Below are 492,534 nucleotides of genomic sequence, written 5' to 3'. Positions count from 1 at the left end.
TGAGGTTACCTACCGCGCTTACGTGGAATTCACGTAGGTGCCTGAGTTCATTTTGACATTTGCATAGTGTACGTACATTCGGTGTTGAGCTCATATCCTAAGATGGCGCCCGCTTGATTTTTGAAGAACTTCAGAAGCTGCTGCTGCTTTAAACATTGTGTAAGATTGATTTCAAGGTAAATATGCTTTGAATACCGAAGAATCCCTGCATTACTTCATATTTTATACGTGATTTATAACCTCTATCAATTATAGCACGCGAAGGCTACAACAAGGCAGACCAAACTCACGAAATTGGGGAAACAGGATTCAAAATGCTCAGATTGACAATAAAAATATCACAATTTTTTAAGTTTGTTTACATTGGGAATTAGTTTTCTTCCAAAGCCTTAGAAATAAGATTGGACTTAATTACAGTTAAATTTAATGCAAAACCATCTAGGTTGTATTGAAACGCTTCGTAAAGGCTACCGGAAAATCCACGTAGCTCTTACGTTTAGCGACGGTGGAATGGACGAAGTTCAAAAGCTCATGCGTTCATTCTGGGCTACCTATGATTAACGTAAGAGCTACGTGGAAAGTGCGATGGAAAAAAATCACGTATGTTTTCACGTAACAATGACGTTTGGATTATTTTGAGTGTATGTTTTGCTGCATATATCCAGTGATGCCTGCAGAACAGCCCAATTACTATAGCCAAAGTTTTACAACTCATACAAAAATCAATAACTAATTACTGAGGCGTCCGATTTGGAAAGTCTTCGGCAAAGTTGTAGCTGATTATTGGATCTCACAGTATCAACGTAGTTCTAATCCCCAAGAGCACATGGGCAAACACTATGACCGATTGAACTAATTGCTTGCTTTTTCCATAGTGTTAACGTAGTAGCAATCGCCCCGCTATCCTAGCGTTACTAACGTAACAGCCACACTTTGTTATTTTTCATAACAGATCATTCTTAACTAACACTCCATCCAGTACAGAGGTTTTCTAATAAAGCTAGTAGACAGTTCAGTTCAGTTTTCGTGTCCTCACTTGAAACCGAGTGCGTTATGGGCACCACGCAGAAGGACCTAGCTTGCGCTATATCGCAGTTTCAAGGAAATCCCGGAGAGTATGAAAACTGGAGTTACCGTGTCAGGCTGTTCTTGGAGGCGGCAAGAGTCTCAGAGGTGCTGACGGATGATATACCGGAGCAAGCAACTGAGAGGACCAAATTTCTGGAGAAAGACCGCAAAGGAAAAGCGCTGTTGGTAAGCTGTCTAGCTGACGACTGTCTGGAGGTTGTTCGAGAGAAGACAACAACAAAGCTAATGTGGAAAAGTTTGGAAGAAACGTACGCAAAGAAATCGGTTGCCAGTCAGACGCTCATCCGGAAACAGCTGGCGCGCCTTCGGATGAAGAGTGAAACCGGGATGAAAAGCCATTTCTTGGAATTTGATGAGGAAGCTGAAGACGGCTGGTGCGATCACTGTGTTGAGCGTGCAACCGATCACGTTCCCATTAGCAACCTAACTAGATATAGTTTGAATTCAAACGTAGTAGGCTAAGAAATTTTCAAATAAAATTCTGTCTCTTTTGCCAACGTTCTCACCCAATAAAGACGTGTTCACGTGTAGCTCTGCCTATTTTATTAGGTTATCGGCCCAGCGCGGAAAAAGTAGTGTTTGCGACGCGAAAAATGGGTGAAGAAAAGTTGTGGCTATTCGATGGAACCAATTTCGGAAACTGGAAATTCCGAATTGAGGTTCTGATGGAGGACACAAATTTGTTGGACTGTCTGGAGAACGCCATCGAGGACGAGGAGTACGCGAGGGATCTCCCGGAGGACACGGCTGCTGTCAGGGCAGAGAAGAAGAAGAACCTCGAAAAACGCATGGCCAGGGACCGGAAGTGCAAAAATTTTCTCATCCATCGAATAGCAAATGATCAACTTGATTACGTGAAGGACAAAAAGACGGCGAAAGAAGCGTGGGACGCTTTGAAGAACGCATTCGAGCGTGTCGGAATCGCCGGGAAGCTTTTCCTGAAGAAGCAGTTCCAGGAGTTGCGTTTGAGAGAAGGAGAAAACGTTAAGGTATACCTGCTCAAATTTGAAAAAGTGCTCCGTGAAATGAAGGCTGCCGGAGTAAAAATTGAAGAGGAAGACGTGGTTTGCCAGCTTTTGCTCTCGTTGCCGAAGTCGTATGATGCCTTGATTACGGCTTTGGAGACCATCCAACCGGACCAGCTAACCCTGGAGTACGTTAAAAAGCGGCTGATGGATGAATCAGCAAAACGTGCAAATCAATCGAGCCACGCGGAGGACGCCACAGGTGAGTCAGCCTTCACTGGGAAGAAAAGTGGCTTCAAGTGCTTTGAGTGTGGTCGTTTCGGGCACAAACGTGCGGAATGTACCGATTTCCGGCCAGCGGGAAGCACGCAACGTGAGAAATACACCAAACCAAAATCAAAATGGAACCGAAAATCCAACGGCAGCGGTGCGCATGCCACGTGTGAGAGTGAAATTTCTTTCATTGCAACCACGGACAACGGTGCTTTTTCGGCGCCTACTGCGATGTCGAGCAAGCGTATTGAATGGTTTTTGGATTCGGGTGCGACAGACCACATGGTGCGAGATAAGTTGCTCTTCGAGGAAATGCACCCACTCAAGCGCAAAGTGTCCATTTCTGTGGCCAAATCCGGCCATACCATCGTGGCAGAATCAGCCGGCACAATCCGTGTCGATATGATGGTAGATGGAAACCGGCAACCGTCGGTGGTGAAGAACGTTTTGTTCGTGCCCGAGTTGCAGTGCAATTTGTTCTCTGTGCGTCGACTTGTGGACATTGGGATGACGGTGAAGATTGGCGGAGGAAAAGTGGCCATTGAGAAGAACGGGCGCATTGTATGCGTTGGCCAACGGACCGGTCAACTGTACGCTCTCGATATCTACTATCGTGATGGTGCGGAACCAGCGAGTGCAAGTGCCATGACATCGAAGAACGACAGCTTTGAGTTGTGGCATCGAAGATACGGTCACCTAGGAGGAACGAACTTGAAGAAGCTCTGGAAGGACGGTATGATCGAGACAGCGATGGAGATTCGGGAATGGCCCGATCAATGTTTGTGCGAAATTTGCTTGGCAGGTAAGCAGACTCGACAACCTTTTGACGATAGTGTTGAGCGGCGAAAGATGAGGTCCTGGAGAAATTCGAGCAGTACTGTGCACTGGTGACGTCATTCTTCGGCACAAGGGTGTCGAGGCTCCGGTGCGACAACGGCGGGGAGTACATACACTGGTAAGTCGTTCAGGAAGTATTGCCGCACTGAAGGCATCCGTATGGAGACAACCGTTCCGTACACTCCGCAGCAGAACGGGGTAGCGGAACGATTAAATCGCACGTTGCTGGATAAATCTCGTTCCATGCTGCAAGATGCTGGTTTGCCAAGAGCGATGTGGGGTGAAGCTATCCTTACCGCTGCTTACATCCTGAATAGGAGTCCGACGTCTGCTCTGGAAGAGAGAAAAACTCCGTATGAAATGTGGTACGGCAGAAAACCGAATGTAGACAAGATGCGAGTGTTCGGTTCAACTGCTTTCACATGGGTGCCCAAAGAGAAGCGTGGTAAATTGGACCCGAGGAGCGAGAAAAATGTAATGGTTGGATACACCACCAACGGCTACAGGATTTGGGATCCTAGGAAGAAAACGATTTTCACATCCCGTGATATCGTGTTTGACGAAAACAGAAAGATGAAGCGTACCGAACCAGTGGACGACGATGATGAACCTGTTGTGAAAGTGGGTGTTGGACCTGAAGCAGCGAAACCGAGCGAAATTGAATCGCTTGGAGGAAGCGAATCCGCTGATGATGAGGAGTACGAAGAACCAACCGGTGCGCTCCCTTCGCAATCAAATAGTGGAAACTCCCCTGCAGAGGTGTCCACGAGGCAAAGCGGACGGATGCGCAGAATATCCGGTAAGTTTCTTGATTTTATTACTGGCTTTGAAGCAAATACTGGCAGTGAATGTTTCGCAGGTTCTGCTGATTCCCAAGCGACAGGCGACGTGGAGATGGCTTTCGCATTGAATGCGGAGGCGTTCGTAGAGGACCTACCGTCAACCATCGATGGCCTGAGGAAGCGAGATGACTGGAGGCACTGGAAATTTGCCATCAATAGTGAGCTCGAGTCACTACGCAAGAACGAGACATGGGAACTCGTACCGAAACCGGCAGGAAAACACCTTGTGGATTGCAAGTGGGTGTTTAAGGTGAAGCGAGACGATGCCGGTAACGTGGACCGCTACAAAGCGCGGCTAGTTGCGAAAGGCTATTCGCAACGGAAAGGGTTCGATTTCGACGAAACGTACGCACTGGTAGCCAAAATCACCACTGTCAGAACACTTCTGGCGGTAGCACACAAGAAGATGTACCATATTCACCAGATGGATGTACGCACCGCCTTCCTCAATGGCATACTGAAGGAGGAAATATACATGCGACAACCAGAGGGTCTCCAGAATGTCAACCCAATTCTTGTGTGCCGTCTCAAGAAAGCATTGTATGGCCTTAAGCAAGCCCCAAGGAGCTGGAATGACCAATTCCATTCGTTCGTGACGCAGCTAGGATTCAAGCGGTCCAATGTAGATAACTGCCTCTACCATTTGCGGTGGACCGGATTCGTCGTCTACTTGTTGCTGTACGTCGACGATATCATCATTGTCTCGGACCGATTGGAGCTGGTGGACAGGATCAAACATCAGTTATCCAACCAGTTTGAGATGTCCGATATGGGGGAGTTGAAACTCTTCCTAGGCTTGAAAGTGGATCGAGATTTGAGCGGAGGTACAATGAAGATTAGTCAGCCAAAGTATATTGCCGACCTGCTGCAAAGGTTCGGCATGTCCGACTGCAAACCGGTAGCGACTCCGTGGGAATTAAATCTGAAATTGGAGAGTAGAAAAAAAGGAGATGTAGTGACGAAGAAGCCGTACAGGGAACTCATCGGCTGTTTGACGTACCTGGCACTGGCTTCGCGACCGGACATCAGCGCTGCAGTAAATTTCTTCAGCAAATTCCAATCTGCACCAACCGATGTTCACTGGTGCCATCTAAAGCGTATATTGCGGTATCTGAAGGGGACCGTCACCCTGGGCTTAGTGTTCCATCGACATGGAGGTCAACCGCTAGTTGGATACGCTGATGCTGACTGGGGCAACGACCAAGATGATCGTCGGTCGATATCCGGCAATGTATTACAAGTTTATGATGCCACTGTCTTGTGGATGACCCGAAAGCAAGCAACTGTATCGCTTTCATCAACGGAGGCCGAGTACATCTCTTTGAGTCAAGCTGCATGCGACGCTATTTGGCTCAAGAATCTACTTGAAGAGCTTGGAGTTGTTTTCCATCATCCGATACCGTTGTTCAAGGATAACCAGTCCTGTATCCGCATAGTTGAGGAACCGAGGGACCATAAGCGAATGAAGCACATCGACATCCGATACAACTTTATCCGAGAGAAAATCCAGGAAGGCGTTTTCAGAATCATATACAAACCGACATCCGAGCAAGTTGCGGACATCTTCACCAAAGCATTGGCACGGGGTCCGTTCGAAATGTTGCGAAACAAGCTGGGGTTGTTCGGTTGAGCGGAGGTGTTGAGCGTGCAACCGATCACGTTGCCATTAGCAACCTAACTAGATATAGTTTGAATTCAAACGTAGTAGGCTAAGAAATTTTCAAATAAAATTCTGTCTCTTTTGCCGACGTTCTCACCCAATAAAGACGTGTTCACGTGTAGCTCTGCCTATTTTATTACACTGTGGAGGCACATTTGGTGTCGCAGCTCTTTCTTACATTACCGGACTCGTATGACCCACTAGTTACGGCTTTAGAGAATGTTGCAGAGGATGAATTAACTTTGGATCTCGTCAAGCAGAGGTTATTGGCAGAAGAGTCAAAGCGAGCGGACCGTTTAGAAAAAGGAGAGTTTGGATACGATAACGAAATACCAGCGGTGTTTACAGAGGACAGTTCGGTTTTGCGTCGTCCGATCGATTTTGCTCACAATTTCGCGCGTTTTCGTCGCCGGAATTTTTTTTTCTTCCTGTTTTGGAGCGTTTTGCTGGGTAGTGCTTCGTGAAGCCCAAGCAGGACAGTTCGGTTTTGCGTCGTCCGATATATTTTGCTCACGATTTCGCGCGTTTTCGTCGCTGGAGATTTTTTTTTCCCTGTTTTGGAGCGTCTTGCTGGGTAGTGCTTCGTGAAGCCCAAGCAGGACAGTTCGGTTTTGCGTCGTCCGATCGATTTTGCTCACAATTTCGCGCGTTTTCGTCGCCGGAATTTTTTTTTTTTTTTTTTCCTGTTTTGGAGCGTCTTGCTGGGTAGTGCTTCGTGAAGCCCAAGCAGGACAGTTCGGTTTTGCGTCGTCCGATCGATTTTGCTCACAATTTCGCGCGTTTTCGTCGCCGGAATTTTTTTTTTTTTTTTTTCTTTCCTGTTTTGGAGCGTTTTGCTGGGTAGTGCTTCGTGAAGCCCAAGCAGGACAGTTCGGTTTTGCGTCGTCCGATATATTTTGCTCACGATTTCGCGCGTTTTCGTCGCTGGAGATTTTTTTTCCCTGTTTTGGAGCGTCTTGCTGGGTAGTGCTTCGTGAAGCCCAAGCAGGACAGTTCGGTTTTGCGTCGTCCGATCGATTTTGCTCACAATTTCGCGCGTTTTCGTCGCCGGAATTTTTTTTTTTCCTGTTTTGGAGCGTTTTGCTGGGTAGTGCTTCGTGAAGCCCAAGCAGGACAGTTCGGTTTTGCGTCGTCCGATATATTTTGCTCACGATTTCGCGCGTTTTCGTCGCTGGAGATTTTTTTTTCCTGTTTTGGAGCGTCTTGCTGGGTAGTGCTTCGTGAAGCCCAAGCAGGACAGTTCGGTTTTGCGTCGTCCGATAGATTTTGCTCACGGTTCCGCGCGTCGCCGGAGAATTTTTTTTTTTCCTGTTTTGGAGCGTCTTGCTGGGTAGGTTTTTGAAAAGGGCCCAAGCAAGACGGTTTGTTTTCGGAACGCCAAGAAATTTTGCTGACAGTGTCAGTTTTGTGTTCAGTCGAGAATGGATTACCAACTGGTGAGTTCGTTTCATGCTTATGATAACACATTTTTTCTTGAAAGCGTAACTTTTATGTAATATTAAAACAAACTTTGTATGGTTCGTCACTATAAGTGTCGGCATTATGCTATTTTCTTATACAATTTCAATATACATATATTTTTCTCTTTTTGACATTATTGAAAATTATCTTTTGAATTGTTCGACATTGTGAATGTTGACGTATTTTTTAAAACTTCTACCATATCGAGACAAAATGCACAGTAATACTCATATGTCATTTTCAAACAAACTATGTATGGTTCGTCACTACAAGTGTCGGCATTATTCCTGTTTCATATTTAAAATATATACATGTAATTTTCAGTTTTCGTCATTAATAAAAACGCCTTTTGAATTGTTCGACATTATAGATGTTGACGTATTTTTTAAAGTTTCCAAAAACCAAAAACTTCTCGAGACAAAAATATAAAACTAGCTTTAAATATAAGTCGTATATTTCCCCCTTGTCCATGGATCGCATCACCGACCAGAGGTGACTCCTAGATCTTTTCCTCCCTCACTAATAAACACCCTTCCCGTGGTGATTGTGGAGATGCAGAGGTATTCTCGGTCTCTAGAAGCAACAATCATTACACCCAAACATTCCTTCCCCATCCCAACTGACTGTAAGGACTTGGCCGGCGCCGTTATTGATCAATAATATTAGATCTGCTAAAATTGCACTTCGAGAGTAAGCGGAAACTCCCATCCCTTATTCATTTGGATCGTAGTGCAATTCTTACCAGTTCCGATCAATCACGGAGTAGCAACCATTGACATGTACAGTCAGTCTATGCTATGCTATGCTATGATAACGAAATACCAGCGGTGTTTACAGGACACCAGCAGAGAAGGTTAACGAAGTTTAATGGAATGTGCCATAATTGCGGTAAACGGGAACATATCAAAAAGGATTGCAATAGGCTGATTGGAAGCGAAACGAATTATGCAGATAAATCAGTAAGTTTCATGGCAGATGCGGAGAAATTTACACGAAAGAAAGGAAAAATCGTTTTTAAGCTGGATTCAGTCTGTAGTGACCACCTGGTAAGCGATAAATCCGTGTTTTCTCACCTACGTTAGCTGAACGATCCAGTTGAAATTGAAGTTGCGAAAGAAGGTCAGGCCATGATAGCCAGAAGCATAGGAGTTATCGACGCTGTCAGTAATCGAGGTGTTTATTTCAATGTTGAGGATATTTTACATGTACCGGATCTGAGGGAGAATTTGATGTCAGTCAAGAAAATGACAGAAGCAGGCATCGAAGTTTTATTTACTGGCAATAGTGCGATTCTGAAGAAATGTGGAAGAAATATAGCAACTGGTCATCTGAAAGGAAACTTTTTCGAAATTGAGCTATTTACGGAAAATCTTTGGGGCCCAGATAGCCGTAGCGGTAAACGCGCAGCTATTCAGCATGACCATGCTGAGGGTCGTGGGTTCGAATCCCGCTGGTCAAGTATCTTTTCGTAAAGGAAATTTTCTCGATTCCCAGGGCATAAAGTATCTTTGTACCTGCCACACGATATACACATGCAAAAATGGTCAAACGGCAAAGAAAGTTCTCAGTTAATAACTGTGGAAGTGCTCATAAGAACACTAATCTGAGAAGCAGGCTCTGTCCCAGTTGGGACGTAAATCCAGAAAGAAGAAGAACTTTGTGCAAACGCATGCGATGTGAAAACTCAGAAACAGTGAAATTTTCGTTCGGAATGCATCGAGGAACACATAATGGATCAACATGGTAAGCATTGTTGTGAGCTCGAAGATTTGAAATCTACTATAACAAGTCACGTAAAGCTTACTGATGACAGTGAGAAGACCATTTTGGAAGCAGATATACCACAAGCCAGGTTTCCTTTGGAGCAAGACGGGGAAGATGAAGATCGTTTGAAAATTGATTATGAAGACTATGACTACCCAGATTGTGTTTTGAATGGACCACGAATCGAAAATGGTGATGGCATTCAGATTACAGATGAAGGCAATACTGAAGAAAAGCTTTTCCTGATAATTTAGATAGGACTGATGCTTCCAAAAGCGAACAAGAACTTGAAATTAAGTCGAAGAATTCGCTTGATCTGTTCTCGGTGAGACGGGAAGTTCAGCCGAGGTATTGCAAGGAGCAAAGCAGTTTAATTAGGAAGCTATTCAGTTATTTCTTCGGAGGAGGACCAAAATATCGAAATCATTTTTTTCACTTCTCCTGGCCTTTTCAGCTGATTAAGCTGTTACTCAGCTATTAATGTTACTTGGGTACTCACTGAACCACTACAAACCTGAGAGAGACTCGCGAAGAGGAAAAATTTCAACGTCCGCTGAAATTTTCGCTGCCATGAAACGTCAAATGCAGCCCGCCGTTTTATGGCTTCAAAAGTGAAAAGTGTTGTATTATTACACTTAGTTTTCATTTCGTTGTGCGGTCAATATTTTTACCGAAAACGCACTGTAAATAAATAAATAACTGAGGTTTTGGTATTGCTAAAGAGCTTTACCGAAAAAACTTGAAAAATAGGAAAATCATAAATATATTTATCCTATTTTTACCGAAATCGTCATTTCGTTTACCGAAAAACTGTATTGTAGATTCGACAGAAATAAGGACAAACATTTTTTTTAAATATATTTTTTTCAATCTCCAAGCGTCGCGACAAATATTTGAATAATGTGCTGTGTTCATAAACATCGCAAGAATGCGACACATGTCATTATGACAGTTATGTCGGGAACGAGTCACACGTCGCGTGTCCCACACGCGCTTTCCGATTTTTTTGGGCGCGCGACATCGTTCAGATTCACTGTATACTGTAAACTTTTACCGTACTTCAGTACTAGGACTATAATGGTTTACCGAGCAAATGGTAATTTGTTCCAAACACAAAACATGCCGCCATATTTGTTTCAAAGTGGAAAACGACGCGTTTAGATTGTGTCCAATGCTTTTAATGTTATGTGTTCGGGATCATGGGTACTATATTTTTTTTAAACTAAGTCAGATGACCAAGATGAACGTTTGGTTGTTATCCTTAAGTATGATAAGTAGATTTTCCAGGAATTTTCATTCAAGGGCTGTATTTTAGGATGGAGTTGGATGTTTCGTTGCGGGATAGAATTGCCAATTCACGATTCAGATAACAACGTCCAGCATATTCGGAAAAATGAAGTGAATCCTGCTAATGCGAATTTTCACTCCTGAACACTGTGATTGTAAAATTGTGTACCAAATGTGCATATTGCTATTAATTTATACACGAAGTGAAAACGAGAACTCGAAATAAATTAAGTTGTTTCATTTATCATCATCAGTTTTTTTTTCTTTTTATAATCTGGAATGGAATTTCAAATACCGACTGCTATTAACAATACGTTCGGTAATTAATTTTACAATTTGCCCGGTAACCGTTAACGAACGGTTTGTAATATTTTGACAGCTGTTTTTTTATTTAAATTTCTGATCGTTCGGTGATTCTTAACTTTACCGAACGCATTACTGAGCGCTCAGCCAAAGACAAATTTATATTTCGGTAAAAAAATTACCGGAGTCGGTGATATTTTCTAAGTGTGTGTGTGAATATATTCACAATGAACTGTTATTAAAAACCTCAGTCGGCGGAGCAGTTTTTTCCAAAGCTCCTGATAAATCTAACCACAAGATTCGTTATTTCTAATGTCTGCTAAGTTTGCTGACATGAAATTTCACTCAAAAGGCTATTTATGATTCGGTGTGATGCAAACGCAGTCATTTTTTGCTGAGTGGTTCATTTTAGGGTAATCCACCCACCCCTTTCAGCGTTATGTATCAAAGATTTAGGGGAAGCTGGTCCAATTCGGACCCTGTTCTAATTCGGACCATCAAGCATTTCTCAATACTGCCGCTACTGTAAAATAGATTGAAAATCTCAAAATGTGTGTTGGTCCAATCCGGACCTTTTGATATGGTTCAATACGGACCTCTTGATTTTCAACGAGCAGTCAGTCTGTTTTATAAGCTCCACCCGTTAAAGTCTTCTTGACTTGCTAGAAAATCACAGAAGTTGTAATATTGATGGATGGTGCCTTTGTTTCTGATGCGGTCAAGAAAAAGTCTTCGAAAAAATCTAAGAAATAAACCACAAAAAAAGAATCAATAAACCAGCTACTTGAAAAGCATCTCCATTAATACCACAGCCTATTTTGGATACAGCTTTCCAATATTGTTTTTGACTATACGATACGAGTTTACGAGCGCTGCAATACAATCAATTTTCCCTTAACCGATAGAATGCCCTTTGAACTTGAAACTTTTCAGTTTGGTTTCATTTTATAATAACTTCAATCTAGCGTACTTTGACCCTAAAACGTGCGTCAATACTTCTCCAACTTGATGTGCAGAGACTCGATGCTATCTCTTTCAGTTTCCCGAACAATTTTACCTTTTTAACCAGATATTTTCATGCCATGATACAATATGTTAAAATTTCACAGTATGCTGGCTTATTCCTATGTATTTTGTCAAAATAACAAAAATCTCCAAAATTAAAAAATGTGTTCTTTATCTCGGTATCTCCCATATACGATGGTCAGTTTAAAATAAAGTAAGGGATAGTTCACAGTACTCAATTTGGAACCAGCATCAGATTTCATCCATGTTTTTTTAAATGAAATTCAAATTTTACTTGAGCTAGTTCTGACTCGAACTAAATTGGAATTTTTCACGCATTGAGTTGAATTTTTATGCTTGCGCTTATAGAAGAAGTTCAACAAGCTTTAATACCAAACAAATCGGAGTTATATTTGATAACCGTGGTGGTCCGAATTGGAACAGGGTTGGTCCAAATCGGACCTTTTGGAGAATTTTGTTCAAACATGTCTAGTCATGTCCTGGTAGGAGATATCACAAAACTCTCTGAGAGAAAAGTGTGCGCGCTAAATCAGGCTTTCAAGAAAATATAAAAGTTTTCATGCCGTCCATGGCCAAAAAACTGTTACTAGGTCCGAATTGGACCATGTTCCCCTACTAAATTCTGTGTAATAGTTATTTATTATATATCCTAAATCCGTGTGAATGGATATTGAATTTCAATTTACCAAAAGATTTCAAATAGGGACCATTTTTATTCATTGTGACAACATCGATGACTGTACTGTCGCACACTGTAAAAGCGTGCAAAAAATAACATTTATAGGTGGTATTATTTTGAATTTGATCTAATTAAAATATCTTCTTCCTAGCCGCCGTGTATCTTTCCATGTAGGCATCATGTCCATCTAGTTCGGCAAATGCCTTGGAACTGAACAGGTTTCCATCAACTGAAAGATTACATATCTGCGAATCCTTCAAAATTTTCGAAAGCGCAGCAGTGGCTTGCAAGCAATTCTCCTCTATCCGGAATGTTTTCAGCTTCGGACATAAGGCAATATTTTCCGACACTTCAGATATCTGATTTTGATTGACGTTCAGTTCCGTAACTTGTAGACTGCTAACTTCCGGAGGAATCAGGGTAATTTTATTTCGCGACAAATCCAACAGGTCCAGTTGCTTCAAGCCACAAACCATTGTGGGAAATTCGTTGATTTGATTGTTGCTAAGATTGATCTGCTTCAGGTTCTTACATTGGCCAAGTTCTGGTGGCAATCTCACAATCAAGTTGTTCATGGCATTCAGAGTTTCCAGTTTGACTAGCACTCCAATAATCTCCGGGATCGAAATAAGCCGATTACCAGCTACGTTCAGATGTTTCAAGAGTGTAAACTTCCCTAGGTCATCCGGTAGCTCTGCAAAACGGTTCTCAGAGAGATCTAGGGTTTTTAAGACATTGGGAAATGCTTTCAAAGCCGATGGGAACTCGTTTAGTCTCATCTGGGAAATTTTCAGCACCCCTGTCTTCTGCGCCGTTTCAAAATGTTGCTTGACTTGCTTGTTACCCATATCTAGAAGATGAACAGTTGTGTTAAACAAAGTACAAATAACTTTTCAATTTTATATTACTTAAAAATGGAAACTTTTTACAACTTTCTTGAAATCGACTGAACACTGATCGGAATGAGTAACAACAGTGAGAAAATTGTAAATAAATAAATCTCATAAATCTATAAAAAGCCAAAATCATCCGCAGAAACGTCATCATTACACAATCATCATCGTCATCATTACCATCATTACATGCACACTCAGAAATAAAAATAGTCTCAGAGCCATGAGAATATATACACACCTGAGACGAGACTCGCGAAGACGGTCTTCTTTTTCTGTGATTGCTGAGTTTTTTTTTCTTATTCCACTTTGTGTTTATACCAATTATGCGCATGCTGTTCAAATCCTCACATGAACCTCTCAGCAAAATATGATTGAGTTTGCAACACATCGAATCATAAATTGCCGTTTGAGTGAAATTTCATGCCAGCAAACGTAGCAGACATTTGAAATAATTAATATTCTGCTTAGATTTATCATCAACTTTGGAAAAAACTGCTCCGCCGACTGAGGGTTTTAATAACAGTTTACTTTGAACACAATACTTTTCACTTTTTCAGCCATAAAAACGGTGGGCTGCATTTGACGTTTCGTGAGAGGGGAATCTGGGCTGCATATGACGTTGATATTTTTCCTCTTCGCGAGTCTCTCTCAGATACACACTAGGCCGTCCCTTATTTTTCGAAAATGCGAAATGTTATAAGTTCGTCGTTATAAAGTGCTCGTTTTGGTAAGAAAAAAATCAGGTAAAAATTTGAAGTCCGTACGTGGACGCTAAGTGGTCCCCCAACGACCCTAAAGGTATTAGGTGTAGATGACCCCCTGCGCCATATCGAGCACGCTGCTCTAGTATACGCAACATGAGTACGAAAAGCCACTAGTAACAAATTGATAATCAGCATAGAATTTTAAGTAGAATAATATTTTGTACTGTAGATATTTTCATAACAATGCACGCTGACCAAGGGGGTGGTCACTCTACGCAGTGTGCCTTGCACAGCAATGGCACATTTCGGCGCACTGACTGGCACACCTTACCAAAGTAGGTTGCTATAAAAATTACAGTGAACTGAAATTTCCGTCTCAGCAATCATTGCGTTTTCTGAGTTGTTTGCTATCTGTCGAATACTTCGACTTCGGGTTCAAAACTAACTTCCTAACACTAGTGTGTTTACAATTATATATTTTTTTATTTCAGAACGAACGAATCTAGAGTGGCCCCATTCCAGCAGAGCCCAAACGATCTGAAGATGGTGGAATCGGCTGTGCTCATGTCCTATACTAAATTCACAATAAATAATATATTATATTACAAGATAAAAAAAAGCGTCAATGTCACTTCCAATGACGGGGAGATGGGTAAAACATGTAGGAGATCTTGGAGATATCATCGTCATCGTATACGGACATATATGTCCCGAGAATTACAGTGATCTACATATGACATACGTCTTACTGCATTGCGATTTCATCGTAATGTTCTCCCAAATCTCCGCATCCCTCTCCCTTCCAATACGATCCCGTACATAATCGTTGACGCTGCGTGCTGCAGTTTTTCTAAATTAACGAGAAGCCAGTTTTCTAAATTAACGAGAAGCCAAGTATATGTAAGTCTTCAATGGGAAGATTTAGAAAACGACCCACACGAATTCCTGTCTCGTGTTGTCCTAGAATTCATGCGCACCATTTTCTAAACCTTCCCACTGAAGTCTTACATTTACTTGACTTGGTTTTCTCGTTAGTTTTCCCTGTGATAATGTAAGTAAACTGTATCCCGGAAAACAACCGCAACATTAAAAAACACATGACGGGAAAGTAATGCAAATTTGAGAGACAAGCCGAAAAAGAAATGAAATGTCAATGCTTGCTGAGAACGTTTTTCCATAATTTCAGTTCAATGATTGTAGTATTATAGCACGTTTGGCACGCTTGGTACACTTTGGCGCACTGAAGGCACAGCTGTGCCGAATGAAGTGCGTAGAGTGACCTTCCCCTTGACGCTGACATAAAATTCAGAACTGCAAAGGGATCGTTCAAATATTACGTAACGCAACAGGGGGAGGGAGGTGGTCTTCCGTAGTGTTACGGTTCATACGGTTCATTTAAATTTCTCATGCAAAAGTGGAGAAGGAAGGAGATCTAAAATTGACAAAAAATTATCGTACTATTTGAATCATCCCAAAGAAAACTTTATGCTGCTGCGGTTCATTTTATGCTGTTCATCAACGCGCGTAGGACAATTTATTACTGGTGGCTTTTCGTACTCATGCTGCGTGTACTAGAGCAGCGAGCTCGATTTTGCGCACGGGGTCATCTACGCCTAATACCTTCAGGGCCGTTGGGGGACCACTTGGCGTGCACGTACGGACTTCAAATTTTTACCTGATTTTTTTCTTACCAAAATGAGCACTTTACAATGACAAACTTATAACATTTCGCATTTATGAAAAATAAGGGACGGCCTAATACACACTTAATCGCGCTTTTTCTGTTCGGTATTTTTTTTTTACGGTGTTCAAACCGTAAAACACAAAAAATACCGGGTTTTCAGCTTTTTCGGTGAACATCACTGAGATTCAGCTATGCTTTTTCGTATTTTACTGAAAACGGTGGTCACTTGTGTTGATGTTGCAGAACTTTGGAGACGAAGAACAAGACGCGAATGTAACAGGAACAATAACGTTTATTGAAACACACGTCTGATGCGATTGGTGGTTGAAACAGGAATAAGAAAAAAGTGTAACAACCCTAAGTTGCTAGGTCCAACTTACTCCAGGATACGGTTGTCAGGGACGTAGCAGGGTTGTTGAGATAGGGTTCACGATTGCTTTGTTTTTCAACACCCCCTCTCAATCGGTGACTCCCAGTCTTGAACGTAGATCTTGGAATCGTACAGTATCCAATGATTTCGTGAAGATGTCTGCTTCTTGATCTGCAGTTCCAATAGGCTCAATCGTCACGGTTCCAGCAGCAACATGGTCCCTCAGAAAATGATGTTTGATATCGATGTGCTTGATTCTTTTTGATTCCATGTTTCTTGCCAGTCCAATACAGCCACGATTATCTTCAAATATTGGAATTGCTTCTGCCTTTGATTTGCATTTCAAATCTTCCAGGAGACCGCCCAACCAAATCGCTTCACTTACTGCAGAGCTGAGAGCAACATATTCTGCTTCACTAGATGAAGTAGATACGGTCACTTGTTTTCTACTTGCCCACGATACGGTTGATCCGAACACCTTGAAGACAAAGCCAGATACGGATTTTCGATCTTCTTGATCTGATGCCCAATCTGAGTCCACAAAGCCAATCAACGGAGCTGATGATTCATTCCGCTTGTAGAGCAGAACCAAGCTCGCTAGTGCCCTTCAGGTATCTCACAACGCGCTTCAAGGCCTGCCAATGATGATCCACCGGATTCTGTTGGTAACGTCCAAGGTAACTTATAGTAAAACAAATATCAGGTCTAGCACATAGCATCTGGTACATTAAACTGCCTAGAAGTTCTCTGTAGGGTTCATTCGTTATGCTTCCGGCTCGGCTCAACTGTAATCCTTTTTCCATAGGCGTTTTCACTGCGTTGCAATCTATCATGCCGAATTTCTTCAGGATTTTTTGCGCATTGCTTCCTTGGGACAACTTTAGGATACCTCTCTGACGATCGTAATCCAATTTAATGCCAAGGAAGAACTTTGCCTCGCCGCAATCCGACATTTTGAACTCACGGGACAATTGTTGCTTCAGGTGTTCAATGGTTCGAATGTTTCTGCCAATGATAAGTAAATCGTCTACATACAGCACCAGATAGATTTCATCGTTCTCCTTTGTTGAAGTGTACAGGCAATAATCTCTTTTCGATCTTGAAAAACCTAGCTTCAGCAACACCGTATTGAGTTTTTCATTCCAGCATCGTGGAGACTGTTTCAGCCCGTAAATAGACTTCAGTAGCTTGCATACTGTTCCTGGCGCTGCCTGCACTCCATCCGGTACCTCCATGTACAGCTCTTCCTTCAGGTTGCCATGGAGAAAGGCCGTCTTCACATCCATTTGATGTAGATAGAAACCATATCGTACGGCCACAGCGAGCACCACACGTACTGTTGCCAAGCGAGCCACAGGAGCAAACGCTTCTTCATAATCAATGCCAGGACGTCGCAGAAATCCTTTCACCACTAACCTTGCTTTGTGTCGAATTGCTTGTCCACATTCGTTTTCCTTCAATCGGAATACCCATTTGGATTTCAAGGGCTTAACACCTGGTGGTCGTTTCATCAGTTGCCACACACGATTGGCCTCCATCCAATGGTCACGGTCATCACTCTTTGCGATATCATTAAAACACTGAGGTATATCTGTGAATTGTGGAGAGCCAACAGCAGTTGCTTCAAAACCAGTTAAATATTCCAGCAACTTACCCGGAAACTTGCGCTCCCGTTCGCTACGCCTCGTGGACGATTCATCTGAATTGCTGTCCCGTTCTTGTTGCGAAGGGAGCGCGGTGGGTAGTTCATCATCGTATTCGCTATCTTCAGCTTCAATCATTTCAACGGAATTTCGCGCTTCGTTTTCTTCTCCAGATACGAGGTAATTCTTGCTTTCCCCCTCTTGATCGGACGATGTCAAGATCATTAAAGGAATATCTTCAGATTTGCTACTATTGGACGCATGTTATTCGTATGCGTCCAGCTTCATTAAACTTCACATCTCGAGCAATAACGATTTTCCGAGAATTCCTGTCTCATAAGCGATATCCATTTGAATCGTATCCGATCATCACCAGTTCTCGACTCTTCGCATCTAACTTCTTGCGATATTGGTTGGGGATCCATGCAAATGCTTGAGAACCAAAAACTTTCAGTTTCTCCAAGTTCGGCTTCTGTTTGGTCCAGCATTCCGTCGGGGTAAGATTCCTCGGGAGAGCAGAAGTGGGACTCCTATTCATCAAAAACGTACCTGTTAGAACTGCTTCTCCCCACATCGATTTAGGCATCCTCGAGTCAATAAGCATGCTTCGAACTTTCTCCACTAGGGTTCGGTTGAACCGCTCCGCTACCCAGTTTTGTTGAGGGGAATATGAAACGGTCGCTTCTATTTGAATACCTTTAGCCTTGTAGAATTTCATCTGATTTCCGGAGCAATATTCTCGACCTTGATCTACTGTCAACTTCGATATCGATGCTCCAAACATAGCTGTTACCATCGCTTCGTACTCTTGAAATTTTTCAAAAACTTGAGACTTTTTCTTCAGTAGGAACACCATCGCGAAGTGTGAATAGTCGTCGATAAAGCTGACAAAATAACGGTGACCATCCCATGACGCGGGCTCTATAGGTCCACAGACATCAGAATGGATTCTTCCGAGTGGTCTCGTTGCTCTTTCGCGCTTTCCATCAAATGGTTCTCGACACATCTTACCTTGAACGCAAGCTTCACAAAATTGGAGCTTCTGAGGCTTAAAGTTCAGTCCTTTGGCCAAATCTTCCCGCACCATCATCTTCATACTATTCTCAGACAGATGACCTGAGATCTCTCCTACCTGCTTGGCTTCAAGAAATTGGCCATCCTTAGCCACGTTGATGATAATTGGCGATTGTACTGATTTGACGGATATGAAATACGTTTTCTTGTTCACGAGATGGTCACTCGATCCAGAGTCCAACTTGAACACGATCTTCCCGACGCTGTCTCGCTTAGTAACTGCACGGTCCGCCATGAACACCACTGGTTTAAAGTTCTTGCCACATTTGCATTTCCTTTTGCTTTCTTGCAATCTTTCTTCATATGCCCTCTTTTTCCGCAGGAATGACATTTTCCATTGAACCGGTTGCCTTTCTTCTGGTTATCGCCAATGAACGCTGCCGGTTTGTCTTCCACAGTATAGCTTCGATCATTTCGTTTCGATTCTTCATCGATCAAACGGGTCTTCACTTCGTAGGTAAGTTCGTTCTCCGGCAAATTCTCTAAAGCCGTCACCAGAGCGTCGTATGATTCCGGAAGCGTTAACGCCAGAGACGAGCAAACATCGCTTTCTTCCAACTTCGATCCCGCCATGCGTAACTGACGAATCAAATCTTCAAACTCCAGCAGATTAGTCCGAACCGAGGCGCCATCTTTCAGGTGCAATCTTGCAATTTGCTTCCTGATTAGGGTCTGCCTACCTGCTGATTTCTTCGCGAATGTATCCTCGAGACTTTTCCACATTGCTTTTGCTGTGCCCTTGTCCCGAATGCAGCCTAGGTACTCGTCTGCTACGAAGCCCACCAAAATCGCTTTGGCCTTCCTGTCCGTCTCGTGGAACTTTGCCGCTTCCGCAGCCGTTGATGCGATTGGTGGTTGAAACAGGAATAAGAAAAAAGTGTAACAACCCTAAGTTGCTAGGTCCAACTTACTCCAGGATACGGTTGTCAGGGACTTAGCAGGGTTGTTGAGATAGGGTTCACGATTGCTTTGTTTTTCAACAGCTTGTACTGAACACATCGTAACATTCAATCTTTACCGAACAAACTCAGTTGCAGTAAAAAATCAGTAATGTTGAGTAACGAGATTTCAGTAAAAAACAATTTCTACTGAGCTATCGTTAAAATATAATAAAAACATTGTTCTGCGAAACATGTCAGCCAAAACGGACGCGGCATCAACGGTGATGAATATTTTCTGATCCGGCAAAGTTTTGTTACCCAAATCTAGCACCCATCAGGTCAGCTGCTCATGGTAAGTACACTCAGAAACACGGGTAGTCACAGAATGACTAAATTTTAGTAATTTATGACTATTTTCTATCTGCCTCTCTTTCATTCTGCAGGGAATTTTATTCCTGTTTGTCAATTCACCTGGCGAAATGACATAAAGTGTAGAAATTCACAGCAGAATAAAAGAGAGGCAGATAGAAAATAGTCATTAACGCATAAACTTTAGTAATTCTGTGACTATTTTTATTTCTGAGTGTAGGAATAATCGAATATCTGCGACGTATTCCGATGAAATTTGTTGGAATCAGAACTGGACTCACTTTTCTGTGCTGCACAATGCTTGAGGTTAAGTTGAACCGCTTTTTGCATGTTCAACGTAATATTGAGACAGAAGTTTATTGAGTCTTGGAACTCCACAAGTTGACCAGCTAAGACAAGTCTTCCCAGTTTCAGATTGTGTGATTTAATGCAAACTATTTGTCGCAAATATTCGATTTCTCATTCTGTGAAGAACCTTACCATGAAGAGCTGCCCAACAAGCTAAAGATGGAGACAAAAAAGAGTGGATAATTTGACTGAAAATAACATACACCATAACTGAATGACTGTTTCATGAATCCTGGATTTTGTTTTGGATATTAATTGAAAAGTAAAACAAATTAGAAGACATTTTCGGAATTTTGGTTAGCCCTCCATAAAGCTGAAAACATCAGCAATTAATAATAAACAAACATTTACTGAAAAAGCCAGTAATATATACGCTTCAAAAAGTACTGACTATTTCGGTATGTTTTGACAATTCCAGGAGCTTTGAGAATTACGGAGTTTTCAGTACGATCAAAAAATTACTGAGATAACTCTGCTGTTCAAAAACCCAGTAAAATTTTACCGACTTCGGTAATAAAATCTAAGTGTGAAGGCGAGAGATGACCGATTCGATGGAGTCAACATGACACCCACCCACCCCCTTCAGCGTTATGAAATATGTGAATGGGCCCAACAGCTATGCTATGGAAAGCCGTAACAAGGGATCATCATATAGTAACCACAAAATTTGATTTTTCTTATGGTTCCATGAGTCGATATCGAGTAATGGAACATTGACTCATGAAGATTTGACTGTAGTATACTGTCGTGAATCGCAAGTCAATCCCATCTGTAAAAAGTAGGCATTGAGAAAATGGCTGTGACATTTTCAAACTCGTTTTACATACGATTATACAAACAATTCCAGAGGATTTAAACATGTTCAATACTTAATGAAACTTCCATAATATGCTTCTTACTACGATATCTTTCCAAAAAAAAATAACAAAAATATAAAGATGGTCAAAACACAGTTCATTTTTGTGTTACACGGTGCGGTAATCTGTAGGGTAGGGGAAGGGGTGGTAAAATGAACACCTTAAGGATATCATCTTGTTTCTGATAGAAACACGAGAAATATGTATAGTTCTGTTGCACAAGGTCAAAAATAGGGATATTATCTAAAGCAGCAACACGAATTCAAACTAAAATAGCCAAATTTTCATATATTTCTATCGCTAGCAAAAAACGATGCGAATGTTCATTTTACCTGCACTATGTGGGTAAAATTAACAGCTGTTGGTGGTAAAATGAACATCATATAAAAAACGTGAGCAAAACTAATATTTTTTAAAAATTTCATTGCTTCCACGAAAATATATCTATAAATGATTGTTACCCATTCAAAAAGATATTCAAAAATATCAGATTTGGCATCATATCATAACGATATTCACCTCACTGAAAAACCTCAAAACCTGCGAGCTAAAAGTTACGCCAGCTCTAGTTTTCAAACGTGTTTTTCTAAAATCTAAGCTTTTGTTGATATTTTCACTTCAATTGACCTCCGTATCAACCCGAACACCCTGATTTATGCTCTAAATCGCCCGTGCACGATGAAAATTCATTGAAATTTGTTTTTTTTTCTCGGGAAAACGCACGATGTTCATTTTACCACCCCTGTTCATTTTACCACCACTTCCCCTACTGATATGCGGTTACTTTTCATTATGGGACAATCTTTTCTTAAGGCGACACGGGAGACCGTGTTATTTTCTCTATCTTTCGTCTCACTCTAGCAATAATCATCAAAACTTTGTGGAAGCAAATCTCGAGTTTTAGTGAACCGATGAAGCTGAAAATGTATTGGGTTGTGCACTACATTTATAGAATCATAGTGATACATTTTCGCATCGATATATGGAGTGGTTCTTGGGATTTGCTTCTTGAAATGGATAGGGTGATTATGATGACGTCCCGTGCGGCCTTAATTTTTCCGAACAAATCATATTAGGGCTTGTTCATTTATTTCATAACGCTAAAATTGGCAATTTTGGACACCCACCCACCCCCTCGTGACGCTTTTTGTATTGATACTCTACAATTTTTGTATGAGCCGTAACAACGTTCGGACACCCACCCACCCCCTAAAGCGTTATGAAATTTGTGAATGGGCCCTTATCTCATCACTGCAGCTGAAAGAGCAAAGATATGTTGAAAATTGAGCTCAATAGGGTCCTAAAGCCCTGTCCCAATTTTAGTGCCAAACGCTTGAGTTTAGGCCAAAAACACATGTTTACTCAATTTTCTAATGTTTTCCGTTGGTTTAAGCCCAAAAAACATTTTTTTAGATTTTGTCACATCCTTTGGCTTAAACTCAAATTTTGGGTGTATTTTGTTTTCCGTGTCCCTTACGAAATGTCAGAGAGGAACAACCCCCGTGGTCGAACTAAAACCCCTGTGGTGTTTTTGTCGACTAAGCGAACGTCAAACATGATCTAAAGTGTCAAGGTTCATTTATGGACCAAATTTTTAAATTAAATTTTAAAAATGATATAGCCATTATTTGAGCGGGAAAAATTGCTAAAGTAGTTACAGTAACATGCTTTTTCGTGTTATTAAATAAAAACAAGATTTTATTAAAAATTTTAGGACCCAATTGAATTTTGACGAAAATGCAGATGGGACTGACTTGCGATTCACATGTGTGTTTTACTCAAATGTGAGTGACCCATGACTAGCGTGTTCATTCTCATCATCATCATGACTGATGATGAGATTTTGTTTTTATGAGCCATTTTACGAAGCAGGTGAAATGACAGGAGACCTGCACGGAGACGGAATTCAACTCAATTTTGGGTTGTTTCAACGCAATTCCGTAGTTGAGCCCAATAACTCAATTTTGGCTAAATTTCCAAAGTCCCCACTAGGTAGTTTGGCTTTAATTCCATTAGAAAAATATACTCAATTTTGGGTTGATTTAACGTAAAATTGAGTTCTTTCGACCCAAATATAAGAAAAGTTTCATTTACCCAAATTTGGCTTATTGGGCCAAAGTACCCCCATTGGGTAGATGCAGCTCTCTCTATTTTTGACAACATTCGTGTGGGAGAAAGAGAAAACCGAGAGATTTTGGGTTGAAACTATAATCGATATACTTAATTTTGGGTAAAGTAAACTCAAAAATTAGGTAAAAATATTTCTCCGTGTGGGATATTTCAATCATCGTCGTCAGTTTTCGCGATGATGATGGTTGATGACTGTGCGCATTTCTAGCGTAGCTTTTCATATAGGCGAAAACTTAAATGGAGACAAATTATTAAAATATTTTCGATCACAAAAGTGTCTTTCTATGTGAAATACGGGTAACAAAGAGGTAACTGATACAACAACTAAGTGTAATGTTGAAGTAACGAACATTTTTGGATCTCTTTTTTGTCATTTTCTCCATGTCCCCGTTTGGTGAGATGAGGCGTTGTTAAAAATCACGCTGGATTTAATCCCAGGTCTCCTGTCAATTGACGCCGTTGCGGCGATCAGCTGTTCCGAAACGTCTTGTAAAATGGCTTATTGCCAATCATCAGGAAGACAGCTGACAGATTGCATTTCGGGTGGAAAGGGGTGGCCGATCAGGCACATCAGGCACCGTGACTGTTCTCTTCTTTGTGTTTATCGCATCATCTGGAGGGGAGCGCTCCTGGCAGAGGCCACTTCCAACTTTCCAACCCTCTCGGCCAGCACTATCTATCTTGTAAGGCGGCTCCTTGCGGTGGAAAGCATCCAACATTGTGTGTGATTATTGTGTTGGTTTACAGTTATCTCTCTGATTATTGACTGTTATCATTCGTTCCAGGTTGCAATAAGGTGGATTTAAGAGGTTTATTTAAACTGGTCTGAACCGTCTGAACATTCGAAACACTGAAGGGAGATTCATTCCTACATCAAGTATCTCATTGCTAAGGTAAGCGGAAGCTATTAACTAGATGTGTCTTTATGCACAAAAATGTATCTGTATTACAGGCTTAACATTTAAAATTCAATGTTGGCTAGAAATCTTACGATTCTATACGGAAGTCAATCCGGAACGGCACAAGACCTGGCCGAGCAGATATGGCGCGATTCCAAAATGTATCACCTGAAAGGGGCCGTTTCCGCCATGGATGAATATGATATTGCAAAATTGATCGACGAGCGATTTGTCGTCATGGTGTGTTCCACTTATGGCCAAGGCGAGGAACCGGACAATATGAAGCGATTTTGGAAGTTCCTTCTTCGGAAAAATCTTCCTTCGGATTCACTGCGCGGAATGTTCTTTGGAGTGCTGGGATTGGGGGATTCGCGATACCCAAAGTTTAACTATGTTGCGAAGCGTCTCCACAAAAGACTACTTCAACTTGGTGCGACGGCCCTACTTCCAGTGGGACTTTGTGATGATCAGCACGACTTGGGATACGGAGCAGTTTTCATGCCTTGGATTACAAACTTCTGGAACAAGTTGATCGAGCTGAGTCCAATTCCTAACGGATTGCAAATATTACAAGAGAGCCCTCGGGAGTATCGATGGCTTGTTGCGCCCTTTTCCGGTCCAGCTAGCGAAGAAAACGACATGTACGCGGATGTGAAAGTTGATAATTTGTTCGTTACAACCGTGGAAGAAAATCGACGTACAACAGCGGAAGACCATTTTCAAGATGTGAGATTCATTACGTTTACGAAGAAAAGTGTCAACTGGAGTCCAGGCGACGTGGTATATGTTCGCCCCCATAACTCCCCCGAAGACGTAGATAGACTTTTCGAGTTGTTCCAAGAGCATAATATGAAACTGAACAAATCTACCGTTGTCCTGGTGCAGGAAATCGATTCCGGTAAGTGCAATTTTACTAAAATCCATGATTCATGTACATAGGGGCAATATGAACATACGGGGCAATATGAGCCACCCCGGTTTTGACCTCTAAAGCTAAGTATGCTGTTTCGCTCAAGAAAAGTAAAGAAATTCCTTGACTGAATAGGTCAAGAAATTTCCTACAGAGAGCCCCCTTTGAAGTGACATTTCTTCTCAACTGCGTACTGCGATCAGAAAAATGTGATTTTCTTGACCATTCCTTGGAAGAAATTTTCCACGTATCGAGATAGGCGATTTCTTTTCTTGTCAGTAGCAAACCAGTCTTAAAACAGGGTTTTAATGTCTAGTGTCGTTATGATCTGCTAAAGGATGCCTCAAATAGCCACCACTATAAAAACCGTAAGAATATTCGTTTGAATACTCAAGATATTTACAAAAATGTACAAATTTTTCCTTCGTCATGAAAAGCTTATAATTTTGGCATATTTTAATTAAGCTTATAAGACAATTATATTTATAATTCTGGTAAATTTTACCAATCCATTGAAACTTCTGATCATAATGAACCGTTCGTGAGCGAAATTAGATTTGTTCGTAAACAAAATTATTGAAAAACAATATATTATCACAGACAAACAGACGTAACACTTAGAACAAACCTCGATGAAAATCATAGTCACGAGGACATATACGCCCAATGCTAAAAACATACTAATGTTTGGCCGACGAGCCAACAGATGGCGGTAGTGTGTAAACGTCAAACGCGAACAAAAACGATGCGAGCGCTGCGGGTGGTGGATTGGCCACCTACCATATTTTTGAATCGACAGTTGAAAAGGTGGTCGATGGACAATGATGAGAGTGTGACGTCTGTTTGTCTGTGATATTATTTTCAAGATGAAGGGGCGGGGCAAAATGAGCCACCTAGATTTAAGCAAAACAAACCATGTTTTGAACATAAAAATGCATTGCCTAAATATGCCAGATTATTTTTTTTACTGCATAGTCATCTTTATGCACCATTACAAGTGGAACACTTTGCTAGAAAATACGTTGAACCAAAAATCTCAATTTAGTACTAGTATAACATGGTCTGTTTACTATGTATTATGTATCTTTAAAAAATAACCCGCTAGAATCAATAATTGTAAGCAATTTCCTTTCCAATAATGTACTCTTCACTATTAACACTTCTCTATACTGTTTTAAATAAAAAGCATTCGATTGAATGAGGTGGCTTATACTGCCCCATATGGTTGGTGACCACGTATAAAAACATGGTTTTCCAAAAACTTTCTGAAATAATTTGCAAGTTGATGTTAACATTAATTATCTACATAACATGGAAGATAACATTTTATAGTACAAGTCACTTGAATTTAAACCATATTTTTTGCTGTTTTTTTATGCATTCCATGACGTTTTCTTTAGGTGGCCCATATTGCCCCGATCACCCCTACATTCTTACAACTTATTCAAACCATAACATAATCATTGGCATGGTATATTATTTCTATTGAGTAAACGAATGGATTTACGCTTTAGCTGTGTTGTTATATTCACCAAAATGGCTTTGATGAGGGAATTTGACGGGCAGCGCTAACCAGTTTTGTTGCATAGGATTCATCGAATGTACCGCGATTGTTGCACCATAACCAGATTCATTTCCCGAGCGCGTGCACGGAAAGAAATAACTATTGTGATTAAAAACAAATCTGTAGGAGAAAATCAACTGATAATCATTGTCGTTCTACTACTATCGTTGCGTGAAAAATTATTGCAAAAAATATTAATAAAAATAAAATGTTTTTGGAAGTGCGCAACAATGGTAACGATGTCTGATGTATTCGCAGTTCATTCTTATTTTCCATACGCTCTTCTATAATTATTTTAATCTACTTCGATACCGTCGATCCGCCTTCAAACCGGATGGCGGATTATATCACTCAGCTCATCGCAATTTGTAGTGTAAAGTGTCGCTAATAAAAAAAAAAAAAATCGCAATTTGTAATTATGCATTTAGCATTGCTCATCATTCATGTAACTTTCATGTACGTGACGTATATATGCTACAGTAACCCCACGCAGTTGAATCACCCACAATTTATGAATCAGCTGATTTTAGAAGGCAAAATTATTACCAAACTTATCACAAAACGTCACAGAATCATTTTTACTGATAAGCAACACATAGTGTTCAGTCGTTTCAATGCTTTTTATCTAAGTAAAAAAGCTCTAAATCGCGGTTTGTACCAACAATATTACTAAACTCTTTTTGTAGCTATTTGGGCTGTATTTTTTGGTAACTTTGTAAGCCTTGTGGCTATTGACGCTTAGCTAGAAACGATGTTTTAAAGTATGTTTCAAAGATTTTTTGTGAGAGATTAAACCCCAGACAACATGTATAGATTCAATAAACATAGCTATGAAAGATAAATGCGTATTTATATGGATTTGGCTATGATTTTTGAGTAAAATAAATTGTGGGAAATATACACACCAGTCACAGTTTATGAATCAGCGTTCAAACTACTAGTGCTCAGGATTTTTATAAATGATTCTAAGTTTCAAATAATTTCCAATGTTAAATTTTGTTACGGGAGAGCAAAAGTGGTTAGCGACCGTTCATAAACTACGGATTTTTTTTTGTGGAAAAGGAATCTGAACATACAAATGAATTTCCATGATTTTGAAAAAAAAAACAAATTCTTATGAAAAGTTATTTAGGGGGTTATAGTCTTATATGGCTATTAAAATTCCAGACGTTGTTTGTGTAAGGGTTCAAAGATTATTATGTTGAATAATTTTTGGACAAATAAAAAATCCTAAATTTGCGAGGAACAAAAATAACCAGTATAGATGTAAAAAATGTAAAGATTTTTTTAGTTACACCTGATAGGCTACTGTGTTTTTGTGTAAAAATTTCACCAAGTAATTTCTCCATAATATAAAATGGATTCTAACCATTCCGCATATGATATCTCATATTTTTCCGGAGTCTAGAGATTCATAAATGAAATGATATCCTTTATTGATTCCATCAGGAATTTCTTAAAAAACTTCTCAATGATTCATTTTCATTGGCTCTTCAAGTAATTCTTCAAGACGATAAGTCTAGTATTTTTCCAATGGATTGTTTATTGCAAAAATGTATCCAGGGATTCGTCCAAAAACTGAGTAAGTTCTCCAGATACCCCAGAAAATTCTCCTAGAATACTGTCGATAATTCCACAACGTATTCTTTTGGAAACTTTTGCATGGACAATTCCTCAACGATAGTTTTAATTTTTAATGCAGTTTTCTAGAATTCTTGCATCCTATTAGGGATTATAGAACAGAACCGCCCAAAACTTCACCCCATTTTACGGTACGTTTCTGAATGTCCATAAATCTGAATCCCATTTTGAGGGAAAGGTTATTTTTTCTTTAAGAACAAATAACATATTTATTCATGTCTGTTTTTAATGATTAAATACACTTTCAAATCATTTTATAAACCTTTTATTGTTGTTGATTAAAACTAAATAAAAATCACCAAATTTCTCTATTTTTTCGTATGTTGTTTACACATTTAGAACAAACAGATAAAACAATATTTTTAAAATATTTTAAGTGTTTCGAAGCCATACTACCTATGTTTGAAAATAAATTTTTAATCACCTAAATTTAATCATTTGTTATTTATGTATTTTAGAGCATTTCTTAAATCTGGAATTATTTTTCAAAATTTGGAAAAACCTGGAAATATCAGGGAATTTCAATTCTGCAAATGAGTAGACACCCTGTTCTGGAAATCCATCCAAAATTATTATTTCAATCCTTCTGATATTTTCCCCGAAATTCTTCAGTAGTTCTTCCGTGAATGCCAGTAATTTCCAAACGAAATTCCGAAGGGAATTCCAAAGGAAATTTCAAAGAAAATTCCAAAGAAAACTCCGAAGGAAATTCCGTAGAAAATTCCAAAGGAAGCCCGAAAATAAATTCAATTGAAAATTCCAAAGAAAGTCCCAAAATAAATTTCGAAAAAAAAATGCAAAGTGAATCAAAAAGAAAATTTCGAAGGAAGCTTTAAAAGAAATTCCAAAGGAAATTAAAAAAAAAGACAACGTGAATTCCAAAGAAAAGTACTAAGTAAATTCCAAAGGAAATTCCGACAGAAATTACAAACTAAATTCCGAAGAAAACTTCAAAGTAAGATTTAAAAGGAAATCCGAAGAATGCTCCAAAAGAAATTCCGTTTAAATTTCCGAAGAAATCTCGCGTAACTTTTCAAAACGGCCTATCTAACAATTCACACATTTCGAGTAAATCGAGCTTGAAGGTTGTGAAAATATATTTTGAAACTGTATCAAAATGAAACAATTTTTCCCCACTGTGTTGCTTGTAGACGGAAGCAGTGTAATAGAGTTCAACGTATGAAATGAAATTTTGTCAATTTATTTGGAAATTACACTGAAATCTATAAAAACATCAGATAGGACGTTTTGACCAAAAATTTGTACATAGGATAAATCACATAGGTCGTTCTGTTTCAACAATTGTTACATTGGACATTAGGGTGCGGCTTATTTTTCAAAAGTTCCCAAAACCAAAAATTCGTGTGCTCTACTGAATTCAAATCACATTAAAAGAGAAACCTCAAAATCTGAGCCAAAAATATTAACATTTAGAGGTGGCGCAAGCGCCTTGAAGGTGAATTTTCAAGTTATAAAAAATGACCTTCAGTGAAGCAAACATAACTTTGTTATTTTCCAACTAATTTCAAATCTTTTAGCATCATTATCTACAAAATTAAATTTATGAAAACTCTGTAGAACATCAAATTTGTCTAAAATCAAAACTAGTCATAGTTTAAAATACTTTTATACAAATTTTTACTCATTTTACTGAAAATTTCAACTTAGTTGGGCCATAACTTCTTGAATACTCAATCGATTCCGAATCTTTTTACATGTTTTTGAAGCAAATTTAGTTGTTTTCAAACTGTTCATACAACACATTTCTCCAAAAAATGGTTTTGCTTAAGTTTTTTACCAAAAACTATCCAAAAGCATGAATTTTTAATGAAAAAATCAAATTTCTTTTGATTATTTAAGCTTTTTCGCCAGAAATTGCATTTTTTCTATAAAACTTAAATTTAGAAAGCATCTATCCTTTATTACGAGTTGAATAGCGCATATATTTTTCAACATATGCAAACATAGTTTGGTTTCAAAATTATTTAAAAATTGTTGCAAACTCCTTCTCAAAGGTTTAACAAATGAGAAAAACCAGTTTCAGCTTTAGAGATAATATTTAACTGGCAACAATTTGAAAAATCTGGCATTTTTCGTTAAAAAATCATGTTTTTGTGCAGTTTTTGCTGAATAACTTGGTCAAGACATATTTTTAGTGAAATGTGTTGTGTGAACAGTTTAAAACCAACTAAAATAGCTCCAAAAGCATGTAAAAAGATTTGAAATCGGTTGAGTAATCATGAAGTTATGGTCGAACAAAGTTGATTTTTTTAGTAAAATGAGGAAAAGTTTGGAATAAATTACTTTTAACTAAAACTTTTTTTGACTTTAGACAAATTTGAAGTTCTACAAAGTTTTCGTAAATTTAATTTTGAAAGTATTGATGCTAAAAGTTTTAAAATCGCTTGAAAAACAACAAAGTTATGATTACTACTCTGAAGGTCACTTTTTATAACTTGAAAATTCACCTTCAAGACGCCTGCGCCACCCCTAAATGTTAATATTTTTGGCTCAGATTTTGAGGATTCTCTTTCCATGTGATTTGAATTCAGTAGAGCATACGAATTTTTGGTTTTGAAAACTTTTGAAAAATAAGCCGCACCCTATTGGACATTCAATTCTGTCATTTTGTTTCAGTTATAGTAACATCGGATATTTTGATTTGAGCACACAACAATCATGTTTTATTTCATTTTGTATCCACGTGCGTTGAACTGCTTCAACATTCAAGTTGAACTGCTCATTTTGTTGCGGTGTGATAATCGCAGGCACCAGCTGTGCTTTGTTTTTATTCATTTGAAGAAGAGACGAATGACCTTGGGGTTAAAGTCTCTCACGAACAACAACAATTTGATTCATTCAATGCCACGCCGTCACTTCCCCCCCCCCGTCTATGTGTCCTATGTAACAACAGAAGGAGGGGAAACGTTGAGCTGTATTTGGGACTTTTTGCTTTCTCACTGTTTCTCTCTCTCAATATTCCCCTCGTTTCAATGCTGGTTTCGCCCACACTTGTTCGTGTGTGAGTTACCCACTGCACGACGGGTGGTGACGACTGTGTTGAATTCGGCACCAGCCGTCGGCGCAAACAAGAAATAGCGGTGGGAAATGACGACGATGACGGCGCCTTTGATTGTGTTGTAGGAAACCAATGCCAAACAAATACATACAGCTTCTCCGCTCTTCGGTAAATGATTGCTCTGCAAATATATGTGCGCAAGTCGCGCATGCACGTTGCTCGTGTTACTGCCGTGAAGCATCCCAAGAAACATTTGCCTATTTTATAATCATTTATTAAGCAATTTTTCACAACTACATACTGAATAGTTGCTTTATTATATTACTTTGCTGCTGCTACGCACACATTGTTCAAGCAAATCTGGCGAAATTATTAAGCTTCTTATCATTTAGTGACTGTAATCATATATTGTAATGATGTTTATTCAGGTTTCACTTAGCTTAATAAGGATTGATGATTTAACAACGCTAGTTTAACAAACTACATTATTGCAGTTTAATTCAGCATCATGTTTAACAACATTTTAATTATTTCCAAGTGAAGCCTTTGTTCAGGCATTGTTCACACAAATTTGGAGAAGTTTTAAAGCGTGTCGTTGTATATTGGCTTTATTCTACAACTTCAAAATTGCTTTATAAGCATTCAACTCAGCTTTTATACAACTGCCACAAAATTGATTGAAAAGAAATAAATGACTAAAAATCGCTAACACTGTATACATCAAATGCAGTGTATACCTTTACCATGAATTAATAACCACACTTTTAATAATTACCTGAATACTGGATTCAAACTCGAGACTTTCCCATCGTTAGCGGTATACCTTGCCATCTGCACCATCCTTGAATTCATATATCAGCCTTCCAGTGCCCAATATAAACCTCTTGTAGCTGATTATTGATCATGCATAAGCTTCTATTCAACAATAACTAATCAACACGTGCTATGCTGATCAACAACTGAATAAGCGCATTACTTCTGCTGCTGTTCAGTACTGATGCGAGCTGAACACAGAGGGCTATTTATAGCGCACAGTGAGAAAATTTATTTCAATGCTGGTCAAAAATAAAGTTTATTCACAAAGTAAAAACAGTCTGAAATGATTAATCGAATTTCATAATAAGTTTTAACTTGTTTAAACTTTAATTGAATTGTTTATCCAACTATACTAAAATTCATTTATTAAATGTATAATATTTCTACTAGGTTAATATTTTAATTAATTGTCGCACTTTTTCCATCTATTAAACATTATACAAATATAAAATATATTTCAATCAATAATCCTATGTCAGAAGACTGATTCAAAATATTTTCTAAACATATTTGAATATTGTATTGAGAAAGCATCAGTTATTATTGTATCCAACATGTTTTTATATATTAGTAAGTTAGTGACGAATTCGCCAAGGGCGAAAAACCACTCAAATAAAGATAAATAATAATAATATTAGTAATTTGAACATTGCAATACATTAGGAATACAACGCAATTTTTAGATATTTTGTCCATTTTTCAAAAATTTGGCTATGGTGTGACCTATTTTGTAAGGCTTCTTTGTTGCTGAACAATCTGTTTAGTAATCGTTATTTTGGACTTCTTTGGATGACCTGCTCGGATGATATATCTATGTTGTATTAGGATTTTATAAAATACCTATTCAGCTTTTAATCATGTTCATGTTAAACATGGAAACAGCTGAAGTGCGAAGCAACCAAAACGTTAGTTCGTCTCCTGTACATCTGTTTACACAATTATATTTGTTTGGTGGAATATTGGCTCTTTAATAGAAGGAAAAATGACTTGTTCAACTCATTAGTAAAACAATCTTGACAAGTCGGCAGAGATTTTTTGGAGAAGTTTAATAAGTGTTTATTCTACTATTATTCATTCCAATGAAAAATGTTGCACATTGACTTAAATTTGGATCTAAATACCATCTTCTCAGCTCTTTGTAGGGCATTTTTTCAGCTGTCACCATTATTCGAGGGGGACGACACAGCTAAATCTGCCAAAAGCTATAAAAAAGGATTGATCAACATGTTTAGATCAGTGTGCATGCATGAGATTTTTCTATCTGCCTTGCACTACACCTACTTCCGAAAACTGTCGAGCGCTGCTCAAGATGGAAGAAGATGCGAACAGATAGAATGAGATGTGGGACGAAAAACGACAACAGATGCGAATCCTTGCGCAGTAGGTGTAGAAAACAACTGATCGCCATTTTTTCAAGTCGTAAAATTCAAAATCCAAGTAAAGTTCACATAAGCATTATACGTTTGTTGCTAAATGGTAAGTTTTTTTCAATTAAAAGGCTAGTGGTAGAAAGATAATGTTTACCACATAACATTTGCAGGAGTTTTGGGATGCCGTTGAAAAGGAAGTGGGCCGGATCCTACATTCCGTAAAGAGTGCCCTAGAATATACGGGATACTTGAATGCGGCACTCGGAGACATTGGAGACGACGAAATCGCAAATATTGAGCAGGATTTGCAAAATATTTCAACCACAACTGCTCCTAAGGAACTTTTGAAATGCTTCGAAAAGTTTGGTAACCAGCCCAAAGATTTTCGGTTCCTGGCTGGTGAAAGGGCCATTCTGAAGTTACTAGCAGCCACAGTCAAAAGACGAGGAATCAATCATTTCTTCAGGAAAGAAAGAAAAGCTGCAAATTCAATCGCAACTATTCCAGGACTTCCTACTGCAAAAGTACAAATGGAACAAGATATGGAGCATGCAAGCTTGATTCGTCAAAGGGTGATTAAATATTATCAGACAAGGTATAATACACTTAAAGAGTTTTCATCTAAATATTTTCATCCTAACACATTGTACATGCGATTTCTAGGTCCGGTGACTACAACTTGCAAGAATTTCTCCAATCGTTAGAAAGGATAGTAATATCTGTTTCGAATGAACAACAAATCATGATGGCAAAACTACAATGCCCGTTGTGCCCGGCAGGTAGTTTAATCACTTGTCGGCCAGAGAAATCAGGACTGTGGAAAATTTCAAACTTTGTCGCACACATTAAAAATGTGCACAAATTTGTTTCGGAGGAAACAACAGAAACCCGTAAAAGACCAACCGTTGAACGAAAGGCCTTCGCAAGGTCGGAAAATTCAGAAGAAAATGCAGAGCCATCATCTTCAAAATTCGTCAAACTAACACTACCGGAAGTGCGGTATGATGTTCAGTCGGAAACAACAGTGCTTGAGAACTCACCAGAAACGTTGCAAGATGAGAGCGTGCAAGTTATAGATTGCAACTCACACAGCATCATAGCCAATTCTTCTAAGGCCGATTGGAGTGATGATAATTCCAAGGATCCGCTCGCTGTATCCCAAGTAAACGGTGAGGCTTTCGATTTAATTATCGAAGAAATTGATGCCACCGGGTTTGAGCAACTATTAAGTGATTCCGAGGTGAGATCCGAATCTGAAGAGGTCGTCGAGGAAACCATGTCAGAAGATCTACTTTCAAAATCAAATAATGACATGCAAAGTAGAGTTTTAAACTTGTAGAGTGCTGCGATGAGGCCGATCGCAGTACGAATGATTCCACGGCCAGTCTGGAGCTCCAATTGCATGTTGCTAGTAGGTCGAATTCTACTGTACCTAAAGGGATGCGATATTCATCTTTGGAAAAGGATTTTTACACATACAGGTTTGTAGTTAATATTCGTTACCTACCTTTAGGTGCTATATACTGCCCCTAATCGCATAACCGTCCCAGTATATAAGAAATACCATAGAACATGGGACAATATGCGAATAAGACAGTATACACATAGAATAGTCCGATTTCTTCACCTTCGTTTAAGCCGTAAACCACGTTTATCCATATTGTTAAACTAGGTTTAAGGCATAAGCAGTGGTGAAGAAACCGCTTACTAGTTAAATAACAAGCAGGGCTGGTAGCGAAAAGTGTTCACTCAAAGATTACTCAAAAGTTTACTCTGAGAATTCCATTGGAGAATTTTTAAAAAACTTCTTTCAAAAAATGTATATATCCATTGAAATTTTCCTAGAATTGGAACTTTTTTATTGTCATTATCGTTTTTTTTAATCTGTCAGAAACTTTTTACCAATTCGTGCATTTTTCTTAAAATGGTTAAAATTAATATTTTTTATTAAAAAAGTAACTTGAGCTAAACACAAAAAAAAATGAAAAAATAACTTGAAATTTACATGTTTAAAAAAAAGTAACCAAATAACTGAAAAGTGACTCGCTACCGGCCCTGAAAAAGATATCACTCTACGTAGAACTGAGCATTTATTATATTTCAGATTCATTCAGGGGGGGAGAGAGCTTTATACGTTTGAAAAAGCAAATGCACCCTCTCCTCATATTAGGACTTTACAGCGACACCTTAAAAATCAAGCTTCAGAAATGACTGAAGGCTGCTTGATGATAAAAGAGCTAAAAGCATACCTTGAATGCAACGGATATCCTCCACAAATTTGCTGGAGTGAAGATGCCACTCGGATCACAGGAGGCGTTGAATATATCCGATACAGATCAGCTGAGTGGTCTTGTTGCAACACTAGACACTAATACTGGGTTACCAATCATAGGACTTTTTGACTGTTCAACTCCACAAAAAGTTATTAGCCATCTTCGAAAGTATCCTGTAGGCAGAAACGTACAGTTGGCCATGGCTCAACCTATAGCAACTGGAGCATCACCGTTTTGCTGCCTATACTACTGTACTGATAACCGATTTGATACAGAGTCAGTTAAAATTAAATGGCATCACGTTGAACAACAGCTTCAAAAAGAAGGAATTGAATTGGTTGCAAAAGCAACGGACGGTGATAGCAGGTTCATTAGAGCTATGGTGGATGAGATGGGATTCGCCACAGAACAGCTTGGTAGTTTTGGAAGTTGGTTCATTGGCAGCGAGTCGGCCATATGCATTCAAGATCCAACACATTTGGCGAACAAAATGCGAACCCGTCTCATGAATCCGAAAAAACAATTGATATTGGGTAAGAGTGTTACAATTCAAATAATTTGTTTTTTTTTTCGAAAATATTTCTTACAATTTCAGGCAACTACAGTGTATCCCGGATACATTTGCATGAACTTATATCATCTGTATCAAAAGACCAACATGGACTGACTCTGAATGATTTAATGGAAAAGGACAAGATGAAATTTAAACCAGTAGAAAAAATGACCCAGCGAAGAGTGATTTCCTGCTTAGATAAGATCCCTGACAGTACCGGTACTGCAGTGTACTTAAACGCGATTAGTCACGTCATGTCATCGTACATGAATGCTGAACCATCGCCGTTACAGAAAGTGTACAATATTTGGTTAGTTCATAATTAATTATACTATAAATTGAAATAAGAAAAAATATATAATAATTTTATTACAGGCACGTTCTGTTTTTGATACGAGCATGGCGTAATTGGTGCGTAGCTAAATTCAACAATTTGCAAAATTGTGTTACCACCAATGTGTATTGGGGTGTTGAAATCAATGCGCATGCTCTAATCAATTACATTGTCTATTGTCGTGACACTGGTGCAACGTTCAATACTACATTGCTTCAAAGCCAAGCTTGTGAAGGGACATTTCGAGATGCTCGCGCCTTTTCGTCAACGGAATCAACTGTTGTAAATTTCACTATGCAAGGCTTTGAATCTCGATTAAATAAAATCCAGTTTAAAAGAAACGTTATGCACAGAAACCAGCACTCATTAAACTTACCTTCTTTAAGCAAAAAAGCAGACTCAAATGGTATTGAAATGCCGGCAAACGAAGAAATTATTGAAGCTGTTGAACAATCTCGTGCGGCTGTCCATGAGACTTTGGTTGATCTAGGAATTGATGCAAGCCAAATTTCATTCGAAAGTAGTGTCACTACCAAACACCTTAAGGAAAAACCAAGTCAAACATCTGACGATTTTGAGTTCATAACAGTGTCTGCGGAGTTTGAAGCACTCGAAAAGGAAAATTTCGACCCTGATGTACACGATGCGGATGAGTTGTTCCATAATATTGGAGAAGAAATAATGTTAAAGGACTCTCAAAACTATAAAAACGTTTTTAAGATCAAAAACCGCCAAAACAAGATTGTACATGTTAAGAAACGAACATTCTTGTGGATGTTGACGTCCGGGCTGCAAAAATGCTCCACGGATCGAAATTATCGCTTTATCGACAAACAAGATAAAAGCGACAATCCGAAATATGTGAACGAAATTTACGAAAATATTGTTGTTGGAGAGTATGTACTTCTTAAAGAGGATAGTGTGCTGACTGTTTTCAAAGTCTATGGCTTCAAATACTTAAAAGGAAAGAACTGTGCATATTCGGCATCAATAGCTCCTGTACGACCTCCTAATAATGTGGAACCAAGAGGTATTGGACTTCAAGGCTGTACATTTGATATTATAGAATGCGACGGAGAATATGTTCTAGATTTAGCAAGCAATAATGTCATTAAAGACATAAAGTACTATATGTCACATTTGCAAAAGCCTGCAGTATTGTCAGCGTTGTTATATTACTGTGAAGATTGCGTTACATACATAAAGAAATTTAAGTAGATCAGAGATTCCAACTACCAGAATGATCATGTATTGATGACTAATCGAATATTAAATAAATGTTCAAAACAAAATCGTAATACTCTATTCTTTATTCGTGATGTTCAATATTGCGTATATTGTCTTACAGAGCGATTATCACAGTTAATTGTCACCTCGGCAGTTTAACACTTCATTAACAAATCACAAACAAACAGACCGGGCTCCAGCCATATAACTAAACGCGCATATCGGTTTTGTTCATATTTTATATTTGGTCCCTACAGTGTCCATTCAATTTTGGCAATATACCCATAGTGCGTAAAACGAATTGTACTAAGCGTTTTACATAATTTATAGGTATTTGAGTTGAAAAGTGGAAAACGGTTCAACGAACCGTTGGAAATGGAATGGTGTCAACATTCGACCGACACACAAAGGTCCAGTTTTTTCAAAGAGTTGGCAAAAACCCGATTTAAACTTTGTTTCTAGCTGAAAAACGAAGTCAAACATTTATTTACCAAATCAGATAGCTAAGATTACCCTGAGAGAGAGAAGACAGCTTACTGACAGTTGGCTTGTTTGCTTGCGTTTTTTGACTTCTTTTTTTTAATTATTGGGTGGTGCACAACGGTCAGGTGAACTTATTTTGATTTAAACCATATTCTCTTCTTGTTCTTCACTATGAAAACGGATATGAATATAAAAAATTAATAGTAGTTTGCCAACACACATTTATTTTCTTGTATTTAACTTTTAAAATGTGAAATCATCGAAAAACTTCGAAATTTTAAATATGTTTGCTTGAACTTTGCCGGTTTTTCACGCTTTGCCCGTCGAATGTGCCAAATAATGAGGGAACAGTTTCTTTATACCGTAAAAATTGCTCCCTGCCTCTCCTCGCGGAGATGTTGCTCAAACGCGTTTTCAAAACTAAGGAATCAATTGCAGAAGATGTATCTTGCTTAAAAGTTATTTTTTGATAAAGTTGAAAGCCTTAAAATGTATGAAAAACAGCAATTTTGTAAGAATTTAGTTCAATGAAAACCAAAATATTGTGACGTTGCCCAAAATAAAGTCTTCGACCCTAAACCATGTATCTTCTTCTTCTTTCTGGCGTTACGTCCCCACTGGGACAGAGCCTGCTTCTCAGCTTAGTGTTCTTATGAGCACTTCCACAGTTATTAACTGAGAGCTTACTATGCCAATGATAATTTTTGTACGCAAGATACTCTATGCCCTGGGAAGTCGAGAAAATGTCCAACCCGAAAAGATCCTCGACCGGTGGGATTCGAACCCACGACCCTCAGCTTGGTCATGCTTAATAGCTGCGCGTTTATCGCTACGGCTGTCTGGGCCCCATAAACCATGTCTCAAAGCACTTATTATGACTGGAAAAAGTAAAACATGGAGAATACGGAAATTCTGCCATAATTGTTTAAAACTGGACCAATGTGCAGCACTTACAAATGCCTGATGCATGCTTATAAGCTCTAGCCACAATAAGTAGTTTTAGCATTGATACTTTCACGGCTATAATTTCGGTCGATAGTGTCTGTTTGTCTGTGAACGAGTTCTAAGAATATTTACTTACTGTTTAGTGACAATCAGCTGTTTATACTTTTGGTTTTGCTCGTTTCAGGCTAGATACCTATTACGCAACGGGAAAGTTCTGATCACTCCATGATGTTCTCCAACTGTGGGGAGTTGTGTGATGCGCACCACAGAGTATCATCTTGAAAAGCTGCACTTCTTCGGGAATACTATCCTGTTCTTTATCCGTCATATTTCTGCTGGTGCATTTCGCTCGGTGGCTCAATCTGCCGATTACAACAAACGTAATCAGATAGCTGAACATCCTACGATTTACGGCGATGTGACGCTGAAATACCGAACAGAATTGCTAGTCCCGGCAACTGGCTTGCATTCGGAAATCGGTAGTTTCTTTGGTACCGCGGGTGAATAGCTGCAACACCGAATGCTTCACACAAATCGATCCGGAGATGATTGATTCCGGCGGTAGTCAGCAGCATGAAAGTATATGGTAATCATCGCACGGCTGCAAAGAAACACAAAATTAACTACTAATAGCCTAAACAACACAATAATTTCTTACCTCCGGTTTTCGCAAGTTTCAAAAGACTAACAATTACACATTTTTGTACGGCCACAAGAATTTTTAAGTACACTTTACTGGTGCGCAACTGAAATCTGTAAGTTAGGAGCGCTGCTAAAAACAAAACAAATCGCTTGTTTTGTTTATGTCAATCAGGTTAGATTGAAAAGAGATGCGAGTAGTACGAAAAAAGATTTAAGATGCAAAGGCAGATGGAAGAGATGGGAACAGATAGTGAGGATGGGACTGGATGGAAAGTAAGAATGCACTGTACGAAAAAATTGTGGGATTAGTAAAAAACTGAGATAATCTGGATGTGTCGCCCCCCTCGCCATTATTCAACAATAATTAACTATGTATATGTTTATTTGTGACACTGGACTGTAAGTTGGGTAACCACTTTCATGTAACTATTGTTAAATTATTATTTATACTTCGATTATAATTAAAAATGTTATGATTAGTAACTTTTTCTGATATCAATAACGTCGCAGATGATGATCACTACATTTGGAAAAATTAAATTTTGATATTTTTAATCCAATGTGATTCGAACTTTACCCTCGTTGATACATTGCGTCACCATTACGTTCATTACGTTAATCCATCCATCGCATACACGTCTTGGATTTGATTTGAAAAACATTTGAATCATTTGAAAACAGCATAAAAAGACATGATACGTTTTGCTCGAATAAAAGCATACTCATATACTGTCATTCACATTGTTTATAAGTTTTACTAATCATGCTGGTCAACATTTTAAGTATTAGACACTGAAACTTTTGTACGATTTGTTTTTAATCAAATGTTCAATATTCTACTAAAATGATGGCTACAACCTATAGAAGCTTTTAATCAGTCAATTGTTAAACTTCTTATGTGTTGTAGAACAAAAGCTACTATATTTGCATTTTCGGAGGTTTATTCAGCTCTTATTCAAAACACAAACTGCAAGTGGAATAACAGCTTTTTTATAAGCGGAAATTAATATTATTCAATTAATGGTTCAACTAAAAATTTGTTCAGCAATGGTTGCAGCTATGCAGCTTGTATTAAGCACGTAAGTATCTTAAAAGCTACCAATTGTTCCTTGGGATATGTATATGCTTCATCGACCATGGGTCTGAATCGGATTGATACAATAAGATCATGATGCTGAATATCATTTCCCTATATGCACTCAATTCGCTGATAATCGACATTTTGTTGCGGTGTGCTAATCGGAGAAACCAGCTGTGCTTTGTTTTGATTCATTCAATCCCACGACGTCACTTCTTCCCATCCGTCTATGTGTCCTATGTAACAACAGAAGGAGGGGAAACGTTGAGCTGTATGTAGGACATTTTGCTCTCTCACTGATTCTCCCTCAATTTTTCCCCCTTATTTATGACGGTTTCGCCCACATGATCATGTGAGAGTTTCCCACTGCATGACGTGGTGGTGGTGACGGCTGTGTTGCAATCAGCACCAGCCGTCGGTTGAAACAAGAAATTGTGGTGGGGAATGATGACGATGACGACGCCGTCCATCTTGTTGTAGGAACTCGAGAAAGGAGCCCACGTCTAACAAATACATACAGCTTCTCCTCTCTTCGGTGATTGATCGCTCTGCAAATATGTGTGAGCAAGTCGCGCATGTACGTTGCTCGTGTTGCTGCCGGGAAGCATATTTATATGCTTGATCGACCATGCATCTGAATCAGATTGATACAATGACATCATGATGCTCAATCTTGTGCTCAATATCATTCCCCTATATGCACGCAATGCGCTAATAATATGAAAAGAGATGTTGCAGCTGATCCAATCCAGCGAAACGGTAAAACATGGTTTGGCAAAAAGACCAAAATACAGTTTTGTGTAACTCATTCTCTTTTTGTCACTTGAGCGTTTTCAATTTTGCGAGGCAGTGCGACTCTGAAAATATCGACTGAAATGATTGAGAAGCAGTTATTATGGCATTCTATGCATCTAAGTAGTGTCTCAGACACGCTTCTACAAATCATTCTACCTTTTAAACTCCATTCCAAAGCTTTATTCAGGAATGTCCAATGTAACATTAGAATCGTGTTTATTCATAAATGTTACATAGGACATGTGGTTGGTTCTCTGATCAAAGGTCCAATGTAACAATTGATTAAAAGCGATGCAGTTTTGAACATTGGTCATTTTGTTAAGCTTTGAATAGATTAATTTGTTGTTAATATATCAGAACGAGTGTTCTAGTGTGCTGCTAAGTGGTGCAACGCAAATGATTTGCAATGATAATCTCGATTTGTTTACATTTGTTACTTAGGACGTTTTGAAAAGTTACGCGAGAAATCTTCAAAGGTGATTTTAAAGAATATTCCGTAAGAAATAAAAAAAAAATCCAAAAGAAATTACGAAAGAATTCTTTTTGAAGGAATTTTTCGAAGAAACTTGTATCACATTGCTTGTATCATGATACAACTCCGTAGCAGTGTTGTGAAAAACTCAATTTCTCACAACTCACGCTTGAGGTTTTTCATGCGTGAGTTGTCAATCATGCAACCCAGCAGTCAAAAAATCATGGATGAGTTGGCTCACCTTTTTAACTCATTGTCTCGTATTTCCACAGTTTACTCACACACGGCAATAATTTCTTGTTAGTCTGGAAAAATTATGTTAATCCTTTCTAACGTAAACAACAACATTTGGGTTTCACGAGTTTTTGCCGGGTGTTGCGGCTGAATCATTTTTTACGGTTTGAGTTGATTGAGTTGATTTTGCATCAAAATCTCAAGCGTGAGATTTGCGAAGCGGATCTCTAATCAGGGTGTCTACTCGTTTATCAAAATGAAATTCCCTGATATTTCCAGGTTTTTTCTAGGTTCTATCAAATAATTCCAGGTGCAAGAAATACTCTTATTTAATATTGCTTAAACAAACTAATGACAAATTTTAAAGTGTTTTTAATTTAATAGCTATTTACTCTACTCTTTACATTTTTTAAAGCAATCTGGAGCTATTACAATATCCAATATTCTAATAATAAGGTGCTAAATATATCTAAGCTTAAATATTATTCAGTTGAATTGTATTTGATCATGATGATGTTTTCTATTTCGTTTGTAAATTCTCTGTTCGTCATTGTGAACTGCGTTGTCGTGCAAAAAGAGGATTATTCATTAATTTTCATGGCTTATTTGAACACCTGATATGCAAAATTAATTCTTTTTTTATAAGTGACAATATTTTAACATAAAAATTCCGTTTACCGATGTTTCGAGAGTTCTTAATTGAATAATTGTTACGAATTTTTTCATCAATAATTGTTTAATACCAGATTGTTTTTGCAAAATTGGATTTTTTTATATCAAATATTTTCCAATAATTTTAAAAATGGTTACAGTAATCAGTAGCAAAGAGTTTGATTCCTCATAGAATCAGATCAGACATTTTTCTGAGAATATTTCTAAAATTATTTCCAATTTTTCGTGACATTTTATTTTATTTTATTTTATTGATGTACAAGGGGGTCAGGGGCCAAGTCTCCAGCATAAGTTTTAAAACTTACACCTTCCATAATACACCGGGGTATAGGAGTTTGGGAAGTAGGCAACGCAACATCTTTGACCAGTAGGTTCTTTAAGTTTTGCTTCTACTCTAGACTTCTACTACACGAATGAATAAATCAGGGTCATGAAAGAGAACCTGAATTAATCATACATGTAGCGGTAGTGAAGTGTTTTGCCTAAGGATACTGGGAAGGTGGAAGTTTTGGTTGTGTACATGGTGCGCTGTGGAAAAATTTATGGTTAATGATAAATGAATTATGTTACCTTTATTCCATATAATGATTTGAGCAAGTATTGATATTTGATCTGGTTCAGACGTTCTACCGATTTATTCAGTAGTTAATTGTCATAACCTTGGAAATTCTCTTCTTTTTCGTCGCTGAAGCCTTCAAATTCCGTCATTTGAAGGTCATCTTCGCTGTCAGTGTCTAGAAAGCTGTCGTCTTCGTCATACTCCGATTCGATCATTTCCTGATATAATCGCTTGGTAGCGTCCTTAAACTTGAGCCTGTCGTTGGCGATGTCCTTCCAATACTGTAAAGAGCATCCACTTCTTTCTATGTCCTGTTTGGCACATGTTTTCCAGGTGTAGCACGGCCGTCCAACCTTCTTTTTACCCGGAATCTTGTAATTCAGGGCTTTCGTCAATACCCCATTTGGAGAGCTCCTGAACAGATGTCCCATGAAGTTTAGTCTATTAATCCGAATTTTATTGTTTATAGTGCGCCCCCCCAGTTCTTGTGGGGCAAGTGCTTGTGGCTGGGGCTCTTCTTCGAAATCTCCGCTGTAATCTACTTCGTCGTTTTGAGATTGTTCCGATTGGACATCATTTTCACGATCTGTTGGGACACTGAGTGCTTTCAGAGCGGTGAGTATGGTGTTCTCCATCCGTCTGAGGGAATTCCTGTTGCATTTAGTCAATGTCGCTACTTCCATGCTGTAGGACACGACTGGTGTAATCAGCGAGTGGTATAGTTGTTTAGTAGTGTTCCATTTTAGCGGATGTCTCCTGAGAAAGCTACCCAGGACGTAAAACGCTTTATAAGCCTTTTTTATGCGTTCTGGTGTCGTTTCCTTACGCGTTAGGCTGCTTGTAATATATGCCCCTAGGTGGCGTATTTTTGAGGTAACCTTTAGTGTGTATTTCCCGAACTGTTGGTCGTAATCCGGACCGCAGTTGTCCGAAATTTGTGGTATCCTGAATAGAACTTTAGATTTTGAGTGATTGATTTCCAATCCAATTGAGGCGAGGAGTGGTTCAAGCAACTCAATAATCTTTTCGATGTCTTCTGCCGATTCGCAGAGAAAGAGTAGGTCATCTGCGTATGCGAGAATAAACGGAAGAGCTACTTCAGTGATTTCATCTATATTGAGCTCCGGCAGAAACTCCTTTAGCGTCGATAGGACATGGTGCAACATTAGGATGAACAGGATCGGGCTTATCGGATATCCTTGTTTGATACCACGGTTCTTGTTCACTGATGGAGTTCGGTTACCAAACCATTGAAATTATTTCCAATTTTTCGTGACATTACGACAAATAAAACATTTTGTATTACTGTATGCAATTTCAATGATTTTCTCAAGCAATTTCATCAGAAATTATTTTAGGTATTCGCCCAAAGATTCAGATATAACTTCAAAGGTTTCTTTAGGTTAGATAGAATTTTAGAAGATTTTCTAGATTTTTGCTAAGATAACAAAAAAAAAAAACAAATCAATTGAATCTCTTGGTGTAAATAATAATTTTGTGAAGGAACTTCTTGAAAAACATCAGGCGAAGTACCTAAAAAATTGTGTAGGAATGATCGATGGATTTCTTGGCATAATTGCTGTAGTGTTATCTGGTGTGGTACATTTAATCACCTTTTGGAGATTCTCACAGATTTGCTGACTAATGTTTGAAAGAACTGCAGTTATCCTGTTTTCCAAGAAAATTTGTAGAGAAACTCAATAATTTACTCGGATAACACCTTGTGGAATTTTTGAAGTAATTCTTTACAGTAACCGTGTATGAAATAGCATAGCAATTCTTGTCGGGCTCCTTGGATAAAAATCCTTAAACGAATTTTATCAAAAACTCTGGAGTTGATATAGTCGGGTTTTTTTTGGAAGAAAGTATGTGGAAATCTTAGGAAGATTTTTTAGAGCAACAACTAGAGAATACTAGAGAAAGTGAAATAGGAAGTCCTAAGCTAGTCTTTGAAAAATTGTTCAATTAACCCATGAGAAAATTAATGGAGGTAGTAATGTTGAAGTGCTCAAGTGAAAAATACTGAAAGTAGTGATGCTAAAGCAAATTCTGGAGAAATACTTTAAGCATCCTTTGAAAAATTGCTAGAAGAATTGATAGAGGAATCTCTTGAAGAATTTCTGGAGAGAACCCTGTACTAGTACCTGAAAGTATTCCAGATGAAATCTCTGAAAAAATCACTAGGATAATTCATTATGATTTTCTCGAGAAATATGAGATGAAATTTTGCACTTCAAGCAAAATAAGGAAGAAAGGGACTTTAGAGACCCTTTCGAATAAAATAAAGACTGCAGAGACCTTTCATCACAAATAAAGCCTTGCATTGCAGAACAAGTTTCCAAAAACAAACCTGCTACCAATCCTACAAATGAGAATCCTTTACTGATCAAATATAAAGATATTAAAAAAAATAAATCATGTTTTGATAAGTCGATAAAATTTCATAATCAAAAAGATCCTCACTGAACAGTTGAAATAGTGATTTGAAAGCGGCACAGCCGAATTTTTTTCAATTCCAGATAACTTTCCAGCAAATAGTACAGCTAATGCTCGATAACTGGGTGCTATTTAACTGGGCTGCTTTTTAACTGGGTGCTCGCTAACTGGGCTGTAGCCCAGTTAAAAAACAGTTAAACGTCAGAAACTTTCACCATCCCGTAACTGACGAGGGGCGTGCAAATGCAAAATAAGGTTTCGGCATTATTTTTTTAATTGTAAATTTGTCTTTTTTCATTTAGATTTTAATTTTTTTTTTTTCAATTCAATGTGCAATATCCACCTCCTCTTTCGAAATCGTCGATAATTTCAACTTTTTCCACCAACGTAAGGGTTTTTTGTTTTCGTTTGCGGTTGGTGCCCGGTGGGATGTCCATTGCAGGAACGAAAACTGTTTAATTCACCTCAAAATTTACAAGACGGTACGATTAAAACGCGAATTCAATGACGGAATGACACGAACACGACGCGATTCCAAAACCGAATGACGCCAACCAAAACTTTGCATCTAAGTCCCCCTCGATTTTTATTTGAATGTGTGTGTGCGTTGGAATGGCAGTCCAGTTATCGAGCACTGCTCGCTAACTGGAAGGTTCTCTCAGCCCAGTTATCGAGCATAAGCTGTAGTTAGCTCTGGGTTTTGATGCCAAAATTCTTTGTCGCGAACATATTTTATCATAAATTACAGACTCAAAATAATTTCCCTGATTGTGATCACAATTCCCTGAGAATTCCAGGTTTTTTCCAGGTTGAATAAAATTCCCTGATAATTCCAGGTTTTTCCAGGTAGTAGACACCCTGCTAATGAGTTTGCTCTCACGGGAAAGCGTATTGATTGAGATTTTGAGTGTGAGTCTATCAACACTGCTCCGTAGTCTGAATAAGGCCGTAAGCGTTGTAACCATTCAGATCAGATAATGTTCTTGTAAAAAATTGGGATCTCCTCAGCAGATAGTGGGACCCAACGGGCTTTCGGAGTTAAATGTTCACAAGCAACGCATTCATTTTACAAAGAAACTTTTATTGCTATACGCCTATAATTGTACATCATCATCCTGTTGCCAACCGTCGTCATCCGAAAGGAACCGTCGTTTGGAAGCCGTATTCATGTAAGGCCGATAAACCCATTCGGTGTCCGCCGCGTCCAGCTCATCCAGCGTTCCCAACTTGATCTGGTACAGCTTCAGCATAAATCTGGGTCCCACCTCGGTCAGTACCATTTCCCGGTCCACCGTCTTGAACGTATGATGGCGGAAGCTAATGTAGTCATCGTGATTGGCAAATGTCATCACTCGCTTCGAATCCTCCTTGGGAACCGGAAACAAATACTTCAAAACGGACATTGTTCTCTCGGCAAGCTTGGTCTTAAAGTTGTGGAAGATCAAATGTGGTTTCTGCTCACTCATTGGTCCAATTTCGGGAATGTCGTGACGCATTACGACCCCTGACAGATTGAAGGAAGCCGTTGGTCCATAAGGAAGATGGCAGATTATAAGGTTATCTGGAACACCCCGATGTTCGTGAACCACTATGAAGTCCGTCACGTTATTCGCCCGGCAAGCGTGGATCAGCTGCTTCATTTCAAAGTTACCGCGATTCATTCGTTGTGCGTTTGGGAAGAGCAATCTCAATTCTTTGACGAATTGCTTTAGCTTTGCGGACGGATCTCGCGATGTGGTGATCATAATTTTTGGATCCTCGCAGCCAGCATATCGGTATTCGTCGTCCTGTGAATCGGCCGTATTGGCACCTCCACTGATTCCTCCGATTTCCGCCGCACGTTTTGGCCCTTCGTCGTTCCATTTGAGCTTGTCTTGCAGCATCAACGCATCCTTCTTCAGGTCGCCATGAATCGGCGTGTGATCTTCCAGAGACTTCTTGATTTTCGATTTTTTATCCTGCAGGGTTTTATGTTTACTCTCTACGGCTTTCCGGTAGAGGTACTCCCGGCGGAGACGGGCTTGCCTTCGAAGCATTGTTCCGATTTTACACTTTTTTTTAGTGAAAATTAACACAGAAATCGAAATCTAAACGCGGCACGTTTGGCAAACTTTGAAAACACGCTTTGTTGTTTTCCAAATTTTAATGACGTTTCTGATGACTGCAAACTGCCAAGGGGCTGCAAAATTGTGAATTTTACTTTGGCTGATGTAATTCAATATGACTAAACACTGTGACACATTTCTACTTAGCTACTGGATTAGACCAATGTGATGGATTTTACTAAGGTGGCGCAGATGATTGATGCGTGCCACTAGTCCTCTCTTTCATTCTCCCGCTGTTCTTATGCAGCGCAAATAGTGACGTCACTATTTGCGCTGCATAAGAACAGCGGGAGAATAAAAGAGAGGACTAGTGGTACGCATCAATCATCTGCGCCACCTTAGTAAAATCCAGGCTATCGACATGATGGAGACACCACCTTCTATGGTGACAGAGGGCTCGATTGGCTTGTCAGATAGATCGGGCCCGGGACATCCTGTCTACTGCAAATCGCTGCAGTTGATATAGGGCATGTCCATTGCCTGGTAAAATCCATCACATTGGGATTAGACTGCTCGCACGTAGGGTTGTCGCAAAATCTCAATTAATCGATTAGTTGGTAATCGATTACAGTCCAAGAATATCGATTATCGATAACGATTAATTGACTAGTATTTTTCGATTAATCGAATTAATCGACATTTTTTCTGTAAATATGAGTTCTTACTGCTATAAGGTACTCCGGAGTAGGCCAAAACGGGTGGGGCAAAATGAAATACTAAGTTTTAAACATGATGACAATAAGTGTTAGCAGGTTTTTCGTTCCTTAAAGTTGGTTTCATTTGTTAGCACAATGTTTCTGTAGTAAAATTTTAAATGATTACGAAATTTTACATTTCATGTAGGGAGACTTACGGCTTCGGCACCATTCGACTATTATCGGCAACCAAATTTCAAACGCCAAATACACAGTATTTTTCTATCAAAACACATCAGTGGAAACATTCAGATGATTCTTTGTTCTGCCCGCTTCCCGCTGGCGAGATTTCCGAGACTAAACAAACGATATCGCCGGAGATACCATCAATTCAAATGAGCACGCCTCAAAATGCGACTGATTTGGAGCTGCCGAAGTGATTCACCAGCAGTTGTTATGGGAAAGTTGCCGAGGAGAATGAGGCTGCCGACAATAGTCACACTGACAAGGGATGTTCGCAGCGTTGTAAAAACATTTCCAAAAGTATTTTGACAAGTCTGTCGGTGTGAATCGATAGAGGATTGAGCAACGCATAAATGTAAATAGACAAACACGGAATTTATCTGCTGATGTCCGAGAAAATTACAAAAGAAGCACGACATCGGCTTAAGCTGCCGAGAATACGTAAGTTCCCCTAATCCCAGCCGTTTCAACTTGCCCGAAATTTAATTAAAAAACAGTTTTAAAAATAGCTCCTAATAGGAAAAATTCTTGTGAATTCGGTTGGACATGCACGATAAAATTCTTTTAAAATTTAATAGAATTTATCCAATTTTCGAAGCATGAAGCTGAGGTTCATGGCTTAGTAAAATGTTTCTTCAAGTTATTTTTTTTTTTTTGAAATCAAGATGAATTTAAGTATACTATTTAGTAAATTAGTATTTCGTTGAACCAATGGCCTACACTTATAATTCTGAAGCTTATCCTTTCCTTTCCTATTGTTCATGATTTCCATTAAGGAAATGAAAAAAAAAACAAAGACTGATCCATTTATGCAGAACATACATGAACGAGAATAATAAGATTGAACTTCCATTGAAATTTGTGATATTCTTATTCATGGTAAATTGTAGGGAATAACTTAAAAAATTTGTAAAACAATTCGTATTTATCAGAACCACTAAAAATGTTTACGCAATTGTTACAAAATTCTAAGGATATTTTGAAATGAGTTTCTACACGATTCGTTCTTCAAGAAATTTTCATATCTAATATCTTAATACCGATATTCAGTTTTCTCAGGTAAGCTCTGTTTAGGCTACTTCAGAGTTTTCTACCTTCTCAATATTTGTTTCACAATTCTGCAAGGAGGAGAACGGTAAAGATAAATAGAATTTTTACTATTAATCTATGCGTTTGCTTTTTTTTTTACATTATAACCTAGCTATCCCGGTATACTCCACGTTTATGGGCGTTTATTCTACAAATTATAACACACAATTTCCTAAAGTTATCTATAAAGTTTATGGAATTTCCCCTCGCATGCGTCTGAGTTCTGGACAAATGCATCAGAGAAAAAAAATACAAATCCGTTGACCCGCGCTCATGTCAACTCTTGACTAGGACTACATATTTGTCACTTTCGACATTTTTGACAATTTCGAGTTAATACCGTGGAGAGTCATCAAACGATAAACACTTACGATCAACTTACTGAAATCTGTGAGATTGTTCTAGAAAATTCGATAAAAATACCAATTTGTTTGCCAATTGTAATCGCATAACAGTAAAAAAAATTATACATGAGCCTCGTAATGTTGTAGCAATGAAATTTCTATCAGAATTATTTTCTGACTATTCTCCCAATATGCAATATTGTCTATACAAAATGTCAATCTCAAGTAAGCACTTTTGAGTTCATGATAATTTAAAAAAAAAATACTTTCTTCCCATACTCAGTGCCGTATTTTGGCTTCGAGGGCCCGGGTCAGATCACAAAAATCAGCACGTTTTGGGATTCCACAATCCAATTTGAATTTGAGTTTTAAACGAGATGATCGGTCCAAACACACGAGGGGCCTAAAATCAAAGTGGTGTCAGACATTGTCGTTTGTATATAAATTTAAAAAATCGACTGTTTTTTAGCTTTCCAAAATGTTTTAAGGTGATTTTTGCGACCAAAGAGAAAAATATAATCATTCGTAGGAGATTGGCTCGTTTTTTAGCTTCAACATAATTTGTATAAAGTGAAGAATTGCTGAATATCTTCAAAGTCGTTTTCTCCAAAGCTCCTTTTGATTCTATTTAGTACAAGCTTCCAATTCTCTTGAGTTACCGTATTCTCTAAAAAATAAAGTATTTACAGTACTAGCAAAAATATAGTATACGAGGCTGATTGACCTGAAATTTGAACAACATGTTAAAAATAACTTCAATAAGATTTCAAAATAAATCATCATATTCTGTAAAGAAGTTTTTAAACTCCACCCATTTTGACAAAAATGTAAAAATTTTATTTCTTAAATATTTTGAAAACAGAAAACATGTCTTTTGCTAAATGCCCACATTTAAAAAATATTCATCTTTGAAAATTTTGTTACTTTTCTCAAAATAGTATTTTTAAAAGCTTACAAAATCTTGAAAAGAAAATGATAAATTTCCTATGAATCAAATTCCAAGTTTTTTATGAAATGTAATTCAATTTTCAGGTCAATCGGTTCATTAGAAGCTGTTATACAGTTCCCTAAACTTGACCGTTTTTGTATGAAAATCGGTCTTCATGTACTTTATTGTTGGCAGTACTGTGTATTCTATTAATTATATTAAAATTTTACACAGTAAATTTAAGCCTTTACTGAATTCAAAGAAAACTTCATCAACAATGGAATATAAAATAGATAAATATTAAAAAATAATGACTACCGCGTCACAAAATAATTTCCCTTAACTTCCCTAGTTTTTGTTAGAATTGCAAATATGTTAAAATTTTAATGTTCTGATAGGAACCGGATAAACTCTTTGAATGAAGAGCAGTGCTTTACAGGTTTAGCCGAATTTTTAGGATCCTGCAAAAACGTTAAGCGCTTTTTAAATTCAAATATTTTTTTAATACTAACTACAGAAGAATCAAATTTTGGCTTAATATTCATGATTTTTTTGTAATATATTGAAGAATAATAATTGACCAATCCATACTATATTAGGTAAAGAAAAAATAAATAACTTTAGTATTGGAAAGTTGACTATAGAATGAATGGCTTTAGAAAGAACGTTAGATTTCTTTGTCCGAATGTCTAAAGAGAAAATATTGTAAGGTATTTCAAAATGTTTTTTTGTTCTTTATTTTGATTCCTCGGGGCCCCCTTCATCGGAGGGCGCGGGGCATTTGCCCCCTTGGCAACCCCCCCCCCCCAAATCCGGGCCTGCATACTACCATAAAATCCATACTTGGTGTTCCATTTATTTAATGCCTACTTTTGTCGAATGTTACAAATATGCAGTTATGGGCAGCTAGGACTGGAACTTTTAAGTTCTTTCCTGAAAAAAAGACACCAAACTGGAACCAGGAAAAAAAACAATGAGAAACCAAACAAAAGTTAAGAAAACAAAGAGAAACTTACCAGGAAATAGAGGATATAAGATCGATGTATAAGAATAAGAAGAAGAAGAGATCGATTAACCATAAGATCTGACCAGAAATTTCTATGAAGTTTTTTTTAGATTATTGTTTTATTATTTTCTCGTGACATTACCATAAGTGTTACTTTTCGTATTACAGTATGCATTATGTCATGATTCTCACTAGGAATTTCATCTGAATATAATTAAAATTTCCCAGTCTATTTTCTAAGTATGTCACCAGAGAAACGTCAAGGATGTTTTTCAGAAATTATTAGTGTATGAAAAACTGAATTAAGTACTATACCATTTAATTCCACTAGCGTTTGTACCCTTTGACAGATACGCGTATTCCGACCTCAACTGTAACGCCGTCTTCAGTGTCATGTACTAGACTCGACTTGGAAATTGTTGGATTATTTTACGAAATAAATCTGGGGGTAAATTCTAAAGAGAATTTTAATGACGTAAGCTACACACACGGAAAATAGTCACATTGAATGGTACGAGGCGACCTTAACATGACATATGTAAACACAGCTTTGATATTTTTTTGTTATGCATAACAAATTTTAATTGTTTCCCTGTGTACGACGCTTCGTATTGGTATACTAGCTCGCTTTAAATTATTTGGAAAAGAAATACAATTTTTTGATGTGCAGTTTTTTTTAATTAACAGGAAATCGTAGCTAGACGGTAGTTTAAAAATAAATTTCTTGATACTTTTGACCCGTGAAAATGTCCAGGCAAAACTGCTGGAGAGATCTTCAAGGAAAATTCCTGAGGAAATGTTGGATAAATTTCTAGAATTTAATCCTTTAAGAATTCATTTAAAAATTTTAATAAAAAAAAGCAGAATTCTTGGAGTAAGACCTGGATACTTCCCCTTTTCCTCAGGAAACCTGGATATTTTTTTTGTTGGTCCTTTGTTAAGGTTATGTATTAAACAAAAGGTTATGTATTAAACAAAAATTTCACATCATGCATTGAAGGCGAAAATGGCCATTGGCTTTGAAACAATTGCAGCAGGAATTCTACCAGAGACTCTTTTAGGAATTCCACCAGGGATGCTACCGACAGGATTTTTTTAGGGATTTCTCCCGTAATTTCACCATCATTCGTGCTTCCAAAGATTTCTCCATGTATTTGTCCCAGATATTTCCCTCAGGCTCCTCCAGGATTTTTTACGGTAATTTCTCCCAGAATTTTTCTCAAGATTCCTCACGGAATTCCCTTGAAAAAATTCTCACAAGGATTCTTTCAGGGAGTTCTCTAGAAAATTTCATGAGATTCTTCCAGCAAAACTACCAAGGAATCCACATGAAACCCCTCCAGAGATGCCTTCATGAATACTTCAAGAAATTTTGCTTCAGAAATTCTCAGTAGATTTTTTCAGTTTTTTCCTTCGCGATTTTTTTTTTCAAAAAGTCTGCCAAAGATTCCACTAGGCATTTTGTGTCAAAGGTTTCTTAACCCCTATACGAGCAGTTTCAATATTTTGCCATGAGGAAATATTGAAATCGCTATAACTTTTTTGTTCCTCAATAGGGAAAGTGTACCGGTATTCGCCACCCCGGATTATATACTGTTTTACGATATATATGGTTGCCAATTGTATAGTGCTCGCTAAATTGCTTTAAGATGATACGGAAACATTCTTGGAAACCGCAAAAATTTCTCAGAAAATAATAGAAAAAAATCATTTTCCTTAAAATTTTTGCTCCTTTGCACCTATTTTTCGCCATGGTGTTCCTGATTCGCCACCCTCCATAAGAAATCAACGTAGGTGGCGAATTCAGGAACCGAGATTAAAATCGTGGCGAATACTGGTGCAAGTGGTCCAGTATTCGCCACCCCCATTTTAATACAAAAACAAAGTTTCTGATAAGTTTTTATATTTTCCCTGCTGAGCATGGATTGAAAGCTTTCGTTTGATGTATTGACAATAACCAAAGGTCGTTTGATTTATTTATAAACAATATTTTTCCTAAGGGTGGCCAAAACTGGTACGCTTCCCCTATATTTGCACCACCACAAGTTCTCAAAAATCTCTTCATTTTAATAATCTGTATTTGTTTTGATCATTGGTCATCTGGATCCGGAGATATTCCAAAATTCTTTAGGGGACCGACGCGTAGCCAATTACCCACGTTATATCTTTACAGATTTTTCTCATGTTCTATTATTGGCTTTTCAAAACTATACTTTGACGAGAGTCTGTTGTGAAAAAATGAAACAAAACGGTGCAACCGTTTTTTGAGTAATAAGCTTTTATGCTTTTGGTACAACTGCGGCCGTAACAAGATCTTGAAAACTTAAAAAACATAATATTGTAGTTTTGGACTAATCGAAGGGAACTCAACCGATTTGAATGATTTTTTCAGTGAAGCTCTTTATTACCTGACACTGTATAGCTAGCATTTGTTTTATAAATCGACTAAAAACAAAATAGCGGCCTAAGAAATTCCCCCAAGAAATACCGGATTATATTCAAAACTAGATAACCAATGGTCAATACCGACACAAAATCCAAAAATAGAAAAGTTTGTTGAGAATATGTGAAAAAGGTGCAAAAATATCGAGAACCAAAACAGTTATCGCAATTTGAATATTGTTTTTTGGTGATAAGATGAAGCTGCCGGTAGAGAAATTAAGAATTATACTTGGAATTATACGAGTCGTTTCTGTTTTGCTGCTACAGTTTTTCTTCTTAGGATTTTACAATGAATTTATTTTGAGATCCCTCTAAAAATTCCTGCAAGTATTTAGATAATTCATTCATGGATTCCTTTATAAATGGCTCTAGTACAACTTTTAGGGATTGCTTAATTTCCTAAGAGATGGCTGCAAGTATTTTGTTTCAAATTCTTCTAGGGATTCCTTCAAGATTTTTTTTAGAAATTTGTTTAGGGATTTCTCCAACCATTGCATCAAAAACATCACTTGGCTCATCCGAAACATTTTCCTGTGGTTCTATCAAGAGTTCCTTCAGGAATTTCTTCAGAGTTTCAAAAAAAATCTTTTTGAGGACCTTGAAGAATTCCTCCAAAAAAATCCTAGGAATTCCCTTTATAAATTTATCCGGTGATTCCTCTACGACTTATTTTAGGAATTGTTCCAGATTTTTTTCAAGAGATTCTACCTGTTTTTACAGTAATTTCTCCTAAAATCGGCCAGAATTTCCTCATGTTTTATATTTCAGTAATCCTTTATTTGTTATAACAAGATTTCCATGAAGTCTACCGATAATTTCTCAACAAATTCATCCTGTAATTCCTTCCAGGGTTTCTTTAGTAAAAACAACAAGTATCATTCCTGAAATTCTTTGAAGAATACCTGTAAAAACTCATCAGTTAGGATGTATCAATGTACATCTGAAAACTCCTCCGGGAATTGACAATTATTTTCTTTCGGAATTTCTCCAGTTATTTCTCCTGGGTTTTCTTCAAAAATTTCCTCCAGATTGTTTCCTGGAATTCTTTCAGGAAATACTCCAAGAATCTTCCAAGAAATCCGAGGAAAAGTTTTTATGCCCTGTTTGAAATCGCTGAAGAAATCTCTTAGTAACGTCTGGAGGAATTTGTGAAGGAATTCTCGCTGGAATCCTGATAGGATTTTTTGGGGGAATCCCTTGAACAATTCCTAGAAAAATCAGGAGGAATCTGTGGACGACTCCTGGTGAAATTTTTGGATCATTTTCTGTAAGGATTCTTAGGGCAAATACTACAGGTGCACATAGAGGATGTTGTGTACGGTCTCATGAGGGTTTTCTTGTAGTGTCTTGCATAGGAATCCTAGATGGAAGTGATAGAGAAATGTTTTGGAATGTTTTTGGGAAACGCTAGAGATTATTTCGACAGTTTTTTTTATTTATTTTGTTAAATGCCTGGAGGAATAGCCTTGAAAATAATGCCTAAAGGAGTCTTGAAATGAATTTCGAGACAATCTCTACCAACTTCCTGAATAAATTCCAAGAATCCTTTGAAAAAATGCCTGGACGAATCACGAAATAATTTGGGAAGGAATCCATAAAGGAATTTCTGAAGCAATTCCTGAAAAAAAATGAAGGAATCTCATATTTGAGCTTCATGTTGAATTCCTAGAGACATCTACATGGATTACACAACTATAAATATTCCTATCTGTACCGATTCCATGATTCTAGTTATTGATCACAGGTTTTACGTTTTTTTTACTTTTGTATAAAAATAATATAAATTTCGTACTATCTTCGTGTTTTGTCATAAAATAAATAATTTGGATATAACCTATTTAATACTTGCTATGGTATGAAGTCTTTCTGAGTGTGGATAAAAATCATAGATTTTGAGCTGACGAATGATGGTAAAACATGATGTTCAGGAATTGTCTACACAATGATCTACCAGAACCGATATCACATGACCAATACCACTTCCTTGTGTACAGCATGATCAAATTTACAAAAACTGTTCAGAACTCTATTCTAGGGTCTCATACCTTTTCATTAGAGTGTAAAAAAAATTAAATTAGGTTCAAAAGTTAATTTTTGAGAGCGTTTAAAAGCATTATAGCGCCGCTCACCGAGGTCACTGAAAGATTATTGCAGCATGGATATGATCGCTTTCCAAAGTTAGTTTTCTTAAGTAAGGAAATATCAGAACTATCTCTTTTTTTTAGTGCCAATGTACAAAGAAAAAACAAGAGATTTTTTTTTTATAAATTCAATGTAAACATTCGTTTAAAAATGTGGGAAAATCTCAAGAGATACTTTAGGAAGATCAAGAAAACGCTGAATGTGGAATCTTTCCAAAAGTGAATGAAGGAAATTGAGCAGAATATTTTTCTCTTCTCCCTGTAAAGTGTAAAACATGGAAACGGTAGTAAAAATTTGTGGCATATGCAATGGCATAATGACCCATGACTATTTAATTGATTGACAATATACTGCTGTGAATCGCAAGTGAGTTCCATTTAAACGAATACTAAAAAAAGTTCAGGAGATTGACACATGTTTGCATATCAATGATACTTTCACATTTTGCTTATCATTCTGATACCTTTTGAGAGAAATATTAGGATGATCAAAATACTGTTAATTTTTGTATAACACGTTACAAAACTATGCAGTGGGACTGTAATGAGATCACATTTCATTGTAGGATAATTCGACTTGGTATTTTTTTTTACAAATTTTACCGAACAAATTATGCAGTCTCGTTAGTGTAGCTGAAAGGTCATAAATAATATAATATAATAATAATAATATAATAATAGGAATATATGTTCAAAACATGTATAAACTAAAATAGGACAAAAAATCAGATGGGACTGCCTTGCGATTCACGGCAGTATAGCAATATAGGACTGTGTTTGGAAAACTGGTTTGCTGGTTTGCTACTGACAAGAAAAGGAATCGCCTATCTCGATACGAGGAGAATTTCTTCCCAGAAATGACCAGGACATTACATTTCTCTGATCGCAGTACGCAGTCGGTGAGAAATATAATTTCAAATGGGACTCTCTGTAGGAAATTTCTTGACCCATTCAGTAAAGAAACTTCTTTACTTTTCTTGAGTGAAACAGCATACTTAGCTTTACACAACACAGTGTTACAGGAAAACATAATCGTTGTTTGAATTGGTCATTTTATTTTGGAAAAATCGTCAAATAATCGAAGTCAATTAATCGATTATCTCGATTATTAAGTGAGTCAGCTGTCGATGAAAAATTAATCGATTAGTGAGTCGATTAATCGATTAATCGAAATAATCGATTAATTTGCGACAACCCTACTCGCACGGCTCGCACTTTCAAAACCATCAGACAAAACCGACGCACAGTGTGGGTCCAAGGAGCCAAAATTCAAACAAAATAAGGCTGATACAAATATTAAATTTCTTTTATGTCCGAGACCACTTGGAAGGTACGAGGGGGGGGGATAAAAATAAATAAGGAACAAAAAAATAAAAATGAAAAAAAGTAAATTTTTCGAAATTTTTGTTTTTAATGATAGTTGTTGAACTTTTTTTAATCGTCCTCTGGATCATTAATTTACTTGTTTTTTACTTTAAAAATTGAAAAAAACCTAAATGATGTCAAAAAATTATGAATCTTTTTTTTTCTCCCCTTCAAAATTTTCGGATTTTCGGGGTGACATAAAAGAAAATTAATATTTGTATCAGCCTAAGTAAACTTTCCAGAACGCACAGTGGACTAGATTTAAAAAAATCCGCTATTTTAGTATTTTAGCCATGTCGTTTTGAAACATGATTTAGGGTCGAACTCTATTTTGGACATTGTTACAATTTGTTGGTTCTTATGGATCAAAGTTCTAACATAATATAATTACTGTTTTTCATACATTTTGAGGATAACAACTTTTTCAAAAAACTAACGTTTAGGCAAGAGGAATCTTCTTCAATCAATTCCTTAAGCCTGATTCGCTGCTGACAAGTAATTTCTTGGCCCATCATGATGCATGGGAAATGGATTACCTGCTTTGCTTTTGTCTACAGTTGATCAGCACTGTAGGCTGACCAGAAGCTAACAAGATTAAAACGGGACAGATGAAGAACAAAAACAGGACTTTTCAGAAACTATGGAATTCACGAAATTTGCTCGTGATTGCGAAAATTAGAAAACGCCATAAACTAGGTACTAATGTAAAATATGTATGTTTTTTTGCTCTTTTATTGAGGGATTTTCTACCGTAGGCGGGTTCATCCCCAACAATATTTATGTATGTAAATCGCAGCAATGTAGGAATTGCTTGGAAAATGCAGTGTTAACTTCGCAGCTTTAAAATTAAAAATATTTAAAATTTGTTTGACTTTTTCATGTTGTTTTATAATAATTTTGTTTTATTTTTCTATAGTTCCCGCTAAGAGTTCGGTTATGCGTATCTGTGTTAAAAATTAGAATTTTCATGAACTTTCTGGTCACAACTATAGGACATACAATAATACAATATAATCTATATATATATAAAAATGGAATGATGTTTGTTTGTCACGAAATGGCTTACAAACGGCTCAACGGATTTCAATGATTCTATCTCCGTTTTGTTCGTCAAGGGTTCCGACGTGTTTGTGTTTGTAAAAACTCCAGGATGTTCACCGGAAAAGTTGAAAAAACGAGCGTGAACGAATCTGTCATTTTGTATGGGACGATCAATTGCGTTTTTCAACAGCCTACTTGATGGCAAGACGAAGTTTGCCGGGACCACTAGTTATTATATAAATCTTAAATATGTAGAGTGCAAAAAATTGAAAATAGCGCAGAATTCCTCTTCGTCTCTAGTAATAATCATCCACATTTATATTTTTACTATAGTCTTCCTGAAGTTGAAAACTAGAAATATTTTTAATTATTGCTTAGAAACAGAGTAATTATTTAAGAGCATCAGTCCAAAACTTGTTACATTTCTGACTAGATTGAATTTTTTTTCTTCTGGTAAGCATAAAGAGCAAAATTAACCCCAAAAAAAATTAAGCAACAATGATTTTATGACGATGATTCATAAAGTAACTCAAATTCAGATTCTAAGGTTTAATCGATCTCTATAAATAAAATGGAATGGTGTTTGTATGTCATTAGATGGCTTGAGAACGGGCTATCAGATTTTGTAAATTCTCTTTTAGTTATATTCCTGAAGAAACTCTCAACAATACTTTGAAACCGTGCTATTCCATATGTTAAGCCTGTTCTTCATTTCCAAAATTACGGGACAAATTTAGCAATTTCAATAAAACGACATCCCGTTAAGATCGTGAAAAAGGTACTGTCTATCTTGTGAAATCGAAACAATATTTGGTAGGCGTGATAGCCATCATCAATACGCACAACCGGTACCAAATGTTTTTTTTTCGAAAAAAGTTCCCAATCCCAATCTGTCTTTCCATCAGGTGCATTATTCGTCGATTCGGTTGCTCGAACAGTTCAAGGAGCTTCTGACCTGCCTTTACCTTGAACACAACGAACTGAGTGTTCTCATCATTGATCCCTGTCAATGTCAACGAATCGGCCAACAAATCTTGCCATACATCGAAATCCAATCGCGAGATATCTTCACCATCCACAGTTGGTTTGCACTCTGGTACACAAATCGATGAGACGGACATCTGATTCATTGAAGAAACAAAACGGGAGACTTCGATAGAGTCGCTTCGATGTCCGGTCGGATGCTTTGTATTGCTAGGGCCCAAGTCATTTTCGAATTCGATGCTGATGACATCTCCACACTCGCTTCTAGCGACTTTAAATTGGTCTGTAGCGAGCGGATTGTTTCTTGAGCTTTGGCTAACTCTGCAGCTAGCATAGCATTGCTGGAATTAGCTTCTGATAGTTCCTGAATTGCAGCGTCCAACTTCGATTTTTTCTTTTTCCTAAAAAAGAATTTGAACTGTGACGTTTGATCTCTAATGATTGCTTAACATATTATCATCGAATGAATAATAATTCTATACTTTGAAGTCGATGAACGATGTAATTTTTCTCATGGCTTACCATTATTTTTTTCCATGGTCTACCATTTTCAATTTGTGGTTTTGCGATCTTCAAAATGATTTACCATATCTTTTTCCATTTTGTTTCAATTCCTGAAGGCTTATCTTATTATTGTTTGCCCTCGTTTGTCTGTTAACATTTCTATAGTTTATCATAATTATTTGCCAGGACGCTCGATTGGCTTATCTCACATTTTTTTGCCAACAATTCATCACTATATATGACCTTTCCTGTGTTTAATGTTTTTTTTTTCTATCGCAATCGACTTCAACTTCATTCCATTCAATTCAGTTTCATTTGTTGTCTTATAAAACCAGTAGTAGCAACCATTTTTTGAGTCACTTCGGCTGAAGGAATTTTTGAAAGCTTGCCACATTATGTTTTGTATTGAAGTGCTTCTTATTGCAAAGTTTCAGACAATTGGGCCGATAAAAAACCCCCATGCCAGAGTGATTCATGGAAGTGTCCAAGTAGCTCTGCACCCTACTCAATTCTACTTTTTTGATTCTCTATTGAGAGTCTGCTCAGAGGGTTCGAATACATTAAAAAGAGATATTTCAAGATTTTTCCCAACGTTCTAACTCAGAATCTTCTGAGGAGAACAAGAACGTTCAAAACAAAAGGTAATACTTCAGTTGAAAATAATAATATTGCATAATAACCTCATGAGGCATGTAATGAATGTTAGCAAAATGTTTTTCATTTATATTATTTTCAGAAATGCCTGTTCCTGCCATCCTTCGAAAACCATTACCCTTGGAACGCATCGCTCAGCAATACTGGGATCTGACGGTCATACCACGTGCTCGTGCCTTTGCAGTTTTGGCTCGGACGTGTCCGAATGATCTGGAGTGCGAAAAACTGAGGGAATTTTCCAGCTATGAAGGCCAGGAAGAGCTGTTCTCATACGCCAACCGACCGAGACGAACCATTTTGGAAGTGCTGCAAGACTTCCCGCATGCCACTGGTGCATTAACTATGGCTGCACTCTTCGAACTCTTTCAACCCATCAAGCCAAGAGCCTTTTCCATTGCATCTTCGGGAGCGAGCGGGAAACTGCAGATTTTGGTAGCTGTTATCGAGTATCGAACGAAGTTAAAGGAACCAAGAAAAGGCTTGTGCTCGAACTGGTTGAAGCGTTTGCAACCCGGACACACGTTGAGAGTATGGACTAGGAAAGGTACTTTCCAACTTCCTACTGACCCAGTGAGTATGAAATAAATGTTATTTTTAATAGTGTACGACTAACGTATTTACTTAATTATTACAGGCAACCCCTATAGTGATGGTAGGTCCGGGAACTGGCTTAGCTCCATTCCGAGCAATCCTGCAAGAAAGGGAGTTAGTTGCCGATCGCCGAAAAGGCGGTCTTTTGGTTTTGTTCTTTGGTTGCCGCAAATCTACCGCCGATTTTCATTGTGAAGAAGACCTACGACGGATGGAAAGTTCAGGACTTTTAACGTTGTTCTGTGCGTTTTCTCGAGACCAAGAGGACAAGGTTTACGTTCAACATTTGATTCGGAAGCAGGGCGATTTGCTGAAAAAAGCTCTAATGGAACAGAACGGAATGTTCCTGCTGTCGGGGAGCTCCAAGAATATGCCCGAGGCTGTGAGGGAAGCTCTAGGAGAAGCGATAGGGAGTTCTCTATATGTGGAAGATATGATGAAAACTGAACGATATCAGGAAGAAACTTGGGCTTAGCACAAGTTACGTTTATGTTGCATCGCGTTAGTTCCTTATGATGAAATACAAACTACTACTCAGTAAACCCCCAGACTTTTAAACTTCCAGCGTCCCTTCGGCGGTCATTGGCATCTTTATCATCACACGCATAAGCCAACATATACTGCTTTGGATGCCATGCAACCGTAAACGTGGCTGCATCAACCGAAATGTCCGCAACTTTCTCTCCGGTTTCGGTATCTCCGATGTCGATTATAAGATCCTCACTAGCTGAAGCTAGCAATCTTCCGTCGTGACTGAAAGAAATCGTTCTCACCGGCCAATCCAGTCGTGAGAACACCCGCAAACAAGCAAGTTCTTCTGCGTCCCACAAAGAAACCAAAGCGTCCGCTGATCCTGTGGCAAAATACTTTCCTGTCGGGTCGAATTCAATACATATGCAGGTGCTCGGATGTGCCTTCAGCACCTGCTGCAGGTTCAGATCCGGATAGTTCAATATGTGAACACATCCTTGACCATTGGTAAGGAAAAACAAATCGCTGCCATTACTCCAAGCGATCTCGTTCACCTCGAACGAGAACTGTTCCTCGGCCAAGATTTTGTACATCCGAGCATCGATGAACGTGACCAAGTCCTCTTTGTTTCCAACAGCGATCGTATTGCCGTCCGGTGACCAAGTAATATTGATATTCTCACCTTTGGTGTTGATGATCGTTGCACATTTCCCGATCCGGGCATCCCAGATGCGCACAGTCTTATCCCCGCTGGCAGTGCTGAGCAGATCCGGAAGCGAAGCATGCCAGCACAGCTGGTCCACCGAACCGGTATGTCCTCGATAGGTGCTCTCCTTATTCTGGAAGGGTTGGGATAATTATGAGAAAGAGTATTTCTAAATCAAATACAGCGTTGTTACGTCCTAAAACGTCCAAATATTTTGTAAATGTGTAGCGATGAAAAATGGTTCTGCGCATTCGTATCATATCTAATCTTTTAAACATCTAAATTATTTTTTACCCAAAACTGAATATAAACATTTTTGAAACTATATATGTTAGTAGCATATTTCGATAAAGCCTGCAAGGCTTTTTACATTCGAAATTGTTGTTAAAAATATCATACGAAATTTCCTTTGATTTAAATTCAATTTAAAGTGTAAACAAATCTGTAACGAGACACCTTATTGTTTAAATTGTATGTACGATCTAAAATAGATGATGAAATTAGTTTCAATTCAATACAGCAGAGCTAGTCTTACTGAGCGTCTAGTGACCATGAAATAGGTTTTAAAGGCTTATGAATGGGCAAATCAAAAGATTAGTGTTGTTATCTTGGAATATTTATCGACTTCTGACAGCATCCACAGTTGTGACAAATATGCTGTCAGTATTTTTAACTAGAAAAAGTTCAGTAATTTACTCCATGAAATCAAATAATAATAATAAAAATATCCATAGACAAGAAATTCTAATATAATTTAATCCAGAAGCTTCGTCAGAGCTACAGAAATATGTGTAATTTCTCATTGTTAATGTTTAAGGAAATGGCGTAAATCTTAAAATGTCAAATAGTAAGTATGTATCTGATGAAATTCTTTGTAACAAAATCAAAGATGTTACTGGTAGAAGTTGAAACAAACAGACGTAACACTTAGAACAAATTGCGATCAAAAGCATAGTCAAGAGGACATGTGCGCCAAATGCTAAAACCACTGTTAGGCCGATGAGCCAACAGGTTGCGGAAGTGTGTAAACGTCAAACGCGAACAAAAACGATGCGAGCGCTGCGGGTGGCGGATTGGCCACCTACTATATATTTGAATCGACCGTTAAAAAGGTGGTCAATGGACATTGATGAGAGTGTGACGTCTGTTTGTCTGTGATAAACTTCTGCATTTCAACCATTTCAACGTGTTGTGTTGAGTACCTTGCAGAGTATTCTTTAGAGATAGATTTAGAAAACGCTACCGACTCTCTGCTTAAAATATTGTGTTTCGTCACCTGTAGTTTCCACAGAAAGACGTTCTTCAAAAATAAAGACAAAATCACGCTAAAACGTCGACACAATATCCACTTGCTTATCTACATAAACGTCGCTTGCAAGAACTTCTAAAAGAAATATTGAATCGCCTCCATGATATGAAATTTTAACTATTTATAATGCATCAATAAAATAATCAAAACAGTCGCTATGAAAAGTACAGATAGCGCTACCGTAGAATTGTACGTTAAACAGAACAGCACTGCCCATAAAGGCATAACTGTCCCATATAGAAAAAGTAGGCATTGAGAATATTGCATTCAAAGTTTGCCTTCTCATACACATAATCATAGTTTTCTAGTACATTTCTACATAATATTCTTTGAACACAACCGCTCATTTTGCTTAATTTCTGTCTTAGTAACACTTACTATAGTATTTACTCCTCGATCCTCAATTATTTTTCACAGGGGGCGAGCACATTGGACTAAAAATTGCTCCCAGGGTATCATTCAAAGGTAGATTGAAAAATCGCTGCCGACTTTCCGCCTTAAATATTTAGATTTTCCACCTGCAGTTTCGTTGAAAAGCGAACTCAAGATTTTACATACAAGTATCTTTATTAGAGTTGTCCAGTTAAAAAATATTTCTCTCTAAAAAAACATCAGTAATACAAAATATTGTATTTTTGTATAAGTTTCACGGACTAGTACGAATATGATTTATTATGTACTTTTTGCTGCAAATAGCGAACAAGTTACCAAAAAGTGACTCGCTACCAGCCCTGTTAACTTTATTTTGATATTATGAAGAATTTGTTCTTTCCAAGGCTGAACTAAATCCGCGCGGAAGGACAAAACACGCGTAGTCGTAACAACCCTGCACATCTCACATACGGCACTTACCAGTCTTTCTCGGTCCAGCGTAAAAATGACCACGGATTTATCGAAAGAACCGGATGCCAGCCGGCGTCCGTCACAGTTCCAACCAACCGAGTGAACTTTGGCGGTATGAGCCTTCGTCGCTTCACGGGTTTTGTTGTGTGTTTTGAAGTATTCCTGCAGTTCTTCGACGTGAGATTTTGTGGCGACCATTATGCCGACGTGGTGAGCAGTACTTGTAATAAAAAGGTATGAAACTACTGTGCAATTTTGCAATTTTTTAAAGAAAAATTTGGTATAACGCGTTTGTTGTAAAACTGTTTTGTTGACACGTTACGAGGGGTCCTCAAATACTAGACATGTCTGGTCAAAACGTAATTACCGTCATTGTGAATCACACCCCTTAAAAATGCTACTCAAAAAATTACATGCACGACTTCGCTTCTGCTTTAACGGCTTTAACCCGTACCGTGCTGCATCGAATTGACGGGCGCTTCGAAATCCGGACACTATGGGCCTATGGGTTTATTCACAAATTTCATAATGCCAAAAAGGGCAATTTTTAACACCCACCCACTCCCTAACGCATTTTCTAATGTCGTTTTCGATTATTCCCGACGGTGCACCGCGCGAGTGTAACAATAGGGTCCTAAAGCCCTGTCCCAATTTTAGTGCCGAACGCTTAAGTTTAGGCCAAAAACACAGGTTTACTCAATTTTCTAATGTTTTCCGTTGGTTTGAGCCCAAAAAAACTTGGGGCCAGATAGCCGTAGCGGTAAACGCGCAGCTATTCAGCAAGACCAAGCTGAGGGTCGTGGGTTCGAATCCCACCGGTCGAGGATCTTTTCGGGTTGGAAATTTTCTCGACTTCCCAGGGCATAGAGTATCTTCGTACCTGCCACACGATATACGAATGCAAAAATGGTCATTGGCATAGAAAGCTCTCAGTTAATAACTGTGGAAGTGCTCATAAGAACACTAAGCTGAGAAGCAGGCTCTGTCCCAGTGGGGACGTAACGCCAGCAAGAAGAAGAAGAAGAAAAGATTTTGTCACACCCCTTGGCTTAAACTCAAATTTTGGGTGTATTTTGTTTTCCGCGTCCCTTCCGAAATGTCAGATAGGAACAACCCCAGTGTTAAAACTGAAACCCCTGTGGTGTTTTTGTCGACTAAGCGAACGTCAAACATGATCTTAAGTGTCAAGGTTCATTTATGGACCCAATTTTTAAATTAAAGTTTAAACATGATATAGCCCTTATTTGAGCGGGAAAAATTGCTAAAGTAATTGCAGTAAGATGCTCTTTCTTGTTATTGAATAAAAACAAGATTTCATTTAAAATTTTAGGACCCAATTGACACCGGGAAATAGAACGGTTTCGGTGCAATGTTTTAATAGCGTATGATGGTGTTTGTGAAGACGACAATCAAAACAAAATGTCATTTTTCAAACAGATAGAACAGCTGTTGCTGTTATTCATGATTTTCTGTTTGGGATTCGACAATGGATCCCAAAACGGCCGCTATGGAAAGCATAGATAGCGCCACCGTAGCCTTGTGTGTTTGACAGAACAGCAATGCTGTCACAATGTTAAATCCCATATACAGTGGCGCCTTTATTTTGATGCGGTGAGCACTTGCGAAAACTACCTTCAATGATCCATACCAGATTCGTTCGTGTTTTGTATAGTTTGTTAACGGTGTTTACAGCACTGGCTGAGAACATTACTATGCCGAGGACGAAATTAAATGTTCGGTATATGAAAAAAAAAATCATTTTTCCTGGGAATTGATACCATAATACGTGTACAATAAAACATGTTTGAAATTCAGAATTTTCTCATTTCAATACTGTAAAGACTTATTTGACTTCATCGATCCTCTCTCTCTCTGGGTAATAAATAACTTCGCCAAAACTTATACTTTCGCAATGTTTCTAGCTCACGGTGCAACAGTGAATCAGTTTTTTTTTGTAATAATACGAAAAGAGCAACGCAAATCGATCATTGCATTTAAACACTAATAAAAAATCAATTTGGATTTTTGTCAATCGACTTTTTTTTAAATATAGTATAGAGATTTTGTGATCCGAGTTTAAAATATGGGATCTTACAGCTCCAGCCGCTGCTGAATCTATTTTGTTGGCACCCATGTTTTTTGTTGGTGCCCATGCGCAAATTTCGGAAAACTTGACTTAAATAAAATGTTTTTAATGTACAGTTAACTCTCCCTTACTCGATATTCCGTATCTCGATATCGAGTTAGAGAACCATAGTAAAAGTTGGTTTTCATGGCTAACTCGATGGTCCCTTGGATAGCAGTTGCACTGGTTTTGTGTTCTGTAACTCGATACCTCCCTAACTCGATGGTCCTTTCAATATCGAGTAAGGGAGAGATGACTGTAGTACTTACTGGTATACATGTAATCCAAATATCTGAAAGAAGAATTCAATTTTCTGACATAAGCCGATAAAGTTCATACTGATAAAACCAAGGGGAAGGTCACTCTACGCACTTCATTCGGCACAGCTGTGCCTTCAGTGCGCCAAAGTGTACCAAGCGTGCCAAACGTGCTATAATACTACAATCATTGAACTGAAATTATGGAAAAACGTTCTCAGCAAGCATTGACATTTCATTTCTTTTTCGGCTTGTCTCTCAAATTTGCATTACTTTCCCGTCATGTGTTTTTTAATGTTGCGGTTGTTTTCCGGGATACAGTTTACTTACATTATCACAGGGAAAACTAACGAGAAAACCAAGTCAAGTAAATGTAAGACTTCAGAGGGAAGGTTTAGAAAATGGTGCGCATGAATTCTAGGACAACACGAGACAGGAATTCGTGTGGGTCGTTTTCTAAATCTTCCCATTGAAGACTTACATATACTTGGCTTCTCGTTAATTTAGAAAACTACCGCCCCATGAAAAACTGCAGCACGCAGCGTCAACGATTATGTACGGGATCGTATTGGAAGGGAGAGGGATGCGGAGATTTGGGAGAACATTACGATGAAATCGCAATGCAGTAAGACGTATGTCATATGTAGATCACTGTAATTCTCGGGACATATATGTCCGTATACGATGACGATGATATCTCCAAGATCTCCTACATGTTTTACCCATCTCCCCGTCATTGGAAGTGACATTGACGCTTTTTTTATCTTGTAATATAATATATTATTTATTGTGAATTTAGTATAGGACATGAGCACAGCCGATTCCACCATCTTCAGATCGTTTGGGCTCTGCTGGAATGGGGCCACTCTAGATTCGTTCGTTCTGAAATAAAAAAATATATAATTGTAAACACACTAGTGTTAGGAAGTTAGTTTTGAACCCGAAGTCGAAGTATTCGACAGATAGCAAACAACTCAGAAAACGCAATGATTGCTGAGACGGAAATTTCAGTTCACTGTAATTTTTATAGCAACCTACTTTGGTAAGGTGTGCCAGTCAGTGCGCCGAAATGTGCCATTGCTGTGCAAGGCACACTGCGTAGAGTGACCACCCCCTTGGATAAAACATACTCATACATATTCTTCTTCTTTCTGGCATTACGTCCCCACTGGGACAGAGCCTGCTTCTCTGCTTAGTGTTCTTATGAGCACTTCCACCAGGTCCGTCTCACTCGGGCTCAGATTGGGTACCACTTCTAGTTCTGCATTTGGTCCTTCGGTAGTACAAAAGGTACCCAAGTTTGACAGATCGCAGTACACTTTTCACGGCGTCCTAGATTACCTTATGAGCCATAAAATTTTTGGCAACTGCATGGGACATCGAGGTCTTTAATTTGACTTTGCTTCCACAGCTATCAACTGAGAGCTTACTGTGCCAAAGACCATTTTTGCATGCGTATATCGTGTGGCAAGTACGAAGATACTCTATGCCCTGGGAAGTCGAGAAAATTTCCAACCCGAAAAGATCCTCGACCGGTGGGTTTCGAACCCACAACCCTCAGCTTGGTCTTGCTGAATAGCTGCGCGTTTACCGCTACGGCTATCTCATCCCTTATTATCCCTTATTATACATATATAATCTATACCAAGGGGTGGATCACTTGTTCGGTGCACATCTAATGTACATCGATTTGCATTAAATGCATTTTTTCGACATATGCATCAACTTAGCCCTGGATCGTAGTATCGTAGTAACGCGTCATTGTTTGTTGTGGAAGTTTGAAAATTGTTATATTCTACACTGATTCTTTTTCAACTAAACACAAATTTTATTTGTTTCAGATAAACAAGGTAGATTGCAGTTGTAACTATTAAACGATAAAATATATTAAGATGAAGATTCATCGAAGCCAAACCTAGAGAACCAGACAAACGTTTGTGCTGAAAATTTTATTCACTGGACACCACCTGGGAGAGAAAACCCGATAAGTTTTTTTTAATAACTTTTAAGGACTACAATAACGATCTACAGATATGTTGGATGTACTGTGAAAAATATTTGATTGATTGCTGATATACATTGCCCCACCTAATCAAGATTAAGGGGTCTATTTTATAAGTTGAGTCGATCAAAATGACTCGACTGGAGTCACTGTCGACTGAAAGATTCGCTCGACTCAGCTCTGTCACTCGAGTTTTTCGACAGTTGTCACTCTATGTGACTGGATTACTATATGGGAGTCGACGGGTGACATGTGAAATATGTATGCTTGCTTTGATCGACAATGAATACAGACGAGTCACATGAATCTGCTTGATTTACAAAATAGGCCCCTAAATAGAATCCTTGCAACTTGTTTCCCGAGGAACTTACAGCTTTTGACTTATTGGTGGGAAATAAAATCCGCATCGATTCTCAAATCAAAGTCAAAACATATATAATATTATTTGTCTCAATAACCTGTTTTATTTCTTGTAATGTTGGTTGGGGATATTGGGACAGGAATAGAACGATAAGCGCGCAAGGTTGATACTCTTTTTCTTCCAGTCTTTCTGACAGAATGAATGTTTCTTTATCGGAGCTATGAATCACTGCAACGTTTGGATTAGATCAAGAGAAACGAATGTAGATAAAGGAGCCCCTATTTGTGTATGGGCCGTCGAATAAAGACCTTGCCCTCAAGACCACAACTCTCAAAAAAATCGCCTTTGGGTATTCTGCCACTGCTTGGTCCAACTTATAATTTTACAGGAGATAACGGTACTGGATTTATACTTTGATATAGGTCATTAGTGGATGAAGGATAAGGATAATATTTATTTCACATAGGATAGTGAAGTCCAAAATAGCAATATCCGATGCTCCACTGAATCCAAGGAGTGTCAGCAACTACTTCGAAGGGTCCATTCCACAGCTGGCCAAAAGTATTAGGTTTTTGCAGTCTTTCTCACTGCGGCCTGGATCGAAAACAGCAACTTTGTTTCGCCTATGAGTATGTGGAAGGCACCGTTCTTTGTCAGTCAGAGCTAAAGCTGACCAAGGCCGGTTACGACAGGGAGTGGTGAATTTGTTGGGTGAACAGCAGCTTTTCTTGATATTGTTTAAAAATGAGATTGACATTCCGACAAGGATAACAAATAAAAATTGGAGCAAGCCATGAATTGAAAATTTTCTGAGTGTGCATTTAAATGCATTTAAATAATTTCAGGCCCATGGCACGGGACGATTTTTAGCGTAGTCAACATCTCCATGTGTTTACTCATTATCGGGTAATTTGAATCGAGAGTGCAATCAGAATGTGAAGTTTTGTTTAATGTTTATGATCCATAATCGAGCAAGAGTCGCAATCAAATCACTGATTGCTTGCTTGGAGGCTCGCAGGATGCCTTTTATAGTTTGCTCTCCTTCCAAAGTCATCGAAATGTTGAATGTGCTTCAACTTTTTGGTACATTATTAGCTGATTTAACAATATCAAAAATTGATAATCAAATCATAACAAACAATTAAACAAAACAATGGTCTCTATTTTCACAGTTCTTACAACTGACAGTGGGCGATATTCACTTATCGCCCGGGACATCCTGGCTACAAAGAACACTGTGTATCGATATATGGTTGTCATGGGCCTGAATAATTTCGATGCATCAGAAGTGATCCACCCCTTGATCTATTGGGCTCTGCATTGTTTTGATTTTGTATGTAATTTTGACGTTTACTGGCCTTGTTGTTTACTAAGGGGCTGTCCATTAATTATGTAAGGGTATATGGGGGGAGGGGGGGGTTTGAGATTTCTTACGTGCCATACAATTTATTTTTAATTTTCATACAAAAAATCTTACTATGGGGGGAGGGGGGGTTGAAAAACCCCGAAAATTGTCTTACGTAATTAATGGATCGCCCCTAATTCCACAGCAGCACGAAAGAGAGAGAATGATTTTGGTGCAGAACCCCATAGTCATTGCAGTATTTGTATCATTTATAAATGCTTAGAATAATTCATCTTTTACTGAATAAAAATATTCAAATTCTGAAATAAATCAATTTTATCCACGCAGTCGAAAATGAGTACGAATGAAGCATCTTGTTTGTTCGTTAAATACCTAAAACAACCAAAACAAGGATGCCACTGACAGCTAAGAACTATATATATGTATTGGTAAAAAGAGTGCATTACCTGCTACATCCATCTCGATCAGGGTGTAGGATTTTCTGCACCGGTGGCGATCGAGTGTAAAAACGGTGTGCTACCTGCGGAATAAAAGAACTGTTTGGGTGCAACTGTTGCTACACCGGTTGGAAAACGGCGCAGGCGGTGCAAATAAAGAAAAACGACATAAGAACATTTTCCGATTTTTGTATTGCTGTTTGCGCTTGACGTGCATATCCAGTCTAACACACACGCTATCATTCAAGTACCCATTAAATCATTAAATGAGTTCCAAACACCCATTTTTATGATCAGTACCGAGTTGTCAGAAAAAGGATATTTTTTAAATGTCATAAAAAGGGTACATAATCCCCATCATGCAGTTTCTATTCGTTAAACAATAATGTGTGTTTGATACGCTTGATAGTTTGAAAATAATCACTGCCATTTTGCAGTTGGTTTAGCATTCGTTTGGTTTTTTATGGTGCTAATTATTTTAGATGCCGAATCTATTGGTAATGGAGTGTAAATTCGTGAGTAATATTCAAGGTAGGTAATTTCTGATGTGGTTTTGCAAGGTTCATTTTCATTGGTATTTATTCCACAGAACCTGGCTATGGACGTGGAAAACTTTCGGAGGCGGTGCTTCAAATCCTATATTGGAATTCCGAGAACGAGTATGGGATGGTACACAAATTATGTCACGCTGAATTTCAACTTTTTCGACCCCCCCCCTCCTTGTTCACACTTTTTGTATGAGTCCTCAGAAAATTTTGTAAGGCTTGTCACGCTTGGCTCGACCCCTCCCCCTTGGAGCGTGACGTAATTTGTGCATGCCCCAAGGGGTGGATCACTTCTTCAATGCACATCAAATGTATTTACATCAAATTGCATTAAATGCATTTTTTTCGATATACACATCAGCTTAGCACTGGTCCTTTTTATCATGCCGTGCTATGGACCGATGCACGAGTTCACTAATTTGACGTTTGAGCGGTGCCGAATTCACTTGTTCCTATGGTTACGTAAATAACACGGCACCGCTCAAACGTCAAATAATGAACTCGTGCATCGGTCCATAGCAACGCGTTATTGTTTGTTGTGAAAGGATCAACATAGTTTTACTGTCTCAGGTTCTATTTTTCCTAATAAAATAAACTATTTACTAATATTTTATTTCAGATACTCAAGCTGAACGAATATGTTATACAAAGCTTTCTCGAGCCCACGGCAATCCGGTTATGGATCCTTGGAGCGAATAGCGTTCGATCATTAACCTTCGGGCTGTCGCGCTGTTGTACTTTGTACAACAGTTGTGATTTATATGCTATCATTTTGCAACAAAGATATCTATCGACACCAAACCAAAATGTATTCCTCAAGAATCTTCTTAAGAACAATACTCGACAGTTTTTATTTACAGTATGACCCTTTATAATACGGTAAAATCAACAAATGTACATGGAAGTCGCATGATAATGAACGCACTATGTACGGTTCGAGGAAACCACAGTTTGAAATCGTCATATCTCGAAATCCAGATAATATAGAAACTTGGGGTCTTTATTGAAGTTGTTCTGGAGGTGAAGCAATATCTGATGGTACTTTATTTAATTCGGAATTCAACCGCTAGATGGCACTAGTGGGCATGGAAGTTTTACTTTTGTTTTGCAGATTTTTCAGGATCCTGACCATTTAGAAGGATGTCGTCTTCGGCAAAGTTGTTTAGTAAGTTAAGGACTATCATTTTTCGAGCTAGTTGATTCAAAATTTTGCCACTAGGCGGCGCTAGTGAGCATGAAACTTTTGTTTGCAGATATCTCAGGAGCCTGACCACTTAGAGAGATGGTGTCTTCGGCAAAGTAGTTTTGTAGCTCAAGGGCTATCATTATTTGAGCCAAGAAATAGGATATTTTGCCATCAGTCAGCGCTAGTGAGCATGAAATTTTTGTTTTGCGGATACTGCAGGATCTTGACTTTTTAGACAGGCACCTTTGGCAAAGTTGTTCAGAAGCTCAGGGACTATCATTAGTTTAATAAATCTCTAACTTTAAGGATTAAACAAAGAAATAATTTGAGTTACTGAACAACTCTGCCGAAGACACCATCTTTCTAAGTGATCAGGCTCCTGAGATATTTGCGAAACAAATGTTTTATGCTCACTAGCGCCACCTGGTGGCAAATTTTTGAAACGATTAGCTCAAATAATGATAGCCCTTGAGTTGCCGAACAACTTTGCCGAAGACGCCATCTTTCTAAGTGGTCAGGATCATGAGATCTGGGAAACAAAAGCTTAATGCTCACTAGCGCCGCCTAGTGGCAAAATCCCGAATTTCTTGTCTATAATAATGATAGCCCATAAGCTACTGATCAATTTTGCCGAAGACGTCATCTATCTAAGTGGTCAGACTCCTGAGATATTCGCAAAACCAAGGGTGTTGTACAAAGTACAACGCGCGACTACTCGCGTTACAAAAATTCGCGCGACGACCGAAAGGTTAACAAGTTTTGTTAGTACACAGTGCACTTCATGAGTTAGAGGATGATAGCTTGAAAACAAAAATCATCGGAACCACCTTCCTGAGAAACCCACATACTGTGCCTTAACTGCTGGAACGACCAAGAAAAGCCTAGAAAATTATTTGTCTAAATCGTCTAAATAGATTGTTTTATTACTTTCAACAATAAACTCTAGACTATAGTGATCCTTTATAGAGAGATAAGCGAAAGTAAAATGGAATGATTTGGCAACAGACCAGCAGTGCTGATTGTGCTCGGCGTCGAGAATAATATTGTAACACGGACATGACTTCCTCATTGCTAAAAAGTGTATTTTGCTTCGTTATAGAGCTTTGAGCTATATATCCAAACTAATAAACAGTCTAAAAAATCAATAACTAAAAATCGCATTGACAAAAATTTAAAAAAAGGAAAATATCTAATTTTTTCGTTTAATGCAAAATTATTTTTACCGAAATAATTTCAAGCGGATTACATTACTCCTACAGAAAAGTTCAGAACAAACATAACGCATGTTCGTTTGGCTCACACTTTGACAGCTCTCGCTGCTCGATTGGCTCACACTTTGACAGAAATGTCAGCTTTCGCGAATCTCTCTTATAAAGGATTACTAGAGGCACCATCTTCTATGGTGACAGAGGGCTCGATTGGCTTGTCAGATAGATCGGGCCCGGGACATCATGTCTACTGCAAATCGCTGTAGTTGATACAGGGCATGTCCACTGCCTGGGTCGTTCCACCTAACGAGTTAGATACGCTAGATGGAAGTTTGTCGTGTTCCAACCAGTGAATCCCCGCTGTAATGGGTTTCAGGCAACTAAAATTATCAGAACAAATACAAAATATATTTAATAAACGAGTATTACTGTATCGCTGGTAAATTTTTCACAACGATTTTATTAATGTTCGAAAAGCATGATTTTTCCCACACATTTTTTTTTTATATCGTTAAAAGTGTGTATCAAGCTTGAATTATTCTTCATTTAGGGATTGATGGGTATTTTTGTCTGAAAAAAACCTTGCTGAAGACAAAAATGGGGGGTATATTTTATGCGATTTAGATTTATTCAAGATTTACTGAGAACAGAAATGTGACTTTCTAGGTGTTTTTGCAATGCAGAATATCATATAAGTGTGATCCAATTCTTAACATATGACGTCATAAGCTGGATAAAATCCAATGGCATATCGTATTTCACATATAAAAGTCGTTAAGTAAAGCTGAGTTTTAGTTTGGTGGACAAGTTTTAGCTATTTAGTTCCCTACAAGAACTGACTGTTATATAACAGTCATCTATTTTGCTCCATGTTGAACGTCCATTATGTCGAATGTGCAGCATAGAGGGTAGAGACTTAAGCAATAATTATTCAAAAATTAAATTAAAAGTAAAAGTAATTTAATAAATGCGGTTTTTTTTACAAAGTTAAACAACAATATTGATTATTTTGGTTGATCTATGATAATGTTAACTGGTTGCATTCTAACAGAATTGCCACACTATTGAAGAAACGTGCATGTAGTGAGTGCAATGAGGAAGAAAAATAATCTTATTAGATAAGCACCTTCTACCAAAAAATAAATCCAGCTTTAAAAACAATTATATGTGAAAAATGGTGTGCCACTCGGATCCCTTCGGTTCATGGCAATGTATGTTGGAAATTGGTTAATATTTGTATGATATTCCGCAAAAATACCAAAAAAGGTCGCATTTATGTCCTCAGTAAATCTCGAATAATGAAGGTATGATTTCTTCGGAAAAGTTTTTTTTTTAAAGAAATTTCCCATCTTTTAGTAAGTGAAGAATAATTTTAGCGTTAAGCTTGATCACCACTTTTGATGATCTATCTATATCAATAAAAATGGAATGGTGTGTGTATGTCACGAAATAGCATGAGAAAGGGCTATCAGAATTAGACATTTTTTTCAGTGTTATGTTCCTGAAGTGTTCTGACGTGTTCTATGAAAAGCCGAGGCTATTGAACGGGGAATTAAAAAAAGGGAGTGAACGGAACTGTTATTTTGTACGGAAGTTTTATGGAGTTTTTCAACAGCCCACTTGATGGCAAGACATGCCGGGACCACTAGTATGAAATAAAAATGTACTAACAATAACAATAACTAAGCTTGAATTCCAAGGAATCTTCAGAAAATATAAAAACTATGGGTTTAATGAAATTTTGCTGGACCAGAAGAAATATTTTTTTTCACATAGGTAACTAACGAAAATCACATTTTTTATTTTGAAAATCACGACGGGGCAACCTCTAAACGTCTTTTCTTAGGGTTCCCTCATACAAAAGTTTGATTGTAACATCCTTAGATACCGTTTGGGACACTCTAGCACATATCACAGACAAACAGACGTCACACTCTCATCATAGTCCATCGACCACCTTTTTAACGGTCGATTCAAAAGTATAGTAGGTGGCCAATCCGCCACCCGCAGCGCTCACATCGTTTTTGTTCGCGTTTGACGTTTACACACTACCGCCATCTGTTGGCCCGTCGGCCAATTACATTAATTTTAGCATTGGGCGTACATGTTCTCGAGACTATGATTTAGATCGAGATTTGATCTAAGTGTTGCGTCTGTTTGTCTGTGCACATATGTTTAAAAATTGTGACTGTGATACGATAAGGAAATAAACTCAAATTATGCGATAGATTGTACATTACGTTTATTATTTCTCGGTTGTCCAAATTATGTAGTTTTGTTTTAGCTTTTCGTTCGATTTGATTGACTTTTCTCTGTGATCACCATTGTGAAAGTCAGTTCTTAGGAGTTAGTTATTGTCCTACATATAGCATTCGGCATTTAGTGGGCGTTTTGCCGGATACGGCAGAGATGCAAAAAGGAATGAGTGATTATGTGAGTTAGTGTCGGTGCAGTTAATTATGATTTTGTGCAAGTATCGAATGTGTGCCATATGGAATAGAGTTAATTATTCGCCAGAGTGTGCTCATGATTCAACGTTCATTCTTATTATTTTTGAATTCCTGATAATAAAACAAACTCTTCCACATAAAGAAAATGTTGATTAATGCGGCAATGGTATTACAGTTTCTTTAGTAAAGAGCAGCGTATTATTGTAGAATCAAAACGTATTGTCACAATTTCATCTTGATGTGTGCTCTCTTATTTTTTATATATTACACAGCAGTTGCTCAATCTTAATCATAAATTTACAACGATTTTGCTGCCTAAAAATCATCACGATTAAAGTTATGTTAAAAAAATGTTGCAAGCTGATTTTATAAGCTTCTTCTACTCTTGTACAGTTTTATTGTCACTGTTGTTCTGTATAGTTTTTCTCATTTATTGTTCGTTTCTTTCAGTTTGTACAATACTTTTTGTATTGTGGTTGCCGACAAAAAATTTTCGCGATTTGTGATTTATTGTCAATTTACAATTTGATATTTAGTACCTATTCACCAGACATTACTAGTATTTTAGAAATGAGAGTTTATTGTCATTATGGTTCATTAATTAAAGTCTTTTACAATTCAATTATTTTTGAGAAATTCACATCATTTCTGGTGTGACCTTGCATCTTATATTACACTGATGAGTACTTATTGTCAATAATTGACATTTATTGTCTTTTTTCGTAATCTTTTAAAACTTTTCAAGCGTGTGTTTATTTATTTTTTCGATCCTTTGTGCTCTTGATACCAAGTCAGCGATTCCCAGGTTTTATAAACAGGTCTGCTCAAAAATAGCGCAAATTACTGTAGCGTTACATAACTTTACTTTGTGTATGAAATGCATAGCTTCATTTGCAGTCGTGCTTAAAAGTCGAAGAAAGAAATTAATTTAAGTGACCAATATAAGAATCGAAGTTGGAAAATGTGTCTGAAACTTGTTGTAGGGGCATTTACGTATTCTCGTCAGTCTAAAACGATGCCGCGCATCTTTTGTAGTTTTCTCGGACATCGGCAAACAAATAACGTTTTTGTCTGTTCACATATATGCGCTGCTCAAAAATGATGGAAAGTGGCGAACATTTCTGCTGAACTGGAACAAAAAAAAATATAAATGTTCCCGAGCGTCAGAATGCTGATTTACTCGCATCTGTCGTGTTCCCGAGTAATTGAAAGCTAAAGTGATTCGTGAACGTGTTCAAAGCTGTTAAGGCTAAGTAGCCCGTCATTAATTTTGGCAACAATGATGACTTTTCAGCTTGCATTTCATAGTGATAAAACTCAGTGTTGAGAGTTTATATTGACTTGAAAACGTATCACTGTACACGTTAACATGTATAAAGTATGCTGATACTTTTTCAGCCGTGTCAGTGCAAAACCAACTGATTTTCTTTGATTCGAAATCGTGAGATACATTAGCAAGAATCATCAACGACCCGTACAAATTTCAATGACGGCCTACTACGCCTTAAGGGTCAATTGTGCTTTTGGGAAAAAATCCACCGTCCACGATCTCTTGAGCATACTAGGTTTATCATCAAAGGCGATCGGGAGCTTGCTACCATTAGCAGAACCTAACGGGATGTGGTTCGGAGTTAGTGGGGGTTCCTTATCGTTATCGAGCGGTATGTCAGTGAGCGGTCTAGAGTTTAGGATCATTTATATCTCTAATAGCATGATTCTAAGGATTTCGCCCGATGGCAAGCAGGGTGGCTCGAAATTGTGTAGGGTCTTTTTCACGAATTGGATCAATCACTCCCAGGCAGCCACCAAAATGCGGAGCGGCTGGTGGATTGAAAGTCCACTTGGTATCGGGGCTGACGAATTCTACTATAAGCTCCTCTTCGGTGATGTGCTTCAGGCTTCGCAAATCTCTCGAGAGGCCCCGATGAAGTTCGTTCCTCGGTCGCTTATAATTTCTAACGGTGCGCCTTTTCTAGCAATGAAGTTGCGTAACACGAGATTGCATGAGTCCGTTGTCAGCGCATGTGCCAACCAGTACGGTCGTCGGCCCGAAATAGTCGATTCCAGTGTATGAAAACGGTCGCTGGAAGGCTGCCAGGCGAGCGGGCGGAAGGTTCCTCATTTCTGGAGGTTGCGGACGCGCTTGTCGGATTTTACAGCGCTGACAGCTTTGGCGAACGCGGCTGGAATACTGGCGCTTGAGGCTTCAGCCCGGTAGTAGCACTTCCGCCGATCGCGTATCGTTGCTGTAGAAGTCGACTTCTTTCCTCTAAATGCTTCCTCTCTAACGCTTGCTTCTCCTCCAGTAACAGCAGCTCCTGCGCTAGAGCGTCGTCGCCTTGGCTAACGCCATGAACATGTATTTGCGGTAATGGGTTGCTGGTTGAACTAGCTGTCGGCCTTGTTCAAAGAGAACATTGCAGCGGATTGTTTACACCACTAGTCACATCCGGATGCTGGTAACCACCGAAACTCTCAGGTAATCCACCACCGAGCATCATTCGCAGATCATTCGAATTTGTCGTCGATCCGCCTCTAGACAAAGTCTACTTGGGCTGCTGTTCCGCTTCCACTCGATGTGATTCCCCGATGTTGCTGTTCCATTTGCTGCACACGTTGCTCCGTGGCTTTCAGTAGCTGTTTGTACTGCTTCCGTTGATCTCTGAGCTCTTTCAGTTGCTGGCCGTCCTTCTCTTTCATCATCTTCTCGAACTTCTTCTGCATCGCCATTAGCTGCTTCTGAATATAGTCATGCACGTTCAGATCCGCTGGTTTGCTTATTCCAGACTTCAGTATTGTTCCGGCGTTGTTCGGTGTAGATGTCTTGGCTAGAAGTTGTTTTCCTTAGAACATTTCTTGCAGCTCCAATCTTCGTCCTGTACACTCGAGTCCACACTAACGCACATGAAATGATACCACTGCCCACACGAATCACACGCTACCATACGGCTATCATCCGGCTTCCGACATACAGTCGACTCTCCATAACTCGATATTCTATAACTCGATATACTCTATAACTCGATGGATTTTTCAGTCCCTTCAAATTCCCATACATCATGCTTTCCATAAGTCGATATTTCTATAACTCGATGTCTCCATTAGTCGATGTCACGTGTGAGGAAAATGTCCCTCCATAACTCGATATCCATCCGAAAATTCTTTTTTTACAGGGAAACATGCACTACTTCTGGTTTGAAAGTGAATAAAAACATGCAAGTTGTAATGAAAGTTGAAAAAGCATGAAAATAACAATATTGATTTTCAGTGAAAAAAAGCAACTTCTCGAGCATTTTGAAAAACAAGTTTTCAAATATATTTTTTTAATACTTTCAACTAATATAATATTGCCTTCCTACAAAAGTGAACATATAAGTATCAGAAATACAAAAATTTTATCCTATGATTTTAGGATTTTTTGTGTCGGTATGTTCTATAACTCGATAATTCTATAAGTCGATGGTCCCTACAATATCGAGTTATCGAGCTCACTACCGGCAGAGGATCTTTGTTTGATGGAGATGTACCCCGCTTGCTTTGACCGTCACCTTTCTTTGACATACCGCGCTACCGATCGTAAGCGGATTTTATAATGGATTAGGGTAACCAATATATTTTGGACCCCTATATATTTTGGACCCCCTGGGTCATTTTCCTGCGGATTTCCCAGTTTAAATCGAAAGACCAACTCTATTCGCATACCATTTGGAAAGATAGGACTATTCCGCACTTGTACCAACCGTTTGTACATAGAAAATGTGGTTGTTTTATATGAAATTAATTTAATTCAATCGGTTCATCCATGCAACCGTTACAACACGTTACACGCAGCAATAGAAGCCGTCAGAAATTTTTCAAATGTAAACAAACACTTTTTTCAAATTTCTGAACTAAAAGCGTAGAATTTCTTCGGTTTTCCATTGTCAATTGATTGATTAGACTATGGGTAAGCATATTATACAACCAGTGTCGTGGGCTTTATCGCCAAACAATAAAAAATGCCGGGGGTCCAAAATATATATTTTTAGGGTCCAAAATGTATTGGTGTGTCCAAAATAATGAAAAATAGTGCTTCACAATTTAATTATTTTCGACGTTTTTTGGATCCTGCATGACCGTATGGGATTTTTTTTCTCGTAGAGGTAGTTTTCTCTACATTTTGACATGTGCTTTGACTTGGTTACGTTATGCAATCAATTATTTGGGACAAAAAACTAAAATCACTTCCTTAGGGGGTCCAAAATACGACCGTTACCCTACTGTTCGCTAGACTGTCATGTTTGTTATGCGTTGGTTCAAACTCGTGAGCTGCTCCGTGATGTGAATTTTTCCACCAGCAGCCTCGGCAACCGAAGTGAAGCGTGTTTTGTTAAATTGGCAGTACTGACCCAATATTCTTTTGTTTTCCCGAAAACTTCTTGTTTTCATGTTTTAGGCTGGTAAAGTTGCTATGAATATGCACAACGTGTAAAAAATAAATCGTTTACTCTTTGAAGGGGAGCTAAAAATCATCATAAAAGGGATGGCTGAATCGGGTTATCTATGTATCACAGACAAACAGACGTCACACTCTCATCATTGTCCATCGACCACCTTTTTAACGCTCGATTCAAAAATATGTTAGGTGGCCAATCCGCCACCCGCAGCGCTTGCTTCGTTTTTGTTCGTGTTTGACGTTTACACACTACCGCCATCTGTTGGCCCGTCGGCCAAACACGCTGATTTTTGCATTGGGCGTACATGTCCTCGTGACTATAATTTTGATCGAGATTTGTTCTAAGTGTTACGTCTGTTTGTCTGTGTATGTATTTTACTTTTTTTGGGTTAATATATTTCAATGATGATTGTTGCTGATTAGCAATGCAATTAGCTGAGCCAGATTAATTCTTGCCGATAATAGAACAAGTGCCTCGCCTTGGTTAGAAAATATCGACGATTTTGAGAATAAAATGTTATTTTGTGTTATAACCAATACATAGCACTCTTTAAGTGTATCTCAGGTGTCTCATGCTAAGTTTTGCGCCTTATGTAGTGTATAATTGCATTTTAAAAGAATCAGCTGTTTAGAATGCCGAGAATACGTAAGCTCTACTATTTACAACAGTGATCAACTTGATGCATTTTCTTTCGAAATAATAAAACCCACAATCACTTGTCTTGGTATAGAGAACACGCAAGATGAGGTCTATGTGAGAACCATCCGTTCCGTATAGATACCGATAAACACAATCGCATGCTTGTTTTGGCTCCATTTGTAGGCTTTTGCAGAAACTCACTGATACACGTGCCTTTCGGTAGTCCGGTTCCGGTTTGCTTGTATAATATGTACAAAACATTTGGCGAGAAAGCTTGTGGATGCTTTAATGCATTAATTTACAAGTTGACATTTCGATAAGTAAACCACTGCCGTCAGATGTAACATCTTGTTTTCTACATTTGATTCTGTCAATTTTTTATTGTTTTGACTATTATGTATTGACGCTTTTGAATGTGTTATAAGTGTTGTATAGAACATGGACAAGCTTTGAGGGTAGACCAGTTGTTTTATGAAACTGCGATGCCTTGTGTATATTTTATTCATTACTAAATTAATGACCAAATTATAAAATAAAAAGTAATCACAAGCATTAAACATAAGCACCAAACCAGTAGCAGAAATTAATATAAGCATTACAATAGTTCTAAAATTCAAACACGCCTAATAACAGCTGTTCCACCGCTTAGAAACCCTATTAAATCATCAATAATACTTCCAAGTCTAATGCTTACAAGCATTAAATAAGCATGATTGGCTCTATTTTCGCATATATGGTATCTTTCAATGCCATCTAGTGTTTTGGCAGATATACAATGTGGTTAAAGTTTATCTGTAGTGGTAATAGAAGCATAACATAAATGTTCTCACTATCCCAATTGCATATTTTATGACGGGGAGAAATTATGGTTTAAATTTGTATCTATTTTTTTCAACAAGATGCAGAATTTCACCGATTCAACATGTTCAACATTCATCGGTGTCCAATTTTGGCATTAGGGAAGTTTAAACCGTCGAAAACATTATTCTTATTGGATTTACAGGGAGGTCGCATGATTGAGTTCACATTTAGTACAAAACAGAAATTAGATTGAGGCAACCATATCTAAGATATTTAATTTAAAGGATATGAAAGCAACATCAACAAATTTCACAACTTCGGCGTATAACGCGCCACCCCAGTTCCAAACGGACTTTTTGTGGCAAAATCCAGCTATTTTCCAAGTTCTAATGTATGAAGCAGATACTGTACAGTTCTATGTCTCGTTTGAGTTTGGGTTTTGGCGGCATAATTTGCTTTGGACCGAGGGTTACTGAGCAACGATATGGCACATTTTGTCCCACGTCATTCATTCTCAACGTTGCCATAATCGTTTGATTAAAGCGTTAAAATTGATAGAGATATCGTATAAAATTATCGAATTCGACTAAAATACCTTTCATATAGGAGAAATTACGGTGGTGCGCTTTACCTCGTATTTTACACCTACAGTCGACTCTCCACATCTCGATGTTCTACATCTCGATATCTCTCCCTATGTCGATGATTTCATAAGTCCCTTCAGTCTGCATACATTTTCATTCTCCATATCTCGATATCCTCCTTATCTCGATATCTCGATGTGTTTCTGTTGATTTTCCGTTCTCAATTTTCTCTTCGTATGTCGATATGACCATTATCAAAGGTTACTAGACCAAAGTTTTGGGATTCAAAACAAATTAGGAGCGCAAAATGACATTTGTTTGTGTACTATTTCTTGGCAACGGAGTGTTTTTCAATCTAGTATTCATCAAAAATTTGTTCTTTGTCTCGATCTCTCCCTATCTCGATGGTCCCTTCGATATCGAGATGTGGAGAGGCGACTGTAGTTTCTCTACTGCATTTACTGGTTACTTGGATCGAGTCGCATGGAAATTGGAAAAATAAAAACATAAATAACGATATTACATCTGACGCCAAGGGTCTGATTTTCCTTCGTTTAAGTTTTCCATCGCGTTTTTCTTCTTTTTCTTATAGAACCCATTTGTGTAAGTAGAGTAAATTGATTTTTTTATTCATGCGTTAGTTAATGATGTAAATGGAATGAATTGCATTACGCCAGCCTATTTTGAGTTTCGTTTGAATAAATTTACAGGGTGTTTTTCTTTGCATTATTTTCATAATTCTTATTAACGATTACAGTTTTTTTTTGTTTTAATTGATTTTCAATAGATACACAAACAGATAGTACAGGATTTCCGCTCAGCACTTATACATAGCGAATAAGTGTATTGAACCAAAAAAAAAAAATAACATCTCCTCGGAGCGTAACAAGAGCGTTTAATAACAAGTATCTTTAGGTGTTTTCATTTCTTAAAATCATTAGCTTAAAAAGTTTATTTTTGAACTTAAAACAAATGTATATTGTAAAAGTTGGGCGTATCGTTTATATTTGTGTATAACCATTTCTTAATCTATCTAAGTAGTGAAATTTCAAAAACACTTAAATTGAAATATTATTTTATTATTGTCTTATTTCTTCTTATCGTAAAAGTACGATTATTGTTCTAAGTTTTTATTGTCACTTACATGTTTATACTGTTTCTGCATTTTACTTTGCAGCTTTTATTATTTGACAAATTTTGTATCAATTTCATTCTGTTTATTGTCTCAGAGTTTCTGTTTATGGCTTATCTACTGATTTGCATTTTGTAAAAAAAATCGACCTATACTCATGTATCTCTCTGACTGTAAATTCAATTAACAAAGGCTTTGCAAAGATATTTCTTTTTTATAGTTTCATACCTAGTAAAATTATAGTTTGTATATAAAATGAAAACAAATTAACAGCTTTAGTAACATTCGATGTCAGTTTTCATGCTGTACCTGTTCGACAAAGCTAAACCGTTTGGTTAATATCAATCTGCGCCAATAATTCCTTTTCTCGTGACATTTTATCTAGATCTAGCGCTTACAAGCATACCGTAAAAATCCTTTCCCGTTTCAGGTCAGCATTCGTAGTTGTAGATGCTGAGCAGCAATTTCACAATGTTTTTGAACAATAGATTCGGCTTATGAACTAAGTGTGCAGGTGCGTGCGCAGGCACACACTTGCGTGCAAGCTACACGCAAAACTCGTCCTCACTCATACGAAAGATATGTTTTTCAAGCGATATCGCATGGTTGTGTTTCTTTATGTAAATTTGTTCTTGTACGTTCCACCTTAGTCGATTGATGGCTTGAGGATATTGCACACGAAATGTCAGCGCTTAGATTAAATAATCTTTTAGTACGTACGTCACTCGACAGTAGTGCTACGATAGTAATGTGATACTATGCTGATTTACAGATGGACGGATATAGATATTATTTTGATTTGTTTTCAATTTTAAACAGGGATCCGGGTAGAATATCTTTTCATAACAAATATATAAACAACAGTACATGATACTTTTTAACTTCCCGTTTAATCCTCACAGCCAGAAGCTATCGACCTCATTGGAATCGATCGCTGGACAGTTGAGGCGACTGTATTCCCTGAAAATCGAAACAGCTAGGATAGATTTAACTAAGGCGGATCCTATAATCTATAGAGTACAATGCACACATCTTGGGATTAACCTGATATAACAGCATGATTCAGACCGCAACACCACAGAAAAGAGAGGAGAAAGAAGCGCAGAAAGAACGGAATCGCAAAGCGATGGAATAGCTGAACCGGATTATTGATTCACGGAAGTTCTGTGAGAAGCTGCACGCTCAAAGGCTTTGTTGACCTCAAGCCAACATATGCAGAGATAGTGACAAAAACCTTCTAATAAACGAACGAGAGTTGTTTCAGAAAAGGCTGCAACTGCCCGATGATATTTCGAGTATCAGAGACATTCTACTTAGTAGTACCTTCCAATCTCACAGAAGGTTACGGCAAAGTTATAGTCTTTCGTGTTTAGAGAATGTATTTATTAGAGCTGGGATATATACGAAGGGTAGGGGGGCTGGGGGCAAGAAGGACACCTTAAGATATATAGGTTCAAATCATGGTTGATTAGCACAATTTTTGAAGATTATTCCAGTGTAGGGGCAAGCTCACCTCTTGTTCTAAATGATGTTATCGATAGATTTCAAAAATATAAGAAACACATGATGATTTGAGACTTTTGAAAATGTCCCTTCTTATGAGGTTTTTAAACGAGGCACGGGGCAAGAGTGCCACTCGTATGGGGCAAGAAGACCACCAGAGCAAAATGCCACAAATTTTGTATATTATTATTTCCCCGCCTATACGATAAATTGTAGAGTAAGTAAAGATAAAAACTGAGGGATAAAAGTTGACTTATAGTTAAAAAGTAATTTTATTAAATTAATTTAGTTTTCATCTTATTTGACTGTAACAATAATAGTAAAAAATTTCAGAAACCATTTTATATGTCCAAGATGGTTTATTTTGATTTTATTTAGTAGGAAGCATTGATTTAATGTAATATTAAACAAGAAAAATAAAAGTTCATTTGATTTTATATGAGAAAATTGCGGTGTCCCTCTTGCCCCATAAGACATGCTGTTATTATATATGTAAAATTTAATGTCAAAAGGACTTTTTCGAAAAAAAATTCCTCACAGCTTTATTAAACAATTGAAAATCATCAATACTGTGCGGAAAAATCAATATGTTTTGTATTTATTGGGAGTCAAACCTTATTTTTCAGTCTTACATTCTTATAATATTTCGCATATTTTGCGTTGGTGAGTTAAAGACATTTTTCTAATTTTTTGTACTAAACATTTTTAACTGTAATATTTACACAACCCTCAAATAGTACTCAATTTATACTTATCCTGCGTTAAACATCAAAAAATTGATTTGAACTACGTGAAATTAGAGGTGGCACTATTGCCCCGGGTGTCCTTCTTGCCCCATGTCCCCCTATATACAGGAAGTTCGTCCAGCTACTTGATTTTGCTGACGATATTGATACCATTGCACACAGCTTTGAGACTATGGCGGAAACGAACATTCAACTGGCAACTGGAGCATTCGTATTCTTGGGCTCGCAGCTGTAGACCATAGTAGACCGCCAATTATACCGGCACTCATCTATGGGTCTTTTTTGATGGCTTCCTTTAAGACATGACCTGTGCCAAAAGGTTAAGCCAAAAAAATTCGCTCCATGGCTGCTTGCCTCTAGTTACTCGGCCAACACTTCCAAGATCCTGCTCCTGGTCAAACCACCTAGCTCGTTACCCCTCTCTTCGTTTTGTACCGGCCGGATTCGAGGTGAAATTCCTTCATTCCAATTATGCTTCACGTTTCAGCTTGGCATACTGCTCAAAAACCACCTGGAATGTTCTTCGGTAAATGTCCACGCAGTCAGCGAAATAGATGAGCTAAACTTAAGAAATTTCTTTGGATCTGCATTGGAATGTCACGTAATTTCATTCGGATTTTCGGATTCGGATTCGTTTGAAATCTCCATCACAACTTCCTTTGTAATTTCTATCGACATTTTCTTTTGAATTCCCTTCAGAATTTTCTTCGAAATTCATTATGGAATTTCTTCGGAATTTCCTTTAGAATAGGATTTTTTTTTAATTTTTTGTTTCCCAATTTTTTTTGGGATTGTCGTTTGAAATTTCCTTTGGAATTTTCTTAGGTATTTCCGTAGAAATTACCATAGGAATTTCCTCTGAAATTTCGTTCGAAATTTTTTTGGATTTTTCTTCGGAATTTCCTTTGAGTATTTATTTTAATATTTCCCTCGGAATTGCCATGGTATTTACTTAGGAATATTCTTTGGAATTCCCTTCATAGTTTCCTTCGGAATTTCCTTTAGATTTTCCAATGAAATTTCCTTTGGAATTTCCATTGAAATTTCCTTATGATTTTTTTCGGATTTTATTCAATTTTTTTCCGGGATATTCTTTGGAATTTCTTTCTCAATTCCCTTTAAAATATACTATGGAAATTCCTTCTGAAACTTCCTCTGGAATTTCCTTATATTTTTTCAAAATTTACAGAACTACTTTCAGAATTTCCTTTAGAGTTTCCTATAGAATTCGCTTTCAAGTTTTCTTTGAAATTTTTTCTTTGGAATTTCGATTAGAATTTATTTCGGAATTTCGTTTGGAATTTTCTTCTGAATTTCTTTCGGAAGTTCCTCCGGAGAGTCCATTCAGGAAGTTCCATTAAATACAGGATTTTTTCAGGAATCCCTTCGGAATTTATTTGGGAAATCCACTCATTGCATTCCACTTGAAGTTCTTCCACAAATTTGGATGTTCCAGAAAAATCTTTAGAAGTTCTCCAGATATTTTTTCATTGGTTCTTCTGTAAATTATTTCATGAATTACTCTTGGGTTTCCTTTTAACTTTTCTTCAGGTATCCTTATGACATTCTTCAAGGATTTTCTATGCCGGAAATTCCTCCACGAATGCCTAAGCAATTCCTCCACAAATCCACCGAAAATTACTCCGTAAATACTCCTCCAGGAATTTCTCCAAGGACTTCTCCTAGAATTTCTCAGAGAGTTTTTTAACTGTTCTTTTTGGAATTTCTCCAGAAGCAAACTCTTGGATGAAACCCAAGAGCATTTTCTGGAAATACTTCCTAGAAACTTTCCGAAGAAAGAATTAAAAAAAAAATAAAAAAATTAAAATTAAATCCCGAAAAAAAAAATCGATGGAAATTCCAAAGGGGAATCCAATGAAAATTGCGAAGTAAATCATGGGAGCTCCTATGGAAGTTCCAAAGGAGTTTCTAATCAAGAGGGAAATTTTAATGGAAATGCCAAAGGAATATCCAAAGAAAATTCCGAACGAAATTCCAATGGAAATGCCGAAGCAAAATCAAAACGAACTTCCGAAGTAAATTTCGAAAGAAATTCCGCAGATTGTTTCAAAGGAAAGAGAAATTTCAAAGGAAATTCCGTAAAAACTCCGGAAAAATCTCTTAATTCTGAAGGAAATTTCAAAGATTCCAAAGAAGTTTCCAAATGAAATTGCGAAGAATGTTCCAAAGTAAATTCCGATGGAACTGCCGAAAAATAAATTCCAAGCGTGATTCCGAAAAAAATTTCAAAGGAAATGCCGAAGAAAATTTTAAAGCGAAATCCAAATGAAATTCCACGGAAAGTTTCAAATTTCGAAGGAAATCATGGGAGTTCTGAAGAAGTTTCTAATTTTGAGGGAAATTACAAAGTAAATTCTGAAAGGAATCACAAAGGAAGTTCCCATGGAAATTCAGATGAAAATGCTGAAGCAAAATCCAGAGGATATTCTGAAGAAAATCCCAAATAAATTTCGAAGGATGTTCCAAAGAAAATTCCGATGGAAATGCCGAAGGAAATTCCAAAATGATTTACGAAAAAAAAAAATCTAAAAGTAATTCCGAACAAAATTCCGAAGGTAATTCCAATGGAAATTCCTAGGTTCCATTCCATCGGAATGGAAATGCTGAAGAAAAATTCAGAGGAAATTCCAAACGAAATTTCAAGTATAATTTCTAAAAGAAATTCCAAATAAATTTCGAAAGAAATTCTAAACAAATTCCAAAGAAATTTCGAAAGAAATTCTGAAGGAAATTTCGATGGAAGTTCCTATGGAAATTCCAAAGGCAAAAGAAATCCCGAAGAAAATTCCAAAGAAAACCCCGCAAGTATTTCAGAAGAAAATTCCAAAGGCATGTCCAAAGACAATTTCGAAAAAAAAATGTACGAAAAATTCAGAATTCCGAAAGAAAATCCAAAAAATAAACACAATTAAAGAAATTTTTGAGCACTGAAAGAAATTCCAATGAAAATTCCGAAAGAAATTTCAAAAAAAATCCTCAAGGAAATTCGTCAATTCTACAGGAAATTCCGAACGAATGTCTAAAGGAAACTCCGAAATAAATTTCACAGGGAACTCTAAAGGAATTCACAATTCAGAAGGAACATACCGAAAGAACTTCCCGAAGGAACTTCCTAAAGCAAAATCCTGGAGGAATTTCCTTCAAGAACTTTTGGAGGAATCTCATGGATACACTACCAGAAGGAAGTGCTGGAAAAACCATCCAAAAGAACTTCCGGAGGAACTTCCTGATGGAACTACGATTTTTTTTCCGATAAACATCTAGAGGTGGAGGATTTTAGAAAAAAAAACTTCCTGGGGGAATTCCCGGAACTGTAAGAAATTGACAAAAAAATTGTAATCAATAAAATTTGGTAAGAATAAGAAGAAGTTGATACATAATATCAGCTGTCAAACAATATCACCATAATATCCAGTGTAAACGGGTTTCGTGATACAGTTGTATCATGTTCCTTTTCATCATTCGGTTTTTTCAACTCCGTAGTCTAAACAAGGTAGGGTGATGTGCTAGTATCCATCGTATTAAGCATTGATCAGTGAGAGCTGCAATTTTCTCAGTATTGCAGTGAATGATGCTGATGCAAACCGATGACAAACAATTTTTTCTCAAAACGACTTTAGCAATGTACAATAAGATTTTAATAAATCTTGATCTCTTTTTGGAAATAATGCAAAGAAAATGCATCTTGCCGTATTCTCAATCCGTCGTATCGTTTTCATATCTGTCGCAATCAGTTTCCAGATTCGTCCCACAACTTACGGCTCACTGTGATATATTGAGTGGTGAAAACACAACATACCCGACCAGAACCACATAACAAAATTATAACACATTCCTATCAGCAGCAGTTAAAAATAACAGAAGTTGATAAAATTTTGTTATCAAGATGGCTTTGTTCTCAACTTGTTATATTTTTAGTTACACATTTATAACAACATTTGTTATATTTTTGACATCGAATTTTTAAGTTTGTTGCTGATAACATCCGATGTCAAAAACAGTAACATAGTTTGCAATAATTTTGTTATTTTGTAACATCCTTGGAATACATTCTGTAATAATTTTGATATAATTGTAACAGGGTTTGTTATATTTTAGTTTAATTTGATGCAAGTTTTGTTAGAATGTTTGTTATTTTAAACATGTTTTATAACAACTGGTGATATAAAAAAAACATATCAGGGAAACACATTATGTTATAATCTTGTTTCTTCCGTCTGGTCGGGTATCAACGCTATAATAAAATGTTTTACTAGAATATACAGATCCACGGGCATCTCCCTCCAATATATATACTAATTTCCTTTAAAATTCATTGTTCGTCATCAAAATTCAGCCCAAACAAATGAACACAATTCCTTTTGACCGTACAATTATGGCATTTGCTTACAGTGCATCAAAAACAACAAAATCAAAGGAAGCGTATTTTTACGTCGATCATCGCGCACATATTGATGCGCAAAACCTTTTTTTCTCAGTACGATGAACTTTGTTTACATTCTCAATTTACGCGGTCGGTGAAGAAATTTCATAAAATTTCGTGAATTATAGATATTTTACGGCGTGTGATTGGAATGAAATCCTTCAGTGAAGATATACCATGCCCACACAGTAACGGATCACCCACAGTGACGGATCACTTTGGCGTTCAACATCGGATAACTCGCTCAAAACATAAACGTTGACGTAAAACATATTTTTCCCATGTTATACTATTTGTCTTCTACCATTTGTAATGTTAAGCACAACATTCAACCGCTAAATAACTGTGTATTTGACAAATGTTTAGTTGGTACCACACATCTATCATTATATGGTCGTTTTCTGTAAGAAGTGCCGTCAGCATTCATAAGCTCGCACAGGTGGTTAAATTCAAATGTAGCATAAAACATGCTCGATCGCGTCGATTTAGTATGAATTCATCTTTGAAAAAATATTTTTCTTGATTGTTGATTCTAAATACCGAATATTAGCACTTCCAACTAGTGATCCATAATATGGACCAGGAAATGACTGTTTACCACGGTTATGGATCACTTCCAAAGAATGTAGATTTCTGCCATTTTAAGCATTGGATTCGACATTTTCAGACACTAGCACTTAGGATAAAACTAATACAACAAGGTTTGTAAATTTCATTTCTAGCAGACAAAAATGGATGGAAAACGTGGTGTGGAGCGAAAACAGTTCATGTCTCAGTTACTACAATGCAGTATCACAAAAAAGGGCATTTTACCTTTGTTTCCAGCTCTAACACTACTATTTTTTGCTGTAATATGTGACACATTGTTAACTTTCGCCAAATCATGTAATACAGATGCATTGAGTTGAAAATCTCTTTATTTTGCGCACTGATCCGTAATATGTCACAATTTGATCCATAACCTGAAAATTGATCCGTAATATGGTTTTCAGAAACCAATACAATTTTTTTTATGCAATTCTATGTAAATATTACACTCAAAACAGTTTACTAACCGAAGTTCCAATTTGAAACGATTCAGTTCATGCTTTTAAATTATAATTTTTCGTTTTCCATGTCATTTTATTGAATTTTATAGGTTGGACTCCACACTATTTGATCCATAACTGTGGGATTATGGTACGAAGGTTTTCCATAGTGAAAATAAGTGCCTGGTGAAGTAAGTCCCACAGCGGGGCGGGAAGAAACTTGTATGATAAAGTGGTGTAACTGGTGTCGATCGTTGAGCATTTCTCTCAAATCGTGTTCGTCCATGCGATTGCGGTGAAAAAGTGCAAAGTGGATAATTGAACTGAAGTTATTCAACGAAATACAGTAGTTTTATTGTCTTTTTGGTGAACATGTAAGTGTTCGGTTTGTCAGTTGATAGTGTTAAGGTGATTTTGTATTTTGTTTGTACGTTAAATTGACAGGAAGTATTCGTAGTAGTTGTCTATGTTTTTCCCAGTAGCACTAGGCATACAACTAGGGCAAATGTATGTCAGTTAACCATAACCATGCAGGCTACCACCCACCGAGCTCCCAAAACCCACCACCAGATGTCTGGTAGCATAACGTTCGGGCGGCCATGAGGGGGGCGAAATAGGGGCCATCATTGAAAACCCGAATGGAAAAGGGTAATGACCGACGACCTAGGTCAAGAACCTCTACCGCAGACAGACGTTCAAGTTAGACTCAGCCACTTGTGTAAAAACATGGCTGCCACAAATCGCCAAGTGGCAATAAGCTAATAGATGGCGTTAGTGGCGTATGCGTCCCACCACCATCCTGATCACATTTCGTTGACAGCATGACACACAACCGCTCCCACAGTCCACGTGCTTAACGCTAAAAACTATGCACATTTTTTTTCGCGCTGGGTGGGTGATGTTCCCTTTTGGTTCTAATTTCTCACGTAAAAGTTAATTAAATCCATTGTAATTTTTACCACAAGTTGGCATTTAATTTACTCACAGATTCATGCTAGTATAACACCCTTGAATGATCGTGACTCGTGTAAAATAAATTGGCGTGAAAATATCACAATTGTGTGAATCATTTTTAAAGTGATTATTTTGATATTTTTGTTCAGTGGGTGGTGGACTGGGTGGTAAGCGAGAAGATGAAGCCACGTGCTTTTACGAACTGTCACTGTACTGCAGCAATTTGCTCCCTAAGTGACACCACGGTAGAATTTACACAGGAATTTTGAATAAATTTGTTCCTGCTTAAACGTCTGTCTGCGCCTCTACGGTTGAAAATTTAATTGCTGGACGTTCACTTGCCCGGATACTGCTGAAGAAGCTAGTCGCAAAACCCAAAGTAGATATTTTTTAAAAGTAAAGTTAAGAGAGAGCCAACAAAGAGTTGTGTGAGGAAGAAGTGAGTGGAAAGTGGACACCAGGACCCCGCCGTTTTTTTGGTATAGAAACCACTGTATTTCTATTACCGCCCTACGACGTCCTAGAGGCCTATTCCGGGTACTTTCCGGCATCGGTATTAGCCGAAGACCGATCCGTCACCAAATCGGTAGCCTAGGACGCGTAGGAGGGTCCCAGCAGGCCGCAGCCGAAGTCCCTCAAGCCAACCCGAGAAGAGCGTGGCCGGACGTGGTCGAAGCAGGAGAGCGCCGAAGGCCGATACCAGGCCGAGAGGAAGGAGTGGACAGGTGGTAGCTGTGAGAAGAAGGGGCCCCGAAGTCAGATTAGTACATAAGAAAGTGGGAAAGAAGTGGATAGCGAGGAGTAGGTTGAAGCCCAAATAAAACTGCGTTTGTGAAGGAAATAAAGTAGGAGTTTTGACCAGTGAAGTGCTGTGGGTTTTCCTAATTCTAGTGCGAAGATTCCCTGTCCGCGGTAAATTACGGTAAGCGTGCCGACCCTGAGGCAGTTGAGTCGGGGAGTCTCTAAGACGCTCCCGATTGGCTGACCGAAATTTACAAACAAGTGTACAAACCATGACAGCCTTCACAAAAATACACTTGGAAAATGAATCTATGTTGCAGGTAAGTTGGAATATCCGCCGTAGTGGAACATTTTAAGTTTGATAAGACGAATAATAGCGCTTACGACGAAGTAGAATGAAACCCTATAATAGCCCTGTGAAAGCGGTTAGTTAGAAGTATTTGAACGTCACATGCCATCGCGGTGCGCAGCGAACAAGATGGGTCGATCAAGTGGCGCAAGATTGGCGAAGATGAAAATTAAAACTTAAGTTAAAAAAATGACACTGACACGTTAAGGCTTCCAGTGGACGATTTACCCTTTGAAGGAAGCACCACACTAGACAACGGACTAGTTATGCAACGCCCAGTGGCACTGTCGAAATACATTTCTACCGAAAAGTTGTCCGGACATAAGCGGGAATGGAACCCACACCGCTTGACTCGAAGCGGCTCGACACGAAGCCCACAAGTTGCTTATCAACAGCTTTGACGGTTAATAATATCTTGGAAATCTTCTTACTTCAATGTGCTTAACTAAAACGTGATTAAAATTTGTTATGAAAAGATATTCCACACCATAATTATTTCATTCAATGTTTCACACAAATTCAGTATTCTGTAAATCTATAAAGTTAAGAGAGAGGAATAAAACACAAAAATAACTTTATTTCTTTCATCTTTTGTCGTGCAACCTCAAACCATCAAACATAACTTAGGCCATGGAATTAACCACCGCTGGAACGTAACCGAGTGTACTAGATTTGATTCATTAGCTATATTTGTTACTTCCTACCTTTCTATAATCGTTGCAGGCTTTGCAATGGAAAAAGATAAACAATTTACAGTACTGTCGAACTCAAACTTGGGCAGGTTTACCAATTAGGGGAAGTTACTATCAGAATAGCAAACGTCGTCGCATCATCAGTAAACTAGTACACACGGTCAGCGCCAACAGCGGTATACTGAACGAACTTACCAAGGACACACCATGTGAACCGTTGATCTCTAGCGACATACCTTCGTTAACGACATGAATCTTCCAACCCAGGTTCCGGTGGGTGTAGCACTGAAAAAAGTGATAATCATGAAACTCTTCTAGATGAAACAAGGACTAAGCGATGCGTACCTGATAGTATACCATATCCGGAACATCATATGGCACGGTCCAATTTAGATATCCAGGTTGTGCATCAGGATTATCGCACTCTAGTTTCAAAGTGGTCATAAACTCCTCGAAGGTTTCAATTTGCTCCGATTTGTCCACGGTTTTGTGTTTCCACTCACAGTACCGACCAACTGTAGATGATAGATAGTTGTCAATTGCCATTTCATAACGGATCTAACGATAACACTAATTTTGAATCAACCATTTACCTGCAGTTGGATATGGAAAGCGATCCTTGTCATAGGCTACACCCGCGAATACCGTTTCTCTCTCTTGCTGCGTCGCAGTATTCTGACCGAATCCACCTTCTGGTGAATCAGTTATATAGAATGGATGATATCTGTGGAATAAATTGGATTAGTTGACGAAAACACTGTAATTTATCATCAATTATTGTACTCACTTGGCTGGTTGAGTTTGATCATCACCTCCTTCAACGATAAATGTATAAGTTTTGCCTCGTTCTACGTACACCTCTGGAATGAGCATATCGTTCAGGTACCACGCAATTCCCCATGAAGGGTGACCCGTCATAGGAGTGTAACCCCGTTTTCCACCAGTTGGACCGATTTTGGCGTTGATAACAGATTCCCGGCTGATGATTCGTTTAGCCCATATCTTTGGTCCTTTAGGATCAATTACACTGTCCAAAGCATCCGTACACGTGTGATCATTCGTGGAGGAGAAGTTGATCTGGATGTCCTGCACTGTCACATCTCTGAAGTTATGGGCATTCACTTCGCTTAGAGAATTCAATGGACCAATGGCCGCTACCACCGAAATTTGTCGATCTGTTGGATATGGTTGATCACTGGCCGCTTCGTTGGTGTGAAGAAGACGACGATACTTTATTTTGGTTACTCCTTGACGCCGGTCTCCAGAAACTAAGAGATGAAATAATTAGAAATTTCCATCTGCAGTTCTTCAGCGACTATTAAACTTACTTAGCTCAGCATCATTTCTTCCACCTATCCGCTCATCCGGACAGGCCCCATGTTTGCCGTCACACTGGGACAACGCTGACAAGTAGTAATCTTCCGCACGGAACTTCCGTTGCTTTCGATCATAGAACACCACCACCACGTCAGAACCGACCATCTGAGGTTGTCCATTTCGGCCAGATATGCCAAAGGCCATATACTGATCTTCCTCGATTCTACCAATCAACTCAATTTCAACGTATTCTCCGACAACCTGCCACATCACGTTCAATCTGCCTAGGAGCAGTTCTTTACAGTTCACAGATGGCTTCGAGGTTGGCGTTGGATGCCCGAACGATGTCACCGTTGGCACGGTTGATGATGTCGTCTGTAAACGGAATCAAGTTTTAGTTCCAAATAGTACATATTACATAGACAGCGATAGCTTACCGGTTTATACCACCAAGGCGGCTGTAAGTTTGTTAGAATTGAGTTTACTACTGTTAAGCACTACAAGCACCCTCCACCAAAACCGTCACCCCGAGAGCCCAACTTACCGCTATTTTCGTCTGGCCAAGTGCTGGCGGAATGTCCAGGTCCTTTGGAATGTAGACATGGCCAAAGTTGTGCCGATATTCGACGCACCACACAGCCAGCCAATCGATGTCGTACACGGTAAGATTACCGGGCAGTTGGATCTCGATATCTTCACCCTGATAGCCTCGCAGGGGTTCCAGCGAGCCAATTTCATTAGGAACTTTGATACCCATGATGTTCGGTTCGGAGCCATTGCCTACCCAAAAGTACGCGTCAGGTCCAGCACCATCGTAGTGAAGGTTCGGGATGTAGAATGTTTTCGCATCCAGGATGCTGATGTTGCTCGAGCGGAGTCCGTGTGCGAGGCGTTTGAACTCGGGCAGAACACGTGGCTTCGGTACGTCTAGGCCTGGTGGGATGAATACTTCGCCAAAATCGACCTGCAACGAAGTTGATAAGAAAATCTTAATTCAATGCTTCTAAACCTGTGTTGCTGAATTCAATTCTAGACACGATTTTTATATTTTTTAGTATGAAATAAAGCCAACTACTTAACCGTTTGCTTGAATTGTTAACAAACGGACAATTTTTCAGGTTTTTTTTGCTTCTTCTTCTTCTTTTCTGGCGTTACGTCCCCACTGGGACAGAGCCTGCTTCTCAGCTTAGTGTTCTTATGAGCACTTCCACAGTTATTAACTGAGAGCTTACTATGCCAATGACCATTTTTGCATGCGTATATTGGTGGCAGGTACAAAGATACTCTATGCCCTGGGAACTCGAGAAAATTTCCAACCCGAAAAGATCCTCGACCGGTGGGATTCGAACCCACGACCCTCAGCTTGGTTTTTTGCTTGTATTCATGATTTTGAGGCCTTCCATAGCCGAGTGGTTAAGAGTCTGCGGCTACAAAGCAAAGCCCTGCTGAAGGTGTCTGGGTTCAAGTCCCGATCGGTCCAGCATCTTTTCGTAATGGAAATTTCCTTGAACTCCCTGGGCATAGAATATCACCGTACCTGCCATACGATATACGAATGCGAAAATGGCAACTTTGGCAAAGAAAGCTCTTATTTAATAACTGTGGAATCAGTGCGCATCGTACCTTCGCACAGTGGGACGGAATCAAAAAAAGTGGGACATGTGGGTTTGCGCCAAAACTATCGGTTTTAGCGTTTTGGTGTCTTCTGCAATGTTTCTTCTTTTTAAGAGTACTTTATTATAGAAATAAAAAAAAATCGTTTTCAATTGTATACACTGAGAAAAAAAATTAACTTTTACATTTTTTCTCAAAATTGAAAACTACCTAAGGAAGTATTGTAGGTAACGTCATTTGAAGAAACTTTGTCGAAGACGAAAAAATTCTAGCTCTCATACTTACTAAGTTATATGGTAAAAATGATGTTAACCCCCTTAAAAATGATTTTTTTGCAATATCTTTTTTATATGATTTTTTTTAATTTTTACAATGTTCTACAATGTTGTAGATACTTCAAAAATACACATTTTTGCTGAAGAGACTAAAGCGCTATCTCTTATTTTGAAAGAGCTATGAACTATTTCTTCTTTTTTATACGTCACCTTTAAGGGTTAACAGCTTGCAAAGTTGCAGGTAGTAGCAGTTAATTTTGACGTTATACTGTTCAGTAACTTACACACTTTCAAAACATATATGAACCAGAGCAGTTTTCAACAATTATGATGGACATATTATGCTTCTGAATAATTTTATATTGCTTTTGAGGTTCATATGTATTGCAAAACAATAGTAAGCAATTGGTTTCAATATTGGAGTACCTTTTTTAACTCATGTTAGAATATTGATTTATTTTCGGAGATGTTTCCTTCATCCAAATTTAGTTCATATTTGTTCAACAAATTCATCGAATTCTAATATTTTCTTCTGCTGGAGCTATAATTAAAGCTCACTACGAACCTTCTGGAATTTGTAAGTTACTCACTGAGTGCAATGGATAAAGGTTACTTCGTAGAAGCTCTTTACACTGACTTTAGTAAAGCATTTGATAAACTGGACATTCCAATGTTGACTTTCAAGCTTGAAAAAATGGGAATCGAAATGAGTCTCCTTAAGTGGATCAAGTCCTATTTAAACGACCGTCAGCAAATAGTAAAATTCAATGGGAAAAGATCAAATCCAATACATGTTACATCTGGAGTACCTCAAGGCTCACACTTAGGTCCTCTTCTTTTTATTTTATATGTTAATGACGTTTCTTATATTCTAAACAAACTGAGGGTCCTTATATATGCTGACGATATGAAGCTATTTTTAGAAATAAAGAATGATGACGATCATAATGTTTTTAAGAATGAGATACAAATTTTCTACACGTGGTGCTGCAAAAGTTTATTGGAATTGAATATAAAAAAATGTAACCTCATAAGTTATAGCAGAAAACGAACCACACCAAATATGTCTATTGTTTTAGGAAACGAACATGTAAAAAAATGTGATAAAATAAGAGACTTAGGAGTTATCTTAGACTCAAAACTATCATTTGTAGATCACTATAATGCAATAATTCATAGAGCAGGAAATATGCTCAATTTCATAAAACGATTTGGCCAACACTTTCGTGATCCTTACACATTAAAAATACTATATGTTGCATATGTAAGATCAATATTAGAATATTGTAGTATTGTTTGGTCACCTTACACAAAAAAACATGAAGAACGTATAGAATCGATACAAAAGCAGTTTTTATTATACGCACTACGTAATTTAGGCTGGTCAGTACTTCCTCTACCTTCATATGAATCACGATGCATGCTTATCAATATGAAATCACTGAAAGTGCGTCGTGATTATGCTATGGTTTCTTTTGTTAACGATATTGTTTCACAGCGCATTGATTCTGCTGATATACTTTCAAAACTGAATTTTTATACTCCAACTCGTCACTTGCGCAATCGTTACTTGTTCACAGTAGGTCATCATCGCACGAATTACGCTAAATTTAGTCCGATGAATCAGATGATGGCTATATATAATCAGCATTGTGAAATGATTGATGTTAACATGTCTCGAGCAAAACTGAAAAAATACTTTTTTGATATACAAAACTATAGTAACTGAGGATTGAATTATGAATCGAGTATACTCAACAAATTTATAATATATAAACATATAGATATTAAGAACACAATGTAATTTAGAATGGTCTACAAAATGCTTGACGTCAAATAAATAAATAAATAAATAAAATCATTTTCTTCCCAATCTTCATCGTCGGAGGAATTTGACCAATCGTTGTGAGAAACATCTGGTTCTTTCAAACATTCCAATACTTCTTTTCGAAACGGAATACTTTTCCTCTTTGGAATTTTTCGCATGGATGAAATCAGCGGATCCGAAGATACCATGAGGCGGTTGAAAATGTCCTGATTGGTTGCTACACTGTTAAAAAGAAAAGTATGCTTTATTATTTGAGAAGACATAAATATTTGAAAAGTTTACCGTGAGCATTTCCTTGATCGATTTTCGCGAAAACTTTTGATGTCCTTATTTCGACATTCTTGAGGTTCTTCAGATAAAGTTCCGACTGGAACGATGCAATGTCTGACTATTTCAGCGCCATGAATCAGAACACGGTGAAAATTGGATGGCATTTTGTACCAGTCGTAATGCTTTACATATAGCTGAGCAGATGTTTCTCACAACGATTGGTCAAATTCCTCCGACGATGAAGATTGGGAAGAAAATGATTTAAATGAGCTTTAATTATAGCTCCAGCAGAAGAAAATATTAGAATTCGATGAGTTTGTTGAACAAATATGAACTAAATTTGGATGAAGGAAACATCTCCGAAAATAAATCAATATTCTAACATGAGTTAAAAAAGGTACTCCAATATTGAAACCAATTGCTTACTATTGTTTTGCAATACATATGAACCTCAAAAGCAATATAAAATTATTCGGAAGCATAATATGTTCATCATAATTGTTGAAAACTGCTCTGGTTCATATATGTTTTGAAAGTGTGTAAGTTACTGAACAGTATAACGTCAAAATTAACTGCTACTACCTGCAACTTTGCAAGCTGTTAACCCTTAAAGGTGACGTATAAAAAAGAAGAAATAGTTCATAGCTCTTTCAAAATAAGAGATAGCGCTTTAGTCTCTTCAGCAAAAATGTGTATTTTTGGAGTATCTACAACATTGTAGAACATTGTAAAAATTAAAAAAATCATATAAAAAAGATATTGTAAAAAAATCATTTTTAAGGGGGTTAACATCATTTTTACCATATAACTTAGTAAGTATGAGAGCTAGAATTTTTTCGTCTTCGACAAAGTTTCTTCAAATGACGTTACCTACAATACTTCCTTAGGTAGTTTTCAATTTTGAGAAAAAATAAAAAAGTTAATTTTTTTTCTCAGTGTATACAATTGAAAACGATTTTTTTTTATTTCTATAATAAAGTACTTTTAAAAAGAAGAAACATTGCAGAAGACACCAAAACGCCAAAACCGATAGTTTTGGCGCAAACCCACATGTCCCACTTTTTTGATTCCGTCCCACTGTGCTTCGTGCTGTGCGTACACGAATTCTCTCTGCTCTTGGAAGTTTTCTTAAAAACTTTCTAAAGCAATAAAACAATACTTTTCAGTGCTACAAAAACAGTGCTTTTCAGTGCTAAGATTAAAAACGGTACTTTTCAGTGCTGCTAAAACAATACTTTTCAATGCTATTTTTCTACTAGGGTAAGTGTACCAGTTATGGACATGATAGTTCCCTATTTCGCCATATGCGATAATTTGATTGTTTTCTATTTTTTAATCATTCTGTGTGTTTCAGTAGTTTGATGTCAAATATATCCTGATTTTAAATCATTCAGAAGTATACAAAATGAGAAAACTTTCGAGAATTTACGTATGACTAAATTTGTGAATTTCATCAAGTTGCCTATGTTGGGTACATGAATTTTATAAATCAGTACAGTATGGCCCATAAAAAATGCGAAAATTGTTTGAACATGAATATAGAATCCACAAGCGTTGTTTTCATTGTTTTTGCTAGCGAATGTAATTTCTGATTATTGTAGTATATTCTGACATAACTTCGCTTTCCAGGACAATTTTTGTCATATTTTTCTTACTGTCATAAATAATGTAATAAAGCAAAGAAGCTCAAAGGTTTTGTCCGCCCTCAAGCAAGAAACAGCGTCTGATTGTCGTATACTCTGGTGATAAACTTTCCACCTTCAAAAATCAGACTTTATTGTTGAACATTTTAGTTTGTTCGGTATCAGAGGATGGAGGAGTTCCTAGAGAACGTGTTTTTCATGATCACAATAAAATATTTTGCCAGGGTCATAGTTTTGAGGGCATTTGGCGTCTTATAGGTTTGATAGTCCTTTATTTTTTGTTAAAGTTGAATAAAAAATAAATACGGAGGCGTATAACAGATTTTTGAGGTTGAAATTTGTTCCTTCGGTTAGATTCAACTTATATCAATACTATTTCATAGGTTTTGAGCAAAACGGAGCCACTTATCACACTTATATGAAGGTTCAATCAAAGCTCTCCAAAATGAGCCGTTTTTTTCGAAAATATGTTTAAGTCTCCAATGACCCAGGTATGAACCAATTCTATCATTTGATATGGGCGTATGTTGGAGACAAGGCCTGTGAAGAAGCTGACGTCATCGTTGATGTTTTAGTAGCTTTCACCACACAGATATTGAACTCGACGTCCGCATGATAAAATTTGAAGCTATGCTTCCAATTCCTCTCTGGTAAGGTGAAAGTTACAGAAAAAAATCATGTCCAAAGCGAAAAACTGAGTCTTACTAGATTATTCAATACAATTAATGAATAATATTTATGTTTCATTCAGATTTTCTATATAAAAAATATCATAAAACATGATATAACGATTTTCGCATTTTTTATGGGCCATACTGTAGTGTCATTGAAGGCTGTAAATGCGGGAAATGCAGCCGGAAATAGAACATTTTTCTACAGTAGTTTTGGGTTGCCCTTAGCAACGGGCGTTTTGCTATTTGCGTTCATTTTGCCTACAGCAGCGATACGCGTGAGTTTCACTGGCTCCGCTGACTGTGATTTGCTACGCCTGCCTACTGTAGTATGAATTTCAGAACTTTTCCCAACTCTGCTCTCAAGTGACTAAATAGTCTTTTAAGATCATCTTTCTACTCTGAAATTTAAACAAGCATGCTTTGAATTAATCTCAATTACCGTTTTGTCTCAAATTCCGAACAGACTCATATTCCGAACACTCGGTTTTGTATGGCGATTTGGTTGAAATGTTTCACTGAAATATGTCACCAAATAACAAGGAAATGGCAGTCAATTGCAATTGAATTTGAACGTCTCAAATATAATTTATACCGTGGGAGTAGTGATGATTCTCTAGTATGAGACCAGTAGAACAAGCTTAAATAAATTTATTTGTGAAATTATGCATTTGAATACGATTTATACGTGCTGTTCGGAATTTGAATCAAGGTGTTCGGAATATGAGACAGAATAAACACAATGTTCGGCATTTGAATCAAAATGTTGTTCCATACTTTTACGTTAAAACAATACTAAAACCAATTAAATCAACATTATTATTGGTACAACCAACAGCTAACAGTTAGACTTTGCGAAGAAACTAAAATTTACACAAATATCAGCCAATTTATGCCAATCAAATGCATTTGAAGTCACTGTTGGCCTTAAGTGTTCGGAATATGAGTCAAAACGGTAGCAGGATCGTTTTGAATCCTGATTTTATCCGATCTCAGTGGGCGGGATTGGTTCTGGGATTCAATCCCAGGATGGAATCTTCATGTATGAGTTGTCATTCTCTTTCAACAGATAGGTGTGTGAAAAATATGTTTTGTCGTATACATAGACTCCATACTCTCCAGCAACTCCGCTTTCATTGGGATAGGACCATAACATATAATCCGTGATTATTCCTTCTGATGGACGACCGATTTAGAAAAAAGATTAAATGTTGCACCTTAAAGGCCGGTTTGCTACTAACAAGAAAAGGAATCGCCTATCTCGATGCGTGGAAAATTTCTCCCAAGAAATGGTCAAGAAAATCACTTTTTTTCTGATCGCAGTACGCAGTTAAGAAGAAATGTCACTTCAAAGGGGGCTCTCTGTAGGAAATTTCTTGACTCTTTCAGTCAAGGAATTTCTTTACTTTTCTTGAGCGAAACAGCATACTTAGCTTTAACTATGTGATCGAACTGTCCAGCAGCAATATTCGTGTTTCCAACAAGTTATAATAAGGAGTTTTGCATGGGAATTCGATCCTATAAAAATGACAAACGTTCTTGAGCGTTAGCACTTGATAAGAGAAATTTGATAAAAATGGATATTAACACTCGTTCTCCCATCGTGCTGCTTTTTGCTGAAAATAAATTTCAAATAGTTCATATGAAATTCCGAACAACCTTCCTCTATAAATGTTATAAAGACGAAAAACGACACCTCTATGGTTGTTTCTGAAACAAGCCGGAAATTTTAGTTCAAAGTTTTTCAAATACTTAGATGACACCAATGTTTCTAAACTTATTTTATATATTTCATTTATTCATAATAATTTGATTCATTTATAAATTCAATAAATTCCGTGTACTGGTGGTCGTCTGATTCTTTTTGCTTCAAGCATACTCTTCACATTATAGAGGATGCCGCTCCACTACAAATCCGAATCTAAAGCTTTGGTTGAATTGTTATGAATTCACTGTAAAGAAAAAGTAAAGCGGGCTTTGAATGGTCTTAAATTTGAATACTATAGACATAAAGCACTTTATCAAACCCGAATCCACTTCGTTAAACATTCGCACACTAACAGCTGTAAATAAGGGAAAAATATTGGCATAAAACTATAAAGATCATTTGAAGAGAAATACATACTTGGTCAAACTGGTCATGAGCTTTTGTTGTGTCCTGTCAAAGATAATTGTTCACTAATGTTCGATAAATTATCAACGTTAACTCGATTCATTTTAGGGGGGTCTGTAGCCTTGAGGTTACGGTTTCGTTTTATAAGCGGAAGGTCATGGGTTCGATTCCCAGCCTCTCCACAAAATACCCGTCCAGCCACCAGAAGACGCCTCACGCTTTGGGGAGCACATCCATCCTCCGTCAGTATCAGATGGTGACTGAGACAAACTGACCCTCTTCGCAGGCAGCTAGCCTCACTAACAGCAGAGCTCTCTCCTACCTGCTCGGTGTGAGAGTAAAAGAGTAGGAGAGAGTGAAAGTTGATGTATATAAAGATAAGTATCGGTAAAGATGCTACAGATCAACTGATTCCGGCACAGTAGTGGCCACAAGCACAGAGCGCCTTAAAAAAAAAAAAAGAAAAAAAAATATATATACAGTAATACCTAGATATAACGTAACTCGATTTTTATTTTCGTTACGTTATATCGAGGTTACGTTATATCGAAGCAAAATATTTTCTTTCCTAAATTTCGTTCAACATGTATTTTTTGATGAGAAAATGGATCTAAAATTGGTGTTATTGACCTAGCAGCCATTTTCAGTCTCTCTTACATTTTATTTCGATATTTTTCTAGATTTCTTCTTCTAGATTTTATAGATACAGTAATACCTCGATATAACGTAACTCGATTTTTATTTTCGTTACGTTATATCGAGGTTACGTTATATCGAAGCAAAATATTTTTTTTCTGAATTTCGTTCATCATGTATTGTTTGGTGAGAAAATGGGTCTTATATTGATATTATTGAAATAGCAGGCATTTTCAGTTTATCGCACATTTTTTTTTTAATATTTTTCAGTATGTATTTTTTTTATATTTTTCTTTTTGTTTTATTTTTAACTTTTAACTTTTTAATGCAGTAATCCCTAATGAAATGTATTCAGGAAAAAAACTTTGAAGGAATCCTTGAACACTCGGAGAAACTATAGAAGAAATGCATAAATGAGATCTTTCAGAAATCTTTAAAAATGTTAATGTTGAGCAATCCATGAACATTTCTAGCAAGCATTTATGGAATTTCAAGAATTTTGTTATGAGGAACTCGTGGTAGAACTCCTAAAGCAAATCTTTTGGTAATTTCTAGACAGAATTTTAGAATGAATGTCCCAAGAATTCTTTGAAAAATGTTTTTTTTAGAATTTATGAAGAAATCACTAGAAAACTATCAAAAATAAGAACTATCTTCGAATAATTTTTCATGCAAAAGTTTCTGAACGAATACATTGTGGAATTTTCGGTAGTATTTTAGGAGAAATTTCTGGGGGATCTCAGGAGGAGGATGCTCAGTTTTTGAAATCCGTGAATATGTTTTTGTAATAAAAAACATCCATAAAAAAATTTCTAGACTTATAGTCAGTGGTGGAAAGCATCATGCCGTTTACGCAAATTGAACCAATATTAAGCAGGATCCACGCTCACACGCTCACGAACCAACAGCGACCGATGTGATCACAGATTCTTGCATTGGAGAACCAGAACAAAACAAATGTAAAAAGAGCGTGATTGCTGGATGAGCAGAGTCTGCTCACGGCCGTTGTTTTTTTCCGTTCATAGCTATTTTTATAAATAATTAGGTGGATTATGATTATAATAGATAGATTACAAACTAATTTACGACAGCATTGAGAAAATTGACCGATATATGGTGCTATTATAGAAATATCACAGGGAATCGGATGCGTGAGTGCGTGTCAAAATAAAATGATGCGATGCCCTCTACAGTATTTGTGTTCGGGCGATCGTGAGCAAAGAAAGCAAGAACGCAATCGCACAAAAGGAACTACCGATGCGGTAGCATTTTTCTGTAGTGCATGAACAGACTCTGTTCACCGTTTTACAGCACTGCTTATAGTCTTCAAGAATGAAAAAGAATCATTGGAATCTTTCTTAAGAAATTCGTGATGGAATCAATGAAAGATTTCATTTCACATAGAATCCTTGAAGAACCTAAAGTAGTATATAGAATGGTTTCTGCATAATTATTTGTAAAAAGTTCTGCAGACAATCATAAGCAAATTGGTGGAGAAATGCCAATAAAATTGTTCTTCAGGTTTTTGGACGAATAGGGTAGAAGCACCGGTTTTGGCCATACGCCAGTAGTAGCCATAGTGGATTATACACCGTTTTACATAGCCAATCAGTATGAAACCTTTTGTGTGCAGTAGATCACATTCATATGATAGAGCTACATTCATTAACTTGTCCCAATTGGTTCAAAACATAAGAAAAACAATTAGTTTTCCTTATAATTTTTACTCCCATACTCCTAAATTGGCCAGGGCACTCCTAATATGGCCACTCTCATGAGAAATCAATGCAATTGGCCAATTTAGGAACCGAAGTTAAATCTCTGGCCGAAACTGGTTCCGTTGGCCTATATTGACCAACGGGATTTTCAAAGCGAAAAAATGGTTTTGGCTCAGTTTTGATATTTTACACATATAATATGGAATTTGAAGCTTGCATTTGACATATTTGTTGTATAAATACGGCTTCCCATTCAGTTTTTATTGACATTTTCTCTTAGGCTGGCCAAAACCGGTGCTTTTACCCTACCTGTACGGTTTTTTAAATAATTTGTAGAGCATTCCAAGAATTATAACTGGATTGTCTTTTAAAGTGGCCGCTGCAAGAATTCATGAAAAAATGCTGAAATAATTTATAAATTTCTAGACTCCGGAAAAATATAAGGTATCATATGTGGAATCGTTTGAAGAATTCATAGTTGAATCCACTTTGTATCCTGGAGAAATAACACATGAATATCAGGAGGGTTAACTTGTGGAATTTCTGGAATATCCCTGTCGGAATTATTTTAAGAATAGGTTTTAAGTTTAATACATTAATACCAGGACAGTTTGAGATAAGCCCATGGAGCAATTATTGGCGGAATATCTGGAGGCATCTTCAGAATCCGTCGAGAAATTTCGATATCGATTTATGACTGTATTCAGTGATAGTAAATGCTTGAATTGCTCTGATTTAGTATTGGTAGGTGTTTGAATGTTGAAAAATGTTTATAGCAGTTCATAAACCTAAAAACATGTTTTTTTTTAAAATTGTAAAAATAAATGGGATCAAAAAAAAGTTACGTTATATCGAGGTAAAAATTACGTTATATCGAGTTACGTTATAAAGAGGTTACGTTATATCGAGGTATTACTGTATGCTCGAATTGCGGGGGCAATCATAATTTTTGGGCTTGCCCTTCACGCAGAAGATTCGTCGAGGCTCGTGCCAGGCAGATGAAAGATAATATCTGTTACGATAACGGTCGTTTCCGGAATTTGCCTGGTAGAGTATTGAACAATGCTCATTCACAAACTTATTTTAATCCGTCGGGTAGCCTTTCGAATCTTTTAATTTCGAATGTATCTACCCACGGAAAATCCTTTGCCGATATCGTAGCAGATAATTTAAACTCCTCCCCCATTCGTACTATGAGTACCCATTCTACTTGTTTGAAATCAAATGGAAAAATCTCTGTCGCTACAGGTAACATCTACTCCGCCTCTTCGTATAACGAAAATTTTAATAGAAAATCATCAAATGTACCCACTTCAAGTGATATGCCTGCCCTTGATTTTAATTTTCTAACTGAACAATTGAATCTAATGATTGATGCAATATTCAAAACCATTACTATGACTGAAGCAGTCTAAGTTGGTGTAAAATTTACGAATCAAATTGTTATTGGATTACGTTTTACTAATGGATACAAATAATAATTTAAATATTTTAAATTGGAATGCTCGTTCCTTGAATGGTAAAGAGGACGAGCTGTTTAATTTTCTTACAGCTAATAACGTGCATATTGCAGTAATTGCTGAAACGTATTTAAAACCTGGATCAAAACTAAAAAAAATCCTAACTTTTTTGTTTATCGTAATGATAGGGCATGTGGGGGAGTTGCAATCATCATTCTGTTCAACTGTTTTGGTCATTTGAAACTAAAGTTTTTGAAACTTAAGGTGTTTCTGTTGAAACACAGCTTGGTAAATATAATTTCATAGCTGCCTATTTGCCTTTCCAATGCTTTGGACAGCAAGTTAATTTTCTCCAAACTGACTTGCGAAAATTGACTCGCAATAAGTCAAATTGTTTTGTCATTGGTGACTTTAATGCCAAACATCGGTCAAGGAATAATTCTCGAAGTAATTCCAACGGCAGAATTATGTTTGATGAGTGCTCTTCAGGATATTTCTCAATTCAATACCATGATAGCTCTACATGTTTTTCCTCTTCTAGAAATCCATCTACGATTGATTTGGTCTTAACCGACTCTAGTCATCTTTGTAGCCAATTAGTTACTCATGCTATTTTTGATTCTGATCATGTCCCTGTTACATTCAAATATCCCATGAAGCGATTCTCAATCCTATTAGCTCCACTATATATATGAAACATTTATTGACTCTAACCTTGATGTTAACATTTCTTTACAAACAAAACTTGATATTGACAATGCTTTTGAAACTTTAACAAATTCCATTAATCCATTAATCAAATCCATTAATCCAATCCAGAGGAAATGTGAAGTAAAATTTGAATCCGTGATAATAGACGATGATCTTAAACTCTTGATCCGTCTTAAAAACGTGAGGAGAAGGCAATTTCAACGCACTCACGATCCTGATATGAAAATTATATGGCAGGACTTGCAGAAAGAAAACAGGAAACGTTTTGCACAATTTGAAAATAGAATTTCTCAATTGGACCTTGGGCTTAGACTTTTGGAAATTATCTACAATTTTGAAAAAACCTCAAAAGCCAATACCGGCATTAAAAGAGGAAAACAAATTATTACTAACTAATAGCGAAAAAGCTCAAAAACTTGCTATGCAGTTTGAAAACGCGCACAATTTCAATTTAGGACTTACTAGTCCAATTGAAAACAAAGTTACTCAGGACTTCGAAAATATTCTCAATCGAGAGAACGTTTTCGAAAATGCCTGTGAGACTGATTTGGAAGAAGTGAGAACTATTATTAAAAAAATCAAAAATATGAAAGCTCTTGGCGATGATGGAATTTTCTACATCCTCATCAAGAAATTCCAGAAAACAGCTTATCATTCCTAGTTGATATATTCAACAAATGTTTTAAATTAGCATATTTTCCAGACAAATGGAAAAATGCTAAGGTTGTACCAATTTTAGAACCAGACAAAAATCCTGCTGAAGCTTCTAGCTATCAGTTTGCTTGCCTCCATCAGTAAACTTTTTGAAAAGGTTATTTTGAACAGAATGATGGCCCACATTAACGAAAAGGGCCCAGATAGCCGTAGCGGTAGACGCGCAGCTATTCAGCATGACCATGCTGAGGGTCGTGGGTTCGAATCCCGCTGGTCGAGGATCTTTTCGTAAAGGAAATTTTCTCGATTCCCATGGCATAGAGTATCTTCGTACCTGCCACACGATATACACATGCAAAAATGGTCAATCGGCAAAGAAAGCTCTCAGTTAATAACTGTGGAAGTGCTCATAAGAACACTAATCTGAGAAGCAGGCTTTGTCCCAGTTGGGACGTAACGCCAGAAAGAAGAAGAAGATTAACGAAAACTTTAATTTTTGCCAATGAACAGTTTGGATTCCACCATGGACATTCAACCACTCATCAACTTTTACGTGCAACAAATTTGACCCGTTCCAAAAAATCTGAAGGCTTTTCTACTGGTCTTGCTCTCCTAGACATAGAAAAAGCATTCGACAGTGCTTGGTATGAAGGTTTGATCGTAAAATTAAAAATCTTTAATTTTCCAACATACATTGTTAGAATAACTCAAAGTTATCTGTCAAATCGTACACTTCAGGTTAATTATCAGAACTCCAGATCTGAAAGACTTCCTGAAAGAGCTGGTGTTCCTCAAGGCAGCATTTTGGGACCAATATTATACAATATTTTCTTATCTGACTTACAGGAGTTACCCCGGGGATGTCAAAAATCCTTGTTTTCGGATGATACAGGCCTCTCCGCCAAAGGACGAAGTCTGCGTGTCATCTGTAGTATATTGCAAAAAAGTTTGGATATTTTTTCTTCATACTTGCAAAAATGGAAGATTTCTCCTAATGCTTCCAAAACTCAATTAATAATATTCTCACATAAACAAGCTCTTTGTCATGATGAGAGGGGTTCCAATAATTTGGCCAGATGAATTTAAGTATCTAGGGCTCATGCTAGATAAGAATTTAACTTTCAAAAATCACATTGAGGGTATTCAAGCCTATTGTAACAAATATGTAAAATGTCTCTATCCCCTTATTAATAGAAAATCAAAACTTTGTCTTAAGAACAAGCTTCAGATATTCAAACAAATTTTCAGACCAGCCATGTTGTCTCTCAACCAGCGTCGGATGACGATTTGCCGCAGAGATCCGATCACATAGGCTCGGCGTCATGACGAACAAATACGATTCCATTGTCACGGGCGAATCTTCGTTCGGGAGCACTGAGCCAACTAAAAATATGAATCGTGTCATCGACAGATTAAGAGCATTTTTTTTAAATAATAAAACATAAACTAAACAACTAAACACGTCTGAAATCGAACAAACAATTTCTGAATCGTCAACTCCACGCGTTCACTAACAGAGCTATTGTAGAATCATGAGGAGAGTGGGTTCATTTGCCAGTACAACACAGCAAAAATTGCTGAAATTTAAATGACATGTAAGACGATTCTACCCCATTACCCCGAATGCCATTTCCCCGAATCCCATCACCCCGAATTCCATTACCCCGAATGCACCATAACCCCGAATTCCATCACCCCGAATGCTATTTCCCCGATTTCACAATTATCTTCACATGATGATATTGATGACATTTCCCAATGTTTTTGAAGTTCGGGGTAATGTCATTCGGGGTGATGGGTCGTTCGGGGTTTTGGAATTCGGGGTAATGGCGTTCGGGTTAATGGCATTCGGGGTAATGGGATTCGGGGTAATGGGGTAGAATCGTACGTTCATTATTTCAGCAGATTAGTGCCTTTGAAATCGTGAGTAGGGGCACAAGTCGGCCATTGTGCCTGCCATGTTTGGATTCCGTGATGTGCAACCTTAAAATAGAGTTGAATTCAATGCACATTTTTTGAGCATGAAAAAACATACAATATTCAGGTTTTATTGACATAATTTTACTGGAAACTTTATTTTTCAAAGTGTTTTGCAAGAATAAACTAATATGCATGAGATTTTCAATAGATAGAAATTTAAATTTCAATCGACGTGTAAAAATAAATCACCTAGAACCCATCAGAAAGTAACCGCTGGCGATTGGAAGGTCTCGAGTTCGAATCTAGTATCCAGGCGATTTTTAAATATGGTTGTTATATCATGATAATTGTGTACACTACATTTAAAGTGCCAAGACAAATAAAATTTTGTTTTTTATTTGTTTTTAATAAGTTTTCCATCAACCGTATTAAAGCTGAACTAAATGATTATAAAACGTTTTCGAAGCTGAAAAAAAGTTGGTATTCTACGACATGCTTTTGAGTTTCTCCAAATTTGTGTGAACAACGGCTGAACAAAGGTTGGCCATAAATATTATTAAAATGTTCTTAAACATGATGCTGAATAAAACTGCCGTAATGGTGTTTGTTAAGTGAGTGAATGTTAGTTGGGTTATCATATTGTGTGTGTAAACGATGTCACTGCGTTTAAAAAATCGATAGAGATCCACGTGAAAACTCATGACTAATTTGGAAAATGACCTTCAAGTATTCTGCTAAAGACCTTTAACAACCCAATTCAATTCGAGAGAAAACGGTAAATCCTTTTGAAATTCAAAATTTCAATCACAAGCGGGGCTTGTGATGTTCATATTCTCGACCCTCTCACTAAAAAGCACGAACGTGCTCATTGAAGTCCTTTCCGCAACCGAGAGAAGTTGTTTGCGCTGCAGCCATAGTGGTCATTGTAGAGAAAGTTTTCTTTTATATTTACGCTTCATAATTACTCACAAAAGTTTCTCCTTCTGATTTTGCAATGTTGAGGGACCAACCCAGGATGGCCACTCGCCGTCGCCAATGCCGCTTTGCAGATGCAGGTACAGATTGCTTCCGAAAAGAGCTGCAACATAATGTGACATTTTCTATGGGATGTACCAAATCACAGTCATGGAAAATTACCGGTCTGAAGCTTTTGCTCTTTTAATGAAACTAGAACAGTGTATGATGAATGCAAATTTGCAGATTGAAATCTCCTAATAAATCAAAAAAAAAACAGCAAGTCCTGTCGAGCTAAACTTCATCGATAAGACCATTTTAATTGTCTCAGGACTTAAAATGACAAAAATTGTTTCAAAGGTATGATTTGTAATAATCGATTTTATTTGTTTAAAAATTTTACCATCTGGATTAATTGTTCAAAAAATAGTGCATTACTTCGTCATTATTTGGTGCACTTTTTGATTCATGACTTTACTAGCAGCATCTAGTCTCTTGTGCAAGCGTCCCGATGCTTCACAGATGCACTCGTCCTTTTATTTATCGCAGACTTTTTGTACGTGCTATTCAGATGGTTTTCTCCTGTGATAATGGTCATCATGCAGCATAATATCTAGCACCGAGCAACTATTCGTTCCGATCGCAGGCAAGCAAACATAAATGGTATTATAGCACGGAAAATTACCCTTTTTCGCTGGGTTTTGAGGACAAATAAAATGAAATAAAATGTTGAATGTAAAATCAGCCGTATCAAAAGCATGCATATCCAGTAGAACCACACACTCACGCATTTGAAGTGTAGTTCTACGTTGTAAATGTTAACATGATATCGCAAATTCCTTCTCACTCAATTATCCAACAATAGCTTGCGTAACGCCAAACCTTCCACGTGGCTCAAGGAGCAAGGGGGTGGAACTTCAATGAATGTCTGCTGCATTGACTACCATTGTCATAGAATGGCTCTCAAACGAGGGTAGATGTCATCAACAGATGAGTTTGTAGGAAATAATCATGTCCAATTTATTATAATTTCTCTGTCATGAATCACTAGGTAGCTCTATCTGCATTGATGTCAAAATTGAGTAAATTTTTATTTATTGTTTTATCAATTTTGTTAGATGCACTAACGAAAAAATAGGTTTGTTAAGCAACAATAAGAATACATAAATTTGATTTGTAATCAAAAGTATTTGTAACTTGCAAATATATGTTGGTTTTCTTTGCATTTTTTATGGTGAGAGATGAGAACTAAGATAAATTTGCAAAAGTTTCATGTAGATTCATAGTAGATTACGTAACAAGTTGCAGAATGATGATTTTTATAGCACGAGTCGTACATTTGTCCAACGAGGCTTGCCGAGTTGGATAATTACGACGAGTGCTGTAAAAATCGAGTTCTGCAACGGGTTGCGTGCAATTATTTTTGCAATTTCATTGTATCAGAAATCATATCAGGATGCAGTCACAATTATTTTGAAAAATCACGAAAATTGTTGAGTAATGGTTCATTACGTTCCATAATGAATAAGCGTTCGGTAACAGCCATAATACAACTGATTTCAGTTGCGTTATGGATACTACCACACTGCTATTATAATATTCAGTGCAGGAAAGTAGGTCGTTTCATGACGGATTAACGTGATGAAGAACAGCTTATTACGATGAGAAATTGCAAAAACGTGTTTCACCAAAAACGAATTTTTATTTATTTTTTTCAATGGATCTTTAAAATAATTAAAACGGCTGCTATGAAACACATAGATAGCGCCACGGTAGTCTAGTGTGTTTGGTGGAATAGCAATGCTGTCACAATGTTAAATTCCATTTACGGTGGCGCCTTTGCGTTGATGCGGTGAGTGCCGAAAGAGGTACCTTCAATGATCCATTCTACATCAACTGTCTTGATGAAACCTGCAAACCTGGGTGTATTTTCTCCATACTTGCAAACATGAAAGATTTCTCATAATGTTTTCAAAACTCAACCAATAATATTCCAACATATACCACAAGCGCTTTATTTGAAACTTTCAAGTAGACATGTTGTTACGATGAGAGGGATTCCAATAAATTGGTTTCTAGGGCTCATGTTAGATAAAAATTTAACTTTCAAAAATCACATTGAGGGTATTCAAGCCAAATATGACAAATATTAGTGGCATCATATTACGGTTCTTTTGAAAATTTTCCGTTCTGCGGTAGCCGCCAAGTTCTACCGCAGCTGTCAAAGTTCTACCGCAGCCTTGAGAATCATTGTATCATTGAACGAAATCATCTAATCAAAGTATGTTAGTAGAATCCAAAGCTTTGAAAAACAGTTGAAAACAACAATCATCAGTCTGGTTTCCAAGGCATCATCGCAACCGATCGATGATGCTTTGTGAAAAGGCGGCATCCACAAATTACGTAACGCTCTAGGGGGAGGGGGGGGGGGTAGGCTCAAGCGTTACGCCTCATACAAAAATTTTATTTTTTTTCATACAAAAAGCGTTACGGAGGGGGGGGTCGAAAATTTTCAATTTTAGCGTTACGTAATAAATGGACGCTGCCAAATCAGTAATGTGACAGTTGCGGTAGCTTTCTGTTCAACCGTAGAACGGAAAGTTATCTCTAAAATTGCAATATAGAAGAAGGATATAGCTTCATATGAAAAGCTAAAAATATCTTGGCGGCCATTTTGAATTTAGCCGCCATCTTGAATTTCGTTAGAAAAACTATTTTTCACTATTAGCGTACCGTTGGTTTCGAATCCTGAGTTCACCATCAGAAAGCTGAGAAAAAACTGAGAAAGATAGGTTAGGTGATTTTACTATTTACCCTATGAAATGAATGATTTTCTAAATCATGTTCTACGATTTTGAGGTAGATGGCGAGTGCAATCAATGCAAAAATAATTTTTTGTACAACAAAGAAACAAGATTTCAATCGTTGGTGTTTTGTTCGAATCAAATAAAAAATAAAAGTAGTATGTTGAATGAAAAAAATTGACGGTCATTTTGAATTTCGACACTGTTTTGGTTTTAAGTAGGGTAGGTGTACCAGTTATGGCCATAGTGGTTCCCTATTTCGCCATACGTGATATTTTGAACGCCTTCACTTTAAAAAAAAATCTGTTGTGTTTTAGCAGTAAAATAAAGGATAAATCTCGATGTTAAAACATTCAAAAAGATTAAAAATGTAAAAGTTATACAAATTTTGCATATGGTCAAATAGGGAACCACTATTGCCATAACTGGTACACTTTCCCTAGTAGAATGAATATTCACCTTGTTAGCACTCAACAATGTTGAGTCATCATGTTGAATTTTAATGCTTTTTCCCGGCGTTATGTCCATACTGGAACAGAGCCTGCCTCTCAGCTATAAAACAGGTTATTGAAACGAATTTTCTTTTATAACGCTTATTTGGTACCAGAATAACTCTTCAACATATCTTCAAGTTGAGTTCATTTATTTGGTTCAAGTTCTTTCATTTATTTGGTCTCAAACCGTTGATAGCAATGAACGATCAGTTTAATAGCTGAGATAAGATAAGAAAGACAAAATCTGATTGTTCCTTTCAACGGTTTCATCTGCTAAAAACCAAGATGGCGTCGAAATTCAAGATGGCCGCCAGATTTTTTTTGACCTTGAAATGATACACCTAAGTATCGGCATTACGTTAACATAAGGACGCATTCACTCAAGGTGCTTCCCACCTGTTCAGTTTCGCTATTTTCTACATGTATGTTGGGCGATAGTTAAAATGGCTCAAAAAATCAAGGATATTTTTTAGCTCAAAAACTTGAGATTTTCTTTCCAATTAAATGTGCTTTTAGCAATGCTTTACATTAAAACTACAGATACCATCACAACACTTACTGATTCCCTAATGCGCAATCTATGAACTTCATTCTATGAACAACTATGCATAACGTTAAAAAAACGTTTCTTTTTTTTTCTCATTAATTGAATTTATTTATTCTTTATTCCTGAATTTGAAGATATGTCGAAAAATTATTCTGTTATGAAAAACGTATTATAAAAGATAATTCCTATTTACTAACCTGTTTTAAGCTGAGTAGCAGGTATGGTTCCAGCATAAACGTATTGTATCCAGTCAAAAATCTTTTTGTGTTTTGTGGATTGTCTTTTGTGTTTCTTCTTTGATCTTTTCAGGTATAAGAAGTGCTTTTTCTATCGAACTGCTTAAAAATTGTTTGAAGAATTCCGCTTGAGAATACAATACAAATTCTATTAATATTTTTTCCTGGAAGGTCCTCTAGGTACACATTACATATAAATTCGAATTGTTAGTTTAAAGTATCCTCCTGTGTTCATTAATATTTTGTTTTGATTTTCAAGGATTTCTCCAAAATATAGAACAACAAATATAGGATTCTCACCAAAAATGACTTCACAATCACCAAGCAAGGATTCATTCCACGAATTCTTCAGAGAGTTCGCCTACAGTTTTCCAACTTTGCTTTTGAATTTCTTTCTAACGTTTCTCTATAGAATTGTTTGAAAAAATCGTAGCAAAATTATCCAGACATCCTCCAAAAATATTAATTGAATCTTTAAGGATTACTAGCAATAATCCACAAAAATTTTATGAGCAATTTAAAAGAATTTAATTGGGAAATGTTATTCATGATTACTCAGAGAAGCTCTCCGCAATAAATTTGTATTTTTTCAAAGATAATTATTTCTTTGATTTATCTAAAATCAAGGTGCAACATCTCGCATTCCTTTGGAAGTCTCTCGAGAATTTTTATTTTTCTTTTTAAGAAAATACCTAACTATAAAAATAATCAAAAATTCCCGAGTAATTTGTTTAGAGATTTCTTAGAGAATTATATTATTGTTTCTCGTTGATTCTTCTAAAAAATAGCAAAGATTCATTTAAGCATTTTCCAGAGTTTTTTTCTTTTGGGATTTTAATTTACCAGATTCACTAAGCACTTGCAATTCATTCCTAAACTTCTTAAAAAAAATCTCCAGGAGTTCCATCAAGTATTCTTTCAGGTTCTAGAAAAAACTATTTTTTATTGCGATTGTAAATCTCAGGACTCTTTCATAAAAAGAAAATATATAAAAATTAAAAAACACTCCATTTTTTGGTTCAAAAACTACTTCTGGAATAACCTAATATTTTTTAGGGATTGCTTTATAAATTCCTCTATGAATCATTCCATATCAGATTTCTAAAGAAACGAAAGGTTTGAAATCACTTTGTTGGTAAGTTTTTTGAATAATTGCAGCTTAAATATAATTCGGAAAAAAATCACTGAATTACTGTAGTAAAATTTAAGAATTTCTGAAACGTGTTAACAATGTACCTCACAGAAAAGCTTAATTGGTTCTTGTAGGATTTACTACATAAAATCTTGTTCTTTCTTGACGTGTTTTCTTCTTTTGTCTGGCATTACGTCCCCACTGGGACAGAGCTTGCTTCTTAGCAATTTCCAACCCGAAAAGATCCTCGACCGGTGGGTTTCGAACCCACGACCCTCAGCTTGGTCTTGCTGAATAGCTGTGCGTTTACCGCTACGGCTAACTGGGCCCCAAAAAAGTCTTTTATGATAGAAAATGATCCGTGTTAAAACGTATGGAATTTTTACTGAATGTATTTGAACTAGAATCTTATATAATATTTAGTATGAACTCTGAAGATTCATGATACTATGGTGAACATATAAATGTAGAACCCATTTTTCCTACCTCTAGAAATTCCAAACAAACTATTTTAAGGGTTTTTTATCGACTATTACGTAGTACTGTAGAAGTTTAACGCGAAAATGTAAGATTCTAATTTAAATCTTAGTGGAAACTTTTGCATTACTTTGAAAATTTGTTGAGGAATTCCTGATGGACTTTCAGGAATAAGAAACCATACGCATAAAAATTCTGTGATTTTTCAAAACTTGTATAATTTACCTTTTCTAGATTCTTTAAAACGTTGCTTTTTGGAAATAATAATCTTTCTTGAAAAAATATAGTTCAAGCAATAAATTTATTCATGCAAAACTACTTAAAAAATTGAGTCAAAATCAAAGAGAGCTATGGTCACTATGGTCGATTTTGTTACATTTTTTCCATGTTAAATTTCCACCATTCATTTGAAGAAAACTTGACCATGCCGAAATTCCTTGAAAGTTAACCTTGTTTTTCGACAAGAATTCGCGCTATGTATTGTCTGAGAAATTCCTGTAGTAACTTTTTCTATTTTTTCAATTATTGTTTTCGGACATTATACGAGTTGAAGTAAATGTATGGATTTATTTGGGGTAGAAGCACCGGTTTTGACCATACGCCAGTTGTAGCCATAGCGGATTATACACCGTTTTACATATCCAATCAACATGAAACCTTTTGTGTTCAGTAGATTACATTCATATTATAGAGCTACAATAGATCACATTTATATGATACAGCTACATCCAAATTGATTCAAAACATAAGAAAAACAATTCATTTTCCTTATAATTTCAACTCCCATATACCTAATTTGGCCAAGGCATTCCTAATTTGGCCACTCTCATGAGAAATTAATGCAATTGGCCAATTTAGGAACCGAGGTTAAATCTATGGCCGAAACTGGTTCCGTTGGCCTATATTGACCAACGGGATTTTCAAAGCGAAAAAATGGTTTTAGCTAAGTTTTGATATTATACATACATAATATAGATTGAAAGCTTGCATGCCCTATTTGTACTACAAATTTGACACATTTGTAGTATAAATACGGCTTCCCATTTAATATTGGTTGACATTTTCTCTTAGGCTGGCCAAAACCGGTGCCTTTACCCTAGTGGATTCTCATAAAAGTAATCATCATCACCACACACCTCGAGCAGGGTAGAGTAAATTATGTATTTTGGACAGGCTAAGGATATGGCTGGAAACGGTGATCGATTAACTGCATTAGATACAAATAAGTCATTACGTTATGTTACTTATATGCTTAATGTTTCATTGTACTTTGAGTTTCTGAAGAGAAAAAGTTTACAAACTGTAGCATTAGCTTCCAAAATAGCGTTTTTAAGCAGCCTGTCTGTTATACATTTCGGACACCAAATATACATTTTGGACACTCTCATATAAATATAATTTGAACAGGGGCATTATCTCAATATACATACAATTGTTTCATATATCTGTTTCTGTTCGGGATGAACCGTTGCGACCAGTTTTCTTTGATCTTTTGAGGTATACCCATGTCCTTTGTTTAGTGCATGTCGTTCTACTCCATTACTGTTGAGAAATAATGAAGTAGTCGTTTTAAATACAAATATCATTCTTTACCATTTTGCATAGAGCCTCTTTAGAAAAAGATACCGCTATTTATACCTTTTGGAGAAAACAGTTTGTCACCATTAAACTCTCAAAAGCGCGCCCCTTAATCAGGTTCGGCCACTAAGCTGGTTGAATGATACTGATTTTGACCATGCATCGGTACTCTAGCGTATCAAATGATAGCTTCTACTTATAAGGTTCAAAGTCGGTTTTTGAAACTGTGAACAGGTTTCATCGCATGAGACATTTAGATTCCTTGAAACAAAAAGCTTCTTTCAGAAGTTAAGAGTTCTGCTACTCCACTGATTCGGAATCGCCTCCTAGATATCGAAAGATAAACTCTTGAACTCGGAAAGAAATTGTCTCATGCGTTGAAACCAACCTCAGATGCTGATTGAGCCCTTTTTCCACTTCGACCTCCTCATCATCTAGGACAAATAGGTGGGTCTTAGTGGCTTGTTACTCTCTTATACTCTTCCGACCGTAACTTATAAGTATTCACAAGAACAGATACAGCAAGAGTACAATTTGGTAGATCTTACCCCGTAACGCACCTCGAAAAGGTGATCTACCCGCGTTACGGTTAATTGTTTCATAAAAAGACGGTCAAACCATAAAGTTATAAGAGTTTACATGTGACTTATGTATTTTATCGCTTATTGGTTGTGTAAATTAGTGATAATCAATAATTTCCTTTAATGCAAGCGATTATCATCAGATCCACGAAAAAAGCATGCGACATTCCAATGTGTTTCATCAGATGGCCAAATTATATCAACTGAACAAAAACCGTAATCTATGTTGGACATCACCTTTTTTATGCCTTACTAGTGGTCCCGGCAAACTTTGTCTTGCCATCAAGTAGGCTGTTGGAAAACGTCCAGAAATTCCCGCATACAAAATAACACATTCATCTTCTCCCATTTTCTCGATTATTTCGGAGACTTTCCCGAACTTTTTCTTCACACGAACACGTCGCATCCCTTGCGGAGTGCAACAGTGGAAATCTTGTGTTAATCTGTTGACCCGTTCTCAAGCCATTTCGTGACATACAAACACCACTTCATTTTTATTTATATAGATATACTCATGTTGAGATTTTAGATGAAATTAGCTTCAATTTTAGACATATTTGCCACTTTTAAACTTTTTTATGAATGCCAATTCTGCCAATTCGCTATTATTGCATTTAATGTATGTTCATGAAATGTACATCCTCTTGCATTCGTAGGTTTCACAGATGTTCTGTTGATACAATTTACAATTTTAATATTTAGCCAAATGAAAATGAAAATGGTCATCATTAATAAGTAGCATACTGTATTGATAATACAATACATGATTTCCCGCACATATTTTCCTCACCATCGCATTGGGAATGAGCATGGAACGACTAGCCTGTCCAAATTATATGCATGTCCAAGTTATATACGTTACCCTATCCTCCAAAAACATGAGAAATCAGAATGCAGTGCTGCTCTATGCTGAAACATAATTGTTCTGGAGGGGGCCAGGCTAAGATTAAGCGTAGTGAACATGTTTGAGCAGAAACTGAAAATTTTGATTAGGGTAAATCGCCAAATGTTGAACGGTTAAGATAGACGTTTTTATGTTATTTGATTTTAAGGGAAAATCTGATAGAAAGGTTGCTACAAAAGCATTCAACACTGTAGGCGATTGTTTAACATTATTCCTGTTACATTTTTGGTACTGTAATGTCCATTTTGAAATAAAAAAAATATATATTTAAAAATATAGTTCTACACCCAATTGTTGAACACATACATAACCCATCTTATCCTAATGTTGAACGATTGTCGCTAAATGTTGACCGCTTTACTCCCGCGTTCATTCAACTTGCAAGTTCGCGCTCCTCGTCGGTTGTGAGGATAGGGTAAGGTCCGCGAACCACTTTCCCTGACCACTCTGGGCTGAGACGGAAGTGGATCGTCCCCTTCGGCACTCCATAGACTTTGACGGCTTCTGCTAATGTACATTACCTTCGACATTACAGCATCAATCGCGAGATTGAGGTTATACTCCGGATAAATCGGCAGCCGATGCGCAATTTCAATCATGACGTAAACAAACAAACGGTGATGGCATTGATGCCATAGTGAAGATAGTGAAATTCGAAGAAAGATTCAGGATATAGCCAGGGTTGCAATTAATTATACTTTACTGAATCGCGTTTTTCATCATTGCAACAGACACCATTATAGGATTTTTTAATAATAATTATTCAACAGATATTTGAAGCAATAAACAATACTATATTGTGTAATGCAATATTCCATTTCAATATAGGTGTTTGGTACGAAAATAAAAAATCTGGCAATACTGTCGATGAAACCAAGACTGTCATGTTATGCTAGTGTTCAACAAATGGAAAATGTACGTGAAACGAAAGTGCAATTGAAAAAGTTTTTATGTAATTAATAGGTACGAGTAAATTGTACGGATGTTTAGAAAATAACTAAAGCAGACTTTTACTGATATCGTGAATAGGTGCTTAACCCAATATACGTAGTATGTTTTACTACACAGCTTATTTCATAGCAGCCCCAGCTTAAGTTTTTTTCTAAGAGAATTCAAAAATTTTCGTTTCACCTACCGATACAAATTTTCAATAAATATTTCGTTTAAGAAATTAATGTGCTAATTAAATTTATTGTGTCCAATAGTACAGCTAACTTACAAAATAATCTGTATAATTTATTGAAACTGTTTGAAAATGGTTCAATTTCCTGTTTTAGCATGGTTTCTACAGATCGTTCAACATTTGGGTAGCGTTCAACAATTAGCGAATTACCCTACACCCAAAATTTCTTTTTTCCCAAAATATTACGAAAACCCTATTTTTTTGGACCCGTTTGCCTGTAACTCAAAATTCAAAGCAATGAACTATAGTTTTTTCGACGTTAAATCTATATAAATAAAAATGGAGTGGTGTTTGTATGTCACGAAAAGGCTCACGAACGGGTCAACGTATTTGAATGATAATTGCTCCGTTTGGTTCCTCAAGGGTTCCGACGTGTTTGCATGTATAAAAATCCCAGGATATTTACCGGAAAAGTAGGGAAAACGAGAGTGCACGGAACTGTCATTTTGTATGGGACGATCCGAAGCGTTTTTCAACAGCCTACTTGATGGCAAGACGAAGTTTGCCGGGACCACTAGTTGATTATAAAAATCAAGTGAGCTTTGAATTTGAGTAAAAAAATTTATTTCCGATAACACTTAAAGTTTATGTTACCCAGAAAACCACACAAAAACGTATTTCTTGAGCTTTTTTGTCTTTGAATTAAAATTGAAGGCTATGCCATGTAGTTCGTTCGATACGAAGTTACTTGCAGAGGTCAAGTGAATATTATGGAGCAAATGAAAAACAAGCCAAGTCAATTTGTCCCATTGTTGAATTTCCACGCATAACTGTCCTACTACTGTATTTCTACGCATAACTGTCACACTATACAATTCACTGCGCTAATCTTGAACAAAATATTCAGTTGTGAGTTTTGAATTAGCTGGTGTTTGTAAAAATCGTTTTGAACATCTTCTTTCGTTGGCTTTACATCATATGTGGAACACAACCCGTTTAATGTGTTTGTATTATCGGGATGCATTCGTCATTCATGCGAGTCTGACGTCAAATTTGATTGAAATTTTCAATTTAATAATATTATTTCCCATCGGTTTTTCAATGAATTTCAGTCGAATTTTCTGGGTCAATCACAATTTTTTTCAATTTTTTTTAACCGCCGTCATCGATTAGAAATTCACCGTAATTTTGGATTTATCACGAGGAGTACTGAAATAATCCCACTTGAAGAATCAGTAATTACTTTAATTTCGAGTCCATGGCTTGCGACAAATCAACTTCATGATTTAGCAAATCAAGTTCAAATAAAAATAGTTCGACCATTTTTGGATGACTTGGCCATATGCTGGGTTGGTCCGAATACCGGTTCACTGGTGGAAGTGGCCATTATATTGGTGAATCTGAAACCTGGCTTGCGACATATAAATTTTCATTAATTTGCAAATTAGGTCTACAGGTGGTTCAAATGTATTTGAATGACTTGACCACATGTCGGATTGTTCTGAATTCCCGGTTTCCTGGGGGAAATGGCCTCTAAACTGTCGGTTCTGAAACCTAGCTGGCAACATCAAACTTCATAAATTCACAAATCAAGGCTTATGAAGGGTAATTCAAAGGTTCCTGGATGACTTGATAACATGCCAGGTTGTTTTGGATATCCTGTTCCCCAGAGGAAGTAGCCATTATATTGGCGGTCTTGTGACATATCAAACTTGATGAAGTCAAGAAGAAGTCAAAGTCAAGTCAATAGAAGAATAGGATGACCTGGCCCTATACTGGGTTATTCCGCATAGTTGGCTCTTCGGTGCAAGTTGCAAATATGTTGGTGGTTCTAAAACTTAATTTGCGATATATCAAAAATATCATGATATGTATTGCAAACAAAGTCCAAAGAAATGTCAAATCGATTTGTGGCATGAATTTTAAGTGAAATATTTATTCGGCAGAATAACCTTGAATTCGCAGATGAGTTCCTGTCAAGCGTGCAGCTGGAAGAGTCGATTTAGGAATTTATTACATCTTATAAACTCATTTACTTACTCATCCACTCTTTCTTTCACTAACTCATACATTTTCTCACTATCACACATACAGAAAACTTTACTTTCCATCCCAAACTGTAAAATCGTTTTTTTTTTCACTTCCCCACACATGGCTCCGTTTGGCACATGTCACTTGAGCCTTCATTAGGTGCCTTAACATAGTCTTGATGATATACGTCCTCTACATTCGGTACAATCTATACGTAAGAACGGTTATCCACAGCAGTATGCTTAGCACATAATTGGTCACTACTATCAGTGGGACTGTTATGCGTAGAAATTCACCAAAAACCCCGTATTTCTAGGCATAACAATCCCACTTAGAATTTCGTAGCTAAATTTACTTTATTCCCATAATACAAACTCTTGACTCTAATAAACACGCTATTTTTTATACTATTGAAAAGATTTCAATTCAATTTACCACACACCTGGTCAATACGAGGCCTAAATGTGTTAAAATCTTTAAACGCGTTTTTCTCGATTGCATATTTTGGAACATGGGACAATTATGCGTATAACGGCAGTGTTCGTCTGTAAATAAAAACTCAAGGCTACGACATGTAGTTTTTTTTTTAACATGAATTTACCTTTAGAAGTCAAGTGAACATTTTTGAGTAGAAATTGAAATTTTTGGAATGTAAAAATTCTCGAAAACCACAGCTCTTACCGACATCTCAGGGGAAATGTCATTGAAATCATAGGTTCCAACCGGAACTCAACGCTGCCTCCCGTAATTTCTCTTCAATACATCTTAGGGCTCATCGAAATTGAAAATTTCTCATAGGTATTTCAGAATTCCTACAGAAATCCAAAGAAACTATAAAACTTGAGCATTCTGGCCAAAATTCTTGTATACCAACAATAAAACTAGAACTACCACTGTAATTTCAACTGATCAGAAGTTTTGATAATTTAGAACTCCCATTGCAATCCCAAAATTCAAACCGGAGGCTTAGAGCTCCAGGATTTCTGATCATCAATTGGGGTCCAACATAAAAAAAATAGAAAATGTATCATAACACTAGAATCCCTAAATCCCACTAACACTAACATTTTCTTGCCGGAATCGAAAAATATCCTGGAACATGCATTCAAGAAGTATTCCTATTGAAATCCCAGGATTTCGGGTTTCAAGAATATCCACTGATGTTCATAAATTCGTACAGTAACCCTAAAAGCTTCTAGATAATTCTTGGTAATCTCTTCAAAATCTCAGGATCCCCACTCATTTGAAATCACAGATTCCCCAATAGATGTGATACTTCCTATTGACTCGCGTTCTTCCAAAAGTAGACTTACGACGCACCTGTCAAATACTTTTTGGATAAATGAACTCAGATGACTCATGACCAATATATAGCCATCTATGGACCGATGCACGAGTTCACTAATTTGACGTTTGAGCGGTGCCGAATTCACTGGTTGCTATGGTCACATAAATAACACGGCCCCGCTAAAACGTCAAATAGTGAACTTGTGCATCGGTCCATAACAGCCCTTCTAAAAAATCCAATTTCAATGCTGCCTAGATTAGTTCTAGAAGGGTTAGACAGGCCATTGTAAGCCAGGAAGCATTTTTTCATCATTGCGATATATGTGGCAGATATAAACTGGTTTGGAACACGCTCTTTGTGAAGGCAAGCGAAATTTCTATAGTTTTGCATAGAAATCACACAAATTTCAGGAGATGCGTCAACTTCCAGCGTCACCAAAAACAAAGGCCTAAGGGTTTGCTGCCGAATGCTGGCTACAGAATTCGATTTGATTCGTATATGACTGAAATACAGCCATTTTCACATGAACACTCCAATATAAATTCGGATTCACCAGTGTCCTCTTCCGGGAGGACCATAATGGTCCAGAGTGCTTACGTTAGGCTAATTTCGTCATTTTGACCAGTTTGGAGACCAAAAACCTGCTTGGCATTTTTGTTTTCATGATGTTTAGTAAAATTGCTATAGAAAAACACTAAAAAACCAAGAGTTTTCAAGTCAAACAGAAGCGGAGAGGAGTATGGAGGGATGGGTCACCCCCTAAATGTTTTACACTAAACCCCTTTCCATAACTTGTTAAATAATTGGATTCGGATTACTATTGACTGATATTGAAGCATTTTTGTGAACTAAGGTCCATCCTGCCACTTTACGGGTTAAGAGTGGAAGATAGAAGCAAGTGAAAGATTTAACTACAAAGTACGAGGGAAGGGACGGGCCTTGGGTTGAACCCATGACCTTCTGCTTATGAAACAGAAGCGGTAGCCATTGGACCACCAACCCCGTTTTGAGTGGTCAGGTTACTGAATTATCCGCAAAACAAAAATTCAATGCTCACTAACGCCACCTGGTGGCAAAATCTCGAATTTTTTAACTTATATAAGGTACCGCGGGGCAAGTGGGTAAATGGGGTAAGTGAAAATAATTGGTATATTTAACTGAATATGTGAATTAACGTTTTAAACTTATGAGTGAACCTTTGAGGCCATTGAGAACATTACGTTAGGCAAGACATTTCTGATATTTTTCAGCCATTATTGCATAATAGAGCGAAAGATTGTTAAGCTGTCAACTATAACTCCGTAACCAGTTGGCAGCGTGCAATCTTATTTTAATATTTTCAGCGGAAAAAAAGTTGCGGAAAATAATTTTCTGTACCACTTCTAAGTTGTCTCCTCTGACAGTTTTAAACTGCAATAAAAAAAGTTTTAGAATTAATTCGACATATACCTAAAAATAACTAAATTGAAACACCGTCAATTTTCTAATCACGTGGGGCAAGTGAAAAGTTTCTCATTAGAGATTAAATTTGTGTTTTGGCTAGAATTCAACTTAAGTATACAAGGTTCGCAATTATCATAGAACAACAGAACGTGCTGATAATTCAAGAAACACTATACTCAAAGCGTTAAAAGCTATTATCATGGCCAAATCATGGAATTTTTCTAAAAAAAAGGCTACCAAATATTACAATATTAATAAGTTTACTTCGGACAGCCAATTAAAAGGAAGACGTTGGTTGAAAAGTTCCAATATAAGATAACGCACGGAAATCACGTGGAATGTCTATGTAAAGCTAGTTCAAAACATAAAAAATGGGGTATAGGTGTATCCACAGAAAAATACTTTATTGAAGGATTCCGTTTGATTTCTCCCGAAGAGTTATCCGACGTCATATCCGATTTTCTTAATAAATAACGAGCGGTGGAAATGCTACATAGCAGAAATGTAATCGCTGTCCCATGATGTAAGAACTAACATTGGAAATGTTGCAGTTATAATGTTGTCGAATCATTTCAACAAACATAACTAAACAGAAGAAAATTCAAGTAACAAGAATAAAATTTTCTTTGATTACATGTTACTTATGTTATTGTTCTTTGGGACGCCGTAACAGATGTTGAAGGTAATAGAAATCGTGAATATGACTGTTAGTTTAGTTAGTAAATGCCCCACTTGTAGAGCAAGTGAAAAGTAAGAACACGTTTTTCAAAAACTTTTCCTGTACGTTTTTCTTTAATTTCACATAAAAATAAATACCAGCATGCTGCGTACATTTGTGAGGGAGTCAAGCTAAAAAATATACACGACCTTATTTGTTTTAATTTAAAGTCTCTACACAGTTCGAACGAAACGTGTAAATTTCTGGGATATATAATGCACATAATTGGAGCGTGGAATATCATGGATATTTACATGATATGTCATGTAAACTTCAATTATATATCATGTAATCCAGCAGAATCCTGAGTGGTTACATGACATATTACACATTTTTACATGATTTCAGACCTAAATTTACATGACGTCATGTTTACATCGCATAAACGAAGTTTACATGACGTGTAATCTTCATTATTTTTAACAGTGTAGGATTGGAAGAATCCCACCTATGCGAAATCCATTACCCACTTGCCCCACGGTACCTTAATGTTAGCTCTTGTGATACTCAACAACTTTGCCAAAGACGCCATCTTTCTAAGTGCACACTAAAAAAATCTCAATTTTGACAGTGACACATTGGCAAGATCTGACTTAATGAACCATGACGCAAATTGAAATCTGATTCAATTTTACGTTATATGATAAAGAAACGCAATTATCAACTTTGTCAAATCAGCATTAGAACATTTCCGACACATTATCGCAATATTCAAATGCTGAACTCATTTTTGAGGCATAAATCTTGTAAATTTACAAGAACGTTGATACAACCAAGTTAGCTCCGGTGATCTCAAACGTCATCCATGTTTTGAAGTCAGACGAAATCATTACATTCCTCGTAATTGAATTATTTTTCCTTGCTACCATCGAAACAACAGAACTCAACAATATCGTAATATGGAAGCATCGAACACAGAAACAAATATTCATTGGAACTACCACCGAATAAACTGGACTTGTGACGATCAAGGGATGGGTGTTAAGATGGCAGTATATTGTCTTGGTGTATAGTGATCTGGAAGCCGAAAATATAGATATGAGATATAGTTTCACTTACTATATACATGATATACAGTGTGGAGATTATGCGATGTTTTCGCAAAGGTATTCTCTATACAGCGCACTATTTCGGATCGGAAGAAATATCGACGTTTCATTGTTTTTTTTCCTACTAGGATATCAAAGATTGTTGATTGAGGTTATGTTGACAACGAAAATACGTATACGGGTAAAATTACAAGAACGAATTATAACCGAGTAATTTTACAAATCTGTTTGATGTGGCCTCGTGTAAAAATAAGTTCAACCCCAATTTTGTGTCATTTGACTCGCTTTAATATGTCGGTCTTATATGACACAAAATTACACGATTTTTTCGAAGTGTGTGGTCTGGCTACTGAGCTATTCGCAATACAAATATTCCATTCTCACTAGCCGCCTGGTGGCAAAGACTCGAATTTTTTGGCTTAAGTAATGTTAGCCCTTGTGCTACTGAACAACTTTGCCGAAGACGCCATCTTTCTAAGTGGTCAGTCTACTGAGCTATCCGCAAAGAAAGAATTCCATGCTCATTAGCGCCGCCTAGTGGCAAAATTTCTAAACATTCGGCTTCAATAATGTCCGCCCTTGAACTACTGAACAACTCTTCCGAAGACACCAACAACCGTTGTACCGTTTTTCACCTACGCAGATGTGATCTATTATCCCGGATTGAACGCAGCCCTAAGGAACCGACTGCATCGATGTTTCAAATCAACAATCCGTTTTGTATATAGATTGCGATCCCGAGATACTACAGTAGGTAGGAGGAACTGTGTGTTTGGTCGAGATCTTCCAGACAACTATATCTACCGAATCTGCTGCTACCTTCGAAAGGGATACCTCCGAGAACTACCGCAATACATCCTGCAGCACCTACAGCAAGGTCAAATGCAACGCAGCCGGTCGTTCGTCGTACCACCCCATTCAACTCAACTGAGACGAAGTGTATTAGTACATGGAGTCTGCCTCTGGAACAACCTTCCCCTGGAGACGCGGATGAAACCTACAGTGCATAGTTTTAAACAGTCTTTGTAACCTAACAAACATTCCTTTTAAGACACCAATGTAATTTGATATTGTTCAAGATTTTCCTAAAGTTAAACATTTGTTTCTCCTTGACCTCACCTAAGCATAAAATGTAAAAGGTTTACGTATTTTCTAATAATAAAACTATTAAAACTATTAAACAAAATTACAAAATGTTGCATTCTTATCCCTCATGGTTCATATAGTGTAAATCAGGAAAAGCGCCCCTATTGACCAAGATCTCAACTAAAAGGACGATCCACAACTCCTAAAGATAGATCGTACTTAGCACTGAAACTTCGCCGAAGACAGTACTGTGGTATCTCTTTTGGCAATCGAGATATTCAACAACACCCCCAAAGTGATGAAATCCCATAAGCCCTGGGTCTCCTATTATGCCTCCCACCCAAGTGTCTAATAGGAGACCTGTCTCTGTCTGGGGCCTTCTTTACTTAGCCGAGTGGTTATAGTCTGCGGCTACAAAGCAAAGCCATGTTGAAGGTGTCTGGGTTCGATTCCCGGTCGATCGAGGATCTATTCTTAAAGGAAATTTCCTTGACTTCCCTGGGCATAGAGTATAATGGTAGCAGCCACACGATATACGAATGCGACAATAGCAACTTTGGCAAAGAATGCTCTCAGTTAATAACTGTGGAAAGTGCTCTTACGAACACTATGCTGAGAAGCAGACTCTGTCCCAGTGAGGACGTTAATGCCAAGAAGAAGAAGATGAAGAAGAAGAAGGAGACCTGACTGTATTAATATTTTCATTCTTAGTTTAAGAATTATAGAGATGGTCAGTAACTCCCCACCGTCCCCAATCTATTTGTAGCATGCGAGATAATACAGTGTCCGTATTCTGATGGTGAGTTTTCCCGGCATTTCCTCAGTGGCGGCGCATTCCATCCCAATTTCCCTAAGCATGTTATCGGTCGTCATACCACACACACTAAACACAAAAGAGAAATCATGGCAAATTGCGCTCTTTTTCTCTAGAAGCAGCCCGTTTGTTCTCTTTTAATACCGGCTACCATGGCAGGGAAGACAAAGTTCTTTCACAACTTTCAATGTGACGTGAGAAGAACATTTAGTGCTCGACTTTATTGTCCGCCGGTGGAGTAGCTAATGTAGCGAGCGTGACCAAAAGAGTCGTTCTTTGATAACGATTCAAATTTTCTCTTGCCGCTTTTCTACCCTGTTTCGTTTTCCGGGTGCGAGGATGGAAGGGGTGAGCAAAGGAAAAAGGACGACACTATTTTCCTCGGTACACCCCATTGCGTCTGCGCCTCCCAGAGAATGCCCACGATTTGTGGGAATGATAAATTCCAACATTTTGTACCCGGCTGTGCAAGGATGCGGAGCGTGGTAGTAAACATTTCTTATAGTGGGTAGTCGAGTGATTTAAGTCAATCAATTATAGAAATAGGTGAGCCATTTGTGATTTTGTGGAGCACTGTTCTGCATTATTTTGAGTATCGTTTCTAGATTGAACTCTGTGAGTTAATCATATCAATTTACCTTGTAATTGAAGAGTTTGTTTATTTGTTTATTAATTAACCCGTCGACTAGCAGCATCATTTTTTTACAACAAAAAATATTTAAACAACCATATATTTTCTGTTTATCAATATCTTTGCACCATTTTTCCACAAGTTTAACAAAATCTTTTACTTTGGGAATTCGTGTCGACTTTGATCATTGGTCATCTGGATCCGGAGATATTTCGAAATTCTTTAGGGAGATATTTGAAGTAAACTGATTAGACAAAATTTACTCGCTTATTAAGCTTTATTGAATTTTGTGATGATTGTGACTTTCACTTGTTTAGTTTTGTTTGAAAATGGCACACTATTATATTTTTAAATTTAACATAAGAAAAAGTTTTTGTTACAAAACTTTTTTTTTTGAAAAGTGCCCATCTCGCGTTGTATGGGCGGTTGGTAGTAAACATAATTGCCTATCTTGAAACAAATTGTCATTAAAACAAAAATGGCCATATTTTTAAATCAACATTAGGTTTTTTAGAACACAAATAAGAATGTTCATTCAAAAATTTAGAAAATAACTACATCACTTTTTTGTAGGAGTTATCATTTCTCGATAACATCATATTGAAAAAAAATCGGGTAAAAAAGTTTGGCCCGTTCCAAACGACAGTCCATATAAATTTTGGAGAAAAAAAAAACTAAGTGTGCAAAGTTGGCCACAAATCCACAATATTTCATTGAAATCTGAGAGGGTGCTGTCAACTCGGAATACGATTTGGCGCGAAATGGGTCAATAGTCTAAATACCCGTGAAGAGATGAATAACAAAATAATGATGAAATAAGGACAAATTTTGCAATCATATCTAGTTTAACTATTATTATGTTATTAATTTATGACATTAAATATTGCATCAATTGCAAAACATACAATCATAGTGAAAATCTTCACTGGTCTATTATCCTTGAGAGTAATGCAATAAATAATCATAAACAAAATATACTATCATGGTAAAATTTGTTATTTGTCTAAAAATACTAAAAAAAACAATAAATATCTAAAGAATAAGAAGTTTGTTGCTTATTTTTTGCTTTGCATGTTCAACAGCTACGGATGCTACTGCAAACCTATGGAAGGTCCCGTAGCATTTATTTATCTGTTCTGCTGTTTTTAGACATTTATATTCTACTTTATGTTAGGCGGTTGGGATGGGGAAAAGGAGGTAAGTTCTCTGTGATCAGATTATGTGTGTTGCTCGGGTGCACCCGGCCAGGGACAACCGCAAAACCACTGAGATGAAAAGCTCCCATCGGGATATTTTTGGAAATGATTTTATTTTACTGGAACGGCTTTAGGTACAAATAATTGTATGCTGAGAAAAAGGTTGTTTTGTCTCCGTTTTGCAACAACAAAGGATCGTGTGTTCCTCGAAATACACTTGTTTGGTTATGAGAATTTATTAATTTGGCTTAAAATACACACTAAATTTGTTCGTCAAATCTTGTCATTTTTAAAATGATTCATCTTTTTTCTGGCGTTACGTCCCTACTAGGAAAAAGATACTTAATGCCCTGACAAGTCGTGAAAATTTCCAGTCCGTAAAGATCCGCGACCGGTGGGATTCTAACCCACGATCCTCAGCTTGTTCTTGCTGAATAGATGCGCGTTTACCGCTACGGCTATTTGGAAAAAAAAACTTTATCTTTGTGAGAGTGACCTCAAACTTTTGCTCGATAGTGTATGTAAGCAAGTCACTCAAAAAAATCTTGATCAATTAAGGTGAAACAGTTTGGAATCAACTTCTAAGATTGCACTAGCACTTCAAAGGCACAAATCTCGCGAAGAAAGCATCCGTCAACAGTGCGCTTTTTATTTTGGCTTTGTGCACTAGTAGAAAGCTTAAAATAAGAAGATCAGGAAAGTTTGCCTATTATTTCTCCAGTTTTGTGCCTTTGAAAACGCGAGTAGGGTCACAAGTCGGCCATTGTGACGGCCATCTTTGGATTTCGAGATGTTTCACCTTAAATCAACCGTGCAAAATTATAAAGCCTTACCAATTCATAGCTTAAACTCCGCACTCATTAGGATAAAAAATTGTTTCCTGACGGTTTCGAATGACAACCACATCGGTTTTCACCGTTGGCTAAATATTTTATGAATTTAATATTAGGTATACGATTTTTAGAATCTTACCGTGAATCGTCTGCACCAAACCGACAACCAACGGATGTCACGAATGCGTTTGCCCATTGGTAACTTCAGGATAATATCTGAATTTTCGTGCCTTCCTAGTGATGGGGGCTCTCTGCAAAAATAAAAAAATATAGTAATGATTAATAACATATTGGCTTATAATAATCATATCGGATAAAAAATCGGATCGGAGTATAAGTGCAGGGGACTGACACGGCTGTCATCCTGCATACATTTCGGCTGTTCCTCACATCGTTTTGGTACTTCGCGTTTTGGTACCGTAATCTGGGGTATCATTGATCAGCGGGGTAACATTGATCGGAATGACTCACCTCATCAAAAGTTCGTATTATCATTAACTGATGAAACATTTCCGAATCATGAATGGTGCTTCTCTTTCTTATATTCATGAGCTAATAAAAGTTGATATTTTTGTGAAAAATGCGTTTACCTGATGCGTAAATTTGTCAACTTTTCGAAATAATGATTTAAATGGTTAAGGATGACACTACGGAAGATTCATGTCTCACATAAGTTCTGCAAACGATATAAGCAAGCAAAATGTGGTTCTTACTAAAAATGATATCGCCGAAAACGATTCCGTTGTCAAAACGTTTATAAGTATACTCAATTAGGCAACATTACCGAATTACTATTAGGAATGTAAAATTTCCTTAGGAAATTGCCTACCTTTAGGCGTATTCCGCTGTTCGAGGTGTTTTTGATTTTAAAATAACTCAATAAGTAAATGACTTGTAAGCGTTTGCCCTTCATATTCGGCTTCAGGGGCAATGATTTAAGTAAGTAACGACATTTTCAGTATTACCGAACGTTGATTATATAGGTGATCAATGTTACCCCATATCAACTAAATCAAAAAATCGCCTAAAACATTTTTTATAACATGTTTAAATCTTTCGATAAACAAAATACAGTATATAGTCTCGAGCTATGGGTGGCAGTACTTGTTTTAAAAATATAAAACCTGCAACATTTGCATTTTCAATCGAAAAATTGAAGAAACATTCAGAAAAATGATCAATGTTACCCCGGATTACGGTACGCACTTTCTGGTCGGTTTGCCCTAACCTTGCTCCTGATTTTCGAGTATACGGCTCATACGCTGCTAGCGCTAGATTCTGGCAATTAAACATATCGCATTGAATCGTCGTATTTGATGACGCTTTTCAGCGAGGTATCATTGATGTCTCCTACCCATAAAAACATATGTTTTGTCCCTCCCAAAATAATCAAAACAAGAACACCGGGCGCCATGATGAATTGAAGTTGGGTTTGTTGAATATTGGCTCATGCCACCTCCCTGTATAACAAGAACAATACAACAGTGATTCTCAACCTTTTTTGAGTCGTGACACCTTTCAAGGTTTTACAAATGTCCCACGGCCTACAGAAAAAAAAAAACATTTTTGAAATCTGAATAAAATTGATTAGAAGAAAAATATTAACCATGTCAATGTTTGGGGGAACTGTGGGTAAAATGAACAGGGGGGGAGGCATAAATACGATAAGCATAATGGATGTTTGGCATAATGGTCGATAGGCATAAATTTTGAAATTGAGATTGAAATCGTTCATGTAAAAAGTGAGCTGACTTTTTCATAATTGTGAAGGGCTTCAAAAGACCAAAAGTGTGTCCTTTTAAATGCGGTTGTCTTGGTTGTCCTTCATAAACCATGCTGAAGGTATCTTAGTTCATTTCCTAGTCGACCCGGGATCGTTTTCTTTTCTTCACTTCTTTGGTCAAAAAGTATAATCGTGCTCGTGTATCATGTACCAATAAGAATGCAAAATGTCTACTTTCGCAAAATAAACTTTTTATTAATAAAGCTGAAAGTGCTGCTAGAACACTACATTTGTATTGGGGGTGTACTGCCAAGAATAAGAACGATGCTGTACATGACTTGCTGCTCATCTTTTGAGTTTGGTTGTACATATACAAACGGCAAATGTTTCATCAGTGTTTATCCCTTCTTTCAGTTGAAGGCTGTTCTTTATAGTTATATTGTTGACAACATTATTGTTTCAATCAGAATATTTTTTTCTTTTATAAATAAGCTGTTCTTTCGAGACATGCTCATTCAATAATTAATGTCATTATTGCTCTTAATATTTTCATCATACATTCCCTCTTCTTTAAATCGTTGGCTATTCTTAATGTTAATGTAATGACTGGAGGAAAAGGCCGTTAAAAACCTTTTTTCGTTCATATGCTGTTCTGTGAGTTCTTGGTGTTCTAATAGTTAGAATTGTAGATGTAAATATTTTCATGCAAAAATTGTCGTTTCAACTTGCTTTTGAATGCTTATGTGAAACCAGGATAGACAATCGTCACCGTCAAATGGAAAATGTCGTCGACGAAACTAAAAAAATAATTGTCATCGTCACTCAACCAGCGTTGGATGACGATTTGCTGCAGTGGTTTGCCACAAAGGCTCGGCGTCATGACGAACAAATAAGCCTCCTTCGTTAGGGTCGAATCTTCGTTCGGGAGCACTGAGCCGACTAAAAATATGAACCGTGGCGTCGATAGGTTAAGAGCCAAAACGTGAACGGAATTGAACAAACGATCTCTGAATCGTTACCGTCACGCGCTTACCAACAGAGCTGTTTTTGAAGCTTGAGGAGTATGGGTTGAATCGCCAATACAAGCAATTCTGAGATGGCATTCGCCGTTTTGTGCAAAGCAAGCGAATATACAATAAACGCCTCCTTCGTTTGAGAAAGGGGAGCGAACGGAATGAAGACAAAGTTGTTCGTTGACGATTTTGGATTGACGATCGTCGGGCATTCTTTCGTCGATGATACTAGTGGTCCCGGCAAACTTCGTCTTGCCATCAACTAGGCTATTGAAAAACGCTATGGAATATTCCATACAAAATGACAGCTCCGTTCACGCTCGTTTGTTTCCAAATTTCCCGGTGAATATTCTAAGATTTTTATACACACGAACACGTCGAAACCCTTGATAAACAAAACGGAGAAAGACTAATTTAAATCCGTTGACCCGTTCGTAAGTCATTTCGTGACATACAAGCACCATTCCATTTTTATTTGTATAGAAGATATAGATAGATGCTCAAATCTTTAGTGCCGAGTGAGATTTACTGTGAAATGTGATGAAAAAGAAGTTAAATTGCGTGTGCCCCCTCTGAAAGTGGGATTTATTTAGTTATTTAGCATTTGCTAAAAGAAACCGAGAGGTGAAAAATAAAACATATTCAACATTTCTTGGTTTGTTTGGGCAATAATTGTGCTTCAAATTATATTTAGCCAGTTTAATCATCATACCATAGCATCTTATGAGTGAATCCATGGAGATAATTTGATTTGAAAATTAATATGGCGGAACCATAATTGATAGATTATAATCAACAAATGCTGTTTTGTCATTTACAAATAAGGACACGCTGTTATGAATCGTCATTTGTGTATGTAAAATTGCCTTAATAAATGCTGATTGAAGATGATTTAGCTTTTTTTCGCTTTTTATGGTAACTAAGCAGCATTCAGCAAAGTTTGACAGTTTGAAGAATATACGAAAAAAATGATATTAGTTTTGCATTTTCACATTAGGAATAAGTGTTCTTCGGTAATAACGTAATATTAGTGACGTTATATTGGTGTAGCAAGTATTGAATCTGCAATGCTAATGGTGTTTTCGCATATTATGAGCTCAAATACTGATTTGAGATGTATAAAGTGGAAGACATGTAGTTTAAAAGCAGCTAGTTATGACAACAAGGAGTATTATATGAACCTTTCATCATAGCTGTAACAAATAGGAAGCGCTCAGTCACGGCATGTAGTTTCAATAAGGTATTGTATGCTGCAATAAAGCTGGTTTTGTAGCTACAAAATGTTTGTTTTGCCTCTAAAAGGTTTTGAAAACAGCCAAGAGCTAAATTACAAAATATCATCTTTTGGCAACGTTAAATGTCGCCTCTCACTATTATAGCATTCACGTAACTGTCATAAAACATCAATAAATCCACACGAAAGCCAAGCTGTTGTTGAATTGTTACTTGGGCGATAGTTTTAATTAACTGTAAGATCGAATGAATAAAAAACAGGGATAGGTCAGGATAATTTGCATTACCTAGAAGCCGCCGAATGAATTTTCAAATCGAATGGATTGTTAGTTTTCGACTAGGATAATTTGCACAAAATCCGTTTGTGAAACACAGCTAGAAAGAACAGCCTTTGATTAAAAAAAGGAAGAAACACTGATGAATGTGTTAGCCATATGAAATAGTAGTAAATGATCAAATGTTATGTAAGCTCAACGACGCTTTCGGCCTAACGACTCTTTCGACCCTTTCGGCCTAATGGCCTTCGGCCTAACAGCAGTAGCTTAGACCTGCACCCATGTTATTTTTTTTTTAAGGCACTCTGTGCTTGTGGCCACTACTGTGCCGGAATCAGTTGATCTATAGCTTCTTTACCGATGCAGATCTATTTTCAACTTATTTATATTTACATCTATCTTCACTCTCTCCTACTCTTTTACTCTCACACCGAGCAGGTAGAAGAGAGCTCTGTTGTTAGTGAGGCCGGCTGCCTGCAAAGAGGGTCAGTTTGTCTCAGTCACCATCTGATGCTGGCGGAGGATGGATGTGCTCCCCAAAGCACGGTCCTCCGTGAGGCGTCTTCTGGTGGCTGGACGGGTTTTTTGTGGAGGGGCTGGGAATCGAACCCATGATCTTCCGTTTATGAAGCGAAAGCGTAACCTCAAGGTTACTGACCCTCCTTATTTCAATGAAGATGATCAACAAAATATATTAATTTTAAATGAATCTTTATTATCAAAATTCAAATCCATTTAGCAATCAGTGGCCAGATATAGAAAAAAATTGCCATAATTATACAAATTTTTCATCTCTTTTAATACTTCAGCTGAACTTAATTATCGTTTCCCAAACTGAAATAATCTTACAAAACCTATAATGAAACAATTAAATTAAATGTTTGCATTGATTGCACTCGCCATATACGTCAAAATCGTAGAACATGATTTAGGAAATCGTTCATTTCATAGGGTAAATACCATTGCTCACCTAGTTTTTGTAAGCTATCTTACGCCATTTTTCCTCAGCTTTCTGATGGTGATCTCAGAATTCAAAACGAGCGGTGTGCTAATGGTGAAAAAACGATTTTTCTAACAAAATTCAAGATGGCGGCCAAATTCAAAATGGCCGCCAACAACTTCAAATGAAAGCTATATCCTTTCTCTATACGATGCCACAAATTTTGCTATGTGTTCCAAGTGAAATATGAGGCATATCACGTGAAGAAATACCGTAAAATCGGGTGTAATTGATCAGAAGGGTGAAATTGATCATCGTTTCACACGATTTTATTTATTCGTAATGGAGTACAAATATCAATGTAAGCTGCAGTAAATGAACGTTGTTTGTCGTAACTATTGTCGAATTGTGTGTTGTGAAGTGTTTTGCGTTAAAGAATGTTTATTACTATGAAAATAATGTAAAATTTCATGCTTCGTGGCCGAGCGGTTAGTGTCGTCAGACAGTGAGCGCATCGTGTCATGGGGTGTAGGTTCGATTCCCACTTCAGCCATCGAAACTTTTCGTCAGAAATGTTTCACGGCTGTGCCATTGGAGCATGTCCGTTGTCTAGTGTTAATTTACAGTCTTTGCAGCTAAATGGCTGAAGACGGTGTCCGTGTCTTTTAAAAATTTCAAAATCATGCACGGTGCAGTATTGACAAACACCTATGAACTTCTATTTATAAGTAAGGATTTGAACATGGTATAAGCCTGATAGTTTGTGAGGATGCTTGAGATATATCCCCAAACCAGATTTCATCACCAAAACTCACACCGATTAGCTCATATGGTTGAAATAATTGAATTTCTGTTAGATATCATTGAATTCCTTAGGAAATTGCATACATTTAGGCGTTTTCCGCGTATTTCTTGAAATTTAACTATTCGTTATTTATATAAATATTGTATTGTTAAGAATTTGACAAGCATATTCGGATTCAGGGAACTCAAATTTATCATGTAGAGTTATTTTGAAAACTAACAACAATGGCATTGTCAAGTGATCAATTTCACCCCGAAATGAGATCCTCTGATCTTTTATTTTAGAGATATTTGTTAGCACTAAAATGACATTATTTAGAAAATTTCGGTACATAAGTCGATGAGGCTCACCTTCGTACTTGTTTTCCTGCATTTAGTTGTTTGGAATTGTTAACATTATAGAAAACAGACTAGAAAAACCGTGAAAACTGATCAATTTCTCCCGAAATTACGGTACCTAAGTTTTATCAAAAAGTAAGCTTTTTCGCAAACTGTTTAGCTAGCTGGTGTACGAGGGTTTCACCAATTTGAGAAAACCGAAAGGACCACCCTTAAGTTTTATCGAAAACTAGCGATCAATGACATAACATTGGAATTCTAACGATGGGTGCCGATAGCGGCCTGGTTTCAGCGAGAATTGCTCAATCGTACCTGCCACGCGATATACCAATGTAAAAATGACAACTTTGGCAAAGAAAGCTCTCAGTTAATAACTGTGGAAGTGCTCATAAGAACACTAAGCTGAGAAGCAGGCTCTGTCCCAGTGAGGAGTTAATGCCAAGATGAAGAAGACATATTCATTTTACCCACGTGTGTAAAACATTGGCTCTGTGGAAATTGTTTTTCCATATTACAATAATTTTGATACAATTCTATTCACATCACAACATTTCAACTGGTTTCATTGCATAAACATTTTTCTTCAATTCTGAGCAATTTAGGGGGGTCGGTAGCCTTGAGATAACGCTTTCGCTTCATAAGTGGAAGGTCATGGGTTTTTGCCCCTCCACATAAAAAAACCCGTCCAGCCACCAGAAGCCGCCGCACGGAAGACCGTGCTTTGGGGAGCACATCTATCTTCCGTCAGTATCAGATGGTGACTGAGACAAACTGACCCACTTCGCAGGCAACTAGCCTCAAAACGACTCAGGAACACGGCAAAGCGAACCACCGCAAGAGCAATGGACTATGGCTTATGGAAATCGATTGGACTAACAACAGAGCACTCTCCTACCTGCTCGGTGTAAAAGCAAAAGAGTAGAAGAGAGTGAAAGTAGATGTAAATATAGATTAGTTAAAAATAGATCTGTATCGGTAAAGAAGATACAGATCAACTGATTCCGGCACAGTAGTGGCCACGAGCACGGAATGTTTTGAAAAAAAAATTCTGAGCAATTTAGACCTGACACATTCATAAGCAAAAAAAAAAAAATTGCTTCATTTTACCTCCAATTTCCCTACTACTCCGTGCTTCATCGGAACTGGTACAAATTGCACTTTGATCCAAATAAATACGAGATTGAACTTTCCACTTATTTTCAAAGTGCAAATTGTAACAGCTCTCATTTTTGTGATTAAGAGTAGTGCCGACCAAGTTTTCATAGTCGGTTAGAACAGGGAGAGAATGTAAGTGAGTTGTTATTGTTGATGACCGAGAATACCTCTGCATATCCACAATCACCATAGAAAGGGTATGTTTAGCAGGGCATCACATTTGGTTGGATCCGTGGATGAAGGATAACTCAATTGGTGGTATTCTTCGATCTTTGTACTGCGCAAACTCTGTACCGAACACGAATGTAACTTACACAGCGTAACAAAAATGACATTTTTGCGTGTCTCAAGAACCAAATTATGTGTCTCTAATAGATTTGGGGCCGCTGAATCTGATGCCGTTCTCAGAAATGCCCCAGCACGTCACAATTTTTAGCTGCAGGTCGCCAAAGTAGTATAAAACACTGGTTTAAGTGATGTTTACATGAAATTTAAAGTATGATTACTCAAACTTTTTTGTGATCCAATACAGTAAACATGCAAAATAGGACTTCAACTTTCATTTTAGATATAATTTGGTTGAAATTGCACGATAAAATTTAGTCCAAATCGATTTTTTCAACATGCTTGCAATCTCCGTACAAAACTCTTCGTTTCTCTTATATGGCAAAATGCAATACTTTTCTAAAACACCAAAAAACAACTTTTGAGCATCGATAGTATTATGAACTTTGCTGATAAGTATTGTTATACACATAAAGTTTGCATTCTGTGGCAAATTAAGCGAATAAATTTCCTTACAAGCTGGCAAACTTGCATGCAAGTTGGCTGAAATATTCAAATTTTGCATTTTCAACTGCCAATATCTCAAAAACTAAACGTGCTGTGATATTTTTGAAAACGACAATGGATTCAGCAATCCTTAATTAAGTAAATAAAGGTATTTTGATGCTAGAGACAAAAACGTGTTCCGCAGTGTTATTTATCGCTCTCTACACACATGAATAAACATGCGACGTTTTAAAAATTTCTGTTCAGTATAAAAAACAGAATCGATGCCATCAGGTTACATCGTATCAGTCTTAAAATGGTTTTTAAAGATCCATGGCACTACTAGCAATATGTGAACTACGCCGATTAGCAGGAATATAAATAAACTAAAAAGGGGTCAGTTGATATCAGCAACCAAATATACAAGAAAGCATACTAATGAGTGCTAATAGTTCAACAAAGAACTCAGCTAAATTATTCCCATGTATTAAATACTAAACACCACGGAGCACGATACGAAGCATTGAACCGAAGATCATTTAAAGAGTAAGCAAAATTTAATGTTCGTCATTTGCTTTTCAAGTATCATCCCTTGCATCGTCATCCCCTAATGCTGGATTCGGCTTGGTTCTTAATAGCGGACTTTGGGGCAAGTGTGCCATAGGGGCAAGTGTGCCACCCCTGCTTTTTATAAAAACTACAATATATATTTTTTCTTTGAGCTTAACAATATGTTCCTTCATAGTTCACAATATAATAATTAAAATATGATGAACATTGCTCTATTTTACACGTATTTACATCGATTTTTGCAAAGACAACCAAATTTGAGAGGATTTTTATAAGATTTCGTTGTTTCTTAATAGCATGGTAAAAGGTAAATTATTACCAGATTTTTCTAACGTACTGCATCGTGAAACTATTCGAATGTGTAAGTTATTGTGGCATTTGAACGAAAAAAGTATTAAGTTTTACATACAAAATCCAGTTTGGTTGAAATGTATAGTTATTGGGGCAAGTGTGCCACCTATTTGGTAAATAAAAATAGTTGAAGTGAAATTTATAAAAATGTAAACATCATCAACAGAATCATAATAATAAACTAAAATGAGGCACCCGTAGTGGTTTCTGAAGTATAGTAGGGAAATAACTAACATGTTTGCCCCCCAAAGTGATTTTATCTCAAAATATTCAATAATAACATGTTTTTCGGCTTATTAAGTACCGTTTTACATATCTACATCAATATTTTACCGTTATTTAGTGCTGATCTAGTGTAATATTATACATATTTGCCGTAATATAAGGGTACTACTTATATTCTATTGAATGGAGGCAAAAATAACCATTTTAGTTATTCGAATCAGTAATAGAGAGTTACGCATGTTTTGAACCTTGTTATAAAGCACCACCTTATTACGGTAAACTTAAAATTATTTTTTAAATTATCGATTAGCGTCTGCTTTTTAAGTAATATTAATAGGAAATAAAGAAAATTTCATTACAAGTAGAATTACATGCCATGATCATTCGGTGGCCGTCTTGCCCCATATGGGTGGCACACTTGCCCCATAGTGTCGAAAAATAGTTTATTTTGGATGATATTTGAGAAGCTCCTAAACTAATACTTTTTGAAATTATTTTTATTTCAAATGGCACAGTGGTTATGAAAAGATGTGAAACTATCATCATGAAGCTAAATTGGTGGATTTTATTAGCTTTGGGCAAAGTTAGAGAACAATTTGCTTAAGGTGGCACACTTGCCCCAAATTCCGCTAAGGAATTCACTGTCTGTTTTCCGGCTTTTTACCTCACCGCGGGCCCTACTTAATACTTATGGTCGGCGCCCCGTCATCATCAAGTGGTATTGAAAAACCCACACGACTCAGAATATGCTTTTTAGACAATTGGTTTTTACCCCTTTTCGCATTGCACTCACCATCACTATTCGCTGGCGTTGGTTTGTGTTTTCCTCATTTTGCCTTTATGGGACTGTGAATCTTTTTCTCCTCCAACATTTAGGCATAGGGGAACATGGTCTAAGACGCACTGATGGGATAAAATGGCTCACCTTATTAAATCATTCCCAGAACGTTTCAATTTGTATTACCGTAAAACGGGGTAATTTTGACAATGCGGGTAACTTTGATAGTGCGAGACCCACAATATATTAAACGAAATAACGAAGTTTTTGTTAATCAGTTAAGCAAAACGAATGCAAAAATAAAGAGTATTACTATGATACTTCATGCCAAAGCTATTTTTGTTGGAATTAAATGCATTTGAGGATTTATATGCAAATATTAAAAATTCATAAGATTTCAGCATTTTTGCGACGCTTACAAACAAACTGTTCTACGATCACTATTTGATGAAGTCATAATGAGTTCGTTACTTATCCTTGACAGCCTAGTTATAGAAGAACATGAATTCAGTCTCAAATCTCTTAGCGAAATCCATTTTTACAAACTGGGACCATTTTTGTAATCTAAGTCAGAAATTTCCATATATCGTTAAACGCCTAGAGGTACTCAACACCCTTTAAATGTTGCGTAATTCATTCAATTTTGTTCGATTATCAAAGTTACCCCAAAACAGAAAACCGACTTTCAATTATATGAAAAATAATATATCCATTCAGAATAAATCTTTTGGCAATCTATCAAGTGCAATCGATAGCTAGGATGTCAGTACTTGTTTTAAAAATATAAATTGTAATTCTTTGAAACAATGCATATGCATTGCAACAATGAATGCATAAATATTAAAGTTTTCTTCGAAAAAACTATCAAAGTTACCCCGTTTTACGGTATTTGCTAAACGATGTTAAAATATGTTTACCAAAGAGTTGCTGCCACAACCCTTGGATATAAACTCATAGATTTTTCCTCAAATTTCTGGTGAAATTCAACATTTTTCACTCTTATTAAATATTAAGGTTTTCCGATGATTTCATTAAGGAATAAGCGTTTCCATACCACAGAGCAAACTCATGGAGAAACATGGTTGCTAACTGTTAGTTCCTCATGCTAAATGGCATTCTACCCCATCCATTTGGTCATTTTGAACCACCCTCATTTCTCAACCAACTTTTCTACACGATTTAAACTAGTTAAACGTTAAAAAGATGTTTTCATGATGGTAGCTAGCAAATATTGTAAAGTTTCTGTTATTACTTCGAATGGCGTTAAAATGTGGATCTCATTAGGAGAAAACGACACAAATCCTAAAAGTGGCATTTTGGACCATTGGACCCTACCTACCTTCTCGGTATATTCATAGGCATTTTAGTGCACAACGCATTTGTGTATGATTGGCGGGGGAAGTTGGAAGGGATGCAGTTTGTAGGTTACTGTTCTTTATTTGATTTTTTTCTGCTTCGTAGACTATTTGGAAAACGGAACCATATGCATCTTGTGAATGCTGGATATTGATTTCAAGGATGGTTGGAAATCATCGATAGACGAAATATTAAAGCAGTCAGCCAGTGGCGGGAGGCTTCCCTGGGGAATTTGAATTACTTTAGAAGATTGCAGTAATGTTTGAACAGATTTAGAATTGTGTTTGGTAGCGTGAAATTGAAAATCGATTCAATCTTATTTAGTTTCTATACGGATTTTTTCTAAGACTTTAAACTGCTTATGCCTACCTTATTGGACCAGTTCTCAACAAATATTGGGAATAAGAACGGTTGAATATCCGACCAGCGGATTACAACAAAATCGTATCACAATTACATAAAATTTTGGCACAAATAACAAACTTTGTTTCAATATTGAGGGAATTTTTACACAATTAACATAAAACAGTTATACAAAGACTGTTTTGATAAAAAGAAAATCATAACACAATTCTCACATTCCGTATATATGAGATAAATTGCTTTTACATCGGCAGTTTTTTTTGAGGGGCCTTCCTTAGCCCAGTGAACACAAAGCTGAGAAGCAGGCTCTGTCCCAGTGAGGACGTTAATGCCAAGAAGAAGAAGAATGGGTAGTTTTTTTTGCTTTAATTTATTATTAACTATCATAATGAGTTATATATTTCATTCACTTTAAAACATATTGGGCTATAATTTTGTTTAAGTTGTAAAACTATTTTGTTCAACGTAGAAGGAATTTTGTATTATTTCTGTAACTTTCACTATTAACCAGCAAAAATCATAACATATTTTGTTAGAGACAACGGGCGGTATGAATAAAAAGCATTGAACTTTAGCATATGGAGCATCTACTCAAAAACAAAATCCACAAAGTTTACTACACTTTTGGTATCACTAAAAAACCTTTCAAACATGTAGTATTGCTGAGGTGCAAATCTTTACTAAATGTCCTTCAAATGCGGTAAGACAAAACAATTAAAGGACACCTAGCAACAATTGCACACATCATCGCCAACGTAGCATAGAAAAGCTTACTCTGACATCGGATTGCCTGTGGAAAATCTTACCGCGTTTGGTGTTCCCGCATTTGATATTTGCGTTTCAAACGCACACAGCACTACCTACTACTTTCGAACATGAGCAGTGACTGTTGCTGCACGTTAAGAAAATTCTATTCAAAGTGCAGAATGATGCTGCAGTGGCCCAGATAGCCGTAGCGGTAAACGCGCAGCTATTCAGCATGACCAAGCTGAGGGTCATGGGTTCAAATCCCACCGGTCGAGGATCTTTTCGGGTTGGAAATTTTCTCGTCTTCCCAGGGCATAGAGTATCTTCGTACCTGCCACACGATATATGCATGCTAAAATGGTCATTGGCACAATAAGCTCTCAGTTAGTAACTGTGGAAGTGCTCATGATAAATTGCTTTTACATCGGCAGTTTTTTTTGAGGGGCTTTCCTTAGCCCAGTGAACACAAAGCTGAGAAGCAGGCTCTGTCCCAGTGGGGACGTAATGCCAGAAAGAAGAAGAAGAAGAATGATGCTGCACGTTAAGAAAACTCCATTCAGAGTGACATTTAAAATCAATAAAATAAAATATTCACACGACAAATCATGTGATAATATGAATATTACTACATTCCCGATTTGCATCGCGTTATCGATCATGAACCCAAATTCATGTAGGTTATGTAACTTTACACTATTTGAAGTGTAAATTTGCGATAACCATTCCCTTTATGTGCATGTGAAGTTTATAACGATTTGACAACAAGAATTTTTCTGAGAACTTTGGAATTTAAGCTAGAAATCTGTATCCTATGAAGGGTTCTTGAGATTACAGCAATTGTAGAATTATAAAGTTCCTAACATTTTCAAGATTCCAGTACTGAGAATTTGATAAAATAGCGGTTGAATTTTAAGCTTCCTCTGTGAATTAAAAAAAACATGTTGGACTCCTATGATGGATATAGGATTCTTAGTATTTCTGTGGTATTCTCGTTATTTCGGTAGATTTTCTGATAGTATCCCTAGAATTCTTGGAAATAAAAATAAATTCTCACAATAGTGGTTGAATTAAGGATATTCTTTTACATTTTTACATTCAGACATTCAAACGTTTATACTTTAATTGAAGATTTCCTCTGAAATCCAAACGGAACTGGAAATCAAAGGAATCTAAAGTTTACAAGAATTCCAAAGATTTGGACCAGAGTTTGCAGGAATCTTACTGAAATCTCAGAGATTCTTACAGAAATACCGTCTTGAAGATAGCCGAATAAATTCAAAAGATTAATAGCCAGATCAAATACCGGATTTAAAATATTCCCAAAATAATCCCGGAATGGCTTCCAGAATCCCAGAATTGTTATAACAAATCTAGAATGCCTATCGGAAACCCAGAATTACTATAGGTATTACTATAGAATTCCAAAGGAAATCAGAGAATCTGGGATGTCAGGATTCTTACATAAAATTAAGAATCACTTTATAATTAGCTGAAATCCATCCGACATCCGAGAATTCCTAAGAAACAACATAATTATCGTTATGCCAGATTGAACATAGTTATCGTAATGAGTATCTTCGTACCTGCCACACGAAGTCCACATGCAAAATGGTCAATTGACATTGAAAGCTCTCATTTAAAAACTGTGTAACTACTCATAAGAACACTGCTGCATAAGAACAGAAGCTGAGAATTAGGCTCTGTCCCAGTTAGGACGTAACGCCAGAAAGAATACAAGATCTATCAAATGAATTCAAAACTCCCTACCAGGACCTCGAAATTCTTTTCGAAATATCAAAATTTCTACGGAAACCTCAAAATACTTTTCGAATTATCAAGGCTGACATCGTTTTCCCATGATATTTACTCAAAGGAGATTGGGCAAATCTGGGCCCGGAATGTACACAGATGACTCATATGTCATTTGAAAGATCTGAATGAGACAAGAAAAAGTTGGTATGGAGTCAAAAATATCCGTCGTGGGAGAAAAAAGTTATTCCGCATGGTTTGAGATGGATTTTCTATGTATTTTATTATATTTTTGCTATATTTTTTATCGATTAAAAATGAAAACATATATATTTTTCTGCACCTATATGATGATTAGATGTTCTATGTTTTAAAGAAGTGAATTAGGACTTTGATTCAAAGATGAAAACATTACATGTTAGACCGTAATAACATTAAAAATCATTTTAAAGTACATATGTTTATTCAGTAAAGTTTTCTGCCAGAACCTGCTATCCACATTATACTAATCACAATTTCCAACGGTTTTTTAACCGACCTATACGATATTTTTTGTTCGTAATAAGGTAATATTACGACTTGTATTCTAAAAAAAAAAGTCAGCATCATACGATGAAAAGTAATTGGGAAACAGTGGTGAAAGAAAAGTGTGTGGTGTCTTATAAAAGAACTGACTGTTTTGTTTTTGCTGAAGTAAATATTTCTCCAGGACGAATTTTACGAAGAGATCAATAAAACCATCAGCTCAACCCACTTAACTGCAATGAACAACATCATCAGCATCAAAAAACGTTAAATGTGAGTTGACATGCTTATTGCTAAATGCTACGCAGTAACATATGCGTAGTTTTAGGATTTCATGTGTTTTAATCAATGGCAATCTAGCTCACTAGTATAAACCATCTCGCGCTGTATACCGCATACGTGGATGTTTAGTATCACCTGAGCTCCTACATTATTCAACCAGTTTTAAGTTAAAATGTCAATCATTATCGTTTTACGAATTGGTATACGAATGCCGTGGAGTCCAATGAAATTATTTTTTTTTCTAATGAGTGCATATCTTATAATATCTCCTATCTCTCTCCGTCTGTTACCCTCCAGTTACTTGTGTACAAGCCCTTGACAATTTTCTGCAAGTTTTACAGATAGAAGAAAAGACAGATAGATAAGCACTAACGTTTTCTGTAGGCAGAGTATTTAACCCCTTGGCTCTACTCTTCTTGCAGATGTTATAACTGCCAGGTTCTTAAGAATAATAATTACTATCAGCCGATGCAGACAAGCAATCAACTTTTTCGGGATCATCTTGATGAGTTCCACTCATATACCATCCTCATCAATTGCTGTGTTATTCTTGAGCTGTTGAACGTCATCCTTAACTTCACTCAAAGTGGAATCTGGTCGACTGCTTTTGTCCAAAATTCGAACGTTGAAATGCTCTCCTTTGCCTTGAACCTCCGGTCCTGTGTCATCAACACAAGTCTGCTGCTTCCGCTTCTGTGTATGGTGCTTCACGTTTTTTTCCTCTAGAATAATTCTAAACTCTTCAGCAAACCAATCGTACCATAGACTAAGTTCAACGCACAATGACTCCACCTGTGAGTTGATGGCTATTTTTACTGTAGTACAATAGCCAAGAAGGGTTTCAGCAAGCAAAACCTATTCCGGTTACGCTTGCTAGAGATGCTGTGGCGACATACGTGTAATTCAGACGCTGAAGGTCATGCTGAGGCGGGCGTCGGTACCGTTCATTGTTAACGACAAGAAGTTTGAAGCGCATTTTTATAATTATCAGGTAGTGGGTAGAGTGAATGTTAGCACCACGATAGATTTTGACGTTGATTATGTCGGAGATGTGCAATCTATCAAGCAATACCTGACCAATTCGAGATTTCATTTGCTGTGGATAACTAGCGATCACCATTGGTACGGAAGGTTATCTTGGAAGTAGGTGCTACACCATAATGACCATATTCTTAGAGGCGGCAAAACAGTCAAGCATTGGACATTCATGTTTGCCAGTCCGACAGCACTGATCTTCCCAATCGTCCATCTCAATTCCTTATCTTGGCGTTCTTATCTCCTACAATGATCTTAACGTGAAAACATGGGTGGCGGTCCTACTTGCGTTCCAGCTGCGTCTTTGTCCTCCGTTGATCGACCGTTGATGTTGATGCACACTCTTTTGTAGATTGACCACCATCCGATCTCATGTTTTTGCATGTCGTTCATCACGATGAAAGCTGTTCCCAGCTCAAGTGTGTCGCGCCAGCTCTGGAAGATGGTATGATTACTTCTTAACATTCACATTATTGACATCCTCATGAGTATTTAGCGTTCTTAGCGAAGCATTTGTGGAGCCACATGTGCTCAGGCGTCGCCAATGGAGCTGACATTATTGATAGCAAACCGAAATGGTTCTGCTCGAATTATTGGCAGTTTGTTCACAGCAAACAGTGAAACACTACAGTTACTACTAGTTCAAATGATCTTCTTCTCTGAGAAACAATAGCATGCTAGTATAATGTTATTGATATCAAAGATATTAGTTAGGTAACTGACGCGCGGATTTCCAGCACGCTGGAGCTGTGTACGACAAGCGAGGTATTTCTTCCAGTGTTGTACAGAATACAACAACACAACCACTGTAATGATAAAACGGATATAGTCTGGAAAATCCTTCCTGAGTAAACCGCCGTTTTATACAAACATATTGCTAGAACACTGAAATAGGATAATACGATTTGATATTTGTGTCCAACTGTTACCTAAAGTGACGTTTTTGTGAAACGCTCATACCTATATCTTTATATTTTTTTTTTATCACCGTATGTTTTAAGTATCCATATTTCAGAAACTCAAAACGTTCTGAAATCTGTGTCAAATCACAACATTTTTAAAATATTTACAATTAAGATAAAAACATATCTAAGCACATACATAGGCACGAATTCAAAACATTTGCGCACGTAAATATTATTCAATAGGAACTGACCAAAACATACCTCTTCTTACACCATTCCAGCACACATAACTTTTTTCTCCCACTACGAATATTTTTGGCCCCATATCAACTTTTGTTTGTCTCATTTAGATCTTTCAAATGATATATAAGTCATCCGTGTACATTCCGGGACCAAACTCCATACATTTTTGCCCAATCTCCTTTTAGTTATTTTATTCATTTCAACATAGCATGAGTAGCAACCTCTGAAGCTAACTACCAGTAGCTTTGTAGTAAATGCTATCTTTATTCATAGCAACGCGTTGTTTGTAGTATATTCGAAAGGTGTAGAAAGAGAAATGACACAAACTTTCCACTCGTGTTCCGCATATAGCGATTACTACCGATAATGTAGTAAACTCAACTTTACAACATTTTATTCATACCGCCCAACGTATTAACTGAGTAACAAACTCTGTAACAATTCTGTTTCAATTTACTGTCGCTCAAATAATTAAGCTAAAATTAGCTCGAAACCGTTTGCATTTTGTACTGGGTACACACGCTTGAAGTACACGGAACGGTCGAGTTGGTGAAAAAGGTAGCCGTGGACTATTTTAAGGTTAGTTTTGAACATGCATTTCTAAGTATTGCAAAATTATGATTATTAAAAGAAATTTGTTAATTGTTTGATTCTACATCAACTCCTTCCCAACAATTTTTCGCCAATTCATTCGGTTTATGGCCGACACTTTCCATCCTCGGCTGCGACCACGCTCTCCAGACCATGGTGCATTTAAGCAATCAAGCAAATTATCTGCGCCCGACTGGGTTCAAAGCAAACACCGTTTTATAGGGTTGTTGTGAGGTATTCTCACAACATGCCCTGTCCAACGTATCCTTACTGCCTAAGTCACCTACAGTATACTGGGTTCCCGTAGAGTTGAGCGAGCTCCGCATGACACCTAATATTGAACAACAGGCACGAAAGTCACTGGCGGCAACATGAACTGGAGGGTAAGTGAAGAGTCTACCGGCAGTGGAAGATGAAGGCTTTCGACAAAGATCTCTTCGTTGAGGCACTTCGCACCGACAGCGATGCCCTGAACTTGGATGCCGTAGGGCTGACAACAGCGATGGCAAGGGCATGTTATACAACAATGCCACGAAAACGGGAGCCCCGCAACGATCTACGACCCGCGTACTAGTGGAACGAGTCACTCAACACTCTTCGCGCTGCTTGCCTCAAAGCCATGAGGCGTTACCAGAAAGCAAGGAACGTAGAAGTAAAAGAGGAGCGAAAGGTCTTACTCCAAGCAGCCAGAGCTGCTTTCAAATGCGAAATAACGCTGAGCAAGTCTGAGTGCTTCAAGGAGCTGTGTCGAGAAGCTGACGTCATACCCATGTGGGACGCTTATCGTGTGGTCATGGCGAAATTCAAGGGTCCATCAATGCCGGTTGAAACGTGTACTGAAAAGCTGAGGGTTATTGTCCAACACATGATCTGGCACCTTGGCCACCTACACCGTATGTTGACGAGAAAGGAGCAAACGCTGAAGATAGTCAGGTCTCCAATGATGAGCTTGCGGCGGCGGCGAAAGCATGGAAGATGAAAAAAGACTCCGGACCGGATGGAACACCAAATGTGGCACATAAAGCGGCGATCCTAGATATGTTCTAGAAGGTGATGAAGAAATGCTTGGACGAAGGTCAGTTTCCGGATATATGGAAGATCTAGAAGCTGGTGATCCTACCGAAGCCAGGAAAACCTCCCGGTGATCCATCATCATACAGGCCAATAAACTAGCTGGGTACACACTTAAATTATTTTACGGATTCCTGTGAAATCTCAACAGCTGAACAGTTCGGTAAAATAAATTAACGGAGTACGGTAATTTTTTACAGTATTCGGTAAAAAATCACCGGAATCCCTTAAATTCCGACGAAGTTACGGTGTTTTATTTCACCGAACTGTTCAGCTGTTGAGATTACGGTGAAATTCACCGTAAGAGCTTAGAGTGTACACTAGACAAAATGAATGTACAGAGAGCGAGATCGGAGTATCAGAAAGCAGTTCGGATTTCGGTAGAGAAAGTCGACGGTAGACGCAATTTGGATGGTCATGGAGAGGGCCGAGAAGACATTGATGCAAAAATGAAGAGGAAACCGTAAATACGCTTTAGTTACGATAGACGTTAAGAACGCGTTCAATCGCGCCAGTTGGGAGGCCATCGCCCCAGCGCTGTATAGAATGCAGGGTCCTGTTCAGTCATGACTAGCTGTGCTAGATTCTGCAGAGCTACTTTTAGAATAGGGTGTTGATGTATGTAACCGACGCCGGCCAAAAGGAGTTAAGAGTAACAGCCGGAGTTCCGCAAGGGTCAATACTGGGTCCGTCGCTGTGGAATTGGATGTACGAAGGGGTCTTACCATTGGAGATACCCATGGACGTCGAGATGGTCGGCTTTGCTGATGACGACGTCCTAACAGTAATGGGCGAAAGGCTGGAGGAAGTGGAAGTGCTAGACAAGGAGGCAATGCACACGGTCGAGAACTGGATGAATGGAGTCAAGCTGAAGATAGGCCACCAAGAAACGGAGGTGCTAATAGTCATAATCGCAAAGCTGTTGATCACGCTGAGTTTACCGTCGGGGGACATGTCATAGCATCACAGCGGTCGCTCAGACACCTGAGCATGGTGATAGATGATCGGCTAAACTTCAACAGCCACTTCGACTATGCAGCTGAGAAGGCGGAAAAGGCGACCAACGCATTTACAAAGATCTTCGAGTAGCAATAGGAGGCGACTTTTGGCTAGCATATCATCGTCGATACTGAGATACAGACAAGCTCAACAGCACGATTATTTAGGGGCTTATTTTGTAAATCGAACAAATTCATGTGACTCGTCTGTATTCATTGTCGATTAAAGCAAGCATGCATATCTTGCAATTATTAGCAATTATTTTCAGCATCAAATAATGATCAACTTTGCCGAAGAAACCATACACCTAAACTGCCATTTGACCGAAATGGCATTTCAGTCATTTATGCGAATAACACTAAAAAATATTACTTTATCTCGAAACATCGGCCTTATTGAAAGGATCATTTTCGCTGAAGACACCAAACGTCTATCTCTTAATTCCAAAGAACTACAGGTTGTTTCCGCGTTTTTTCAATTCTGCCCCAGTGTGCGCCGTTTGCGGTTAGGCATTGCAGATTCACTAAATCAGAGGCTCCAATTAAATCTCAGACACAATTTTCGTTGAATCTTAGCAGCATTCCTGAATATTGTCGATTAGATTCTCTCATAATATGGAACATCTGACCATCCATTTACCGGTTTGTCTCAAATTCCAAACAAGACTTATTTTCACATCTTTTATATGTACAGGAGTTGAATCATAGGAGGATTAACCATCCAGAAAACAGCTGAGAAATTGCGCTTCTATATTTAACAAAATGAAAGTTTGTTAAAATTTAAAAAAATGCGGAAAGAAAACAGCTACTGAGTTATGGAGAATTATAGAAACATTAAAAATGGTTTCATGGCGACCTCACCAGAATCCTGGTGGTATAAATTATATGGATAATCTTCAGTACTTGTTGTCGAGTTTTAAATAAATTATGTTGAACTTAAACACATGATCAAGATATCACCACTACCTTTTTCCGGATACATTCTCTGAAATCCTACTGAATCGCTCTTTGAAGAACGGTGCATAGAAATCACATAAATTTTCATATTCTCACCCTTCCTATCCGCAGTGGATTTCCGCAGTATATCCTCTTCCTTGCCAGGGACTTGAGAAAAAATAAACCCCGGCTTTCAAGCAACAAGAAAAGTGACAATAAACGCTGCCTGACGATTGCTCTACATCCTATCTAATTTATTTCATTTAAGACTTTGCCTCCTACGGTTGCACGCTGTGTTGCTAAGATTAAGATTCCCATTTGATACCAAAGGTGGCCCAAATGCTACACCCAAAGGCAAATGGGACGCATTTGCGAGCAACTCCAAGATTCCGCATGTAGAGTAATCGTTCTAGACATTTACGGGGATTAAAGACCCCTAATGTTACCACACTCACATTTTGTCACGTTCAAACTCTCCTCAGGGGTATTTTCCTCTCAAAACAACGAATCCATGGTAGCCAGTCGCGCTGTTTCAGAGATGATAGGGTAGGGCAGGGCAAGATGAGGGAGTTCCTATTATTTCTCACAAAAATGATACACCGTTCCATTCGATTACTTACGACGTTTTTTGTAGCAGTGTAAACTCGACTCAAGTAGTTTTTTGTTTTGATTCGTGCTTGCGTCGCTTTGTCTTTCCATATAATGGAGCGTTGTAAGTAGTGATTAGGTTTCGAAAGTTGGTTAATCCGGAAATCAAACGTTCCAAAAGTGAAAACCAAGTAGGTTTAGAGTGTTGGATTTTGTCTGAGGAATACGGTGGATCGATAATGTACGTTCCTTTACTATTCAGAGTTTACACTGTTTGAATAGTTTTTCGCGCATTTTTAGAACCAAACCACCATTCTCATCTTGTCCCGGTTGGCCATTTCGACCCGTCGTACCCTACCTAATTCCTTTTATGAATGCTAGGGACGATTCCAGCAGCGTCATCGTCAGGAGTGGACATTCGCGTATTTAGAAATATACGATAAAAAATGTGTCTTGGGCTTCCAAAGCAATACACTACTGTTGTATGACGATTCCAAAATAATGTTTTTCAAAAGTCGATGAAGGGGGTGTATCCCTAACTTCACGAATTGCCATTGGCGTAAATAGGGAGGGGCCAGGGGGGGCCTGGCCCCCCCGATTCATGGACTTGGACCCCCCCGAAAAAAAAAAAATGACAATATAGTTTTCATGCACTTAACCGTGTTAAATGCATTTTGAATATAAATTTCTGGATGATCATTGTTTGACAGACAATAGCAATATGTAATTTTAAAACATCACATTGTGCCTATTTCCTTTTTGCCCTTTCCCGATATTAAAATTCATTGAAGCATATTTTAGAATAAGCAGAACAAGCTTGATCCATTTGTAGTAGTTCTTAAGTAGAAAACCAAAGTCTCTTCATATTTTTGAACAAGCTGCGATGTTTTGTGATCAATCGTTGTTACTGGGAACAAATCATTGTTACTGGGAAATGTTTGTGTATGAGAGTTATGGTAAAGTTTTACAAAAACAAGTTCTCAAAAATAAACAATGGTGCAGCAAGCGAACTTTATTTTGTATACATTTTTCGTGAACTTTAAAATGTTTCATATTCAAATTTATGAGTCATTCGATAAATTTATCTCCGAGACGTCGGAACAAATATGAAGTGCTGGTAAGTAGACGACAATGAAGCAGTTGCATTCAAATGTGGCAGAAAAACTGTAAACATAGAAATCCCTCTACGTATAGTAAGATAGTGGCGGATTCGTACAATAAACAACATCGAACCGTGTAAAGTCGTTGATGTCGCAACATTTTTTTTTTCTATGTTAAATTGACACCAATTTTCTGAAGTTTTTAAATTGAAAAGATAATAAGACTATTTTACTAGTTGTTTTTGTAGAACAAACGTAAGGTCTTGTTCATACTGAAGATTGTTTTTAGACACGCTTTTAATTCTTCTATAAGTGTTTATAATATGAACTTTTTTCAATTATTTTTATTAATTTTTCTGACGCAACTTTTTCTGGCGTCTTACGTAGGTTATATGGACATTTCATCAATTCTTTTCTTTGTCTTTGTTAACGAGATTTTTAACCTTGGGCTAGTTCATCTCGAGACCAACAGCTTTACTTCCCTTTCAAATGAAATCGCCACTATAACTTTTCCAAGCAACTTTAGTATTTAAAGTTTTAAACTCTAATAAAAAAGGTATTATTCAATCCTTTGTTCAAATTTTGGTTTCGTGAGGTTTAGGGAAATGAATCGTTCACTACAGAAATGCTGAGCAATAATAATCCATATTTTCAACCTAGCAAGCGTTTTTATTTTTTTCAAAGGCTTTTTTTATGTGTCGGCTTCAAGAGGTTTGAATTTTACATTGATCTTGAACCTTAATTGAACTGATACATTTATATCTTTATCTTGTTTTATAACTTTGCAAAAAATTTTGTTCAAATCGAATTGAAAAGGTAAATCCTGATTATAGTCTGCTTTTATATACTTGTATTTTATTCGAGATCTATAAGATTGAGTTAAATACGGCATCTTGGAAATATAAAACGAAAAAATATATTTTTAAATACGTTTACTATTTTTCCATAAAAGTGACATTTGGTATCTAAGAAAGTTGATCAATCGGTTTTGATCTACCTCTGTATGAAAGTGCGCCACTATAATCGGTTCACAAATATTATCGAAACAAGCATTGTTAAGTTATCTAAATCCTTTACGATTTCTATCTCTCATGAGAAGGGGCCGTGGCCCCCCTCAAGTCTGATGGCTATTTACGCCCATGCGAATTGCGTACAAATGTATGGATTAAACAATCCTACGTTCGTTCCTATCTTTAAGAACAGCATAGAAGCATGGTAGAACAAGTGGGTGGGCACCACACGGCTTGATGACGACAATCATTACATTTTATAAGTTAATTAAATTTCTGGTGGTGGTAGTGACAGGATAAGAGAACTGATGCGTCTATCACGTAAATGCGTTTTTGAGAGTGTTGACAAGAGATGCGTCATGGCTCCAGCAGACAAATTGGGTGATAAATTGTCCGATGAACATATGTCCACAGAATGACGTGTTGATTCAATTAGAAGCGAACGTTGTCAGTGGGATTTCTTGTAAAAAGTATGGCATGCATTCTGCTGGATCAAAACTCGTATTGGTTGAACAGAACAGAACGTGTCGGCTCCTCCGAAAGTTTGTGGCTTCTAAATCACGTTTTTTTCTACGAAGAGAAGGGGGGGGGGATAAAGGTTTTCTTCGAAATCGCAATGAAAGGAGACTGTTGCGTTTTGCCGGAAACTCTTCAAGATCGCGAACTTCTTCTCAAACATCTTGAAGAGAAGAAGCATATTTTTTTTACTTATGACTACAAAACTTTACGTTTGTTCAAAGTCGTCTTGAAAGGTCTCTCAAGTGACTATAGATCACCTGAAAAGATCAAAAAAGGAATAAATGATTTACTTGGATTTTCCCCAGTCCAAGTGTTCATTATGAAAAAGAGAACCCAATCTTGCATTCTTCGGAAAGGGCTTTCTCAAGAATATTATTTAGTTCACTTTAACAAAAGTGATCTAAATAATATCAAAGCTTTAGATAAAGCAAAACTTATGCTCGATGTCCGTGTGACATGGAAACATTTCTAAAAACCTGGAGGAAATTTTCAGAATCTCACTCAGTGCCGTCAGTGTCAAAAATGGGGACATGTTACAAAACATTGCCGCATGGATGCTAAATGCATGATTTTTGGAGGTTCTTCTCACGGTAAGGACGTTTGTCCTTTGAAAACCAAAAAGTTTGTATGAGCAAATTGAGAGGGCAACCATAAATCTTAAATGAATGAATTGTCTTTATGAACGAGACTTTCAGCCCTTGGCTACAACCATAAGTGTATCTTTTGGGATTGTGCTTTGCGTTGACGAATCGTCGAGGCTCGTACCAGGAAGATGAACAGGAACATCCCAAGCAACCAATAGCTCGGATTGTACTTAAGCAGTGAACTCCGTAGTTCACTTTTGGTATAAATCTAGTCTCAGTGAAACTTTCTCGCTGATGAAGGTGAAACAGTTTGAAATCAACTTCTGAAATTGCACTAAAACTTCAAAGGTACAAATCTCGCGAAGAAAGCATCCAACAACAGTGCACATTTTATGTTGGCTTTGTGCACTAGCAGAAAGCTTAAAATAAGAAGATCAGGAACGTTTGCATACTATTTCTCGAGTTTTGTGCTTTTGAAAACGCGAGTAGGGTCACAAGTCGGCCATTGTGACGGCCATCTTTGGATTCCGAGATGTTTCACCTTAAGAGTTCACTGCAGACATTAAATAAACTTGATTCTCAGAAGAGTAACTCATAACCTCATCTACAACTTAAAAGTTCAAAACAAGGTCGAATTGAACTTATTTGGTACTTGAAGGTAAAAATCAAACATAAACGAACTTTATATGAACTGTAAAGTCCGGTTTATTACTTAAAAAGGCAGCTGATTAAGCCAAAACATGCCCTTTTATCCGAACTTTTGGTTGCTTGGGATATCCGTTCCCGGAATTCCCCTGCCAGAATCTTGAACAATGCTCATTTTTCAGTTAACGATCGCTTGCTTAAGAATCATACCCATCAGGTAAATTATAACCATGCACATTCACAAGCCAGTTTTCTTCCGTCGGGTAGCCTTTCGAATCTTTTAATTTTGAATGGATTTACCCAAAGAAACTCTTATGCCGATATTGTAGCAGGTATTTTCACCTCCTCCCCTTCAAATGGATAACCTTTCCAATTGTTTCAAATCATATGGAAAATCCCCTGCCGCTACAGGCAACACCAATTCCGTTTCTTCATTAACGGATAATCCCAACGAAAAACCATCTGAAAATGCACCTACTTTTAGTGAAATGTCTGCCTCTGATTTTGATTTTCTAACTGAATAATTGAATCAAATGATTGATTCAATGTTCAAAACCACCACAGTGGCTGAAGCAGTCCAAGTTGATATAAAATTTACTTAACAAAATGTCATCGGATTACATTTATATATATTTTTTTAAATATTTTAAATTGGAATGCTCGTTCTCTGAATGGTAAATAGGACGAGCTGTTTAATTTTCTAACAGCTAGTAACATACATATAGTAGTTATTACTGAAACCTATTTGAAACCTCCAAAACTCTCCCAGAGAGATCCAAACTTTTTTGTTTATCGTAATGATCGATTTGACGGGGCATTTGAGGGATTTGCAATCATCATTCATAGGGGTATAAAAGATTAACTTTTTTCGTCATTTGGAACTTTGGGTGTTTGTGTTAAAACACAGTTTGTTAAATATACTTTTATATCTGCTTTTCTCTCTTATAAATGCACAGGGAAGCAAGTTAATTAACTTCAGAATAATTTTCGGAAATTGAATCGTCATAAGAACATACAGTTTCTCAATTTGACTCTTGCTCAAACCCCTTTTGAAAATTATCAAAAACAAATTATTACTAACTAATTTCGAATCAGCTCAAAAACTTGATACGCAGTTTGGAAGCGCGCATAATTTTTATTTAGGACCAATTGAAAATCAAATTACTCAAGACTTTGAAAGCATTCTCAATCAAGAAACACGTTTTAGAAAATTCATGGGAGATTTAAAAATTCTAAAATATGAAAGCCCCTAGCGATGATGGAATTTTTTACATGCTCATCAATGAAACTTCCAGATAGTAGCTTATCATTCTTGGTTGATATATTTACCAATGTTTTCAATTGTCATATTTTCCTAACAAATGGAAAAATGCCAAGATTCTACCAATTTTGAAACCCGATGTAAATCCTGGCGAAGTTTCCAGCTATCATCCAATAAGCTTGCTTTCTTCCATCAGTATACTTTTTGTAAAGTTCTATTTGAACAGAATGATGGTTCACATAAATGAAAATTCAATTTTTGGCCAATAAACAATTCGGATTCCGACATAGACATTCGACCACTCATCATCTATTATGTGTAACAAATTTGATTCGTTTCAACAAATTTGAAGGCTAGGGGGGTCCGTAGCCTTGAGGTTACGCTTTCGCTCCATAAGCGGAAGGTCATGGATTCAATTCCCAGCCCCTCCAAAAAACCCGTCCAGCCACCAGAAGACGCCGCACGGAGGACCGTGCTTAGGGGAGCACATCCATCCTCCGTCAGTATCAGATGGTGACTGAGACAAACTGACCCACTTCGCAGGCAGCTAGCCTCAAACGACTCAGGAACACGGCAAAACGAACCACCGCAAGAGCAATGGAGTATGGCTTATGGAAATCGATTGGACCAACAGCAGAGCACTCTCCTACCTGCTCGGTGTGAGAGCAAAAGAGCAGAAGAGAGTGAATGCAGATGTAAATATAGATTAGCTTAAAATAGAACTGTATCGGTAAGGAAGATACAGATAAAACTGATTTCGGCACAGTAGTGGCCACGAGCACAAAGTGCCTTGAATAAAAAAAAAAAAAAAAAAACAAATTTGAAGGCTATTCTGTTGGTCTTGCTATGTCTTCTTGACATAGACATAGACATAGAAAAAGCTTTCAACAGTGTTTGTTAATTTTACAACATACATCGTTAGCATTTTCCAAAGTTATCTGTCAAATCGTACACTTCAGGTTAATTATCAGAACTCCAAGTCTGAAAAACTTTATTTAAAAGCTGATGTTTCTCAAGGCAGCATTTTGGGACCAATATCATACAATATTACACATCCGACTTACCAAAAAACTTTGTCTGCGAATGACACAGGTCAAAGGACGAAACCTGTGTATCATCTACAGTAGATGATTTTTTCTTCATACTTGCAAAAATGGAAGATTTCTGCTAGTGCTTCAAAGTGATAGTAATTATGAAGAGTAATACATAATACGATGCTTTTCAAGGATATGTTTCAGTAAAAATAATCGTTATAATAAGCTTCAACTGTACTGAAAACGCCCTTCTGATTTCCAACATGTTTAGGGAGCCTCACCTCGAAGAATATTATCTAATCCACATGACTCAACACCCAGAAGTTCGCCTGTATGGCGGTTACACATTTCGTCAACCGAAATCCCTACTTTTAATCATCATAACGAACAGATTGTCGAGTATTGGGGTAATTCACCAACTGTTGAACTGGCAAAACTTTCATCAGTTGTTGAATATCCTAGCTGGGTTAGAACTGTTGGTAAGATTTTTGCTCGTTCATCATTTGGTGGGTTACCCTATCATAAAGTAGTAATGTAAAGGGAAATACATCCGACGGCATCTTGGAAATTGTAACCAGTGAAATCCGTCCAACAACAAACATCTCGAGAATGAAGCTCGCACCGTTAGTAGAACGATGAATGGAAGCGTTTTGGGTCGTGCGTGCTGAAAAGGGAGAAACCCAACACGTTTACGCGTTCTTGCTTTTTGTGTTCCCCTAGCTTGTTTTCAGGTTGATTTTATGTACTGTCGATTTAATACAGTCATTCTTCGTTTCATGCGGTTTTAATATCTGTTAGACGTGTACCTGTTGAATCATATATGAGTCTGAAGATCAAAGGAGATTAATCTCTTTTCTTGGAATCTTTCAGGCGTTTCCGTGGATTCTAACCCATTACATTTGAAACGTCATCACCGCGAATTCGAATTCTCAGAATGTATTGTTACCTTCGATTCCATAAACCTCAACCAAAAAATTAACTTTGACTTAAAATACATTTTTGCTCAATCAAACTAAGATCATTTCATTTTTAAGAATGACATTCAACCACAAAAAATTATGGAGTTCTTTACAAAGGCCTTAGCCGAGTGGTTTGAGTTCGCGGCTACAAAGCAAAGCCATGCTGAAGGCTTCTGGGTTCGATTCCCGGTCGGTCCAGGATTTATTCGTAATGGAAATTTCCTTGACTTTCCTGGGCATAGAGTATCATCGCACCTGCCACACGATATACGAATGCGAAATGGCAACTATGGCAAAGAATGACCCATAACGCGGGTAGATCACCTTTTCGTGGTGCGTTATGGGGTAAAGATCTACCAGTGAACCCTAGTCCTGACTGCTTCAAACGAAGAGAACAGGATGTTAAAGTAATCAAAGGAACACTTTCAGTCCTTGTTACATTTTAAACCTTGTTGAAAGTGACAAGTCTCGGTTTTCCCAGTTGCCGAGAATGATCTTGAGACAAGGAAAAAAATGAGTCGAATTCAACAATTTGTTTTCTAATCTTTTATTTATTTCGTTCTCTAATTTGAAGAAGTAAGGACTAGGATTCTGATGCATGGACAATATTGGTGTAATTTCTTGGCTTTATCGAGGGATCCGATTTTGCCTGATAAAGGGGCGCGCCTGTGGAAAGTGCATGCTCCACACTCTTCGAAGGGTAGGAACCTTTCAGTTAGAATCCTTTCCTGTGATCAAGTTAGGAATTACAACTGTAATAAAACCGAATGCTTTATCACTTCTCGATAGTGACAAAGTAAAACGACATGCACTACACAAAGGACACGGGATATACTACAATAGATCAAATATTGGTCGCAGTGGTTTATGTTCCGAACAGAAAAAAAATGGCAAAGAAAGCTCTCAGCTAATAACTGTGGAAGTCCTCTAGTGTTCTACTTACGCTGAGTAGCCGGCTCTGTCCCAGTGGGGACGTTAATGTCAAGAAGAAGAAGAGCAAAGGCTGAAATGGTATTACATATCTTTCCAAATATCGTCATTTTCTGTAAAGTGTGATGAATTCAGAAACTTCCAAAGATAATGAAATTCATCTGTTATGGAACGGAAATTTCTCGTTCACTTAGATTCTCTATAAAGTCATCTTTTAACAACATTTATCTTGATTTATGATCATCATACGGAAATGTCATGAGCATGATCATGTTAAAATAATTGTAAATTCGGGGAAATAGCATTCGGGGTGATGGAATTCGGAGTAATGGGGTAGAATCTTGGAGATGACATTTGCAAGCAATAGAACCAAGGACAAAACACTTGCGACATCAAGGTTTGTAATCTTCACTTTTAAACAAACACAAATGGTTGGAATGCTTCGTTTAGACTGAAGCTTTAATTTCTTCTTCGCATTTTCTTAAATAAACTTTTCCGAAAAATATTAATCCGGAGCAGCAGTTTACACTAAGATAATTTAATAAAATATGCTTGGAAACATCGAGAGTTCATGATCAAATGATCAAAGCAGGTTTTTCTATAGATGCATAATAAATGATAAACACTGTCTGAGATTACTCATTGATCCATTCATAAATCCCTTTTGTACAATTGATAATAAGACGACCACATATCGCTTAAAGGTTTGAGATAAACGATATATTGGGTAGTATGAATAAAAAGCGTTGAATTTTACTACATGCAGCAATAAAATCTACAAAATTTACTACAGTTTTGGTATGAATAAAAAGCCTTTCGAACATGCTGTGCGTACTGGTTTCAAACATGAGCTTTTAACACATATACGCAAAAAAAAGTTCGCTGTTGAAGCTTTATGTCGTCAAAAACGCTGCTCCCTACGACATTTCTACGGTGTCTCTGCGACTACCGTTTTGTCTCAAATTCCGAACAGACTCATATTCCGAACACTCGGTTTTTGTATGGCGATTTGGTTGAAATGTTTCGCTGAAATATGTCACAAAATAACAAGGAAACGGCAGTCATTTGCTATTAAACCTAAACGTCTCCAATATTATTTATACCGTGGGAGTAGTGATGATTCTGTAGTTCGAGACCAGTAGAACAAGCTCAGATAAATTTATTTGAGAAATTATTAATTTGCATACAGTTTATTCGTGCTGTTCGGAATTTGAATCAAGGTGTTCGGAATATGAGACAGAATGAACACGGTGTTCGGCATTTGAATCAAAATGTTGTTCCATACTTTTACGTAAAAACAATACTAAAATTAGTTAAATCAACATTATTATTGGTACACCCAAAAGCTAACAGTTGAATTTTGCGAAGAAATTCAAATTTACAAAAATATCAGCCAATTTATGCCAATCAGATGCATTTGAAGTAACTGTTGGCCTTAAGTGTTCGGAATATGAGTCAAAACGGTACTTGTTTTGCACAATTGACGGTCGTTCTCCGCTACTGCTGTTCGAGCTCTCCTGGTTGACCAGTTAGATGCCGAGGTCTGTCCAGCGATTCCGGTTGGAGGATGACTTCCGGTTCACTGGCGCCCCGACGACCCAATACTGGTTTGTGACGATCGATGCTTCTCGGCCTAGTCCCCGACGGTGGAGCTAGCCTACTCAGGCCACGCGCTTTCTCATGCTTCGATACTGGCCGGTAGAGTGCCGGTGTTAGTCCAGCGATTTTGGTTGGAGAATGACTTCCGGTTCAATGGCGCTCCGACGACTCAAGCCGATGATACGCTACGTACTACTCAAAGTAGTCCCCGGCGGTGGATCTATCTTACTCTGGCGAAGATTTCTTCGGCGGCGGAAGATCTCCCGATCCGATGTTATCCGGGCAGATACCGAGCTCGATCCTGCGATTCCGGTGGTGGGAAGCTTCCGGTTCACAGGCACCCCGACGATCATTTGCCGGGGGAACAACGCGATCTACTCAACTAGTCCCCGGCGGTGGACTTAGCCTACTACGAAGCTGAGGTCGGTCCTGCGATTCCGGTGAAGGGAAACTTCCGGTTCAAAGGCGCCCCGACGACCATTTGCCGGTGCTGTTTCGCGAATTACTCAACTAGACCCCGGCGGTGGACTCAGCCTACTCCGACTCGACGTTGGTCGGCCAAGTGCCAGGGTCGGTTCTGCAATTCCGGTTGGAGGATGACTTCCGGTTTACAGGCGCCCCGACGACTTATTACCGATACTACGCTACGCCCGCTGTTACAACCCCTCGGTGTTGTGTCGCTCCTAACAACGTTATTGATCATGCCCCTCTGTGCGATAAGGTTGCGCGCCGATGGACTTCTGTCATCTTGCTAGAATAGAAAGCGATCATGGAAACAAAGCTGAAATAGTGAAAACGAAAGTCATTGGAGACACATGCAGATTTGCTTAAAGCTAGTTATTTACAGTTTTCCTTAATCTATTATCATTAAAATTACCTAAAACTACATGCTTATATCTATGAAGATATCTCGATAAAGTTCATGCGACTTATGCTAGAGTTGATGCTAACCTTAAATTATTAGATCTAAAATTATCACCTTCAGGCAGACCTTATAGAGCTAATCAGGGACATTGGACATAGGACGGACAAAGAAACGAAGATTGACTAAACGATATTAAAATATCTCCAAATACAAGCGGATATTATAAATCTCGGAAGACCTCTCTTTCTTCGCCACCGAAACCCAACAACTTTTAATATCGTTTATTGGAAGAGGTGCGAAATGTCCAATCCGGTCGACCATAATACCCCTACGACTAGCAGAGGTGCTGAAGGTAAGCAAAAACCCGAAAAGACACGTCTCTCCCGAAAGCAGAAATCAAATAAAGACCCCCCAAACGACCCCAATCCCCAATACAAGACTTCTGTCGCACAAGACAAAGCGCAAGTAGGTGGACCTAAGTCGCCAATTTCCTCCCGGATTCGAGCCTCAACGAAGGGAAGAAGTTGCATCATGTGTGCGGATGTAGATCAAAGCCGGATGGTTCAATGCGTTACTTGTAGATGTTGGTGCCACTTTGATTGTGCGGGAGTTCCTCAGGACATCGATCAATGCGAATGGAGTTGCCTGAAATGCGAAACTGCGAAGGCAAACCCGCGTAAGCAGAAGACGTCCAAAGCGAAAACCCGAAGCGTAATGCAGACATCGAAGCCAACGAAAACTACTACCAAGAAGAAGAGTTCTGGAAAACCAAAGACGGTACAGGATTCAACTTCCAAGGACCTCCGAACAGATCCGAAATCCGCGGGCGGTGAAAAACCGACGGATCTGGATGCTATGCTGTTGGCTGAAATCGAGAAGAAGGAAACGGTGTTGGGCAGAGCAAAATCGATGAAATCTGGATCATCTTGCAAATCAGCATTATCGCTGAAACTGCAGATGCAGCAAGTTCTGGCTGAAGAAACATTGATGCTTGAGGAGATGCGGCGGAGACGTGAATTCATGAAGAAAAAGTTCGAGTTGATGGAGGAATTCGCCGAAGTACGAAGCTGCCCTGTCCCAGGTGCTAAAGTGACCGACCCGCTAACGAAGGTAAAAGGTTGGTTACAGAAGCAGGTCCCATCAGACAGTGAATCGGAAGATGCTACTGAGGAGAGTGATACAGATGGTAGTGGCGATGATACGGATGAGACCTGCTCAAACCACGAATCCGAGGTTGATGAAGATCATGAATAATAATCTGATAATATAGAACAGGAAAGCGAGGGTGATGAAGTGAGCGCCACGGATAGCGATGCGACGGCAGGAGAAAATCTATATGCGCACGAGGCGAGATTCGTTCCGAGAGAACGTTCAACTCCCGTTCATGCGAAGTTACCCGGTACTTCAACGCGTGTGAATCATTCTCGTATCAGCAACGCTCTTACACGTGAGCAGGTGGCGGCCCGCCAGGTAGTTCCATGTAGCCTTCCAAAGTTCAGCGGGAACCCCGAGGAATGGCCCATGTTTATTTCGACGTTTGATAGTACTACTTCGATGTGCGGCTATAGGGACGAGGAAAATATGATTCGTCTCCGGAATTGCTTGAAGGATGAAGCCTTTGCAGCTGTACGAAGTTTCCTCATGCACCCATCGATGGTCCCGAAAGCGATAAGCGTATTGAAGCTTAGATTCGGCCAACCACACATGATAATCAGTACTTTACGAGATAAGGTCCTAGCTATGCCACCAGTTAGAGCCGATTCAATCGAGAAGCTGGTCGACTATGCTCTGGCCGTGCAGAATTTGTGTTCTACGATCGATGCCTGTGGACGGAAAGAGTACATGAGAGACGTAACCCTAATGCAAGAGCTAGTGTGTAAGCTCCCACCGGCTATTAAATTGGACTGGGCAAGACGCACAAAGAAATTGACGAAGGTAACTCTAACCACCTTCTCTGATTGGATCTTTTCGATCGCAGAAGATGCAAGCATCGTGGCAAACCCCCGAAAGCCAAGCAGCTACGAACATGAAGCACGAAGTAAGCGCCAAGGAAAGGCGTTCGTAAACGCTCACGTTGATTCTTCGTCAGCAATCGCGAGTGATCAGATGGCAGCTGGAAACCGGATGCACAACGCTTCCAACCAGAAAGTGTTCCTGGAGGAGTCGATTAGCTGTCCTCTATGCAAGGGAAGTTGTCGGACGGCCGCGAAATGTAAACGATTCCTCGATCTTTCGTATGAAGCAAGGTGGGCTGCGGTACGCGAATTCAGATTATGTCGTCGATGCTTGCGTAAGCACGGAGGGAACTGCAATAGCAAAGTGTGCGGTGTCAACGGTTGTGCATTTAAGCACAATTCACTTCTACATAGGAATCTTGTTGCACCGAGTGTATCGGCAGTTAGTGCAAATCAATCAAAAACTAAAGAAGAGCACAGTGTGAATACGCACCAAGTGAACGCTGGCCTGGAGCTTTTCCGCTATCTCCCCGTGACATTATTTGGACCGCAAGCGAAGGTTGAATGCTACGCCTTTCTCGACGATGGATCGGAGTTAACGTTGTTGGATGAACAAATAGCCAATGAGTTGGAGCTGGTTGGCAATCCACTGCCATTATGTTTAAAGTGGACAGGAGGAACTCATCGATTCGAGGAAAAGTCGAGACTTGTGGATGTTGGAATCTCCGGTATTAATGGTAAAAAGTTTGACTTGAGCGGAGTGCGAACGGTTGAGGCACTTGAGTTACCGTATCAAAGTTTGAACGTTGATGTCCTAAAGAGCAAGTATCAGCACCTGAGTGATGTCCCAGTCGAATCGTATAATCGAGTGCGTCCCAGGATTCTCATCGGAGTCAAGCATGCCAATGTTTCGTTGGTGAGACGATGTCGTGAAGGAAAGGATGGCGAACCCATCGCTGTGAAGACTCATCTAGGCTGGACGATCTTCGAAGGTCGGTCAAATCACGAACCGAAGGCTGACGGAAGTTATAGTTACCATATATGTGCATGCAATCACCCTAACGATGAGCTACTTCACCGAGAAGTCAAACAGTATTTCAGCTTAGATAGTTTGGGAATAATGGCACCGGTAAACTCAACGATGTCTAGAGACGATGAAAGGGCGATGGCATTATTGAATTCATTCACGCGAGTGGTCGGAAACAAATACGAATCTGGGCTTCTATGGCGTTTCGATGATATCCGTTTACCTGATAGTCGGCCGATGGCTCTGCAACGTCTGAAGTACCTGCAAAGACGTTTGGCTAACGATGCCAATCTAAAACTCGCCTATGATGAAAAACTGGCTGATTATCTGGCGAAAGGCTATATTAGGAAGGTAACAGCAGAAGAGTTGGTGCAGAAAAAGGACCGAATCTGGTATCTCCCGACATTCCCAGTGATCAATCCCAACAAGCCAGGTAAGATCAGAATTGTATGGGATGCGGCAGCGATGGCACATGGAGTTAGTCTGAACTCGGTACTGCTTACTGGTCCAGATATGCTTAGCTCGCTGGTAAACGTTCTGAATCAATTTAGGGAGTATCGCTATGGTATTTGCGGAGACATCAGGGAGCCAGGTAAGATCAGAATTGTATGGGATGCGGCAGCGATGGCACATGGAGTTAGTCTGAACTCGGTACTGCTTACTGGTCCAGATATGCTTAGCTCGCTGGTAAACGTTCTGAATCAATTTAGGGAGTATCGCTATGGTATTTGCGGAGACATCAGGGAGGACGTTCTGAATCAATTTAGGGAGTATCGCTATGGTATTTGCGGAGACATCAGGGAGATGTTCCTCCAGATTGGTATTCGCCCCGAAGACCAATTTTGTCAACTTTTCCTGTGGAATGATAGCATCAACGACGGAGAACCTAACACATTCATGGTCTCCGTAATGATCTTCGGAGCTCGTTCATCCCGCTTGCGGTTGAGACCATAGAGAAAAAGCATTATGTGGACGATATGCTTGCCAGCACGGAGACGGAAATAGAAGCTATAGAGTTAGCTAAATCAGTAAAACACGTCCACGCGCAAGGAGGCTTTGATATCAGGAATTGGGTATCGAACTCCCCCAAGGTATTGGAAGCTTTAGATGAAAGTGCCACAGGAGAAAAGTCTTTGAATTTCACGGCCGAAATAGCCACCGAAAAGGTATTGGGAATGTGGTGGAATACATCAACCGATTGCTTTACTTTCAAAATAAGCTAGTCTCGATTCGAAGCAGCGCTGATTGATGGGAATCGAGCCCCCACCAAGCGAGAGCTACTGCGCATTCTTATGAGCATTTTTGATCCGTTAGGACTTGTATCTCATTTTCTAATGATACTCAAGGTTACGCTCCAGGAAGTGTGGCGTATGGGGCTGAAATGGGACGACCAGATAGAAGGAAGGCAGCTCGAGAGTTGGAAGGCTTGGATAAGTTTACTACCGAAGCTGGAGCAATTACAGATACCCCGATGTTTCCGTCGAGTTACAACCGTTGGAGAGCATAATCAGATCCAGATGCACACCTTTGTTGACGCAGGTGATAATGGCATGGCGGCTGTCGTATACCTACGGTTCGAAGAGCACGGATATGTAGAATGTGCGTTAGTCGGAGCGAAGACACGTGTAGCTCCTCTGAAATACCTGTCAACTCCAAGGTCAGAACTTCAGGCCGCTGTTATCGGCACGAGACTAGCGGACACTATATCCAAGTCTTTATCGCTCCCAGTATCTCAACGCTTCTTTTGGTGTGACTCTCGTAACGTTCTGTGTTGGCTACGCTCTGACCACCGACGCTATAGCCAGTATGTTGCAGAGAGAGTAAGCGAAATTCTAGATACTTCGGACGTCACCGAATGGAACTGGATCAAATCGGAGTGGAACGTCGCTGATGATGGCACCAAATGGACGGGTCAGGTGCAGCTAAAAACTTCTGATCGCTGGTTCCAAGGACCAGCTTTCCTGCAGCAACCGGAGCGAGAGTGGCCAGCGTCGCCACATAGTAGAGAAACAACGTGTGAAGAGATGAAGTCGAATATTCTAGCGCACGTTCACAGTAAAGATGCGAAGGCAGTTGTTGAAGCAGCTCATTATTCCAGCTGGAGGCGATTGACTAAAGTTACGGCATACGTTCAGCGATTCGTGGTTAACCTACGAGCCAAGCAACAAGGATTACCTTTACGGCGAGGACTATTGTCAAGTGAAGAACTACGACTGGCTCAGTTATACCATTTTCGTCAAGCGCAATTAGATGTATTCAGCGAGGAGATGAAGATATTATGTCAAGCTAAGGAAGCGGGAAATAATCTGCGAACACAAGTGGTAAGCAGCAGTCGGATCTACAAAATGAGTCCATTCTTGGATGAAGATAGTGTCCTACGAATGAACAGCAGGGCTTCTAAGTGCCACTTCCTTTTTCCAGATGAAAAATACCCGATCATACTTCCTGATAATCACCCGGTAACCAACCTTCTGCTTTCGGATTTTCACGAAAGATATCATCATCGGAATTATGCTACAGTGGCTAACGAAGTTCGTCGACGATATTGTATTCCAAGGCTTCGCCAAACGCTCCGTAGGATGAGATGCAGCTGTATGTGGTGTCGCAATCGTGATGCAAAACCTGCTCCACCCCAGAAATGGCCGAACTTCCAAAAGCAAGACTGGCTGCGTTCAGCCGGCCGTTTTCCCACGTAGGCGTGGATTATTTTGGGCCAATCGAAGTTATTGTGGGTCGTAAAGTCGAGAAGCGTTGGGGGGTCATACTGACGTGTCTGACAATTCGGGCTCTCCATATTGAGGTCGCTAACACTCTTAGCACAAGCTCATGCATGATGGTGTTGAACAATTTCATCGCACGTCGGGGAACTCCTGTTTGCTTCTATAGCGATAGGGGGACAAATTTTGTTGGTGCGTCCAAAGAACTTCGCGAAGCTCTTCGCCTTTTGGACAGTCACGAAATTGCAAAGGAGTTCACAACACCAACAACGTCTTGGCAATTCAATCCACCGGCCAGCCCCCATATGGGAGGCAGCTGGGAGAGGTTGGTTCAATCAGTTAAAAGGAATCTAACGGAAGTGCTCAAGTGTAAGCGACCAACAGACGAGGAACTGCGTAGCGCGTTAACACAGATAGAATCTGTACTGAACAGTCGGCCTTTGACTGAAGTACCCGTGGACAACGAATCAGAGCCGGCGCTTACCCCTAACCATTTTTTATTGGGGTCATCGGATGGATCGAAACCAATGACACTCTACGACGATAACGTCCAGGTGGTCCGACGTGGATGGCAAGTGTCACAGATGATAGCAAACCAATTTTGGAGACGCTGGCTTACTAACTACCTTCCCGTAATCACAAGGCGAACTAAGTGGTTCAAAAAGGTAAAACCAATAGCGGTAGGTGACGTCGTCGTCATTACAGATCCGGAGTTACCGAGGAATTGCTGGCCAAAGGGCCGAGTTATTGGTACAGTAGAGAAAGGCGGACAGGTACGTAGAGCAACAGTTCAAACAAGCAAAGGGGTTTACGAGCGTCCGGCTGTGAAACTAGCGGTACTTGATGTTTGGAGCGAAAGTGAGTAAGCCAAATCTTGGAGTTGGCATACCGGGGGGGACTGTTACAACCCCTCGGTGTTGTGTCGCTCCTAACAACGTTATTGATCATGCCCCTCTGTGCGATAAGGTTGCGCGCCGATGGACTTCTGTCATCTTGCTAGAATAGAAAGCGATCATGGAAAACAAAGCTGAAATAGTGAAAACGAAAGTCATTGGAGACACATGCAGATTTGCTTAAAGCTAGTTATTTACAGTTTTCCTTAATCTATTATCATTAAAATTACCTAAAACTACATGCTTATATCTATGAAGATATCTCGATAAAGTTCATGCGACTTATGCTAGAGTTGATGCTAACCTTAAATTATTAGATCTAAAATTATCACCTTCAGGCAGACCTTATAGAGCTAATCAGGGACATTGGACATAGGACGGACAAAGAAACGAAGATTGACTAAACGATATTAAAATATCTCCAAATACAAGCGGATATTATAAATCTCGGAAGACCTCTCTTTCTTCGCCACCGAAACCCAACACCCGCTCTACTCGGTCTAGTTCCCGACGGAGGACGGAGGATCTAGCCAACTCCGATCGCGACCCGGAGGGGGGAGGGACGTTTCGCATGAAGACGTTTCGCATAATGGACGCTTGGCCTTCTTTAACATGTTACCTTTTGTTATATGAAACTGCTTTATCCAAACGTCGGTATGCGAAACGTCTTTATGCAAAATGGGTCACCCCCGACCCGGAGCTCTCTGGTCTTCACGCCATCTCCTTTGCAGCAACGACATAATATGCGTTATCCCCTTGTTCACCGCATTCTAAGTGCTTTCATGTTGGTACATGTTCTGCACGATGTTGTCCGGATTTAGGGCACTTGCGGTTTCTGACATCATCTCGCTTCATATATCCCTGGAATCGAGGGCAGTCGAATATAACATGCTCCGGTATCTCCTCGATATTTGGACTGGCCGGACAATATGGAGACTCTGCGTGTCCGAATCTGTGCAGATATTACCGGAAGCATCCATGGCCTGACAGAATCTGGGTCAGGAAGAAGTAAACTTCTCCATGTAACATAGTAATTTGTTCTGAAATTCCATGGTAATTTTAAGAATGGGCGTAGGCTGCTACAATAGTAAATTTTACTACAGATTTTTCCCCGTGTACGAGTAGCAGTGGCTGATGCTGCACTTTAGGAAAAATTCAACTTTTTTGTTATTTACCTTGTGATAATTATCGCGATTGACTGTTTAACGAGAAACTTGCGACGATCGACGCGCCGCCATAATTCATATAACGGTGGGTATTAGCACTAAGTTGGAGGTGATGATTTCGCATTTTGGAGGTTAACAACACCTCCAAACACTAGCGATTTTGCGCTGGGATGTTGACGTTTGATCACGAATATGTTTAGAGCCGATAAAAATGGATCAGAGTGCATATGATCGGATCTATCTAGGCTTTTCGACAGTACAATGATCAACAATTATAGCAGCTTCTGAGGGTCAGATACTATTCTACTTCCAACAAGGGGAAGTGTACCATGTTCAATAAATCTGTATTTGTTTATAAAAATCACATATTTTTCATTGTGATTCACTCAATTAGAACTGAAATCCTCACCACGTGTTGAAAACTCTGATAGTATTCGCATTTAGACAGAGATACAATGGATTTTTGATTGATAGAAAACAATTTTGAAATTAATTAATTTTTGCAGCTAACAAGTTTGCTTGTGTTAGTGTACGTGTATTACCAGTTTTGCAATAGTATTAGTGGGGACGTAAGAATATAACCGAAAACGAAGCAACGGTGTAAAAATATTCAACATATTCAAGTATTTAAGCTTAATATGGACAAATGATCCACTTACCCCACTGATACACTTCCCCCACTGTACCTTATATCTTTCATTTGGAGTATTACCGCTCCCATTCGAAAGAGCACAGTTGTCAGCAACTAGAGTCGAACATCAAGCCTGGGACGAACCAGGAATTCAGTCCAATAATCGCAGTGGACAAATATCAAATCGGCCTTCTATTGAAGATTGGTACAGTAGCAAGGTGGTTCCAGCTAATATGCGTCGTCACGTTCTAGATAAGAATCGATGTTTCAATTGTCAATCAACTTTATCTCTAGAATTCTAAAGTCATTCGATACTTATAGGTTTGCTTTGGTTCGAGGACGTTGACGAATCTGGAACTGCCTGCCTAATCAATGGACCCTTGAAGGAGTACACTACAACATCAGTGGAGAAAACAAGCTAAGATGCATCTTGTGAAGTCATAGACAAAATGGAATAGATTAAAAATCACATTCAACAGTGAACATCGTCAACCTAATGGTTCAGTTTAAGTGAAACTCGATTAGATGATAATTCAGTTTAGTTCAGCAGTATCAATGCAACAATGACATACTATAGAAAAGGTAAAATTTACTGCAATGATTCTTTATAAAAGAACGCTATATAACACATGGCTGTTCAATGCTACGACTAATATACGATAAGATATTAATGTAATTAGGTCGTATTCTGTTTACGCTAGTTTTTACAGTCTATTTGTAATTCTGTTAAGTTAAAGTTCGATTTGTGTAGTTACATAAACGTTTTGTGCAAGTTCACAAATGCCGTAATAAAGAATAGTTTGTGTCCCGAAAATTAGCAAGATTGTGAAGCAACATGACCAAAGAAACACCAGGGAGGTGTAAACACACCCACTTTTACGGTAATCAGAAACAAGGAGGTAGGGTGACAAAAGTTTAACTTTAAAATAGACCCCGATGGTTTGCATGAGGTATCGTTCAAATTAACGGGGTGCACGGAACTTAGATACCGTAAAACGGGGTAACTTTGATAATGCGGGTAACTTTGATAGTGCGAGACCCACATCATACTAAACGAAATAACAAAGTTTCTGTTAATCATTTTAAGCAAAACGAATGCAAAAGTAAAGAGTATTAGTATGAAACTTCATGTCAAAGCTATTTTCGTTGGAATCAAGTACGTTTGAGGATATATATGCAAATATAAAAAAATATAAGATTTTAGCAATTTTGAAACGCTCACAAACAATCTGTTCTACGATCACTATTTCATGAAGTCATGATTAGTTCGTCACTTATCCTTGATAGCCTAGTTGTAGTAGTAAATAAATTTGGTCTCAAATTTCTTATGTACGAATTATTTATTGAATAACTTTCGCAATTTTACTCCAATATACTTTAAATTTGGCGTGTGTGTACTTTGATGGTACATTAACAATTGTCCAAAATATTATAGAAAAATATTTATCCACTGCGGCGCCACAAGTGAATGATAAATGACCCAATCTCACCCTATAGAGGGGGTGACATTGGGTCACTGTAACTGAAATAAATTGTTTTTGAGAATATGATTGCAAAATCATTCACAGCTGAGAAATATTGATGAAATACGATGCAAACAAAATGAAAAGACAACTAAGACGTTTCACAAGAAAAAGAGCTATGAGAGAAAATATGTAAACTCAGCATTTATAGTCAAATTTACTCATTTTTTTTTTGTTTTTACCTCAAATTGTCTTCAATGTCTCATCCTCATTCCCATAAAGCCTATTCAATTTCCCCAAAGGTTTACAGAAACAGTGATTATTTTAAACCTTCACAAATAGGTAAATTTCGGTGCGACATTCCACGATCAATACATTTTAGGCAAATGTTGACGTCATAATCCCGGTATTTCAGCGATCCAACTCATTTTTACTTCCGTGAGATGTTTGTATAATATGGAAACACTAATATATAATTAAATTAAAGAAAATCCGTTTGATAAAATATTACGATGTTGTTGCGCACGAAAAACAGTTGCTGGTTTGAGAAGTTGTCAAAATGCGTTGCATTGTTATTCAATGCATGGAATCCTCGACTAGACTTGTTTGATGTTTCAGCGATGCTGTATTTAGAAAGAATAATCACATTTTAAAGATGCTGTGTACTCTTGGCACCGTAAAACGACAAATAAAGTAGACTTGTGATTTCATTCACCATCGTTCTTATTTGACCCAATATTACCCCCATTTTTAATGTTAGATAGATTCTGGAAAATACGTGTGAAGTGTATTGAAAAGACTTTCAATTTTCTACTAATAGAACAATAGAGATTAAAGTACATGCGTTATACTTGGCACAGGAGAAATTAAATGTTGGAAATTTTTTTCTAGTTTCAACACACAAGTTTATTGATATATTAAACAAAAACTACTATTTTTAAAAATGTATATTGTGATTTATAATGTGTAATAATATGTTTCCTAACATATGAATTATAAATTTTAGTAATTTTAGCACTTTTAGTTGAAATATTTCATAAATCATATTTTTCCGTTTTGACCCAATCTCACCCCCCAGACCCATTGTCACCTCCATCGACGGTTCATTCAATTTTGTTCAATTGATACTCCATTATCAACGTTACCTACCCCAAAACAGAAAACCGACTTTCAATTATATGAAAAATTATATATCCATGCAAAATAAATCATTTGGCAATCTATCAACTGCAAACGATAGCCAGAACGCCAGTACTTGTTTTAAAAATGTAAATTACAATTCTTTGGAACAGCATGCATAAATATTCAAGTTTTCTTCGGAAAAACTATCAAAGTTACCCCGTTTTACGGTATTTACATGATCCACTCTGACATGGACAATTTTGCTCGACCGAATTGTCTGAAATTTTGCAACAAGCTCTTCAATACGACGTGGCCAAATATGAGCTCAGTAGCTTTACAACAAAACCCTGCCGAATTTAATAAAAAGTGCCAAGAATAGGATCCGGCTCCTCAAACACCGCGTAATAATAATCACGGTTGTATTTCGATTATCCCCCAATTCGATATTGATATTCCGTTCAGTTTCCCATTGTGTGAATCGAAACATCGATACTGTAAGTACTGTGATGAGTGACGACTGTTGAGTTTCACCCTTTATTCCACCCCTGCCAATGACTTACATGCTTTTGGTTTTGTCTTTCGGTCGTTGAGGTTTACGATGGAATGTACGCATGGTAGGCAGTTGAAAACATATTCTGGGTGCTTTATGCTGCGAGAAGAAATTTTCAAACGAAACAAGTTACGGCTAATGCCTTCCCCTTCCGAAAACTGAGAAAAAACCCCAGGAAACATTCGGATTGTGCAGATTCCGACTCGAAAGCGTAACCCAGTAGCGTGGGTCTGCCGTAATCTGTGCGTGAAAACAAGCGTAACGAAATGAATATCTATCTCAAAGATTACACTTCATTAAATAATGATCGATTAGGGTGCGTTCAGCGCGGGTGGAAGATCTGTGGAAAATAAACTTTAGGATGTCATTCGAAACGAAGAACATCATTTGCCATTATAGCATGATGTGATGTGGCAGTACGAATGAGATTTGATGTGTCATAAAATGAACAGGAACGGAATTCACTCAGTTTATGAGTGATCAGTTATGTTTTTGAAGTGAAGATAAAAATTTATCATCACAAATATAGGTAACGAGATTATATGAGAAGGATGTAACATGCAGTCTATTTAGTAGATAGCTTCATTCGTAGTCATCACAGATTTTTAGTGATTAGATTTTTAATACATGCTACACGAAAAAAATGTTTTTTTTTTTCGGTTTAGACAAAATACAACAACGCAAACACTGAAGTGTTAATAATTAAATTTTATACATTTATGAAATTGTACGAATATTTCATTTCACTTCTCCTTGCAGTTCAAGATTTTCTGTGAAAATTTATCCCAGAGAAAACATGAATTTCTCAAGATATTTCTCCATCCGTTATTATTTTATTTTATTTTCTAAACTTTCGAACGCGAGAACGACCGCTGCTCAAGCCACGACGTCAAGATCATCATAGGAGATTTGAACGCTCAGGTTGGCCAGGAGGAGGAGTTCAGACCGACGACGATTGGAAAATTCAGCACCGGCTGACGAACGAGAACAGACTACGACTGATATATTTGTCCACTTCCAAGTATATGGCCATTTGAAGCAAATATTTTCAGTACAGGCTCTCGTATCGGTACACCTGGAGATCAAATCACCGTAGAGAATCGCAAATCGACCACGTTTTGATCGATGGACGGGACTTCTCCGACATAAACGACGTAAGAACCTATCTTGGCGCTAACATTGACTCCGACCACTAACTAATGACGGTAAAACTGCGCTCAAAACTATTCGTCATCAACGATGTACAGTACCGATGCCCACCTCGGTAAAAGCTAGCGCGATTGAAACAACCGGATGTCGCCAATGTTTACGCGCAGCATCTTGAGGCAGCGTTGCTGGATGAGGGCGAGCTCGATAGGGCCTTTCTTGAGGACTGCTGGAGGACAGTCAAAGCAGCCATCAACGACGCTGCCGAAAGCATTGCAGAATATGTGGAACGGAGATCAAAAAACGATTGGTTCGCGACAAAACATGGAACGATACAGACTGACGCGGAAACAGCAAACCTGCTTGTTCCGGGATAAAAAGTGAGTGCCGCTTGGAAGAGGTGGAATGTCAAGAGATGGAGTTGCTGTACCGAGAAAAGTGGAAGTTCTATCAGAAGCTCAACACATCCCGCAAAGGCTTCAAACCGCGAGCTCAAATGTGCTGGGATAAGAATAAGAGCATCTTGACGGACGGATGCGAGGTGATCGAAAGGTGGAAGAAGCACTACGACAACACCTGACCTGGAGTAAGTTAAGAGGAAAATAATAATCATCGTTTAATAGATTTTCAAAACCAGTTGTTTTGCTCAAAATCAAAGCAATGTTTATGAAAATCTATCATTGCTCAATTCCTCACTATCTGTAATGCAAAGATTTTCATGGCGATTTCATTAACCCTCAAAAGCCCGGGACGAGACTTGTGTACTTCAAATGGCTCGTTCTCAGAAACTAGCCAACCGAATTTCAAACTTTTTGAAGCTACTTCAAGGGGAAGAGTGGAGCTAAAAGATGGTATGCCCGGGATCGTTCCATGATCATCCCTCTTTTTCTGGGGGCGGATGTACGTGTAGTATAAGGCATAATTTCAAATTATCTTTATTATACTAACATGCCAACATTTGAAGGTCATGGTTTATTTATGTTTTCAAAATAGCCATATCTTGGCCATCCAGAGGCCCCAGAACAGGTTCTGGAAGTCCTGGAAACTTTGAAAGGGTTGAAGGATTCTCCTACAGCTCTACAACCCTGTTATGTGATACATATATTTTATTTGATTTTCTGGCTGATCTAAATTTGGTTAAACATAATTTCAGATTGATTCTAACCATCTAGAGGGCACACAATTGGTCCTGGATACCCAGGAATCCCTGGTAGAGGGAGCGGCATTTCCAGGGAAGTGGCCACTTTTAGAATAATTCTGAAACGATCCTTGCGACACACCAAGCTTCATGGTTTCGTAAAACAAATTCAATGGAAGACATTTCAATGACTTCTGGCAACATTGGCCACCTAATGGCATATTCTGGGGATGTGGTGGCCTCAGGGAAGTGGCCACTTTTAGAATAATTCTGAAACCTCCCTTGCGGCACACCAAACATTATGGTTTCGCAAAACAAGTTCAATGGAAATCCTTTCTATGACTTCTGACAACATTGTCCACCTACTGGCATATTCCGGGGATGTGATGCCCTCAGGGAAGTGGCCACTTTTAGAATAATTCTGAAACCTCCCTTGCGACACACCAAACTTCATGGTTTCGCAAAACAAGTTCAATGGAAATCTTTTTTATGACTTCTGACAACATTGGCCACCTACTGGCATATTCCGGGAATGTGGTGCCCCCAGGGAAGTGACCACTTTTAGAATAATTCTGAAACCTTACTTGCGACACACCAAACTTCATGGTTTAATAGAACAAGTTCAATGGAAGACATTTCAATTACCTTTGGAAATTTTGACCACCTAATGGTAAATTTTGGGGATACGGTGCCCTCAGGGAAGTGGCCACCTTCATAATAATTCTCAATCCTTCTTTGCGAAACACTAAACCTCAGGGTTCCGCAAAACAAGTGGATGGAATGGAATGGAAGACATTTCAATTACTTCTGGCAACATTGGCCACCTACTGACATATTCCGAAGACTATCTCGTTTCCTGTCGTTTCTCCGAATGCCATTTCCTTGAACACCAGTTCCTCAAATAACACATTTCCCTGAATGAGCCGTTTTTCCGAGAAGTGATGCAGTCCAAGCATGAAGCTATATAATCTTCAGTGACAAGGTGATGAAATGGAATGAACAATCTATCTAGAGAAGGAGATATATGGATATTCTCTACTAAACACACATTTCCAAAAATGCCGAGCACGGTGAGCCTTCAAAGAACCGACAATGAAATAAAGAAGGATGCATCGGTTCATTCACCACTTCGAAAACCTCTGGCAAATTAATCATTCGAGGAACGGGGTATTCGGGGAACTGGCGTTCAAGAAAACGAAATTCAGGGAACCGACATTCAGGGATAAGTAGTACAGTCAAACCTCCATGAGTCGATGTTTCATGTCTCGATGTCGACTTATGAGGGTGCACGACGTTAGGCATAAATACGTTAGGCATAAAGACGTTAGGCATAAGTACGATAGGCATAAATACGATAGGCATAATGGACGTTTGGCATAATAGATGTTTGGCATAATGGACGTTAGGCATAATGGACGATAGGCATAATTTTCAAAATGAAAATAGAAATCGTTTACTGGAAAAGTGTATTGACTTTTTTGATATTTTTTCCTATCTTCATTAACGAGATTTTTAGCCCTGGGCTAGTTCATCTCGGGACCAACGGCTTTACTTCCCTTCCGAAGGAAGTCGTAACTATGACTTTCACGTCATAAGTGACTATCTCGGGGTTGGGATTTGATCCCAGGTCCTCAGCGTGAGTAGCGTGAGTGGCGTGAGTTCTAACCATAGAGCAAAGCCATGCTGAAGGTATCTTAGTTCGGTTCCTAGTCGATCCAGCATCTTTTCGTTTTCTTCACTTTCTTGGCCATGAAGCATAATCGTGTATCGTGCAGAAATGAGAAAGTCAAGAATAAGAACGACGATGTACATGATCTGTTGCTCATCTCTTGGGTTTGGTTTTACACATATAACTGGCAAATTTTTCATCAGAGATTATCCCTTCTTTAAATTGAAGGCTGTTCTTTATAGTTTTGATGTCAACAAAATTATTGGAGTTAGTGCTGCTAATGTCTTAATCAGAAAATTTCCCTTCTTCTATAAATAAGCTGTTCTTTCGAGACATTAATGTCATTATTGCTTTTAATATTTCCATCATACATTTTCCCTTCTTTGTATCATAGGCTTTATAAATTACTTATACGGTTAATTAAATGGTTGGAGGAAAAAACTGTTTGAGAAATTACCTTCTTCCAATATATGTTGTTATTTGTATTTTTATTTTTCTAATAGTTTTTGGAATTGTAGATGCAAATATTTCCATCCGAAATTTTCGTTTCGACTCGCTGTTGATTGATTATGAGTAACACTGGGTAATCAAATCAGTTGTTGGAGCTCTATGGGAACATTGGGAATATCATTTTTCTCCCAAATGCACGCCATGTTTAATGCTGGATACTGTTGAATTTGAACTTGACTTTTGTAATTAAAATAAATATCTAAATTTTCCAACTCGACGAATATCGAGGAAATTGATTGAAAATCATCGAAAATTGTTTGCACAAGTAGCAAAGGAACCGTTCTCACTACATTTAATTGACGAGCAGACTCGAAGTAGCAATGTAACGCCAAGAAGATAGTTGTCATACTACCAGAAAATTATTGCTAAAGATAATGTCACCTATCATAACATAAATTCTTGACTTGCCTCTCGATTATTGTCTTCAAGGTACTCATTTGCACTATAAGTATTTATATTTATATGGAAGATTTCCCTTCTTTAGAATTAACTCAATTATGTAAGAGAAATATAACAAAAAAATGTCATATGCTCATTAAAATTAACATCTTTAGAAACAAATAACACTTTGATTGCACATCGCAAATTTAAATTGATACTTACAAAAATGAATTGAGCTGGATTTTAGAATGATAACAATAAAAATGACAACCAATTTTCCTCCATATCTGTCATTCGGTTCATGGTCACATTTCATAGCACCGAAAAAAGTCATTTAATACCAGCCAATCAATCCACCCTTTCGTAACGCTTTTTGTATGAACATCGCACTTTTTTATGAACTGTCACAGATACCTACCCCCATCAGCATAATTGAATTTGTAAATGGGCCCGAAAATTGTTCGATATAAGACACACACTAAAAAAATCTCAATTTTGACAGTGACACATTGGCAAGATCTGACTTAATGAACCATGACGCAAATTGAAATCTGATTCAATTTTACGTTATATGATAAAGAAACGCAATTATCAACTTTGTCAAATCAGCATTAGAACATTTCCGACACATTATCGCAATATTCAAATGCTGAACTCATTTTTGAGGCATAAATCTTGTAAATTTACAAGAACGTTGATACAACCAAGTTAGCTCCGGTGATCTCAAACGTCATCCATGTTTTGAAGTCAGACGAAATCATTACATTCCTCGTAATTGAATTATTTTTCCTTGCTACCATCGAAACAACAGAACTCAACAATATCGTAATATGGAAGCATCGAACACAGAAACAAATATTCATTGGAACTACCACCGAATAAACTGGACTTGTGACGATCAAGGGATGGGTGTTAAGATGGCAGTATATTGTCTTGGTGTATAGTGATCTGGAAGCCGAAAATATAGATATGAGATATAGTTTCACTTACTATATACATGATATACAGTGTGGAGATTATGCGATGTTTTCGCAAAGGTATTCTCTATACAGCGCACTATTTCGGATCGGAAGAAATATCGACGTTTCATTGTTTTTTTTCCTACTAGGATATCAAAGATTGTTGATTGAGGTTATGTTGACAACGAAAATACGTATACGGGTAAAATTACAAGAACGAATTATAACCGAGTAATTTTACAAATCTGTTTGATGTGGCCTCGTGTAAAAATAAGTTCAACCCCAATTTTGTGTCATTTGACTCGCTTTAATATGTCGGTCTTATATGACACAAAATTACACGATTTTTTCGAAGTGTGCAAGTTTCAAATGACACACGCGCAAGTTATTTTATGCCAAACGTCCATTATGACTAACGTATATTATGCCTAACATCCATTATGCCTAATGTCTTCATGCCTAACGTCCATTATGCCTAACATCCTTATGCCTAACGTCCTTATGCCTAACGTCTTTATGCCTAATGGGGTATACTCGACTTATGAAGCCATACTAAAATCAAAATTTCATGGTTACTATCATGGTCCCTTCAAAAAGCTTTACAAGTCATTTCTGTTCCATTACTCGATATTGCCATGAGCCAATGGTCCTTTCAGATATCGACTCATGGAGGTTTGACTGTACATTTATTCCGGGGATATGGTGCCCTCAATGAATAGCCACTTAAAGAATATTTCTGAAGCCTTCATTGTGATTGACGAAACTTTATGGTTACACAAAAAAAGTTCAATAGAAGACATTTCAATTACTTCGGCAACTTTTGCCACCTACTGCCATGGATTGTGGTGCCCTCATGGAAGTGGACACATTCAGAATAATCTTGTTTTTATGTCGCAAGAAAAGTTTCAGAATAATTTAAAAAGCTATTCTCACGAGAGTACCTGATTTCCGTAATGGTTTCAGAATAAAAAATAATGTGGCTTGTATTTTGAAGCCTTCACATGTCCGAAAAATACTGAGTGGTAGCCAATTCCGCCATAAGTCATTGATCTTTTTCAATTGATCTTATCTGCAGAACATTAAAATTTGCCGTCAAAAAAAAAAGAATTCAGAATCATTTCAGAAGTGGCTACTTTCTTGAGGAAACCACATCCCCGAGATATGCTAGATGATGATGTGCGTACTAATAAATTTGCTTTAGAAATACAAATTGCAAATTTAACATGTAACAAATGAGGTTTCAGAATCATTTTCACATCCCCGGAATATGCCAGTAGTTTTTTTTAGTTTCGATGATTTCTGGTGGTTGAATGATGGATTCTTGAGCCTTAAGGATGCCATTCACCAGCTCAAAACAACAAGGCTGCTGGCAAGGATGGTATCGGAGCTGAACTCATCCAGATGGGCCCGGACAGGTTGGCCGCTTGGCTGCAACTGCTGATTGACAGAATCTGGGAAACGGAACAGCTTCCGGAAGAGTGGAAGCAAGGCGTTATATGCTCTATACAAAAAGGGCGACAAACTGTAGTGTGAAAATTGTCGTGCAATCACGATCCTTAACGCCGCCTACATAGTGCTATCCCAGATTCTCTTCCGTCGTCTACCACCTATAGCAAAAGAGTTCGTGGGAAGCTATCAAGCAGATTTCATCGACGGCCGCCCGACAACGGACCAGATCTTTTTCGTGTGACAACTCCTCCAGAAATTCCAACGCACCATCTGTTCATCGATTTCAAGGCGTCATACGACAGTATTGACCTGTAGAGCCATGGAAGATCATGGACGAGAACAGCTTTCCAGGGATTCTCACAAGATTTTTTAGAGCAATGAAGGACGGTATGCAATGCTGCGTGAAGATCTCGTGCAACCACTCCAGTGTTTTCGAGTCTCGGCGGGGACTTTCGTGCCTGTTGTTCAATATTGCGCGAAAAACAAATAACAAAGCAAGCTCGCTCACAACCGTTCATCCCAACCACGGTGTACTATATTAAGAAGGTGATATATTCCGAAAACTGACAGCTACTTGACGACGTCATTCCTATCCACCTCGAACAAATTAAAAAAAAAAAAGATCTAGTGGTCAGGAAGGTATATGGTACGATAGGAGTATGTATATGTTTCAATAAAACTTGATATTTACATCAGTAACGAGCCTGTCTTGTTAATTTTTATGCCGTGATCCAGACATTTGCGGATTGGGATACAATTAAAAGCAAAAATGTCATGAGAATCACATGGCGCAAAATTGTTGCAACCTTTTCAACTCGCGATCAATCAGTTATTTTGAATATAAAACCAAATTTGTTTTATGGATGCTGTGTGATAATGTGCCAATATTTACACACAGAAAGTTCTCGGAAATTGCAATACGAAACCGAGAAAATCACTGTGCACGTAGTGATTGATCATTGTCATATTCTGTTCAAGTGGTGATAAACTGATGTTGCGGAATAAAATTGTTGCAACAAGAACAGAAAATGACAATGTCTTTGTTGCTGCGTGTTGGGTAACAATTGATTCACTGGCCGAAAACAAAGTACATGCTGGCAGGCGGAACTGACCGCGACATGGTCTGCCTAGGAAGCAGTGTCACGATAGACGAGGATACCTTCGAGGTGGTCGACGAGTTCGGTTACCTCGGATCCTTGCTGCGGCTGACAACAATGTTAGTCGGAAAATACGAAGGCACATCATCAGTGGCTCCAGAAGAAACTGTTGTCAAGAAAGATTCTCCCCCGCACTAAATGCACGATGTACAAAACGCTCATAAGACCGGTAGTCCTGTAAGGGCATGAAACGTGGACTTAGGGTTTTCGAACGCCGAGTGCGAAGGGCGATTTTCGGCGGCGTGCAGGAGAACGGTGTGGCGGCGAAGAATGAACCACGAGTTCGCTCAATTCTACGACGATCCCAGTATCCTGAAGGTGGCTAAAGCTGGAAGGATACGTTGGGCAGGGCATGTTGCAAGAATGCCGGACAACATCCCTGTAAAGATGGTGTTTGCCACGAATCCGGTCGGAACAAGAAGGCGTAGGGCGCAGCAAGCTTGGTGGATTGACCAGGTGCACCAGGACATGGAGAGCGTGGGACGCAGTCGAGGATGAACCGAGTGAATTGGCGAAATATTGTTGGCGACGTTTTAACAAGTTAGTTGATGTAAAACCAAATAAATAAATAAAAAAATTGAGCAGTTAATTTTCATTGTGTTTTAAAGTTATAAAAACCCATAAATTTTGCAAGTGATTGATTCTTTACGGTTTAAAAAGGATGAAACCAAAATAATCTCAATTATCTCATCATAACCATCGTGCATTATTATCACTACACAACAGACAGCAAGCGTCGTTCGATCAACTATTTTCCGTAATCCATTAATATTCATGACATGCCGTCCCTTCACACTGACAACTATTGATTGGATGCCAATCTGATCTAAATTTGGTTAAACATAATTTCAGATTGATTCTAACCATCTAGAGGGCACACAATTGGTCCTGGATACCCAGGAATCCCTGGTAGAGGGAGCGGCATTTCCAGGGAAGTGGCCACTTTTAGAATAATTCTGAAACGATCCTTGCGACACACCAAGCTTCATGGTTTCGTAAAACAAATTCAATGGAAGACATTTCAATGACTTCTGGCAACATTGGCCACCTAATGGCATATTCTGGGGATGTGGTGGCCTCAGGGAAGTGGCCACTTTTAGAATAATTCTGAAACCTCCCTTGCGGCACACCAAACATTATGGTTTCGCAAAACAAGTTCAATGGAAATCCTTTCTATGACTTCTGACAACATTGTCCACCTACTGGCATATTCCGGGGATGTGATGCCCTCAGGGAAGTGGCCACTTTTAGAATAATTCTGAAACCTCCCTTGCGACACACCAAACTTCATGGTTTCGCAAAACAAGTTCAATGGAAATCTTTTTTATGACTTCTGACAACATTGGCCACCTACTGGCATATTCCGGGAATGTGGTGCCCCCAGGGAAGTGACCACTTTTAGAATAATTCTGAAACCTTACTTGCGACACACCAAACTTCATGGTTTAATAGAACAAGTTCAATGGAAGACATTTCAATTACCTTTGGAAATTTTGACCACCTAATGGTAAATTTTGGGGATACGGTGCCCTCAGGGAAGTGGCCACCTTCATAATAATTCTCAATCCTTCTTTGCGAAACACTAAACCTCAGGGTTCCGCAAAACAAGTGGATGGAATGGAATGGAAGACATTTCAATTACTTCTGGCAACATTGGCCACCTACTGACATATTCCGAAGACTATCTCGTTTCCTGTCGTTTCTCCGAATGCCATTTCCTTAAACACCAGTTCCTCAAATAACACATTTCCCTGAATGAGCCGTTTTTCCGAGAAGTGATGCAGTCCAAGCATGAAGCTATATAATCTTCAGTGACAAGGTGATGAAATGGAATGAACAATCTATCTAGAGAAGGAGATATATGGATATTCTCTACTAAACACACATTTCCAAAAATGCCGAGCACGGTGAGCCTTCAAAGAACCGACAATGAAATAAAGAAGGATGCATCGGTTCATTCACCACTTCGAAAACCTCTGGCAAATTAATCATTCGAGGAACGGGGTATTCGGGGAACTGGCGTTCAAGAAAACGAAATTCAGGGAACCGACATTCAGGGATAAGTAGTACAGTCAAACCTCCATGAGTCGATGTTTCATGTCTCGATGTCGACTTATGAGGGTGCACGACGTTAGGCATAAATACGTTAGGCATAAAGACGTTAGGCATAAGTACGATAGGCATAAATACGATAGGCATAATGGACGTTTGGCATAATAGATGTTTGGCATAATGGACGTTAGGCATAATGGACGATAGGCATAATTTTCAAAATGAAAATAGAAATCGTTTACTGGAAAAGTGTATTGACTTTTTTGATATTTTTTCCTATCTTCATTAACGAGATTTTTAGCCCTGGGCTAGTTCATCTCGGGACCAACGGCTTTACTTCCCTTCCGAAGGAAGTCGTAACTATGACTTTCACGTCATAAGTGACTATCTCGGGGTTGGGATTTGATCCCAGGTCCTCAGCGTGAGTAGCGTGAGTGGCGTGAGTTCTAACCATAGAGCAAAGCCATGCTGAAGGTATCTTAGTTCGGTTCCTAGTCGATCCAGCATCTTTTCGTTTTCTTCACTTTCTTGGCCATGAAGCATAATCGTGTATCGTGCAGAAATGAGAAAGTCAAGAATAAGAACGACGATGTACATGATCTGTTGCTCATCTCTTGGGTTTGGTTTTACACATATAACTGGCAAATTTTTCATCAGAGATTATCCCTTCTTTAAATTGAAGGCTGTTCTTTATAGTTTTGATGTCAACAAAATTATTGGAGTTAGTGCTGCTAATGTCTTAATCAGAAAATTTCCCTTCTTCTATAAATAAGCTGTTCTTTCGAGACATTAATGTCATTATTGCTTTTAATATTTCCATCATACATTTTCCCTTCTTTGTATCATAGGCTTTATAAATTACTTATACGGTTAATTAAATGGTTGGAGGAAAAAACTGTTTGAGAAATTACCTTCTTCCAATATATGTTGTTATTTGTATTTTTATTTTTCTAATAGTTTTTGGAATTGTAGATGCAAATATTTCCATCCGAAATTTTCGTTTCGACTCGCTGTTGATTGATTATGAGTAACACTGGGTAATCAAATCAGTTGTTGGAGCTCTATGGGAACATTGGGAATATCATTTTTCTCCCAAATGCACGCCATGTTTAATGCTGGATACTGTTGAATTTGAACTTGACTTTTGTAATTAAAATAAATATCTAAATTTTCCAACTCGACGAATATCGAGGAAATTGATTGAAAATCATCGAAAATTGTTTGCACAAGTAGCAAAGGAACCGTTCTCACTACATTTAATTGACGAGCAGACTCGAAGTAGCAATGTAACGCCAAGAAGATAGTTGTCATACTACCAGAAAATTATTGCTAAAGATAATGTCACCTATCATAACATAAATTCTTGACTTGCCTCTCGATTATTGTCTTCAAGGTACTCATTTGCACTATAAGTATTTATATTTATATGGAAGATTTCCCTTCTTTAGAATTAACTCAATTATGTAAGAGAAATATAACAAAAAAATGTCATATGCTCATTAAAATTAACATCTTTAGAAACAAATAACACTTTGATTGCACATCGCAAATTTAAATTGATACTTACAAAAATGAATTGAGCTGGATTTTAGAATGATAACAATAAAAATGACAACCAATTTTCCTCCATATCTGTCATTCGGTTCATGGTCACATTTCATAGCACCGAAAAAAGTCATTTAATACCAGCCAATCAATCCACCCTTTCGTAACGCTTTTTGTATGAACATCGCACTTTTTTATGAACTGTCACAGATACCTACCCCCATCAGCATAATTGAATTTGTAAATGGGCCCGAAAATTGTTCGATATAAGACACACACTAAAAAAATCTCAATTTTGACAGTGACACATTGGCAAGATCTGACTTAATGAACCATGACGCAAATTGAAATCTGATTCAATTTTACGTTATATGATAAAGAAACGCAATTATCAACTTTGTCAAATCAGCATTAGAACATTTCCGACACATTATCGCAATATTCAAATGCTGAACTCATTTTTGAGGCATAAATCTTGTAAATTTACAAGAACGTTGATACAACCAAGTTAGCTCCGGTGATCTCAAACGTCATCCATGTTTTGAAGTCAGACGAAATCATTACATTCCTCGTAATTGAATTATTTTTCCTTGCTACCATCGAAACAACAGAACTCAACAATATCGTAATATGGAAGCATCGAACACAGAAACAAATATTCATTGGAACTACCACCGAATAAACTGGACTTGTGACGATCAAGGGATGGGTGTTAAGATGGCAGTATATTGTCTTGGTGTATAGTGATCTGGAAGCCGAAAATATAGATATGAGATATAGTTTCACTTACTATATACATGATATACAGTGTGGAGATTATGCGATGTTTTCGCAAAGGTATTCTCTATACAGCGCACTATTTCGGATCGGAAGAAATATCGACGTTTCATTGTTTTTTTTCCTACTAGGATATCAAAGATTGTTGATTGAGGTTATGTTGACAACGAAAATACGTATACGGGTAAAATTACAAGAACGAATTATAACCGAGTAATTTTACAAATCTGTTTGATGTGGCCTCGTGTAAAAATAAGTTCAACCCCAATTTTGTGTCATTTGACTCGCTTTAATATGTCGGTCTTATATGACACAAAATTACACGATTTTTTCGAAGTGTGCAAGTTTCAAATGACACACGCGCAAGTTATTTTATGCCAAACGTCCATTATGACTAACGTATATTATGCCTAACATCCATTATGCCTAATGTCTTCATGCCTAACGTCCATTATGCCTAACATCCTTATGCCTAACGTCCTTATGCCTAACGTCTTTATGCCTAATGGGGTATACTCGACTTATGAAGCCATACTAAAATCAAAATTTCATGGTTACTATCATGGTCCCTTCAAAAAGCTTTACAAGTCATTTCTGTTCCATTACTCGATATTGCCATGAGCCAATGGTCCTTTCAGATATCGACTCATGGAGGTTTGACTGTACATTTATTCCGGGGATATGGTGCCCTCAATGAATAGCCACTTAAAGAATATTTCTGAAGCCTTCATTGTGATTGACGAAACTTTATGGTTACACAAAAAAAGTTCAATAGAAGACATTTCAATTACTTCGGCAACTTTTGCCACCTACTGCCATGGATTGTGGTGCCCTCATGGAAGTGGACACATTCAGAATAATCTTGTTTTTATGTCGCAAGAAAAGTTTCAGAATAATTTAAAAAGCTATTCTCACGAGAGTACCTGATTTCCGTAATGGTTTCAGAATAAAAAATAATGTGGCTTGTATTTTGAAGCCTTCACATGTCCGAAAAATACTGAGTGGTAGCCAATTCCGCCATAAGTCATTGATCTTTTTCAATTGATCTTATCTGCAGAACATTAAAATTTGCCGTCAAAAAAAAAAGAATTCAGAATCATTTCAGAAGTGGCTACTTTCTTGAGGAAACCACATCCCCGAGATATGCTAGATGATGATGTGCGTACTAATAAATTTGCTTTAGAAATACAAATTGCAAATTTAACATGTAACAAATGAGGTTTCAGAATCATTTTCACATCCCCGGAATATGCCAGTAGTTTTTTTTAGTTTCGATGATTTCTGGTGGTTGAATGATGGATTCTTGAGCCTTAAGGATGCCATTCACCAGCTCAAAACAACAAGGCTGCTGGCAAGGATGGTATCGGAGCTGAACTCATCCAGATGGGCCCGGACAGGTTGGCCGCTTGGCTGCAACTGCTGATTGACAGAATCTGGGAAACGGAACAGCTTCCGGAAGAGTGGAAGCAAGGCGTTATATGCTCTATACAAAAAGGGCGACAAACTGTAGTGTGAAAATTGTCGTGCAATCACGATCCTTAACGCCGCCTACATAGTGCTATCCCAGATTCTCTTCCGTCGTCTACCACCTATAGCAAAAGAGTTCGTGGGAAGCTATCAAGCAGATTTCATCGACGGCCGCCCGACAACGGACCAGATCTTTTTCGTGTGACAACTCCTCCAGAAATTCCAACGCACCATCTGTTCATCGATTTCAAGGCGTCATACGACAGTATTGACCTGTAGAGCCATGGAAGATCATGGACGAGAACAGCTTTCCAGGGATTCTCACAAGATTTTTTAGAGCAATGAAGGACGGTATGCAATGCTGCGTGAAGATCTCGTGCAACCACTCCAGTGTTTTCGAGTCTCGGCGGGGACTTTCGTGCCTGTTGTTCAATATTGCGCGAAAAACAAATAACAAAGCAAGCTCGCTCACAACCGTTCATCCCAACCACGGTGTACTATATTAAGAAGGTGATATATTCCGAAAACTGACAGCTACTTGACGACGTCATTCCTATCCACCTCGAACAAATTTAAAAAAAAAAAGATCTAGTGGTCAGGAAGGTATATGGTACGATAGGAGTATGTATATGTTTCAATAAAACTTGATATTTACATCAGTAACGAGCCTGTCTTGTTAATTTTTATGCCGTGATCCAGACATTTGCGGATTGGGATACAATTAAAAGCAAAAATGTCATGAGAATCACATGGCGCAAAATTGTTGCAACCTTTTCAACTCGCGATCAATCAGTTATTTTGAATATAAAACCAAATTTGTTTTATGGATGCTGTGTGATAATGTGCCAATATTTACACACAGAAAGTTCTCGGAAATTGCAATACGAAACCGAGAAAATCACTGTGCACGTAGTGATTGATCATTGTCATATTCTGTTCAAGTGGTGATAAACTGATGTTGCGGAATAAAATTGTTGCAACAAGAACAGAAAATGACAATGTCTTTGTTGCTGCGTGTTGGGTAACAATTGATTCACTGGCCGAAAACAAAGTACATGCTGGCAGGCGGAACTGACCGCGACATGGTCTGCCTAGGAAGCAGTGTCACGATAGACGAGGATACCTTCGAGGTGGTCGACGAGTTCGGTTACCTCGGATCCTTGCTGCGGCTGACAACAATGTTAGTCGGAAAATACGAAGGCACATCATCAGTGGCTCCAGAAGAAACTGTTGTCAAGAAAGATTCTCCCCCGCACTAAATGCACGATGTACAAAACGCTCATAAGACCGGTAGTCCTGTAAGGGCATGAAACGTGGACTTAGGGTTTTCGAACGCCGAGTGCGAAGGGCGATTTTCGGCGGCGTGCAGGAGAACGGTGTGGCGGCGAAGAATGAACCACGAGTTCGCTCAATTCTACGACGATCCCAGTATCCTGAAGGTGGCTAAAGCTGGAAGGATACGTTGGGCAGGGCATGTTGCAAGAATGCCGGACAACATCCCTGTAAAGATGGTGTTTGCCACGAATCCGGTCGGAACAAGAAGGCGTAGGGCGCAGCAAGCTTGGTGGATTGACCAGGTGCACCAGGACATGGAGAGCGTGGGACGCAGTCGAGGATGAACCGAGTGAATTGGCGAAATATTGTTGGCGACGTTTTAACAAGTTAGTTGATGTAAAACCAAATAAATAAATAAAAAAATTGAGCAGTTAATTTTCATTGTGTTTTAAAGTTATAAAAACCCATAAATTTTGCAAGTGATTGATTCTTTACGGTTTAAAAAGGATGAAACCAAAATAATCTCAATTATCTCATCATAACCATCGTGCATTATTATCACTACACAACAGACAGCAAGCGTCGTTCGATCAACTATTTTCCGTAATCCATTAATATTCATGACATGCCGTCCCTTCACACTGACAACTATTGATTGGATGCCACTAGGTAGTGGGAAGGGCAGGATTCTTTCAGAGATAATGGAAACACGAGAAAGCACCGACTCATTATTTTATCACTGTCATTAACAATTATCATTATTGCATAATCACGCTATTATCCTATTTCATCGCAGAACGTGCCAGTATTTATCGATGCAAGGTCCTGTCGATGGCGATTCCCTTGGAACGTGGTAAGAATTATCGCAAGATAAGCCCGTGGAAAGCAGCAAAACAGACTTTCTCAAAACAAAATCCTTCGACAGACAGTTTATCGCAATGGGAACGCGTAATTTACATGTTTGCGATGCAAACGTATTATTACAACTGAGCAGAAGGATATCATTATCCAATGGTAGTCTTAATGGTAGGGATCGTATTTCTATTAAATTTATCAAATCACATAAAATCAATTTATATTACCGGAAGAGATACAAGCACGCTCAACACTTCAAACGACTAACTGGGATCCTCCCCCATCATCGTCTCTCGTCTACTGGTAAAACTGAAACCGATCCAAAGGGAAAACCCTGCGTTCACGAATATGCTGTTGTGTATATCATCACCCCGTAAAAGTGAGGGGTGCGTTTTTCCGGGCTTAGCACTTTTTGATCTAATTTAGTTAACGAGCATCTCAGGAAGCGAAACATGGAACGGGAGTGGAACAACCTGATGAAAAGGCGTAACCATCCATAGTCTATGAGATGAATTTTAATGCCGATTTGTTCGAAACCCCCTCGCCGTACTTAGTACGGAGTGGTCCATGATTAGAGCTACGAAGGGAGACAGGTTATGGACATTAGGCTGGAATTTTATTGTACTTGAAACTTTATGAATATAATTACACGCGTGGGGAAGATTTTTGAAAAGTATCGTGCGATGTCAGTATTGTCTGATGGATGAGTGATGTTGATTGAAATTGATTGGCGTTGCAATTCATTCATCGTATTCAGCTATGATATCTCCTCTATTTTTCATGAATCCTCTGTTTTGGAATTATATCCCAACTGGGACATAGATTGTTTCATAGCTCGTTGTTTTATGAACGCTTTTACAGTTATTAAGGGGGCAGGATACGTCATTGTTTTTGGAATTTACAAAAGCAGTTCTTTTAATCCAAAATCAAGAAAATTAACAATGTGTTCACTGTATTCTATTTTCCAACCGAAACACAGTGAATACATTTTCATCGAATAAATTTTAGTTTTGAACAGAAAAAACGCTATTGAAGTTTCGTTGTTGACGATGATTACGATGACGGATCATTGAACATTATTCGAGGGCTTTCCAAATTTGCCATCGTATAAAAAGCCTGAATAGATCAGAGTACCATCTATATCGTTGGTCTCCAAGGTGATTATTAATAATCTTACCAAAGATTCATACCTCACATGAGTTGAACAAATAATGATATAAGTAAATAGATTGCTCATTTAAGGCCAAATAGCCCGTCATTCGTTTTGGCAACAATGATGACTTTTCAGCTTGCATTTCAAAGTGATAAAACTCAGTCTTGATAGTTTATATTGACTTAAAAAAGTATCACTGTACGCGCTAACATATATAAAGTATGCTGATACTTTTTCAGCTGTGTCAGTGCAAAACCAACTGATTTTCTTTGATTTGACATCGTGAGATGAATTAGCAACAATCATCAATGATGCGTACAAATTTCAATGACGGCCTACTTCGCCTTAACCAAGAATCGAATCGCCTGAAACGATTTCGTTATCTTTTTTATATAAAAATCTTAAATATCTCAACTGTTTGCTTCAAAATACATTATTACTTATTCCAAACAAAGTTACATGTAGAACTTTCAGGACTTTTAATTTAAAGAACAAAACAACCGATCGCACTGAAAATTTGATTGATTATTAATCCGTTGGTTGCGACCTTTTTTTGTCCTCTCGATAACTTAGAGATGATTTTAATTCATCTTCTATTTATGACGTTTTAAAAGTTATAGAGGAAGACAACACATATTTTTCACAAGTCTTATATACAAAATTTCGATCATTATTTAACTTCCATATATCGCGGCAATTTTTACGAAAAATTTAAGTATTTGGGCTAAAGTTTTATAATTGGAAGGTAAAAAATATTCTGTTGGTGGAAATTTTCCCGTACACTTTGTAAGGGTCAGTTTTAACTGCAAAATAGGTTTTCTTGAATTTAACATAGAAAACTAATGGTTGATGAAATTCAATTTTTTGACAACCTGATAAAAAATAAGGAATATTTCATGAGTTTCAACAAAATTATGAATAAATCCGGGAGTTGTGAACTTGTAATTAAGCCATTCAGACATATTGGAAAAGGCCTAAAAAATACTTCGCTACAGAAATTTGCTCAGTTGTTCGCACTAACAACAAAAGTAAGAACATCTCCTAAACAAATCAATTTTGCCGTTTTGAAGCCACGAATTTTGAAATGTTTGACGAAAAAGCAAGTTTAGTTTTACATAGATGCCTAACTGTGAATTTAAAAATTAAACTAAATTAATGAGAGATTGAGCAACATAAATTTTGCTTCACGATTTTCGTAGGAATTGTAGGGTCGAATATGCGTGTAAAAATATCCAGATTTACAGAGTGATGATGAAGAACAGGTGATCCATGCAACAGTTCTATTTCAAAATTTGCGCCGCGAGCCAAAAGGCTGAAAACTCCTGAGTAGAGCAATAATTCCAAATTTCAACTTGATCCGTGCATTTTTACTATAGTTATAGCAGATGGGGTAGGCAGTCTAATGGCTACCGCTACTGGTTCATATGCAGAAGGTCAGGCTTCAATCCCAAGCCGTTTCCCTACGCTTCAATTCTTTAGCGCGCCTTTCCTTACGCCTGATTGTTGTTGTTGTTTGAGAGGGACTTTAACCCGAAGGTCATTCGTCCCTTATAGTCTTACGCCTGATACATAGGCAGCCTGCTAACCAAAGAGCAAAAACCTCTCTGAAATGCCTTTTCACCAACCCATACACTCTTGCCAGTAGCGTATCTCGAGTGTTGGGAGCCCGGTGCGGAGATATATTTGGGGACCCCTCGAATAGAGGTTTGTAAAATATGCCTTTTATTACCGACCTCACAAGTATCTTCGACATTTTTTCGAAAACGATTAACATTTGGAAGAATGTTTCGTGACTAAAAGGTCAAAATATATTCTGCAGGTAAAAAATCACCCATACGAGGGCATAGGCAGGATTTCCACCAGGAAGAAGTTTTTAATGCTATGTTATGTGGAATCTTCTATCTATCTATATAAATAGAAATTGAGTGGTGTTTGTATGTCACGAAATAACTTGAGAACGGATGAACGGATTGGGGTCAATTTTTCACAGATACACTCCACAAGGGATGCGATGTGATCGTGTGAAAAAAAAGTTTAGGATAGTCTCCGGAATAATGGAGAAAACCGGGGAATACTAATATGTAATTTTGTATGGGGGATTACATGACGTTTCACACCAGCCTACTTGATGGCAAGACTAAGTTTGCCAGGACCACTAAGCAAATATAGATATGAAACAATTGCTTTATAAGTTTTTATTTGCTTTTGTTTAAAACTATCTCTAAAGTTATTCTTGGATAGCTTTTATTAAGTTGGAATATAACTACTGCTCATGGTTATCTCTTTCTAGTTGAACTCTTTGAAGACTCGTGAAAAAACTATTGGAACAATTCATATGAAAATATATAGTGAATTCACTGAATAAATTCCCAAAATTTTAGAATTGCGCAGGGCATTGACTTTGTTTGTGATTTTTTAAGCAGATTTAGCAGGCAATCAAGATAAAATGTTTGATTTTATTATAGATATTATTATATGAGGAATTCTCAACGAAACTAATAGAGGTATCGTTAGAGTAAATTGCGGAATATTACTGAACGAAAACAAAAAACATGCAGAGATGCTTCTAAGGTAAAAGCATTTTCCTGGAAATCTGTCAAAATTCCATAAATTATTTGATTTGTTTAATAGCTTCTTATAAAAGATGTCTTGAAGAAATTTTGCTAAAATATTTACAAGCATTCTTGAAAGAAAAAAACTGATAGAAACGCTAAGGAGTTCCTGTGGGAATCACTGCTCTGATCATTTGAAAAAAAAAAATTGTAGTAATGGACGAATTCAAGAAGAACTTCTTGGAAAATATGAAGGTCGAATCTAAGAGAATTTCTGATTATCTTAGGAATTCAAACTTCCAAGACGAAGATCCCAAAAAAAAAATCCTCAGATAAATCTCAAGGGCGATATTTGAAATAAGTAAAAAAAATCGTGGAAGAACCCTTGAAGTTATTGATAAAGGAATACTTGGGAGAACCAATTGACAATGCTCAGAGGTCTCCAAATGCTCACAATGCTCAAAAGAATCCTTGAAAAAATGCAGGTAGAAATTTTTGGAATCACAGTGTCATTGAAGCATTGTCATTGAATTGATGTTTATATATGACGTCTATATATGAAGAAAGATTATTACTAGCAATATTAAAATGGTTTATTTTTACTATGCGTGTTAAAACAGTGTAATTTGCTTTGCTGTGAACCATTAACCTTAAGCTACCATGTGGAAACAACATTTGACAACACTCGGACTCGGACATATTAAAAGGATTTTTGCACTGAAAACATGCATATTTGAAAAAAAAAGTATAAAAGGATCGCGATAAAGCATCAAATTTTGGTTTTATCGCATGGGTGATCCGCATTTTTTTTTCAATATTTGGCATCGAATTTCAGTTGTCCCTAATAATGATTAACCGTATCAAACAATCAATGATATTGTCATTTTTACTAAAAGTGAAATTACTGAAAACGATTTTGTTACCAACATTTTTTAATTTAGTAGAATAATCAATTTACTGTACAGAATACAGAATATTCTTTAAAAATTGCCTATCTTTTGCCGTTTTCGCCAAAGCCAAACACATACAAGTCATTTATTGTTGAATTCATTTAAAATTTAAAAAATACCGTGAACCTATTTTTTAAATTTTAAAATGATTCAAACATTAAATGACTTGTATGAGTTATGCATTTTTTCACGAGAAATACATGAAGGAATTCCTAGAAAATTCGAAAGACTAATCTATAGAAGAATTTCTGGCGAAATCCATTGAGTAATTCTTGAAAATAATATGTCTCTTAATTAATATTATATCTGATTTTTTATGAGTAATTGACAAATGCCAATAGGGGCCTTCCTTAGCCAAGTGGTTAGAGTCCGCAACTACAAAGCAAAGCCATGCTGAAAATGTCTGAGTAAAAATATTCAAAGTGAATCATGGAAGTGCTCAAGTAGCTCTGCACCCTAGTTTGTTTAATAAAAATAGTTTCTCTTAGTAGTGCTACTATAGGAACAATAGGTTTACTATAGGTGCAAGGGAGCTCAAATTTTAGGCAAAACTATTTATTTCGATCATTTTTTGAACAAAATCGAGCAGTGTATCAATGGTACTTAGATCAATAGCTTCTGACTTATATGTTGAAAACTATTTTGCAAAGATTTATAGCAAAAAGCCACTAGTGCGACTATAGGATACTGTCTACTAATGGAACATCGACCCTAGTTCAGAATGTAACGGTTTGTGAATTTTAGAACAGTGAGGAGCTCTCCGTTCGGAGAAATGCCCCAGTCATCGATATCGCCATCGCCATCTTAAATTGCAATTTGCCGTATTGTCAATTCTTCTTCTTCTTTTTGGTATAACGTCCTTACTGGGACAGAGCCGGCTTCTCAGCTTAGTATTCAAAGAGCACTTCCATAGTAATTAACTGAGAGCTTTCTTTGCCAAAGTTGCCATTTCGCACTCGTATATCGTGTTACAGGTACGATGATACTTTATGCCCAGGGAAGTCAAGGTAATTTTCGTTACGAAAAGAACCTGGACCGACCGGGAATCGAACCCAGACGCCTTCAGCATGGCTTTGCTTTATACCCGCTGACTCTAAACACTTTAGATTAGGTTTAGGTCTTATCTGAACTGATTCCACTTCAAGACTCTTGTAACGGTCAAAAATTCATTGTGGTTGACGGTTTTACTTCTGGATAAAAAATCATGAAATTGTATCTGTTGAATTATATCTGTGTGTTATATTACCAACGTGCTTTAATTTGGCTGGATCGGAACTGTTACTGAGAATCCGGATATAACTGTTTTACACTAGGTCTATGGTATGGATTATTTTTGTATCTGGATGAAAAATTATGCATTTTGGGCTCTGAAAATGTCTACACCAAATATTTCGAAATGGCCAAAAACAATCGTCCATGACTTAATTCTCTTGTATATAAATCTCGGAATAAAAATCATGACATCGTGCCGTACAAGCGTATGTAATTCCTAATAAAGTTGGGTGCAAGTTCCTTCAGAAATAGGTTCCAGATGCCTTTGTGTCTAGAACGGCCAAACTTTTAACATACGCTCACGATTCCATTCTAGAGGTTCACAAATTGATTCCTAATTTCAACGTGATTGGTTATTTTTGACCCTTAATGTATAATGTGTAACTTTTCCTTAATAAATTATGAAGGTCAAGCATCTTCTCAATATTCAATCAATACATTCAATGGCAACACAGCGCAACAAAAATGACATTTTTGCGTGTCTCAAGGATCAAATTATGTGTCTCTAGTAGATTTGGGGTTGCTGAATATGATGCCGTTCTCAAAAATTTCCCAGCACGTCACAATTTTTAGCTACAGGTCGCCAAAGTTGTTTAAAACATTAGTTTTATTGATGTTTACCTGAAATTTGAAGTATATTTAATCAAACTTTTTTGTGATCTTATCCACAAAACATGCAAAAGAGGACTTAAACTTTCGTTTTAGATATATTTTGGTAGAAATTTCACGATAAAATTTAGATTAAACCGATCTTTTTCAACATGCTTGCAGTCTCCATACAAAATTCTTCGTGTCTCTTATATGGAAAAATACAATACTTTTCTGAACCATAAAAAAATAATTTTTCCGCTTCAAAAATATTATAAACTTTGATGATAAGTATTGTTGTACACATAAAATTTGAATTCTGTGGCAAATTAAGCAAATAAATTGCCTTAAAGGCTGGCAAACTTGCATGCAAGTTGGCTGAAATAGTCAATTTTTGCATTTTCAACAACCAATATCTCAAAAACTAGACGTGCTGTGATTCTTCTGTAAACGGCAATAGATTCAGCAACAAAAACAGAGACAAAAACGTGTTCCGCAGTGCAATCATTTGAGACGGACTGAAATCTTCAAATGTTTTCCTAGATTTGTGACACATTTATATGTAACATTTTTTCAACAAACACAAACGGATGAAAATCGATAAATTTCCTTTCACCCCCGAAACAAGGCATTCTCATTTTCCGGTACCCAAGGACAACGCGAGCGACAGTGATTCATACAATAATGAAGCAAAACGTGCCTGCCTCATGATCCACCTTTTCAAACGAAGCCATCAACTGGGGATTGGAACCGGTAAATCCTTTTGGCCATCCGATAAACGAATGTCTTTGTCATCAGTCTTGGGCTGAGGCCGACTATGTGTTGGTCAGGATGAAGAGGGACGAACAGGGATTGTTGCTATGTGGCACTTCCCTCGATTGTGTAGAGTTGCAGTCAAAAGAAACCGGAGCACGGTGTGTGTTAAACCGTTTCAAACGAAAAAAAATACCCATCAATTCTGGTTTCGAAAGTTATGGAATCCTAGATACTAGATTCAGCCTGTTTGCAGCTTAGTGTTCAATGAGCATTTCCACAGTTATTAATTGAGAACTTTCATTGCCAAACTTGCCTTTTTCGCATTCGTATATTGTATGATACTCTATGTCCAGGAGAGTCAAGGAAATTTCCATTACAAAAAGATACTGAATTGACCGGCAATCGAACCCAGACACCTTTAGCATGGCTTTGCTCTGCAGCCGCGAATTCTAACCACTCGGGTAAGGGAGGTCCTTTGATTTGATATAATGGTATAAATAAGTTGATTTGATATAATGTGTATAAATAAAATTTTCATATGATATGATGTTCAATACACAAACCATTGTAACTTGTGATTCCGTATACTAAATGGCTTCAAATTCACAGGTAAGATGCTTGGATATTGCATCTTTTGAATATTGAGTTTGAACGTGATGAATATGTGATTTATTTTTGAAATAATAATTGATGCAGCGTACGATTTTTTTTTTTTCAAACATGAAAATATCTCTTAAAATTATTTTAAATCTTCAAATTACATTAACTTTCATATCTCTCTATGAAAAATTTTCAAATGTACTGAGAGAATGCTAGGAAACCATACCATTCGGATGGTGGGTGCAGAATTGATGGTAATTTTTTCGTTAACAACGTTTTTAGACACACCGTGGGGGAAAATTGGAACTGGAATGTGCCTAATGCACTTCATTGTTGATGCCACGTGCCGGGTGCGTCCGTCGCCGGTAGGAAAATTCGTTTAAAATTATTATATTGCTTGGCTATGTTTTCACCTCTGAGCGCGACAACGTGGCAGACGGTTTGGCGCTCAACGGCACCACGTTGCGTAGGAAAAGCGAAGACGTGCTTGGTGATTGGGGACGTGCCATTATTGTCGTCACAGTGGAAACGTTATTGGGTGCGAATGTAGGGCTTTGATATCCGTTAAGCCGCACCGGATGTACACTTGAGCTAGTCCGATCGGCGTCATACCGACCCCTCATTTTTTGAAGATATTTATAGGGAAGACATGCTTGTTGAATGCGGAGGAGGATTCTATACGAATATTAGGGTAAAGGCTCAAAAAATTGGCATAGAATGGCGTTCGACAGCATAGTACAATTGACCCTTAAAAGTTATTAAATGTTGTGTGATGGAAATAGACGATGGAAATTCGAATCAATTAAATCCAGACTACCGTTTTGCTTCGAAATCCGGACACTTAAGCACTTGAAATAGGGGCCCAGATAGCGGTAGCGGTAAACGCGCAGCTATTCAGCATGACCATGCTGAGGGTCGTGGGTTTGAATCCCGCTGGTCGAGGATCTTTTCGTAATGGAAATTTTCTCGATTCCCAGGGCATCGAGTATCTTCGTACCTGTCATACGATATACACATGCAAAAATGGTCAATCGGCAAAGAAAGCTCTCAGTTAATTACTGTGGAAGTGCTCATTAGAACACTATTCTGAGAAGCAGGCTTTGTCCCAGTTGGGACGTAACGCCAGAAAGAAGAAGAAGAAGCACTTTAAATATTGAAAATTATTACTTTCAATGAAATTTGGCACACTTAAAAAAAAACGTTGTTCTTTCAATCAATGTGTTCTGTTTTTTGTAGTGCATAACAAATTGCAGAATTTAACGCCAAAATGTTCAAATTTAATAATAAAAATAACACATGTCGTGCTTCGAAATCCGAACACATTGTTAAGACTGCTTCGAATTCCGGACACTTTTGTTTCAAAAGCCGGACACTTTAATTTTATCGATATTTGCTCATTAAACCTTACGCTACTGGAAAGAAATAGATGAATGATGATTAAAAACTGTTTTATGTGAATTTTAAATCGAATCTTAGGAGATAATCTATTGAAACTCATTTTATTCAATGAAAGGTCAGAGTTAAAAATAAAACATCATCACTATTTGGCTCAAGATTGAGGGCCCTATTTTATAAGTCGAAGTACAAAATGATTCGACTGGAGTCACTGTCGACCAAAAATTTCGCTCGACACTGCTCTGTCACTCGAGTTTTTCGACAGTTGGTCAGCGTTAAGTCAGATGGGACGAAGTACAAAACTTGGGAAAATTAGATTATTTTCGCATTATATGCAACATTACATTACTTCCATTTCATTTTGATGAGATTTAATGAATGCTGTAAACTGCGAGAGATATATATCTTATGTTATTAATTTACTTTTGATGATCAATAAAAATCGATAAAAGTATGCAGTTAGAGTGGACCAAGTGCTTGTTATCATAACAGCGGAAATGATCAACGCGCTGAGGAATGCGAGGAAATGAAAAACATTTCAAGACATTTGTCAGATTTTTCGACATCGAATGATTCTTCTACACATCCATCAATAGAAATGTATAAATATTACTTAATTCGATGCATTTGATTTTTGGCCATTTGCCATATATGGATGGGTGGTCAGAAATTGCTACAATTTCTGTGCAGACAAAGCGTATCAAGTGTTGAAAAGCGATAAACTGATTGCTGAGTCAATTTCAGAGTCCAATAGAAGTTTATGGTAGATCTATGGTGTATGTATGGAATTTCCTAGAACCCGTTTATTGAACCAGTATATTTTGGACGGTACTCAAGATTTTCACGAGCTCCAGTCTGACTGAATGCTTATTTGAATATTTTTAGTCTTCAATGCCCTGACTCTGCAAAACCTAATGTCATTGATTTTCGTATTTACTATATGGATTATTAAAGAATTTACTATACTGGGGTCGAAGGGTCTTGACAATCTGTTCATCTTAGAATTATGCACCCAGTTTGTCCAAAGATGTGTAGAAATATTGAACCAAAATTTTAACGAGTTAAAAAATAACAGAGCGTTTGAAAAAATATGAAAAATGTCACTTGGGCCAAGTTGTCTTTCTAAGTGACTGGATTGGCAGTCGACGCGTGACATCTGAAATATACATGCTTACAAAGCAAAAAAAAATCTAAATTTACGACACGTACACTTTTATCATAATCATGTAAAACAAGTTATAAATGAATATTCAACGATAAATAATGTAAACTGTCTCATTGCATTCGAAAATGCTTGCAATCTTGAGTGAAACTGAAACATTTCAGGTTCTTCTATCCAACATTCGCCAATATTGCATGCTTTCTTGCATCTAGAAAGTGAAATTGCAAACAAGAATGCTCAGTTTACATGATGCTACGCTGAATATTCTGTCATATATAATGCACATGGATGAATTGACGGCTTGTCATTTGATGTGCATTATTTATGATCGAATTTTCAGTGTGAAAATCATGTAAACCGAGCCGTTTTGCATTTAACATTCTTTCAGAGAAGACGTTTCGTTTTCAATATTAAAGATTTTACTAGCAATGTTGGATATAATAGATGTGTTTGTAGGTTTCATCATTTATCATACATTAGAAATGGCTTTGCATGATTATAGCTAAAATTACGTTACGTGTAAATCTAAGATTTTTTTGGTGTGTAGTATTTAAATTTATTCTCTTTTTCGCGGTATATAGTATTCCATATACTTATTCGTTAAGTTTGATGAAATTTATAAACAGCTCCTTTTATTAAACAGGCATGGATAACTCATTGAGCATTGAATGCAATGAATTGCTCATCAGCTTGTTGCATAGTAGATCAAACTACTCCGGTGCGTCATGAGCAGTGCTGGGAATGGCTTGAATTTCGCGAAATAAACTTTGAAGGGCTTGTGCAATCTCAGTTTTCACCCGAATGAGCTCAAATTTTGAGAGGACACTCAGAATTTGATCTAGAAGCAAAAAAGATTTTTGAACCGCTCTACTATATACATTATTCTGTTAGGTAGTTACCAGTTATATCTTTAATTATATACATGCTATTATAAACGAATAGCCACATAAAGGTTTTTGGGAAGCAATCGTGCAAGAAAATCACTGTTAAGCATAAAGCAGTTATCAGCCAAGGAACAAATTCACGAGGTTTTTACACGTACACAGCTTGAATATTAACCGTGCTCACTTATGTTAGCTTTCTTCTATAAATATTTGCCACACATTTAATCCTATTATAAGATTTTATAACTTGTTTCCAACATGTCCGGCATTTGAAGCCACGCGAATCAGTGCTTCGAAATCCGGACACGAACATTTTCCGATTAAACAACAGTTTTGTAAGTTTTTCTTCACTGTTCACTATACCCCAGCTTTAATAAAGGCAAATTCTTGCATTTGACACGTAAAAATGCTCCAGGGAAAAAAGAACCGAAAACTGTCGGACTACTGTATCCTACAAAGCGATCTTAAAAACTGCTAAAAATGGACCAATGCACAAGTTCACTATGGACTGATGCACGAGTGCACTAATTTGACGTTTGAGCGGTGCCGTGTTATTTACGTGACCATGGCAACGAGTGAATTAGGCTCCGCTCAAACGTTAAATTAGTGGACTCGTGCATTGATCCATTGGACGTTTTAGCAGTGCCATGTTATTTATGTGACCATGGAAACGAATGAATTTGGAACCGCTCAAACGTCATACTAGTGAACTCGTGCATTGTTCCATGGGAGCAATGCACGAGTTCACTAACTTGACGTTTGAGCGGTGCCGAATTCTCTCGTTGCCATGGCCACGTAAATAACACGGCACCGCTCAAACGTCAAATTAGTGAACTCGTGCATTGGTCCATACTGTTGTTCTTGACGTGTGTTTGTTTTCGATTTATTTTAATTTATTTCATTCGCCTACTATGCTGTATTTATATTTTATGTGAAGTATTTAGTTATTGCAGTGAACTCAATTATTTACATTCCGGCTAAAAGGCTTCCAAGTTATCAGAAAAAGCGGTTAATATGCATGGTGTCCGGCTTTCGAAGCGTCCGAGAATTCGATGCAAAACGGTTTTGGTGAGTGACGCTTCTTGGACTTGGGAGAAAAACGGCAGTAAACCTGATGTTTCCCAAGATTCGGTAAACTAACGCATTTATCTTGATGTGACAACCACCTTCATCAATATATATCAGACTTGTGTTACACACCAACAAAATCTTAGATTTACACGTAACGTAATTTTAGCCTCAATCATGCAAAGCCATTTCTTATGTATTATTCAATGATAAAACCCATAAACACATCTATTATATCCAACATTGCTAGCAAAATCTTTAATATTGAACGCGAAACGTCTTCTCTTAAAGAATGTTGCATGCAAAGCGGCTCGGTTTACATGATTTTCACGCTGAAAATTCAATCATAAATAATGCATATGGCATGACAAGCCGTCGATCCATCCATGTGCATTATTTTTTTACAGAATATTCAGCGTAGAATCATGTAAACCGAGCATTCTTGCTCACTTGCAAGATGCAAGAATGCATACAACATTGGCGAATGTTGGATGTAAGATCATGAAATGTTTCAGTTTCACTCAAGATTGCAAGCATTTTTGAATACAATGAGGGATAACGTCTTACGGCAACATACTGGGGCACAATTTCGAAAAATCGCTCGCGTCACGAAAAGTGGTTAGATTTTGACTGTTAATAACATCCAAACGCCCGGATAGATTTTCGGGATTCTTGCACCAATCTATGGGAAATCTTTCTACTAATCGACTCCAAAAATGAAAACTATTGATTTGTATGACTTAACTATTGATAAATGGGCAAATATCGAGGCATGTGCTATTTTCCATAGAAGAGCACATTTTTCTTGCTGTTATAAGGTTTTGACGTTTTGAAGTTTACATGCACCATAATTTCGGGTGAAATTGATCATTTTTCTTGTCTGTTTTCAATCATGTTGAAAATGCCAAACAACTGAATACAAATACGACGGTCAGCCTCTTCAGCTCATGTCCCAAAATTTTATAACAAATGTAGTTTAGTGCTAAAAATCATCCCTTAAATAGAAAATCGGGGAATCCCATTTCGGGGTGAAATTGATCAATTGTCAATGCGATTATTGTAATTTTTTTAAACAAATCTACATAATGAATATGAGCTCCCTGAATCCGAATATGCTTGCAAAATTCTTAATAATGCAATATTTAAAGAAATAGTGAATAGTTAATTTCAAGAATTGCGATGAAAACGCCTAAATGTAGGCAATTTCTCACGGAAATACCTGATATCTAACAGAAATTTAATTATTTCAACCGTATGAGTTAATTGGTACGAGTTTAGAAGATGAAATCAAGCTCGGGGATATATTTTAAGCATCCTCACAAACTTTACTTACTTTGAATAATTCCGTTGTCGTCGTCGCTACCTAGGGATGGTGCACAAATTATGTCACGCTAAATTTCAACTTTTTTGACCCCTCCCCCCCATTTGACACGTTTTTTATATGAGTCCTCCGAAATTTTTGTAAGACTTGTCACGCTTGGCTTGGCCCCCTCCCCCCTCGGAGCGTGACGTAATTTGTGCATGACCCCCTACATATAAATGCATGCTAGATCGATCAGAGTATCAATTTGTCAAACAAAGAGCTAAAACTAATCAGCATCAGCTAACTAGAAAACTAATCAACCAAAATTATAATTGATAAATAAATAAATTAATTAATCAATTAATATTTATTATAACTATTAATTGATTAATTAATTTATTTATTTATCAATTATAATTTTGATTTTTTAATACATGAAGTGTGAAAGTGTGAAATTGTGCTGCAATTCAATTTAAGCGCGTTCTCCACGGATACGAGTCAGCTGGATGTCCTTCGGCGTGGATCGCGCACAGTTGGTATCCTTAAACAAACCGATCAGATAGGCCACTCGCTTCCTACAGGACCATGACGGCTGAGCTCTGGAATCGCATATTTGCCTCTACATTTCCCCGGATACCACTACCACAGAAAACAGATGTATATGCTAGAACAAAAGTTTTCTGAAAACCTGTGTAAATATTCAAATGTAAACTCCTTGCAATCCCTACCGCCGCCACACAGCGAATTGCGTCAATCAGTGGTGAATATCAGTATCTTAAACTATTTCATATTCACCACTGACATCGGCATGGGAACTTAGCGATGACAGCGCCACCACGATGTTGCTACTTGTGTTGCCATTCAAAATGACCATTAATTGTCTTACACAGTTTTACAATCGGACTTCAACGTCTGTTATCTGTGCCACTACGAAGCAGAAAAAGTTCTTCATGGTGCGGAACTTCTTCGAGTATCAAAAGAAGATCATGCCAATCACTGGCAACTTCGATTAGAGCAAAGAGGAGAACATGGGACTCGCGGACTTCATGGAGAAGTGCCTCAACCTCAAACTGGATTCGGAACCTACTAAAGCAACCAATCTTAGTGGATCATGCGTGGACCTAACGCTCGACCGGAATATTTGTTTGAGAAGCAAGAGTTATCGCTCATGCTTCTTCTTCCATCGACCGATTCTATCGGTGTTGAAGTGTTAACCGAACCAAACTAACACCACAGATAACAGACGTTGAAGTCCGATTGTAAAACTGTGTTAGACAATTAATGGTCATTTTGAATGGCAACACAAGTAGCAACATCGTGTTGGCGCTGTCATCGCTAAGTTCCCATTCCGATGTCAGTGGTGAATATGAAATATTTCAAGATACTGATATTCACCACTGATTGACGCAATTCGCTGTGTGGCGGCGCTAGGGATTGCAAGGAGTTTACATTTTAATATTTACACAGGTTTTCAGAAAACTTTTGTTCTAGCATATACATCTGTTTTCTGTGCTAACACACAATGTCCATAATAGGTCAGAATTGACATGCAACAAATAATATGAAAATTGATTGGATTTTAATCAGTATAAATCTTTCATAAGTTTGTGCCGGTCTCAAGCCAGGAAGTAGAAGAAACTAACGTTATCCAACGTCAACTTGGCGGTTGTATCTCGGAAACAACCTCTTACTTTTTTCATACAAAAAGCCTTACAAAGGGGGGAACGGTGTAGAAAATTGTCAATTTTAGCGATACGTAATAAATGGACGCTACCTTAGGCGAGTTCACGTTTCTCCTGCACCCTCTTCGGTTTCTAATTGAGATCCCCGACAAAGAAAAGACAAAGATTAAGCGCACATAGCTCTCTGTGCAATACAGTATGTCAGTACATATTTACATAAAACCGGCTTAAAAATCTCCCTCCCTTCCCTATTGGCACCCTCGGTTCTTAGAAAGATAAATAAATTATCTTTGACAGGTCCTCTCACCAAAACCTTTTTTCAAACAACTCACTGGAATCCTCCCACATAGAAGCACGAAGGCCAGACCAGACAAAGCGGATGATGATCGTCTGTCTGATGTACGTGTTTATATAAATAGCTACGAACCCGGTCTAGTCGGTTGTAATCCTAAATGAAAACTTACCGTCCGGCGTATACTTCCGGATAGGGTATGATGTAGCCCTCGGGGCTGGGACGGGGTGAATTGCCTACCCAGAAGAACGCATCCGGGGCGCTACCGTCGTAGTAAAATCCTTTGACATAAAGCGTTGACTCGTCGACGGCAAACACTCGGCCCTGGAATATGTGGAATAGTTTGTGACGTACCCTATATGTTGGAATGCTTTCCAAGCCTTTACCTCTACATTATGGCCAAATGTGGCGAAGCTTCCGATTTCGCGTCCGTAGTAGTGTTCGGGTGCTCGGGATTCCACTGCAAGGAAAGAAAAACGACGCATGATCAGTAATGGATTTGCTTCAGAATTGATACAATTTTCTTTTACTTGATTGATAACAATCATTATACATTTCATCGCCAATCTAGGTAAGTTCATTTTCTTCTTTCTAGTGTTACGTCCCAAGAGGACACAGCCTGCTTTTCAGCTTAGTGTTATTATGAGTAATTCCAAAATTAATAATTGAGAGCTTTCCATTCCAATTGTCTATTTTCGCATTCGTAAATGCTCTGGGAAGTCGAGAAAATTTTCATTACGAATAGATCCTCGACCAGCGGGATTTGAGCCCAAGGCCCTTTGCTTGGTCATATCTGCGCGTTTACCGTTTCCGCGTTGTCATTATTTACTAGAAATAGTAGCTTCATACCATTTTTTCTGGTGCAAAATTATTTATGCTAATTTTCTCATCAGATATTTTTCCTTCTTTTAATTGGAGGCTGTTCTTCAGAGTCATTTGTCACTTTAAATTATGGCATGAGAGCTATTAAAATTTTAGTCTGGAAAATGGTCTGCTTTTTATCGGTTATGTTTTCATTTTTTCATTCATAGCAGTTCTTAAGAGTGATACTGCAACTATAGTTGACGATTGCATATCTCGCGTTTAGTAAAATTAAGGCGTATCTAAATTGACCGATTTCTTTTCGTCGGATATCTCTTTTACAAATTACTCGGCCAACTTCTTTTGACCTCTTTTTTTACAAATTGACGCTTATATTGAGCTGTTCGGTAATCCAATCCGCATGGTTATTAAATTAATTAACTCATTACGCGTGGTAAAGATGGACAAATAATGGGTGAAATTATGAAAAAAATCTACGTGCTCGGCTGGGATTTGAACCCTCTTGTATGCTAGACGAGCGCTTTACCAACTAAGCTACCGAGCCACTCTATTTTTCTCGAAATCGATCACTGCAGCCTGTATGATACTCAACGCAAGATTTCTATTCCCTTTTGAAGTTCTGATGACCCTTTTCAAAAGTTTCATGGTTAAGTACTATTACGAATGTATGAAAAAGAGTGACATGATAAAATCAATTTATGGAAACCTAGCCCATGGTTGTGGCAATTCGTGGTGATTTGTCATGCGGGGTGATGGGATTTCGAGTAATGGAATTCGGAGATATGTTATAGAGTCATCTCAATCAGAGGCGCGTCCACGTTAAAAACCATGGGTAGGACAAACGTTGGCATTTATTTTGTGCACAGTGAAGCTGCGAAGAATTTTAACCCTGAATTTGAAATTGTGATTTTCTATATTTGAGAGGCTCAAACGCAAAGGGGCAATATGTTGGTCGTGTGTTCAGGAAGTTCTACTGTTTTCAAAAGTTCTAGCGATATTTTCAGTTGATATTTCGTTTAACGGAAAAAATAAAACCCTTATTTTCATGCTAGTAATTACCACAATACTAAGAAAGCTTTTCGTCTTTATAGGGCTGGTAGCGACTGAGTGTCTTAAAATAGAAAATTCTCTTGCTAGAAAAAAAAAACCTAAAAGGAATTAAAAAGAGGTCGAAAAAAACACTAAGCATGAATTAAAAAATGAAACCAAGGGTGTTTTATGTATTTTGGACACTGTGTTGAGCGTATATAGTTTGGCCACTGACATTTGATTTTGCCGTAAATGGTCAAATTATATTGACCTGGAACTATTTTTAAAACACGTGTGAAGTTCGTAAGGAAATCTCTTTTGGTGATGAAAATTTTATAATGTCAAAATTATGATATTGGATTGCAATAAAATTGTGTTCTAGTTAGAAAAATGTGCTCTTTCAATCAAGATACAAAAAAAAAACAGTAACTTTTTCATCGCTAAACAGCCCAATTCCTCCAAAAAATCTTTGAACATTTTTTCAAGAAAGACCTAACTCCTCAAAGATTCCATCCAGCGATTCATCCAAGATTTCCTTGGATCATTCTCCAAGATTCCTGATCAAAACATCTTCTAAAAATCAATCATAAACTTCTCCATAAATTTCTTTTAAAAACGTTTTCTAGGATTTGTATACCTTCAGCAATTGCTTTAAAGATTCTGTCCATGATTTCTACAAGAGTTCCTCCAGTAATTCTTTGAGATTTTCTAAAGTAGGTTTTCTACAAATATTCTTCTAGCAATGTCTCCTGGTAAATGCCAAAGAAATTTTTCTGCAAAATAAATCTGAGACCTATTTCTAAGAAAAATCGTAGAATAACCTCTGATAAAACGGTGTCCATTTGGCCGAATGCCGTTTGGCTGAACGTCATTTGGCCGAATGCCATTTGGCTGAATGGGTCGTTTGGCCGAATTACGAATAAAAACATAATTACTAAAACGCTGATGTTTAGGATTGATAAGTGTGGCCACAGAAAACAGATGTATATGCTAGAACAAAAGTTTTCTGAAAACCTGTGTAAATTTTCAAATGTAAACTCCTTGCAATCACTAGCGCCGCCACTCAGCGAATTGCGTCAATCAGTGGTGAATATCAGTATCTTGAATTATTTTATATTCACCACTGACATCGGCATGGGAACTTAGCGATGATAGCGCCACCACGATGTTGCTACTTGTGTTGCCATTCAAAATAACCATTAATTGTCTTACACAGTTTTATAATCGGACTTCAACGTCTGTTATCTGTGGTGTGGCCCAATAACTGATCAACTAATTAATTTGATGATTTTTTTATGAGAGTGATAAAATCGACCCGTTCAGGACGATGTTGTGAGCTCTACATATCACATCAAGACTCTAAACAGATGGTTGATTTGTCTGTGGGTTACCAACGGTGTGCTAGGGTTTCGAGTGATTTTTAATTATTTCATCATATGTCCTTCTTTTGAACATAGGCTATTCTTCGAGTTATACTGGTTTCATTACAATTGGTAATAATTTAACTTTTATCTTGATTGAGAATTTTTCCATCTTTAAATCATCGGTAGTTCATTGTATTTATAGTGAAATGACGATTATTTGCATTACACTTGCTCAAATTTTTATAAGAGATTTTTTATTTTTTGATTATAGATTGTTTATTCAACATTCCCATGCTAGATTAAGATTGAAACGTGTGAAATGAAGTCTACACCTTTGCTTGCATATAGCACCGAAACCGAACGACTCGGTGAACACATACTTCAGAGAGGCTCACTGTTTCTGTATTGAGGAAAGAAGAAGCCAAAACATGTGATTGCTAGAACTACGGAATCATATCCTTAGTACCATTCGAGGGATCGATCAATCCAATTCTGCAGAAGAACGAATTAGTCTTGAACCGTTTTAGTTACTGTCAAAAGCTGACTACAAACGCAATTCTGGCAGGTATTAGGGGTCGTACACACATTATGTCATACTCCAAGGCAAGGGGTTTGTCAGGCATAGCGTGACAAGCCTTAGTATTGTTTTTAGAGGACTCCTACAAAAAGCGTGACTAGGTGGGAGGTTGGTCGAAAAGTCGAAATTTAGCAGAGAAGTGAAAAATTGCTTACATTAAGGAAGCTCTTTTTTCAGCAATGACTGATTCTTGAACTAAAAACTAAAGAGCTTATTATTTATAAATCAATGATGATTTACCCTTCTTCAAGAAAAAGCAGAATTAGTTCTTTCAAATTCATTACAAATTCATTACAAATTCATACTAACTACAGTTAACTATTGTTCCCAGTTTCGGCCAAACGGCATTTGGCTAAACGGCATTCGGCCAAATGACCCGGAACCGATAAAACTTTTGTAAGTTTTTAAGTCACCAATGAACAAGGATCGCTGAATAACTACTAGATCCTGGAGAAAGTTTTAGAAGATTTTCTAGATAATTTGATAAGACAATCGAACAAAAATCAATCGGATCTCGGGATATTACTCCACAGGGTTTTCTGAAGAAATTTCTCGAAAACCATTAGACAAAATCTTCATAGAAATTTGTGTAGGAATGATCGGGGAAATTATTGGAAAAATTGCTGTAGTGCAAACTGGTGTAAATATTTGAATAAACTTTTGAAAATGTATGGGATTTTTTCGAGAAATTTTTGGTAAAACTGCATTAGAAATACTTGGATGAAATGCTGGAAAGTTCCTAGAAAAAATATACATATTTGTTAGAAGAATCCATCAGGAAATTTTGGATTTCTAGGAGGGAACGTGGATAAAGTTTTGAAGAAATCGACATGAACAGGCAAAGGTATTCTCGTACGGCATCTTGAAAAAAAAAAATCCCTAATCTTTTTTTCAAACACTCTGAAATAAACCTTTGTGGATTTTCTCGGAAGAAATACTTTAGAAATCATTGAAAGATCGCCTAAGAGATCCTACAAGATAATTCGGTTGAATAAAAATTTATCTGGGGGAATTTCTAGGATAGTTTTGGAAAAAAAAAATCAAATTAATACCTAAGGAAATTTCTTTGGAGGTAGTAGATTTAGTGTTCTTAAGCATTTCCTTTAGCAAATTGTCCAAAGCATCCTTTGTAAAATCGTTAAAAGAATTTCTGGAAGAATTGGTAGAGAAACCTCTAGAAGATGCTAAAGTATGCTAAATAAAATCACTATGATAATTCCTGATGCTTTCCCTTGGGCCTGTTGAACTCGTTATAGTGTCTATGAAGGTTTCTTTAGAGCACTGTTTCTCAACCTTGGTAACGGGAAAAACCCTGTTGAGAAACGTGGCTTTAGAGCATGAACGATTTGCAATCAGGAATGAATCAGGATTCAACGCAAGCATAATAAGGGAAAATATACTTTAAAGACCATTTTGGTTAAAATACATACATTCGAGACCTTCCATGAAAAATAGGGACATTTAAAATAGAGACAAAGCTTCTAAAAAGAAACCTATTACCAGTCCTATCTTAAGGATCATTCTTTGGATCATCTTTTGTTATCATTTATATTAAAAAATATGTATATTCATTTGAAATCAATTTTATTGAACAAATTTGCAGACATAGACCAAACTTTTTGCCTTCACAATTTCTAAATAATTAATGGATAAATAGTAAAAATTCTGTAAATTTGTGTAGTTTTTCATTTTCTTTGCACCGAAGTAACCCGGATTATCCGGAAGTTTTCAGAAGAAACTGAAGACACATTCCAGCGTTACGCGACCCCACGAGGAACCGACTTTCATTAACAACTGAGGTCTGTTCTCGGAAATATGCCTTGTGACCATGTGTTAAACAGGTGTTATATTTTGCATATTAAATGTACTTGTCATTTTGAAACTTTACTCTGTATATATGGTAAATAAAAGCAGTTGCATTTCGTAACGCAACACCATCGCTGAAATGCATTTTTTCAAACATCACTCTATAGTTGCCTATAAGCGTGTGCTAGAATAAGGGCGTAAGTCGCATGATCGATTTCTCTTCATCGATCCTCTCTTCTGTGAATGAAAGTGACAAGATGCGGGTTTGTTAGCATTTTTTTCACTTCAGGACGCTAGGCAGCGATGCGATCTTGCGTCCTGAGGTGAAAAATGGTAAGCAGTTGCGTCTTGTCACCTTTATTCATAGAAGAGAGGATCGATGAAGAGAAATCGATGATGCGACTTACGCCCTTATTCTAGCACACGCTTGATATTTGCTCTACTATAATTTTTACAATCTGGGTTTGTTCTAGGCAATCCTTCTATGTATTGATAAGAACCAGAGTGTGATTTCAAACTGGAAGGAAATATTGAATAATTGCAGAATCTCATTGATTTCATTTTATGAGCGCCGCGTTACGTTTATCTTCCAACAGGGTTCTGCAAATGGTGTCACGTTACGCAAAAACATTTTTTATTTTTATTGACAATATCGGTAGTTTTGCTTTCAGGTTTCGGTAAGCATGTTTATCTATTATTGTTTTTTGTTCAATACATTCGACATTCTTCTTCACAGTGGAGTAATTTGATCCGATACTGGCCAAAATTATTTAACTTGTTCCGTGAAAATGTCATGCTTAGTAAAAGCGTAGATGGCGCTTGGGATCACCATAGAAATGTGACCTAATTCTTTGCAATAAGATCAAGATGTTTCTGTTAAGTATTTTGAGAATGTTTTGGGTACAGTTCCTGCGGTTGATGGAGTAAATAATCTTGAATTCTGACACATGGTAGTGTTATTGAATTTGATTGTAAAATAAAATTAGTAAACTTTTCAACGATGTACTTTGAAAAGTATACTTTCGGCCAAGTCGACAGGCAGACGTTTATGGTTGTCAGAACTAGCCGAAGTTCAATAACATGGATCGGATAAATGGGCAGAATTATTCAAAAATTTCAAAAGAGTATTTTAAGAATATTGTTTCAGAAATTTGTAGAAGACCATAATATCTTCCAAATGATGGACTGATAAATCTGTAGAGCTGTTGTACAGTGGGGTAATTGCACTGTGTTTTTGTCCTTTTGATATTTTTTGAAGATTATGTTATGATTATGACCACTACAACTCCCTCCGGAAGATCCGCAAAATTGGTCGTAAAAATCATCCTAGATAACTACGCGTTTTTTTTTAATACATTAAAAATCATAATTATGGAGCATCAAGACCACCTTGATCACCAAAGTTTATGATAAACTTATTAAAATTCATTATTAAACAACATAAAGGATGGTTTTTACATCCATGGACAAATGTCATGACAAGACATCCTGAAAAAAAAAAACTACTTATGTCTAGGTTGATTTTTACGAGATGACCATTTTTAGGTTATTCCAGATCCTCTTAAGTGTTTTATAATGGTCATCTATATCCATGAAGTAAACAAGTTTTATAATTATGATTTCTGAAATGTTTGGTGAAGACCATAGTGGGCTAGAATGATTTTCACGAAATGACCATTTTCACGGATGTTCCGGATCTTTCAGACGCCGTTATTGTGACCACCTAGGTCCACGAACCAACCAAATAATCTGTTGCGTTCTGTAATAAGGAATTTGATGAGTTTGCAAAAAACCGCAGCTGTCTGGGATTATTTTCATGAGTTGACCATTTCTACAGATGTTCCTGATTATCCGTCGGAGAACCACGTTGTTAACCATCGGAGCCAAGTATTCCCCAACATGCAAGAGACTATTCCTTCACTGAATGTTACCTGTCTGATAAGATTTGGGTCACTAGCCAACGAGTCCATTAAAAACCAGAGCTATTTGATCAGCTTTTAGTGAAAATTTAGAAAACAACAGACATACTCACATCTCACACATCACGAGGAGGGTTTTAGCGGGGTGGAACCAATTCTAAAAGCTAGTACAACTATTTCCTTCAACTAAAAGCCAAAAATTTCGAAAATCGGTTGAAGCATAGCTGAGAACGAGCATTTTTAAAATTGTAGTTTCGTCCTGGAAATTTACGGTTTAAATTAACGTAGCGCAACACCAAAACTTTGCACCTAGTGTAACTTTTTGCAGGATGGTCCCATTTTTGATCTTTTTTTCAGGGAACACATATCTTGACGAGTAGGAAGAGAATCCAAAATATAAGAGTTTTATAAGAAGTATTAATTTTACTATGTCAAAAATTAGGCGATTTTCGTAACGCGACACCATATTAATGTGACTATTTGAAAAAATACGTTTCCAAATAACAAATAATTCGTTCAAAACAATAAAACCCGAACACAACAATATCATTAAATACCCTCCTAGTTAACGTATAAGAGATCCATATGACACTTGATGAACTGTGATACAGTACTTTTATAAAAATGTTGTTAAATATCTTAATTTCTCACCAATAAATTGTATCAAGTTTATATTGAGGATTTTGCCCTCTAATAGACTCACACCTAAATAATTTTGTCACACCAAAATATTCTCCCACCTTGTTTGTCATACATTGGATGGCATCGTAGCTAACAAAACCAACAAGTAACGCATTGTGTTGGATTATACATTGAATGCAAAGTGTGTGCTTCTATGAAAGTGCCATATAAACTGACGTGAGAGTATTTATTTTTCCACGTTGAAAATGTGCACGAGAATCTATTCTTCAACTAAACGAACAATAAAACTTTTTAGGTATGTTGGGTTTGGAATTATTTCAGACTTCGAAATTTTGATATCCTGGCGTAGATGTGCATGGAATGTGTCTGACTACACGTTAATGCTTCCATTGTCCTTTTGTCCTTTGAAGGAAGCACCACACTAGACACGGACTAGCATGCAACGCCCAGTGACACAGTCGAAATACGTTCCTGACGAAAAGTTTTCTGGATTGAAGTGGGAATCGAACCCACACTCCTAAATGCTTGGTGGCACTAACCACACGGCCACGAAGCCCACCATGTTCGAAAAATGTTTCATCGTGCAAAAACTCGATCAAATATTTCGCTGGAATATCTTTAACAATTTTGCAAAAAAAAAAAATATCTCTCAAGAAATGTCATAATCTGCTCTAAATATTTTTATAAAAATGCCACTAAATATGAGTAGGAATTCGATCAAACAATTTTTCAGGAATGGACTGAGAATTAGAAAGAACTATGAATAATCTTATCGTGCCTTCCATCCTTTATAAGAATATATAGAAAGTTGTATATTGAACAATTGATATATAATTTAATTTATTTTTCTAGCTTTCTGCTGTTTTTCTTGAATTGTGTATAGAACAATCTTTTGACTGTCCTACCCAGGTATTTTTCTGCGTAGTGCATGTCCTACTATCGCTCAAAACTGATCAATTTCATCCTATTTTACTATACAAATAATTGGCAATCGTTTTTTTTTTATAGAAAAATCAGCTCAAAGTTAGAGCATAAATTATCTACGAAATATCTTGACAATAGCGGTTGCTATGCTACCCAGACTAATCTTCAAATGATGAAAAACATCACGCTTTTCAATCCTTTGGAGGAAACCGAATCCGAGAAGCGATGATGCTATATTGATTTCCCGTTTTCAAGAGGAAAAGGTGCACGGCTTCGGTAGAAGCTTTTGAATCCTATCGATTTTAAGGAACGCGTATGTTTCCAAGTACGCTCTTGTATACAAAACCAAATATACATATAAAAACCGTTTTCATTCAGACTGGCAGTAGATCCACTTGAGGATTGCGGTCCAGGAGAGTGAAGTAACAAAGGATTTTGTTCTATCAATGCTCAACTGAGATTCGAGAGCGTTTTTGAAAACATAAAAATCCATTATCCTAAGACATACAAAACGGTTGGCTAACCGTGTAAGGATGCAGAACTAGCATACAATTTATTTTGGTACAAAAACAATGTTGATTTTTTGCATTTAATTTTTTTCCTCTCTCATTTGATTTTATCTCCTCCTCGAAACATCCTCCACGGATAGAATTCAGAATCCCAAAATAATGGTTATGACTTTCCAATAAGATTTTCCAATAATAAGATAAGATTTTATCAAATGAAAATTCACTATGATTTGGAAGCAAGGTATTATGATTCAGACTGCCGTAACGTAACACATGCGTTATGTGTTTGTTTCTGATTGTTCGGAATCATAAATCGAAAGCATGATTTCATGACTCGCATATCCATTTTTTATCTATCTACAGTTTTGAAAGTCAATCCGACAAAATGAAAACGTAAAACAAAAAAGGCAGAACGATTCGTATCAAGAAACAACCAGGTTGTGAGTTTTCAAGCGTTTTCAATGACAAGCTCATAACATTCAACAACATAACATACTTCAACGTGCGCTGTCTCAGAAAACACTTGGCATTATAAGATGAAAAATTGGCAGGAACCAAGCCGTTATAAATTGCAAAACCGTGTCATGAGCATGTTGCCAACATTTTCCGAGTGACCACTTTACGTGCCAGGTTAGTGCGTGTCACATCGAGCTATTGCGATAAAAATGAAACCCTAAATTGAGCCACCCACCCCACCGAGCAAGGATTTGAAGGCGATGATGCGTGAACTATGTACTTTCCTGCTTTGGCAGGAAAGCTGATAGGGCTGATATCGACATGGCAACGGCAGATGAATCTAATATCTATAAGTATAAGCTACAATTGAAAGGGGGTTGATAAACAAGCATATAACTGATGCTCGGCAGCTATGTGGAAGAATATTTTTTTAATAACTAGTTCTATAAATGATATTGCTACTTTTCTCTACCACCCTCATTATTCATTTGCTTTTGTTGGATTCTTTTGTCCGCTGAACCAGCATCAGGTATGAGGAAAACTGGAAACGTCTGATCCTAAAGGGGACATTTGGCGTGACGGTGTATGCTGCAAAGTGAAACTTGTTAGGTCCTGTTCCTCCTGGAATACGAAGACGTACTAACAATGACAGTCAATTCGTCTGATAAATAGGGGAATATCAATTCAATGAATGAACTTGCTGATAATTGGAAAGTTACTAAAACTTACCAAAGTTTTTTCTAGCACAAAGTACAAGCTTACGTCGAAGAAGCGCTTCCGTGAAGTAGAACTCAGTATCATTGTTCAGCCATTTGTTAATTTGATAAAAGGCGGGTGGTAATGGTACCAAGAAATTTCATGACAACTTCTACATTTGCTTACTGATAGTTCAACCAACGTACCATTTTTGTAAGGCAAGCAATACGCTGTATTCTGATTGATAATTATACATGTATAATATACATCTATAACGCCTTTTGTGGGTCAGGTTATGAAACATTGTATTTTTGGTATAAATCTGATCTATATTTTTCCATAAGCAGATTGATCATAGTCTCAGCACAGACAAACAGACATAACACTTATAATAAACTCCACTAAAATCCATCACCCAATTCAAATCATCAACAGGTTAAGCATGTCACTCGTGAACTGCGAAATGTCGGCGTGAACGTGGCAACTATCCAGGAAATACGCTGGCCCAAAACTGGAGAACGTGAATTCCGAGCAGTGGATCTTATTGCCAATACTTCATTCAAGTACCTACCACATCTCCTACAGCGGTGGTGACAAAGCAGAATGTGGAGTTGGGTTTGCAGTGTTTGGGAAGCAGATGAAGCAAGTTATTCGGTGGAAACCGGTAAGTGACCGAATCTATGTGTTGACAATAAAGGACAAGTTCTGTTGACTAATCAGCATATAGAGCGCGCCAATGAACATGAAGGATGAATTCTATGAGATACTAATCAGCAAATAAAGCGCCCGATGACATGAAGGATGAGTTCTATGAGAGCCAAGATAAGGCTTACAGAGAGTGTCCAAAACAAGATGTCAAGATAGTCATTGGCGATGCAAATACTTAAATCGGGATAGAAGGCTTCTTCCAACCGTCATTGAAACGGAAAGCCTCCATTCTGTTACCAATGACTTGTAACCTTCGCTGCTGCTAGAGGAATGGCAATCATCAGTACCGTAAAATCGGGTGTAATTGATCAGAAGGGTGAAATTGATCATCGTATCACACGATTTTATTTATTCGTAATGGAGCACAAATATCAATGTAAGCTGCAGTAAATGAACGTTGTTTGTCGTAACTTTTGTCGAATTGTTTGTTGTGAAGTTTTTTGCGTTGAAGAATGTTTATTTTTATGAAAAAATGTAAAAATTCAAAATCATGCACGGTGCAGTATTGACAAACACCTATAAACTTCTATTTCTAAGCAAGGATTTGAATATGGTATAAACCTGAAAGTTTGTGAGGATGCTTGAGATATATCTCTAAACCAGATTTCAATACTAAAACTCGTACCAATTAGCTCATATGGTTGAATTAATTGAATTTCTGTTAGATATCATTGAATTCCTTAGGAAATTACATACATTTAGGCGTTTTCCGCGTATTTGTTGAAATTTAACTGTTCGTTATTTATATAAATATTGCATTGTTAAGGGGACACGGGAGACCGTGTTATTTTCCCTATCTTTCGTCTCACTCTAACAATAATCATCAAAACTTTGTGGAAGCAAATCTCGAGTTTTAGTGAACCGATGAAGCTGAAAATTTATCGGGTTGTGCACTACATATATAGAATCATAGTGATACATTTTCGCATCGATATATGGAGTGATTCTTGGGATTTGCTTCTTGAAATGAATAGGGTGATTATGATGACGTCCCGTGCGGCCTTAAGAATTTGACAAGCATATTCGGATTCAGAGAGCTCAAATTTATCATGTAGAGTTGTTTTGAAAACTAACAATAATGACATTGACAAGTGATCAATTTCACCCCGAAATGAGATCCTCTGATTTTTTATTTTAGAGATATTTGTTAACACTAAAATGACATTTGTTAGAAAATTTCATTACATGAGTCGATGAGGCTCACTTTCGTACTTGTTTTCCTGCATTTAGTTGTTTGGCATTGTTAACATTATAGAAAACAGACTAGAAAAACCGTGAAAAATGATCAATTTCACCCGAAATTACGGTACCCTACTTTGCACGTAAGAGTATCCGCAAACACACTTGGTGACACCCGAATGGCGATGCCTGCTCCCAAATAGACTACGTGCTAGTTTATGGGCGAGATTTCTCAGATGTTATAGATGTCAGGAACCTAATATCAACTCGGATCATTATCTCGTTGTTGTCAAAATTAAGGCGCGGTTAGGTTAGCTACATAATATGGTCAGCAGCTGGACGAGCGGTTGGAAAGAATCAACATTTCTGGAGATGTCAATAGCGTATGATATCCCTATCCACGAAGCTGCGACCACAAGAGCGTGGGATGCGATTGACACTGGCTAACGTCGAAGACGAAACGACTGGTTCGATGAAGAGTGCCAGAGAGTGACAGACGTGAAGACTATCGCCAGAAGCCGTATGCTTGGCAGAACAGAGAGCGGTACAGGGCAGCAAGAGCTGAAGAAAAGCGAATCCAGCACAGAAACAGAAGGCAGCGTGAAGAAAGTTTGGTATCTGAAGTTCAAGATAGCATGAACTGGAATGATATAAATAGATTTTATGCAACGATCAATGGTGGGCGGCACAATACCATACCATTGCCCGCCATGTGCAATGATCAAGAGGGGAATAGACCATTTCAGCCACTTACTCCCTATTTTTATATTTTTATTCGAAAGACGATTGTATTCAATGATTATTGACGCATTCAGATCTAATTTATATGCACTCTTGATTTTATTATAAATGTTTGAAAACTAAAGAATTCACCACATTTTGAGTAGTGCGGCACAGTTGTTTCAACCCTGTGGGTAAACAAAGTGGAGATTTTTCCACAACTTTCAATCTCATCCCTGCGTTGAGTGATTGTAGACACAATGACTTGTCAAATCAAGCACGACAAAACGGTCTGAGACTCACAACGGATAGCAATTACCGTTTGATATCTGCTGCTTACATCGTCAAATTGTTCCGGAACCATATGGCCTATGGAGCATACATACTTCCCCGTTTACCACTCTAATAGGTCTTACCGCCCAAGCACAGCCATGCTGAAGGTGTCTGGATTCGATTCCCGGTCGGCACAGGATCTTTTCGTAATGGAAATTTCCTTAACTTTCCTGGGCATAGAGTATAATCGTACTTGCCACACGATATACGAATGCGAAAATGGCAAGTTTAGCAAAGAAAGCTCTCAGTTAATAACTGTGGAAGTGCTCATAAGAACACTAAGCCGAGAAGCAGACTCTATCCCAGTGAGGACGTAATGCCAAGAAGAAGAAGGAGAAGGTCTTCCCGAAAAATCCTCCACAACCACAGCAAATATTCCCTTCATCTTCGCGCCGGAAGACTCTGCCGTCCTCCACGATAGTTCTCGAAAAGGGTTCTGCTCCCCGGTGGCAAACTGGGAACGAAGATATCAGCGTGCGACAGCATACTGTTTCGATTATTCGATTCCAATGGAAGCTGTAAGAATCCAAAGAGAATGATGAGCCAATCAAGGACCTCTTGTACTCTCGATCAGCGGCGATCTTCCGGATTTCAGCGAAATTCTTTTCGCCACCCTCAGCCAACCACGAAACCGGAAGAGAGCAGGACCATAGTCATATCCAAGCGGAGCACCACAGCAGCCACAGGCGATAGTAATGAAAAGGATACCCACCGTTGTCGTGAAAGATTCCGAGCCTGCTTCTCAGCTTAGTGTTCATATGAGCACTTCCACATTTATTAACTGAGAGCATAGAAACCAAATTTGCCATTTTCGCATTCGTATATCGTGTGGCAGGTACGATGATACTTTATGCCCAGGGAAGTCAAGGAAATTTCCATTACGAAAAGATCCTGGACCGACCGGGAATCGACCCAGACACCTTCAGCATGACTTTGCTTTGTAGTCGCGGACTCTAACCACTCGGTTAAGGGTGGCCACCGTAGTGCTGGATCTCTTCATCCAATTAGTAGAACAATAATGATAGAAAGTGCACGGAGAACAAATAAAAACGGGGTAATAATATTATTTGCGCGTACAGTTAACCTTAAAATTCCGGTGGGGGAACCGAAGTTAAAAACATTGACGACCAGCAGCAGCACCGAGATGGTTTCCGGGATTGTCTTGTTGACTCCAGCCACGGTGGAAGTGGCGGATGAAAACATAAATAAAGGTAGGGTAAACAGGTATAATACGCCCCCTCCCCCCCTAAGGAAAAACTGCTCTATCGCAGTGGCAAATGCATTACTACTATAGTTTTTGGTGTGAAAGTGTTATTTACTTAGTTGGTTATGCTCTGCATGCAACTTTCTCTTGCCATGTAGCTTCTAAAAAGAGTACAAGACGTTTTCTCTGAACGGTCCATATTTTGACGTTTCAAAACAAACCGGGCAATTGCCCCTCCCATAGAAAAAGTTCCGCAGCGTTGTAGAAATGTTTCCAAGGAGAATTCTACCACTTGCTAAGCCTAAAAGGGTCTATTAGCAGTCGTCTTCCGGTAAAAGTTTTTGTAATAAGTACAATATTAAAGGATGGGCTTCATTTACAACAAGGCTTGCCTATCGGACCCAAAATTTTACGCCAAAATGCTGATTTTCGATATTTTTGGTATTTCTATTTATTGTTTATACTTCTTAAAGATCTTATATGCGCAACATCATTTTTTCACGGATATTTAAGATATGTAATCATATTTACGTGTTAAAGAAGCCTCAATTCCTTGAAAATGAAGTGGGGCGTATTGCCCGGTTGGGGGCATTATACCAATTTACCCTATCTGTCATGATTGACCCGAATCAGCTGATCAACTGATATTAACCACCACGTGAGATAAAAATCATAGGAGAAAAAGGGGTCTGATAAAAATAGGAGAGAAATAAATTGTAGGAGACCGTGGCGTGTAATGTCGTGGCGCCAGTTTTTTACTGTTTTTCAATAGTTAGGGGCTTCAAAACATATGGGTTCCTTGGGAAAGTTTGTTCAGGAAATTGACAGAAAGCATATAAGCCATTAAAAAAATTTCACGGAAATGGTCTATTGGGTAGCAGACTGAGCAGAGACGACGGCGATCCAAGTAATGAGCCGACTCCCTATCCAAGAAGTAGTCGAACGCTCATACGAGGGTTTCATGATCGTTAAAATAAACGGAATCTTCTTGTGTAGCTGTTACGAGTAGTGATGGCGAAGATCAAGGGTCCAGTTACCCCAGCTGAAATGTGTCCCGACAAACTGAAGGCAATAGTGAACGGTCTCTTTCCTACGCATGCTCCAACCGCGTGGCCGCCCACACCATACGCTGACGTAGATGTAGAAAATGCCGGTATACAAGTGTCCAACGCCGATGATAACGGTTGCGTAAGGATTGAAGCTGAACAAAGCTCCCGGACCAGATGGTATCCCTAAGGGCAGCAATCTTGGCGTTCCCAGACATATTCGGGACAGCGTTGCAGAAGTGTCTAGCAGAAGGCTGCTTCCCAGATAGATGGAAAGTGCAGAAACTGGCGTTACTGCCAAAACCGGTAAAACTGCCAGGAGATCCTGCTTCATATAGACCAATATGCTTGCTGAATACTCTTGGCAAACTTCTGGAGAAGGCATCCTCGGCAGGCTGACGATTTAGGAAGGCGAGAACGGATTGTCAAAAAGGCAGTTCGGAGTCCGTAAAAAGACTTCAACGATGGATGCTATTCGGGCAGTCCACAATGGTCGAAAAAAAACGAAGTTTGGTCAAAACTGGTTTTATCGCCTTAATCGATGAAATATGTAATCTGAATATGTTATTTGGCGTTTTTATTGTTTCAGAAGGGATTATTCACATATCACGTAATTTTTTTTTAAAGGTTTTTTTTTAATTAGAAATGCAATTAAATTCAGCTGAAAGCACAAATTTTGTTTGTATTTTAACGTGTTTGATCAAAATATGTATGAAGAGTGGTATTATATATATTATATCAACTTTGTATGAAAAATATCGTAAAAATGTATGAAAATATTGAATTATTCAAATAGCTCTAACTTGAAAATCAGCAAATTTCTGCAAAAAAATTAAACGTTTTTTGTAAGATCTAAGGATGCATTTTAAAGTGCAATATTAGAAATTGCGGCGACATGACGCGACAAGAGTTGTTTTTCATGTTCAAAATCATCAAAACTACTAAAGTGGAATATTGAACAGTATTAAAGCTTCAACCAAATATTTTTTTCCATCTTCATACTCGATAAAAGTGTTGAACCATAAGCTTTCAGATAGTGCGTAACTTTGGGAAAATATTGCATTCCTTAAATATGAATTTTGTACTTTATTTTATTGTTCCATTTTTCATTTTTTTGACTTCAGTCAGTTTGACGTCATAAAAGTCAAAAAAATTTAAATTTTAGTACAATTTCAATTAGGAATCATAATAAAACAATACATGAGGTATGTTTTAAAATGATAAAAACCATAAAAATCTCAAAAAAGTGTTTTGGTAGTTTTGGCCGCTCCTTTATATGGAGCCCGACCATAGTGCAGTCATTGCGTACGCGGAGAAAGCGTCCAAGCAGAAGAGGAGAGGCAATCGATACTGCGCAGTGGTAATAATAGACGTCAAGAACGCGATCAACAGTGCCAGTTGGGAGGCTATTGCCGCAGTCCTACACAGAATGCGGGTTCCCGGATATCTGTGTAAAGTTCTGCAAAGTGACTTTCAGAATCGGGTACTGGTCTACGACACCAACCAGGGACGGCTGTCAATTGAATTCAGAATCGGGTACTGGTCTACGACACCAACCAGGGACGGCTGTCAATTGAAGTCACGGCGGGAGTTCCACAGGGATCCATACTTGGTCCAACATGTTGGAACATGATGTATGATGGAGTCCTTGTCACTGCCGAATAGAATCGAGATCGTCGGGTTCGAAGGTGGTGCTGGTCAGCAACTGCAAGGCGGTTCAGCAGTTGGAGATCAACGTCGGAGGGCACGCAATCCCATCGAAGCGCTCTCTAAAGCATCTTGGAGTAATAGTCGACGACAGGCTAAACTTCAACAGCCACGTAGACTATGCATGCGAAAAGGCAGCGAAAGCTGCTAACACCGTAGGACAGGATCATGCCCAACATTGGAGGACCCACAGGATCATTCCTAACGTGTCGGTGTGGACGACCTGAAATCATGGAGAAGTTAACTTCTTCCTGACCCAGTTTCTGTCAGGCCATGGATGCTTCCGGAAATATTCGGACACGTAGAATATCCACATTGTCCGGCCTGTCCAAATATCGAGGAGACACCGGAGCATGTTATATTCGACTGCCCTCGATTCAGGGATATACGAAGCGAGATGATGCCAAAAACCGCAAGCGTCCTAAATCCGGACAACATCGTGCAGAACATGTGCTAGCATGAAAGCACCTGGAATGCGGTGAACAGGGGAATAACGGCGATTATGTCGTTGCTGCAAAGGAGATGGCGTGAACACCAGAGATCTCCGGGTCGCGATCGGAGTTGTGGAACCCAATCCGCCCTATTGATGGCAAGAAGAGTTATTTGTTCCCCCCACAAGCTCGCCCTATCCCAGCTTCCTGCTTGAGCGGCACCTTCTCCTTTCCTGACGTGTCAGGACGTGTTTCGTCATGTCGCAAGAGAGCATGGAAGTCCATCATGCGTTTCCCGGAGCCTAGTACGGCCCTGACACCCTGTACATGCATAATTCAACCCAATTTCCAGCGTGTAGAACCACTTGGGAACATCCATGGTTCACTTTGGCATGGGGGATTTTTCTTGGCCGAATTGTCTGAAATTTTGCAATAAGAAGCGCCTCAGTACGACTCATAATATGGCTCGGTAGCTTTCAAAAAAAACACCACTGCCGAAGTGAATTAAAAGTACCAAGAATAGGATCCGGCTCCTATTTACATTAAAGTTAGATGGCGCATTATTCATACTTGAAACTCAATTGAATTCAATGTCTTGATAAGTATCAGTCATTACTAAGGAAAAGTCTATTTACTACTAAACTGCTACTAATATGAGTTATGTGTTACAAACGGGATCAAACCGGTTTCATTAAATTAAGAATGCTTGACGAAAAGAGTTTACTCGACAGCATCGTATTTAGTTCAATGACTTCATGTAATCATCGACAACGAGAGTTGATTTATGGGATTAAAAACATGTACACCTTTAGCATGCCCTTGCTTTGAGTCTGGATGTAACATCAAGACTGAAAAAGGCCTAACCTGGTTTAAATACAAGAGAAGTCTTCGTGAATCCACATTTTTCATCTATGATAATTCCAAAAATGTGTTTACGTGGTAAGAAGTAGTTCGATTTATTCGGAATATTATTGGCATGAATTGCCAATCTGCAAAGAACTTTGACCTGTCCATTACAGAAAAAAAATCCTAAACGGAGCTCAAACATCTGAACCCCAAAAAATCCGTTTTTCACCGAAACGGAAACAAGTACGAAGCTTCTCTAGGTATATCACCATCTGCACGGATGATAAGAAAAACGACGCTGCACAAAACAGCCATAAAACCTCATCATTGTGATCGCTTTCTTCTTTCCCCCTTTTTCTCTCAAGCTTCACATCCACCTTTCATCTAATTTCCTCTCCTCCCCTCCCCCATCATTCTTCTTCTTGTCCACATCACATAATAGGATTTTATCTGGCAGCGTGAACCGTTTTCGTCTCATTTCCATTATCGTTGTTATCATCATCATTAAAATCATCTTTCTTGGCTTCTTATTTTTCCATCCGATTTTTGAATCAGGCAGGAACGTTGGTGCAGCGCCGAATCGCAGTCACTGCTCGACGATGACAACGAGTACGGGGGTATCCTTTCGTCGTCGTTAGTGTCACCTAGTTTGCTGCTATTGGTATTATTGTTCACTGTTGGTTGCTGCAGGAGTAGGTCTTCTTTCAACCAAGCGCCCTAAATCTGAAGCTTTAAGGTGAAACATCTTGGAATACAAAGATGGCCGTCACAATGGCCGCCTTGTGCCCCTACTCACGTTTTCAAGGGCACTAAACTGGAGAAATAGTTGACAAACATTTCTGATCTTCCTATTTTAAGCTTTCTGCTAGTGCACAAAGCCAAAATTAAAAGTTCACTGATGTTGGATGCTTCCTTCGCGAGATTTGTGCCTTTGAAGTTTTAGTGCAATCTCAGAAATTGATTCCAAACTGTTTCACCTTAACGGCCGGTAGCAACAATGTGTCTGACTGTTTCCTCTGTTCACTGTGATGCCAAGATATGGGAAATGGAAATGAGTGATCTCAATTTTTATCAAACGGGGATGGGACATTTCGCATAAGAACATTTCGCATGATGAAAATTATATGCCTTCTTCATCAGTTCATCATGCAATAACAAAATGTCAAATAAAATTCGAATCCGTGATTAAAAACGTGGAGCAAAAATGGAAAATTTCATACAATGATTCAAGACTCAATTTATAATATTCACACATAAACTAAAAACTCTTTATTTGAAACCTTCAGGTATACATGTTGTCACGATGAGAAAGGTTCCAATAAATTGGTCAGAAGAAGTTAAGTATCTAGGGCTCATCTAGATAAAAATTCAACTTTCAAAAATCACATAAATCACATTGATGCCATTCAAGCTAAATGTAATAAATATGAAAAATGTCTTTGTCTACTAATTGATAGAAAATCAAAACTTTTTCTTTAGAACAAGCTTTTGTCTCCAAACAAATTTTCAGGCCAGCCATGTTGTATTGTGTACCAATATCAACATTAAACAAATAAATACATCCCAAAGAAATGTGTCGTTTCTATAACTTTAGTCAATTGTTGACTGAGGAGACATTTTTGCGTTATATAATACGCATAAACATTCAGGAACCCTTTTCCCTTTGCTAGCAAGCACCTCCTTTAGGTTGCTCAGACAAAAACGCGCCGTCACTCTTTAAGTTGCGTGTACTTTCACTTTCAATGCGCCCGGCGTTTATTCCTCTTAACCTCTTTCGTCTGATTCGGAGCGCCTGATCTAAGAGTAGGTAAACCTACGAGGTCGGTGTATAGTGTGATCATTAACTGAACCGTTCGTATAGTCTAACCGCTTGAGATTGGCATCGTACCGAATGGTAAGATTTTGAATTATAACATCTAAAGTCTAACGGGTGCGGCTGACAGGAGAGCTTGTCAAACGAGCTCGTAGCGATGTTACATAATAGCGTGGAGCCGGGTGAATGGTTGTTTTCAAGACGTTCAATGAACTTTCGAGACATTTTCTATGTCGTGTGTCAAAATAACGACATAGATGGTGTGGGAAAAGAGAGACTGGCACAAGTGAGTTTTAATCAAACTAAAATCCACATTATTTCTAGATTTGTCACCAAAGCACAATGGGCCAGGGAAGTAAATGAGCAAGGCAAAATCCTTAGCGCATGGGTGTTACATTTTATCAAATCCAAAAATAAAATCATTTTGATTTCCGAGCTACGAAAAAATCCCCGTCTAAAGGCGTGGTTGGGTATTAGAGAGTTAAGTAAAATTCCATTCAACATTCAGTCAACTTTCCTCTAACTCGATGGAACGCGTATTCCCTTCAATCTAGCACACTTTTATCCCTGTGGATTCTACCCCCGAACGATCCATAACTCCGAATGACACTACCCCGAATTCCCATATCATGCGGAAATGTCATCATGTCAAAATAATTCTAAATTCGGAGAAATAGCATTCGGGGTGATGGAATTCGTGGTAATGGCATTCGGGGAAATGCCATTTGGGGTAATGGGGTAGAATCTTGAAATATTATGCGTATGGTTACAATTTATTTTAGGGTGATTAAATGTAAAAAATTGAAGTTTACTATTTCACTATTTTTTACGGCAAAATTACTATTTTGATCAAATAATGGAAAATTAAAAAAAAGGAAACATATATGTTCTACATTTCGGGGGGTACCCTTTGTAACCCTTTGTCAGTTAATATGACCTCAGAGAACTTTGAAGGGCTGTTACTTTTTTGTTAGTGTATCGATTTGTGATTTTTTTACATATTCTTGCGTGCCCACGAGTTGTTTGTTTTGCACATGATTTATTTTTTCAGCTATCTTAAAAAATAGTTTTCTAAAATATAATTCGGAGTATTTGAAAATAATGTGTTCTGTGAAACCTCCGTTATGCGGAGGAATTCCCATTTAACCAATGTGCAACATAGTAACAGGGTTACAAATCTTTACAGAAGAAAAAATAGTTTTATGTAAAAATGTTTCTGAGATAAAAGTGTCCAATGTTTCCAACACTTTTTTTACCTTTTTCCACAATAACCTCTTCCCGCCAAGACAACCCCTTTCTTGAATGTTCTTATATTAAAAAAAAAACTGAATTAACTGTTCTTTGCAGTACCTTGTACCTTTTTAATCCGTCCCAATTGCTTATTTTTAACAGATACGCGTATTTCGACGTAGCCTTCTTCAGTGTCAGTTATTTGTATCCTTTTTAACGTCAGTTACTCGTATCCACTAGTGAATACAAGTAACTATCACTAGTGAATACGAGTAACTGACACTGAAGAAAACAAAAAGTGGTATTCGAAATACGCTTATGTGTCAAAGATAAGCAATTAGGGCGGAATTAAAAGGTACAAAAGGTACATTGGAGCGCCAATCTAATTTTTTGCTTCTCTATTGAGATTCTGCTCAGAGGATTCGAACACATTAAAAAGAGTTAACAGTTCTTTCCAAAATAGCAGAAAAATAGAAAATCGATTAAAATTCCGTGAATTTATAGCATTTGAATTTGTTGTCGCACAGACAGAGCATTATTTCAATGGTCCCTTCAATATAGACCTAGATAGAGTTGGCTGTATTTTCATGAAAGCAATTTCATCATATCGTTTGTATTGCGTACACATATATAGGTATAGGTCTTCAGATTTGGAAAGGTTATAATTATAACAAGTTATCGCTTGGAGCTTTATCATTGTAGTGCTTGGATTACTTTGTCAATTATCAAACTAAAACAAATAACAGGATATCTGGCAAAGGACTCGGTTAACACTCGAAAATTTATTATCAGCAGAATATGGTTGCATAAACAGATTTCATTATGAATCTCGTCCTTCTGGTTGGTTAGGCTTATATTCGAAAGAGTACTTGTATGGCTGTAAACATTCGTTGAAATTGAGTTCTGATAGACCATACCTATTTATCTGAACCTATCATAGTTATTATTGTTTAGAATCCAACAAGTGATCACAGTTTACGCTTGTAGATCTGAACACTCCAAAACAAAATTAAGAATTTACATTTATAAATTTTCATAATAATAGAATAGTCATGGATCAATATTGCAATAATAATTAAATCTAAACATACAAAAGATATTTGACTACGTTTGTATTGTCAAATCCCACTAGTAGAGGATCTTTTTGGATTGGATTTTTTTTATAAAATGGTCAATGGCAAAGGAAACTCTCAATTAACCTTAATGTCCTCGACCCCCGGATAAGGCATTTTCAAACAGTTACCATTTCATCAATTTTCATTCGATTTTTTGAAACCACCCTCAATTGACTTTAAAAAGGTACTAGTTATTTGCCATAAATGGACAATGCTGAGCCTTGAACCATAACAGAAATATTCGGGTCATACGGTTGTCACATTTCATTTATTTAGTTAACATCTAAACAGATAACACTGAATCAACATTTTCACGCCACAATACTCGGTTCGTGGCTGCATGTCTCCATCCTCGGTTCTGCCCCACGCTCGCCAAATCGATACGCACTTGATCCGCCCACCTGGCTCGCTGCGCTCCACGCCTTCTTGTACCAACCGGATCCAAAGCGAACACCATCTTTGCAGGGTTGCTGTCTGGCATTTTTGCAACATGCCCTGCCCATCGTATCCTTCCAGCTTTAGCCACCTTCTGGATACTAGGTTCGCCGTAGAGTTGGGCGAGCTCGTGCTTCATCCTTCGCCGCCACGCTTCGTTTTCCTGCACACCGCCAAAGATCGTTCTAAGCACCCGACGTTTGAAAACTCCAAGTGCTTGCAAGTGCTCCTCGAGCAGCGTCCATGTTTTATGCCCGTAGAGAACTACCGGCCTTATGAGCGTTTTGTACATGGTATATTTGGTGCGGGTGTGAATTGACCGCAGCTTCTTGTTTAGGCCATAGTAGGCCCGACTTCCACTGATGATGCACCTCCGTATATCACGGCTAACGTTATTGTCAGCCATCAGCAAGGATCCAAAGTAGACGAACTCGTCGACCACCTCGAACGTGTCCCCGTCTATCGTAACACTGCTATCTAGGTGAGCCCTGTCGCGCTCGGCCGCACCAGCTAGTATGTACTTTGTCTTGGACGCATTCACCCCCAGTCCAACTTTTGCTGCCTCGCGTTTCAGGCGGGTGTACAGGTCTGCCACCTTTTAAAATGTACGGCCGACAATGTCCATATCATCCACGAAGCAAACAAATTGACTGGATCTCGTAAAAATCGTACCCCGGCTGTTGAGCCCGGCTCTCCGCATAACACCTTCTAGCGCAATATTGAACAACAGGCACGAAAGTCCATCACCTTGTCGTAGTCCCCGGCGGAATCCAAACGAACTGGAATGTTCGCCTGAAACCTTCACACAATTTTGCACACCTTCCGTTGTCGCTCATATCAGTCTCGTGAGCTTCCCGGGAAAGATGTTCTCGTTCATGATTTTCCATAGCTCTACGCGTTCGATACTATCGTATGCCGCCTTGAAATCGATGAAAAGGTGATGCGTTGGGACCTGGTATTCACGACATTTTTGGAAGATTTACCGTACAGTAAAGATCTGGTCCGTTGTCGATCGGCCGTCAACGAAGCCGGCTTGATAACTTCCCACGAACTCGTTCACTACAGGTGACAGACGACGGAAGATGATCTGGGATGATACTTTGTAGGCCGTTTTTAGAATGGTGATCGCCTCTAACTTGTCGCCTTTCTTGTAGCTGGGGCATATTGCCCCTTCTTTCCACTTCTCCTGTAGCTGTTCTGTTTCCCAGATTGTGCCTTTCAGCCGGTGCACAGTGCGTCCAAGGGCCTAAATTCGTGATCGAAAATGTTTTGCACCAGAAAAATTGGTTTTAGAAGTATGGTGTCTTCAGAGAAGTTGTTCGGGATGTTGAAGCCCTTCTTAAGAAAGAATTATTTTTGTGATGAATCCACCTAGCAGTGAGATAGATTTTCACTTTTTTGCAAAAGTGGAGATACAGCAATGGTGTCTTCGGCAAAGTTGTAGATAATTTCACTACATGAAAATTTTCTGAAGACACTTTTGCTCTATCTATTGAATTTTAAGAGATATGGGTCATTTTTTGTGAACGACCCCTTAAAACTAGTTTTTTCGTTATATCTCTTTCTGGGTATTTTGGAGATTTTTCACATGTTCTACAAAGTTGTTTTAATTAATAAAATACGCATTTCTTCAGAAGACACAAAAAATGTATCTCTTATATTTTCGGAGTTATATGATATTTTATGTTGAAAAATTGACTATTTCACCTTCCTCTAACATTTACAGGGGCACATTGGGGCAACATTTTTAGCTTGCATATAAAAGAGTAACTTAATAGCTATCAAATCCATGGTAACTGACACGTGGCACTGCTTTCCTTGACTACAAAATATGTTCCGTAAAATGTTGAAAAATTAAAAGTATGCAGCTTTTAATACCGTGTATTTTTTAAATACGCCATCTTTCATGGGTCTGGGTCATTTGGTATAAAGCCATTTGGCATAAGTTCATCTGGCATTAAGCCGTTTGTTATAAAAGACATTTGGCATAACGGTCATTTGGCACAATGGTCATTTAACATAAACACATTTATAAAGAACTGGTATATTTTGAAAGAAAGAATTTTATTCTAATTATGCGAAACGACCGTTATGATAAATGGCCATTATTTCAATTGGGGTTATGCCAAATGACCATAGGCTAAATGGTTTTAAGCCAGATGAACCGTTCCCATTTTTCATGGCTGAGTGGAAAATTATCAGGTCTTCTAGGATATGATATATTCGGTTATGACTGTAAAAACGTGATCTCTCAAATACTAAATATTTTTGGATGTTGTTAACGTGAAATAGTTAGTTATATTGAGTAAATATTGCACTAAAACTTTTAAGGCACAAATCTGGCGAAGTAGGCATCGAACAAAAGTGATTTTTATTTTAGCTTTGTGCATTAGTAGAAAGCATAAAATAAGAATATAATGCTTGTTAATTCAATATTTGTTCAGTTAAGTGCTTTTAGAATGCGGACAGAGATATAACATAAGTCGGCCATTGGGATGACCATCTCTAGATTCCGATATGTTTCACTTTAAGCACAGTGGATAATGTAAATAATCAATTCGCCTGAGACTTCATATCATCATATGAACACTTTTGTAATGATAATAGTTAAAAGATAGTCTTTTTATGGAGAAAGAAATTGTTGAGAGAGAGGATCAAAGAAATAATCTACATAGGCAAAAATATTGAGATGTGGATAGTCGACTGTATTATCGCACAGATATATATTCACATGCTCAAAAAAAAGTATCTAAAATCTCAAAAATACACATATCAGCGAAATTATAGCTTGTTTATGGTAACAAATGATAGTCCGTTTGAAAGCCATTTTGTTCGTATGTCACGCCACTTCATACATCTAGTTTTCACTGTAAATGAGAAGTATGACGTTTGATTTCAAGATATCCTACCTTAGGCAATATCACCATTAGCCAATCCGAATATATCATTGCGTAAAAGACCTGAAAATTGTCACTCAGCCCTGAAAAATGGCGTATTTAAAAAATAAACGGTATTAAAAGTTGCATACTTTTAATTTTTCAATATTAAACAGAACATATTTTGTAGGCAAGGAACGCAGTGCCACGTGTCAGTTACCATGGATTTGATAGCTATTAAGTTACTCTTTTATATGCAAGCTAAAAATGTTGCCCCAATTTGCCCCTGTAAATGTTAGAGGAAGGTGAAATAGTCAATTTTTCAACATAAAATATCATATAACTCCGAAAATATAAGAGATACATTTTTTGTGTCTTCTGAAGAAATGCGTATATCAATTAAAACAACTTTGTAGAACATGTGAAAAATCTCAAAAATACCCAAAAAGAGATATAACGAAAAAACTAGTTTTAAGGGGTCGTTCACAAAAAATGACCTATATCTCTTAAAATTCAATAGATAGAGCAAAAGTGTCTTCAGCAAATTTTCATGTAGTGAAATTATCTACAACTTTGCCGAAGACACCATTGCTGTATCTCCACTTTTGCAAAAAAGTGAAAATCGATCTCACTGCTAGGTGGATTCATCACAAAAATAATTCTTTCATAAAAAGGGCTTCAACATCCCGAACAACTTCTCTGAAGACACCATACCTCTAAAACCAACTTTTCTGGTGCAAAACATTTTCGATCACGAATATAGGCCCTTGGAAGCACTGTGCGGTGCAGACAAATGACCAGCCTCTCCGGACCCATCTTTATGAGTTCAGCTCCGATACCATACTTCTTCTTCTTCTTTCTGGCTTACTTCCCAACTGGGACAAAGCCTGCTTCTCAAATTAGTGTTCTTATGAGCACTTCCACAGTTATTAACTGAGAGCTTTCTTTGCCGATTGACCATTTTTGCATGTGTATATCGTGTGGCAGGTACGAAGATAATCTATGCCCTGGGAATCGAGAAAATTTCCTTTCCGAAAAGATCCTCGACCAGCGGGATTCGAACCCACGACCCTCAGCATGGTCATGCTGAATAGCTGCGCGTTTACCGAAACGGCTATCTGGGTCCCGATACCATACTTACCAGTAGCTTTATTGTTCTTGAGCTGGTGAGTGACATCCTTAACCTCCCTCAAAGTGGGAGCTGGTTGGTTTCCATCCTCCGCAGTACTGACGAAGGCATTTCCTCCGTTGTCCTTCATTGTCTGTGCTTTCAGCGCCATTCAGGTGCTCGTCGAAGTGCTGCTTCCACCTTTCGATCATCTCACGCTCGTTCGTCAAAATGCGCCCATCCTTATCCCTGCACATCTCGGCTCGCGGCACGGGCTGCTGCGGGATGCGTTGAGCTTCTGATACAACTTACGTGTTTCTTGAGACCGGCACACCTGTTCCATCTCCTCGCACTCCGTATCCTCCAGGCGGCATTTTTTCTCCCGAAAGAGGCGGGTCTGCTGTTGCCGGTTCCATCTATAATGCTCCACGTTCTACCGGGTCCCTTGCTGCAGCATGACCGCCCGCGCTGCATTCTTCTCCTTCAGAATCTGCCTACATTCCTCGTCGACTCCGTCCCACGTACCCGACGTTACCCCAGCTGCATTGTTGATGGCTGTCTTCGCTGTTCTCCAGCAGTCATCAAGAGGGTCTTCGTCTAGCTCACCCTCTTCCTGTAATGCAGCCTCGAGGTGCTGCGCGTATGCCGCTGCAACATCCGGTTGCATAAGCCGCTCTAGGTAATCCGTCGGTACCGTACGTTGTTAACGACGGAGAGATTTGGGCGCAGTTTGACCATCACCAGATAGTGGTCAGATCCGGTGTTAGCGCTACGATAGGCAGAGCCGTAGCGTGGTCTCATGGCGCTCTTGGCGAACCGACATTTTAGCGCCCCTTGTTTGAAGCTCAGGTTTTTTTTTTCAATATTTTAAGAATGCATTATTTTACTTATAACACTCAAAATTCTAGCGCGACTTCTGTAAAAATGGTTCATCAATATCCTCATGATAATACTGTTTAATAAAACTTTGAATAATTGGATAAGTAAGACCATATATACCAATTTTTATTCCGATAGCCCGGAAGTTATGAAATAGTCTAATACATTTCCTGTTATATGGCTAGACATGAATCTGCAGAAACCACTGGGATCTATTGAAATATCAGTATAGTGTATATTCCCAAAGAAATGCTTGTAGATAATGGCTGATCCATATATTTTTGCTTAACTTCTTCTAACTTTTTTTTAATTGAATTCTATCAATACAACTGCAGAAAATTTTAAGAACATTCTCAGAGAGATAAAACGCCCACTAAAAAATAAATTTTGGTAAGATACCCCCTTGAATCTCTATAAAAAATTACAACATGGAATTAATTGGTAAATGTTATCATTATTTCCTTAATGCTTTCTTGAAATTTTAACTTTAATCAAACTCATATCAGTGAGTGAAAACATTCTTTTGAAATGTTGAAAACATTGCTCATGTTACGAGAAAAACTTTGTATTATGGCTTTTCATTTCTGTTCTCATTTCAATGTCAAAAAATATTCTAATAACCTGGTTTGGAATGTTGTGAGAGTTGTGCTGAATATTCGATCTAATTCTTGACTAAGCTGCCATTCGATCCAGAGTGTGAGGACACCCTCCAAAACTGACAAGGTATCCTTCTTAAAAGGTTGTCAAAAACTCGCATGGTATTCTGCCAAAATCCCACATATAACTATGTGGAAATTTAAACCAAGATTTTGTAATGGACATTATGTTCTGGTTTGTGTTAGAATATGGGTAATAATTATGTGGAATCCTAGTGCTTCAATCTGAATCAGCTCGGAATCCAATTATGGTCGAAATCTACCCAAACTACCGTTCAAAGGCACTTAACTGAAGATATAGTAGATTGACTGACCAAACTTTTTAATTTAAGGCTTTCTGTTAGTGAACAAAATACTTAAATTAGAATATCACTGTTGTTCGTGGCTTCCTTCGAAAGATTGCAACTCTGAATTTTTGTGTCGATTTTTTCAAATCAATGCTAGAGTTGTAAAATATTTAATTTATATTGATAAGTCTGAGATTTGTTACAGGAGTTTTAGATTAGCTATTTTATAATTCTTTATGCAATTCATAAATTTCTTCAAAAATATTTTATTAAAATTAATTGAGTAGCATTTTTTCAAATTCTCATTTTTCACCTTATTTTTATCTGGTGTTACGTCTTTACTGGGACAGAGCCTGCTTTTCCGATAAATGGTGAGTGTGATTCGTTCTGTGTAAGAGGAATGCTTTATTGGAATAAGCAACCAATAGAGGTACAACGAGGGATGTAGAAAAAGTCTGCACTGAAATATTTTAGCAGAGACTAGTTTTGTTTAAAAAAAAAAAAGACACCTACACGTTAATGCTTCCAGTGGACGGTCATGTCCTTTGAAGGAAGCACCACACTAGACAACGGACTAGCATGCAACGCCCAGTGGCACAATCGGGAAACGTTCCTGACGAAAAGTTTTCGGACTGAAGCGGGAATCGAACCCACACTTCTAGACACGATGCATCTTTACGTCAGGTTTCAATAACACTAAACTAAGTGATAAACTTATGAGCACTTCCACAGTTTTTACTGAAAGCTTTACTTGCCAATTGATCATTTTTGCGTTTGGATTTGATATCGTAAGGCAAGCACGAATATACTCTTTGCCCAGAAGCACCGAGGGTTTGAACTAACAACCCTCATTATAACTTCGCATTTTTCGCTATGACTATCTAGGTCCCACAATTTGCATTGTTATGTTTAGGGGTTTTTACCTGTCTCTTTGAGAGACGCCCTTATTAAATATGTCTCTTCTAAAATTATGCAAAGTATCGCTAATGTTTGTTCTAAAATTCTCCAAAGTCACACATTTTGGCGCCCCCTAAAGGCTGGCGCCCTTGGCGGGTGCCAACCTGGCCAATAGCACGCTACGGCACTGACGATAGGTCCTGACGTCGATAATGTCGGAGAAGTGCCGTCCATCAATCAGAACGTGGTCGATTTGTGATTATGTCTGCTCTGGTGATCTCCAGGTGTTCGGTATGGAAGGCTGTGCTGGAAGTAGGTGCTACGGATGGCCATATTCTTGGAGGCGGCGAAATTAATTAGTCGTAAGCCGTTTTCGTTCGTCAACCGGTGGGCGCTGCACTTTCCAATAGTCGGCCTGAACTCCTCCTCCTGGCCGACCTGAGCGTTTAGATCTCCTATGATGATCTTGACGTGGTGGCTTGGGCAGCTGTCGTACTCGCGTTCCAGCTGCGCGTGAAAAGCGTCTTTATCATCATCAGTGCTACCGGAGTGAAAGCTTTGCACGTTTATTATGCTGAAGTTGAGAAACCTGCCTTTGAGCCTCAACTTGCACATTCTCTTATTGATCCACCCGATCACGCCCCTATGTATATCACCCATCACTATAAAAGCTGTTCCCAGCCGCAGCTCTGGTAGATGGTATGGTTACCTCTAAACTTTCGCACCATTGATCCCTTCCAACACACTTCCTGCAACGCTACGATGCCGAATCCGCGGTCGGTTTAGCTTTGAGTCCTTCTCTGGCACTCGTATGATGATCAGCCACCCCTGACATGGGGAACAGACGCTGTTGTGAGCCGCTCGTTACACTGAACGGAATCTCCCGCCACGAATTGAATGATTTATAATTCACTTGTATGTAAAACGTCATATTCCTCCTTTTGAAAGAAAATCCTGTATGATGAATCCACCGACTAATGAACGAAAATCATCCAATTCTGTGATGACTTTCGTTGTACATCCGTATGGCATTAAGTAGATATTTGAACTATGCTAACGCAAATGAAAAACATCTAACTTATGACGGATTTTAACTTCTACCATGTTCCAAATCGAAAATCATTCAATTACCGTCTGAAACAACATATGGAAAGCTTACGATCATAGCTGTCAAATTATTGTTGTGAATCGTAGTGTAAATATGGCGGCAGAAGCGTGGCGGATCCGAAACTCCCGATTGAATATAACAGGTAATTGCGTGTTGTGATGATATTATCAATGATTATCTTTACTTTAACCATGTTTCTTTTATTCTAAAGGCCGGAAAAGTCACTGAAACCACGGAATCCTGATAAATGTATGGCGGTTAGACGGAATTATCATTGAGTTTCTGGAGTCAAACTCGTGCGCTCTAGAGAGGCATCTGTTCCTGGCAATAATAATTATTATGCTCGATATTTATCCCTAATAAAACTCATATTGCGTGAAGTTATCAACAGTTGAGAGTTATTCATTGAGAAATTGAATAGTTTGGAATTATAAATAACAATATAGCATTGGGTGTTTATATGTATGAAATGAACGATAATCATTCAATTTTATCCGGCTTTCAGAAGAATTGGAATCCTTTCAAGTTTGGATGATTTTCATTCAGTGCGATATGTAAACAGATGATTCCAACGAGGATGAAAATCATCCTGAATGTGTCTGAGAATAGGTATGGGGCTCGGATGAGACAAAAATCATTCAATTCGTGGCGGGAGATTTCGTTCAGTGTACATGGAGTACAGACGCTCCAGGTTTGCAGAAGCAAAAGCAATAGCAAACCCCCCCTTCTCTGTCAGCATACAACCAAAGTTCCCACCGGGGGTTGGTTACCTGGTCTTCCCTAAGGTTACTCGTACCCCGGCCAGTACCGTGAGGAGGTAGGGATAGAAGGACGGTGATCACGGGGGTGCCAAATTTGAGAAATGTAATAATATTTTTATTTATTGCTACTACAACAATTTTTTTTTTGCGTAAAACGTAGGACAATGAACGATTGTCGTCATTCAAACATAATGTGAATAAGCAGATCGTTCCGGAACACCCTTGCCGGTTCCGCCGGAGCCCTATTGGGGACATTTAAGTTTTTTGCCCAAAGCATACCGTTTTTCTAATCCTCGTGAATTTGTAAGAATATATCAATAAAGGAAGAAATTATTTGGTATCAACTGATGTGGCCAATCCAGAGCACCAGACCCTCTTTGGGGACATTTCCGTTTTATGTCTAAAACATACCATGCGACGTCACAATCTTCACGAATTCAACAGAACTCGTAAATAAATGAAGAACTGCAGTTTTCCACAGCATCACACGCAGCTGCAATCATCTCTTTGGGTTGGGTCGTGCGTGCAATGCAAAATGTTACTAGGTGGTGAATTCATGTTATGATCACAAGAAATTAATTTGTAGTGTGCTCGTTTTTCCGTTATAAAATAAGCTGCTTGATTTAGTGAGAGAGCTCTATCAAGATCAAGGATTTACATGATCTAAAGGAGAAATATTTGATGGGGTAGATCTATTCTCCAGAACCAACACGAATCGAGAGTGAAAAAATTCACAACTAGACGATAAGTGAACAAAAATTCTATAACAATTCGACTTATAGCCAGCGCTGATGATCGTACATTCAATTTGCTCAACCATTATTGCTTGACACATGCCATGATCACATGGCATGGCGCGAAAGTAGAACTTTTTTGACTTACTTTTACGTCACGTCGTTTTATTCTTGTTTAGTTGAGGTCATGAAATTTTCAGAATGGACCCAAAATCATGTCAAAAGGTTCGCTTCTTTTATGTGCATCTAAGAAGATTGAATTATATAAGAAATGTTCGAAGTGTGTAGTATTATTTGCTGTTACATCTCCAGAGCACCTAACACAGGTTCCACGAGGGCCTCATTTAGAACATTTTTGTTATGTGGACCTCATAGAAATCCCGGAAAACCAATAGCATGTTAATTCACATTAATTGATTCCTTGAGCATTTGTTACGTAAATAATGAACAACACCTTAGTTACAAGAGAGATCATCTGATTCTGATGGTATGGTTAGACACTAGTTATAATAACTGAATGAGAGTTCACTGATATTATATAATTAATACTTTTCTGTAGTACCATGATGCGTCCGAATTCTAATCGCCGATTGAAAAACTCCTGTTTATATTCACGCCTTTCAAATCTGATTTCGTAAATGACATCTGGCGCTCTCGAAATGGTGATTGGATTTAGAAAACTTTAATGCACTTTACATTATCAGCATTTTACGTCACAAATTGATGTCGCCAAAACTTTTTTCTACTCTATCGCTCCTCCTACAGCAAAAGGTAATTCATCATTGAACCGTCAATTAACGACCGGTTCCAATTAGCTGACACCCGCATCTCACCATGCAAAACTGTTCCACCCCTGCTGCAGAATGATTTTCCCCCATCGGAACCGTAGAGGCGTGAGGCGTAGGAACATTACATTCTGCAGCAGTAAGAGCATGAAACCATCGCCCATAGAGGGAAAGCGCAAAAAATCACCGGAACCTATATTTTCCTGTTGCGGAAAACACTTCATTAAAAGTTATTAGTTTGGTGGCACATCATATTTTTTTTCTGGCTGCGACTTTGTGTGACTCTATGCCCTATGCGGTATGTAAGAAGTCACGACCCTTATTCCCTATGATTCCCTGGTCCTTCTGCCTCCTCGCATGGCTGTAGGGTAAAACTGCAAGAAAGCAGAATGTAATAAATAAACCGTGAAGCAAAAGTTGATTGTGCAGTACATTTCCAAGGGATAAGAATGGGGTGGCGAACGCGTGGCGTAGCCAGAGAGGATAGGGGGTAGAGCTGCTGTCTCCAGTGACCGACGAGAAAAAAAAATCAAAATTGACTGATTTGTAACGAAGGTTAATATTTCTCTGGAATTTTTCAAAGATTGTCTGATCTAAATGGCAGACTACTGCCAGGTTTTGTTTTGCCAAATAATTCTACTCAGAAAGCATGGACGATGGATTTGTTTATAATATATTTTAGATATTTCATAAGATTTTCTAGGAATTCAATGAAGCACAACTAGCATAAAGTTTGTAAACATAGGATATGAATCGCATGCTTTCATGCGAATCAAAACAACCTCCTGATTCGCGTCCTCTCGCACGAATTTGAGTGAAGTTCGTGGTGACTGACGCAGCCGTGTTGCAGTGCTTGTGGCCCGCAAACTTAAGGATGTTGCGGAAGAGTGGAATCCCGAAAATTCACGCGAGAATTCGCGACAGTAACGACCATTGACTTAATGAGAAAAATGATTTCATCGTAGTAATCCACGGCATGTCAGTGAAAAATAATACCTCCACTATTGGTACACTGTTCCTTTAGTTACGGTATATTTTTAATTTGTGTTCCTATAGTTGCGGTATCCGTTGTTTTCTTATGGGATCCTCCACTATAGGAACACTTTACCGCAACTATTGGTACAAGCGAGAACAGTTTTAGCCAATTTAGTGATATTTCATCAGTTTTAAAGCAATTTGAACACTCTTTTCAACTATTCCGTGTATCAACAAGCCAAAACCTCCATTGGCTGTCTCGGTTCTGTGGCTAATGCAATAAAATCAGTGAAAACGGCACTACCGCAACTATAGGAACACCCACAACTAAGGGAACACTTACCCTATCTCTAAACATAAGTTCAGAGAAATCTTTGGACTCAATTCTTTCTTCTAAAATATGAATCGTGAAAAATAATCTTGAACGAAAGCTTCAATTGATTCCTATAGAGTCCCTGGAAAAGTTATAAGTGAAATTTTTGTTATGAAGTTTTTATGGAACTCTTGAATCGGCTAAAAATCTTGAGAAAGCTTTTAAAACACAAGGAAAAATTCTGTGGGATTCCTGACAAATTTCTTGGAGGATTTTTTTCGAAGAACTCTTTGCTAGATGCCTGCAAAAAATCATATTGTTAAGGTGTAGGGGGTGATCACCCAGTACCGGACACCTAAGGCGATAAATTCAAAACTAAAACACTATTGATTTTGTGAAATGGCCACCAACATTTATAATAACTATTTTCATTTTTGTAGTGTACAAAAAAATTATCAAAATATCAATATGAATTTTGACATTGCATTTTGATGATGTATTTTATTACCAAATTGACCAATCCTAAAGGGTGGCACCCAATACCGAACACGATCTGGAAATGCCTCGAATTCTGTAAGATTGTACATCATTGAATGTTTTTATTTTAGGAATAAGATTCTATTGCCAATTCAAGGCATTTGCAACATTCACAAGAGTAATTTGCATTTTACTTAATCAGCAAGTCGTCCATCAAAAAACCTCTATCATATATGATGAAAAACAAGAAATTGCACGTGTTGTTATGAATTTTCATTTTCCTTATCTTTGTTGCATCTTTGATACAATGATCGATAAAATCCATAAAAAATAATGTATTTGGAGACACTGGTGCAAAATTTACACACATATAATGTAGCAAATAAAGCAGTCCGAAACTGGGGGAGAGGAAGTGCTTGAACAAAATTGTAGTTTGTCCACATTTAGTTTAAATATGGTACAAAATACATTCATACTTTCAAATTATGATTATATTCGATCATTCGAATTTTGCCATATTTAAAATAATTTCTTATTAGGCCTAAAACTAAAGCGATACGTAATTTTTTTTAACGATTTTCAAACATCTCTACTTTATTAAAAAGGTATGCATATTTCAGGGATGTGTTATTCTACGCAAACATTATTCTCTATAATAGCTTTAATTTCTTCTAACACACCATCTTTATTGGGCTATGATTTCTCAATTTTTCGGCATTGTCTGGTATAGGGTGTTGTCCGGTACTAGGGGATCTCCCCCTGTGCATAAGCTTAGAATAGACAAACAAAAAGGATGCGGAAAGGACCAAAAATTGTTTGTTAGAACAGATGAATAATGTTTCCCCTAAGGAAATCCTAGCTACGCTCACGGTGGTGGTGGTGAACATTATGTTCGTACGAGTGATTGCTCCATCGGAGACAATTTTAGAAATTGTGCAAGTCCATACCGCAGTCTCCGAATTTTCTGTTTTAAGTGAATAATACCATTTGAGCTATATTTGACTCAGCTTGAATTTCCTGTAAACGTCAGAGATATTGATTTATCTGTTCACTTGTGCCGGTCGGGTCGGTATGGTAGCAGACTCCTCCACAGCCTGCATCCAATTTCGGATGAATCGCCTGTATTTCCAAAAATATTGGAAGCCGTTGTCTATTTACCGTATTGGCGGGTGCCGTTGTTGACATACAGTCAAATCAAATGAAAAAGCAATCGATCAAATAACAACAACCCTCTGGAGAGAAAGCATTGCACTGGGGCGAGATCGTAGGTGAAGAGCAGCTTATTGCTCTTAAGCCAGACGTCCTTTCCATGACGATATGCTCCTATTTCTGTAGGCGCATTATCGATAGCATTATTGGTCGCGGGCGGACTATTTATACTGGTTGCGTGCTCTGAAAACTTCACTTCGATGACGTTGAAAGATGTTTGGCAAATATTTATTGACATTTGATCGGGACACTTAACGGTACGCAGTAGCGAATGAATATTGCTTCGGTGGGTCAAGTATCCGGTGCCTGTCTGCATGACTTTAATGTAAGCAGCTCAGTGTACATACCGTTTTGACTCATATTCCGAACACTTAAGGCCAACAGTGACTTCAAATGCATTTGATTGGCATAAATTGGCTGATATTTGTGTAAATTTTAGTTTCTTCGCAAAGTCTAACTGTTAGCTGTTGGTTGTACCAATAATAATGTTGATTTAATTGGTTTTAGTATTGTTTTAACGTAAAAGTATGGAACAACATTTTGATTCAAATGCCGAACATTGTGTTTATTCTGTCTCATATTCCGAACACCTTGATTCAAATTCCGAACAGCACGTATAAATCGTATTCAAATGCATAATTTCACAAATAAATTTATTTAAGCTTGTTCTACTGGTCTCATACTAGAGAATCATCACTACTCCCACGGTATAAATTATATTTGAGACGTTCAAATTCAATTGCAATTGACTGCCATTTCCTTGTTATTTGGTGACATATTTCAGTGAAACATTTCAACCAAATCGCCATACAAAACCGAGTGTTCGGAATATGAGTCTGTTCGGAATTTGAGACAAAACGGTATAGAGATTTGTGATTCGTATTGGTACCGGGTCCAGAAATTTAGTGGATTTAATTATCATTTCTAACATTCTGAAATTAGTATACCTGAAGTGAACGATTTTATGACAAACTTTTAATTATTCTAACAATGGAAAATTGAAGTTTTTTAATTAATTTAATTAATTTTAATTAAAGTTTTTTAATTTTGCAATCAAGCCGTCATGTCAAACACCAAGCGCACTCTGATTCTGTCTAAATCGCAGATTGTACAAAACTGATCAATAACATTAAATATTTCATTACTTCTAAAATTATTCCAATCACAACATTATAGCCGTCACTTCATCGTATTTTGTGGGAAAATTCGCATTTTTCATGCACAGCGCAGCAAGTTCGGCGATGACAAATCGCGCAACAAACGGAAGGCCAAAAACTGGTTTACAAATCTTCACTTACTTTGAACACTAAACAAATCAACATTGGAGCTTTTTCTTTTTGCAAGTAACCGAGTACAATTCCCAAGATTCAATCCTGAAAAATCCTGATCTCTTCAAACAGAAGCTGCATCACTTCCTCCCTCCGAACTCCAACAGCCGTAGCTCTAGTCATAATCCAGTTAATTGACGAACAAATCACACCGACCAAATTTTTAGCGAAGCAATTAAAAATCTCCGGACCACTACGACCGGGAAATATGAAACACAATAGGGGTATTCACTTAAAGCTGCGTAAAACGTAATACTGCGTATCTTAAAGGTTGGTTTGCTACTGAAGGCCGGTTTGCTACTGACAAGAAAAGAAATCGCCTATCTCGATGCGTGGAAAATTTCTCCCAAGAAATGGTCAAGAAAATCACTTTTTTCTGATCGCAGTACGCAGTTGAGAAGAAATGTCACTTCAAAGGGGGCTCTCTGTAGGAAATTTCTTGACCCTTTCAGTCAAGGAATTTCTTTACTTTTCTTGAGCGAAACAGCATACTTAGCTTGACAAGAAAAGGAATCGCCTATCTCGATGCGTGGGAAATTTCTTTCAAGAAATGGTCCAGAAAATCACATTTTTCTGATCGCAGTATGCAGTTGAGAAGAAATGTCATTTCAAATGGGGCTCTCTGTAGGAAATTTCTTGACCCATTCAATCAAGAAATTTCTTTACTTTTCTTGAGCGAAACAGCATACTTAGCTTTAGCAATGAAATATTTCGCATGAAATATTCCTTTTCAAATGTCAAATGTGAGATTAATGATCTAGTTATCCGCTGAGAACGTCAACCATTCGATTGGAAAGTTGTTGTTCTGACCCAATAAAATGTTTTAGATTTCTCTTTTTAGGTTCATTTTGGAAATTCTGATCATTAAATACAAGCACTCATCGTCCCGCCTATTTATCAAACTGGAGGAGTTTGAATAATTAACTGTTGGCTCACCAAAATTTTACCAGAAACGACCAAGTTGGATGCAGTGCAGTATGGTTTGACCAAATGACCTTCAGAAATAATTCGAAGGGTACTTGCAGCTAGCTCCGGATCATCGGACATTTTCACTCATCCAAACAAACATTTTTATGAATTGAGAGTTGAACAAGTCACTCTCAAGCATATTACAGCTGAAAAAACTGAAACCCAATTTCTAATGTTTCGTTGTAATCTGTTGGGAAGAGACAGCGCGATCTGCATTTCGCCTTCAAACGCTATTTGACGTGTCAACCTAACCTAACCTCTTAGACAATTGTAAAACCAAACCTCGTTCCATACACTTATTCACGGAGGTTACATGTTCACGGTTGAACTACGTTAACAAAACTCTAGACCAAAGTTAATGGACACTTTATAGACAACGAATACTCCACATGGCAATGCGCTGTACACATTTCAAAATTACTTAGTTTTTCCTATTGGTTATCATTATTTGCCCCAGTTTTCTAATGTCCTTCCTTTAATTCTCAGCAATTTTTCGCAACCGTTCATAAGAAAAATAAGGATAATGATTGATTGTTTGGAGTTTATAAAATCAAGGCGCTCTTTGATTGATTAACCATTGAATTTCAAGATTCTAAAACGTTTCATTGACAGTATATGAAATGTTTAAATAATCAATTTAGTATGACTTACGCAGTGGTTTACGCTGTTAAGTGAATCCCCTTAATAAACTTCAGATTATTATACTACGAACACCATTTGTTAACTGATCAACTTTTTCACTTCTTCAATTTTGCTTAACGCTTAACATCATCCAAACTTTAAAAAACCGTGACAGCAAAAAAAAATATTGAACACCCGTCCGTGCGCATGGTATAGGTCTTTGTGGAAATTGAAAACATGGGTTTTGAACCTTTCCGACATAATATCTTGTTTGGGATCTTTTTAAAGGGTTCGATTTTCAATTGGATTATTACGTTTTTCAAAACCAACTTGTCGAAAAAAAAAAACTATTGAAACTCGAACCTTTGAAAAAGATCCAAAACTGATGGAAACGTCGAGAAAGATTAAAAGACCTTGTTTTCAATTCCCACCAATACTGCATAACCATTTATCCTAAAGATTAAATTAAAATTGTCTCCTCACGTTTTAATGATGGATCAAGAGTTCAGGACCGTCGTATGTAATTGAAATTGAAGTCCATTGTTGGATTTTTTTGCGAGAGCATTGTCAATATCAAATTTTGTTTTCAAAGAAATGATAACATCAAAATTGCTATCAATGTATGCTTGATACTAATTCTGATCAGTTCTTAAATAATTAAAAGTGAAACTGGTTTATTGTCGACCCAGTGCTACGAAATTTAATAATTTTGTTGAGTGTGTTCTTCGAAAAATGTCACAACTTTAAGTAAAAATTTAATAAACACTATTTAAAAAATGTTTTTGTTTGATTGGGTATTTTGCCAAAAACGTTTTCTGAACTTTGTTTACTTATAAGCGGTTTCTTCACCATCTCTAAGGCCTTAAACCTAGATTAACTAATTGCCTTTCGATATGCGCCATAGAGAGTTCCAGTAATATATGTAATTACATATATGAACAAAACACTTTTGTATGTTTTTAGGGGGTGAAGACAAACTTTTGAACGGAAGTGTATATGAGCTGTGATTCCCTTCCTGTCCGTTTCAATTAAATTTTATTTAATTAATCCTAATCATCGATAATTGAATGATTAATTATAAGGAAATTTTCTTTTTTCCTACCAGGCGAATGACTCTGTATTAAAAATCTCTCGAATAAATAATAATTGAAATAATTAAATCATGAAATTTTCCAAACTCCTCAACAATCTTAGTTTTGCCAGAAGCCCTTTACATTCACAAATAATCATTAATAAATTTTAGAATTTTCCTTAACTGCCCGGCGTTGGTAATAATACCGAATAATAACTTCTTAAAATAAATTATTACTGTTCGGGCTAGTGATTTTCGAAATTGACCACAATTTTCACAGCAGCGATTTTGGTAACGACAGCTTGAAACTATAAATTTATTATTACTATTTTTCTTATAAAACTATTTACACCTCTACTTACATTTTATGGTTTCTTCGCTTTATCTAATTTCTCTTCGGGTCTAATGGGCGCAGCGGTATCGATTATCCTGCGATTACAATTTATATTCTGAAGATTAATTTCCTTTACCGCAAGATATAATGTTCTAACTTACAATACACTGAAGACCCGTTTCCACTATTCTTCCACTATCCCAAACCTTCTATGCTTCAAATTCTTCTATTTCAGTTCTGTTTCTCGATTTAATTCAATTCACAATTTATGATTGTTTGTTTACTTCTCTCGCTTGGAGCAATTTAACCACCAAACAATTCACCTACTTCTTTTACCGCCAACTTCATAACGACCATCATCAGCATGTGCGATAAGCGCAGGGTTTTTCAATGTATGGTGGTGCGAACATACTCCCTCCCCGTAATTCTAGCTAAGAACTCTCTTTATCGCTAGAGTTACAACCTTAAACTTCAAGCACCACCATCTTCGATACTTCACTTCGGAACCACCTGGCGCACGAACGAAGGCCCATAAACCGACCATCCCAGCTTCGATCTCACGGCTATCGGTTCATTAGGCGTACCTATTTTGGACTCGAGAGGCGCACATAGGTGAATGTCCTTCAATCCTATTAATATTTGTGGAATTCCTTGTTCCGTTCCTTGCAGTTCTTGCAGATGAGAATATTTGCGGATGATCTCATGCATTGCAACAGTTTGTTGAGGCAATTTCAAACTATCCACGGTTTGGGCGGCACCAATACGGAAACGCTGTGACGATCCTCTTGCCGAAATCCACATTTCCACCCGTCTCGAATCTTTCTCCAGCCTGGTCATACCAGCTGTCCAAGTCACTCGAAATTGCTGCGTCACTCCTTTGGCCTGTAACAGGGTTGCCAACGACTTTTCCACTAACGTATGTGATGATCCTTCGTCCACAAAAGCAATTGTATCAACGGCGCGATCACCGCTGTACAAAGTGACTGGGATCATACGAAAAATAATCGTTTCGTTACCATTTGTATGATCAGTCTGATCGATATGCAGCAGCGTATTGTGACGTCCACAACACTGATCAACATTACATCGAATATTCAGCTTGCACGGGACTCTTCCGTGTTCGTTCAAGCACAAATAGCAAAGCCTCCATCTCCATTCTTTGCTAATAATTTTATCCTTGCCGTCTCACGCTTCAATTTTTCCAGTCTTTCCTGCACTTGCTTCAACACTTTTACACGTTTTTTCTGATGTGCTTCTTCATCGGCAACTAGCAGCTCCAAACGTTCCTGTTCGTACGTCAACTCCATTTCGCGTTTTTCCTTTTCGGCCTGCTGACGCAGCAGGAACAACTTTTTCTGGTGCTCCAGTTGTTTCTTATGAAGGAGTTTTTGTAATTCGATGTCCTGCCTTTCTTTCTCCATCTTCTGCTCGAGTTTTTCCAATTCTTCTTCCAGGCCGAATGACCTCTCTTTGTCCGCCGACAGTTGCAGACAATCCTCGCAGGACCACGAATCGTTTCTTACATCGACTGATACACCAACGCATCCGGAATGGTACCATCGCTGACAGTGGTCACAAAATACCATCTCGCTTTCTTCATCATCCGGACGATGGCATCTCGCGCAGTCAAAACCTGTTTTTTCGGGATCCTGAATCGAACGCGACATCATAAAATTTTCAAGTTTGTTCGGGCTAGTGATTTTCGAAATTGACCACAATTTTCACAGCAGCGATTTTGGTAACGACAGCTTGAAACTATAAATTTATTATTACTATTTTTCTTATAAAACTATTTACACCTCTACTTACATTTTATGGTTTCTTCGCTTTATCTAATTTCTCTTCGGGTCTAATGGGCGCAGCGGTATCGATTATCCTGCGATTACAATTTATATTCTGAAGATTAATTTCCTTTACCGCAAGATATAATGTTCTAACTTACAATACACTGAAGACCCGTTTCCACTATTCTTCCACTATCCCAAACCTTCTATGCTTCAAATTCTTCTATTTCAGTTCTGTTTCTCGATTTAATTCAATTCACAATTTATGATTGTTTGTTTACTTCTCTCGCTTGGAGCAATTTAACCACCAAACAATTCACCTACTTCTTTTACCGCCAACTTCATAACGACCATCATCAGCATGTGCGATAAGCGCAGGGTTTTTCAATGTATGGTGGTGCGAACAATTACAGTTCTCTCTAGAAAACTATATAGCAAACCGCACAAAAGTGGGTAAACATGTATTTTGCTTTAATTAAAACCTCTGTAATTATCACAATTCAGCGTAGTTCTCAGAGGTGTTTCTAAAAAAATTGTATAAACCTTCAAAAAATTTCACAAGAATTGTGGATATTTGTGGAAGAATCATTAAAAATTTGTTTGGAGTATTGTGGAAGTAATTTAGATTTATTTTTCATAGGTATGAAAAAAAATCCCATAAGGAGAATCTTTTGCTAACAAATAATTTCAAAATTCTTATAAGTTGCAAAAGTCCTTAGCCATCTCCAATTATAAAGATTTTTCATTGATTTTTCATACCAGAGAAATTTTTTTGTATGTTTCTGTTCGATTTGACCTAATTATTCTATTTGGATAGCACATCTATGATAATGTTAAACATATTCACCTATTCACTATCACACTACATGATTATTTAGCTGAAATCGAATCCAGGTTAACTTCTGCGCCATGAGTCCTCTCGTGGCGTAGGCGTAACGCGCCCTAACTAGAGATCAGGGAGTCGTGAGTTCGATTCTAACTGAGAAGACGTGTAACTTTTTCGCAAAACTTCACATCAATTTGTCCATTTAATTCAATTGCAAAGTATATGTAATGTTTAGCTTTTCGGTAGTTGTTATTCACTATCAGTTCTGCAATAATTTAAGAATTTTAGGCAGTTCCCCAAATGTCTCATTTTGATTAATAATTGTTTTGAAGTCATAAGTTCCCACAAACCATTTAGAAATAATATAAGACTTTTTCCTTATCGTAGTCCCAACTTCTTCAAATATTCTGCTAGAAGTTACAAACTTGGAATCATTTGGGTAAATCTTGAATAAACTTCCCAAAACGCTCTAGAAAAATTGCTTGAAAAATCAGGACGAAGAAAAAGAATTATTCAAAATATCATCGGAAAAATCTGGTGTTAAATTACACTGCGGAACACGATTTTGTCTCAAGCACCAAAATATTGCTATTTACTTAATTAAGGGTTGCTGAATCCATTGTCACTTTCAGAAATATCTAAAATTCTCATTTTGCCAACAATTTCGGAAGAATCCGTAGACGATACCTGATACATGAGGACTTTGGAGGAGTGCAATCTGGTGGTGATTCTAATTACCAATACAAATAAGCGTGTTTTGATTTTTGTTATCGATTTAACATATTAACCCCTCTACCGGCAGCTTCATTTTTTCCCGCAAAATTCAAATTCAAATCGTTATAACTTTTTTGTTTTTCAATATTTTTGCACCATTTTTTCACAAGTTCTCAAACAACTCTTCTTGTTTTTGGATCTGTGTCGATATTGATCATTGGTCATCTGGTTTTGAAGATATTCCAAAATTCCTTGGGGGACCGACCCGTAACTAGAACCCCCCGTTAATTTCTCAGGCTACAGAATTTTAATCGTATTCGGATATTCACTCTTCGAAACAATACATTAATGAGAGTATGTTGTGAAAAAATGAAGCAATTTCGTGCAGCCGTCTTTAAGTAATGACCATTTAAGTTTCTGGAACCACGCTGGCCAAATAAAGATCTTAAAAACTTCAAAAAACATCAGATCGTAATTTTCTGATATCTCCAAGAATACTGAACTGATTTGTATGATTTTTTCAGAGAAGCTCCTTATTACCTGGCATTATATAGCCCATATTTTATTTTTTTGATAAATTGATCAAAAACAAAATTACCGCCAAAGACATTTTATATGGAAAATGTCGGTCCCCCAAGGAACATCGGAATAACTTTAAAACCAGATCACCAATAATGAATATCGACACGGATTCCTAAACTAGAAGAGTTGTTTGAGAACTTGTGAAAAAATGGTGCAAAAATATTGAAAAACAAAAAAGTTATAACGATTTGAATTTGAATTTTGCGGTAAAAAATTAAGCTGCCGGTAGAGGGGTTAATAATTCGTTCATAAAAAAAACACGTGGTCATAGGGGAGGGAGGAACGATAATGGACGACCCCTTACGGTATTTCTCCGTGGGATGGGCCAGCGCATACAGCGCTTAACACATTTAGCAGAAGAAGCCTGAGCAAACTGCTTCTCCTAGCTGACTTAAACAATGTTACAGGGGATCGGCAGGTATAATCCACTGCGGCCATAAGGGCTGTCCATTTATTACGACAATTTTCAGGTATTTTCAACCCCCGTAGCCCGGTGGTAAGATTTTTTGCATGAAATTCATAAACAAATTGTACGGCGCGTAAGAAATCTCACAGCCCCCTTCCCTCCCATAACTCCTTACGTAATTAATTGATCCATGGATCGATGAAGGAGTTCACTAATTTGACGTTTGGGCGGTGCCGAATTCACTGGTTTCCATGGTCACATAAATAACACGCACCGCTCAAACGTCAAATAGTGAACTCGTGCATGAACCTATGCACGAATTTACTAATTTGACGTCAGATAATGAACTCGTGCATTGGTCCATTGGTCCATAGCAGACAGAATCTATGTCTGGTGGAAGTTCACTTTCCCATGGTTTCTTTTATACCGATCTGACACATTTGGTATTAGCTGATGGGTCCATCTACTTTTAGTGGAATAGTCTGCTACCAACCTCAAAGTGTTGTCTATTTACACGCATTCCGGACTCCTGTGGTTCCCCTTTGATTGGAGCATGAACATCTTCCTTGATGATGAATCCGATGGGCATCATCCCGTCTGTGATGCCCATCCTGTCTCTTTGGAAACCAGTCGGTATGCGCTTGCTACTTTTTAGCAGATGATTCTTATACGTGCTTTCCAACCGCTTTAGATTTATGCTCGTTCTAAGCACTTTTGACCAGTTTGGTCGTGCAAACCGAACCCACGCCTGCCAGAAGCTTGCGTTTGCTGGCAATTACAGTAGAGAGCTGTTATACATAATCCTCAATAGCGCATTTTTAGCCGTAGATGCCCTTGAAGTTGCCCAAAAATTTATGGTTCATAAGGTAATCTAGAATGCCGTTCAAAGTGTACTGCGATCTGTCAAACTTGGGTACCTTTTGCACTACCGAGGGACCAAATGCAGTACTAGAAGTGGTACCCAATCTGAGCACGAGCGGGACGGACCTGATTCTACCCCATTAACCCGAATATCATTATCCCAAATGTCATCAACCCAGATGCCGTCACCCCGAATTCCATATCCCTGAACGACCCATAACCTCGAATGATATTTATTACCACGAATTCCATTATCGCGGGCAATGTCATTCAAAGTAATGGTACATTCGAGGTAGCAGCATTCGGGTTGATGGGGTTGATGGGGTAGAATCGTAGTACCAATTCTACACTATGTCCAGCATTTAGCACCCTGGGTTACCTTAAACTAAAATTAATTTTAAATCGTTACAAAAATAAAGAGCATTAAGTAGTAGCACATTCGCTAGTTAATTAGTGAATTCAAACATCATCGGAATGCTGACACAGGTAATCTAACTATCTGTCTAGCACCCTATCATCGCCAGTTCCATTCAGTTACCCCTGACACATATCATTACACATCAATTTGCTTCCGTGTAGTTGCACCAAAGCAATCATCCCCGTAGCAAATAACCGGCCAGGGGAGCGAGGGATTACCGAGGAAGCCGCTTCTGTACTGCAGACGACATTGACGATAATAAACAATAATGTCGCTATCTTCCCCGGAATATCTTCTTTGGACGCGCCGGTCGGCCGTCGAGGATATTATTATGTGATACATCCCTTTTCATAACATTTTATGAACTTCCCAAATTTCAAAGGACCTACCCCCCATCAATTTCCCGAATTGAATGCGATTCCGAATAAACATCAACCATCTTTCGGTGAATTCGTTCCACCCTTCGGTCGGAAAATTCCCCCATGCGAAGCCACGTGCACTCACTGATAACCATGCTCGTATTCAAATTAAGTCATAAATAAAAATCGCAGCACCCCACCTTTCTGCAGTTCATCTGGGATGCTACAGGATTCATCTTACCTCTCTTGAATGGACGATAAATTTCTCCCCAGTTTTGTAAGCACTTTGTTACGGTTATTAACGATCGACTGTTGGTTGAATGTTGATACAGTGATTCTGATAAAAGTTATTATTAGATACGTAAGTTAGAAAAGCAAAATGATGTCTGGTTTATGAGGGGTTTCCCCTTCAAAATACTGTTGAAAATAAGCATTTACCGTAACAAGAGAACATACCGTTGCGATGAAATTGATAATTTTGCAATGGTAAACATTTCTTCAATCACAAATGATTTCTTATCGTTTTGTATCGATATATGAGCGTCAAAGGCTGCAAATTAAGGGAGCGTGCTAAAAAGCTTCCAAGGGAAAATGCTTCGCAACCGAATGTTTCATCTTGCTGAGTACTTAACTTCATGTTGACCACCGATTGGAAGTTATTAAATCTCAATTGTTATTTCTTTACACATGATTAATCCCTTCCCAGTAACATCATTTTTTTTGTCTCAATATAATTTCAACTGTCATCTGACTTCGTAGATATTCTAAGTCTCCTTTGTGAACCAACGTAATGTAGCACCGGCGAACCACCAGCAGAATCATATCGTCACCAGCGTCACCAAATTCTGAGCTAATTCATGTGAATGTCCCAATTCAACTTTGCCGAAGACAGCATCCTTCTATGTGTTCGCATTTTTGAGTTATCGCATAAAAACCCTTACTGAAAGTCCCTATCGACGCCAGCGCCAGGCGTTGTTCGAATTCCGAACTAAATTGTAACTCATGCGGAGGTCCCCGAAGCAAGTTTGCTGAAGACAGTACTTTCCCGTGTGATCTGCATCTCGTGCAATACGATGATGACTGCAGTTTCCTGGACTGAGTATACTGTAATTTCACATGTCCAACATCATCCCTTCGTAGCTGATTCCCGGTGGCCAACGGAACCGGAAAGGGTATACCAAGTAGTGATCACAATCTTGAGGAGGATATCTCTCGAATGCGGTAAGAAAATTAGGGGAATACTTTTCTGTGCCATAATGACCCCAGTATCGTATTCGGTTGTTGTTCTTAACATCCGCGGAAGGTTAAACTGCGCTTTTCACTCTTTTGCTTATATCTTTTGACTCAATTGATCAATTATCAAAACTTTAACAGTATTGTGTAGAGTAAAGGGTTAGTTGCACCTTCAAATGCATCCACAAAGATTTGTGTACATACCAGTGGCCCATCCGGATACACGGGCGGAAATGCTGTACACTGCATTCACCCTCCTATTTCACCAGTTATTTTTGATAAAATTTCTATATAATTTGAATGTTTTCATGAATGTTGAATGCTGGTGACCATTTTAAGTCCAGTTACGGAACCCTATTTTTGGTTCCAAAAGCCCAGTTTTTATCATAAGAAAACAGCCATTATACGAAACATCAAATAATACTGTTTCAGCAAATAAAAAGTTCCATACCATTTTGAGCCATTTTGTTTTTTTTTTTTTTCAAGAGCCCCGATATTTTGTTTCGTAGTTAAAATGCATATTTTTAACAATACATGAATTGGCACATAAATGAAGAATTGAAAAAAAAAATTCTTCACGAGAAATATAAAATCCAACTGTTTCGTAAAAGTTAAACTGTTGGGAACTAAATTTGAGTTTTTTTTATATATTTGATCATTGTTTAAGCTTAGTAGCAAAGCTCCAATGATATATTTTTAAAATATTGATTCCATTGAGTGTCCTAGGTAAGAGTCTTAGAATGTTTGTGATTAATCCTCTCAGGGATCTCTCACAATCCTGACATAACTCTTCTCAGAACTCACATAAGTTTCTTCGCGGGGTTCCCTTCTTATCCAAATTCTTCTCATCAAAATTATCATCAGAATTCTCTTTAAAATACTCTCAGGGTGCTCATCAGAGATCAGTATTTTCCCGATGCCCAATTCTCATCAGAATCTTATCAGATTTCTTCCAGGATATTTATCTCAAATCGATCCAGTATTTTCATCAGAATCTCTACAGGATTGAATATCATATAAATCCTTTCATGATTCTCATCGAAACCTTTCCTAATTTTTGTCCGGAATACCTCCAAGACTCTCATCAGAACTCTTCCAGGATAAATATTCCCAACAGGATCCTTCCAAGATTTGCAACCAAATCTTTCCAGTATTCTGATAAGAATCCTTCCTGGTTTATTATCATAATTCTTCCAGTATTTATATTATATCTTTCTACGATTCTTTCCAAACATTTCCAAACGCAATATAAAATATCCAGGATTTTCATCAGAGCCCTACCAGAATTGCCATCAGAAACCTTTCAGTGTTGTCACCAGAAACTGTCCAGGATTTTAATCAGAAACATTCAAGGGTTATCAAAAACCTTGCATGGGTTTCGTCGGAAATTTTTCAGAGAACTTATAAGAAACCTTCTAGGGATTTCCTTAGAGGCCTTCAAGATTACTTATCAGAATCCATCCAGGACTCTCATCAGTTTTTTTTCAGGATGCTGAAACAAATCCCTTCAGTATTCTTTTTTGAAATCGTTTGATGATTCGCACAAAAACCCAGTTCAACAAAAATTTCAAAAATAATACTATGATCCTTGAAAATATAAAAATAGAACTTTGTTAGTTAACTTGGATTCCGGCAAAATGTTCTACCGTATTTAGCTTCCAATAGATTTATCTTTACGAAACTGTTGTATTTTATATTTCTCATAATGAGAGTAATGAGAGTATCTTTCAAATTTGCGTTTTTGTGCCACAAGATATGTTTTTCTTAAAAATATTTGTATTTCGAAACAAAATACCGGAGTTCACAAACAAAACTCCAAATGGACCCTTTACATCCAGAATGTTCTAACTTTATGTGTTCCAATTTGCTGGAACAGTGTTATTTGATATTTCGCATAATGGGTGTTTTCTAATAATTTAATTTTTTTTAACCAAAAACGTGGATTTGGAACTGGACTTAAATTTGTTACCTGTATTTTAAACAGTGGTTCCCAACCTTTTTACAGCTTTGAAATTCTACAAATATCCCACGGACCCCTGAAAATGGTTGATATTCTTGGCAGCCACGTAGATAATGCAAGAATTCTGCTATCATCCTTCGAAGAAGTCTACTAAGACTCTAATGAAGTGTTTTAATCCGATAAGGAACCTTGAGAAAGTATCTTGTCAAAATTCTGGCAAGATTCCAACAAAAAATCGCGCCAGTAATATTCTCATCCCCAGTTATATTATTCAGCTTTACAATAGTTTGTTTAGTATGTTTAAGAGTAACTCGTTGAGAAAATTGCCGGAAACTCTACGAAAACTTTGTAAATCTCTCCAAAAATCCTGTGATAGTTTTTCGTATTACAATCCCGCAAATTATTTACCAAGACCCAAGGAATTTGGAAGATTGTCGAAAACTGCATAAGTTAAAGCAAAAATATGCAAGGAATTTCCTATTCATACCTCATTGAACAAGCTTAGACTTAGCTGTTTTTTTTGAAGCTCATACTGGAAAACAACCAAGCAAGACTGGAGTAGAAAATTTAGAACGACTACACTCGGAGTTATCTAACCGTACAAGCTCTAATAAACAAATTAATATTGAATGTTTTTCATCAGTACTGACCTTGTTGAAAGTATAATTAAATAAGTTACATTTTTTGAAATACTGACTGTTTGTTTGAGTTAGCTTCGCGGATCCCCTGAGAAGCCGTCACGGCCCCCTAGGGATCCGCGGACCAACGGTTGAGAAACCCTGATTTAAAATAACCAGACATGCTTCCAAAATCCTTATTTTGTGAAATAAATGGATTTTATTTGGCACAGTTAGGAAACCAACATTTGATTGGAGTTGGTTCTCCGAGATCGCATAGTAAGACTTCCAGACTTAAAGTTTGTGACATTTTTCAAAAAACGCACTGAAAATATATTTGGATTGACCAAAATTTTAAATGAATGTGTCATTAGAATCGTAATCTTATGTTCTTTAAAGCGCGCTCACGAAATTTTGGCAGACAAATCTGAAAACTTTTTAAAATCAATAAAACAGAGTCATTCAAGTCATCGTTCAAAAGATTGGGTTCACCCTTCAGTATGGTGTATCGTGCAAAAGTTTGAGTTCAAATTTAGATTCGTGCAAAAGTTTGGGTGAAATTTCTCGGTGAGAATCGAACTCACGACTCCCTGTTCACTAGATAGTGCGCGTTACCGTTATGCCACGAGACGACTCATGGACGCAGGAGTTAACTTAAATTCGATTTTAGCACAATAACACAGTTCCACATAAAAAGTCGATCTGGATGCACAGAGACCGGACCGGAATAATAGGGAGTCGATGCCGGTTATGGACCCTTTGCGTATTATGGACCCCCTACAGAAAAACATAAAATTAGCACTCAAAGCAACCTTATTCCTATGAAAATCCACCGGGGGAACTTCGATTGCATTGTTAGTCAGCAGTTTCAGGCAAAATATTTGAATTGAGGCGCATAAATACAGATATTTGAACAGTTTTGTAAATGAAACCACACAAGAGAATCCATAATACGCATTTCCAGGTGGGTCCATAATAGGCACGTCGGCAGCGAGCCGGATTACATGGGAATCAAATGGAGGGTCCATAATACGCAACGTCAAATTTGTAAACAATCCTATTATGGACTCCGGGAGGGTCCATAATAGGCATTCGGACAACAGTTTTCCAAATGTATATTTCTCTGGGAAAATCGTATGATTTTGTATGTTGCATGGGTGTACTGTGAAGTAAAGACATTGAACTTGTTATTAGACTCCACAAAACGTATATCGGCCTGAGATATAATTGCGGAAAGGCGTCGAGAATGAATTTCAGCTACTAAGGGGTCCATTACTAGCATTGACACCCTATGTCCGGTATCTGTGCATTCAGATCGACTTTTTTTTGTCGAACTGTATAATCAAGAGGTCCTCTTTTGCAAAGCGCACCTCTTTCCTAAGAATTAAATGCCCATCCAAACTCAACGCTTTCTATTTATATGCAATGGGTTTGGATGGGCAATGCAATGGGTCGAATGTCCATTGGGCATCTAACAACAGACAAAACTCGATCTTCCGGAAATAGAAGCGTCTACCATGCGGCACGCGGACTGTTAACACTTTCTAACGCCGTTCATCGATTCAGCCAGTCAACCACAACACAATACTTTGCAGCAGCACCATTACCAGCAGGCGCTACGCTTCCAACGGTACCTACCGATACCTACTGCTTAAATGTTTTTTTTCCTCCTCGATGATCGTTGTCGGACCCCGAAAACCGGAAAAATTGTGTCATCACTGTTCTTAAGTATTTTCGCATTCGGGTTTGAATAGCAGTTGGAAAAAAAAAACAGTTTTGAAGAGCCTTGACATTTTTTTGTTTTGAACGGTCATGGTTTGCTTTGGATTTTGATGGTCGTGTAGAAAGATGTGAATGTAGAGGTGGTAAATGTTTGCTACAGTACTTTTCGCATCCTTGGCGCCAACAAAAAGAACGAGATCGCGAAGCGATGGAAGAGCTGTTCCGCACTAAAGACACACGGGGAAGTTCTACGAGAAGCTGAACCGGTCGCGAGAAGGCTTTGTGCAACCAGCCGACATGTGCAGATACTGTGCCACAAATCTTCTCACGAACGAACGTAAGGAACGTAAGGCCGAAAGGTAGCGACAGCACTACGATGAGCACCTTAACGGTGATGTGGCCAGTAGCGAAGGTGGCACGGAAGTATTTTTGGGAGCATGCACGGAGGACGAAAGATTTCCGACTCCAGATCTCCAAGAGGTTGAAACGAAGATCAGGCGGCTGAAAAACATGATACAATCGAGTGAGATCAGCTATGGCAGATTATGCACGAACACGGTTTCCCGGACAAACTGATAAGGTTGATCCAGGCTAAGGTTACGGCAAGGTGATGACTTTTCGTGTTTAATGTTCAACATTGCATTAGAGGGTGTGATAAGAAGAGCGGGGATAGACACGATTGGCATGATTTTCAGAAGGTCCGTCCAGCTACTTGGTTTTGCCGACGACATAGATATCGTAGCACGGAACTTTGAGACGAACGATGGCGGATAATCAGGCTGAACATCAATGTGTCGAAGACAAAGTACATGATAGCGAGGGACTCAAGAGGGACACGGCACTTCGAGTTCATATTGAGGTGATGAAATCGTGGTGGTCGAAGAATTCGTGAACTTGGGCTCACTGGTGACCGCCGACAATGAGACAAAGAAATCTAGAGACACATCGTTGCTGGAAATCGTGCCTACTTTGGACTCCGCAGAACTCTTCGATCGAATAAAGATGGCGCACGAAGTAAACCACCTACAAGACGCTGATTAGACTGGTACTCCTCTATGGACAGGAAACATGAACCCTGCGTGCAGAGGATCAACGCGCCCTTAGTGTTTTCGAACGGAAGGTGTTGCTTACCATCTACGGCGGAGTGCAGATGGAAGACGGAACGTGGAGAATGCGGATGTACCATGAATTGTACCAGCTGTTGGGAGCACCAACCATCGTCCACCTTGCCAAAATTGGGAGATTGCGATGGGCCGGGCTTGTCTCCAGCAGTGATGGAAAGTGGCGAACATGTCAGCTTTTATGATTCGTCTGCAAATGTGATTCGTGAACCTGTTCGGAGCTGTTCGTAGTCAATTGCGCTTTCGGGAAAAAAGCCTTTTTCCCTTCGAGATTTCCATCTAGAAAGTCTATCATGTTTGTTTTGCGTTGGTTTTCCCTCCTGAAGTGCTTCGTGATGCAAACATTTCCACCACTGGTCACCAGAATGTCAGATAACAATCCGGTGAAAATGGTTCTCGAAACTAATCTGACCGGCACAAGCCGACATGGTGCTCAGCGGGCAAGATGGGTCGATCAAATTGAGGATGATTTGCGGACCCGTCGCAGACTGCGTGGCTGGCGACAACCCGAGTAACACACATGTTATAATTGATGCATATTAACTCTTATATGACAAAATCTAGTCATATAAGAGTAAATACGCATCAATTATAACATGTGTGTTCCTTGGGAAGCAGCCATGTACCGAGTCGAATGAAGACGTTTCCTACGTACAGCAGAGACCACACAGGCCTTAACCTGACTGGTAAGGTAAGTGCATAAATACAATCGAATTATATTGAAATTTTGATTAGAATCACCGGTGGAATATGAGGTGTACACTGCACTTCCTACCGTGTATCCGGATTGGCCACCGGCATCCAAATCTTTGTGGATGTATTTGAAGGTGCAATTAATCCCCTACACAAAACTGTTCGTATTTTGAGAATTGATCAATATTGAGTCAAAATATAAGAACAGGAGTGTAAAAAAGTTATCCAAGCCGAACGAGAGGCGATCAAAACAGAGCAGCTTCCGAAGAAGTGGAGGGAAGGGGTAATATGTTTGTACACCCGCTTGAACGCGAGGCAGTAAAAGTTGGACTGGTGGTGAATGCGTCCAAGATAAAGTACATACATGCTAGTAGCTGGAACCGAGTACGACTGGACGGAGATACGTTCGATGTGGTCGACGAATTCGTCCACATTGGATCCTTGCTGACGGCTGATAATAACGTTAGCCGTGAAATACGGAGGCACATTATCTGTGGATGTCGGGCCAACTATGGTGTCCGCAAGAAGCTGTGGTCGAAAAAGATTCACAAAAGCTCCTGGCGATTATGGAACTTTCTACATCCTCATTAAGCAACTTCCAGAAAGTAGCTTATCATTCTTAGTTGATATATTCAACAAATGTTTTCAATTAGCATATTTTCCTGACAAATGGAAAAATGCTAAGAATTTTAAAACCAGACAAAAATCCTGCAGAAGCTTCTAGCTATCGTCCAATCAGTTTGCTTTCCTCCATCAGTAAACTTTTTGACAAGGTCATTTTTAAGAGAATGTTGGTCCACATCAACGATAATTCAATTTTTGCCTATGAACATTTCGGATTCCGCCATGGACATTCGACTCATCAACTTTTACGTGTAACAAAATTGATCCCTTCCAACAAATATGAAGGCTATTCTACTGGTCTTGCTATTCTAGGCATAGAACAAGCATTCGACAGTGTTTGGCATGAAGGCTTGATCGTAAAATTAAAAAACTTTAATTTTCCAACATACATTGTTAGAATAACTCAAAGTTATCTGTCAAATCGTACACTTCAAGTTAATTATCAGAACTCCAAGTCTAAAAGACTTCCTGTAAGAGCTGGTGTTCCTCAAGGCAGCATTTTAGGACCAATATTATACAATATTTTCACATCTGACCTACCTGAGTTACCTCAGGGATGTCAAAAATCCTTTTTTTGTGGATGACAGAGGCCTCTCCGCCAAAGGACGAAGTCTGCGTGTCATCTGTAGTCGATTGCAAAAAAGTTTGGATATTTTTTCTTCATACTTGCAAAAATGGAAGATTTCTCCTAATGCTTCCAAAACTCAACTAATAATATTCCCACATAAACCAAAAGCTCTTTATTTGAAACCTTCAAGTAGACATGTTGTCACGATGAGAGGGGTTCCAATAAATTGGTCAGATGAAGTTAAGTATCTAGAGCTCATGCTAGATAAGAATTTAACTTTCAAAAATCACATTGAGGGCATTCAAGCCAAATGTAATAAATATGTAAAATGTCTCTATCTTAAATGTCTTATTGATAGAAAATCAAAACTTTGTCTTAAGAACAAGCTTCTGATATTCAAACAAATTTTCAGGCCAGCCATTTTGTATGCTGTACCAATATGGACTAGCTGTTGTAATACCAGGAAGAAAACTCTGCAGAGAATTCAAAATATAATTTTGAAAATGATTCTGAAGCTTTCTCCCTGGTATAGTACTAATGAGTTATATAAAATATCCAATGTTGAAATATTGGAACAAATGTCAAATAAAATAATTATTAATATCAGGCAAAAATCGTTACAATCTTCTATTGCCACGATTAATGCGTTATATATTTAGGTTGAGTTGGGTTAAGTAAATTGAAAACGTTTTTTTTTCTCTTATAAGCAGGTGAAATCAACTCACCTGTAAAAAAATTGAACTGCTACGGCAAATGAAATGTAATATGTTGTTAATAAAATCTTAAATTTGATTATAGTGTTGTCTAATAACGCAGAACACCTAGAAATAAGGAATGAATGTAATGTTTGGAATGATACTAATAAAGAAATTCAATAAATAAAAATTAAATTAAAAAAAAGGTAGTTCAAGCTTTCAAGAGGAATCCAGTTCAGGTTCAGGAAAACAGTTCAGTTAGAGATGTGACGAATCTATTCAAACCTTTCGTGCAAGATGCGAAAAAATGTGAAGGTATATACGTACAAAGTCCAAAAGGCGCTTAATCGCGATAAACGGCAGAATACGGTAGGTAAAACACGTGCACGGAAGCTCACATGTTGACGAAACCACTGTGGCAATGTGACGTTGCCTCGTTTTGGATGATGAGGCGTATGCCAAAGCAGACTTCCGGCATCTTACATTTTTTCACTACTCAGCATGAATTCGATGTCCCTGAGGACGTTAGAAAGCAGAACATGTCAAAGTTTTCCAAAACATATATGATTTGTCGAGCAATATTCTCGTTTGGAAAGCGTAGCACCCCATTCGACAACTGGAACGGTCAATGGACAAGTGTACCTAAAGGAATGCCTCCAAAAGCTCCTACTTCCATTACTCGAAAGAGGTTTTGGAGTGTTACAAGGCTAAGGAGGTCAATTTCGTGCCAAAGCATCTCTACTTCCCGCACGGAACTGCGGCCAATGGTAAAGTACTGGGCCATCATAAAGCAGGCACTTCGGAAGAATCCTAAGGAAGTGAAATCGGAGGAAAATACACTCCCATGCATAAGTTTGGGTTCACCCCCTCAAAAACATGCAAAAGTGTTCTGTCCATATCTCTGTGATTACACGTCCAATTGAAACTCTTTAAGCCGCATTCGAAAGGCAAAGAGTTATTCTTACTTCGTATGTATTTTTCCAAAAAGATTCTTTGAAGAGACCCCACGAAATTTTGGCGTAAAAATCTTAAAAGCACAGACAAACAGACGTCACACTCTCATCATTGTCCATCGACCACCTTTTTAACGGTCGATTCAAAAATATGGTAGGTGGCCAATCCGCCACCCGCAGCGCTCGCATCGTTTTTGTTCGCGTTTAACGTTTACACACTACCGCCATCTGTTGGCCCGTCGGCCAAATACAATAATTCCAGCATTGGGCGTACATGTCCTCGTGACTATGATTTGGATCGAGATTTGTTCTAAGTGTTACGTCTGTTTGTCTGGGTTAAAAGTATACAAAATCAATGAAACAGTTAGTCAAGTCATCGTGCAAAAGTTTGGGTTCACCCCTCAGTATGGTGTATCGTGCAAAAGTTTGGGTTCACCTGAACTTACTTAAATCTGTGAAATCTCAAACCAATCATGTATGCGCCATTATTTGCACTCAAAAAAGCTTTAAACTATTAAAATCGGTTGAAAAATAGCAGAGGTATTGACAAAAATGATGTGCGTGCGGCTCAGGTGAACCCAAATTTTTGCACGATTTGCATCATACTGAGGGGTGAACCCAAACTTTTGCATGATGACTTGACTGACTGTTTCATTGATTTTGAATACCTTCCAGATTTTTCCGCCAAAATTTCGTGGGGTTTCTTTAAAGAATATAAGATTACGATTCTAATGACACATTGATTTAAAATTTTGGTCGACCCAATGCTGAGGAAATTAGATATGATTTTTCAGTGTGTTTTTTGAAACATGTTACAACTTTAAGTAAAAATTTAGTATACAAAATTCCAAAAATGGTTATGGAAAAATACATACGAAGTAAGAATAACTCTTTGCCTTTCCAATGCGGCTTAAAGAGTTTCAATTGGACGTGTAATCACAGAGATATGGACAGAACACTTTTGTATGTTTTTGAGGTGGTGAACCCAAACTTTTGCACGGGAGTGTATGAAAAAAAATGGACCGCCACGCAAAAAAAGTTGGTCCAAGTTTTGTACAGGACCTTATGAGTAGTGTGAAAAGAAAAGTTCGTGCATTTGGATATGGAATTTGACTTGAATAAAACAAACATGGGAAACTATTCATAAGTTTTAAAATGATTAAGTGAACGTGCGAATTTTCGCCAAATATTTGTGTCGCAGTTTGATTCCGTACACCCTTTATTGTGGCGTGAAATTGTTGATTCAGTGTTTTCTATTTAGAAGTTAACTAAATAAATTAAATGAAGTGACATTTATCATTTTTGAATTTATTAAATGAGTTATTTAATTGATCAAAAGAGTTGATTAAATTTTGCGAGTCAACATGTACTGCACATATTTCATGATTTTATCAGCATATTATAGCTGTTTTCTTGTAGGTGCTCCACTGATGTTACCTTTGCGCTATGATAAATATAAATTATGTAAATTGTTCTGTTCGATTCTGTTAAGTAGATGATGATATGTCTAATATAATATTGAAGCATTTGGTACACCATGCATGCCCAGAAAAGCAGGTCTAAATCTGCAGGTTTTACATGCAGCTGTCCAGACTTTCATCATTGTTAAAGGATATACTCATCTCTACAACTCCATCTACGATTTGCTACTATGTTATGTTGTGCTAGAACACTAGCATTCAGCACTATGTATCCACCTACCAAACGAGAAGATTCAAGGCCATAAGTCGTAAACCCCCTCCGATTCTGTTGCAGATGGCTATCATTATTGTCTTAGCTTTCAATCCAGTGTTTTCTTACCGCTTAAGAAGGAACAATGCAAAGTTACGGGAAGCCAACACCACTCCAGTCGATTATAAATTATGTATACACAATTAAGGTCACTTCTGTATGGATATGTTGAATTTCTCACGGTAATTCCGATTGTGTTTATGCGCACAACACCACAAGATGTTGGCGGCGCTTCGGTTCACTTCTTGTTATTGGCTAGCCACGAGTGGGCGCGTCACTCATAACCGGTAGTTGTAACTCTGACACCTTCCATTTCCCTTTCAATGGAAATTTCTTGGAGCTTGAATTGTTGTTTATTGTTTTGACATAAATCCGTCTTAATGCTGAATTACAAGGCGTTTTTATCATTAGTAATTAAAGGGTATATAAATGAAATGTTCCTGCTATGTGTCTCTCAGCAAGCCATTAATTTACAATAAATAATATAACCACCTATGATGTCAAATAGACTAGTTTAAAATAAGTGTACTTCGGATTTGTAGGAGAATATACTGGACATAATGTAAAACACGCTTTTCTGAATTTATCAATAAACCCGGATCCAATATTTCTCCAAAAGCCTTTTAGACCTCGTCACGCAAGTGTTCAATAACTTGCACTTGCTGATAGACAAATAAACTGGCTCATGTTCTGAATGATACAACCAGAATAAAAGCCACAGAAAATGATGTCAAGGTTGCAGCTGCGGCTGAATAGTGCAATTTTCTACTTCATCTTGAACCGATCAATGGCGATGAGCTAGCACTTCGTGCACTAACTGTCTGCGATGACTAATGTCCAGCCGCCAGTCCAGTCATCGCGAGTTTACTACACTCTAAAATAATTTGCATAGCCGATGTGTAAGTTTTACGTAGCGATCGGAAAAAAAAACTCGAGCGAAATTGAGTTTTCATCCCCTCCTTATTGGTCAAAATGTGTAAAAAAAGGAAGATAACTGAAATTTACACATCGATTGCGTCAATTTAATCTAGAGTGTAGCCACGGACTAGGAGGACAAAAAAACGAAGCAGAAAAAAGCTCGTGAGCAGAGCAGACGCAGACGGTTGGTGGTGATTGGGTTCAAATTTCGAATGGCTCGCTTCACCTTCACTTTGACGGAACTGCACTGCCAATCACCAATTCTGGTTCAATTAGTTGATCATCAAAAGTGTCCAATACGCATTCCCAGCATGTGTTTGGGTCACTATGGTATCAATGTGGGTTTGCTCTTCCTTTTATATCTTGTGTCTGGAACTTCTCACCCATATGTAAGAAAGTAGGAACTGAGAGAATGTTACTCAATGTTTCATGGTTGGTTTTCTTATGCAAATTAATATTATTTTCTGGTACATTTCTTCATTTCATAATAATTTTGCTCCATCGCACATTCTGGCACTATTGACCAGATTCAATATAAACTCAAACATATTTCACGTTTTGTAATCGCTCCATCTACTTCTTGGCATTACGTCCTCACTGAGACACTTCTCAGCTTAGTGTTCAATGAGCACTTCCACAGTTATTCACTGAGAGCTTTCTTTGTCAAAGTTACCATATTCGCATTCGTATATCGTGTGGCAGATACGATGATACTCTAAGCCCAGGGAATACAAGGAAATTATGAAAAGATGCTGGACCGACCGGGAATCGAACCCTTCAGCATGGCTGTGCTTTGTAACCGCGGACTCTAACCATTCGGCTAAGGAAAGCCCCTAAATTCGGCAAATTATAATCAAGATATCAGCTGTTGGGTTCTCGGCAATTCGTTCACCTTGGTCGAAAACCAAATTTTTCCTAGATCGATTTAAATCTTCTGAGCACTAAACAACGCATGCCTGAGTAATAAATATTTACATAGGGATGTTTGGAAGCTGCCAGTAAACCCCTTTTTCAAGCATGTTTAACCCTTTTTTAACTGTTTCCATTTCGACAAAAATATAGATAAACTAAAGAAAAGCCAAATATCTAGAGATGGCGATTACGCAATGAATGTGTGTTTCAGGCACACTATAGGTATCACCGACAGATACTACCGGCTAAAAACCGGCATGACCGCGTCGTTATCAAGTTTTCGCTTTCTTTTGCGGGACTAGGGTAAGTGTCACAGTTGCCGTGCCGGTATATTTTAATGTTAAGAAATGTTATCATTAACTCTCGATAAAAACTGCTGCAAATTGTGGGATTCTACGATATTAATGTGTTCAAGTAATTCTTATGATTTTTTTCTAGCACAACTATGGGTGTCTCAACCCTACTTACTGCTCCAACGGATTTGCATCTCGCTGCGCTGGGCAACGTGCGGTGGAGGGCTGTCTCTACCAGCAAATGGAAGGCGCTACAATATCTTTGCCATGGAAGTTTTGCCATTTCTCAAAGATTTTTAATAACGATGTAGTTTAGTGGGTTGTCGGTTTAATGTGACGAAAGAACGGGATGAATGAATTCAATTTAACTTTTGCACAGATGCAATGATTACGTTTTAAAACCTGACATTCAATGACGTAGTTTGTGACTCGCAGCGATGTTGCGCAATTTTTTTTTTTGTTTCTCCTCAAAGGTGTTGGTACGATAATCGTTGTTCTCACGGGACAATTAGGTGGAGAGCGAAAATCATACAGCCTTGTTTAGTTAATTCATGGCACAACTTTTTGTTGTTTGATACTTTGGGACAAGCTATCCAACTCTTAATTCATCTTGGCTTGAGCAGCCACAACCAACTTTTAGACACTACCGGATAGCGGCAAACAAAATCACGCAGTGTTAGAATAACTCATTTAGACTGTCACACGCCGGAAAAACGATCGGAGATAATAATTGGTTACCTGGTTTTTGATACAATACATTCGTGAGAATTAGTTGTAAAAAATGAAAACAGTGAGCTGTGAAAAACAGTAAGCAAAATAGTGGATTTTTTGAGTGAAGACATTTTATGTGTCCAGTCATACTCAAGTGGTCAGTTTGATAATTCAACTTATAATCTTATTACAATCTTATAACAATAATGATAATGACAATGAAGGTTGATGAATTCCTTAGTTGAAGGGAAAAACATTGCAAACAAGTTAAATTCTTTGAACTTTTGATCCATCTTAAAACCGTTAGTAATTTCAACGTTTTCGCGATCCTGTTCCGAATATGGAAAGATCTGCAAAACATTAAAAAAAAGTTTTGATGAATAAAGAATTTTGTTTTATGAAAATATTTGTTTAACTAGATTTTGACTAATTTTTTTTTTTTTGTAAATTATCAAAAAATAATGAATGGAGCCTCAAAAGCCAATTCTGGCGCTGAAAGAGGAAATTAAGATACCATCAACTACAGTGAAACTTCCCTGACTCGATGTTCCATGACTCGATATCGACTCATGGAACCATACTGAAAGCATAATTTCATGGTTACTATGATGATCCCCTCAAACAGTTTTCCAAAGCATTTGTTCCCACGACTCGATATTTCCATGAGTCGATGGTCCCTTCAGATATCGACTCATGAAGGTTTGACTGTAACTATAAAAAAGCTCACAAACTTGCTAAGTTACGGTGGAGTAAGTGGATACGGTGAATACAGAAAAATGAATAGTTAACTTCATCTTCATAAAATCAATTAACTCATTACGCGTGGTAAAGATGGATAAATTATGAGTTAAATTATAAAAAATATCCACGTGCTTGACTGCGATTCGAACCCAGGACACTGGTATGCTAGACGAGTGCTTTACCAACTAACTACCGAGCCAGCGGCCAAGTTAAACATTCTTCGGACCCTTAGTGGTAGTTTATCCGAGGCTTCCCGCTGTACTTTGACTAAGGTTCTAGGGCATTGATTGTCAAGCACGCTATATGGTTTGGAACTCTGGAGCATAGGGGACTCGCCAGTCCTCAAAATCCTAACCCACCTCAGTGGAATGAGGCCTACAGAATTTGTTCAGGCGCGTTTAAATCCTCGCCGGTAGTTTCACTGCTGGTGAAGTGCGGTAAATTGTCATTGCTCCACGTGGTGACTGAGGACCTGGCGACCAAGGCCTTATGGACCCTCTGGACCTCGAGAGCTTTGTTTCAAAGGGCCTCTTCCTGTGTTTTTTATTATTATTTTTTTATTTATAGTAGGGTACAAAAAAGCATCAAAAGCCTGGCTTGTTTTGTGCTGGCACGGTGTGGGACTCACGTTAGGCGTGCTTAACAACTAAAAAACTTTCCCTACTGCTCCTGTGTCTCGATATCCCCTGGAACTACATCACGCAACTTCATCGGAAGTGGGCTGTGCTCATGCCCTTCGTCAGTCTCAGCCTGCAGCTTTTCTGCTAGTTGCCTAATTGGCGGTTGAAGATCTCGCTGGGGCTTTGGACAGCTTTCTGTGTGACGACGCATACCCTTGGGCTGCAGCCGGCTGGCCTCGCGTCAAAGCCCTGATAAACTTCTACTGGACGCTCATGTGCATTTCGTTGCTCTACGACGACTTGTTCTCCGCTGCTGATGTTCGAGCTCTCCTGGCTTACCAATTGGATGTCGAGTTTTGTCCAGCAATTCCGGTTTACTGACACCCCGACGACCCAAAACTGGTTTGTGACGATTGGTGCTACTCGGCCTAGTCCCCGACGGTGGAGCAAGCCTACTCCGGCTACGCGCTTTTACATGCTTTGATACTGACTGGTGGAGTGCCGAAGTCCGACGATTCAAGCCGGTGATATGCTACGTACTACTCAGAATAGTCCCCGGCGGTGGATCTATCCTACTTCAACGAAGATTTCCCCGGTGGTGGAAGATCTTCCGAACCGATGCTATTCGGGCAGATGCCGAGGTCGGTCCTGTGATTCCGCCCGACAATCATTTGCCGGTGCAATATTTATATACCGTAAAAATCGCTCCACGTCACTCCCCGCGGAGATATCTTCTGTTAAGGTTGGTTTGCTAGTGACAAGAAAAGGAATTGCCTATTTCGATACGTGGGAAATTTCTTCCAAGAAATGGTCCAGAAAATTACATTTTTCTGATCGCAGTATGCAGTTGAGAAGATGCAGTTGAGAAGTATGCAGAGAAGAAGAAATCCGATTAAAATCGAATAAATTGAAGTTTTACCACTTATTCACATTTTTTTCTATTCGACGTTTTGTCCCTTCGACGTTTTGGCATTCGACATTTTGGTATTCGACATTTTGTCCCTTCGACGTTCTGTCCTTTTGACGTTTTGGCATTCGACATTTTGTCTTTCGACGTTTTGCCACCCAACCGATATCTCAACACCACTGCCTCAGCGAACATTTTCAAAAGCGTGACATTACATCGTATTGTACAGCAACTTTTCTATTACAAAGCGTTATGGAAATATTGACATTTGGAGAATCAGATGTTCATGGCAATCTTTGATACAGTAAAGTAAAGGTAATTTTTTTATAGTAAAGTAAAGGTAAATTAAAATTCAATGGTGCTGTCTGACTTTGAAGTCTTTTAAGGAAAAATAGCCCGTCATTCGTTTTGGCAGCAATGATGACTTTTATGCATGCACTTTCAAAGTAAGAAAAAACATACTTGATAGTCTATATTGAATTCAAAAAGTATCATGTAGTAAACATACATAAAGTATGCCTATACTTTTTCAGCTGTGTCAGTGCAAAACCAACTGATTTTCTTCGATTCGAAATCGTGAGGTGAATTAGCAACAATCATCAACGGTGCGTACAAATTTCAATGACGGCCTACTTCGCCTTAAGTTGAATCAATAATATAAATGCACATCGTATGAAGTACTTGGAAAACTTGAGATTTGGAAAATTATGAGATCATCTCACTTTGTATCGAAATCGAACAATTTGATTTGCTGGTTGGTGATTCTTGGCTAATTGGAGGAATTATTTGAATTAGCCTTTCTTGTGAAATTATTTATCTCTTGGTTGAACATCGATAGCAGGTTATGCAGGAATCTGATAGAGGATGCAGATTTTAATTTTGCTTGGGCTCCGATAGAAAAGGCTGAGTTCGTTCCTAATTAGACTTCAATTAGGAAGATGAAGTACTAGATGATCATACGCTCTGATGGCAGACCTTCAATATCCAATCTACCAACCAACCCACCAATATTTCCCTGTTAGAATCATGTAGTCACAGGAATTAAAAAAAAATATTCTGACGTTTGATACATATATTAAAAAAGGTCATTGTCATATATATAGAAGCAAGTATTCACAATGATACATAATGAAGCATAGGTCCTGAGCTGTCATAAAAACAATAATAGAGACAATTGTAATATATGGCCTCATGATGTTATATGTCTGGCATTACTCATCATATAGTAATAAGTAGAAGTAGAAATATAACTTATCATTAAGGGTCCAAATGTTATCGGCATTATAATTGATAACAATTACTACAGTAAAAACAGTTTAATAGAAAAGATATTAAGAGCGATCGCAAATGATTAAACAGCCTCAACCAATGCGCTTTTGTGTCAACGAATCAAATGTAACAAGCAATTAATAATATGAAGTCCGATTTTTATGAAACCGTATTTAATCGTTGGTTGACCAATATTTTTGTGTTCAAGGACAATTAATAAATCAAAATAAAACAAATTACAGAACATATATTATCTCTCTGCTTTGTGCACGAATGATTTCAGAAACATGTCTCTCACGTAATGTAAAAAAATCACAGCAAATCAAATTAAGGAAGCATAGCATAGCGAAAGTAAAAGAAAAGTATTTTCAATTATAATATCTTTTAAGTTGAAAATGAGCAATATTTTTTATCATCAATTTAAAAAAGGAAAAACCGATGATTATCAATAAAGCCATTGATAATAATAATAAAAACTCTGACAGAATGATCTTGAATTCACTTCAGTTTTATAGAAAAAAAAATGTATTAAATGTGAATCAATTCGTGAGATTGGTTGAACTTGAATAGAATATAATTCCTTTATGAAATTCAAACAGAATCAAATAGCAGGTATATAGGATTGATTATGTTTCAGACATTATCTAAACCAAACTTCATTGTAGGACAAACCCAGTTACGCTCTGTAAAACAGCGTTTCGTAGCATACTGTTATTATTTGTCAAGTTGACATACATGGAATGAAACAAAACAAATTATTATGTATAATAGAAAATAACCATATGTAGAAAAAAACAAGGAACGGAAAATTTCGAAATATACGAAATAAGACTAGAGTAGGGGAGTAATGTTGAGAATGATAGAGCATGCCGAAGTATTACAATAATTTGAACATAGAGGGCCTTGCTTGTTCATTAACGTCAAGACAATTGTGTTTATTCTGCGCGGCGTGTGAGTCGAGACGACTCGCTCTCACCGCGAGTGACGTGAGACGACTAATGTTAATCAAATGGGAGCGAGTCGACAATTGTCACCTCATTCGACTCGTGTCACCTCACACGCCGCGCAGAATAAGCACAAATGTAAAATTAAATCAGTCTTTCAACGAAAGCTAAAGAGGGAAGACTTGAAATGGAAATCAAAATGGTTCACCAGGAGAAGCTCCGGTCACAGCAGTCAGAACTTAAATCTAACGTAATAATAACATATTTCGAAACCAAGAATTTGTTGAGCTTGAAAAAAAATACCTTATTACAATACTGGCTGAAAATATGAATTTATAGCAGCGAGAAAGAAATATTTTTAACTTTGCTCAATTGATAATTAATTTTTCGTTATGTGACCAGTACAATTTTAGTTCATTATTAATTTATTTTTGTGATTCAATAGTAGAAGCATTAACCTAAGAATGCTAATGTCGCTACTGTTCGTGTGACCAACATCTAGTTTGCTGCAATGTGACAGCGTGGGTATCGGGCTTCAAAGTGTCAAAGGCCAAAACAAATCATCCTCTTTTGAGTGGAATCGATTAATTTATCCGTATAGGCCTGAGTGAAAGAAAAAATACTAAAACCCTCACCGCTCAGCGAATACAAAACGGATTTAAATAATATTTTGTCAGTATACTGGCCCACATATCTAGTTTCTAAAAGTGGCCAGAGGATTTCGGAAATGTTCATGCGGCCGGAGTTATTCCGGTGGGTCACTGGGTCAGGTCGGGTGAAAAGGGTGCCGTGGTTTTGTGCCCCTGTAGGTAGGCAAATTTCAATTCAAGGATAATTTTCGGAATCGTCTCTAAAGTGACCACTATATCGAGCAGTTTTAAGTAAAACGCATCAGCGTAAAACTTTTGAGAAACAATTGAATTTGATAACCATATGTCCTGCAATTGTTTAATTCTTCAAATGATCATTTTGAGATCCCCGGGCGCCTCAAATTTACGATTAAATGGACAATTTGTAACTAACCATCTGTTTCAAGATTATGGGAACGCATTTCAGTGAACTACTATGTTTGATCGCTACTTCAAGAGAATTGAAACGGTTTAGTATCCAACAAATCTATAGCCGGTTCTTCCGGGCATTGATACCGAGTACCCACATCAGGTACCATCTAAAATGTGAAAAACTTTTAAGTTGAGATGTTAATTATCAGATCTTAATGGTTTATGCAAATTAAAATGATTGCCATTACAAAAAAAATAAAGCTAACTTGGCATGTCCCAAAAATTCGCCATTTTTTACCCGACTTGACCCTGAGACCCACTAGAATTACTCCGGCCACAGGAATATTCCCGAGCTCCTCTGGCCATTTTTAGAAACTAGATATGTGAGCCAGCATACTGACAAAATATTATTTGAATCCGTTTAGTATTCGCTGAGCGGAGAGGGTTTTGGTATTTTTGCTTTCACTCAGGCCTATACGGGTTAATAAAAAATAACAATTAAAGGTAATAATTAGTTAAATCAGTTTTGTGACAACAGCGCTACTAGCGTTCTACTACTAATATTTCTATTGATTCAATACAAGCTTGTGTTGGAAATATGAATTGTATAAACATGTTCGTACTGCACTGTAAGCTAAGAGCCATTGTTTATGTATGGTTCAAAACAAATCTTACGAAAAAAACTACAATTTTGATGGTTTTGTAGATTTTTTTCAGATGCCATTGCAGGCGCATTAATCTTTGAAGAGTTAAATTAAAAGTTACACCACGTATCTTAAGCAATGAATACATGACACCCATTACGAAATATAAAACCTTGCTGTATTTGCAGTATTCACTATGCTGAACATGTAGTCGAAATCGCCCAAGAATAGTTGTAATACAACTGATTTCTGCAAATTCAATAGCTTGCAAATAACTGCATTTCAACATATACAACTTTTTGTTTAATGGCCCACCAACTACCCCCGTACCAAAGAGCTCTACAGAGCCCCCTAGTAGCGGACACCATTTTATAGATATTAATAACGATAAAAACAAGACAGAGTAACATTGAAATAGGAGTAGTAAAGTTAGTTGAAGTTCCAGTGGATAAAAATCCTTTGAAGGAACTCCGGAGATTTATAGGAATACAGATATGATTATGGTAATTAGATCACACTAAATAAATTCATGATTTTTTTCTTTTAAATGAAATTTCAATCTGCTTTTGAAGATGTTTCTGTTATTTACTGATTTCAAATAATTGGGCACTACATTGTATTTTTGTGAACCAATGAAAGTAATCCTTTTTTGTCCAAGAGTGATTTATGCCTGAGTTCGCAATAAGTGATGTGCTTGCCGAGTGTTTTGCAGTTGATTATTTAACATGATTGGTAGATTATAATGCGTATTATCATTATATACTGCATCATAGACAAATAGGCAAATTTGAAGCTCACATAAACCACGAATAGGAAGAATGCAATGATTTCTATTTGTATAAAGATTGACTGTGGAATACAAAGGAGTGAAATTAAATATATGTTTTAGATAACAATTTTGCAAAGTTTGCAGTCTTTTGAGTTTAGATTTGCAAGCGTATCCCCACACTATATTCAAATACTGGAATAAGGGATGAATGTAAGCATAATAATACTTTAACAAAGCAGCCTGAGATACAAATGATTTAAGGGGGCAGGATCCGTCATTGATTTCGGAATTTTCAAAAGCAGTTTTTTCGCTCAAAATCAAGAAAATTTACAGGAACATGTGTTCACTGTATTCTATTCTACAACCGAAACGCAGTGAACACATTTTCATTGAATAATTTTTAGATTTGAATAGAAAAACTGCTTTTGAAGTTTTGATGATGACGATGATTGCGATGACGGAGCGTTGATCGTTAACTCTTCTGATAAAACCACAGAGAACTGCAACTTTCTTCTCAATGCACTTGATGTGTTTATCCCATGAGAAAATTGGATCCAAAACAATTCCCAAACATATAAATTCTGAGACCAGCTCAATAACTTGGGAAAGTGTACCAGTTATGGCCATAGTGGTTCCCTATTTGGCCATATGGGAAATTTTGTCAACTTTCACATTTAAAATCTTTTTGAATGTTTTAACATCAAGATATATCTTAAATCTAACTTCTACAACACACAAAAATTTTCAAAATTAGAAGGAATTAAAGTAATCACGTATGGCGAAATAGGGAACCACTATGTCCATAACTGGTACACCTACCCTATGTCTTTTAATTTTGGATGATTTTTTGGTACGGGTTTCTTCCTTGGTGAGTGGAATAACATATATTTGGTTTTGGCAAAATTGAGCAAGAGAAGGTTCAAACAAAAATAATCATTAAGTAGGGTAAATCGCCAATTGTTGAACGGTCAAAATGCTCGCTAATTGTTAAACACGCTATAAGAAATACTCGGGTTGTTCAACAATAGGCGACGTTTTTAGCCGTTCAACATTAGGCGACTTGCCCTATACAAAGATCATGTTCAACGTGCGTAAAACAAAGCAGAGTCGTCGGCAAAAAGTCTTGGTATACCTTTTAGATCAAGCTTCCCAATGTCGTTGATGTATACAAGAAACACAAGTGGGCCGATGTTGCTCCCTTGTGGCACTCCTGTATTTATTCCTAAAGTTTAGCTAGTTTTGCCCTCAACTGCTACAAATTGCTTCCTATTGGTTAAATAACTACCAATGAGACGATTGGGAAAACCTCGAGCACCACAGTATTCCAATTTTTGCAATAAAATTTTATGGTTCAGAGTATCGAAGGCCTTTTTCAAGTCAATGAAAAGGCCTCCAACTATTTTCTTCGCCTCTATTTGTCTTATAGTCGACTAACTCTACCTTTGCAGAAGTGGTACTAAAACCTTGCCGAAATCCGTACTGATGTGGATATAGAACATTATGCAGCTTGAAGAATTGTATTATCCTGTTCACGATAAGCTTTTCGAAAATTTTGGTAAATACTGAAAGTGTGGAAATTGGACGATAGTTGCAGGCTAAGTTAGGATCATCGGACTTAAATAACGGAGTTACCTTGGCTATTTTTAGGCAATCTGGATATTCTCCTGATGAAATAATTTCGTTGAACATGTTGGATAAAATTGTTGAAAATTTGGCATAGTTCGTCTTAAGAATTGATGGCGGAATATTGTCTGCTCCAAAACATTTGTTAGAATCTAGATCATTGATAAGGGAAATCACTTCGTTGGAATTAGTGGGACGCAGGAAAATGCAAATAAAAACGAAAAAAAGTTATTTCTTTCAAATGTTTATTTTTAACGATAGTTATTAATTTTTTTTCCAATCGTCATCTGGATCATTATTTTACCTGGTTTTTACTCTAAAAATAAAAAATCCTAACTGATGTCAAAAAAATGATGAATCTTTTTTTCCCCCCTTCAAATTTTTCGGATTTTTGAAGGGGGGGGGGTGACATAAAAGAAAATTAATATTTGTATCAGCCTTATTGAGAATTTCACAAGATTCCTCTACAGAGCTTGATGGAACATTTTGTGCATTATTGATACAAATTTTCTGTTTTTCTTTTGTTCTCCCAAAAATTTAATTGACATTGCTCCACAATTTCAAATGACATGTTGTGTTCAATAGCTTTTCAAAGTATTGTTTTTTACAGGCAATTTTTACCTATATGATTCAACATTGCTTTAAGATTAGCGTCGTTCGGGTTGCGTTTCATCTTTTTTAGGAATCTATTTTCGATCCTTATCAACACCGAGAGTTCAAGGGAAATCCAGGGACAATGGTTTTTAATTTTAATTTTCGGCGACACAGTTTTTGTGGAACGATGTAAAATGTCGTTGTAAGCATTTTGTATTCTACTCAGTGTAGCCGATACATTATCAATAGCATCAATTGTATTTAAGAATGTTTCAAATTCAAACTCTACTTGCCGATGGTTTACTATGGTTTTTGTAACTGTTGTTGATTTTCTATCCACAGATGTTTTTATAGATGAAAGAATTTGCGTGTGATACCTTTTATCTAAAAATATCGTATCATTTCGAATGCGTTTTACGTCTTCTAACCGACGAAGTACGTGATCCAGCAGATTGTTACTAGATGGTCTTGTTGTGAAGGTTGTTGAACAAACCAAGCCGTACGATTCTATTAAACTTTTATATTTCACGACAATATTATTATGCATGAGGTTAATCGGAATGAAGAAATCACCTCGCATGAAACATACATGATTTTGATTAGTATTATTGAATCACTTTTCGATTTTGTCCAAAAAACATTTTACATCATATGAGAGGTCGATAGGCTCCATGTATTTCATATTGATGTTCATGAACTTTCAAACTTGCTGTAATATGAATGTATTTTCCAAGTTATATAACTAGCAATTAGCCTAATTCCAACTTATGTTAGTGGTTCAAATATGCATGTCGCTTGTAAGTAATTCTTCTTCTTCTTGGCATTAACGTCCTCACTGGGACAGAGCCTGCTTCTCAGCTTAGTGTTCTTATGAGCACTTCCACAGATATTAACTGAGAGCTTTCTTTGCCAATGTTGCCATTTTCGCATTCGTCTATCGTGTGGCAGGTACGATTATACTCTATGCCCATGGAAGTCAAGGAAATTTCCATTACGAAAAGATCCTGGACCGACCGGGAATCGACATCTTTGAGATGTTATATAAGCCGCCATTTTTTTGCGCTTTTTCAGCTATACAAGTGTTTGATATTAAGCCAATAATACTAGAAAAATACAACCAACTATGTATGAAACGTGAATTTTAAAGTATTACGTAACTAGCAGTGTTACTTGGGATGTTACATTCATTGCATAGTCAAGTGATTCATGACTAATTCATTTTATATTCAAGTGATGCAGGTTTGATTTTTTTCATACTTACCTGATTCAGGTATGAATTACCTTCAACCTTAAATTTAGCTCATTCAGTTTTGTTTTACCTTATTTTCCAATTATTCAGGTATGATTCACCTCCTGTTCAAGCAGTTTAGGACAGATTCACTTCATTTTCTAGTGATTCATGTCTGATTCACTTTATATTAACCCGTATACGCCTGAGTGAAAGAAAAATTACTAAAACACTCTTTGAGTTTTGAGAAAAAACGCATCAGCGTAAACCTTGTGATAATCGATTAAATAGAATAATTATGTCAACTGCATTTGATTGATTCTACAAGTGACCATTTTCGGGTCCCCGGGATGCCTCAAATTTATAATGAAGTACACAATTGTTAAGATACAACATCTGTGTCAAGCTTATGGGAACGCATTTTAGTAAACTATTATGTTCGATCTATACTCTCAGAGTTTTGAAACGGTTTGGTACCTAACAAATCTATAGCCAGTTCTTCAGGGCATTAAGTATGAGTGGCCGCATCTAGTACACTCTAAACGGTGCAAAACTATTCATTATAATGTTGAATATCAGACCTTAATGATTTATGCAAATAAAAATGATTGCCATTGGAAATAAATAAAGTTAGCTAGCCATGTCCCAAAAAATCGCTTTTTTCTACCCGACTTGACCCAGTAACCCACCGCAGTAACTTCGGTTACAGGAGTATTCCCGAGTTCCTTTGGTCACTTCTAGAAACTAGATATGGGGGTCAGTATACTGGCAAAAAAAAATATTTGAATCCGTTAAGCATTCACTGAGTGGTAAGGGTTTTAGTATTTTTGATTTCACTCAGCCCTATAGGGGTTAAGTGTTTAAGGTACGACTGAAATTTTCTAGAGATTCAGGGCTGATTAACTTTATATTTGAGGAACAACATTTTCGATAACTCGAACTTTCTATCTCACTTGGATCATGAGATAGATGCTCAGTAGTGCCACCCAAAGAATTAAATTGTTTACCTTGCGGATGTATTTGACTCCCTCAACACATTTGCCGAAGACTCGAACATTATATCTCATGGGGATCACAAAGTACAACATGCTTTAAATGTTAAATTTTACATGCTCACTAGCGCCATCTAGCCCAAAATTTAGAATTAAATTGACTACCTTTCGAATGTTCTTGGTAATGTTTCGTCCAAGGTTGATCAGGCCCTACGTTGTATTTTGATTTGGTTCCGTAGGGGCAGACGAAATAACGAATCTCTTCAGTAAGAAGGTTGTACCAATTTTAAAACCAGACAAAAATCCTGCAGAAGCTTCTAGCTATCGTTCAATAAGTTTGTTTTGCTCCATCAGTAAACTTTTTGAAAAAGTAATTTTGAACAGAATAATGGTCTTCTTCTTCTTCTTCTTTCTGGCGTTATACGTCCCCACTGGGACAGAGTCGCTTCTCAGCTTAGTGTTCTTATGAGCACTTCCACAGTTATTAACTGAGAGCTTACTATGCCAATGACCTTTTTTGCATGCGTATATCGTGTGGCAGGTACGAAGATACTCTATGCCCTGGGAAGTCGAGAAAATTTCCAATCCGAAAAGATCCTCGACCGGTGGGATTCGAACGCACGACCCTCAGCTTGGTCTTGCTGAATAGCTGCGCGTTTACCGCTACGGCTATCTGGGCCCCCGTCTACATCAATGAAAATTCAATTTTTGCCAATGAACAGTTCGAATTCCGACATGGACATTCGACTACTCATCAAGTTTTACGTGTAACAAATTTGATTCGTTCCAACAAATCTGAAGGCTATTCTAATGATCTTGCTCTTCTAGATATAGAAATAGCATTCGTCACTGTTTGGCATCAAGGTTCGATTGTATAACTAAAAAACATTAATTTTCCTACACACATTGTTGCAAAGTTACCAGTCGAATCGTACACTTCAGGTTAATTAGGCAGCGTCCTAAAACAAAAATTGTTGCAATCTTCTATTACCATTAATGCGTTATATATTTATGTTAAATTAGGTTAAGTTAATTAAAATCTAATCAATTAATTATTTTGTTCTTTTATGAGCTGGTGAAATCTACTCATCTGTAAAAATTCTGAATTGATACGGCAAATATGTTGTTACAAAATGTTAATAAATGCTTAATTTAGTTTTACAAAATTAGGATTATAGTGTTAACTACCACAGAACATCTAGATATAAGAATTGAATGTAGTGTTCAAAATGATACTAACAAAAAAACAGACATCATTTATCCAAAGGTACACCAAAAGTTTGCAACCTTTAATATAGGTATCAGGACTTAAATGTTTGTTAAAAAGTTTGATTTTACTGAACAGTTAATATGATATAATAGGAATGTATCTCTCTTATTCCAAATTTTTAGCATATTAACATAGATTTCTCAAAGCTAAATTTGTGAAAGTTTCGGAGATTTTTTTATTGTTGTTGCAAATTGATTCTTACTAGCAACGTGATGTCACAAAATCATGTTGCAAATCTTATGGAAATGTTTGTTCGATGTTAAGTCATAAAGGGAATAGCAAGTGCGAATATTTTTTTCTCATGGTACAACAATTCTCAAACTTTAATTTGTCAACATGCTTCTCAAACTTTAATAATATTTGACGGGCGGAAAAAAGATACAGGACTTTGGATTACCCAAATTTAGTTCGTCACGGTTCTTAGTTTTCATTTTTCAAGGTATTTATGTATGGCGGTTTTTTCAATCTTATTTCGTAGAATTCAGTGATTCTGTATCAATTCGACGCATTAAAAAACGCAATAATTGTACTCACCATTAGCGATTAGTAGAAGCGCCACCGCAAGCCCCGCTAGGACTAAATCCCTGGCTGCTTTGCAGGCGAAGGTACCAATAATCCGACCGTTCTGTGGCTTGGGGCGCCATTGGCAAAACTTTTCGCTGGGTCTCCCCAGCTGCTGCTCCTCCTCGTTGTGAAGCATGATGGCGATAGCTGGTGAAGGTTGGGTTATAGTTGAGGATTCCTCCCCAGGATCCGAATAACGAACAGTGCGAGAGTGGTGAGTAACTCAGTGTGTGGCTTCTGAGAAAAATATCCTTGAGTTTCCAAAATGGCGGTCACATCCAATGGGGTTTGTGTCACACTTTTACGCTCAGTAATTATTTTTCTTTGATGTTGCAATATTTTCTTGGGCTGCTTATTAGAACTAGCTAACTTTTATTCACACATTTAAAATACTACTTTTATACACTTTTTTCAATTATTGTCATAGACATATCACAGATTTTGAATCTTCAATTTAATTGTGTTGTAGTTGATTATTGTCTTACTTTCACTTTTATCACTTTCATTGCGTTTAAATAAAATAAAAACAAACTAAATTAAAAATAAAACCATTAGTTTCACTACACTGTCACATAATCGGTATCTTCGTTATCTGACTTGTATTGATCATTTATCGTTGTTTAAATAACGGCTATTTTCCACTTGCAGAAATCAAATCATATTTTAGCAGCTCATCCATTTATTCTACAGAATTGATATTGCGCCGCGCCCAGTTTCACACTTAGTATTTTAACTATTGATTCGATTTTAATTACGGATATTATTAGATAGGTAATTATGGAATTTGCAGATTACCCATGTTTCACTATTACTAAATTGTTCAACGACTGCACCTAGTCGTTCAAAAAAAAAACTACTCAACGAAGCATCGAACAAATTGACTGAGTTTGCAACACTTTCACTCTTGGTTGCACAATAGTGCAAGGGTGCATACAAATGTTGTACACCAAGTACCACTGTCGCGAAGCGATTTACCAAGATCGCAACTGCTCCATAAGCTAATGTGCGTTGAATTCCAAGCAACAAATCGCCAAATTTATCCAACCAAATCACGGCGCCCCCGCCAAAAAATGGACGACTCTACACAAAACCGTTTACCGCAGGCCGTTCCGAAAAAAGGGGATTCCTATTATTGAAAACTACTTTTGGAGCCCCCTTAAAACCCACATTACACCACACAACTACCAGATCGTCTACGAGCCAGGTAGGACTTTTGGGGACCGTGTGGAAATGTGTTTTCGCCAGGGATTCTCGTCTCGTACTGAGACTCGTTCGTGGTTTGCAATTATGCGTAGCTGCTGCTCGCTGGTTGTCTGTCCCCCATCATTATCAGAAAAGAAGTGGAGTTTTGCACGCGAGAGCGAGCAACGAACGGATAAGCGGAGCGAACTCCGAGAGAAAGTGAGCGAAAACGGCAGCCGTTTTAGCATATCAATAAAAATTGAAAATACTCAATTAAATGAGAACTGCTTCATAATAAAAGTAGTTATTCTCTTTTACAATTAGCGACTTATGCCATAAATAAATGAAACTGCTCCATAAATAACTTCAGTGGTTTCAGTGAAACAACACATTTTCTATCTTGAAGTGGAAAAATGTACCACTAAATATTTACAAAGTACACCATAATAATAAAAGTATGACCCATTAAGATTCCAAAATGTACCCAATGTTTTTGAAGCAAAGCTACATGAATAATATCAATTGTATCCATGTAAAATTAAAATTGCACTGCAAAACTAAATACTCGTTTCGTTCAAATGCCGAATCAACTTACACATTTGAACAGTTTCCCGAAGGCGAAGATGAATCGATGCCAAACCAAAAATTTATAAGAGATCAAATCTAGAGAACCGAACATCCGATTAAGTTGAAAACTTGGTTTGAACGCTTGTTCGGTTCACCAGAATTATGCTTTTAAAAATTTAAGGTTTGGCTTCAATTCATTCTCACCTTAACCTTTTAGAAAATCTACTGGAATATACTTGTTCATACGAAATTCGTTAAAACAACGTATAAAAAACAATTTTCGTCATATTTTGTTCCTTTTATTTAGAACTATACGGGAACGTATTGTTGAACTTAAAGAGAAAATATATTTTCCCGTTTTTATTAAAAGCAAGGCTGGCACACTTGGGCAAAATATGTGATTTGACTAGTATCACTGCTGTAATTAAGGTCATAAAGGCCGACTTGTGACCCTAATCGCGTTTTCAAAGGCACTAAACTTGAGAGTATTATTATTATTATTATCTTTATTACCGAGATTTCCAGCCACAGGCTGGTTAATCTCCTAAAATTGAGAAATAGTAGGCAAACGTTCCTGATCTTCCTATTTTGAGCTTTCTGCTAGTGCACAAAGCCAAAATAAAAAGTGCACTGTTATTGGATGCTTCCTTCGCGAGATTAGTGCCTTTGAAATGTTGGTGCAATCTTAGAAGTTATACTCCAAACTGTTTCACCTTAATGGAACATGATATAAATTGTAATGGTATAGCATAATTTTTCATGGATCATTTTTTTATGGAGCATTTTCATATTTTATAGTCGCAACAACCTTTTGCCAGCAAAAACACTGTCTGTGACCCCCCTCGTTGCATCATCGGAGGCATAGAAACCATTCACAACACCTATGAGCACAACACCGAAGGGTGAAATGCTGTAAACCTATCCCGGTCCTGATACCGGTACTGGGATGGTGAAGGGGGTTTTGGGAGTAATGGTTGATGATTCTCTCATGCCACCATGGGGTGCTTTTTGTGGCCGCAACCGTTGTGGGATGTGTGGTTGGTCGATGGTATGTGGTGGAATGCTTTCCCTCTCATTTGAAACAGTGATTGTATCGGTGTAGCTTGTGCGGTGAGTGAGAGCAACGATTTCCATTGAAAAAGCTGAATTGTTTATATGCGAATTGATTGATTTTTGTTTTCAATATGTAGCTTAGTATGGTCCATACACTTCCGTGGAAATACCATAATTTTATATTATTTAAATAGCACTTGCAAAGATTTGGCGAAAACATCGGAAAGCTAACTAATTATGGTAAAAAGGTCATTGAAGTCATCGTGCAAAAGTTTGGTAATGGTGTATTGTGTAAAAGTTTAGGGTCACTAGAACTTACTCAAAACACGAAAATTCTATGAAATCTCATACCAATCATGTACGCACGCAACATTTTTTACGCTTAAATAAGCTATCGAAATCGGTTTTAAAATGGCAGAATTTTTGACAAAACCTTCAGCATCCTGATGAGCTAGAAAGTTGGTGTTTTTGGCAAAGTTGTTCAGTGGCCCGAGGGCTGTCAGGTAGGGAAAAATCTGTTTGGAAATTCGTCCGCTAGGTGGCGCTAGTAATATTTTTCTTCGATTTTCTATATCACAAGATCCTGATGTGCTAGATCCGTTGGACAAATTTGAGCAGAACATCAATGTTACTGAATCGATTCAAATTCAATTTGTCGGATCTATTCATCGATTTAATCGAATCATTTGAATCAATTCGATTTTCAAGCTCAAAGGAAAATAAAATTGGGCCTTCCTTAGCCGAGTGGTTAGAGTCCGCAGCTACAGAGCAAAACGATGCTGAAGGTGTCTTGGTTCGATTCCCGGTCGGGCCAGGATCTTTTCGTAATGGAAATTTCCTTGACTTCCCTGGGCATAGAGTATCATCGTACCTGCCACACGATATACGAATGCAAAAATGGCAACATTGGCAAATAAGGCTCTCAGTAAATAATTGTGGAAGTGCTGTCCCAGTAAGGACGTTAATATCAAGAAGAAGAATAAGAAGAAGGAAAATAAAATTAAACATGCTCTCAAAATAAGACCAAATGCATTTTTTCTTATTTTTAAATTCCTTCAAATAAAAAACTTTTGAAATATTTCAAGGTTCTTTCAAAACTAGGTTTGTGGTTCATCAACTCATTGAAAGTTTTAATCAATTTCCTCCTTTTATATCGAAATAAAAAATCGAATGAAAAAAAATCGATTCACTCGATTTTGAGTGATTCTAACATAGATTAATCGGAACTTTAAAATTGATGTTTGGAACATCGATTCAAAATCGCCCATCGCTAGTGCTGGAATGTTGGTGTCTTCAGCAAAGTTGTGCAGCAGAACTAGGGCAGTATAAAATCTATTTGGGAATTCGTTTTTTATCTTTACCAACTAAAATTTAGAACAAGGGTAGTTTATTTCGGAAATGCTTTACTTTCCTTCTTGTGGAATCATAATAATTTTAAGACCATAAGTGACTATTAATATGGTAATACATCCTGTGAATTTCATGTGATTCTGAAATTTTCTCTTCCACGTTTAATGGAACACTGTGCAGGTTTTGATTATGAAAATTTATGAGAGATTCGCAGCAATCAGATTATTCATAAATAAATAATATGATTAACAAAAATTTAAAAATCCATGAGAGAAGAAACGAAGACAAACGATCGTTTGATATCAAGAATATATGAAAAATCATTTGAATTTTTTTACTAGGAATATAAATGTACTTTACTGCATAGGATTTTTCTTTTGGGGTGTAACAAAGTTAATTCTCCCTCATGTTGAAGTTAAACCGATCATAATAAGCATAATACTCGATGGACGCATAATAGTTATTTAAAACTACTGTCTCAGACAAATTTCCATCATCTGAATTAAATTAAAAATTTAAAAGTAGGCATTGAGGAAACGGGCTGTGAAGTTTCCAAACTCGTTTTTCATACGAATATTTAAACAATTCCAGAGGATTGGAACGCATTCTGATCTTAATGGAACTTTGTTAATTTGCTTTTTGCTACGATATCTTTCCGAGAAAAAACATAAAAATGATCACAACACGGTTATTTTTTGTGTTACACGGCGTGGAAATCTGTAATGGAACTGATATGCGGTTACTTTAAATTATGGGACAATTTGACTTGCAGTTTTTTTTTCCTATTTTTTCCAAACAAATCATATTATCTCATTAATGCAGCTGAAAAAACATTGGAAGATATGTTGAAAACTGAACTCAATTCAATTTTGACGAAAATGCAGATGGGACTGACTTGCGATTCACGGCAGAATAAATCCCATCCCAAAATCAAACAATCTATGAGCGTTTAAATAGAACTAACACCAACGAATACATGTAACGCACTACATACAAAACAGCCAGTTGACTAGTAAAGAAAAAAATGCCTAGAACTGGTTGAACCGTTAATAAGTTGGTTGAATTTCTGTCACCGGTTTCTTTGGATTATTACTATGTTTATTGTAAGAATTGAATTAAAAATTCACAAAATTGTCCATCGTTCAATAAATAAAAGATCAAACCAACTTTGTGCTTTTATTTGCATTGAAGCATCTTGGCTGAACACTCATAACATATAGTTTGTGCACAACAAATGCACATAATTTGAATCAATACCAGGTTTGACTGTCTGAACAATTTGCCAAATACTGAACAACTTTTCCAAAGGCATAGACGTTTTAATGTATGGAGATCGAGAGATAGAAAAGTGAGTTGGTTAAAAGAAAATAAGGGTATCCATTAGATAAATCAGTATGATCACAATGCAGGAAAGTAGAGCCTCCTGAATAATTTTTAAATGCACAAATAATTAAAAAAAAAAAAACTTCTGAGGTTGATTTTAAGACGGTTAACATTTTCACCAAAGACACCAACTTATAAGAATTCAAAAAAAAAAATGTTATAAGCGCCACCGAATAGAATCTGAACGCATTTTTTTTATCTACAACCTAGATTTGTGGCCAAAACCTAACCGTTTGAACATTAAAGAGACAGCTAGTCAGCTTTGATATACAGACATGTGAATGTAATTGTTACTAGTGCTTCATAGCGGATGGATCCATTATCAGATTTTTCATCGACAAATAATGGCTTCCATAATCTTCTCAACATTCTTCTCTCTGGGGCCTCTGAGTGGTTAGAGTCCGCGGCTACAAAGCAAAGCCATGCTGAAGGTGTCTGGGTTCCATTCCCGGTCGGTCCAGGATCTTTTCGTAATGGAAATTTCCTTGAATTCCCTGGGCATAGTGTATCATCGTACCTGCCACACGATATACAGTATTGGACAAAACATTTGCAACTGTTTCGATTTTCCATACAAAATGACCAACTTTGGTAAGCTAGATCTAAGTTATTTATGGACCGATTCAAATGAAACTTTCACTGAACATCAGATATAACTTGAATTTCAACATATATTTTTGAATAATTTTTCCAATCACGAGTTTAAAAGTAATAGGTTTGAGTTTTACTAAAGTGTAATTTTCGACGAAAACTTTAAAACTTTTTATCTCAAAATTTAATAGCCCTACAAAAAAAACTGTATTCAGTAAACTTATTCATCTCATCAAAATCTACAACTTTGCTGAAGATAACATGAAGCTATTCCTTCAATATGTTTAGTTATGTCAATTATAAAAATTCGTTAAAAAATTCACTTTAGTCAAACCGTTACTGCTTTTCAACTTGTGATTGGAACAATCACTCAAAAATAAATGTTAAAATTCAAGTTATTTCTAATATTCTGAGAAAATTTCATTCAAATCGGTCCATAAATAACTGAGATATAGTTTATCAAAGTTGATCATTTTGTATGAAAAATCGAAAAAGTTGCAAATGTTTTGTCCAATACTGTACGAATGCAAACATGGCAACTTTGGCAAAGAAAGCTCTCAGTTAATAACTGTGCAAGTACTCATGAGAACACTAAGCTGAGTAGCCGGCTCTGTCCCAGTGGGGACGTTAATGCCAAGAAGAAGAAGAATTTTCTCAACAACATTGTTGAAAACACTTACGGTCTTGCTTATCAGGATCATAAGTTAGACAAATAAAAGAAATCATTCACGTCACCAATTACATTTTTACTAACAATATACCTTAGGCTCGTCAGGATCTCGAGATGCAGAAAGTTGAAGAAAATATATTACAAACGCCCTCTTGCGAATAAATTCCAAAACAAATATATTACCGCCAGATAGCCCATGATTCGCTAAACCACTTTGCTGAAAACTCCAACCTTCTAGCGTGTTGAGATCTTAAGATACAGAGGTTTGAAGAAAATAGTTTAGTACACCACTTAGTGGACAAATATTCAAACAGATTATTCACTGTAAGGTAGCCCTCGTTTTACTGAACAACTTTGCTGACACCAATCCTGAGATCTCCATTGAAGGGATAGTGTGGCCAATTTTGTTACCCCCAAGACAATCTGGAATCACCTGAACCATATTTCCAAAACATTCAGACCTTAAACTAGAAGAGTTTTTCGAACATTTTTTTAAAATTTCTGCAAAATCCATCAAAACACAAAAAGTTATACACGTTTTAGTGTGTTGTTCAGCATGCAAAAGTTATGTTGGTTGGATGAAGGTTAAACATATTTTAATGTCATGACCATTTTCTAAACTTTTTTTTATATTACGGCGGTCTCTGGCGCTGTAGTTAAAACAAGCTTGGACTGTGCTTCAAAATGCCCTAGGTACCCCGACTAGCTTGGACCTATATCCGAAAACATCACTAAAACCATAATATTTTATTCATGCGTCAATAATATAACTGATTTGTGATTTTTCCTGAAAATTTCATCAAAATAGATCGAACGATGGCGAAGTTATAGAATTTTGAAACTTTGGCACAGTGTTGTAAAGGTTAAGGCTCAGGGGTACAAATTTTTAAAATAAAATGTTGGAAGGGGGCGATCAGAGCCGGATTTACAAATGTGGGCCTCGTGCCATTGTGGTTTTCCGGTAAATATCGGTAGATCGCAGCAAGCCATGCGCGCGGGCGGCTGCGTTTTGAATTTTGTGTCACGTTTACCTCGTTCGCGCTTCTTTTTTTCCTTTTAAGTTCCGCTGGTGAAAATCAGATTCGGCGGATGGTGCTACGCCACGTGCGAATGTTCTGTGAAAACATGTTTTTCATGACCCGTTTTTTTATCTCCCGTGCGTGTTGATTCAAAAATTGAATGTGGTTCGTGGATGCTCGGTTCAGGATGGATTAAGAACTGCAGTGCGAGCATTTCGATGGGCAGTGCTAGGTTACGGCTCGCGCTATCGTTCATTATTAGAGGAGTGACAGATTCCAGAGGATTTTCGAAAAAGGAATTTGGTGAGTTTGTTCTGATTAGCAGCGCATAATCACAATGCGTAAATATCAACCATTTGTCGGCCAGAACGTCTACCGAATGTATCCTATGGCACTACCCTTTCCATCAACATTCCTCAACATCCCGTAACACCTATGAGAGGTCGTAGAGTTCTCTGCATCTTTTTTAAGTAGGTGTTCAATCAATTATCCTTTCCCATTCCCCAGCTTTCGCAAGGACGTGGCCAGGACAGCTATCGATTATTGGAGGCTGCGTCAATCTTGTCTAGGAGTTAGAGGTTAGTCCCAAATCTCTGACTTTGGTAACGGACGGGAAGGAGGCAACCCTCATACAATGGTCTAGGACTGTACCACCTACGAATTTGTGCGAAATGCTTAATGCTAATGCTAATGCTAATGGTTTTCCGGCAAATATCGCATAAACGTTCAATTCAGTAGCGCAACCAGGACTTAGCTCTAGGGCGGTTTTGTGAACTCAAAGGTAATTGGTTTTTAGGAAAATAAAACGTGGTTCAAAAAAATCAAGCAGAAAAAAATATTTCCTGACTAACATAAAAACAAACGTGCAAACTTAAGCTCTTCATGCTCACCCTAGGCATACATTTCTATATAAACTTACACCGCTACTCAAAGGGAATCTGTTGTACCTGTTGAAATTTTCCAACAGTTTTCCGAAATACGATTGTGAGGAGTATAAAAATCTTAGGGTTTAAAAGAATATTTAGTTCATATTGTACTTTTCAAATAAGAATGGTTAAATGGGATTACAATAAGCGATATCAGGCTTATATTTACATGTTTCGTTGTTTGTTCGAAAACTTAATCTAGCTTCATTTCCAAGCACGCATGTACATTACTATATAGCGATCAATCACTCTACGTCTGTGCTGTTTCTGAAATACGTTTTCAAGTTTTCCAACGAATAGGATGATCTTTCGGTGTAATAGATTGCAGTTAGAAGCATTGCGATTATCATAAGCAGTTGGCCAAAAGCTAATTATCATTGCAGGTATTTAAGCAATCCCAGGTTGTAGACGAAAATTTGTGATTTTTCAGATTAGGAACAAAACTACAATTTATCTTGATCTTTCCTAGAATTTTTATTTGTAATCCTGTTTTTTTTTGCCTGCTTCTCAGCTTAGTGTTCTTATGAGCACTTACACAGTTATAAACTGAGAGCAGTGAATCAAACTATCATCAAAATAGACGAAAAACAAACAACAAAACAAGCTCGCTCACAACCGTTTGTCGCAACTGTTGCGGATAAGGACACAATCAAAAGCAAAATTGTCATGACAATCAACATTGTTGCAACCTTTTCAACTCGCGATTAATCAGTTATTTTAAACACAAAACCAAATTTGTTTTATGGATGCTGTTTGATAATGTGTCAATGTTTACCAACACGGAGAAAGTTCTCGAAAATTGCAATGCGAAGCTTAGAAAATCGCTGCGCACGTGGTGATCGATCTTTGTCATATTCTGTTCAAGTGATGATAAACTCATGTTGCGGAATAAAATTGTTTCAACAAGAATAGGAGGTGACAATATCTTCGTTGCTGCGTGTTGGGTGACAATTGATTCACTGACTGAGAGCATTCTTTGCCAATGTTTCCATTTTTGCATTCGTATATCGTGTGGCAGGTACGATTATACTCTATGCCCATGGAAGTCTATGAAATTTCCATTACGAAAAGATCTTGGACCCATCGGGAATCGAACCTAGACACCTTCAGCATGGCTTTGCTTTGTAGCCGCGGACTTTAACCACTTGGCTAAGGAAGGCCCCCTATAAAAATTTTCGACCGTTCGTTTTCTTCGTGCAACGAGGGTCATCATATCATGGAGATCAGATGAGTCGGAGGTCGGTTGTTGCAGAACCAAAGAACAGCATAATACACATTGGGCCGCTACTTTCATCTTAGACTGGACAACGCGAAGCCAGTATCAGCAGACCGTTTACACGCAAAATTATTTGCACCGTAAGGTCCTACGCTGACTGGCGCTAATGCACGTCCCAAAGGTTTGAGTGATGACAGCATCATCGAGTGTATCTATTGTTCGTTCGTTCAACGATGCAATCAACCCAACATTCTCACGTGAATTCATCTGGTCCTTGCGATGAAAAACGGAAAAACTTCAACGCATATCTGACTTGAAGTGTTACGGGGGGGAGTGTTACGTAAGAATGGTTTTGCGAACCCCTGGACATCTGTCGGACTTAGGTTTAGCATGTGTTTGTCAAACTTTGGTGTTATCGGCTTTGCTTTGTGACAGTTGACAGCTGCGTATGCATAAACAATATGCTTACAAACAAAGCCGGAGTAGAACCAATTCTGTTCTATAAGCGAAAACACCGAAAATGTAAGTAAATGTTGTAATGTTATAATATATTTAATATCTATATAAATAAAAATGGAATGGTGTTTGTATGTCACGAAATGGTTTACGCACGAGCCAATGGATTTCTCGCGTAACATTACTAAAGGACCTATGTACAAATGAGAGATTCTCTCCTCTCTCGTTCTCTTTTGATTATAACAGTGGAATACTAAAGATTTTGGGAAGTTTTTCATTATAGATCGAAAGTCAATTTCCTTGATTAGCGTTTCATACAAAAAAAGCAACAGAAGAGATTAATGTGACTCAGTTATTAATGAAAGAGAAAGTAAACAAAGAGAGCCTCTCAATGTTAGATAGGTCCTTTAGTAATGTTACGCGAGATTTGAATGATTCTTTCTCAGTTTTGTTCGTCAAGGGTTCCGACGTGTTTGTGTGTATAAAAATCCCAGGATATTCACCGGGAAAGTTGAAAAACGAGCGCGAAAAAAAACTGTCATTTTAAATGGGACGATCAAAAGCGATGTTCAACAGCCTACTTGATGGCAAGACGAAGTTTGCCGGGACCACTAGTTAACAATAAAATTTAGCTTTATAGCATTGGACAGATAAACACCGCTGTGATTGATTTGTCCTGCTGAAAGAACGGTGCCCTTTGCCGCGTTTGTAACACCCCCCATAGCAAATCCCATATCAATCTTAGTTTCACTAATCCAGCTGAAATTGTGCACACTTGTTTAGGGACTCAAATGGGGCCAGGAAAGTGACTTGGAGCGAGATTCTACATTACGAAAAAACCCAGGACAGACCTGGAATCAAACTCTAACACCTTCATCATAGCTTTTCTTATCATCATCATCACCTAGGGCTCTTGCCCTAAATGAAACAATTCGCCTTAATTTTAGCCCAATTCAAGTAAGCCAATTAGGCACATATTACCACATATTGCACGCACGATACATCATGCGATTCCAACATAAGGAGTGTATCGAAAAGTAGTCGCAAACATTCAAAACGCTATATCTTAGAGTATAGTTCATCTTTTTAAAAGCTTTTTTCACGCAAATCTTCATCATGTCATCTAATATTGATGCAACTGAAAAAAATTGAATAATATGCAGTCTTAATATAAAAATAACAAGGTTTATGAAGCACTGAAAATAAAATCTTGCACAAAATTACATTTTTGAAGTGTTTTCTGAAGATTCGATGATTTGTTTTGAACAAAATGTATATCAAACAAAATAGGATGAAAAACTTATTCTATCGGAAAATATGTTTACTTCACACAGCACGTAAAATGGATTTCAAAAAAAAAAAAATTATTGCTCTAAGGAAGCTTTATTATTGGAATAAGGTTGATTTTAGAAAGTCACTTATGTATAATCAACTTTTGAAGCTCTGTCATTTACAGTGGTAATTATGTAGAGTACCATTTTTTGCTTACGTTACTTCATAAATATGCAAAGAAACTTTTCCAATCAAAAAACTTTTTTTTTATTCGTTACAATCGTTCGATATTACCATAAACGTGTAGCAAGAAAAAAACCAAAAACGAGGTCCTTAAAAATCGACTTTTTTCGATTTTTGTATATACTCTCAAATGCTTGTTAATTTATTTTTCAAAATATTTTTTATGCTATAGCCTGAGAGTTGTGGCACAGAATATATTAGCAAAAACAAAAACCATTTTTCCTTAAAATTTAACACATTTATTAACATATCAATTTTTTCAGAGGTGTGCAAGATTTTCATCGACATCTGTTAGTATTTTTCAAAATTATCATACAAAATACCACTTTACTGATACAATATTACCGCATCATATTTTTTAATTACATTGTTGAGCATTTCTGATCAAAAAAAATGTTTGTAGGTTCAACCCAATATTTTTGAGACTGTTTTGAATGTATGCGACTACTTTTCGATACACTCCTTAAGTTTGAAAATCTCATTTGATTTAAATCTGTAGGATGTGCTTTGACTACAGCATCGCAAGTTATTAAATCCTATACTATTTCAATGATTTGATTGAAACATTTTCTCAAGTTTCGGAAACTCTTATATTTCAGGTTTTTACTCATCATCAAATCAAACAAAGCAACATCATCCCAGCACATACACCTTTGAACAGCAAATAAACACACGTGTTGCCATATATTTTAACTTTAATTTAGAGCCTGAACTCACCCTACAGTTCTATAGGGACTACCGCACCCATACACACAAAGAATAAGCTCCCATTCCTCACAAGTTCGCTAATGCCACCCCGGTGCATCGGTATGAGGTGGAGGATCCACTCTCATTCTCATTCGAGATGCCAAAACTATCCTCCCGGAAAATGCTCTCTCCCCAGTTTGGCTGCCCCAGCAGTCATCTCTTTCACACCGATGGCGCCGTTTTTCTTTGATGATAGCCATACTTTGTAGTTGTTGCCATTGTTGTTAGCTTGTCTCCGATTGAATAAAATGGTTTCATTCAGAAGCCATTCACTTCCCGGAAAATAGAATTTTTGGTCGAGCATTGCGTCGCATCGTCGTATGGAAAATCAGAGCTGCAGCTGGAAGAGAAGCCAGCTGATAATGAACAAACGTCTATACGCATGTCGAACGTAGTCCAGTCATGTAGTCTGCTTTTTTGTGCCTCTCATTATGAATGTTGCTGTTTGTATTTATGTTGCTTTCGTCGGTATTGTGGAGCAATTTGCTTGGAAAATGCCATTAATGAATAAATACCTTACAAAATCATACCCTTTACAATTCGCACATGAAATGTCAATGCTATGTTACCTTCATGTGTTGCAACTGATGACGTAGGTATTAAGTGCGTCTATTCTAATTTTAGATATAACTAATGGTTGTCTCTAGTCCTTGTTTGAGATTGAAAAAACGTCAAGAATGGCAGAAGATAATCAATTTAAAACATCAGAAACAATCAATCATTTGTTTGAGAAATCAAATAACTTCTTCTTTTTCTTCCTCCTGGCATTACGTCCTCACTAGGACAAAGCCTGCTTCTCAGCTTAGTGTTCTTATGAGCAATTCCACAGTTGTTAACTGAGAGCTTTCTTTGCCAAAGTTGCCATTTTCGTATATCGTGTAGCAGGTACGATGATACTCTATACCCAGGAAAATCAAAGAAATTTCCATTACGAAAAGATCCTGGACCGACCAGGAATCGATCCCAGAAACCTTCAGAATGGCTTGCTTTATAGCCGCGGACTTTAACCACTCGGCTAAGGAAGGCCCCAGAGAGAAATTAAATAAGTACCGTCAAACAGGGCTTCTTTTGACATTATTTCCACATTCTTTAACTTTAAGGATTTGTAACTCTAAGAATTATGGATAGATATTGATAATTTTTGCCTATATTTAAGTTGTACATGTACGTACCAAATGTGCAAATCCATCAAGAAATAACAAAAATACTTGAATAGCGAAAAAAGTGTGTCCTTCAAGACAAAAAAGGGGCTACTTTGGACATTTTCACAATTTGCTAATGAAATGATTTTTCCTTATAACTTTCAAACTGATTCAATAGATTGTCGTCTGCTATGATATTATTGAACGTTTTTCATTGATAAACTTAATGTAGAAAATCGCAAAGCTAGATTCAATTACACATATATAACAAATTTCAACGAAACATGCCATTCACTATTCTCAGTTTGAAGTGTGAAACTTAAATTTTCAACTTCCTCTTAAATGGAACTATCAGTTACGAATGCTCGTTTTTCATGTTGACATAAACGAACGACGTAACTACTAGGTACTGCGATGATAAATGAGTTATGCACAAAAACTCTTTTTTTTCTATTCTTACTGTTATATGAACGATATGTAGAAGGATCACATTAATACCGGAAGCTAATTTACTACCAGTATGTAATTTTCATTAAAAACGCAATCTATGAAGTAAAGTTTAGCAAGATCGTAAAGAAGTAAGTTTGCTTTTGTAATATGCTCTTAGTTTCTTAGCAGTTTAGAGCTGGCTTAGGAATTTTAATTTAATATGTCTGTTTTATGTATATTCACTTTAACAAACATTTATTTTATTTTTTTCATGTTGTAAAATACACAAACCAAAACATTATAATAAAATAAAAGTCACAAAAATAAGACCTTTGATCAATTATTTTAATGAACAACAATTTTAAGCAAAACAAATCACAAGATTTTCATGAAACATGACGATTCGATAGTTTTGTGATGCTCCAAATAAGTTTCCACGACATGTGTAAAATTCAAACAATGTTTGTATAGCCAATATTTTATACCTTGTGAATATTTATTCGAGCTTTTTTGAAATGTTTTCTTGTTTATCCTGTTATTGTTGATGTTGTTCTAAGAAAAAATCATGCCTAGTGGTTGAGCATATATTGGTTAATAAAAGTGCTGAAGACACAAAATTGCTCAGATTAATATTTACACTGCAAATAAATACAAAAGGTGAGTGTCCAAAGTAGCCCCTGGAATCAAAAGTAGCCCCGTCCGACGGTATCATTTTTTATAAGCACTTTTAGTTAGTTTCAGGACTTTTGGGGATAAACACACGTTTACAAAACAAAAATCCGGGAATTCTAGTTAGTTAAAAATCTTTTCAAACCAACATGATGTTGTTTTTTTTCAATATGAAGTTGGCCATGGGGCAAGAGTGCCACCTCCAATTTCACGTAGTTCAAATCATTTTTCTGACTTTTTTTTCTATCTTTATTAACGAGATTTTTAACCCTGGGCTAGTTCATCTCGGGACCAACGGCTTTACTTCCCTTTCTAAGGAAGTCGTCACTGAAATTTTTAGTGACTATCTCGGGGATGGGATTCGATACCAGGTCTTCGGCGTGAGAGACGTGTGTTCTAACCCCTACACCAGTAGGTAAATTCCGGCGAACAATTTCTTCGAAGAGAAGAAATTTTCTTTCATTACGCACCAGCAAGAAAATTTTCTTTTCTTCGAAGAAAATACGCGCCGGAATTCGCCTACAGGTCCGTCCCCCTTATTTTTCTGACGTTTAACCCAGGACAAGTATAAATTGGGTTCAAATTGAGGTTTGTGTAGGGAAAACAGGTATAATACACCCCCCTGAGGAAAAACTGCTTGATCGCAGTTGCAAATGCATTACTTTTTTGATGTCAAAGCGTTAGCTACTTTGTTGGTCATGCTCTGCATGCAACTTTCTCTTGACAGGTGCTTTTGAAAGAGTACAAGACATTTTCTGTAAACGGTCCAAATCTTAACGTTTCAAAACAAATTGGGCAATATGCCCTTCCCGCAGAAAATAGTAATAAAAATGTTTCCAAGGAGAATTCCACCACCTGCTAAGCTCAAAAGGGTCTATTAGCAGTCGTCTTCAGGTAAATTTTTTTGTAATAAATTCAACAGTAAAGGATGAGCTTCATTTACAACGAGGCGTGCCTTTCGGACCCAAAATTTTTTTAGACATCTCAATGATCTAATAGGCGCAACATCATTTTTTTGCGGATATTTAAGATATGTAATCATATTTACGTGTTAAAGAAGCCACAATCCCTTAAAAAATGAAGTAGCTCGTATTGCCCGGTTAGGGCGTATTATACCGATTTACCCTAAATATTAGTGTTGGAATTTTTTACAACGAAAAATAAAAAAATAATGTCTAACTCTGCGCGTTGGCAAAAGGTGAAATACTATAAAAATGTAAGGCTGGAAAATAAGGTTTGACTCTCATTAAATACAAAACGTAATGATTTTTCCGCACAGTTTTAATGGCTTACGATAGTTTAATATAGCTGTGAGATTTTTTTTTTCGAAAAAGTTATTTTGACATTAAGTTTTGCATGTATAAAATCAGTATGTCTGGAAATGTTATTATGTCAAAAAAACGTCGAATATAAGTCTTTCTTTTTATAAAGCTTATTTTTTAATTATTTTAATCATTAATGTTGAAGTGAACTAAATAATATAAGCTGTGTCCGACAAATTCCAGATTGGGTTCTCTTTTTCATAGTAATTATCGTTTTGTCTCAAATTCCAAAAAGACTCATATTCCGAACACTCTTTGTATGACGATTTGGTTGAAATTTTTCACTGAAATATGACATCCAATTGCCAGTAAATGGCAGTCATTTGCAATTCAATTTGCACGTCTTTTAATCTATTTTATACATTGGGAATTGCAATGACTCTGTAGTTTGAGGTCAGTTTAACAAGCTAAAATGAATTTGATTGCGAAATTATTTATTTGAGTGCGCTTTATTCGTACTTTTCGGAATTTGAATCAAAGTCTTCGGAATATGAGACAGAATGAACACAATGTTCGGCATTCGAATCAAAATGTTGTTACACACTTTGACGTAAAAACAATACTAAACCTAATTAAATCTTCATTATTATCCGTACACCCAACAGCTGGCAGTTAAGTTTTGTGAAGAAATTAATATTTTCACATATATCTTCTAATTCCTGCCTATCAGATACATTTGAAGTCAACCTTCAGTTCTGTCGTCAAAAGTGCTTCTTCTCTTCAAGATGATCGAGAAGATATTCGCGATCTTTGAGAGTTTCCAGCAAAACGCAACTGTCTCCTTTCTTTGCGATTTGGAAGGAAACCTTGATTCCCCAAATGGAGTTCAAGATCTCCTGCCTAAATCCTCCAAATTCGGACCATCTGATCAAAATGGACGGCACTCTTTGTTTCCTGACTTGAATCAAAGCGTCTGGGCTAGAAGCTGCTTCGATTTGATGTTCGGAAAATTTTTCTAGAGCATCGAACTGATTGCTCATTTCGATACAATTATCATTATTATTCATTTCACCCTTGGAAGAAAGTTCGCATTCCGGAGAAACATCCTTTCTTCCATTCTTGCCACGTTTAGTGACAGTTTTAAATCCCACTTTTTTGGAAGGAAACTGTGAATTCAGAGTTCACCCTTCACCCTTGTTTGTTGTTGATACCATGTTTAGTGAATATACGAGAGAAGACGTGACCTCCTTCTTCTTCTTCTATTCTGATCGGTGGTGCTTTTCTTTTGTGCGATCCCACCTTCTAATAGACCAGCATCTAAGGCTATATGTCCAACCTATTTCTATTTATACTCCGTGGAGTTTACAATGATCAGATCTTCTTTATCGATCTGCAGAATGTTTATTGTGTCCGTAGACTTTTTCTATTCTTTTAACGTCCGTAGACGAGTTCCCTTACTGCTAAAGGGTGAAGGGGGTGGGAATCGAACCCATGACCATCTGATCATCAATCAGACGTGTAGACAACTACTCTACATCCCCCCTCGACGTGACCTCCTCGCAGGTTTTTTCCAAGAAGAATTACCACCGCTAGCTTTCGCGAACGGGTCCAACGAAAAATCGAAGGCACGGGTCCAAACAAGGATCGTAAAGGGATCAATAGTAGAAAAATAGTACTGAAAAGTACTGTTTTAGTAGCACTGAAAAGTACCGTTTTAAGTTTTAGCACTGAAAAGTACTGTTTTTGTAGCACTGAAAAGTACTGTTTTATTGCTTTAGGTAGTTTTTAACAAACTTCCAAGAGCAGAGAGAATTCGTGTACGCACAGCACGAAGGTACGATGCGCACTTCGCATCGCGTATCGAATAATATCATCTGATATATTTATGCGTTGCCTGTGAAGGAAAACACTTCAGTCTCGCACGACTTAGTGTCTTTTTTGCCTTCCACCTTTGCCAAGTTGCGATTAGTCTCGGGCCATCGATCACCTCACATGTTGCACTGGAACGGACTGCCGTCGTCACAGTGTCTAGGCTTATGCCCACACTGTTCTAGCTGAAGTTGAAGTTGGTCGCCTCCTTTCTTGGCGCGAACCTTAACCGGTTACTGATGGGTCCAGAAGCCTTTCCTTCACATTCCCCTATGAGTCGCTATCCATCTCCGCTGTAATAGTCGCCTTTGTGATTCCATGCTTATCTATGCAAGCAAGGAGGCCATGCTAGGGTTGGCATAGTCCTGTTACTATGTACAGATCCGGATCGGCGCAAGTCAGGTAATGTCATCGGAGCGTACTCGCGCCCAGTTGGAACCATCAGGCGACGGATTTGGAACATACTCTAAGTCCTGCCACGGTTTTACGGGACTTTAGCAGCATGCTCCATTAGCCCACTCGTTTCAGGCCAGTGTCACCGATCCTACTGAGGGACTAGAATGTCGCCGCTGTCAGCCTCAACACATATTATCCAGTACATATACAGTTACTTCTCCATCTTAGTGCACTGCCAGTATTCATAATTGGAGCCGTTCTGGCGTTTGGTCGAAGCACTCCTACTCAGTTCCATGCCTTGTTCGTTTATATCGCGACCAGTATGCCATCATCAGGATCTTACTGGCATCAATCCTAATGTGCCGGTTGGCTTTCCTGTTAGTTTGGACTAGGGTGCTTTAGTACTTTAAGCGTTACCGGTCGCTTTCACAGAGTTGCATTTGGATTTTTGTAGTTTTTATGAAGGTTCATCAGAACCCACTGTGAACTTCACCACATCCTGGCAACACCCCAACTCGCAGAGGTCCTGGGTTGGTCCGTTAAGCCCCTGGACTATCGTCCCTGCTGCCCCAGTCGATCTTACCTCGTAACGCACCACGTAAAGGTGATCTACCTACGTTCACAAACCGGAAGTCGCCATCTTGGATTCCAAAATGGCGTCAGACATCGATTTCCGTCATCTACTCATCAGTCCCGTTCCAAAAGTTTTCCCATATTTTATAATAGAAGCTTGCCCCATTTAGGGTATGTGTAGCAGTTATGGACATAATGGTTCCCTATTTCGCCATACTTGGTAATTTGATTATCTTCAAATTTTAACCCATTTTGTGTATTTGAGTAGTTTGATATCATATATATCTTGATGTTAAAACATTAAAAAAAATCCAAATGTGATAGTTTTCGAGACCAAATAGTGAACCACTATAGTTATAACTGTTAAAAAGTGAGCAGGTAGTGAAAAGTAATAGGAAAGTAAAGAAAATCACTATCCTTTGCACTTTGGGGCTATCCATTATTTACGTAGGACAATTTTAGCGGTTTCCAGACCACCCATCCCCCTCTTCGATGGTATTTTTTTCGTATGAAAATTAAAAATAAATTGTATGGTGTGTTCTTCTTCTTCTTCATGCTGGCGTTACGTCCCCACTGGGACAGAGCTCAGCTTAGTGTTCTTATGAGCACTTCCACAGTTTTTAACTGAGAGCTTACTATGACAATGACCATTTTTGCATGCATATATCGTGTGGCAGGTACGAAGATACTCTATGCCCTGGGAAGTCGAGAAAATTTCCAACCCGAAAAGATCCTCGACCGGTGGGATTCGAACCCACGACCTTCAGCTTGGTCTTGCTGAATAGCTGCGCGTTTACCGCTACGGCTATCTGGGCCCCTGTATGGTGCGTAAGAAATCTAAAACCCCCTTCCCCAAAATCCCTTACGTAATTAATGGACGGCCCCTTTATAGGTACTTGATTTTGTTTTGATGCGTATAGCATGAATTTTTAAACTATAAATAACTTATTAACTTTGAAAAGTTAGTTGATATGAGTCTTTTAAAATTTCCCATAATACCTTAGGTGTTCAACCTCGTTATCCGTCTCATTTTTTGTGAAGTGTTCAATAAATACTATAAATACAATAAATAAATAAATAACATTTCAAAATAATTTTCATCAGCATATAAGCCTCAAAATTTATTACTTGTGCATTATATACATTTGTTTTAAAAATGCCGCTTCCAAGAAAGTATGTTTTTGAAATTGAAATTTCGTTGATTTTTTTTTACATAAATGAACTCGTGTTTAAGTAAGAGTCATTCAAAGGTTATAACAATGTTTGTTCGCTTATAATAGCGAACATATCTTAGATCTGACTGTTGTAGTAAATGGTACTAAATGGGTTCGGAAAAACCTTGATCTGGAAAAAATATCACCCTAGACATATTATTCATTTGTAACGTTTGACTTTAATGCTCTCCCTGTGATTTCTAAAACAAATTTGTACCTAACATTAACTTCATATGTCCAATTGGAACCCCTCTCACATCATTACAACATGTCACTTGAAGGTCCCAAATAAAGAACTTTTGATTTATGTTACGATTGGAATATTATAAGTTGAACTTGAGATAATTTAGAAGAAATCTTCTATTTTAGCAAGTACTAGAAAAAAATAACCATTTTGTATGAAATCTACTACATATTATACGCAGGCTTCGTTTTTTGGAGAAGATGCCTGTGTCATCTGCAAACAAAGATTTTTGTCATCCCTGAGGTAACTCAGGTAAGTAACATCAATACAAACAAAATTAAAATAAATTCTGTCAGATTTAAAATGCTGATAATTAACCTGAAGTGTACTTTTTGACAGATAACTTTAAATTATTGTAACAATGTATGTTTTACAATTTTACAATCAAGCCTTTCAACCAAACGGTGTGTAATGCTTTTCCTATGTCTAGAAGAGCAAGACCAATAGAGTAGCCTTCAGATTTGTTGATGAGTGGTCTAATGTCCATGTCGGAATGTGAACTGTTCATCGTCGAGCATTCCAATTCAAAATTATAAAACGTCATGTTTATCCATTAGAGAAAAGCAATCCGATTACAATGGTGATTTTGAGCATTGCATCAATCATCCGGTTCAATAGTTCAGTTATAAATAATGAACAAATACAAAATCAGAGTAAGACATGTTATTAGAAGTAGGTGCATTTTCAGTTGATTTTCTGTTGGGATTTTCCATTGATAAAAAGACAGAATAGAAATTATCTGTGGCGACATTAGCATGGGTATTTCCATATGCCTGCTTGGGGAATTCCGGCTACGAAAATCGTTGCTGTTCATCTGCCTGTTACGAGCCTCAACAATTCGTTTGCTTGAAAGGCAATCCCAAAAGATAAACTTATGCTTGCCTACGCAGTTTGCTAGTAAAATTTTTTGGTATCTTCCTTCACAGGACAGACGTCCTGAATCGAAAGAAGAACCGCAAATCATGCATTTAGCATCCATTCGACAATGTTTGATACCATGTCCCCACTTTTGGCACCGATGGCACTGAGTGGGGTTCTGGAAATTTCCTCAAGGTTTCTGTAAATGTTCTTATGTCATACGGACGTCGATTATAAGTCTTTTTTTCCAAAGCTATACTTTTTTAATTATTTAAATCATTAATGTGAACTAAACTAAATAATATTCTTGAGAAAGCTGTGTCCGACGAATTCCAGATTGGTTTCTCTTTTTCATAATGATTACTTGGACTGGAAAAAATCCAAATAAATCATTTATTCCATTTTTCATCTCTTCAGGTGTGTCACGGCGAGACCCCCCGTTTTGAGTCAACTGTGGCTGACTAGTTGGTTGGTCTTAGGTGTATAGGGGAAGTGGTGGTAAAATGAACAGGGTTGGTAAAATGAACACCGTGTCTTTTACCGAGAAAAAACAAATTTCGATGATTTTTTAGCACGCACGGGCGATTTAGAGCATAAATCTGAGCGTTCGAGTTGATACGTAGGTCAATTGAAGTGGAAATATCAACGAAAACTAAGATTTTAGAAAATCACGCTTGAAAATTAGAACTGACGTAACTTTTAGCTCGGAAGACTTGAGGTTTTTCAGTGAGGTGAATATCGTTATGATATAATGTCAAATCTGATACTTTTAGAATTCTTTTTGAATAGGTTACAATCATTAATGGATGTATTTTCGGTGGGGCAATAAAAAAATTCAAAAATATTTGTTTTGCTCACGTTTTTTGCATGGTGTTCGTTTTACCACCAACCGCTGTTCATTTTACCCACATAGTGCAGGTAAAATGAACATTTGCATCGCTTTTTGATAGCGATGAAAATATATGAAAATTCAGCTATTTTAGTCTGAATCTATGTCGCTGCTATAGATTACATCCCTATTTTTGATGTTATGCGATAGAACTTTACAAATTTCTCGTTTTTCTATCAGAAACAAGATGATTTCCTTAAGGTGTTCATTTTACCACCCCTTCCCCTACGGTTCAACGATTGTCAGTGATTGAGCGTATGGAACGTCGTTGAAATTGGGGAAACGGATAAGGACAAAAACAATGATATAGCATTTTGGCGAGTGGTATTACGATTACGAGCGAATTGAATTAGAAAAATATCCTAGCTAAATTAAATATAAAGACAAAGTTATGTTTGAATTATCATACCTATATTATTAATACAAAGTGAGTAATTATCCTAAAACTTAATTATATCTAAATACTATAGATTGCGAAAGTATCATGCATTACTTATTATTAGTACTTTGAGAATTCGTTATTCACACATATTCACTTAAATCTAGATAAAAATAATATTTACAAGCGTCAGCGTAATTTGCAGTCGTGGAAACCGTTTAACTTAATTAATTGCGGATAGAAGTATATTAAAATCAGAATTTGCACCCTAAATTCGGTACCGATAGAGTCGCGATACGATCCGTGAAATCGAAATCTATTTTAGCTAAAAGCTAACCGACAGCACAAACGCGGTTTGCTATATAGATCTTGGACGATCCCACCCCCACAACAAGGTGGCTAACAAAGCTATAACAATGGTAAATTTAGGTTTACACGTAGGACTCGATTATCCGGCGACTCGATTGTCCGAGGACTCGATTATCCGGGATTCGATTTTCCGAAATTTGTTTTTTAATGTTCTTTTTTTCAGATTTTATGCATAAATCTGAGATAATTTGGTATTGCAATATACAACATAAATGATTTTGTGGTTTTGGACGTAGGTATGAAAGTGGGGGGTTTGAAAAGGGTTTTTGAATATGCTGGCCAAAAGTATATTTTCTTCTCAAGACCCCTAATGTTCGTAGAAATAATTTCTGGATACGCCACTGTATGATATAAACAAAACAACGAACGGCGGTTTTCTCTTTCCGGATAGCCGGCAGTCTGTATTCTATCCAGCGGCCATACATCTTCTCGATAGCTACAGTGCATCGACTCTCTCTCAAATCAACCACGTATTGAATGAAAACCAACGCAGCTTGGATCTCTGTTTCGTTAGTACCCAGGACACAGCTCCATTTTTTTCCGAGGCTCCTGTTCCTTTGGTAAAGCATGTGTCCCACCACCCTCCGCTGATAGTTAACATTCCAAAGTGTCTGGACAGGGACTTTATTGATTTCCCTGAACCCGTATCGTACGACTTCCGGAAGGCTGACCATCGTAGCATAACCGACGTGCTGACTAGTCTAGATTGGGATGTCATCTTTGATACCGATGATGCGAATAGTGCTGCTCTTACTTTTTCACATATTCTGGGATATGTTATAGACAGACATGTTCCAAAAAGAAGTCAACAGCTAAATCGTCTTCCGTGGCAGACAAGTGAATTGAAACAGCTCAAAACAATCAAGAGAGCCGCTCTTAGGAGATACACAAAATATCGCACCGTTTCCTTGAAAATTCAATACGTTAGACTGAATTATGAGTACAAGCGTATTAGTCGTTTATGCTATTCTCGTTACCAACAAAATATTCAAGGAAACCTCAGGTCGCATCCGAAGTCGTTTTGGAAGTACGTTAACCAACAACGCAAAGAGACCGGCCTTCCTTCGTCAATGACGTGGAACAATTTAACCGCATCTGATCCTCAGCGGGTTTGCCAGTTATTCTCCTCCAAGTTCGCTGATGTGTTTACCGACGAAACTCTAACTGATAGTCAGATCGCTATTGCGGCGACTAATGTTCCTCTATATGCTCAGACTCTGAGTACTATCGACATCACCGTCGAGATGATCTCGACTGCCGCATCACAACTGAAGCCATCTTTCAACCCAGGTCCAGACGGAGTTCCATCGGCCTTTCTCAAAAAGCATATCTCCAATCTGCTCATGCCACTGCATCGATTATTCCGGAGCTCTGTATCCAGTGGAATCTTTCCCTCTTGTTGGAAAATAGCTCATATGTTTCCGGTGCATAAGAAAGGTAGTAAACGGAACATGGACAACTATCGGGGCATTTCCTCTCTGAGCGCTGTATCGAAACTATTTGAGCTTATCATAATGCAACCTTTATTATCGCATTCTAAACAGTATCTGAGTGACGACCAACATGGGTTCATGGTTGGCCGGTCAACTACCACCAATCTGCTATGTCTCACTTCGTTTATCACCGAAAGCATGGTTGAGCGGATGCAAACAGATGTCATATACACCGACTTGTCAGCTGCTTTCGATAAGCTGAACCACAGTATTGCTATTGCTAAACTACACAGACTGGGGGTGAGCGGTACATTACTTCAATGGTTTCGATCCTACCTCTCTGGTCGCCAGCTGATGGTCACCATCGGCGATTGCACATCAGAAACCTTTCCTGCCACGTCTGGGATACCACAAGGCAGCCATTTAGGACCTTTAATCTTCCTGCTATATTTTAACGATGTGAACCTAGTTCTCGAAGCCCCACGTCTTTCGAATGCTGATGACCTCAAGCTTTTCCTGCGAATCCAGTCTGTAAATGATTGTCATTTCCTACAACGACAACTCGAAATATTTGTGAACTGGTGCAGCATCAACCGTATGTTGGTTAATCCAGAGAAATGTTCGGTGATTACTTTTTCAAGGAAAAAAGAGCCCATCTACTTTGACTATGAGCTGTCGAACACGACAATTAAACGTACAACTCACATAAAAGACTTAGGAGTTATCCTTGATTCGCAGCTGAACTACAAACAACACATGTCATACGTCATAGATAAAGCATCCAGGGCTTTAGGCTTCATTTTTCAGGATGACAAAACATTTTTCCGATGTTCATTGCCTGAAATCTCTGTATGGATCGTTGGTGCGCTCGATTCTGGAATATTGTTCTCCCGTTTGGAATCCATATTATAACAACGGCGTTGAAAGAGTTGAATCGGTCCAGCGACGGTTTCTTCGATTCGCCTTGCGCAAACTGCCTTGGAGTAACCCGTTCCGTCTGCCAAGTTATGAGGATCGTTGCCGGCTGATTGGTCTGGAGCTGCTTCGAGTTCGTAGGGATACGTCAAGAGCTCTCCTGGTTGCTGACATCTTGCAAGGCCGAATAGACTGCAGCTATTTACTACAGCAGATCAACATAAACGTACAACCGCGAGCCTTGCGCAACAGTGTTATGTTGAGAACGCCGCTTCATCGAACTAATTATGGCTTGAACGGTGCGATTGGTGGAATTCAGCGCGTTTTCAACCGAGTTTCTGCATCATTCGATTTTCACCTACCTCGGTCAACTTTGCGTCGGCGCTTTGTGTCACATTTCGCAGAATAGTATATTTAAGTTTTAAAATGTTTTTAATTTTAGTTCATTCTATCATTAGGGCTTTTGAAGTCTGTTGATATTAACTGTTAAATAAATAAACGAAAAAAGATAATGTTTAAGTTCTTTTATCGCAGATTTCAATTTTTCCTTTAATGATTCGATTATCTGGAGTGACAAAAAAATCGATACTCCGGATAATCGAGTCCGACCTGTATCTTCATGCATATGTATGGAGCATCAAAAGTAATCGAAATGTCAACGACCAATCTCTTATTTTTCAATTGAATGCACTTCAAATTCACTTTACCATGTAAAATTCAAGTATCTTTAATTGAAAATGGAACATGATGCTGTATTAATAGATGAATTAGGTTTATTTTTACTTTACGCTTCAGTTTATATTACAATGGAATTTAAATATTTTTAACTGTGTATAGTCACTTGAGAGACCTTTCAAGACGACCTTGAACAAACGTCAGTTTTGTCGTCATAAGTAAAAAAATAGTGCTTCTTCTCTTCAAGATGATAGAGAAGATACTCGCGATTTTTGTGAGTTTTCGGTCTCCTTTCTTTGCGATTTGGAAGGAAACCTTGATTCCCCAAATGGAATTCAAAATCTCCTGCCTAAATCCTCAAAATTCGGAACATCTGATCAAAATAGACGGCACTTTTTGTTTCCTTCGTTGTTTTTCTAAAGCACAGATTTATCATTTCGATGCAATTATCAACATTAACCACTTCACCCTTGGAAGAAAGCGCATTCCAGAAAAACGTCTTTTCTCATTTTTGCCAGTGACAGATTACCACCACTAGTTTTCGCTTCGGATTCAACGAAAAATCGAAGGTACGAGACCAAACAAGAATCGTAAAGAGATCAATAGTAAAAAAATAGTACTGTTAAAAAAAGTATAGTAAAAAATAGGATGATAAATACTGTTTTATTGCTTTAGGAAGTTATTAAAAACTTCCGAGAGCAGAGAGAATTTGTGTACCCACAGCACGAGGGTTCGATGCGCACTGATTAATTGATTTAAAATTTTCTCTAGTAAAATTAGCGATGTCCACGTAGACATTTATTTATCCGTCCATAACCCAGGTGGCCATTTTTTGGATTTTCAGTCATCCTCTTCCCCTTGTATGGATCGTCGTCATTGATCTTACCACCTCCTCCACCTTATATGACTACGTGTTCCATGGAAGACCACTATCCCCCTCTCCGTGGATTAGAGTGGACTTTCGCGTATCCTTACCCTTTCTAGATTGTTCACGTGGCTTATCTGTAGCCCCGTTTCATATTTTGATATGATGTTTTATATAACAGTTATTTTAAAGAAAACACCTAACCTAAACTAAACTAACTGTTAGATGTTTCAATATAAAATTAATGCAGATTATGTTGCTGTACTAAGCATTCATAATTTTAGGTGGAAAGTTTTGGCTGTTTTTCACACATGTTATACAGGGGGTTGTCAAAATAACTGGGACAGGCAAAAATTGGGCCAACTTTGGAATGCTGTAACTTTGACAAAAATTGACCGTACCGATTTCAATTCTTTAAGAAGTAATGGACGGGTCAACTAATTTAGTTTTGAAGTGCATCGAGGGAGATGAACTATGACCACCGGATACCGGTGATAATGCGGATTTTCGGAAGCATGTCTTATGCAGTGAATTTATGACGTGTTTTTAGCAAAGATCTCGGTTAAAAAATCAAAATTTTACTGCACATGTAGATGGAAGATCAAATTCTGAAGCGCACCAATCGAACCTTGTATAGGGGACATTTCGATTTTGACACCAAATTCCGGAAAATTCCGGTGGTCTCAAAAGTGGCCACTGTAGCCAAAATCCGTTTTAGGTCTACAATAGCCCTGTCTCCCTTGATGTACCTCAAAACTAGATTAGTTGACCCGTCCATTACTTCTTGAAGAATTGAAATCGGTCATTTTTTGTCAAAGTTACAGCATTCCAAAGTTGGCCCAATTTTTGCCTGTCCCAGTTATTTTGACAACCATCAGAAACAAAACCAACATGATAACAAATTAAATTCACTAATTTCATCACTAGCTACTGTTGACAGAAATATGTTGACTCTGGTCAGGTATCTGGTAGGTAGAGTAGCGGAATTTGGGGCAAGTGTGCCACCTTAAGCAAATTGTTCTCTAACTTCGCCTAAAGCTTATAAAATCCACCAATTTAGCCTCATGATGTTAGTTTCACATCTTTTCATAACCACTGTGCCATTTAAAAAGAAAATAACTTCAAAAAGTATTAGTTTTGGAGCTTCTCAAATATCATCCAAAATAACCTATTTTTCGACACTATGGGGCAAGTGTGCCACCCATATGGGGCAAGACGGCCACCTTTTTGAACATCGCATGTAATTCTACTTGAATGAAATTTTATTTATTTCCTATTAATACTACTTATAAATCAGGCACTAATCGATAATTTAAAAAATAATTTTTAGTTTACCGTTATAAGGGGATGCTTTATAACAAGGTTCAAAACATGCGTAATTCCCTATTACTCAATTCGTATACCTAAAATGGTTATTTTTGTCTCCATTCAATACAATATATCTATTACCCTTATATTACGGCGAATATGTATAATATTAAATCAGATCACCACTAAATAACGGTAAAATATTGATGTAGATATGTAAAACGATACTAAATAAGCCGAAAATCATGTTTTTATTGAATATTTTGTGAAAAAATCACTTTGGGGGGCAAACATGTAAGTTATTACCCCTACTTCAGAAACTACTACTGGTGTCTCATTTTGGTTTATTATTATGATTTTGTTGATGATGTTCACATTTTTATAAATTTCACTCCAACAATTTTCGAATACCAAATAGGTGGCACACTTGCCCCAATAAGTATACATTTCAACCAGACTGGATTTCGTATGTAAAACAAAATACTTTTTTCGTTCAAATGCCACAAAAACTTACACATTTGAATAGTTTCACGATGTACAGTACGTTAGAAAAATCTGTTAATAATTTACCTTTCATTATGCTATTTAGAAACATCGAAATCTTATAAAAATCCACTCAAATTTGGATGTCTTTGCACAAGTCGATGTAAATACGTGAAAAATAGAGCAATTTTCATCATATTTTGATCATTGTATTGTGAACTATAAGGGAACATATTGTTAGGCTCAAAGAGAAAATATATATTATAGTTTTTATAAAAAGCAGGGGTGGCACACTTGCCCCTATGGCACACTTGCCCCAAAGTCCGCTACCTAGGGTATGTACCCTCGAGGCAAAACGACTTTTTAGGGTCTCTATGAATATTTTTGAAAAATTGAGATATTTTTGGAATTTTTCTTGTCCAATAGTGATTTGAAGATACTTACTATCAGTCCCTAATGAAAAATTGTTTCCAATCACTTCGAGCACCGTGGGTCGTTTTACCTCAAAGGTGCATATTACCCCAAGTTCCCTTAGTGCGGAAGGCTCTATCTATGTACTGAACATCATAACAGAAAAGCTTTTGGTAACGTGACATCAAACACAAACATGTATTACTGTCGCGCTAAGCACAACATGCAACATGCTACAAAAATGCAAACTGCTAACGCAACGCGATGTTGTATCATGGCAATCATGGGGCTTGTCACACAATGCAATGTAGTTCATGTATAATTGAGAAAAAATCCCATAAGATTTTTCAAAGGCAGGCCAACTTCTATTAAGTATGTAGAACCATGAAGAAGAAAAGAAGTAAAGCTATGTATTTGAAAACTCATAATAATTTTGAAAATTAAAAAATACAGCTCAATGATGTAGACATCCTTTCATAACCGTAAACAAATGTATAACCTTCACAAAAATTAAGGAATTAAACATCGGCATTTAGTAACATATGTTCCTAATATCAAATTATCTTTTTTCCTGATAAGAATGACAAAAATAATGATAACAAAAATTTTTTTGAGCAACGACTTTAGAACTTAAGAACATGTTTTGGCAAGGGTTGTGATACGGAGCCAAAATTTATTCATCATGTATGAACCGGAGATCCGAATTTTTCATCAGAAGCATCAATTTTTACGCATCATAAAGTACACAAAAATTGGCTTTTAAACGAGCACATAATGCATTCTTTGATTCAATCTGGAAAACGTCTATTCGTTAATATATACACACATCCATCCATAGCAATAAATTGGGCCAGGTTTCGACGTAGACTATACCCCGCAAACAAAAAAATATAAGTCAAGAACACCTAATTGCAACCTTCGGATGGCAATTGTCCAACAGTTCGTTTTAAGCCTGTAACCGAATACAAAGAATATGCAAAACAAAACCATCGCCAGTGGTCGCATGCTGGCGTATGCGTACTATTAAGTGTAACTGGCTATAAAAAACCTGTTGCCAAACAAGCCATGCTCACAAATGGCTCTGAATGTATTGCTCCGCTGAGGTTTCGCGCGCATTCAACTCACTCTCAGCTGACCGTGCGTGTGACGATCATACAGATCATAGCAATTGTTGAGATTGGTGAGCTTTTTCAAACGTGATCTGATCACTCAAAAGCCGTCTAGCTCCTGCTTTAGCCAAATATTTCGTTCCATCCATTCCTCAACGGATGCTCGCCATCGTCACATTTCTTTCGGTATTTGTTAGCAATGCATCTTTCATCATTTTTCCGTGATAGAAAGGGAAGTGAAGTCCTAACAATTAGGTAAGCAAAGTTGGAATTGTTTAAGCTGCGAAAGAAAAATGAGTTTGAAGTAAACCACACTTAAAAATTCGGAGATCTACACCTAACGTAAACATATAGACGTGTACATTTATATGGCATTTCAAGTAATTTTACACCATTTTTTATGCGATATTGCACACAAGTAGTATACTGAAGCCAACCTGCTATTTTGAAATGTGATGAATGCAATGGAAGTATATTTTACATCTTTATTAGTATTATTTCAATATGTCTAGATGTTCTGTATTAGAAAACACTATCATCCTAATTTGGTAAAATTATTTTAAATAATAATTTAACATTTTGTTAACAACTATTACATTTCATTTGCCGAAGCAGTTCGAAACTTTTACAGGTGAGTTGATTTCACCTTTAAGAAAAAACTTTAATTAACCAAGATCTTCTTTTTCTCCTCGGCATTAACGTCCTCACTGAGACAGGGCCTGCTTCTCAGCTTAGTGTTATTATGAACACTTCCACAGTTATTAACTGAGAGCATTCTTTGCCAAAGTTGCCATTTTTGCATTCGTATATCGTGTGGCAGGTGTGGGTTGTAAAATGGTGAGTCGACAACCAGGAAGGAGCGTCCGACATAGCTCTGGTCCTCGCAAGTCCCTACCTCACGCTTCCACGGGTCTAACGATGACAAAGACCGCCAGCTAAGAGTTGCGTACTTAGCTGGTAGTGTCCCGAGCGTCTGTTCACCAGGAGGTGCGGCTCAAACAGCGTCTGTTCTGGTATCCAGCGGCTGAGTATGACATGTTGTATCACGTCAACTAACCTAAGGTGGCAGCCCCATCAACGTGATGTAGGTAGCGCAACCCCGGTAAGGTAGCATACCGAATTTCTCATCTACCACGAAAAATGGAGAAAGAAGAAATAACGAACGATATTTTCGGCAACCAACCTGGCAACGAAATAAGGACTATGAATGGAAACTTGGTAGGGGAAGACGGGGTAAGACCGCCCGCTTAAGCAATTTAATTCATATGTCAAAATCAAGAGTCAATCAATTCTTTTTCGACGCAGCATGTTCTTTTTTGAAGCCTTGGGTATGATCAAAAAATACCATAGGTGTTGTATTTGTAAAAAAATATTTATTTCTTGAAGCTTGAAAAAGTGATGTCTTATCACGATTATTTTTAACGAAGGGGTAAACCCGCCCACCCACAGGGTAAAAAATTTTGGTAAAAATATGCAGATTTGACTTGTATTTTTAACAAAATTGATTTAATTCTACTTGAAAAGTAATGTGCAAAGTAGTTTCTACTTTTAAAATGGTTGAGACATTTAATTTGGTATTATTTAGGGGTGGCGGTCTTACACCATCAACAGTGGTCAGTTTTACCCCGCTTGCGCAATTTTTACAACTATGGCTTAATTTGGAAGCTACAAATTTACAATTCATATTTCACTTAACTGAAGCATATTTTACATTTCTGTTAAAGCATGGTCGGGTAATTTGTCATGTTTTTACAAAAAAATCCCTTCCGAAATCCTTAAGTGAGCATCTGTTTAATTTAGATCAAATTCAATATCAACGAGCAAAAACTTTGTTTTTAATATTTGTTATGAAAAAAATAATGTAAATGTCATCCTAAGTGGTTCGGAATGTCATAAATCTTGTGTTTATGGAAAGTGCTAACTGAAGGTGGTCCGTCTTACCCCGGTGGGCGCTCTTACCCCGTCTTCCCCTACCTGGAATGTCAGGACGTTAAATGAACCCGGACGAGCGAGCTTTTTGGCTCGTGAACTGCAGAAGGTTGGAGTGGGCGTAGCCGCCATTCAAGAAGTGCGGTGGCCTAGATCTAGAGAACGTGAATTCCGGGCGGGTGATCCCATCGCCAACACTACGTTCAAATATAACATCTACCACAGCGGCGGCGATAAGGCAGACCATGGAGTAGGTTTCATAGTGATCGGGAAGCAGATGAAACGCGTTATGAAGTGGAAACCGATTAGCGAACGAATCTGTGTACTGAGGATACGGGGCAAATTCTTCAACTACAGCCTGATCAACATCTATGCACCGACGAACGCCAAACCTGATGACGTGAAGGACGCGTTCTATGAAGGCCTTGATAGGGGAGTTAGCCACAAGGAAGGACGTTTCAAGTAATACTGTTTCATATGGTATTCCCTCTTCAACATCTAATCCAATTTCTCTCGTCGTTCCCTTACGGTACCTATCCATCTAATATTTATTGCTTTCTTCTCCATGCTCCCTCTTACTTCGAGCAAAATAGACCGATATGCCAATAAACAAATTCAAATCTTCTGATAATAGGCCTATTCACATGACGTCTCAAATCAGTTGATCGGAAAGCACTTTGACAGTTCTTCTATGAAAATGACAGGCCCGTGTTAGCATCGGTCCTCCACCGATGTAAACAAATGCATAGACGGATCTGTCACATGAAAAGGCCTATCGATCTGAAGTTTACGATTAGGATTGACATATAACTTTATATCACGGTATAAACAACAAAGTAGGCTATTACCACGTGTAAACAACGGTTTTCAATCAAACCATGTATTGTTAGTCCCTGAGATGAGACTCGCGGAGATGGTCTTCTTTTTCTGCGATTGCTGAGTTATTTTCTTATTCCATTCAGTGTTTATATTAATCTTGCGCAAGCCGTTCAAGCTCTCACATGACCATCTCAGCAAAAAAAACTGTTTCGTTTGAATCACACCGAAGCATAAATGGCATTTTGAGTAAAGGAAATGTCATGCCAGCAAACGTAGCAGACATTACAAATAACTAGTCTTGTGTTTAGATTTATCAGCATGTTTGCAAAAACTGCTCCGCTGACTGAGGTTTATAATAATAGTATATTTTGAATACAATACTTTTCACTTTCTCAGCCATAGAAACGACGGGCTGCATTTGACGTTTTGTGACAGCCGAATCTGGGCTGCATATGACGTTGATATTTTTCCTCTTTGCGAGTCTCTTTCAGGTCATTCCTATTGTCAAGCATGAGGCTTACAGGATAGTAAAAGAGAGCCAGCCTTGCCGGAATGACGTCATTGCCAAATGTCATTTTTTGGAGTGTAATATCTTGCTTCTATTTACCGTGACTTTGGATTATTCCAACAATGTATGTTGGAAAAATAAAGTTATTTCCAATGTCTAGCCTAGAATAGCCTTCAGATTTGTTAGAACGGATCAAATTTGTTACACGTAGAAGTTTATGAGTGGTCGAATGTCCATGACGGAATCCGAACGTTTAATTGGCAAAAATTGATTTTTCATTGATGTGGACCATAATTCTGTTCAAAATAACCTTTTAAAAAAGTTCACTGAAGGAGGGAAGCAAGCAGTGTGGACGATATCAGCTCCTGTAGGATTTTTGTTTGGTTTCGAAATTGGTACAATCATCAGGAAAATATGCCAACTGAAAACATTCGTTAAATACACCAACCAAGAATGATAAGGTACTCTCTGGAATATTCTTGATCAGGATGTAGAAAATACCATCATCGCCAGGGGCTTTCATATTTTTGAGTTTTTTTAATAATAGTTCTCATCTCTTAGAAATCTGTCTTTAGGGAAATTTCGAAAACGTTCTTTTGATTGATAATGCTTTTGAAGTCCTAAGAAACTCGATTTTCAATTGGACTCACGAGCCTCAATTAAATTTATGTGCGCTTTTATTGGATACAGAGGTTTTTTCAAAGTTTTTGATAATTTCCAAAAGTTCTTAGAGCCAGGGTCCAATTGCGAAATTTTATTTTCAAAATGTTTGGTTCTTGATGGAGAAAACCGTTTTCAGTTTCCTTTTGCATATCCTACCATACCATTTTAGTAGCAGGATCGCGAGGGCGTTGAAATTACATTTTCCTCACGATCCAGACAGATCCAGTATTAAAGATCATTGTCTATAATCATCGTTAAACAAGTAGAAGCATGCGCATCCAGTCTTTCCAACCGGCTGGTGGTCTGGTCTCTGAAGATTATCACACTTAATCGTATAATTTCATTTCGGTAAACTTAAACGACGAATTCAGTCGGTAAAACATATTTTTACTGAAATCTCGTTCATATTTGACAGATGAGCGACATTGACAGATGCAAATTTACGAAAATCGGTAGTTTACATAAATTACTGAGTCTCGGTAATCTGTTTTGCCACAAAAATCAGCAAACATGTTTTTTACTGAATTTCGGCAAAACGCATCTGTCAAAACCGAAAAAAAACAGAGCTGCAGTTATCAACATGTGCTCGGATTGTATTGAAACGTTCTTCGGAAGAGCGCCTACATGTAAGTATTTACATAATTTATTGTATTATGGCATATAATGTTGCCTATAAATAAATCATTCATTCAATTCAGTAATAATTAAAGCCTTTTTTACATTTTTAGGAATATTCCCTGGATCTTTTACTCTTCACAATGAAAGTGCGTAGCGAAAGTGGTCGTGTCGTTACTTGGTATTTGCTTTAAACGGAAAAGCCCAACATTCCTCATATTAAGTAAAAAGTGAGATGTTCACAATGGCGGTGGTATATACTTTTTCAACGCAATAAAACATTTAATTTCAATAAATTTGTATTTATTATTAAAAATTATGTGTTGCTTTTTTTTCTTGTTCTTCATCCAATCGAAAAATAATCATTTGCCGAATTTTGGTAAAAGTGTGCCGAGATTTTCGGCAATGGACTACCGATCTCTTCGTCGAATTTTGACAGCTGGGTTGATTAAACATTTTACAGCACAATCGGCACTTTGAACTTTTACCGAGATTTTCACCGAAATCTCAGCTGTTGGGTTCTCGGCGATTATTTTTACCGGCCTCGGCGAAACAAATTAAGTGTGATCCTCATGCACATAACTCTCGCTATCGTTATAGTAGGTACCACTCGTTCAATGTGACTACGCTCGTGTTCCCACTTTAAAGCTCTTACCAGCAAAGCCCTTGCGTTCATGTATTGATATTTTTGTTAGGTTCGTTGCAATGAGTTTGTTAGTATGAGAACAGAGAGGCTGTAATGTCACTTAAAAATGAATTTGAATTAGTCAACTCTAACTCGATATTGAAGTGACCATCTAGTTGAGGAGATATCGAGAAATAACACAAAATCAGTGCAACTGCTGTTCAAAGGGGTACGTCTCTATGACAAATAATTAATCATTCCTGTGAATATTAGCTGATGCATTCTGGTGGAACAATGTAATATAAAAAAATTTGTTCTCACTATTGCCATAACTGGTGCATCTACCCTGATTATATTAACTTCATGGCTGCATATGCATGAATGTTTGGTGAAGCCATTCCCAAGTATGTGAATTAAAATATTGAAACATTTATATATATTTTCGTACCTGTCGCTGTCACACGATATACGAATGCAAAAATGATCAATCGACAAAGAAAACTTTCAGCTAATAACTGTGTAAGTGCCACAAAAGTACTAAGTTTTCACGCCACGCACTGCAGTGAAAGCAAAACTTAAATTATCACTTCCAAGTAGATTGATCAAGTTAGTTAAACGTTTATCCCACACTACACCACTCACGTTAGTGTGCGACTCCATGTTTCCCAGTGCGCTGTTCTTCATCGGCGTCAGCGACTTTAGTTACTGGCCCAGTGTCGAACTGAACGGTCGTCGTCGTCGTCGTCGTCTATTTGCGTCTGCTCTGTCTCACGCGAGAAGAGAGCTTCCTGCAGAGTTTGTGCCTGTCTTACTCCGTGTGCATTAGATCATAAAGCGTTCACATTCTCCTCCTGTTCAGTGGTGGAAGTGAATGGGTCATTCATGAGCCCAAGGCAGATGTGAAGACTTGCGAAGAAAAAAGAGCCAAGCGAGACAAAACAAACCATCGAAGGTGCAGCGTGAGTCATCCGGTGGCTTAAAGCGATGTGTGATTGTGTTTTTGGTTCATAATTCATGTGCTGGTTGGTTAGGCATCTAGTGAGGAAGTTTCCCGATTAAGCATCGCAGATTGACGCAGAATAGTACCTAACCGTAAGTTCAACGCACTTTATGGAGCAAAGCATTTAACGAAATTTAACGGTGTAGTGTGCCGCTTATTGCGGTGGTGTTAAATATATGGTGACATTTCCGAATTTGGATCATGGTATCGGTACTTAAATTACGTCGTTGACATGATAAGAATTCCAAAACTTGTACGAGTGTGACATACAGTCATTAAGTTGAGTTTAGTGATAAAGTTTACTGAGGAAACAATCGATCGACTGCGAGTGAGGTGGCTTCCAATTCAGCGAAATGTCAATTACTGGATGGTTACCATTCGCAAGGTGTCCCACACTCGATAACTAGTGCATGCCCAAGCTGCTTCCCACACAGCTGATTCGGACTGCAGCAGAACGCATCGTATATGGTCAACAAAAAGTGTCTTTGCTGGTTAAACCACTTCAACTAGATAGCAGGAGACAGATCTGGGGACTGAATGAAATTGAAGGTTCTAGATGTTTTTCGCCGGATGAAAAAGGACAATATACTTTTCTGTTGTTTTGAATTTTTTGTAGGCTGAAATAATTCTGAAGTAAACTGGTATCACAGTTTTCGGAGGACATGTTTGCGTGACTTAAACCATAATCATTACGCTCATATCTATAAATGTGTAAACATACCTACGCAACCCTTTTCGGATCGCAGGTCAATGCTCAGGGCTAATATTCAGCAGCAGGTCATAGTTGTTTAGAGACCCCAAGGAAAACGTATCTTTCTTGAAAATTATATAAAACATAAATTTTGTTTTGCATCCTGCTCAAGATTCTGTTAGTATCACTCCAAGGACTCTGTAATAATCTTCCCAAAAGTTCAGTGAGAATTCCCCCATTTATAAAAAATTCTGTACTTCGAATAAACTTATCTGGGTTTTGAATGAATACCGCTTCAAACTAAGTAAAATCCTGCAAATGGTTCTTTTTTTGGCTTCACTTCTCTACTGGAGAAGAGTCTGCTTCTCAGCATACTGTTCAATTTAGTACTTCCACAATTATTAAATGAGAGCTGTCTATACTATTGTTGCATTCATATATCGTGTGGCAGGTATGATTTTACTTAATGCCCAGGGATGTCAGGGAAATTTGTATTCCGAAAAGATTCTGGACCGACCGGGAATCGAACCCAGACACATTCTGCATGGCTTTGCATTGTACCCTGCTCCGAATTCTGCATTGCACTTGTGTTAATGAGAAGATCGTGCCCAGGATTTTGTTAGTATTACAGGGCTGTTACAACAGTCGCGAATTTCGCGATTCTCGCGGATTTCGCGGATTTGTAGCGGATTTATGCCGCCAGATGCGAAAATCGCGGGTGAATGAAAAACAGTCGCGAAAATCGCGAATTTGCTAAATCATGCCACGAAAATCACATACAATAGATTTACCAGCCACATTTAATTGTCATGTTTTGAATTACGCATTTTCAATTTTACACAAATTACAAAGTTTCTATTTTTTAGTATCTTTGCAAGAACAGTATGGAAAAGTGCAGCACGTCGTTCCCTCAGGGGAAGTTTTGTGCAAATACTCCAATATATTGGAAGTGCAGAGAGTTAGGTCATATTGTAGTGTTGTCATCAAATTTATATTTTATACAGTTATTAGGAAGCTTGAAACTGTAGAGCTATATATGTCTTATTCTTAAGATTTTGAAGACGTAGACTAGATTGTTTAGGAATATCCACTTTTTTATATATTATATCTACGTTAAAAATTGAGCCAGCAAGCAAAATTTCATAATTTTACGTGTTCTGGAACTATTTTTAAAACACGTTTGAAGTTAGTATGGAAATCACTTTTGAATCACTTCTCGACAAATTTTACTTCGGAACGAGCTGTCATTGTGTAAATTGAAATGTCATTGAGTCTATATGTTAAATTATGATAATGAAACGCAAATAATTGTGCAATACTTAGAAAAATGCGCTTTTCCGATCAAGCTACAAAAACGGCAACTTTTCTACCGCTAAACAACCCAATTATTGAATCCTAGTTCTTTTAATTTCCTAGTGATATTTAAAAGTCTTTGTGAAGGCAAAACTATTACGATTGTTATTGAAATTCTACTGCAATTAAAGAAAGTTCAGGTTTTTTAAACCCAAATATTTCAGAAAAAAATAAACAAAAATAGAAAATGGGATTTTTTTTATTGTGTTTCAGAATATTTTGGGCAGACTTTTAAAAAATTACAATATTTCAGAGGTATCGAATGAATGTTTGACGTTTTGGTCAATACCAGTAAGATGAGCGAAAATTTGAATTGGGATTTACTATTTCTTATGCGTCTATTTGACAACACAAGTTTAATAAATAAGCACATGCAAGTTATCCCCAGCAACTTTGACTGGAATGTACAAGACTCTTTATTTATAGAAAGACATTTTGATCTTTTTTTTCCGATGGTCAAAATATCGATAGCATAAACAATTTTCAACATGTTATATATTAATTTAAAAAGTTTTCTTTTTGCTTTTTCCGTTTCAATGCCTCACATGCTCTAATGGAAAGATTTATTATATTCTCATTCTTATGACATTAAAAACTATGTTCTTGGCTTTCGAGCAAATGTGGTAAAGTTATATAAAAAACAATGCTTCTAAATTACGAAATGACCAACATTATTTTACAAAACTAACACAATGGATTCTCTAAACAATTGTGACAATTAAAATAATGCGTCCAGATAATGCTTGGTTCGACTAAATACATGAATTGAGTTCTTTTCCATGATTACCTGATATGGCTTTCTCGATCTTATCTTAACCAACTGAAGTTTAGGACGGGGTTGGTGGTCTGATGGCTACCGCTTCTGCTTCATATGCAGAAGGTCATGGGTTCAATCCCAGGCCCGTCCCTTTCCTCGTACTTAGTAGTTGTATATCTCTCACTTGCTTCTATCTTCCATTCTAAATATATCACACACAAACTATTCGTTAATAGCAAACGCTAGAACCAGAGACGGACAAGAAACCGTTTCCCTAACGCTTCCTACTTCCACGCGTACGCCTTTCTTACGCCTGATACATAGGCAGTCTGCTAACCACAAAAGCAAGCCTCTCTGCCATGCCTTTCCTCCAATCCATACACTGCCGCATGAACTGACGTGGATGCAGTGGAATATACGGTCTACGTGGGAGTCAGTTCAATGCATCATCAATTCCTCCCCCTTCCCCTCATTGGTCAGCATTCTGACGTGGCAGGTGCCATTGTTGCCTAAAAATAGATCACCAGCACTTATACACTGAGGATGCCTGTTAGTCCCAAGCAGTCATTCGGTTGGTTCCTTGTGTAAGTGCAGCTGATCTGGCGATACTGGAGTGCATCCACGGGCGGCCAATCAAGCTCAAGCTCAAGCTCAAGCTCAAGCTTATCTTAACCAACTGAAGTTTCTTATTCACGATGAAATTTTGATTCATCACATAACTTATACCAAATGTAAAAATTTGCTAGGGGGATATAGTCATTCATGTCGGATTCGCTCCATAATCAAGTAATTCAGGTTTGATTCGCTTTATATTCAAGTGCTGCAGGTCTAAATCACTTCTTATTCACCTATTTCAAGTACGAGTTACTTGATATTCAAGTGGTTCAGGTTTGATTAATCTAGAATGTAGGTACATTTTCCACTTTTTCAGGACTAAATGTTCAAGCAGATTAGTGCTGATTCACTTCATTTTCAAGTGATTCATGCTTGAATCACTTTATGTACGTGTTTCAGGTTTGATTACCCAGCACGATAATGCGGCACGGTAACAGCATTATATGCGCATATAGGGTAATCATTTGATGCATGTCAGTTTTATATACGGATATAATGCTATTATAATGCCAGAAAAGGCGAAAAAGCGTGCCATTATAGTGACAAGATATAACCGTGCTTCTCTGCACCACTAATGCTGATATAAGACCACGTGAGAAACGTCAGTTGTTTTCGCCAGGTTTTAGGGCGAATATTTTGTGCTTTCGCGTACGTAGCCAGAGAGCTTTCAGGTATGCGGCCAAGCAACTGGTACACGAGGTAAATAAATGAATGAATGAATGAAAACGGAAACCTCTAATAGTATGCAAAAAAATGTAATAAAATGATACAGATAGTACTTCTCCGTATCAGACATATTTGTTTTGGTAGTTTTCAACCTTTTGAGGACTTGCAATTGCCACATTTTGATCCTCGTTTTATGATGATGAAATTCCTCATTTTGCGTCTCGAACCTGCGACACCCTTATTGTTGAGTTGTTTTTCTGCTCCTTTGCTCCTACGGCCACATAAGATGAACAGTATTGGAAAGAAAAGTGACCAATTTAAACCATCACTTTTCCCCGTCATAAAACCTGCAATTGTAGTAGTGAGAAGATTTATGTTTGACTCCCTCTTTACACTATATGCAAACACAAAGCACGTTGTATATCTGTCAAAACACTGGATGGCATTTAAACATGCCCTGTATTCGAATATAAAGCCAATATAGTGCTTATTTAATGCCTGTATGCATCAGGCTTAGAAGCATTAAGCATTAATAGGGTTTCTATGCAGCGGAAGTGCTGTTATAAGGTATATAAGCATTTGTGGTGCTATTATAATGCATCTTGTTCAATTTATTCGGATATGATTTGCTTTATATCCAAATGATTCATGTCATGTGACACTTCATTTTTAAAGAATGCAGTACTGATTCATTTTATATTCATATTTATGCGAAAATGGCAACTTTGGCAAAGAAAACTCTTATTTAATAACTGTGGAAGTGCTCATAAGAACACTAAGCTGAGAAGTCGGCTCAGTCCCAGCGGGGACGTTAATGCCAAGAGGAAGAAGATGAACCCTGTATATCTATCGTTTTATTTTGTGCTTGCCTATCAATTCACTGGTAGCGAAATATTTTAACATTTGACTAAACGTGTACTGATAGCCCAAATGATCGGCATCATAAGATGTTCAGAAAATAAAACGCTCAATGCCGCCGGGTTACATAATTCCAAATAGAATTGACCATAACATGACAGCACTTCGCTTACTTTACTTCGCAAGTTTTAAAATAATGGGGAACTTGAGATTCTGTATAAATATGATTCAGAAGCTCTAGCATAGCCTGATGGAAGCATTTATAATCGAGTAGGCTATTGCATTGCAAACTGAATGGGGAAGAATTTTGAGTAAATTTTATAGATCATAGATCAGGACTGCCCAACGTACGGCCCGCGGGCCACATCGCGACCTCATTTTGTACGGCCCGCGGAGGGTTCGAAGATTCGTCTCACATCTTGCCCGAACCCGAAGATAGAAAATACTTAGCCTATCTAATTTTCAATTTAGTTTCAAGCTAATATTTTAGCTAAGTAATTATTTAATTATTTTTTAATCTCAAACTCTGGGTGTTTTAACAATGTTTCTACCATGACTTCCTTCGACATTCATTCAGAAAAGTAACGAAATTCCTTGACTAGAATGGGGCAAGAAATTTCTTACAGCGAGTCCCATTTGAAATGACATTCCTTCTCAACTGTATACTGCGATAAAAAAAGTGATTTTCTTGAAGTTCATGCAAGTAATGTCCCACGTATCGAGATTGGCGATTATTTCTCTTGTCAGTATCATATAAGCCTTTAAATTCACAAGACTTTCAAAGATTTTTAGCAGGATTTTCAACGAATTCAATACATAATTTTCTAGAATCCTACACCATAACGCTATGTAAAATTTTGCCAGAACACTACTTAAATTGAAATACTTTGTAGTACTTTCAAAAATTTCTAGGCTGCATTTAAAAATGATTATTGAGTGAGATTCTGAAGGAATCCTAGACACGATTCGTGTAAAATCTTGGACATTCTGACCAAGATTTTTATAAATGCTTGATCAGGATTTTAGCAGATTCTAATAGAATTTAGAATACGATTTAAAACAAATCTTGGGTTTTATTCTCACACGATCCAAAATTTCTGAGGTAGATTCTTCAAAATATTCTGGACTAGATTATAATATAATTTTGAAAGGGACTCTCACAATGTCAATGTCTTATTTTCGTTTTCTTGAAATGAAAATTATTCCATTCAATGATTTTTGTCAGGTTTTATGAATTTCATTTACTGACTTTTGTCAGACTTCATGGGAATATTTGTGCGTTTAAAAATGTGGCCCACGACACAAAATTATTTCTGCGATTTGGCCCGCCATTCAAAAAGGTTGGGCAGGCCTGTCATAGATCATCACATGTTAGTCCTTGAACTACTGAACTACTTTGCCGAAAATACCATATTCCTAAAAAAAAATGGGATCCTGAGATATTCGTGATTAAAATATTGCATGCTCACTAGTGCCATCTGATGGCATAATTTTAAGTTAGATGGGCTATCATATTTTAGCCCTTGACCTACTAAACAACTTTGTCGAAGACACCATCTTGTTAAAAAATCTAGATCCTGAGATATTTGTGTTCGAGATGTTGCTTTGCAAAATGTCCACTTTATCGGTTTCCCCGGGACCGATGGCCACTGAAGGACTAGGATGTTTTCAAAGTTTTATTTCTCCACTGACCAATTGGTACCGTTGAACTGAAGAAATTTGCCGAAGACATCAATATTTGTATCTTGTCCAGTTTTAGATTTATAATCAAAATTGCTCCGCGTGTACTCAGTGTTTTTCAATATAAGATAATTAGGATTTTTACCTTTATATTTGAGCTTTTCGGCTGTTTAGTCCGTTCAGCCTAATGATCTATTAGGTCAATCGTGTTTCGGTTGAATGACCAGACACCCATGTATGTGATCAAAATAAAGTTCGAATTTGTCAAACGGTAATATAAAATTTTTCTCAAGAAATAAGAATAGAGCAAGACAACATAATAAAATAAAATGATTAATCTCACAGTGAATGTTATACCCAGTTGTATGCATCACATTGAGCGTGCAGAGACAAAAGCCTCACTTTTAGTGTAATGGAGGCCAGTGTTACTACTGGCATCAATGAAAGTAGCATAACCTGTTGCCTCAGCCGGTTCAGAAAATTGTTCCATCTTATCCAGAAGAAAATCACACCGGAACAACAAGTACCTACATACCTACCACGACATTGCTGCCTGAAAGTGTACGATACGAAGAAGTTTGAGGTCTGCCGCCGTTCCCCATCAGATAGGGTGAGTGATCCACTTTGTCTTAAGAACAAGCTTTTGGTCTTCAAACAAATTTTCAGGCCGGTCATGTTGTATGCTGTACCAATATGGACTAGCTGTTTAATACAACGAAAAAAGCTCTGCAGAGGATTCAAAATAAAATTAAACATAGAATATCCCGTGTTGAAACATTGGAACAAACGTCTAATAAAATTAATCATAATTTTAGGCAAAAATCGGTGCAATCTTCTATTTCCGCGATAAATGTGTTATATATTTAGGTTAAGTTTGATTAAGTTCATTGAAAGCGTTTTACTATTTTCTCTATTCTGAAATCAAAGCATCTGCAAAAATTCTGAGCTGCTACGGTAAATGAAATCTAATATGTTGTCAGCGAAATGTTAATAAAAGCGTTATTAAATTTTTCCAAATTAGGATTATAGTGTCGACCACCTAGGTATAAGAAATGAATGTAATTCTTGAATTTATACTAATAAAGGAATTTAACAATATTAAAACAAGGAGAAGGATCGTTCACATTATTAAAATGTTCAACAAAGTTGCTTGTTTTGATAAAAAGCAAATGTTTGTGAAAGACAGTCATGCTAAAATATAAACAGTTTATAAATTGTGAACAAAATAATGTAAAAAACGACATTTTTCAGAGTAAACTATAAAAAAGTGAAAATACCGTCACGACATGCTCACAAAAATTATGAAACATTTCGTCTGAATGTTGAATTCAGAAATTTTTTAATAGTATCCCGACCAGAACCACATAACAAGATTATAACACATTCTTATCAGCAGCAGTTAAAAATAACAGAATAATAATTTTGTTATCAAGATGGCTTTGTTCTCAACTTGTTATATTTTAAGTAACACATTTATAACAACATTTGTTATATTTTTGACATCGCATTTATAAGTTTGTTGCAATTAACATCCGATGTCATGAACAGTAAAATAGTTTGCAATAAGTTTGTTATTTTGTAACATTCTTGCAATACATTCTGTAATAATTTTGATATAATTGTAACAGAGTTTGTTATATTTTAGTTTAATTTGGTGCAAATTTTGTTATTTTAACTACTAACGGTACATGTTTTATAACAACTGGTGATATAAAAAATCATATCAGGAGAACACATTATGTTATAATCTTGTTTCTTCCGTCTGGTCGGGATACTAACTACCGTACTAACAAAAAATTAAGCTGACGTATTGAAAAGGGCATACCAATAAATTTCGACCTAAACTTACAAAACTCAAATAGGGTTTGAAAATTAACTAAGTGATACATATTAAAGTATTTAGAGATGCCATTCACTCTTAATTTAGAGATGCATTCACTCTAAAAGTTTCAAATCGAACCAAAACGCAGTCCGGGTGCTAAACATAATGATTCCACCGTGAAAGGTTTTTGAACCCACCAGTAGGAAACAGGAAGGGAAAAATCTGCAAACAATGCAAAACATGCCATGGAGTCACGGTGGAGAAAAGCTGTTCCCCAACCCAGGAGGGTACACACAGAGAGGTTGAGTACACTTTATAATTTCGTGACCGTTGAGGGTCCGGTCCAGCTTTTCCTCTCACTTGATTATTGTCTTGATTTATGTGATGGCAGTTGTGGTGGTCCTCGTTCCTACATCTCACCATACGTTGATGGATGAGTTCTTTTTTTTTTGTATGATCGTTGTTCGTGTTTCATGATTTGGCCGGTTATTCCACAGGGTAACTTCATTTCACTTTTCATTTACTGGTCATTCCAGACAGCGCAACTGAACCTGCTTCAGGCGCAGTGAGTCATAAAGGGGAGATCGCGGTGAGTTTTTTGGGTCAAGTTTTCTTTATTGGAATATCATTATGCTTTTAGTTTACATTAATTATTGGTAAGATATGTACTATAGGGATTCACAGAAAGTATGGCACCATTTTGGAAGCACGAAATACAAATACTTTTCTTTTTCCTTTGATGTTTCGTATTTTTCTCCAAGTGCCGTTAAATTGTGTTAATAAATACACAATTACAGTCAACTTTCAACATGATTCTATAACTCAAGAACGGCATCAGCGTTGGGAGATTTTGAATCGGAGTTCCAAAAACGGATGTTTTCATTAGGAATAATAAATTTTAGAATCGATATTAGAGGAAATAAAAATCGTGCGAATCGATATTCTTAAAACAAAAAGTTTTTCCAATGAGGTGGTTGAAAACAAACTTTATCTTATATGTTCTTTTTAATTCAAGATGTGATTGAATTAGAGGATGTCAAACATCGAAATAAAAATGTATTTTGTCACATCTTAAGCGCTTGTTTTGCTACATTTTAAGCTTTTCAAACAATCGAATTGATTCATCGTTGATGAATCAACACCGATGCACAGGATTCGATTAAATCGATGAATCATTTCAACAGTGCACATTTGTATTGATTCCGTAACATCGATGTTTTGACCAAATTTGCCGAATGCTAATCAAGATACGAAATGTCGAGATGACTGTATAATATAATTTGGTTAAATAGATCAGGGAACAATCGTTCATACCTACATGTTAAGTGGCCTTTCGCTAATCTGACCGTGTCAATATTACAGTTATCGAATGCCATTCGTCATTTGGTATATTAATATGACATTTTAGTATTGTTTTTTTTTCGATCCATCTTGCTGGAAAGTTATAAAATTTACATCTTTCTCTGTCAGTCAAATGAACGGCATATCTATTCTTCTTGGCATTAAAGTCCTCACTGTGATATAGCCTGCTTCTCAGCTTAGTGTTCTTATGAGCACTTCCACAGTCATTAACTGAGAGCTTTCTTCGCCAAAGTTGCCATTTTCGCATTCGTATATCGTGTGGCAGGTACGATGATACCCTATGCCCAGAGAAGTCAAGGAAATTTCCATTACGAAAAGATCCTGGACCGACCGGGAATCGAACCCAGACACCTTCAGCATGGCTTTGCTTTGTAGCCGCGGACTCTAAGCACTCGGCTAAGGTAGGCTAAGCAACGGCATATAATGAAGCTTATAATTATCTTACAACAGTTTCTTCAACTTCTTTAAAAAGTAGTAAAGTTCCTAAAATACCTTGGAAATCTGTTCATGAATGCTCTCTGAGATTCTCTCTAGGAATTCGACAGGAATCTCAAAAGGAATGTTTCTTAAATATTTTTTTTTTCAGATGCACCTATGCCGATATTTTTCAGGAAGCAAAACATTAAAGAATTTCCACAGCGGATCATGCAGGGAATTCTCATCGATTTCACTAGAGTTCTCCTAAGGAATCCTGAAGAAAGTCCTCATGAAACTATTACAGAAATTCAAAACATGTTTTGTTTTCTTTTTCAAGAACTCCTCTGGAAACCAATCCAGAAATTCATTAAGAAAATTTCCTACGGCTATCTTGATTTGCTTTAGCGGTTCAACCATTTATTTTTTTCAATTTTATTCGATTATTTCTTTAGTGATCAATCCAGCGAATTGTTTTTGCAGAATTAGCAGAGCTTTTTTGAAAGTTAAGTAAGTAGATTTCACAAGTTTTGGGTCACCTTCCTCCTATTGAGGCTAAAAGCAATACCAGCTCTTCTATGGGGGGAATGAAGTTTTAAAAAATATCTAAGTTACACATGCGAAACTGGTCACTTGACAAAGAAAGCTCACAGTTAATAACATAAGCTGAGGAGCCGGTATGTCCAAGTTGGAACATAACGCCAAAAAAAAAAACATAAGAAAATCCCGAAAAAAAAATTCTGGACGTCTCGCATCAAGCAGTTTTATATAAGAACTGGTAGCGTTTTGGAAGAACACATGTAGTTCTCATAATGCCAAACAGTAGGACAGTCGAAGGATTGCCTTACCCATGATTTAATTCGATTAAACCAAAATTTTAGGAATATTAGTTGAACTATGGCATACTTCGTAGTGGGAACAGATGCAAAAGCTTGAGCAATCAATTCAATTTAAAACATAGTTGTGTAAACATCAAAGCCAAATGCTAAAAACACTTTGTAAGATCGTCTTCAGGATCGTATGCCAAACTCGACTTCTCAAAAGTTCGTTAAAAATAGTAAACAAAAATGCAGTGAACACCGAATTTTAAATTTTGCGGTTTAAGTGTGCGGGACTGAGAGATCTTTACCAATAGGTTTAACCTTAGAAGAATTTTTAACTGCATACAATTATATTCAAATGCATGATTTTCCACAAGTTATTTTATTTGTCTCCAACTAAAATATCTTTTTGTGCCCAATCATTTAGATCAGATTTCGTTTCACCCTGAGAGTCAAACCTATCTTCAAATAGTTCAGTTTGCGATTTGTCATCAAAACAGAACACTTCACATATAAGCTCAACCCAACCATTGGCCAGTTCACATTTAAAGACTGAAACGTCTCAACAAGACTCCCACGCAAAGTGACCAACTGTATATCCATTTGCATTTTACTGAGCTTGCAAATGTAATAGCGCCTTGCTTGGTTTGTCAGAATCAATTTGATCATTTAACGACTTTAATACTTGATCTATCTATTAAACAAAATGAATCATCAATCATTTTAAATGTAATTCAACTGCAAAAAAAATAATGTGTAACATCACTTTATTTTTAATGTACACCATGTGTACATGGGGGACTGTTGTAAAATTTTCTGACGTTTTAGAGAAAAAAATTGAAAAAATAAAAACACATTTTCTACACTGAAAAAAAAATATTCAAAACTTTAAAGTCGATTTAAAAAAAACGGCCATTTCAGATTTTGATCATCCTTGAGCAAAAAGTTTCGTAATTAAATTTACTAAAAGTCGTCCATACATTGCAAATTGGGCATATTTTAGGGAAAAAAGTTTTTCTAACATCGAATTTTTTAAGCCAAAGTTTTATTTTTACTTTTTTTATAAACCCGTATAACTCGAAAACGGTAAGACCTACAAAAAAGTGTTGTATGGGGGACTGTCGTGAAATTTTCTGACGTTTTAGAGAAAAATATTGAAAAAATAAAAACACATTTTCTACACTGATAAAAAAATTATTCAAAACTTTAAAGTCGATTAAAAAAAAACGGCCATTTCAGATTTTGATCATCCTTAAGCAAAAAGTTTCGTAATTAAAATTACTAAAAGTCGTCCATACATTGCAAATTGGGCATATTTTAGGGAAAGAAGTTTTTCTAGCTTCAAATTTGTTAAGTCCCGAACTGAAATTTATTTTTTCAACGATTTTGTTTTAAACCGTCAAATATGATTGTCTTTTTAAGTGATAAATGAGTTTGAATCAGAAAATAGATTGTATTTTTTATTGAGAATAGTTAAAAAATGGAATTATACCGTGATTATGTTTTTTAAAATGCAGGCAATCAATGGACTTCGCCTCTGCCTATGAGAAAACCAACTCCGTATAACAATCCGACGGATTTTTATGGTTTAAAAGGTATCACAACAGTATTGCAAACATTGAAAAGTAACAACCTTATTCATACCCCATTAAATTCTCTTCTAGAAAAAGTTTTGTGAAAAAAAAAACTTACTGAACGTACCTGCGTTAAACGCCAGATTAATAAGAAATACTGAATATGTTTGTATTATTATCTACCTAAAAAAAGTTGATAAGCTCATAACTCATGATTTTATTTCCAAATAACATCTGCTTTTCTACGAAACAAAAAAGACTACTTAAAACAAGGTTAAATACTGGTAATTAGCGACTTTTCTGAAAATTATAACGCTGCTCAAGGATATCACTGGAATAATTCCCAAGCAACGATACACCAATTCTAGATTTACCATAAAAAAGATAATAAATTGGAAAATGTTAGTTTTATTATAATATCAGACCCATGACACAGTAGCAGTTCAGCTATTTATTTCAAAATTGATAAATTATGTTAAACAAATCAAAAGTTATTTTTAAGTCAGATGGAGCTGCAGCTTATTATAAAAATAAAATTGTCAGCTTATGTAATTTCAAGAAAATACATGGATTGGAAGCAGAGTGGCACTTTTTTGCCACATCCCACGGCAAAGGCCCCTGTGACGCTATTGGTGGCACTTTCAAGCGAATGGCAAAAAGAACAAGTCTTGCAAAATACTATGGAAACACAATCGCAACTCCGCGAGAACTATTCGACTGGGCAGTGAAACAAACTGATACATGTATCACCAAATTAAATTTTTGTTGTATATCTAATGTTAAAATGTCAGAGGAATTGTTGGAATTTTTTGATAAGGTTAAAACTGTCCCTGGTACCCAAAAATATCATTGTTTTATGCCTATTAGTGATACACAAATTGCAGCCAAACGATATACCAATTCAGAGGATGAACCAAAAATATTCAATTTATTCAGTAAAACCCAAAAATAATGTAAATATTCATGTGCAGATACTACGTTTTAGGATATATAGCAATAATAAAAATAAAAACAAACCACGACTTTTTCATAAGCATAATTTTGACCCTTTCCAGACACCTGTTAAGATTGGCTTTGACCAAATAAGAAATAAAATATTATTGTGATATCTTTCCAACCATAAAAAACCCATCGGATTGTTAGACGGAGCTGATTTTCTCATAATTGAATTTAATTAAAAAAAAAACTGTGTATAATTCCGTTTAATTTCTTTTAACTACTTACGAAACTTTTTGCTTAAGGATGATCAAAATAAAAAAAAATCGTTTTTTTTTAAATCGACTTTAAAGTTTTGAATCATTTTTTTTTTTTTCAATGTAGAAAATGTGTTTTTATTTTTTCAATTTTTTTTCTAAAACGTCAGGAAATTTCACGACAGTCCCCCATACAACACTTTTTTGTAGGTCTTACCGTTTTTGAGTTATACGGGTTTATAAAAAAAAGTAAAAAAAAACTTTGACCCTTTCCAAATGTTAGTCTAGATCGATTTTGAAAAAAAAAAACAAAATATGCAAAGTATCTTAGTTTCACAAACTTTTGACATCCAGAAAGTTTCACTGAATTCTGAAGGGGTGCTGCCAATCGCGTGTCGAGTTGGCGTGAAATCCGTCCTTTTTTATTAATATTTATTTTTTACAAATAGGTATCAGTTGTTCAACCGAATAATTAAAGTATATCCATCAAATATTGTCAACAAGACTTAGAATACGTAACAAGAACACATGAGAAAGAGAGAAGAGGGTTGTGCTATTTTTCCGTGAATGTCGTTTCCTCAAACGCCTTTTCTTCCCTGAATATCCCGTTTCCCAGAATAGCCCACTTCTCCGAAAAGTTTTTGGAACTCAGAAGAAAATAACTACTGAATACCAAACTAAGGTATTCCATACCAGATAATTTTCAATACTTACAACCTGAATGAAGTATGAATAAGCCCTGAATAAGAGGTAAATACATCAAATAATACCTTCTGCATATTCTACAAATACCAAGCTGATAATTAGATCAGGTATTGTAATACCTAAATAATACTTGATGGATTTTCATATAAAAGTGAAATTTTTCAATAGTAGTTCAATGCCTCCAACAGTCATCAATAGCCATCGAATACCAAAATGAAGTATTTTTTATTGTTTTGAACATTTTTTTTTCAATACCATCACAATACTTAAATGTGATATTGACAACTGAAGAATACCTAATTATGGTATGATACCAAAATATGGTATGCATAAGTAATAGCAAGTTATTTTTTCCGCCTCGGGTTTTAAGGGAAAATGGCATTTGTGGAAAAGGGTCATTCGGGGAACAGGCGTTCGGGAACCGATATTTGGGGAAAAGTAGCACAATCAATTATGAGAGTCTGTAAATTCAGGACAAACATTTGAAAAGAGCTCAAGAGGATTTAGGTCTTTTTTTAGGAAACATTGCTGTTTCGCCCATTTTAGCACCACGCAAATTAACACCATAATCAAGAAGATGAGTGTTAGTTCTTCCTGATAGTGGTACTAGTGAGCGTGAGCGAATTAAATTGGGCTCAACAGCGATCGCAAAGTCATTGCTTACCAATCTTCATTACTAATCAAACATAATTCACCCACTGAGCCGATTTTTATTAATATTTATGTATATTGAAATTTCTTTTGCGAAATTGTTACTGTTTGATACTTTTCAATTACTGAGAACGAGCGGAAAGGCCAAAACCGCCATTTTTGGCAGCGACATGTTCTAAAACATGTGCGTTATTATTGCCAGGGTTTCTTTGCAATTTTGCAATTCTTTCAAATACATTTTACGCCTGTGATAGTGATATCCCATCAAATTTTCACCGTGCATAATATTACACGTGTGAATTGATGTAATTTGAGATATACAGCGCTTGAATGAAGTACGCATTGACCGTTTTTCCATACAAAATGATCAAGTTAAGGATCTCGGTTTAAAGAGCTGATATTTTCACCGCAGGTCGGAGGTAACTTCAAATTTGGTAAGCTGAAAATTCAGAGCATTTCATAAACAAACTTTTAAGTTACAACAAATATCAAATTTAGTAAAAAATTACAAAAAAAAAATGAATAAAAAATAATTTTCAAATGAAAATGCTTATTCGGAGCTTAATATTTTTTATTGGTCAAGTTTGCAAAAAATTCAAGGATTCTGATTTATAATTTTTATTTATAATTTCTGATGGAATTGCCAATCGAACTTTTCAAAAAATGTCACGATTATGCTCAAATAATTCTTGAAAATTAGTGTACATTAAAATGTTGGTAGGACTTCTTCAAGAAGGCATATACAATGTTTCAAATCTCTTTTCAAGAAGAACTGTCTGATAGCTCGTAGGTTCTTGAAAATTTTCCATTATAATTGTTTATTACTGGTTATATGGCTGGAGATAAACACTATTGTATGCATACTCTTAAAGTCTAATATTTGTCTAATATTTAAAAAAAAATCAAATATTTTTAAAGAAAATTTTAATTTAATCTTTTAATAGCTCACATTTTTTGACTTAAAAACGCAGAACAACTTTAGAGTATGCAGCTGTATCAATAATCAAGAATTTGTCTTATGTTTTGCCCTCAATCGTACAAAAGGTTTAAGAATATTTGTCAAAGTTGCGCATGAAATTTGTTTTAAAAAAAATGAGAGGTTTCATTTCCAGGATATACTCAAAGAGATAAAAAAGATTGAGAATTGAGATGTTTTTTTTTTCCAACATATCCTCTACAAACTTCATTGAACAATGGTAGTGGCAAGATGGAATTAATTAGCAAATTTTGACATTAATGTATGAAAACTTTCTCAAATGATACGAAAAGTTCTGCACCGAATTATCATTAGTCCAAGTTATCATTCAGTCCGGAAAGTTAGTTTGTAGAAGCAAGAGATATATATCTTTTGTTAAACATAATACTCTAATCCATTTTTTTTTACGCTTGTTCCTACTCCGTGTTTCACAGTCTATATAATTAGGTGGACCACTTCAATGCTTCTAAAATACACAGCGGGCCGCAAGTTATGTGAGGGTTCATTTTTATGGGTCTTTTTATGGAATTGCAAAGATCATTTTTCTACAAAACAGAAGATTTCTGGGATCTTCTAAGCTTTCCCCGAGAATTATGTTCATAACAATTCAGGAAGCGTTGAAAGCATCAATCATCTAGATTCATATAAATTTCATTGATTCTTTGAACTTGAATAATCATGTAATAATCTTAATTTCGACCAAGTCAAAACTTAAAAAGTTTTATACTTTGGAGAAATTTATTAGTTTCCTTTCAAAACTTTGTATAGGACATTAATATGAGATATTAAAAGCTGACCTTTGATAATAATAAATCTTTGCAGAAGTGGGCGTTAAAATTATTGTGAAGTGAAGAAATTATTGAGAATATAGCAAAATTTTTAACCGAAATATCGATACTTTATGGCTTCGAAATAAAAGACGTCTGTCCTGTGAAAATATATACCAAAAAGTTTGAATGCGTATAAGATGCGGGTGCAAACATAAATCTAACTTTTGGAATTGCCCTTAGCGCAAACAGAACGTTCAGGCTTGTACCGCAAATTCCGCAGGAAAAATCTCCAACAATGTTTCAGTTAACGATCTTAATACCTAATCATACCTATCAGGTAAATTGTAGTTATGCTTATTCACAAGCTAATTTATTTTCCTCGGGTAATCGTTCGGATGGAAATACCCAAGGAAATTGTCACAGATAACTTCAGTTCCTCAACTTCAAATTTTCTTCCTATTGTTAATCGTTCGAATTGCATCAATTCAAATGGAAATACCCATGCTTATGTCGCCGCAGGTTATTTCTATTCCGTCTCTTCATCAATCCCAAATGAAAATCAACAGAAGATGTACCTACTTCTTGTAACATGTATCCCTCTGATTTTGTATTTTTAACTGAACAATTGAATCAAATAATTTATGCAATGTTTAAAACCATCACTATGGTTGAAGCAGTAACAGTTGGTATAAAATTTAGTAAAAAAAATCTTTATTGGATTACGTCTCTCAATAGATCCACATATTATTTTGGCAATAAAAAAAATTGTCATTGTTGATTTTAATGCCAAACATCGCTCATAGAATAATTCGCAAAGTAATTCTATCGGCAGAATTTTACTTGATCAGTTCTCTTCAAAATATTTCTCAGCTCAATACCCTTAAGCCTTTCTTGTTTTTTCCTCTTCTAGAAACCCTTCTACGATTAATTTGGTCTTAACCGACTCTAGTCACTTTTGTAGCGAACTGGTAACTCACGCTGATTTTGATTCTGATCATGTCTCTGTAATATTTCAAATATCCCATGAAGCGATTCACAATCCAACCCACTTATTATCAGAAAATTGAAACTTTGCCTTAAGAACAAGCTTTTGATCTTCAAACAAATTTTCAATCCGGCCACGTTGCATACTATTGCAACACCAGGAAATAGCTCTGCAGAGGATTAAAAAAAAATCTGAAAATGATTCTGAAGCTGTCTTCCTGGTATAGAACTAATGAGTAACATATAATATCCCATGTTGAAACATTGTAAAAAATATCAAATAATATTGGAAAAAATGTCACACGATATACGACTGCGAAAAATTGCAACATTGGCAAAGAAAGCAGGCTCTGTGCCCAGTGAGGAAGCTATGTCAAGAAGAAGAAGATATTCAGGTTTAATTAATTGAAAGCGGTCCAGCACTGTACACGAAGACGAAATCCAACTCAACTTTGGGTTGTATCGACGCAATTCCGTAGTTCAGCCCAACTACTCAATTTTTGATGAACTTCCAAGGTCCACACTAGGTAGTTTGCCTTAAACTCCATTAGAAAAATCTACTCAATTTTAGGTTGATTTAACACAAAATTGAATTCTTTCAACCCAAACATAGAAAAGTTAGATTTACCCGAATTTGGCTTATTGGACCCAAGTACCCCCATTGCACACTGGTCCAGGAAGCTAATTTAGGCGGACATAAGGTTTTCGTCAAGGTTTATTGATTTTAGAGCCATACACACTTAGAACAAATTACCGACTTCGGTAATTCGTTTACCGAAATCTCAACAGCTGAGCGGTCGGTAATTGATTCGGTAAACGAAAAAATTACCGAAACGTCTGTAAACTGGAGTAGGAGCGGCAGCTGTCAAATTTACTGACTAATCGGTAACATTCACCGAAAAAGGTGTGTGGTTTGTAATACGTTTTACCGAAAAACTGTATTTTCATTATCAAATATTACCAATAGATTTGTATTTTCCAATCTGGTTCTACATGCTCATTTAGAATGAAAAACATGAAAGTATCATGGTTTCTATTTTATTTTCGTATCTCTCTTGATGTCACTGATCAAAAATTCGCTTATTCTGCCTCTCAGGTTCCATAACCGCTCAGTTGGTTGCTTGTCGTTGATTCTGTTGATGCTCCCGTAGCAATCCAGAACTAAAACCACCCATCTGCTTACCACCTGAAACATAATGTTGTGTTTATGTGAAGGAGACTGATTTTATTTCTCTTACCTTACCTGACTACATGGCCGCTTGTGTTTTGCACATTATTTTCTTCGTAAATGACATACAAACACCATCAGCATTCGAATTATTATGAAACAGACACATTTGCCTCAAACACAAGAGCTCGCAAGAGCAATATGGCGGATTTGACATTTCTTTCTGCCAGTTTACCGAACTCGGTAATCAACGAGTATATTCACCGAACATCAGTAAATAATTTCACCGACTTTGGTGATTTAGCTGATTTACAGACTGATCGGTAAAATATATCACCGCGTTCGTTAAACGTGTTAGAAATCGCTGACGTAGCGTAGTATTTAATTCACAGATGTCGGTAATCGGGCTAGGAAATACCGATTAATCTGTAAATTTCTTGATCACCGATTTCTTCTTCTTCTTCCTGGCATTACGTCCCTACTGGGACAGAGCCTGCTTCTCAGCTTAGTGTTCTTATGAGCACTTCCACAGTTATTAACTGAGAACTTACTGTGCCAATGACCATTTTTGCATGCGTATATCGTGTGGCAGGAACGAAGATACTCTATGCCCTGGGAAGTCGAGAAAATTTCCAACCCGAAAAGATCCTCGACCGGTGGGATTCGAACCCATGACCCTCAGCTTGGTCTTGCTGAATAGCTGCGCGTTTACCGCTACGGCTATCTGGGCCCCTTGATCACCGATTTATTCCGGTAATTTATTTTACCGAACACTGATGGTCTGTTTAAGTGTGTAAGTGTGTAGTTTCTTCTGAGTATATGTTCAGAATTTTCAGTACTACAAAATGTACGGATCAAAAATTTGTTTACAGTGATCGGGGAAGATGCAGCTCTCTCTATTTTTTGATAACATTCGTGAGGAAGAAAGATGATACAGAGAGATTTTGGGTTGAAAGTTTAATCGATATACTGAATTTTTGGGTAAAACAAACTCAAAATTTAGGTAATTTGTTTTTCTCCGTTTATGCTTTGTAATTATTCCAAACTAGTGTCACCGGCAAACTTTGTCTTGTCATCAAGTAGGCTGTTTAAAAATGCCATGATAGGTCCCGTACATTTCATTCACTACCGTTTTTTTACAGTTTCATTCACTACTGTTTTTTACGATTTTCCCGTTCAATATTATATGCTTTTCATTTACACAAACACGTCGGACCACTTTAGTGACATAACTATGGAAGAATTTTCAATATCCGATAGCTTGTTCTTAACTTATTTCAAAACATTTAAATACCATTCCATTTTTGTTGTTTATATAGATATCATCTGATGTAATAAAGCAATCATTTGCTGTCAATCTACGAGGCCTGACGGAAACAAGAATTTCTTCAGTACGTATAACAACGGATAATTTCGTCAGAGCATATTGAGATTTTCTTTTTGCTGTGATTGGTGGAATTATTTTCAGTGCATTTTAACTTTTCTACACTAAAGGTTCTGAGAAGTAGAAAATAATCTAAAATAGCCATACAACTGTAGCGCTAAATGCGCACTTTTCTGTAAGGTTGTGTTGAGGATGGTGGGTTCAAATCTCGCCGGTCTAGGAACTTTTCGGGTTGGATAGCTCTAGAAGCGCCAATGAGAATAACAAGCTGTTGGTAATATAATGCTTGAAAAAGCATAGTAGCAGATACAATCACCCAAATATTTACTCAAATGATGTCAGCTTACAACCGATATACAGTCAGTGACATAAGTTAGTAACCAAATACTGTTTTTCCATATAAAATGCCCAAGTTTGGGGTGCTGTATCTCAGCTTCTGGTAGTCCGAATTGGCTAAAATTTGGATGACGAACTACAAATAACTTGAAATTTTGCCTGTAAGGGAATTATTACATAGCAGTCATTTTACATAGAGTTTCAGAGGGTTGTTCAAAGACAAAAGTAAATAACCGAGAGACTTTTTAATTTAATTTTAAAACGGTAAGTTTTGGGTGGTTAGTTTGTTCCACAAAGTTGTTCAATTTCAGAAGTCACACAAATTTGCAGAACACACCAACTTTTTACAACTAACCGTTTTCGAATTAAAATAAAAAGTCTCTCGGTTACTTACATTTGTCTTTGAACAACCCTCTGAAACTCTGTGTAAAATGAGTGCAATGTATAAATTCCCTTACAGGCAAAATTTAAAGTTATTTGTAGTTCGTCATCCAAATTTCAGCCAATTCGGACTACCATAAGCTGAGATACAGCACCCCAAACTTGTACGTTTTGTATGGAAAAACAGCATTTGGTTACTAACTTATGTCACTGACTGTAAGTGTTCTAAAGAACCGTTAATGTATCATCATAACAAACAGTGAAAATATATCAATACTGGGATTAATCAGTTCCCATCAAGCCACAAGCCTGACCATACTGTGAGCTAAATACACAAACATACAGCGGTGACTAACCAGATTAATTGTGATTTGTTTTGCAACTTTTTATTTGCCAACCACTAGCCGTTAGCCGTCTTCTCATTACCTCTTTACAATTTCTCTGCACAGCACTTCGCAGTTGGACGTCTTGAAGCATTTACCAACACGTGCTTCGCATCTCGAGCCTACCAGCGTGAGCATCACCAGTTTACCGTAGACTGCCTAAACAAACCACAAATCTACACCTGGTCAGAGTGGGGCGGATGCCTTCAACCAGACCGTAGTCAACAGAGTAAGGCATGGATATTTCACAAACTTCATCGTCGGCAGGGACGACATCCCCATCTCGCCGCAGCAGCATACCGATTCCGAAGCGCAAGAATTCCCTGCACCTCTATATATCGAACAGCATCGTAGGCCCTTCCCATTCCTCTTCCCCATCGCCCGCATCGTCGACCCAGGGCGAGGACCATGTGAATGGATTTGGTGGCGGCATCAATAGCAGAGCTGATTCACCATCTCCCCATTCGGCGTCATCGTCCAGGTCCGCCACGGCTATGAGCATGCACAACTCGCTTTATGTGCCCCGGAGCTCAACCACTAACGTCGCCACTGAGATCAATACCAACGAGTATCTACAGCTGCGCGAGAATCACAATCGGCTGATCAACAAGTGCGAAGAAAGTGAGTATTACTTGGAAAAGTGGCTCCCAAATGTTTGAGTCATGGTACAATATTGATTGTTTCGCTAATTTCGAATCTGTTTTCAAAATTAACGTATCGATTCTACCAGAGTCTATGAATGGAGAGTTGCGCGAAGAGTGAAACCAAATCTACCTATCGAACTGTCAAACCGTCTACCTATCGAGCAGACCAGCAAAACAGATAGGGGCTGTTTTCGTAGACGAAGAAGAACAACCATTCAAAGAAGTCTCTTCGCGCAACTCTCCATTCATAGACTCTGGATTCTACAACATTACCAAGGGTTGAATTCTTAGAGAATTGAGAGTAGCTTTCACTTCTCTCTCTCTCTCTCTGTAAAAATCATGGTACGCAACACATCATGAGAGACTGTATTTAAAAATACTCAAGCGTCGAGAAATCGACTTGAAGTTTAGAAATAGTAAATAAGTACATTTGGCAACACTGCACAAAAAATACTGACCTCTTTGTAAACATGCCTTCATATGTGCGCAGGGTCATTTTTTGCTATGCCTAATACTTTCAATGGTATAAATTTAAGGATGTAAGCGAAGTTATATCAAATTTTCAATCACGGAAGGTGGTTCGATAAGCATAAAAATTAAACGTTTTTTTTTATGTATTAAATAAATGAAAGTTTGACTAAAATTTGTTAGAAATCCGTAATTAAAGCCCATGAAACCCTGAACCAGTAATTTTTAATAAGTTTTTGTCAATCAATTTCTAAAACCGATTTAAGAATTTTGTATATACCTACATTACGTGAACCAAAATTCATAGTTGGGAACACCTTTCACGCGTAACCCGATTATGATACACTTCTTTTCTTGGCTCTATCCGCGATTGCATAAACTACAAAATCGTTTTATTGGCCCTTGAAAACACCATTTGATTTTATTGCAATTCAGCGTGACAAACAAAGCTTCATTATGCAACCAATCTACATGGTCCTAATATTTATATTTATGCAATCAATTCCAGTAACAAAGCGGAATCAAAATCTCGAAGGTACAAACCAACTGCTGAAGAAGAGCATAGTGGCCCTCCAGACGGAAATTGCTACTCTACGAAAAGAGCGAAACGATAAAACTCGAAAACTGAAGAAAAAACTATCGGAAATTGTCCCATCCGGCGAGGGCATCAGCAGTGATGATGAAGAATCGGATAAATCATCGAAATCAGAAAACAACTCCACCAACACCGATCAAATGAATCACTCATCAGCGGTCAACCTCAGGGAAGGTGAAATGGATGTTGCACTAAATGAATTGGAAAAACTCAAATCCTACGTGAACAATGTCGAGCTTCAGCTTTACGAGGCGAATGAGAAGATTTCCGAGCTACAGGAGAGTGTAAGTGGTTCTAGAGTCGCACTCACGTGCAACAATCTCACGCAACGTATCTTCCATTTCCAGAAGCAACAATCCGAGGAGACAATCGTCAAGTTGCGAGCCGAGAAAGACGAGTTCAGTAAAGTCGCGCGACTGATGTCGGCCAACATGCAGGAATCAATTGATGCAAGCAAGTGGTGAGTATTTGTACTAAAAAATTGAAAAGAACTTGATAGGGAGCTTTTCCATCATTGAAACCACTACTCAATGTACCTACCACAATTTAAATCAGTTTTCAATCTGCTTTCAATCTATTTTTCAAATCGATTTAAACTCAATGTTGCATCTTGATTGTTTCGAATTAGAAAAGTTCATCAAATTTATTAAAGCAGTAATTTGTTATTTTCTGTGTTAGACAACACTATCGTCCTATATTGGTCAAACAAAATTATGCTTTCATTAACATTTTTTTAACAACATATTACGTTTCATTTGCCGTACCAGTTACGATATTTTACAGGTGAGTTGATTTCCCCTGCTAGTAGGAGAAAAACGCTTTCAATTTATTTAACCTAACTTAACCTAAATATATAACGTATTAATCTTGGCAATAGAAGATTGTAACGATTTTTGTCTGAAATTGTTAATTGTTTTATTTTGAATTTGTTCCAATGTTTCAACATAGGATGTTCTGTATAACTCATTAGTACCAGGGAGGAAGCTTCAGGATCATTTTCAAAATTTTATCTTGAATCTTCTGCAGAGCTTTCTTCCTGATATAACAACAGCTAGTCGATATTGGTACAGCATACAACATGGCTGGCCTAACAATTGTTTTTGAAGATCAAAAGCTTCTTCTTAAGACTAAGTTTCGATTTTCCGTTAATAAGTGGATAAAGGCATTTTATATATTTATTACATTTGGCTTGATTGCCTTCAGCCCTAGATACTAAACTTCATTTGACCATTTTATTGGGACCTCTCATCGTGACAACATGTCTACTTGAAGGTTTCAAATATTTCAATGTTTTGGAAGCATTAGGAGAAATTTTACAGTTTTACATGTATGAGGAAAATATAACCTAACTTTTTTGCAATCTACGTAAATGACACGCAGGCTTCGTCTTTTGGCGGAGAGGCCTGTGTCATCCGCAAACAAAGATTTTTGACACCCCTGAGGTGAATCAGGCAAGTCAGATGTGAAAATAATGTATAATATTGGTTCCAAAATACTGCCTTGTTTAACACCAGCTCTTACAGGAAGTCTTTCAGACTTGAAGTACTGATAATCAACCTGAAGTGTACGATTTGACAGATAACTTTGGATTATTCTAACAATGTATGTTGGAAAATTTAAAGTTTTATAATTAAACAATCAAGCTTCCTTGCCAAACAGTGTCGAATGCTTTTTGCAAGACCAGTGGAATAGCCTTCAGATTTGTTGGAACGGATCAAGTTTGTTACACGTAAAAGTAGATGTGTGGTCGAATGCCCATGGCGGAATCCGAACTGTTCATTGGCAAAAATTGAATTTTCGTTGATGTGGGCCGTCATTCTGTTCAAAATGACCTTTTCAAAAAGTTTACTGATGTAGGAAAGCAAACTGATTGGACGATATCTAGAAGCTTCTGCAGGATTTTTGTCTGGTTTTAAAATTGAAACAACCTTAGCATTTTTCCATTTGTCAGGAAAATATGCTAATTGAAAACATTTGTTAAATATATCAACTAAAAATGATAAGCTATTTTCTGGAAGTTTCTTGATGAGGATGTAGAAAATTCCATCTTCGCCAGGAGCTTTAATATTTTTGAATTTTTTAATAATAGTTCTCACTTCTTCCAAATCAGTCTCACAGGCATTTTCTAAAACGTTCTCTTGATTGACAATGCTTTCGAAGTCCTGAGTAACTTGATTTTCAATTGGACTAGTAAGTCCTAAATTAAAATTTTGCGCGCTTTCAAACTGCATAGCAAATTTTTGAGCTTATTCGCAATTAGTTAGTAATAATTTGTTTTCCCCTTTCAATGCCGGTATTGGCTTCTGAGTTTTTTTTTATTTTAGATAATTTCCAAAACGACTTAGTGCCAGGGTCCAATTGAGAAATTTTATTTTCAAAATTTTTGTTTTTTAATTGTGCAAAACGTTTCTTGATTTCTTTCTACAAATACTGCCATATAATTTTAATAGCAGGATCGCGAGTGCGTTTAAATTTGCCTTCTTCTCACGTTTTTAAGACAGATCAAAAGTTTAGGATCACGGATTCAAATTTCAAATTCACATTTTGGAATTGCATTGCTCCTGGCTTCAACAATGGAATTTGTCAAAGTTTCAAAAGCATTGTCAATATCAAGTTTTGTTTGTAAAGAAATGTTAACATCAAGATTAGAGTCAATATATGTTTCATATATATTCCAGTCGACTCGAAAATAATTGCAAGTGGAGCTGATAGGATTGAGAATCGCTTCGTGAGATATTTGAAATGTAACAGGGACATGATCAGAATCAAAATCAGCATGAGTAATCAGTTGGCTACAAATAGAACTAGAGTCGATTAAGACCAAATCAATCGTAGAAGGATTTCTAGAAGAGGAAAAACACGTAGGGCTATCAGGGTATTGAATTGAGAAATATTATGAAGAGCACTCATCAAATAAAATTCTGCCGTTGGAATTACTTTGAGAATTATTCCATGACCGATGTTTGGCGTTAAAATCACCAATGACAAAAAAATTGACTTATTGCGAGTCATTTTTCGCAAATTAGTTTGGAGCATATTAACTTGCTGTCCAGAGCATTGAAAAGGTAAATAGGCAGCTATGAAAGTATATTTACCAAGCTGTGTTTCAACTATAACACCTAAAATTTCAAAAACTTTAGTTTCAAATGACGAAAACAGTTGATGTTTTATACGCCCCACATGCCCCATCAAGTCGATCATTACGATACACAAAAAATTTAGGATCTCTTTATATATAGGATTTATATATATAATCGTTCTCAAGCTATTTCGTGACATACAAACACCATTCCTTTTTTATTTATGTAGATAGATAAGGTAATTGAGCATAATCTAGAATGCCGTGAAAAGTGTACTGCGATCTGTCAAACTTTGGCACCTTTTGCAGTACCAAGCGACTAAATTCAGTACTACAAGTGGTAGCCATTCTGATCCAGAGTAGGACGGACCTGGTTATAAGAAAAACATAAATTCTCGCTCCAGTCTACTTTTTGGGTTGCATTTTGGTGCTATAACAACTGTGCATAATTTCATATAGATCGGTGAAACTGTATTTTAGCGCCAGCCTTTCAACGTTTGTACCGTTTTTATTCATATTACGGACACTTAAGGACTCAGGGAAATATAACCCAGCATAGAGCATACAAAATAAATCATTCTGTATGATTCCTTAGCGCTATCGAACGTCGGAAGCCCTTTACTTTCGAATAATTTTCATGATTCTTATTCCGGACGCTTCCTCACTTTTGCCTCATATTCCGGACACTTTGAATTGAATTCCGGACAGCTCATGATAATCATTAATGGAACAGTCAAATCATCAATCGAAATCGTTAAACCACCAAAGAGACATCTAAGGTAGTTGGGCATTATAAATTTTCAAAGATATTTATGGAAAAAGTTTACTAAAACCAGCCTTGAAATTGGAACAGCAAAAATTGAAATATTTCGCGTGAAATGTTTCCCATACAAAGTAGAGTGTCCGGCATTTGAAGCTGTCCGTAATATGAATCAAAACGGTATGGGATTTACTATGGGAACACTTACTTTTGCAAAGAAAAAGCACCCATTGACCTATATCAAAATTCTGAATACAACATTATTGAAGACCGCAAAGCAATTCGATGTTTGTGAAGAAAGTTATTAAGCATTCGGAAATTTTGCTCCATTTTGTTATTATCCTTATTCCTTTAAGTGTTAATCAACGTCATCTTGCCAATAGGTTTTTAGTGAATAACTTTTTTCACAAAAGTCAGATTGTTTCGCGGTCTTTGGCAATATTCTTCATCGTAAAAATACCTATCGAGGACTCTGTTAAGAGTTTTTATAGAAGTCAATGGGTGACCTGTGGCGATTTTGTTTTGTAAAAGTAAATTTTCCCAAAGTAAATCCCATGAAAACTTTGAACGACTGGCGCTAGAATACAGTTTCACCGATCGAGCTTGCACAGTTGTTATGGGTTCCAACTTTTTGAAGCTATTGGATATATATATATTTCTGATGGAAACAGCGTATAAAACAGCACATGACCGGTCGCTGTTTGTGAAGTTTGTTTCACTTGAGGCAATGAAGGAATCGCTAAGCAAAACACGAAGCCTCGAAAGTTTGCCTAATCAAGTGTAAATTAGTAGAAGTACGGATGTCGATCGCGAGTCCCAATATGCGATACGTTGGAATTTTCGACCTTCCACCGAAGCTAACGGATGATAGTTTGAGACTGATACTGTAAGAATTTGGGAAAGCTGAACGTGTGATCCGAGAAAAGTTTCCCGCGGAAGTATGTAGAACTCGATCACATGTAGGGTAAAAGCACCGGTTTTGGCCAGCCTAAGAGAAAATGTCAATAAAATTAAATGGGAAGCCGTATTTATACTACAAATGTGTCAAATACAAGCTTTTAATTCATATTATGTGTGTAAAATATCATAACTGAGCTAAAGCCATTTTTTCGCTTTGAAAATCCCGTTGGTCAATATAGGCCAACGGAACCAGTTTCGGCTAGAGATTTAACTTCGGTTCCTAAATTGGCTAATTGCATTGATTTCTCATGAGAGTGGCCAAATCAGGAGTGCCCTTGCCAAATTAGGTGTAAAAGAGTTAAAGTTATAAGAAAAATGATGTGTTTCAAAACAATTCGGGCGAGTAAATGAATGTAGCTCTATCATATGAATGTGATCTACTTTCATGCTGTTTCATGCTGATTGGCTATTTAAAACGGTGTACAATCCACTATGGCTACAACTGGCGTATGGCCAAAACCGGTGCTTCTATCCTATACTGGATTACGTGGCGTGTATATGCAGGTTGAAAAAAGTATTCCGCCGACATTGGAAGTTGGTCTGAAATTACGAGTGTTTTTATGAGAAGCTTGTGTCAAGCACAGGGTCTCTGGAAGAATTCTTGCCCTCAGCGTGGAACTCGAAAGAGCGATCAGAGAAAGGAACGTCAGGATATGTCGGATGGTTGCTCTTATGCTGGTGTTGTTACAGATAATTTATCTGTGTCAGTCAAGGAACTGGTGCCATCGGATGCATCAGACAACAATATTATTGAAGTTTTGGCAGAGAAACTTATCAACCAGGCTTCAGTTGTGGAATTGGAACCTAATAATATCGGATAGGAGGTGTTTGAATTGGAAATGGCGGCTAAAGCGATCCAAGAGTTGATGGGAAACCCACAGGCCAATGAGCGACGAACTCAACCTGCGGCTTCGCATTGCCAAGCTGTTTCCGGATCAGGCTCACGTCCTTGAAAAATAAATCGCTTGTATAGCTTTCTATTTAATATGAATGAGTTTGTAGAAATATTTTGTAACTATTTGTTTAAAATGATGTCGGCTAAGTAAAGTTTTTATTAAACAAATTAACCTAATAAAAAATCCTGGTGAAAAATAGGAGAGGACACTGTCTTTGTTTCTGCGTGTTGGTTGGGAATTGATCACTGGTCTAAACTTATGTGATATTTTTTATGCCAAGACTGAACTGCTAGAACTTTCTGGATACTGATTGGAACTTTCTGGTTAGGACTTCATGACTAATACAACAAATTAGAATAGATCTTATCTTCATTGATAAACTACATTGCATTCCAGGTTGGAAAACTCCTACATCCAAGTCCGACGAGAACGTGACAATCTGGTTCGCTTGAATCGCGATTCGGTAGATTCAAAAACCGGTCCACATGAAGAAATCCAAAAAATGCGGTCCGAGATGGAGCTCAAACGGAAAACGTTCGAGGCACAGTTCATCGAATACGTAAGTGTTGATTCATTTTTCTAAATTCCTTAAAATTCTTGTTCACACTGTCTAACAAATCGTATAACAAAACTAATTTGGAAGAAGTAGCTTTGATAATTGTGTTTTTGGCGAAAATGGAATAACCCGAAAATCTTTTGTACAAATCAAGGCATGCACCACAGTTCATGACGTTATGCGGTTTGGTAGTAGCACAGTAAAAACCCACCCATTAGTTGCTTTATGGTTACCTAAGTTTTAAAACCCCCGTAATAACACCTCTAGAAAGCACAAATGGAGCAGGAGCTTTCGCGTAACACCAATGAGCAAATCGTAACGCTACAGCTGGAAGTTGACCAACTGAAACAGGATCTCAATGAAGCGCTGAATCGTGCCGAACGTGCAGAAGAGGAAGTGCGTGAACTGCGGCAGCAACTTCGTATCAGCCAGCTTCCGGAGAGTCAGTTCTACTCCCAACTAGATCTGGACAAATTGAGTCTCCGAGGCGATGGCGACAACGAATCACTACTGTCCTATGTCAGTGGGTCAGTGGTCAGTGCAGCAGCACCACCCCCTCCTCCTCCTCCTCCTCCACCTGCCCCCGTTCCTCCACCCCCTCCGCCACCCCCATCGATGATGGCCGCCAAGAGGTCCAGTGGAATAGGACTGAGTGAAGCAATCTCGACGCAAAAATTAAATCCAGTCGGCGATGTATATAGCAGGCAGCAGCAAGCAACAGGTAGGTCGTGCGTTGTATATCGATCGATTTGTGGAGGGATGGTTGGAGTACAGTATTCCTTCAAATTGCATGGCTTCTGACTATTATTTTTCATTTGCATTTGTATTTTATTCGGTTGGGTGGAAAAACGATGAATTCCAAAAAGGTTGACTGCAAAACCATCGAAAGGAAATCGAAACTTCTAAATGACAAAACGAGAATTGGAAGGTAATGGAAAATTTCTTGGAAGAATTCACTTTCGAACGAATAAATAATTTTCTATTCATATGTTAAACGTTATTCATAGCGTGTTTAATCAAACACGATGTGTAAAATATCAGGAAAACTATTCCAAATCGCCGTTGAACATTTCCCGTTTTTATTTTTTGTCCCTTTCGACGTTTTGGTTGAATCCTTGTGACGAAATAATTTTAATCGACGGTGACGTCATCGGCTGGAAGCGGCTGAAAACCGAAAACGGAATGCCCAGAGAAGGCATGGAAGATAAGGCATTACTTTAACAATAACCCGAACCTTTCCACCCGAGACGTGGCCAAAAAGGTCAATTCGTCGAAGTGGTTTGTTCAGCAGACCATGAAGCGGGCTGGGCTACGTGTTGTTGAAGTCATGAAAGCGTCCAACCAGACTGACAACCAAAACAGGGTTGCCAAATTTCGCGCGCGGAAGCTGTACCGTGAGTGGCTGGTCAAGCCAGGCTGTCTCGTGTCACGGACGAAGAGACATACATAAAGGCGGAGACCAAACAAATCCCCGGCCTCAAGTTTTTGTTTGTACGTTACGAAATGAAAGATGAAGATAAATTCGCGAAGAAGTACCTATTGTGGCAGGCGATCTGCGAGTGTGGATGGTACAGCAAGCCCTTTGTTACAACCGGTACCATAAACGGGCAGATTTATCTAGAGGAATGCTTGTAGAAGCGCTTGCTGCCCTTCCTCCGCTTTCACCATGGTACCACGTTGTTCTGGCCGGAGCTCTCTTCGTGCCATTACGCCAAGCCTGTAATGAATTAGTACGAAGCGAAGGGCGTTAATGTGGTCCAGAAGAAGGCGAACCCGCCAAATACACCAGAAATTCGTCCGATCGAAAAGTTTTGGGCAATAATGAAGAAAAAATTAAAGAAAAGCGGAAAAACATTCACAAAAACAAACCGATGAAGCTTTAGCTTAGCTCACTGAATACACATATCAATGTGAGTCAGTGAAGATGCATAAAGAATCAACTGGTCGGTGTTGAAACAGACTGAACCAAGTGCTTTTTAATGGTTTCAGGAAAACGTACCCAGGCATTCAAAATATAGAAATACTCTCACCATTCACTGTAATAATATAACTTATCTATTTGATGATACATCTGAATCAAAACAGCATCGGGATAATCAAAACTGATAGATTTCTAAACGTATCTTTCAAACGCCAAAATATCATCTGGTCCGGTCTGTCTGAACACCGACCACCTAGAAGTTTGGATGGGATTGGCCATAATCTTCTTCAGTGTGCATAGTTCAGTGTCTCTATTTATACAGTGTCTTTAACGGCGCAGGCCACGTCCTTGCAATCAGGTGGGATTGGAGAAGGAATGTTAGTGTGTAACCTTTGCTATTTGGAGACTGTGTTTTCCTCTTTTTATTTATAGTAGGGTATAAAAAAGCTTCAAAAGCCTGGCCTGTTGTGTGTTGGCACTGTGTGAGACTCACGTTAGGCGTGCTTCACCACTAAAAAACTTTCCCTACTGCTCCTGTACCTCGATCTCCCAAGGCAACTTCATCAGGGGAGGGCTGTGCTTATGCACTTCTGCGACGGCCTTCTTAAACCTTTCAAATACCTTGTTGTTTGTCGCTAGAGACGATTTTATTCCATTCTTGGTTCTCATGCACTTCGTCAATCCCAACCTTTAGCTGTTCTGCTAGTTCACTGTTGGAGCTTTATGTCGTCAAAAACGCAGCTCACTACGACATTTCTACGGTTTCTCTGTGTGCGGTTTAAGATCTCGTCGGTGCTTTGGACAGCTTTCTGTGCGACGATGCATACTTCCCTTGGGCTGGCCTCGTTGAACTTCTTCTGGACTCTCATGTGCACTTCGTTGCTCTATGACGACTCGTTCTCCGCTGCTGCTGTTCGAGCTCTCCTGGTTAACCAGTTGGATGCCGAGGCCAGTTCAACGATTCTGGTTGAACGATGACTTCCGGTTCACGGGCGCCCCGGCGACCTGTTTTGTGACGATCGATGCTACTCGGCCTATTTCCCGACGTTGGAGCTAGCCTACTCCGGCTACGCTCTTCTTCATGCTTCGATACTGGCCAGTGAAGTGCCGAAGTCGGTCCAGCGATTCCTGTTGGAAGATGGCTTTCGGTTCACTGGCGGTCGGACGTACTACTCAGAGTAGTCCCCAGTGATGGATATATCCTACTCTGGTGAAGATTTTCCCGGCGGCGGAAGATCTTCCGAATCGATGCTATCCGGGCAGATGCCGAGGTCGGTCCTGCTATTCCGGTGGTGAGAAGCTTCCGGTGGTCGGCCAAGTGCCAGGGTCGGTTCTGCAATTCCGGTTGGAGGATGACTTCTGGTTTGCAGGCGCCCCGACGACTTATTACCAATACTACGCTACGCCCGCTCTACTCGGTCTAGTCCCCGACGGAGGATCTAGCCTACTCCGATCGCGACCCGGAGCTATGTTTACCTCTGTATCTCCACCAAAGTTACTGGGAGGCACGGCAGACACAAAACAAGGCAGTCTCGTTACTTGTGTAAAAATCAAATTTGATTGTAAACATTTGACGTAATTCCTATCGTAGCATATACGATCTGGATCACTAGATTATTTTTTCAACAAATTTGTTCGAGGTGGATAGGAATGACGTCGGTCCAGTAGCTGTCAGTTTACGGAATATTGCTGTGTGCATTTGAAACGCAAATATCAAATGCGGGAACACCAAATGCGGTAAGATTTTCTACAAGAAATGCGATGTCAAAGATAGATTTTTCTTGCTAGGTCGGCGGTGATTTTGGAAAACGTTGCTAGGTGTCCTTTGATTCTTTTGTTTTACCGCATTTGGAGGACGTTTAGTCAAAATTTGCATCTCAAATGCAAACAGCAATATATAACCTTATTAATAATGTAAACCGTGCTGGGAGGGTTGTATGTTAATGCGGAGGGTTTGATCACAGGATTCACTTTGATAAGTGATAAGACCGTGATAAACAATTATTTGTGAGGAATAAACATACTTATAAATATAATATTGATATGAGAAATTCCCAAGTAGAAGAAAATAATTTCGTCACTTGAAGTAGTTCATCACACATTCAAACTTTTTTGATAAAACAGATAAATCCAACATTACTACAGCTGTCAGGACGAAGGCATGTGTTATGTTAGTTAACTCATATGAAAAAATAAAATAACTTGATTAGCCGAACCATCACATAATAGTCTTGTGCTGACACTTACAGTGGTGAATCATTCAAAGTTAATTGTATGAAGTAAATAAGTGTCGAATCATAAAATGTGTTTTTTTTTTTTTCAATTACAAAAATAAAGGTAAAAGGAAATGGGTGTTTTAAAAAAAAATGTAAAACATAAATAATCATCTCTACGTCCCATCGTTTCAAGATTGAATTTGCAGTCATACATATTTTACAGATTTGAAATAAACGCATGACACGAGCTCCCCAATTGATCTTTCATCCATGACTAAACAGCCACAATACACTTTCAGCTTCACTTAAGGCGAAGTAGGCCGTCATTGAAATTTGTACGCGTCGTTGATGATTGTTGCTAATTCATCTCACGATTTCAAATCAAAGAAAATTAGTTGGTTTTGCACTGACACAGTTGAAAAAGTATCAGCATACTTGATGCATGGTAGCGCGTAAAGTGATACATTTCCAAGTCAATATAAACTATCAAGACTGAGTTTTATCACTTTGAAATGCAAGCTGAAAAGTCATCATTGATGCCAAAACTAATGACGGGCTACTTAGCCTTAACGCATACAGACTAACAGAGAAAGCAATCACTCTGGAAACGCGAGGAAAATAACACGTTTGCTTCTCATGCAAGAAAAAAATGCTCAGATGCTATTAAAACACAAATGTTTGTGCTTACACGAAGCACTCCACACTGCTCAGAATAATGCGGAAACCGAAAAACAAACAAACATTCACTCCGGCGGTGAAAAACGAAACTGCTTGCTAGTGTTTCCAAAGCGCACTCCATTACAAGATGGTTGTATTAAAAGTACTCCAAATTTCTTTTTTGCAATTTCTTATCGTAATAGGCTGATTTTCATCACGCCAATCTGTCATAAAACGGCCTACTTTCCTGCACTGAAGTATGCAGTGCGGGAATAATCATTACGTAACTGAAACCAGTGCTGTTATGATTCATTACGTAACGCTTTCTCATTACGGAACTGTTTTGAGTTGCGTAATGAATCATTACACAACAGTTTTTCAGAAGTTGTAAAATGATGGTAAATGCATTACAATATTATTTCTGATACCCTCAAGTGGTCTTCTACGAAATTGCAAAAAATGTTGTACGTAACTCGATGCTGAATGATGTTTTTTACAGCACTCGTCGTAATTATCCTACTCGGCAAGCCTCGTAGGATTAATTTACGACTCGTGCTGTAAAAATCATCATTCTGCAACTTGTCCCGTAAACTACTATTTCTCAATGACATGCCTTATGAAGCTTTTAAAAAAGTTAGGTGACACTTGATTCCCTTCTGAACACATATACTAATGTAAGGCTATCTATGTAAAATCCAAAACAAAAATGTAATAATATTTTGTTTCGATACCATTGAAGAGCCAATTCAAAACATCTGATGGGTTTCCAGCACAGACATTGTAACAGAATCAAACTGGTTTAGATTCCATAACACATACGTAACACAGTACCGGATAATACTTCTTATTCTTCTTCTTCTTGGCATTAACGTCCTCATTGGGACAGAGCCTTCTTCACAGCTTAGTGTTCTTATGAGCATTTCCACAGTTATTCTCTGAGAGCTTTCTTTGACAAAGCTTGCCATTTTCGCATTCGTAATTGTGTAGCAGGTACGATGATACTTTATGCCCAGGGAAGTCAAGGAAATTTCCATTACGAAAAGATCCTGGACCGACCGGGAATCGAACCCAGACACTTTCAGCGTGGCTTTGCTTTGTAGCCGCGGACTCTAGCCACTTGGCTAAGGAAGAACAATACATTTGCAGCTTTTTCGATTCAAATAATATTATAAACATTGAAAGACTAGATCTCAGTTATTTATGGACCGATTTGAATGAATTTGAATTTGTCTCGCCTAAATCTTCAACTTTGCTGAAGGTATCATGAAGCTATTTCTCCAATGCTTTTAGTTATGTGAATTGTTAAAATTACTATAAATTAACTTTTATCAAAATCTTGCGCATTCATCACGAGAACAAGGATCTTTCGCATCGTTCCATCGCTAAAACGTTAGGAATCGCCAATTCCACGGTGTCGCGAGTGATTAAGCGGTTCGAGGAACGATTGACCACCGATCGGAAGCCCAGAAGTGAAGGAAAAAGTATTCCGTACAACATCAAAACTCACAACCGCGTTGTTGGGGCCTTCAACCGAAACCCGAACGCCTCCGTTCGGGATGTGGCTAAGAACCTGCACCTAAGCCGAAGTTTTGTCCAGAAGGCCAAAACTAAGGCTGGGCTTCGAACGTTCAAGGTACAAAAGGTCCCTAATCGCGACGAGAAGCAGAACAAGTTTGCCAAAACCCGTGGCAGGAAGTTGTACCTCAACATCATGCTGCATCAGTGCGCATCGTACCTTCGTGCTGTGCGTACACGAATTCTCTCTGCTCTTGGAAGTTTTCTTAAAAACTACCTAAAGCAATAAAACAGTACTTTTCAGTGCTACAAAAACAGTACTTTTCAGTGCTAAAATTAAAAACGGTACTTTTCAGTGCTACTAAAACAGTACTTTTCAGTACTATTTTTTCTACTATTGATCCCTTTACGATCCTTGTTTGGACCCGTGCCTTCGATTTTTCGTTGGACCCGTTGGCGAAAGCTAGCGGTGGTAATCCTTCTTGGACACCGTCTTGGGAAAAAACCTTTCGAAGGTCACGTCTTCTTTCGTTTATTAATTAAACATGGTATCAACAACAAACAAAAGGAAGGGTGAATCTCTGAATTCACTACTTCCTTCCAAAAAAGTGGGTTTTAAAACTGTCACTACACGTGGCAAGAATGGAAGAAAGGACGCTTCCCCGGAGTGCGAACTTTCTTCCAAGGGTGAAATGAATAATTGTATCGAAATGAGCAATCAGTTCGATGCTCTAGACAAATTTTCCGAACACCAAATCGAAGCAGCCTCTAGCCCAGGCTCTTTGATTCAAGTGAGGAAGCAAAGAGTGCCGCCTATCGTGGTCAATTGTTCCGAATTTGCGGGATTTAGGCAGGAGATCTTGAACTCCATTAGGGGAATCAAGGTTTCCTTCCAAATCGCAAAGAAAGGAGACTGTCGCGTTTTGCCGGAAACTCTTAAAGATCGTGAGCTTCTTCTCAAACATCTTGAAGAGAAGAAGCACAAATTTTTTACTTATGACGACAAAACTGAACGTTTGTTCAAAGTTGTCTTGAAAGGTCTCTCAAGTGACTATAAATCACCTGAAGAGATCAAAAATGGAATAAATGATTTACTTGGATTTTCCCCAGTCCAAGTAATCGTTATGAAAAAGAGAACCCAATCTGGCATTGTTCGGAAAGGGCTTTCTCAAGAATTTTATTTAGTTCACTTTAACAAAAAAGAACTAAATAATATTAAAGCTTTAGAAAAAGCAAAACTTTTATTTGATGTCCGTGTGACATGGGAACATTTCCAGAAACCTGGAGGAAATTACCAGAACCCCACTCAGTGCCGTCGGTGCCAAAAGTGGGGTCATGGTACAAAAAATTGTCGCATGGATGCTAAATGCATGATTTGCGGAGGTTCTTCTCACGCCAAAGACGTCTGTCCAGTGAAGGAAGATACCACCAAATTCATATGTTGTAATTGCGGGGCTAACCATAAGTCCAATTTTTGGAATTGTCCTTCACGCAAAAAGGTCATTGAGGCTCGTGCCAGGCAGATGAAAGATAATATCCGTTACGATAACGGTCGTTTCCGGAATTTGCCTGGTAGAGTATCGAACAATGCTCATTTTTCAGTTAACGATCGCTTGATCATGAATCATACCCATCAGGAAGATCATAATCATGCTCATTCACAAACTAATTTTAATCCGTCGGGTAGCCGTTCGAATCTTTCTATTTCGAATGTATCTACCCACGGTAAATCCTTTGCCGATATCGTAGCAGGAAATTTGAACTCCTCCCCTGTTCGATCCATGGGTACCCATTCTACTTGTTTCAAATCAAATGGAAAAAACCCTACCGCCACAGGTAACTCCGCTTCTTCGTCTACCGGAAATTCCAATGGGAAATCACATGACATGTCTGCCTCTGATTTTAATTTTCTAACTGAACAATTGAATCTAATGATTGATGCAATGTTCAAAGCCACCACTATGACTGAAGCAGTCCAAGTAGGTGTAAAATTTACAAATCAAATAGTTATTGGATTACGTTTTTCTAATGGATCCAAATAATAATTTAAATATTTTAAATTGGAATGCTCGTTCTCTGAATGGTAAAGAGGACGAGCTGTTTAATTTTCTTACGGTTAATAACGTGCATATAGCAGTTATTACCGAAACGTATTTAAAACCTGGATCTAAACTCAAAAGAGATCCTAACTTTTTTGTTTATCGTAATGATCGACTTGATGGGGCATGTGGGGGAGTTGCAATCATCATTCATAGGCGTATAAAACATCAACTGTTTTCATCATTTGAAACTAAAGTTTTTGAAACTTTAGGTGTTTCTGTTGAAACACAGTTTGGTAAATATACTTTCATAGCTGCCTATTTGCCTTTTCAATGCTCTGGGCAGCAAGTTAATTTTCTCCAAACTGACTTGCGTAAATTGACTCGCAATAAGTCAAAATTTTTTGTCATTGGTGACTTTAATGCCAAACATCGGTCATGGAATAATTCTCAAAGTAATTCCAACGGCAGAATTTTATTTGATGAGTGCTCTTCAGGATATTTCTCAATTCAATACCCTGATAGCCCCACATGTTTTTCCTCTTCTAGAAATCCATCTACGATTGATTTGGTCTTAACCGACTCTAGTCATCTTTGTAGCCAACTGATTACTCATGCTGATTTTGATTCTGATCATGTCCCTGTCACATTTCACATATCCCAAGAAGCGATTCTCAATCCTATCAGCTCCACTTTCAATTATTTACGAGCCAACTGGAATATATATAAAACGTATGTTGACTCCAATCTTGATGTTAACATTTCTTTAGAAACTAAACTTGATATTGACAATGCTCTTGAAACTTTAACAAATTCCATTGTTGAAGCCCGGAGCATTGCAATTCCAAAATGTGAAGTAAAATTTGAATCCGTGATTATAGACGATGATCTTAAACTCTTGATCCGTCTTAAAAACGTGAGGAGAAGGCAATTTCAACGCACTCGCGATCCTGCTATGAAAATTATATGGCAGGATTTGCAGAAAGAAATCAAGAAACGTTTTGCTCAATTAAGAAACAAAAATTTTGAAAATAAAATTTCTCAATTGGACCCTGGCTCTAAGCCCTTTTGGAAATTATCGAAAATCTTGAAAAAACCTCAGAAGCCAATACCGGCATTGAAAGAGGAAAACAAATTATTACTAACTAATTGCGAAAAAGCTCAAAAACTTGCTATGCAGTTTGAAAGTGCGCACAATTTTAATTTAGGACTTACTAGTCCAATTGAAAATGAAGTTACTCAGGAGTTCGAAAATATTCTCAATCAAGAGAACGTTTTCGAAAATGCCTGGGAGACTGATTTGGAAGAAGTGAGAACTATTATTAAAAAATTCAAAAACATGAAAGCTCCTGGCGATGATGGAATTTTCTACATCCTCATCAAGAAACTTCCAGAAAGTAGCTTATCATTTTTAGTTGATATATTTAACAAATGTTTTCAATTAGCATATTTTCCTGACAAATGGAAAAATGCTAAGGTTGTTCCAATTTTAAAACCAGACAAAAATCCTGCAGAAGCTTCTAGCTATCGTCCAATCAGCTTGCTTTCCTCCATCAGTAAACTTTTTGAAAAGGTTATTTTGAACAGAATGATGGCCCACATCAACGAAAATTCAATTTTTGCCAATGAACAGTTCGGATTCCGCCATGGACATTCGACCACTCATCAACTTTTACGTGTAACAAATTTGATCCGTTCCAACAAATCTGAAGGCTATTCTACTGGTCTTGCTCTTCTAGACATAGAAAAAGCATTCGACAGTGTTTGGCATGAAGGTTTGATTGTAAAATTAAAAAACTTTAATTTTCCATCATACATTGTTAGAATAATTCAAAGTTATCTGTCAAATCGTACACTTCAGGTTAATTATCAGAACTCCAGATCTGAAAGACTTCCTGTAAGAGCTGGTGTTCCTCAAGGCAGCATTTTGGGACCAATATTATACAATATTTTCACATCTGACTTACCTGCGCTACCTCAGGGATGTCAAAAATCTTTGTTTGCGGATGACACAGGCCTCTCCGCCAAAGGACGAAGCCTGCGTGTCATCTGTAGTCGATTGCAAAAAAGTTTGGATATTTTTTCTTCATACTTGCAAAAATGGAAGATTTCTCCTAATGCTTCCAAAACTCAACTAATAATATTCCCACATAAACCAAAAGCTCTTTATTTGAAACCTTCAAGTAGACATGTTGTCACGATGAGAGGGGTTCCAATAAATTGGTCAGATGAAGTTAAGTATCTAGGGCTCATGCTAGATAAGAATTTAACTCTCAAAAATCACATTGAGGGCATTCAAGCCAAATGTAATAAATATGTAAAATGTCTCTATCCCCTTATTAATAGAAAATCAAAACTTTGTCTTAAGAACAAGCTTTTGATATTCAAACAAATTTTCAGGCCAGCCATGTTGTATGCTGTACCAATATGGACTAGCTGTTGTAATACCAGGAAGAAAGCTCTGCAGAGAATTCAAAATAAAATTTTGAAAATGATTCTGAGGCTTCCTCCCTGGTATAATACCAATGAGTTACATAGAATATCCAATGTTGAAACATTGGAACAAATGTCAAATACAATCATTAATAATTTCAGGCAAAAATCGTTACAATCTTCTATTGCCACGATTAATGCGTTATATGTTTAGGTTAAGTTAGGTTAAGTATATTAAAAACATTTTTTTTTCTCTTATAAGCAGGTGAAATCAACTCACCTGTAAAAAAAAAAAAAAAAAAAAAACTGAACTGCTACGGCAAATGAAATGTAATATGTTGTTAACAAAATGTTAATTAAATCTTAAATTTGTTTTACCAAATTAGGATGATAGTGTTGTCAAATAACACAGAACACCTAGATATAAGAAATGAATGTAATGTTTGGAATGATACTAATAAAGAAATTAAAAAAAAAAAAAAAAAAAAAAAAAAAAAAAAAAAAAAAAAAAAAAAAAAAAAAAAAAAAAAAAAAAAAAAAATCATGCTGCATCATGAACGATGAAACATATGTGAAGGCCGACTTCAAACAGATCTCAGGCAACCTGTTTTTCACGGCCAAGGATAAGTTCAGCGTTCCGGAGCATGTCCGCACTCAGAAGATGTCCAAATTTGCGAAGAAATTCCTGGTTTGGCAAGCCATCTACACGTGCGGGAAGCGGAGTGCACCTTCCGTGACCCAGGACACGATGAACGGACAGGTGTACACGAAAGAGTGCCTCCAGAAGCGGCTGCTTCTTCTCCTGAAGGCCCACAACGTCCCAACAATCTTCTGGCCGGATTTGGCCTCATGCCACTACTCCAAGGACGTGCTGAAGTGGTATGCGGACAATACGGTCAATTTCGTGCCGAAAATGTTCAACCCTCCCAACACTCCGGAGCTCCGCCCCATCGAGAAATACTGGGCGATTATGAAGCAGCACTTTCTTAAACGACCTAAGGTAGTGAAGACAGTCGAGGAACTGAAAAAAATATGGGTTTACATGCAAAAAATGGTTGTTTCACAAGTTGTGTAGAATCTTATGGCCGGGATTAAGACCAAGGTGCGGGCATTTGCGTATGGACTGTAAATAAAATACGAGTAATATGGTAAAATGAAGTTTAATAGTTATTTTTCAATCCCTGAAAATTTGATGGCAATCGGATGAAAATTCGAAATTTGCGAATCAATTTTGTGTGTGGCAGTTTCATCGTGGACACCCTTTAAGTTTCAAGTTATGTCTGAAGTGCAGTGAAAATTTCATTCAAATCGGTCCATAAATAACTCAGATCTAACTTTCCCAAGTGGATCATTTCTATAAAAAATCGCAAAAACTGGATATGTATTGTCCATAACTGTAGGTGCACTACGCAACGCGCTTCCAAAGGGAAACCTGTTGCCATATTTCCCCGTCTGTTTTCATCCCCTCTTTTGCTATTATGTATATGCTCAGTTTCCGGCTGTAGCATTCATCCGGTACCAACATCAACCAAGGCCATCATAGTCTGATGATCAGACGTTGATTCCGAGTACCTACATCTGACTGGGAGACGAGAGTGACGAGCCTGTAGCTCCTGTGTGCAAACGAAAGTGCCTTTTCAACTATTACTGTAATTAGGTTTTTCTTTCATGGGCAAATGGAAAAGCCCGATTCTTCTGCGTTGCTTTAAATGCTAAAGTGAGTGTGAAAATTGTCACTGTTGGCGCCATTACAACAGATGCCAGTGGGAATGGGGATAGACAACCAACGGTAATAACCGTACAAGCAAACCGTAACCACAACCACAATGCCTGTTTTATACCATATCATAAAATTATTCTAGTAATCTGATGTATCCTGCTCAACAAACATCCATTGAATAAAATAATTAGGTTCTAAAATTCGCTTCCAATTGAGCGGAAACGTTTAAATTTATGCAATTTATGCGGACGGTTAAAATTTAAAACAAAGTTGGAAATTTCATCCCCAAATCTCTTTTAACTCATTTTTAACTTTAACTACCCTACTTTTTGAGAAATATAGGCAAATTTGAGTGAAAGATATTGACACAAAAATCACATATAATTTGAAGTTTAAAAAAACGCACCAAGACAAGATAAAATGTAGCCTAGGCGTCAAAAAATCTTGGTGTTTTTTAGAATCATTCCAAACATAACATTTTTTTATATCTAGGTGTTCTGTGTTAGAATAAAAAACTATCATCCTAATTTGGTAAAACTAAAATAAGCTTTTATTAACATTTTGTTAACAACATATTACATTTCATTTGCCATAGCAGTTCAGAATGTTTGCAGATGAGTTGACATCACCTGCTTATAAAGAAAAAAAACGCTTTCAATTAACGTAACCTAACATAACCTAGATATTTAACGCATTTATCGTGGCAATAGAACATTGCTATTTTTTTCTTTATTAGTGACACTTTACACCGCTATGGTGCATTCATGTCATTTAAAATTCATTTGTATTCAATTAACATTACATATTTACAGAACTATACATCACACTTTTTGTTTTTTCTCGACCTAGTGTTGTGAACTCTCCACTCTGTACCGGGTTCACTCTGGTTGCAGGTACGCTTCGATTCATTTTCAACTCTTTCAACCGCTCCAGTTGACAACCGCCGCTTTCCAGATTCGAGCTCCGTTGTTTCGCTTTCGTATTGAGGATCATTTTGTTCCTTCTCAGTCTTCCCGTCAACGTCATCTGATTCTGCTACGCTTGTGTTTGACCGGTCAGAATCGGTCGATGATGGAACAATGGCATCGCGGCGAACGTGCTGCTTGTCGGTTTTTGTTTGCCCATTAGCATCGATTGGAGGTTTTTGAGCTTGCGGCTTTGCATCGACACGAGCCGACTGATTGTTTGGGAAGTTGATGATGCTGCTGTGATTTTCGATCACAATGCATGAAGGCAAAGTTTTTTCAATCCGCATTCTCACTATACAAACACCATTTGGCACGCCCGGAAAGAAATGCTCGTTTTCCATACGAATATTCAAAAAATTCCAGAGGATTGGATCATGTTCAAATCTTAATGAAACTTACACAAATTGCTTTTAACTACGATGTCTTTCTGAGAAAAATATAAAGATGATCAAAACATGGTTCATTTTTGTGTTACATGGTTCGGAAGTCTGTAGTGGGATTGACATGCGATTACTTTTCCTTATGGGACAATTTGACTTGCTATTTTTTCCTACTTTTTCCGAATAAATCTTATTATCTCATTAGGGCAGCTGAAAGAGCATTTGAAGATATGTTGAAAACTGAACTCAACTCAATTTTGCGAAAATGCGGATGGGAGTGACTTGCGATTCACGGCAGTATACCAGGGAGGGAGTTTCAGAATCATTTTCAAAATATTATTTTGAATCCTCTACAGAGCTCTCTTCCTGGTATTATAACAATGTGGTTTTGGATATATAAATTCTTATCTAGCATGAGCCCTAGATACTTAAATTCAATCTGACCAATTTATTGGAACCCCTCTCATCGTGACAACATGTCTACTTGAAGGTTTCAAATAAAGAGCTTTTGGTTTATGTGGGAATATCATTAGTTGAGTTTTGGAAGCATTAGGAGAAATCTTCCATTTTTGCAAGTATGAAGAAAAAATACCTAAAAATTTGTTTTTAATCGACTTCAGATGACACGCAGACTTCTTCCTTTGGCGGAGAGCAGTGAATCAAATTGTCATCAAAACAGACGAAAAACAAACAACAAAGCAAGCTTGCTCACAACCGTTTGTTCCAACTGTTGTGGATAAGGATACAATCAAAAGCAAAATTGTCATGACAATCACAGCAGGCAACATTGTTGCAACCTTTTCAACTTGCGATTTATCAGTTATTATAAACATAAAAGCAAATTTATTTTATGGATTCTGTTCGATAATGTGTCGATGTTTACCAACACGTAGAATGTTTTCGAAAATTGCAATGCGAAGCCCAGAAAACAGCTGCGCACGTGGCGATCGATCTTTGTCATATTCTGTTCAAGTAGTGATAAACGGATGTTGCGGAATAAAATTATTACAACAAGAATAGGAGATGACAATGTCTTTGTTGCTGCGTGTTGGGTGACAATTGATTCACTGGCGGAGAGGCATGTGTCATCCGCAAACAAGGATTTTTGACATCCCTGAGGTAACTCAGGTAAGTGAGATGTGAAAATATTGTGTAATATTGGTCCCAAAATACTGCCTTGAGGAACACCAGCTCTTACAGGAAGTCTTTCAGACCTGGAGTTCTGATAATTAACCTGAAGTGTACGATTTTACAGATAACTTTGAATCATTCTAACAATGTATGTTGGATTTTTTTTTTATTACGGTCAGACCTTCATGCCAGACACTGTCGAATGCTTTTTCTATGTCTAGGAGAGAATAGCCAGTAGAATAGCCTTCAGATTTGTTGGAACGAATCAAGTTTGTTATACGTAAAAGTAGATGTGTGGTCGAATGTCCATGGCGGAAACCAAACTGTTCATTGGCAAAATTTGAATTTTCGTTGATGTGAGCCATCATTCTGTTCAAAATGACCTTCTCAAAAAGTTTACTGATGGAGGAAAGCAAACTGATTGGGCGATAGCTAGAAGCTTCTGCAGGATTTTTGTCTGGTTTTAAACTTGGTACAACCTTAGAATTTTTCCATTTGTCAGGAAAATATTCTAATTGAAAACATTTGTTAAATATATCAACAATAAGCTACTTTCTGGAAGTTTCTTGATGAGGATGTAGAAAACTCCATTATTAATAATTTGTTTTCCTCTTTCAATAACAGTATTGGCTTCTGAGTTTTTTATTTTTCAAAAATTTAGATAATTTTCAACAGGGCTTAGAGCCAGGGTCCAATCGAGAAATATTATTTTCAACATTTTTGTTTCTTTATCGTGAAAAACGGTTTTTGATTTCTTTATGCAAATCCATATAATTTTCATAGCAAAATCGCGAGTGCGTTGAAATTGTCTGCTCCTCACGTTTTTAAGACGGATCAAGAGTTTAAAGATCATCGTCTATAATCACGGATTCAAATTTTGGAATTGCAATGCTTCTGGCTTCAACAATGGAATTTGTTAAAGTTTCAAGAGCATTGTCAATATCAAGTTTTGGTTGTAAAGAAATGTTGACATCAAAGATGACTAGAGTCGGTTAAGACCAAATCAATCGTAGATGGATTTCTAGAAGAGGAAAACATGTAGGGCTATCAGGGTATTGAATTGAGAAATATCCTGAAGAGCACTCATTAAATAAAATTTTGCCGTTGGAATTCCTTTGAGAATTATTCCATGACCGATGTTTGGTATTAAAGTCACCAATGACAAAACAAATTAGACTTATTGCGAGTCAATTTTCGCTAGTCAGTTTGGAGCAAACTAACTTGCTGTCCAGAGCATTGAAAAGGCGAATAGGCAGCTATGAAAGTATATTTACCAAGCTGTGTTTCAACAGAAACACCTAAAATTTCAAAAACTTTAGTTTCAAATGACGAAAACAGTTGATATTTTATACGCCCAAGAATGATGATTGCAACTCCCTCACATGCCCCATCAAGTCGATCATTACGATAAACAAAAAAGTTAGGATCTTTTTTAAGTTTGGTTCCAGGTTTTAAATACGTGTCAATAATAACTGCTATATGGATGTTATTAGCTGTAAGAAAATTAAACAGCTCATCCTCTTTACCATTCAAAGAACGAGGATTCCAATTAAAAACTTTTCAATTATTATTTATTGGATTCATTAGAAAAACGTAATCCAATAACAATTTGATAAGTAAATTTCACACCAACCTGGACTGCTTCAGTCATAGTGGTGGCTTTGAACATTGCATCAATCATTAAATTGAATTGCTCAATTAGAAAATTAGACGAAGTGGTGGAGTAAAATTTTCCTGTAGCGGCAGGGTTTTTTTTTCATTTGATTTTAAACAATTAGAACGGGAACTGTTAAAAATCTCGTTAATAAAGACAAAAAAACGGGAACTCATAGTATGTTAAGGGGAGGCGTTTAAATTACCTGCAACGATATCGGCAAAGGATTTTCCTTGGGTAGATACATTCTAAATTAAAAGATTCGAATGGCTACCCGACGGCTTAAAACTGTTATTGATTATTTATTTATTTATTTGTTTGTCACTATCTCGAATTATTGAAATCCCACAGACTGTTTCTTAATCTAAATCCTTAATCCTATTCTTAAAAACATACTTAGACACATTAAAATCGAACAAAGCACTAACACTATTAAACAGACGAAGGCACTTGGACAGCGGGTTGTTGAATCCATAAGACGTTCTATGCCGCCTGATGAGTAGCAAGTCCCGTTCTCGCAAATGGCGATTGGGTGCGTAGAATGGAACATTGTCGAGAAACGATGAACAATCTAAGTTCCCCTTTAAAAGGTCGAATACGAAAAGTCGCTGTAAATTGTTGCGTCTGGAAGCAAGTGTCTCGATATCTATCAGTCTACAGCGGGCTGGGTATTCTGGCAGGTTTACGGGATCAGACCATTGCAGTTGACGAAGAGCATATCGAATAAAACTTCGCTGGACTCTCTCCAACCGGACGATTTGTGTCGTGTGATGCGGTGACCACACACAAACTACTCTAAAATACTACGAACTAAAGAGCAGTAGAGCGACTTGAGTGCATATATAATCTTCCTGTAGGGTATGATACTTAATCAAGCGATCGTTAACTGAAAAATGAGCATTGTTCGATACTCTACCAGAGAAATTCTGGAAACGACCGCTATCATAACGGACATTAGTGTTCATCTGCCTGGCACGAGTCTCGACGACTCGCCTACGCGAAGGGCAAACCCAAAAAATGGACATATGATTGCCCCCGCAATTGGCGTATATGAACTTATCGGTATCTTCCTTCACTGGACAGACGTCCTTGGCGTGAGAAGAACCTCCGCAAATCATGCATTTAGCATCCATGCGACAATTTTGTGTACCATGACCCCACTTTTGACATCGACGGCACTGAGTGGGGTTCTGAAAATTTCCTCCAGTTTTCTGGAAATGTTACCATGTCACACGGACATCGAACATAAGTCTAGCTTTTTCTAAAGCTTTAATATTATTTAGATCTCTTTAGCAGAAGTGAACTAAATAATATTCTTGAAAAAGCCCTTTCCGAACAATGCCAGATTGGGTTCTCTTTTTCATAATGATTACTTGGACTGGGGAAAATCCAAGTAAATCATTTATTCCATTTTTGATCTCTTCAGGTGACTTATAGTCGCTTGAGAGACCTTTCAAGACGACTTTGAACAAACGTTCAGTTTTGTCGACATAAGTAAAAAAATTGTGCTACTTCTCTTCAAGATGTTTGAGAAGAAGTTCGCGATCTTTAAGAGTTTCCGGAAAAACGCGACAGTCTCCTTTCTTTGCGATTTGGAAGGAAACCTTGATTCCCCTAATGGAGTTCAAGATCTCCTGCCTAAATCCCCCAAATTCGGAACAACTGACCACGATAGGCGGCACTCTTTGCTTCCTCACTTGAATCAAAGAGCCTGGGCTAGAGGCTGCTTCGATTTGGTGTTCGGAAAATTTGTCTAGAGCATCGAACTGATTGCTCATTTTGATGTAATTATCAACATTGACCATTTCACCTTTGGAAGAAAATGCGCATTTCGGAGAAACGTCCTGTCTTCCAATTTTGTAAAAGTTTTAGTGACAGTTTTAAAACTTACTTTTTTTTAAAGAAAGTTGTGAATTCAGAGATTCACCCTTCTTTTTGTTTATGTTTGCAACCATGCTTAGAGATTGAACGATAGAAGACGTGACCACATAAGATTTTTTTTTCCAAGACGGTGTCGAAGAAGGATTACCACCGCTAGCTTTTGCTTACGGGTCCAACGAAAAATCGAAGGCACGGGTCTATTACGGTAGCATTACTGAAAAGTATTGTCCTCGCTGTAAACACTGAGTTACATTTTCAGTTCGGTTTATTTATAGATCGTCTAATATCTTCAAAACGAGTAAACTAGAAACTGGACGCAGTGCGCCTTACCTTTAAGTAGATGCAACTCTTGTACTTCAATTTGACATTACGTCCCCACTGGTAAAGATCCTGCTCTTCATCTGAGTGTTCAAAGAGAACTTCCACAGTTATTAACTGAGAGCTTTCGTTTGCCGAAGTTGTCATTTTAACAGCACACATGTTATAATTGAGAATTATCAATTTATATATGACCCGATTTGATCAAGTATCAGTTGATAATGCTCAATTATAACATATGCATTGTAGTATCACGGTAACCTTATTTGATGGTAGTTGCTTCATATTCCGATCACTACAGATTATCTAAAATAAATATCACTTTTCTCAACTATCTATGTACACAGGGCTAATTCCCATTTCACTTTCTAATCTTCTTTCCGTCTGAGCAGCACACATCACAATGGCACAAGTAAATTCTATTTTAAATAACCTGTCATCGTTGCTGCGATACACAGTGAACTAACAACGTGAAAAAATGCCATGGAAAGCATCACGGTTATCGAAATTCACAACGCACTCACTTTCGGCGAACGATAATCGAATTTGTTTTCCATTTCCCCTTCTCATTTAACCATTTACCATCAGCAGCCGATCGAAGCATAGCGAAGAGAAATCCTTTACAATTTGGCGCCAAATTATTGACTTTTTTGGCCACCATCCGTCGAAACGAAAATGTTATTCTGTACTGCATTAACTTTGAGATATTTTAAAACAGCCATCCGAATAACACTGGAATGATCATTATATGTTTCGAATTATAATTAACCCAAATCAACCGACACATAACATTGATTTGCAAACGATTTGGCCAAAACACCTTTCTAACGAAACTATTGGAAGCAACAGGTAGGAAGCAAACATTTTTCTCTTTTAAATCATAACTCCGATGTGAATCGCGCCAAAGTTGAACATGAACTGAGTATCTACACGCCAGAAAGAAGCATCCTTGCCTGGCAGCAGATTGAAGTGGAGTGCTTCCGGTTAGCTACTTTTGAAATCACCCCCACCCATGCCATGGTATCTAGTCGACTTCCCATCACTTGTTGTGACTCGGTCCCGCTGTGATCTGTGATTACTTCAGACACCGTTTAGCCCGGCCTTCGCCGTATCTCAGAACGGCTATTCTTGTCCTGCCTACAATCAATTTACATCGCTAGAGAGTTACGCACTTCAGTATATTTTCATTATCGTCTGTTCCTTTCATCTGAGGATATTTCTTCAACAAAAAAAACTGACTTTGTCACTCAGTAAGCACTCATTCCGCATTCGAAATTAACATTAATCGCGTGATTCATCGCACCATTCATTGATGCACTCACGCCGCGCCACCATGTTGCATATTCTTACATCCTCGAAACATTCATCCTTATCCAGGACAACCACCCAATCCATGTCGCATCCTGTTCACGTGCAACATCTCTTTCTCTGTCTTCGTTTCAGGTCTAGATTCCGTCATAGACGACATCAAGAAAGGTCGGGTAACGTTACGTCGTCGTAAACCGAATGTACTAAAAGAAATGGACAGCAATCAGGATACCGGTAGTTCCAGCTCCACTGCCAATTCCAGCAACGATAGCAGCAAAAGCCGTCGAAGCCAGCAAACCTACAGCCAAATGGCAGCTCAGAACCCCGCACTTCGTGAAATGTACGAAATTCTCGACCGGATGAAGCGACGAAATCGACAGTCTAAAGTGCTGGTCGAGATGGATTTAGTGCCATTTGATGATGCTGTGTGAAGCTTGGAAGAAATGTGCTTGGATGTGATAAAACGAAACGGTGCTCCCGAAAGCAGAGGTAGCAAACTCAAGTAGTGATTACCGGCATTCCTGATCTTTGGAACAGTTAACGAATTACTTATACGAACACGTGATTCAACTAAACATTGCATTTGTTTTAATTAATATATAATTAAGTTGATTATTTTGAAATACTTTATTGATTAGCTAATTTTATTAATAGATTATAACAAATTTATAGAATAATACAAAGGATTTGTCAGTATCATTCAATCGAATGTTATGGAAAAGAATATGAGAAGCCTCCTTATTTCCCCACTAGTTGTCTACATGAACCTCTGGGAATTCCTCTTTATCCCTAATATCTGGCAACACGGTCGTTCGCTCATACACTGAAATAAGTTTTATTGTAGAAACTTATGAATCCATTGAGCTTTCGCCGAGCAGTGTCACGAACACGTGGGCAAATTTGCTGGTTGAAAATACTGCCTTTGATTTTACTGGGAACAGCTGATCTTTGTTTATATTTTCAACCAGCAATCTTTAAGTAGTGTTGGTGACATGTAACGTGTATGTACAAGAGCGCAGAAACCACTATGGTAAAATTAAGAACTGCACCAAAATCTGTTTGCGTGTAGCTGCTGCTCTTTTTAGTCACCGCTAATTTGAATAAGCTTCCAAATCAGATAACAACTCCACCAATACAGCTTAGTGACATTTGAACACACGAACACTCGCATGCCCTCATCATACACAGTTTGTTTTTGTTTTCCTTAACGAAACTTGCACATGCTTTCCAGACTCATCAAAATGCATATGGAAATATAACCCAATTTGATTTTCATTACCCAGATTCGCTCATCGGGGCAAGTAATTAACGTTTTTCTCCTGAAGATGAGCAAATAAGTGCTCGGAACGTCGGCTTTAATCAAAACAATTGTTTTACTAAGAAACCCGAAAACCGAAACCACGCCAAGAAATCTTGAAAATTATTTTATATACTTTCTCATGCGTTCTTCAATGATGTCTTAAGTGTGTAATATAAATCAAAACGGTAAATGTACTAAAAATTTGAAATGAGCTCTATGGAAAGCTTTTTGTCATGATTGGCAAAACAACAGTATTCATCCAGTACCGTTTAGATTCATATTACGAACACTTAAGGCCTCAGTGGCGTATGCTTTGCCGGTCTCAAGAAACACGGAAGTTCTTTCAGAATCTCAACGCATCCCGAACGACTTCGTGTCGCGAGCCGAGATGTGCAGGGATAAAGATGGGAGCATTTTGACGGACGAGCGTAAGGTGATCGAAAGGTGGAAGCAGCACTTTGACGAACACCTGAATGGCGCTGAGAGCACCGGCAATGAAGGACGGGATAATGGAGGAAATACCTTCGTTAGTACTGAGGGAGATTAAAACCAACCAGCCCCCAGTTTGAGGGAGGTTAAGGATGCCATTCACCAGCTCAAGAACAGGATGTTTCTGGTCAGTGAATCAAATTGTCATCAAAACAGACGAAAAACAAACAACAAAGCAAGCTCGCTCACAACCGTTTGTCCCAACTGTTGTGGATAAGGATACAATCAAAAGCAAAATTGTAATGACAATCACAGAGCGCAACATTGTTGCAACCTTTTCAACTCGCGATTAATCAGTTATTTCAAACACAAAACCAAATTTGTTTTATGGATGCTGTTCGATAATGTTTCAATGTTTACCAACACGGAGAAAGTTCTCGAGAATTGCAATGCGAAGCCCACAAAATCGATGCGCACGTGGTCAACGATCATTGTCATATTCTGTTCAAGTGATGATAAACTGATGTTACGGAATGAAATTGTTGCAACAAGAATAGAAGATGCCAATGTCTTTGTTGCTGCGTGTTGGGTGACAATTGATTCACTGGTTCTGGTATTGGTATTAATGGGCTGAACTCATAAAGATGGGTCCTGAGCCATTTGTCTGCACCGGCTGATAGGCACAATCTGGAAAACAAAACCGCTAACCAAAGAGTGGAAGGAAGGGGTAATATGCCCCATTAGAGTGGTTCAAAAAATCGGTTTTGCTCCACACCGCTCATTCGATTCTATACCAAATTCTGAGTGTCCTCCCAAAATTTGAGCTCATTTGGATGAAAGCTGAGACTGCACAAGCCTTTTAAAGTTTGTATGGGAATTACTATGGGAAAAGCAAGCAATTCATTCAATCGGTCATAGTGGTTGCCAATGTGCTCTTGGGGATTAGAATTATGTTGGTTCTGTGAGATACAATAATCAGCTACAACTTTGCCGAAGACCCTTTTTAAATCGGACGCCCCGGTAATTAGTTATTGATTTCTGAATTAGTTGTAAAACTTTGGCTATAATTATTGGGCTGTTCTGCAGGCATCACTGGATATATGCAGTAAAACATAGTAGCCATGATTTGTGCGTGCTATCTTTCGCACCAGGTGCAGCAATGTTGCCTGTTCAGAAGTTAAATGAGCACTGCTGAAAAATTTGTGACTCTAATCTCCAAAAGCACATGGGCAAACATTATTACCGATTAAATGAATTGCTTGCTTTTCTTATAGTAATTCTCATATAAACTTTAAAGGGCTTGTGCAGTCTCAGTTTTCATCCGAATGAGCACAAATTTTGGGAGGACAATCAGAATTTGGTCTAGAATCGAATGAGCGGTGTGGAGCAAAAACGATTTTTGAACCACTCTAATGCCCCATCTGCAAGAAAGGCGATAAGTTAGATTGTGAGAACTTTCGAGCGATCACCATTCTAAATTCGGCCTACAAAGTATTATCCCAGATAATCTTCCGTCGTCTGTCACCTGTAGTAAACGAGTTCGTGGGAAGTTATCAGTTGACGAAACGGATCAGATCTTTATTGTACGGTGAATCCTCCAAAAATGTCGTGAATACCAGATCGCAACGCATCATCGATTTTAAGGCGGCATATGATGGTATCGACCGCGTAGAGCTGTGGAAAATCATGGACGAGAACAGCTTTCCCGGGAAGGTTCCAGGTAGAGTTTTCAAATTTCCCGGGATTTGATTTCCCGGGAAACGGGAAATAAAATTAACATTTCCCGGGAAATCCCGGGATCCCGGGAAATTTTGAAAAACGAGAAAATAAAGCAAATTTGGTGGAAGTTTTTTTTTTAAATTATTCGTATTTCGTGTAGGGTCGGTGTTTCCTTAGTAGACAGTCCCCTGTAATCGCACTAGTGGCTTTTTACGGCCGTTTTCGTTGCAAATTTTTTTTTGACATGAAGTTCAGCAACTATTTATCTAAGTATCATTGATACACAACTCGATTTCGTTAAAAAAAAAATGATCGAAATATAGTTTTGCTTATAATTTAAGCTCCCTTGCATCTATAGCAAACCTATTGTTCCTATAGTAGCACTACTTAGAGAAACTATTTTTCATGAAACAATTAATTAATTAAATTAGAACTTTTTAATATCCATCGAAAGCTTTGATCCACACTTTAAAGGAAAAATATAAATATTTTGATGAGTATTTTGCTTTGTATTAAAGGCTAGAGTTTTTATTTAAAAAAAACTTACTTACATTAATGAAACCTTTATAAGCCCACTCAATTCATAGAAAATATCCCTCGAAAATTCCTTTATTTTATATAGCATATACTCTTTCGTCAAAAACGATATCCATTTATTGAAAAACTATTTCATTACGAAAAACAAAAAATCAGCATCGAAATATAACAAGTGATGTCGTGAGTTCATTGATTAGCATTATAGGAAAAGTAAATTGTGCGATGGTTTTTGTTTGAAAATAGATACTAAATTCTTTTTGTTTATAAAGCAACCCGGGAAATATGGAAATCTCGGGAAATACGGGAATCCCGGGAAACTGAAAATCATTTCCCGGGAAACGGGAATCCCGGGAAACCTCAATTCCCGGGAAATGTTCCCGGGAATGAAAAGTCTAGTTTCAGGCGAACATTCCAGTTCGTTTGGATCCCACCGACTACGACAAAGTGATGGACTTTCGTGCCTGTTGTTCAATATTGCGCTAGAAGGTGTTATGCAGAGAGCCGGGCCAGCCGGGATACGATTTTCACGAGGTCCAGTAAATTTGTTTGCTTCGCGGATATGGATATGGACATTGTCGACCGAACATTTGCAAAGGTGGCAGACCTGTATACCCGCCTGAAACGCAAGGCAGCGAAAGTTGGGCTGGTGGTGAATGCGACCAAGACATGCTAACTGGTGGGGCTGAGCGCGACACGGTTCGCCTAGGTAGCAGTGTTATGATAGACGGGGAGGTGGTCGACGAGTTCGTCTACCTTGGATTCTTGCTGACGGCTGACAATAACGTTAGCCGTGAAATACGGAGGTGCATCATCAGTGGAAGTCGTGCCTACTATGGGGGCCCCACGGCCAGACTCTTGTGGGGGTCTTCTTCGCAAAACATTTTTTGATAAAATTTATTGCAAGTATTTTTTTTGTTTTTGATAATTGAATTTAACGTTGACATTCAATAGAACAGATTTACTACTTTAAAGATAGTTCAAAAATTAATTTCTTTTTCATCACCTCGTTAAGAAATATTCATCAAGTTCAACAAAGTTAATCGAATTAAACAATCGAATAAAGAAAATCGATTCACCCGATTTCAGATGCCCCAAAAATTGATTCAAAATATCGATTAATCGGAATGAAAACATCGATTTTAGGAACATCGATTCAAAATCGCCCAACGCTAGGCTAAATGCTTGGTAACACTAACCGCACAGCCACGAAGCCCGCCATATTTTTAATCTCTTAATTACTCGATGGATATGATTTTTGCGATTCAAGAAACAGGTTCACCGAATCGATATTCGTAATCTAATATAAACAAAAGAGTTTATAAACTTTTAAGAAGTACGCATATTTCTGTAAGGGCTCATTCATAAATTTCATAACGTTGAAGAGGGTGGATGGGTGTCCTTCGGACCTAACAGCCCACACAAAATTTGAAGAATATTCATACAAAAATCGTTTAATGGGGGTGGGTGGGTGTCAAAAATAATTATTTTTGGCATAATGGAATTTGTTTTGATCCACAACAATAGGAGTATAGAAGGATGACACACTATTTTTTGGACCCACATTATTTTTGTGTCATTCTGAATGTGTTTAAATGGCGTTAGGGCAACTAAATCCCATTAATGGAAATTGGAATATTTTTTTCATAAGTTCGATTCGAGTTTGTGTAAATCTCGACTAATTTTAAATATTTTCAAATCTTTGAGTCATAAAAAAGTTGGTATCCCCTAATAGATTTGTAATAGTTCTGAAATATGCGATAACAAATATTTTAGTCACAATTTGTGGGGACCCCTAAAATGTGGCGGCCCGAGGCCATGGCACTCTTTGTCCCCTCGTAAATGCGGTCCTGCACAGTAGACTATTTTCTAAACAAGTATAGTGTAATATTGTAGTTGGTACAGAAAATCGTTCAAAATGAATAATTCATTGACTTTTTTCATGTAATTACATAAAATTTAATTCATAAAGTGAGATTTAAAAATGCAAAAAATGCGTGTTTAAGTTCAATGTTTAATACGCGTGCGTATTTTTATAACGAAACTTTCAGACACGGACAAAACTCTTTCTGGGTCCATTCGGATGTTGCTTGAATTGTTGCCCATTCGTGAAGACTTGTAGTATACAAATTAATCAGAACAATTTCTATCAGTCTTTGTGCCATAATTACGCACTTTCAAATGCTTCAATACCCTGAAACCTCCTTTATGTTTGTGCGAAGTTGTCTAGAAAGCTTGGTATTCATCATCAGTAGCTTTATTTTTATTCCAAAATTGACAATTCGTTAATCATGTTGGAAACAAAAGGATCTTCTGAATAATTTCCTTTCAATAACTTCACCCTCAGTTTTTTTAATGTTCCAAAACATGTTTTTATCGAAAACAAGATGCAAACAATGATCGTGCTTCTAATGTTTTTATGTACGGAGATAAATCTACTTAATGATGAAAAAATGGTTGGTTGGTTTGACTTTATTAACGAGATTTTTAGCCCTAGGCTAGTTCATCTCGGGACCAACGGCTTTTACTTCCCTTCCGAAGGAAGTCGTCACTATAACTTTTTACGTCATAAGTGACTATGTCGGGGATGGGATTCGATCCCAGGTCCTCGGCGTGAGAGGCGAGTGTTCTAACCACTACACCAGGTCCGTCCCCATGATGAAAAAATGATAATTAGAATAAGCCAGTACTATTATGTGACAAACTACTACTATTTTGTCTACTATTATGTGACAAACCATGTATTAAGTGTAGGAAAATAAGCTACGATGGGTGAGGGGGCGTCAAAAATGTGCCAAAATAAATCTGCGTCATTTCTGGACGTTCCCTTATGTAAATTTCCCTGATCGACCTGAGAAATTTAACATCAACGAACTTCACCAAACTTACTTACCATTTATTGTGAAGAAATTTTTTGAATCAATTATTAGATTTGTCATCAGTACCAAAAATACCGGTAGTCAATGCTTTCCACTACCGGTATTTCGGTACCAAAATATAATCGGTCCGGTACCAAAACCCTAGTGTTTATTGACGAATTCAAAGAAGTTTTAAGTTTTTTGTCCAATTCTGTATGCTTTATATTTATCGCAAAAAATCTTCCAGTACCGGTATTTTACCGGTATTACCGGTACTGAGCGTGACAGTACCGTAGAACCAGTACTCGTCAAAAAGGGCCGGTACTAGGAACCCTAGTGTTGCACCCATGAGGTGCGAAGCGAGAGAAAGAGAACGATGACAGTTCGAAGTGAAAAGTTTATAGCCGTTGTAGTTTTTGCTGTATAAACACGTTTTAGTTCGCTTTGTAAACCGCGGTGCGTTTTTCATTATTATCCCGGCCGAATTCCATTTCCCAAGATAAGATACTTCTCAAGGATTACGCGTTGCGTTCACAAGATACAGAATTCTTCGCTGGTTTGCTACATGTTATCCACTGTGTTTCATACATAAAACAAAAACTTTGATGCAGAAGAAAAGATTTGGTAGAAAGCTTATCTTTAGTCTATTGAAAAGATATCTCGTTTCGTTTACATTGTACAAAAAAGCAGGTTATGTGATAAAATAAAAGAAATTGTTTTATTCGTTCTCCATGAAACTAACGCTAATAAGAGATCTAAAAGCTAATTGGTATATTTGAGTTTTTGAGTTCGCCATAATTATATACATATAGAATCATAAACTCTCGTTGCTTAAAAATTTCGCCGACGTTGTTTCAAAAAGCCAATTGACGTTTAAAAATCAACATCTATATCTGTATATATGATCACAAAAGCTTTTTGAACTCTTGTAACAATTACAATTTGTCTTTTCGTGAAATTTTACTCTCCAAAGTTTAAAATAAATTTTCTAATAATCTCATAACAGTACCGTTGCTAAGTTGTATACATCAATATCCTTATCTATTAAACGTGTTTTCCATACACCTAATATTTTTTGGCAATGTCCTTTGGATTGGTTGGGTTGTACAGGTATTAAAATCTAATCCTACCTAGGTGAAAAAATGCTTTACAAAAACAACTTTTAGTTTTGGAAGAACCAAGAATTAAAGCTATATTTTCTAAGTACGGAGTTCTCTTTGGTATCGTGTATATTTTACAGAAGTAGACAAAAATCAAATCCAATGCAAATGATATCACTATACTGTTTATCAATTAAAATTGACAAACTTAAACAACATTGTTGAAGAAATCGTATTCGAAGGGTGGAATCACTTTTTGGGTTTGATCTATATCTGCATTTATTGCACTATCCGCCATGTGGTATTCTTCCAAATAGTTTCCCTCGCCGAGGAAATTTTTCACACATTCATACGAAATGTATTCATCTTGGCAGGATTTTCCATCGGGACATGAGGAGTTTTCCGGTTGCATCATTCTCATGAAGCAATCATTGAAGTTTAAACATTTCGTCGAAGGGTTAGAGTTACTATTATACTCAACCGTATCGGAAACTAGTTGAGTAGGAGCATCGTCGAAGACTTCGTCAAACTCGAAAGCGTTGTCGCCACTTGTGTCCGCATGCGACGGAGTCAGTGGCGGCTCGTACTGAGTATTGATCGATGACTCCGAGTGCCGGCGCAGAGAATCGATTGTCGAGCAGGAAACCGATGAGCCATGTGTCGCTGCTGAGTCCTTGTGTGATTTGCGACGGCCATGTCCTTCCGTTCGACAAGCATGATTTTTCACATGCTTTCGAAGGCTTGACGGATCGGTGTATCGTTTGGAGCATCCTGGAAGTTGACAGGCATACGGTTTCTGCAATGATGGGAGAATTCATTTTATTAGTCAAACATTCGAAATTTAATGACGAAAGACACCTCACCGTATCGTAATGGGTTCGCTGGTGCTTTGCTCGGTCGGAACTGTTGCTGAAGGCTTTGGTACAACCAAAGTACTGACAATTGTACGGTCGTTCACCAGTGTGCGATCGTTGGTGGATTTTCAAATTTTCCAGCCGCGAGAAGGCCTTGTCACATCCGGAAAACTGTAAAATGAAACACGAGAAGAACATCAATAATCTTGCCTCTATTAAAATAAAGCTTTACAAAAAGAGAGCATTACATTGCAAAGAGGACGAGCTGTTCAAACACATTTGTTACTGACCCCATCTTTTGAAGAAATGATTATCGGGATGGAGCATGTTGCTATTATCATAGGCATATCATATTCAAACTTATTTTGTCGTTCGTAAACAAAGCTTTTGAAATTTTCTGCTGAAACACAGCTTGTTGAATGTACTTTAACGGCTGCCAATTTTCAATGCGCTGAACCGCAAGTTTATCTTATCCAAACTGACAAATTGACTCGCAAAAAGTCAAAATATTGTAATCACTACAGACTCAAAAACCAAATACTGTTTTTTTTATCTTTATTAGTATTATTCCAAATGTTACATTCATTTCTCTTTATCAAGTGTTCTGTGTTAGAAAACACTATCATCATAATTTGGTTAAACCAAATTAAGCTTTTAATAACATTTTTTTAACATCATATTACATATTACATATTACAGCCATAAAAGCTTAGATTTTTTGCAGGTGAGTTGTGTTCCCGCGGATACGATCCGTATGTGTAAAAAAAATGCAATATCAATTGAACTGCTATAGTTAAAGTAAAAATACACCGATTTGTACGAAAATCGGCATGTTAATTAAACGTTATATAAAAAAATGTTTCAAATCGAGAAAAACCCTTTTTTATATAAATTTAGTTTTTTTTTAAATCTTTTTTCTTTTATTGTCAACCGAACTGAGTCGAAACACTAAATATGAAGTTTTGTAGGGCAACTAAAGCGCTCTCATTTGAGATGTATCGTGGTGAATATAAATTCGATAGTTCAGTATGTTCTGAAGACCTTAAAATTATAAATACTGATAACAGTATACTCTTCAAGACATATGGTCGGTGTTCAGACAGACTGGACCAAGTGTTTTTTAGATGGTTCCACAAAAATGTACCCCAGACATTCGAAATTTCAAAATGTTTGCATTGTTGGCTGTTATAAAGGAACTTATATATTTGATTATACATATGTACTGAAATAGCATCGAAAAAATCAGAAATGATGGAGTTCTGAATGTTTCTCTAGAACGTCAAAATATCATCTAGTCCGGTCTGTCTGAACACCGACCATATGAAGCTTTATGGGTAGAAACGCTTTATGGATAAGAAAGTTTCAAGAGAAATGGTTTTGTATAGGTTGTAGTAGATTTGGCATATCATAAGGACCTGAATTCCAGGACGATTTGGATTACTTCCAATATACAATTTCTTGACAAAATTTGTGGACACGTTTGTTAAGGCTTGATGAGTGCTAAGGACTGTTCATTAAAGAAAGTGGACACCTGATTGTTAACATTTCGGTGTGAAATTTCCAAGGAAAAAAATCATATTTTGTTTCAGTGTGTACTCAAGTGTTTATTTTGATAGCAGAAGAAAGTTGACATCAAACAGTTGTAAATTCCAAGCGATAGGTCGGTTTAACATGGCGACACGCAGATTTATTCTGCACAAATGGTGTTCAGAAAAGCTGTCGTTCCGAGATTTGGCTTAAATCGCGAAGTGTCCAAATTCCAATTTTTCAACACTGTATCGAAAACAGATGCTTATGACGACGTGCAATACATCCGAACAGAAATATTTGGGAAAAAAAGTTTTTTTATGGTAAGCAATTTGCTCCTGCGGTATGAAAAGTACTACATTTTTCACAACGGGTTCAATCAACGGTGAAAATTACAGAACTGAATGCTTTTAAAAACGTCTTCTGCCCATTTACCGAAAGTATAACAAGCCTCCATTGTTTTAGCCAGGCCTGGCATCGACTCACTATGCTTCAGCTACTTTGGAGATGATCAAGAAGGAAAAAGTCGAATTTGTTGAAACATGGCAGATTCTACCGAATTGCCCATAACTACGCCCCATTTGGAAATATTGGGAAATAATCAAACAACACCTTAAGAAGGATGGAAGATAAGCAAGTTCCATAGATTTTTTCAAGAAAATGTGGTAATCAACACAAAGAAAAGTTACGAAGAAAATTGTGCAGAACCCGATGGGAGGCATCAAGAGAAAAGTCAGAGCATTATCCAGGAATGCTCAATAAATGTTCAAACTTATGTGAATTTGGTCGAGATTACTTTGATTTCCATGTATTTCAAGAGAACTCATGAATTTGTTCGAAAATAAACAGTTTGCTTTAAAAAATACGTGTCCACTTACTTAAATGAACAGTCCTTATACACCAACAAACAAACAGTCGCCTAAAAATAATTTATGAACCTGTGTTGATCATAGCAAAAAGATATTTGCTGTAACAACCGATATAACTGTAAGGTACCGTGGGGTAAGTGGATACAGAAACATCAATAGTCAACTTCATTGTTATGTACAGCTAATGTGAATAATGTAATTCCAACTTTTTTCTGTGGACAACAAATGAGGAACTAATACACTTCAAACCGTTATTTGTTTCGGATTTTCTGATTGTTATGTGTTGAGAATAAGCGATTTGAAAATTTGCGCCAAACGATCCACTTGCCCCATCATGGTGGGGTAAGTGGATCATCAAATAAAACAAAATCTATTCTCAATTCAAATGTGATGTAATTATGTATAGTAGGAATGATATTACTCTCATTCTTGATATTAGTGATATGATACAAATTTGATAGTTTTAAACTAAGAAAAGGTCCTATTTCATCAAAATATTTAAAGAAATATGTGTACATTTGTTCACACTAATTCAAACAGAAAAAAACATGGTAACTAGAATATTTTAAAGAAATTTCGTTCATTTTCTACACATTAGTTATACAGAAGTATTGTAGGTTTATTCCTAACGATGTTTTCGATTGGAGAAGTTGTATATTTTGCTCTTGTATAATAGCCTCGAAAAGTTTTGATTGGATTATGCAATATTTATTTATTTTAATTGTTCATACCAGAAAGACTGTTAAAAACTTTAAAGTGGATTAGTTAAAATTTTCTTGGTCTTGGTCAGTTTGACAAATTTAAGCATGAAATGGAAAAAAATAAAGGAAAACAACATTTGAGGATATTAAAACTCATTCAAATTCGCGTAAGTTGTCTGCCAATATATGATAGTAATACTTGATCCACTTACCCCATCGCGTCAAAAAGTATGGGGAAGGGTACCATGTTCAATATATCTGTCTTCATTAATGATTTTTTTTTTTCATTGTGGTTCAATCAATTAGAACTGCAATGTTTAGCATGTGTTGAAAAAACTATTAGTATTTGATTTTAGGCAGAGGTAATGATCCACTTACCCCACTAAGTCATTTAAAATTGAATATACATGTATTGATGTGAGATCGAAAAGCGGAATCTAAGGAGTCAAAAGAATGAAAATTGTTTGCTGAAGCAGTTTTAAAGTGATCCAGGGCCACTTTCTGCTTCGTTACCTTAGACAGATACTTGGGCCTTATATCTGACTCTTGTACAAGATTCATGCATTCTTCAACAGGTGAATGCTACCCTAGCAACTTCGTTGTGGCAGATTTAATTGAATAAATTGAATTGATCTAGATGCCCAGATAAGATAATTGCAGATACCTCTATATCTCTATGAGAGGATATCACGGGAAGTAAGGGTTTTTATTGTAAAAGAATGTGGGGCCTTCCTTAGTCGAGTGATTAGAGTCCGCGGCTACAAAGCAAAGCCATGCTGAAGGTATCTGAGATCGACTCCCGGTCGGTCCAGGGTCTTTTCGTAATGGAAATTTCCTTGACTTCCCTGGACATAGAGTATCATCGTACCTGCCACACGAGATACAAATGCGAAAATGGCAACTTTGGCAAAGAAAGCTCTCAGTTAATAACAGTGGAAGCGCTCATTAAGTGCCACTAAGCTGAGAAGCAGGCTCAGTTCCAGTGGGGACGTTAATGCCAAGAAGAAGAAGAATGTAAAGGAATTTGTCAAATTATACGTGTTGTTATCGCTTAGGGTTGATAATATAAAACACGGAACCGATATTTTACGTCTGCTTAGTAAGCAGAATCGGTTGAAATTTATAACTGATCATGTCATAAGGTTAGTTGGACAAAATTTATTTCACGTGAAACTACAAGACTCCGTTTATGGAAGAATGGTCCATGGTGAACTGTTAACGATCAACGCTCCGTCATCGTAATCATCGTCCTCATCGAAACTTCAAAAGCAGTTTTTCTGTTCAAAACTGAAAATTAGTCAATGAAAATGTGTTCACTTTGTTTCGGTTGGCGAATAGAATACAGTGAACACATTTTCCTCTAAATTTTCTTGATTTTGAACGAAAAAACTGCTTTCGAAAATTCCGAAATCAATGACGGACCTGCCCCCTTAAAACTGCTTCAGCAAATAATTTTCTTTTTCCCAACTCCTATGATTCCGCTTACTGTGATCGATCTAATATCAATATTGCTGTTTGCGTTTGACGTGCAAATCCAGTCTAATTGAGCTTCAAATGCGGTAACATAAAGTAACCAAAGGATACTTAGCAACCATGATGCATATCACCGCCAACCTAGCAAAGAAAATCAAATTTTGACTTCGCTCTTCTTGTTGAAAATCTTACCGAATTTGGTGTTCCCGCATTTGATATTTGCATTTCAAACGCACACAGCAATACATTTATTTAAAATTTTGAATGACTTTTCATAGAGTTAATTCGGTAATTCTAGCGAAAACAAAACTTTTTTCATTTTCTTTACCATTTAAATTTCTGTTTATGGTAAATATATTTTAATGCGTTGATTCTACTTATTAATGTTTTGTATCAAACACTTTCAGAAATTTCAATTTTGCACATATTTGCTGAAGGCACCAAAAAGCTATCTCGATTTTATTTCAAGTTATGGACGATTTTCGTTTAAAAACATATTATTTTCAAAATTCTGTTAATCTTTTCAAACAAAAAACGTCCTCACAATTTTTTTGCCATAACGGGAAAAAGAGATTATCTTTATAACGACAATGATTGAAGAATTTTCCTTTGAAAATGTCGCAGACGATTAACTTTTGAAATTCCTAGAGAAATCTCTGGGCGAATACTTGCACATTTTTTGTAGGAATCTGCGCAGAGCTTTTTACATCCATGTAAAAACTCCTGAAGAAACTTGAAGAATTTTGGAACTTGGAAGAAGCATTGCTGTATTGAGTAAATTATGTAACCGTCTGATGCATAGATGTCATTTTTGGTCAATTTTTCACGTAGACGTATAGATGAAGGGATCTCTGAAAATAATGTTCCAGGCATCATTCAAAGGAGCCCTTTTAAGAATTCCTGCAAAATTCTTCAAGCAATTATTGAAAAACTCCTCAGCAGTTTTAGGGAATTCAAGAGTAAATCAATAGATAAATCTATTGAAAACCCCTGGAAGAATTTCTGTAGCACTTGTAAATTCATACGGCTATCTGGAGGATTTCCTTAACGCTTCAACGAAGTTACACAAAATTGAATATGATTCGTTCTTCTGGACCAACACATCATGTGTGTAATTCTAACACATATAAAAAAATGCTCCTGAGCTGATTTTTTCTTCTTTTTCGCAATGTTGAGTTCTATGCAAATTGAGGAAATATACACAGTTAGAAAAAATTACCGACGTCGGTAGTTCGTTTTCCGAAATCTCAACAGCTGGACGGTCGGTAATCCGTTCGGAAGGACCGAAAGGACTGTAATTTGAACCCGACGGATGAGCTGTCAAAATTACCGGTAGATTGGTAGTAGTTACCGAAGTTCCGCTTCTTCTGGTATTTACCGAATCATCGGTAATTTTGGATTGAGGGAGCGAAATTGCAGATATTTTTGCAATCTAATAATAAATCAATGCATATGCTTATTTAAAAAAAAAAAACATTTATTTACATGGCACAAATCTTTCAATTGGTGTGGCATGTTCCCTCTCTCGATATGCTCTGTAGGTACCATCACGAAATGGCGCATCATTGAAGGGTTCATATTCGTCGTGCTCCTTTCATTCCTATAACAACAAGTATATATGTACAGATCCCTTACAGATCATGCTCACTTCTTCCAAGCAGAGATTAAAGAACATTTCCCAAAAACAAACGGAATGGAACGGGTCTACATATTAGATCGCGGTTTATGTACAAGAAGAGTCGATTGCAAATACCATACTACGGTATTCATTACCGACAGTTCAGCAAAATATTTCACCGAAGTCAGCACTTGAGCTTGTTTAACGATTTATCGGTAAATATTTTCACCGACATCGTTAATCTTGAATCAATTCACCGATATTCCGTAAGTTTTATCGCAGATTTCAGTAATCAAGCCAGAATATACCGAAACGTCTGTAATTTTTTTGATCACCGATCTTTTCCGGTAATTTCATTTACCGAACTCATAGAGTCTGTTTAAGTGTGTAGCATAAATGAAACACTTATGTGTCGATCTAGAAGAGCCCGAGTTAGTATATTTCTCTACGTATTTCTTTAAATAAAGAAAGTTATAGTTGGTTGAAGAAAATTATAGTAATATCTCAAAAAAAAAACTAGCTTGAATATCCAAAGGAATCACCTCAGAAGTCCTTGGATAGGATTTCGGAGAAATGCTCCAAAAGTTAATGTTATTCCTGTAAAACTCGCGAAAGAATAACTGAAGAAATCCAAGGATCAATACATAAACGATTTCCAAGAGATTGTTTTTTAGCAATTTCCAAATGAAATTTGGTGCAATCTATAAAGGAATTCTTGCGCCTTGAAAAATTCTTGGAGAAATTTCTTGAAGAATTCCTGGAGGATTTTTTTTTTAGATTTGGATAAAATGCAACATTTTTGGAGAAATCCCTAGGGCTATTAAAAAATATAGGATTTCTTTTAAAAGACCGCTGGAAGAATTCATATAATAATCTTGGATACATTTCATGGAGTGATGTCAGGAATAAACGTATTCAGAGATCTCGGAAATGTTCAGAAATAATCTGAGGTAGGGACGTTCCGATATTGCGGAGTATCGATATTTGATTGATACTATTTGAATCAAAGTATCGAGTCCACCGATATATTGATTCAAAATATCGATATATCGCAATACCATATGATATACTTGAATGGAGCAAAATTCCTATACAGGTATGTTCCGTTTCTATTAACACGATCGGCAATTTTCAGTTGACAAAAACGGAACCGTGATAAAAACGGAATAATTTTCTTAGACAAAATATTTTATAAATTTGAAAAAAAAAATACAGTTTTGTCAGAGTAATACACATTTTCATCTTATAAATACATAATATTAATGTTTAGGAGCTGTGAGGAGAATTTGTTCGGTTCATTCTTATGGGTTCGTAGTGAAAGTTGATTGCAGACTCTTATTATGATTTTGTAATAGATCATCAACAGTTTTAGTTTTCATGGTTAGAATTTCAGTAAATGTAATACATAATATTAAAATGGTAATCACATAAATGTCCTTGTCCTCATAAGGTGTGTCATATTTAGAAACAGTGAAACCTCCATGAATCGATATTGAAGGGACCATCGACTCATGGAAATATCGAGTCATGGAACAGCAATCCTTTGGGAAGCTGCATCTAGGGACCATCATAGTAACCATGAAATTTTGTTTTAAGTATGGTTAGGGGCCCAGATAGCCGTAGCGGTAAACGCGCAGCTATTCAGCAAGACCATGCTGAGGGTCGTGGGTTCGAATCCCGCTGGTCGAGGATCTTTTCGTAAAGGAAATTTTCTCGATTCCCAGGGCATAGAGTATCTTCGTACCTGCCACACGATATACACATGCAAAAATGGTCAATCGGCAAAGAAAGCTCTCAGTTAATAACTGTGGAAGTGCTCATAAGAACACTAATCTGAGAAGCAGGCTCTGTCCCAGTGGGGACGTAACGCCAGAAAGAAGAAAAGAAGAAGAAGATGGTTCCATGAGTCGATATCGAGTCATGGAACATCGACTCATGGAGGTATCACTGTACAAGGAAGTGGGTCAAGCTGATAATTGTTTTTTGTTTTTCTTCAAGAAAGATAAAACAAGAACCAACTTCTTTTTCTACTGTTCATCCTCATCCTTCTGCTTCTTCTTCTTCTTTTTCTTTATGATATTATTTCCCAACTGAGAAAGAGCCTTCTTCTCGCTTCGCGTTCTTATAACACTTCCGCAGTTATCAACTGAAAGATTATTTGACAAGGTACATTTTTTGCATTTTGAATGAAAATGCAACAAGTGTTTAAGGTTTCCAGTGCTTTGAATTGCCAAAACCTTATCAGTACAATGATTGTGGTGATCTTTCTTCTAAAGTTATTACTACCTATTTCGACAGGGATGTACTAATCGCCAATCTAGAACAGCGCCACCATCGCCTTTTAGCTTTACGTTACATCACGAACAGACTGACAATAAACTAACCAAAAGTTATTTTAATTAGGTGAAAATAATATTTACTACTAGTGGTTCAGTCAAACTTCGTTTTGCCATCAAGTAGGCTGCTGAAAAATGGCATGCTATCTCCCATACAAAAACGACAGGTTAGTTATCAGTTGTTTTTTTAGTTATTCCAGGACATTTTCCAAATCATTCCTTCACTCAAACACATCGGAACACTTGACCGATGTAACAGTGAAATAATCAAGTAGGTCTTTTAGCCCGTTTCGTGACACACAAACACAATTCCATTTTCATTTATATAGAAGTTCATCAAAAACACAGTGTACAAACTCTAGAACAAGCATCATCAAATTAGAACTTTTGGTGAAAAACTCTTTTGTAAAAGTTTATGAATAAGCGTATTTCATTCACACTTAAAACAAATTACGGATTACGGTGAAATTTTACCGTAATCTCAACAGTTGAAGGTTCGGTGTGAAATCACCGAACAATCCGTAAAATATTTAAACGAAATCATGAAGAAAAACAAGAAAATTGTTTGACCGGGATTCGAACTCCCGACCATCAATTTCACGGAGTTTCTCCGGAAAATTCGTTGATTTCACGGATTCTGTTGGTAAAATTGTAGATTTCACAGGAAAATCTGTATTATTTTTTTTTGTTTACAGTTCAAATTCGGTGATTTATTCCACAGGATACTGCGATTTATTTTAAGTGTGTAAGACTCCTAATTTACCTTTTAGTCTCCATGTGGGATGGCAATGAGCGTGACGAGGGAACGTTCAGTATCAACAATTTCTCAAATTGTCAGCCATTTCTGCCCTTTACCCTCTTCATCGATGCAAACTTATTACAGGTCGGACTCGATTATCCGGAGTATCGATTTTTTTCACTCCTGGCAATCAAATCCTCCGGATAATCGAATCACTAAGAAAAAAATTGAAATCTTTGACAAAAGAACTTAAACATTATCTTTTTTTCGACTTACATGATGGGGTGGCGTATCCAGAATTTTTTTCTGGGAACAGTAGGGGTTTTTACAAGCAAAAAAAAAATTGTTGACCAGCATACACGAAAAACCACTTTTTCAAACCCCCGTTTTCTTAAATACGGTTCAAACTGCAAAATCATTCATATTGTATATTGCAATACATGATTATCTCAGAATTATGCATAAAAATTGAAAAACAAGAACCGTAATCCGGGGTAACATTGATCAGTTTTTGAGATATTTCTTAAATTTTTTATTTGGAAATCCAAATGCTGCAAGTTTTGTATTTTTAAAACAAGTACTGGTACCCACAAGTCGTGTCTATATACTGTATTTTTGTTTTCAAAAGTTTTAAGTATGTTTAAATAAATGTTAAAAGTGATTTTTTGATTTAGCTGATATGGGATAACATTGATCACCCATGTAAACATCGTTCGGTTATATTGTAAATGTGGTTACTTACTTAAATCATGGCTTCTGAAGCCGAATAAGCAAACCAAACTCTCACAAGTCATTTACTTTTTGAGTTATTTCAAAAATAAAAACATCTCGAATCGCGGAATACGCCTAAAGGTAGGCAATTTCCTAAGGAAATTCTACATTTTCAACAATAATTCGTTAATGTTGCCTAATTGAACATTCTTATGAATGTTTTGACAACGGAATCGTTTTTGGCGATGCCATTTTTAGTAAAAATTACATTTTTCTTGCTCATATCGCTTGCACAACTTATGTGAGACATGTATCTTCGGTAGTGTCATTCTTAACCATTGGAATCGTTGTTTCAAAAAGTTGCTAAATTTACGCATGAAGTAAATGCAATTATCGGAAACTTCTTAATTTTCATTAGCTAATGAATATAAGAAGGAGTAGCGCAATTCATGCTTTAGAAATATTTCATCAATAAACGATGATGCGAACTTTTTATGAGATGGGTCATTCCGATCAATGTTACCCCGCTGATCAATGATACCCCGGATTACGGAACATCAAAAAACAAATTCCGGATATATTCGAATCCCGGATAATCGAGTCCCCGGATAATCGAGTCTCCGGATAATCGAGTCCGACCTGTGTATGGAGATTCCAACATTTTCTATAGATTACTTAGTTTTGCTGAACCTCTTCCCTTACCTCTTGGAACAGGATCTAATCAGTGGCTGTTTGCTATAATTTGTGCAATGCTATCAAGTTTGAGAGAAAGAAGATAAAGTCCAAAGTATGACGGGGTCTACAGTCTTATCAAAAATAAAATAAACTCGATCATGTTTCTTGCCGAAGCCCAAACATTCTTGAGTTCATTCCCAAGTGCATCCCTTATAAAAAAAAGAACTGAACATATATCTATCATATTAATATAGAAAATTCTGTGAATCTAAGTTATATAAGAAAAAGAAGAGGTCTCTAAAACTCTCGTAAATACGTATTCTACTAATCACAAATTCCAGTTTTTGCTAGCACGTGGCCAAGTATAAAACTATAATTGAATAGGTTCATGGACAAAAAGTCGAAAGACAAAAGGTCGAAAGGACAAAAGGTCATAGATTCAATTGAATAGTGGATAGGAAGGAGTCAAACCTTATTGAATCGTGTATGGCTTGTCACCTACCATGTATCGTAGGTGCTCAACATCCACATATTGCCTCAAATTCAACTCTGAGGCTATTGAAAAGCATTTGAATTGCTTAAAAACAAGTATTAAGTTTATATTCTAAACATTTTGAAAATAAGAATAAAAACATTTTTTGTGTGTTGATGAAAACGGAATAATTTGTTGACGAAATCGGAACGTGACAAAATCGGAGCGTGACAAAATCGGAACGTGATAAAAGCGGAACATACCTGTATAGTGGCATGACGTTTAGTTTCCTAAGATTCCAATTTGACCAATATGAACATAAATATTTTTTGTTACGATACATTATAGTACAGTACAGAAGGGAAACTGCTTTTTTTAAATACCGTAAGACGGGTAACTTTGATAGTTTTTTCGAAGAATCTCTGAATATTTATGCAATCTGTTTCAAAGATTTATAGTTTATATTTTTAATATAAGTACTGGCATGCTATCTATCGACTGCAGTAGATAGATTCCATAAAGATTCATTTTGAATGTATCAACAATTTTTCATTTAATCGAAAGTCGGTTTTCTGTTTTTGGATTACTTTGGCAATGGGTATGTGAGCACATGGAAATCCACAACTAAACTACTTTTTTATGCTTTATAAGGCCGAAACAAATCTTAAAATTTGCTTTTGTCACTTTCCATCAAAATGTATCGAGGGGGGGGTTATAACATAATAAAATGGAAATTCAGGTAAATTTATCATTTTTTATTCTCATATGCTGCGAAGCCATGTTTTTGCATTGGGTTTTGTTGAGAGAATTGAACTTGATTGAAAAAATTAACAAGAATTATTTTCAAACTATGTATGTTTAAACTAGGTAGTTATAATATTAACAAAACTGCGAAAATGTTGCACTAAGAACTTGAAATTAAAATGTTTGAAAATCCAATCTTCCATATGCTCCTTACCACAAAAATAATGTTCTGTGAAATTTTCAGCTTTCTTGGTGGTTATTTACAGATGACCCAAAGACAATGTAGGTTTGTATGAAAATTACTATGGAGAAATTTTGAGAAATGTTCCAAACACGCTAGTACTTTAATGTAAGTAGAAACTTAACATCCCATATTGATAACTCATTCTTCAAACCTCAATGCAGGATGCTGCTGAAAAAACAAATCTTTTTTTGAGCTAATTTTGTTTGGGATTTTTGTACATGTCTACAGAGCTTTAATCCCATATTAGGCTAAAAAATAGCAAACAAACTCATGAATATCTTTTCTGCTATCCGTCGGATTGAATTTCTCTCTTCAGCAAATTTCTTCATTATGATTTGAAGAATTAGTTTTTACTATAGGATAATAAGTTTTAGCTTACATTACAGTACTAGCGTGTTTGGAGCATATCTCAAAATTTCTCTATAGTAATTTCCATATAAACCTACATTGTCTTTGGGCCACCTTTAAATCAACACCTAGAAAGCTGAAAATTTCACAGAACACTATTTTTATGGTAAGGATGGTAAGGAACATATGGAAAATTGGATTCTCAAACATTTTTTAAATTGTGAACCGCCCTAATGTTATATCTTTCTGGATGTAATAATATTTCACTAGTTTTGAATAAAATTGAAGATAATTGGCACTGTGAGATGTATTGCCCTTATACGCCCACTTATGCCATGTTCTGTACAAACCTTAGCGAATGTGAGATGATGTGCCCTGAAAAGCATTTGATGGCACTTATTCTACATTCCGTTTTTATATTTAAATTTCTGACTAAGATTGCAAAAACGGATCCAGTTTGTAAAAATGCTTTTCGCTAAGAGATTTGAGACCATATTCAAACTCTACTATAACTAGGCTGTCAGAAGTAAGTGACGAACTATTAAAAAAAAAAATTAAATATTGATCGTAGATCAGATCGTTTGTAAACATTTCGAAAATGCTAAAATTGCATCAATTTTTAATATTCATATATAAAGCCTCAAATGTGTTCGATATAAATGAAAATTGCTCTGACATGAAGTGTCATTCTACTATTCCTTATTTTTGCTTAACTGATTACCAGAAATTATGTTAGAACGTGGTGGGATGCGCATTATCAAAGATAACCCGTTTTATGGTACAAAAAAAAAATATTTAGGGAGAAAACCTTACAATTGGTCGGTGTTCAGACAGACTGAACCAGCTTATTGGAGGTTTCAGGAAAACGTACCCCAGTTATTCCAAATATCAAAATACTCGCATTATTTGCTGTGATAACAGATGGAGTCCTTAACGTATCTTTAGAGTGCCAAAAACTCGTGTAGTCCTTAAAAATTCTTAATAAGGATTGTTTTCAAATGTGGAGCAATTTATAAAAAAATCATTGAAGAGGAACACTTAAAAACAGTTTCTAAGTATCCAAGCATGAAATTCTTGTAAACATGTCTAGTAGAAGTTTTGGCAAACCTTTTAGTTCGAGTTCAAGTTCCTGTTCCTTGAGTATTTTTCGGAGAAAAATCTAAAGAAAATCCTTAAGGAAAATTTGATTATATATTTTCATAATTACAGTGATACCTCCATGAGTCGATGTTCCATGACTCGATATCGACTCATGGAACCATACTTAAAACAAAATTTCATGGTTACTATGATGGTCCCTAGATGCAGCTTCCCAAAGGATTGCTGTTCCATGACTCGATATTTCCATGAGTCGATGGTCCCTTCAATATCGACTCATGGAGGTTTCACTGTAGAAGGTTTTAAAACATTTCATTGGCGAAGTTTTGATCTTTTCACTGGTTAATTATATTATATTCGAAAACCCATGAAAATCTCGTTTTCGTCACACTTCAGCCCATACGAAAAGCATGAAAAAAAAACAAAGATAGAATGTTTCAAAACCATCCGATTATGAAAAAATAGACCAAATAACGATTTCTAGCGGTAATAAAAGAACCAGTGGAGAAATTCCAAAATTTCTTTAATAGCTTCTGTGGTAGCTTTTAAAATAATGCCTAAATATACTATCTATTTTCTCGAAATGAATTATTGCTCGGCGTGAAAATCCATATAGGCGCTAAGATACTGATTGGCGTATGTCGCGCCGCCGATACCTCGCCGTCAGCGTGACGTAAAATGTATCAGCGATGGCGCTTAGGTCTACTCCAGATATCATCAAAACGATTTTCACCGGCTTTTTAAAATGTTTTTTTTTTTCAATTTATAGGGACCTAAATAGGTAGAATCTTCAGGTTTAGAGTATGTCCTGATGGAAGTACTAATATAGTCTTCATGTGAAAAATAACCTACGCTTTTATAGAGTTGTTTATTTAGGTCCCACGTCATATTCAAAGCACAACAGAGGGGAAAAAATGCGTTATTTTCAAAAGAACTCTCAAAACACGAAGAAAATTATCAAAATTGGCAATACTGCTATAGTGAAATCGAATTTATTTTCCATGTATTATTTTCATATTATGTTATTCCGGAAATACCGATCGAAGTAGGGACCCCTCGATTTTAGGGGCCCCGATAGCCGTAGCGGTAAACGCGCATCTATTCAGCATGACCAAGCTGAGGGTCGTTGGTTCAAATCCCACCGGTCGAGGATCTTTTCGGGTTGGAAATTTTCTCGACTTCCTGGGTAGACCTGTGCGCCGCCGCGCCACGCCGCCGCCGCCGATCAATTTTACGTCACGCCGACGCCGAATGAGGTATCGGCGGCGCGCCATACGCCGATCAGCACTTCGCCGCCGATTTTGCATTTTCACGCCGATAAATAATTCGGCTCGTAAAATTTGATAAATTTATTTAAAAAAATGATTTACAAAATAATTCAATGTTGCTTAAAGAATTCCTAAAGGATTCTTACAGAAATTTGTCAAGGAATTAATCAAAGAATTCCTCTTTGTATTTCTTTGAGAACTTCAGGAATTTATCTATCAACTCCATCTTGAAACCGTCCAGAGATTTTCCAGGGATTTATCCTGGAATACATACACGGATTTCTGCTTGAACTCCTTCAGAGTTTTCTGTACGAATTACTTCGGATATTACTTTAGAATTCGTATAAGACCAACAGTTACTCTAAGAATGCTTACATAGATTCCATCAGTAAGCTTTCAAAGATCTAAAAAATCCTCGATAAAATCAATTTAATTATTTCCAGGAGTGCCTCCAAGACACTACTCAGGAATCTCAGGAATCAAATATTTCCCAAATAATTGAAGCAAATATACGCCTATGAATTATTGCCAAAGAAGTTTTTTCAAAGTTTTCTCTCATATGCTTGTTTTAGGGAATCCTCCAGTGATTTCTTCCTAAATTATTTCACAAATATTTCTAAGATTTCTCTGGCGTTTCTTATAAAACTGATTTGAGATTTTTTTGATTCCTTCTCGGAAATTTTATTTTTTTTCCCGGGTAACTGATTCTTCTAAATATTCTCTCATAAATTACTTCAGAGATTTGCCCTACAATCTTTTTTGAAAACAAACGTGTGTGGGGGTGAGAAAGGGTCAAAAATGGTATGTACGATTTATTTATTGAATAACTATCGCAGTTTAACTCCAATTATCTTCAAATTTGGTGTGTATGCACTTTCATGGTACATTAACAACCTTTCAAAAAATTAAAGAAAAATATTTATTCACAACGGCACCACAAGTGAATGAAAAATTACCTAATCTCACCCCATAGAGGGGGTGACATTGGGTCACTGTAATTGAAATAACTTGTTTTTGAGAATATGATTGCAAAAACATTCACAGCTGAAAAATATTGATGAAATGCAATGCAAACAAGACGAAAAGATATATAAGATGTTGCGCAAGTACGATAAACCCACTTAAAAGAATTGTATAATCATTCTTTTAAGTGGGTTTATCGTACTTGCGAAACGAAAAAATTGAAGAGCTATGAGAAAAAATATGTAAGCCCAACATTTATCGTCAAGTTTACATAAATTTTCTTGTTTTTTCCCTCAAATTGTCTTCAAAGTCTCATCCCCATTGCCATAAAGCCTACTCAGTTTCCCCAAAGGTGTACTGAAACAGTGATTATTCTAAACCTTCACAAATAGTTAAATTTCGATTCCACGACATTCCACGATCAATACATTTCAGGCAGATGTTGACGTCATAGTCCCGGTATTTCATCGATCCAACTCATTTGTACTTCCGTGAAATGTTTCTATAATATAGACACACTAATAAATAATTAAATTAAAAAAAATCAATTTGATAAAATTTTACGATGTTGCTGCGCACGAAACACAGTTGCTGGTTTGAGAAGTTGTCAAAATGCGTTGCATTGTTATTTAATGCACGGAATCCTCAACTAGACTTGTTTGATGTTTCATAAATGCAGTATTTAGAAAGAATAAACACATCTTACACTGAGAAAAATCTACACGTCTAGGTCGTGTGTTTTACTTATAGATTTGCGCAATGAGAAAAACCACATGACTTGAGTGCGGTAGCCATACGGATTTCGTCATTGACTTCACGGTGTAATAACATGTGTTTCAACATTAGGTTGTCATGAGAAACAAACATGAATGTCTAAATATTAAATCATGAAAACCAACTGATTTGCTTATTGAATTCGAAATGCAGTTATTATTATTATTATTATTATTATTATTTATTAGCGACACTTTACCATTCGTTTGGCATTCGTGTCGGCGAAATGCAGTGGCTTTAGATCAGGGCTGCCCAACGTACGGCCCGCGACCTCATTTTGTGCGGCCCGCGGAAGGTTCGAAGATTCTTCCCGTTGGCCCGTTGAATATTCTACCAACCCGAAATTAGAACATACTAAACCTAATTAATTTTTAATTTAGTTTCAACCTAATATTTTGGTATAGTAATTATTTATATTGTTTTGTTTATAAACCTTCTTAGATACTAAATTTATTCAAATTCTAAATCTAAAATTATGAGTGTTAAACAATGTTTCTACCATGGCTTCTTTCGACATTCATTCATTTGTCCTTGAACATTTGATCCTTGACGGGATTATAAGAAAAGCAGGATTTTTTTCAAAATCGTGAACAGGATTTTTTAAGAATTCTAGACACGACTTTCACGGATATCATTGACAGGATTCTCATAGAATGTTTAACAGAATTTTCAACGAATTTAATACATAGGTTTGTAAAATCCTGGGCAAGATTGCAACATAACGTTATGTAACATTTTGCCAGAAAACTAAACGAATTTATAATAAAATTATGAGCAGGGTTATTTTGAAATAATTTTAGGCATTTTCAAATATTTATAGATAGCATTTCAAAATGTTTATTGAGTAAGATTCTGAAGAAAACCAAGGCACGAAAGTTGTAAAATCTTGGACATTTTGTTCAAAAATTTCGTAAAAGCTTGGTCGGAATTTTAGCACACTTCTGGGACTCTCACAATGTCCAGCAGCAATTATCTTTTTATCGATTTTTTCAAATGAAATGTAATCCATTCACTGAATTTCCTTGGGTTTTATGAACTTCATTCACTAACTTTCGTCAGATCGCATAGGAATATTTGTGCGTTTAAAAATGTGGCCCGCGACATAAACTTATTCTTGCGATTTGGCCCGCGGTTTAAAAAAGGTTGGGCAGGCATGCTTTAGATAGTCATGTGTGATAGAACATTAATGTCATCAGACTGAAAGAAGAAATTGTATAGAAGAAATCTTGCTCCCCAAAATATGGAATCGAGGCTCCTCTGCTTGTCGCAAGATCACTTGAAAGTTGTTTTTTTTTCAAACAAGTTAGTCAGCAACAAGCGGGGCGCCGCAAATCCATATTTTGGGAAGCCCGGGATTAGCATATTTCATTTTTTTCGACGCTGAAAGCTAGGAAAATCTGTTAGTGGAATCCGATTTTTCTCTAACACCATACATTATATTCAACGCTGGAAGTAATGCATTTTATTTATGGAAATTAGAATGAACTCCTCATATTCACTCGGACATCTTCACTAATAGAAAGAAAAACGAATCCGGAATTTTTTTCTAACACTTTCAGTTTCAGAATTGGCTTCTTCTCTGTGGAACATGATGATGACTGTCGTTCGACACGAGGTCCGACCGCAATTTAGTTCGCTATGGGTTGATCACTAACAATTTATAAATTTGGAACACGGAAATCGGCAGCAAACGCATCGATTTCAAATCGACCAACTTGAACATGATGATCATGACACAAGATAACCATAAGTTAAACACACTGAATCCGTGTTGGGTGATGATCTATGCACCCATAGGTTGACGCATACGAATTTGAAATGGAGGGCTTAAGGAACGTATCTGGAAAGCTTTGCAATTCGTCCCCTTAATGCTACAACTAGATAACTCGAAAATCAAAATTTTGAGATGTGCAACTTTGGAAGTATGACCGTTTAACAAGGTGATGGTTAATCACAGTGATTATGATTTAAAAATAATCTTTAACTTGTGTATTTTGAATCACACGCTTAAGACCTGTGGATATTTTGCAGATCTAATTCAGAAAAATGTTTTGACATATTGAAGTCAAAAATTTCAAATTTCGAGTTATTTAGTTGTAGCATCAAGGGGACGAATTCATGTTGTAGGTTGATGAATCAGTCTATGAAGCAAAACTATAGAATTGAATGAGAAACACACACGAAGTTTGTAAGAAAATCACAACAAATCAATATAGACGTTCATGAATCGATCCATAATTTTGAACACACGGATCAAACGTGTGGATTTTTATCAGTGTAATGAAAAAAGAGAACACTGGGCACCGTAAAATGTAAAAAATTGACTTGCAATTTCATTTACTACCGCTCTTGCTTGACCCAATCTCACCCCCATTTTTAATGTTTTAGACACCGTACCGAAAAAAATATTTTTTTGTGGAAAAAATGAAATAGATTCCGGAAAATACGTGTGAAATGTAATGAAAAGACTTTTAACCTTCTGCTAATATAACGATAGAGGTTAAAGTTCATGTGTGATACTTTGCACAGGAGAAATTTAATGTTGTAAATTTTATCTAGTTTCAACATAGGGGCTATGGGGGCAATATGAACATACGGGGCAATATGAGTCACCCCGGATTTAAGGTCAAAAACAGTGTTTTAATGTCTAGTGTCATTATGATCTGCTAGAGGATGTTTCGAATAGCCACCATAAATAAAAACCGCAAAAATATTCGTTTTAGTACTCGAAGTATTCACAACAATGTACAAATATGTCGTTTGTCATAAAAAGCTTATAACTTTGTCAGTTTTCAATTTAGGCTTTAAGACAATTATATTTATTATTCTGGTAAATTTTATCAATCCATTCAAACTTCTGATAATACTGAATAATTCGTGCGCTAAATCAGATTTGTTCGTAAACAAAATTATTTGAAAACAGAATATTATTTAAAAAGTGAAATGGCGGGGCAAAATGAGCCACCTAGATTTAAGGTAAAAAAAATGGTATTTTGCACATGAAATTGCATTGTCTAAATATACTAGATTGTGTTTTTTACTGTATATTCATCTTGGTGCACCATTACAAGAGAAACAATTAGCTAGAAAATAGGTTGAACTAAGTGTTGCAATTTAATACTAGATTTACATGGTATATTTACTGTGTGTTATGTATCTATCAAAATAAGCCGTCAATAATTAATAATTTCAAAACAAAGCTACTCAAATTTCCTTTCTAATATTTTACTGTTTATCATTAGCTCTTCTCTACATTGTTTAAACAAAAAATCATATGATTGAATGAGGTGGCTCATACTGCCCCGTTGGGTGGCTCATAATGCCCCATATGGTTGGTGAACACGCAGAAAACCATGGTTTTCAAAAACGTTCCTAAAATAATTTGCAAGTTAATGTTAACATTAATCATCGATATAACATGGAAGAAAACAGTTGATAGTATAAGTCACTTGCATTTAAACGATAGTTTTTGCTGTTTTTCTATGCATTCTATGGCGTTTTCCTTAGGTGGCCCATATTGCCCCGATTACCCCTACAAGTTTATTGATATAGTAAACAAAAACTACTATTTCCAAAAATTTATATTGTGATGAATTATGCGTAATAATATGTTCCCTAACATATAAATTATAAATTTTAATAAAATCAGCGTTATTGGCTGAAATATTTCATAAATCATATTTTTCCGTTTTGACCCAATCTCACCCCCTAGATCCATTGTCACTCCCATCGACGGTATAACAAATAATGCAGGGATTTCTTCGAAAAAAAATCCTGTAGGAATTCTTCTATAAACCTACGCAAAAAGAACCCTTCCGGGCTTTTTTCGTATGTTTCTGCACTAATTGCTCCAATAATTTGTTTAAGAAACACTTCAGAAATTCCGTTAGTAATTACTTCGAACGTTGTTATAAGGATCTATCGAGAAAACATGCCTTAAAGATTACTGCCAGCAGTCTGAAATTTCTCAAAGCATAACATGGATATAGGATACCTACATTTCTCAATCGCATTTGTGAGTAGGTAATCCGTTAAGAATAACTCTTGAAATTTATTCGAAACATTCTCAATCGAATCTCCTAGAGTTTTTCCAGTAATTTTCCCATGGATTTTCTCCATCGACTTCTCCAGGAATATCTCCGAAGATAATTCTTCGAGTTTATCCGTCAAATGTTTATTCAAATTTTTTTCCAAGGCAAATACTTTAAAGCTTGTTCTAGGATTCTAGGACTATCTAGTAAATTTTACTCGATTTTCCAATCTGTACTTTCAAAAATTGTTTTGCTAATTTCGACAAGAAATTTCGTAACGATATCTGAAAAAAAATTGTATGGTGGCTATGTAAATTTCTATAAGCGCACCTGTATTTTCAATGTAAATTTTTAATGAATTTATAAACTAAATAAAGAACCATTGCTAAAGTCAGTAATTCACCAAACACAGCGCTTTTTTCCATCATAAAAATGTAACAACAGTGGTTTCACAAGCTTAAAATACCACTTTTTAAACCCAAAAATATTACTTTATGCACATTTTTATCGTTCTTTCCGAGCGGTTGAATGATAGATTTTTAAACTTGTTATTGACTTGTCTATTTTTATTGAACTGTTTTTATAAAAAATAAAAACAATTTTCTTATGAAATAACATGGTAACCAAGTCAATAACTGGTTCAGTTTTTCATTCTCGCTAGAGTTTCAGTTATTTTCCAGAGTATGTATACTTTAATTAATATAGTATTATTAGCTTAATTTTAATCGGCGAAAATGTATTGTATTTGATGGAAAAGTGGTGTGCTAATTGGAGTTCCACGCACTACAGATATTCCTCTTAGAGCTCTTGCAGAATTGTTTCCAGGATTCATGCAGCTAATTCAAAAAATTCTTCACCTTTCGCGTGCATAAGCAAAATATCGCTCATAAAACCGCATGTAAATCTGTTCAAAAATGTTCATAATGCACTAGTTCATGAATTACTCAATATTAATTCTTCAACAAAAGTGAAACCTATGTCTTTATCTTCAAGTTTCTCCAAGTATCCTTCTTTTTTTTCAATCAGAGATTCGTTTAAGAGCTACTCCAAGAACTACTTTAACCATTTTCTAGGGATACTTCAATATACTTTTTAGGTAATACTCCTGAAGATCTTTCAGGAAATACTCAATGCGTTTCTTCAGGGATACGTCCAAAAACTTTTCTAGGGATTCTGCAACGATTTCTTCTAAAATACTAACTGAGGATTCGACCTACTTACAATGATGCGCACCACATTTTTTCTTGTATTTCTGAAGGCGTTCCTCCAAAGCTTTCTCCAGAACATCTTCCAAGCAAGTGCTAGTTAAGACATATATTTTTGCTAGAATTTCAAAAAGGTCCATGATTTTTATTTCAGGGTTACTTTGAGAATTCTTCAAACATTCGTGCACGAATTCTTCGAATAGTTTTCCCAAAAGTCCAGCAAAAAATTTCCAAAGATTTCTCTTACATAGTTTTCCGATATATCACAAAAAATTTTCGGTGGTAATTTCACCAAGTATTCTTGTGAATTCCTTTCTGGTTCGTCGAGTTCTTTTTCCTTCTTCCTAATTATTTTTCCAAGGATTCGTCCAATAACTATTTTTAGATTTTGTCCGAAGATTTATAAGAATGAATAAATTTTTCAAATATACTCGGTTAGTATCCTACCAGGGGATGTTTCGAGTATTTACTACCGCCGTGCGGGGTGACATTGGGCCTAGGGGGTGACTTTGACCGCCCTTTTCGATGCATCCCATGGCTAGTACGGAAGTCAAGAAACTAATCCATGACCCTCCAGGGGCTATTTATAACGTATTCTTGAAGCTTGCCACATTGTTTTCATTATTCTGATTTTAGTTTGCTGTAGAAATCTTGGCTCAAAGTCACCCTTATGGACCAATGTCACCCTGCACGACGATACCAAGAATATTTCTAAAAGTTTTATTGAAAAGATTTCACCATAAATTTCTCCAAGTTTTTTTCCAGGGTTTGTTGCATTTTGGGATTTTTAAAGATTATTCTAGATTAGCGCATATGGGACAACAATTTCAATCGCTGTAATTTGAATTATTGTGATGGTGCATTAACTGTTTCATCGTTTTAATTGTAGTTTATATTTATGCACTCAAATTTATGTAGCATTAAACGCGAACATATTTAGCATGATCTTGGGGTTTAGGTTGTGAGTTCGAGCCCCACCGCTAGAGGGTTTTTTAACGTAATTTTCTTGACATTTCGGTACATAGAGTATCTTCGAAGCCTTTCTTACTCTAATGGCAATGTCCCCGGCTAGTTCAGGATTTTTTTGTATATTAGGAAATATCCATACTTTCCTTGGGCATGAAGTATCATCGAACCAACCATACGAAACACTAATACGAAAATGAAAACTTTGGCAAACTCTTACTTAACAACTGTGAAAGTGCTTGTAGAAAACTAAGCTAAGAAGTAGGCTCTGTCCTAGTAGGAACGTAACGCCGGAAAAAAAGAAAACAAACTCAAACATTTTGATGTCCAATTTTATCCACGCCGATGCACGCCGCCGCCGCCGCCGAAACTTGTTAACGGCGTGACGCCGATGACGCCGCCGCCGCCGGTATAAAAATGCTCTCACGACGCCGCCGATTGAAAATATTTCGGCGCACAGGTCTATTCCTAGGGCATAGAGTATCATTGTACCTGTCACACGATATACACATGCAAAAATGGCCATTGGCATAGCAATCTCTCAGTTAATAACTGTGGAAGTGCTCATTAGAACACTAAGCTGAGTAGCAGGCTCTGTCCCAGTGGGGACGTAACGCCAGAAAGAAGAAGAAGAACCGATCGAAATATTTGGAGAAAAACGTTTACTAATTGCTGTTGATTGGTAAATATGCGCACATGTTTTTAAAAGTATGAGATTTAAAAAAAGCGACCATAAAGATTAAAATTTATACTTTAGAATGCGATTAAGCTTCTTGTTATACAAATATAGTTTCTTTGGTAAACGAATCATATGGATTTAGCTTCTTATTATACAAATATAGTTTCTTTGGTAAATCACCCGAGTGACCTAGTTTCAGAGATTGATGGGATATTGTTTGTGGTTTTAAAGCTCTATCTTTAGTAAAATAATAAAATATATCAATATATCATTTGTTCATTAAAATATTGAATTCGTAATGCGAAAAATTATGTGAAACTTTGAAGAACAGCTTTTCATGAAAGTTTTTAAAAAAACTGCTAAGTTCTTCAACCAAAAGCTTTTTGTTAGATTTTATATTTTCATAACATCGTAGAATAGTAGTTGAAAGATGCACAGATAACCGATTACAATATAATTAATAAATGAAAAAGATATAGCATAAACAATGTGTCCAGTTTATAAAATGAACAGTCCTTATGCCAAATAGTGCAAAAAACATAAATTTCACCCATAATTTATCTATCTATACCACGCGTAATGAGTTAATTAATTTTATAAATTTCAAGTTTTATCATAGTTTTGTGAAAAACTGCTTGTTTGTTCAATACAACAGTAGTCAATATGATGAAAATTCACTGTTAACTGAGGATAATTGTTCACTTGCCCTACCCTACTCAACTTTAAGATAGAGTCCTCACCAACAGATGCCTCTCATCTTAAAATTACATTTCAACTTACCGGACATTTATTCGGCTTCTCTCCAGAATGCACCCTCATGTGTATCAGGAGTTTATACCGCGCATTGAACGGTCGGTAACGCCTCGGACATTCCAGCCAGAAGCACGCAAACTCTTCGCCCTTTTTCACCTCCACGTGCGTCTTCTCGATGTGACCCACTAGCGTCCCCTGGTCCGGAAACTTCAGATTACAATCCGTCCAGAGGCACTCCAGCACCTGATCGGCATCGTTTTCCTGCTCATCATCCTCTTCTTGTGTTTCCTGTTTGATGGATATCTTTTTGTCAGCATCAACTGGATTAGCACACTTCTGCTGCCAAATGTCTTTAAATTCACGATTTGGCTTTTCCACCGTTTGCAAAGTGTTGTAATTTTCTGCCGGATGCTGATAGGCGTCATTGCTGTTATTAGTGTGGGAATTGTTGCCACTTATCTCCACATTTTGATTGAACTGATCCAGAAAACTAGTGTCGAAGTAATCGATCATGTAGTTTGCGTGTGCTGAGTGTAGTCCAAAGTTCTTCGAACTGTCGTCAAACTGTATTGTGTTCCCAAAGGCTGATTTGATTGAAGGTAGTTGTTGCAAACCTGGTTGGATCTCATTATTGGTTTGTTTAGGCGAATTGGATAGCTTTGACTCCGCTGAGTTAGAAAATCCCATGGAAAGTGATGATGTTATCCATGGATCAAGCGGAGGTGATGAACACGGGCTCTGATTCTTCGATTGGCAGTTTACATCGTTGAAGTTGTAGTATTCAGAGTTGACGATACTATTGGAAGTTAATGGAGTGGTGATCGTCGTAGCAGGAGACATACAAACTGAAGACTGCATCTTTTCTATATACTCTGGATCAAACTTAAAATACAAGTCTTCATTTTTCTGTTGCATCATACTTGACTGGTGATTATAATTATCGTGAGATGTTTCAGAGCATTCCAGCATTAGGGCCTCGTCGCTCATTTCTTCATTGTTATCCTCGTACGAGGAGTGGCTAGATGATGCCGGAGAAAACGAACTTTTTATCTTTTCACAGAAGAACACTTTTGAATTCGGACAACGTTCACCAAAATACACTGGATCTTTGAAAGTACCAGGTGTCGTAGGCGTAAGCAAAGACATATTGCTGAAGTTTGCTATTGGACCACAAATATCACCACTTCTTGTTATATCAAACTGTTCAGTACGTATCTCACCGGCAACATACACTTTATTTTCGAGCATCATTAACATACAGCGCATTCAGCATAAACCATAACACAAACTCAAACGAAATCTCAAACGCGCCAACTGCAGAACTGTGACCGGAGCAAAGCGCGGGAAACTCGGAAAATCTGAAAAACCCAGTGACTAATCGGGAAGCACGTCCTGTCAGATCGAGCGTCTTGCAATGAATGACTAAAATAAGAGCAGCGCGTCAGTCCTATCTTGGCTGGCATCTTAAATGAGGATCTTGGAAAAAGGAAGACACAGCTTCGGGATCATGTGCACATGTGGCCTATCCACCGAGAACGCACGTTTGTTACGAACCTTCCATAATACGGTGCTTGTCGTCGGTTGTGTCACGCGAGTTTAGTTTTTTTATTGCCAATGAGAATAACACTATCAACAGTAGAGTGCCAGAAGATCACGATCGGGCATGCTACTGTTTGTGGTGATTGTGGCAGTTTGAAAAACGAAAATAAGGAACATACATAAGCAAACCGTATGGATGGTGGAAAACTAACACATTTGAGAATCATTGTTCATTGGGTTGGTTTTTTTTTGATAGCATATCATTTGTCAATAGTAAAGCTAAACTTTTGTTCTAACTATATTAGTATCATTAGTATCATTCCAAACATTACACTTATTTCTTATATCTAGCTGTTGATTTCACCTGCTTATATGAGAGAGAAAAAAACGCTTTCAATTAACTTAACCTAATTTAACCTAAATATTAACGAAATTTATCGTGGAAATACGAGATTTCAACGATATTTGTCTAAAATTATTAATAATTTTATTCGATTTTTTTTTCAATGTATCATCAATTGTATCAATGTAATCAATCAATCATCAATTGGATATTCTATGTAGGGTGTCTGATCCAGTCATAGTGTGTGTACCAATAATAGTGGTAGTGCCGTTTCAAGCGTGTTATAGCCAATTTTTATCTTTATGTGTATTTTTCTAACATGGACATTGACAAAATGATGTGAATGTGTGAAAAAATATCTTGTAAAATAGTAAGGAAATATTAGAAAACAATTAAAATCCTTAACTTTTTTGCTCCTTTGCACCAGTTATAGTGGGGCGTTCCTATAATAGTGAGTCACAATGGGAAATCAATGTAAACCACTATTATAGGAACAGAAGTTAGCAAATACCACTATTATTGGAACGTGTTCCAGTAATGGTGGAAATGCTTTTTTTGATAGATTTAATGATTTTTTCATTCTAAGATTATTTTTTACGTGAAATATAATAAAAAAGCTTTCGAACGACGTATTCAGATATAAAAAACGAGTTTCCGTTATTTTTTAACGATTTTTTATTCCTCAACCCGTTACTATTGCCACTATCACTGGTACAGATGCCCTAACAGCATACAGCATGACTGGTCTGAAAATTTTTTTGAAGATTGAAAGCTTGTTCTTAAGAAAAAGTTTCGATTTTTTGTTAATAAGTATTGTGGGCTTCGTAGCCGAGCGGTTAGTGTCACCAGGCATTTAGCCGCATCGTGCTAGGGAGTGTGGGTTCGATTCCCGTCTCAGGCCGGTAAACTTTTCGTGAGGAATGTTTTCGTACTGTGCCACTGGGCGTTGCATGCTAGTCCGTTGTCTAGTGTGGTGCTTCCTTCAAAGGGCATAAATGCCCACTGAAAGCATTAACGTGTCAGTGTCTTTTAAAAAAAATACATTTTTGCAATTACGAAAAATGCCGTTTGAGTTAGATAATTTTGAGGAACACAATCATATTTTAGGAAAATCCACATGGCATCCATGCGTTAAGAGGAAAATAACCCTCATCGTTTTACAAATTTTCAAAACCAGTTTTTTTGCTCAAAATTGAAGCAATGCTCAATAAAATCTATCATTGCATAGCACTTGCTATCTGAAATACGATTATAGATTTTCATAAGAATTGATTGAAATTTGAACGAAAAAACTGGTTGATGATTGCTTATGATGGAATGATGGATTCTTGAGCCAACTCCATATTTTTCAATCAGGTAGGCTGTGATGCAGTGGTATGACGTGACAGTCACAAATTTTCCCGCATCGCCCGAAATCAAACTGATCTACTTATATTCTAAATTTGTAAACGGACAAGGTAAGACCTCGCATGATATATTCTTCCGTGTAATACAGTTATGTCTCATGTGCCAATCTTCCTACACAAACCATGTAGGAACATAAAGTTTCGATCATTTTGGGACAAATTCAACTACTGCTCTTACGTTCACTTGACGAATCGCCCCATGAAGCTCCCTTCTTTTTTGTAGTGAATGTATTCTACAAATATGAATGTAGTTAATTTTCTTAAAACATGTCGATAGTAATCTTGATTATTATTATTATTATTACTATTATCTGCCTCATCTCGGAGTAATCTTGATGTTAACATTTACAGTGATACCTCCATGAGTCGATGTTCCATAACTCGATATCGACTCATGGAACCATACTGAAACTAAAATTTCATGGTTACTACGATGGTCCCCTCAAACAGCTTTCCAAAGCATTTATTTCCACGACTCGATATTTCCATGAGTCGATGGTCCCTTCAGATATCGACTCATGGAGGTTTGACTGTATTTGCAAACAAAACTTGATATTGACAATGCTCCCGAAACAAATTCCATTGTTGAAACAAGGGGCGTTGCAATACCAATTAATGAATTAATGAAATGAAATTCGAATTCGTGATTATGTAATCATAAAAATCATAAAAAGTTTTTTTTTTTTCAATAAAGAAACAAAATTTTGAAAAATAAAATCAATTGAACAGTAGTTTTAAGTCTTTTCGGAAATTATCAACAATTTTGAAAAAACTTCATAACCCGATTCCAGTATTGAAAGAGGAAGACAAAATATCACTTATTGCGAAAAAGTTTAAAAATTTGTTATGCAGTTTGAAAGCGCGCACAATTTTAATTTTGAACTCACTAGTCCAATTGAAAATCAAGTTACTCAGGTTTTCGAAAGCTTTCTCAATTAAAACTCAAACTAAATTATATAGAATCCCTTGGCGATGATGAAATATTTTACATTTTCATCAAGAAACTTCCAGAGAGTAGCTTATATGGTTGATATATTTAACAAATGTTTACAGTTGGCATATTTTCCTGACAAATGGAAAAATGCCAAAGTTGAACCAAATAAAAAAAACCGGGCAAAAATCATGCAGAATGATGGTCCTCATAAACGAACATTCATTTTTTTCCAATAAACAGTTTGGATTCTGACGTGGAACATGGACAAATCTGAAGGCTATTCTACTGGTCTTGCTCTTCTAGACATAGAAAAAGCATTCGACAGTGTTGAACTTTAATGTTCCAACAAACATGGTTAGAATAATCCAAAATTTTTCTGTCATATGTACACTTAAGGTTAATTATCAGAACTTCGAGTCCTGTAAGAGCTGGTGTTCCTCAAGGCAGAATTTCGGGGCCAATATTATACAATATTTTCACATCTAATCTACCTGAGTTACTTCAGGAACGTCAAACATTTAGATTGCGGATGACACAGGCATCTTCGTCAAGGGACGAAGCCTGCGTGATATCTGTAGTAGATAACAAAAAAGTAGACGTCATGTTGTCATGTTGAGAGGGGTTCCAATAAATTGGTCAGATGAAGTAAAGTAGTATGGCTCATGCTAGATAAAAATTTAACTTTCAAAAAATTACATTTAAAGCATTAAGCCAAATGAAGCAAATATTTATAGTTATTTATGCAACAAGTTTCAAAATGATGATTTTTTCAGCACGAGTTGTACATTTATCCAACAAGGCTCGCCGAGTTGGATAAATACAACGAGTGCTGAAAAAATCGAGTTTTGCAACGAGTTGCATACAACATTTTTTGCTATTACGAAAAACTCCGTTTAAGCTGGATCACAAACAAACATTTCAACAGAAACCACGTGGGCATACATGCACGCGTAGTATCATTTCAGTATTTTTTAATCACGTAGGCTGCGACAGAGTAGTATCTTCGAATGTTACAAATTTTCTCGTTCACAGACCTATATTGGAGGACAGAACAGGTAAGACGACGCGTACAGTAACGGATTATGCTGCCACCTCTATGAATTCTTGACGATCCGTTCCCAAACCAGTATATCGGTCAATTGTTAGAATTTGCAGTTCGCCGGTAACGGATTTTTCCCGGTATCCATGCAAGATACCCTGTATCGGAAGTAGGGTGCATTAGTGCATATCCGGATGCGAATCGAATGCACCACTTCCGAAATTACTAATTTCAAATTAGGTATCTCGCATAGATTCTGAGATAATTCCAACTCCTGCGAGACAATGGATTCTAACTCGCGCTGATAGTATCACCAGTCTTGCATCTGTATCGCGCATCAGCTATAGAATCAGATGCTGGACTGGAATATTTGGCTGAAGCCTCTCAAACAGTACTGAAAAGTGCTACTTTTTAGCGTTTAAAACAGTGTTGTGTTTTTTTTTTTTTTTGTTAGGAAAAGCAGGCCATTATGTGGTGCAAATTGTCAATGAAAAGTTGATTAGTTTGCAACGTAATCGCAAAAAAACCATCATTTCGCAACTTGTTGCATAAGTAACTATTTTTGTAGTACTGAAAAGTATTATTTTTGTAGAACTGAAAACTACTGTTTTTGTAGAACTGAGGAGAACTATTTTATTGCTTTAGATAGTTTTAAAAACTTTCGAGAGCAGAAAAAATTTGTGTACGCACAGCACAAGGGTACGATGCGCACTGATTTCTCGTCCATAATTTTGCACTGTGCTAGGTGATCAATCATATTGTATGCCGCCTTAAAATCTATGAAAACAAGGTGCGTTGGGACTTTATACTCATGACATATTTTAAGGTTTTGCCGTACACCAGCCTGTCAATAAAACCGGCTTGATAACAACCCAGGAACTCTATAGAAGACAGAAAATTATCTGAGAGAACATTTTTTGGCGGCACTTAGAATTGTGATCGCTCATCTAACTTATCGCGTTTTCATGTCTGATGATTAACATCAATATATATGATAACAAAAATTGATATCAATATCTTGTTCCTTCAGAGACTGTTGTATAAATTATCTACAGTACGTACGTATATCGTATACGGATTTGAAACATCATCGAAACAATAGTTACCTACATCATGTAACACCGTTTAAGATGAAAAATTTACAAAAAGGAGAAGTTAAAATTAAGTAATGTCATTTTCATAATTCTCTGGTAGTTTGTTTATAAGCCTGAATTCATACATCCTGGATGCTCCTATAAGAAATCCATTATGAAAATTAGCATTACGATTTAAATTACTATAGAGACAACAATGTATAAGTCAAAAATAATAAAATAGTTTTCATATCAATGAAAAATTACATGTTTCGAGCAAAACATGTTCATAACCACAATTGTCTGCCATTTGGTCGCTTACATTATGTATGACATCATCATGTCATTCGAGGTAGTGATGTACAATCATGAACTGTTATGTTTTCTCTGCCCTAGTCTATCATAGTTTGCCGCATTTTGAAAGAAACTCCTTTTCACGATACCACTTTCTATCAATGTTGTTCGAAAGTAATAAAAAAAAGTTCCTGAATAGGCACACTCCAACTGTAAATAAGCCCCCAAAAAACTCTAACAAACAGATGTCCACCAAATTTGAAGCGCATTTGCGATGGTGCTAATAGGTAATGGGCATAACAATTTTTTGTCCTTCGTTTCAGTTTGATTTTTGCATGAAATTGAACACGTGCGTAATTTTTTTTATATCTTCTCATATCTACATATGGCATGCTGTTAATTCAAATGACTTCCATTAACATTGGCGTAGGAACAGGGAGGGCAGGGGGGGCTGGCCCCCTTCAGAACCGTTCAAGCCCCCCTCCCCCAGAATTTTTGATGATAATAATAATAAAAAAAAACAATTTAACATGAAGCAAAATTTTATGAATCAATGTACATATGTGACTCTTGTTATTGACCAAAATCTCTCCAGTAGTTTCATTTTTTTCAGAGAAAACCTCACTTGTCTTACACAGCATCAGCGTGGTGGTTCTGACTTCAGTGAATCGTGCGACAACCGAAAGCTTAATCGTCCGGCTGTCGACCGATTGGTTACAGTTAGAACTAGTTCTTGTTGTATGCGATAAACGCAATTGTTTATTCTCAAAATTTCGTTTTTTTTTGCTGAATAATTCAAATAATGCTGCTTCGGCAAAAAACAGTATATTCTATCTTCAAATCGTATAATGTCTGAAAAAATAATTAAAAAATAGCCAAATTCTTAAAGGAATTTCTCAGACATTACAGTGTAATTTTTTGTTGGAGAATATGGCTTAACTTTCAAGGAATTTCGGCATGGCCAAGTTTTTCTTCAGATGCATGGCAGAAATTTAGCCTAGTATAAAAAAAATAAGAAAATCGACCATAGTGTTTGATTCTAGCAATAAATTCTATCTTTGACTTTGGTTCAAGTTTTTAAGTATTTTCGCATGAATGAATTTATTGTTTAAAATTGTTTGGGATATCTAAAGGTAGGAAAAATTTAAATTCTACATTAATATGTTCATCATAGTACCTATCATGAAACTGAGGAGTTCATACAACATATTATCTAAGATTTAAGTCACGAATACTTCCAGTTCCAATTATTTTCTATTTAAAAAAATGAAGTAAAAAGAACAAGAATTTTTATAGTAAATAAAAAATTTAGAAAATAAAATATAAAAACACATTATATTTTCGAAGCTATTCGAAAAATTTAAGTTTTTATTATTTTCAAAAATTAGTACCAAGAAGAGGATTCAAAAAAAAATCAAAAACCAAAACTCCTAAATTTGCTAATAAAAATAATTCATTGTCCAAAACTTGTTTAGATCGATTATAGATAGCGAAAAATGATACTTAGATCGAAAACAAAAAATTGGGTATCAGAGGGTTAAAGCTGCAATTATTAAAACAAAATACCAACAAAGTTCCTTCAAACCTTTTTCTGTAAGTGTTTCCCTAGAAATCTAATACGGAGTGATTCGTAGAGGAATTTGTAAAATAATTGCTAAAAATATTGATATATTCCTGTAGTAGTTTTTGAAATAAACAAGGAGAGTAGATTATTTATGGAAGAATCCTGAAATTACGATTCCGAAAAAATGGAGTTTTTTCTAGAACCTGAAAGAATAATTGATGGAACTTCTGGAGAAATTTTTAAAGAAGTTTAAGAATAAATCGTGAAATCTTAGTAAATCTGATAAAAAATATCTTCAAAAAATTCCCAAAAGAATCGTTAGTGCAGTTCAAAGAAAAAATCTCTGGAAAATACTTATATGAATCTGTGTTTTTTTTTGAGAATCTTAGGAAAACAATAATTCAATGCTCTCCTCCTGAACAAAATACTCGAAAATTCTTTGAGTATTTTCACGGAAGAGTTTGAAAGAACAGTTGAACGTATTCCGCTAGGAACTTTAAAGGATACTATCATTCTTAAAACATTTCTCATTCAGGCATTTTTGAAACAGTAAAAAAACGTATTTTCGAGAGAGTTTTGAGGGAATGCGGGACGTTGCTTTTTGACTCTGGAGAAATCCTAAAAATAATTATCTGTGAAAAAATGCAGATAGGTCTGCAGAGAACTTCTTTAAGAAATCATGAATATCATTATCTCAATTGAATTCTGTTCAATGGCTCATGAAATTCTTGCGGAATATTACGGGGAATCCTTAGAGTAACACCTGGAAGAATCATTTAATTTATTTGCAGGAATAATTTTTGCAACGTTTTTTTTTTTTTCAATAATCTGGTAGAGAAACATCAGGAAGGACTTCAACAGCATAGTTGGAAAAACTTTTGGCAATCTCAGAAGAATACGTGGAATGAATCCATACTTGATGATCTTGAAGACATTTTTGGTGAGACTCCTAGAATGTTTTGTACCGTTTCGATTAATACTACGGACACTTAAGGTCTTAGTGCCTTATCAGAAAGCATGTAAATTAAATCATTCTGCATGATTCTTCCGCGTTATCGAGCCTTCAAAAAATTCAACTCTCGAATGGTGGGTGAAGATTTTGATTCCGCAACATGAATAATTTTAAATGAATAGAAATTTGTGGACTTTTCATTATTCTTATTCCGGACGCTTCCTTACTTTTGCCTTATATTTCGGACACTTTGATTCGAATTTCGGACAACTCATGAAAACCATAAATAGAAAAGTCAAATCTTTATTTGAAATTGGCAATCCCCTAAAGAGGCGTCTAAGGCAGTTAAAAATTATAAATTTTCATAGATATCTATGGAAAATCGATCTAAAACGAGCCTTGAAAGTGAGAACTTTTGAAAGAAAATAATTGAAACATTTCGTGTGAAATGTTTCCCATACAAAGTAAAGAGTCCGGAATTAGAAGCTGCCCGTAATATGAATCAAAACGGTACTATTTTTTGGAGAAATCGTCAGTAATTCCTGCAAATACCTGTGTAGTAATTCCTGAGGATACTTTAAACTAACAAATTGGAATGTATATGTAATCAGTACGTAGAGGCCCTTCCAGGAGTAATTATTAAAAGCATTTCTAAAGCAGAAAGCAACTCTGGCGGCATTTTCTAAGAGATTTTTAAGTAATTCGAAAGATTCTTCCTGAAATTTTCTGGTGAGTTAAGAAGGTCTAGGAATGATTTTTCGTGGGAATCTCAGGACAAACTCAGTGAAAACTGGTAAAGGGATTCTTGAAGAAAGCACTGAAACGTACAAAAATAATTCATGAAGAAATTCTCGTGTGATTTATCAGAGGATTCTCTTCAAAGCACATGGTTGATTACCTTCAAAAATCGTGGAAGAATCACAAAGGACATTCATTGTGAGTGTTTTCGCTAGAATTATGGTAGGATGATTTTTAACTGCATTGCAAAAAGAATGATTTTTTTCCGTAGCGAAAATTGAAATTTACAAATATTATTGATGTGCCGCGAAATGAGGCAAAATAACAAATAGATAAAATCAATACAATTCTGTTAAACTACAAAACTTGTGAAAATCTTGATTATTGCATCTATAAAACAAGTATTTACTAGGCCCCCTCTAAGCCCCCTCCAGAATAAATCTTAGCTACGCCAATGTCCATTAATATACATGTCTTGAATATAAGTCACCTCAATTGTATTCTTCAAAAAAACTGATAGTTATGAAACATTATCTTCGTTACTAAAGTTCGAAGTGTTTTGAAATTCGATAATCCTAAAAGTTAGTAGATAGTAATTCATCAATCACTCAAACGGGTCATGACAGCACTTTTCAGTTTCAACTTTACAGAAAACATATAACCATAATTGAAATCGGTTTTCCACATGCAACCTAATACTCGATCACATTTGAAAAGCATCCTTCAAATTCAAAAAAGACAACGAAAAATAAACTTGCTCGTCACGAAACTATCAGGAAGAAAAAAAAACATTTGGATTTGTTATTATCCAAACAGTAATTAACTTACTGTCCGCATCCTTAACGGGATCGCCATATGGGACACATTTTTTACTGCAGCAGTTACATACGCCTGTGGGCTAGGATAGCGCACAATTTTTGACGGGTGCAGTATGCGGTGTAAGGCAAATGACCTCACATTCTTGATGGGTTTAAATCTCATATTCCAACTCAATTTTTGATGACTTGTCATCTTCCTACTTTACACGATGCCATCAGTCAGCTTACATTGAATGAACATGTGTTTGTTTTTCGGATCCAATGGCAGGAGTTAGAAAGGCGTAAGAATTCGGAGGGCTTTCGAAGCTATTCAGTTAGTCCTACGCATTGTCGACTTAAAAAAAAAATAAGCAATGTATTTCTTCATGTTCGTTGAGTTCGTTACTAGGTTAATTATCTTCATTCATTGATTTAATTCATTTTTACACAGCTAACATCAATCAACATTTCACAATCTCCATCCGTGGACGCATCTCTCGATTGTTTTTCCTTTACTAGTATCATTCCAAACATTACAATTATAACTTGTATCTTCATGTTCATTTCACTATCATCCTAATTTAGTAAAACAAAAAAAAAAGCGTTCATTAATATTTTGTTAACTGCATTTTACATTTCATTTGCCGTAGCAGTTCAGAAATATTACAGGTGAGTTGATTTTACCTGCATATAAGAGAAATAAAGCTTTTAATTTACCGTAAAATCGGGTGTAATTGATCAGTAGGGTGAAATTGATCATCGTATCACACGATTTTATTTATTCGTAATGGAGCACAAATATCAATGTAAGTTGCAGTAAATGAACGTTGCTTGTCGTAACTATTGTCGAATTGTGTGTTGTGAAGTTTTTTGCGTTAAAGAATGTTTATTACTATGAAAATAATGTAAAATTTCAAAATCATGCACGGTGCAGTATTGACAAACACATATAAACTTCTATTAATAAGCAAGGATTCGAACATGGTATAAACCTGAAAGTTTGTGAGGATGCTTGAGATATATCCCCAAACCAGATTTCATCACCAAAACTCGTACCAATTTGCTCATATGGTTGAAATAATTGAATTTCTGTTAGATATCATTGAATTCTTTAGGAAATTGCATACATTTAGGCGTTTTTTGCGTTATTCTTGAAATTTAACTATTCGTTATTTATATAAATATTGCATTGTTAAGAATTTTACAAGCATATTCGGATTCAGGGAACTCAAATTTATCATATAGAGTTGTTTTGGAAACTAACAATAATGGTATTGACAAGTGATCAATTTCACCCCGAAATGAGTTCCTCTGATTTTTTATTTTAGAGGTATTTGTTAACACTAAAATGACATTTGTTAGAAAATTTCGGTACATAAGTCGATGAGGCTCACCTTCGTACTTGTTTTCCTGCATTTAGTTGTTTGGCATTGTTAACATTATAGAAAACAGACTAGAAGAACCGTGAAAAATGATCAATTTCACCCGAAATTACGGCACTTAACTTTTTTTAACCTACATAAATATATAACGCACTCATTGTGGTAATAGAAGATTGGAACGATTTTTGTTTGAAATTATTAACAATTTCATTCGACATTTGTTCCGATGCTTCAAAATTGGATATTCTATGTAACTCATTAGAACTATAAATTAAATTTCCATCCAGCATGAGCCCTAGATACTTAACTTCATCTGACCAATTTATTGAAATCCCTCTCATCGCGACAACATGTCTACTTGAAGGATTCAAATAAAGATCTTTTGGTTTATGTGGAAAGTTTATAAGTTGAGTTTGGAAGCATTAGGAGCAATCCTCCATTTTTGTAAGTATGAAAAACAATAATCAAACCTTTTTGCAATCTACTGCATTGCCCACTAGGGTTTTGGTACCGGGAGTACCGGTACCGAAAGTACCGGTACTACCGACTATATTTTGGTACCGAAATACCGGTATTGGCAAGCATTGAGTACCGGTATTTTCGGTACTGATGAAAAATCTAATAATCGTTTGATTCAATAAATTCCTTCACAATAAATGGTACATAATTTGGGTTAATGGCGAATTTCTCATGTCGATCAACGAACGTATTACCGCAGAGAACAGACGTTCATCTTTAATCGCCAGCGTGTGTAAAGCTTTGTACTGGTCATTTCAAAGTATGTCGTTATGCTCCTGTTACGCGGCGCTGTCATCAGAATATAGGTGGTTCAATTTTGCCGCTTTTTACACTTTGGCGCTAGTGTCACCATAAAAAAATTGCCACTTGTCGCTACCGTTGCTTTGTGTGTCAATGTCTATTAACGTTCACTAGTGCCATCGTGTGGTCGAAACGAATTTTTTTGTCGCGCTGTCTGCTTTGCCTGCGCTGATGATTGACTCTAACCTTTACACATGATTTTGACGGAACTTTGTTCGAGCCTCCATGTCTGTTCTCTGTGGTATTACATAATTGCTTATTTTAATTATCATCTTTTAAGCACTAAGTATGGTTTATCTCCGTATATAAAAACGTTAGAAGCACGCTCATTGTTTGCTTCTTGTTTTCGCTAAAACCATGTTTTGGAACATTTTAAAAAATGGAGGGTAAAGTTATTGACAGAAATGATTCAGAAGATCCTATTCTTACCAACAGGATTAACAAATTATCGATTTTCAAATACAAATAAACAGTGTTGACCAGACTCATTTCCCCGAAATTCGAATTGTGAAGCCATGAACTGTTATAACTGTACGTTGTATTCCTGAGATGGAGGGGGAGGTGGTTGGGCTTGAGTGTTGCACATGGGATCCGACAGTTTCGATCTCGGTGGACCGCATTTCAAGTTTCGGTGAAATGATTCGCACTCACTCACTCACTCATTTCATTCCACCGAAACTTGAATTGTGGCTCTCTAGGATCAAAATTGATCGATTTTGTGTGCAGTACTCAAGCTTAACCATCTGCTTTTCTATCTTAGGAGGATAGAGCATGGTTGTAGTAGTTCGTGGCTTCGTAGTTCGGAAAATGTTATTTTCGGGGAAATGAGTCTGAGCAGCACTGCAAATAAATCTGCTGATGGTGAATATCGAGCCTTCTAGACAAATAGGCACAAAAATAAAAAAGGTTGCAGGATATTGAAGCATTTAAAAATGCTTCAATTATGGCAACTGTTCGGATTAATTCGTGTATTACGATTGTGTTTTAAGCGAAATATGTGTTGACATTTCACGATGCAACAATTCGAGAAAGATCCGGATGGACACGTATGGCAGTCAAACATTGAACTGAACACGCGTTGCACTTTCAAATCCTAATTTATTAATGAAAAAAGTCAATAAATGATTCATTTTGCACGTTTTCCGCACCACATACCATTACACAATACATCTGCAACTTTTAAGACTTTCCTAAAAAATGGTCAACTGTGGGTGGTTAAAGGACAGATTTGAATGAATGTGGTTCATCAAGTCAGACAAAACTAGAATTTCAACATATTTTTTTAGTATTTCATGAGCGGTTATTCAAAAATGTCCACCATTTAGGGAAGGGGAGGAGTCTACAGAAGTGTTACAGTGTATGTATTATGTATTTGGAAAAACGTGACAGAATGGGGAGAGGGGATCTAGAAAACCCGAAACCGATGGACGTCGTATTTGAATCCTTTCGGAGTTATAAAGTAAGAACGGTTAACTCATCATTTAACACCATATTTTGTTAGTGTGATAATTCATAAAAATGAATAAAAATTGTGTTTATTGACGAATTCGAAAAAGTTGTAATTTTTTGTGTCCAATACTGTAGGCTTTATATCTATTGCAAAAAATCTTCCAGTACCGGTATTTTACCGGTACTACCGGTACTGAGAGTGACAGTACCGTAGAACCGATACTCGTCAAAAGAGAACGGTACTAGGAACCCTATTGCCCACAAAAGCATAACTGTCCCATATGGAATTAGTAGGCATTGAAAAATAGTTATTTATGCAACAAGTTGCAAAATGATGATTTTTTCAGCACGAGTTGTACATTTATCCAACGAGGCTCGCCGAGTTGGATAAATACAACGAGTGCTGAAAAAATCGAGTTTTACAACGAGTTGCATACAACTTTTTTGCTATTTCGAAAAATGCCGTTTCAGCTGGATGAACTCTAAAAGCACAAACAAATATTTCAAGAGAACCCACATGGTCGTACAGCCATGCGGGAAACTACGCATTCAGCATTTTTCAATCACGTAGGCTGTGATACAGTAGTACCCGAGAATGACACAAACTTTCTCGCTCCAATCGGGTATCATGCAGTTCTATATTTCCTATTGGAGGAAAGATCAGGTAAGACGATCCGGATCCCACATCATAATCGCCAGTCTGGGTAGGAACCAGATCGCACAACGGATATAGACTCGAGTGAAGCGACTTGCCCTGAAAACCAAATGGAATGTCACTTCAATCGAGTCGAGAATTGTCACCTCGCTATCCAACAATTCTCAAATACGCAAGTCGTAGAATATCCCTAGAATCAGATGCAATTGTGATTATTCTGTGCGGCATATAAGGCAAGACGAGTCGGTGAAGTGTCAACTTGCTCCCATTTGATTGGTCGCCTCAAGTCACCCGAAGTGAGAACGACTTGTCTCGATTCACACGCCGCGCAGAATAAGCACAAATGACATGAAGAGACTGGGTTATTCGGTTGACGCCTACAAAAACAGTACTGAAAAGTGCTACTTTTCAGCACCGAAAAGAGTGCTGAAATGTAGCACTTTTCAGCACTGTTTGTTTCGGTAGGAAAAGTAGGCCGTTATGTTAATCAACTTCTCAATGATAAGTTAATTGATTTGCAACCGAATTGCAAAAATAACGCTCAAAGTTTCAGTTTGTCTATTCAAACAAATGTTTATAATTTTCTAGTATATTTCTGTATGCTATATTCATTTAGTATCACCGAACAGATAATTCATTTTAATTCTATTGATCAGAAAAAATATAAACATGAACACAATTCACGTGTTGCAGATGATATTCAGGTTGAAATTTTATATAGAGACTGTTATGTCTTTATTTTTCAATATGGGACTACTCCAAGTCAGTTCATGTTCAACCGTCAGCCGAGATAGCAGTGCTAGGTCAGCAGTGGTTTTTTTTTTTATTTCGTTGTACCGTCGATGGGGGTGACAATGGGTCTGGGGGGTGAGATTGGGTCAAAACGGAAAAATATGATTTATGAATTATTTCAGCTAATAACGGTGATATTACTAAAATTAATAATTCATATGTAAGGGAGCATATTATTACACATAATTCATCACTATATACATTTTTAGAAATAGTAGTTTTTGTTTACTATATCAATAAACTTGTATGTTGAAATTAGATAAAATTTACAACATTAAATTTCTCCTGTGCAAAGTATCAAGCATGTACTTTAACCTCTACCGTTATATTAGTAGAAGGTTCAAAGTCTTTTCATTACACTTCACACGTATTTTCCGGAATGTATTTGATTTTTCAACAAAAATTTTATTTTGTTCGGTACGGTGTCTAATACATCAAAGATGGGGGTGAGATTGGGTCAAGCAAGAACGACAGTAAATGAAATTGCAAGTCCACTTTTTTGATATTTTACGGTGCCGGTAGTTCTCTTTTTCATAAAGATGTGTTTATTCTTTCTAAATATAGCATCTCTGAAACATCAAACTAGTCTACTTGAGGATTCCGTACATTGAATAACAATGCAACGCATTTTGACAACTTCTCAATCCAGCAACTGTGTTTCGTGCGCAGCAACATCTTAAAATTTTATCAAATGGATTTTTTTTTAAATTTAATTATTTATCAGTACTTTCATATTATAGAAACATCTCCTGGAAGTACAAATGAGTTGGAACACTGAAATATCGTGATTATGACGTCAACATCTGCCTGAAATGTATTGATCGTGGAATGTCGCTCCGAAATTTAACTATTTGCGAAGAATTGAAATAATCACTGTTTCAGTACACCTTTGGGGAAACTGAATAGGCTTCATGGCAATGGGGATGAGACTTTGAAGACAATTCGAGGGAAAAAAATAGAAAATTTATGTAAATTTGACGATGAATGTTGTGTTTACATATTGTTTCTCATAGCTCTTCAATTTTTTGGTATAATCGTTCTTTTAAGTGGGTTTGTCATACTTGTGAAATATATTAGATATCTTTTCATCTTGTTTGCATCGTATTTCATCAATATTCTTCAGCTGTGAATGGTTTTGCACCCATATTATCAAAAACAAGTTATTTCAATTACAGTGACCCAATGTCACCCCCTCTATGGGGTGAGATTGGGTCATTTTTCATTCACTTGTGGTGCTGCTGTGAATAAATATTTTTCTTTAATGTTTTAAACAGTTGTTAATGTACCATCAAAGTACATACACACCAAATTTGAAGTTTATTGGAGTTAAATTGCGATAGTTATTCAATAAATAATTCGTACACATCCCTTTTTGACCCATTGTCACCCCCAACGACGGTATATTTAATCGGCCGGTTCGTTTATTGTTAAGCGATACTATATTGTGAGAGTGACCTTGGAACAAATCGATTGGAATAGACTACAATGGAGCTGTGAAACATCCACGATAACTGTGTGAAAGTGAGGTTCGGTGCAAAGTCAAAGATGGCTTCGGATAAGGAAGTTTTCTCGTTCTACAGGAAACGAGGGTGGAAACCGAATATGCTTACAGCGAAGGTATGCAGACGAAATGTTTTGTTTGCAACGGAACGGACCATCTCAAACAAAACTCTCCAAACCGGATTTCAGTGAATGATCGACTGTACATCGCTTGCATTGACGGCTGAAGAACTGCTAACGCCCAACAGTTCAACCAGTGCTGAGGAACATATTCGTGGCAGTGCTGATGAGATATCTACTCAGACTGTTACTATTCCAGAAGCAGAAGACATCAAGGAAAAGGAGATTCGAGAATCAGAACCAACATCGATCTGGAAGTGACGATGACCAGTGCACCAACTGCAGCCAAGATCGCTGCAAAAGAGGTAATAGTTACAGATGAGAACGACCTTGATCATAGGAAGAGAGGTCACGAGGCGCCGTCAATGGGACCCAGCAGGATGAATCAGAGTCATCATCTACAAAGCCTGAAGCTATCGGAAAATCGGTCATGGCATTCAGCTCCGGAAATCTTCTGGCTAAACAGGTAAAACGACTCAGGTCGAAGAATAAGAAAGCTAAAAAATAAGCAGTAATTTGCTGTATTTTGTGAAATGGATTCTCTCTTCAATGTTGCAACACTCAATCTTAACAGTATTAACACTGATGTTAACAAAGCATTACTAAAAGACTTTATAACTAAATTTGATATCGATGTTGCCTTCTTACAAGAACTAGCATTCGAAAACCTCACTTTCCTACCGTCATATACGCCATTAATCAACATCAGCATCGACAGAAAAGGAACAGGTGTGTTAATTAGGGATAATCTAGATTTTCACTCATACGTATTAGATCCATCAGGAAGAATTACTTCAGTTGTCATTAATGATATCAATTTTGTTGATGTTTACGCTCATTCTGGTACGAATAAGAAGGAGCGGGAAGATTTATTTCTTAATCAAACGACTGTGCACCTCAGCAAAAACAAATGTCTTTATTCAATTATACTCGGAGATTTCAATTGCATCATAGAACCGAACGATTCGAACTCTTCCTTCAAGACAATGTCGAACGGTTTACGAACTTTGCTGAACGCTTTTAACTTCAAAGATGTTGCGTGTGAAAAGAAATCTGCTAATTTCACATTGCACAGAGGCCCAACGGCTTCTAGACTCGATAGAGTATACGGTCCGACGGAATTTGTGGATCGAGTTCGTCAAGTTTCAACAGTGGGCGTACGCTGCTCGGATCACCATGCCGTCGTGCTGAAAATAGGAATCCAGCCGTCAAACCTCAACCCTAGAGGCCGAGGATATTGGAAAATTAAGTCTAACGTTTCGTCATATCCAGGAATCAGTCAAAGGTTTCGGGTTGAATATGTAAAGTTTAAAAGCAGGCTGACTTCCATGGATCATAATTCTTGGTGGAATCATGCTGTCAAGGCCGAAGTTTCTACGAAAATGAATCCTGGAAATTGTTTCAATCAATAAATCAAGAAAAAGAAGCACTATACGCTAAACTTCAAGATTTGACTCGAAAGCAGAACGATAGTGAAGCCATAACCGATCAAATTAACTTTGTGAAAACTGAGCTTATGAACCTAGAAAACAAAAGGTTGGGAAACTTGCGGTCCAAAATCAAAGACCATTCATTGATTGAAGGAGAGCGGTTAAATGTAGTCCAAGTATCTAAGCAATTACATCATAAAGAACTAGTCTTAAGGGAAACCGCGAATAGCGAAAAGGATTACTGTATAGTCAAGATTCCAATGAACCCAGTGAACCACGTATCGTATAAGAATGTGTGCCAAAAATCTCATATTCATACGTCAAAAATCAGAATCGCACAATATGCCAAATCATAACGAATAAATGTTAACACAAATTGTATATGATGCTCCACTACGATTCATTGTCGACAAACTTGGTTGACAACAAACCATGCCGTAAATATTATAATCTAGAATCGCGTCAAGTTGTATAAACTGACAGATCATATATCAATGCAGACTAGCATCAAATGAAATCGCAATAACTTAGCGAAATTTACCACCCGAGGTTGGTATCTTCTGGCGGTGGGCTTCAAAGAACAACAAAGCGTGTGTGTTGTAGAGCAAACTTCCTTTCATATTGGCAAATAATCACTCCTTATTCATGAAGTGGTCTGTGGTGTGGTGGTATGTTACTGGGTTAGGGATTCGAAGGTCTGGTGTTTGAGTCTCGCTGGAGACTTTTTTTTATTTTTATCTGAATTTTGTGGCATCGTATTGCTGACCATGGAAAGTCTGAAAAAGTCGTGGGAAGTGCGTATATGGCCTCCACTTTGGTGTGTATATAGCGTTTTCATGCATTTTATATGAGTGATTTGATTCATATAGAATGATGTATAGCAAAAAAATACCAGCCAAAATGTTTACTGGGAAATAGAGCATGGTAGTGATCCGTTGCTGTCTTTTGAAAATCAGTTAAACACAGATGAGGCCAGCTCTCTTCTACGCCACATTTCACAGGAAGAAATTCTTAAGACACTAAAACAATGTACAAAAAAGAAGTCCCCAGGCCCAGACGGCTTGACCTACGAATTTTACCAGGAACACTTTGAAATCTTGAAAGAAGACCTCGAAAAGCTTTATATTTTTTATCTTACTGAAAGAACTAATCCTCCAACGGATATTGTGAAAGGAATAATTACTCTGATTCCAAAGAAAGGACAGGGAAAACTCATTGACGATCACCGTCCAATTAGTTTATTGAATACGGACTACAAACTGTTTTGTAAGATTCTCGCTAATCGAATTACAATGGTGCTTGAAAGTATTTTGAGAACAGAACAAACAGCGTTGGTTGCAGGAAGATCGTGTAATGATAATGTATTGAAACTCCGGAGAATTGTAACACGATCAATAAAATGCAAACGTTTGAAAGGTTTCATTGTGAGCTTGGATATGCAGAAGACATTTAATAAAGTAGATTATTCTTTTTTGTGGAAGGTTTTGGACAAATATGAATTTCCTGCTGAACTTGTTAGTTGTCTAAAATCTCCATACGATAAGTCAACGTCAAAAATTCTCTACAACGGATTTCTGTCGAAAAAAACTTTCAATAAGATCTTCAGTAAGACAAGGATGCCCGCTCAGTATGGTCCTGTTCTCTCTCTATATTGAGCCTCTGATAAGGAGCATATATGATAGCATCAGCGGTATCTTAGTCTACGGGAAAATAATCAAGGTAACCGCATGTGCTGACGATGTAACCATTTTTGTCAGAAATCAAGAAGAGTTCGATTTGGTCATGCAAATAGTAGATTCCTTCTCTAAAAATGCGCAGATAAAGGTCAATTTCAAGAAGACATCCTTTCTACGATTGAACAATACCTCTTCTGGACCTCAGATGTTTAAAGAATTAAAGAAGTAAACCAGATTAACATACTAGAATCATCATAGCAGACAACTGGTCAAAAATGGTTGATGCCAACTATGAAAAACTGATAAAAACTATACAGTATCGACTGAAATTAAACGAAACAAGAAACCTAAGCTTGATGAAAAAGGTGTGGATATTGAACACGTTTATTTTATCGAAATTGTGGTATGTAGCCCAGATACTCCCTCCTAGAAATCGACATTTGGCTATGATCAAAAGTCTTTGTGGAAACTTTCTTTGGCGTGGATGTGTGTTGCGAGTCGCCCGAGATCAGTTGTACTTGGATTACACAAAAGGTGGGCTGAGGCTCATTGATCCAGATTAAAAGTGCAAGGAGCTCTTCATAAGGAAGTTGCTTCTGGACGAGGAAGACTATTTGTTTGAATACATTCAAAAAGGGCAACTCACAAGAAACGGACGAGACTGGATTGAAGCCGGATTAAAAGTTAAAAACAGCAGGCATTGTGAATCGACCAATATGTTGTACACTCATTTCATAGATGAGTTGTGGGCTTCGTGGCCGTGCGGTTAGTTGCATCGTTTCAAGGAGTGTGGGTTCGATTCCCGCTTCAGTCCGGAAAACTTTTCGTCAGGAAAGTTTTACGGCGTTGCATGCTAGTCCGTTGTCTAGTGTGGTGCTTCCTTCAAAGGGCAAATCAAATCGTCCACTGGAAGCATTTTACGTGTCGGTGTCTTTTAAAAAAAAAACATACGTCCTAAAGCGAAATCCGACTATACCGATGTAAACTGGATACTACTGTGGACAAATTGGAGTGCCAAGTTTATATGTTCTGAAGACAAATCTAATCTTTTCATGCTACTCAACGACGTTTTCCCAACAAAGCAAAACTAGTCGGTTATGGTATCGGTAGAGTTCCTGATAATGAACTGTGAGACATGTGGAGTTCCGGAGAATAATTACCATCGTAGTGTGGAATGCAGAAAATCAAATAAAATACGCCTATGGGTTTCTGATATTATTCAAAACAGGCTTCATTTGGAGTTCGTAAGCCTCGATGACATTTTACTATGGTTTTACTGTTTGATATGTACCCACATTTGATATGTATCCCACATTTGTTAACACGAATTAATGAAAAAAAAACTTCATATATTTATTTATTTATTTATTTATTTATTTATTCACCGTCTTCGACATTATGTCGTACAGACTGAATAACTTAACCTATACAACATTATCCAATAACAAACAACAAAATCAATTAACACCGTATTCACAAAACATACAAATCTTGAAAATCATTTTACATATTCTTACTCATCACATAACAAGCCAATTACATTCATATAACAATAAGCAGACATTTTATACAGGTTTCCAAGTTTCGTTCAATCGACATACAAACTCCCTAAACTTGATTCCTTTTGGCCAGGTAGATGAATTCATTGCCGTTGCTTTCAAACTCTTATTCAATCGAATCTTGAATGACACGTAGTCAAGCGTGTTAACATTTTTCCATTTTGGCAATAATTTAACAACGTCCAAGCAGCTAGACAACGGAATGCCAAGTTGTCGCGATATCATTAAGCTGATGTCGTCTTCGGTAGTGCATCTGTCTATATTAGTCAAATACAGAGCAAACACATCTTCGTCGAGCACCTCGGTAGTCGACTCTAGAGGGGGCCTAAAATTGAGTGGAACCGCGTCTTCCTGTAGGTTCTCCTTTCGCTTTGTGCTGCAGCCTATTTCGTTAGTCCCATCGAAAAGATTGAACGATGAGATGGGCGATGCACAGTGGTGCGTTGACGGGCAATCAGACTTCTGGGCGAGCTTTGCCAGTGTGCAGACAATATCTGCTACAGTGTTCTTCAGCTCGGTGACGTCATCCACAATAGTCCTCGGCGGCAAGTCGGCATCTGAGGCATCGGTATTAGTTGCCACATCTGTTGAACTTCTCTCTCTTATTCGACAATACACTTTCATGCAAGGGTTGCAGAGCCAAATGACGTTGCTCGATAAAGCACACACATCCGATTCGGTCAGTCCAACACATTCTGCGTGAAATGATTTCGCGCACATTCCTTCGCACACCGTAAACAAGTCTGTTTTTGCATCGATAGCGAGAGAACACTTTTCGCAGCAAGAATCCATTTTGCGCTATTGGAGGTGATCTGTCTCAACCGAAGTATTAAATCACAAAATAATTGACGGTAGATGCAATTTATCGATTGAACTCGTTCAAATCCGGTCACGGTCAATGGTTGTCACAAAAATCAACAACAATTTTTCAATTTTCGAGACTTGAAATCAACGGAATTTTGCGTCTGAAAAACACTCAAACAGCGGGTGGACAAACAACACGCACGCACACTTTTTCGCACACATTTTACTATGGTTTTACTGTTTGATATGTACCCACATTTGATATGTATCCCACATTTGTTAACACGAATTAATGAAAAAAAAACTTCATATATTTCCACAACATTTTCACACAAAGTGTGTCAATTTTCATATGCACATTAAAGTATATATCAAATCATGAATGTTGTGACGAAAAAAGATGTTGGGTCGAAAATCCATATGGGACAGTTATGCTTTTACGGGCAGTGCAGCTGACACGCAGGTTTCGTGCTTTGGTCGAGAAGCCTGTGCCATCCGCAAACAAAGATTTTTGACATCCCTGCGGTAACTCAGGTACGTGTAAAATGTGAGAATGTTGTACAATAATGGTCCCAAAATGCTGCCTTGAGGAACACAGCTCTTACAGGAAGTTTCTCAAACTTTGAGTTCTGATAATTACCCTAAAGTGTACGCCAAATCGTAAAACTTTGGATTTTTCCAACAATGTATGTTGGAAAATTAAAGTTTTTTTAATTTTACGATCAAGCCAAATACTGTCGAATGCTTTTTCTATGTCTAGAAGAGCATGACCACTAAAATAGCCTTCAGATTTGTTGAAACGGATCAAATTTGTTACAGTTTAGGTTGATGAGTGGTCGAATGTCCATGTCGGAAACCGAACTGTTCATTGGCAAAAATTGAATTTTCGTTTATGTGGACCATCATTCTGTTCAAAACGACCTTTTCAAAAAGATTACTGATGGAGAAAAACAAGCTGATTGGACGATAGCTGAAAGCTTCTGCAGCATTTTTGTCCGTTTTCAATACTGATACAACCTTGGCATTTTTCCATTTGGCAGGAAAATACCGTTTTGTCTCAAATTCCGAACAGACTCATATTCCGAACACTCGTTTTTTGTATGGCAATTTGGTTGAAATGTTTCGCTGAAATATGACACCAAATAACAAAGAAATGGCAGTCAATTGCAATTCAATTCTTATGTTTCCAATATTATTTATACCGCAGAAGTAGTGATGATTCTCTAGTTTGAGACTAGTAGAACAAGCTCAGATAAATTTATTTGCGAAATTATTCATTTGAATACGATTTATTCGTGCTGTTCGGAATTTGAATCAAGGTGTTCGGAATATGAGACAGAATGAACACAGTGTTCGGCATTTGAATCAAAATGTTGTTCCATACTTTTACGTAAAAACAATACTATACAAGTTAAAATGAACAATTTTATCGGCAAACCGAACAGCTAACAGTTAGACTTTGCGAAGAAATTAATTTTTTTACAAATATCAGCTAATGTATGAGCCTATTAGATGCATTTGAAGTCACTGTTGGCCTAAAGTGTTCGGAATATGAGTCAAAACGGTATGTCAACTCAAAACATTTGTTAAATATATAAACTTTCTGGATGTTTCTTAACGAGGATGTAGAGAATTCCATAATCGCCAAGGTATAGGAGATGAACCAGCCTATGGCTGAAAATCTCGATAATAAAGATAATAATAATAATCGCCAAGGGCGTTCATATTTTTGATTTTCTTAATCATAGTTCTCGTTTCTTCCAAATCAGTCTCCCAGGAAATTTCAAAAACGTTCTCAACATTTCCAAATCACGAATTGTGCTTCTCTTTCTTATATTCATGAGCTAATGTAAGTGAGAATTTTTGCGAAAATTGCGTTTACATTATGCGTAAATTTGTAAACATTTCGAAACAATGATTTCAATGGGTAAGGATGGCACTACAGAAGATTCATGTCTCACATAAGTTCTGCAAACGATATGAGCAAGGAAAATGCGGTTCTTACTAAAAATGGCATCGCCGAAAACGATTCCGTTGTCAAAACTTTCGTAAGTATGCTTAATATGGCAACATTAAAGAATTACTGTAAAGAATATAGAATTCCCTTAGGAAATAGCCTACCTTTAGGCGTATTCCGTGGTTCGATGTGTCTTTAATTTTAAAATAACTCAAAAAGTAAATTACTTGTAAGCGATTGGCTTTCATATTCGGCTTCGGGGGCCATGCTTTAAGGAAGTAACGGTATTTTCAATATTACCGAACGTTGTTTACATAGGTGATCAATGTTACCCCATATCAGCTGAATCGAAAAATCACTTAAAAATTTTTTTATACATGCTTAAAGCTTTCAAAAAACAAAATGCAATATATAGTCACGAACTATGGGTAACAGTACTTGTTTTCAAAATATAAAATTTACAACATTTGCATTTTCAAACGAAATATTTAAGAAATATTCAAAAAAATGATCAATGTTACCCCGGATAACGGTAATAATTTATCTGCAGATGATTTGAAGCTTTACGTTCTGATAAATGGTAAAGAAGACTGTCATAAGCTCCAAACTCTCCTTAACAAGTTCGTATCGTGGTGTCGTGTCAACAGGATGCAGCTTAGTATTTCCAAGTGCTTCGTTGTTAGCTTCCATCGAAAAATGAGTCATGTGTCGTTTGACTACACTATCGACGGAGAGTTGTTAAACAGAACTCAAATTATTCGAGACCTTGGCGTGTGTCTGGATTCCACTCTTTCATTCAGGAATCACCATGAAGAGATCATCGACAAAGCACGTCGCCAATTAGGGTTTATGTGCAAATTGAGCAAAGAGTTTAGAGACCCGTACACGCTCAAATCGTTGTACGTTAGTCTTGTTCGACCAATCCTTGAAACCGCTTCAATTGTTTGGGATCCCTACCACAGCACTGTAGCTTCCCGTATAGAATCCATTCAAAAACGGTTCATCAGATTTGCACTACGAAACTTGCCATGGAGTGATCCACTAAATCTACCACCGTACGAGGGTCGCTGTCTTCTGATAGGAATTGAAACATTGGAGCAAAGAAGAAAACGGGCTAAAGCTCTGTTTGTAGCTAAACTAATAGCTGCGGAGATTGATGCGCCGAACTTGCTTCAAATGATTAGCTTCAATACTCCAAACTACGCCATTCGCCGTCCCGAGTTTCTTCGATTGCCATTCAGACGACGAGACTACGCTTCCCAAGAACCAGTGCGATCAATGATGGAGTGTTTTAACGAAGTTGTTCATCTGTTCGATTTTAATATTACGACCAAGAAATTCAAGACAAGGCTTTTGCGATATGTTTATAACTAGTTCTAAGATTTTATTCATTAAGACTCAAAAGTCGGATGAAATATACAAATAATAATAATAATAATCTGTCAATGCCGGAATTGGCTTCTGAAGTTTTTTTTTCAAAATTATAGATAATTTCCCTTCCTTAGCCTAGTGGTTAGAGTCTGCGGCTACAAAGCAAAGCCATGCTGAAGGTGACTGGGTTTGATTCCCAGTCGGTCCAGGTTCTTTTCGTAGTGGAAGCTTACTTGACTTTCCTGGGCATAAAGTATCATCGTACCTGCCACACGATATACGAATGCGCATATGGCAATTTTGACAAAGAAACCTCCCAGTTTATAACTGTGGAAGTGCTAATTGAACACTAAGATGAGAAGCAGTGTTTATCCCAGTGATGACGTAATGTCAAGTTGAAGAAGAATATGGTGAAGATAATTTCGTAAAAAGCTTAGAGCCAGGGAAATTTTATTTTCAAAATTTTTGTTTCATTATTGAGAAAATCGTTTCTTAATTTCCTTTTGCAAATCCTGCCATATAATTTTCATAGCAGGATCGCGAGTGCGTTGAAATTGTCTTCTCAAGAGTTTAAGATTATCGTATACCAGTGGCGCAACCAAGGGGGGGTTTTGGGGGTCAAATCCCCCCCCCCCCCCAGAGCGAGAAAAATTTACTAAGGATATTTTTGAAATTGATAACTACATAACGCACCCAAACTGCGGATCAGTAACTTAGTTTGTTCTTTTAAAGTCTTAGTCTTCAGAAGAAAGTTTTTCTGCGTGTTGCAACTTTAATAAAGTAATCATATTCTTGACCATTTTGATTCACTTCTCTAGGAAATGGGTTTGAAGGCTACTATGCTCACATCTGGTTACAATATGCGTCGTATTGAAGTGTTTCTTATGCAAAGATCCAGATAATTCGACCGAAAAAAGACCCATACACCAAAATGGATCACGGAAGTGCCCGAGTAGTTCTTTACACCTTTTTAACTGCTTATTGATGCAGCATTCTAAGCACCAAACATCTTTCAATTGGTTCAGAATTCACCCAAATTTTACAATTTTAAAAGTACAGAAGTCGAATTTCATAAAAAATGGTCAAGTTTGGAGACCTTGGTTTCAACCAATAGATTGATCTCAAATTTGAACTGCATGCTGCCAATAAATTCAATTTTGGTTTGTGAAGAAATCATCGAATTCTACGCAAGAAATATAGAGTAAATAAAACCGCCCATTTAGACAAAAGAGGCATTTTTTATTTTTAACGAACAATTTAGGATAAAAATTATAATACACTAAGTTTTAAATTTCGTCTAAGTCGAAATATTCACAGAACCATACCTTCTTCTACATATTTACATTTTAAAATAGGGTAGCAACTGTTTATTTCGTTCCTAAACGCTAACAGTTGACGCCAACGGTAAAAATTATAAGCAACAACCTTTCGAACATTCAATGCAAGCGCATGGAAGAATGGTAGTCGGTGAACTGTCAAAACGTATGGAAAATAATGAAAAACGTAAATTACTTGCAATTAGGAAACTGGATCAAAAAAGTAGTGATTAGAAATCAAGTGTGAATTGAATACATAACTTTTTGTGTGTTAGTTGATCTTCCGTGGTGCTTTCTTTGCTTCAAAAAAAAAAAAAAAGACAATTTACACCGTCTTCAGCACATAGGCTGCACAGACTGAACGATCACTAACATTAGGCAACGGACAACACGAAACACCCAGTAGCCCAGTGATGAATTTTTCGTTTGACGAAAAGTTTTCACCGACCGGAGCGGGAATCGAACCCACACCCCGTGGCACAATACGCCTAGACGACTGACGCCGCTAACCGCAAGGCCACGAAGCCCACAAAGGATTTCGTTTTTACTACCACTGAAAAAGAGCCATCGAATGCCTTTTCAGCTTTGAATATCGCCCTATTGTTTCAATTTAAAAATTTCGGGTCTTTTAATAATAGTGTTTTTGTTATAATTTTAAAACTCTCGAAAAAAAAATTCAATAAGTTTTTCAGAGATTCAAGTTATTTATAGAACGCAGTCTAAATTTGAGGTTAATCGATGTACTGAAATTCAGGTCCCTAAACTTGACCATTTTTTACTTTATTCTTGTCAGTACTGTATGTCCCGAGTTGTGTTTCATCCTTCGATTAGTTTTTTTTGATCTTCCGACATTGACGCTTGCTCCTGGGTAGTGCGTCAAGAAAGCCCCAGCAGTCGTCAGTTGTTTTCCCTCACGGGTTACGCGCCTATTTTCTCTGAGTGCTTTTATATAGCTAAGCAAACGAGTGACGCTGAAAGTGGATTGTTGCTGCTCAAGGATGACGGATCAATTGGTGAGCTCGTTTCATGCTATTGTTTCTAATCTATAAAATATGTATGACTGCACCTTTAATCGTTAAAACGGTGAGACGTAAATATGATTTTTCAAAAAATATGAATGGTTCGTCACTGTGAGTGTCGACATAAACTCTGATTCACAAATTATTTCCACCTAAATTTTTTTTATTAAAAACACCTTCTTCTTTTTACCTTTATTTTTGTAATTAAAAAAAAACTTTGAATGGTTCGACACTTCAAGTGTAGACTTCCAAAAGGTTCACTTTATTCAACAAACTTTGAAAGGTTCGTCACCTCAAGTGTCGGCATATTTTTTCTCTACAATATCTGTTCATATCAAATGAAAATATTATATTTACATATAAGCATGTTTATATCTCACAAATAATTATTTATCATGGTCTAATCGCTTATCAAAGTGAATCCTGTGACCCAACGATCCCAAACATCCCTCCCAGTAACCTTTGTGGAGATGCAGAGGCAAACACGGTCTCCAAATAGGAAAGATTACACACTAACAGTCCTTCCCCCAATCCCACCTGACTGTAAGGACGTGGCCGGCGCCGTTATTGACCATGTATAAATAGAGGCACTGAATTATGCACACTGAAGAAGATTATGGCCAATCCCAGCCGAACTTCTAGTTGATTCTTTGTGTATTTTCACTGACTTCGGTCAATCACGGAATAGCAACCATTGATATGTGCAGTCAGTCTAAGCTAAGCTAAGCTAAGCTATTCTTGTCAGTACTGTATGTCCCATAAGACATTGCAACAATTTCATAGGCGCTGATCATAAAACACATTTTATTTTTGGGTCAATGAATAAAAACATATTTTTTCTGGTACAGGTCGGAAGAAAAAAAAATGGAAATCTTCGATATAAGAACTTAAATGTTATCTTTTTTCGTTATTTTATTTTTATAATGCGGTGGCATAGCCAGAATTTTTTTCTAGGATCGGTAGGGGTCTTTACGAGAAAACAAAACATTTGACCAGTATACACAAAAAAAAACACAGTTGTCTTAAATACGTTCTAAACTGCAAAACCATTCAAATTGGGTTAATTCTACGAGTGGCGTCAGGTGACAATTGTCGGTGTCGTATAGCGAGGTGACAATTCTCGACTCGAGTGAAGTGACTCGCCGTGCAAATCAAATGGAGAGTCACTTCACTCGAGTCGAGAATTGTCATCTCGCTATACGACACCGACAATTCTCACCTCACGCCAGTCGTAGAATAAACCCAATTGTATATTGCAATACCAAATTATCTCAGATTTATGCATAAAAATCTAAAAACAAGAACATCAAAAAACAAATTCCGGATAATCGAGTCTAAAAATCTGGATAATTGAATCCCGGATAATTGAGTCCCGGATAATCGAGTCCGAACTGTAATTGTAAAATTTGTGACTCCGACTACAATCGTAAAATAATTGGAATGCAAAATCATCCAAAAACAAAGTTAATGAATGGCCATAATGAAAATTCTAAGGTATAACATTGGTCATGAAATCTGCACAATAAAAGTAAAATACGTTTTTGACCTTCGTACTCGGTTTTCTGGATTGTGAATTCTTTTAAATGTCACAATTTTATTGGAATCTTTTCAATCCATTTTGACCATGCATGTTAAAAAAATCTACTTAAATTCCACAGCATTTTGTCAAATTTACAAAACCCCCTCCAGAACCAAATCCTGGTTGCGCTACTGTCGTATACCTATAATCACGGATTTGAATTTTACTTCCATTTTGGTATTGCAATGCTTCTTGCTTCAACAATGAAATTTGTTAAAGTTTCGAGAGCAATATCAAGTTTTGTTTGCAAACAAATGTTAACATCAATATTACTATCGATGTTTGTTTCATATGTATTTCAGTCGACTCATGATAATTGAAAGTGAAGCATTTAAGATTGCGATTCGCTTTATAGCATATTTGAAATCTAACAGAGACATGATCAGAATTATAATCAGCGTAAGTTACAAAAGTAACTAAGAGTCGGTTAAGACCAAATCAATCGTAGAAGGGTTTATAGAAGAGGAAAAATAAGTAGAGCTATCTAGACACCTTACTCTTACTCAAATTCCGATAGCATTAAAATATCATTATGTAAAAAATTTAACCTGTCCGCTCTAAAAATCGGTGCGTGGGTCTCCAACGTACGACTAGTTTCGAAAGGCGTAAATCCAAGCCCACGGATAAAAAAAAACTGTTTCAAGAAAATAACCCCACTTGCGAAGAAATCGTTCTTGGCAAGACGAAAAAAAAGCCTGCCAGTGGCACCCATAAAACAAGTGAAGGAGCCAAGAAAAACTCATTTTTCTCGATTTATAATTACCACCAGTGAAGCCAACGGCAAAGAAGAAGCATCCATCGCGGCTTGTGCAGTGCCTGTCAACAGACACGCGGAGAAAGGAATGAAAAATGATAGACTAGTTGAGCGACAAAAAAAATATATGTGACTTTTGTAGCAACGATATCGATGCTTTCTTCAAAAACATTACCTCCCAGGAGTGCTTCAGGCACAGCATTCTAACGAGGAGCAAAGGATAAACAACCGACCACATCATTTCTTGTATTCCCTCCCTCGTTTCAATGAGGAGTCGATTACAAATCGCCAACACAAGCAATGTCATTTTTCTGCCTTACAGACCACATTATTATCACGCGTTTAATTGTCTCCATATGGGACCGTACGCGACAGTGCCAGACGTGGCTCAAAGAAGGACAACGTCGACGCCCGCAAGAATTGAACTTTTATTTGACCTCTCGCTTGCTGTTTTGCTTTGCTCTGGCGTTCGGAAAATGAGATTTGCTATTGTACCGACCTTCTGACAAAAGGAAAAGTGATCTGCTGACAATCGTCACGATCGTTTGTGGGTAGATGGAGTAAAATGCACAGTAGACTTTTTGCACACGGGATTGTTACAACCGTTATTATAATAATGAGAGGGGCGTAAAAAAATCAGAGTTATAATTATGTTTTTGAATAAATGCAACGTCTAGATGTGGAAATACTGGTCCGAGACATTTGGCAAAATTGAAACATGGATTGAAAGCTTTCTGCTGAATAACAAGACGAACCTACATTTTCTTCAAGCTTTTTGGACAGCTCAAGCTAAAATTAACTTTTCTTAGTAAGATTTTAATAGAGAGAAATGTATGTGACACACTTACAATTTAGTATAGGCTTAATGGTGTAGCTATGGTTGATCCCTTTATCAGTTTACAATAATTTTGATCCGTTCAATGGTGTCTCCGATCGACTTAAAACTCGGATTCAGTGGCTAATTGGATAGACTGAATCTCGTAGTGTGTAATTTGAAGTTCACTGATATATGTATCTGTTAATAAATATTGTAGGTGAAATCCGACGTAGTATGAATATAGATCCTTACGGTTCGCTATATTGAAATTCACTATTGACAACAATATTCAGTTGAGCTGATATCTTGGGCAAACTTATCAATATAATAATGTTATTTATAACATAAATTAATAAATTTCTGATCAAAATAGGCCACGTTTATCATTAGCTTTTGTTCGCTTTCAATTTCTGTTTTGGTCTAGTAATGCCATGGCCGACTTTTGGGTAAGATCTGAGAGAGACTCGCGAAGAAGAAAAATATCAACGTCATATGCAGCCCAGATTCCCCTCTCATGAAACGTCAAATGCAGCCCACCGTTTTTATGGCTAAAAAAGTGAAAAGTATTGTGTTCAAAGTAAACTGTTATCAAAACCCTCAGTCGGCGGAGCAGTTTTTTCAAAAGTTGATGATAAATCTAAGCAGAAGATTAATTATTTCAAATGTCTGCTACTTTTGCTGGCATGAAATTTCACTCAAACGGCTATTTATGATTCGATGTGTTGCAAACTCAATCATATTTTGCTGAGAGGTTCATGTGAGGATTTGAACAGCATGCGCATAATTGGTATAAACACAAAGGGGAATAAGAAAAAAAAAAACTCAGCAATCACAGAAAAAGAAGACCGTCTTCGCGAGTCTCGTCTCAGGGTAAGATATGTACTGCCCATAACTGAATATTTTTCACATTCGACATTTTTGACAATTTTGAGTTAATAACGCGGAGAGTCATCAAATGATAAGTACTTTCGATCCACATACTGAAATCTGGGGGATTGTTCTAGAAAATTCGAAAAAAAATACCAAGTTATTTTGTCACAATGCAAAATATAACAACATAACAGACACATTGAGATTGTATAGGAGCCTCGTAATGTAGTAGCAATGAAATTTCTATCAGAATTATTTTCTGAGCTGTACAAAATTGCAGCATAAAATAAACACTTTTGTGTTCTTGGTAATGTTTAGAAATTTTAGTTTCTTCCCATACTGCCATAGAATGCAAACTTGGTGTTCTATTTGCACAGTGCATACTTTTGTCGAATGTTACAAATATGCAGTTATGGGCAGTGTAGGCAGGTATGACTTATCGTAACTACCGTTGCTAGTGGCTGCCGCAGGGCCGCACTGAGTGATATATCCGATTGTAATATTTTTGCAACGCAAACTAACATAATCGATGATTCGTAAATCAATTTATTGGCAAAATAACTAATCTATTGGAGCGTTTTTGATATTGTTTACAATATTTTGATTGGACTTCATTTTGCTGCTTTAAAATTATCTAAGAACACTGTTCAGGATATCCATTATTATGTAAGTTTCCGTTTCAGAACTTGTGATAGTCTACCTGTGAAACCCCTTTTAGGTCAATGTAAGAGCTTTTCTCTGAATTCTGTAAGAATTGTGTTCCGGAATCTGATAACTACTTCAAAATTCAGCTCCAGATGAAGCAGAGAGTAGAATTTAAGGTTGAAATTGAAATAGTCCATGCTTTGGGCAGCTAAGACATAATAAAGTAATTTTTTTAAATTTTTTGGACAAATAAAAGTTACTCATGTTTTGTTTCCATCGCGTTTAATATTGAGTACAGTTTGCCTTTCAAACTCGTATTGTATTTCAATACCAAACTAGATTAATTATAAAACTAGTGATCCCGGCAAACTTCATCTTGCCAAGTAGGCTGTTGATGATCGTCCCATACAAAATGACAGTTCCGTTCACTCTCGTTTTTCCGACTTTCCCGGTGAATATCCTGGAACTTTTATACACACAAACACGTCGGAACCCTTGACGAAAAAAATGAAGAAAGCATCATCCAAATCCTCTGACCCGTTCGTAAGCCATTTCGTGACATACAAACACCATTCCATTTTTATTTATAGAGTAAGGTGGGGCAAAACTTCGACCTTAGTGGTATAATCAAAGTTTCCAGGAAAACAATAGCAGTTAAAACAAAACAAATACCATACAGTGAAACTTCAACATATTGGCTATAATTTTGCTGAACAAACTTGTGTCCAAATATTTACCCATTTTTAGTTATAACAGTTTCAAAATTTATTGGCTTATTCGAACTTTTGCCCCACCGGTGGGGCAAGAGTTCGAATTTAGTGTGGGGCAAAAGTTCGCTGGCCAAAACACTAAATATCGATCCTTTTATGACAGGCATACTTTACACCAGCCGTAAACTTAAGTTAAGGTTGCCCCGCTGATTCGAACTTTTGCCCCACTATGGGCCAAAAATTGTTTTCAAGCATTTATGCAAAATCTAATACACGTCAAAGCAACCTTATGATAGGCCTAAAAGCGCCCTTACATAAAATATTGAAAAAGATTTTATCTTCAATTGGTTCCATGCAACGAAAGTTTGACCAAAAATTACAATATTCACGTCGAAAAACAACAAATAGCCATAAATTTTCCAAATCTCAATCGATTTGTATGATATTTGGAGTAAAAGTCTCTTACTTGAATAGCATTCGAACCACAATGACATTTATAGGATTTATTTTGAATTGAGCTAAAAATCTTAAAAAGAAACTCTTACCCCACTCGAACTTTTGCCCCACTTTACTCTATATATAATTTAATTTAAATTTTTGTATCAGTTGTGTCCATCAATATGACTGATAAATTGTTATCATTCTGGACACAATTGCCAAAAAATATAAATTTCGGAATTCTCATGATTCAACCAAAAAGCATTGAATCACATACAGTTTTGTTCAGAATAATAGCAGTGAAAGCCGATTTTCAATCAAAATGCTCAATTTGACATGTTGCAGCTTTGTTTCCCTATTGAAAATGGCTCAACATAATAAAAGGTTTTATTTAGTAAATTTTTGTTCAGCAACAATTGTGTAAACAATTGTATGTTTATACAATTGTTGCTTGAGTGGAAATTGTTGAAACCATGAGCAAAGAAAAATTCAAAAAAACTCAATCAGCTATATATCGTTTCAACAATTTCCACACATGTATAAATATACTATCATATTTTGTGACAATGAAATTAGGGATATTTAAAGTTCTCTGTCAAAGTTTCATATCGATAGGTCATAGGAAAACAAAGTTACAGCATGTCAAAGTTGAGCATTTTGTATGAAAATCGACTTTCATTACTATTATTCTGAACACAACTGTAAATCAAACGTGATTTGTACAGAGTCTCAATCACTACCACAAATGATCATTTAGTTAAAAAAAAAGCAAAATAGCAAAATATATCTGGTCACTTTAGTTAAGTGGTCCTCCGTGTGGCGTCTTCTGGTGACTGGGCGGGTTTTTTGTGGAGGGTCTGAATATCGAACCCATGATATTCCGCTTATGAAGCGAAAGCGTAACCTCAAGGCTACGAACCCCCCTCTAGTAATGATTATCTGACTAACATTCCTTCCCTTCCCGATGACCGTAAGGACATGACCGACGCCTATATTAACTTATAAGTTTAATTGAATAGTATCTCTATCTTTTATAACACTTCGAATCAATTTGCCATATTTTCCCTCAAAACGGAAAATCAAAATACTGTTTCAGGCTAGGCTATACGAACGTTGCTCCATTCACGTTGGGTAGTTTCAAATGGTGAACCCTTTCAGTCGTCAATCTTGAAAATTGTATTTCGCAAGTGTATGTTCAACAAAAATTGTTACTCCATATCCTAAAAGGTCATATTTTTCTCTTTCTCGTACAAACAGTTTTTATACCATACTTCTGGCTGCATTCGACTCGTCACAGTTCTCGTCCGTGGCTGTCGCGTACTCCATTACCATAAACGAAACGACACTTTCCATGCATTCTTTTAACACATCTGGTACGATCCTCGGGTCATGCGTGGCTGGTGAACGAGTGTATCTTCTTCCCTCCTTAGGTATGTTGCTTTCACGACGCGTCGGGGAACGGCTGAAGTGTGGTGGGTGGCACGCGGTATGCGTGATGTTATTTTATCCCGATCGTGAAGTTAAGTAGCATATGTCGTGCCCTCTCTTTCACGCCTTGCCATGATTCGTGCAATGCACCGAAGTACCTCAACAATGCACAGTGGCGGAAAGCCGGACAAAACCTTAAAAAATTGAAAATTTCATATTCGAAATATTTGTCTTGTATTTCAAATAATTTAGATAAGAAGACGCCAAATTCTCAACTCAATTGAACAAAAATTTATTTTTCGAGATATTTCCAAATTTACGAGATGTAGTGTTAGTTCAATTTTTATCACCATTATATAGAGGGATAAGTTTAATTGGTCTTTGCAAAGCTCAGTAAGGATTTAAAAAAATAATTGGATAACTATAGCACAGATAACAGATGTTTATGATCGTATGCGGCATGTGTGTAATAACTTTTAACCGTCATTTCAAATACGACCGGTCAACTAGCAATTGTTTGCAGATGCTTAATTTGGGCATTTTTTACAACTTGTATCCCCCCCCTTACTTTTTACATAGGCCTTCTAAAAATGTTCTAGGGCTTGATAGGCGTGCCATTATTTGTGCGAGACCCCTGTTATAGAACTTTTACAAAAAGATATTCAAATTAATTCAAATTATCTGTGATTTAACGATCTTTTACTTTTAGCCTATTGGATATCTTCTAGCTCACAACAGCCTTGGAAGTAGAGTTCAAATGAACCTAGTGAAAAAGAGTATTAGAGCTGTTTGTAGTTCTGGCCTGATTCCGCTAGCTCTTGTGATGGACCAGAATACGACTAATCAAAAAAATGGTTCGTGAAGCCGGAGTGAGTGCTGAACAACCGATAATGCAAATTGATAACAAAGATATTGCCGTTATGTTTGATTCGCCACATTTATTAAAAAATGTACGAAATGCAATCTACAAACACAACGCAGTGTTCAACAAAAAAATCGCATCCTTCGACCATTTGAAGCTTCTTTACGATGCAGACACAGAATCCACGTTACGTTTGGCTCCCAAGTTGCATTACAAATCCATTAATCTTCCACCGTTCTCTAGAATGAATGTGGCAATGGCAACACGAACTGCCTGTAAGCATATCATCTACGTAGAAAGATTTACGGACGATTGGAGGGGCTTCTGGAAAACGCTTTTCTTCATCATCCGCAAGCCTTTGTAACACACGAGTTGCTAAAAATGGTGCACAATTTGTCCTATACGTAACCGTCAACAACTGGTACACCTTAATTGGCTCCTCGGTAGAGAAGCGAAACAGGATTCGTTGTAACGGCTGATCTCCATCATCGACGAGAATTTGCCGGTACATTTTCGAAATGTCTGCAACGGCGACGAAAGCGTGCATCCGGAATCGTAAAACTATGGCAACGAGTGTATCTTGAACTGTTGGTCCAGCAAGGAGGACGTCGTTTAATGAGAGGCCGGATTTCGATTTACATGAAGCATCGAATACAGTTCTCAACTTCGTCGTGGTGCTCTCCGGCTTCAGAACGGCGTGATGAGTCAGAAAATATTGTGGCTTGACAGATAATTCGGCCTCTGTTACTTCTAGCATGTGTCCGAGTGATTCATACTCGCGAATAAATTCGTGGTACTGTGCCTTCAACTCTGGGTTCAAATCCAGCTTGTGTTCCAGTGAATAGAATCGGCGCTTTGCGTTGTACAGATTGTCCATCAACTGATCGATCAATTCCTTCCGGCAGGGAAGCTTCACTATGTAACGACCGTTGGAATTCCGCACTGTGTTGGCGACGAAAAATTGCTCGCAAGCACGTTCTTCTGCTGACCAACCACGTAGATCATGGCCGTCTCAAGCTGCCAAAACCGATGCACCAACTCTTCAAGTATACTCGTCTGCTGCAGATTACACACTGCGTGACTGTTGATGGCTTCACTACATCCTCCGGACACGACCTACCCAAGCTGCGTGTTTTGGAGAAGTGGAGGATCGTTCCCGAGTTCGATCTGTCCGTACTGCAGTATTTGGAAGAAATACTCTGCTCCAATGATTAAATCCAAGGTATTTGATTTGCAGAATGTTGGATCCGCTAGACATACATGTTCAGGCATTGGCCATCCAGAAGAATCAATGTCGTGGCTCGGAAGTTTTGCGGTTACACTCGGCAAAACGAACATTCTGAGTTTAACTCCGAAATCAGGAGATTTCGGCTATAACAAAATGGGTTACCTTCGCTGACGCTTGACCAATTCCAGATACTTGAATCGGGTATGGAGTTCGTTTTCGAAAAAGGCACAACTTCTGTACAAGATTGTAGGAGATAAAATGGCATTGCGAACCTGAATCCAGAACACTTCGGGCGATGATTACGTTCCCTTGAGCGTCTTCTATGTGGATGAATGCTGTTGGCAACAAGACTACAGCGTCTCGGTTATCCAGTCGTGCAGCTGAACACGAAATATTCTGCTGCCTAGGTTGCTGTGGCATATTGTTCCTAGATGAACCAGCTTGTTGTTCTTCTAGCTGTTGTCCTTGATTGTGCGACGGAAAGGGTGGATTCGATGAAGACGGTTGAGTCCCTGTTTGCCGTTGCTCACTGGGATGGGTTCGTGTCTGATTAGAACGAGCAGGATCGGGCAGAAGAGTGTTGTGTTTCTTGTTGCACTTTTTGCAATTCCGAGATGGGCACGTCCTTGCCGAATGCTTAGAGTTGAGAGTTGTAGAAATACAAGTCTGTATTGGCTGTAGTCTGAAGAGGTAATGAACATTTATTTTCTAATTACATCAACTAAACAATCGTTGCTAGGTCTAACCGTTGCTAGTATTGAAGTGTCGTAGGTTACTACAATTGATCTACTCGCAACACTCCTACTTAACCTACGATACGATACCAAGCATCTTCTTGAACTGTTCGTGATTCTGCTTAGTTAAAGGTTTTGTTAGTCCATCTGCCAGTTACTGCTTCGTGGGAACGTAATCCAATGTAACTTCTCCTCGATTGAGCGTGTCTCGGACAAAATGGTAACGAATCGCAATATGTTTCGTCTTCGGGTTGAAGCCTTGGTTTTTCGCTACACAGATCGCCGACTGGTTGTCACACATGATCGGCACCACCTGTTGATCGCCCAGCTGCTTGAGTAGCTGCTGCCACCAGAGTGCTTCCTGCGCCGTCCTCGATAGCGCAATATATTCGGCCTCGCACGTAGACAAAGCCACAACGTCTTGCCGCTTCACAGTGGCCCAAAGCTGGCCAAAAGTCAAAAAAATAAAGTTTGCAAATTCCTTCTTGAATATATTTTCTTGATTTCTTCAGTATTGAATAACAATTCCCCAAAGTTTCAGATCGATCGGTGTACATTTCGATTTTTCACAGCATGTGACCTGGAGAGATGTCAGCTGAAATTGACCCTTTTGAATTCTTCAAATTTCGTGAAGGTTGTTGTATAGAAATTGCAGTTTCTGTACTAAATCATGACCAAACCTTTCTCAACCGGTCTCATTCGAAAGAATATACCTTAAGCTTTGTTTTGAAGATATTTTAAACCATATTTGACTGTCAAGAAGTGTGAAACATAGAGCTCCTTAAAAAATAAGTCATTTTTTCAAAGGTAGTGCAAGATATCTGGGAAACGCTCTAAAATGATCAATTACCCCTCAATGTGTAGCAAATATTCCATAGTTTTCGATGTACTATGGCTTCACTTGCGCTTTTTTGCGCCAAGATAAGAAAAATTATTTTTAGTTACACTACGAATCAGCCCATTAGACCATCATACTTGATATAAATATCGCATTTTTTACCTTTATAAGCTCCCGAATAGATTCAAAAACCATCTTGAGCTTGCCCACGATATTTAACTTCAAATTGGCATCAAAAGAATGACGTTTCATTTGATTTTGATCTGGATACGGATTTCATTGATTGAATTACAAAAATGTGCTATTTTAAACAAATTCTGTCAAATGTACCGGAAATATCGATTTTCTGTTTCAGCGACTATTTCTATCAAATTACCTGTAAAAATCATGTTTTGTCAAATATTTAGCATTTTTAAACGTTTTGAGTGAGAATTGTACTTTTGGCCAGCATTTGTATGGGATGCGGCCACTGTGCGCTTGGAGTTCCAGGATATGGCTCCTCCCATCTTGGTAAAAACGTAACCAGTAGTTGATTTTCGCTCTTCCACATCTCCTCCCCAATCCGCATCCGAGTAACCTGTCAAATCCGGATTGCTCTGCTTCGAAAACTGCAAACGATGGTCCATTGTCCCCTTCAGGTACCGTATTATGCGTTTCACCGCCTCCCAGTGTCGACGTCCAGGGTTGTTGCTGAACTTGCTCACCGTATTCACAGCAAACGCTATATCCGGCCTTGTAGCGTACGCCGCGTACATCAGGGAACCTACCGCTTCTTTGTAAGGAACCGTCTGCATCTCTCGTACTTCTTCTGGGTCAGATGGGCACATCGTCTTGTCCAATTTTGCTGAAGGATCGGCCGGGGTTGATACAGAATTACAGTTTGCCATGCTAAATCGTTCCAAAACATCTTTCAGGTACTGCTTCTGATCCAGCCAGAGCTTTCCGTTCTTCCGGTCGCGTGTTATCCGGAGTCCTAGGCACAGCTTCGCTTCTCCCAAATCCTTCATCTTGAAGCGACTATTCAGAAATGCCTTCAAGTTCTTCTTCAAAGCTTGATCATTTGTTAACAGGATAAAATCGTCCACATATATCGTCACAAACATCATTCGTCCGCCTTCTTTCTTGAAGTACAAACAGGGATCAATTTCCGACCGCTGCAAACCAAATTCTCGCAATGCTTCGTCTAGTAGAAGATTCCATATGCGGCTTGATTGCTTCAAACCGTATAGTGCCTTTTTCAACTTGCACACCTTCGATGGATCCTTGATGAAGCCTTCAGGTTGATCCATGTAGATTTCCTCGTCTTTCAACTTCCCTTGAAGGAAAGCGGTTACGGCGTCCATTTGTTCTATCTCCAAATCGTGTTCCACTGCTAGGGCCATGAGGTATCTTATTGTTGAGTAACGAACCACTGGCGCGTACACCTCACTTGAAGCATCTACGTGTGTTTGGTTCCCGAGTAATGGTGCACTGTCCGAAGCAGAAACGACAAAAGTTTGACCCGAAATCCGTTGAAGGCATCTTTGTGGGATACGGTGAACGTTCAAAAGGATTCCGAGTATTCAATCCAGCAAGAAATGATGTGATCGTTATTCGTGACGTGGTGTTCATCAACGAAGGGCGTCCGATAACCTCGACAGCAACTGAGGACTGGAGCCAACCGGTAGAATTCATGGAGCTACATTCTTGGTTGGACATGGAGGGGAATCAAGCCAACGACGCTGGTGAATCCGATGATGTAGTGCTACCTGGTCCCAGCACCGAAGAATCACCCGTGCCTGCCGTCGCGCTCCCACCGCAATCAGAAAGATCAGCTGTAGAGCAGCAAGGATTGAGGCGCAGCGGTCGGGAGCGCCAACCCACAGGCAAGTATACAGATTTTGTTTGTCTTAGTTCGACTTCTGGTTCCGATGATCTTACAGAACCAATTGAGGCGTTTCCCGGTCAAGCACAACCCGGATCAACTGATGACCCGATCAGCTACGCGGAGGTTCTACAACGGTCGGATCGAAATCGATGACTGGAAGCTATGCGAGAGGAACTAGACGATGGACAAGAACGAGACGTGGGAGCTGACAGAATTACCAAAGGGCAAGAAGGCGATACGAAACAAGTGGATCTTCAAAACAAAGTACGGGTCCGACGGAAATGTGGATCGATTCAAGGCTCGATTGGTGGTGAAGGGCTGTTCCCAACGTTATGGTATCGATTACGAGGAGGTGTACGCGCCAGTGGTTCGTTACTCAACAATAAGATACCTCATGGCCCTAGCAGTGGAACACGATTTGGAGATAGAACAAATAGACGCCGTAACCGCTTTCCTTCAAGTGAAGTTGAAAGACGAGGAAATCTACACATCGGACACAACATAAGTTGTGGTTTGTACTGTGTGGCAAGACTGAGGTGCAACAACGGCGGGGAGTATCTTGGAGGATCGTTTCAGAAGTTTTGCTTGGTCACTGCGTTCCTTCAAGGGGAACTATCGGACGAGGTCATCTACATGGAGCTACCGAGAGGGTTTGCTGGCACCTCGAAGCAAGTGTGTCGGTTGCGAAAGGCACTTTACGGGCTCAAACAGTCGAGCCGTGTCTGGAACAACCAGCTGGACCAGGCCTTGAAGAAATTCGGACTGGAGCAATCGAAGGTCGACCCGTGCCTGTATTTCCGGATCGACGGTGAGAATATGATTTTCGTCACAATCTACGTGGACGATTTCATGATCTTCACCAACGATGCCAAGCTGAAGCAGAAGTTGAAATCGTTTCTGCACAACTGCTTCAAGATGAAGGACCTCGACGAAGCGAATTTCTGCCTGGGACTGAGGATCACGCGGGACAGGAAGAATGGCAAGCTGTGGGTAGATCAGAGCACTACGTCGACAGCATTTTGCAGCGGTTCAACATGGCGAACTGCCACCCAGTCTCCACGCCAGCGGAGGCGAGTGTCAAGCTGGACAAGTCCATGTCCCCGACGACACCGGAAGAGACGCGCGAAATGAAGGAGGTACCCTACCAGGAGGCAGTGGGCTGTCTCACGCATCTGTCGCAAACGACGCGGCCGGATATCAGTTTCGCGGTCAACCAAGTTAGCCAATTCAACGCGAATCCCGGACGTACCCACTGGAATGCTGTCAAGCGCATTATGCGGTACCTGCGAGGCACCCGATCGAGCCGACTGACGTACTCCAAGGAACGTTGCGCGGATTTGGTTGGCTACACAGATGCCGATTGGGAAGGAGAGCCGGATTCCAGGAAGTCCACCACCGGATACGTCTTCACGTTCATGGGAGGAGCTGTGTCGTGGAACGTAAAACGGCAACCAACAGCTGCATTGTCCTCGTGCGAAGCGGAATACGTTGCGCTTTCTCGCACGGTCCAGGAAGCACTTTGGTGGCACCACTTCCAATCGCAGATTTTCGGCGTGCGAGCGATTCCCATCCGGTGCGACAATCAATCAGCCATCTGTATCGCACGGAACCAAGGATACAATCCACGAACGAAGCACATGGACATTAAGCACCATTTTGTCCGAGATGTGCTGGATCAAGGAGTAATCGAACTGGGCTACGTGAACACAAAGCAGCAACCTGCCGACAGATTCACCAAGGCCCTTGTAAATCAGAAGCTGGAAGAGAATAAGAAGTTAATTGGATTCGTTGCTTAAGGAGGAGTGTTGCAATCGAAGCAATCCATGATTATTTGAATTTGTAACCAACGAATACCTTTTTATGTACCCACTCTCTTATGTACTCTAGCATAGCCACCTAGGCAATACCATAGCAACACTTAGCAACGTAGGTTGTTGATTAGTAATAAATTTTCATTATTAGTTAGACGTTCAACCAGAACAGTCGAGTTTTACTTTACTCTGCAACTGGTAGCGAAGACTGCTGGTATTTTGTTCTGGAGAATATGGACACGTTGTTTGGTGAACCACGCCATCCCGTTGCATGATCTTCTCCAATGACGAATTCACATACTCGGTTCCGTTGTCCGTGCGCAAAACTTTGAGTTTTCGTCCGGACTGTCGCTCGACCATTGCTTTGAACTGCTCGTAAACCTCCTTCACTTGGCTCTTGGACTCGATGAAATACAGGAACACCTTGTGGCTCGCGTCGTCAACGAACGTAACGAAATAACGACTTCCGCCGATCGATGGCACCTCAATCGGACCGCACACGTCGGAGTGCACCAAGTCCAGTAGATCGGTCGCACGTGAAGCACTAGAATGAAAAGAATCTCGGTAGTGCTTACCTTGCGCACACGCGATGCAATCGTCCATGTCCGTTATTCGTATCTCCAATCCATCGACCAACGTTGTTAGCTTGCTCATGAACTGCTTATTCAGATGTCCAAGTCTACGATGCCACAGTTCCATATCGGTCATCAAGAACGCTTTCGGGGATTTCTTCGTAATCAGCTTGTACATGCCATCTTGCTGAATTCCGGTTACAACGATGTCGCCGTTCTCGTCGCGTACCTCGCATCCACCGGCCTTGAATAATACCGTCATATCCTTCTCACAGATTTTGCTGATAGACAGAAGATTCGCCGACAACTCCGGAACCATCAAGACTTCTTTAACTTCAATCGAGCCTTCATCCAACTCCAGTTGGACCGTACCTTTTGCAACAGACTTGATGCTATGGCTGCTAGCGGTGTCAATTGGATGTACCCAATCCACTTCCTTCACAAATCCATCTTTTGATCTCGTCATATGTGCCGTCGCTCCAGTTCCAACGGCCAATGTTGCACACAACGCCTTACCTTTGGGTTTTGATGACTTCTGAGGGCAATTTGAAGCGAAATGTCCAGGCTTGTTGCAGGTGAAACACAATCCGCTCTTCTTGTCCACCTTTAAATGCTTCGATTTCGGTTTCGTGTACAGAGCGCCATCCACACCGGAACTTTTCAACGGCCACTTCACGTCTTGAATGATCTTCGTCTTGACTACGTCAGCTGTGAGGTTGATCCCGGATGCCTGCAGTCCCATGATCATCGGATTATAGTATTCAGGAGGTCCTTTGAGCAGCAAGGACGCAAGCCACTGGTCGTTGACTTCAAATCCAATCTCGCTCAAATCGTTCGATGTTGTCACCAGCTGGTCCACGTAATCTTCAACAGTTTCACACTCTTCTAGCTTGACGGATGTTAGCTTGTCGAGAAGTCCAAACCTTCGGATCAGTCCGTTGTCTTGGAAAGCTTGCTGCAGCTTCTCCCAAGCTTCTCGGGCTGTCTTCGCTGTCTTGACCAAACTGTAGTTCTGCTTTTCCAGGGCTAAACATATGGTCGCAAACGCCCGTTCGCACATCTCTGGATCCACGTTCTGGTCTTCAGCAGGCTTCACTGCGCGCCACGTACCTTCACGTATCAGGATCATCTTCATTGCGAAGGACCACGAAGCGTAATTCTGACGTCCTTTTAATTTCTCCATGGCCGGAAGACTTACTGCGTTCCCAAACGATCGAACCGGAGCTGCTGGCCGCACACTGCCTCCACTGGTAGTTGCTCCATAACCTTGACCGGTCCCTGCCGTTCCTCCGCCAGTACTTCTACCGCCGCCTTGAGAATTTGGATCATCCCTCGGAAGAACCATTTTCGGACACTTCACGCTTGTTAACTTTTCTTCAGGCTATGGCCAAAATCCTGGGCCCATAACCAGTTGAGAGTTGTAGAAAAACACGTCTGTATTGGCTGTAGTCTGAAGAGGTAATGAACATTTATTTTCTAATTACATCAACTAAACAATCGTTGCTAGGTCTAACCGTTGCTAGTATTGAAGTGTCGTAGGTTATCACAATTGATCTACTCGCAACACTTAGTCGTTCGCAGACAGTTCCCACACAGCCCGTTTTGGTCCACGAGCTGACATCGCTGAGTTATTGGAAGCCTTCGAAAGTCAGGACATTGATAGATGTAATGCTGCTGACCACATTGATAGCAGCTGGATTGCAACAATGCTCTTCCGGCACTGGAAGCGACGTGAGAAGCAATCCGAGCTGGATTAGACTTGGAACTACGATCTAATTTCGCCGGCCCTGAAAAGTTCGACGATTGAAGCACCTTAGCGTAACCTTGCAAGAAACGAAGCATATCGACGTACGTAGGCATCTCGTCAACTATGTCATTGTCCAAGGCATCCCATACTCCTTCGAATCGACGGCATTGCAATAGTGATCCCACTCTCGTTTTGTGTTAGAATCGAGGCAAATGTAGAGGTGGTATACAATACTGGAACTCCAACGTTCAGTCGGCTCCCCGAGTCGCTTCAAATTAGGACGATGCTCCCCAGCAAACCTTGAACAAGTCCTTTCAAATACTGAAGCTTATCGACGTCGCTGATCTCCTTTTTATCGACTACACCGGCCTTAAAGCTATCCCGGAAGGACACCCAGTCTTCAGTCCGGCCACTGAATTTCAACAACGGAACTTCTGGATATCGAATATGGGACACAGCATTTGACGGTTTTACATCGGACAAAGAGGATGCGGCAGATGTCTTGGGGATTTTCGATTGCAGGGCTACCTTTAAAGCGTAGTATTTGTTCTCGAATAGATATAGCTCATCCCTCGTGGAAATTGGGCTCTCACTAGTTGAGTATGATTCCGATTCCGCAGCGAGATCGAAAAACTGCACGAAGAACTCCTCCAGTTTTGCTAGCCGAAGCTGAACCTGACCTTCGTGTTCTTCTGTTTTATATTTTTTCAAAAAGTTTTTCAGAAGACCCACGGATTCCAGCAGCTTCACAATTGCTTGTTCTTGATCACTCATATTCGGAAATTTCAAGGACCTTTTGGGTCGGGAATGATTTGCTGTTTCTCCGCAAATAAGTTGATGCCTCGTATTCACCCTATTCTCGCTGGCGCTTGTCACCAGCAGCTCCAGCACCTTTGCTGCAGCCGATGTCAGTAGAATTTTCTTCGGAATCCTTTATGAACTTCTTTTTTCACTGTTTTGGGACTTGCCAAATTAGCTTTCACTCACTTCATTTGTTTAATTATTATTTCTTTTTTTTTCATAAAAAATCACCGTTCGACCCACCGTTTATGTTCACCGTGTTGCATGTATGTGTTAAACCCTTTTTTTGCCTTCTTCTTTCCCAAAACGGCTTTCTTCACGGCGCGATTTGGTCACCATTGTAACGTAAGATCACTTCACTCTATTGTCCTACCAAGTGGGCTCTTCCGCGTCACAAATGGCTTTTTTTTTTGTGGTATTCGTCCCACCGAAAGTTTGTTCACAGTTGGTATGTTTGTACCGAATCACTTGTTTTAAGCAACTTCGACGTTTTTTTTTTACAAGGAGCATTATAATAAGTATGCTTTAAAATTAAATTTTGTACAGAAAAAAAATCCAACGAATTTAATTTTAGTGCCCTGATTTTCGAACTCAACCAGATGATCACCCTAAACTTGGACGTCTTTCCAGCTAGCTACTATCGTTTTAAATTTTGCATTGCCACTCTGGTGTAAAACTTATCATCTTAATAAATACTAGGGGGGAGGGGGGCTGGGGCAAGAAGGACACCTTAAGATATATTGGTTCAATTTTGAAAGATTGTTCCAGTGGGGGCAAGCTCCCCTCTTGTTCTAAAGTAAGTAATCGATAAGATTTTGAAAAATAAGAAATATAGTGGGTTTGAGTTAAATTAAACTGAATACCATTATGTGTACAAATTAAATAATTGAAAAAAATAATGTCAACATATCTACAAGTAATATTAACTCATTGCATTTGCAATGCGCCATACACGAGTACAGGGTGTCCGCAAATTATCCGCACAGCAAAATATTGGAAAGATGATCTCGCATTGAAAACAATGAAAAATCAATTTCCATGTACCTTTTATAATACATCTATATGTTAGTACAAAATACAACTTTAAAATTTTTTGAAATGATTGCTTGTTACTGAGATAGGCAAATTTAAATATTTCGGAGACGTTTTTCCTGGTGGCCGCTAGTCATACTGGAGATGTGTTATCCCTAAACCTAAAACAGATGAATCCAAATGTCCTATTATTATTTGAAGTAATCTACAGGTTAGTGACTTCAAGTTAAACTGCAAATAGAAAATTGTACGTTTCAAATCCAGTGAGTTCTATGGACATTTCTCTTCCGTCATAAAGCTTGGAAAACAGCTCCCTTTCACACACCTCAATACATGTGGGTTGATTTTGCAATTATTTAAAATCGTAAATGTGTCAAACTTACTTCTTAAGAATATAATAAGCTAGTGTTTAAAACCATGCAAGAATATTGAATTTATTATGCTTGATTGTATAGAGCCACGTCTTCAAAGTATGTACGGATAATTTGCGGACACCCTGTAGAAGCGAATTTCTGACAATCAAAACGCGATTTTGACTTGATTGTCATAAGAAATTAATGATCTCATGATAGCATAAACATTTGCTCTTAGAACTTCAGAACCATAGCGTTATTTGATGTTTATAGATCTAAAGAATAGCTCGCTGCTGTTGATCAGATGTTACAAAAGCTAAATATGATCGGTTGTAATAGTAAACTATAGATTAGACCTGTTCAAATTTGAAAAAAATGTCTGGACATCTACCGGTCAAGCAATATCCTAAATTCTGATACTAAGAACAATGTCTGGTCAAATTTTCAGCTGATTTGATAAAGATTTCAGTATGCTTCAAGTTAAAAATGTGTTTAAGAGCTAATTTCAAGGTTTGAAAAATCATAACTAGCATGTGGAACATCAAAACCACTTGCTATTAACACTAAGGACTGTTCATTTTATAAAGTGGACACTTTGGACATGCAATATCTTTTTAATTTATCAATGAAATCGAAATCGGTTTTCTGTACATCGTTCGACTAATATTGTACAATGCTGTGGTAATAAAAAAGTTACCAAAATAATATGATTTCACACTAATAAGGCACAACGTTTAGAACGGTCGATTTTTGGAGGTTAACAAAATCAAGGATTATTAAAAATCGGCAGGAAAATTCGACAATTTATATTTTTTATTTTCAAAAAATGGTTGTACTTAGAAAGCATCATCAATTAGAAGCTTGCTAAAAAATATCAAGTTATTATTGGAGAAGCAATTTTGCAGATATCATAAAATCATTTTTATCAAGTTTTTTAAAGAAAAATATGTTAAATTTAAATGGAACTGATAAGAGTAGAATTTTAAGGTTTAAAGTACGTCCAGACGGAAGTAATAATATAGTATTTATAATAAAAATAACTTACGCCTTCATAGAGTTGCTGATTTAGTCCCAACGTCATATTTTAAGCACAATAGAAAAACAAATAATTTATTTTCAGAAGACCACTCAAAGCACAATGACAATCATCAAGATTGGGAACACTGCTTGAATTAAATCAAATTTATTTTGCATGTTTTATTTTCAGAATGTGTTATTCTGAGACTACCTATCAAAATATTTTGAGAAAAACGCTTACAGTTTGCTCTAGATCGATAAACATGCGTATATAATTTTAAAAGTATGGGATTTTTTAATAAAACGACCATAAAGAGTAAATTTGGTACCCAAGAATGCAATTAAAACTCAAGATTTTGCTCTTTTTATACATATGTAGTTTCTTTAGTAATCTAAACCAGTTTTGAACACGCTTACTACTTTACTTTTTTGCTGGTAGTAAAAAGATGGTGTATCAGCAAATTTGACCATAAGGAATAGATCACTAAAGTGACTCAGCGTCAGGAACTGATGGAATATTATTGATGTTTTTAAAAGCTCTACCTTAAGTTGAATAGTAAAGGATACCAACATACAATTTGTTCATTAAATTTAGGATTTTTTTCATGCGAAAAATAATGCTTAAACTTGACGAACAGTTTTTCTTAGGAGTTTTTGCAAAAACTATTTAGTTCTTCAACCGAAAGCATTTTGTAAGTTTCTGTATTTTCATAACATTGTAGAATAATAGTTGAACGATACACAGAAAACCGTTTACGATTTCATCAATAAATAAAAAAGATATAGCATAAACCAGGTGTCCACTTTATAAAATGAACAGTCCTTATTTGAAAGCTAATTCTGTTCTGTTCAAGTTTGTCAAACACACAAATAAGATTAAATTGAGTAGAAACATTGTTTGATCATGATTTGTTCTCCACAGTACCCAAAAATCACAATTCTGAATATATATGGTAGAAAAAACACACATTGACATTAGTTTTTCAGACCCTAGACAACAGGAATCGAACGATATAAATCTATGAATTCATTAACCAATAACAGCTTACATGTTGCTTTAGCCAATAAATTACTAAAAATGCCCAAAGATCGAACACCGCTTCGCAACCTGATGATAGTTAATTCACGCATGACACATGTACCAACCAATGTATGAAGTGAACAAGTTAGCATTGTTTTTTCTTTCCGAGTGATGATTGTTTGGATCGCATTTCATTGACGATTCAGAATGATTTAAAAACAATCATCATCATCGACTCTTGGCTCTCCCACAGCGGATTTATAAAAGTGCATCTTAATTTTCTATTTTTATAATTTATTTCCGTAAGATAAATTGTAACTTCAATCGGGATTAAGTTTTAGATAAGTATAGTCATCATGTTCTGGAAAATAAAAATCCGAAATTTTCATACAGGTGTGTTTTTCAGAGAGAACACTCCCTAGAAATAGTGATTTTCAAGAACCTCGAAGCACAAATCTCAACCAAACTATGTTAAAACTTGCTCCAATCATAAAAGTGTGTTCGACAAAAGTTCGTAGAATTGAATCAACTACTATGTAGAGGTATTTTCGATCATTTTTGGTGTTCCGTTCGATAGTTATGAATTTTCAAAGCATGAAATTAGCTCAGAAACACATAATTGATTTGAAGCACACCTAAATTATCTCCAAAATGACTGAAATTTTGACCAGAAGTTCATTTTGACAAAATTAATCAAGGTATTGGTTGACTGGGAAATTTCCAGACAAATGAATAGGTCTACTATAGATGCTATGTCCAGATCTTTTATCTCGAATATCTATCTAGTTGATGTCTCTTTTGGCTCTCCATATAAAAATATATATTACTGGGTTTAATAAGATGTGTAATCATAGGACAAAATACTTTTGTATACTTTAGGGGATAAACCCAAACTTTTGCACGGGAGTGTATATGACTGAAAATACACATGATATGTAAAAGTTAACAGCAAAAATGGTATCAGCATACGAAAATTTGCAAATTGCCATTTTGGACATTTCCTAGGTTTTTTGAGGCTTTTGAGTAGTGTTGGATCCGTTGAATCTGTTGCTTGCTCCTTTGTGGACGAGCGACGGAATTCGGATCAATTTTGTCCGGTTCGCGTTGCGTAAAAGTAAAAAAAAAAACGAAGTGTGCGGGAGAAAACAAATTAAATCGTGTCAGTAGTGTTGGATCCGTTGAATCTGTTGCATGCTCTTGTGAGCAAGCAACGAAATCAGGATCGTGTTCGGTTCGCGTAGTAATTGCACCATCGGTATCGGTCATCCGTGTATATGCTCACGTATTCATTTCAAATTATATGTTTATCGGTTACCAAAACGAATCCTATCCTATATCCACACTCCAAGTGTTGTTGGCTTCCTGAAAGCAAGTAACATGTCAACATTTCCCTCCCATCCTCCAATTAACCCGCATTCGGACGCAGTCGGCGTCTGTATTGTTTGTTATAATAATGGGAGCACCACTGCCCATAACTGCATATTTGTAACATTCGACAAAAGTAGGCATTGAGTAAATGGGATACCAAGTTTGCATTTTATTGCAGTATGGGAGGGAACTAAAATTTCAAAAAATCACTGAGAATTCATAAGTGCTTATTTGAGGCTGAAATTTTGCACAACTCATATCGCATATTGGGTGAATAGTCAAAACATAATTCTGATAGAAATTTCGTTGCTACTGCATTATGACGCTCATGTATAATCTCAAATGTGACTATTTTGCGGTTACAATTGCCAATGTAACAAAACAACTTGGTATTTTTTTTTTTTTCAAATTTCCTAGAATAATCTCACAGATTTCAGTAAGTTGATCGAAAGTATTTTTCATTTGATGATTCTCCACGGTATTAACTCGAAGTTGTCAAAAATGTTGAATGTGACAAACATGCAGTTATGGGCAGACCAGTACTCATACATTGAAGATGCTACTGATCCTGAGTAGAACCTGTTGGTTCTCTGTGTAAGTACATCTGTTCTTGCAATAACGGAGTAGCAACTGTGGGCGGACAATCATGCTCATGCTCAATTTTAAGGTTTTGTCCGACTTTTGTATGGGGGCCCGCCACTGTGCAACGGTAAAATCCTTCTTCTGTGGTGCGCATCATCCGCGGTGACGCGGTACAAAAACAATATTTATGATTTTGTTGTTTATGTTGTTGCGCGGTTTTTTTGTCGCCTTTGCTACGATCTGTCTCTCTGCTCATTCTGTTACTTAAGATGTACGCTATACTGGTTTTAGGTACACACTTTCTCATGCTGGGATGATTCAATTTTTATGTGCACATGCTTACACTAAAGCTTATGGTTTACATGACATAATTTTACATTGAGCCGTTGGATAAATGCACAACTAGTACTGAAAAAATCATCATTTTGCAACGTGTTGCATAAATAACTGTTTCGTTGTTATGTTATGATTTTTTTACTTAAGTAAGCCCCTAACAATAAAGGCACCATTTTTTTTTCCTTTTGAGTCCCGCATTTGAATAATTTTACGATATAGATTCATTCTTCTTTCCCCATATTATTTCTTCTTCTTGGCATTACGTCCTCACTGGGACAGAGTCTGCTTCTCAATTTTGTGTTCAATGAGCACTTCCACAGTTATTAACTGAGAGCTTTCTTTGCCAATGTTTCCATTTTCACATTCGTATATCGTGTAGCAAGTACGATGATACCAAATACGAAATAAGGACCTCCATGTCCCTTACAGTTGCTCAACATTTTATGGCATACTTTATGACCAGAGAAGTCAAGAAAATTTCCATTACGAAAAGATCTTGGACCGACTGGGAATCGAATCCAGACACCTTCAATATGGCTTTGCTTTGTAGCCGCGGACTCTACCTGGTCGGCTAAGAAAGGACCCATATTAACTTGGACTCAATATAAAACAAAAAATGCAATCCTTTGGCGATACGTCGAAAGTAAAGAATAAGAAATCAAATAAAGTAAACAGAAACCTTCTACGCACATGTCACAAGAATCGCATATATACTTGATATGGAAGGCAAAAAAGAGCATTTTTTGTACTTTTTGCTGTACATCTCGTCAAGTGCAACATAAGACCACCAGAACCTTTCCTTCTCAATCGCCCTACTACTGATGCACTGTCTGTGACGATAGCTAACGATCGGTTGGTAAGTTGAGTAAGGATCTGTTTTTGTCCACTGATGTTTTGTGTACATATGCCAAAACATGTTTTATGGTACACCCAGAAATAAAACCGAAGTGTGACTGCGGGTGACAAAGAAGCGTGTTCGGAAATGCGATGATTTAGATGTTTTTTTAAATCTTGACAGATTTTTGGCAGCCTTCTGTATCGCTAGCGTGTGCCCAAACAAAAAAGCGATCGTTCCATTTGCTTATTTTTGTGCGAGAGGTTTCGACTGGAAGGAATGCAGATTTGTTGGTATTATTGGTGTATAATTAAATCGTTATATCTTTTTGGTTTTAAAGAACTCTCCCACAATTTTTTAAAGAGTTACCGAAAAACTTTTCAATATCAATTTGCACCCATCTGGATCCAATTGCAAATTCGACTTATCAATTGTTTATTATTTCAGGTAATAGTGTGGCCGATGAAGATCTTAAAAAACTAAATAAAAACATAACTCAGCCACAAGATTTTATGCTTAACTGCATTTGTAAACAACATTTTTACGTCGCTGTAGAGCGCCTTCAAGCAATATATGTACTTCACCTGCTTACTTGTAAATAGTTATTCATTTTTGAAATATTGTTACCATATGTAATTTTGCGATTTATTGCAGCCAACTATGAAGCTTACAGGAAGCTCCTAATTACCGGACGTTTTATGGCCTTTTTTTCGATAAATCTGTCACAAACAAAATGACGATTTAAGACATTTTGTATAAGAAGTTGAGGAACATCTTCTTCTTTCTGGCGTTACATCCCAACTAGGACAAAGCCTGTTTCTCAGATTAGTGTTCTTATGAGCACTGCCACAGTTATTAACTGAGAGCTTTGTTTGCCGATTGACCATTTTTGCATGCGTATATCGTGTGGCAGGTACGAAGATACTCTATGCCCTGGAAATCGAGAAAATTTTCTTTACGAAAAGATCCTCGACCAGCGGGATTCGAACCCACAACCCTCAGCATGGTCATGCTGAATAGCTGCGCGTTTACCGCTACGGTTATCTGGGCCCCATCTTTCTCACGGATTATCACGCTACATCCAGAACCAGGTGACAAATGATTATTGCCCATTGCACGGTGACGTCATCAGAAAATCGCTCTCTTTCCCTCCTTCGGGAAATCTGAAAACAATGGTGCCAGTACCTGTCAAAGTTGACAGGTACTGGCACCATTACACTTTGGTTCTCGGAACAAAATTAAGTGGAATAAATTAAAAACTTGATAAATATAAGAGATAGGGTTTTGGTGTCTTCTGAACATTTGTTTGTCTGGTCAAGGCGCGTTATACGCAAAAGTGTCCTAAGCGCCAAATTTCATAGCTTTCGAAATTCGCTCTCAAACTTTTTTATTTCAATAGATAGCGCAACAAAATGTTCTACAATATTGAAGATTATAGAAAATATGTAAACTTTGTAGAACATCATATTTTTCTATATCTGATAGTTTTAGAGATATAGGTCATTAGAACTTTATGGTAAAAAATCGGTTTTTCATCAATACTAACGAAAATATAAATTTTTCAGGTCTACTGTGTTCTAAAGAGTTTGAGATATGAGCAAAATACACATTTTCTCTGAAGACGTCATACCTCTAAAATTTTCATATGAAAAGATATAAGCATTTTTGTAGTTTTTTCATCCACTTTTCCAAGTGTAACATTTTAAAATGGCGCAAGGAAAATCAAAAACTTTTTCCGTTACTTGAATAAGCATATCTTAAAGTATATTTTAAGAAACTTTGGTGATAGTCATTTTCGATTTTCTTAAAAAATCTTTTGAATTATTCCTTAATTTTACTTAGAAAACGGATTTTTTGAACTTCTTGAGATTATTATTCAGATACAGAACAGTCGAACATTTTGTAATACATTCATAAAAAATGAATCATTCTTAGCATGAACAAGAAGTGTGTAGGTGTTTATCATGCCTATTTTTTATTCATATCGTTAATAATTACAGATACGTTCGTTCTTTGCCATAAAATACTATCAATGGAATGAAAACTCAACGAATGTAAACGAGATATTTAAATGAAGTCCTGCCAATATTAATTAACGCTTTCACTAGATAGGACAATGCAAATGCAATTGCTTCTTACTTTTTTTATAAGTTTGTATGAGTGTTTTTTGAACTAGAAAATACTTAACTACGTCAATTATATGCACTCGGCCTCCGTATGAAGAGAACATTAAAAAATAAAGCTTTGATCAAAATCTTAAAAATATTAAAAACTATCCATTTTCGATATCATTTCACATTTATATATAACCTTTACTAAGCCCTCATTTAAGCGATGTACATATGTTTATTTTCAGTAGCTTGAAATCATTTTTAATATTAACTTTTGAATATTACCCTTACTAGCAAATATTGATAGATTTTAACTATTTTTGAGCTTATATGATTGAAAAGTGCAATAAAATTTTATTTTCTCCACAAACAAATAATTTATAAAACGCGACATCATAAGTGTGTTAGAAGTGCAGGTTTGTGAATCCAAAACAAGGTATCCAAAATCATGAAGATTGAGCCATTACATGCCTACACAGAAAGAAAATATGAATAATAGCCGAAGCGCAAATAATTATTTCGCTGAAAAACTCTTCGCGTATTCGCAAATTCATTGTAAATTTATGATGGAAATCATGCACATGGTAGGAATGCTAATGATCGTGTGATATTACACTAATACAAATAATTTCAAAACGTTTCCAAACGATATTGAGCTTGATGATATGATTTTTATACTGTTACTATCGTAATTTTGTCGTAAATTCGCATGAGAGATGTGTTCAATATTATTTCCAATATTGAACGCTACCCATTTACAAGTAGTTACAGAAAAAGGATATTTATTTTACAAAAACAAACGCCACCGCACAGCCAATTGGAAAATGGCGTTTCTGCTCTTCAAAGCAGCATGCGTATTATGTACCCATCATTAGTTAACGATTAGAAACTTCTTTAAGGGGATTAAATACTCTTTTAATGACATTTAAAAAAAAACCTTTTTCTGACAACTCAGTATTGGTCATAAAAATGTTAATTTAAGTTAATTAAGTAGATTTTGAGGTAAAGCTTGCATCGGTTACCGTGCACCCCCGCTAATTTGAACGGTACATCATGCAAACCAGGCCCGGATTTTGGGGGGTGCCAAGGGGGCAAATGCCCCGGGCCCTCCGATCAAGGGGGCCCCCCGAGGAGTGACATACAAGAGTTGTTACGATAGTAAGACTATATAGGTAGAAGTATATTCTATACGACTTTTATCTGTTTTTTTTTTAATTTCAATGTAAATCCTTCTTTTCGTTAATGAAAACCATTATGGTTAGATTAAAAACTTTGAAATATGTCTCGGCTTAATATAATATAGCAAAATGTCACAGCTTTCTCGAAAGATACTTTCAAAATTATAGTGCTCTATGTCCTGGAATAATCTCAAAAAGACGAAGATACTCGATAATTTATACATTTTCATAATGTCATTATCAGGGCTCTGTCATTCTATCAAATACATCTGAATATTTACAGGAAATTCCATATTTCCATATTCTGATGTACTGTTTTCCATGCATGTGTTTATTTTTTAATTTTATATTAATATTTGCATAGTTTTGTTTAAATATTGAAATTTCTTTAAAAACTTGAAATTTACCATAATTTCGATCCAAATCCACTGAATTTGTTGAAGTTTTGCAATTTTTACTACTAAAATTGATCTAAATCTACAGAATATAAACACAATTATATTTCCCTTGGTCCCTGAATAACTGGGCCAAGTGGATAGATTATCAAAATAGTTTTGCTAACACAATTAATCAAATCGCTTATTGCTTCAATAAAGGCTGTCATTCAAAATTATTGAAGCGAAGTATCTGAAGCAACACTAAAAAAATATTTATGTAATATTTGCTATTATTATCCAAATTTTGATGAATGAATGAATCTAGTTTTAACTAAAACATTTTTAATTTTTGGACTTGAATAAGAACAATGCAGTCGAAATTCAATATTATCATCTATTATGTACAATTGGATAGGTATTTAGTATAGATGATTTATGTTACGCAACATTCACGAAGTGAGTATAATCAAATTCGAGAAGTATTACAATTTTTTGGACTTTTGCGGATATTTGATTTTCGTTTTCGTAATTTCGGGTGAAATTGATAATTTTTCTCGGTTTTTCTAGTCTGTTTTCCATAATGTTGACAATGCCAATCACCTAAATGCGGGAAAACAAGTACGATAGTGAGCCTCATTGGCTCAGTTACCCAAATTTCCATACAGATGTGATTTTAGTGCTGAAAATCATCTCTGAAATAAAAATAATCAGATAATTCTCTTTCGGGTTGAATGATCAAATTATTTTATGGTTTGAAAACAACTTTACATACTTAATCCTTCAAAACTTCCAGGTTGACATCATGTCTAAATCCTTGTTTGAAATTAGAAGTTTTTAGATGTCTGTCAATGTTGCACCGAAAAAAAATAAATGGAATTTTACATTATTTTCATTTAAATAAACATTCCTTAACGTAACAAATATCTACAGCTCTGTTATTAAGAAATAAAATCGTATGACATTGTGATCAATTTCACCCGAATTCAAAATTTCATATACTTTGTACCAAGGGTCCCCTTCTAGAGATCTGACCCGGGCCCCCCGAATCCCAAATCCGGCACTGATGCAAACCATCGGGGTTCATTTTTAATTTGAACATCTAGTCACCCTAGAAATGTGTTTCTAGTTACCTTTTTCGCTGTTTTGTTTTGATTCTGCGTTCCGTTCCACAGCGTTCCATTTCACTTTACTCCGTTCCATGAGCTAAATGACGTTTGAACCATTTTTAATCTGAACGATGTGCAAATTAGCGGTACAGATTAAAAAGTGTTCAGATTAAACGTGGTCAAACCAACGGGGGTACCCGGTATACAACTTGTAATATTACAGTTATTATGAAAATTTTCCGGTATACGGAAGCCGTAGAGTTCTGCCGCAGCTGTCAAAGTTCCACCGCAGGCTTTGAAATCATTCTATCGTTGAAACAAGCAATTCAATCGTAATAAGGACCGGTTTAGGGACAAAATGTCGAAAGACAAAATGTCGAAAGACAAAATGTTGAAACCCAAAACGTCGAATGCCAAAATGTCGAATCCCAAAACGACGAAAGGGACAAAACGTCGAATGGAAAAAAACGTCGAAAGCAGGCATTTTTCTAGCAAAGGCTTTTGTTATTGAAGATAACTAGTGTTGCTAAGGAAAAAATGGTTGCGATGCGAACGGCGTTGTGAAAAGCAAAACTATTTGTTAATCAAAGTAAGCATGGAATAAATTTTCAGAAAAATGTCAATCCATTTCTGACGAGAGAAGAAGCAGTGCTGTACTTCAGAAAGTAAATTGAGAATGAAATCTGAAATATGTTAACCGCAAAAGATGCAATGGAGACGACTAACATCTGGACTCACCTAACGGCAGATGTAGGGAACATTGATAGCTGTGCTCAATTTTCTTTTTCCCTACTAATCGTGGAAGAATAAAATTATTTTTCTTCCTGAGCAATGCGCATCCGAATGTGAGAATCTCAACAAAATAGTATATACGAAGAGTAAGTATTTCGTGATAGCTTATTTTGCTTGTCTTTAAAAAGAAGATACCTACCTCAATTAGTTAAAAATTTCGTAATTAATTTCTCAACTATCGATGCATTTTTTTTTAAAGTTGTGTTGCATTAACTACTGGTTATGTACTGCTGCTGCATGGCTAACCTCAGATCTTCCTCCGTTGAAATCTCGTGCTCGTCCATATACAGTCGCCTCTCCACATCTCGATATCGAAGGGACCATCGAGATAGGGAGAGATCGAGACATAGAACAAATTTTTAATGAATACTAGATTGAAAATCACTCCGTTGCCAGGAAAATCAAAAATAAACAGATGTCCTTTCGTCTTCGCAAATTGTTTTGAATCTCTAAAATCTAGTCTAGTAACCTTTGATAATGGGCATATCGACATACGGAGAAAAAATTGGGAACGAAAATCACATCGAGATAGGGAGATATCGAGAAAAGGAGGATATCGAGATATGGAGAGTGAAAATGTATGCAGAATGAAGGGACCGAAAAAATCATCGACATAGGGAGAGATATCGAGATGTAGAACATCGAGATGTGGAGAGTCGACTGTATTTACATCCGAGAGTCGCTTCCAGACACACAGCTCTTACTTTCACCTCATCCCCCATGGCTTTTTCGGCTAGCTCTTTTTAGAAAGAGTTACTTGCCTTTGACTCCTTTCTTAACTCGAGGATCATCTCACCATTCAGGGTACGGCTAACTTTTTGAACGTCTTCTCCTAGCTCTTTGAGATCTGGATTCGACCGCATAGCACCTCCATGTACGAATCGTCACTTGCTCTAAGAATGAGCACTTCGTCCTTGTTCCGCCCCTCAATGGACACACGATTTTCGAATGGGTGCTTTTTACTCGTCTTCTCATTTTTCGTTCCGACCACTTGCAACGGAGTTTGGCTGTTTTCCTCAGTAGCTTCCTCGGTTGTTGGATATACCCCAGTACAGTCTAACATCTTCTGGTGACGCTCTTGCCCTCTTCGGCGTGAAGAAGGGCGTTGTTTGCACGCTACTGACATTTTTGTTCGACACTGGAGCTTCCCCCGTTTCAGTACTCGTTTCCACTTTTCACGATGCTGAGGCTCGCATTGCTTCTAACGCGGACTTGGCCACCGCAAGCTCTTTTTCGGCTGTATCAGCCCTCGCCTCCAGGGTTTTCCATTCTTTGACGGCCACTCCAAGGGCTCCTCGGATTTTCGTCACCAACAGTTTGATGTCTTTGTGCACATTGCTTGTTTTGTCGACATACTCGTGCAGCTCTTCCACAAGTTTCTTCACTGTAGCTACCTTCGGTAGTTTTGGTACTCTCGACCTATACCGCTGCTGTAGCTGCACGTTAATTTGCTCTTACTTGCTGCTGATGTGCTAGTTGGGTTTGAAGCGTTGGTGATCTTACCAACCCGCTTCTGGCAAACGGATTTGCCGCGCCTTCTCCTATGTTGTTTATACTCTCCATTCTTCAGGGTCACCCTATGTACCATTAACCATTGCTAGTAAGATATTGTTGTACAAATCAATCATCTCTCCTCACTTGGATTTTTGCCCTTCCATTTTGTTTTTGGCTAATGAAACACAAATATCGAGATTGCAGCGCTTGCAAAATAAAATTATGCGCTTGATTTTAAGATGTGATAGACTCACTTCCTCACTTTTTTTGTTAGACGCTTTACAATGGCTGTCAGTGAAGCATAGATTCAACAGAGCCCACTGTTGAACCCTTACCACACCTTAAACAGACACTGCTTGAGATTCTGTTTTGGTGGACCAGAAGCTCGGCCACCTCCTGGAGGAAGTGCCATAGGTTGTATTTCATACGTATGTATGAATGTGTGTCGCTCGAAACAGGAAAAAATCTCAAGTTACCACCGAATGTACAGTCAATATATGCTATGCTATGCTATACTATGCTATGCTATGCTTTGACAGAGGTTGAAAAACCGCGTATCTGTCAAAGCATACCAACTCTAGTGGAAGTGTCAACAATTTTGGTTACACCTTTGAAAACATTGAAAGTTTTATGAAAATAATCTCTTTTTTTAAACAAAGACAACAAAAAACTAGAAAACATTCAATGTCTATGGTGCGAACGAAATGTCTAACACTCTTGAGAGAAACTTTTTATTAAATCCGAACTGATCAAATTCGACCCAGTAATAAATTTTCCCCCGGGTTTCAATCCCTTGTTACTTTACTCGATACCCAAATTTAATAGATCGCAGTACACTTTTCAAAGTATTCTATATTTTACCCTACCAAATGTGCCATAAAATTTAGAGCTACTTGCAAGGGATATGAATGTCTGTATTTCGTGTTTGGAGCATAGCTTAATAATGGGTAAAAAATCAAGTGTGAGTTGGTAGGATAATGATTGATGATTTCAATGATGTCTCGAATAGCTTAAACTGTTTCTACTTACGCTGGTTATCTATACTGAACATAAGCGCCAAACATTTCACGATTCGTCGCCTGTTAGGCAACCAAGTTCAATTGCAGACTTCCCAGCTGGGCCACATTTGGTAAATATTAAGTCTTGCTGTTTAGCGCGTGATAAATGAGCACGCTTAGCAGACGTCATAAATTTGGGGGGATATTTTCTCCTAAATCATACTAAATTATTCGACAAATTTTTCGCGTTGAAGCATTTCATTTACCAGCATAGTACCGATAAAAAAAACTTCGACAGCCAAACTAAGCCACCAAAATGTCTGGCTTGTGACACCGATCGCGGGGACCCTGTCAGACGACAAAGCATATGCAAGGAAAAATGCAACATGCTACCAATGCAATTATGTTAACGGTTTGCATGTTTGAAACTTAAAGTTCAACAGATTTTCAAGAGGATCTCGATGAAGACAGAGCGCAAAAAAGGGCAACTGTAATGAACATGTGGTGAACTACAATCTGTCGTGCGTCACAAAAGGATGTATCTCTGGCAAGCAGTCCGCGTCACTACTCGCCATGCTAAGTTTGATCGAGGATAAAAAACACAGCTGCAAATGAAATAAATAATGTTTTATGATTCTGAATAAGTGCACAATATGCGCATAGCATTGGAGAGGAGACTCAGCCATTCTGTATGGAATTAAGGATCAAGTGTAAAAGATTTTCGAAACCAGAATTCAGTTCAGTTTATGCTAGCAACAATGTGTGGTTTTATGGCTGAATTTAACTACTACGGGAGTATGCATCGTCAAGTGTATAGACCAGGAGGAACCGATCCGGTCGTTTGAATATTTTGTGGACAGTTTGAAGCATGCCTCAATTTGACATGGCTATAAAATTCACACAAAATTCCAAAATCAAGCGCATAAACAAAAATTTAGCCGCTCTCTTAATTGCCTTTTTATTGCAATTTAATGGCAGTAATGGTGTGAAAATTGCGCATAATAACGACTACCAAATCTCGATGCTTTAAAAATGAGGAAGCAATTTTCGAAACATATAGACTTTGACATTGTGGTACTTTGTAGCAAAGAGAACGCAGGATTTGAAAGTGGATAAGTTACGAGACTGATCGATCCCAAGCGTGAAATCCGAGAAAATTGAATTTCTTCAGTTGGTGCTCATTTCACTCAGTTCGTTCCAGTTTCCAAGACGACTTCAGCGGTGGGTTGGCCTAGTTTAGTTACACATCATAACTTATCAATTCGGGGTCGCCGGTCGAGATGAGAATTAGAATGCTTTTTTTACAAATCAGTTACCATCCCAAGTTGACATAAATTAGATCAGATCCTTGTTGGGGTGCTGTGAAAATGAACAAATATATAACCATTTGGAGGATTTGATTTATTTAGTTTAATCTTTGATTCCACATTGAAACTGAACAGAAAAAAATTTAAGAGCATTGCTAAGGGTTTCCCAGGGCCGTATTTACGGGGGGAGGGATGATGGGGCCATGGGCCCTGGGCTACCACATTTTAGGGACCACCACAAATTACGGTTAATTACATTGCCGCTTGTCTGCATCGGCTGATAGTCAGAATCTGGGAAACGGAACAGCTACCGGAGGAGTGGAAGCAAGGCGTTATATGCCCCATCTACAAAAAGGGCGACAAACTGGAGTGTGAAAATTATCGTGCAATCACCATCCTAAACGCCGCCTATAAAGTGCTATCCCAGATTCTCTTCCGTCGTCTATCACCTATAGCAACCGAGTTCGTGGGAAGTTATCAAGCAGGTTTCATCGACGGCCGCTCGACAACGGACCAGATCTTTTCCGTGCGGCAAATCCTCCAGAAATGCCGTGAGTACCAGGTCCCTACGCACCATTTGTTCATCGATTTCAAGGCGGCATACGATAGTATCGACCGCATAGAGCTATGGAAAATCATGGACGAGAACAGCTTTCCCGGGAAGCTCACAAGATTGATCAGAGCAACGATGGACGGTGTGCAAAACTGCGTGAAGATCTCGGGCGAACACTTCAGTTCGTTCGAGTCTCGGCGGGGACTACGACAGGGCGACGGACTTTCGTGCCTGTTGTTCAATATTGCGCTTGAAGGTGTCATGCGGAGAGCCGGACTTAACAGTCGAGGCACGATTTTCACGAGATCCGGACAATTTGTTTGCTTCGCGGACGACATGGATATTATTGGGAGAAAATTTGAAACGGTGGCAGATTTGTTCACCCGCCTGAAACGCGAAGCAACAAGAGTCGGGCTAATGGTGAATGCGTCGAAAACAAAGTACATGCTGGTTGGCGGAACTGAGCGCGACAGGGCCCGCCTAGGAAGCAGTGTTACGATAGACGGGGATACCTTCGAGGTGGTGGACGAGTTCGTCTACCTCGGATCCTTGTTGACGGCTGACAACAATGTTAGTCGGGAAATACGAAGGCGCATCATCAGCGGAAGTCGTGCCTACTATGGGCTCCAGAAGAAACTGCGGTCAAGAAAGATTCACCCCCGCACCAAATGCACGATGTACAAAACGCTCATAAGACCGGTAGTCCTCTATGGGCATGAGGCGTGGACTATGCTCGAGGAGGACTTGCAAGCTCTTGGGGTTTTCGAACGCCGAGTGCTAAGGACGATCTTCGGCGGCGTGCAGGAGAACGGCGTGTGGCGGCGAAGGATGAACCACGAGCTCGCTCAACTCTACGGCGAACCCAGTATCGTGAAGGTAGCTAAAGCTGGAAGGATACGCTGGGCAGGGCATGTTGCAAGAATGCCGGACAACAACCCTGTAAAGATGGTGTTCGCCACGAATCCGGTAGAAACAAGAAGGCGTGGGGCGCAGCGAGCTAGGTGGATTGACCAGGTACACCAGGACCTGGAGAGCGTGGGTCACAGTCGAGGATGGAGAGAAGCGGCCATGAACCGAGGGAATTGGCGAAATATTGTTGGCGAGGCTTTATCAAGATAATTGATGTAAAGCCAAATAAGTAAGTAAGTACATTTATATTTCAAGTTTTGAGAATAATTAGAGACTGGTAATTTGTCACTTTAAAAGTGACAACTTTGAATAACATCGAAACATCTTGTTAAAATACCAAATATCCTGAGTTTGCCGAAACAAAAGCGTGGTTAGCATTTAACAATTCGCACAAATTCGTTGGTGGTAAAGTTTTATAACGATTGAATGACGCATGCCTCCTTCCTGTCCGTTACCAAAGCCAAAGATTTGGTACTAATCCTTGACTCGTAGTCAAGATTGATCTCTTCTTCTTTTTCTTTCTTGGCATTACGTCCCGCTGGGACAAAGCCTGCTTCTCAGCTTAGTGTTATGAGCTCTTCACAGTTATTAACTGAGAGCTTTCTTTGCCAAAGTTGCTATTTTTGCATTCGTATATCGTGTGGCAAGTACGATGATACTCTATGCCCAGGGAAGTCAAGGAAATTTCGTTTACGATAAGATCCTGGACCGGGGCCCAGATAGCCGTACCGGTAAACGCGCAGTTACTCAGCATGACCATGCTGAGGGTCGTGGGTTCGAATCCCACTGGTCGAGGATCTTTTCGTAAAGGAAATTTTCTCGATTCCCAGGGCATAAGAGTATCTTCGTACCTGCCACACGATATACACATGCAAAAATGGTCAATCGGCAAAGAAAGCTCTCAGTTAATAACTGTTTTTTTTTTTCCTTCTAAGCAATGGGGGGATAATCTGCTCAACAGACTCCGGACCGAGGTCCGGGAGTGTGGGGATGGGGACCATTTACTACGTACAAGCAGTAAACAGGACTACACCCCCGACCCACTAAACCATTTCCATTGCCGCCAAACCCTTCGTCTCTCCGGGACCACCAAGAAGGCATTGCTTCGGAGAGGGGCTATTGCACATCGCATCCTCCAGGTTAGCTGCGTAGCCATGCAGCAACGAACATCGATGACACGCTTATGGGGGTCCACCAAGGTAGCATGCTGGCGCATTGCCAGCTTCCCGGGTGGTCCTCACCTCCCGTTGTCCGCTGAAGGCGGGCAGGGTCGACCACTAAGCCCGCGCCCAGCTGCACCGCAGGTATCAAGAACTGATACTGCGGGCTTCGCAATTTGACCTACTGAAGGCTCAGGCCCTATCAGCTAGCACCAGCTGGGATTGCTGACGAAGGGGCCTCCACCTGCCCCGAACAACCAGAGGCTCGTATCCACCCAGTAGGCCGGCGCCACGACAGCAGCGCTACCAGGATGTTCTCCCCGCGGCCACTTAATCGCTGTAAGGGTCGATCTCGACCGTAGGGCACCGGTATGACCTACGTAGCCGACTGCGAACCCTTGGACCACCTGTTGATTAGCGTCTGCACTAGTCACTCCTCGAGTCCACACGCCACCTCCTTTGGAGTTCCGAGACGATGTGGGTGATAGCCGATGAAACGGCATTCCAGCCAAACTCGTCTGCACACATCCTCTGGACCAAATTGTCCGGAGTCGTGTCCCGACCGCATGTGGCAAACATGCGGTCACGCATTGTGCGGAAACGCGGGCACACGAACAAAACGTGTTCCGCCGTTTCCTCTAAACCTGCACAAACTGGACATTCGGGAGAACCCGCATGACCGAAACGGTGTAGATATTGTCTAAAGCATCCATGACCCGAAAGGACCTGTGTTAGGTGGAATGTTAGTTCCCCATGGCGCCTATTGACCCAGATATCTAACCTCGGAATCGACCTGTGAGTCCACACTCCCTTAGTGGAACTGTCCCACGCACGCTGCCATTTGACCATGGAGGCCAGTCTGGCAGTCCTGCGTATGCCTCTTGTGCCGCGCATTTCGAAGCACTCTATGTCTTCCATGATAAGGATACCAATAGGCATCAAACCGGTGATGACACAAAGTGTATCGTGTGACACGGTACGGTACGCGCTCGCAACCCTCAGGCACATTAGCCTATAAGTACTCTCTAGCTTGCTACGGTAGCTATCGGTACTCAAAGCCGTGCCCCAAGCCGGGCCACCATACCTCAGTATGGACGAGGCGACACTGGCCAGAAGCTTACGCTTGCTGGCGTACACCGCAGAGCTATTGGACATCATCCGGGACAGTGCCACAATAGCTGTGGAGGCTCTCTTGCAGGCATAATCGACATGGCTACCGAAGGTAAGCTTGTCGTCGATCATCACCCCCAAGTGTTTGACGGAGCGCTTCGAAGTGATTGTGCAGTCGCCTACACTGATCACCGCTTGCTGCACCGACTTTCGGTTGTTGACAACAACAGCCTCAGTTTTGTGGTGAGCCAATTCCAGTTTCCTGGAGCTCATCCACTCCTCCACAATTGCGATCGAGTGGGCTGCAGTCAATTCCACTTCTTCGATCGATTCACCGTAGACCTCCAGCGTAATATCGTCGGCAAAGCCAACGATGACCACACCCGCCGGGAATTTTAATCTCAACACCTCGTCGTACATGACATTCCATAACACCGGACCCAGGATGGAACCTTGCGGGACTCCTGAGGTTATGTGAAAGCACTTCCGACCCACCTCTGTGTCATAGACTAATACCCGATTCTGGAAGTAACTTCCAAGAATCTTGTACAGGTACTCGGGTATCCCCAGACGCAGGAGCGCATCAGCAATAGCCGCCCAACTGGCACTATTAAATGCATTCCTTACATCCAGAGTCACTACTGCGCAGTAGCGAATACCCCTCCTCTTACGCTGGAGTGCTATCTCAGCGGTTTTCTTAACCGTCAGAATAGCGTCTACAGTGGACCTCCCTTTCCGGAAGCCGAACTGGTTGCCTGAGAGACCATTTACACCCTCGGTGTACCTCGACAGTCTGTTGAGGATGATCTTCTCGAGCACTTTCCCCACCGTGTCAATCAAGCATATTGGTCTATACGCCGACGGGTCACCGGGTGGTTTCCCCGCCTTTGGCAATAGTACCAGGCTCTGCCTCTTCCACGCATCTGGAAATACTCCCTCGTCCAGGCATATCTGCATAGCAGATCTGAACATACCGGGAGCCTCCAAGATTGCGACCTTGAGGGCCAGGTTTGGAACTCCGTCCGGACCTGGTGCCTTCCCCATGCTTAGGGATTTTGCAATCCCTACAAGTTCCTCATCAGTTACTCTATCCTCATCACCAGCCCCAATCCCCGGCTGTCCTACAAAAGGAGGCCATGGGCTAGGGTTGTGGCGCGGGAAGAGCCCCTCGATGATCCCCTCCAGCATCTGTGGAGACTGCTCCGTAGGAGCAATTGCACCTCTTGTCTTCGCCATTACGATCCTGTAGGCATCACCCCACGGGTTCGCGTTGGCACTCTGACAGAGTCCCTCGAAGCAGGCCTTTTTGCTTGCCCTTATCTCAGACTTCAGCGCGACTTTGGCAGCGGTGAACACCGCCCGTCGTTCTTCACGCTCCTGCTCGGTACGTGCTCGCTGCATCCGTCTCCTGGCCCGTAGGCAGGCACGGCGCAGGTTCGCAATAGCTTGAGTCCACCAGTATGTCGGTGGTCTCCCATTCCTAGGGTGGACTTTTCTAGGCATGGTCGCATCGCATGCACGCGTAAGCACCGCTACCAGTTCGTCCCCGCTTAGGCCGAGTAGGTTACGCTCACGGCGGAGCGCCTCCCTAAGTACTTCATCATTGAAGTACGATGTCTTCCACCTACGAGGGCTTGGCCTTGACCTAGCCGCTTCCTCAACCCGCTGCCTGCTGTTGTTGTAGTCGATACTGTAGCGAACCGCCAGGTGGTCGCTGTGAGTGTAGGCATCGTCTACCGTCCAGTTCGAACTACTCGTTAGGCCAGGACTACAAAAAGTAACGTCGATAATCGACTCCACTCCGTTACGGCTGAAGGTACTTTTGGCACCAACATTAGCCAGATCGACATCTAGCACGGCCAGTGCCTCTAGCAGGATTTGACCTCGCTGGTTCGTGTTACGGCTTCCCCATTCCACGGCCCAGGCATTGAAGTCACCCGCTATTACAACTGGCCTTCGCCCTGTCAGCGCGGTCGTCATACAGTCCAGCATCTGCGTGAACCGCTCGGTCGACCAACTCGGAGGCGCATAGCAGCTACAGAAGAGGACCCCGTTTACTTTGGCGATCACGAAGCCCTCGTAGGTAGTAGACACCAACTGCTGGACAGGGTATTTACCCGTTGTCCATATCGCCGCCATTTTTCCGGATCCATCCAAGACCCAGTTGCCGTTGCCGGCGGGTACTCGGTATGGGTCCGATATGATGGCGATGTCCGTCCCCCACTCAGCAACTGACTGGTACAGCAGTTGCTGAGCTGCGTCACAGTGGTTCAGGTTCAGCTGCGTTACCTGCACTGTGACTTTTCGTTGATGGCTCGTTTGAAGGTCGGGCACCTTGAGCCTCCCGTTGGGTGATTGTTGTTCACGGACTTGCCGGAACAAATCAAGCACTTGGGAGGGTTCTTGCAGCCTAGTGCCTTATGACCTTCCTCACCACAACGCCTGCACAACTTGGTCCTATCAGGGCCTTTACAGCCCCAGGACTTGTGTCCAGGTTCCCTGCACCTAAAGCAGATCACTGGTTGCTCATGTATGTTCAGTGAACATACTGACCAACCAACCTTGATCTTACCTACCTTAGCGGACTTATTTGCGTCTGCCACAGGTAGGTGTACTAAGGCCACCTGAGTACCTGCCGGACCTTTCCGTAGCTGAACGGCGGTGGTGGGCACCTGCACTTCGCACTTAATAACTGTGGAAGTGCTCATAAGAACACTAATCTGAGAAGCAGGCTTTGTCCCAGTTGGGACGTAACGCCAGACAGAAGAAGAAGAAGAAGATCCTGGACCGACCGGGAATCGAACCCACCTTCAGCATGGCTTTGCTTTGTAGCCGCGGACTCTAACCACTCGGCTAAGGAAGGTCCCTAGACAAGATTGATGCATCCAGTGGCGTAGCTAGGATTTTCGGGGCCCGGTGCGGAATCAGATTCGGAGGTCCTTCAAAAACATTAGGATTTTTGATTGGAGATAATCAACCTAGAGTTCATTTTTTGTTTAAGTCGTTTTAAGCTTTTTATTTAGTAATCAAAATGTTAATTAATGAAGATTGATATCCCGATACGACTTCAGGGCTGATAACGACTACGTGTCGAAAAATAGGAACTTCAGAGACTTCATGCCTGAAACCAAAAGGAGACTGAAAAATGGTTCCACGATTCAATAAGGACTTCTCAGAGAATCCGACAAGACATCCCTCAAAGCGTCTTTTTAAAAAGTATCTGCGGGAATTCCTCGTGATGTTACATCAAAAATTGCTACTGGATTTCTTCATAAATTTCATCAGAATGTTATTCAGGTATTTGCTTAAAGTTACCGTCAGCTATTGATTCAAAGATTTCATTGAGCGGAGTTTATTGAGCAATTTGTTTACAAACGTTCTAATGCAATTGCCGTTAAAGATACCTTGAAGAATTAGAAGAACTAGATTTTTTAATGATACCCTCAGATTTTTTTTTCTAATGATACCTTATGAAAATTTGAAGAAGTCCTCAAAGAAGAGTACTCATTCTTACAGGATTTCTCTAGGAATTTGTTCAAGGAGGTGCTAAGGAAATGTTTCAAAAATAATTGGTGGTTATTTCTGAAAAACAAGATCCGGTAGATATTTCCAAACGAAATCCTAAAGATAATACTGATGCAATGCACAACAAATTCTTTCAAGAAAGATGTCCCTGGAAATAGTTATTTCAGAATTTACCATACGAAACCCTGCATAATTTCCCGAAAGATTTTCTAAAGAAAATTCCTAGACAATCTCGAGTAGAACTCGGATAAATTTATGAGGAAACCCGGTTGACCTAATTGTGTAAATCGTGGAAGCATTCCAAATTGTAGAATAATGCATGGAATAAATTATGGAGCAATTCCTGGGATTATCTGCGAAGTAATTGTTAAAGGATTGAACCTTCAATCATAGAATGAACCTTTGTTAATTTTCCTGGTACAATTTCTGTAGTTCGAAATTTTGAAGGAATTCCTCTTAGCACAACTTGAGACATCATTTAAAGAATATCAAGACGAATCCATGGGATAATTGTTAGAGGTATTATTTTATAACAATTTCTGAAGGGATCCCTGGAGGAGTCTTTGTATGAATTTCCGAAGAAAGATTTTCGGCAAAGAATCTATGAACCAGTGTTAATAGACTCACATTCAATTCTCAATCAATACTCTCTTCCGTGAGAGCAAATTCATTAGAGATCTGCTTCGTAAATCTCACGCTTGAGATTTAGATGCAAAATCAGTCAATCAACTCAAACTGTAAAAAATGTTTCAGTCGCAAAACCCGTCAAAAAACTCGTGAAACCCGAATGTTGTTGTTTACGTTGGAAAGGATTGCGATGATTTTACCATACTAACAAGAAATTATTGCCGTGTGTGAGTAAACTGTGGAAATTCGAGACAATGAGTCGAAAAATGATTTTTTGACTGTTGAGTTGCGTGATGACAACTCACGCATGCAAAATCACAAGCGTGAGTAGAGAGAAATTAAGTTTTTCACAACACTGCTGTGAACCTATGGATTTTTTTTCTGTAGGGCATATTTAAGCACTGCGTCCATTATTTAGGAATATTATGGTATGACCCATATTCGATCTAGTGCTAATAAAAAACCTGTCACAACTAAGGTGTGGTAGACATTGGTAGATATAGCGCACGATCCCAGTTAGGTTCGACTTGTTTTATAAAGTCTATAACCCTGTTGGGATTACTTTTCCAGATTTATAGGGGCTCTGATAACCCTTTTACAAACATTGACCTTCTTTGGTTGAACAAAACTCCACTGCTGTAGAGTATATGTTCAACAGTTTCGTTTTCGATTTGACAAAAGGACATTCAGAAAATTGGATTTTCAAAATTTTATATAGATGATACCTACTAGGGCAGTGACCAGTCAACAGACCGGTTATTACCCTAAGATCCAATTTTTAAATTTAGTATAGCCTGGGCTTTTGAATCACTGGGCCTTATAAACCTTTTTGCTTGTCTCGATGTATCCGTGGTTGGATTCTACCATAGACATTTCCCAAGATTTAAGTTTTGCTCTCAGAGTGCACTCTGAAACTCTACAAAATGTCTCGGGACCAATGGAATAGCCGCGTAGTAATTTCTGAAACCTCAAGAATTTACAGCAAGTTTCATTGCATTGCAAAATTTTTCGCGTTTTGTCACTTTTCAAGAATGTATAAAACATTTCGTATAGCCATTCTTTCGGTTTGGTCGAGGATATACATTAAAAAGAGTGGTATTTTTCGTTAAAATATCATGTTTTTGTGGAGTTTCTGTTCAATAACTACCGTCAAGCCACCATTCACCGTGCATTCAAAAAAATCTGCGCTTCAAAATATATATAATTTTTCCAAATCATTTGAAGCAAGCTAGAATACCACTATGAAGCGTGCAATTATGCCATAATTCAGGGAAAAATCTAAAATCAGTTATCATAACAAAAAATTACTTAAAAATTATGTTTACAAATATCATGTTAAGGTCGACTCGTACCGTTCTATGTCACCATTTACCGTGCGTATAGTTTTCATCATGATTTAATTTTGTATCTTGAAGAAACGTTGTTGGTGGAGCAAATATGTTGCTAGTAGTGTGTGCACTCATTTTCAAGGGTGTTCAAATCTTATTATACGATAAAAGCCATATAAAGTTGAAAAAATTGCTAAATCATTGTTTTCATTAAAATCGTTGTTGTTTGACTGTATTGTTCAAACCATTTCATATTTGCTCAAAAACTAAATATGAAATAGTTAAATCCCGACATAACAATAAATCCAACATTACCCAATAATGTCGAGCCTTTTATACTAAAGCACGGTAATATGAACCATATGGAAAAGGGTCCATTCATCGTGCATTTGTGTTTTGACTGAAACACAATAACAAAATCTTATTTGCATAAAATCTCATGGTTCATACGATGAAATACATCCTACTAGAAGTATCAACAACGAAAACTTGTTAAAATTATGGAACATTTGATACTCTAACGTCAAAATGAAAAATGTGAATTTTTGGCGTTTCTACTAAGAGTGTCAAAAAATCCCATTATTAAACCGAATTCACATGATTTTGACTACCTAAACTAGGTTTTTCAAAATGGTTTGTGACAAAAACTACTTCTAGGAATTTTTATATGAGCACGGTGAATGGAGGCCGCACGGTGACTGGTGACTTAACGGTATTTTTTTTAGTGAAATGTTTGAAAACAATTAAATTAGCTATAGAACCAAAAAAAGATTTGAAGTTGGTTAAGTATTCATGAGTTTATGGTGAAACAAAAATTGATTTTTTGTAAAATGCAGACAAAATTGGAGTAAACTACTTTAAACTAAAACTAGTTTTGATTTTAGACAAATTTGGTGTTCTACAAAGTTTTCATAAATTTTATTTTGAAAAAAAAAAATCTGAAAATTGGTTAAAAAATAATAAAGTTATATTTTAGTCATTTTTTATAACTTGAAAATTTTCTTTCAAGTCGCTTGCGCCATCTCTAAATGTCAATATTTTTGGTTCAAATTTTGAAGTTTTTCTTTTTATGTGATTTGAATCCACAAGAGCACACGAATTTTTGGTTTTAAGAACATTTGAAAAATACGCGCACCCTAGTGTCCACTTATTTACAGAAATGAAATTCCCTGATGTTTCCAGGTTTCTCCAGGTTCTAAAATTATTTTCAATATTTTCAGGTTCAAGAAATTTTCCAAAATATATGCGATTCTATTTCTTACTAATAGTGCACCAAATTTATTGCAACCTATAGTAAATGAACGTGGTTTTTTCTTAAATAATGTCTAATTGTGTATAGTGAAGCTTTTTGTGTCACATAATGTTTATTTCTATAGAAATAATGTAAAATTCCAGAATCAAGTGTGATTTGAAATTGATAAACATGCACAATTAGACTGGCCCAGCTCAGTATGGGAGAAAAATAAAGTTGTATGATTCCACGGGGCACCCCCCAGGAATATTTCTTGGGGTTAGAGGAAGCCTTTCTGAAAAATTCAGCTCATTTGGTCGTGCCACGAGCTGGCGCATTTGAATTGAAGTTAATATAGGTATTTCAGCTCAAACATATGAGCAACAGCACATCATCTACTGTTTGGTTCAGGAAAATTGATGACCGCGTTCAATTGGACCCAGAATGCCAAAAATACTACCTGATGTAATAGCGAAGAATATTGTAGAAGATTGTACCATGATCAAAATTAATAAAGTTGGTTGGTGTTTTAACTATCTGAAGTATATCATGCAATAAACCAATGCACGAGTTCACCTGTTGACGTTTGAGCGGTGCCGTGTTATTTATGTGGCCATGGCAATGAATGAATTCGGCACCGCTCAAACGTCAAACTAGTGAACTCGTGCATTGGTCCATACTGCTTGTATTTCTTCAACATAGCTTGTAGGTAGCCACTGAGCGCATCATAGCCACCTATGACGCTGGGCGAGCTGAGGCACATGTCGCATGCATATAAGTGAATGTACGGGAGTGCTGATCTAAGCCTAACTTTCAACAACTGAAAGAGTAATGAAAATGAGATTAAATCCGGATACAACCTTCTGCAATTATGTTCATTAGGGTATCAACTAGTGTACCGTGATTTCGGGTGAAATTGATCATTTTTCACGGTTTTTCTAGTCTGTTTTCTATAATGTTAACAATACCAAACAACTAAATGCAGGAAAACAAGTACGAAGGTGAGCCTCATCAACTTATGTACCGATATTTTCTAACAAATGTCATTTTAGTGTTAACAAATACCTCTAAAATAAAAAATCAAAGTATCTCATTTCGGGGTGAAATTGATCACTTGTCAATGCCTTTTTGTTAGTTTCCAAAACAACTCTACATGTTTAATTTTTAGCTCCCTGAATCCGAATATGCTTGTAACATTCTTAACAATGCAATATTTATATAAATATCGAATAGTTAAATTTCAAGAATTACGCGGAAAACGCCTAAATGTATGCAATTTCCTAAGGAATTCAATGATATCTAACAGAAATTCAATTAGTTCAACCATATGAGCTAATTGGTACGAGTTTTGGTGATAAAATCTGGTTAGGGGATATATCTCAAGCATCCTCACAAACTTTCAGGTTTATACTATGTTCAAATCCTTGCTTATGAACATAAGTTCATAGCTGTTTGATTTTGAAATTTTACGTTATTTTCATAGTAATAAACATTCTTTAAGGTGAAGATGAATCGAAGCCAAATCTCAAAATTTCAAGAGCACAAATCTGGAGAACCGAACACCCGTTTGAGTTGAAAACTTAATCGATTGGTCACCACCAGCGAGTGACCAATCGATAAGGTTTTCAGCTTAAACGGATGTTTGGTTCTGCAGATCCGTGCTCTAGAAAATTTGAGGTTTGGCTTCGATTCATCTTCACCTTAAAGCAAAAAACTTCACAACACACAATTCTACAATAGTTACGACAAGCAACGTACATTTACTGTAGCTTACATTGATATTTGTGCTCCATTACGAATAAATAAAATCGTGTGATACGATGATCAATTTCACCCTTCTGATCAATTACACCCGATTTTACGGTATTTGTCATTCTGGGCTTATTTGAACGCGAACAATTAGTATACGGAACGAGCCAGTGACATAGGATCAATTTTCAATATATTTAAGACGAATATCCCATACAAACTTCAAATCGAATGCGCCAGCTGGTGGAGCAACCAATTGAGTTGAAATTTTGAGAAAGCGTTTTTCTTACCCTAAGGCTCATATCTAGGGGGTGCCCCGCTGAGTTTTACAACTTTTTTGTTTAAGGGCCAGTCTAATGCATAAACTTCTAAGTTTGTGAGGATGCTACAAATATATCTCCAACACAGATTTTACTATCAAAACTCTTACCAATTTGCTCGTTTTGTTGAAAAATTTGATTTTCGGCTATAAAGTAGAGAAATCCTTTGGAAATTGCCTACATTTAGGCGTTTTTCGCGGTATTCTTTAGATTTAATTATTGATTATTTTCTTAAATATTGTCTCGTTAAGAATTTGGCAAGCATATTTGGATTCAGGAGGCTCAAATTAAGTATGTAGAGTTGATTTCAAAGCTAACAATAATCAAATTTCACCCCGAAATGAGATTCCCCGATTTTTAATTTCAGAGCTGTTTTTGGGCCTAACATCACATTTGTTAGAAAATTTCGGTATATGAGCCAATGAGGTTCACCGTAGTACTTGTTTTCCTGCATTTAGTTGTATGGTATTGATAACATTTTAGAAAGCATACCAAGAAAACAGTGAAAAATTATCAATTTCACCCGAAATTACGGTATAAATTTCCTTTCCATACATAATATGTGGGCTTCGTAGCCGTGCGGTTAGTGTCACCGAGGCATTTAGCCGCATCGTGCCAAGGAGTGTAGGTTCGATTCCCGCCTCAGGCCGAAAACTTTTCGTGAGAAATGTTTTCCGACTGTGCCACTGGGCGTTGCATGCTAGTCCGTTGTCTAGTGTGGTGCTTCCTTCAAAGGGCAAATAGCCCACTGGAAGCATTAACGTGTAGTGTCTTAAAAAAAAAAAAAAAAAAATGATTATTTGAAGAAGCATGAGCGTAACTAGGAACAACAGTAGGGGATTGTCCACATATATAACTCAATAAAGTAATAAAGCCCTGTCCTAATTTTAGTTCCAAACGCATAAGTTTAGGCGAGAAACACATGTTTACTCAATTTTTGAACGCTTTTCGTTGGTTTACGGTCAAAAAACCCTTTTTTTCGATTTTTGAGATTTTGTCACACCCCTTTAGGTTTAAACTCCAATTTTGGGTGTTTTTTGGTTTCCGTGGCCCTTTCAAAATTTCAAATAGGAACAACCCCAGTGGTTAACAGTATAGCCTCTGTGGCTTTTTTGTCAACTAAGTGAATGCCAAACATGATCAAAAATATCAAGGCTCAAATTTGGACCTATTTAATAAATTAAATTTTAAATGTGATATAACCGTTATTTGAACAGGAAAAATTGCTAAAGTGGTTGCCAGAACTTGCTCTTTCGTGTTATTAAATAAAAACAAGATTTCGTTAAAAGTTTTAGGACCCTATTATTGATTACAAACGATAAACAAATATGCATTCGAATAAAACTGTATTTCAATGTTTGTATGTACGATCAATTAAACAAATATGAACGTAGCAATAGGAGACTCAGGGGGGAACGCAAGATAGGAGGTTTAGGAAGAGTTTTAGAGTAGTATTTCATTGTTATATAGTCGAGGTATGCGCCGAAACATATTTTACGGTATCGGCTTTCACAATTGTTTTAAGGGGGCAGGATCCGTCATTGATTTTGGAATTTTCAAAAGCAGTTTTTTCGTTCAAAATCAAGAAAATTTACAGGAAAATGTGTTCACTGTATTATATTCTCCAACCGAAACACAGTGAACACATTTTCATCGAATAATTTTCTGTTTTGAACAGAAAAACTGCTTATGAATTTTCGATGATGACGATGATTACGATGACGGAGCGTTGATCGTTAACTGGCGGCGTTACTTATTAAATTATGTTTTAAATCCACAAACATGTCTTCGGATTGCTTCGCTTTGCTAGCAACAGCTGTACTGGACTTTTAGTCATTAATACCATATTATTTCAACGCGTTATCCTTGACGTTTTGTGAAAGAGGTCATCGGTGAATTTACGAGTTGTTTCTGTTCTTTCAATAGGGTAACGACTGTTTATTTCGTTCATAACCGCTAACAGTTGGCGCCACCGGCAGAAAGTACAGACAACAATTCAGTTTCTTCCACAGGCCGCCGAGCAGCGACACTGATGTTTGTATTCCACTAACTCATCGCGCTACGCTGGATTCTCAAATTTCTCAAACTTCCAACACAAGCGCATTGAGCTCTCGCCGAGCGGTGTCACGAACACGTGCGCAAATTTGCTGGTTTAAAATACTGCAGTTTGATTTTGTTGAGAACAGCTGATCTTTGTTTATATTTTCAACCAGCATTCTTTAAGTAGTGTTGGTGACATGTAACGTGTATGTACACCACTATGGGAGAATGGTAGTTGAGAGCTGTCAAAACGTATGGAAAATAATGAAAAACGTAAATAACTAGCAATTAGGAGACTGGATCGAAAAAAGTAATTATTAGAAATCAAGTGTAATGTAAATAGATAAATTTTTGTGTTTAGTTCATCTGCCATGGTGTTTTCTTTGCTTCAGGATTTCGATTTTACTACCAATGAAAAAGAGCCATCTATTGCCTTTTCAGTTTTTAATATAGCCCTATTAACTTGTTGCTACAAACCACATGCAACAAGTTAATTGAAAAAACAGAAACAATTTAAAAATGTTTGCTAAGTCATCAAGTGAAATAGAGAAACTTTAAAGTGGATAAGAGTACCTTTTAATTTCGCCCTAAATGCTTATCTTTGACAGATACGCGTATTTCGCGTATGTCAATTATTCGTATCCACTTAAAGGTACTAGGTACTCCAATTTACTTTTAAGTTTCTCTATTAAGATTCTGCTCAGAGGATTCAAATACATTAAAAAAGCGTCCAAACTAATAAAAACTTATGACTGAGGCATAATTTGTCGGTTTTGCAATATAATCTCAGAACGCCAATATCTGAGATAGCATCCGCCTAAAATCTCAACATACAGCTACTAGATTACCATAGCAATATGATCCCCAGCAATTTTCTCAAAAGAATTCATAAAATTCGACTCTCAAAGCATTCCTTTAGAATTTTCAGTGTACAGGGTGTTCGTAAATTATCCGAACAATAAAATATGGGAAAGATGATCTCACATTTAAAACGATAAAAACTCAATGACCGTGTACCTTTTTTAATACATCCATATGCTGACACAAAATAGAATTTCAAATAATTTAGAAATAATTGCTTCTTTCTAAGATAGGCAAATTTTAATTTTTCAGAGACGTTATTTTTGAGGGCCGCTAGTCATTTTAGAGATGTTTTCTCCCTAAAATCTGAAATAGATCATTCCAAATTTTCTATTACTGTTCGAAGTAATCTACAGTTCCTTGGCTTCAAGTTAAGCTGCAATTAAAAAATGAATCAGTTCAAATCCTGTGAGTTTTGTGGACTTTTATCTTCCGTCAAAAAGCTAGAAAAACGGCTCTCTCTAAGACCTTTCAACACTTTTGTCTTGATTTTACAAATATTTGAAATCGGAAATGTGTGAAACTTACTGCTAAAGAAAAATTATTCCGCCCAATTGCATTGAGCCATGCCTTCAAAGTTTGTACGGATAATTTGCGGACACCCTGTAAACTGTCAATGCATACTCAAGCTTAGCTTAGCTTAGACTGACTACACATATCTATGGTTGCTATTCCGTGATTGACCGAAGTCAGTGAAAATGCACAAAGAATCAACTAGAAGTTCGGCTGGAATTGGCCATAATCTTCTTCAGTGTGCATAATTCAGTGCCTCTATTTATACATGGTCAATAACGGCGCCGGCCACGTCCTTGCAGTCAGGTGGGATGGTGGGATTGGGGGAAGGAATGTTAGTGTGTAACCTTTGCTATTTGGAGACCGTGTTTGCCTCTGCATCTCCACGAAGGTTACTGGGAGGGATGTTTGTTAATGGGGAGGATCGTTGGGTCACAGGGTTCACTTTGATAAGCGATTAGACCATGATAAATAATGGTGAGATATAAACATGCTATGTAAATATAATATTTTCATTTTATTTGAACAATATCTATGTAGAGAAAAACTATGCCGACACTTGAGGTGACGAACTTTTCAAATTTTGTTGAATAAAGTGAACCTTTCGCAAGTCTACACTCGTAGTGTCAAACCATTCAAATTTTTTTTTAATTACAAAAATAAAGGTAAAAGGAAAAAGGTGTTTTGAAAAAAAAATTAGACATAAATAATTTATGAATCAGAGTTTATATCGACACTCACAGTGACGAACCTTTCATAGTTTATTGAAAAATCATATTTAAGTCTCACCGTTGTAACGACTAAAGGTGCAGTCATACATATTTTATAGATTAGAAATAGTAGCATGAAACGAGCTCACCAATTGATCCGTCATCCTTGAGCAGCAACAATCCACTTTCAGCTTCACTCGTTTGCTCAGCTATATAAAAGCACGCAGAGAAAATAGGCGCGCTACCCGAGAGGGAAAACAACTGACGACTGCTCGGGCTTTCTTGACGCACTGCCCAGGAGCAAGCGTCAACGTCGAAAGATCAAACACAACTCTGTAAACTGTCAATGCACACTCAAGAGCAAAAACTAATGATTTCGTCATTGTTGATGAAACGAAAAGAATTAGCCTATAATTTCTGGAGAAATCTAGTAGCTTCCCACGATAACGTGATGGATTTGACCAAAGTTTATCAAAGAGTATACCTATTCTTGACAAATCTGCAGAGGATTTCGCATTAGACAATGACATGGCACAATAAAAAAAACATTCCGCGCAAAAAACTTCCCGGGCTGAGGAAAAAATCGAACTTCCCTCCTATGCGGACAAATTCCTAGTTATCATACGGCTAGAAAGGCCAAACGAAAAGCATCGTATAAATGAACGTACATAAATTACTATAATTACATCCCACACAAAACACGATATTTTTTTATAAATTATTATATTTCCATGAATTTCTCCCCCTCCGCCTTAGTGATGTGATTTCATTTAGTTTAACAGAGCTGGTGAAGTGTAAGTAAAATTTGTTAAAAGTTAAGTACCGTAATCCGGGGTAACATTGATCCCTTTTTTGAATATTTCTTAAATATTCCGTTCGAAACTGCAAATGTCGCAAATTTTATATTTTTAAAACAAGTACTGCCACCTATAGCTCGTGATTATGTACTGTATTTTGTTTTTTGTAAGATTTAAGCATGTTTAAAAAAATGTTTTAGGCGATATTTGATTTAGCTGATATGGAGTAACATTGATCACCTATGTAAACAATGTTCGGTAATATTGAAAATGTCGTTACTTACTTAAATCATGGCTCCCGAAGCCGAAAATGAAGGCCAAACGCTTACAAATCATTTACTTTTTAAGTTATTTTAAAATTAAAAACACCTCGAACCACGGAATACGCCTAGAGGTAGGCAATTTCCTAAGGGAATTCTATATTCTTAACAGTAATTCGGTAATGTTGATTAATTGAGCATACTTATAAAGGTTTTGACAACGGAATCGTTTTCGGCGATGCCATTTTAAGTAAGAACGGCCTTTTTCTTGCTTATATCGTTTGCGGAACTCATGTGAGACATGAATATTCGGTAGTGTCATCCTTACCAAGTAAAATCATTATTTCGAAAAGTGAACAAATTTACGCATAAGGTAAACGCAATTTTCGCAAAAATATTAACTTTTATTAGCTCATGAATATAAGAAAGAGAAGCACCATTCATGGTTTGGAAATATTTCATCAATAAATGATAATACGAACTTTTGATGAGATAAGTCATTCCGATCAATGTTACCCCGCTGATCAATGATACCCCGGATTACGGTAGTTAAGTAAAAATGTTAAAAAGCTTCATAAAGTTTCACATTTATTTCATTTATTATGGATCATTACGATATATGGTGCACCTATTTCATAAATTTTAAAGCACTAAGGTGAAGATAAATCGAAGCCAAAGTTCAAATTTTCAAGAGCACGGATCTGGAGAACCGAACATCCTTTCAAGCTGGAAATTTAATCGATTGGTCACTAGCTGGTGGTGACCAATCGATTACATTTTCAGCTCAAACGGATGTTTGGTTCTCCAGATCCGTGCTCTTGAAAATTTGAACTTTGGCTTCGATTCATCTTCACCTTAATACATCGAATCCATCTAAATCCAACATTAACGTGAATTGTTCAAAAATTCTTATTAAATTAAAAATGAAATACGAAATAAACAATCCACTTACATCATCATTTGTTACGAAAACTTTTCTATACAAAGGTTTAGATGAAATTTTACGTCTGAATATAAAATATTTATCTGCACATTATTTAAAAATACCTAAATACATCAATATGGCATTTAGTATTTCAAAAATCTCATTGGTTTCTTTTTATTCAATCAAAAAATTTAATACGTAAATACGAATTTCAGATTACAAAAAAAAATATAAGTATAAAAAAGGACTAAAAATATGATTCATTTCAAAAAGGAGGAAATCATCAAATCAGTGTTACCGATCATGAAAAAGACATACATAACACTTAAATTTCTAGGGGCCCAGATAACTGTAGCGGTAAAACGCGCAACTAGGGTAACCAATATATTTTGGACCTCTATATATTTTGGACCCCCTGGGCCATTTTCCTAGAAATTTCCCAGTTTAAATCGAAAGACCAACTCAATTCGCATGCCATTTGGAAAGATTGGACTATTCCGCACTTGCATCAACCGTTTGAACATAATGTGTTTATTTTATCTGAAATTAATTTAATTTAATCGGTTCATCCATGCAATTGTTACAACACGTTACACACAGAAATTGAAGCCGTCAGAAATTTTTCAAATGTAAACAAAAACTTTTTTCAAGTTTCTGAACTAAAAGCGTAGAGTTCCTTCGGGTTTCCATTGTCAATCGATTGATTAGACTATGGGCAAGCATATTATATAACCAGTGCCGTGAGCTTTGTCGCCAAATGATAAAAAATGCCGGGGGTCCAAAATATATACTTTGAGGGTCCAAAATGTATTGGTGTGTCCAAAATAATGAAAAACACTGCTTCACAATTCAATTATTTTCGATGTTTCTTGGATCCTACATGACCGTTTGGGCATTTTTATCTCGTAGAGGAAGTTTTTCTCCACATTTTAGCATGTTATTTGACTTGGTTACGCTGTGCAATTGATTAATTGGGACAAAAAACTAAAATCACATCCTTAGGGGGTCCAAAATACGACTGTTACCCTATTCATGCAAGACCAAGCTGAGGGTCGTGGGTTTGAATCGTACTGGCCGAGGATCTTTTACTAAAGGAAATTTTCTCGACTTTTCTGGGCATAGAGTATCATCGTACATGCCGCAGGATATACACATGCAAAAATGATCAATTGTCTGAGAAAGCTCTCAGTTAATAACTGTGGAAGTGCTCATAAGAACACTAAACTGAGAAGCAGGTTCTGTCCCAGTTGGGTCGTAACGCCAAAAAAAGGAGAAGAACACATAAAATTAAAATGTAAAACATATAACCACGGTGTGTTTCTCAATTCCCAATTTTATTACTCAACAGTAATACATATCTAAAAGTATTCAACACCCGTGTTACTTTTATTTTGAATTTGAAACTGACTAAATGGTTATTAAAACCTTATTCAGCACATCAATTGAAACAAGTAATTAAGAAAATTATCTTGCAATCCATCCTATAGCATCGAAAAACTGTTTTCGATCTGTTGAGAAAAGATCCCCAATGAATGATCTGCACGGAACTTTTCCAATTTAATATTCCTGCTTTTAAATAACCATCAAATAGAATATTTTAAAACTTATGTTCCAAAATAGAACGCATTGGAAAAAATAAATCCCTTTTTCAATTTTTTACCCAAGCCGTACATGGCATAAGTTGCAGTTGCAGTATAAGGCAATCAAATAATTCTCATTTGAATAAGTATACTGCTTTACCCGCATGAACGGAGTCACGGCGGGTGGCCAGCAGCGAGAATACAGCAGAGGAGTAGCTTGGTATGTTTAAATATGAGCCCGACGGCATAAAAATAAAACACACTTTTTGACCCCATACTTGGAGAATAAGCAAGCTAATATCAGACTAGGTATAAGTTTATCGATAGGTGGTGTCGTAACATCTTGTGATAGCTCTTTACTGCACTTACGTGTCAAGCAATGCCACAATTTTGAGTGATAGATAGATGATCGACATAAATTGTCACATGCTCATTGCACAAATTAAATAAATGTCATTTAAGTGAAGAACTTCAATTGAAAACTTTGCTCTGAGTTTGTACCAAATGTTAAATGAAGGGGCAAAATAGATAGTTTAGTAAAATAAATAATAAATGGTATTTCAAATACCATTTATTATTTATTCCATTCCATGCTACCAATGCTACCATTCACCGTGCATTTAAGAAAAAAATGTACCGTAGTCCGGGGTATCATTGATCAGCGGGGTAATATTGCTCGGAATGACTCATCTCGTAAAAAGTTCCAAATCACGAATGGTGCTTCCATTTCTTATATTCATAAGCTAATGTAAATGAGGATTTTTGCTAAAATTGCGTTTACTTTATGCGTAAATTTGTCATCTTTTCGAAACACTGTTTTCAATGGGTAAGGATGACACTACCGAAGATTCATGTCTCACATAAGTTCTGCAAACGATATCAGCAAGGAAAATGCGGCTCTTACTAAAAATACTTTGTCAAAAATTTCATAAGTGTGCTCAATTTGGCAACATTAACGAATTACTGTAAAGAATATAGAAATCCCTTGGGAAACTGCCTACCTTAAGGAGTATTCCGTGGTTCGAGGTGTTTTTAATTTTAAAATAACTCAAAAAGTAAATGACTTGTAAGCGTTTGGCCTTCATATTCGGCTTCAGGGGCCATGTTTTAAGTAAGTAACGATATTTTCAATATTACCGAACGTTGTTTCCATAGGTGATGAATGTTACCCCATATCAGCCATATAAAAAAACGCTTGAAACATTTTTTTAAACATGCTTAAATCTTTCAAAAAATAAAATGCAGTATATAGTCACGAGCTATGAGTGGCAGTACTTGTTTTAAAAATATAAAATTTGCAACATTTGCATTTTCAAACGAAATATTTAAGAAAAAATCAAAAAAATGATCAATGTTACCCCGGATTACGGTATTTCAAAAAAATATATAATTTTTCCAAATAGTTTGGAGCGTACTGGAATACCACCACGTAGCGTGCAATTATATCATAATTCAGGGAAAAATCTAAAACTAGTGATGAATAACAAAAAAAATACTCAAAAATTGTGTTTGAAAATGTTATTGTAAGGTCGTCTCGTACCGTTCTATGTCACCATTTACCGTGCACACTAGTGCACCATTCACCGTGCGTATAGTTTTCGTCAAGATTTTATTTCGTATCCTGAAAAAACGTTGTTGATAGAGCAACTATGTTTTTAGTAGTGTGCGCACTCATTTTTAAGAGAAGTCAAATCTTCATTTATAATAAAAACCATAAAAAGTTTATAAATTAGCTAAATAATTATAATTTTCACTAAAATCGTTATAGGAGGTTTGACTGTATTGCCCAAGCCATTCCATACTTACTCAAAAATTAAATATGAAGTAGTTTAGTCACGACATAACAATAAATCTAATATTACCGAATAATTTCATGCATTTTACACTAATGCACGGTAAAAGGAACCATATATATTGAAAACGGTCCATTCACCGTGCATTTGGGTTTTGACTGAGACACAATAAAAAATCTAATTTGCATAAAATCACATTGCTCATACTAAGAAATACATAACACTTATAGTTTTCTCAGTGAAAACATGTTGAAATTTTGAAAAATTTAATATTCTAACGTTAAAATGAAAAACGTGATTTTTTGGCGTTTCTACTAAGAGTGTTGAAAAATCTCATTATCAAACAGAATTCACATGATTTTGACTACATAAACTAGATTTTTCAAAATTCTTTGTGTCAAAAACTACTTCATTTCATCAGTTTTATCTTATTTTGCTGACAAAAGAATAATTTGTGAAAATTGTATGAATGTTCGGTAGGAATTTGTATATGTGCACGGTGAATGGAGGCCGCACGGTGACTGGTGACTTAACGGTACACAAATCTTGTCTGCTCTCTGAAGTTTTTAAAACCACCTAAAACAATAAAACAGTACTTCTCAGTGCTACAAAAACAGTATTTTTCAGTACTGTTTCTTCTACAATAGGGTCCTAAAGGCCTGTCCCAATTTTAGTGCCAATTGCTTAAGTTTAAGCAAAAACTCATTTTTACTCAAATTTTAATGTTTTTCTTTTGTTTAAGTCCAATAAATATTTTTTAGATTTTGTCACACTCCTTGCCTTATCAAATTTAGGGTGTATTTTGCTTTCCGTGTCCCTTCCAAAATGTTAGATGGGAACAACCCCACACGGGAAAAAATTCTGTGGTAAAAATAACTATTTTAGCTGACTACGCCCATTCTTAAAACTACCATGGAAATTCAGACCAATTTACTACACACTTAATTCGTTTCGCCGAGGCCGGCAAAATTTTTTGCCAAGGACCCAACAGCTGAGATTTTGGCAAAAATCTCGGTAAAAGTTCAAAGTGCCGATCGCCCTACAAAATGTAAAATCTTCCCAGCACTCATAAACAAATAAACAAATAAACAAATAAGAAGAAAACGGTAAAAATAAATTTTAATAATGAAAGCAAATTTATTCATATTAATGTATTATTGTTTGAGCCACTTTCGCTTTCGATTTGAGAAAATGTGTGTTTTTGCTTTCTCATCAAATAAAGGCAGCACGATCATTTTTGCTGCACTCATATGGTGGGGAGTAGAGGTTCCAAAGAATATCCCTAAAAATGTAATAAGAATAGATTTGACGATTGCTGACTCAACACATTTATTCGCCATAATACAATAAATTCGCTGAATACTCACATATTGGCGCCCTCCGCGCGCTTTTTTGAAGAACATCTCAAAATATTTCGAGCACATGTTGGTTTCTGCAGCTCACGTTTTGACGGATGCGCTTTGCCGAAATTCAGTAAAATTATTTGTTTGCTGATTGTTGTAGCAAAATAGATTAGCGAGTCTCAGTAATTTAGGTAAACTATCGATTTTCGTCAATTTGCATTTATCAATATCGTTCATCTGTCAAAATTGAACGAGATTTCAGTAAAAATATGTTTCACCGACCGAATTCGTTATTTAGGTTTACCGAAATTAAATCCTACGATTAAGTTTACGGTACACCCCACCACATTACTGGTATATTTGACAGAAATATTTTACAACAATCTGATTCCAACTACAGACATGGTAAAATCAAGCGCATTTCTGGTCTGCTGAAAATTGCCAGTGCGAGCGTTTAAGTTAACCCCCGAAAATGGTAGTTTTTACCACACAATTTTTTTTGCGTGCAGTGTTAAAGCTAAAAGGCCTGTGGTGTTTTTGTAGATTAGGCGAACGTCAAACATGATCAAAAGTGTCAAGGTTCATTTATGGACCCAATTTTTAAAGTAAAGTTTAAATATGATGTAGCCGTTATTTGAGCGGGAAAAATTGCTAAAATAGTTAAATAAAAACAAGATTTCATTAAACATTTTAGGATTCAAATGATACATTTTCGATCCTTGATTGGACCCGTGTCTTCGATTTTTTGTTAGACCCGTTAGCGAAAGCTAGCGGTAGTAATCCTTTTTGGAAAGCGTTTTGAAAAAAAAACTCTCTTAGATTTTCTTTGATTCGAAATCGTTAGATGAATCAGCAACAATTATTAACTACGCATACAAATTTCAATGACGGCCTACTTCGCCTTAAAAGTGTCATTAAATGTGGCAAAAATGCAATAAAGGATGTTTCTCTGGAATGCGAAAGCGCACATTCCAAGGGTGAAATGGTTAGTGCTGATAATGACATCGAAATTAACAATCGGTTCGAAGAACCTTCTAGCACAGGCTCCTTGGTTCAAGTGAGGAAACAAAGAGTGCCGCCAATTGTGGTCAGTTGTCCCGAATGAGGAGGATTCGTGCAGGAGATCTTGAACTCCATTAGGGGAATCAAGGTTTCCTTTCAAATCACAAAGAAAGAAGACTGCCGAGTTTTGCAGAAAACGAATTCCTTCTCAAACATCTTGAAGAGAACAAGCACATTTTTATTTTACCTATGACGACAAAACTGAATGTTTGTTCAAAGTCATCTTGAAAGTGATAATAAGTCAAGTTTTTCGATAAAGAGTTTTCGGAAAAAAAATGTTTATTCTAGCCAAGAGGTTCGAGATTTTGCCGCCAGGTAGCACAAGTGTGCATGAAACCTTTATTTTGCAAATATCTTAGGTTCCTGACTACTGAGACAAATGACACCTTTGGTAAACTTGTCCAGTAAGTCAAGGGTTATCATTGTTCGAGCCATGCAATTCAATAGTTTGCCCCCAGACGGCACTACTGAGTATGATTTTTGGTCAACAATCTCAAACTTCTAGGCTGCAATAAACAACTTTTACGAAGACGCCATCTTTCTAAATAGTAAAGATCACGAGATAACTGCCAAACAAAAGTTTCATGCTCACTAGTATCACCTAGTGGCAAAACCTCGAATCTCTCTGGTATAGATCTTGAGCTACTGAAAAGCTTTGTCGAAAACGTTATCTTCCTAAGTGGTCAGGATCTTAAGATATTTGCAAGACAAAAAATTCATGCTCACTAGCGCCACCTGGCGGCAAAATGTCGAATTTCATGGCTCAAATAATGGTAGTCCCTGAGCTATTGAACAACTTAGTCGAAGACGTCATCTCTCTAAGTGGTCAGGATCCTGAGATAACCGCAAAACAAAAAATCATGCTCACTAGCTTTGCCTGGTACATAAATTTTGAAACTATTTAACGATAGTGCTTGAGTTAATGAACAACTTTGCCGAAGACGCCATCTTTCTAAGTGGATAACCGCAAACCAAAGATTCATGCGCACATAGCGCCGCGTGGTAGCTAGATTTCGAATCTAATGGCATTTATAATGATAGTGCTTGAGTTAGTGAACAACTTTGCTGAAGGCGCCACTTTATAGTGGTCAGGATTCTGAGGTATCAGAAAAACAAAACTTCGAAGCTCATTAGCGCCGCCTGGTGGCAGAATTCCGCATTTCAATGACAACCGAATTAAGCCCTCAATCTCAATTTCAAAATTCATGTATTTTATCGCTCATGGTATCAAATATGCAATAAAAATAAAAAGAATGAAAAATCAGAACAACAAGCAAAATGTGTTATTTTTCATCACACAAAACAAGGTTTTTTTTTGCGGACGTATTGCAGACTAAGAAGTACTCAAATTACTATTGTAATACTGACTACTATTGAAATACTGTTCCTGGAATAAATACATTTGATGATGTACATATTTACAGAATTCGAGATATTCCCATTTGGGTAGTGGGGGCCACCTTATAAGATTGATCAATTTGGTACAAAAAAACATCATCATAATTTGTCATAAATGAGCAAAAAGATTACATTAAACCAATAAATTTTGAGTTTTGAAATTAGCGGTTTAGGTGTCCGGTACTGGAGGATCTCCCCCTATGGATGTCTGCAAATACTTGTAGAAGCTCTGTTTATTTCCGACACTGATTGGAAATCATCCATTTTAGTTGATTATTGCCTTTACTAATGATACTCTCAACCTTTGGCTGGTTAGTCTCGGAATCATTTTAGTTATGCTGTATGATGTGATTCATAAATAATGTTAACTCCCTGTGTGTGTTTTTTCCTCCGTAACTAAGGACAGGGGCTACGAAGTGCATAGATGAGATATTCATCTAAATTAGTTTGTAAACAGATTGTCAAAGTGTATTCAAAACACAAAACGCAAACGAAGGGGAATTTTCCCCCAGCAGAAACATGTTTTCCTACATACCGATTGACTCATTTGCTCTAACAAAAGCATGAAATAATCACTTCTAAAGTGACTTCCTCCCCCAAACCAACGAACTTTGTATCGCTTTCTGGGAAGGGAACATGGGAAATAAATCAACATGCTCAATATCACATCACGGTGCGGTTCTAATGAGAGAAGTGTGAAGTTAAAGGGTACACTATAGGCTGTCATGTTTGGTAAAATTATTCTCCAAATGGGGTTGCATTGAGTGACAGCTCTAACCAGCCGCTAAATTCCGGTGGCTTATTATGAAACGTGATCCAACGGCGAGAAAGTGGTCTTGCGTGGAAGCAATAATCGATGGATTTGTTTTCGGAGGCAAGTTTTCCCACGTGTACTCATACGCACCTCATCTGAGCCCTCATCAAACGAAAAGGGACAGACAAATATTGCTTCGATGAGTAATTTATAATCTCCAAGTTTGAACTTTTGGTAGCGTTGAACTCATGCAGCAAGTATCGTCGAGCACGCCAGCTGCTCTTATCTAAACA

The 492,534-nt window shown here is 37.6% G+C and overlaps 7 protein-coding genes and 1 long non-coding RNA gene across 12 annotated transcripts; 2 read left to right on the top strand and 6 right to left on the bottom strand.

The window, feature by feature from the left end:
• Nucleotides 1-12,260: 12,260 nt before the first annotated feature.
• Nucleotides 12,261-13,209, bottom strand: LOC5567404 (leucine-rich repeat-containing protein 57). Its single transcript, XM_021854974.1, has 2 exons — nt 13,095-13,209; nt 12,261-13,036 (listed from the first exon to the last, which is right to left on the bottom strand). Exons 1-2 carry the CDS (start codon nt 13,189-13,191, stop codon nt 12,318-12,320), a joined length of 816 nt encoding a protein of 271 aa, XP_021710666.1. The 5' UTR covers nt 13,192-13,209; the 3' UTR covers nt 12,261-12,317.
• Nucleotides 13,210-23,674: 10,465 nt separating this feature from the next.
• Nucleotides 23,675-62,678, top strand: LOC5567407 (NADPH-dependent diflavin oxidoreductase 1). 4 transcript variants are annotated; one of them, XR_002502654.1, is made up of 8 exons: nt 23,687-23,862; nt 23,928-24,035; nt 24,095-24,939; nt 33,869-33,956; nt 34,025-34,842; nt 35,466-36,167; nt 36,230-36,497; nt 36,563-37,813. XR_002502654.1 is itself a non-coding variant. In XM_021854943.1 (5 exons), the coding sequence occupies exons 3-5, from the start codon at nt 24,114-24,116 to the stop codon at nt 62,609-62,611; spliced, it is 1,746 nt and encodes a 581-aa protein (XP_021710635.1). In that variant the 5' UTR covers nt 23,675-23,862; nt 23,928-24,035; nt 24,095-24,113; the 3' UTR covers nt 62,612-62,678. The 4 variants fall into 4 exon arrangements, 3 of the variants coding, with proteins under 3 accessions (XP_021710635.1, XP_021710637.1, XP_021710631.1); XM_021854943.1 differs by lacking the exons at nt 33,869-33,956; nt 34,025-34,842; nt 35,466-36,167; nt 36,230-36,497; nt 36,563-37,813 and adding exons at nt 61,628-62,115; nt 62,180-62,678 and having other exon boundaries at nt 23,675-23,862; XM_021854945.1 differs by lacking the exons at nt 33,869-33,956; nt 34,025-34,842; nt 35,466-36,167; nt 36,230-36,497; nt 36,563-37,813 and adding exons at nt 61,628-62,115; nt 62,180-62,678 and having other exon boundaries at nt 23,702-23,866.
• LOC110679633 lies at nt 39,310-40,202 on the bottom strand. The gene is made up of 3 exons (XR_002502661.1): nt 39,835-40,202; nt 39,610-39,777; nt 39,310-39,538 (listed from the first exon to the last, which is right to left on the bottom strand). It is a non-coding gene; the product is annotated as an uncharacterized LOC110679633 (long non-coding RNA).
• Nucleotides 47,125-48,211, bottom strand: LOC5567405 (U3 small nucleolar ribonucleoprotein protein IMP4). Its single transcript, XM_001657368.2, has one exon. It carries the CDS (start codon nt 48,098-48,100, stop codon nt 47,159-47,161), a length of 942 nt encoding a protein of 313 aa, XP_001657418.1. The 5' UTR covers nt 48,101-48,211; the 3' UTR covers nt 47,125-47,158.
• Nucleotides 62,588-65,805, bottom strand: LOC5567408 (THO complex subunit 3). Its single transcript, XM_001657366.2, has 2 exons — nt 65,475-65,805; nt 62,588-63,446 (listed from the first exon to the last, which is right to left on the bottom strand). The coding sequence occupies exons 1-2, from the start codon at nt 65,661-65,663 to the stop codon at nt 62,667-62,669; spliced, it is 969 nt and encodes a 322-aa protein (XP_001657416.1). The 5' UTR covers nt 65,664-65,805; the 3' UTR covers nt 62,588-62,666.
• A 27,836-nt stretch (nt 65,806-93,641) lies between these two features.
• LOC5567409 (protein Skeletor, isoforms B/C) lies at nt 93,642-285,864 on the bottom strand. Of its 2 annotated transcripts, XM_021854927.1 has the most exons (11): nt 284,571-285,850; nt 210,220-210,293; nt 210,006-210,157; nt 134,340-134,451; nt 97,313-97,732; nt 97,206-97,226; nt 96,780-97,143; nt 96,239-96,719; nt 96,045-96,175; nt 95,797-95,966; nt 94,844-95,736 (listed from the first exon to the last, which is right to left on the bottom strand). In XM_021854927.1, the coding sequence occupies exons 1-11, from the start codon at nt 284,734-284,736 to the stop codon at nt 95,566-95,568; spliced, it is 2,262 nt and encodes a 753-aa protein (XP_021710619.1). In that variant the 5' UTR covers nt 284,737-285,850; the 3' UTR covers nt 94,844-95,565. The 2 variants fall into 2 exon arrangements, with proteins under 2 accessions (XP_021710626.1, XP_021710619.1); XM_021854934.1 differs by lacking the exon at nt 97,206-97,226 and having other exon boundaries at nt 93,642-95,736; nt 284,571-285,864.
• A 34,752-nt stretch (nt 285,865-320,616) lies between these two features.
• Nucleotides 320,617-371,265, top strand: LOC5567410 (shootin-1). Its single transcript, XM_021854918.1, has 7 exons — nt 320,617-321,018; nt 342,537-343,091; nt 344,091-344,461; nt 344,525-344,637; nt 350,269-350,431; nt 350,696-351,149; nt 370,705-371,265. Exons 2-7 carry the CDS (start codon nt 342,707-342,709, stop codon nt 370,998-371,000), a joined length of 1,782 nt encoding a protein of 593 aa, XP_021710610.1. The 5' UTR covers nt 320,617-321,018; nt 342,537-342,706; the 3' UTR covers nt 371,001-371,265.
• Nucleotides 371,266-378,439: 7,174 nt separating this feature from the next.
• On the bottom strand, nt 378,440-405,316 carry LOC5567411 (myoneurin). Its single transcript, XM_001657363.2, has 3 exons — nt 403,585-405,316; nt 379,373-379,534; nt 378,440-379,305 (listed from the first exon to the last, which is right to left on the bottom strand). The coding sequence occupies exons 1-3, from the start codon at nt 404,821-404,823 to the stop codon at nt 378,718-378,720; spliced, it is 1,989 nt and encodes a 662-aa protein (XP_001657413.2). The 5' UTR covers nt 404,824-405,316; the 3' UTR covers nt 378,440-378,717.
• Between the last annotated feature and the right edge of the window lie 87,218 nt (nt 405,317-492,534).

Source organism: Aedes aegypti, chromosome 1, assembly GCF_002204515.2.
Source record: "Aedes aegypti strain LVP_AGWG chromosome 1, AaegL5.0 Primary Assembly, whole genome shotgun sequence".
NCBI lineage: Eukaryota > Metazoa > Arthropoda > Insecta > Diptera > Culicidae > Aedes > Aedes aegypti.
The sequence above is the reverse complement of the archived record's forward strand: the minus strand, read 5'-3'. Positions and strand labels throughout refer to the sequence as shown.

Bases quoted from the DNA above. Each gene is read 5' to 3' on its own strand.
- LOC5567408 (XM_001657366.2), bottom strand. From the start codon at position 65,663: ATGGTCGCCACAAAATCTCACGTCGAAGAACTGCAGGAATACTTCAAA. The intron at 63,447-65,474 runs GTAAGTGCCGTA...CAACCCTTCCAG, and splicing joins CGCTGGACCGAGAAAGACTG to AATAAGGAGAGCACCTATCG.
- LOC5567411 (XM_001657363.2), bottom strand. From the start codon at position 404,823: ATGCGCTGTATGTTAATGATGCTCGAAAATAAAGTGTATGTTGCCGGT. The intron at 379,535-403,584 runs GTAAGTTGAAAT...TTCATTTTACAG, and splicing joins AGAAGCCGAATAAATGTCCG to TTTTCCGGATGTGACAAGGC. The intron at 379,306-379,372 runs GTGAGGTGTCTT...CCATCATTGCAG, and splicing joins AGCGAACCCATTACGATACG to AAACCGTATGCCTGTCAACT.
- LOC5567404 (XM_021854974.1), bottom strand. From the start codon at position 13,191: ATGAGATTTATTTATTTACAATTTTCTCACTGTTGTTACTCATTCCGA. The intron at 13,037-13,094 runs GTAATATAAAAT...TTCATCTTCTAG, and splicing joins TAAAAAGTTTCCATTTTTAA to ATATGGGTAACAAGCAAGTC.
- LOC5567409 (XM_021854927.1), bottom strand. From the start codon at position 284,736: ATGCTTCACAACGAGGAGGAGCAGCAGCTGGGGAGACCCAGCGAAAAG. The intron at 210,294-284,570 runs GTGAGTACAATT...CTTTCCTTGCAG, and splicing joins GCTTCTACTAATCGCTAATG to TGGAATCCCGAGCACCCGAA. The intron at 134,452-210,005 runs GTAAGTTTTCAT...TTATTTTTGCAG, and splicing joins CCGGAAGTATACGCCGGACG to AGAGCCCCCATCACTAGGAA.
- LOC5567407 (XM_021854939.1), top strand. From the start codon at position 35,654: ATGCCACTCGGATCACAGGAGGCGTTGAATATATCCGATACAGATCAG. The intron at 36,168-36,229 runs GTAAGAGTGTTA...TTACAATTTCAG, and splicing joins GAAAAAACAATTGATATTGG to GCAACTACAGTGTATCCCGG. The intron at 36,498-36,562 runs GTTAGTTCATAA...ATTTTATTACAG, and splicing joins CAGAAAGTGTACAATATTTG to GCACGTTCTGTTTTTGATAC.
- LOC5567405 (XM_001657368.2), bottom strand. From the start codon at position 48,100: ATGCTTCGAAGGCAAGCCCGTCTCCGCCGGGAGTACCTCTACCGGAAA.
- LOC5567410 (XM_021854918.1), top strand. From the start codon at position 342,707: ATGGATATTTCACAAACTTCATCGTCGGCAGGGACGACATCCCCATCT. The intron at 343,092-344,090 runs GTGAGTATTACT...AATCAATTCCAG, and splicing joins GATCAACAAGTGCGAAGAAA to TAACAAAGCGGAATCAAAAT. The intron at 344,638-350,268 runs GTGAGTATTTGT...ATTGCATTCCAG, and splicing joins TCAATTGATGCAAGCAAGTG to GTTGGAAAACTCCTACATCC.